Here is a 576,716-nt window from a genome sequence, read left to right as displayed (position 1 = left end):
GTAATGACAAATATACTATCAAAGAAAACTAGTGTTATACAGTACATATCTTCACATACAAATATACTACAAATCGATATTTCAAATTCTTAAGTAGATATGGAACTATCATCTGATCTATTCTAAATAACCCTCTGGAAAAACAAAACAAAATACAAATTTAGCTTCATGGGATCAAGATGCAAACTCTGTTAATGGCTGTGGGACCTTGGAAGCCACTTACTCTTCTTGCCTCTTCATCTGTAACAGGGGAGGATTACACTAGTTTTCCTACCAAATTTGGGTATCTATGATTCAAGACTTAAAAAACACTTTTGTGATACTATTTGCATGTGCTGTGGGACAGCTTTCTGGTTCTGGCAGAGAAACCTTGTCAGCTGTTCTAGGTTGGAGTCACCCTTACAGGAGAGAAGTTCCCTGGTTTCCCCTTGTGACAGGTATGCTCCATTCAATACAAGGGATCTGTCTGAGCTCAGCTGCTAATGGGTTATTTCAGCACAGCAGGTGAATGGCAAGAAAAGGGATAATATGTTTATACCAATCTGAGAGAAAGACAGTAATGTTGTTTACTATGAGTCTCTGTATCCTGAGGAATTTAAGATGCCAAAGCAGCTCATTAACAAACAGCAAACATCATTTTTAGCAGCTGCTATAACAAAATACCAAAGACTGGGTTGCCTAAACTACAGACTTATTTCTCACATTTCTGGATGTTAGAAAGTCCAAGATCAAGGTCAGCAGATTCCGTTCTTGGCAAAGGCCTCTTCTTGGCTTGCAGACAGCCACCTTCTCACTGTGTCTCACATAGTCTCTCCTTGGTAGATGCACACAGAGAGAATCTCACTTCCTCTTCTAATAAGGGCACAAATCTCATCATGAGGGTCCCAACCTCATGACCTAACCTAAACCTAATTATCTCCCAAAGACCCACCTTCACTGGGGTTTAGAACTTTAACATATGAATTTTGGAGGAACACAAACATTCAACCCAAAGGAGTGTTTTGGAGGAACACAAACATTCAACCCAATGGCACTAAAAGTCAACAGTCACGAGAGCAACGGAATACTCATTTCAGGGAATGTGTACTATACAAAAACCTCTCTGTTTCTGGCTTTTCCTTCTCTCTGGAGGAGTATAACATTGGAGGATCAATATAATTATCACAGAAAAACAACATCGAACTTTCATTTTCCAAGCTAGTCACCACAACAAACACACATTCTTTGCTGGGGCTTTGAACAGCTCTCTTCATTTCCTCTGTTACTGGCTCTCGGTGGGTTTGGGTATGACACACCTTCTCTCTCACTCACAGCCATAAAGGTGAAGGGCACAAAGAGAGAGTAAGACTCACAAAGTCATGACTCATTTTTGTACCTTTTGGTTTTTGATCAAATGCCAACAAATGGCAAAAGATAAATAAATGAGTCTTCAACAATGGGGTATATGGAAACCAGTAACATTATGGGTGATTATTCAAGTTTCGTTATTAATTTTCTTCTTCCTAAAATTGTAAATAAATGTAGTACAATAGGCAAAGAAGATAATCCAGTCTTTTCTGGGATTAGAGAGAAGCTGTACCTTTCAGCTACGTGTGTGACTTACACACATGCAAGTAGGAGGTGAAGTAGTAACTGTTCACCACAAATCCTTAAGGTTTCAGATCACCATGGCAAATGTGAAATATGTAACAAACTAGAAGATAAGTTTCTCTTTCAAAACACATTCATTTTCTTTCCTTAAAAGCAGCACAAAGGGGACAATCCTTTCGAAAATGACCCAGATCAACATCCTACACAAGGTGACTAGGATACAGAGTTGGAAGAGGCCTGAGAGAATACAGCCTCCTCATTTTCTAACAGCAGCAAACTATAGGTCAAAGATAAATGACTTGCTCAGATCAGGAGAGCCAAGGACGAGTCATGCCCAAATAAGTTGGGTTCTATGGAGCTTTGTCACAAAGTCTATTCCAGCATCCATGGTCCCTCTGAAAGCTATGGTCTCAGCATTTACCTTTATTCCTCTGGATCATGACATTTTTTCTTTGAGAAAAGATTGAAGAAGAAACAGTGGTCATCCTTAATAAAACAGTATCTAGACTGTAGCAGGCACTTAAAAATATCTGTGGGATTAATATATCAAAAAGCATGTCACATTGGACAAAAAAATTCTGACCTAAGAATGACAGTCAAAAAATAAAAGTCATAAGGAGGATAGCAAGAAGGATTTCTCTAAGAGCACCTTGATGTAATTCTTATCTCCTCAACAATATCTTAAACTCTGTATGATCTGGGACTCTGTAATTTATTTATTTTGCCTCCCTTACACTATAGTGCAAGAAATGTTGTTACAAAGGCAATTTTTTGACCCTGAAATCAGAACATACAATATTGAAATAATTTTTGTAGTGCTTCTTGGGGTGGTGGATTGTCCAGCAGATGGAATTTTTGTTGTTTTTTAAACAGCTTTATTGAGATATAATCCACATACCATATATTCATTCATTTAAAGTGTAAAATTCAGTTGCTCACCATATTGAGCAACCATTACCCCATTAAGTTTCAGGTCATGTTCATCACCCAACAAAGAAGTTCTACATCTCTTAGCCTTCACATTTACCTCCACCCCAACCCCCAGCTCCTGGCAAACACTAATCAACTTTCTGTCTCTTGTGTCTGGTTTCTTGTACTTAGCATAATGTCTTCAAGGTTCATTCATGTTGTAGTGTATATCAGTACTTCATTCCTTTTATTGGCTAAATAATATTGCACTGTATTGATACAGCACTTTTTGGTTATCCACTCATCAGTTGGTGGACATTTGATCTATTTATAAATTCTAACTATTATAAATCATGCTAATATGAATATTCATAAACACATTTTTCAAAGACATGTTTTTATTTCTCTTGGGTATATATCTAGGAGTAGAATTGCTGGATGATTTTGCTGAATTGCAGATGAGATTTAAGTATGAAAAAATTTTGGCTAGCAGAGCATCTGTTATGGTTTATTTGGGAAATGGGGCATACTAATAAAAATAAGATCTGTCTCATATAAATTGCTGCAAAGTCTAGGGAGAAATTTACCAATCTTTATTGACCTGGCTTTAAGTCCAGGGCCAATCTTTGTCATTTCCCTAATGTTGACCACCCCACAGTACACCTCTCCCTCTATTCAATAGGTCCATGGAATAATTTTGAAAATGAATACTTAATATTGGGAACACCATAGAGGGAAATACAGACATATGATACTTTACTTCACATTCTCTCAGATAGGTTTTTAAAGAGACTTGAGCCATGATAATATCAACAAAGCTTTACATTCTAAAGTTGCAAATAAAGTTGTTAATCATTATAGCAAGCAGATTGCTTTGGATAAAATTTATAAAACAGATATAAAATTTATAAAACAGATATAATTTAGAGTATACACTGTATACTCTATTGCAAGCCTCTCCAGACTCCATGTGAACTCTAATTTAGGTGCACTTTATAAAATGTACAATGTGACATTACTATTTTTAAGTTAGAGTATCTCCTTGTTTTCAAAAATCTTCTAGTCATATGTTTGACTTAATTGGCATGTAGTTCTAGATCAGCAGGACAACCTGCATCTGATGTGCAGCCTTATTTATTTGACAAACTGTGGTCCTCTTCATATGCTTTATGACATAATTTCCAGTAACTCATTGTGGTGAAAACTGGGGACTTTCTGCACCAGTGTGTTCGACTGTACCCTCCCTGACCACACCATCAGCAATACTGGAGATGACTCTCTAATGTTATTATCAAGGTAGCACCAGTAAGAATGTGGTGTGGTGACCCTGGGCATGGTGGGCAGCCTCTCAACAGTCTACTTCACCAAAAAGTACCCACTAGTGATAATACTGTGCTCTTCATATCTCTCTTTTCAGAGAAAAACTGAAGGTCTTTGCCAACTGCCATTTACCAGGCTGATTTAATCCCCCTGGCTGTTGATCTTCAAAATGTGATCATGCAAATGAAAAGTCAGGCACTTACTTTCCTTTGTATTCAAGCTCTGAATGGCAAACTGAGACCCAGCTGGTTCCTAAACTCTTAGTTCAACTATGATATAGCTTCCACACTGATTATACCCAGGCGCCTTCTCAATTATAAACATGCAAATTGTGATCAGTCGGTCTGTTTTATCTATCAAGGTCAAGGTTTTTCTATTCAATTCAGAGGTCTTGCAATAAAGGGAAAGCTGATGATTTTGGAAAGCCTGCATTCAAGCCCTGACTGGCTCTTCTTTTGGGAATATGAGCACTTTATAAAAATCACAATCTACCAGACCCTCAATTTACCCTTTTGTAAACTGGAGGTGATTATAGTATGACAGAAAGAGTATATGTGTGCACCAAATCCTATCTTATTTTCCTCTTCCTAATCAACAGAAGACTGCATTTCTCAGCCTTGCAAGCAGTGATCTTGGGGCAGTTAAACTAGGCTGTTGGCAGGGAAATTTGACCTTTGAAAGCATCCCTTGGGAACCCGGGTGGAGGAGTGGGCTGGTCTCCATTGCATGACCAATCTAAGGAAGCAGCCGTGTCTGCAGATACCATTGTCTCCTTTTGTCCTCTCCGTGGCTGCAATTCAAAAGTATGTATTTCTGGAGTCCCTACTGACATTAACTGTTGTTTTTTAATTAAATGGAAAAGATATTTAATAAAAATTTAAAAAAAAAAGTGGACTGGAGCTGTGTGGGGACAGTCTGCATTGTGGGCTCTGGAGAGTGAGATCAGGGGATGACCATCTGGATTCCTGAGCGGAGTCATTCCCCCAGACTGTGGGGGACATCTTTCTCAGAAAGCGAATTTTCCGCTTTTGCCTGAGGGGGAAAGCAATTGCCCCACCCTGCTGGAAAGCCTCTTGCCCTGCCCAGAGGAGTAGCCTGAGGCTTCTTAAGAGACTGATAATAACCAACCACCCCACCCTGTGGAGCTTCTACAGCTTGAAGCTCATTAAGAGAATAAGATTAATCAGTCTGCAGGCAGAGGCAGACCTCAGAGTGCTTTGAGTCTTTGCCGGATCTGCTTCGGGACCTGGGCCTTAGAAAAGCAGACTTTGGTGTGCATCTTGGTCGTGTCCAAATGCACTTAGCCCCAGCAGTATAGACCTCAAGCCAGGGGTTGTTGATAGCCCCAAAGAGGGTACTCAGGGCCAGGCACAAACTGCATCTGACATTGGCCTGTACCAGGGACCCTCCAAAAAAGACTGAGAGTCCTATCAGATCTACCTCACACTTAAAAGCAAACCCAAAAAAGCAGCCAAAATGGGGAGACCAAAAAACAAGCCCCAAATGAAAGAACAAGAGAAGTCTCCAGAAAAAGAGCTAAATGAAATGTAGATAAGCAATCTCTCAGATATAGAGTTCAGAACACTGATTGTAAGGATGCTCAATAGCATGAAAAAAGTTTTGGAAACTATGAAAAATGACCAGTCAGAAATGAATGACACAGCAGAAATAAAGAATACATTGAAATGAATAAACAGCAGATTAGAGGAAGCTGAGGATCGGATCAGTGAATTAGAAGACAGGGTAGAAAAAAAATCACTCAATCAGAGACCCAAAAACAATTAAAAAACAGGAGGACAATCTAAAGGAGCTGTGTGACAGCATGAAACGTAACAATATTTGTATTATAGGAGTGCCAGAGGAGGTTGAAAATAAGCAGAGGTTAGAGAACCTGTTTGATGAAATAATGACAGAAAACTTCACTAAAGTGGTCAAGGAAAAAGTCACACAAGTTCAGGAGGCACAGAGAGTTCCAAGCAAGAAGAATCTGAAGAGGCCCATGCCCAGACACATCATAATTAAAATGCCAAGAATTCAAGACAAAGAGAATCGTAAAGGCAGCTAGAGAAAAGCAATCTGTTACCTACAAAGGAGCCCCCATAAGGCTGTAATCTGACATCTCATCAGAAACTCTACAGGCCAGAAGGGAATGGCATGAAGTATTCAAGGTAATGCAAAACAAGGATCTGAAACCAAGACTACTCTATCCAGCAAGACTATCATTCAAGATAGATGGTGAAATAAAGAGCTTCCCAGACAAAAAAAAAGGCTAAAAGACTATCACTACAAAACCAGCATTACAGGAAATGTTAAAGGGACTGCTATAATCAAAAGTAGAAATAAAGAGAATGAGAAACACAGACATAAAGAAACAAAATGGCAGTAGATAAGTATCTTTCCATAATAACCTTAAGTATAAATGAATTAAATGCCCCAATAAAAAGATATAGGGTGGATGAATGGATAAGAAAACATGACCCAACTATATGCTGTCTACAAAAGACCCACCTCAGAACAAAAGACTCACACAGGATGAGAGTGAAGGGGTGGAAAAAATTTTTCCATGCAAATGGAAATGAAAATAAAGCAGGAGTGGCAATACTCATATTGTACAAAATAGATTTCAAAATGAAGACCATAACGAGAGACAAGACAGGTCATTACATAATACTATAAAGATCAGTCCAACAAGATATAACCCTGATAAACACAGATGCACCCAATATAGGAGCACCTAAATTTATAGAAAAACTTTTAGAAGACTTTAAGGGAGAGATTGGCAGCAATACAGTCATACTAGGGGAATTTAACAGCCCACTGACTTCACTGGATAGGTCTTCCAGACAAAAAATCAACAAGGAAACAGTGACCCTAAATGACACACTAGATCAGATGGATTCAATTGACATTTACAGAACATTCTACCCCAAAGCTGCAAAAATACATTCTTCTCAAGTGCACATGGGACGTTCTCAAAGATAGACCACATGTTAGGACACAAAACAAGTCTCTACAAGTTCAAGAAGACTGAAATCATTATCAAGCATCTTCTCGGACTACAGTGGCATGAAATTAGAAATCAACTACAATAAAAACACTAAAAAACATTTAAACACATGGAGACTGAAAAGTATGTTTTTAAACAATGAATGGGTTACCAAAGAGAGCAAGAAAGAAATAAAAAACTTCCTGGAAGCAAATGAAAATGAACACACAACAACTCTAAATCTATGGGACACAATGAAAGCAGTACTGCAAGGGAAGTTCATAGCACTACAAGCCTACCTCAAAAAACAAGAAAAACTTCAAACAGACTCTCTAACCCTACAACTTAAAAACTTAGAAAGAGAAGAAAAAGCCCAGAGTAAGTAGAAGGAAAGAAATAATAAAGATCAGGGCAGAAATAAATGACATAGAGACTAAAAAACCAATACAAAAGATCAATGAAACCAAGAACTGGTTCTTTGAAAAGATAAACAAGATTGATGAACCTTTAGCCAGACTCATCAAGAAACAAAGAGAGAGGATCCAAATAAACAAAATCAGAAATGAAAGAGGTGAAATAACAACTGACTCAACAGAAATACAAAGAATTGTAAGAAAATACTATGAACAACTATATGCCACCAAACTGGACAACCTGGATGAAATGGATAAATTCCTAGAAAAATACAACCTTCCAAACTCAATCAGGAAGAGTCAGAAAGCCTAAATAGGCCGATAACTGCTGATGAAGTTGAAGCAGTAATCAAAGGGGTCCCGGCACACAAAAGCCCTGGCCCAGATGGCTTCACAAGGGAGTTTTACCAAACATTCAAAGAAGAATTAACACCTATCTTCCTCAAACTATTTAAAAAAATCCAAGAGGAAGGAACACTTCCAAACTCTTTTTACGAGGCCAGCATTAGCCTAATTCCAAAACCAGATAAAAACACTACAAAGATAAAGAATTACAGGCCAATATCCCTGATGAACATAGATGCTAAAATCCTCAACAAAATATTAGCAAATCGGATCCAGCAATATATTAAAAAGATCATACACCATGACCAAGTGGGATTTATTCCAGGGATGCAAGGCTGGTACAATATTCGCAAATCAGTAAATGCGATACATCACATAAACAAACTGAAATACAAAAATCACATGATCATATCAATAGATGCAGAAAAAGCATTCGATAAAATCCAACACCCATTTTTGATAAAAACTCTCAGCAAAGTGGGAATAGAGGGGTCATACCTCAACATAATAAAGGCCATATATGACAAACCTACAGTCAACATCATACTCAATGAGCAAAAACTAAAATCATTTTCCCTAAGAACAGGAACAAGATAGGGGTGTCCACTTTCACCACTCTTATTCAACATAGTACTGGAAGTCCTAGCCACAGCGATCAGATAAGAAAACATAAAAGGCATCCAAATTGGAGAGGAGGAAACAAAACTGTCATTATTTGCAGGTGACATGGTATTGTACATAGAGAATCCTAAAGACTCCACCAAAAAACTACTAGATTTAAAACATGAATTCAGCAAGGTAGCAGGATACAAAATTAACACCCAGAAATCCATAGTATTTTTATACACCAATAATGAACTCTCAGAAAGAGAATTTAAAAAAACAGTTCCATTTACCATTACAACTAAAAAATAAGATACCTAGGAATAAATTAACCAAAAAAATGTAAAAGACCTTTACTCGGAAAACTACAGGACACAAAAAAGAAATAGAGGAAGATATAAACAAATGGAAAAATATATCATGTTCATGGATTGGAAAAATTAACATCATTAAAATGTCCATACTACCCAAAGCAATCTATAAATTCAGTGCAATCCCTATTAAAATACCAAGAGCGTATTTCACAGATCTAGAACAAGCACTTCGAAAATTTATATGGAACCAAAAACCACCCAGAATAGCCACAGCAATCTTGAGATAGAACAAAGCTAGAGGGATCACAATACCAGATATCAAGTTATACTAAAAAGCCTCTGTAATCAAAACAGCCTGGTACTGGCACAAGAACAGACATATAGATCAGTGGAACAGAACAAAGAACCCAGAAATTGACCCATGCCATTATGGTCAATTATTATCTGAAAAAGGAGGTAAGAACATACAATGGAGTAAAGACAGTCTCTTCAATAAATGGTGTTGGGAAAACTGGACGAGTATATACAAAAAAACAAACTAGACCACCAACTTACACCATACACAAAAGTAAATTCAAAATGGATAAAAGACTTAAATGTAAGACATGAAACCATAAAAATCCTAGAGGAAAACATAGGCAGCAAAATCTCAGACATCTCTCATAGCAATATGTTTGCTGATACATCTCCTAGCGCAAGAGAAACTAAGGAGAAAATAAACAGATGGGACTGCATCAAAATAAAAAGCTTCTGCACAGCAAAAGAAACCATCAACAAAACAAAAAGGGAGCCCACTGTATGGGAGAACATATTTGCCAACGACACATCGGATAAAGGGATAATATCCAAAATATATAAGGAACTCATACAACTTAACCAAAGGAATACAAACAATCCAATTAAAAAATGGGCAAAGGACCTAAATAGACACTTCTCCAAAGAGGACATACAAATGGCTAAGAGACATATGAAAAAATGTTCATCGTAGCTAATCATCAGAGAGATGCAAATTAAAACCACAATGAGGTATCACTTCACACCTGTCAGAATGGCTACCATCAACAAATCAAGGAAGGAAAAGTGCTGGCGGGGGTGTGGAAAAAAGGGCACCCTAGTACACTGCTGGTGGAAATGCAGACTGGTGCAGCCACTATGGAAAGCAGTATGGAGTTTCCTAAAAAGATTAAAAATTGATCTGCTATTTGACCCAGTGATTCCACTCCTAGGAATATATCCTAAGGAACCTGAAACAACAATCACAAAGAACTTATGCACCCCTATGTTCATAGCAGCACAATTTACAATAGCTAAGATCTGGAAACAGCCCAAGTGCCCATCAATAGATGAGTGGATAAAAAACCTGTGGCACATTTATACTATGGAATACTATGCAGCTATAAAGACAAAGGATCTTTTATCGTTCAGCACAGCATGGAGGGAACTAGAAAGTATTATGCTGAGTGAAATAAGCCAGTCAGAGAAAGACAAATATCATATGATCTCACTTATATGTGGAAAATAATAAACAAAATAAACTGATGAACAAAATGGATCCAGAGACATAGAAGCATGGAACAGACTGAGGGATCTCAGAGGGAAGGTGGGGAGGGGGAGTGGGTGGGGAGAGATTAATCAGGGAACTTGTATGTTTATAAGCATAACCCACTGACACAGACATTGGTATGGAGAAAGCCTGGGGGTGGGATGGATGTGGGGTGGAGGAGATTAATTCAATGGGGATAAAAAGAAGACATCTGTAATATTTAAAAATTAATTAATTAAATTAAATATGTAAATAATAGAAAAAAATAAAAGCATCCCTTGGGAACCTCTGGCTGTCTCTTCTTCTGCTATGGTAAACTCAGAGGCCATGTGTTGAGATGTGTTCTGTGTTTTCTTAGATCCCATATTTCTCTATATGCCATCCATTAATCAAACTAATCCGGAACCATCCTAAATCCAGAACCAAATTAATGGCCAAAGTTGTTTACATCTCCCCTGCATTCCAGCTTTCACAAATGCAGAAAAATCACATTAAAAACCCTCCAACCAATCCCAAGTCCATACCTCCAACCACCTTCTTTTTCTAACTTTCACACACCAAGCCAATATTTCCCCTGCCTCAAATCACCCAGGGCCAGGTAACACCCTGTAGTCCAGAGCCCAACAACACTATTCAAACTAGTCAGTCCTAACTACCCTGCCTTGCCTTCCTCACGAGCAACACAATAGGGACTCTGGGCCAATGCTTCCCCTTGCTCCTGCTTCTGCCTCCCAACCAACTCTGGTGCTTCCCCATGTCTCCCTGGACAGTCTGCTGTGCCTCTTTTTTCCAGGGGAACTGCAAATAAAAATAAACTTTTAATGACATTGACCTTACTATGTCATTACTCAGTCACTTTTGTAAATTAAAACCCATGCACAAGTCAAGATGATAGCCTCATAAAATGAAGAATCCTTCCTGATCAGACCTGTACTCTGCATGACTGGTTGATAAATGTTTGTTTTGCTAAACCCCTGAAATATTAGGCGTAATTTGTTACTACAGCTTCATTGATCCTGTCCTTACCAGTACAAAAGTCTCACTTTCCAGGTTTATTTTAATGATTAAGAAAAATAAATTTATGTAAATTATGTAAGAGTTCATGGTACAAAGTCAAATGCTTGGAACTAAAAAAATAGTTATGATGATGATGATTCAACAATGTCTAAAAATAGTGTATGTAGAATAAAGCAAGTAGACCTGTTTATTACTCCCTCACGTGAAAATATTCAAACAGGTTTTTACCAGATATGAAGCATGTGTTTGAAACAATGACTTGAAAAAAAGATTGTGCTGTATAAAAAAATACACTTTGGCAGTTTGTTCAAAGAGATAGGGAGTTACCCTTCAGAAACTGGAAGCACGAACAAAAAGACTTGCTCATTAGGAGTGGCTAGATCTCACAAACAGAAAGCAATGAATTCAGATGAGAGCCCAAATCAAAATAGAGGAACAGATGGTGTAAGTGATAGGCATTACTTTGCTATGCATTTTCTTCTTACGTGGGCAATCTATGTAGCCAGGAGGATTTATTTATGAAGAGGTAGTTAATGACACACAGTAGGCCACTTTGTTTGTATAACTCTTCACAGTTTACAAGCATTCTCACAAACATTCTAATAACAGCCACATGAAGTGGTCAGGGAAGTCATGCACTGTTGGTACACAGAAGACAAGCGAGTCCCCTGTGTATAACAGCATCTGACTTCCCTGCCCACTTCATAGGCTACTTCCAGAACTTGGAGGTTATATTTTTCTCTAACATCAAAACCAGAAAAAAAATGTAGAGGCAATGGATGGCATTTCGACTCATACACATAACAATGAAGATGACCAGATGTCTACCACATCCAATGGGGACTCCACAACAACGAGGCTGGCAGAGAATTTTGAAGAAGTATAATTATAAATGAGCAGAACTAAATGCCACAAGTTAACCAATAAAAAATAATCAATGTGCAAGAGCATCATATAAGAAATAAGTTACAATGAGGAGAAATGCAATGGAAGATATTTAGGATATAGATCCAAGATAGGAGCAGACAGAATGGAAGCTACACTGACACTCTCCTAGGACCAAACCAAAATCACAACTAAAATATAGAAAAACCACCCTGAATAATCAACTGCAACTGAAGACTAGCTGGGGAGCACCCTCATGACCAAGGAGGAAAGTGGAGAGACCGCATAGAGACTGGTAGGAAATGTGGAGGCACAAGAGAGCTGGCTGGGCTCCCACAGGCAGCAGCTTAAGGTCCAGAGGGATATCTCAGCTGTGGGGGTTCCCACTGAGAACTCTGGGGCCTAAACTCCAGGTTGGGCTCCCAAACCCAGAGCACCAGAACTGAGGAAGGTGCCAACATAACATCTGGCTGTAAAAAGCAGCAGGGTTTCTGTCTGCCAGGAAGAGATGGCTGGAAATACAGGCACCTCTTAAAGGGCCAACACATAAAGTTTTATGTGCAGCCACACACCTTGGGCTCCAGTGGAGGCAGAGTGGACTAGAGCAATGTGAGGAGAATCCAGAGAGGCTGGCTGGGGGAATAGATCTCAGAGGGCACCCATCTGGACCCCAGTGCTGAGTCACTCCCCCATACAGCAGAGGACATCTTTCTCAGGCAGACAATTACCTTCCAAGCAGCTTTTGCCTGAGGGGGAAGCAACTGCCCCACCATGCTGGAAAACCTCTAGCCCCACCTCATGGAGTTTCTACAGCCTGAGGCTCCTTAAGAGACTGAATAACAGCCTCTGGGTGCTTTGAGTCTTTGACTGATTTTCTTCTGGACCCAAGGCTTGGAAAAGCAGACCTTGGTGCACATCTTGGTCCTGTCTAAATATACCTAGCCGCAGCAGAGGAAATCAGAAGCTGTGGAGTATGGAAAACTTCAAACTGGGTACTCAAGGCCAGTTACAAACAGCATCTGACAGTGGCCTGCACCAGAGCCCATCCAAAAAAATGGGAGTCCTAGCAGATATACCTAATATATAGAAACAAATCCAAAAAGAGCCAAAATGGGAAGACAAAAAAAGAACCCCAAACGAAAGAACAAAAGAATTCTCTAGAAGAAGAGCTAAATGAAATGAAGATAAGCAATCTATCAGATACAGAGTTCAGAATACTGATCATAAAGATGCTCAACAGTATGAAAAAGATATAGAAACTATGAAGGAAATTAAGAATGACATAGTAGAAATTTAAAAACCATTGGAAGGAATGAAGAGCAGAATAGGGGAAGCTGAGGATCAGATTAGCAAATTAGAAGACAGGGTAAAAAAAAAAAAATCACTCAATCAGACAACCAAAAAGAAAAAACAATTAAAAAACAGGATGACAGTTTAAGGGAGCTGTAGGACAACATAAAATGTAACAATATTCGCATCATAGGACTGCCAGAGAGGTAGAAAGTAAGCAAGGGTTACTCTCATTAAGATTTTATTCACTCACCCACTCAAATTGCGCATAGCACCTCTTCAGTATACCCAGTAAATACGAAGCATTGTGAAGTTTCATCATCTCAAAGATTGCAAACCAAAGTCACCTGCTGCCCACAAACCATCCTTCCATTCCAATTTCCCTTTTTGGTTAATTATATCCCCAACTTCTGCTGTTTCACTAAAAACACCATGAGTCTTCCTTCTCGTTATCACCACATGCCATCAATCTCTTACTTTTTTCTCTAATAGCTCAAAAATTCATTCTTTCCTTTTTCCCCCACAGCTGCCATTCTGGTCAAGTCCTCCTAGTCTGGCACCTGTTGAACTGCCATAACCTCCTACTGGCCTCATCCTGTTTCTCACTTCAATTCATTTTGTATCTTGTGCTAGGTTACTCTGCCTACAGCATGGCTCTGAAAATGTTACTCCTCCATTTAGGAATATCAAGTGCTTCCTTGTGCCCATGGAGATGAGCCCCCAATTCACCAGCCTCTCATTGAAAGTTTCTCATAAGCTGATTCTACCTATCCTAACTTATTCCCCTCTACTCCACATCAGAAACATAAAGTTTGCTTAATGTTGTTCCTGCTCTGTCCTCCACACAAGCCTTCTCACCATTGCTTATTTAGTTCTGTCTGATTCTACTGCTCTCAGTTAGTCCAAACCCCATACACCCACATCTTCACGGCACAGCTCAAGTCTTCTCTCCTCCAGGAAGCTGGCCTCGACTAAAACCATAGTTTAGTTTTCTTAGAACTGGAGCAGACTTCCCAGAGCACCCTCAAGGGCTCTGCACCTCAAAAATCTTAAATTCTGTTCACCAAAAAGTTACTGACCACCCATTGTGCATTAAGCCCTGTGCTAGGAACTGGGGACAAGGACAATGAATACAGTGATCCCTCCTCTCAAGGAGCTCTAACCCAGGGAGGAGACAGAAACATAAGTATATCATTTCCTTAAAATGTGGGAAATTCTAAGTTAGAGGTAAGCACAGTGCTATGAGGGTGAGAAAAGGGGGGATTTAATCTAACTAGGTGTTCAGGGAAAACTTTCCAGAAGAGATGTCATGTGAAGAGAATGTTAAAAAAATAAGTAAGAGCTATTAAAGCAAAGAAAGGTGGGAAGAGAGTGAGGAACTTGAAGCAGTATCATTAGACTGTACTGCTGTGAGCAAGGACTGGTGACAGATAAGACAGGGAGCAACCAGAGAAAATAAGCCAGGCATGTGGGGTTTTGTAAACTCTATGAAGAACCCTGCACTCTGATCTGTAAATGATGAGGAACCACTAGCAATGTTTAAGCAAAAAGGTCAAATAATTGGTTTTCGTAGAGAATTCTCTCTACACTGTATATAGAGACCAGATTTAAGGGAAACAAGACAGGAGAAAGGAGACTACCTATTGTGATGCCCCAGGAAAGAAATAATAAGAACCTGCAAGAGGATATAGACATTAAGGATGGGGCTGAAGACATAGATTTGAAAAACTATTGAAGAGCTAAAACCATTGGATCTTTCTGATTGCCTAGACATGAAAGATTTGGGAAAATAAGTCTCGCATGACCCCTAAAGTCTCTGTTTTGGGCAACTGCATAGTGGTATCAGTAATCAAGCTAGAAATAAAAGAGCCATAGTACATTGGGCGGGGGGTGGGGTGGGGGAGTGGTGGATTGGTGGCGAGGATTGGAGGTGGTGAGCAGAGAATGACAATGAAGACAATTCCTGGATATGTTGAGTTTGTGATGCCTAAGCGGAATATATGAAACTAAAGATCACATATGAGGTCAAAGCTAAAAATAAGAATTTGGCATTGATTATCACTCCACTGATAGATAAAACAATGACAGTGATGAGAGTCCCCAAGCCAAGTATGTACAGACAGAAATAAAGACTTGGGGCCAGGATAGACTACTGGGGTACACCTGTGATTAATGGATACACAGAAAGGGAAGCATCCATAAAGACCAAAAAGGAATGGCAAGAGGTCTGCCAGGACAGACAGGAGTTGAGGAAGCAAAGGCCAGAGGGTTTTAAGATGGGGTGTTAGACAAAGACAGAGAAAGCATCCTTCGACTTGGCACTAGGAAGTTCACTGGTGACCTTTGGAAGACGGCGTGGGCTCCAAACTGTGATGAGTTGAAGAGTGGATGAATTACAGTCATGAGGTGTAACTTCACATGGAAAGAATGAAATGGAGAGTCAGGGCACAATTAGAAGATGTGCAGGGTCAAGAGACAGCTAACTAAGGCTAAAGAAAGAGGGATAATAGAGCCAGCCAATAAACTGGTGGTCATTATCCAATTCATTGCTTCAGAGAGAACAAGAGAAAACAGTCTACAAATAGGCAGTTCAATACCCATACCTCTTTCAATCACAAACCAAAAGAGACTAAAATTGCATGCATTGGCAGAATTTTAACCATATTTTTATATGCAGGGAAATTATGAAGTTTCTGCTCTCACCAGGAACCCGAATCACATCAGACTGGTCAGGCATCTTATGGAATAGCTCAACTTTGGATGTAGACATTTGTGCTTCCAGGGAAGCCCAGCACCCACCATTTCTGGGAGGAGGCACTGCACCCCCATGTGGCCAGCCTTGGGAACAGCATCTCTCAGCTTCCTCGCACAGATAGATTCTGGGTTGAATCACAGAAAAGGAAAATACTGCAGCTGGAAGAGACTTTAGCATCCCTCTCCTTGCGGAACAGATAAGGAGAGCAGAGGGGACTTGCTAAATTTTTTAAATTGTCTTTTTATTTTAACTTGTGTATGGATATCTTGTGTACAGAGGAGGGACTGTATACATAAAAGGCAGCCAACAAAAAATAACCATCTATACAATCTTTACATTTTCATTCAAACTCAAGGGTAGCATTCCTATAAGACTCTTTGTTTTAAGTGCAACACATTGGTGAAATGCAGCAATATGTACAGATCTTTGTTCCTAAACTAATTTTTAGAAATATCCATATTGCCACAAGGTTAACGTACTATTTAGTATAAATAGAGCTAGTTGATATATTTTTAAATGTATGTGAGCTTAAATGGAATGGCAAAATAAGAAACATGTCTACTTAGTGTATAATCTAAGGTGGTTAGTAGAATGTGTTCATCATCTTAAGATATAAAAATCTGTTCTATATCTTTTAGTTCTTTTGCTGTTCTTTTATAATTTTTTTTTTCAGATAATTAAAGAAACAGTTGTCATATAGAAAACTTGGAGATTTCGGGGGGGGAGCATTTAAAAAAATCACTCAAGGTCCCATAACCCAACAATAATCTTTAATACTTTAGCACTTTCAATTCCTTCTAAATGCTTTAAGTTAAAGATATCGAGCTACTCATTGTATTTGTCCCACAGATTTAGCTGAGAGGTTTTTTTGAAAAAGATTTATTATTTTACAGAAATTTTTTCACTTTATATTTTAAGCACATTTAACCAAAATAGTCACCAACTCTGGGACTTTCAAAAATGTCAAACAGTTAAAGCAGAGCAAACTTGACATGGTTTAGGCAACTTTTGTCCAAGGTGGTGTCTTCAGCCAGGTCATTCATGCACTTTTGATGTGCCCATGAATTCTAGATCATTTGGAAAGGAAGCACCCTAAATCAGCAAAGCTAGAACACTTGGATTCCTGAATGCAACATTAATATGAGTAGTATCAGTAATCAGTGGTAACAATTTAGGAAGCTCTCATAACAGAAGTGCTTTAGAAACTTCTCATGTAAATCGTTTAAATCCCTCATTTAGCCAGAACTACAGTAAAGGAAGCTTTCAAAAGACACAATTCCACAAGAAGGGGAGAATAGAACCGAGACCACAGCAACACAGTCTGGGAACTGGAAAGGGATGGACAAGTGATAACTACTTACCAGGTCCAAGAAAGCTAACTCCCACACAGACAGTAGACAAAGCTGGAAAGAAGCAACTCTCTCAACATCACAGAATCTCCAAAGGACTCAGGAGCCAGAAGCCCAAACTCTTTGGAACGTGGAGTGAAAGGGCTGTATGAAAGAAGGAAGACTGAGTGACTACTATCTCAAGAGCAGTTAGAATTCTCCAGATTCCCTCGTCTTCTCCATACTTCCCCTCCCCCACCTTGGCAAGAGTCAGAGTTTTATGAGTCCCCTGAAAAGGGGGTAAGCAAGGGATTCTGCATCTGCAGGATAGCAGGTGCAGTGAAGGCATAGGTACCTGATCCAAAACACGGGAGTGAAGAGCTGTGCAGAGTGAATGCCGAATTCAACAAACTCCTGCCCTCTTCCCCCACTGGGCTTCAAGAACTCTAGTAAAAAGACACTTGCACTCCAGCCAACTGGTCTAACTGAAGCCATGTGATACAAGAGACAGACAAGAGGACTATCTTCACGAAGACTCTCACCTCAATTGAACCATCTAATTTTTTTTATTTTTTTAAATATATCTTTTATTGATTTCAAAGAGAGGAAAGATGAGGGAGAGAGAGAGATAGAAACATCAATGATGACCGGGAATCGAACCCTGATTGCCTGGATCCTAGGTCGACGCTCAACCGCTGAGCCACGCCCGGCCGGGCTGAACCATCTCTTTAAAAGTACAGAATATGCTAGTGAGCCAGGTCCAGGTTCTTACTTGTCCTCGGCTGTTCTGACCTTGGACTGATTGAAGTTTTATGTTCTCCTCTGTACCCTCCAGTTTAGGCCAGCTGAGGACTTGTCTTACAAAGGCTCACCCAGCTTCACCCTCCCCTGAGGCCTGCAGTAGGTGTGAGATAAACAGAAAACACAAAGCAGCGACTCCATTTGACCACATTTCTAACAAATGCCCAAAGCCTGGTACACACTACAGCTCTGTCAGATGCCACCACTGGGGTCACTCCTAGGTTTCTTGCTCATGATCTTGCCCACTGACATCCCCAAGGGACCCTTATAAACTCTCAGAAACTCTCACAGCCAAACAATGATCGGGAGAGTCTATTCAACTTATCATTTCCTAGAAGTCACATCATAGTACCAATAGTGCCCTGTCAATACACAGATAGATTTCAATCATCTCTCAGATTTCCAAAGACAACATAACGTACTATTTAGAGATTCACATACCAGTGGTGAACTACACAGCTTCGTTGTCACAGGAGAGTAAAGATATAAATGGGAGCAGCATGGCGCCTGTGCTTAGATCACACCTGGTCTAGCACGTGCACTCATGGCTCTAAGTCACACCGAAGACTTAGTTAACCCCCTAGGAAACATAGGGCATAAACAACACCTCTTGGGGTGCTCCGAAAGAGAGTAACACAAAGGGCCAAGGCCATCTCCTCCACAGACCACCTAAGGGTTCCAGGTACTACTTGTGTTAACTGATAACAATTAAGAGGGGTTTTTTTTTTTAAACATCCTTTGAAAACCCCCAGGTGATAAGAGTGGTAGAGAAAAACCATCAAGAAATTGGGCTTTCAGATGAATTCAAACCCAGACTCCAAAATCTGCTAGCTATCACCTTAGTTAATTTATATAACTCATTAGAACTCATTCTCTTTATCTGTAAAATAAGGGTCATTATGGTCACACACTTTTTTTTGTTCAGTCCATACCATTCACTTCACACATGTGTTAAACAAATACTTATTGTGCACTTCTTATATGCCAATTGCTGTATGGGCATACAGGATGCATCAGTTAAAAAAGCAAAAGAAAGAGATTTATAAAAACTTCAGGCCCTTTTAGAACTTACATTCTAAAGGAGGATATAAACTAGTAATAAATGAACATAGTGAACATACAGTAAATTGGAAGGTAAGTCCTAGGCAAAAAAAAGCAGAGGATTGGAAGTTCAGAGAGGGACGGTGCAGTCTACAATTTTAAATAACAGTATTAAAATAGCTTCAATGAGGCTGGCCGGGCATGGCTCAGTGGTTGAGCATCGACCTAGGATCCAGTCAATCGGGGTTCGATTCCCGGTCAGGGCACATACCGAGGTTGCAGGCTCGATCCCCAGTTGGGGGCGTGCAGGAGGCAGCCGATCAATGACTCTCATCATTGATGTTTCTTCTCTCTCTCTCTCTCTCTCCCTTTCCTTTCCTCTCTCTGAAATCAATAAAGATATATATATTTTTAAAAATAGCTTCGATAAGAAAACAACTGAACAAAGGCTTAAAGGAAAGTCTGCAAGAGATCAAGGTCCCAAATAAGCAGAGTGGGGTCACAGGCTGTAACTTTTGGGCTATTCTCAGGAAGGTGACACTCTTAATATTAGTAACTAGTATTTATTGAACACTGCCTATATGCTAGGCATAGTGCTAAATTTTAAAATATGTCATCTCATTTAGTCCTAGCAAACAACCCTATGAGGCCAAACTGAGGCTGACAGAGATAATGTGCTCAGGGACACAGCTGTCACTCAAGTCGAGGTAGGTGTATTTGAACTTTGGGCCGGGTGCTTCTGAGGCTGTCGGTCTTCGCCCCCAGGATGCTATGCCTCTCAGATTTGTTTTCAGACACAAGGGGAAACAGAGGCACAGAGTGGCAGGTTCCAGACAATGTAGCTCCCTTCACCTGCATACCATCCTGCTGCCTTGCTGAGCAGGCCTAACCAGAATATTATATAAATTAGACGGAAAGTCTGCTAGACAACAACCCTCCATGAACAGAAGATAGACAAACATTGTAGAATCACCTTACTGGGGTTTTAAATAGATAAGAACATCTTCGAGCTAGACAGACTTTCCCAAAATGTGCTTCTCAGCACTCCAGGCCCAAAAGGTACTACAAAGAAACAGTGGGGCTCCTGTAGGCAGGGAGGCCCCGTGTCTGCAGGGTCCACCCCGTGGCTGGTACATGGGAAGACTCAGTAATGAACTGAGTTGCAAAGAAAAATGTGCAGCCTGGCTTAATACAGTGCTGCTCAGGCACAGTCAACCACAGAGCCACGTGACCTGTGTGGAGAGTGGGTCTGCGGCGCTGAGGCTTAGCTAGCACCGCACCCAGGCAGGAAATGGATGGTGTTTTCAAGACTCCTCTCAATCAAACGAGAAAATATAGTTTCAATGCAAGCTCACATTTTTGTCTGGAAAGAAAGCCCTCTCCTGAGTTAAAACGCTGGGGAGGATAGCAAGGCCTTGGTACACAAGAAAACAAAAATGAGAAATCTTACCTCGAGCCTCAGTTTCACAGAGTAACAGGCAGAAACTGAAACCAACAGACATTTCTGTGAAAGAGGTCACCTGCGGGAGCCCAGTGACCCAGCAATGTTCTCAAACAATCTAGAATAAGCAAGAGGTTTCCCAGCACGAAGCTGAAGTACAAAACAACGGACTCCTCAATGGACATGGCAGCCTAAGGAGTCCATCAACACAGAAAAGAAGGGGACAGAGGGCAAGATGCCCCCACACACACTTTCCCTGAGGCTGTGAGGCTGCCACTTGCTGCATGAGTGGCAGTGCGGACTTGGGCAGCTCCAATATATTTTAAAAAAAAAATGGGGGAAGTGGCACTGGGTGACATTCTTCATGAGAGAGATGAGTAATAGTGTCAAAAAGTGCATGGTCTGCTGCCCCTATAGATGTTAGTGTAACACCTCCCCCACTGAAACAGTGAGCCAGCAACAAATAGCAAATGTCACAGAAAACAAATCTCTTACAGTTGGGTCGTTGCTCAGCTGAGGCTTGGGAGGGAGGAGGCCTACTGAGAACACAAAGGTGGTGGAAGTCACACCACAAAGTCCCTTTGGCACTGTCACAGGCAACATAACTGAGCATCCCTGGATGCCAAGGTCATACTAAGGTGGTTTTTAAAAATTAAATTTATTGGAGTGACACTGGTGAATAAAATCATGTAGGATTCAATTGTACATTTCTATGACATATGATCTATATATTGCATTGTGTGCCCTCCACCCACAGTCAAATCTTCTGCCTTCACCATATACTTGACGCCCCTTACCCTTTACTATCCCACCGTCTTCCCGCTTATAACCACCATAATGTTGTCTGTGTCTGTGAGTTCTTGTTTGTTTGTTTTGTTCATTTGTTGCTTTCAGTTTTATATCCCACATTTGAGTGAAATCATATGGTTCTTAACTTTTTCCGTCTGACTTATTTTACGTCTCATAAGGATTTTTAAAAAAATAGATATATACTTCATCTTATTTAAATAAACATCAAAAGCAGCCATGATCAACACTGTTAATAACGTAAGCATTGGAAACCAAAGGCGGAAGATGCATCTCTCTCTCCCTCTCTCTCCCTCTCTCTCCCTCCCTCCCTCTCTCTCTCTCTCTCTCTCTCTCTCTCTCTCTCTCTCTCTCACACACACACACACACACACACACACACACACCTCCATTCCCAATCTATTCTTTTATAAAAAAAGAGCAAATTTAGAGCAGGGAGTCAGTTCAAACTGACCTGCCTTGCCTCAATACCAGTAGACAAAGAGCGATGTGCTGAAAACAGATTAGCAATCAGTCTCTTCTAACGCTGCCCCCATGCCCCCAAGGAGGGTGCCACTTCCTTATGTCCCCTTCTGCTACTGCTCTGAGTCATGGCACAGCTCTGGTCTCATGCACCCTGAACGTGGCAAAACCAAGCCTGGGGCCCAAAGGATAGCAAAGCTGTAGCTGCTATTAGAATTTTGTCAAGTTAGGGCTTCATTATACTATGGGATCAATAAGGCTGTTGTGTGATAATCCTGCTGTCCTCACCACCGCCAGCACCACCACAATTCCCTTCCTGTCCCAAAACTGAGTGCACAAGCAGAGACACAAGTTAGAAGACAAAGATGGGCTTTATTCTGTTATTATTCACTAAACAGATCCCCAGTGCTTCAAGTACATATAGGGCACATAGTAAATGAAATACCTGTTAAATGATTACTTGCTGTTGAATGAAACCAGAGTTAGTCTTCCTCTAGGAGGTAAGATGGATAACAAATCACTTGATAATTTGGCCAAGTGTTTTTGCATTTATGTAAATAGAAGAGATGCAGAAATGAGCCTAAGAAGCAGCTTTGGGACAAGTCTACAGGTTTTCTTGTTTTGTGATTTTATGTGTTTTCATTAACTCCTCGAGTGCTGTGAATCAGGGATCTCTAGGTTGTATATGTGGTTCCTACAAGGTCTTCTTTCCCACGAGCACCTGGCTGCACCTGTGTTCGAATTTTGCTACTTTACACAGCAAGGTGGGAAGGGACTGAGATCCTTGCATGAAGCAGGAATCTTAGAAGAGCTGCAGCAGGCACAGATACACAGTGGCCTCAGTCTCTCTCTCCCTTGATAATCTTCTACCTCACTTTATAACCTGACAAGTCTGTGATTTTAGCTTCACTCAACAGGTGTCAAAGGCAAGCCTCATTTTTTCTCTTCCTCGTTGCCATCACCTAGTGTCTGCCCCGCCCACCCCACCCCCCATACCCTTCCTCATCATTTGACCTATGGTTTCCTCAACCATTCCTTCACAACAGAATACTATTACATTCTTCTCCTTTCTGGCCATTTTTTTCAAGGTCCCCATTTTTTTCTCCTACTCTGTACATTCCCCATTCTCCTGTTTGTTCATCTTTATTTCACACACTCATTCTTACTCACCCAATTTGACTTTTGTATGTGTTTTTCTTGTGGAATTACTCATATTTGTTCTTACTTTCTTCTTTCTATCTTCTTCCCACCTCCCTCCCTTTTTTAACCTTTGCCATTTGTACAACTGAACTTCCTTGTTCTTCTCTCTGGGTTATTCTTACCCTTCTCCTCCCCCCCCCCCCAAATTATATATAGTTTGGCTTCTACATTCTTATTTAGAAGGAAAATGCTGTAATTCTTAAATTTTCATTACTCATATCCTTGGACTTTATCTCAGACCCTTTTGGGCTTCTAGAGTTTTTATAGACCAACACTGATGTACAGCAAAACCTCCCGGTTTCAAGCTTCTTTTCTTCACCTGTAAACTTAATCCACTACAGTAAAGGAATGTACATAAGCCCAAATAGGTTAGGAGGGACACCCATCCCCAGAAAATCATCACTATTTTAACCTATAAAGCCGTTGTTCATAAAAAATCCAACTCACACCCAACTGGTATGGCTCAATTGGTTGAGCATCTTACCATGTACCAGGAGGTTGCTGGTTCAATTCCCAGTCAGAGCACATGCCCAGCTTGTGGGTTCAATCCCCAGTGTAGGAGGCAGCTGATCAATGTTTCTCTCTTACTGATGTTTTTATTTCTCTCTCCCTCTCCCTTCCTCTCTCTGAAATCAATAAAAACATTTTTTTTTTAAAAAATCCGGCTCATAAGGTCCGTTATCTGACCTGACTCCACACTTATTCCATAATGAAAGCACTATCTTTGTGGCATTTTCTAGAAACAATCTGGTAATTGTTTAACATTGCAGGGGCCTGTAGCAGTGATACCAGCTGGGGCAAATAAAAAGCTGGTCAGAGAATCTGGGGAAGAAAGTATCAATAGGGGGCTCTGAAAATCTCCAACATGTTACTGAGGGTCTAGAAAGATGCTCACATTTGAGGACTATGTGTATGTCAAAGAAAGATATAAAAAGCCTTAATCTCTCAACTCTGAACTAGAAGCTCTGCACAAGCAGGAAGAAAGGACTAAGGCAGAGTTGTAAACTTCTAGAATGCTGAAGGCCTACCCCAACACACAGAGACAATGTCCCAATGAAGAGTAGGAAATTTATTTATTCAAGGAATTTAAGGAAACTTCCATCCAAACCTTAGCTCATTATTAAGCTAAGTAACAGAGACATTGGTGACCTCACACAAAGAATACAGACTTTACAGAATTAAGTCAGGAAAGTTAATAAGCAAATTGCAGTAACGGCAACAACAAACAGAAACGAAATACCACCACCAACCAAAATCTACGGGATAACAGAGTCTGATTTCCATAATTGCCTCTTTATATTATTTAAAATATCTAATATTCACCAAAAAATTAAAATACATGCCAAGAAACACTTCCATGAGAATCAATTGGTATATCCTGTCAAGACATGTCCGGAGAGAAATTTCCAATATGGATACAACCAAACTCTCTCGTGTCTGGTGGCTAATGTGATGGCATTCAACTCAGTTTTTAATATGGAGTCATTTCTTACTTCCATTGGGAAATTTATGAAGCTGATTCCTGATCACAGACCTAATGATCTGGAAACCATCATCAGACCCAAGGCCCAGGTTATTTACTTTTTTACCAGGTTTCCCAATGTGAGTAGATTCAGGCCCAAGCACAAAAATAACCCATTTATAGAAGATACTCACCCTTAAAGGAAAAGGCAATAATGCCCCATTCCTGGCTCTCTCTTTCCAACAGGAACAGAGAGGTTCTAATAACTTATTGAAGAATGTTGACACAGAGTCTGGATCCTGTGATGCCACAATACAACAAGAAAACCTAGGTAACTATTTAGTGTCATAATTTAAAATGCACAATAAAGTACAGCATAGGAAATATAGTTGATAATATTGTAATAACTATGTATGGTGTAAGGTGGGTACACTTATTGGGGTGACCATGTAGTAAGTTATATAAATGTCGAATCACTATGTTGGACACCTGAGAATAACACAGTATTGTATACCAACTATAATGGAAAAATTTTTTTAAAAATGTTTAACCTATTAGAAATTCAAGATAATTTCCCATCATGAGGAAAATAAACAAAATCCATGTGACACTGTGAGTAGAGATGATGACATGGACATTTACACATTGTCTGGCCTCATAGGTGGGGACATGATAAAGACCCGGAGAGTTATTTTAAGGTATTAATGCATCTTATGGACTTAGGACTCAATTTCCAAGTATCTGTCCTTGGAGAAACCTTCACAGATGTCCCAGATTAGAAGCTGTGCAATGAGGTTGTTACCCACTTTGGATCTGGTTTATCTGAAATATTCCAGCTGAAAATCTGTATTCTACATTTAAACAGCTTTGAAAAAGACTCCAGAATTTCCTCAAGAGATCAGATATTATAAGACAATCTCTCTGGAAGGTTGACATGACTCCCTTTCTTAGGAGGCCCTACACGGTAAATTCAGGTCTCTGCTTACAAGAGAACCTAGAAAAGATTTGTGACAGATGGGGCTAAGTCACAAACTTGCAGCCTAAGACAGAATCTGCATAACTTTCCAGAGTGTGCCCATATTTACCTGATCAGTGAGGAAAGAGAAACTGCAGAAGAAGCTAAGCCTGTTGCCTGTCACAGCTGATACAGAGCCATACGTTACAAACCTGTGGCAGCTTCACATCTCCAGTCCCTGTTACCACCCCAATTTAAATGAAAAACAATTCAAATTAAGAACATTCCTAGGGATGTTCTGATGGCTACACATGTCCTCAGCATCACATGGAGGAGACCATTAAAAAAAACACAGAAAATAATGTGGCCAGTTGTATAACCACATTCAAGAATCCTATATGTGGTATCACTTTGAATTTCCAGTTGAATCAGTTTTTATCCTTTGTACTGAATGACCCTGACTGAATTCTTTCATTTTACCACCACGGTAGCCAAACTGTATCTTCAAATGTTTGCACTTGGCTGGGTGTCCACCTAGGTTGCCAGGTTATCATGAGAGCTTTGTTGTGTCCTCAGAGGGCCACAGAGTCTGAAATAAGAATCTGGTTGCTACCATACTAATCGAGCAAGCATCTCAGAATTGTCTGCAACTAAAGGGCTGCTTTAGCACTTTTCTTTTAGCAAATTCATCGCTATGGTGCAGGAAGTTTTAAGTGAAGGTATTAATAAGGATTCTCAGAGTTGCATATGTATTTATGTTCAAGGAAGTTGCAAGGTAAACAGCTGTAATTTGGAGACACATGGGAAATACACTAAGTGGGGCCATCTCACCCATAAAATGAACACTGAGATACCTGTTTCAATTTTTTCCCAAGGGTAAAAACAGAAATAAAAATATTTATTTTAAAAAACAGTAACTGTGATATTAACAGTTCTCGCAAATATTTGCATCTAGTTGCAAATATAATCTTTTCAAGATAAATCACTTATGATTCCAATAATCAAGTTCCTGTATTTGTTGATATAGTGATGTTCTGAATGGCTAAAAGGTTATAAAATAATTTTTTAAGAAAGGGCCCATTGCAATATAAAGAAAAATAAAGGTGGGTATTACAAGGCTTCAATACCCCCTTTTCAGTAATGGGTATAGCAACAGACATGAACAACAAGAAATTAGAAGCCTTGAATAAAACTATAAATCACATAGACCCAGCAAATATCTACAGAATACTCCTTCTACACCCTACCATAAATAGCAGAAAATACATATTTTTCTCAAGCACACATGAAGCAGTCTACAGGATACGTCATAAAACAAGTATCAATAAATTTAACAGGTTGAAATCATACCAAGTATGCTTTCAGACCATAATGGAATAAAATTAGAAACCAGTAACAGAAGGAAATTTTAGAAAATGACAATATGTGGAAATTAAACACTGCTTTCCCAAATAAATAATGGATCAAAAAAGAGAATACAAAAGTAATTAGTGAATGCTTTGAGATGGAATAAAAATGAAAGACAACATACCAACATTTATGGGATGTGCCTGAAGCAGTGCCTGGGGGAAACTTACAGTTGCAAATGCCTATGTTAAAAATAATAATAAAGCATCAATAACCTAACTTTCTACCTTAAGAAACTAGAAAAGATAGAATGAATTATGTGCAAAGCACACAAAGAAAACAGTAAAGATCAGAACAGAAATAAGCAAAATAGAGATTAGAAAAACAATGGAGCCCAGCAGGGCGTGGCTCAGCTGTTGAGCACTGACCTAGGATCCCAGGCGATCCGATCGGGGTTTGATTCCCATCAGGACACATGCCTGGGTTAAGGGCTCGGTCCTCAGTTAGGGGCCTGCGGGAGGCAGCCAATCAATGACTCTTTCATCATTGATGTTTCTACGTCTCTCTCTCCCTCTCCTTTCCTCTCTCTGAAATCAATAAAGATATATTTTTTAAAAAAGAAAAAAGAAAAAAAAAGAAAAACAATGGAAAAATTCAGTGAAACCAAAAGCTAATTATTTGAAAAGATCAACAAAATTAACAGTTAGCTAGACTAACAAAGAAAAAAGAGACAAGACTAAATTACTAAAATCAGGAATTAAAAAGAAAACACTACCAACTACAGAGAAATAAAAGAATGATAAGGGAACAATTATATGTCCACACAATTAGATAACTTAAATGAAATGGATAAATTCTTAGAAAGATACAAATTACAGAGATTGACTCAAGAAGAAATTGAAAACATGTATGGATCTAAGTCCAGACAGCTTTACTGGTGAAATTCATAAAAGCTTTCAGGAATGATTGATGCCAACCATTCACAAACTCTTCCAAAAGATAGAAAAAGAGGAAACAATTCCCAACTCATTCTTTGAGACTAGTGTTACCCCAAAAACAAATCCAGAAAAAGACATCACAAGAAAAAAAATTATGGACCAATATTCCTCAGTAACAAAGAATAAAAAATATTCAACATACTGCTAGCAAACCAAATTCAGCAACAAATAAAGAGAATTATATACCATGACAAAGTGGAATTTATGCACTCAAGGTTGGTTTAGCATAAAAAATAAATCAATGTACTACATCATATTAATAGAATTAAGCCAAAAACTAGATGATCATCTCAACTGATGCAGAGAAAGCATTTGAAAAAATCCAACGCCCGTTCCTAAACAAAACATTCAACACACTGTAAGTAGAAGAGAACTTCCTTGATATGATAAAAAAAAAATCCATGAAAAACCCACAGGCAACATCATAATTAATGGTGAACAGTTGAATGCTTTATTCCTACAATCAGGAACAAAACAAAGATATGTGCTCTCACCACTTCTATCCTGCAGTACACCAGAGGTTCTATCACAGTGATTGGAAAAGAAAAAGAAATAACAGGAACCTGAATTAGAAAAGAAGTAAAGCTGTCTATTTGCAGATGACATAATCTTGTCAAAAGATAATCCTAAGGAATCCCTGAAAAAGCTACTAGAATTTATAAACAAGTTCAGAAAAGATACAAGATAAATATACAAAAATCAACTGCATTTCTATATACTAAAAATAAATATCTGAAAAAAATTAAGAAATAATTCCATTTGTAGTAATATCAAAAACTATAAACTATTAGGAGTTTATTTAACAAAAGAAGTGCAAGACTTGTATATTGAAACAACAAAATATTGTTTAAAGACATTAAAAGGACACAAATAAATGGAAAGGCAGTCCATGTTCATGGGTCAGAAGACTTAATTCAGTACAAAGGACAAAAATGGGTTCAACCAAGCTGATCTACAGATTCCTGAATTGATCTAAAGATTCAATACAATGTCTACCAAAAACACAGTTTTTTTGTTTTTGTCCCCCCCCCCCCCCCCGCCAGAAATGACCAAATTGATTCACGAAATTCATGTGGAAATGAAAATGAACTAGAATAGCCAATGCAATCATCAAAAAAAAGACAAAAGAAGGACAAAGCTGGGGGACACACTTCACAATTTCAAAACTCACTACAAAGCTACAGTAACCAAGGCAGTGTACTGGCATTAGGATAGACATATAGATCAATGGAAAGGACTTAAGAGTTCAGAAATAAACTTTTACACTTACGATCAACTGATTTTTTTACAAGGGTGTCAGGACAATTAAAGGGAAAGAATAGTTTTTACAACAAATAAAGCAGATGTGTGGTTTCCAGGGACTGGAGGCGAGGAAAGAATGGGAAATGACTGTAATAGGTCGTTGCTTTGGGGGTGATAAAAATATTCTGGAATCAGATAGTGGTAACTGTTACAAAACTCTATAAATATACTGAAATCACTGAATTGTATACTTTAAAAGTAAATTTTGTGGTATATAAATATCTGATTAAAATTGTTATTGAAAAAATTATTAGAAAATGTATAACAGGCAAAAATGGCCACCCTTCACTCTCCCCAGACAGTCCTCTGCATTGCCCTGAGCTCCCTCCTTTCCACCCTTTCTCCTCTCCAGTTGTGTTTTCCTTTCTCTTTGACTTTTCCCCTCCTTCTCACTCACTGGGATTAAAGACCCTCTGATGCACCTCTTGCTTTGCATATGAAAACTCTGCATCACCCCGGAAAAGGACCAACCCAGAGAAGAAGAGTAAACTCCTGGCCTGGGGATCCACAGGGAGCAGAGGCCCCTCTAAGGCCCCTCGGGGCTTTCTATCCTAGGAAGGGAAAAGGTGGCTACAGGATCTCAAACTCAGGGATTCCCCTTCTTCCCTGGGACTTCCTAACCCACAGCTTAACTTCAGACCCTTTCAACCTTGGCTTTCTTCTTCCCTGGGCTCTTTCTTCCTCTCTCCCCAGCACCTCCCTTTCCCCTCCCCATCACATTTTCCTCTCCTCCTCAAACCTCTCCTCTACTCAGCCTGACCACCTTGCTCCTTCTAACTCTAGTAGCTTTTCTCAAAACTCCCTTCTTTTTCCCCCACTGACCCCACATCCCCTCTAAGGGTGTCTGTGGCTGCATCACCAAGGCCCACCCTCCCACATCCAGCCACTGAACAAGAATATACTGGCCAATGGAGTCATGTGACAGTCTCCCAAAGAATTAAAACCCATCACCAAATTTCCCTGCAAGGTATGTAATAGATAAAAGTAGCAAGTAACTCTTTATTAGGCAGTATTGGCTCCTGAAGAGTGAAGTTTATTTCCTGCACTGGGCCCATCTTCCTCCTAACCCCCTAGAGGTAGTAGTAGTGTGTAACAAAGAGAAGGAAGAACAAATTTCACTTCTCTGAGGTGTGGATTAGTCCTCTTAAGAGCTTAACACTTTGTTAAGCATAAGAAACTGATGGATACTTAGACCATGGAAGTGCACATTTTGCAATATTACAGGCCACACACGCTCCTGCGCTCAAATATTCTCCAATGGCTAGTATCAATGTAATTTTGTGTCTGTGCATGCTGTGGCTGACTTCTCCTACAATTCTGAGGATTTTCTAACAACTGATAAAATTGATTGGGTAAACTAGTTCTAACCCTTTCCTTTCTACCCACTCTCCTCAGAAGTGAGGATGGGAATGTCTCCAATACATCATTCCCAGGCTCCAGGCTCCCAGGGAGCCCAAAAGAAGGAGCTTCAACTGCTCACCCTGTCCCACCACCCCAGGGCTGGGAGCAGGTTGGCTTTATAGTCCACAGCCTGTGCAGCTGCAGAGAGCCCTGTGCTTGGTTTAATGTTCCAATGTCACTGCCTTGAAATTCTTAATGAATTTGAACTAAGGGCCCTGCATTTTCATTTTGCTCTGAGCCCTACAAATTATGTAGCTAGTCCTGGCTGGCAGTCATCTGTGAAATAAGGAGACATGTGCTAGGTCAGCTTTTGCCCTCTTCTCGCTCCCCTCCTGTTTCATGCAACAAATTACCCTGCTTTTCTGCTCCTGACAGGGGGACAGAAAGAGAAAAGGAGGGAGAGTTGAGGAGGATGTATTTTTCTCAGATGTATAAGTAATCAGTTCAGGGTCATTATTCTGTACTGGATTCTGAACTTTTATCTAGTATCTTATTCTGCTTCAATGTCAGAGAATTACCTAATAGAACGTAATCCAAGATCTCTTCTGAGCATAAAGAAGTATGGAAAAATTACCAGCTTCTTCTTCAAAGTCAGCCCTTCTCCAGAATTGACTAAGGAATATAATATTCTGACATGAGAAGCCCCCGATGCGTGTCCCAGGACCCACCACTCCAGGACTGACAATCAGCACCCCACCCCACAGAAGTCACCGTGCCCTTCTCTCCCTCCCCTGACCCTCCAGAATTCCTCAACCATTCCATGAAGAAATGCCTTCTCTCCTTCTCTTCTGTCTTCAAGGGTCTCTGAGCACCAATTCTTATCTCTGTTAATATAGGAAATACAAGAAAACAGACACCCAGCCCACACACGGTGAGGCCATCTCCTCACTTACTCCCACCAAGTCATACTGCCCTTCCTCTGGCCTGAGGTCTGCTCAGCTAGATCAGGACCAGCTCACTCAGATCAAGAGCCATGGCCTGGGAGGGACAGTGGCCAACTGGGAGAATTTCCAGATGAATAAGATGACCTTTAGGTCCTCCTGTGTTTTCTCAGCCCACCATCTCTACCCAGGCCTCAGTGAGCACCTCTTTTCATAAGAAAACAGTCCTGCTTTCACTCCCCAGAGTGGCCACAGTGTAGGAAACCACACATTGACCTATATGTAGAGACGACCTTGACATTAGAAGGGTGCCTGTGGGGCAGGGTTGGATCACTAATCTTAGCAGCATCACTGGATTATTTCACTGGCTTTTCGTGCAAGTTCTACAGATAGGAGGGGTTTTTCCCTGATGGGGTGTGGAGGAAAAAGAAGAGTGAAGAAGGGGAATTACTCATGACATTCACCTTCCCGCTCTACCAGATGCTTTGGTAAAAATAATGTCAAAGGACACTGCTCAATAATATTACCAGTCAGACTCCCAAAATGGACTGAGTTGTTATAATGCAGTATTCAAGGACAAGGTTGGGATACTTTTCCACCAAAACACCTAGAGTATGCTTATGGAAGGTTCTCAATTGGTGCCTGAATTAGTACTGACTTATATTTGTTGTGATTCACTTGAATGCAGTTTTGTCCCCTACTTCTCCAGCCAGACTATAAGCTACTTAAGGGAAGAAACTCTTTCATAATTCTGTTGAATAGTCCATTGGACATTTCACAATTTTGAGCATATTATAGTAACCCACAAACAAGAACATCCTAGAAGAATCTAGGAGAAATAGATTCCACCAAGAGACAGTGGCCAAATCCCTCCTCAGAGCACTTGGGAGAACTCAGAACTTTTTCAGATTTCCAGGGGTACAAGCTATTAGTTTGTTAAGCCATCTTGAGATAGAACAACACTTGCACTTGGGGCTTACTGTAAGAAAAGGAAATTGGACATGAGGTTGTTCAAATCAGACATTTAATTGTACAAGAAGGATAACTGAATAAATAACCTAAGGTATGTGTACCTTTTGAAAGGGAAATATCACCCAGAGCACTTTGGATTTGGCCAAGTTCTGTTCTGCTTACCTGACACCCAAGTAAACTTAAGAGGAGTAAACATTAACTCTGATACCCTCCCCCCCCTTTTTTAAATATATCTTTATTGATTTCAGAGAGAGGAAAGGAGAGGGAGAGAGAGCGAAACATCAATGTTGAGAGAGTCACTGATCAGCTGCCTCCTGTAGGCTCCCGACTGGGGATTGAGCCCACAACCCAGGCATGTGCCCTGACTGGAAATAGAACCTCGATCTCCTGGATTTTAGGTCGATGCTCAACCACTGAGCCACACCCAGCCCCTACCTCTTTTAAAATGATAAACTCTTACATTTTCACACCATTTTTATTTTTCAATGTATTTTTATATCCATTATAAAATCTGAGTTCATTTTGATCCAGTGGGTTAGGGAAAGGAAACACACACCCAAAGAAATTCACTGACTTGCCAAATGTCAGGAAGTCCAGGGAAGCTAAGATTTAAAAAAACACACAAAAAACAGAGGGCTTCTGGTACAGTATTATTCTTCCAGGGTCATCCATTTCATTGACAACCATCCTTTTATGCAATCTGTTGACAATAATGCCTTGAGTGTGCATTTTAATATACAGTTTACAAAGCACATACATTACTTCACTGCACAAATCAAGGCCCAATAGTGTTAGCTTATTCTGGTTGTATTAATCTCCCCATATTCCAATGCATCTTATTCCTTTTCCTCAGTGTTATTCTTGACTATGGTTCACAACAACCTTTAATTTATCATCTCCATCTTCTTTTATAATTTCTATTTTCTGACTTTGTGTTTTCTGGCAAGTTCCTTCCTTTTAATCAAGTTATTTTCTACTTGTTTAGACCAATCTACGTATAGAGTGTGTGGGGAGTGGAGGGAGATCTGACAACTGTAGGGTTTATTTATTTGGTTTTTGCCCTATTTAGTTTCTCTTCCTACAAAAATGTGTAATTTTTGTTGTTTTCAAGTATTATCAAGACATTTTGGTGTTGGATTTTCATCTCCCAGGGAGTTATTTTTTTAATGGTTCCCAAGGAAGTGAGGAAAACAAGACAAGGAAAGGGGAAAGCCAATATAAAAGATGTATTAATTAACAAGTGGCTTATCAGTGTGGGCAACTGAGGCTGACCTCTCCTAAGAACCTTCTGATAAAACATCTGGAACACATATCAGGGTGGTAACCCTTTCCCTAGATACATACGGACATACTTCTAGGGAGCACTTACTTGCTCTAAAGGTTAGTCTCAGAGATGAGGAACAAGGCCAAGGTCAGGAATCCACATGGTGTTCATATCTGTCAGAGAAATTCTAGCATGAGATAATAGGTATGAAGAAAACTTGGCCAGAACTGGAACAAGTCCACTTCTCTCCTCAAAGCCTAAATGTTTTACATGGTGATGGAAATAGCCAATGCTATTTTATGATCCATGAAGAGAAATCTGCCCATTCTCAGACTCAAATCTTCCAATGGTTAGACAAGCCAGGGATGAGATTAAAAAATAACATAAATAAAGCCAACCCAAGTGCAATACCATTTAAAAATAAACTCACAGTAGAATAAATCTAACAATGATTCATTCATCTCTAAGAAGTCTGACTTTAAAGACAATAGTTTGGCCTTTTCCCACTTAGGCAAAGTTTTCTTGATACCTATAAGCTGGTGCCAGAGCTTCTGCCTGACTAATATGAGCACTGTCTGGGCTCTGACCTTGATCTTTTTCCCAACATCTGAGACCCTAGGGGATGACAGGGAGTGATAAACTTAGTTGTTCTTAGTACCTCTGCAGATAATTTATACTGTTGGGAAACAGTGTATTGTTAGGGTTTCCAGTAAAGTCTTATGCTACACAACCTATAGATGTAAGTGGATCCTAACAAGTGATTGCACCCACAGGTGGTATTTATGGGTAAGAGAACTTTGCCATGTGAGGTAATCCGGGGCATTTCAGGATAGTATGTAAGTGTGAGCTCTGCTGTTGAGGACCCTAAATGAGAAATCACACATCTGGTTCAGTTTCTAAATCTGATCCATTATGAACTGAGCAGTGATCTACTGTGTAAGGTATTTTCGCAAACACCTTCTATAATCCTCATAAGAACTTCATAGAGTTAGTAGGACTCCCTTGTTTTACAGATGATGAAATGAAGCTCAGAAAAGTGAAATGATTCACCTAAGGTCACAGCCAGTAAGAGGCAAATCCAGGACTTCCTCTGGGGTTTGAGATACAAGCTGAATTCCACTCCCACTGCACTAGGACTGGCTTCCACACTTGCGGGCACTATGTCTTGGTGTCCAGAAAGAGGTCAGCAGACTATTGCTCAAGTTGTCACTGAATCATTTAAAATTCAGGTAAAAGAAAAGTCAAAAAAAGAGTAGAAGAGGGGAGGAGGGAGCAAAACAGCGGAAGGGATTTTTTTTTTAACTTTGAGAGCAGTAATGCTTTCTAAGCCGCTGAGTAAAAGAAGCAGTTTTCTTAAGAACCTGACTCGTGATAGTTCTAGATATTTCATTGTATCTTATTTATTCAAATTTCAGATCTTTTGATTTCTAACCCGGTGTACCAATCATGTAGTAATTAATTCAATTACTGGTATCAACTCTTAAATGGAAAAGTATTTATACAACATGAAATTTAGCACGTCATACACTGTTAAACTACACTGAATTTATCTGGGATTAAGTAACTCTTCCCACTCTCTGATAGGTACACATGGACATTAAATTAAGCTCTCTCACGCCTTTTGGATATCTGTCAAGTAGCCAAACTTGACTGACAGTCACTTCTTATATAACTGTTCCTAAGTTCTTCCATTTCGTTAATCACTTCCACGTGGGGGAAAGAAAAAGTTTTCTACTGGCTATTTTTAATTATAGTACACAGCACTGAATATTAACAATTTACTAGATGCAATGCTGAATAGATGGAAAACAATAAAATTAGAGGAGACACCAGATTCTGAGAGACCCTACTCCAGCTATACTCTAAAACTATATTGACTTTACTCAGTCACTGCACCTTCCAAGGCAGTTATGCCAGCACCGGTCTTTTCTCTGATCTCTCTACCCTCAAAGATTATAGTCACTTCTCAGTCATTCACTTCCAAAACAAAGTCCCCTTAAAATCACCGAAGAATCACAGAATCTAAGAATTGTAGTGAGAAGGGATATCTGATTATATCCGCTTCCATGATGCATATAAAGGCAGCAGTGAAAGCTATTTGTTCCCACATATATAGTTCAGATTTGAAGTTGCTTCTTTCAAATAAGATATGATTCAAAGGTGACAAGTTAGGATGAACGTAGACTCCCTCTGACTACCCCTGACTACTCTTACCTCTAAATTCAGCCTGTTAGAAAGAGGGATGGATGAAGGAAGAGGGGAAGTAAATCTGTAATTTCCTTACATGCAGTGAATTACTCTAATGTGCTGGGGGGTTGGGTCATGTAGAGAAATAACTATTATAAGATGGCCATTAAGGGACATCATGGCCTTCAGTCATGTTTTAAGTTGGCTTATGGCTCTACTCCCCCTTCCAAGAGAATATTGTTTCAATACTGAGCCAGCTAATGGAAAGAAAAAACAACAGCAACATGACATATGTCAACATTCTGGTAAAAATGAGAGGAAACTAGTTTGCGTGGTTCAGGTCAACTCTCATATCTCAAAAGGAAAACAAAGCTTACAGCTTTCAAAGCCTCATCCAAGTCCTTCCACCTCAGCTTCTCCAACAAAAGTGCCCCACCCTCATGTATAGCCCTCCTCACAAGGATTATCTGGGGAACCTTCACTTTGATGAGGCCCATTCCCTCCAAGAAATGCTCCTGGAACACATCTGCAGGGTGTGCCCTCTTTCATCGGAGAAATGAGAATGTTAATGAAGCTCACCATCATGAAGGGGTCTCACAGTATTGTTCCTGGAGCCAGGTCTCCAGCAGTCATCAACTGGATTCTTCGCAGGAGGTTAAGACTCTATTCCCTGTCTGTACCGCCGTGCCCATCTCTTTCCACCACTGCAATCTTGTTTCTCCATCTTCATTCCTACCTTCCTTTCAGCCTCCTCCACTCCCCACAGCAAACATCACACTTGTCTCTCTGCCACTGTGAGGAGATGTAACCCAGCTGACACATTAAATTCCAATGGAGTCCATATTGATAGCCTGGTAACAAAACAAAATATAAATAATACAATAGTTCCATTCTAGATAAATTAGGTCATTCACTAAATCACGGCAAAAAATAAGTTATCCCTATCCAAATATCTGCAGTTACTTTAATCCTAAATGTTAGAAAGAAAAATATGCAGGGCTGGCCTTGCATGAAAGTGGTGGATCTTTGGTGTGATTTGAGGCCCTGGTTGGGGAGGATAGTTGAGATATGAATGAGAGAGGAATAAGTGTTATAGAATCTCAGAGCTATCAGAAACTTCAGAGATCACCCGACCCAACTGCTTAATTTTTACATACAGTGCTATAGAAAGAGATTGCTCAAGATCATCTTGCTGGTTAGAAGCTGCTAAGAGTTAATTCTCCAATGCAGCAATGTTTTGGTTTATTTTTTAATTGTGTTGCTTCTGCAAAAAAGCAAGAACAGTGTTAATACCAAACCAACCACACATTATATACCACATAACCAGACTCCTTTTCCTTTCATCCTAATAACTAGACCTTATTTTTCACCCACTCCAAATATGATCTTTCTCTCTCATGTCTGGAATACGTGTAATCTTCTAGTCCTCTCATTTTACCTCCTTGGATTGGTAATTTTGGAAGTGACTTCTGGCCCTTCGCCAGCTCTGTCCTTGTCACTGGTATTCACTTACTATCTGCCTAATCCTTCAGCTCAATACATAATGCCCCAAATAGCTCCCATTCTCCATCTTCAGCTCCTTGTCCCCATTTGCTCCCTAGGGCCCTCAGAAATGAGTTAGATGTAGCCCTGCTTCCCTTCCCCACCCCTGATCTGAGCTCCCAGAAAACCCTATAGGAGGACACTACACTTAAAGGGATTTAGGGCTAATGGCCAGGAAGGAGTACTGGAAATTGTAGTGAGTACCACTCCTGGAGTACAGGCCCCTCATAGCAAGGATCGCCACCCAGTAGCCCCAGTGTAAGTTCACACACCAACAACTGTGACCCCAGAAGCAACACAAGGGGCACCAAAGAAATCTGAGTTGCCACAGCCTCAACAACTAATATTCCTTCAAAAAGGCAATTTAGCCTTGGCTGGTGTGGTTCAATGGTTAGAGTGTCAGCCTGCAGACTGAAGGATCTAGGGTTTGATTCCGGTCAAGGGCACATACCTTGGCTGCAGGCTCCATCCCTAGCCCGTCAGGGTACATGCAGGAGGCAACCAATCAATGTGTCTCTCTCACATCGATTTTTTTTTCATATCTCTCTCCCTCTCTCCCTCCCTCATTCCCTTCCTCCCTTCCATTCTGTCTGAAAAGCAATGGAAAAAATATCCTTGGGTGAGGATTTTAAAAAAAAGGCAACCTATGCAAAGCTGTGACTGACTAGAAGAACCCAGTGCTTCCACCCATAGCCATCTCTCCAGATACAGCTGTCCTCACTGGACTGCTGTACCCTGTGACTCACATTTCTGGTGTCCTCTCTCCCCCTCATGCCCTTCCATTTCCTCATCTCTTCTAAACCTTCATCATTACCACTGTTCTGTGCTTCCTCTCCCTCTGACTGCCCTAACAATCCTTTCCACAGGACCTTGCCTCCCTTTCAGTCACCCCCTAAGCACTTCCACAACTGTGTCACTCAAAATTGCTCCATATTTAAAAGATTAAAATCCAATCATACCGCTCTCTGAACACCTCACACTCGTCCATTTCTCTTACTCAGCTGCCCTCACTAGACCTGCCTTTTATTTTAACCAGATCCACCAATCCAATGACCCTTCCGACTTTCTCTAAGTTAGTCCTTTCAGTCTCCCTTCCTTCCCATCTTGGCACTAACTCTAAATATTAACAATGCAGCACACTGCCCTGGCCGGGTGGATCAGTTGGTTGGAGTGCCATTCCAGTACACCAAAGGTTGCGGGTTCGGTTCCTGATCAGGGCACATACTAGATTGCAGGTTCGATCCCCAGTCTGGATGTGTAAGGGAGGCAACTGTTCAATGTTTCTCTCTCGCATTGATGTTTCTTTCTCTCCATCCCCCCTTCCTCTCTCTCTAAAATCAATAAACATATCCTTGGGTGAGGGTTTAAAAAAAAAAAGCAGCCCGGCTGGGCGTGGCTCAGCGGTTGAGCGTTGACCTGGGATCCAGGAGATCAGGGTTCGATTCCTGGTCAGGGCACATGCCCGGGTTGTAGGATCGATCAATGACTCTCTCATCATTGATGTTTCTATCTCTCTCTCTCCCTCTCCTTTCCTCTCTCTGAAATCAATAAAGATATATTTAAAAAAATAAATACATAAATAATTTTTTTTAAAAAGCATCACTCCATTCCTGGACAATCTCATCCATTCCCATTGGGTGAGACAATACCAAATATTTTGCCTCCACATTAGATCCTCCTCTTAAATTCTAGGCCTATGCATGAAACTAAGCAACCTAGTTACATGGCCTTTTCTTGCTGGTCATAGACACTAATCACTCAACATCCCATAATCTGAATCAAGTGTTTTTTTAATGGACTTGTTCTCCTGAAATAGAGTGAGGTTCTGGCATCTATGAGGGAGAAAACCACTTTCATCCACACAGTGACAACTGCCTGCCTGTTTAATAACCTAAACAGAGACTCTCAATCACAGAGCATGCTTTGTGGATGTCCCCCTCTGCAGATGTTACCTCGAGAAAGCATAGACCCAGTTATCAGCAAAAACTCAAGTAGGAATGCTTTCAGAAAACAGCAGTGAAATCAACCAGAACAGCTGCAATTGAAAAACCTATTCATGTAATTCATACATTGCCTGGTTAAGCAATCTGGGGCCTTTCCCTTGAGAATCAAGACAGGCTTGCCCGATTGTATGGCCTGATTAAATTCCTTTCCCTCTTTAGTGTGGCATTTCACACTAAGAGAGCTTACCTATCTATAATCTTTGCTCCTCAGTTTCTGTTCAATCATCCAGCCCAAACCACACATTCCTTGTAAGTTAGTTAGTTTTCTACTGTCTGGTGACTCACCTAACAAACCAATGGTTCCAAGTTTATTAATTACCTAAGCTTTCCCTAGAATATAAACTCCATAAAGACAATGACAATTTTATTTACCATGTTTGTATCTTCAGTGCCTGGAACAGTAGTTGGTGCATAATAAGTGCCCAACAAATAAATATTTGGTTACATGGGGAAAAAAAAGAAGGCTCTCAGGCTTCTAGTTGGCAACTGATGGTTGGAGGAGAAATGAATAAAAGGATGTTACTTTGGACATTAACAGCCTACAATGAAGAAACATGAAAAGACAGGAGATGTACTGGGAGGAAAAAGTCAAAGTATAAATTTGTATATTAAGCAAAAAACTTCAGTAACTACATAAGTATAAATAAGAGATTTGGTGATTAAAAATGAAGAAGGTAGGGAATATAAAAAGAATTAAATAGTTACTAAGGAAAAAGAGTTGGGAAAGAAAAAGTGGAGGAGGTCAGGAACTAGAGACCAACCCAGGTAATCAAAAAATATAAAACTTTGCATGCTTGATAATGAAGCTCTCCTTGGGTGGAGGTTGAATCTGTTACAATGGTAATAATAACCACCATCATTTTTTGAGCTTTAATTATGTGTCTGGCACTCTGATAAATGCTTTACACACAGAACCACAAATACAACACACTTTGGAACAACTAGACAAAGAAAGCTGGGATACCATCAACTGAGCTTGGCACGGATAATGAAAACTGAATGGAGAGAAACCAGATATGGAAAATTCTCAATATAAGGCATCATTGAAAGTATACAAAACGGAACTGTGTAATTATACCCTGTCACTAGGATCCTTCAAGGTATAATAATGCAATTCATTGAATTCTCAGTCATTGGCAGACAGTGATGTTCCCTGTGACTCACTAATTACTCTGCAATACTTATAGCCCCCACTCTGTGAAAGATAATGGAGGAGACAAATGCATAAGTCTCTGTTTCTGAGCAGAGACCTGAAGGAAACTGGATGATTAAAGGCACAGGACACTTACATAGGAGTTCAAGGATTATAGGAACATCCTGACCATGGCAGTAATATTGAAAACATCTGGAAAGGACTTTTCCATGAGCAAGATCAGACATGAGCTCTTCAGAGAGGGCATTTGGGAAAGAGGACCTTTTGTTTTAGCACCAAAGATAAACTCTGAGCACATGCTTTTGTCTGAGGAACTGGGCTTCTCATGGGCTTTCTCAATCTCTTATCCCACAACTACAACTGCACCCCCTGCTTTCCTTTCCTCCAGTCTCTGGAAAAGGGGGGGAACTTCCTCTTGTCTGTTTCTCCTATCTCTTTGGAGACCTTGTTCCATTGATTATTAAACTTCTCTTGCTACTATTCTTCAATCTTCCTATTGTCCATAAACATAGCCATGTCCTTCCCAGACAAAACATATTTTGACCATCTTTTCTGTATTGTTTTTAGAATGGTTTGAATATTAATGATATTTATTGTCTAGCTATTAAAGCTTTCAAACACATCCATCTTTTGCTCTATGAATTCTGACTTCAGTGCCATGCTTAAAAGGTCCTCTCTGTCACCCTAAGATTATAGGAACATCCATAATGCTGCAGATCAGGATGGGCTGATCACTGTCCTCAACTGTACTTTGGGTTGTAACCATAGAATAAATCCAAAATGAGCCAAATGGAGAGCAAATATCTGTTAATGAAGGTCCAGTAACTCCCACAGTACAGAGAGTCCTGCTAAAACACTCAGCTTGGACTTACCCCAAAATGGTGCTTTCCTAAGTCCAGAGTTTAGGACACTTAAGTCTGGTAATAAGACAACATGAATTCTTACCCAGCTGCCACCTTCCCACAAGCCCATCAACAGCAGGACAGAGAGGTCAAGAAAACCCAGGAGAGTGAGCATGATTCCAGGCCTGCCTTCAGAAAGTAAGCTCCAGACCTGACCCAGCTACAACTCTTGTACAAAAGGGGGAAGAGGAGAGAGCACACTGTCCTTACCTACCCATGCCAGTTGCTACAGGGGAGAAAGCATGAAGTCTGGGCCCTGCTTTAAAAGCAAACCATGTTCTCAAAGACATAGGACCTAGCTCAGGGGACGTCACACTCTTACTCATGAGATTAGCTACTCTTTGTCCCTTGGAGAGGAGCATGTAAGAGGTGGGAAGAAACTCAGAAACCCCCTCTCAGGTACTTCCCAGAAAGGATGGAAGGGTTGGTGGGACTTCCTTTCCATAAGGGCCACAGAGGAATATGGAGTGGGGAAGAAAAGAGTCTTCCACTAGAATCCACCTAAATTTTCTGTTATCAATTTCAGAAATCATCACACTTTCAGGTTTTCTACTAATAAGTAACATGCAAACACAGTCACCTTATCCCTCAGCAAAGCTGAGGTTGCATGATAAGCTGAGGATGATGGGTGGAAAAGGTTGTGAGCCACCCTGAAGGCTCATTTTGATGAGCTAGGTGACACTGCTGCACCTACTACATGGCAGGCCCTCAGAATTCGCTCGAAACTCAAAAGACTTGGGGCTGTTTTGTTCAGCAGCAGCCATAGCCAGACTAGCAACAGGAGCAGCAACAGCAGTAAACATCCATGGACTGTCCATTAGGCACCGGTTGTGGGGATGGGTGGGGAAGGCGGGAAAGGGTATAAAGTTCTATCCCCAACTTCAAGATCTAGTCAGGGAAATTACTGTGAGAAATGAAGGAATGAATATATTTTCCAAGAATTTAAATTAAGCAGGATGCCTGTCAAAATAGAAATTAATAAGGGTGTCCTTTGAGGATTTTGATAGATGGTATTATTATTATTCCAAATATCCCAGTTCCCTTTCCTGTAGTGTCTGTCCCTGCAGGATTAAATATGACCTTCCATGACATCAGGTTTAGCCATGTGACTTGCTTTGGTCCATTAACTACAAGCAGAAGTGATGTTTGTCATTTAAAAGTAGTTTTAAGAGCTAGCATGTGGTTCACTGGGCTCTATTTCCCTCTCCCCTGAGCCTGGAAATGCCCAGATCGAAGCTACCTCATTATCTGGGTCCCATGGTGAAGACAATGTGGAGCAGAGCCTCAGCTGACCAGTGGAAGAAATGAAATTTGAGCAAGATATAAGCCACATGGATTTGGGGGCCATTTGTTACCACAACATAAGTTAGCTAAACTGGCAGATACAGGTGCAGTACCAGAAATGTCAACATCTGTAATGTCTAGGAGTCAGTAAGCAGGTCCACCTGAAGCAAAATTTTTGTTCAGGGTGGATATATGTAAAAGGTCCCTCTTGGTTGTGCAAAGATAACTTGAATAGCATTGTCCAGGGAGAGCAAATTGCCATGAGTGACAAGTGTATTAGTTAAGGATGGAGAGGCTCTTCTACAATAATAGAGAGACCTCCAACTCTCAAGATCTCACAAAATAAAAATTTTTCTTTTATACTCACAAGGTCCAGGGCAGGTTGGCTACTATCCCGGATAGCTATCCTCTAAACAGTAGTTCTGCCATCTTGCAAGACTTCTTACATGACAGGATCTACATGTGAGACAACTTTGGAATCCTTTACCTCCAGCCATGCGGATAAGGGAAAGAGCACATGGAAGAGCTCACAGGAAAGCTTCTATGGAAAGGCCTGGGAAAGGTTTGGCCCATGCGCCCATGTTCTCAGTGCAGATTTCATCACAGGTCGCACCTAGAAGCAAGGACGGCTAGAAAATGAAGTCCTTCTATGCAACCAGGAGGGAAAAAAAAAAAATTGATTTATGAATAGTTACATTTTGTCTGCCACAATGAAGCACTATTTTTTATAGCACAAAGGCATTAAACGCATGTTGAATTTTGCATTTTAAAAGACTGTGTTGCGCCCGGCCGGGCGTGGCTCAGCAGTTGAGTTTCAACCTAGGATCCAGGCGATCGGGGTTCAATTCCCGGTCAGGGCACATGCCCGGGTTGCGGGCTGCAGCTGATAAATGACTCTCTCATCATTGATGTTTCTCTCTCTGTCCCTCTCCTTTCCTCTCTCTGAAATCAATAAAGATATATTTAAAAAATAAAAAATAAAAAAAATAAAAGACTGTGTTGCCATTTGGGTGGTAATGGTCACCAGGAAAGATGGGCAATGTTGACTCTGATTTTTGAAGTAGATAACAGTTATTGGAACCCAATTAACCTCTCAGTGTTGGCTAGTTTCTGCCCCAGGTTGTCTGTGTGTGTGAACCCATTGCCAGAGGGGCCAAGTGTAGATGAAAAACCACTGCAGAAAGTGGAGGAGTCTGGACCACCAGTGGCATCACTGCTGCAGTGGACAAGATGCAGGACTGGCCCTCAGCAGCAATCCTGAGTTATGGTGCGCAAATGCTGGTAGACCAGAGTCGTTTTCTCTATATCTAGCACTGGAAACCCGCAGAGTCCCTCTTTGCATCAAGTGCACCCTGAAGTTCCTGGGCAATTTAAGTAAATGAGCCTCAAAAGAGAAATTTTGATCTTCTTGCTGGTAAAACATGTACCAGTTCAAGCAAATAATTAAAAAGCACAAAGATGCCCCATGTTTGAATAACACGTTTGTTAAGCAATTCTTTCTGGTTAATTGGAGGGAGAGATAGTGTGAAGATTATTGACAGAGAGGAAGGAAAGCTTCAGAATGGAAGAAATCTAACAAAAAAGTAAGTGACTCATGTATATTAATTTTGTTTTATTTTTCATCAATTGCCCTCAGCCCTGCAGTAATGCCAGCTGGGTAGGTCAGCTGGCCAGAGCACTACCCACTGAGAGATGGATGGTTGTGTGTGAGGTAATTTCACTTTAGAAATTCAGGGCCCAGAGAACAGAGCAGCATTTCTTCTCTGAGTACTGAGTCATGGGCGGGGCTGAGAGGATACCCTTCCAGTACGTAATTAAAAGCTCTGTACAACTGTGGTGGTGTTTGATCAGACTTCTTACATAAACAGGATCTGCATGTGAGAACACTTTCAAAGGTTGAATGTGAGCTTTGCTAGAGACAGAGAGCAGCAGGTGGGCAGCCAGACAACCACTCATCTGGGACAAAAACTGATGCTTAGAGGCCTGCTGGGCTCCTTGCAGCCTCCTCCAGCTGCTCGGCCCACTCAGACACAAAGCTCAGCGAGGTGCCTCTTATCTGTGGGTTGCCCCTACGCAAACCCCAACAGCACATCTGATCTAATCACAAGAGGCCTTTCATATAGAGAACACACTCGCTCAAACACACCTCCCTCATGGGAAAATGGCATCTGTGCTCAAATCATGACTTTCCCTTGGGAACTATCAAATTATTTGCTCTCACTAGAAGGGTGGAACCAAGGACTTATTAAGAAAGTTGACTGTTATTCTCTACTTGTTCATCAAATCAAGTGTTTGACCCAAGGGTCTAGGATTACTGTGATCATCTGGCTGTGACCCAGGCCCCCTCTGCACATGGTAGGGAGCCATCAGCTCCTGAACTTTGTTGACATGGACTCCAAGCCTTCAACTCTTCTCCTTTCCCTGGAATCCCAGCATCTCTTGTTCTGCTAAATGGATGCTGACCTCTCTCCCGTGGGGTCCATCCTTACAGTTGTTGCTCTGCTCCACACAAGTGTGACCACTTGGCAGTGGGCCATTGCTCCCACCAGAGACCAGCCTTTGGCAGCTTCAAGCCCCGCTATTATGACTCTAACTTCCCTACCCCGCTACTGCAGAGTCTGCCTCAGCTCTGAGTCAATCCCCAAAGGAGGTTGGGCATCTTAATTCACAGTATTCTCTACCAAAGAACCAGGGAAATGTTCTCAAAGACTAGGCTACAATGCATTAGTGGAGCACCATCCTTAGATCAACCCAAAGGCAATCTTCCTGGGAACCCTAGGTAGTCTTCCTTTACATTGTACCAGGCATAGTGAGTGCTAAGCCCTAAGGATAGACAATGAATAAGATTTTATATATATATACACACACACACACACACACACACACACACACACACACACACACACACAGGCTCAAGGAGCTCTCCACTTCTGGGCTCCTCCTGCCTAAATAAGGCAGGCAGACAAGCCAGTTAGCAGGCAACTTCTTGAGCAAGCATGGCATTATAGATGGTTTAATTACAGCACAGTGTGAGGACAGTTCTTGGTAAACCATAATTGTTGGAAACAACCAAGGAATTCCCCAGCTGGCTTTAGGGGCAGCACCTTCTGAAGCCTTGCTGTGGATTCTTTTGATTGAGCTTGAAGGAAAGGGAAAAACAGATTGTTCATTTGGTTATTTGGTTTTCCCTTCTGAAAAGTTGCCAGATCATAGCTTTCATGAAGAATATGCTGTCCCAAGGCAATTATGCTCTGTGTGTATCTCCCTAGAGAGTGACAAATCTAACTGCAAACAAAACAAGAACATTCATAAAAACCAAAATTTAGCTGAAGTAATCACATTGGGTAAGTCTGCAAGGACACCACCTAGAACAATAAACTACAAAGGCTGGACGCAACAATGATGTATCAAGTTAATGTTACAGAAAAGCTTTTAAGTCATTTAGGACTCACAATGCCCCTCGGTACTTCATTACAAAAAACACCCAGGTTCTTCAGAAATTTCCCAAGGTCAACTACAGAACCCAGGACAGAACCTCACTTCTATAACTTATGCATATTGTAAACCTGGAGAACGCTAAAGGGCAAACTTGATCTAAAACCTTTCACGTCTCTTCCTCTATTCCTCCCACCTTCTTAAGATGCAGGTCTTATGGAAATAGCCATGTTTAGAAACTGTAGCTGTAGATGAACTTGAAGTTATTTCTTTTCCCTGAAGACATGTGAATATGCCAGTGTTTTCCCAAACCAAATGGTAAGCAAGAGGAGTTATGGATTCAGCTAGGAGGAGAGGGTGGCATTGATCAAGGCTGGAAAGATAGATTTCTCAAGCTTATGAAATATCCCTGGACTACTGATCTTTAGGATTCAACTGTAAGTCACCCTGTTGTCCTGCTCTGAGTTTATATATTGCTACTAAGTGACTCTCCCTAGACAATATGAGGTCTCTGTGAGACCATCTCTCAGCTTCCCCAATTACAGTTTCTCTACTCCCTCACCACAGGTTTCTTCCATTTAATACAGAACACTCTACCTTGTACTGTAAGATAAAGGTCAGAGTCAAAACCAAAGAGTTTCACAAAAACAATAACTGCCTTGTTCCCCACAACTGCTCTCTAACCCATAACCTCCTCAAAGGGAAAAAAAATGCAAGAAGTGATCTTGGTTTGAATGGAAATTGATTAAACTTTTTTTTCCAGTTTCCACATTATTTGTTTAAACTCTTGGTTTCTAGTGACCTTTCAAATACAGAATCATTAAATGCTGAAGTTGTTATCATTGAAAAACCTAAATTTAAAAACCATCCAACCATTTTGCCAACTCTTATTTATGGGGCACCCAAGACCCTAAAATATCAGAGTTTCCCTGCCCCGTACTGGCACTGCCACAGCATGCAGGGATGCCAATGCATTTTAGATAATGAAAGAACTATAACTCACAGCCTCGAAATTTCTCATAAGAATTTTATTCTATCTTGAGAGACCTGGTAAGGAACATTCCAGAACTGTGTTCATCTTTAGATATGTAGAGACAGATACGGATACAGTTTTCTCATGCATCTCCAGCATATTCCCGATAACTTTATCTACAGCTGAATACATTTCGTATATTAAACATACAACTGGATTCTGCTGCCTGGATATCTTAAGCACTCCAGTCTTTTAGAATAAAATTTTTTTAACTACTCAAATAAAATGGCACATATACCCAAGTCCCACTCACAGGACAAGAAAAGAGAATGAGGTCTATTCCCCTCCACTGGTCCATTTTGCAGCCCGACTCGCCATGACTACCTAACTCTCAACTCTTGTGCCTGCTCTCTTCCAACATTGCCTCGCCCACACCTAAATGTCAACCTTCTTCTTTTTATTCCCTAAAGCACCACCAGCTTAAAGCCACTGTGTTCAATAGAAGTCTGATGAAAATGTGAGGAGGGGGACAGCAAAGCTAAGACACATATAGAAACTTCAGTCATTGCCGTCCTAAAGTTCTTCGACCACCTCCACCACAGACAATGTCCCACACGCCGAGGATTTCCTCAGGCCCCTGTTGGATGCCCCCTCCGTGGATGTCCCCCCATCTTTCATTTTCTAAACCTCTCTCCCAGATTCCCCATATGTATATAGGCCTCTCACTTTTATGCAGGGTAATTCACCTCTCCCATTGTTTACCCCTCTCCCCGGGGGACATGCACCAAAAAGACCCACCTGTGATTTTTTAAAGCAAAACAGTTTACTTAAGATGCCCAGGGAAAGTAGAAATGACTGTAGCTTGTTTTTGTTACAAATAACATTCCTTTTCAAGACACACACACCAGGACTGAAGTGTATATATATTCAACTATCAGATATATATTTAACTCTTAAAGAGATTGTCCCTGACAAATGGGATGTGTTTGCTCTATCATGTGTGTGTGTGTTGTATAATATTATTTTTAATGATTAGGTCCTGCTTTGCAGTTGGAAAAGAAAAAAGAAAAAAACATTGTTAATGGAAATAGAAATCTGGAGTTAATCCTTCCTCTTCTCTCTTTCCCCATATCCTATACAACTGTAAAGCCCACTTCCAAAATCTCACATCCCATCTTCTCTCCACTGCAACCACTCTCATTTAGGATCAGCCACTTCTAACTCGGATACTACAATAGCCTCCTACTGTATCGCCATGCTTTCATTCTTACAATTCATTCTCTGCATGACAGAGAGATTTTAAAAACATGTCATGACATGCCCTGCTTGAAATTCTTTGGAGGCTTCCCAATAAAACCCCTTCCCAAAGCCCAGTCAGATCAAGTCCTCACCTTCTTCTCTGACCTCACCTCCTGCTGCTCACTGTGCTCTAAGTACACCTGTTGGAGAACATCAAATTCATCCCTGCCCCAGGAGCCTAGCACATACTCATCCCTCTCCACCGGGCTGGTTTCTTCTCATTTTATATGACCTTGCTTCAAGGCACCTCCTTAGTGAGCCCTCTCTAAGCAGACTATCTGAAATAGCTCATGACATTATTCTCTGACACTGTATCATAATAACAACTATAATTACTTAACTACTCATTTATTTGCATCTCCAACGGAATATAAGCTCCATGGGGCAGAGACCACATTTGTTTTGTTTTCTGTTGTATCCCCTACAAATTAAAACAATATGTGGCTAACAGCAACGTATGGATATATGGATGGATGGATGGATGGATGGATGGATGGATGGATGGATGGACAGATGGATGGAGCACCTTCTCTTTGGATGGTGCTATGCTAGGAGCTTTATACATAGTTATAAAAATGTGAGTTGTGCCTTCTAGGATCTTACCCTCAAACAAGAGGAATAAGACCAGTGAATAAATAGTGACAAAATGTTAAAGGAATTTAGAAGAAGAGATGCTAGTTAAGATAACCAAAGGCTTTGTAGATGAGTGGGTATTTGAGATGAACGCTGAGGAATGGGTAAGATCTCAAAAGATGGAAACTACAATATTGCAGGTAGAGTGAGCAAAGATGTGAATATACAAAATACAAAGCACATGCACACCTAGGGGTAACATATTGGGCAATTTTGCTAGTGAGGAGGTTTGCATACGCTAAATGGGGAAAGGCAGATTGGAACCAGATTTTTAAAAATCATGAATGCCAGAATAAGAAGTTTAAGCCTTCAGTTTTTTAAGAGAACACTGACATAATCAAAGTAAACTTAAGTCAGGGGAATCATGGAGTTGCATATGAAACCAATTGGAAGGTGTTATTTGTTTGCTCAGGCTGCCATGACCAAGTACTACCTACTGGGTGGTTTACACAACCGAAATTTATTTTTTCAGAGTTCTGGAGGCCAGAAGTCCAGGTTTTGGCAGGTTTGGCTTTTTCTCACATCTCCCTCTCTGGCTTACAGATGGCTGCCTTCTTGCTGTGTCCTCACAAGGTCGTCTCTCTGTGCGTGCATCTATGTGTCCTAATCTCCTTTTACTAGGACACCAGTCCTATTAGATTAGGGCGCACCCTAATGACCTTATTTTAATATAGTCACATCTTTAAAGGCTCTATCTCCAAATACTCACTTTTTGAGGTGCTGAGCACTAGGACTTCAACATATAAGTTGGGGTAGGGGACAATTCAGACCATAACAGACGATGAGGAAGAGAGGGCTGATTTTTGAAGCTGAGTGTTAAGATGTCTCATCTTCTCTTTCTGAGTGTCACAAGGCCCCTCTTCCTTTGTTAATCATGAAAAATCTTGGAGGAGTCTTTGGGTATATTCAAGTAGAAAAGAACCCCTATAATTTTGATGTAAGGAAATCCAGCACAATGGTTTCTGGTTAATAATCATTCTTCCCCTTCCTTACTGCAATGAAGTTTTTAGAAAAGTTGGAAGTCAAATTTTTAAATTCTGAAATTTTGATCTATGAAGTCCTTAAGGAAAAAGCCTTCCGTGGCCTCATATCAGGAATGGTTACTTATCTCCTACACCACAGATTATTACATAAAGAATCCTGGAAATTTTGTAAATTATCATGTTCCCTGTTCTTACTGGTTCCTAGACAGTAAACAAACGTAATGAGCTCTGGACATGAACTTGAGTTCTAACTTCACTCTTGGCTCCATCTAATGGTCCCAGCCTTATTGTCCCAAAGCTTACTTTGTCGTATCCATTTGCTTTTTTTTTTTTCATTTTGTAAGCTTTCTAAGCTTTCTTAAATCCTCTTTGCACCAAGGCAGAGTATTTTTAAAGAATAAATGTTGAATTTACAACAATGGCAAAACCTGATATTAAATTTAACAATTTAATTTCATAATAAAATTCCTATAAATCACAGTTCTCACTAGACATACGTCCATGAAACTAACAGTAAATTGACTTAAGAAAGTGAATGAGAGGAGAAAGAGGAGGCTCTCCTGTTCTAGGCGCCAACATCTCAGGGTCAGGTTCTCCATCAGTCCCCAGAGCAGCTGCTTTCTACAGTCTTCCAACGATCCTCAGTTACCAACTCCATTCACACACTGAATCGTTCTCTCTAGTCACTGTCCATTACTATCAACTCTGTGCTCATTTCTCTGAGCTCCTTTAGGAAGTGTACCTCTTGGTCAGAGCCCGTGACCTAAACTTGGGCAGTGGTCACGTGGGTGCTGTGCCAGTGAATCCTATGAAACCACCAGTTCACATTCTAACTGTACTTAACCTTTAGACACACCCTAACACTGGGGTCCATTTTATACATATATATGTATATCTTTTCTCTCCAAGTAGATCATCAATTTGAAGAGAAAATAAGACTCATATCTTTTACTTTTTGTGAGCCCCTCACATATGTCACAACATTAGGGACTCATCACTAAATACTTATTAATACAATTGAATTCAGTGCCTCTAAAAAAGGTAGAAAAGCTAGAAGTAGCAACAGCTAAAGAAGAAAAAGGAAGCTGCAGGTCCAAGAACTAACCTCAGTTAACTGGGTCTGTGTGGGGGTTTTACCATGCAACCAGAACAGACCACATGGGGGCTGACCACAGGACACTTAAAAGAGAGGAATTCATTGGGAGGAAGGAAGGGGGTTGGTTGTTGCTCACAGTGTTATTTGGAGAAATATTCAGCCTCAAACAAGGAAAACTTGTAGTCAAAAATAAGTCTTAGGCTATCAAGGTAGGGAGAACATACAGGAAACCTAGAAAGGATAAGAAGAAAACACACATTTGTTGAGCACCAGGGCCCGACACCAGGCTGGATGTTTTACACACATTATTTAATCTGTTCAACAAATCTGTGAGGTAGGCACACCGGGAAACAGGCTGCCTACCTCACAGATTAACAACTTCCCTAAAGTCACGTACCTTGTAAATTATGGAGCCAAGAGCTAAGGCTCAGCCTATCTGGTAAGAAAGCCCGAGCTCATGATTCAATACTGCATATTGGGCATTAAATCTGAGGGGCTTGGACAGAGATGAAAACAGTGAGAGATCAGTAAGTCAAGAGACAAGGATATTAAAAACATGAAGTGAAGTTCAAGGTAGAAGTTTCACGATGAAAAATCATGATCACCAGACCTGTTCAAGAATATATATGTCCCACAGGAATGGGGCTACTTTTTAAAAGGCACCAATAAACCCCCATGATGTCCACTTTATTCCACAAAATGTACTAATTCAGATAATGTTCCTCATGGTCCCTGTGACAATTCTCTTTCAATTCTCACAGTTAAGAGAACTTAACTTTTCTTACTAAAATGAAATTTCTCTGTCTTCCCCTTTCATAACATTGTAACTGGACACTCCTAGGAAACCAAGAAAACTGCTTATTTGTGTAATGCACCTCATTTTAAAAAGACAATCCCTTAAGAGAATAAAAAAATCAAACCACAGATGGAAAGACTAGATTTGCAAAACAAGTATCCGGTAAAGAAACTGTATCCATAAGTTATAAAGAACTCTTGAAATTCAACAATAAGAAAACAGACAACTCCATTTAAAAATACGCAAAAGCTCTCAACAGTTTATTAAAAAAGATATATCGATGGCAAATCAGTATATGAAAAGTTACTCAACACCTTATGTCATCCAGGAATTGCAAATTAAAACATAAGTGAGACACCACTACACACACCAATTAGAATGGCAAAAATCCAAAACAATGACATCAAATGTTGGTGAGGATCTGAAGCAACAGGAACTCCCATTTACTGCTGATGGGAATGCAAAGTGGTACAGCCACTTTGGAAGATAGCTTGGCAGTTTCATACAGAGCGAGTCTTACAATCCAGCCATTGTGCTCTTTGGTATCTACCCAAATAAGTTGAAAACTTATATCCACATGAATACCTACACATAAATATTTATAAAAGTTTTATTCATAATTGCCAAAAATTGGAAGCAACCAAGATGTCCATCAATAGTTAAATGGATAAACTGTAGAACATTCATAAAATAAAATACTATTAAGCAATGAAAAGAAATTAGCTACCAAGGCATGAAAAGACCTTAAATACATATTGCTAAGAGAAGGAAGCCAGGGGTTCTGGGAGAAAGGAGGCATGAATAGGTGGGACATAGGAAACTTTTAGGATGGTGAAACTATTCTGTATGATACTGTAATGATGGATACAGGACATTATGCATTTGTCAAAAGTCACAGAATTTACAACACAAAGGATGGAGCTTAATGTAAACAATGGACTTTATTTATTTTTTAAAAATATATCTTTATTGATTTCAGAGAGAGGAAAGGAGAGGGAGAGAGAGAGATAGAAACATCAATGATGAGAGTCATTGATCAGCTGCAGCCCGCAACCCGGGCATGTGCCCTGACCGGGAATCAAACTCCGATCGCCTGGATCCTAGGTCGACGCTCAACCGCTGAGCCACGCCCGGCCGGGCTAAACAATGGACTATAGTTAATAATGTATCTATATTGGTTCATCAATTATAACAAATATACCACACCAGTGCAAGATATTAATAACAGGGAATTGTGTTTGTTTATGTGGGGGGGGTATATGGGAACTCTGTACTTTCTGTTCAATTTTTCTGGAAATCTATAACAGACTACTAATTTAAATGAAGTCTATTAATTTAAAAACAGAAAAAAAAGGACAATACCAAAACATGCATGTCTGCTAGGCTGAATATTAATGGTGAGAAAATTGACCCTATAAATATGTGTGCTTGATGGCCATTCTGGAAACTTTGGCAAATTTTTATTTTCCTCTGTCCTTTGAGGCTGTATTTTACATTTGAAAAAAATCTTAAAGCTATCTGTCATTTGAAAATGCTGTTTATGACAACTACACCTTATTTTTCATATAAAAGAATCCACCAAAAATACCTTCTGTCTAATTCTAACTTAGTGAAAACTTAGTTTCAATGTTTCGAGTTGTTTGAAAGAAGAAATCACATTTTTCCCCAATAGTGAGCATAAAGGAGTGTTCCTCTCTGAAGAGAACTCATTTTGTTTTTGTTGAAAAGAGAAAATCCTCTTTTGAAAAAGTCCTCATCTCATTGCATCCATATCCATCAAATCTCTTATTAAGGTTGAGAACTAAGTACCTTTGTAGTACCAACACTGAAAGAAAAATGAAAAAAATAACTGGTGATTACTTAGCTCCAACTAGAAACGCAGCACATCTGAGACAAATTCACTACACCCTCTCCCAAGACACACACAGAGAAAATAACTCTAGTGTCCACATCGGAGTATTATCATTTGCTTGTTATGACTTTATGTGGTTTCATGAAAGGCGAGGGACAGTCATTGTGTCACAGTGCTTGTAAAAATGGGGAAGAAAGAAGAGGAAGCCTTAACTCCTGGAAAGCTACAGCCCAAGTGAGGAATGAAACTCAGGGGACGCTGGGACGTTGGGGAAATTCCTCCAAGGCTGGAAAGCAAAAAACAGTGACACCTAATTTCAAATCCATGATTTGCAGCCCATTCAAGTTAGAAGTTTAAGTTAGAACAGAAAAGAGTGCTGGTGTCAGAGTGACATATTTGTGCTCACAATCCGCTCTTTCAGCATTTCACTTATTTGGACAGTTTTCCACTAAAGATATGTTTACTTCCCACTTCACAGTGGCGCTCTCAGTTGTAAGTAGGAAGTGATAAAGACGGAGAGATTATAATTCAAAATTCCAACGAGAGTTAAAGCTTTATGAGACCATTTGAATGGGGATGGTCAATCCCTTTCATAGTTCAAATCCATTCTAGAGGTTCCAGTGAGATCATCAGTTCCTCTCTGGAACCAAGAGGCCAACTAGGCCAAAATATCAACAGCTCTACTCTAAGAATCATAATCCTCCATACTGTGTCTGTGAACAGGAGGAGCAAGATGACAACTGGCCCTGCTCAGCCTTTCAGCAATGCCCCTGACTCGGTTCCTGTATCCCCATGAGGCCAGCCTATCAACCTCCTGCCCAGGTCTCTGGGCACCAAGGTTTCTCCACCTCCTCTTCCTACCCCAGGCCTCTGTCTCCTGTAGGGGGCACTATGCTGTGTTCCAGCCAACTGAGTGGCAGCTACTGGATGTCTACATACTACCAGGCATCTCCTCTGAATTCGCTATGTCAGTATTGAAATAAAAATGTCTAAAGTAACCAGGCACGAAGAAACAAAAGTTATTCAATAAACATGAAACAGTAAATTCAAACCATTTCTGTGAATTTTATAATTGGTCACACTTTCTTTTTGGATCTCTAGAACAGTGCTTCTAAAACTTCCTTTTTAATTAAAGAAAATATTTGAGAATGCATGAAGTTAAAAAAAAATCAACCCAAACACATAGAGAATTTTCAAGTTAATTTTATAGTGAACCTACAATTACCTCCTTTCTGTTTTAATTTTATTGCTCTGCTATTTCTGGTATTCAACAATCAATTTTTCAACAATCAATATAATCAACAATTAATTTGTTCCCAAGTCATCGGTCTGGTCATTCATAATCACATATATTGGACATTTATGCAGGAACAGAGGTTTCAGAAAATACACCAAATCTAGATTGATCCCTTGGAAGTTTAATTTTGTCATTTGGCTTTTTCTAAAGTTGAAGTCTCTAAAAATGAGATAATTAATAATTCCTTTCAGTGGTATCCTTATTCATGAGCATTTACTGCACAGGAACTTTAAAAGAAACCGCCATATATACATGAGTGAGGATGGGTAGAGGTCAACTGGCACATCTGTGGGGGCCGTCCCACAGCAATGTTTTGACACACTATTAAACATTCTGAAAATCCCATAGGGCTTTAAGCCTCGCATATCGTCGGATCCTTGTCAGAGGTGAGTTTACTGGCATTACCCTGCAAAAAAGAAAAGCAGGTCTGTGTGGGATGAGGGGTAATTGACAAGTATGACTGGAGACTTGGGGGGCTGAGTAGTCAAAGCTGTGGTTTAACTAACAATTTCAGTTTTGAGTTGTTGGGGCCCCCCTGAGAGCTAAAAAAGTGATATCTGATGGAGAAAATCTGCTAGGCACTGGCTCTGAAGACCTCCCACCAGACCCTCAGATCGCCTCGAAGCAGGAAATGCTTTGATAGAACCGTTGGTGCCTCAGAGTCTCTCGTCAATTTCTAAAGGCCACGATTTAGAGTTGGAGTCCAGCTTCTCTGTTGATCTTTAGTTCTCCATCTAAGTTTTCTTCACTCCCTCCCCAAGTCTAATTAATCAGAAGAACAGTTTAGTCTATGTGACTTCTAGAGGGTGTTTTTCTTGGAATACACTAAGTTTGCGTTTTTCATTCACAAGTATAAATCATCCACTGCCAGACTTTTACTCACTCTCCAAGACTTCGTTCAGGTTTCACCTACAGTGTAAAGCTTCCTCTACCCCCAAAGCTAGGCACTCATTCTTTTTTTTTTTTTTTTAATATATCTTTATTGATTTCAGAGAAAGGAAAGGAGAGGGAGAGAGAGATAGAAACATCAATGATGAGAGAGGCATTGATTGAGCCCGCAACCCGGGCATGTGCCCTGACCGGGAATCGAACCCCGATCACCTGGATCCTAGGTCAATGCTCAACCGCTGAGCCACGCCCGGCTGGGCTAGGCACTCATTCTTATGTTGCCAATGATGTTCATGAATATCTTCATTCATCAAAATTTATAACATGTCTATCTCCTTGGGACAAAAGCCATGTTTTACTGATGTACTATCTTCGTTCCTTGATTGCTTCTAAACTCAATAAACATTTCTTGGGGAAAATAAAATAGTAAGAATAGTAAGAAAGAAAAAAGGAGGACGGGATAAGAAAAGGGAAATTATTTCTTTATCGTATGTTCAAACAATTATTTCTAGATGACAAAAATTCAGTTCATCTTGTGTTCACATAAATATTTACTGGAATGAACCAAAGTATACCTTTACACAATACAGAAGAAGTAGGTAGGTCAATTTTTTTCCCTGTGAGGCCGTATCTCAGCAGTTGATGTCTTGGAAAGGCCTCAGATCACCATGTCTGAGAATTCTGTAGTTCACTTCCCAGGTAAAAAGACCAGGCTGTCTCTCCAGGCTAAAAGCTCTTAGGACTGGCCCAGGATATGCACCCCAGTCCTCCAAATGAACAGAAGTTTAAAGTACCTGCTCAGTAAATATTTACCCAAGTGACACAGAAATGCCCTGAAGAAAAAGATAATTGCACTGAAGAAAATTATATTTTTACTTGAGGGAAAAACATACCTCAACTGCTCTAAAATGACAGAGCAAGCTCTTCAATTTAGAACAGCTGACTGGTACTCTTCCCAGGAACAATGAATTCACAATGAGTAAATAACTGGTTTTAGCAGAACTGAAAAAAAGAAAAAGTTTTGAAAGGAAGACCATAGAGGAGTGATCTTCAAAAATCACTTTACTGTGAATATAGACTTGTGCTCTTCTGAAGACAACTGGATAGAGCTAGAACAGATAAGTGATTTGAACCAAGTCATTTCAGTTTTCTGTGGTTTCCTCATCTCTTCAAGAAGGATACTAATCTTTGTTATAGCTCAGGGTTGTAATTCCAAGCAGTTATGTGGTCCAGTTCTCAATAGTTTAATCTCCTATGAGTTATCTAACAACAGTTCTTGGTACTGGATAATAAAAAAACAAAGTGTGAAATAAATGAAATGGAGTGGGAAAAAACAAACTTCCTGCTTTAATTTTTCTGAGTCTGAAGCAACTTAATTAATCAAAGAGTTCACAGTCAAAGACAGGGGTTCTTGACCTGTAGTCTACAAACAGAATGAAAGGGAATCCATGAAATCAAATTGAAAAAATATATACTATTATTTTTGCTAACTTCTAACTAAAATTTAGCATTTCCTTTAACAATGAACATAGGCAATAAACTCACCTCAATAGGAGCAGTAATTGTGACCTTGTCCCCAACTAAAATCACAGATATTTTGATATTTTTACAGTCCTTGCAGATGTTGTATGCTACTGAGATAGTGGATACCCAAGATCCACTTATGCTCATCACTACTGAAGGTATATTAGTAATTAGAGCCACCCGTTAACTTTATTTAATGCATTAATAAAGAAGTATAGTACATACATTGCTAGCACGTATTTGGAATTTTAAAAATATTTAATAACTATATTTCAATATAATTGGTTTCCTTTGTAATTCTATGTGCTTTAGTTTATAAATTTTAAAATATACTGAGAAGAGGTTCATGGGCTTCTCAGGATGACCAAAGGGGATTGTGTCATGGAAGATTAAGGGCTTCTGCTCTGAAGAGAAGACAGACAGGCACACAGCTCCTGTACCAGCCTGGCCTAAGTATGGTGACTATCTTTTGGTGAAGGTGTGGTTTCCGATCTTCTAGCTGCTTCTCTGAGCTACTCTGGGTCCTTCCAATATGTCCCTTTTCTGCTTATGTCATCTAAAGTTCATATCCATTAAATGCAACCAAGACTCCCGGCTGGCACAATACTTGCTTAATATTTGTACACTATTATTTTAACAAATATACTACTTCATAGAAAAAACATAAACAGCTATCATGTGCTAATCTAAAATATTACCAGTTTAATAAGTTTTGTTACTGAATCTCATCTGCCCTAAGAGATGCTACCCCTTACCTTATAGCAACTGCTAAATGACAGGCAGACCTAACAAGAACTGAAAATGGATTTGCCTTGAAAATTCAGCCCCTCGACGTGGCAGTAATTTTTATATACTTATAAAATATAAACTGTCTTGAGTGATTTAGCTTAGTAATGATTTGATGTATCTTACTCTACACTCTTATTCTCTTGCTGTCACCCAAATGACTAAGAGCAAGGCAATCATTAGTGATTGATGGCTCAGTCATGTAGGATTAAAGGGTAATTGTTTTACTCTTTCTTCAACCCAGAAGGATTTTCTTACTAAGGAAAGAAAGGAAATCTTCTCAATGTGGCACCTCCATGATGTGGATACCCAAGGGCAAAGCTCAGCTGAGATTCTAGAACAGATGTGGAAAATAGGTTTCATCTTCCATGACCACTGGGATCTGGTGGCAGTGGCTGCCTGAAGTACGGTGATAACATGTCTTGAGAATGCCACAATGAATTAATTAACAATGCTTGTCAAGGGCCAGAAGTGGTAACATGAGTGCTACATTTCTTCCATTCTAGCTCTACATATTTTCATGAAAAATGACCCAGATGGGACCATACAACAGAGTTAGACTAGAAGAAAGCCCTTCTGTCTATTGGCTGATTCTTTATGAGTTCCAGTTTGATTCTCAACAGGCCTGCCGAAATTTCTCAGATCTAGTATCATGAGTTATTAGCAGACACGAAAATCAAAGACACAGTTATAGCAAATAATCCTCCTGGAAACGTTTCCATCATGCACCAGCTGACCAAATGTAAATTCTTTTGAGTTCATCTGTAGATCCTAAGCTCTTAAACCATCATCATCACTCCAAATTATGAGTGAGAATAAAGAAAGATTTCAAACACTGGCAAATATTCAAAGATTCACAACCAAATGCCTCTTCCTAGCTTACCATGCTTGAAGAGATGGCACATACCAGTCCCAGAAACTAGTGACAACCTACACTGGTAAACACTCTAGCACTGGTGGCCTCAGGTGTTCCTTCTTTCTAGTCATACAGTCCTTTTGAGCAAGGGTCACTCTTACTCCCAAGAGGAAAGTCAACGTGACTCACTTTCAGAAACTGAAAGCACACCATGTCCACATGAGCAGGGCTGCCTACTATATAACCACAAAACCACATCAGAAGAAGTCAGCTACTTAGGAAGGAGAAGAGATAGTGAGCTGAACAAACTCACACCTCATTCCAGACGGCCAGCCTTCTGGATGACCTGTAGGTGCCATGGCTAAGCAGAGACTTAGAGCAGAGGACAAATGTCAATAGCAAGTGTAGTCAGGGTCCTTGCCTCTGGTTACTGAACACGGAGACTAGGACTCTCCCAAGACGCGGTGTGAAGCAGTGAGGTTTTGGCCTCTTTCTTTTTTCCTGTCCTTTGGCACATTCTCCTAGAGTTTATCCTTTCCTAAGCATCCAGGGCTCTCTCTCACCAAACCTTATGTTAGCTGATTTGTAGGGGGGGTTAAGGGGTCTCCCTCTGGGAGATGCTGCCAGGATTCTATGATTCCACACCCCAATAATTCTTGCCTAGAAGGTATGAGTAATGATAGCTAAAGCTTTAATTGGAAAGGAAACATCAATCACTCACATTAATCAGAATAGGAGCACGTTTGGTCATTTTTGTGGTTGCTTTTGGATAATATTCTTTTTTGTGTGTTTATGGAGTGGTTTGGTGCTTACAGAGACGTGATTATGGAGTAGTACTATTTGGACTAGCTCCACTGTGGTCAGAGAGGCCTTATCAGATGTCCATGTTCTGTGAAATTCTTTCTGCCCAACAAGAGTACACCAAGGCCTGGCCACATGTGGGGGGCCAGCCTGGTAACCCATGGTCTGGTCCTGCAGCACAGACTCAGATCCTTCTAGTATAGACCCCTCCCCCCACCTTTGGCTAAAAACTATTGTTTCCCATTCCCTCCTTGGGAAAATTTATGCTTTCAAAGTGCAAAAACTAATCAGAAAAATTAATCTCAATTAACAAGAGCTAAAATTTTGTTCCAAAGGGGTTGGAGGGGTGTCTTGTACTTGCATTATAATAGTGACCTTTTAGAGACAAAAGGTGGCCCCAGATAAGACCTGATGGCAAGACTGAGCGAAACTGTGAAAATACATCCAGGACTTCTCCAGTTATATCAAGCAGGCAACTGGCTCTACAGTCAATATACAAAGCTGGGCCTGCAGTTCATACCCACAGCTGAAGGTTCAGGTAGCTTCCCGGCTCATTCATGTCACCCACTGTTGACTGCACAGCTCTGGAGTCCCTACCCTCACTCAGAATCATCTCTCATTGGACTGACTAGTTTTTATATGGAGACACTATTTTTGAATTCTTATTGTAGCTTGACCTGCCCACCATAATGGGTTGCTTTCAGAATGACAACAACTGTTCTAAACAAGCCACCCTCTGCTTTGCAGGCTGAGGACACTGAAGCCTTATGACTTCTCTTCATAATGCTCTGCTGCCACCTGGTGGAAGTTCATAATCAAACAGGGGGTTAGAGTTGACTTTCAACTTGAGCCCACTCTCACTCACCTGGACACAAGGACAGAGGGCATCACTGTCAGTCCAAGACATCCTGAAGGCATCCAGTGCTCCCAAAAGAGACCTGTCCCCAAGGATTTCCAGACAAGCCTCGCCCTTCCTCTCTGTCCTGAGCCCAGGTACCAACAAAGGGAAACCTCTGTTTGAGAAGAATCCAGTTCCTTGCTAAGAGCCCACACGGAGATTGGAAAGAAAATGAGAATTAAAAAGAGTCTTTGCCCGGCGGGGCACGGCTCAGCGGTTGAGTGTCGATCTAGGATCCAGGCGATCAGGGTTTGATTCCTGGCCAGGGCACATGCCCGGGTTGCGGGCTCTGCGGGCTCAATCCCCAGTCAGGGGCGTGCAGGAGGCAGCTGATCAATGACTCTCTCATCACTGATGTTTCTACCTCTCTCTCTCCCCCTCCTTTCCTCTCTCTGAAATCAATAAAGATATATTTTTAAAAAAATAAATAAATAAAAATAAAAAGAGTCTTTGAAGGGCCACAGTCAGCCTTAAGGGGTAAGTGAAGCTAATTCCTGAGGAAGTCTTGGTGTGTCTTCACAGTCTATAATTGGTCTTAAAATTGAAATGCTATGGCCACATTAATATCAAAAGAAACCAAAACAAACATCTCTGTTTATCTTCTACTGACAACTGGCCAGATATTGATTTAATCTTGAGGTAATATTTTAATATCCCCATTTCACAGGTGAGGAAACTCAGGCATAGAGACACTAAGCAATGTGCCCAAATCACCTTGCTAGTTAGGGGAAGAGCTGAGATTGAACCTCAGAGAGTCGCTTCAGAATCTGTCTTTTTTACTGACTCTTTTTCTGCCACCTGGACTCTTATTCTGAATCACTGGAGAAGTGAGAAAAAGTAGGGGGAGGTGGTGTCCTATCTCCTTCCTGGGCCTGCATCCCCTGCTTCTCCAGTGTCCACTTCTCAGGCACCCCAGTGCCTTGGACCAGATTCCCAGCTTCCATGGCCTCAAGGAATATGGAATACCAATCCCCCTTTCTCTGAGATCCAGACAGCTGTAATAAGGAATCAGCAAGAAAAACCCAACATCTAAATTCTCCCCCAGTTCTAATAAGAAAAAATAGTTATTAAAATATGGATGTCCATAGTTAAGTAGAGTATTTTAAATGAAAACCTAAAAGCTCAAAGAAGCAATAGATTTTAAAAGAAAATTGATTTTGATAATCAACATAACTACTGAATGGCATTTTCATTGCACAAATGACTCATCGGTGTCATCAAAAAGCTCACCCTGATGTATTGAAGACATAAGGATACCAGAAGTAGAGGGCTTGCCTCCCACTCGCCTCCCCCGAGGGGTCAGCTGGTGGCTCCTACATAGAGGAGAAGGCAGCTGGCAGAACTTGCTGACAAGGAAGGATAGGAACTGTCACTGAGACACTCCTAGAAAAACCTTTGTACACACAGAAGAGGAAAGGAGGAAAGGAAAGGAGGAACTCCCTCAAAGGACTCAGGTCTGGATCTATGCCACTGCGGAAACCAGGAAAAGAATCCACAAATGACTCTCGGGAACCAAGGTCACAAAGCAACTGCCTGAGGGCCCACTCCATCCTACAGATGTGTTTTGATTGGCTCACTGGGAATTTCATTTAAGTTTGTGTTTCTGACTTTTCTTGAAAAATTGGAAGATTTAGTAATTCTGCAAGCAAATTCCTACATGTAACAAGCTGAATTCATACAGGCCCTTCAGAGGGGCATGTCTGGGACGGCATCCACCCAGCAAAGGTCCTCAGCTTCCCTCTGGGGCCCTAGAAGCATCCAAGTCTTTGGCTTCTGATCCAGCAGTAGCTGCAAAGGCCCCTGGAAAAGACTATGCTACCACAGCAGAGAGTTTACTATAACTAAGCTACTGGTCCACCTAGCACTCAACCATCACAGACAGGGGCATGGCCACATGAATCAGAACACCACCAGGACAATGGCCCTTTACCCCTCTTAAGAACTCCCATAATTTCATGCCAACTTAGCTTCCCAACTTAATTTCCTGTTATTTCCTTCATATACCTTACATCCCAGCCACACCCTAATATTTACTGTTCTCTATGCTTCAAAGACTTGTACCCTCTATTTGAAATGCCCCCTCCTCCCCCCAGCTTCCCATTGCTGTATGTCCAACCTGTACTCATCCTTCAAAATCAGCTCCAACTCCACTTCTGTGGAGCCTTCTTCATTTTCTGTAGTCAGAATTGATCCCCCCCCCTCCTGTTGCTATAATATTAGTTTACACGCCTACTGCAGAATTAGCAAAATCTAATTTATCTTATAGTCTGTCTTCCTGTCAACTTGTGACCTCCTGAAAGGCAGAAATTTCCTCTTATTTATCTTGAGTCCCACCCTCTCCATCTCCATTCCTCGTGGTCCTAACAAACTACCTTACCCAAATCAGATTGTCAATAATTATTTTATATATATATATATATATATATATTTAAAGTTCACTAAGTGGGCATTGGCTTCTACTGCCATCTGGTGATCATAATGTAGAATTATGTCTAAAGACATTGCCATCTTGTAGGAATCACAAACATTCCCAATCCATCTATCCATTTTCATTCATTTCTTCTTCCTTCCTTCCTTTTTCTCTTTTCCTTTTCTTATTTTCTTATTTTTGTCCTTTATTTATTTATTCTTTCACTCAACAAATAATTTCTGACCATCTTCTAGGTGACAGGCACTGGAAGCAATTAAGAATCCATGCAAATGTGAAGAGTTGTAAAGGACTCCTATAGCCAGCCAACATGGAACAAGCCCACTACAGCCTACACCTCCCATGGATGACCTTGCATGCCTGCACCAAGGGCAACCCAAACCATGAACCTGCACTGTGGTCACCACAGTGCAACACTGACTCGAGCTCCTAAAACTCTGAGGGAACCAGAAAAAGGGAATCTTGTGGTTCAAAAAAAGGGGAGGAATCACTTTTTTCCTCTCTTTTCTCTCGCCACTTTGCCCTCATGGTCACCACAGTCTCATACCATTTATATATATACGTTAACACAAAATGAATTAAAGACTTAAATGTGTAACGTAAAATTGTAAAACTTTTAGAAGACAATTTAGTAGAAAATCTGTGTGACCTTGGGTTAGGTAAAGAGTACTTAGATATGGCACCAAAAGCATAATCAAAAAACAAAAAAATGATAAATTGGACTTCCTCAAAACTAAGAACTTCTGCCCTGCAAAAGACACTCTTGGGTACATAAAAAGACAACTTACTGACTGAAGGAAAAAAAATTGCAAATCATATATCTGACAAAGAACTTGTATCCAGAATAAAGAACTCTTTTTTTTTTTTAATATATCTTTATTGATTTCAGAGAGAGGAAAGGAGAGGGAGAGAGAGAGAGAAACATCAATGATGAGGGAGTCACTGATTGGCTGCCTCCTGCACGCCCCCAACTGGGGATCGAGCCCGCAACCCAGGCATGTGCCCTGACCAGAAATCAAACCCCGATCGCCTGGATTCTAGGTCAATGCTCAACCGCCGAGCCACGCCCGGCCGGGCCAGAATAAAGAACTCTTAAATTCCAACAATAAGAAAACAACCCAATTTAAAAATGGGCAAAATATTTGAAGACACTTCACCAAAGAAAATCTAGGGTAGCAAATAAGCACATGAAAAGATGCACCATATCATGTCATAAGAAAGGAGATACTACCACTCCCTTAGAAGAATCCTGAAATATAAATCATAGTAATAACTGACCATACCAAATGCTGGAACTCTCATATATTTCTGGTCGGAAAGCAAATGGAACAACCACTTTGGAAAACAATTTGGCCATTTCTTATAAAGTTAAACACACACACACACACATGATCCAGTAATTCTACTTTTAGATGCCCCCTTCCAAATGTTCACACAAAAAACTTGTTTGCAAGTGTTTACATCAATTTTATTCACAATCAAACTGGGGAATAACGAAATGTCCTTCAAGGGGTAAATAGATAAAATATTGTGATACATTCATACACTGGAAACCATTCAACAACAAAAGGTACGTATGACTGTTACACACAATGATGTGGATAAATCTCAAATAAATGCATTATGTTAAGTGAAAGCAGACAGGCTGAAAGGCTGCTTACTGTCTGATTCCATTTCTTTGACCTTCTGGAAAAGGCAAAACTATAGGAACAGAGACAACATCAGTGGTTGCTAGAAGTTGATGGTCGGAGGAAGGGTGACTATACTTGAGCTGTACGAGGAATCTGGAGGGGAGGTGATAGAACCGTCTGTACTTGATTGTGGTGGTAATTATATGATTATTATTTTTTGTGAAAACTCAGAACTATATACTACAAAGAGTGAATGTTAATGTACATACATTTAAAATAAAGTAGGCAAAAAGTGAGTAGATATAATTATATCGAGTTTCTCCAACTTATTATGATTGGGATTTGAACAATCTTTATAAACTAAAATGAGCTGATTTGACCACACAGTCTATAAAGTTCATTTCAGCTCTGAAATTCAATCATTCTGTGATTTGATATTGTATGGAGAACCCCATCAAGTGGGAGGACATATCAAGGAGATCACTGAGTTTACTTTTTTAAATATTTTTTTATTGATTTCAGAGAGAGGAAAGGAGAAAGAGAGAGAAACATCAATGATGAGAGAGTCATTGATCAGGTGCCCAGCACGCTGCCTGCTGGGGAATGTGCCCTGACTGGGAATCAAATCTCGATCTCCTGAATCATAGGTCGATGCTCAACCGCTGAGCCACACCAGCTGGGCCTCACTGATTTTATTTTTATGGAATGATGACAAAGATGATATATTCCTTCTTTGGGTAAAATAAACATAGCAACTCATACCAATAGATCCAAGTCTTTGCTATTGTGAGCAATTCAAAACCTGCAAAATTACATGCCAAATAAGAAAAATAGCAAAATACTCCACATCTTTAGTTCTCTCTGCAGATTTTTCCAATAGCTTTTATTTAAGAATTTTCCTCCTCTATCAGAATAAACATAATTTGGAAAGGGTATCATTTTCTTTTTCTGAGGAAGTATTATATTAATCTAAGACTCCTGGACAGTATTTCTGAAATAGTGGTATGGAATGAATCAGACCAACAAAAATAGGTTTCATGTTGTTCTTGACAAATTGTAACTTGAGTAAGAACTCAGTATAAAATGCAAAAAAAAGTACTTAATCTACTTGTACTTAGAAGACACTTTATTAGTCTATGTAAGGTACTTATGCAGTTTTCACATTAGTATTCAGAGGACAGGCAGAGGAGTTCCAGAAACAAATTTAGTTAACAGGGTAAATGAGTTGAACTAAGAGGAACCTTCAGAAAACCACAGAGAATCAAGCAGACTTGGGTGATTAGCTGGTTCAAACACTTCAGTGTACAGTTGAGAAAACTGAAGCCCAGAGAAGGAAAATGACTGGGTTGTCAATCACAGGACCTACACTTGATTGAGACAGAACTTCAGAAATCGAGTCAAGCCGAGAAGCAGTTGCAAATTTTAACAATTCACATTGAAATCTCAGGATCACTACAATTAAATTGATCAAGGCACTTAAGAGATTATTAGCCTTAATTTTTTGTTTTAAAGTCAAATCACCAACAATATTTAGCAACTGTCCCTATTCATTACCATAATTATAAATAGAGAAAATCACCCAGAATTTAAATACCAAAACGACCGAAAATAAGATTTTATATGACCAGTCTTGTTTCACTTTAAATTTTTATCTGATGGTCTAGCAGGTAATTAAACTCATGTGCCCCAAAATATTTTTTAATGCCCTCATCAATTTCAGCACTCTATTTAATTTCTCTGAGCTGCTTCATTCATATGATGGGGGTCGTAATTCCTATATACTGAGGTCACAGACTAACAGCCTCAGTTGTATTCATTCTGAAAGTCAGCTCTATCTTAATACATCTGTAGAACCCACCAAGTAACCTCAAATACAAGGGAAGTTATCTAAAATCAGAATGAGTCTATGTGCCTGAGTCTGGTCCAGGGCAGGATTAGACAGATAGAACTATGCATCTCCTGGGCAGGTGACAGGTCCCCACCTATCATGCCAGAGTCTTTGAGAGGAGGGCTCTAATGAAGAGAGGGTTAAAAAAAATGAATCATTTCCCCAAAATGTCTGCTGTTACATCGAGAGTACTAAGGATTCTGGTTTGAAACCTATGAAACAAAAATGGATGAAGGGGAGTTTCATAACCTTTTAATAATTAAGAATACACAATAAACTTAAAGCCACTCATAATTTCATCACATAAAAATTATAGAAGTATTTTTAAAATGTATTCCTTCTATTTCCAACACCCTTTTAGCCTCCTTCTATCCCTACTTGTCCCAAGTTCATCATCCAAGGAAACCATGGTTAACAGGCTGTTACCTAACTTTAGACACACATACACACGGAGCTCCCCACCCCACCCCAGGCCTTCCTCACACTATTGCCTTGAACAAATCTTTTACCTCGTTGGTTAAGTTAATTACTAAGTATTCCACTTCTGGTAATATATCCAAGAGAATTAAAATCAGGATCTCAAAAAGATATCTGCATTCCCATATTCACTGCAGCATTATTCATAACAGCCAAGACATGGAAGCAACCTAAATATCTATCACAGAATGAATTTAAAAATGTGCATTTACATACAATGGAATATTACTTACCCTTAAAGATTAAGAAAATCCTCGCATTTGTGAAAACATGGATGAACCTAGAGGATATTTTGTTAAGTGAAGTAAGTCAGACACAGAACAACAAATACTACATGATCCCACTTTCATAAGCAATTTAAAATAGACTCAGAGAAGCAGAGAATGGAGTGGTGTTTGCCAGGGGCTGGGGGGAAGGAGGAATGGGGAAGTATTAGTCAAAGGGTTCAAAGTTTCAGTTATGCAAGATGAATGAGTCCTAGAGATCTACTGTATGGCACAGTGCCCATGGTTGACAATATTGCATTGTATACTTAATTTACCAAGAGGGTAGCTCTTAAGTGTTGTTACCACAAAAAAATAGAGGATGGGAGGAAACCTACGAAAGCTATAGATATGTTTATGGTATTGATTGTGGTGATCTCATAGGTATACATGTATCTCCAATAAATAACTCAATAAAGTGGTTAAGACTATGCCACTATCGAGCTTAAGTAATACCTACAACTGCCACTAGGTAGTGCCAATGAGCCAAAGGTGTATGCCAAAGCAGAAAAAAAATGAAGAGAAATAGAGAAGAAACAGAGGATAGATATAACCAATAAGTAGTTAAATATTTACTGATTCTTCATAACAATCCTATATGAGATGAGCCTCGACGTGAGGATTTCACATTATGATACTTCCACACATATCCTCCTAATTTAACTTTCCAAGCCCTCAATTTCATGTCTCAATATCCCCTGAAGGGAAAATATATTAGTCGTCAGACAAGGAATAAAACATTTAAAATGAGAGCAGGTGAAATAGAAGCATACATTCCTAAATACCAGTCACCATTCTATTTGTTCTACCATTGTATATATTTCAACTCTCCCTCTCTCTAACTCTATCAGGTCCATGGGAGTCAAGCTTGAGAATCGGGTATTATTTACCACCCCTTCCCTTGTATAGCAAAGGAGGTTGGAGCTCAGAGGTTAAAGTTCCCCCACAATCATTGCACCAGCACAGCTGGGATTCAAATCCAGACCTGTCTGGCTTCAAAGCCTTTTGTATTTAAATTAAACCCTGAACCTTATAGACAAGGTCCCTGATTCATGACTCACTTTATGTAGTTTCCTGGGGGACCAAAGAAAGAAAAAGGCTCCTTTATTTCTGGAAAGGTGTCTGAGCTCATATTTCATCCAAACTTCTTTTGACAGACAGAAAGTGAGCAATGTGGCCAACACCACCCAGCAAGTCAGACACAGAGCGAAGACTAGAATTCAGTTCTCCAGACATTCTACATAAAAGAGGCAGGCATTACAGATGAAAGAAGACAAGGTGAAGTGGCACTTCTAGGCAGAAACTATGACTCCAGGACAACACCAACATAGTCATTGCTCTTAATTATCTAGTCTTTTGAAAGGTCGGGCACCCTGCTAAGACCTTTCCCACTGCCCCATGACGCTACTGTTCTTGGTTGCCTCTTAGCATCGTCTTCTCCCTTTTTCCTGGAACAACATGCATATTTTCCTTTGGGTACCTGCCTCTCCTATACCCTCTGGGTGGTGGTTGCTGTGGGTTTGACCCCACCCTCAACTCTAGAAGGAAGGCTTAACTCTATCATCTCAACCCTTTGGCCCAGAGGTTGGTCAGAGTGTATTCAGAGCTTTGAGATAGAAGGAGACACTTGCTGAGGGTTTTTTGGAAAGAAGATTCTTCTTTGGTTCATGAGAACTACCCAGAGAGATAATGGGATGTGAGGATATAAGATCTGGAACTTTCACAACGAGAGAATCACAGAGAAATGAAGCCAGAGGCTGATAACATGAGTGAATCAAACCACACCTCCTTCGGCCTTTCACAGGTACACAGCCAATTCGTTCCCTTAAGGTGGCTTGAGTTTTCTGTTATTCACAGCCAAAGATACCTTAACTGATACATTAAGTATTAGCATTATGCCTATTTTTAAGGGTAAGAAAATGGGGACCTCTAAAATTGACCAATGTCATATTATTTGTAAGAGCAAGATTTGCCCCAAAGCTCTCTGCCCCCTCGTCCAGACCTTAGCTATTAATCACAAATCACAGCCTTCACATGCCAGCATCCCAAAGGAAGGGAAATGGCTTTGAGCTAAATGGCTTTATCTAGAAGCTGCTGCTTAGTCCTTTCCCTTAATCCTCTCTCTCTCAATGGAGCCTCCTTTCAATAACCTCATATAATCACACTCACAGGACTAAGAAGTTACTAGGTTGACGATATGAACCTACAGGAGCAAATAAGACTATTTTATTTGATTTCAGAGTTGAGATTAGAATTAGAATTCCTTCCAGCCCCAGGAATTGATCATGCAGGCAACTTCACTAAGGATTTCCTATTGTTTCCTAGGCCTAGACACAATCATTTCTGGATCTCTGGTGACATCACAGAAAAATGTGTCTAGTCACTGACATTGCAGGCAAAGCAGAGTCAAAGCAAACGTTGCGACAATGTGGCCTTGTAAACATACTGCTCACAGCACACTTGCCAAGAGGGTAAGAGGTTGATCAAAGCAAACCCACGGCATCATTGAAAGACCTGCCTGGAGCCATTTTGGAACTTCTCTGTCTCCATACAGATTCCACCTGGAAAAGGAAAAAGGTTCCCAAATGTCCTATCCACAACTATGTTCAAGTTGCTCATTGCCTACTTAACCAAACTTACAAAATCACCCACTTCTAAGGTGAAACTTTAGGATTTAAGCATCCTAAAAATAATAATAATAATAAAGCCCAAGGGAATAGGAGGAGAAGGGAGACTCTTCAAAATACTTTCCAGTTAGATCACCAGAAAGACTCCAAAAATACCTTCTCACAAAGTAAGAGGACAACATGTAGTCACATGTGCCTCCTGGAAACTAAACTCTCTAGTCCCTGTGATGATATATCCTGTCTAATTCTCTGAAATCTGTCATTCCATCTACTTTCTTTTTTATCACTGATCTTTTCTCTCTCTCTTCAAAAGCGTCTTCATCTCCATGGCCCCCTCCCTGCACATGTCCCCTGCACTAATGGAATCTGAAAGGTATACCCCAACAGCTGGGCTTTTGATGTGGGTATTGCTACATGGTTTCCCTACTGACTATTCAAAATAATTTCAACTATTTTTCTTTAGTCATTATATTCGGTTTTCTGTTTGTACTTTAGAATAGGTCTCCCCAGAGAGTGGCAAAACAAGGTGAATCTTTGCATTTTTTCCACCACATGAGAGCGGGTCACAGGGAGGTAGAGGAGGGGGTGAGGATAGAAAACCCCATAGAGGCGGGAGTGGAGGAAGATGTAAGATAAAGCTCTAATTAGTGCCAAGAGGGAGAAAAACAATAGCTTTTGGGGGGGGGGGGGGTAGGTATGGCTCTCTTGGGTAAGTCCAAAAGTCTACAAATCAGTAACTTAATCCTCACATAGACTGACTGCTATTCTATGAAGACCACTTATTACATTATATTAACAAGTCCAACTGTTGAACTGCAATCAAGTCAGCTGACTTGAACAATAACTTTTGTGCAAACACTAGGAGACTTTTTGCTAAATGACCTTCAGGACTGTTCTGACCCTACTTCTCTCCAGAGCCTTATTCTACTGAAGTAGCACCTGTTCTATGCTTTAGACCTTCTGCTCAGCTGTTTCCCTGGAGGTAAACAAGAGGTCCATCAGGGAAGGTCACTGCTGCTGAGCCTCTAAGCCTCAAGATGAGCCATGAAGAGGTATACCATGGACATGGACTTCAGTAGAAGAACAAGACAGGGGATGGACACCTTCTTAGGCTCACAGCGTTAATGTTATGAGCAGCCTTGAAATCACTTAGTTCAAAACCCTTATTTTCTAGTTAAAGAGATCAAGACCCAGAGCATAAAGTGACATGCCTAAGGTCACAACCCTGATATATTATTAAAGATCAAGGAACAAAGCCTAAACGAACCCCTTTCCCCCCATGCCTTGCTTCCTTGCATCAGTTTTGGCAAGGTTCTATAAATCAAATTACCAAATGTCACAATCCCTGAATTCTCATGCAGTGTGGTTATTTGTGAGTGAAGAAGCAGATTTTCTTTCCTGCTTAATGAGGGGTGGGGGGAGGGAGACAGGGAGCAGAATTAGATTTACTTTGCCTTAGCAAGAGTCAACCAAGTTTTTCTCTCATTAAAATCAGTGGTTCTCCAACCTTAAGGGGCACTGGAACTATGTGGAAAGCTGGTAAAAATGCACAATCCTGGGTCCCACAGGGATTTTTGATTGAGTAGGTTTGGAGCGAGCCCAGAAAATTGTACTTGAAACAAATACCACTGCTGGTCCTTGGTCTGTACTTTGAGATAACCCATTCTAGAAACCCTACTACCCCACAGCCCCACACCAAACAGTTCCACATGATGCATGTCAATGATGCAATGGTAGTGAATTTTCAGCATAAATAAGGATTACTTTCCTTTTCCTTCTCCCACTCCTCCTCTCACTATTACTTGGCCTTCTCACCATCCTTTCTGCTTTCCCCTTTTTCCACTGTTTCCTTGCCCTGTCTTTGCATTTCAGCTAAGAATCATGGAAGAGGAAAAGGGTAGCAGAAGATAAGGCCTCACTCATCTTGACTTTCTGAACACCAGACTGTCCTTTGTTGGTGTCCTTACATTTAAGAATTTTCCATGAGGTGGGTACAGATGATACTACTTTCTCATACAGGATTCATTACTTCTCCTTTCTTTTCCCCATTCCTAAAGCTTTGGAACCTCTCCAAGGAATGGACTGGAGAAGCAAAAGAAAAGGAAATTCAGTCTAAACAATTTTATGTATTGCTTAGAGAAAGACTTACTGGAAGAACTGAAGCTAAAGAACAAGAATATCAAAAATAAACTTGTTCATTCTTTCATATATTCCAACCTCAACAACTATATTTTATCTTTTTGTCAGGACATGAGATAAAAATTAAAACAGTTTTCATTGTTGTTACAGAGTTGTTCAAGAAATAATTGAAAATCAAAGAAAATCAAATAGAAGACTGAAAAAAATATTTTTCTACTATAACATCAATTTTGTTTTTTGTTATCTAAAGCTGATGGATCTCCCTTCATTCACACACACACACAATCTTTACTAAAGTACTCAATCAATCTTGGATTGACTTTTTACAACTTTCCTGACAAAAACAAAAGAAGATGGTTTAGTTTACCTATTTTCATTCCTCTAAGTCAATGGCCATTAACCTGGAGTCTTTAGATTCCCAAGGAGCCCATGGATAGCATACAGGGGGCCCATAAACTTGGATGGGGAAAAAATACATCTTGATTTTCATTAACTTTGAACTGGTATTCAACATATTCTTCTTTTGTGAATGTAGAAAATAAACCATGGCAATATTAGCAGTATCTGTGACTGTTACTAGAAACCACAGATACTTTTCTTATCGCATTACAGTTGTACAAATATATTTAAATACTGTTTATTTATATTCATCACTATTTAAACTATGGTAATTTGTAGACCAGCAGATATATATCTTGTTATTTAATGTGTTAGTATATTAATATATCACAATTTTTCATGTATATTTATATCTACACATCAATATAATTGATTCCCTTATAATCCTAGGTACTTGGTTTCATGCATGTAAAATACTATTTTTAAAAGAGGTCCATAACATAAGGAAGTTAAGAAATGTAGCAATAAATGTTCAATATTCTAATTTTGTGTCAAATAATCTTTGAACAGAACACGTTAACTTAGGTCTCATATGAATTCCTTCAATGAGCACAATTTAGTATTGTGCCCTTGGATTTTGTATGGTCAAACATGTAAGAAACACTTACCTATAGGACATCTCTACAGACTTGCCCTTTCCTTTATTCATTATTTTATAAGGAAATCCACTAAGTTAATTCCTCTTAAGAATTTAATGTCAAAAAACATACTCCAAATGGATTTTTATGATTCCCTTTATCAAATAACAAGAACTACGTTTCTTTGTGTTTTAGTTGTTATTGTTGCTTTGCTAAGGTTGCTAGGAAGATCAGAGCTAAAGGTACCATCTTATTTTACTGATAATATCATCCCAGTTTGGGTGTAAAACTGTCTCCCTTCCCTTAAAATCGTTTCTGTTACACCGCTTTAGCTGTCCATGCTACAGTTTTTTATAAATTATAAGTTGACATAAAGCATTTTTTTAAGTAGGAAGGGTGAGAATTTGGAACAAATTATTCTTAATAGCTTTGAAGAATAAGTCCTTCCATCCTGATATTGTCCAAGTTCTCTCCCATCCTGGAGAAAGGAAAATTTCTGGAAGGGTCTTCACTTCACCCAGCTAACTTCTAGAAGCTTTTTGAGTCAGCAGTGTTCATGAGCACTACAACCCTAATCAACTGCTAGAAAAGAAGGGCCATCTGTACCGGATGTTATGGAGGCCAAGGCAGGCCATGCCCACCACAGAATGATTCCACCAGTCTTAATAGAAATATTCTACCCCCACAATATTCTGGTGATTCAGTTCTCCCAAGCTTTAATGAGCAGTTATGCAAATATTCATGAACTGCAGAAGGACTCTGCCTTTTAAAGAGTTACTTACGAAACCAGCATCTGATTTTTTAAATCAATGTAATTGTCATCCATCCACTACACTATTCCTCCCTCTCCAGTCCCCCCATGACCCAGGTTCACTCACCTAACAGAACCTCTTAGAGACTTCCCAAGACTTCCCAGAAAATCAATAAAGGTTCTGAGAGACTAGTGCAAACCCATGTGGATTACTTCAAATCAGGAATGGGACTCTTGAGTCTGGACTCTGAATGAAGCACCCAATGGCTCCACCCTCTGAATGCTGACTTGGGCCTGACTCTCTGCTAGTGAGAGGAAGTAATGAGTTTTCTTAGTGAATTCCTGGTAACAAATAAGGAGAACTGAGCGGTTGGTATAACTTCAGTTCTGCCCTTGACCTTCTGAAGACCTAGGCATATTTCCCATTGGTTTCCCAACAGGTGCTTAAATGACTTAGTCACTCTGTGCAAAGTACTCTGGCATTTTGGGAAGAAAAACTGCCACAACCCATCCCAGGGCTCCACTTACGGCAGCAAAGGGTAGGAATAGTTTTCTGCCTACGGAGTAGTGGTCAACTGAAAAAGGAGGAAAAAAAAGCAAAAGAAAACAAAATTCTGAGAGTGAGGCTTAATTTCAAAGTTGACCTTGCATATTGATGGGGAAGCTAGCATGAGATGAGGCCGAGGTGGTAGGTAGGAGCTAGACCATATGGGTCAGGAAGGCCATGGTCAAGAGTTTGGATTTAACTTTAGAGCAACAGAAAGATACTGAAGGGTTTAATACAGGGAATGGTGTGATCTAACTTACAGTTTTTAAAGGTCACCCTGACTACTGAAGTTAAAATGAGCTATGGAAACCAGTTTCTCTGTTAAAAGCTGTCAACCGCTTTCAGATTGAATTCAGTTTTTCTATAGTATAAAGCAATTTTCCCCTATCATATCAATCCTAAAGGCTTGAATCACAAGTGTAAAAAAAGGATAGCTCTCTCCAGAATGAAATGGGCTTGCCTTCTTCTAATCATTTCACTTCATTCTTTAACCCAGCAATTTTCAACCAGTGTGCTACAAAATTTTAAAAACACGCAATACCTGACTAGTCAGAGGCACTGACCTCTTTTCCCTTAGATAGTCAATAGCCAACACAATAATAGCCCTCCAGTGTGAATGCCCTGTCTTGAACCATAAATATACAGGTCATATAATTGAGTTGCATCTTATTGGTCACATCGCATAATAAGGTTGTGTCTGATTGGTTAATTCTTGGTAACAGAAATCCTTATATACAAGTATAGGCACCTGATTTTTTTTAAAGTCACTTCAGAGCAAAAACAGTGGGCAATTACTATTGATTTTTTTGTAAATCAATCAAAATTATACCTGCCTTTTATGAAACCAGCAAAAAAATATTTTTTGTATGCACAGAATAATTAGTTTATGTGTGCCATGAAATGAAAAAGGTTGAAAATGACTGCTTTAACCTAAAGAGAAAAGTATTCAAATACTCTTGACTATAGAATGGAGCTTGTATACTAAGAAAATGCAGCCTCCACTGCTGAGACTGAAGTTTCAGGAGGGACATATAAAAGAAAGGATAGAGGATGAAGATGCCCCAGTGAGCCAGGCCCAGAATCTATAGGTGTGGGTGTGGGGAAAGGGCTGGGCATGCACTTCAAAGCTAGAATACCATCTCAGGTATTCTTCAGCTATCTCAAAAACAAATGCCTAGGTTAGCAGAAAAGAAAAAAGCAATTTTCTCATCTCTTCTCCCCCACACCTCATCCCCAACCTCATAAAGAAAAGACAGTTCATCCTGCAAGGCCACCCACTCATCAGAATTGCACCTGAGGTACCCTCTGAGACACGATAATTTCATGCACCCAAGGTCTCTGCAAACCTCCTCAAGTTGTCTGATTATGCACAACTTGGAACAATGAGTAAGATCCCACCCCCATGGGGTTGCCCGAGTAAACAAAAAGTAAAAGCTGGCAAACAGAGGGAAAGAGTGGCACACTCCGACACCTTCTATCTGCAGTGGAAATCAACGCTCAGCAAACATGAGCTGGGGAAATACCACAGAATGGGACAGATCAAAAGAAAAAGCTCTGGCTGTTCAGTTGGTTTTAGCCCATCAGCTGAAGTAGGTGTCTTCTCAAGCAGCAATCGGTAGAGCCGGGATCCCCGAGGTGACCTCCACCCCTTCCTCCCACACGGAAAGAAGTTCTACAGAACACAAGGCTGATACGAAATAAATATATAATAATCATTCACTAACACTTTATGTAATCATATACATTGAAAAGGCAGTATTTAAAAGTATTAAGCTTCTGCCCAGCCAGCATGGCTCAGTGGTTTAGCCTCAACCCATGAACCAGGAGGTCACGGTTTGATTCCTGGTGAGGGCACATGCTGGGGTTGAGGCTCGATCCTCAGTAGGAGGCATGCAGGAGAATCAATGACTCTCCCATCATTGATATTCTCTCTCTCTCCCTGTCCTTTCCTCTCCCTGAAATCAACAGACATATTAAAAAAAAAAAAAAAAGTATTAAGATTTCTGTTTCCTGGGCTATTCTGTTTGGCTTTGCTTAAGTTTTAGTTTCCTCTCCTGCAAAACAGAAATAACAACAATACTAACCTCTTAAGTTTACTGTAAGAACTAAAGGAGGTCATGGTTATAAAGACATAACATATAAACTTTCAGTTATAAGATAAATAATTTCTAGAGATCTAACGTACAGCACAGTAACTGTAGTTAATTTCTTGTACACTTGGAATTTGCTGATAGAGTAATCTTAAGTGTTCTCACCACAAAAAAGGAAAAAAATTAAAAATTTAAAAAATTTTTAAAAGAAGCACAGTGCCAAGCATATAATCAGTACTCAATAAATGTTAGCTTTTATTTTTATTATTATTTCAATCAACATTTAGTTTATCAACAAGTGTTTTAATAATAGGAGACAATAATAGAGAAAATCAGGATGAAGTATAGGAGCCTACAGAGATGAGCTAGTCAAACTAGACCTCACAGAGGGGAGGACATTGGCATAGCAACCTGGAGAATGAGGAATGGCCAGTGACATGAGTGATGGTCAATTTGGGGAAGCAAGAGCAGCTGAAGACAGCTCCCAATCACATAGGTCTCAGAGTCCAGAAGAGGGGCTGGATTTTATTCATAATCAATGGAAAGCTACTGAATCCTTTTAGACAGAGGAGTGGAATAAATATAAGTGTTTGTTGGGGCAGCACTGGGGGAAGGGTCTAGGAAAGGTCCCTGGGACACAGGGAGATGAATCAAGCATGCTGTCAGCTTCTAAGAACTTGGCCTTCTGATGGTCTGACTCTAGACTGAATGCCAAAGTGGAAAAGTTCCCCTCTTCATGTTCTCCCACCAGCCTTCATTCTGCTATCTGAGCACCTACTTACTGACCACTTCTAGGGCCCAGGTCACATGTCAGCTCCTTTGTGGAACTTGTGATGACATCTGTCCCCTGCGTTCACAGCCCCTTCATCTGATCTCTCAGAGTACCTGGCACATACTTGTGGAATGGAGCCTCTACCTCATGCCATTGAAATGAGCTGTGTTCCTTTCTACACTTACTTCAGGCTAACTCTGCCCTTTCCATCTTTGTAGCCTTATCACTTATCATAATGCTGGCAAGTTGGCACGTAGTAGGTACATCAGTAAATGTTAGTCTGAATGAAAGAGCTAAAATGGGCATATTCACCTGCTCATTTCAATGACAAACTAGAGACCCTGAGACTGGGGGTTTCCTGGAGGAAAATTCTCTCTTTTAGTGACCATCCCCTGCAAGAGAAAAATCTCAATTTGAAATGCATTTTACTAGTAAGTGGGCAAGTATTTTACTCACTTTATACAGGTTTTTTTTTTTTAACTTCAGCCCAGGATTGTTACCATAGAAACCAGACAAAAATTTATCAGGTGTCAGTGCTTTTGGTATTTTGCTTAGTTTCTCCCCCCGCCCCCCCCCCCCCCCAGCCCTCTGTGGTACTTGTCACAGGAGGGAAACGGAAACAGAGGAAAAGCCTGTCACAGTCACACGATGAGTCAGTGATCAAAGGAGCACTTCCTGTGAGCAGCCGCTCTGGAGGGACGTCGGAGGCAGCCGCCCTCACCCCTGATGCACCCTCATCTCCAGCTCTTCTTTAGTCTGGTCGGCCGTTGGTCTAGGCCTGTGTCCTTGGCCAAGCCCAGAAGAACCAGCGACACCACCCCAGACCCCTCACCAGGACAAAACCAACTGTGCTGGCCCCTCATTCTCCCTCAGAGCTGCTCACCACCTCCCTGTCACCAATCTCTCCCTGCCACCCCCACTCCTACCTGCCTGGCCACAGACACTAACTGAATCTTCCAGCCCTGCCTCGACTACACTTGAACTCCTGCTCTTTGACACAAATATAGAACCTCAAGTTGACAATGAATTCAAGGGCCATCCAATCCTACCCATTAAGGTACTTTCCAAAGTACAGTTGACCCTTGAACAATGTGGGGGTTAGGGGCACTGACCCCTGCATAGTCAAAAGTCTACATATAACTTTTGATTCCCCCAAAACTAGCGTATTGTTGACCAGAAGCCTTACCTATAACATCAACAGTTGATTAACACATATTTTGTGTGTTCTATGTATTACATACTGTATTTACACACTCAAGCCAAAAAAGACAATATGGTATTAAGAAAATTATAAGGAAAATACATTTACTGTACTGTAAAATACATTTACTGTAAAATACATTTACAGTATTTATCAATACTGCCAGTTTATGCTGTCTGTTAGATATAAAACACAGTGGATGTTCTACATAATACTAATGTTAGACACCAAAAAGAAAAGTGTGGAAAATAAATTCATATTTATTTACAGGTATAATGATTCGTGCATTGATAATGAAGCAGCAGCAATATGACTGCTTTATGGTAGCCTAGTGTAATCAATACGATTGTTTCTCATTAGCATATAAGTGGACCCACACAGTTCAGACACATGGTGTTCCAGGGTCAAGGGCAAAAGCGGCTAATCTGGTCACGCGGTTTGTGCTAACAGGAGGCTGAAAGAAAAGAAGAAAGGACAACACTAAGGGGAGCCAAAGGAAGTACCCTTCCCACATGCAGGGTACCTTTCTGGCTACATTTTTGGTCTTGACCACCATGTTGGCATGTGCCCTGGAAGAGTCAGAACTCATCTCTATCAAAATTTTTCTTGGGCCCCAGAAGAAGGGAAAGAAGATATTTCCTTATTGATGAACTTGTTACATGAACATAGATCCTTGCTGGGGAGGATCCAGGTTTGAGCGACCAACCTTATACAACTTGGGTAGCTTCTTTTAGGAAAAACAAAAAAACAAAATTACAAATATAAAATTAGGTACAAAAGTGAACATTTCCTTAGAATGAGAAATCATAGCAAACTGCATATTTTTTTACAAAGCTGATAAATACTATAAAATCCAAGGCATCCCAGGGCCAGAGCTGTGAGGAGCCCTGAAGTTAATTTCACCCACATACGGCAACTCCTACTTGAATCCTCATTCCTTTTCTTCCTTGTTTCCTGCCTACATTTTCTGTGTTTCCCTCCCCCATTTCCTCACCACTGAATCAGTCCCTCAGTTTCAGTTCAAACCCCTCCTCTGAAACTAACTTCTCAAATGTTCCCAGTGGCTTTCAGTCACTGAATCAGATGGCTTTGGCTCAGCCTTCGTGCTCCTGGTCTCACCCTAACCGTAGACACTCATAACCATGCCTCCTCCTCAGAATTCCATCCGCCTTGCATGTAAGACTACACTGTCACAATTTCCCTACCACATGCGCTCACCTTTCTATTTCACTGGTTTTACTTCCTCCTCATCGGCCGAACTGAGTAGAACCCTAGGCTCAATCCTTAGCCCTTACTTTTGTCCACCCACCTGATTCCCCACCACATCTCCAAGTTTCAGACATTCAAGTCACGCTCAAATCTGTAACTCTGGCACTGACGTGCACTCCAAAACTAGCTTCCATCACTAGATACTGAAATTCAATGCTCCTGGAATGAAATGCATCATCTTTCCCCATGAGTCGCTCTCTAGCCGAACCTTCCCCCTTTGTGTTAAAGGTCTGACCTAGGTGGACGAGTATCAAACCATAATTTCAGCAAAGGAAAGGACAGGTTCTTCTATCTATCTTTTCTACATAAAGTAACTCATGCTGGCTTGTTCCTCATGAGAACAGGAAGTTGCTGTGGAGGGCTGTCTGGGAGAAAGAGCCTCAATAACCCACTTCGTGAGGTTTGGTTTGAAGGCAGCTGTGCCTCTGTCTCCATCGAGACTCAGAGCAGGGGCTCCAGGCCCCGTCAGAATGAAAGCATTTTTGTGGCCAACAATGCTCCTGTGATTCTGGCAGTTAACAGGAACTGTGAAATTTGAAAGGAAGGTGAACATTATATTACTAGCAAAAAATAAATTAACAAAGTAAAAATACAGCTTTGGACTTGGAGAGTTAGGACACAAGAGCAAAAACGGAGTTAACCTTCTTCTTAGTATCTCAAGGAACTAGAAGATGTCATTGCAAAGGGAGCAGTGTAACAGAGTTAGTGGGAACAGGCTCAGTGAGAAGGAGGAGGAACAGGAGAAGGAAGTGCAGGAGAGGAGAAAAAGAGGGAAAATTAACATGAAACCAGAACCTCTAACCTTGGCAGAATAAGACTGACTTTTCAGGGCCCTCAAGGAAAAAATAACATAAACTGGCCTCAACTGAGTATCAAGCAAAGATGGGTAAAAAGTGACTAACAGTCTCTAAGACTGACATACAGAATGGTTTCTAATGGAAATCCACCCTGAAGTCTGAAAGAGATGTTTTGTTGTGGAGGCAGAACCCAGCGAAGCAAAGAAGTTAGAAAAAAATCAGAAGAAAAATCCATTTCCCGCCCAGCCGGATGTGGCTCAGCGGTTGAGCGTCGACCTAGGATCCAGGCGATCGGGGTTCAATTCCTGGACAGGGCACATGCCTGGGTTGCGGGCTCAATCCCCAATGACACTCTCATCATTGACGTTTCTGTCTGTCTGTCTCTCTCCTTTCCTCTCTCTGAAATCAATAAAGATACTTCTTTTTAAAAAAAATCCATTTCCCTTCAAAATCAAAATGTCAAGACCTAGGAGAGAAAGGGTCTTATTCAGGAAGAGAAACACAGATTGGTATTTATCTTGTCTAAATAATCCAGAGTCCACGGGTATATTACATTTCTAGGTGAGTACAGAGAATTCCTACAGTAACACCTATCCTCATTTATATTTTAAAGTAAATACCATCACAGAACAAAGAAATAACTTCAATACTCAGAACCACACGTGTCCAAAAGACAAATGGCCACTATGTCAACATTGCCTAAGGTTCTTGTCTTATGTGGGATCTCACCTCATTCTGAGACTTGTATACTCAAATCCCTACTGGGGTATTTTCATGCGTGTGTCGCTCAGGTTTTTGTTTCCATCTTAATGCCACACAGCAAACCTCCAGATGTTCTATTGTAAAAAAGCACTGATGTTCACGCTGGTGACTCTGAAGAGTGACTGTAGTTCAGCTGCTCTATGCTCAGCTTGGCCAGGCAGCTCTGCTCCCAGCTGTGGATTAGGCTCAGGTCTATGCCATGTGTTTGTTCTGGGACCCAGGCCAAAGAGACTGTGTATTTTCGTGGAAGGTATTAGGTGTTTAGTTCACAGCTAATATTGTATTACATATTTGTGAAGAACAACCTGAAAGCAAGACCCTTTCAGAAAGGAACATTGGATGGTTTGAGGCAAAAAAGATGGAAGGCATCAAAGAATAAAAGAAAAAAAAAATTGCCTGCCCAGTGTGGCTCAGTGGTTGAGCATCGACCCAAGAACCTGGAGGTCATAGTTTGATTCCTGGTCGGGGCATATGCCTGGATTTCAGGATCGATCCCCAGTACGGGGGCATGCAGGAGGCAGCCGATCAGTGGTTCTCTCTCATCATTGATGTTTCTATCTCTCCCTCTCTCTCTGAAATCAATAAAAACATATTTTTAAAAATTCAATTGTCTTAAGTCTAGCACATTTAGAGCTAAGAGGTTTCAATAAAGTAGCTGGGAAAAAACTGTAAAATAAATAGGAAAAAAGTTATAAAATGCACAAAACCTATGTCAATCACATTTAACACGCTTTTCCTGAGCAACAATCATATTACAATATATAAATGTATCAAATGAATACACTGTACACTTCAAATTTACACAACATTATATGTTAGATATATTCAGTTTTTAAAAACTAACTTTTCTGAAAGAATGAAGGCTGAATAAATGTCAAGCCATACCACATCTTCCTGGAAGGATAGACTTCCTAGTGTGAAGTAGTTAATAGGATTTGGGTGGGGAAGTAGATGGGGGGGGGGGCATTAAATAAGTTGATTATAAAGTCTGTATGAAGAGTAAATATACAAAAATTGACAACACTTTGAAGAAAAAAGTTATTAAAGACACAACTATTAAAACAGAGTTACGCCCAGCCAGGGCGTGGCTCAGCGGTTGAGCATCGACCTAGTATCCAGACGATCGGGGTTCGATTCCCAGTCAGGACACATGCCCGGGTTGCAGGCTGGGCAGCCAATCAATGACTCCCTCATCATTGATGTTTCTGTCTCTCTCTCCCCCCCTCCTTTCCTCTCTCTGAAATCAATAAAGATATATTTAAAAAAACAACAACAAAAAACAGAGTCACTAGTCCAGACAGGAGATCAAAGGAACAGAAGAGAGTTCAGAACCAAACCCGAGCATAAAGAGAAGCTTAGTCTAAGTTCTGTCCTTTCAAAGGAATGAGATATCCAAAGATGGTGTTGCTTGAGTTACTGGCTATCGATTTTTGGAAAAATTGTTTACTACCTAGCTCACACTATATAAAAGTAGATTTTTACATACATTACAGAGCTGAAGCACAATAAAAATTTTATATTAGAAGAAAATAGGGAAGGATATAATTGTAATAATAGGGGAAGGTAAGTCCAAGTCTGACAAGAAGTTAGAAAGGAAACAACAGATTTGCTTTAAAAAAAAAAAAAAAAAGTCAATACTTCTAGATGGAAAAAGTTAATAGACAGATGACACAATGGGAAGAAATGTTTTTTAACACATATAACGGATGAAGAGTTGCATTCATACCCTATAAAGAGCTGCTATAAATCAGTAATAAAAAGACAAGGGTTTAATATTTTAAACGGGTAATTCACTGAAGAAGAGATACAAATGGCAATGCATAAAACTAAAATGAAAGAGTGTCAACCTCCAAAGTATTTTTTAAATGCAAAATACGAGAAGCCACTTTCTGCCTGCCGGTACTGTGAAAATTTTTACAAATGGTAATATAAACAGTGCTTCCAAGTGCAGAGAAAAGGCATTCTCTCTGGTGTGTCTGGAGGTGCCAGCCTGTACAACTTCTCAGACGCCAATTTGACTGAACCCATTGGAAGTTGTAACATACAGCTAATTGTTCCCAATTCTACCTTTCCATCCCGGGGACATGGTAGCAGCAATGCACAGACATTATATCAAGTCTTTACAGCATTTCAAAAAACAAAAACGAACAGCAAAACTTTGGGAACAAACTGAACGTCCCTTAGAAATGACTGAGGCTGCGCGGCTGATGCGCTCGAAAGACGGGGGCAGGGCTGGGGGTGCGGAGTCAGACACGTCCGCATGGTTTTCTGTTCAGTCATTTATTTAACACGCTTTTCCTGAGCACCAGAATAAAAGCAGACCTGAGTCTAAGTGCAAAAATACACAAGGAGAAAAGTCTAGGCAAGAAGATCAGCGCTCGGAAGGAAACAGCAGAAAACAGGCGTAAGTCTGATTCGTCTCTTTGCCGTGCACCCAACACCTAATCGCTCCTAGCAAACGTCCATCAAAGCTTTCCCCGTCCCTCCGAGTCCCTTCCCTCACCCCCGGACTTCTCGGGGGCTTCCCTTCGTGCCAACAATAAAATCTCAGCCCCTCGCGCCAGTCTGGAAAGCTCTACCCGAGCCGGCCTCGGGCACCTCTGCAGCCTCACCCCTGGCCTCGGCCTCCAGCCGCACGGCGCCTCCCCCTGCCCCTGCCTCGGCCCCGGCCCCGGCCCCGGCCCCTGCCCCTGCCCCTGCCCAGACCCGGCGCTCCTGCCCGCGGCGGCTTTCAACACGGAGGAGGGCGGCGGGAGCCATGCCGTGTGCGGCGGCCGGGAAGTCCTCACGGACCGCCCTTGGCAGGTTCTGCCGCATGAAGTCAAAACCGCGTCCAACGCGGCCAACTGTAACGCAGGCAGATGGATATGAACAAGGGTCGGGTTCCTACCGCATCTCACCCACGTCCCGAGGAAACGCCGTCCAACGAGATGACATCGAATCCCAAGGCCTGCCGCGTTCATTCACGTGAAAGAAGGACCCAGACGGCGCGACCCGAGAGTCTCACGCAGACGCCCCTGGAAGAACGGGACTTCGCAGCTGAGACTGATCTCGCGATAACTGAGGAAGACGGACACTTATCTCCTGTCCAATGAGCACCCGCCGGGAATCGCTCCCCATCTTCGAGCCAATGAGCTCGCCGCCTGGGTCTGGCTGGGCTGCCCCGCTTGGCTCCCGGTGCCCATAAATACAGCGGCCCAAAGCGTCGGGGGATCCTGTTTCATAGCGTCCCTCTCCCGGCCGTGGGTTCCCCGCGGTTCCCGAGTAGACTCAATTTCTCATAACGCGAGCTTACCTCAGTTTACCTTTTTATTTAGATCGGCAGTTGGGGGCCTCCTGCCGTTTAAGTACTATTACTATGTGCATGGCAGCCCCCCCCACAATAATGCATTGTTTGACCCTGAGTACCATAAGTTGGCCCATAAAGAGCTGTCGCCTCCGCCCACAATGTCCTTTAGCCTAATCTTTGCATCCCTGGCTCTTGTCATTTTAAATGGCACCTCCTCAAAGAGGCCTTCCCTCTAATGAGTTATCTAGTCTTTCTCGATCTTAGCACCCAACTTTAATTCTCTATACATCGTGTTTATCATTATCTGATAATTTATGTATTTATTTGTTTGCTTGTTTGTTTATTTTCTCCACTACCACCCTCGTCCCCAAGTAGGATATAAGTTTAAAGGGAGCAAGGAACTTACCTGTCTTGTTCACCACTCTATCCCCTAAACAATGCTTGCCGCCTTATAGGTACTTAATAAATGTTTGTTGAATGAATGAAGAATACTGACATTATAAAGGGGCACTATAAGCCTGCTTTGGGTCAGAGTCCTTGGGTAAGAAAGCCTGGTCTTGAATCCTGGCTCTGCTACCCTGTGACCTTAGGAAAGTTACTTAACCTCTCTGAACCTAAATAAATTTTTCCCCCTTACAAAATGCAGTTAGTAACAACTGATTTTGGGAGTTGTGAGAGTTAGTAAATATAAATGTAGGGTGCTTTGCATAATCGTTACAAAAAGGGAGTCAATGAGTTACAGCTGTTATTACTGCTTATCTACTTTGTGGCTTGACTGAGGGCAAGAATAAGTTGCTGTGATAAGTGTCCTGTTATTTTTAAATAAAAAGTTGATATTCTTGTCTATGTTGTGAGCCATAAGACATGACAATATAGTCTTGTCTGTAGGGCAGAAACAGCACACCCCCTATTCACCTTCCTTTCAAAAGTAGACCCAGCCACCTGGCCACCTCCCCCCACTGATTGCACTCCCACTGCCTTCCCAGAACTGAGCAGCCGTGTCATGTTCTTCTGTAAAGTTAGGAAGAGCCAGTTAGCCATTCTAGTCAACACCATCAGCAAACCCAACAGTGCTACAGGAAGTATAAACCGCCTTAGTCCCTCAACTGCTGTTCTCTTTGCCACGCTCGCTCCCAGACCCCTGCAGAAGCCTTCAGAATTTCTTAGAAGCCAGAACACAACCCACCAAATGATGCAAAGAGGATGCTGAGGTTTGAGATGTCTGTTCTTGCAGCTCAAACTTTAGAGTTCTGTTTAACACCTTTGAGTCTCTTTCACACCATCTGAGTCAAGGCCGTTTTCTCTTCTCAATGGGGTGGTGGGATAGAAATGCATCTCATGTTACCAGAATCACCACTTTCTTTCATCTACAGTCTTTTATTTCTGTTACAAAGGTCTAGAATCTCAATTCATTTATCTAAGGCCAGAGACCTTGGCATCTTTCTGAATCTTTCTCCTACCTTCTCTTTCAGTCAGGAACAACTTCTAGAACCTTCTCTTCCAGAAAATGTATACCAAGTTCCATTCCACAGACTGGAAGTGGTGTTAGGGTGAAGTGAAACTAAAAGATCTTTGCCCAGAGAAATATTTGAGACACCAATGGACGCCCATCCAACTCTCTCCAGTCTCTTTTGCAAAGGCTCTTGTCTTGCATATGGTGTCTTACGTGTGTGGACACTTGCAGAGTTCGATACCATCAAGGGTATCTCTTACCAACTCACATTGTCTTTGAAGTGGTTCGCCCACAGAAAGCCAGGGCTACGACATAAGAACCAACATCTATCCCTTCTGTGATGAGCAGCTGGAGGAGGGGAATTCCCTCGGCAGATCTCTTTCATGTAAAACGAGATTGTCCTAAGACAATCCTGTGGCAAGCGGAGGGTTTTAGCTCTATGTAAGGAGCTTAAACTGTTATATCTCACTGGCCAAATGTTTAAACATAACCCTATTTAACCTTTATCCGATGAAAGGGAACTTTAGTTCCCGGCAAGGAGTGAGTCCCGCTGGCCGAATTTAATGCTGATGGAATTGAAATGCCATCTTTTAAAGGTTAAATACTCAGAAACCTAAGCATATACGTTCTTTTTTACAGGCAAAAGGAAAGAAACCATTATTTGTACAATTGATCCTGGAAAATATATGGAGTTTGTATGATGCTGTCTTTTAAATGCCATTTTTTAAAGGTTAATTATACTTCAGGATAAATAAAAAAAAAAAGGCCTCCAAATGGCATCACACCAGGCTCTGAGCATAACGAGCACAGAATATATTCAATATATTCGGCAGACATTTATAGAGAATCTGGCCCATGCCAACTCCTTTTATGTGTATTACTTCATATATTTCAAAAAACAATAAAAGAGGCATGTGGTCATATGTTTTAAAGGCTACAAAAATGTAATAATATTCTTTTTATACCTCAGTATGAGATTGACCTGTTGTTCTCATGGCTTTGCACCTGTACTTTTTCTACTTGCTGTGCTCTAAGTGGTGTTCCCTCGCCACTTATCAAACAGCCACCTTCGCCCTGGCCAGTGTGGCTCGGTTGAGCATGGTTCCATGCACCAAAAGGTCACTGGCTCAGTTCCTGCTCAGAGCACATGCCCAGGTTGTGGGTTCAATTAATCGATGTTTCTCTCTCCCTCCCTTCTCTTCCCCTCTCTCTCTAAAAAAAAAACAAAAAAACATATTTAAAAAAAAAATCGCCCAGTTCTGCTTTAAAAGAAAATCACCCCTCCTCCATCACCCTCTACAGCCTTAGCTGGTTTAATTGGTCTTCATAGAACTTCCCACCATATAACTTACTAGATATTTTTTGTTCCTTCTTTATTGTCTATTCACCATCTCTCCATGAAAATACAACTCCACAGGGGACTTTATGTTTCAGTGTATCCACAGTACCTAGAGCTGGTTCTGGTACACGGCAAACACTTGTTGAATGAATGAATGAGCTTTTGCTTCCTTTCAAGTACTAGGATTTGAGCTGACGCATTTAAGTCGATCGTTGTGGCAAATTTTGAGGATGATCGTGACATCTAATACTCAACCTTAGGTGTAACCTCTTTCCATTACCTTCAGATCTTCAGTAGAATTTGTCTACACTCAGCGTGTTGTGGTAGTGGTGCCCTGAGGGAAATGCAGATGTTCCACACTGGGAGTGACAGGAGCCAGGGAGAACGGTCACTGCCAGATCCAGGGGAGAGTGAAAGCTAGAATGTGGACTTCTCAAAAGTGAGGTTCTTCCCTGACATTCCCAGGAAACTTGGAGAGAACACTGGATTCCCACAGCATGTGAGGTGGAGGTCCATGTTGTTCTGTTGAGAAGTAGAAGAGAAAGTGACCCATTGAGCACACGGAGCCTCCAAGTGGGAGAGGAGGGACATCTGAATTCCACTTTTCTCTGAAAAGTGTACCAGCTAGAATGATGGGTAAGTGCCTCCTGGTAAAGGGGAAGCTTTGACACCACTGAGGTGATGCTTGCTTACCTTCTAAGTGAACTTTAAGGAGAGAATACCCACTTAGCGGTCCATATTTCCAAGCCTGGTTGGTTTCTATATGAATCCCAAAAGTCCCTAGCTACCATCAATAATTACGTTATTTCTGAATCAGTTTCATTTCTGAGTCTGGAGACCTCAGGAATGGGGTTTTTATTTCTGCTTTCCTAGGAGCGCATCATTCAGCCTCTGCATGATCCAAAACCCTGGGAAAGAGAAAACACACACACACAGAAACAGAAAGTAAAAATTGATCTCTGTAACTTCAGAACTTAGCCAAACTCCTTTGAAAAATGCAGTTTAACATGTGGTGACACACGCTCTTCATTAAGGACAAGACTTAACCCCCTAAGTATTTTTTTTAGAAGTAAACATTTTTTTAAGTTTTATTTTTCAATTACAGTTGACATTCAATATTATTTTATATTAGTTTCAGGTGTACAGCATAGTAGTTAGACAATAGTCTGGCTTTGAGGAGCCAGGCTACTCTCTCCAGTCCCCCTCTTTCAAGAAGCTGTTGTTGCAATGACGTCCCCAGAAGAGCTCTTTTCCTGTTAAGCTGTGGTCAGTCAAAACCTGCTTCAGAGAATACAGTCACCACTCTGGGGGGCTTTAAAAAAAAGATTTTGTGTGTTTTTAGTTGTCTGAAAAGAAAAAACCCCTCAAATTACTGAACCAGAAGTAACCTTTTTTTTAAAAAAAAAAAAAAAAAAGTGTTCTACTTTGAGATTAGCATTTCATAAAGGAACAATGACCGATTTCATTTTTAATGAGCACTTTCCAAAGTTCTGGGTTTTTGACATCTTGTATATTTCGACTGAGGTAAAGAAAATGAACGCAGGACCCTAAAGAAACTGCTAACGTCTCTCCCATAGAATCAGAACTTAAAGCAAGCTGAGCCACACACCCGTCTTCAGAGAATGTCCAAGGCAGGTGAGGAGTGCTCGGACACAGAGGATGCAAACAGGCACCAGGACTGCTAGCTGATGGCCATCACATCAGGTCGCCTCAGGGCACGGTACCACTTCCTCTTTGCTATGGTACCATCATCTATAAAGGTCCATAGACCCCAAACAATGGTCCACCAAACTTCTTGGTGGTTGGAGCCAAAAGAGAAGACAAAGGATAGAGAGGATTTCGTTGTGAGGGCTGGGAATATAGACTAGCGGCCCAGGAAGGGTGAATGCCCCTCTGGCTTTCCCCGTGAGGTATCTGGCCACGAACCTGACCTCATAAAGCAGATGAATCAACAGTCCTAAAGAGAGCAAGTGACATACCCCAACCTGAACCTTTGGTTTTATTCATTAATTTATTCAACAAGTATTTACTGAGCATCTTCTAAATGACAGTTTCAGCTCTAGTTACCTGGAAGTTCTCATCACCAGTCCCCTGACCGACTCCTGGTAATGCCATGGACCAAGTAAACCTATCTTATTGCCAATGCTATGGGTTAGGGTGCATGATTTTTTTCCATCTGTAGCCTGTCTCCCATTGGAAAATCTATTCGAAACTGGATTAACACTCATACACAGTTATGAGGCAATACTACTACAGATTCATTACTCTCAAAACATACCGATGTAGCCAAAACTGACACTTGCTTTATAATTAAGGTTATTCCATCATCAAACATTTATTGAGCACCTAGCATGTGCCGGGCATTGGGTCAGGTGATGTGCATACAGGGGTAAACAAGGCCAGAAAAGGTCTTGCATTTGGAACTCTTATCCTAGCAGAAAAAAAGCACAGATACTTTTTAAGTGGTCAAATAAATAATATAGCCATAAACCTGGCTACAGAAATGCAGCTCATGTGTGCAGAGACAACCTGAGATGTTTGTCTCTACCAGAAAAACAAGAAATGCACCCATTCCTGGAGGAAGAAGGATGGTAAAGAAAGGTTTGGTTTGTGTGTTTGGTTTGGTTTGTCTTTTGGTGAAAGGGCATACTTGAACATATGTATATGCTGCTGGAAGTGATTTCATAGACAGGGATAGTTTGAGGACCCAGAAGAGAGAAGAAAGATTTTAAATAGGCCAAGTAGAGGGGAGGGATAGGTCTAGTGCACAAATGCAGAGACTATCCTCTTCTCCCACTGTATCAGAAGGAAAAGGGAGCCATTCAGAGGCAGGGAGATTGGCTTCTGTGGTGGGAGTGAGGTTCCATGATGCAAGGTGGAGATGTGGTTAGTTTGTAGGAGGGAAAGATAGGATATAATTATCTCAAACAATAGAAAAGCATGTTTACCTCGGAACTGAAGAAAGAGTGCTGGGCTGTGTTGAATGCCCATTTGCGATCTGTGACCACTGATGCAGAGTAATGGTTCTTAGCCAGGGGGGATTTTTGTCTCCTCACCCCAGCCCAGGGACATTGGACAATGTCTGGAGATATTTTTGGTTATCCACACAGGAGAGGGTAGAATGCTATGGGCATCTGGTGGGTAGAGGGTAGGGATGCTGCTCAGAATCCTACAATGTACAGGCAGGACAGCCTCACGACAAAGAATTATCCAGCTCAGAATGTAAAGTGATGGGAGAGCCATGTACAGACCCTCCCTGGAAAGCTACACAAGGAGACAGTGACCCTCTTTGTGGGCAGAAATGGGGCCACAGGACAGGGTTTGAAGAGGACCTCTTTTCTCGTATATCTTTGCGTATCTCTTCAATTTTGTACAATGTGCATTCATTGCCTATTCAAATCCATCAAAAGACAGAAAAAAATGAGTGATGGATACATAGTGGATTGGCTGACTTCAGTAAATGATTAAAAATAAAATGAAGCCAGACAACCTGTGTAGCTTTTCTACTGCAATATCCAGCTGCTAGGATGTCCGCGTAGAAAAAAATGAAACTTTTGAAAGAGGAATACAGTGAAGGAAGCAGAGTACTGGGGGCTGAGGGCCTTTCCAGCACAGTGAGGTAATGTCAGAGGGTGGGGTCTAAGCCCGACAGAGAGGAGTGAAGATGAGGGAGCTGATGGATATGTAAGAAAATAATAGAGTTCATTGATTAGAGGTCTCGATAAAATGTTGGAGCAATTAAGCTGGAATAACAGGAGATGAAAATAAGGTAAAAATAAGATGTCTGAAATAAAATTCCAAAGGAGGCATGGTAATGTTTAACAATGACAGATCTAGGGGAAGGCCATGGTAGTGGCTGAAGACAAGAGGAAAAGGACATTGTGAGTGATCAAGGTGAGAATGCAAGAAACCAGGTGCTCAGATGGACCCCTCAGAGCTGTGACTTCTTCTGGAAAACAAAGTACCTCTCATAGAGTAGCTTATAAATAATGGTACATCCCTTTTATGGACTTTGTACTATGTGTCAGATACTTTGTGTATATATTAGCCCTTTTCTGTCTAAGAGGTCAAGTGGCCTGCATGGTAACTGCATGGTTAATAAGTGGAGGAACTAAGATTCAAATTCAGGGTGTTTTTTTTTAATCCAAAGTCTGTGCCCTTTCCACTATGCTATGACTCTACCCCCAGGAAAAGACAAATTGTCATCAAATGTATAGAAAGTTGCCCTGGCCAGCAGGGAGGGCTCAGTGGTTAGAGCCTCAGCCTGTGCACTGAAGGGTTGTGGGTTTGATTACCAGTCAAGGGCATGTACCTGGGTTGCAGGTTCAATCCCAGCCCTGGTTAGGGTGCGTGCAGTAGGCAACCAATCGAAATGACTCTCTCACATCAATGTTTCTCTCTCTCTCTCGCCTCTCTCTCTCCCCTTCCCCCCTCCCTTCCGCTCTCTCTAGAAGTCAGTGGAAAAACATCCTTGGGTAAGGATTTTTTTAAAATCTATGGAAAGTTGGGTGAGCTTAACACAGGCAATAATATTGGCAATGGAAACTTTGGATATTGGGAGACAGAGAGGTAAGAGAATACAGAGAGGGGACTAGAGCCTGGCGAAGTCCTTCTCATCCCAGTAAATTCTCCTTAAAGTGGCCTTAAGTCATAATGAACGCTGAAGCCATGGAAGAAAGATATACTAAGGAAAAAAACAATCTTTGTGACTTCCAAAAAGTACATCCATAATGTACATCTGTATTCTAAAATATAGTTTTTATTATATGTTTCTTTTCATTAAAAATGCACAAAATATATATAAATATTGGTTATATTATAGGAAAACAGCATCACTCGCTGGCGATCTAAGATTAGAGGACTGTTAGAGTTGGTTGCGAAGAAGCATTTGAAATCTACACCAAATGCACCCCATATTTTCCTAACATGTTCTTCACAATATCCACATTCTCTCTACTTAGGTAGTTCTTCTAGTCACTTACACATACACTCATGCGCACACACACACACATACACACCCCTATAATTGCTCTGGAAATGTACATGCTATATAGGGAGTGGACTGCATCCCCAAAGACCTCCCTGTCTTCTCTGTTCACATCACCTGGAGGCTCAGGCTATGGCTCTGGAGGTAAAGGTGCTTCCCCTGGGACACTGGCCTTTCAGTCTCTTGAGCTTATCATGTGAGCCTAATCCTCTTTTTCCACCTCTTACACACTCATGTCACATCATATACCTGAAAGACAGTCTCCCCTGAGGTAGACAGTAAACCCACCCCAAGAGGTGAGTTAAAAGGTGTCCTTTGCAATGTGCCCAAACACTCTTGGCCTCTGAAGCTGAGTGTGGAACACTCCGGCAGCTGCTTTGTCCTGCATCTTGCCGTGTGGCCCAGAGTGTTATGTTCATCAGTTGTCTTCCTCCTCCTGTCTGGCTCATGGACTTTGGGTGAGAAGAAGAACCATAGACCTGCTGGGCCCTGTGGTCTCAGGATCCTCTTGGTTTATGTCTTCTCACTTGACCTCAAGTGGGCTTAAGAAGATCCCTCCTTCAAGACAACATTCTCAGTGCTTGTAACAAGGAATCATCATAGAGAGAATCCCAAAGTGCTTTTCTTAGAGCTTATATAAGCCAAAAAATGTCTTAGATTCCTCAAAATTGACCAGAGAGAGTTCAGACACGTTAACATGTAAGTGGTCAGCACTGGTGAGGTTGAACACTGCGCCCAAGTAGCTGCTGCGGGCCCACATCTGGCCGACAGTGCAGTAGTCCATCATCTTCTCCTCCATCAGCACCAGGTCCTGGGGATACTTAGAGTTCCTCATATAGACCTTGTGGTTCAGCGGCTGTTTCTTGCAGGACTGACCTCTGAAGTATACTTTGGAATACACAAAGTACAGCCCAGTGTCATTGATTACAAGGCTGCCCTTCTTATACTTCACCCCGGCGACCAGGGCAATTCCATAGGTGTCTTCCCATTCCAGAGGGATGGATCTTGAGTTGGGCTTGCCTGAAACCAAATCAGAAAGGAGCTTTTAGCCAGGAATGTTCATGCACCCAACAAACTAAGCTTCCAAGGCAAAACCGTGGGCCTTTCATCCCTTGAGCAAAAGTTATGGGGTTGTTGTTTTTAAAATATGTCTTTATTGATTTCAGAGACAGGAAGGGAGAGAGAGAGAGAGAAACATCAAGAATGAGAGAGTTATCCATCAGCTGCCTCCTGCATGCCCCCCACTGGGGATCGAGCCCCCAACCACACAACCACTTGCTGAAAGTCCACCCAGGCCAAGACTGGGCCTCTGCAGGTAACAGCTCACCCAGGACACACTGATGAAAATGACCAGCCATTCTGCTTTCCAGATACAAACCTGTCAAATGGGCCACTTTCCTCTGCTCCTCTTTTTCAGAGGGTGGACTGGGGTGACCTGTATCATAGAGAGATGAAAGTTATAAGTAAAAATGAGATATCAACTATTCTTTTGGTGGAACTCTAAACAGGGCATTTAAATAAAAGGTTTTTTTAAAGCATAAATGGCAACAGTCTAACATATACTAATGCAAATCTAAACTGTGGAACTCACAGCCTGTATTTCAGACACAGAGAAGTAAAAAAATAAACCCAATTAAGATAGATGCAGGCATAAATTATAATGTTACAATAAAACAACATTCATTAATGATTTTATTGATTAATAAGGAGCTGTCATATCAGGTACTGCATTTAGAATGTGCTACAACCCTTTCAGGTAGAGATTACTGTCCCACCTTCTAGAAGGCAAAGTGAGCTTAGAAGTTGGGTGGCTTGTCCAAGAAAGACCCGACTACTCAGTGTCAGAGTGGGACCAACACTCGGGGATCCTGACTCTCAATCTGCGACTCTTTCTACTCTGGCTTTACTGTCCCTAGGACTCAGCAGGCCAGAGGCCGAAGAGGACGGCTAATTCATCTCCTGGCTGCTAGGTCCTCCCACAAGGGCATTCTACAACCTGCCCCAAATTAATTATCCTAAGGTTCAAACACCTTGAATGGTTTCATTGAATGTGTAATTGTGTATGTTTCCACCAGCACACAGGAGTCCTGGTGTGACCTGAACACACCTAGCTCCCTGCCTCCTTGCCTTTGCTCATGCTGTTCCTTCTGCCCAGAACACCCTTCCATACAGATCTGTGTGTCAAATTCCTATCAACCCTATAAATAGCATTGAAAAAAGCTCTTTCTTTGAGATACCCTCCCAAGCCTTTTTAATCAATTGGGATTTTCCCCTCTTTTGAAACCCAGAATCACTCTGTCTTCACCTCTTTTGCCAACTTGGACACCCACCCCTTTTCTGTGAAAACTGCATAACTTGTCTAACTGTCTCAAATAAATGGTAAACTCTTATTATAGGTTCAGTCCACTAGAGTATTTATTTAGCTCAGTTTCTAACACAGGGCACTTGATCAGTAAATGTTTGCTAAGTTAAATTGAGGAGTTAAAATAGATGATGGCTCTCAAAACAGACATTACTTCTCTGACTTCAAATATTTAACTGAATAGAGCTACCACTTAGCTAATGAATTGAGCTAAGACATTCGAGAAAGATTCTTAGAAAGGTGCATGAGAATGCCCCAGCCAATGGAGAGCATTACCTGAGCTGTCACTACCTGTGTAGCCAGCTAAGATCACCCACCATGAATGAGATGCTAGCGAACAGGAAAGGCAAAGCTGACTCTTGTCTACACTCCTGCACCATAAGCCATCTGCGCAGCTGATCTGGCATTTGGCCATGTTCTGACAGGAAGTGGTGCATATCTTTATAGCCCTCAGAGAGACTTGTATGGTGTGGTTCTCATAGAAAACACTCAATAAGCTTATCTGCTGGATAAATACTGGAATAAACTGAAAATATATCCTACACTTTGGTGATGACTGTTTCCTGCCCCAGGATCTTTGCACATGCCATTCTCAGTGCTGAACTGCTTTCCCTACCCTCCCACCCCACCACACACACACACACACACACACACACACACACACACACACACACCACCCCCACACACACCACCTCCATGAGGGGACTTCCCAGATTGCTCTACCTTAGGCACACTGAGCACACTTGGAAATGATGTGGTCTGTCTGCCTGCTTTTGCCCAGCTTCTCTAGCTTGCTTCAAGCTCAGCGAGGGCAGGCCCCTCCTCTCTCTTGTTCTCAGCGGTCACCCCAACCCAACTCCCAGCCTGGCACATAGGAAGCATCTCAAGAATATGGTTTTTAGCTGCTGTTTATTATGTTATCATCTCAATACACCATGGTGTATTTAACTAATCTTCTACTAAGAGGCATGTAAGTTCCTTCTGAACTGCTTATTATAAACAGCCTTATAAGGAATTGATGAACATCCTTATACATAAATTTTTAGGCACATCTTTAATTATATTTTGAAGATGTATTCTTTGTGATATGATTACAAGGTAAATGAACAGTTTTAATCCTTTGATATATGTTTCCAACTACTTTTCGAAAAAGCTATAGTAATTTACAGGCCCACTGGCTGTCAATTCATGTTTAAGCCGGCCTTTGTCTCTCACATTTTTGCCCATCTGGGTTTTTATTTAACTTTTCCTAATCTGATGAACAAAAATAGGTTTTCCTTGTTTTAATTTGCATCTCTTATCTTATTAGTAAAGTTGCTAATTTGATTTCCGTGTGATAATTCACCAATTTCAGGTCATCTGGGTTGATCTAGAGAAGGAGATTGTTTTTGGGGTTGGTAGACCTGACTCATCTACTCTCTTGACTTTTAATCACTAAAATTACTCCAGAGAGTGGGTGAAAGATGAGTAGTTGGGTATCTGTTTCACCAGACACATTCCACTGATTTTCAAATATTTTAGTCTAGAAATCTTCCAAGGGCTTTATTGTTTCTAGCAAATATTTCTACTCTGCTTGTGCACATCTGGACTTTCTTACACTTAGGGCCTTGGACCCAGAGCTGGGGACCAGAGCATCCTAAGGTTGGCCCCTACATTCTAGGGCAGTAGAGAGACTTGGGTCACCTGAGTAGGCCCTTCCTGAGAAACAGGCTCCCTTACTTGCTGGCCAGTGCTGCCTTCTGTTTTCTTCCCAATTCCTAAGATGTATTTACTGTCTTCACAGAGGCATCTTGCTTGCTATCTCTATTTCTCACTCCATAGGCATCATAGAGAGACGGGAGTCGCCTTATTTCATGAGGCATCAGTCCACGTACTGGAAGGCCCTGTAGCTCCATACCAGTGGTTTGGGGCATGTCACCTAATCTGCCTGGTATTTTTCCTCTTCTGAAAAATGAGGTGACTGGACCAGATGCTGACTAAGCTCCCTTCTAACTCCTACCAAATCCAAAGTTCAATGAATTCTAGTTTAAAGAGCTAGTTTAAATCTATGTGTCCACAGTTTCCAAAACTATGCCCTGAACTTTCATGAGGTCAATGCTCAACGTTCTCACCTTCTTCCTGTCCTGGATCTCGTACAAAGGATTTTCCTTTATTATTGATGCTAGCTCACGATGACCTCTGGGGTGAGGCTGGGCCACCCTTTGAATAATGGCTGAAGTCTTCCCCCAAGCTTTCTAGTGACTGCAAAAGAACCTAATGTGGATGATCGATTTCCCACTTTTTAAAAGCTTAAATATATCCTATAAAATGTTTTAAATAAAGCTTGACTCTTGAGTAGCCTCTTAGAGAATTTAAAGAGGAGAAGACATTTCCTACAAACATCTTTCTCTGCCCCTACCTCCCTGCTCTTCTGAGAAGTTATAGCCACTGCCCTGTGTATGGGACCCAAGAGGCCAAGGAAGGAGACTGACCAGGAGCCAGCTGTTCAGGGGACAAAGGTCTAAGGTTGTAGAAGTGTGTGTCTCTTCCCAAAGTCAGGTGGAAATTATTCTGAATTGTGTGCAGTACTCAGATACACTGATTTTGAACAATTAAATTGACTTCATAGTTGAGGGCAGCTCAAGGAACCAAAAGGACCAGAGATTCAGAATCTGCCAGGATTCCCACTGTAGTAAAATGTGCCCGAGAACAGATGAAATTCATGGCATTCCACCCACAGGTCCCAGCTCTGGGACCATCTTTGGAAACTCAATGCATGTGCACAAAAGGACTCACCTATTTGCTTCTCCAAAGATGATTCTATGTGCCTTTGGCTGGAGGACTGGCAAAGAGAAAGAGAAAAGTCCTATAATAAATATAAAGTTCTTTAAGCAAAGGAGGCAGAATTGTCAAATAAACCAGGCCCTGGAAAGGAATCTAAATACCTCACAGACTCTCCTACCTGGGACTTTGGCTGGGCAGCTGTGCCTCCCCATGCCTCAGTCTTGTGATCTGGAATACTTCCAATATTTTTAACTCTTTTTTTAAAAAAAAAAATAGTTTGGCCATTTGCACAAATTCACTTCTAATCAAGACTGAGAGTCCCTTTTCCTTCTTGAGTCATGAAAGACATGGCTCACCAAGCTGACTTGCCAACTCAGAAAGGAAGAGTGTAGCCGTCAGTCTTATTTTGGCCCTGATCCCTTACACGATTGAAAACATTCCTTTTACTTGTGTGAGCCTCCAGTGCTCTGTCTGTAGCATAGAAGGACCAGAATGATCCATTTCTAAGACAGGAATAAAGGACTGAAAAGCACTTGGCAAGGAAGACTGTGGTCCGTGTGGACCGGGACAGCCTGACACCCTCCACCCCTCAGAGCTGCCTCAGGCCCAGCACTGGGGACCCAGCCACCCCACGGCAGCTTACCTCTCTGAGCTCGGCCAGCTCCTTCTGCAGGTTTAACAGCTGGAACATCCCGAGCCCCAACGCCACCAGGGCCACCAGAATCATGAAAAACATCACAAGGAGACACAGGCCTGTGTTGTGGTCTCTCCTCTTCTTCAGCGGTGGCAGTGGCAGTGGAGGCAAGGGTGGTGGTGGTGCCTGCGGTGGTGGCGGCGGCGGTGGCCTCCTCTGACCGGGCCTTCCGGGCACCGAGGAGGGACAGGGGAGGACTGTCCTTGGAGGAGGAGTCCAGGGGGAGGGGGCCCCGCTGTCCACCCAGTAGATTTGGGGGTATGGGTAGTTCAGGGGCTGCTGCATGGCAGCCGCAGACTTGAGCAGCCCCCCGCAAGGGGCGTTCCTGCTCGACCCGTGGAGTCCAGGTGTCACAGGGGGGACATCCGCTGCTGACTGCTCGACAGGAGGGCAGCCGGCTCCTTCTTTATAGAGTTTCCATGGTCAAGGGAAACACCTCGCTTTTGTTCTCTCAGCTTCTCAGAGAGACACCCACTCACTTTGCATCTCAAGCTGAGAAGCCTCAATAAGCTCAGAGCAAACCCCGGGAAGTTTCCACCCACACTCTTCTGATGAAAGCTGCCCCAGCCCAATGGCCGCTCGCGCTCCCGAAGGGCCTGCCAGAGCAGGCAGGACCCCGCGCGGCCTGTGGCTCCAGCCACCGCCCAGCTCGGGGACAGTGCCCACGGGCTATGTCAGGCACTGAGGGGAGGAGCTTGGAGCTGTGGCCGGAAGCACTGCTTCTGCATCTCACCTTTAGCAGAGAAGGCTCATCCCCCACTGTCATCCCCGCCCCGCACAAAGCCCTAGGACCTGACCTTGCAAAGCACCATCCCCCACTGTCATCCCCGCCCCGCCCCGCACAAAGCCCTAGGACCTGACCTTGCAAAGCACCATCCCCCACTGTCATCCCCGCCCCGCCCCGCACAAAGCCCTAGGACCTGACCTTGCAAAGCACGTGAATTTACAGGTTAAGCAACTGCCCCACCCACTCTCCAGAGATTGGATCAGAGGTTGCAAACCAGTGGCCCATACGCCTTAGGAAACCCACAGACCTGTTTTGTTTGTGCCTCACAATGTTTTTTCTTTTCACTGGCTGCCCCTTTATAAAATTAGGGTAGTTCATATTAAACATATGTTTTCTCTTCTGTTTTTTGAACATTAGAATATTGGCCATCTCTGCAAATGCAGTCAGCAGGATCTGGGTAGCAGCTGCCCTCACGGGCGCTCCAGATTTCCCAGTCTGCACCCCTCCTCGCCATGGCCAGTGCTGTTTGCAGCCTCAGTTATGATTGTCAGGTGAAATGCAGGCTGCCCAGTTCAATTTGAATTTCAGATCAATAATAAATAATTTTTAGGATAAGTAGGTCCTAAATAGTACATGGAATATACTTTAAAATAATTCCTTTTTTTATATGAAGTTCAAATTTAACTGATTGTCCTATTCGTCTTCCCCTACCCCTGCGTGTCACTCAGGACAGGCCAGGAAAGCAGAAGCCGCTCCAAGTATGCAAAGTAAGGAAAGAGCTAATACAGGGATTGAAGGCTGGGCAAGCAAAGGTCGGGGGGCCACTGAAATGCAAAACCCTGAAATGCAAAACTCCTGCTACAACCCGTAGTGTTAGCTGCCAGCAGCACTCGAGTGGCTGATTCTTAGAAGGCACGAGAAGGCTCTAGGAACCCGCCTCACTGCTTCTGCCGTCGGCCACATGCCTTTCAGCCGCTGTCATGAATGATGGCTTCTCGTCTCTCCCCTCCAATCTCATGCAATTGCTTCTCCACTGGCAGACCCCAGTGGGGATCCCCCTTGCCAGGGAATGTAGGGATTGTAACAGATAGGCTTCCAGGGGCAGGGATGGCACTGGGTATTAACGAATGATATGTGCTGCTCTGTCTGCCTTGTTCACTGGGTACAATCTCAACCAATACACGCTGACTGCAGTAACGAAGGCAGGAGGGTCCCAGGCCAGGAACAGGACTCTGATGGGAATGAGAGATTCTTCTGCGACCTCACTCGGTGACGCCACGTGCCCCATCTCCTGACGCTCTGCGGGTGCTGCTGGTCTGCTGGCTTTATCACACTGTGGGAGCTTGATGGCATTCAGATGCAAGTAGAAGTCTGACTGTGTGGGTCAGCTGTCGCAAATAACATTCCTGTGGCTTCCACGGCCTTGACAATGAGATCTGAAGCTTCATCATGGCTTCTCAGCCCCTGCGTTTTCTGGGCTCGTCCTAACTCTATGGCTTATCTCATCCTGCTCTCTTCCTCTCTCGCCACACTGTGGCCACACTGGTCTTTCAGTTCACCAGACGTGGCAAAGTGAGGGCCTTTGTCTAAGATGCTACCGTTCCCCCCTCGCCACTTTGGCCCAGTGGTTAGGGCGTTGACCCCCAGCTGGCCCACAGACTGAAGGGTCTCGGTTTCGATTCTGGTCAAGGGCACTTACGTCAGTTGCAGGCTCGATCCCTGGGCCCAGTTGGGGTGAGTGTGGGAGGCAACCATGTGTCTCTCTCACATCGATGTTTCGATCTCTCTCTCTCCCCCTTTCCACTCTCTCTAAAAAAGCAATGGAAAAAATATCCTCAGTTGAGGGTTTAAAAAAAAAGATGCTGCCGTTCCAAATTTAGACGTGGCTGGTGTTAGAGACACTCCATAATTATATGCTGATTTGATGATTACAGATGAGGAAATTGACACTCAAATAAGTTAAGTGACTTGCCTAAGGTCACACAATCTGTGGGCATTTGAGCCCAAATTCTAACCCCAAAAGGCCGCAATATGAGTGATTACGAAGCAAAAATGCTCACGTCTCCCCCATGAGCCAGCACCCCCAAGTGCACAGGGCTGGGAGCCCACCTGCAGGGTGGTGAGGAAGTGGGGTGGGTGCGAGGCACACCCCAAACACCATCTATTAAGACTGGAAATGCCTGGGTCTTGCGGGCTCTTTCATGAGCACCTTCTTGATGTTTGATACACTTCACTGCAAAAACATGTGTCATGGTGGGTTTGTGGGAAAGCTAGATGCACCAAAGATGAGCTGAAATGTCAAAGTCGTTGCTTTTGTCACCCACTGTTTCCTTTGAATGTCTGGCAGAGGTTGGTCAGGGCTGTGCAGCTGGGTGCCTCGAGAGCCTCCGTCCTCGGGGCCCACAAGGAGCCAGTTTTGCGCACGCAGCCTCCGAGTCTGGTGTGGCTCCCGGACCTTGCAACAGCAAGAAGGGGACCCACGAGTGAAGAGTGCTGGGCCTGTACCCGTTTGTTATCTCACAGATGAGGCCCTCACCCCAGAGCCTGGTTTGGAACCCAGCTGCAGCTCTGTCTCACCAACCCAGAACCTTCCATGGCTCCAGAATCTCAATGCTAGAATAATATGGTCATCCTATCATGCCCCTTCCTTCACAGATGAGGACCTGAGCTCCACGGGGGTCAGAGGATTCCCCTAAGGCTGCAGCTGGTGTGTGGAAGAGTCACGAAGAAAACCAGTCCTGTCTCCTTGTGCAGCCCACCTCCCCACGGACATCTGAAACACTGGCACGCCCAAGTGCCCTCAGGATAGTGAGGGACAGCTGTCTGAGTCAGCTTCTGCTCTGTATCCTGGCCCAGGAGCACCAGACCTTGCAGTGTATCCATCCTGGCACTTCTCACCCCTCAAATGAAGATGACTACACTGTAAAGAAAGGGAGAGCTCACCCTGGGCTCCCATCCCCCAAGGGTGGGGATTCCAGTAAGGGAGCAAAGGTCCTGGGGTTTCCTTCACCTGGCAGCTCTGAATTAACTCACCTCACAGCTCTGCACCTTCCTTACTCCCACACAGCACATACTTCTCTCACGCCTGCACCCTGACGTGTGTGTGTCCCTGTGTGTGTGACCTTCTGCAAAGGCCCCCGCTCACTCTCCCTGAGCTTGGGTTAACCATGCAGGGTGGAGGAAGGGCCTGGAGAGGGTCTGGCAAAGAATAAAGGCACGGATAAGGACCTAGTAACCGTGGTCCCTTAAGAGTCTGGTTCCCAGGCACTCCTTCTGCTGGTTCTGTTTCAGCTCCAGCTCCCCAGAGTGAAGGGGGGGTTGGGGGGGGCACGGGTGGGTAGGATACTGAGGAAGCGGTCAGAGGATGGCAGGAAGCACTTCCTTTCGCAGAAGGCCTTGGGGTTGAAGCTAAGTGTCCTGACCTCTCTGCTCGGAAATCTCTAATTTACAGACGCACATTTTCTATGTTCTCTACTTTTTCACATCTTCCTGCACTTCTTGGTGTGAGAGGTGCCTTTGTTCAGTCATGGGAGTGAGAAATTAAATCAATCTTAGCACCAGCCATCTGTTCATTCATTCATTCACTCATTCACTCACTCACTCTGCATGTGCCATGTGCCCTGTGTCAGACGCGGGCCCTGCCTTGGGTCTCAGCACAGTGTGATCATCCGGTATAACTGCCTGGTTGTCCAGGAAGCCTGAGATGAAAGACCGTCCCCAGTGCCACTGAGCACCATGGCCGAAGCAGATCCCTTCCTTCTTTTCTTAAATGTAAGCCTGTTCGAGTTGGGTTTCTGACACTTGAAACCAAAAGAGACCTAAGGAACTCACCCCAAGGACACTGGGTGGAAGCTTAAAGGGAGCAAGTTTCAATGAAAGGGTCGTGACCAATGTTTTGTCACTGGCCTCGGGCGTTTGAGCACTGCCAGCCCGAGAAGAGGAAAGGTCAACCCCACCCAAATGAGATGCTGCTCTAACTCGGGTTCCCAGGTGACAGAGCCCAGCTCACCGAGAGCAGAGCTCATCGACTGACATCTTGTCCCCCACCCACCTAACCTTCCAGTGAGATTCAATATGAGCAAATGAAACTGCTTTTGATGAGGTTTCGCCTCCTCTGACTCCCACAATGCTTTCCAGGTCCCCAGAGTATAATTTTGAATTTAGAGGCAGCCAAAGAGACCTGAATTGGGGTTCATCACCAGCCACATTTCCTCCATTTATAATAGGAATCCCAATCCCCAAGTCCTTCCTCCCACCTCTGTGACCACTGTCCCTCGCTGCATGGACACTGGTCCTTCAACCAAGAGGCAGCATTGGCCCTTCGTCACTTACTACGGCTCCTAGTTTTCCAGTAGATGCCCTGAGCACCAGGCACCATATACTACTGCAGGGATACAATGGAACGGAGGTGCCCCGTCCTCCAGGAATTTCCACAGCAAACCATCAGCAGGGATCTTGTTAGCAGCTCTCAGATTATAGAATGACTAAGTCACGGGCAGTCAGAAGAAATAACACCTTTCCGAAGCGCATGCCAGTGGTGGGTTCCATCAGCCAGACCTCATCTACTTGAAACGTGTTTAGAAAGGTCTCACAAATCCAAGTTCAGGAGAAACTGTCAGTCTGAGAAGGGATCGGATTCCTCGTTGCTCATTTGATCAGAGCCTTCCTGCCAGCCTGGCTCAGCCTGTCCCAGGGGCAGTGAGGTTAGCTGCACCCGCACCCAGCCGTCCCCTCCCGCCACCAGCCCCCCTCCTCCGAGGGAAGGCACACACGTTGGCGGGCTGTCCCCCCACAGCCACCCTTCCAGGGCACAAGCATCCCAGGCAGCCTGTCGCCGGAGGCTGCTCCCCTCCTCATGCAGTGTTTTAGACTGGTCACTTTCTTTTGGGTTGGCTCTGACACAGCTCGAAAGTCAGGGTTTCCAGAGATAAGGCAGATCAGAGGCTGCTCTGCCCACAGCCCTCTGTGGTCTGGGCTGGGCTGATTCCAGCGCACAATGGAACATGTGCAGGCTCTGCCCGAGCAGCAGTGATTCAGCCCTCCCCTTGTTCCATGGGCTGGTGACACACGAGCAGAGGGAGCCCAGCTGTGGGTCTTCGACAAAACCAAGCCAGACTCCAGGTACCCTTGCTGTGGTTCTCAGAGTGTTCCACAAAGGAGGCTTTAACCACTGGAAACTCAGGCAGCAGAGGCAGACTGAAGCACAGCACACAGAGAGTAAGGAGCTGCTCAGAGACGGGGCTGTGCCAGGGGCAGCTTCTCCTGTCTAATGGCTGTGCCCTCCATTCGCCGGGGTCTTCTCTGGTGTCAATTGTCTTGCATCAGGTCATCCTTCCTCACATCCCCTGCCTGCTCCATCTACATGATGAGTTTGCAACCTCTCGCCTGGCTTCAGAATGTCTGATTTAAAAATCCCACCACTGCCTGGCCAGCATAGCTCAGCAGTTGAGCATCTACCTAGGATCCAGGGGATCTGTTTGATTCCCTGGTCAGGGCACATGCCCAGGTTGCGGGCTCAATCTCCTACGTGCAGGAGGCAGCCCATCAATGACTCTCATCGGTGATGTTTCTCTCTCCCTCTCCCTTCCTCTCTCTGAAATTAAGCCATATTTAAAAATAAATAACTATCCCACCATGATTACACTTATACGGTGGAATACTACTCAGCCGTGAAAAAGAGGAAGACATCTTACCCAGCAGGGCAGCACGGAGGGACCTGCAGGTTATTACCTACGTGGAAAAGTCAGGCAGAGAGAGACAAGTATCACATGATCTCACTCATGTGGAATCCAAGGAACAAAATGAACTGACAAAGTGGAGACAGACTCATGGATACAGAGAACAGACTGACAGCTGTCAGAGGGAGGGGGCTGGGGGCTGCACGAGAAGGGGGAAGGGATTAAGCAAAGAAAAGCAAAGACAGACTCCTGGACACAGACAACAGTGTGGCGGCTGCCAGAGGAAGGGGGCCCGGCGGGGAGCAGTAGAGGGCACAGGGGATAAATGGTGATGGAAGGAGACCTGGCTTGGGGTGCGAAACACTCAGTACAACATACAGATGATGTACTGTAGGCTTGTACACCTGAAGCCTGTGTAATTTAATTCACCGATGTCACTCCCAATAAATTCAATAAAATTAAAATTAAAATACCACCATGCTAGCATCGGGGCCCCGGGCAGGCTACCCTGAGATATCCCACAATGGCATATGAATTATTTTGAACTAAAATCACCTGAAAAGCAGCAGGAGTGGGAAGAGCTCTCTGCCTCTGGTCTGCCCCCTTAAAGCAGGAAATCAATCTCTGTGGCAGATCCCTCCCTGCTCCTGAAGGACTGAGAGACAACCTATCACTAGCGGTCAAGTCCAGGGTCCTGGGGCAGAGGTTCCCATTCTACCCCACACCCACTCTGCCCCTGCTGAGACACGCCTGGAACACCATCTGAGAAGCCCCTGGGATCACGAGGAATGGGTTCCATGCGCCCCCCCCTCTCGAGTTACTCAAGGAAAAGGCCTCCCCAGGTAGCCTACCTCTTCAGAGTGACTCTTTTCTCTGTAAGGGACTCATTGTTTTCCTGGGATAAGTACCTATGAGGATTGTTCTTGTCCTTGACCCAGTCTTCTGAACTCAGTCTCCCTGGTCATTTGTGTCTCTAGTTTCTCCCATGCTCGATTCTATATAAAAACTAAGTTTTTCTCATGTACTCTTTTTTTTTTGGAATTTTGTTCTGTGTCCTCTATGGAGAAAGGCAATGAAGATGAGGAAATGACTCACTTTCCCTCTGAAAGAGATTAAAAAAATTCCTATGGTGCTCATAGGAAGTTAATTCAGTTGCTTAACCCAGAATAGAACCCGCAAGGGCCTACGATCACAGCCGAAGACTGTCATCTCAAACACAAGCCACGGTCACAGGGGCTAGGCAGTCGTCTGGAGGCCTCGCACCTACTCATTAATCTCCACGAGCAGAAAAGCTCATGATGGTGGCTCAGGAATGGCATCTTCTTAAGATGAAAGAAAGCCAAGAGGAGATATAAGATGACCTTTACCCTGGGAAAGAAATTAAACTCCATGGGGTCAAGGTCCAGTTGTGGCTATGACACTCATTGCATTTTATGCCTCTGGGCTTTTTAGGGCTCTTTCTGGATGGAACGCCCTCCTGATGCCCTCTTCTAACCCTCTCCTTCCCCTACAATGCCCATCACCACCGCTACTTCCATTGCCTGGTGAACCCCTACTCATTCTGCAAGACACAGGTCAAAATCTGCCCCGCCGCAGGCCCCATGACACCCTCCCATTCCTAGAGCTCTTCGCGGAGCCTCAAGCCTAGGAAGGAGGGGTGGAGGCAGACGCAGTAGCACACTGTCGTCACCATAACACGATGATGAAACGTTAGAAGAGAGGCAAGTGTGGAGGGATGAAGGTTGGAACTTTTTTCCTGAATGTGTATTTGGACAGTCTTTGCCTGAAAGTTAGGATTTCGTTTTCTTTCTTGGAAGGTGTGTGTGTGATCATCTCTTCTTCTCAGGCCACACCATAAGAGAAAGCGGGACAAGATGTGACACAGCCCGCAGCATCCGGCTAGGCTGCTGGGCTCCTCCCACCCAAAGGGTGCTTTACGTTAGGAGAATGGACTATTGGACTATGAAGACTTTAAAGGCCTGGGCTGTGCTACCCAGGAAAAGTTCTGAAATGGGTTAGACAATAAAAGATCTTCTGTTAGGCCCCTTTGGAATTCAGGGAAATAAATCAGTTGCCAACAATCAAGTTATCAGATTCCATAGAAAAAGAGAATCTGTAATACATAGGATGAAAGTCAGTGGATTACACATTTGGGGAAAATTAGTTCATCTCACTACCAGTGGAAGTTTGTGCATCTGTACTTCCTCTTACAGGAGGTACGGAATATATTAGCAATGAATGTTTCTCTGTGGTCATCTTGAGGAAAAGCAATCATCTCCTTGGCTCTGGCTGGGTAGCTCAGTTGGTTAGAGCATCGTCTCGATACATCAAGGTTGTGGGTTTGATCCCCAGTCAAGGCACATTCAAGAAGCAACAAATGAATGCAGGAATAAGTGAATAATGAATCGATGTTTCTCTGTCAAATCAATTTTTTAAAAAATAAATCATTTCCTTAAATTTCATGTATCGATTGTCTTTTAGTTATATGACTCCTCCTTCATAACTATGGTAGGCTGGAAATACAAATGTACAGCCACTGTTCAAAGATGTATTAATTGACATTTGTCGTAAGTAACAGTATGAATCAGTTTAGAGGCACCATAGGATTGACTGAAGGTGATCTGGTCAGCACGAGGCTCAGACTCTCACTCCTGGGTAACCTACAAGGAGGCTTACTAATCTTTTTTTTTTTTTAAATATATCTTTATTGATCTCAGAGAGAGGAAAGGAGAGAGAGAAAGATAGAAACATCAATGATGAGAAAGTCATTGATCGAGCCCGCAACCAGTGCATGTGCCCTGATGGGGAATCGAACCCGATGGCCTGGATCCCAGGTCGACGCTCAACCGCTGAGCCATGCCCGGCCGGGCAAGGCTTACTAATTTTTACAATCCAATAGTGAGCAGAGAGGGCTCTAACCCGATCTATCTACAGTGAGAAAATACACACTCTGAAATGCCATTTTATTTAGTTGATGGAACTATAATAGGCAAACAGCAATGGGCCAGAGCTAGCCTGGGAGAGGCCACATGGCCCTGCGGTCAATACTTGAGGCATTGTTGAGTGACTTGATGAGCTCGATTGCTCTGGGACATAGACACTGACCAGGGCTCGAGTTCAAGTGGCGCTCTTGTGTGCAGGGTGTTCTGGGGTTGTAGGGGGAGATCAGAGACTCTTGGGGGGAAGGAGAGCCACAGTTTCCGTTCTCTGTGCTGGCTGTTATTTTTAAGTAGAGCCTCTTTGATGTGTTCATTAGCATCTCCTACTCCCTCAAATCAATATTCTTTTTCATGTGGGGATTTTGAGTCATTTTGTACTTCCTTTTTTAAAGTTCCATAAACCCAATAAATAAGAATTCTGATTGCCTGCTCTTGGGGACAGCAAACTTTTCTTTACCACTGATGTGAATACTGTTCATTTCTCTTCGTTGCTGCCTGGTTCTTAGAACTGCCCTGTGTGGGCTTCCTGACCCCTAAGGTTAAGGGCTGTGGCAGCCCCTGCCTCGTCAACTGTGCTCATAAAGTATTTGCCTTACCTCATTGAACAAAATACCTTTTTGAAAGGACTCATATTCTTTTACCTGATGACTACATGCTGAATGCATTCTTTCTATATCCATTAGGCAGAGCACCTCCCAGAAAACAGGTGGATACGAAGCAGGTGGATATAAAACTGATGTTATATTGCATTCTAGGAGGCACACCCCCTACGATGAAAGCAGGGAGGAGCAAAGGCAGGAAAACCAAGAGAAGTGCAAAGTGGAATCAGAAGTCACGGACTTCGTTCGTTCAGAATAATCAGCTAAATTAGGCAACGTGTAAGGAAAGATAGTTCAGAGGAAAACACTGGGCATAAGATGATTGGGGAAATAATACAAGCCTAAGAGCTAAGCCAAACTATAATCTTAAGAAGAGGACTGGGCCCTGGCTGGGTAGCTCAGTTGGTTGGAGCACCGTCCCATACACCAAAAGGTTGTGGGTTCGATTCACTGTCAGGGCACATACCTAGGTTATGGGTTCAATCTCCAATCAGGGTGCAAGCGTAAGGGAGGCAGCCGATCGATGTTCTTCTCTCTCCCCCTTCCTCTGTCTCTAACATCAATAAAAATATGTACTCAAGGGAGGGTTAAAAAAAAAAAAAAAGATTGGTTCACCACAATAGACAAAAAGGAGGGCCCAAAGCAATATAAACACCCGAACTGTTAAAAGTACTGATTCTGGATACATCTTCTCTTTTGTAAGAATGAGTTAAGAGGACAGTCTAATACTCTGCAGAGAAAGGGAAAGAGAAGTATCACGAAGATGCAGACAAAATTTGTCTTGGAAAATTCTGACCACAATTCTTCAGGAAAGTGTGAAATAGGTCTTGACATCTATACAGAAGTCACAGGCTGAGAAACAAAGACAAGTATAATAGGAAGAATTTCAAAGCATCTTTGGCAGAGACAATGACACGTTCACACACGCCCTCCTTTTCCTGGACACCAGCGGAACTTGACTGCCTACTTCCCAGCGTCCCTTGCGGCTGGGACACTGTCACTAGCCTTACACTGGAATGTGAGTGTAAATGATGTCATTCTGAGGAAGTTGAGAACAAGTGTGCCTTCCCAGTGCTCGCCCATCCCCTTTTGCATCAACTGCTGAGACTGTGTTCCAAATGTCATGGTCTTAAGATTGAGAAGGGCCACCCACCCTGCATTGGACTTCACGTAAATGAGAAATAGATTCCATTGTGTTAATCCACTGAGATTAAAGGGTTGATTTGTTACAGAAACACAGCCCAACCTAAGCTGACCAATTCAGAACCAAAAACACAACAGATCTAAAAACCAGGTTGACAAGTATATTATACTATCAGTATAATCAGTTATATAAGACAGAGAATAAAACAACTGGAGAGATGTTCAAAAGCATTTGATAAAATCCAAATTCTATTCCAAATGAAAATATTTAAGTCATTAAGATAAAATAGCTTAAACTAATAGCCATTTCTCTTAATAATGAGCCGTTGTAAGCTTTCCTATTTTTTTGGTTTCACAAACAAGAAAAGGGTGCATGCTAGCACCACCACTGCTTAACATTGTTAAGCCCAAGCGAATGTAAAAAGAGAAGCAAAAGTATAGATTATTTACCTGGAAAAACTAAGACTCAGCTGAGAAAAAAAAATGTACCATGACTGCCAACAGCATTAAGGGACTGCTTGAGATGAGTAACCATGAACTGAAGTGACAACAGTCCTGGCGACTGTCCCTGGCCTGCTGTAGTCGGCGGGTACAGGTGTGCAACAGGCAGAAAGTTTGACTTCACCAGGGTGGTCCTTTTGCCCGGCAAGTACATCAAGGCAAGAGAGGGGCAAAAAGCTGAAGGTGATGCGAAGGAGCAATGTTAAGGATTGGCCATGGACTTCAAGCTGGGTGTGACTCTAGTATTGGGGTCATGTAGGTGAATGTCCTGATTCTTAGAAAACACAAGCTCAGGCATTTAGAGGTGAAAGGTCATGATGCCAAACTTTCAAATGGTTCACCCCAGAAAAGTATGTGGTATATATACACACACACGGACAGACAGACACACACAAAAAATGTTAACTTGAATTTATGTAGAGGTGCACAGGTGTTCAACTTTTCTATGGATCTGAAACTTTTCAATTTCAGAAGTTGGGGAAAAGCATGAAGTTTTTTAATAACGTTATTCTATGAAATGTAGAGTTTTTAAAAAGGAGTTTTTTTAAATAAATAGATGTGTTCAACTAGGTTAACAAATGTAAGTTTATATCTATTTCATATTCATGACTACAAGTTTACATATTCAAATTGGCCACACAGCTAACACTGGAAAGTCAATAAATGGCAAAATAAGCACAATAACTGGAGACAAGGAACCAAAAAACAGTTGCTGGTGGGGGCAGGGAATCCTTGGTGGGGGAAGGGTGGTGGTGGGGTAGTGTAGTGGCAGAGAGAACTGTTTTTCTGTATAAGCCTTATAATTCCTCAAACTACATGTACAACTTTTAAAAAATTCAATGAAAAGAAGTTTTACTTTGTATCTTTGCTTTTATCGATCCCTCAGTTTCTTATTTCATACTGTTTTAGTGCTTTATTTAACATTAGAGGAAATGAACTGAGGTGGACTATCAAGGAGCAGCCATATACGTACATATATACATAGCTTTGCTTCTTACCAGGCACAAATCTATTAACAGGAATTTTCATTTTTCTCCTTATGTAGGTATAATCTTAGAGAGGGAAAATAAAACCCAAATTGTAAAATGTTATGCTCTAATTAGATGTGGAAAAATTAAATGAGTAGTCTTAAAGATGGCCCCTAATAAGAGAAAAGCACATACATGTATTGTATCTACTAAATAAAAATTCAGTGCACTCCTTATAGTGTTTGAAAGGATGAAATTGTGACTGTATTGGAACAAAATGTTCACTGACAGTTCAATCAGCTTGCAGTTGGCTGAAATGTAACCTGATGTAGCTGAACTTGGTTTCTAAAGTGACAAAAACTTATATCTATGTTCAGAGTAACAAATTTGTATGTTTTCCTTCAAAGAACAGAGGAAGCAGCAATTAATAAAGACAAGTGTTCAGATTTATTTGGAAATTCACAGTTTCTAACGGCACTACAGCTCTGTTGTCACACACTGAGCGTCAGCTCCGCACAGTGCCGGGTGCTGCACGTGCTTGACTCCCGCTCCGCCTCTGCTTCCCCTGGACCGCTCTTCAGTGGGTTTCTGTGCAATCAGACCTTCTTGCTCTGAATGGCTAATTGTACAGACTGGGAAAAAATGTCAATCACCTAAAACACACTGTTAATCTGAAGCAGCAACTTAAACAAAAAGGCTTTAAATAAGTCACATTACAAACAATACCCAGAAAGGTATTAGACAAATTTAAACACAGTTACTACAAAAAGTGCTCAATAAGTTATAACTTAAGTCTGACAACATAAAATGGTCAACTCTCTCCCTTTCAAAAAGAAGCTTTTCACTTTCACCCATTACTGTACAAACACATACAAATACAGCCGCCAATTAAAGAAATACAAGGACAAAATGAAGACACACGCACACGGACAGCACACACGTACACCTCTGCACATCTGTAGCCAATACAAAGCCAACGCAAAGGACTAGTAACCCCTGTGACTTGACCAATTCAACAGGCTCGGCAAACTCACTGGCTGGTTCTGTGCATGTCCATGGGCAGTGAGTGTGTCACGTGGGACCTGGACTCATTGCGAAAACCTTCACATTTTCTATTTGTAGCAAGTGAAAGTCTGTAGGATTGGTGCTTACTGTGAATGTTTAAAATGTAATGTTGCTACAGAAAACCTTTACAAGTGGTGACATGTGTTTAAAAGGCGAATTTATAAAAAAATGTATTTGCAAATACCGGTCATTTGTAAGAAAAGATCTTGTAGTTTTGTTTTCCTCGTTGAGTTAATTGCTACTGAAAACTAATGTGAATTAAATTAAATGAAAATAACATTTAACAGTATCACCATTTACCTAAAAACAGACTTAAAAATTCCAGCGAGTGCTTGTTTCAGGTGAGATGCTAATCAGAGATCTAGTCGGCAAGTCGGCAGGCTCTTCACACGGTCTGACCCACGTGACTGAACTCCAGGAGCAGATCACCTCAAAGCCTTGTAGTGTTTGCAGCTTCAAAAAACTAACAAAGTTATAAAAGAAATCAAATGACAGAAAAAGTCCCCCTCCTCTTCCAGTGGCATTATAAATAGACAAAAGGCACATAAATATGGAAGGTGCAAGAAATAGGAACAAAGCTACAGGAAGAGGTTCAGGCTTCCATTCCTATCCCACCCAAGGGACTGGGCTTCCAAACTACCAGTAATTAATCTGTGAAAAAATGTCTTTAGAAAATGTCCACCACTGTCCTGTGGGAAGTAATCAGCCTTGCAGAACTGCAGCTCATTTACCAAGACTGACTGGCACAATCCCACCTACTTTTAAAAAGGCAGAAGCCATAATTTCTGAATACTTTTCCCATTGTTATTTCTCCCTCCCCCAAACCCTTCAAATACCACAGACTGTTCTTCAAAGAACAACAGAAAGTCTCCAGTAAGAAAAGTTTGATTATTCTAGATGTGTCCCGAGACTGCTGTCACACCAAATGTCCCCACGGTGAGCTCTTTGTTTCCTTTGATGATGTCATGCAGGCTCGGCAATGACCCCGACTTAGTCTGTATCAGTGTCTTTATTAACTTTCCTTGGTCTTGGACTTTAGAGCGCCTTCGTTTCAAAGCCCTCTTCTCAGTTTTTGTCTTTTGGGACTGTCCATTGCACAGACTCGTGCAAGCTGAAATGCCACAAAAATATGACTCTTCTGACTGTGACGAAGTTTCCGAGCTCCCTTCCGAGGGAGGACCCTTGTAAGAAGAGTGATACACTTCTCCCACGTGAGAAAAGTCTCTCTGGTTCGTGAAGGGCTTTCTTCCTTTTATGTCTCCATTGGCTACAGGATGTGACGGGTCTGCCGGCTTTATGGTCTCTATTTTGTACTTGCAGCGTTTCTTCTATAACACCAGCAAAAGAAAGGGTAGGAATTAGACCTCCAAAAGTTAGCTACCTCATCAAACATCTAGAGAGCTGTGCTAATGGAGAAGTGCCACCTCCTGGTGAAAAGTAAAACAGTGGTCTGTTCTGTAAGACACCTTCATTTCCTTCCTATTTAGTAAATGTTGCTCAGTAAAAGCTCTCACCTGCCACCTCTGAATACAGACTGGGGGCACCAACTCACATCTGAATACCTAGGATGCACTAGATATTATACTAGTTGCTATCATGTGTATCTTACTCACCAACCCTGAAAAGTGAGGATTTTATCCCTGGTTTTGGGTCCCTGCCCAACTCAACATAGTAAGGTGCCACGTTGCGGCTGAATCCTAGGCTATGTGACTCTAAAACCCACATTCTTTCATCTACAATCACCTCTAATCAAGATGAGCACAACTTACTTGGAGAGGCAAATGGAAAAAGCACAGGCTGTGGAACCAAAAAAGCCTAAATCTATCCTGAGTTTTGCCACCTACCGAATGGGTCATGTAAAGACAAGAACTCTGAGTTTCAGTTCTCTCATTTGAAAAATGAGGCTGTACCCTGCCGGGTGGCTCAGTTGCTTAGAGCATCATCCCATACACCAAAAGGTTTTGGGTTCAATTCCCAGTCAGGGCACATATGGGAGGCAACCGATTGATGTTTCTCTCTCACATCAATATTTCTTTCCCTCTCCCTCTTCCTCTCTCTCTAAAATCAATTAAAAACAAAACAAAAACAAAAACAAAAAAAATCCCACATATCCTCGGGTGAGGATTAAAAATAATAAAATTTTTTAAAAATTGAGGCTGTTCTGAGGATCACAGGATGGCGTACACTCTGTGCCTGACGTGCACTGGTCCTCAATTCATGGCTACTAGCCAGGGATCAACAAGCTTTTCACACATAAAATGATTTCAGGCTTTGCAGGTCACACACTGTGTCTCTGGCATATTCTTTTTTATTTTGCCACCCTTTAAAAACCACTCCAGATTCATACAAAACATGCCACAGGCCAGATATGGATTACGGATCATAGTATGCTGACCCCTGTAAACATTCATTTATATCATTACCATGACTGAAAAGAACAGTAATTTAAGGACCACTTAAAAGTTATATTAAACCTTTCAACCTATTTCTTCATCTACTCCTTACATTACCCACCAATACACTTAAAAAGAAACAAAGTATTACCTTTTTTTCTGGAGAGAACTTGAGGGGTTCTACAATGTACAAAGCATTTGGGTCTACTATAGGTAAGAAAAAATAAAAAGCAAATGTAAACTAGATTAGGCTACAATTAAACACAACAAAGTATTATATTATCGCTTAGGGATTTTTCCTAACAGAACCAACACATTTATATTTTCACCAGGTTAACCGTATATTTATGCATTTTAAGTTAGTAAGCCAAGAGCAACAAGGTGGGAGCAAGGTGGGAGATGGTTCTGTTCTTATTTTGGGCTTGGTCACCTTCCCTCAGTCTTTAATTAATAGCTGGCTATCGGCAACACAGTGACAATCTTTCGCTGGGCCCAGTCCTGCCCTCTTACCTGATGAGAAAATAACATCACCAGTACACTAATGCCAAACCTACAAGGCATCTGAATATTTTCCTAAAGGACTAATTTCTACACTGTGTTGCAAATGTGGGTTAATACTGTACAACAAGCAGCTGTAACCATGTATTAAAGTCAGAGGAACAGAGACACGAAACCAGATCTAAGACTTTTTTTCTAATTGTTTGTTACTATGATTTACTATAATCAAAACTATAAACTACAAAACCTAAAAAAAGCTTGAACATGCAATATAAATGACCAAACGATAATGAATGAACACTTCTGGCATGGTGAGTACATTAGAAATATTAGTTTTAGGTTTCTAAAATTTCCTTACTTAAAGCACATTCAAGACAGCCCTATGCCAACCACATGGACACAATAAACACACGAACACAAAAGGGGCTAAGAGACTTTAGTCCCGTTGAGAAAATTAAGATGAAAGGATCTGTGGAATGACAGAGGCAGAAGTCTGTAAGCAGAAAATTCACTATAAAACTTTAGATGCCAGAAATTTATTAACATGAGTCAACCAATTATATTTTACATTATATCCTAGGAATCTGTTGAGAAAGTCATCAAATACAAAAAATATCCAACTATTCCTCCAGTCATGTCTATCAGATTACTAATCTACACAAATTGTTTTTTTAAAAACATGTCTATGTTTGGAATGGGTGTTAATGTTATTCAGATCACCCTCTCCAACAAAAGCAACTAAATAGGGTGGATTTTTTATCACCAAAAAGCATCAAAAGCTGCCAAGATAAGCACGTAATCCTCAGACCAAAATGGAAGGAAAAGTAGGAATCCAAAGAGTCAAATGGACCACAGAAGTCATTTCTGTCCAGAGAGCATGTGCCAATGCAAGAATTTGTGGACCTGAGTTCTGATGGCAGCATAAGGGAATACGTCGAAAATCAAGCCTCAGGGCCCACTCAAAGCAGCAGTTTGTAATATCTCCTCTGGCTCCCCAACAGTAAGCTGGGACTAAAGAATGAACCCATGCAGGGCCTGACGGTCCAAATCCCCATCACCTGGCGGTCCAACAAACCTCAAGCCATGAATGTAGTTTTTCTGAATGTAAAGCAAACAAATTCTCCTGGAATAAGGACCTACATTCTAGCCCTCAAACTGTCCCTACAAATAATTTTTCAAAGAGATGGACTAGCACACAGATAACCACACATACAAATCTACAAAGCACCTTGAGCAAGAGTTTGCAAAGACAACTAATGAACAGATTTTTAAAATTTTAAGATATCAGAATGATCAAACAGACTGTAGATATAGTCACATATACTATATTTAAATAAAAAGCTTAAAAATATCTTCAAGAAACATAAAACAAAAGGACCTAGATATTTAAAATATACTAAAAGAACTCCTAGAAATGGCAAATAACTAAAATTTAAAAGTCAACGGATGAATTTAACAGCAGACTATATATAGCTATAGCCTGAAAAACAGATCAGAAGAAATCATCCAAAATGTAGCACAGAAAAGCAAAAATATGGGAAATAGGAGGAGTTTAGGAGACAAAGGTTAAACAGAAAGAAGGATTAACACATTTAATTAAATGGAAATTCTAAAATGAGGCAGAAGTATTATTGTGGGGGGGAAAAATAGGTAAGAATTTCCCGGTATGATAAGAGATACCAATTCAGAGATTCAAAGAGCCCAACAAATTTAAACAGAAATTTAAAAAAAGATGTGCCTGTATTCACAGAAAATCCAAATGACTAAAAGACATGAGATGCTCAACTTCACTAGTAATCAAGTAAATGCAAATTGCAACTGCAACGAAGTTAACAAACACTTTAAAACTTGACAATTCTCAGTGTTTGTTGGCAAGAATGTAGAAGAATGGAAATTCTCCCACTACTGATGGAAGCATAAACTGTTACAGCCACTTTGGAAAAGTTTGCTATTACCTTGTAACGTAGATAAGCACACCCTACAACCCAGCAATTTCACATCAGGTAATATTCCTAGAGAAACTCATGCAACTATGCTCTAGTACATAAACAAAGGAATGTTCACAGCAACATCTTTTATAATAGCCCCAAACTGTAAGCTACAGGAAAATGTATAAATACATTATGATTTGATCAGTTACTGAAATACTACAGAATATTGAAAATGTAATGCAATCACGTGTGTGAACCTTACAAATAGAATACTGATGGAAAGAAAACAAAACAACACATATGGGGGTGGGCAAAGTAGGGTTACAGTTGTGCGTATGCGAAACACACAGAGTTTATTCTTGTATTATATATTTTTCCATACAGACAACTGTAAACCTACTTTTGCCCATGCCTGTATGTTATGATTCTATTTACACCTCACAACCTCACACCATGTTAACTCAAAATGGTTAAAGACCTAAACATATGACCTAAAATTATGACATTTCTAAAAGAAAATAGGAAAAACTTCATGACACTGGACTTGGCAATGATTTCTTGAATTCTTTTTTTACTATTTTCTATTGATTTTTTTTTAGAGAAAGAGAGAGGAAGGGAGAGAAAAAGAGATAAACATTGACTGGCTGCTCCCATGCCCCACCCCTGCCCAGGGGATTGAGCCCAAAACCTGGGCATGTGCCCCAACCGAGACTGGAACCAGCTACCTCTCGGTGCATAGGACAACGCTGCTCAACCAACTGAGCCACACTGACCAGGGAGGAAATGATTTCTTGAACAAGACAACAAAAGCAAAATAGACAAATGGGGCTATGTCAAATTTAAACACTTCGGTCTATCAGGAACACAATCAAAACAGTCAAAAGGCAACCTCTGGCCCTGGCCAGGCGGCTCAGTTGGTTGGACATCGTCCTGTACACCAAAAGGTTGTGGGTTCAATTCCTGGTCAGAGTTCCTACCTAGGAGGCAGGTTTGATCTCCTGGATATGACATGCTAGAGGCAACTGATCGATGTTTCTCTCTTACATCAATGTTTCTCTCCCTCACCCCTTTTCTCTTTAAAATATCCATAAAAACATATCCTCAAGTGAGGATTTAAAAAAATTTAAAAAGGTAATCTATGAAGAAGGATAATATATTTGTGAATCATATATCTGATAAGGGGTTAATATCCAGAATATATAAAGAATCCCTACAATTAAACAACAACAAAAAAGCTCAAATAACCCAATTTAAAAATGGGCAAAGTGTTGGAATATGATTTACAAATAGCCAAAGAACACATGGAAAGATACTCAGCATCACTCAGCATAAGAGGAACGTAAGTCTAAACCACAATGAGTTGTATCACCTCACACCCATTAGGATGATTACTATAAAAAAACACCCAGAAAACAAGTGGTAGGACTGTAAAATGGTACAACCATTTGGAAAACAATATAAAGATTCCTCAAAAGGTAGAACTCCATATGATCAAGCAATCCCACTTCTGGGTATATGTCCAGAAGAACTGAAAGCAAGGTCTTAAAGAGGTATTTGCACACTCATGTTCATAGCAGCAATATTCACAATAACCAAGAAGTGGAAAAAACCCAAATGCCCATTAACAGATGACAAAACAAAATGTGGTATATATGTATAATGAAAATAATAAGCTAGTCACAGAAAGACAAATACTATATTATCCCATTTACATGAGGCATCTAAAGTAGTCAAGTTCATCGAAACAGAAAATACAGTGGTGGTTACCAGGGGCTGGGTGGAGAGGAAAAAAGGGAGCTGTTCAATGCATACAGAATTTTAGATTTACAAAATTAAAAAATTCTGGAGATATTTCAATTAAAAATTTCAGTTGCAAATAAACATACCAGCCAAAAGAAGAAAAAAGAGGGGGGGGAAAGCAGGAAGGAGGAAGAGTTTCTAGTTCTAAGTAAACACACATGTAATGGGTTGTCTGTAAACCTTTGTGATAATAGCAAAAGAGTAAAGCTCAGGAATGATTACTTGAATGACTTAACCAAAAGAAATAGACTGCTTAGTTACTAATTCCTAAAGAAAGAGAGAAGTGAATGATTAAGAAAGCACTCCTAATTGAAATACATAATTAGTTTGGTTATTTTAATATTGCTATGAGGTTAAGTCTCTTAATTAGCACTAATTAAAGCACTACTTATAAAAGTACTGATATAGGAAAATAGCCACTCAGTATACATCCATTCATTGACACTTAAGTATTCACTGAGTGTTAGCCAGTAAAAATGAAACACTATTATAGATTCTGGGCTTTAAAAAAAAGATCAGATTTTTTTCAGAAATGCCTCATAGTCCTAAACTAGAGGCAAAAGGAGTCCTACCTGTACAGGAAGAGGAAGCAGATAAGCACAGGATGCTATGGGAGCACATTCAGGTTTTCCATATCTGGTGAACTGTCTCAAACATCCCTTTCTAAAAAGAAATACTTCTAAACAGGAGCAAGTGCAAACAAAGCTACTAACGGCTCATTAAATTCAGCCCCTCCCCACCCTCTGGGCTTTCAGGAACAGAGAAAGATATAAAGTGTGAAAATGATAGGTGCCTTTTGACTATCCCCATTATTTGTTGTAGATGATTTCCAAAACAACACTGACATCATACTTATGCCACAAGTAAGCCAGATTCGTGTTTATATATACATGGTACAAATTGCATATCCATAAAAACCTACCTTCTTTGCCAGTTAACTGTAGAGACTTGGATCTGATGAGTGGAAATGAAGTTCTCCTTTTCAAATTCATATCATCATAGGAAGAGAAACACCTAATACATTAAGAAAAATCAACAGAAAACACAATGAGTACACTACGTGAAATTTACTCCATAGTTGGGGTTAGATGGAAGCTACTGAGGGCTGTACATGCCAAGTAAGAATAATCTCTAAGGTAACACTCCAGTTACTGCTAATACATGTAAAAAAAAAAAAAAAAAAATTTAAGGATTAGTCTCTAAGAAATGTACCCAATATCCCTTCATTTGCCCAAATTTCTCAAAAATACAAAAAGGATAGTAAAAAAATTTGTGGAATATAATGCCGACATTACCTTTTAGGGCTTGGATACTGATTACTTCTAGGAAGTCTTGAACTGTAATCTCCATCAAACTGAGAGGTGTTTCGACAGCGCTGCATACAAAGCATTAGTCCCAAGACCACACAGAGAACCAAAGAGGTGATGAGATAGCTCTGTCTATCTGAGACCTGAGATGAGAAGAGGGGAGAATAGTAGCACTTTAAAAATCATACTAGGACAAAAATAGTGGGATTTAAAATTCAAAGGACAAATCTAAACACTTTCTTAATGTGCTTCATTATCATAAATGCAGGGCCTGCTCTTTGAAAATGTACTACCAGGACAATGTTTTAATGTTTCTTCTTTTTCCCCCCAATTCACTGAAATTTTCTAACCTATGGAAAAGTTTTAAAAGCAGCACAATGAACATACCTGTGCCTTTCCCCAATGTGCACCAATTATTAATATTTTATCACATTTGCTTTGTCTTTCCATTTGTACTACCTCCTCCTTGGGCAGAAAAATAACATGCTCTTTCCTGGTCTTCCCCACCTTATAAAACGGAACCACCAATCGCCTAGTTATTTAAGCCAAAAACATGGGGATCATGCTTAATTCCTCACCTCACATGTCCACATGTCCAATCTTTCAGCACCGCTTGTCTTTCTCCTCTTAAACACATCCTGAATTCAACGTCACACTGTTCTCCACATCTAAAACCCTAGTCGAAGCCAACACCCCTCGCCTGGCCACTCCCACGGCCTCCTAAGTTTCCTCCCCACTTCTGCTCTTGCTGGTTCCCAAGAGGAAACACTCCACAAAGCAACAAATGGGGACTTCCTCAGTGTTGTCAATGAGATGACCCATGTCAGTTCTTTACATAATACCTGCCAATGACTTGCAATGATCAGAGTAAATTTCAAATCTCAATTGCCTACAAAGGCCTATGTGACTGGGCTCCTGCAATATCCTGAACTCACTTCTTACCCTCAATTCTCTCATTCACTCTGCTCCAGTCACACCAGCTTTCTTTCTGCACTTGAACAAATCACAGGTTCTAACTGTGGGTCCTTTGCCCTAGTTCATCTAGTTACAGGTTTGTTGTGACCCCAGCCTCTGTGTGACTGCTAACTCCTCTTGGGTGCTCAGTTCTAACGCCATCTCCTCAGATAAGCCTTCCAACATCATCTGACTACAGCTGCAACCCTTATCACCACCACTCCACACACCTCATTATTCTCTATGTCACTGTCCTTCACATGTTTACTATAAGGCCAGGGACTACTCACTGCTGTGTGTCCCAAACTGGGATGGTATAGCTCATGCCTCACATATACTGGTTGCTCAATATGTACTTACTAATAAATCAATGACATTTTTGCTTTGTTAAGCAACCCAAACCTTTTTGAACTGAAAATGAAGTGCGTGTTGCAACTATCAATGGTTTGCAAAAGGCCTAAAAGAATGGCTTTATAACTAACTGTATTTTAGGTAAGACCTAAACAACAAAAGCCATGTTTTCCAAAAGATTAGGATAAGTAATATATTTCCAAAACTTTAAAATGCCACATTCTGGTGTTCTGAAAAGTTCTTTATAAATGACAATTTCACTTGGTTAAAGTTCTTAGATACCATGTTCTTAACACGCCTATTTTTACGGCAACCTCTAGATATACACTGTCTTAGAATACAAGCAACAACAATTACCTCCCGTTTCAGTTCTGCTACTGTTGCTGATAAGTTTAAAACAAGCTGTGTCATGTTGGTCAGCTGTGCCTGCAGCAACTGGATGGATTCAGTTTGCCGCTGATCCTATGATAAAGGAAGAAATAAGTATTATCTGTCGTTTCATCTGTACATTAGCTATATTATAAGTTCAAGTAAAATAATCTGGAAAAACTATTAAGTTCCTCAGTAAGAAAAGCTCCTAATGAATAAATACTGTAAACTCTTTTTATTTTATTTTTTAATTTAATTTTTCCCATCACCATTTATCCGATACCCTCTTCCACCTCCACTCACCCCCCCTCCACTGCAATCACCACACTGCACTTCTGCATATACACACACACAAATCTTGAAATTTAATATGAATAATGCTCAAGAAAATTTTCTCTAGAGGAAATATTAATGCAAATAGCTCCATAAACTTTCTAAACATGACATTAACAGGCTTAATCATAAGCTATAAGGGGGAAAAGGAAAGCAACATTACTTATCCTTCTTACCAGCAAGTGTCTACAAAATTCAATGGAAGTTAATATAAAAAGCAAATCAAGCATGAAGATGACCAACCTGCTCCTCTGCTATTCTTGAAGTATTCTGGAGTTTTATTATTGTTTTATTGAAAGCCTTTTGCATTTCTTCCATTTGTTTTCGGTACCTGAGAAGTAAAAATTGATTTAAATTAGTTTTAATTTTATTAATTTATTACTGAAAACACACTTCTGATTTCAGTATATGAGACAAATCCATTTTTTTGAAAATGACTTAGACCTGTGCAATATAGGACCACTTACGTAGGTAAAAAAAAGAGGTCAACTGACGTATCTGCTAACCTCAGCATCAATTCTACGTATCTCATGCTATAAGATTTATTAACTGCATGTATGGTCAATTAATTTCTGACAAAGGAGCAAGAATATACAATGGGGAAAGGACAGTTATTTCTATAAATGGAGTTGAGAAAATCAGACAGCCACATGCAAAAGACTAAAATTGGACCACTATCTTACACCATACACAAAAATTAACTCAAATTAAAAAGTTAAATGTAAGACCTGAAACCATAAAACTTCTAGAAGAAAAGAGGCAATAAGCTCCTTGACACTGGTCTTTGCGATTTTTTTTTATTATTTGACACCAAAGCCCAGGCTATAAAAGCAAAAATAAACAGGTGGGACCATATCAAACTAAAAAGCTTCTGCACAGCAAAGAAACCATCAAAATGAAAAGGCAACCCATGGAAAGGGGGAAAATATTTGCAAATCATATATCTGATAAGGGGCTAATATCCAAGATATATGAAGAACTCACACAACTCAGTAGCCCAAAAAACCCCAAAACAATCTGATTTTAAAGTGGGCAAAGGATCTGAATAGACATTCTTCCAAAGAAGACATACAGATGGCCAACAGGTACATGAAAAGGTGTTCAACAGCACTAATCATCAGGGAAATGCAAATCAAAATCACAATGAGATTATCACCTCACACCTGTTAGAATGGCTATCTTCAAAAAGACAAAAAATAATACATGTTGGTGAGGATGTGAAGAAAAGTGAGTACACTGTTGCTGGGAATGTAAACTGGTGCAGTTATTATGAAAAACAGTATGGAGGTTCCCCAACAAATTAAAAATAAAACTACAATATGACCCAGCAATTCCACCTCTGGGTATTTATCCAAAGAAAGTGAAAGCACTACCTCTAAAAGATATCTGTACCCCCCTACCCCCCGACACACACACACACAGAATTATTTACAACAGCCAAGACACGGAAGCAACCTTAGTGTCCACCGATGGATAAATGGATGAAGAAAATATGATACACACAGGAATATTAATTCAGCCACAAAAAGGAGAAAATCTAGCCATTGGACATGACATGGATGGATCTTGAAGGCATTATGCTATGTGAAATAAGTCAGAGAAAGTCAAATACGGTATGATCTCACTTATATGTGGGAAAAAAATTTAAAAAAAACTGAAGGAAAAAAACACCAAACTCTTAGATACAGAGAACAGATTAATGGTTGTCCTAGATGGGTAAGGGGTGGGCAAAATGGGTGAAGTGGAACAAAAGGTAAAAATTTCAGGTTATAAAATGAGTAAGTCATGGGGATGTAATGTACAGCACGGTGACTATAGTTAATAATACTCTACTGTACATTTGAAAGTTGCTAAAAGAATAGATCTTAAAAGTTCTCATCACAAGAAAAAACAACTTTTAACTGTGTAGTGATGGATGATAAATAGGCTAACTGTGGTGCTCATTTTGCAATATATACAAATATTAAATCATTATGTTGTACACCTGAAACTAATATGTCAATTATCTCAATTTAAAACAAGATTAGTGAGTTCTGTGATTTCCTCTGGAGGAGGGCAGGTGGGGGCGGGTAGAGGCCAGAGCAGGTATGTGGTAGCTCAGTGGGCATGCATGGACACACACACGCAATGTGCCAATACATTATATGTATGGATTAGGAATAAAACCCCTTTAGGATGCAATGACTACCTTAGTGATGTCTCATTAGTAGCATTTTGATTTAAGAAGAGTAGAAAAAGGTAGTATATCAGAAACTCTGGACACTCAGTGCCTAGGTAGTTACAAAATGTTGGAGGAGAAGCCCTAAGGACATGGGACACTTAAGGGATAAGAGGAAACAAGTTTGAAAACATGGAGAACTGGGCCTGGGGTCTTGATCACTGCACAAGCACACTAGCACCACCCCTGGTGCCTAAGAGCATTAATGATTACAGCTAGAATCAGGATTCTAGGGGTTGTTGAAAGAGTACAAATGTTGCTCATCATCCAATTCAGACTTTAGACTTCACTTAAATTTTTCAGTTATCTTGTCAAGTTCCTCTAAGAGCTACAAGGCCCATAGACTACAATTTTTCCCATGAGTGCTCTGGGAATCAAACAGTAAATGTGGCTAAAGTTAAGCAACAGAAGAAAGAAGAAAATGATTACAGATCATTCAAATGTAACCTAATAATAAAGGTGTTATGTCACTTAGTACACCTAAGAAAGAAAATAAATCCTGTAAGTCACTGGTAAATATCTAACTTTCTCTCTCCAGCTAAAATGGAGTTTACTACTATTGTAACAGGAGATCATCAAATCCTCTCCTCTAATAACAGATCACATTCCGCTACTTAACTCACTGTGCAAAGTGGATTGTGCTAATTCATAATAAAGCTTACCTTTGGCTAAGCTCCTCCAGATAGCGACCACTGAGAGACATGTTAACTTCTAAGGCTTTAATACGATTATTAAGTCTCATGAACACTGACTCCTTTTGGTTTGATCCATGCACAAGATTTCCATTAGCATATCCTAGATCTGTAGAATTTTGCAATTCAGCATAAAAATCTGTAGCTGTCCTCTGTAACCCTCTTAAAAGGGCATCTTCTGGAGACTGTTCTTCCTCTTTCACTTCAGGTAATGAGGAATCCACAACAGGAGTCAGCATCTGCTTTGGTGTATCAGCTATGTTCATTTTGGCTTCCCCATCTTCACTGTCTGGCACCGCAGCTGTGTTTATAGGTGGCACTACTGTTTCAGATAGCTTTGTGAGAATCTGCATGGGGTTTATGTCTTCTTTTACAGTACTATCCATTACTTCACTAAGTTTAGTTTCATAGATCATCACAGTTGGCTTCTCTATAGAACTAAAACTCTCAGACTTCTTTTCTATTTCATTATCAACCTCAACAGAACTCTCTTGGGGAATCACTTGTGATGGTGTGTGTCCTGCCTCATATTTAATAGGCTCAGATACTTCTATTTTAGATAATGAACTGATTTCTGGAGTAGAATCTAAGTGAAGAGACTGAGAGAGAGTTTGAGGATGGCTCGGTTCAAGTTCAATTATATCTACAGTGTGATTAATCAAATCACCTTGGTGCATACTACTTAAGTCACCTAGAACAACAGTTTCGGCTTCCTTTTCCTTACTCTTACTATCCAATTCTCCCCCTGGAGGCTGCAACACTAAAACATCTACTGATTCTGCAGGGGGTAGTAATGGCGGTTGAGCTAACACAAGATCATCTTTTTCTTCACTCACAGCAGTTCTGCTGCGCTGCCGATAAAGAGCAAGTCTAACTGAGCACCATTTATACATGTATTCTGAAAAACTAGAAATGCAACAAATTGTGGTCAGTTCACTGCAAAATATCTGTGTCTCAGCCTCAAACCAGGGTGATGATTCATCCTCCTGTTCTCCGCTACCCAGAAGGGTCACGGTAGATGGACTGGTCTCCTCTTCGTCCTCTTGAACTAGCTGGACAATGGGGCTCTCTTTGGGAGTATCTGGTGATGATGGCTCTGTGTCATGGCTCTGTTCTTCAGTAGTTACAAACCTAGAAATACATACCATAATTATAAATCACTTTAATTAGAAATCTAAAGTTAAAATTCTGTTTAAGGAAAATGTTATCATAGGTAAGGCTAGAAATAAAGATAACACTCAAATATTTTTTTGGATGACCTTTTCCATCAAATAATTTTCATTATAGAAGCAAATATAATTTAAAAATGGTAACAGAAAGACCATTTATCAAGTGACCAGACAGATGACTCAAATCAGCATATTTACCAAATCAACCTTACTTTTCTTTCATCTCTGTTTACGAACTGTTTGAATATGAACACTACTTCCATTTCCTGAATGTATCATGTACCATTCCTCCTGTAAATATTCAACAAATCTTTACAAGCCTCATTACCCCATTGCATGTGTCATTACGTATATACCTTAAACTGCTTCATGTTCAAATATCTTATATTCTTAAACAGAGTTCCTTGGGGAGAAAAAAGGCTTCTCAAAGTTTTACAGGAGTACATCCAATGAAATATACATAAATTTATAACTATACCCATGTTTCCAACTCATTATGAGTTTATCTATTATAGATAAGAAGTAGAGGTGCCAAACACCTTAATCGTCTCTGGTAGAAAAGACCCAACAAAAGAGAGAATATTTTATATGCTATGACATACATGTTACCTACATATATATATATATATATATATATATATATATATATATATGCCCAAAGTGCCCTACTACACTGAAAAGATCTACATCATTCGATTTGAGAAAGTGAACGCTATCAGAGTTCGCTGTGTAACAAACACATTTTTAAGAATCACTGCTCTGGGTATTTCAGGTACCCTTCATAGCTTTCTAAGCATAGCACAGATACTTATCAATGCTTTAAATTTAAACTTAATAAAAACAGGCCTTTGAAATGTATCTTCAAACCTATAGTCGAGTTATGTCAATCATGTTTGCAATAAGGAAAAGATTCGCTGTTGTGAATAAGTAATACATAATACCAAACAACAAACATCTGGTCTGGAGTGTATTCCTAGTAGCCAAAAGCAACCCAAAGATGTTTCAAGTAGCTGTGGAATGTCTGCCCGATGATCTGGAGCTTTATATAGCTAATAATCATCTCACACACAAATTACAAGTACTTTTTATGTACTCGTAACAGAACTCTAATATTACGATGTAACTTACTCAGGTGAAAGAACAGGAGTTGAAACAGGAGCTGATTCAGGCATTTTGGGTGCAGCTGTGGCCGTGGCATTCTCAGATACATTTTTATTTCCTATTGTAAGAAAGATGACCATGTTGAGTTTAATTTTTAAAAGCTATACTATGAAGATATTACACTATAACAAATAAAGAACTTTAGTTTCTCAAGGGAGAAGAAAAAAGTCAATTAGGTTTGCTACTGCAGACTATTTTCATCCAAGTTTTTAGAAAGAAATGACTATACAAAATCACAACTGCAAGTGATGCGTATTCTTTCTCAGCTTCTCAGATAATTAAAGAAAGTCAGATGACTGTGACTTCGTGTAATCTTACATGGTTAGTATGCCTTTCAGATACCTGAAAGAGTTTCTAAAGAGAATGAGAAGAAATAAATGAGTTCTTTTAAGTCTGCACTTGGCTCTTTTTTTTTTTTAAAGGGCAAGATTATTTCTCCTTGTTAATAACATTCTTATTTGGCATTCTGTAAGGGAAAAAATTGCTTCTAAATTGAGTAGCTATTTGCTAAATAAAGCATACATGAAGTACCATTAAGGCACCAAAACCTCAGGAAAGAGATAAAGGATAAAATCATTTTACTCCTACAGCAGGGAAGAATCAAAAACCAAATTCCTGAATTTTATAGAGACAGGATCCTATTATAAAAGAGAACTTGTGCAACTGAAACAAACAGTGAATAATAGAAGACTGGTAGGTTCCTTTGGATCATTTCTGTATTTCTAATGAAAAATCAAATTGCTTGGCTTATTAACTAATTTTCCTAACTAAGAAGACCCCTTGAGTATCAGATATTTAAAAGACCCATAAAATTATTAGGTACCTTCTGTCAGGTCTTCAGTTTTTGCTCCCAGAATATTAGCGGCAATATTCACCATATTTAGAATGGCATCTAAAACAAAATTCAATCAGAAAGAAATACCAATACACCTAAATACTCTCATATAACTTAATATCAGATAATCAAAGAACCATTTATAATGGTCTTTTTGGACTTCTCTTTTATTCACCTTACTATGTAAGTCCAATATTGGACACAAATTTCAGCCAAGAAGTAAAAAGCATAAATCTGAATTTTTATGTTCAGAAGGAATTTAAAACTATACTTTTTTTCCAAACTTCCCCAAACCTTTTACCAAAACACTGTCTTCAGCCTTACAAAATTCCATGTATAATTCAACATATCGACAGAGAAGAAATGTGACAACCAAAATTCACATTTTACAGAAAAGCCTGTTTTTCTTTAAGAACGTTCTACATTTTAAAACAAAAACCAAAAAGCCTGAAGACAGGTAATTATCATTGGTAAAAATATACAAAAAGAGATTATTATCCAAAGGACAGCAGAAAGATTTTTTTATTTTCAACTATAAACATATAGTATCTGATGGTAATATGATTAAACCCCAAACTGATACTGTATTGAATCAATTTTGATAACTTTTAATGATGTTTTATGGGTAATAAATCACAAGTTCTTTTGTGAACTGGGGAGTATGGGCATAGGCAGATTCATTCAAAGTAAAAGTCATAAAATTCTAAGTGTTGTAGGAAGAGCAATCTGCATGCTTGCTAATTCTGCCTCTTTCCAAAGAGAATGTTTGGATGATGGGTAGAGTCGACGAACCTTCATATCTATTTAAAGAGCCGAAGGTATGTGAGGAGCACAGAACAGCGGACTCCACAAAGAGCTGGTGCTACGAACAGGAGGCTTCCTCCCAATAATATGATAGAACTTCAAGTGAAATTAACTTCCATCCCCAATCTAATCTCTAACATTCCACTAGAAGTTAATTCATCAGTATCAGGTAGTTCTCCTATTAAAATACTAAGATCTGGCATGGGCTACAAATTAAGTCTCAGCAGTATTTCCATCTTCGTCTCCTTTCCTAAGAGAGACCCACAGGGTTTTTCCATCACTCTTTCCATGAAAACCACAGATGTGAAGAGTTAGAAAGGATCTAGAGAGGAAAAGCTAAGCACATGAAGGCTGGGAACTGTCATGTGGAGCTGATCCTGTAAATGCATGCTTTATGGTAGGAGAAAGAAGTAGGAAATTTTAGACTGCTTCAAAAGTAATAACCAGTAGACCGTTATTAACTTTGATCTTTACTTAAATAAGACTCTACAATCTGAAGACAACAAAGCAGTGGTACTGTTTCCAATCACTACTAGTATTACATACAAAAGCTTTGTATTTGCTTTTTAAACGTCTAGGATTGTAGGTCAACCCTACCTGTTGATCTGGCAAATTGGTAAACAGAGAAGAGGCCTTGGTTATTAGGCTAAGGAGATGCCTCAGCATGAGATAAAAACAGGAATGGAAACTCCGCATTTCCTCACAAACCAAGATGAAGTAGCAATGGAAACTGTTATTTCCTCATGAACCCACTTTTAATGTCAACAGACAGTGCAGTAGCAGCATCGGCTCTTCTATTTGGCCTGCTGACTAGAGTTTGGTCTACTTCACAGAACCCAAGTTTCGGAATCAAGTCTATGCTCTAAGTCCCTTGTGCTTCCAAGAGCGATCTTACCTCAGATTTCAATTATTTTGGCATTTATTATTAAAGAACTCAAAAAAAGAATACACTTGTTCATCTGTATGAAGAAAGTAGCTTTAGAGCATATTTTAACCTAAATTTAATGCTAGCACATACAGTAAAGTAGATTATACTATCCCCATCACTTTAAAATATTATTTATCATCATTTCAGGGGCCACTAAAGAGAAGCAAAATTTAGCAAATTTCTACTTTCTCAGCCCCTCTAAGCTACAACAATTTTGCTATGTTCACAGAACACTGCCACGTGTAGTCTTTTTTTTTTTTTTTTTTTGTCTTTCAAGAGAAAGCAGCTTTGTGAATATTCTACTCTGACTCCTCAATCTGCACCCAAACGCATGACAGCCTGTCACGATGGTCATCGGGCCACTAAAAAGCCTTCAGTGCAGGCAAAGATAATAATCTGAAATATAGTGCCAAATTAGATACCTGTCCCTAATTTCTCCTGGATTAGCTAACCCCTTTATCTTTGAGTTTGGCAACTATTCATCCCATCTCTTCTCTTTAAGAATGAAATTCTCCTAGGAACCAAAAATCAGTATGTTACACTCGGTTTCCAGCACAGCAATGGCTCTTTTTGACACAGAAAACATACAACCTACGCTACAAGAGAACAAGACAAAACCATAAAAAAACTACTTCCTCCTGCATGCATTCGGCCGCCTCTGCAACGTGCACATCTTCGCTCTCTCTTCCTTCTAGGACCTTAAAATATATACAGCCATTAAAAAAATACTTGGACTTATACTTAAATATACACAGAAGTCTGGCCTTCAGCAGATCTGGCAATTCTAACAAAATGTAGACAGTACTGAGGAGTAAAGGCAGACTTGCAAGAATATTAAAAAAAAAAAGAGTAGTCTGGACAACCCACGTGACAACGCACAAGGAGAGTAGAGTAATATGAAAAATTTTTGTTGATGTATAACATGTAAATGTTCTGGTTTGAGAATGTAATCCAAAGGTGGAAGAGCTGCCAGAACTGACACACACACAAAGCCAAGAATGCTGCTCTAAGTAATGTCTCCCTTCTGGGCAGTAAGTAAATTATGTAACATCAAGAATTTCTAAATTTGCGGGATGCATGCTCTGTGATAACCAAGTCCCATCAGAAGCAACATACTCTGGTGATATATATTTCCTACAGCTACTAACTGCTCAACAGCAAATGGAAAAAGGAATTTCTATTAAGATTAAAGCCACAGAATTATTTAGGAGGGACAACATAAATATTAAAAATAAATTAGGTTCAAAATTGGCCAATTTTGTGCTAATTTCAAATGTGGTGATGATTATAGTCAAACTCGGACATTCTAGTGCTAGAGACTAGCTCTTTGGCCTGATTTCACTCAGTTATTTACTCCTTACAGTTACACCACCTTGGAGGCGGTAGCTAGGTCAGGCTCAGAAACAGTCCCAGTCTCTTCAGAGGAAATTAGGACACAGGTATAGAAGGCAGCAGTGTTAGGTCACGCCTACCAGTTTTATGACAACAAAGTCTCATCACTCAGCTCCCACTGCCTCTCTCATTCTGAAATTTCAAGAGATGGATATCTTTCAAAATCCATTTTTCCATGGGTAGACTCAGCTGACATCCTCCCACCCACCTAGTCAGTCTCACTATACAATTCTGCCAACACCTAGAACACTAATAAATTAGCTGCCCTTTAAGAGCCATAAAATGAAAAATAAATGATGTGCTACTAAGAAACACACCGTTAAAGAAAGATCCAAAAAGTTGGAAGATTATATACCTAGTTAATTAACATAATACATTGGTCAGAGTAGTAATTACAAGTAGGAAAATACCCCCACTAAAATATAGCTAGGTGTCAGCAGTGTCTAGGCATTAGTCCCATAAGAAGATAGAAAAAGAAACCAAGAATATCAATAGGGTTTTCCTTTATCTAACACTACATATTATTATTTCCCCACAAGGCCTCCCTCTTTCCAGTAACCATAAGACGCTAGAGATCTTTTAGTCTGGGATAATTTTCTGACCCCATAAAATAATAATGCTTCCTCACAGCTTATTCAGCATCATTAAACTATGACGAGTATTACATAACACAGAATTTTTAATTACAAATTTAAGGACACCAACAATAATATTAATATCCAGATAGGCAAAATAGCATCACATATACCAAAAAAGATTATGGGTACAGTTCCCAGTCAGGGCACAAACAGAAGGAAAGTGACTGATGTTTCTCTCTCACACCAGTGTTTCTCTCTCCCTTCCTCTCTCTCTAAAAATCAATAAAAGTATATCCTTGGGTGAGGATTTAAAAAAAAAAAAAGTCCACCCAAGTCTAGGAAGGAGAAAATAAAGAGAAAAAAGAAAAAATAAAGAGAAATGACTCAACTTCACATCCTGTAGCTTAGGTACATACACTTAGTATATGTATTATGTATGGTTGAGTATCCAGAAGAGCTACTATAGTCAACGGGCTATGAGACTGGGATTCAAGCAATTCAACTCACTAGAAGCAACAAGGGAAGCAACCAATCTTCTATTTTACTAAGATATTCTACTAAATTCAATTATGACTCTCCAAGTAAAAAGGAAGCTTTTTCCAGTAAGTTTTACATTTCAGGAATAACCAAAAATAACAAACATTAAATATACCTACCCACATTCGAACGGTAAAAAACAAAGGGTCGGTAACAGTCTTTTCCACAAGTCTCCTTAGCTAGCCTACCACTAGGTTCAGATAATAGGTTGGAATGACAAGAAACAAAGCCACTAGTATCACTGTCACTGTTTCTTTAGTTTACAAAGAGTGTATTAATATTACTGTTATTCCTTGGGAATCATTATTATGGATAAGAACAGCTTTTAAAATTAAAGAGGAAACTAATCCTATCCATAGATTAAAGAATCCTAGTTTGTTAGGATTTCACTGATGGGTACGACCTCTGAAACTACTGTTCAAATTCCTTTCCCATCCAGTATGGTTACCCAGCTGCCCACTCTATGGTCTGGGACCTCTTTAATAATTCTGTCCCCAAGTGAATTCATACCCCGTTCCTCACTCTAAGGAATATCCTAATGTTATGAGCACTTAATTAGAGTAGAACTGATGACTGCATTTCTTCCTCTTTCTTTTCATCCACCCTTTCTATTTTATTCCCATAAAAATGTTTTGCAAAAGCCAGTATCTAAATTCAACTCAAAGATGAACATGGGGGGAGGAGTCTCCTAAACTATACCACAAAACAAATGACAACCTATGTGAAGGGAAAAAGCTGAGAAACACTAACAGCGACCAGGAAAAGCCCAACAGACTTACTTGTGGCTGAGCCAAGAATATTTTTTGAGCCTCTGTCCTCAGCATTGAAATCCAGCGGGAAATCTGTTTAAAGAAACAGTGAAGGTCCTTAACTGAGAACTCTCTCCAGGGACATGCTTACAAGCTCAGACTATGTCCAAGTCAGCTGTCGTCTAAGACAAATTTTATAGTAAATATTCACCATACACCTTTCTTTTGGTCAGAATATGCTGACCAAAAGAAAATGAGATTCAGAAGTCATTCATCCAATGAATGTAAACCAAGGAAAGGAATTCTACTGCTTAACAAAATTTTAATCACCACATATAGGACTTCTATTCAGGTTTCAATGTACTTTACAACCCTTGTAAATGTCTTCATTTATGGGAAAACTGAAGGGAAAATTTAATTGTTCAGATTATGATTTAAGAGATCTTAAAACTAGGACTTGATAAAGCAGGAATAGAGGGTGTCATAAACCCTCCTACCCCTTCAGGCTCACAGGTGTTTCTCAAAGGCTCAGCTTCAATGGGCTTGCTTTTGGTTTCAAAGCAAATCAAAGGAATTAATGCTCAATTTTATTATTTCAGTTACCTTGTAAGTTTAATAGGTTTTTGGGCCTAGCATACGAATATAATCACAATTTATAGCACAGATATTATGGGAGTTCCAGTTACAAATACTGATTGATAAGCTTGGAAAACAGCTCAATTTACAAAGGAAATTTTAGAAAATAGATTTAAGAAAAAATTAATTATTAAGGTTAAAAAGAAAAAATATACACTAAAGTCTAAATACAACCATCATATTAATTTTTTAAACTGACCTATACTTATCCATTACTATTCAATTTAAAAAAGAAAAAATACATACATAATAGTCACCTGTTTTAAAATCACTTACCATAGTCCTCATCAAATAGTTCTTGCCGTTCTGACTGATACTGGGAATCAGCAATCTCTTCATATTCTTCCACCATGCTAGTGCCAAATACCCTATTAACAACAAGTTCATTAAAGAGTCTCAAAACCAAACAGAGTTGTTAAAAGAGTCATCTCTTCTCAATAAATGACAAAATTACATTAAATCTGGTCATGTTTTGAGAGCCATTAGCTTTTGGACTCCAAAATAACCATCAATCCTTACACTGCAGCCAGCCACTGTTTCTATTAAAATGTAAAATTCATCTATTTAAGGCAATTAAAAACACAATGACCAAATTTTGTATCAGTCTAAAATGTTTCCTGCATTATTGTGAAAGCAAACCAAACCAAACACATAAAAATGGTTATTTTTACTTAACAGAGGGATTTTGACATTTTCTTAAAATATATTCAAAAGCAAAAAACAGCTTATAATTCTATGGTATTAACTTCACATAATAGAAAACTACTTTTTCATTTTAAATACAATGGGATTTTTGTGTATCGCTACTTTTATAAACCACTCAGCAAATGTATTTTGTTCTGTATTACCTTATAAGGCTTAATGGACAAAAGTGCTCTGATCCAAAATGGGACACCAACTCCACCTAAGAATAAAAGCACATGAAATGGGAAGCTAACACCGTGCTGTGAGATTATCCAACAGTGTACTCAGATTTTCATTTACAACATTTCTAAAAATAAAGTCCTCATTTCCCCCAAATCAGTCCTTGTAAAGCTTTGGGTTTTTTGCCATGCAGTAGTATGCCATGCCCTGTTATCCAATATTGCAAAAGAGAAGGTTGCTAACCTTTATGTATTTGATGAACATCTGAAGCAAGAGAAAGGAAAAGAAAAAGAAATCAGTTCCAAAGTCTAGATAACATGCCACAAGCAATACTTAATATTTGTAAATTATATTGCACAATTATAGAAAGCAATGTACTTTGATGGGTAAAATTGTAGTACCCTCAATTCTTTGCAGAAATCAAAGCACTGATTTAAATTTTTACCATCACGACTATAAAGTATAATCTGTGATAAAATAAATTAACTTTAAGGCTATTAAGTTAACCTAAAATTCACTGCGGCTATTTTATTTATCCGTTAAGAAAGCTTTCTAAAAGTAATAAAGTTCTACAAACAGCCTGTGCCTTATATCACTTTAATTATTACTGATATGTATCTTATATATACACCTATATATGAATTTATATATTAATACGTATGTTGATATACATATCTATGTTCATACATACTGAAAAAAAGATTAACAACCATAATATGAAATAATATTTATTCTTTTACAATACTGTACACAAATTGTTTTAGGAAAAGCATGACTTTTTGGTATGCTATGTTACTTCAGGTATAACTTAGAGCACTAGAAGATATATATATAAACCCACTTTTAAAATATAAACTACTAAACAGTAGTTTGCAGATTTGGGTTTAGTTCTTTTGGAATAAGAAAAACACAGGTAAACTTAAATAACATTTAATGTTTTCTGCTTTTAGACTTAATTCTACCGAAAAGGACTTTTTAGAAAACTAATTATCAAAATGCTCTATAATCTCCCACCATAAAAGAGACGGGATAGGTAGTTTTTCTTGGCATTTTATGCCACAATAAAATGTTGTTTCATTATTAACAAAGTAGATGGTATAAAGGAGGATCCTCAGAATTATTTCATAACATGTGAGTTGCATGAATTGTAAAATTAAATACAATTGTATCACCTGCCAAATAATTTTGAACGCTTTTCCTCATCATAGTGTAAAAACTGTGCTATATAAAAAGGCCATTAAACAATTATTTCAGTATTCATTTTAAAAGAATTGAAAATGTACCTCCATTTTTCAGAACACTATTGAGTCACTGACTGAGAGTATCAACTATTTTAAAAATAGAATTTAGCATGTTTATACTGAGACTAAGAATACTACAAGTTTACCCACTTATAGAAGCAATTTAATACATGCTTAACATGACAGACAGTAAAATTCCAGAAAACAATTAGGTAGCTATAAGTTTTCACATTTAAAGAAGAGAGAAATTAGAGCTGCTGTCATTCTAAAAGGCCATATTATGGACACAGTGGTAACTTTAAGGTATGGCTATTATTTTAAAAGAAAAAAAAGGAGGGTAGCAGAAGAGTAGGAAATTCCCATACGTAGTCTAAATCCAATTCAAGAGTGATAATTCTACTTGATTTATTGGTGGAGAAAGTGAAATGATCTAAAAATCAGATTCTAATAAGAAATTAGATGTGCTTTAAAGACTTCAGTGACTAACACTGATACAGGTTTTGAAATAGAGAGAAATATGATACTATGAAGATGAGATTTTATATAAAGACTCAAGAGAATTAGAGCTTTAATCTGGGATTTCATCACAGACACAAATATAAAAAAAATGGCCTACATTTCCAGTAACACCAAAGGGAATGTACTACTATCTCTCTCAGAAAATAATATATCCAGCCCGGCCGGGCGTGGCTCAGCGGTTGAGCGTCGTCGACCTAGGATCCAGGCAATCGGGGTTCGATTCCTGGTCGGGGCACATGCCTGGGTTTCGGGCTCAATCAATGACTCTCTCATAATTGATGTTTCTATCTCTCTCTCTCCCCCTCTCCTGTCCTCTCTCTGAAATCAATAAAGATATATTTTTAAAAAAAATAAAAATAAAAATAAATTTAAAAAAAGAAAATAATACATCCAAGTAAAAATTATTTTATTAAATGGTATACTTCAGTAAATGTCCTCTAATTTTTCAGATTTCTAAACAGGTGTGGTGAGGTTATAAAGTATGAGTAACAGGTGTGCTTCCATTCTGGAACACAGTCCTACATGAGTAAACATTACCTTCACATATTTTGCATACATCTGTTCATCTAAAGGGAAACTCTGGACAGTCCTCTCATCTCTACCATGGAAAGTCCCCAGCTTAACCCACTTATTTGTGGGATACCTAAAAATAGAAAATATAAATGTTCTTTGTAAAAAATCATAAAACACATACTGAGAGGTCCCATCACATCTTCAAGATATATCATGTGTATTTTTTTCCTCTCCAGATGAACATACTGACTTAATGTAGTTTAAATGAGTTAAATACTGAGTGGAATACATACATTTTCTTTTCCGACTAGAACTCTGACAGGTTCCTTTTTATGGAGAAAGAATATTTTGAAAAATCACACCATTATCAAATAGAAGGAAAGATAAGAAGATAGGAATGGGACCAGGACTGCTTCTTGAGAGGGCTTTCAAATAAACTGGAGGTGACCTGGGCAAGGTACTTAACCTCTCCTTATCTGCTTCCTCATCTTAGGAGGGATAATATTGTGACTGGAAGAAGCACTAAATGAGCTAATGAAAGTAAGCTATTTAACAAGTGCCTACACTACGGCAGTATTATTACTGTTCCTACAAATTAATACATTAATATAAAAAGTAAAATAAAGTTTTCAAAAGTGACCCAGTTAAAAATTTTTATACTAGAGATCCACCATAAATTCTGTAGAAACCAGCTTTAAACTTACCTGTCACTGATAGAAACCAGAAAGTCTTTAGGAGTAGAAGAAAATAATTCATAATTTGCAATATCAAACTGCTTTACTTGAATTGGTTCACAAAGTTCAATGACAAACCTTCAAAAAAAACCACACGAGACAATTATTTAGATAAACCAATTAAAACAAGTTCATATCAAACATTACATTAATAGTTTGCACAAATTAGATGTTCATTATGTGACTCACTGAAAAAAGGAAGGAGGAGGATCTGCAACCTTAGTTATCCAAAAGGGAACACTGGTATTTCCCAAGCATATCATTAGTGGGGGAAACAAATAAAATAAACCAAGATCTTGAGTTTATACCATAATTTTTAAAAGATTAATTTTTTAATGAAAAAGGTCATTCTTGGAGAAAACATGACTTCACTAAGAACAGCTAGTGATAGTATAAACTGACTAGTCTAGGGCAATTTGGCATATATATTGTCTCAAAAGGTACCACAGACCTTGATTCAACAATAAGCTTTTAGAAATTTATCCTAAGGCTACACGGCTCCAACTGTATACAGTTTAATACACCAAAGCACAGTCTGGAGGGCGGAGGGTGGCAGTCAACCTAAATGGTTAGCATAGAGGATTAACAAAGGAGGGTGACTTCATTGCCCACCCAGACAATAAAATACCAGACAGCTGTTAAAAATGGCATGAGAAACTATTCCATTATAATAGAAATCTAGAAAACGTAACTTAGAGTGATAGAAAACAGATCTGTAATTGCTATGGTGGGAGGCGGGGAAGAAAAAAATTACAAAGGAGCATAGAAAACTTTTTGGAGATGGTTCTGTTCCTTATCTTTACTGTGTGATGGTTTCATGTATAAAGTGTCAAAGTTAACAAACTGTACATTTTGACATGTTGCAGTTTATTTTATGTGTAGTTCATTTTATGTCAATGACGACTCAATAAAGCTGTTTTTAAAAAATTGTGCCAGAGACCTATATTTATTGACCTGGAAAGATGCCACAAATTTTGCTGCCTAGAAAAAAAATGAAAAATATGGTGCCATGTGTGTAAACTAAAACTCTATATAGCATGGCATTTGGAGAAAAGAAATACTCATGACATCTAGCATTCTACTCAATACTTTAATAAACTATTTTATCAAGTCAAATGAGATCATATGCTGGCAATTAAATGCTAAATATATCAAAAGCATTAAAATTAAAACATTGCGTTTAATCTTGGAAAAGAAAACCAAGTTCCAGGAGATGGTAAAAACCATCAGGTGTCAGAGAGAAGATGATGAAGAAAGCAAGCTGACATCCCCTAAATGCTCACTGTGGGTGAGATACCATGTGAGATGACTTAATCCAGCCTTAAACTGAAAAGGATATTATCTCCATTTTATAGAATCATTTAATAAACACTAACTGGTTACTTCACATTCTTCCCCTCTGTCTTTTAGTAACAGAATCCCCCTAGATGGCATTGGTTTGTTTATGGTTTTTTTGACCATCTTAATAGGAAAAGCATTTTGTCTTCAACTTTGTATCCCAGGACCTAAGGTAAGTACAGTACCAGCACCAGTGAAGCACAAATGCTTGTTAAGTGATTACAATGAGCAAATCAACTTAACCCCAACATAAAAGTTTAATATAATAAGTACATATATAGAGTGTGCTTTATTAAATTTTCTATTACTTACCAAATCTTAGTGCTGCAAGGATTCAACATATAAAGATCCATATTTTCTATAAGAATAGCAGATGTGCTCTAGTTTAAAAAAGGGGGAGGAAAAAAATTACTTAAGTAAAAATACTTATTTCAATTCTAAAGCTTCCTAGGATTTTTTTTTTTAGATCTTAAACACACCCAACACTCTAAAACACTCATTTGGCCAAAATTCACCAGTTATAGCTATAGCACTGTTAGCCTTGCAACAACACATTTGAAATTAAATGTGTTACTATAAAGAAAAAAATGATTTTCTACTGGCTATTTCCTTTTTAAAATTTCACAAGTTTTAAAAAGTTAAAAACAGGGTGCATGCCCTTAAATAGGTAAATGGATAAACTGTGATATACATCCAGACAATGGAATATTATTTAGAACTAAAAAGAAATGAGCTAGCAAGCCAAGAAAAGACCAGGACAAAACTTAAACGTACATTACTAAGTAAAAGAAGCCAATTTGAAAGGCGAAATACTGTATGATTCCAACTACTTGGCATTCTGAAGAAAGGGAAATAAATCTCTGTACCTTCCTCTCAATTTGCTATGAACCTAAAACTGCTCTAAAAAAATAGTCTTCAAAAGAAAAAATCAGGGTGCAGTGTATCAATCAATGTAACTTAAGAATTCATACAAGAAAAGGTCTTTAAAAGTATAATCCTACATTTATTAGTGCATTAGGAAAACAGCTCATTGTTAAAATATAGTTCCCAGAAAATAACTGTCTATATTTATTAAAGCACTAGCTTCCTAAATATGCAGAAGAATTCTATACTTAAGTACCTTGGCTTCTGGATTAGCTGCCAAAATTTTGGCACCACATTCTACTGAGGCATAATTATTTCGATTTTTCTGGACCTTTTTCGTGGCATGTAGACCTCCATTAGAAGATGCATGCATCGACTGACCTGCAGACAAACCTTATTATAAACATATATATAATGATTATGATTGAAAATAACCCAGAAACACAATGATCTCAAAAGCAATAGGCTGCTGTCTAGAGAAGAACAGGTATTAATGCTTACGAGAATGTTTTTAAAACCCATTAAGAAATTTAAAATGCTTCACCTCAATAGCTTTAAAATATCCTTAATCATACAAATTAGCCACAAAAATCCACAACGCTTGATTTATGTCTAAGTAATATAACTCAAAAAATGAAGCTCACCCACAAGAATCAAAGCTTTTAAAAATATAAAGTACATACTTAATTCTATTAAGGATGAACGCTATCCTCTATCTCTAGCCCCAATATTAAGAATTCTTAACTGTGAAAACTAGTCTACAAAAGCAAAAAGAAAGTGTTACTAACTTTAGTAAACTGTATTTACAGTTTAAAGCTTTATGACTCAGAACTTTCCAGGCCTCAATTTTCCTCTTATAAACTGAGATGAAAATCACCTTATTTTATCCTCACTGAGTAATTTAATTTACAAGAATGGATTTTAATTAGGATTAAAATCTTACATAGGTAAATTACATATGGGTAATTAATAGCATCTTGGTAAGTTTTACCTTTAAAAAGTTTTCAAAGTTTTATTTTATTTTACAAATTAAAGAGAGAGAAGCATATTTAAACCAGTTCCTTTAAAAAGAGAAGAAAAAAGGAATCACAGTGCTATCTTACTTTTTTCTTTTTCTACTTCCATAACTTTTTTCTTCCATTCATCAAATGTTGGTATATCTTCTGGGTCTTTGGGACTTGTTACAGATGCAGGGTCAATATCTTCTGGTTTTGTATAATCAGAACTCTGAAAGAAACAAAGATTTCAACTTTCACAGAATATAAAGGTATTCTTTGCAATTTAGTTCCAAAGAGGACATTATTGTAATGAGTTTCTAATTTTATTTCTGGCTGTAGTATGTGACAACTGAACTGTAATGTGTCTTGATTTGGTTTCACTGGGAACATTCATTCCTTCAACATGTCAGACTATGAAATTCTGAGCCCCATACTTTTTTTTTTTTTAATTTTATTATTGCTTAAAATATAGCCCCTATACTTTTAAGAAGCTCCAAAGAAACAGCAGACATCTCCAGAATGAAGTGTAGTTAGTTGTGAGTGTAAATTCACTGAAAATATGCAAAAGAGAAGGTGGAGAACAGGAGACCCAAACTGAAAGGGCACAGATGTGGATGTGGCATCAAGTACTTTGAGCTACTCTTTGGTTCCATGTGTTCTGTTTCTGTTAAGTTCGTGGAGGGGCCTTCATCTCTTCTACTTCGTTACTTCTTACCCGAAGGGAGCCTAGACTTCTCGTCAACATTTCTTTAAGAAATTTTGTACTGGCCTCTATCTGAAGACAAAGTAGAACTCAGAAGGAGAAAGGAAAGAAAACTGCCACACTGGGATGAGCCCTGTCTTTACGGCAACAATCATGCTCTTCCTTATAAGCCAGTCTAGTATTTTGCATACAAATAATGAAAGGTAAAACATACCTTTGTTGAAGAGCCTAAATTTAACATTATATTACTGAGTTAAACTAATATTCTGAAGATACTTAAATTTAATAGTCACAGCTAATTCTATATAGCTCTCTAGAACCTACTTAATAAGGACTTTATGTATCTGATATCAAAGATGTAATAGTGGCAGAAAACCATTTAATTACATATAACCAAAGAGAGTTCATAGGAGGAACAACTTTATACATAAACAATGTACTGGCAACAGTAACACGACGTAACCACTTTCTCTCAGGGAGCACAGCTCACTTCATCTCCACATTAACTACTTAACCCCAATTTTACGGCAAATACTGTTGGCAAATTACAAGGTTAGTTAATAACAAAAATGCACTGTATAACAAAGTAGGAGAAAGTACAAGGTATAATACCTACCTCATTTTTTAAATTATCTGAAGCATTCAGTGAAGATTTTGGATCACCACTGCCCTGATCACTTGCTGAAACTTTGGATGCATATTCTGATTTTGTTATCTTTCCTTTGCCATGTGAAGATGATACATTTTCTATATGCTGGCCAACAAGGCTATTTGAAACAAGAAGACACATTTAAATAAATTTTAGCTGAATAACAAATGTATACAACCTAAACTGTTATAATTATCATGTACAAAGTAAACTGAGAAAGGAGCACAAAGGGGATCAGCTTTCTCTCCATCAGAAAGTGGAATTAAGCATCCACCCAAGTCCACTCAAACATGACACTGCAGTTACTACAGAATCGCACAAAGGCAACCGCTGCTCACACCTACCTTTCATGGGGACCGACAAAGGAAGGCTGGTCAGTGGGAGCACTGGCATCAAGGGCTTCACCAACTTCACAGTCAGTTTCAGGTTGCTCAGTTTCATGTGGCTTGGCTATAGGAATAGTACCAGATTTTTCTATTTCACTAAAAGTAGGAACAAAAAACAACAAGCTGATAATTTAATTAACATAATGTAAAATAAGTTAAAAATGGTATCAGTGATTTCCAAAACATAATCTAAGCCAGAGAAGAATACTTTTCCCTGTATCACTTATATTTCACTAAAAAGTCATGTTCAATATAACAAGAAAATAAGGCACTGTTCAGATCTATAGTATCAAGCCTTAAATTCTTTCTGGAATAAGCATTTTTTTTTTAAAAATATAACTTTATTGATCTCAGAGAGAGGAAAGGAGAGGGAGAGAGAGAGAGAGAAACATCAATGATGAGAGAGTCATTGATCGAGCCTGCAACCCGGGCATGTGCCCTGACCAGGAATCGAACCCCAATCGCCTGGATCTGAGGTCGATGCTCAACCGCTGAGCCACGCCCGGCCAGGCTGGAATAAGCATTTAATATTTAAAATTTTTAAATACTAAGTGTGTCTTCTGTTCCTTTGTCCCTTACTGGGACAAATTCCTAAATGGTAACCAGAACATTTCTGTGTACAGTTCCTTCAACCCAGCCCTTACATTCTTGAGGAGAATAGGTGTTTCTTAAAAAGTGCTTGTGATTAAAAAAATAGTAGTGATAATAATAATGATATTACCTAACACATATATTCTTACTATGTACCAGATTTTGTTCTATGCACGGTATATATAGTAACTCATTTGATAAAGTATATGCTTAATGTAGTATTAAGGAAATTTTATTTTGTTCTTTTACTGTTGCTCAAAGGAGCTAGCAGGAGTACATACTATGTTTTCTAAATTAAGTGTTCTGAATATTTATTATCAAATTTGAAAAAGGTAGCTATTCACACATAACACATAACTATATATGGAATGCCAGTGATACTTAATGCAATGACTAATTTGACATTTGAATTTTTGATAATTACAGAAAAGATTATTCAAGTATTATGTTTCTTAAATAACTAAAACCTCACTTTACCTAAATACAGAAACTGTGAAGTTGGGATCTCATCAGTTTCACTAAGTTAGGCAGCAAAATAAATAATTATTATACTGTAAGATCATTACATTTAAAAATAATAAAAACACAAAACACAGGCATTATAACTTAGGTATGCTATATAGCCTAACCTTCAGATGTGAGTAGCAAGCTGAATGATTCTAAAAAGAAATTTTTTTATCATTATCTAATGAGATTTTTTTTTTTCTTTTTCTTTCTTTCTAATGACTTACTCAAGTTTTGAGATTGGAATGATCTCTGAGGTAGATGAAGTGGAAATATTTTCAATGTTTTCACTGCCCACTGTACTGGAAGAATCTTCCTGTAGATCAACCACCGAGAGTGTCTCAGTCACAGGCAGACTTAGCGTTTTCGACTCCGTACTCTGTTTGAAAGAAAGTTACATGAAAAGTTGAGATTGATAAATTATCTCTTTAGCTGAACAGGACTATATAAAAAGTTTGCCTCTAAAGTGACAATATAAAGAATTTTCACTAAAAATGTGAAAATCCTTTCTTCCAGTATTTCCACCCTAATATAGTTCATATTAAAATAGAAGCTCTACACATTTTTCATGGCACTTAGTAAACTAGGACAAAGGAGCTTGTCTTTTTTCTTTCCTATTTCCTTTTTTGGACCTATAAATATTTCCCTCTTATTATAATTAATTAATCCTAGTAGTAACATAGAAATCCTATGTAAATATACAAAATAATACAACACACAGTGCTTGCCGCTGAGCAGTTCAGAAGAGAATGAATATCAATAAATAACAACACAAGGTATGTAAAAGTAACATTAGAAGGCCACTCAAGAATCTTGCTGCTCCTTCAGTCGTGGGTGCTCTGGGCCATTTGCCCCTCCCAAACACAGCCTGAAATCTACTTAATACCTACTTGTGTCTCAAAATCCCTATCAGCACCTCCTCCCCCATGGCCAGAATTAACAACCTCTCTTCCTCTAGGCTCCACTGTTCCCTTACACTTTTATCACAGCATCTATAAGAACTCTTATTTACATTTCTTCTTCCTCAACTCTACTATAAACACCTTGAGTAAGGACTATATTCTCTTGATCTTCATGGTCCCAGCACTTAGCACACAGTAGACATTTAATGCCTACTAAATGAGTATCAAGTGAGAGGTACTTATGTCAGTTCAGAGAAAAGAGACTATGGGCTAGAACGACTAGGATTCTGAAGGAGGGCCAATATGCAAGCAGGAAGAAAACACAAGGCATAGTCAGAACACAAAGTGTGAGCATTTGGAGAATTATTTACACTGAAATGAAAAATTCACAAAGAGATGCAAATAATTTGCATTTTATGGTGGAAGCTTAGGAAAAAGGATTATTACCTTGTTAATAAATATTGCATTATCATTTCAACATGTACTTAATGTAAAAAACTGAGGTATTTTACATTTTTATGTTCTTTTACAAATAAAATCTGACGTGTGTTTTATAATTATAGCAAATCTTGATCTGGATTAGCTGCATATTCAGGACGCAACAGCCAGATGTAGCTTGTGGCCATTGTACTAAACAGCGCAGGTCTTTAAGATGCAATAAGCACTTCAAAGTGTTTGAGCAACAGTATGCCATGATGAAAAACTCTAGAAAATGAACAGCAGTAGGACTGTTCAGGATGGTCATGTAATTAGAAGGGTTACAATGATCACTTTTCTCTTACTCTTAGGCACAAATCTTTGACAGCCCAGCCAGGCATGGCTCAGCGGTTGAGCATCGACCTAGGATCCAGGCGATCGGGGTCCGATTCCTGGTCAGGGCACATGCCCAGGTTGTGGGCTGCAGCCGATCAATGACTCTTTCATCATTGATGTTTCTATCTCACTCTCTCCCCCACCTTGCCTCTCTCTGAAGTCAATAAAGATATATTTTAAAAAAAAAAAAATCTTTGACAAATGTCTCCCAGAATCCAACAATACAAAGCTCACTATATATTCACTATATCTCCTTAGATAACCCAATTAAGTCATAAAATAGCTCTAGCTGAATTTTAAAAAAGAGAATTCTCCCTTATTTTGAGCTAAATTTATTTTTGTTAATGTGTTTTTCCTTAGTCCTTCGTCCAGCTCAAACATCTCCAGATGCTTCAGCATTCTGGCCAGCTTACATTCTGGTCTAGCCTTTAATATCTTTCAAAAAATCTGGTGTACAAAATGAAAAATAATATTTGGGACATAATATGAGAAAAAAGGGGATACACTTTAACCTCCTATTTATTAATTCACAATCCACAAAAGTGATAAAACTTTGTTATCAAAATACTGTATTCTACATACAAACACTTTCTTTTGTTTTAAGAAAACACTTCCTGGCCCCTGAAAATATGAAGAAACAAGATACATTATAGTGAGCCAAAATAAAACCTAAGAAATGAGAACTTACACCCAAACTTTTACTACAGAGAAAATGGTCTCATTTATCATTCAATTAGCAATTGTGCATTTTCTCAAAAGCAGTACTCTCAGCAGGTGAATAGTATCAAGGCCAGTTGTATGGTACTTCAAAAAGAAAAAGTATCAATACACGACTTGATGACCAGAGGTTTCTGATCTTATGAAGTAGTTAGAAAAGGCATATCATTAAAAGTCAAAGCAACATAGCTTACTTGTACATCCACGACGTAGTCATCTTTTAATTTATGTTCTTCTGGAGGAATAGGTAAGTTTGAACCCACTTTTCCCGATAATTCAGCATTGACAGGTCCCTCTCGTTCATCCTATATTGCAACAAACGAAAAGGCTAACTGATAAAAATTGTTTCACAAAACAGCCCTGAAGCAATATTAAAGACCATCTCTTGCTATACTTTACAACCCAAACACTGTCTTGTACACATTTGACTCGAATTACTTTTATTTGTTTACATGTTATCATCTATATTCCTGCATTCCCTTCCTTGCCACTACAACTAATATGTACACTAAATGAGGTCACAAACCTCATTTGACTTCTTAATAAGCACTTTAAGCCTACCACCCCTATGTGCTGGGCACACAGTAAATATCTGATAAATGAATGAATTTATAGTTGTGTCATCTCTCTTTTGACACTCGTTTTCAAGCTAGGATTTCAGATACCTTTATGTCTTTAAATGTATCTTCTAGAATACAAGTGTCACAAAAGCAAAATTCACATTCATCTCTGTTTAAGCCTATATAGGACATAATATGTACCTAAATGTTTGCTGAAAGTATGTTTTCCCCCTTAATGCTCTGCTTAAATTCATTCTTACAACATTTCGTTTTCAAATTTCTCATCAAAGAAGAGATTAGATCTAAGTCTTATAGATTGTGGATGAAAGAAAAAAATTATACTCTTTTTGGAGAAATATTCAGCAACCGTATTCAAAATTTTAAATGTTCCATCCAAGAAATATATTCTACGTAACTCAGAATTTAAATAATCCACTCTAAATATCATGCCAAAAAAACCCCAAGCAACATAATTATGTGTGTTCACACACACAAATGTATACACAAACACATACACACACAGCAGAGACACAAAGCAAGTATGTCAATAAAGGTACATTTAATAAATTATGATGTATCTATATAATGAAATAAAAATGCAGCCATTCAGAAGAATATAGCAATATGAAAAGGTGTTTATGAGATATTATGAGGGGAGAGGGGGAAGTCTGCCTGTAGAATATTTATAACATTTTAATAAAACTAAAACTTATTAATTTGTCTGCTACATAACAGTATATCTATACCTAAAAAAATGGTCTCAACATTTTCCCAAGAAAGAGTAAATTGTGGTTCCTCTGGGGAGGGGAATAGGATATAAATATATTTTATAGTCAATATCAATTCCTTCTGTATTTTAAAATAAGTACATTAATTCTGAGGGTGAGGGGGACCAAATCTAGTCAATACTCACCTTTTATCATTTAAAATGATAAAATAATAATTTAGAGACCATCAGGTTTCTTGAACTCTGTCTCTTCATCCCACTCAATTATATAAAACAAACTACATAGCCACTGATTGCAGACTCTCCCTATAATCCTCATTTCTAGTAGTTTTTAACTGATGAGACTTGGGTTTCTTTAGAAACTCTGTAACTATTTAGAGCATTAAAAAGCAAGCCACTAATTTTCAGTTCCCTGAATAGGTACTATCTTTCTCCCTCCTGTAGGACTAAGGATGTCCTGACATTCCAAATATAAGCAATGAGAATAAATATATAAATATTGCAGAGGTAGCGTAATTTCAGAATTTCCCATGTAACTCCTCAGATTATAGCAAGAAAGAATTACAAATCTCCATCAGAAATTATGTCACAGGACTTCTGAAATTACTTTTATTCTGAATGTTTTGAGGAAGTCTTAGACAGCTGGCACACAGATTACATCGTCAACTTTATTTGAAGTACCTTTTTCTGGAATTGTACATCTTCGTTTTCTAGTGCGCAACTGTCATCTTGAGAGTAATATGATGAAGCTGAAGCTGAAGAACTCTCTTTACAACACACATGCCAACTGGGAAGCCTGTAAAACATCCACCGTGATCACCGCCACCAGAAAAAAAAAAGGAGGAGGAGGAAAGGTGTAAAAGGTGTTACGCCAACATATTCCCTTCTATGGGCTAGAATTTGGGTCAATAAACCCAAGGATGGTTCCTATCTAAGGCCCTTAAGAACTTAATTTAATGATGAAGACAAATGTACGTAAGACAAGGGTTTTTTATTTAATGCCCTAGGAAAAACACAGACTATTATCAGCATTCCAAGTAAGGGATTACGAATTTCATGAAGGTAAAACAGAAAGACTTCACAAACGGAGTATTTGGTGATTATCACAGAAGGAACAGAGAAAGGTGTCAAAGAGCTAACTAACCTCAGGAAGCACCAGATGCCAATGATACTCTAAATTCTACCAAATAGTTAAGACCAAGTAACTCTAAAGCTACCTAAACTATTTCAAAGCATATTGGGTTTATATGAGGAACATAACAGTGACATCAGAAAATAACAGAAATAGCACACACAAATGAATACCATAGGTTAATACTACTTATGAAATAGACACAGAACTTCTGAAGAAAACAATAAAAAAGTCTCTAAAAAAACAGCAAAAAATATCATTATTATGATCGAGTAGATATTCAGAAGTCCATTAACAAATTCCATAAAAATAAAAGTAATCAGATCAAATTTCAGCTGATATAAAGTTAGAATGACCTTAATATAAAAAAATCTACCCAAGAGCAGAAATTGCCACATAACTTCAAGACCTTTAACCATCAAAAACTCCAAAAGCTCTGGTCTGAAGCAAATAATTATTAGGGTCTGATGGGAGGTAGAAATAAAAATAAAATTTAAGTTGGAATAGCATTTCAAGAAAGAACATGCCTAGTGTGAGCATGGCTATCTTTCATGGCCTCTTTTATTCAAATATTTCCTGAAGTACCTCAAAACGAATATAAGCAAATGAATTACCACCACATCAGCTATGTTACGATGTGACATTACAATTACTACTACAATTTACAGGCAAGGTTTCAAGTCATAACCACTGGGGATGAATTTGGTACTCAAAATCACTATTAATGGAGGAAAAAAGATAAAACTTCACAGAAGAGATATAGTAGTGAAAATCTTTCCATTCCTTTAGGAGGTCACAATAATGCCAGTGTATGGCAAGAATTTGCAGAGGTTCATCTTTTAACAAGAAGATACATTCAGCCATGACAATTTGCTAACTGGCCTAGAGCGATGGTTAAGAGAATAAGAACTAGAGTCAGAAAGTCTGTATGATCTTTGGCAAGTTCATTAAACAAATATTTATTTCTCTGTACCTATTTCTTCAAAATAATATTAGCTATTTTGTTGGACTGTTTTGAGGATTCAATGCAAAAGCACGGAGAACTGTGGACACCACAGAATAAAGACACAATATTAGGAATTATAATACTTATTAAAACAAAAACAATTTAGATTCTAAGAGAAGGAATAAAAACAGGTGTTTCTGCCTGGGCACAGGCTTCAATGCGAATCACACACTGATATAAACTGCTTCAAGTTAATTTTACCATTGAGCTATCACTAATTTGTCTTTTATCTGCTCATCTGCTGATCACATACAGAGATATTATAAAATTTCTCTGACATTCAAATTTTGTAATTCCGGTCCTATAATTTCTACAACATTGAATGAACGGTGAATTTAAAAACCCATTTTGGAGATTTCTATTTGCACATGATTTCTAGGGCCATTTACTTGATTATATTGTTGAATGTTGTGTTCTGGCCTTGACATGAACCGAGTTGTATTGAAGAATTTAAATCAGTAGGTAGGTAGTTAGGTTGGAGCCCTGTACATAGAAAAACCTTCATAGAAATGTCTTCAAAAATGTGTTCACTTTTATTTATAAGTGAAACTATAGAATGTCTTAAATATATTCTCTCTCCAAGAAATATGCCTAACATATATTAAGAGACTACACAAGTATTCACTCATCTATTTTAATAAGAAAAACTTGTTATTTATCTATAATTTCCACAAAACCTCTAATAGTTACTAGATTAAAAAAATGCTACAGGTATAGAAGGAATGAATGACACCAAATAAAAGAAATGCCTAGGTTCCAAAGGCATACTTTAGGGACTTCAATCTTAAACTTGACTGCTTTCATTTTAGAAATTACACCTATATAGTTTTTTTCTTGAAGGAAGGTTTTCAACTTGAATGTGTAGTGACTGAAGTTTTTCTTGTAGTGGCAACCTAGAATCTAATATTGCCAGACAGTATGATGTTTTAAAGGATGTGTTCTAACTATATGTTTCTAAAAATAATCATTAAGGTTTAAGTGTTAGGATAGAAGGGGTATCAATTAGTTCTTACCAAAGGGAACAGGAGAAGGACTCAGGAAATTTTTTCTAGAGAATATAGCAACTAAATTAAGCCTTGAAGTGCCAAGAAAGGCTTCACTGGGAGATAGCATTCTTTAATGTGGAAATGCCATTTTTTAACGACATTAATGCCTCAGAATGATAGCATTTTACATCTGGCTAACACAGAAATATTGAACAAGCTGTCTTTAACAATTACTCTTTATAATCTTATCAAAGAAATCTAGCAAATAAAGCAATAAATTTCAGGACACGTTATTGTGCAATAAAGAATATGCTAGTATATAAATGAGCCAATTAATTGTGGGGTAGGAGACAAAACTAAACTGGAGTCCGTCAAACTTTCAAATGAGTCAATACTGTTTACCTTTGAGTTATATAGAAGAAACTATATAAGCAATTAAGACTACCTAATAGGTACCATATATTATGTTACATACAGAGCCTTGTTAGAAAATGTTATGATAATTTTCAACTCACTAAAAATTTGAGTAAAGTTATATTGACAAAACATTAAACAGCAATTTTAATTAAGTAGGCAAAATTGAATTTAATTGAAAAACACTAAGAGGAAGGATTTTCTACTAGTAAAAAGATATAATAATTATAAATACATATGCACCTAACAAAATCACTTCAAAGTATGTAAAAATACTGTCAAAGATAAGGTGGAAAGAAAATAGTAAAAAATCATGGTTGCCGCTCAGCGGTTGAGCGTCGACCTAGGATCCAGGCGATCAGGGTTCAATTCCTGGTCAGGGCACATGCCCGGGTTGTGGGCTCAATCAATGACTCTCTCATCACTGATGTTTCTATCTCTCTCTCTCCCTCTCCTTCCCTCTCTCTGAAATCAATAAAGATATATTTAAAAAAAAAAAAATTATGGTTGCCTATTTTAAATTACGTCTTATAAAATAATGGATAAAAACCTAAGAAAAGATGAGATTTATATTATATATAAGAACAAGCTTGATTAAATATACAGAACTTTACAACAAATTCAAATTAACATTCTCTTCAAACACATGGAATATTTCCCAAATACTGACCATCTACTAAAGCTTCAAAAAGAAGACTCAAATTCCAAAAGTCAAGATCTAATAAACTGTACTATCCAACCACACTGCAACATTTGAACAGAAAGATGGCTAACAACATTCTAAGCCTCGCAAAAATATTACGCAGCAGAGTAATTGTTCAGTTAGAGGAAACAGTAAGGAACGTCATGAAATATTACAGCTGAAGACCTACAGATCAGAAGTGGTGGGATGCAGATAAAAGAACGACAGGAAAACTATGCTTTTGAAGGCAACTGAAGACAAGCTCTAAAAACAAAAGAGCTAATCTTTCAACTCAAAAAGATACAAGACACGCTGTAAATCCAAAGAAAAAAGAAAGGCTAAAAGGACAGAAATCACTGAAATAGAGGACAAAAAAAAGGCAAAGAAGATTAAGAAAACCAAAGTTGGTCCTCTGAAGAAAATATTAAAAAGACAAAACCAATTAAGGAGAGATGCTGACGTCAATTAAACTACGGTATAAAAACATTAAATAACTACAGACAAAACAGATTTTTTAAATTATAAAATACTACAAACTATATATATCAATATATTTTAGAACTCAGAAAAAATAGATGTTTCTAGGAAAGCACAATTGGTGCAAAGTATACAAAAAGTGGAATAAACTAATGATAATTAAAGAAATTTCAGTGGCTTAATCAACAGCTCACAAAGAAAAGGGGGAAATCCCAAGCCACGTGTGTTTTTTTAATTTGGAAATAGTTTCAAATTTTCAGAAGAATTGCCAGTATAGTACAAAGAACATCCACAAACTCTTTACCTGTATCAACCTCTTGTTAACCTTTTACCCATTTGTTCCATCATTTGCCATTTGCTCATGGTATGCACGCTTGCTCCCCCTCTCTCCCCCCATGTAATTTCTTTCTAAACATATTAGTATGTATTTCCACAGAATGAGGGTACTCTCTTACATAAACACAGTACAGTTATCAACTTCAGTAAATGTTATACTGACACAGTGCTTCATCGTCTGTATGCAATTTTGTCACTTAGCTCAATAATGTTCTTATAGCATCCCCACCCACCACCTCAAGTACAACTGCATCTAAGGTCTTGTCCAGCATTTGTCATCAGCCTTCTTTAACCTAGAATAGTTCATGGCCTTTATCTTATGAAGCACTGACATTTTTGAAGAACAGTCCTTTTATTTTTAAATAATGTGACCCTTATTTGAGGTTCCTCATGATGTTTCACCATGACCAGATTCAGATTATGTATTCCTGGCCAGAATCCTTCATAAGTGATCTGTGTCTTTCTCTGGGTAATACATCTAGAAGAAGCACACAATATCCATCTGTTTCAGCACGAGCAATTCCACTGTTAGGTGGAATGAGAAATGAAAACAGTCCATAAAAAGCCTTGTACAAAAATATCCACAGAAGCTTTTACTCCTAATAGACAAAAACTGGAAGCAGCCAAGATGTCCAACAACAGGAGAATAAACACACTATAGTATATTTATACAACATATTACCACTCACAATAAAAAGGAACAAATTACTGATGAATGAAACAACATGGATAAATCTTGGAAACTTTACCCTGAGTGAAAGAAGCCAGATACAAGAATAAATACTGCATAATTCCATTTAGGTGAAGTTCCAGAATTAGCAAAATTAATCCATGGTGATAGAAAACAAATCACTTTTTGGGTTTTGGGGGATTTGCTAGAATGGAACATGAGAGAACATTCTGGGGTAATGGAAATGTTTTGTATCTTGATGGGGTGTAGGTTAGACAGATGTAAGCATCTGTCAAAACTGATCCCCAACTATATACAGTTGTCTTAATTTAAAAATATATGAAACAACAAAGTATTTTCCTCCCTAGCAATCACAACCATTTATAACTCTGGTAATGATCATAAAATGGAGATAAATAAATGAAGACCTAGTATGTACACAGATGGAATGCTGGTGACAGCAATGTAAAGACAGTAATTCTCTCCAAAGTAATTCATCACTCAAATATAAGTCCTATCAAAATACCTGAAGGATCCTATTGTTCTAAATACAATATGGAAAAAAAGTGGCCCAAGAATAACCAAATTAACCAGAAAGCCTAAAGGCATGTGGTTCACCTTGGCAGATGATTAAATTTGTTACAAAACCATTCTAATTAGACTACAGTACTGGGATAGCAAAAGACAGGGAATTGGAACAGAATACTCCCAAACACATTCCTTGGCATAAAGTCTCTCTTTAGAAACAGCCTACACACAGTGCTGATTAAATATCCACAGACTGTATGAATGATATGCGGCCTTCCTGAAGGTATCTACTAGAATTCATTTTAATGATTCCAGTAACTAAAGTGAGTAAAAAAGTGTTAAGTAGAAAAAGTGGGGAAAAAGAATGAGATCACAATAGCACTACCATTTATGTAAATTCCAAACCCATAAACAAAATATTATTATTTTGGAAGGAAATACACATCTGAATAAATACATGAAGGTTGACTGGAAAACACATCAAATATATTCTAGAGTAAATGCCTAAATGGGAGAAAAATAGGAGTGAAACTAAAGACAGAAGATAAAGAGTAATGATGTAAAGTGGAGCAGAGAAGAGGATCTATACAAAATGTGCCATAAACTGAGGATGACCAACCCAATCCTAAGTACCTGATGTCTCCAGAAGGAAAAAGTCATTTTGTTTTTTATTTTTAAATATATCTTTATTGATTTATGAGAGAGGGAGGGAGAAGGAGAGGGGGAGAGAAATAGAAACATCAATGATGAGAAAGTCGTCACTGATCAGCTGCCTCCTGTACGTCCCTGACTGGGGATCAAGCCCCCAACCCGGGCATGTGCCTTGACCGGGAATTGAACCATGATTTCCTAGATCCTAAGTCGATGCTCAGCTGCTGAGCCATGCCCTGCCAGGCCACTCATGTTTGTTAATCTGCCAAGACCTTTATATTAAAGTATTATCCCAATTTTTACAAATAAAGACACTAAAGCTCAGAAGTTAACTTGCCCAAAGTCACTTGACTTGTGACTGCAAACCTAGATCTCTCTCCACAGCCTGGGATCTTTCGGTCAGTATTGCTGCATTTCATACTTAATACTCTTGAGTCGGCAGATGAACAAAAAGAAAGGTGAGGAAATAACATGGATCCCTTCACTCAAGAACTGATGGCATTAGTCAAGGCTAGTTATAGCGTAACGTAAACTATCACAAAGGAGGAGCAGCGTTTACCGCATGATGTAGATAGCGGCAACAAGTGCTAATCATGATGCTTTATAGTGTACAGGCTGGGGCATGGACTTCAGTCAAGAGACTCAAGTGTAATCCCAGGTCCCTTGTTTATAAGTTGTATGTTCTTAGAAAATTACAAAACATGTGTGCCTCAATACCAATACTATAAAATGTCATTATTAGGAGGAAAATGAAACAATGCACTCAAATCTTAGCTGTTATCAACTATTGGCCTTTCTATTTTCTTTCACTTATCAAATTGGTATAGCTGTGGCAGAATTTACCTTTTTATTATTTATCCGCTACATGCACCTTTGCCACTACCACTTGAAACCCTCTACTTGGCTTGTCAAATGACACACTTCTACTCAACTCTCTGATTCCACTGGGCCTCCTTTGATACGTTGCTCCTGCTCACCACTTAAATCTTGGTACTGCCAACATCCTCTTCTCAGCCCCTCTTTTCTATATGCATTTCTTGGGAAATCTCAGCTGGTTTTCAGCTGATGGTTACCAAAACTTGTATCTTTAGCTTTTAGCATCTCCTCCTAACTAGTCCATTCCTTAAAACCCTTCAATAATACCCTATATTAATGCTCAAATAAATTAAGCATACTTAAAAGTTGAGTCTCTCTTCCTTTATTGACCAAGATATCTAAAAGAAAACAAAACAAAAACTAAATTCAAACTTGAATACAGTCTCCTCCTTTTCCAAACCTCCTCCTCCTTCCTACATCCTTGCTCTCTCCATGTGGTGCTGCTATCCACCAGTCCTCAAGTTAGAAACCTGAAAAACATCCACACTACTCCTTTTTTACCTTCTCCAGTTTAGTTTACCTCAAATGTATGTGATCCATTTCTCCATCCCTGCTATGATTGCTTTAGCGCAAGCCCTTTCTCCTACCCAGAGCTCCCTAATTCCTACCTTATTACCTCTGCAATTCAATCCTTCACACCGCTGCCAAAAAAACGAATACTGAATTATCTCAGGATACCACTCCCCTGCTTAAGATCTTTTATAGACTCATAACAAAATTCAAACTTCCCTGAATGGTATTTAAAAATCTCTAAAATGCTACTGTCCAAGCCCTCAGCTTCATAATTCCTGCCACTCCCTGCCTCCCACTTTATGCTTCAGTGATAAAGAATCATTTGTATGTTCCTGGAACACATACCATGCTGCCTCATGCTTCCTAGTCTCTGGCTCATGCTGTTTCCCTCTCCCACCAATGTCCTGCCCCTGCTCTCACTCCCCAACATTCAAAACCTAACTAATTTCTTATCATTATTCTTTTTCCTGGGGCAGGTACTAGTTAGTTAGAAACTAGGACTTTCCTGATTTCCACAATCTGGGTTTGTGGCCCTCCTGTAAATTCCCACAGCCCTTAGGCTTCTCTCTAGCTGAGCACTTAAAACTCTGAACTGAAATGAACGGTTTATATTTGTTTCTCATACACACTGGGCACATCTAGGGCAGAGAACTTACTACCCTGTTGTCAGCACAGTGATCTACTGAGCTCTTTCTCTATGGATTGGGACAGTTTTTGATAAGAGCTTAGAAAAGGGAGAGCCCCGTAATCAGCGACTTCATGGTAAAAGAAAGAACTGAACTGGGCAATGAGGAAATGCTTCTTAAACATAAGCACAAATCTAACCCCTACTAGAGAAACATGTCAGCCATTCAATTAGGGCAGTGTGGTAAAGTAACACCCTCCCCAAAGCCCCCTCCAAAAAAAAAAGGCATTTCAGGAAAGACACCTACATGAAACATAGAGGTGAGAAAGTACAATGAAAATTATGGGGTTTTTTGTATTGTTTTGTTTTGTTTTTTAACATTACTGCCTGGAAATTTGAAAAAATTAACAGAAATTCTTTGACATACTGAGAAACTTGTGAGAAATGGGTGAATATAATATTAAAGTCATTTTGGTCAAAAACTGATAATAAAACAAAACCAGTGCCTTTGCTTAATGAGCACCCTATTTTCTTTCAATCACAATGTATGAAAAGACAGATATTCTTCTTAATCTATTATCACAAATTTTGGAACAATTTATGAATGATGAAGACAACAAAACTGGCTACTAAGAGGAGCTTACCAACTCTTCTGCAAAACTTTTGTCTAATTCTACAATGGTTTTAGGTACCTATATGGGTTAAGGGGGAATGGAGATGTTGGGAAATAACTGTGCAAAAGTTAGACTTCCAGTTGGGTAATTTCAGTATTTTAATTTCCCAAGGAAAAAGAGTCTCAAAAGACACAGCATACCCTTTGCGAATCACTGCCATGCACCAATCCTCTTCCCCAATCTCATCACCACCTTTCCAAAAAAATTTCAAGCCCAAATATCCTATTTTAATGCCTTTTAATGGCTTCCATAAATAATAATTAAAATGTCTCTAAATTTGACAGTCGAAGCAAATCTCAAAACATACTAACCGAAATGTTTCTCAAGCTCAAGTTTTGTAAGCTTCACTCTTGACTTAAACCCTCAACATCCATTTTTCACAGTGGGAGTCAACAAACTTTAAAGAACTTTATGACTACTATCTTCAATACTAGGCTAACCGATTTTTCCCCTCTAACCAGTCATGATATCCTCTTTATTGCTAATGAGTAAAGTTGAGAAATCATATTGAGGTTAGCTTAAGCAAAAGATAGCCAGAAATTACACAAAGTAATAGAAGCATGGTTAATTTAAATCCACAAACGATTTCAAAAATCACATTATAATACTTGCTTTCATCTCCACCACCCAATTAAAATTTTTTAAAATCATGTCTAAGAGTACAAACTTGCAACTAGTAGGTAAGTCCTGGAGATCTAATGCACAGTACAGTGAATATAGACAATGATATTGTATGACAATCATCAAACTTGCTAAGCGACTAGATCTTTATTCCAACTACACACACACACAAAGATAATCATGTGACATGATAGAGATGCTATCACTACAATGGCAATCATATTGCAATATAGAAATGTATCAAATCTACATCTTAAGTTTAAACAATGTTAGATGTCCAATATATTTCAAATTAAAATAGAAATCACAGATAATGGTGCATTTTAAACATGAAAAACCTCTTTGTCCATGAGGCATTTCTGGAAGTGCTAATGAAGACTAACATGGTCTAAAGATGGGTTAAGATCAAGGAGAAAGAGGAAAGAAAAGATGTAATCTACAAATAACTAAACAGTCCCCAAGTTGTAGGAGGTAGATTTGAAATACAGTTTTGGTATCCCATCTACAAATTTAAATTTAAAATGTGGAAAGTGGCTTGGCCAGCGTGGCTCAGTAGTTGAGCCTCCATCTAAGAGACTCGACCTCTGAACCGGGAGGTCACTGTTCCATTCCTGGTCAGGTCACATGCCTGGGTATTGGGCTCAATCCCCAGTGGGGGGGCGTGCAGGAGGCAGCCGATCAATGATTCTCTCTCATCATTGATGTTTCTATCTCTCTCTCCCTCTCCTTTTCCCTCTCTGAATCAATAAAAACATATTTAAAAATAAAAATAAAATAAAATGGGGTAAATGGACTCACCCTCTACATGCACTTCTCAGTACAAAGGGCAGTGGGATGAATGACACTGGTCTTATTAAGAGGGTTTGGAATGAAAGACAAGAAGCCAAATTTCTTTTTCTCTAAAACTTCTATCAACCTTCCAATAAAAATTCCTCAGCCAGGCAAATGTTTTCTTTCCCTCTTATTTATGTACCATCTTATGTGAGCAAGAACCTGTCTACAAGTTCAGTGTCTTTGGAATTCAGTAGTCCAGGCATAAAAATAAAAATTCTCCTGGTGATTTGCAGACATAAGCTAAACCAGAAACTTAGTGTATCTGAATTTTAACAAAGAGCAAATCACTTTTAATGAAGAAGCACCTGTTAAGTCAGCAAGTGTCACACATCTCTGAAGAAACTCCCTAGCAGGGAAGAATGACTTTCCCAAGTACAATGATAGCAATCCTTCGACCTACAAGCTCTCTTTGCTCTTCAAACACACACACACACACACACACACACACACACACACACACCCCCACAAATGTGCCAGGAATTAACAGAAAACTCCATAAACTTCAGAGACAAGGCAGTCTTCCCGCCTTCAAAATACAGAGCTTGTCCTCCCATTACTAAGGGACATTACCCAAGCCACACACCACCACAAAGTACTGCACCCACTACACCTAAGACACGCTCTCTTCTAAACCAACGGCTTCCCATCCCCTACCCCTTAGTGAAAAACTGCTTTCATAACGTCCCCAGAAGTTTCCAAGAGCAGCAGCCCCAAGTGCACTGGACGCCAAAGACTGCGAGAAGTGGCCAGAACTACAGCGTGTACATTACAATGCCCCTCGGGACAACTCGCGTTTTAAAAATCGCACGTCCGGAACGTATCACAGCCGACACGCTTGATGCCCTCACCGCACTAGGAAAGCAAGCGGCTGGCAGTGAACAGAGCCACTTACCCAGCACCTATCTCAACCGTGCCCCAACGCCCGCCGTCCCCAAGGGGCAGGGTCACTGAACACAAAGGCGACCCTGGAGGTCCCCTCCAGTCAGGCACCCTTCTCTCCCACTGTCTGTAAATTCCAAAATACACCCTGAAAACCTCCGCACAGGGCGCTGCCAGGCCAGCCGGCGGGAGGGTCGCTAAGTAATCAGCTTGTCGCTTCCTAGGGACCTTGGGGACCCGCACCCTAAAAGTCGAGATGATGTGGGGGTGTGACCTGCACCGCTCTCTCCTTCCGCCACCCCCCCCCCGGGGGAAAATCCAGTGCGGTCGAGGCTACTCACCAGACGAGGGAACAGAGAGAGAGGCAGGAGACCAGGGCCAAGGCCCGCCGGTACTTCTTCATCTTCTCCTCCTTCTTCCCCCGGCCAGAAGGCGGCACATCCTCCCGACAGCCGCCACTGCCGAGGCCAAGATGGAGGAGCCCAAGCAGGAGCGCGAGGATGGGAGCGAGAGTCCGAAGGGCTGCGGCGCCGGGGGAGCGGCTCCACCGCGGCCCGCGTGCCGGCCGCCCTCTCCCAGGGGCCCACGGGGCCGCTTCACAGGACGACTCGGGTGTCTGCCGCTGTTGCTGCGGCCGCCAGCTCGTCCGCGCCCGCCTCCTCCAGCTGCCGCCGCCGCCGCCGCCGCCGCCGCCACCCCGAATCCCCCCCGCCCGCCCCGGCTCTCCCTCCGTCCTGCCCGCGACCAACGGCCGCAGCGTACTCGCCTGCCAACAGCCAATCACCGGCGGGGCCGCGACACCTCACACTCCGCTGAGCTGGAAGCAGCCGCGTCACCCACGTCCCGCGGCGCTCGCTGCCCGCCCCCAACCAGGCCCCGCGCGGGCCACGCCCCCTCCGACGTCTCCGGCGCCGGAGCCCGAGGGAGGACACAAAGCGCGACAGCCGGCGAGGCCACCGCCGGACGCACCTGAAGCCCCGCCCAATCAGTGGCTTACTTTCAGGAAGTAGGCGTGAGAGGAGCTCCGTGACCCTCAGCCTCCTTCCTTACTATGGCCCGCCCCCTCGCCCAGGGTGCGCCGAGTCCGCGCAAGGCCTCTTGGGAGTTGTAGTTTACCCTCCGGCACCTTCCTTTCCCTTTCCCAGCCCCTCTTGGAATCACGGAGTTGATGGAGAGGTCTATAGCTTAGCTTCTCACCGCAAGACTGACCAGCTTTGGAATTGTTACACGCAGTTTTCCTCTTTGGGCACAGTTTGTGGGATGGCCTGGGAGGACGGTGGAGAAAAAAACCTAAACTAGTAAAATTTAAAAAGCGCTTTTCACGTGTAACTGGGCCCGGGCCATCGAGCTAGGTGCTGATTGGTAGGCGGGAAGGAGGGGGTGTGCCAACATTCCTCTCATCTGATTGGTTGGGGCTGAGAGTCTGTTGCGGCTCCTCCGCCTCCGGGGGATTTCGCCGCCCTCCGGATTCCTCCGCAGGGTCGCCTCCGCCGGTCTCCGCTCCGCCGGCTCCCTGCCTGGCTGGGCCGCGGAAGGTCTGAAAGGGAAACTGCAGCCCCTGGCGGGGAGCTCCAAGTCCTGGGGTTCTCCAAAGCGGGCAAGGCCATCTGCCAGGCAAAAAAAATGTGACCGCTCCTCAATCTTGAGTGACGAACCTTGTGACCACCCCAGATTTTTATGCCTGAGGCCCCTAAAGACCTGGCAGAAGCTAGTTTAGGGACACTGCCCGGGACTCCAAAGTGCTTTACTGCTTTTCTTCCCAAACAAGCGCTTCTTGACGCCGCTCTGCTCTCCTCTCTTAGATGGTGCAGAGAAAGGGGCCCACGCGCACCCGAGGCTGCCTCGTCCGTTTCCCTTGCTCCTCGCTCCGAACCCGCGGCTTCCCCAAGTCCCTGCAGCAGCCTCGGCTGTGACTGCGCTCAGCAGCCGCCTTCAAGCGCTTTCGTGCCCCAGCCGAGCACCCAGACGTCGCGGGGCAGACACCGCACGCCGCGCGTGCCCTGTGCTTACACCCGGCCCGAGGACCCGTAGGCATAACGAGGAATTGTTCTCCAGCACTACGTTTTAGGATAATTTTACTGCGCAGAAGATAACCGGAGCAGCGGCTAGTTGGATGAAAGAAAAACCCCACAAGGGTTACCTAACAGAGTATGAATCCTGGGAATTGCCCCCACATTTCTGTGAGAAACATAACCTAATCGTCTGTTAAACGCATGAGCCAGGGGAGGGAAGCCTCTTTGCTCTTTTCTCGCCGGAGGAGAGGAGGTAATAAGGAATGAACTTGGCGAGTCCTCGTGAAGCCATTTCTCTGTCCTCCTGAGAGTTCCAAGAAAATCTTGGAAGGGTTGACCTATAGTCCAAGGAAGCCAAATGAACAGTGGAAGAGGTCCTATATCTTTAACCTTTTTTGTTGCTCTTACTGGCAGCAATCGCTGTGAAGTTTTGAAGTTTGACTTTTTTTTTTTTGGAAAAAAGGGATTTATGGAAAAATAGAAAAGCTAGAAGCTGAATAGTAATAGAAGCAGTGGATTGATAACAACAATGCCTCTTAGGAAATAAGGCCTGGTGCCATGCTTTCCTGCTGTGGTTGCATAAGGAACTGAAAATGCACCATCAGGAAGAGGCCCCTGGGCTCTTGCCTGTGTACTTGAAATGTCTGGGGAAAGCCAGAGCTACAGAGAAAAGGCTCTTCCCTGGCACGCTTACTTTGTTCTCGGTGGGTTTGTTTGAACACCCAGCGCCCCCAGGGAGCGCACGAAAAGGACAGACACACACAGTGCCACCGGGCTGCTGAGGGCTGCGGGCTGGCAAAATAAAACGCAAGACCAGGCGTTCCAACTCTTGCAAGGTGTCATTTATCAAGAGAGACCACAGGGCCAAAGTGATGCCTTCTAAAGACAGTCATGTCCCCAGGAAGAGAATGAACTAAAGTGAAATTAGCTTTATTATGAGTGATATGTTTAGGGAGAACTGATTTTTGTTCTTTAAAAATTCACTTAATAGCTTTTAATTTGAAGTCAAACCACCAGCATGTGTCTGTCCTGTGCTTCCCTAAGAGAACCTTCGTGTTGGCCAAAAGGACATTTCATGCGGAGTGTGTTGCTTGGGACAGTAAATACGCCGAAGGAGCACTTATCTTTGGGTCCCAGATGGCTACGTGACCCTCTGATATCACCCGTGTGATGTTGCTTCTTCCCAGGAGCAGCCGTCTTTGCAACACAGGGCTGTCAATGAATAAATAAAACTCCATGAGTGGGGGGATAGCCTACAGCTGGGCAGCCTGCAATTCAATCCCGGTGTGTTGCACCTTCCACGCACCTCTGCAACACGGTGCTCATGTTTACAAACATCGTGTTTACACACACACACACACAAAGGCATGGGAAAGACTGGAAGATTTTTCTATTGTGCTTCACCATGACGGAAATTACAGGTTGCTCTGTTCTCCATTGTTTCTTTGCAAACTGCTTGGCTTTTTGTTCATAAAATTAAAATTAGCAAAGAAAGGATCTTTTTCTCTCCACATCCACCCTCATTGCTATTTTATATCTAAATGTTGATAGGACTTATTGACTTGGGTAAAATGGAGGCAAGAGTCAGCAGACAGAGCATGGAAAAAACCCAGCCCCTCACTCAACACTTAGGAGGCCGTAGGTAAGGCTCTTAATTTCTCAAGTCTGTAAAATTAGAGCCACAAGACTCCTCTGGGGTTGAAAAGAGAATCTAATCAGCTAATAGGAGCATTTAGCAAAGTGTCCGGCAGAGAGTCTTCACTAATGAGCAGTAGTTGAATCTGAATCTGAACCAGTGGGTGGAAGTCAACACAAAATACTTCAAAGAAACATCCATTAGGACTATTTTTAGTCCTCAAAGCAGTTCTGCCAGTTGAGGAACATATTTTATGCGCAGCATTTACTAATCTGGAGCGTAACACTTAAAGAGCCTTGTATTTTCTCAACAATGGAACGATGAATCACTGAGTTTTTCTTAATGACTCTTTTCAGGATTCCAGGCTAAGATCTGCACAGAATAAATGAGACCTAAGCAATATTCTTTCAGTCCATGTTGCCTTCCTTCCATGTATACAGATTTCTAAGAGTTCTGCCTATAATGATATTCCTTATGTTCTGCTTTATTTCGAAGCATTCAATAATTAGTTTTGTAAATTCTTTTCATTAGTGAAAAGAAAAATATCCTTCAGATGTGTAAAACATGCCAATCCCTTTAAAATTAAGTTGAGATATACAAACTGGACATAGGAAGTCTATATTCTAGAGTGTCTAAATGTCTAGGTTCTGGGGCCTGGGAGAAAGCAAGTCCTCGCTTTAAGTGAACCTCGAAAGGTGAAATGAGAGCTCAGAGGCTGTGTCAACAGTCCAGGTGGAGCTGAAGTTCCCTGTTTCTTAACCCACTCGTTATGACTCTTTAGGTGGGGCTCTCTCTGTGATTACCATGAGATCCAGATGAACAAAGGCCTGAAGCAAGCAGAGTCTTGCTGACCCCAGGTAAATCTGCTGCAAGTAGTTTCCTACACTCCTGAGGACAGACCCAGAAATATGTACTCACGCACTGCTACTTGCTTACAAAGAATAAAACTGGAGATTTTTATTATTTGTTTCTGCCCATCACCCCTTCTTTCTTCTGGAAATAGCATTTCCTTGTTCTAAGGTAACTGAACTCACCCACCTTGCCCCTTGCCCCAAGAGGTCTGGATGGGAGCTGCCCTCACCCAGTAATTGTCCCCGTGTGTGGGTACATGACCCAAGTTAGCACATTCTGAGCCTTTCCTTGGGATTTTCAAACTGGAGTTTGGGGAAAGTGTCTTTTTTTCTTAGCGTTAGGTAGGGGAAGGAGATGGAACACAGGCACTGCTGGTAGCCTGTAGAAGGAGCAATGAAGTCGGCAGCAGAGAGAAGCAAAGGACAAAGGATCCTGCTGATATTCAAGCCCCAGCTTCAGCTTTCCCAGGACGGGATGTCCTTTCTGGAGCCTGCGTGAGACAAGGTGATCCTCTGTCACCTAAGCTAGTTCCAGCTGGGTTTCTGATCCTTGACATCAAAAGGATAATTCCAAATTGATGTGCCTTTGTCCACCCAGAGACAACCTACAGAATATATTTCCTCACAGGTGAAAGGAGCAACATAATTATTTTACATGATAGAGATCTGACAGATAAATAGCTTTTTATCTTTATAACCCGTTTCTAGAAAATAATTAGAAATGACAAGTAATGCCGCTGCTGACTCTCCTTGACAGGGTTTGTTAACAACTGACTTCCTCTGTGATGTCTATGTTTTGAAGCTATTTCAAACAAAATTATTTCCTAATCATCAAACCCAGTGACCATTTTCTTCCTTCTCTTACATCTCAAGTTCGCTTGTCCAGTGGTGCTTGTGATCGGAGCTCTTTCTGTTCCTTAGGAAATTTTATCCCATCACTTGCAAGTTTCCATTCATTAGAACTCACCTTTTTGGGCCTTTAACCTCCTTCTCCACTGCTTCTTTCCCATCTGCTCCTGTGTATCCTTATATCTTCCCTGTCTTATCAGGAGTTTTAGGTGAACTTGTTTTATTAAAATAGATGCCTTTGTATCCAAAGCCCAGAGCAGCAATTTGATCCCCTAAGAAGGCAACCTCTATGGGTGGATGCATTCTGATTTGAAATAAAACCAAGTAACTTTTTAAAATTGAAATATAATGGACATATATTGTGTAAGTTTAAGATGCACAATGTGTTGAGTTGAAACATTTATATATTGCAATAGGACTACGACCTTAGCTAGGTAACACCTCTATCATGTCACATTTCTTTTTAGTGGTGGGAACAATTAAGATGTAGTCTCTTAGCAACTTTGAAGACTATAATACAGTATTATTGTCTCTAATCACTATGCTATATGTTATATCTCCAGGACTTATTTATCTACTGGCTTCAAGTCTATACCGTTAAATGACACGTCCTCAATTCACTGACCCTGCAGCTCCTGGTTACCACAAATGACTTTTAAAGTAGGAATTCCACTAAAGTCTCCAGCAGACTATAACCCTCTTCAAGGTAGAGAAGTGTCTGATTTATCTGTACTCTTAGCCCCCGAGGACTCTGCTCGGCATACACTTCTGTATTCAATAAATGTTGAATGAATGAATGAATGAATGAATGAATGAATGAATGATTTTAGTCATCTTCTACAGGGGTCCACCCTCAGATTCACTAGTAACTACCTAAGCAACTTCCTAAGCAAGCTTGGGGTTTTATGAATGCCTGTAATCCTGGAGCCCAAATGTAAGATCATTATAATTCAATTAGAAAAATCTGAGGGACACAATGGTAAACTCAGGGGCAATAGATTAGAGCACCAATAAAGGTTTACTCTCTAACAAAGACCATGGTCCCAAGTGCACTTAGGCCCAGCTCTGACTAGAAAGCTATAATTTATCTAAAGCCAGAGCATCCAGGGCAGCGGCCTGCCTATGGAGAGGATTAGGGAGAGAAGAGAAGCACTGTGGCAGCGGGTATGCTCTGAGATTGCTTTGTGTTTTCTGCTTGAGAAGAATTAGGTAGTTTTAGTAGGTATATTGCCTCTTTCGCTCAAGCAGGGAAAATTGCAGTTTGTGAATTGTGTTAGGACCTATTTGTGCTTAATTTTGACGGAGCTTCATGCTAAAAAGGAGGCTTGGGATCCAGCCAGGATGGGAATTTCAAATTCCACAAAAAATCAACACAGGTATATTTCTTTTTTATAGGAGTTTCCCCAAGGGACAAGAAGAAACAACTTCTTATTTGACTGCTTGACAAGGAAGTTTTATGAGATGCCTGTTTCTTGAGGTCCTCTCTCTATAGAGAAGAAACAGGACTTGAGAAGCAAAGAGAACTCTAAGGAGCTGGCAGTCCAGACTCAGCCACCAATCAGCTGGTGGCCAGGGATGGGCTAACCAGGGATGACAGAATGAGACAGGGAGGAAATCAGACTTGGAGTCAGACAGACCTGTGTTCTAATCCTGACCCTGTGTTTTCATTAACTGTATAAATGTGGACAAAGCCTTTCTAAGCCCCTTCTCCTCAGGTTTATTAATTCCGCCAAAAGGGACCTGTTCTTTCCTACTATTCCAACAGAGAAATTGCTTCAAACTCGTTCTGAGCCCAGATCTGTTTCCCAAGCGGTCTGCCTGGCTGAGAAATTAAGCTCCTACAGGGGACCACGTGGCTGTGCAAACAAGGACATGCTATTTCCTCAAGACCCTGGCTCAGCAGAATGTTTAACTCCGTTAAGCCCTTGTGGGAGTTCCTGGGAGTAAATATAATTTATCTAAATCCATGTCACCCTTGGGTGCCCAACCTGTTGTATAGATTACTCTCTATCCCAGTAACTCAGCCCCGTCCAATCATGTCTAATATATTCATAGGCGAGATACAAGATAATCTCTTGCTGCTGTCCTTGGAGTATCTTTTTACTTGGGACTTAACTGATCCTCTCAAATGGGTAGCCAGGGCCAGGGAATGCGCACGGGGATTATCAGGACTCAGCTACGGCTGACCGCAATGGTAATTCGTTGCCATTCACTCACTGATTCATCAGATGTATGACTGATCTCCTGCTCCATTCCAGGCGCTGTGCTAGACACCAAGGGCACAGAGATGAAAGGCGTGCACACCCTCAAGTTGTGCACACCTCAGCGGGAGGCTGCACCATGTGCCGGTGAAAATCAGGCCTGTGTGCTAATCCCGATGCTCTGTCTTACTAAGTGCATAAATGTGACCATTAATGAGATGCAGTGCAGCACCTGGCACATAGGAAGCGCTCAATAGATGGCATCTAGGTACCATTGTCATCATCATCCTGGGAACAGCCAGGTAGATGAACAACTACAATAGCACATGTGATGCCTGAGGATAGGGGAAGGTCCTACCGCAGCATCCCCTGGGATGGTGGTGAGGAAGGAGACTTACAAGAGGAGGGGAACTGATGCCAAGCTGAGCCCAGAAGGAGAGGCAGAGCGGGAAGTCAGGCATGGGAAGCGCATTCTAGGAAGACAGAATAATAGCGTATATAAGAGCCTGAAGGCAGTAAAAAGAGGCACTTTCAGGAAATTGCAAGAAGTTCAGTCTGTCTTCATCTTGGAATACATGTAGGGAGGTGGTCAGAGAGCTAATGAGGACGGGAGGGGCCAGGCTGTCACCCTATAGTTGCCACAGGGTCACTCACTGCCTCTCTTCCACCGCTGTCCCCATGTCAATACCAGATGGTCCCTTGTCCCTGAGGCACCTTCTCCCTTGGCCTTGGGCTTTAAAGATTTGGGCGTTTCTTTCAGTTTTCATTTCTTCTTATGCCAGGCACTGTAGGCATCACCAGGGAGGAACAGGGCTCTGGCACAGTCTATAGGAGTTTCCCTAAGGGTGGGACCCACTCCAATACTGGACCAGCCTGTAAGTTCCTTCAGCTCCAGAGGCTGCTCCACCAGGTGGGAGGAAGTCTTTATGCCCAGGAGAGGAAAGGAAGTACCAACTAGTGATCAGCTACTGCAGAAACCATTCCCGGTGTCTCTTTTTTCCCCTTGGTGACTTTGACCTAGCTACAGCTTAGGCGAAGGAGGGGCTTCAAGTTTGCTATAATGTCCTATAGAAAGGTTCAGTCAAATCAAGTCAACAGGCTCTAAGTGAGGGTAGACTTTGTGTCTAAGACTGTGCTAGGCACTATAGAGGAAGATTCAGGCAGTGACCTGAGACCCAAAGCGGTGATCTAAAGGTCAGGTCCGTGGTTACAAGCCAAAGCTCCAGGGGCCATGCTTTTTCTGACACTTGATGCTGCCTTTTTGGCATTAAGCATGGCCAATTTAGTTTAGGGACAGCTAGGACTAAAGTACAAGCCATGGCTGATTGCAACATTGCTCATCTTGTTGACTTAATCTCAGCAATCTTGACACAATAGAGGATTGTATTCAATGGGAGGAATGGTGAATGGCCTTGCAAAGCAGGAAGAAGTACAATATAGCCGGGAAACTCTTGGCAATCTCGGGTGACTTTAAAGAGGTCAAAGCGTGGGCTGCTAGTCAACCGAGCTCTGGGCAAATCAGGAGAAACCCTAATGGACTCTTACGTCTGCCCTCAGGGTAAGTAAACAGGTCCTGGGCAGTACATGCTCTCTGCTACCTGGGCCATGAAGAACAAAAAGCAATAACTGGAGGTTGAGAAGGTTTGTGGACCATTCGGTTGCTTTCACTAGATTTGGTAACCAGAGTAATCAGTGCCTGGGATTATGAATCATGTCTTTTTGGGAGTGGGGAGGGGGGAAGGAACAGGGCAAAGAAAGAGAAATTCATGGAATTCAAAGGCAGAAGACTCCACTAGACTAACAGAATGAACCTATGTTAGCCTGGAAATTCACTTTAAGACCCATGTGTCATCTGGCTGTTACTTTTAGACACAAAGGTTTCATTTCAGGCATAGTGAGAAATATCTGTGTGACACTAAAAGAGAAAATATAACAAGTCCACCTTTTCAAGGGAGAAATGGCTTTAAGTCCAGTTAGTTGCCTGGAAGGTATAGACATCTAGAGACACAGGGCATGGGAATTGGGATACACATTCGCAATGGGGTCGGGCCCTAGAAAAGGTGGCTGCAATGCAGCAATTGCATTTCAGACCAAGAGCTCCAGCTGACTCACTGTAGGGATGTGGAATTAAGACACTCTCACGGCCTCTATCTCGGTTTCCCTACGTGTGTGATAGAGATGGCTGACAGTGGCCCTGAACCTGCCTTGCCAAAGCACCAGGACGATGAATAATGCAGCATATTAACGTGCTCTGAGACTTAGAAAGATGTCTTGTGTAAGAGCTGGGTATGATTCTGCCATTATCATTGTGATCTTATCACCCTATCGTTGCAGAAAATCATGCTTAGGAGACGCTGGCCATTTTGACATCAATTTCTGGCCAATGCCTTCTTCCTCCCTTATTGATTTCCACACTGATGGGCATGAAGCCAATGCAACTCCATCTCCCTAGTAGATCAAGAGCATTCTGACCTTTGACTCCCTGCTCACATCTGCCCCCTGCGTGTTCTTCCTCTTCTCCATTTTTCTAAATCCAGTCCTTTTCTCAAGGTCTAACTCAGGTTTCCTCTCCTCTTTGAGATGACTCTTCCACACTCAGCACTATATTAGCCAGGCTTCTCCAGAGAAAGAGAACCAGCATGGAAAGACATGTTACAAGGGACCGGCTCCTGCGATTCTGGGGGCTGAGGAAGCCAGCGGTGGAATTCTAGTGCAAACCTAAAAGCCTGTAAACCAGGGGAGCCGATGATGTAGGTCCAAGCCCAAGTCCAAGTTCAAAGGCCTAAGAACCAAAAGCACAGATGGCTGAGGGCAGGAGAAAATGAAGGTCTCAGCTCAAAAAAGCCTTTCCTCAGGTCCGGGTCCAGGTAACAACGGCTCCTTATATCCTTGCCAGGTTTTTTTAGACTGTCCAATAGGAGAAAACATGATTTTTTTTACATTTATTTAAGTTTAAATTGACTTCAAACAAGGAAACAAAACACACACTGTTCAGAGGCCAGGAATTACAAGTCTGAGCCTTCATTGCCCAGCACTGGAGTTGACCCGAGGTAGGTATTCCCATTTCAGAAGGCATCAGCAGTCATCACGGGTCCTGTGCCCACCTCAGGCATTAGCAGTATGATAACAATTTGGCCCCTCTGTGAAGGGCTGATCCAACTTTCCTCTTCTGTAGAATGGGCAGAGGAGTCCTGGCTTGCTCTCCACATCGCTGCATCTTTAGAAGGAGGAGATCTGATCCCACTTATGAAACACTGTGCAGTCCTTACAAAGAGGCAATTTCCTTTTCATCAGTGGCACTGCTGTTTGGCCACTTGTCAACTGAGGTCATGTGGCAGGTAGGGTGAGCTAGCAATTTCTGGGAAGCTTGGCAGTGCCTGCAACCTCCCCTGAGAGGCCTGTGGGCTTTTAATTTCCTTCCCTCCCAGAGAAAACCGGAAGGTAGTCCTCCCTCCCTCTGAAAATGCTCAGGAGAAAAGACACAGAAACCTCTGCTCGTCTGCTAGGAAAGGGTGGGCAGGTGGGGGAGAACCTGGTTACACCTGTCAACCCAGCCTTCGTAGCTGAAATGTGTCATGGAGCGACAGGCCCCGCCCGCAGGCCAGGATGTCCTGATTGCAGCCAGTTCCTATTGAGCCCAGAAGCAGACAAGGCCTGAGCCAAACTCCTGGGGCCAGCGTGGCTCTGCCGGTGCCTCCTTGAGCTGTTGCTTCCGTCAGTCAGCGTAACACAGCTGGCAGGTTGGACTCTGATACCTATCTCAGGATGCTCCTGGCAAAGGACTGCATGTGTCATTGCCACCTGACTCTGACGAATAGGCCGTGGGTGTCAAACTCCAGCCCAGAGGGTGATGTGGCCGAGTGTGGCTGAGGTAGCATGGGGCAGTGGACCTGGCTCCAGCGTGTGCTGAGGGCCTTGTGTTTGTCACAGAGTCCTCCTCCCTACTGTCCCTCTTTTTCTCTCCTGTTGACCCAAACTTGGCCGAGGAGACAGAATTGTGGGTGGGGCCTGCTCTGGTCCCACAATGCCTGGGTTCTAACCCCAGCTCCTCCACTGGGTAGCTGTGTGTCCTTAGGCAAATCACTTAATTTCTCTGGGCTTCAATATCCTTAAATCCATCTATAATATGAAGATGGAAAAATGATACCTACTCCAAGACCTAGGAGAATTAAAAAAGTGAACACGTGCAAAATGAGCAGGGCCGGCTCAGGGCACATGCTTAGTAAAGGGCTGTATTAAGTAACAATAATGATCCCTACAGCCCTCCATTAGCTGCTCCACACCCAGTAAAGGAGAGGGCATCAAAGAATATGAAGTTGCTAAAGAACGTAGCCTGTTCCCCATCCCTACCCTTGGGCCAACCCTTCTCGATCCTTGGGGAACTTGTGTTACTTTTGCAACTGCCCTTAGGAAATCTCAGGATGGGCACTGATGTTGCAGCTTTACTACCTGGCCCAGCTTTTAAAGCTAGTGACCTCAGTTATACTCTGCCCTGCCTGCCCCACACCCCACAGGTACACTGTCCAAGGGACAGAATTCATTTAGTCTCTTTTTAGCTTTTCTAGTCCTTCAACTCCACTTTTAGCAAATTTGTGGGGGGAGGGATCAATAATCACCACCAAAAGCCAGGTACCAGATCTATTTTCTCCATCTGAGACCCCATGTTTCAGAAAACTGAGGCCTCCACGGGATGTGGCCATGAGGCCAAATTAATTCATATTTTTAGATATCTGTTTCCTAAACTACTGGAGGGAATATTGGAGAAGGTGAGACCCCAGAGAGTCCCACTGCCATCTCCTCTCAGACAAAAGATGGACGGTGGCTTGGTTTTCAGGAGCCCCTCTGTGGCCAGCCCTCTGCTGAGCCCCCAAGTTGGGTGAGGGACGGCTGTTTTTACTTAATGTGGTGGGGACAGCGAGGAGCATGGAAGATGACAGGGATGAGACACCGGAATGGAGAGTCCACAGCAGCGCATCTGGGATTTCAGTGTGCCTCGGATCACGTGGAGGGCTCCTGGAGACGGGACATCAAGTCTCACCCCAGAGTCTCAGATTCAGTAGAACATGGATGGGGCCTGAGAATATGCATATTTCGAGAACTACTGGTTTACCCAAACCACAGGGATTCTCCAGCTTCTCTCTAGCAACCCAAAGCCACTGGTTCCTTCTCGATCTTTAATTCTTCCATGGACCAGAGCCGCTGGGTGAGTGGAGCTGCCATTAGGAGGTCAGGCTCTGGGGTCAGACTGCCTGGGTTTGAATCTTGGCCTCATTTTATCAGCTATGTGACTCTGGCCACATTACTTAACCTCTCTGGCCCAGATTCCTCACAATAATAATGCTAACATTTTCTGAGCACTTGCTATATTATATACCAGGCGCAGCTTTCATGTACTTAACTATTTATCTGTTAAATCCTGACAAGACTATGAAGTAAGTGCCATTATTATCCCCAATTTACAGACAAGGAAATTGAGGCACGGAAGTGGTACAATAATTGTAGACACCTCATTAAGTCATTGCTGGATTCAGTGAGATAATCTATGTCAATCATCTGACCATCTAAGACTCTTAGTTACTTTGACTATGGAAACGAGGATCTGAAGGTGCTTTCCCCTCTTTTGAGAATTTTAGGGACTTGCCTAAGAGAATGAATCATCGGCTTCCTTCTGGGTCCTATAGAAAAGATATGGAAATCACATTCCACATTTTGTTCCACATTTCAGTCCTCCCACAAGAGATGGCTCCCCTAGGGCAGACTTTCTGTCCCCAGGGAGCTGTCACAGTTCTCAGGGCCTGGGGGCACTTGGGGGTGGAGCAGAGGGAATGTGGGAGGGGGGAGGGGGAAGTCTGCAGGAAAGCTATGGCCTGTGTGCGCCTGGGTAAGCAGGGAGTCCTGATGAGACCTGACAGGTTCTGGAGAACGCAGTTTGCAAGCTCACCAGACCAGAGAGGAGAGAAATGGAGAGGAGAGAGGATGCCCGAGCCCCTGAGCTGCGCCAGCACATTCCGGCTTGACTGACACTCGCTTGTGGCTCCTGGTGTCCAGTTTTTCTGCCAAAGCTGGAGGGCAGGGGATGGAGATCAGGCCTTTGCTTTTCCTGACTTCCACACATTTTAAGCTTTCTTTTCACAGCTCAGGGCAGGGGGCTTTTGTTAAACCTAGGCTCAACGTGAATACTATTAATCACAGTTATTGAACTGAGTGAAAAGCTGTTGATCAAACCTGCAGAACTTTGCAGCTATAAATCAGATATTCTGAGATGCAAGGGCTCATCAGTCAGCTTGAACTGTGCTCTCACCTCCCAGCAGTTACGCTGGCTCTTGAACCCCCTCTCTGCCCCCACACCCTGCCTTGCCTTTGGATCAGCTAGTATCTACCCAGCCCTTAGGATGTCAGCTCCCCTAGGCTGTTCCTTCATTCCCTTCCCCAGCCCTGCTCCTCGCCAAGCCTGGATTAGGTGCCCGCCCCCCATGCTCTCAGCCCCAGCTCTTATCACTGTGGCCCGAAGGGGCCTTCTCCCCTCAACTCCAGGGCATAAACATTCACCTGTGACTTCCCGGGGCTGAGCACAGCGCCAGGCTGGCAGCAGTTGATCATGAAATATTTCCGGGTGGGTATTTTGTGCATGCCCACCCTGTCCTTGCTGTGCTAAATGGAGCGGGGCTCCCCAAGTGAAGGCCTGATTCCTGGACTCAAGAGAACAATGGCTGGCAGAAGGCGTTCTGCTTGGTTAGTGGTTAAACACTGGGGTGAGAACATGTTTGTCTTGCTCCGGCTTAAATGCAGGATGAGTCGATTGAGTTGAGAACAAACAAGAGGTGCCTGCCCAGTGTGTGAACTGGTTCCAGAAGAGATAGAAGAATGAGAGGTGTGCCTGAGCCAAGACAAAAGAACACAGGCTTACACAAGGGGCCTCTCTGTCCAGTTCGAAGCTTTGCTAGATACCTAGTCCCTCCTGTGGTTACAATTCTGATAAGGTGAGCTGGTGCTCCGGAAGAGCAGCTTTCAGCCGCCTTTACCATGCAGATTAGGGGGTTGGGAGTGCCCCGGGCTGGCTAAGCAAGGCATTATGGGATTCGCCATCTCCTAGCAGAGAGCATTATTCTGGCCCTTGAAGATATCCCTCTGGCAGACAGATCTTTCTGTGTCCACTTCTCAGTCCTGGTAACTGCAGACTTTCTCTTCTACTCCAGTCAGTTGTTTCCACATGTGTACCCTTGGTCATTAAAGAAACCAGGATATGAAGGTACTTGAGAGAGTGGGGACCATTTCTTTGCAACTTGACAGATACTTATAGCAGGTACAAGAGCTGTAATGATAAGTGATATATGATCTCTGGACCAGGGAGACCTCATTAACTTTCAGAAGCTCCCTGACCATTCTTCGGCCTATCGCTGAGATAGGGTAAAAGCTTTAGCTCTATTAACACTTGAGATTGAAATTTTTTTTTTTAATCTTCACCCAAGGATATTTTTTCCATTGATTTTTTAGAGAGAGTGGAAGGGAGGGCGGGCGGGGGGGCGGGTAGAGAGAGAGAGAGAGAGAGAGAAACATGGATGTGAGAGACACATCGATTGGTTGCCTCCCACACTTGCCCCAGACTGGAGCCAAGATCGAGCCTGCAACTGAGGTACGTGCCCTTGGCTGGAATCGAACCCGTGACCCTTAGGTCCATGGGCTGACGCTCTAATCACAGAGCCAAACAGGCCAGGGCTTGAGATTGAAATATTCTGCAGTCTCTTCCACTTGCAATAATGAAACATCTTAAGAAAGGTATTTCAGCAGCTTGTAACTAATTCATCTCAACAGGAAGTAATACTAAATGGCAGGGAAATCAAGTCCCTGATTCTTTAGAAACATTTCTCTCCCTCTTCCTTTTGTCTTAACCCTTACTCTGGATCCTTGGGGGTAATTCCCCTACGTAACTTGGGACATTTGCTTTTGCTAGTGCCTTCCGGATGGCTGGCCACAGGTTCACAGGGATTTCAGAAATGCTATTCATCATTTGTTTAGTTTTAAATCTTGCTCAAATATATGATTTTCTCATTAGCTTGCCCTCTGCTCCAGTTTTAACTCCAGAGCTCAGTATCCAGGATGAGGAATTCCAAAGGGGAAAAGAGGCTCACATGTTATATGACCCTAGTCCGGCTGTTGGCTGGAGCTGGACTCTGAGCTCCTGGTTCTGCCACTGATGCTGAGTGACCTCGAGCTATCGCTCCCCCGATCGGTGGTAGCAGGAGGGCCTTTCCACCCACAGCAGCACTGACAGGTCCTAGGATTCTTAGAAAAGTGCAATTGGTTATTATTCATCCATAATCAGTTTGAAAAACCCTGACTCCCTGACTCTCAGAATGTCCTGCTGAGGATCAGAGTCGGTGCTGTGGTCACTCACAGGAAATGAAGCAAGATCAGGTAACAGCCTCAAAGACCCGGGTCCCCGGAGAATGTGGCGCCACCAGTCCCTTGGGGGAGCTTGAGCATGGAAAACAATGAGGGAATCCAGGGCCCTCAGCGTGAGGGTGCAGGAGTGGGTGCAGAGGTGAGGGAATCACAGATTTCTCTCTATTTATTTATCTTTCTGGCAGGCTTCAGTTCTTTACCTTCGCCCATTCTTAAAGGAAATTTCACTGCTAAGCCTCCTCTGAGATTCCAAGCACTTTGGGGGGACACCTAGTTTCTGACACGTACTGGGGATACACTGGGGAAGGAGATGCCATCTCTTCCCCAAAGGATCACATAATCCATGGGGGGAGATAAAGAAGGAAAGAATGTCAGCTGGGGATGTTAGGGAATGTGATCATCTGAGAGCTTGTGGGAGGGGTCCCTAAGCCCAGTGGGTCATGTTAGAGGGAGCTTCCTAAAGGAGGGGATATTAGGGACAAATAGATATTCTGCAGGCGAGCGAGTGGGAAAAGAGTATTTCCAGCAGCAGAAAGAGAACATCCACAAGGGACTTCAAAGGGCTCTAACCAACGCCCTTAGGGTTGACCCTGGAGGAGTGGCAGGAGGTGAGTAAGCTGATGCTGGCCCTGGAATGCTCTAGAAGCCACACTTAAAAACTTTCAGTTTAGGGGGAATACCAGCAGCCACTGAAGTATTTTGAATGGCCTTATTAGATTGGGATTTAGAAAGCATTTAAAAATAATAATAATAGGAAGATTAGTTGATAATTATTGAGCACTTATTATTTGAGCACTTTTCTTGACATGATGCGTTTCAGTCTCACGACAGTCTTGCCCAAAGCCACACGGCAGTTGTAAGGTGTAGGGTTAGGGTGAGACCCGTCAGGCTGCTCCCAGCGACCTTGCCCTCGGCCACGAAGCTATGAACACACCTGACATTTCCGTTTCTCAGTAACAAACATTAATTCTCATCATCTATTTGTTTCTTGTTGCTTTTCCATTTGAAGCGAGTCTGCTCCAGTAATTCTCATGCACAAACAAGAGGTGTGGCTTTGTGAACAACCCAATTTCAACTATTTATGAGTCAGAAAGGAGGCAGAGAGAACTCCACAGGGGCTGGACTCGGTCTCTGCGGCGGCTGCCTGGGTCCTCAGGGAAGCCCTGCTGCGTTCCCCTTCCTTCCAGTCCTGGGAACCCACAGACATCCCTATCCCAGCCTCAGTCTCTGGATCCTAGAAGGGGCAACAGCTCCTTTACTCAATTTCACTCAAAACCCCTTTTTCTCTCTTTCACTTGGAGCCAGATTTTTGTAATCAAATTCCTAGTTAACAAGGAGCACAATTAAGAAAAATCAAACCAGGGTTAAAGGAGGGATGGTTTAAAAATAAAAGGAATTTCTTCCATTCCTCAAGGGCAAATCTTCTGCCTTAAGGAAACCCAGACTGAGCATAACCCCTGAGACATGCCTACCAATGTCAAATGCTCCGTTTATTTAATTGATCAACCAACCCGAATTTACCGTGCTGCTGTGTGCCAGCAACCGCGCTGGCAAAGTGTAGAGAGGTGTCTAAATCGTGGAGTCTCCCTTCACGCCTCAGGGAGGGACTTGGAGTCTGTCATAATATCCTTACAATGTCGCCGTTTGTCGTGCTCGTCTCCCTGAACGCCTCCTTCTCCTCCATGACTCTCGCCAATGCATCTTTTGACTTTCAGGAAACCCTGAGACACCCTTTCCCCCGAAATGCTCCTGGCCTGGACGACCACTCTAGTCCAGAGCGAGCGCTCCTGATGTCCCATCGGGCTGAGCCAGGTGCCACCAATTCATTCCTTCCCCCTCCTTTCCTATGCGACTAACAGATGACCGCACATACTGAAGCCTGTTGTTACAGGCCTGTTGGGAATGGAGGGATTCAGAACAGGCCCCCCCAGGATGGGCTCCCTTGGTATGTGAATTATTTTGAGCCGAAGGCAATGGAGACCTTATGGGCTCAGAAGTCTCTGGCCCTCCCTTAACTACCTAGAAGAATTTAAATTGAGGGACTTCCCCCCCACAGGAAGAGTTATTACCAGAGATAACTTTCAACCACCGCATAATTACTGACCATCTGCTCTTACCATCCTGCAGGAGACCTTGTCCCCTTGGACGCCTGACCCCACCCTTAGCTCAGAATGTGACATGCACCTCATGTTGTTCTTCTGTCTCTGAACCTCTTGCAAATGTGGGTCTCTCTCTCTCTCTCCCTCTCTCCCCCCACCTCTCTCTCATATATATGGGGTTTCCATATATACACATGTAGTTAAATTTGGTTATTTTGTCTTATTAATCTGTCTCATGACTAATTATTAGGACAGTGGGAAAAACCTAGAAGGGTAGAAAAAAATGTCTTCCTTCCCCAAGGGAGTTACAGGGCTGTGGACATTTTCTAAAAGAAAAATTGAAGAGTTTTGATTGCAAATCATCTGGGGGGGAAAAAAATCACTATTACTTTAAGCATTGAAAACAGATGTGCCTCTAAAAGAAATGTCAACTTTTTGGAGAATCTCTGAAAAGCCCAGCCCTGTGACCATAAGCCAACTCCATCCCTACCCCAAACAAACAAATTCCTACTTGGGAAGGTGTAAGTGATGGGGATCAGTTGCCATGGAAACAAAGCTAGGGCATGAATAGCTCATTCAGTCTCCAAGGAGGCACTGCTCCGGGGAAACGCTGGGCAGACACAGCCACCGAGCAAAAGGGACAGTCTGGGGTCAGTGGGCTCCAGATTACAAAGCTTTACCCTCTCAGTATTTTTCAGGAGAGATTATCTGTCTCGTTCCCGTGAGGAGGTGAGGTTTGGAGTTAATTTTACACTAACTCCATGAACGACACGCTTCCGTTTTCCCTTTCTCTCCTCTCCATCGACTCTACTCGCTTCCCACTTCATCCTGCTCAGGCACAGCAGTGTCACGCTGACCTCTTTGCCAGGCTCCCAAGAGTGACCAAACCAGTTTCTCAGCTATCACCTTCGCCTCCACAGTCATCACTAACTCCGAGGGACAGGGCAACCTTCGGAACTGGAGAGACAGGATGTGCCTTTGACCAGCAGCTTTCTCACAGAGAGGCGGCAGCTCAGCGGCTCCTCCAGGCAGCGCCTCGTTTGACTTTCTGAGGATGTTGCTGACATGACAGCATTTCTGGCGCGTGCAACAGTGGCTGACGCCTTGGTTTCAACAGGTATAAAGGTTGAGTCATCTCTGTCCAACACAGTGCCAGGCCATAGTGAGAGCACATGGCATTGTCGGCTCAGCCTCACCCACTTCCTTCGAAAACTGTCTCCCGCCCCCCCCCACTTCACCCCTACAGGGTTCTTTTGCAATCCCACCCCAACGGGCATAATCGATTGCATGGTGACAAGGTACCTTTCCAAACTGGGCTAGGCGACTTGGCCTGGGGTTTGGGGCTTGGAAACACAGTGGCCAAAAGCTGCAAGCCATAAAAACTTAGAAGAGGCCCACAGTCAGGTTTTCCGCCACATGGAAATAGACAGTCTGCAACAGGCAAAGGGAAAGACAACACCCAGGAAGAAGGAAAAAGATGGAGAGTGAATCCTCCCAAGTTGGGTCCCTGGCTCCAGTCCCATCCTGTGGCTTGGTTGCTCTGGGAGAAAACCCAGGGTCCTTCAAGTGCACTTGCATTTTCTTTCTTTCTTTCTTTCTTTCTTTCTTTCTTTCTTTCTTTCTTTCTTTCTTTCTTTCTTTCTTTCTTTCTTTCTTTCTCTCTCTCTCTCTCTCTCTTTCTTCTTTCTTTCTTTCTCCCTTTCTCTCTTTCTCTCTTTCTCCCTTCCTCCCTTCCTCCCTCCCTTCCCTCCCCTCCCCCCTCCCCCCTTCCCCTCTTTCTTTCTTTCTCTCTCTCTCTCTCTCTCTCTTTCTTTCTTTCTTTCTTTCTTTCTTTCTTTCTTTCTTTCTTTCTTTCTTTTAAATATATCTTTATTGATTTCAGAGAGAGGAAAGGAGAGGGAGAGAAAGAGAAATAGAAACATCCACCAATGATGAGAGAGTCATTGATCGGCTGCCTCCTGCATGCCCCCGACTGGAGATCGAACCTGCAACCCGGGCATGTGCCCTGACCGGGAATCGAACCCCAATTGCCTGGATCCTAGGTCAATACTCAACCACTGAGCCATGCCCGGCAGAGCCATTTTTTTCTTAAGCTATGAACTGAGCCATCACTTGCCACCAAAAGGATCCTGACTCTTCTCTGGCACTTAGCAGGCGCTTTGTAAATGGTTGCTGAATGACGAATGAGTTTTTTAATGTCCAAATTCAGAAGAGCAAAAGGCTGGCTTATCCCTCATTCTCAAGGCAGACCCCCAGGCACTCCAGCCAAGGACAAAAGGCTCTTATTTTTAAAGCCCTCCCAGAAGGTTTTATTATGTCCCTTGGTTACTTGACAAAGGAGATGAGAGAATGGGCAGACATGACATCTTCAATTTCATCTTCTTTAAAAGTTCTCCTGCATCCCACTCCCAGTCTTGAAGATTTCCTCCTTATCGTTCTAAAAAATGTTATTTTAAACCTTTAATCCCTTCATCTCTTTCCATTTTTCATTTCACTTAAAACCTACTTGTATTTCCCAGCCTTTGTTGCTTGTTTGTTTTCGTTAATAACATCACACACATCAATGTCCCCTAATGATAAGCCTTGTCACTTTTCCAGAGAATTAGGCAGCTCCTCCATGAGGGGTGGGTATATAATGTACATTCTCTCATCCAGCAAACATCTACGAAAAGCCATGTACGGGGCAGGCACTATGCTGGGCTGTGGTACAGAAACAACGCAGCTACTTGCTCAGAGAAAATGAATCACGTCTACGCTGGTCTAAACCGGATATGGAATTCCATTAGCCTGAAGCTGAAATAATTAAAGCCATTGTCCTTATTTCCTGCATTGACTCGCTCACTATTCTCTCACTGAAGAAATATTTTTGAGCTTCTATTTGGGGCTGGATACTGTTCTGGCCCTGGGCTTACAGAGTTGAATAAGGTCCTTATATTCTAGGGGGAGAAGACAGAAAAAAAGCAAGCTGACAATTAACTGATCATTTCAGGCAGTATCAGACAGTGATAACCCCTGCGACTAAAAGGGTTAAGCACCCTGGGTTGTAGGTAGGTTATTACGGATGAGATAATCAAGGGGCTCTTCTCCGAGGAGGTGGCATTTAAAGAGACCTGACTTATGCAAAAGGTTGAGCGGAACAAAAATCTGATAAGAGAGCAGCCCTTGCCAGATGGCCTGAGGAATTGCACTAGATGGTCCCTGGGGTTCCATCTAGTAGAAAAAACTAGAATTTACCATCCCGCCTAGTTCCTGTTTTACAAGTTTGTATGGTTCCTCTCAAAACCTTTGCCAGCATCCGTAACTTCCAGTTTTGGAGCCCAGAATTAGTCTCTAGGAAGCTTCCGTCCATAAGTAGGACTCATGCCTGTAGCAGTGTATCTTCGTATCTGTAGATGCCCGAGCAATAATTAATCAAAGTGACCATCTAACACTCTTTCATGTCAGGAAGAGCCAAAGATGCCAGACAGAGACAAGTTCCCATCTTCCAGGGAAGAAAATGGCTCTTAGGAGCACTAAATGAACATCGCAGTGCTGTGGCCAACATGCTATGTAAACCTTAATTTCTCCACCTGCAACCTGGAGGTAGTTGCAACAGACAAAATATTCTGCTCATGATTTAAACTCATGGGAAAGAGACTAGAGTCGAAATCCCTCCATAGTGAAGTCTAACCGATGCCATCTGGTTGCTTAGAAATGTACTGATTTTAATTATTGCTAGAGTAGGTGGGCCATCCCAAAGGCCTTGGTTCCGAGGATTTACTTTGCTTCTGCCAGTCACCCTGACACCATTTCAAATTAAATTCTCACATTAAGACTGTCTGGGCCACACTAACAGTGTGAACATAGACCACGTGTATGAGTGCCAGCTTGTAGTTTCAATTCTCAGATGAGATGTTTCCCACCCTCTCTCCACCGGTGCCAAGACTGAAATGTGCAAAATATTTTGGTTTCTCTGTGCGGGGCAAGCTTATTTCTTGTTTACCTCTGTACCAAGGGTGTAGTCCTTTGGTGTCTCAGCTTTATGGAAGCGTTTCTCATTAGATTCCTCATCTGGGGCATTATTTTTTCTTTATTAGTCCATAAAGTAATGGTATGTCTTTCCGTTGATGGCACGTTAGAACGGGTTTAGTAATCCAGTCATTAATTAGGAAGCCTAGCACTTTGAGAAGGGAGCTGTGGAATGAACGTGCCACCTTAGGGGAGAAAGCCACCGAAAAGAGATGTGGCAACAAAGGAAAAGACTAGTTCAGTCAGAAAATGATAAGGCTCTGACATGACTGGTATGACACCATCAGTAATTAGCTGCAGAGCCACTTGGAATCTGATTACCCGGGAAAGATATGACATCAGCGGGACCTTGTACCTTAGCACATCAAAGGCTGAACACACCTAGAACAGTGGCTCCAAGGGTTTACAAAGTGTAACTACAGTCAGTGTGTGCGGGTCCAAGTTCCTCCCCTGGAAGGCGGCGTGTCCGGGGCCCTTACCCCCATTTGCTTACTCTTTCTCCCTCCTCCCACATATAGGTTCCATGAAGACACTGGATTCCTTCTTCACCGGTGTCTCCCCAGAGCCTTGAATTGTACCTGACTCCCCTAAGGGGCTTAACAAATACATGTGCAGAGAATGAATAGGCGATGGGTCACTGGTGGCATTGTCACTGGCGTCCTAGGGGCTCAGGCCTGAGTCTGCAGCGCGGGAGAGGCTCAGTGACCAGGCCCAAAGCAAAGAGTCTAAGGTTCAGAGATTGTGGAAGTGGGAGCCAAGTTGTAAAGCCAAGTGGGTCAGGGAGGGGGGAGCTGGCGCTAGGGAGGGCTGGAGCAGGCAGAGGGCGCGGCCCTGGAGGAGTGCCCTGAGCCGGAGAGCTCGCTTCCCTTCATTCCTCTGCCAGTCCCTGAGCCTCTGGCCTGGGTGCGGGAGGCAGGCAGGAGGGCCAGCAGAGAGGCGAGGGGACAGGTGAGCAGAGAGGTGTCAGGCAACACTAAGGGATGCTTGTGAAAAGTGCTGTCAATCAGGTTCCTAAGCCATGAAACATACTGTGCAGCATGTCTTACCCTAAAAGCAACTCACAGGCAGGAACAAGCAGTGGAATGCTCCAGTGCCCATGGGCTCAGCTCCAAACAGGCTCCCTCTCTCCCATGTGGAAGGTGCTTTCCTTCATCCTTGCCTCTCCGCCTCCTCATCACACTCACTTCATCTCCCAACTCACTGCCATCCATTCTGAACCCCCAATAATGTGACTGGTTACACCTGACATCTCAGTTATGAAATCGGGCGGCTTCTCTCGCTTCTTTCCTGTTTGATATCCTCATAGCATCTGGCACCATTCACAACCTCCTATATCCCCAAACTCTCTCCGCCCTTCTTTCCTGGGACGCCTTCTCCTGGTTTCTTCTCAGTTTAACTTTCTGCCTTTCCTTTCTCCCTCTTTATTTGTTGAGTTTCTCCATGGCCTGCCCACTTGGACTCCTCTCGTCTCACATGACACCGTGACACCATCTCCTTGAATTACCCCCTTGAAGTCCATACCTTTAAATACCACCTTTAGACCTGTGGCTTGTAGATATGAGCCTCCAGTCTAGATCCCTTCATAGGGCCAGACAATGTATTCAGCTAGAAATCATCGAGATTCGCCAACCTTGCCTGGATTAGTGCAAAAGCTCTAGCTTGTTCCTTTCCATCTGGGTTTTCCTCCCTCCACTCAGCTGCCACCGTTTGTTATTTCTCTGACCCAGATTTGCACAGCCAAATAATGTCAACTGGTACGCTACCCATCATATGGTGCTGTGATGTTTTATTTTCATGTCTGATTCTCTCACTGCACTGTGAGTATAAACCATCTTTGTAAGGCTTCCATAGAGCATAGTGCTTCCTACATAACAGGAGCTCAAGTACTGAATGAATGAATGAATGAATGAATGAATGAGGGCAAATGTGTTGGGCTGAGATACCTTTTTGTAAAATAGGAACCCCCTTTAAGACCAAACATTGCCCCATTTCTCACTTATTTGTCAATTCCTTAATAAATCACCCCTGTTTACTCTTGTGCAATAGTCTAGACGTGAAGGAATAAAAGACCTGAGATAAGCATGGGAAGGGAATTTCTAAGCACAAAAGGAGCCCTCCAGACACAATTTCAGATCCATCAGGAAACACTGAATTTAAAATTAATAATGTCTATTGACTGACAGCTATGTCTTAAGGTGCTACACATAATTCCTTCATTCAATCCTCATAGCAACCCTATGAGGTAGGGACTATAGTTATAAATGAAGGAACTAGGCCAGCATGAGTACAGAGCCCAAGCTTACAACCGCTATGGTTCATCACCCCCTTAGAAGCTGCCCCTGGCCACTAGATCCAGTGGCATGTGCTCTTTAATGTTACCTTAGGGACAATTCTTCTAGGAAACCCTTCCTGCCCTCCCCACCCCCACCCCAGGCTAGAGATCCCTCCTACTACCCTGTGCAGACCTCGATCATAGCACTTCTAAAATTTTACTGTGATGATCTCTGCCTCTGCTACCCAACTAGATTACCAACTTCTCAAGGGCAGAAAATGGTCATACTCACTGTCATATCCACAGCATTCAACACAATGCCTGTTGCTTATGTTTATTGAATTAAACAAATGGAGAGAAACCCTAGGCTAACTCACTGCCCTAGAGGCCAACGTGGCCTACCTCCAGATCTGGACTCCTTATTTCTCTTTTGCTTTCCAAAGGTTTCTTAATATTGACACAGATGCCCTCTTTTGTTTGACATAAAAAATTCACAACTCCCTTGAAAATCACTAATAAGCAAAAGATAGCTAATTTTTGGTTAGAGTCCAATTTCTGAGCATCCAGCTAAAAAGACTTAATCAGATTTACTTTCATTGTTTTCTATTAATTACACATGAAGCACCTTTTATTTTAAATATATATGCAAAATATTTAACATTGAGTTTAATTTCTAAGTGCCCCCAATAGAACATGAAGTGGCCCCTCGGAGAAGCCCTGGGTTTCCCAGGTTTGCTCTGGCCAGACTCCCCTCTGCAGACAGCCTCCAGTGGCTGGGCTTTAACCACAGACACCAGACTTCCAAGATAATGAACTCCTGCCCTTGACGTTTCCAAGGACCTCCTTCCCCCTCCGCACACCTCCACCTCCCTCCCCACTCCTGCAACCCCCCCCCCCCACTTTGTTAGGGCCCCGGTTGCCAACCAAAACACCAGGGCTGACTGGTGTAAGACTTGCTCACTGTCTTTGCCACACTCTTGGGTCTAGTCTGCCTCCCTACCCTCTAGTTTCGTGCCAGGACCTGGCTCCCGCTGGCCCCTCCCGACCTCCCCATTCCAAAGGCATCACGCATGCCAATTACCCTGAACTTAACAGGCTGAGAGAACAGAGGCCTGTCTGGAGTAAGCATATGGCATTTCCTTCCCTGGGAAAACCCAGCAAGAGGAGGCTTGGTCTTTTTTGGTTTGCAACCAATTTTATCCCTCAAAAGGTAGAGGATTCCACAGAGGAAATTGCTGGTTTGAACTGTTCACAGAGAGTCAGAGTAAGGTAGTGGGAGGAGCTTCCGCTACATGCTCAGAAAGGCCTGAGTTCGATTCTCGCCTTGGTGTAACCCGAGTTCAATTCCCACCTTGGGTGAGACCCAATTTCCTCATTCGTATTATGAAGATAATAACCCTATCCATAGGGCTATGGTAAAAATGAAATGTGAACTCAGTGTTGAGCTTGAGCATGTTACCACACACTAAATGCTCACCTGACCACCCTCTCTACCTGCATGCCTATGGGTTTGACACGTGTGAAAGAGTCAGATTTCCAAATGTTAAACGGAAACAAGTGTTTGCTCCTGTGGTCAGAGATGCCAGAAGGAAACCTTGAGTGCTACTGTATCAATCCTCATAAGTTTTGAGGGGTTTTAGCTATTTGGATAATTAAATATTCTATTCTTTAGAAATGAATGGGGAACACTGTTCCAGCTTGGATCAATCTCACAGGGTTTTCATTGCCATCGTTATTTTATAATTCCACTTGGAACACGTTGGTTCCAATGTGGTGAGTCATAAGCTAAGCATGCACCACTGATGTTCTGCGCCATTTGTAGGTGAATCTTCCATGTGTTGAGATGTCACAGACAACAAGAGTTGCCAAATACCAGCTATACGAAAAGCTAGAGTACGTGATGGCACATGGTGTTCATCAGCTTTATCACAGTATCGCAACGGACAATTCTATTACACGGTAGCAGAAATAGGCATTTTTGTGTTGCTTACATTTTACCTCAAATTAAAATGTAGATGTAGGGTAATAAATGAAACCCACCCATGTTTTTCACATACTAAAATAACTAATAAATAAAATAAAAATTAACAGGTCATGACAGCAAAGTAGGTGTCAAAGCTGAACAGACATTCACCCTGAAAGGACTAGCAGCTTTTAGTGGGTGGTGAGTCAACGTGAAGCTGGGAATACTAACGCCATTTGGGTCTGCATTTCTGGATGCAGGTGATCTAGAATAAAGGAAGAATTTTCATCAGGTGCCCGAGAAGGGACTGCATGTGTTCCATGGATGGCATCGTGTGCAACAGTATCGCCCCTGCTGAACAGTAGGACAATGGTGACTTCAAAGCAGAAAGAGAAATGGAAGCTCTTTGAAAGGTTTCAATGCTGCACGAGTACCGAGCATTTGCTACAACTTGCCGGTGATAGCATTTCAGTAGCAAAACTTCCAAGGGCCAGAGATAAAATTTATCTTCCAACGGGATGCTTGCCTGGACTTTGTAGTGTCCAAGGACTGTACTGTCTGTGAGTCAGGAAGACAAATAATTATGTTGATAGCTTATCGCATTTCCAGTTCCGAAGTTAGACAGCCTCTGGCCACTTTGAAAAGGCTTTTGTTTGTTTGCTCTGTCTTGTTTTGGTTTTGGGTCCGTGAAATAATCATGTGGCTTAAAATTCAAAGAGTAAATCAAATGATCCTATAAAAAACTTTCTCCCTCTGCCAGTTTCTGTCTTCCAGCCACTCCTCAGGGCCAACTAACATTAACCACTGTCTTGTTTTATGCACACCTTAGTCTTTATGCATCTTTCTCCATGGGACAGTCTAGGACGCAAGGGTGTCCTGACCCTCTGGCTATGGGACGTCCAGCAGGCTGACCTCTGCTACACAGGACCGAGCGGAGGCCAATCCCAAGGGGCTTAGGAACACATTTTCCTCGAAGCCGCAGGCACCCCCAGGGCCTAATTTTACTGCTCTGCACCCCCTCACCAGGCAGTTAAACGTCTTGCCAAAGACTTTGCAAAGGACGAGAGATAACATCCCGTGTGGGTGAGTAGGGCTCTATCTCCTCAGACCAACTTTCCTGACAAGGTCACACAATTGCATCTTTGTTCCTGTCCCGGACGCTGAAGTTACTGATGCCATGGCCGGTATTATCGCCGTCATCCGGGGCCTTTAGCTTACAGTGGGGAGTAACTCATGTTTACTCACATGCAGGCCTGTCCACGTGCTCTTTGCACGTGTTATTTTTCCAGTGGAAATGCTAAGTCTCTCAAAGGCAGGGTCCTAACACCTAACACCACTTTCTTCCTTCTGTGTGTCTCTCGTGTAGGTCTGAGCAGCTCCTGTGGGGACATGCTGTCAGCAGGAGATATTGGTCTCATCTTCAAGTTACACATTTTTCTAGGGAGACAAGAATTCCATGTATGAAACAGGGACAGTACTTAATAAAGTGCCAAATTGTGATGGTTTTGAGGGGGATATGGTTGAAACAGGACTGACCACTACTGTTCTCTCTAGAGATGAAATTTTACCCATTTCTAAATTTTCTAATTTTACCTTGATCCTTAAGGCTTCAGTGTATAGGTTTATTAATCGAAACAAGTTCTGTACTTCCTGTTCTTCTAGGAAATCTTCTATATTCCGTTGGGAAATGCCCCCCTCACCCCTTAGACTTCCTCCAACCTGAGTAACTACACCCATAGAACATGCCAAATAAGCCTTTCCTAGGAGGAGACAAGTTCTGCCTAATCTATTACACCTCTGCTATGTGGAGTTACATGGTTCTTACATACTCAGGAAGGCGGGCTGCTCAGTTGTGTGCCAGGAGCCAGTGAGCCCCTGGGAGGCCTCACAATGAGCTTTGACAGTCAGGGACCAGGCAAAAGATGGGTGACCCCAAGCAGAGCACATGGCAGTAAAGACCTTGCAGGATTTCCCCAAGTTAAACTGAGGGCTGCAGGTGACAAAGGTTTTGCATTATATACTTTTTTTTTTTAAGCTACAGCATGGATTTTTCTAAATACAGCATTTCCCTTCCTTCCTGGCAATGAAGGAATCCTGCTGATTGAGTGGGTTTCAAGTTCCCTGTTGGGGTGAAGGAAGATGGAAGTGTAGGAGTAAGTCAGACTCATGTCTTGGATTTTTATTATAAGGAGAGGCACGTATTTTTAAAACAGCAAAATCAGGCTGTCTTGAAACAAACACACAGACAAATGCTACCTATGATCTATGTTAAAAAATTGATCTGAACTGTACATGACTTTGAACAAGGAATAACATCATGAGTAGGAGTTTATAGTGAAGAAATTGTCCTGGCCCACTCACATGAGGTTTTTGAATGAAGCTTAGGAGCATGCAGTGGGTAAAATAACAACTGACAAGTCCAAACTATTACCTCCAAGGACCCAGTAGGAAAAGACTGCACCAAGGGGTGGCAGAGTCGCCCACATGACCCCACAGCACAGAGAGAAGCCAAGTGTGGGGTGCGTAGGATGGTTTCTTATAAACACTGTTACCAGTAGAAAAAAGTCGGGCAGCATCCACGTAGCTCTCTTTGCAAGTTTAGATGGAAATGGTGAGATTGGGTCAGTCATGTGGAGAAGTTGGTCAAGAGACGGGCTTCCCAATTTAGGACCTTCGTCCTCAGTGTCATCATCGTCCAGGAAATGGTTGCAGGACTAGAGAGAAAAGGGAATTCGCCATCTGGCCAGCTGTTCGGCAAAGCTGCTGAGGAGAAGGAACTAGTGTGCCAAGGCTGCACTGGGTCCAGGTTTGCACCTCAGATTCTGGGAAAGGAGTCCGTACGTGCCCAAAGCAAATAGACTAACAGGCATTCGTATAGAGAAATGAGAGTTCCAAGGGAACTAAAGTTCTTGAACTGTAACTGAACTGAAACCAAGAATCATAACCTACCAAGAATATAGGGCAATCAAGCTAGTTTTTCTGGTTTTTTGGTTTGTGTGTGTGCGTGTGCGTGAGAGAGAGAGAGGGGGGGGGGGGGAGAGAAATGAAGTCAATTTAAGCATCAGGCCATTTGTTAGAGATTTCTGAAGCCCATTCTTCAAATAGAGTCAGCACAGAGGTTGGTTCTCACACATTGGCTCAGGGTTCACTTAGCCCGAGGATCCCACAAGGCCACTGCCTCCTGAGGAATGGAAGGGCCTTTTCTCCATGAGTCCTCCTGAGGCTGGGCATGGAATCTGTGCTCATAAATATAATCCTTGGAAGCCTAGAGTTTTCCTTTGTCTCTCTGACACTGCTGATACATGGACCAGGACAGACCTGGAGAGATACGTCCTCAAACCAAAGTAACCAAACTGAAAAACACAGCATTGGGGTTGAATTTGACTGAACAAAGATTAGATGAACATCTGATATACGTGGGGATGACGTGAGGAGGGCAAGACAAGTCACAGTTCCTGTCCTCAAGAGTTACAACCAACCAGGTACCTTTTTCCAGTTATAGAATCATAGCATCTTCTGTCACCTACCAGAGATAACCAATAGAGATAAGGACAGAAGGGTGACCTCTATTTATCTCCTTTATTCTTCGTAGGCTGAACCCCTGAGGGACCTCCAGGAGCCATCTCCAAGCCCCCTGGCCTGAAGGAAGAGCTGAAATAATTTTCACAGAAAACTCATGTATTAGAAACAAGAAAATGTTGTCTATTATAACACAATAGACGAAAATAACAAAATAAAATGAATGACACTCAAAATGTTCCACTTTAATCAATAAATCTTTAAATTAAGCCACTCATCTTTAGGGGAAGTGCGTGAGATGATGGTGGCAGGAGAGGATTCTAGCCACCCTCAGGAAGGTAAAATTGACTCATCTTTTTGGTGACAGGAGGAAATTACGAGAAGTGTCAGAGGCTGTCTTGGTGAGGGTGTTTGCTCTGTAGAGTCTGGAAAGCGTTGTGCTCCGGTGGCTCACTGCCTCTTTGTCTTGCCCGCGGGCTCCTTTCTGGGCGAGGGGAGAGCTGTGTCCCCCGCAGGGCCCTGCAGCACTGTGACAGCACTCCCTGGAAGACAGCTGCCCGGGGGCCCAGGATGGGCAGTCTGTGGCCAATGCTCTCTGGAGGGCAGTGCAACAGGGAAAGACAAGCGCTGCTTAGATTCTATTTTTAAAGAAACTCAAAATAACCAGAGGCCACCAAAGACTTCTTCAGCACTCTGAAACAGATTCCCTTTGATAGAACCACCTCTCCCCCCCTTCCCAACTTTAAGCTTTTGCAGCTCTTGTTAAAGAGGCCAGAAAGGAGCGCCTAGAAACCAAACTCAAGTTTGAGCAGTTACGGCCGATTAAATTAAAAAATGAAGATAAAATGTGTCCGGATTTGTAGGGTGAGTCAAAGGGAAAGAGGATTCAATTCTCAGAAGACTTCAGGGACCCATATATGGCTCTGCTCCTCAAACAAACAAACATGGTCTGACAAAAGGGCCACAGTTGGGAAAACTGCTAGCATTCCCAAAGGGAACCTTCGTTTTTTAAGATAATCTGTTTTGGGACTCCTTAAATCCTTACCATCCTGACCTCTCTGTTGAAGATTATTTTCGCTACAAAAAGTTGTTAATACTCAACTTTTCCAAAAGACATGTGGCTTAAAGGAGAGAAAATCAGTGCATGAAAGAACATCTTCCCATTGGAAGTCATCGAGGGACGGAGGGAACTGGAGACCCGAATTCTCTGGAGGAAGCCTCTTACTCCAGCTGATGGGAGCTAAGAGATGTCACAAGATGACAAGCCTGGGATCCACGATCGCTGTGATGAAGAGGAGACAGAGGTCCAGGGGCACGGGCACTGATGGACAGAGGACCAGAGCCCGGAGCTCTCTGTACCATATCACACGCTGCGCCAGGTGGTGGGCATCCATCTCTACCCATGTTCACTGACAAGAGCTCTGGACTCAAGGCCAGAGTCAAGGCAAATGAACCCAGAATGAACCCCTCCCCACCACTTACAGAGATAGGCTCTTCCCATTTACTTAGTTTTCACCAATAATTATCGATAACAAACAAAGTTTAGCTGAATCCAGAAAAAACAACTCTAGAAATCATTGTTGCTATCAACAAAATGAGTGAGACAACCACTGGCATTAATGATTGTGGGCTGAGTCAGCCACCTGGTCTTTGAAGCATGTTGACAGGCAACGCAGTACAGGTGGGTGGCCCCTGCAGCCATGAGCAGCATGTGCTGTGGCAGGGACACGTCTAAGCCACATAAATCACAGGGCTAAGGAAATGTCAGCAGTTTTTCTGGGCAGATCAAAGGTGAAGGCTGCTTTTACTAAGGTTCTGGCTCTCTTGGGGGTGGGGGTGGCCGGGCCATGTAGGTGGCACAATGCTTCTCTGGTTTTACAGGTGGGAACGTGGAAGCCCTGACGGTTTAAACAATTAGGCCAAGCTTGTACAGGCAGACTAGGATCTGAAGCCAGGTCGCTTTGCTCCTAGGCTATTGATTTTTCCATAACCTCAGAGAGCACACAGAACAACAAAGCTCAGCTCAGAAACGTCATGACCAGAATCAGCAGTGGCTCTACCAAGCTTCAGTTCCTGGTCAGCTCCATACCCACTATCTCTTTGCCCTTGGATGGACTCTATGGGCAAGAACCAGGTCTGCCCAAGAAAGAACATAATGTACTGATCTCATGTATATCAAGTCTAGCCCTTGTGTTGGTCACTGGAATACACTCCCAGGGCTGTTAAGTTAATAAAAGGCATCTTATCACATTGTCTTACAGAATCAGAAGGTAAACATTCTTGCTGAGGGAAAGGCAAGCACGTGTCTGTGTGTGTGTGTCTGTGTGTGTGTGTGTGTTTCATTCCTTTGTGAGGCAAGCCTGAAAAAAATCCACGTTTAAGGGAAACTCAGAAGGAGTGAGTGGCTGCTACAGAGACCCCTGAAACCAACTGCACATGCCTGTCACCCAATGTTGTCTTGGCTTCAAGAGAATCAGGTGGCTGCCGACCAGAGGACAGTGGGAGCTGTCACTGAGAGGAGGCTCTTAGCTCTTGGCTCTTCCATCCACTTGGCTGAGAGCCATGAGCCAGGCCAAAACTTTTGGATTCATAAGAAGGGATTCACTGGGACTAGCAGTCTTTCACTCCACTAGAGTGGGTATTTCCAAACCTCAGCTGTTACCAGAGTCTCTGGTCCTCCCTTCTGGGACCTATTAAAGACACCTCTTCTGTGCTCAAATTTCCTTCCTGATGCCTGCTCAGGTCAGTTCTGGCTCTAGCTCCTCGGCCACCACCCTAGATAGAGCATACACTTTCCCATCTGTATGAAGTGAAGGAAGTGACCTTGATTTTCCTGCATGTTTCAAATGAAACAAAAACTGAAGGTGACTTCAGTCAATATGGGAGCAAATGAGAAGATGGACAAAGTCTCTAAAGTGACAACCTACAGGCCACTGACCCCTTGGATTCTATCACCTGGAGGAATGACCCACTCCCACCTTCACCAGCTCAGTGTTGCTTCTCTAACAGATGAGACTTAGGTCAATGCTGAAGCTGGAGATGGCTCTACTATCCCGTTTTCCATCAACAGCAAGTGAACATAAGACTAGCACTGGGCAGCTTCCAGAAGAAGCCAGATGTGTTAGGAAGCCAGTGGGGTGGAAGGTTCAGGGCCTTGGTGAGGCCATTCCAGATGGGGATGCAGTTCCCTTCTCACCTCGATTGGTACTACCAGGACTGCCTGAGAAGGGAATTATTTACTTTGTGCCCAATGTCTATGAAAATTCTTCGGTAAGTGGATTATGGGGCTCTTCAGAAAGAGTGGTGCAGAATCACGTGGTATGGAGAGGACCTAGGAAGGAACATGACATGGATAAAGCCTGAAGAGGGGACAGGCAGAGCTGGAGTAAAGAGGGCTGTGGACCAATCAAAACAGGCAATAAGCAGTATGTGAAAAAGAAAAGGACAGAGACCCAAGCAGCCAAATCAATCCTGAGAAAGCTGGAGGTATCACGCTGCCTGACTTCAAATTACACTGCAAGATACAATCATCAAAACAGTATGGTACTGGCAGAAAAATACACACACCAGAACAATGGAACAGAATTGAGATCTCAGAAATAAACGCACATGTATCTGGCCAACTACTTTTCAACAAAGGAGCCCAAAACATACAATGGAGAGAGAAAAGCCTCCTTAATAAATGGTGTCAGGAAAATTGGAAAGCCACATGCAAAAGAATGAAATTAGATCATTTTCAGATACCATACATAAAAAGTTAACTCAAAATGAATTAAAGACTTAACTATAAGACCTGAAAACAAAAAAAACACATAGAAGAAAATATAGGTACTAAAGTTATAGACCTTGGTCTCAGAAAGGTTATTGTGAACTTAACGCAAAGGCAAGGGGAGTAAAAGCAAAAATAAATGAATGGGACTACATCAAACTAACAAGTTTCAGCACAGCAAAAGATACCGTCAATAAAACGAAAAGGCAGCCAACCAAGGGGGGAAGACATTTGCAAATGTTACCTCCAATAAGGGGCTAATCTTCAAAATGTATAAAGGACTCACACAATTCAAAGACAAAACAAACAAACAATCCAACTTTAAAAATGGGCAGAGGACCTGAATAGACACTCTTCCCAAGAAAACATGCAAATGGCCAACAGATACATGAAGAGATGCTCAACTTCACTAGCTATTAGGGAAATGCAAGTCAAAATCACAATGAGATACCACCTAACATCTGTCAGAATAACTGGTATCAATATGATAAGAAATAATAAGTATTGGAGAGGGTGTGGAGAAAGGGGAACCCTCATACACTGCCGGTGGGAATGCAGCTGATGCGGCCACTATAAAAAACAGTTTGGAGGTTCCTTAAAAATGTAATAACAGAGCTACTACATGACCCAGCAATTCTTCTGCTACCTACCTGGAAACTTGCGAATGTTTATTTGTAAAGATATATGTAACTCTCTGCACACTGCAGCATTATTCATAACGGCCAAGACATGGAAACCACTGAAGTGTCCTTTGATGGACAATTAGATAAAGAAGATGTGGTACATGCATGCCATGGAGTACTACTCAGTCATAAAAAATGATGAAATATTGCCAATTGTGACAACATGGGTAGATCTTGAGAGTATTATGCTAAGTAAAATAAGTCAGATGGGAAAGGATAAGAACCATATTATTTCACTCGTATGTGGGACATAAAACAGAAATCAACAAATGAACACACAAACTCAGACCCAGACAACAGCATGGTGGTTACCAGAGGGGAAGAAGGGTGGTGACAGAGGGAGACTAGACTTTGGGTGGTGTGCACACAATGCAATATACAAATGATTATTACAGAATTGCACACCTAACACATATTGCTATTAAACAATGTTATCCCAATAAATTTAATTTTTTTATAAAAAGGATGGGAATTTGTTCAGAAAATTTAGAAATTATCTTAGGAATTAAACTTTTCATTCTACTACTCTGGGGACAGTATGCTTCATACCACACATACTCCCAAGGATAGCAAACCTGTTGAGATGTCATCAGGGGAACACCTGGATGCAGTCTGAGCTTTCAGTGGCTGGAGACTCTTCATTCTGATTGGGGAAAGCAAGTAGACACATGAGTTATTTGACTGGGGCTTGCTGGAAAGCAATGTGCCTTTACACGTTTTAAAACAGCTACGGTCCCTTGAATCCAGCGCTTGTCAGCCTGGTACTGAGACCACCTTGCGCAGAGACTACGGGGCCAAACTTGCAAAAAAATAAAGTACTTTTATAAAGTATAAACTTGTAAGATAAATAAACTGGGGCCACAAATTGCAAAAGTCTCCTTCATAGAGGAGTGAACATTTGCTCAGAAACCTCTGACTTTAGATAGTTGAGTTTTCCATTTGCAGTCCGTAAAGAACATTTATTAGAATCAGTTTCATTGTGATTTGACATAACAGCTCTTTAAAAGTATGGAGTCAGTGTAGGTAAGTGTTATGGGTTCTGGAGCCTGTAATGCTCAAACACCCATTTCCTCCATGAGCCTGTCTACCTGGCTCGGGCACCGTGGTTTCAATGTACCCGAATCTACATCTCAGTGTGGGCCAAATGGCCCTGAGGTCGCCTACTACTGTCCAATGTCAGGTTACATAAAGGCCTGTTGGTATCTCACATTATTGCTCTCTGTATGAGAAAAGAAATGTAAAGATTGATATTAGATCATATATAACCTTTTCGATTGCTCATATATAAGGGTAACTATATGAGCAATATGCCCAACCATATACAGCAAGGCAGGTCTACCTATCTTGGTGACTGATCCAGGGTGAGTTCAAGTTTTGAGTTTTTTAATAAAGTAAAAACTGAGTCCTTCTTCCCTGTCTGATAATTAAATACAAAAAAACACCACACCACACACAACAACAACCTGAAATCCAACTAATCAAAATTTTGACTATATTTTATTTCTGATATACTTGCTCTTGATAAGAAAGCAGTAAATGACAACCAATGAAACTGATAAATAACAGAAATTTTAGTTACTAAAAAGTGGCAGAGGATGCTCTGGACTCATAACAGATTCTGTGTGACCTTCTGAATTAGATATGTCATCTACATGGAGAATTTGTATTCACTTCTGCCGGAGTCATCCAAGAAACTTCCTACCCTATTCCATGTACTGTTCTTGCGAAGGTGGAAAGAAAGGGTGATTAAAATGTCTACAGTCGTTTCAAGATGAAAACAACTTTTGGGTTCCAACTATCTGGTTTAACCAAAAAATGAAACCAATCAAGAAGCCCACTCCATGGCCCTGGCTGGGTAGCTCAGTTGGTTAGAGCATTGTCCCAATATGACAAGGTTGCCGGTTTGATCCCCAGTGAGGGCACATACAAGAATCAACCAATGAATGCATAAATAAGTGGAACAACAAATCTCTCTCTTTTCTTCTCTCTCCAAAATCAATAAAAATTAAAAAACAAAAGCAGCCCATTCCCTGAGCATCCCCTAAACATTCTACTTACTGTTTCTCAATTCACTACCCTTGTGTCCCCAAACTAATATAACCAGAATTAAAGTCATGTTCTGATTTAAACCTTTGACTTACCTACGACTCATAACATCCTTCAAGGAATGCTTCAGATCATCTGGGATCATCATAGTTGTTGGTTGTGCCTGAGGAAGACAGTCTCATTTAGAACACTATCCAACACTGCATTCCAATTTTCATAAACAGTGTATGTACCTTAGCAAGCTCAAATTGTATTCAGCATCAGAGCCACTCACGTATCCTTCTGTGATATGAATGAACCAGGAAGAATTGTCCTGACCACAAGTCATAGGGTCGTTGCTCTTCCCTGGTTATCAGATTTTGAAGTTAGATCCCTCAAGATTAGTAAATCTTCCAATTCTCTTTGGCTAGCTCACCACAACATTCTTCAGATTTCAGGTGAGCTATCACTTTCTCACAGACACTACTGCCTCCTGGCCTGCTGCCTAACGACCTCATTGCTCCCTAGGCTTCCTCATAACCGTTGCACTTGCTTAACATCTGGCTTCCCTCATAGACTTTCAGCTTCACAAGGGCATAAATAACATCTCTATGTTCGTATTTCCAGGTCCTAACATAGTGCCTGTTTAAGAAATATTTGTTGATCAGGCCCTGGCCTGGTAGCTCAGTTTGTTAAGAGCCTTGACTGGATATGCCGAGGTTGTGGGTTCGATCCCCGGTCTGGGAACATACAATAATCAACCAGTGAATGCATAAATAAGTGAAACAACAAATCGATGTTTCTCTCTCTCCCTCCTCCCCCCTCTGCCTCCTCCCTCTCTCTCTCTCAAATCAATTTTTAAAAAAGAAGTATTTGCTGACCAAATTAGTGGCTGAATGAACACACTTCGAAGCACACTTGAAGGTGTGAAGTGTGCCCTTCGTAAAGCTGTCCCTGGTGACTCACAACCATAACTCTCAATAGGTGTTTCTTCCACACTAAATAATGGAGCTGCTGCCCAAGGGTCACACGGTAGCAGGAGTCATTATCCAAGCCAGGCCCCACATAAGATTTTTATTTTATTGATATTCATCCATTTTATGCTTTTACTTTAAAAAATATTTTTCTATTGCTAATCATTTTAAAAAAATTGAGACATAGTTCACAAAACCATAAAATCCACCATCTTGGTGCCCGTGGTTTTTAGTATATTAACAAAGGTGCACAGCAATCACCGCTATCTACTCCCGGAACGTTTTCATGACTCCAGAAAAGACATCCTTTACTCAGGAGTCATTCCTCCTCCCCCACGAGACTCTATGGATTTGCCTATTCTGGTCGTTTCATATATCTGGAATAATACAATATGTGGTCTTTACTGTCTGTTTTCTTTCAACGTCCTATAGCTTTGTAGTGAGGTTTGAAATCAAAAAGTGTGGTTCTTCCAACTTTGTTCTTTTTCTAGATTGTTCCGGCTATTCTGCATCTCATGTCTTTCCATACGAACTTTAACATCTGCTTGTCAATTTCTGCAGGAAAGGCATCTGGGATGTCAAGAGCAATTGCCTTGAATCTATAGATCAATTGGGGGGCAGTACTGCTATCTGAGCGACATTAAATCTTCCAACCCATGAACATGGGATTACTTCTATTTTATTTAGGTCTTCTTTCATTTCTTTCTATAATAGTTTATAGTGTTTGATATACAAGTCTTACATTTCTTTTTAAAAATTTTATTCCTAAGTATTTTAATTTTTGAGGCTATTGTAGATGGAACTGTTTTCTCAGTTGTTCTGGATTGTTCATTGCTAGCATACAGAAATAAAATTCATTTTGTACATTGATCTTATACCCTGTAATTCTGCTGTACTCACTCATTTATCAGCTCTAATAGCTTTTTTGTGTGGGTGCCTTAGGAAGTTCTATATATAAGATCACGTCATCTGCAGATACAGTGTCATGCCTCCGTCTGTAATGTGGGTGCCTTTCATCCCGTGCCCGTATCTGTCATCGCCTGGCTTACCGTCCTCATTTCCCGGCATGTGGAGCACAGCCGCCCGTTCCCGGCCAGCAGGGGGTCACTCTGGTTCCTCCTGGCCTGGGAAGAGAGAGGAGAGGCCGAGAGTGGTGAGGAAATGCTGTGGTATCTGGGGCAGCAAAGACATGGGAAGGGGGTGGAGGGGTGAGAGAGGTAAGAGGTATTCCTTCCATAAAACACAGATGGGCATTCCTGTCTCAGCCCCATCCTGGCCCGGAGGCTTAACTGCAGCTGGTAGGTACAGGGAGGGTTTAGGCCCGAGAGGCTGAGCCACAGGCCAGGTGGTGGCCCGGGGGCCCCTGTGTAGAGGTACAGGTACGACAGGGAGGCTCCCAGGCATTTCCACCCGCAGCCCGAGGCCCCCTGAGGCTCCTGTTCTGCCTGGGGCTCTCTCTCCCCTTCATTCCCGCTGAGTCAGTCCTGAGACCTGCTCGCAGGAAGAGCGAACTCCTGGGGGAAGGTCCCGGGACAAGCAGAGCGTCTCGCTGCAAGGAAGCCTCTCCTGCCACTGGATTGGCTCATTGTGACACCTGGGCCCTGACCTGTCCCTGCTGCCCTGCGAGGTGTGCACAACAGGAGGGCGAGGGACATATTCAAGCTGCGTGGGGAGAGCCTGGGGTGCTCCTGACGTGACCTCTGCATGGAGCTTCGTCCCCTGAGTGACATAGGCCTTACTGGGGGTTTGAGGACTAGAAACTATGGACAAAGTTGGATCCTTTAGACCAATATTTAAAACACACTTCATTTTTACAGGCCACTTTAAAAGAGCCGACGCAGCCTCTCTGTGCTGTGGGTCGGCGTGGTACAGTAAGAGTGTGAATGACTCATTCATTCAGCGAAACGTTTACTGTGAGGCTCCATGTGGGGTGCTGTGCCAGGGTCACAGGCATGAATAAGAAAGTTTCTGGCCCCAGCGAGGACCAGGGAGGAATACAAATTCATTCACTGGTCCATTCATTAGGGACCGGGGACACTGAGGTGTGTAAGACACAGCTTCTAAGCTGTCACCACCCAGCAGACTGTGTGCACCGGTGTGGAAGGCACTACGTTGAGGCCTCCTGGGTCCAGGGTGGGCCATAGAGAGGGTCTCAGAGGGTGAAAAGAGCAGGCAGTGCCCGGGTGGGCGTTGGTGGGCTAAGCAGGAGGGGGAGGGCATCCCAACCCTAGAAAACACCGAGCACCTACGCGGAGCAATGACCCAGCGCGTCACAATAACCCGGGCACCCGGGAGGTCGGATTGTCTGGTGGGAGGAGGGGGCAGTGAGAAGAGAGGCTGGAGAGGAAGTGCCCTGTGCTGACTCCTCTGCTTCTGGGCCAATTCAACCCTCTCCCGTCTCTCTCCTGAGGCCCCAGGTGCGGTATCTCCTGGGCTGAGCTCCTCCATCCACCCCTCGCACCTCTGAGTTCTGAGACTAAGACACTCCCCGGAACCTGCGATCCAAGCTTGGACGTACCAGGTGTCCTAAAAGGAGCAATGAAACTTCTGGGCCTCCAAAAAGGGGAGAGACCACGTCCCACCGGAGGGATCAGGAAGGGGCTAGACCGTCTACAAAGAAGTTGATGCGAACAGCTTGGGGTCCCACGTTCCATCGGCCTCAGCTTCCTCCCTCCTGCCTGGCTTTCTTTCCTAGCCCTGGACCCAAGGCCACTTCCTTCTGCTGCATCCCCTTCACTCTCGGCTTCCCCAAGGCCAGCTCAGCACCAGTGTCGGGGATGGAGAGTGAGCCAGCCAGGGGTTCAGGGCTCGGGGCCTGGGTTTTATTACCTAGAGTCCCAACCACCGAGGAAAGGGGCTCTGGAGTGTTAGCAGGGTTCTCATTTCCCAAGGGCTGTCCCCAGGAGAGCAGAGAACAGCTGTGCTGAGAGAGTGATAGCAGCCTTTTGTTGCCTGGCCAAGGTCTGATGCAGGTGTCAGCTGGTTCCCGGAAGCCAAAGCCTGCTCTTCACACTTCACAGCTGGGAACATCCTAATATCTGAGGTCAACATCTGCTGAGGTTCCCAAGATCTGGCTCGTGGCCCAAATCCTTGGCCCCCTTCAATCTTTGGTTAAGAGACAGAGAAATCTCTCCTTTCTCTCTCTCTCTCTCACACACACACACACGCCTGTCCACATAACAAAAACTGAAAATGTAAGCACCAGATGGTGACTTTAAAAATAGCATGACAAATACTATTTTTGAGGAGCACTGACAAATTAGCCTCTGTACCCCCTTCCCTTCAGCACCTCCATTCCTTTTTCTCCTTTCCACTCCTGCCATAGCTGAAAGAGGTCACCTGGCTCAACTCCCAATGAAAACAAGGAGGAAAGTGTGGCCCAGAAAGGTTGGAGGTCTGTCCAATGGCACATCTATTTAGTTCGTCTGCCAGAAAGTTCTCTGGGTGAAGGGTCAAGGGGACAGCGGACTCTTAGGGTCCATATAAGGGGGCAATGATGCCTATATCCCTTAGAATCCCAAAACAGGTGTTCAGGGAACTATTTTAAATATTCCAAAAACACTATTTTCAATACACCAAAAAAAAAAAAAAAAAAAAATCCCACAAAAACCAACCCTATGATAATTAAATTAAACATTTTCCGGATCTCTGAAAATACCAGCCACCTCCATTAAACCATAAAGCCAAATGTAGTTTTTAAAATTCTCTTCCTGTTCACTAGGAAAAACTTCAGACACACAAAGTAAGTGACAGCCATGCACCTGCCGTCCTGACTTATTAAACTTGGTTGTTATTCCCACTGTCACTTGAGGCCAGTGGTGTTCGTTGTCATCCCCCTTTGAGATTGTCTTTGCAGTTATCTAGGTTGGATCTACGTAAATAGATCTATGTAAATAGGAGAAAAACTTAGGTTTGTACAAGGTAGTTCCCGTGGCGGTCACGAGCTTTCACAATTTCAGTGTCAATGAGAGAAATCGCAGAAAGAGTTCTCAGTGGTGAGAACATTGAAAGTCGCCCGTCTGTGTGTTTTCTCAGCTATGTTCCTGCACCATGTCACTAGCCAGGGCTTTTGGTCACAGGTCTGCTAAAAGCAAAATAAATTATGCTCTCACCTTTACTCTGACTGGAGACGGGGGTGGCAGCAGGAATGCAGAGCGGGTGGCCTTTCACCCTCCTGAGTTACACCCAAGCCCAGCAGCTAGGAAGGGGGTGCGGGGTCTTGGCGGAGGCCCCACAACATCTGCTCCGCCTGCCGGAGCTCTGGGTGAGTTGCCTCCTGGCCTCAGTCATGCAGCTATTCGATTACACTTTCCCATTCTCGGCACCCGAGTCCATGCCTCGGGTGGCAGGAGAAAGTCATGACTAACAGTTTGCATGGGGGATGTTCAGGCTCCGTTCCATTGTCTTCATTTCCTATCTTTCTTCTTTGTGAGCTCTGCCTCTCCCCTTCCATCCCCTTTTTTGTATTTTTGTCCCTTCATGTCTCTGTGTGTCTCGACTCTGCTCCCCATCTTTCTGTCTCTGAGCCTGTCCCCCCTCCCCCCCATTAGGGAATACTTTGCTCCAGACACACGGACACCTGCACGAGCACCGGAACAGCTCGGGGCAGGCAGGAACGCCACCTGGCTGGGGATGTTCAAAGTCCTGACTTTTGACCTGAGACTGTGAAAGGGAGGGAGCCAGGGCAGGATCCCTGCACCGTGCCCAGGGCCAGGACGTCTGGTTGGCAGCAGGACTGCCCAAGACTCTCGGCAGGTCCCAGATTTAGAGGGTAAAGGAAAAGATAACCTGTCCACAGAGCAATCCACTCCCGTGAGATGCATCATTTCTTTCCAGAAAGCAGCGGCTGTGGCTCTTAGCCGCACAGCAGACATGCTCGGGCCTTCATGTTTGCAGCAAAGACTGAGATCTGAGTCTGTGTGACAGGCAGGGAGCTGACCTGAGAGACCTGCCAGGTGTCCCAACAGACTAGGGGCCCCAGGTTCGCTATGAAGGGCGGCACAATATGCTTCTCCCAAATATGCCACTTGGGCATAGGTTATTTTGAGCGAAAGGAGCTTTATAAAAACAGCAGGTACAAGAAAAATATTCTGACTCCCCCCCTTTTCTTCCAAAAAGTAGAAGATAAAACCCCAAAAGGAAGAGGCCCTCCTTACACCAGGAGGAAAGCAACATTCTTATCACCAGGGACCAGAAGCTGAAGCTGAGAGATTTCTCCGCAAACAGACCCTGTTCAAACACCACTTCTCCCCCCTTAGCCTCCCGTGCAGCTGAGTTACTTTCCCACCATTGCCTCTCTTGTATAAAAACGTTTAGGTTTTGCCACCTCTTTGGGTCTTTGTTTCTTTAGGAGGCCACCCGTGTCACATAAAACTTTTAGAAAATAGATGTGTGTGCTTTTCTCCTGCTAATTCGTCTTCAGTCGATTTAATCCTCAGGCCCAGATGAAAACTCTAAGATGGCAAAAGTCACACACACACACACACACACACACACACACACACACACACACACACACACTCTCCCATGAGGTACCTGAGCTCTCCTATCCCAGCAGCAGTAATGGACTTGTGACCTGAGCCACACAGGGACTGGACCTTAGGACTCTGCCCATTGGCACAGCCTGGGAGGCTGTTGCTCTGGTCTCTCTAGTGGCCGCCCATGAGCATTGCAGCCACTAAGGTCGGAGCCCAGGTGAAGGTGGGTGGGCCTCTCCCTTGTCTTGGGCCTTAGCAACGCCTTCCTCCCTCACTCCTGGTGCCTGGAGTCTTAATGCCTCGGAAGGCGCTGAGACCCAGAGCAAACCTGGGAGCACTTATCCACTGACACGAGGGCTGGTCATAACGTGGCCACAGTTACAGAGCTCTCCCCAAGAGCCTCCTGCCCGGCCCATAATCGCCCTGCACCTGCCAGGTAACTTTTCAGGTGAAGAAACTGCTCCTGCCCCGACTTCTCTCTCTTCCTCCACCTCGGGGAGGTGCTGACTTCACAAGCACCATGAGTACGGGGACCCTCTCTGAAGCTAGTGTCACCACATGTCACCCAGCAGCCAGGCATGGTTGACTTCTAGACAGTGGAGGGGAGGGGAGGGGAGGGGTTTTAAATGTGAAACCTGTGTGTGCAGGGGACACAGGGATTCATGGTGGTGGTGGGAGGGGGTTAGAGACCCAGAAACTAGGCTTGGCTCTGGACACAGGCTGAGAAGCAGTCCCTGAAGGTCTCAGGGCAGATGCCTCAATATGAATTTTTTGGTTTCTCTTTTCCATGGTTCTCACCTCAGGCTTTTATTCTTAGCTCCAGTGGACCTGGGAGCCCCGGAGACAGGGTGAGTGGGTGGGGCCCATTCATTTCATTCAGCAAATGTCTACTGAACACCTGCGATATCCCAGGCTCCGGCTGTGCTAAGGAGACAGGAAGTACCTTTGGAGTCACATTAATGGCATCCTAGAACTGCTATTGGTTTCTTTGCAATTAAAGAAAAAATCGAGTACCTTAGATAAGCCATCTCGACCTTGCAACAAATTTGTCCAACTCATATCCATCCTGGATGAAGTCATAAAAGTAGCAGAGGCATGAGGATATCTGAGTGATCAAAACAAGAGCCAGTTAGCACCACAGGCTCTGTGGGAAGGACCAGGCCCCTGGCTGTTCCAGAGAGAAGCCAAGGGACACCCCGGGTGGCCCCCAATGTTGGGGGGCTCGGGCCATTTGGAGCTCCCAAAGATGGCTTTGCCTTCACTCTGCCTTCAGACCCTTCGGTTTTAAACTAACCAATACCAGCTGTGGATTTTCAGGGAGAGTGTACAAATGAAGGCAGGAAAAGTTGTTCATAAAGCAGATGTATGAGGGGTGAGATACACCAGCTCTCCTCCTGCAAAGGCCGCGTATTTGACGTTTAACAAATGCTGTCCTTTTGGGCCTGGTCTGTGTTCTTGGAGCCGTGGCCCTGCACAGGAAGCAATCCTCCCACCTTTTCTCTCCCTCCAACCACTTTTTCCCTGGAACTTTCTTTCCAGTTGCGGATGAGGTAGTGATGCTTTTCACAGGGTGACCTACCCGCTGGCCGGTGTGGTTCATTTTATTATAGTATAAAGTTCTGAGTGTGCTTTAAGTATTAGCTAGCCTTGGAGAAGCAGATGTGACACAGAACAGAAAGGGTTTTGTCAAAAACAAATAGCTTGGAACCCAGAGCTTTGACCAGATGAGTTTTTAATCCTTGGGAATTGTTGATACTAAAAGAACCAGCCTTTCAGAAGACTTTGCATTCCCACTTGTCCGCCTGAAAGCTCAGGGCACCTAACAGGTGATGCCCAGTCTGTCTTAGACCTCCTGTGAGGTGGGTATTGTTTCTCTCAAGGGTTCCGAATGCTGCCCAAACCCTCCCCGCGCAGACACCTGGGGAGCTTCTCTGACCACCGCAGGTCATTCTCCTTGCAACTAGCTCGAGCTTGGCTGGCTGCAGGAAAAGCCACCCGTTCCCTTCCCAGCTGAGTGTCCCCTCTGATACTCCAGGACCTGGCTGTGAAAGTGAGCAGGTTCTGAGGGCACCCAATTGTGTGCAGGGCCACCTTGTTCAAGCCCCTGCCCTGCGCCCCCTCCCACTTCCCACCAAAGACTGTATAACCAGGGAACAAGGGAGCTGGGGTGAAAGAGCCAGGACAGGGACGCCTTGTTCTGGGCTGTGGGGCAGGCCCAATGGGCATGGGGGAGGGATGGGATAGTGGATGTTACCCTACTTAGATGTCAAACACTAGCCATTTTACATAAAACCCCAGATTTTTGGTATTGTTAGAAAAACCAGCAGATCTGGCCACTGGAGTCACATACTGGTAGGCAGCGTTGACTAGGGCAGAGGGCAGGCTGTCCCCTTTTGTCAGGGAGGTGATGTCCCCTTCACTACAGTCCCCTTTTGGCCAGCTCTTCTCACTTATGCCATTGTCAGGTGAATTTGTGCCCTGGCCCCAATTCAAAGATGCTAAACTATCATTACTCAGGCTGCTCCTTGAGGTGCTAACAGCTCTTCATAAGAACCCACATCACCTGTGTTATTTCACAAACAAGTCTTTGAATCTCTGATTGCCTGCTTTACACTAAATCGTCAGCTAGAGCTTATATATTTACAAATGCTACAGACATACTCAAAGTTATGTAAAAATAACAGAACTGAACAACAAGCTTCATAGGTGCTCTGAAAATACAACGCTGCTTACTGAGAATGGGGCTTTTAAAAGGTGCAGCAACAAAGCAAAGGTAGATTCACAGAATAGAGAAGTAGAGAGAATGACCCTCACTGGGAGTCACTTATCTATGGGCAGGAGGGTACACGACAGTTGCCAACAGGAGAAAAATCTGTTTTGAGAGTCAGGCCTCGCTAGCAAACGGTGCGCAGGCCAGGGGCCCTCCTTTCATCTACCGCATGCCTGGGGGCTCGCCTCCTGGCCCGCCCCTCCCAGAGCAGGGGATCCCACCACACCCAGGGAGCAAAAAGGGGAGGAATGAGGACACCCAGTTATTTCAGGCGGCAGCACTGGGAGGCTCCCTACACATGAAAACCACTGATTCTGAAAGATAGAAACTTGTTCCATCCACAGAGGCTGGTTTTGAAGGGGCAGGACTGGTGAGATTGGAGATTGTCTCAGACTTACATACAGGCCATGGCTACTCTATGGAGACAGGAATTTATGGATCCAGACTTTGGATGGTTAAAATGTGGTCATTTCAAACTAAAGCAGAGGAGAAAAGGAAGGCTGATGGGGAGGAGGAAAGTGTTCTGAGAGGCAGAGTCCAGGGGCAAAATCCTCCTGATTGCTGAGTGGGGGTGGCAGAAAGGGAGGTTTCTTGAGATCTACTGCACCCCCCTGGCCGAGCCCAAGCTCGGTGCTCACTTCTCTCTGAGACTCCCAGGCCACGGCTGCTTTTTGAGCGCTTGACGTGGGTTTCTCAACCGACCAGACGCGTCCCTCTGGTGACCCTCCACCCCTCTTCCTAAGAAACCATCTTTTGTGCGGCCTTTCTTGCAACCTTTGCCCCCAGTGGCTGAGCTGTTACCTTTTGGGGAGGCTGAGCACGAGGGGCTTGTTTCTGAGGCTGGCCTCACAGAGCCAGGGAACCTTGTCAAACTTGGGAACGGAAACCTGCAGAGAAAAGGAAAGAGATCACTTTGCAGAATCCGTTGTGCTCGACTATGGCCACCGCTGCGGTGACCAGAGCCAGCCGATGGCAGCTAGACCTGCCGTCAATACATCTTTGTGACTTACAGTTGACTCTTCTGAGTCTCCCATAAAGCGGCCAAGAGCAAACAGTGTCGTCCCCATTTTATTGATGAAGAAGTGGAAGCTCAGCCAGTTTGCTGAGCCACACCGCTGGGGAGTGGATCCAGGTTTTCCGACTCTTGCGTCCACTGTCTTTGTGTTCTCTGTCCCTTGGCTTCGGGGTCACGTACACCCGTTTCCTCGGATATTTCCGTGCACTGAGCTGAGTATCAGAACCTACTAGTTAAAGCCTCTGGCTGTGTCGGCCACCCTCAGGCCCCGGAGGAAAAGCCAAGCAGCACTCTGTGCAGCCGTAAGCAGGGGCATTAACCTGGCTCATCCACTTCCCAGCTGTGCGGCCTCGGACCAACCACAACCTCTCTGAGCCTCAGTGTTGTCTCCTATGACGGCAGGAGGGCCATCACATCACAGGTCACACACGGGACAGAAAGCTCCCTGAGAGCAGGGACTTTTGCCTGTTTCATCCACCGCAGTGTCACCAGCACCTACGACAGAGCTTGATCCTTGCAGGAATTCATTCGGTGGCTGTGTCTAAAGAATGCACGGATCCTGGGAAGCCCCGGCCGAGGGCCTGCATTCATGCTAGGAGCTCGGTAAGAGCAGCCGTGGTTACTGCTCTTCTCCCAGCCTCCACCCGGGCCCTCTGGATGCGGGGCCCCTGTCTTTCGGTCGTGGGGCTGCTTTCCAGGGCTCCCCGGGCGAGCGAGCGGGCAGTTCCGCAGACAGCCACGAGGGGCAGCAGCGAGCGCGCAGGCGCGGGGAGGGCGCTCTGGCCGCGAGGTGGCGGCGGACCCGGAAGTGCTCGGTCCCCGCCGCGACCTCGGCGCCCCGGATGGGGAAGGAGGGGGGCGGCCGTCGCCATGGCTGCGATCCCTGTGAACCGGCGGGCAGGTGGGTTCCGAGCGGGAATCGGTGTTCCCCGGTCTCCCTCCCGGCCGGGCGGGGCGTGGCGGCGGGAGTGCGGTGCCCTGGCCGGGGTCCCTGCTGCGGGGACGGGCCCCCGGGTGGGCTCGTGCAGCCAAACCTGTGGTGGGCTCCGCGGGACGAGGGAGGTCGCGCGGGAAGAGCCCTCCTCGTACATTCGCGGGCGTTTCTGACGCACAGCTTTCCTGTTGTGACAGACGGGTCACTGTCTCCGATCCCCCAACACCTTCATCTTTCTCAGGAGGATGGTAGCTTTTTAGAGGATGGTGACCTCAGTTCAAGGATCTTTCGTTTCTGAGTCCTTGGCTTTGGCTAAATGAACCGCAGAGCTCACATTTGTCGGTATGATGCCGTTTACTGTTGCCTTCGGACTTTTTAAATAACAGATACTTTTGAGAACTCAGTCAAAGCTCTGGGCCTGTCCCTAGACAGTTGCATTCAGTGGCAGCAACAGGCACGCAGTGACAGGGCTTGGGGACGCTCCCAGCCCATCCACAGACCTCAGGGGTGTGAACCCCTAGCTAAGAGCTGGGTTGGAGGGAGGCACAGGCTTTGGGGTCAGGCTTTGCATCTGGCTCCATCACTTACCACTGTTAACTTGGGCGAAAGTTACTCGAGCAATTCGAATCTGAGCTTTTTACTAAAGTGGGACTAACTTGCAGGATTGTGGAGATGAAAGGAAAGAAAGCTAGGGAAGGCACTTAGCACATCCTAGGCCCTCAATGAGTGACAGCCGACAGACGTCTGGCATTATCCAAGGGAAGACCATTTAAAATCTGAAAGACTTTAATGTCCATTGTTATAAGAGGGCCACCACATGCATTTTGCTCAGACTTTTAATAAAGGGGGTTGGTTTGATTTTTAACTCAGCCCTACCCTTGACCTTCAGCAGTTTTATAGGTTTGTGGTCTATCTTTCTAGGAACTTGGCTGTGTTGTCCTGCCTCAGAGAAGAAACTCGTCTCTTGCAGGCCTCGCCTGGGTTGCAGCCTTTGAAAACAAGGGAAGGTCGGCACAATATCAACTACCACACAGCATGGGATTTCCGGAGAGGGCTTATTTCAAGACTTTATAAAGAACGAACCCTATGGATTTCTGGGAAACTCAACTGGCCTGACCCCGAGGGAAAGGATGTGTGCCCAGCCTGTAACTACCACCACTGAGACCAGGTGGCAGAAGGTCCTGTACGAGCGACAGCCTTTTCCTGATAACTATGTGGACCAGCGGTTCCTGGAAGAGCTCCGGAAGAACATCCACGCCCGGAAGTACCAGTATTGGGCTGTGGTATTTGAGTCCAGCGTGGTGATACAGCAGCTGTGCAGTGTCTGTGTTTTTGGGGTCATCTGGTGGTATATGGACCAGGGTCTTCTGGCCCCTCATTGGCTTTTTGGGACTGGCCTGGCTTTGTCACTGATTGGCTATGTTTTGTTTGATCTCCTTGATGGAGGTGAGGGACGGAGGAAGAGCGGGCGGACTCGGTGGGCTGACCTCAAGAGTGCCCTGGTCTTCATTACTTTCACGTACGGCTTTTCACCCGTGCTAAAGACCCTGACAGAGTCCGTCAGCACTGACACCATCTACGCCATGTCAGTCTTCATGCTCTTAGGCCACCTCATCTTCTTCGACTATGGTGCCAATGCTGCCATTGTTTCCAGCACCTTGTCCTTGAACATGGCCATCTTTGCTTCTGTCTGCCTGGCCTCACGCCTGCCCCGGACCCTGCATGCCTTCATCATGGTGACGTTTGCCATCCAGATTTTTGCCCTGTGGCCCATGTTACAGAAGAAACTGAAGGCGTGTACTCCCCGCAGCTATGTGGGAGTCACGCTGCTCTTTGCGTTCTCAGCCTTGGGGGGCCTGCTGTCCATCAGTGCGGTGGGGGCCACCCTCTTTGCGCTTCTGCTGGTGTCCATCTCCTGCCTCTGCCCTTTCTACCTCATTCGCCTGCAGCTTTTTAAAGAAAACATTCATGGGCCTTGGGATGAGGCTGAGATTAAAGAAGATTTGTCCAGGTTCCTCAGCTAAGTTCGACGCCTCCATCCCATTATTTAGGCAAGTGATAGGGCAGCCTCCAGCTGGGATCCGATCGAAGGCAGAGTTCCATTCTGGAAGCAGCAGGCTGATGCGGGTGGGAGAACGGAGATCAGGAGAAGTGAACCAAAGGCTTGGGTGGTGAATGTGCTTGTCTTTTCTGTTGTTTGGTGGATGAAAAAGCTTTCTGGGGCCCTCAAGGATGGTTTCCTCCCATGTTTTACTCACTATAACAAATGAAGTGATGCAGTTTCTATTTATTAAACACTAATAACATATCCATCAAATTGCGTCTGGTTTTTCTGTAAGCAGAAGGCAGACAGAAGGGGCATGAAAAGTGAAGAGGTGGTAAAAATGTGCCTCTGTGTGTGTGTGAATATAGTTGCTTCTCTACCCTTTCAGTGTACTAATGCGGGCTCCATTATTTATCTAGAGCTCAGATCCTAGAACCCTGGATGCTATGTCGCTTTGTTGCCTAAAACTACAGAATTGTTCTCTTAACCTTGACTCAGAGTTCCTACTTCATTCTTAGTGAAGCATGTATGTGCCGTAATACACAGCAAAATGCTGAGGGAACCCGAAGAGGCTGGAGGTCAAACTGGAGTATTAGGAAATATTTACTAGAGGAGATGGCATCTGAGGTTAGTTTTGGAGCGTAGGTGTGATTTAAGTGGGAGAAGATGGTCTTAGGGCAAGGCGGCAGAGGCCTTTTGGAGCCAGGTCAGTAATAGCAGCAAGTGAGGCTGGTGCAGCTGACTGATAACTGGAAATGAGGGAGTGTGCTCTGTCCTGTGAGGGCAACTGCTCCTCTGCCCCAGCAGACCGTCTAGTCAGAATTTGGGCCTGATTTCAGATCTTTAGAATGCCAAATAAAATTCTAACAAATCCCAATAGTTGTTGATGTGATTTTAAATCTGAAGTCTGACTTGTGGATTCTGCCAAAAATCAGGCTCCCAAACACACTTGCATGTAAAATGTGCCTACCACTGAGGCACATCTGTTTTTAGCACAGTATGAAGGGGGGGAGGGGTTCCAGGTTATGGGGAGGAAAAATTAGAATGGGAGGCTTGAGTAATAATTAGGGGTCTGAACATTTGGGAGCTGGGGCTTTATCCCGCAGGTAATGAGCAGTCCAGCTGACCTAAGAGGGAGTAAAAGATCAGATCATAGGCTACTGTGTTTCAGTTTTCTCATCTGGAAGGTGGGAATAAAAATGCCTCTAGAACTCTGATGATTAAATGAGATGCAAAGTGCTTTGAAGAATGCTGGACAGAGCACTTTATCCGTGTTAGCTATTATTACGGTTGTTACTAAGTTGACATGTAGGAGACCTGCCGGCAGAGATGAGATGCAAAATGCATCAGGTGTTCCCAGAATAGCTGGTTCCTATGAAATCATTTGCTTGGGGCAAGTCCCTTGTACTATCCCGTCTCTCTAGAAATTAACTTCAAATCAAATCTCATCAGGGCACTAGTATTCCTGAGAAGTAGTGTTTTTATTTCTCTAGCATAGACCTTTCAAAAATGTCTTGAGCACTGATTTTAATTTGGACTAGTAACTAGAAAATCAAAATGAGAAGAATCAAAGGGAAAGGAGGCTGGCCTATGAAAACAGACCGAGACTAGAACCCGGCAGCCCAGAGGGAAGGCTCCAGGGAGATACACAGGCACTGCCTAGAACACTGTTACGGGTGCAAGTGAATGTGGATTAGCTTCGCAAATCGGGACACAGAGGAGCAGACCCCCTCTGAAATTTGAGCAGGGCAGGTTTAAGAAAAATGAAAATATAATTCCACACACTAAATGCGTGTAACACCAAGAAGTTTCACAGGCCGGGAATATAAATGGATTCTAAAAATGTTTGGGGAAAATACAAATAAAAAAATCCATAAATGTCTTGTAAGAAAATGTTGAGATGTCCCAAGCCTTTGAGTGCTGCTACATGAAGGATGAACAGGCTCACTAAGGCGTGCTTCCCCAGGTCGCTGCTGGCGTGGGGGTGCAGGCCAGGGCAGCTATGCTGTGACCTGATGTGACAGCTGGTGGGGAAGTTTCCCATCGCTTAAGTACAGTGATGCTGGCAGTCTCTTAAATTTAAACCACACTGAGAGGGTGCAGGTAGAATAAAGAGGCAGGCAAAAGTGGCTTAATAATAAATAATACAATAATTAGATAATATAAGAAATTTTGCATACAACTGTGAGCCTATTTTTGCCCACCCCTGTATTAATGATTTAGATTCCCAGAGAATATCGTTTGTGTGTATGGGGGGGTGGTAGGTTGGAGAGAGAATGGAAGGGGGAGAAGGTCACAGTAGCAATGGAATTAAAACCCCAATCTGTCAAATACTTGTTTGCCTAAGAAACTGCCTGCCTTCCCCCTCTGCACCCTTCCTCCTGGCTCTGCCTCTTGTCTAAGTTATAGGTAAGGCCGGAGGTTGGTTGGTGGTGGCAGGTGAGAGCAAGGAGGGCGGAATAGGGAGGCTTATCCCTCCAAAAGGTATCAGGGATTGTAGTTGGGATGGAGGGATCAAGGACAGGTAGAGCTACTGGGTGGCAGGTGTGCTTCACTTCAGGCATGATGTGGCTGATAGATGATTGGCAGGTACCTAGAAGGCTGTGCAAAGATCGGAGTGTGGCAACGCGCATTGATTTTGCGTGGCGACCAAACTGGTGTCAGTGCCATGCCTGTATGCTGTGTCAGTTCTGCAAACTTTGAGTGAGCCTTTGGGCAGCTGGCTTAAGTTGTGGATTCAAGAATTCATGCTGAGCATATTTGAGGAAGCACATGATCTTCCTTCTAAGCCAAAGGCTCAAGGTCAAGAAAAACAAAAACAAGCCAGCAGAGGGCATCAGTCACACAGTTTTACAATATTTCAAACAGGTTGAATGCAGGGAACCGGGCTGGGACACAGTGCCACCTTGTGGAAGATTGATATTTCCTTTTATAAATAAATTTAGTAAGAGTCTTGGGATTCTTGCTGAATTGTGCTTTGGGAACTAGCTGAGGTCCCCACAAATTCAGGAAATAAATAGCACACAGGAACTCGGTAAATTATAACAGTTACATTTTTGAGTACCCAGTGTGTACAAGGCACTGCGTTGGGCATTTTATATACATTGTCTTATCTACGTCTCTTGATCCTGTCATACAGGTATTATATTTTAAAGTTGAGGAGACTGAGAATTCCCCTAACATCTAACAAAATCACTGCCCACCTAGGCCTATCTCTACTCACTTTCTACCATTCACATTTAATGATGTTTGGCCTCAGGAATTTATTCAACAAATATTTATTGAACACTAATTATATGACAGATACTGTTTTGTGTGCTCATAATAGATCTATGACTCAAAGGCACAAATGTCCCTGACCTAGTAGAGCTTACATTCTAGCAGAAGACTAAGAATATATATAAGAAGGAGGTAACAGAAGCCATGGGGGGAAAAGCAATGGTAGTAACTAAGGGGGTCAGGGCAGGTTTCATGGAAAAGGCAACACTTAAGCAAAGACTTGCAGGCAGCGAGGGAATGATCCAGACTCTCGGGGAAGAGTGTCCCAGGAAGAGGAGAGAGCTGATACAAAGGCCCTTAAGAGCCCAAAAGGCTAGTTTTTCCACTGTGGTATTTGTAGCTTCAAAAATATCCTCTGTCGTCAGCTGTCACCCACTTTGGTGACTGTTACTGTCTTAAGGATCCCGAAATCTCTCTGGCCTCCTGGGTTGCTAAGGGGCTCTTTACCCGGTGCCTGCTCGTGGCTCCTGCTCCTGAGAGGCATTGAAGATGGGAAGTGGGGCTGAAAATCAGGACCCGATACAATGTCCTGTAAACTTGATTTGATTAAAAACAACTGGAGTAGCAGTTTATAGTCTTGACTCGTTTAATAGCTGCCACTTTATCTGATCTTAGTATGTGGACAGTATTGCGATTCAACAGTAACTTGTAGTATAAAAAACCCAAACAAACCCGGCGCGCATGCCGGCGGTGGAGGCGGCTGGTGTCAGACAGGCTCTGCCGTGTTCTGAAGGGCTACAGAGGCCTTTTCCTTTTTCAGAAAGCTCCTCTCCCTGTGGGGGAAGCTCGTGTTTTTAAAACAAATTCACAATTGCAAAGGTTGACTTCAGAATCTCGTGGAACTGAACCGAAGATTCCAGCATCCATTTTCCGAGTTTAAAAAAATAACAGTGTTGAGTTATAAAACAGATGTTGGCCAGTACCACAGTTTTTCAAAGTCTGGGACGAAAAGGAGAAGTGTGTCATATTTGAAAGCCACTGGAGGTGTCCCTGCCTCTAAAAGAACAGCAGACGTTGGTTCCCTGTCTCCTTGTGGCTTCGACCTGCAGGATGCCTGTCGAAATGGCCCCGGCAGCGTGTCTGCGGTGCCCGGGGCTCAGGGGCCTTGACTTACCAGTGACACCCCGCGAGGAAAGGACTGGAAGCTTGCTTTCTGCTTACCTTTAGCTCCTTTTTCTCCATGCCTTAGACGTCTTGGGTTTTTCTAGCCGGAGGCTGGGGAGCTCTACCAACAACCCTCACTGGTCCCGGGGAAGCCAGCTGCAGAACCTGCTGGACCTAGAGCCTTTTGTCAGCAGACGACGTCAGCGTCCACACCAGCGTGTCACCTGCTCAGCCAGTGCTTGTGACTTGGAGTCTTGCGTCCTCTCTCCCATTAGACCCGCAGATTGGCCTCTGCGGGGCCGAGACGCGTTCTGCTGCTCCTTCTTGGTCAGAGGGCAAAGCCAGCGTGTTCTAGAATGTGAGCGCGGTGGGTCGAGTGGACAACCTGGTTCTAGAACTCAAATAGCTGATTTTATTTTGTAAGCTATTTTGCTCCTGTCACTCCTCTGGGGTTCCCAGGAACTAGGACATTATGATGAATTCAAGGAAGGTTTAACGCATAAATAAAGGAGTAAGGATATTTAAGAAATGTTAATTTTATTACAGGCACAGTGGTTTGTTCCTCCTGATGATCGGAGTTCTGGTCAAAGCTGAAGAATGCTGTACGTTTTTCACTCTCAAACGTTGAGGGAGGGGTGGGGACAGGGGTCTATTATGAAACCTGGAAACACTGCAAAGAGTAAATACATATGAACAAACCTTCGCATGGTGTCATTTTACTCCCCACCTTTTCCTTGCCCACCTAAGGTGAGGAAGGGACCGCACTTCTCTGCTGAGACGGGTATGGTCGCCTGGGAATTGGTTCATTCTGCTACGACCTGAGTTTTCCTTTCTCATGGTTCATCAGGTCCACCTACGTTTTAAAGTCCTCTAAACTTACATAAAATTAAGTTCATGCTGAAGACAAAGTGGAAAGGTACCAAACGCCTAAAAAAGGTGAATCTCATCTAATAGGAGATACGTTTAAATTCTGATTTAGACCATGTCAATCTTCAAAAAGGAAATTCTGAATTAAATCTCAAACCGTTGGGAAGGGTTCAGACCACAGGTTTGGTGGGTTGTAGTAGATGACCTTAATAATAAACATTTTATTTGGATAAATCTTTGGGTTTGTTTTTTTTAAATGATAGTTTAAAATTTCAGTGTTGCAATTGCCATTTGAGGCTTAAGGTATAAAACAAAGTTCTTTCCCTCCAGAACTCATGTAGATCCCACCCTTCCAGTACCTGACTGACATCATTAAGAATCTCTCTCCTCAAGGCGGCAATGCTTTCTTGCCCTGTACTTTGAACAATATTTTCCCTCTAAATTAGCCAAAACAGAATGTGTGAGGCTTATGTGTTTAAGACCTACAATTTCTTACACGATCTTACATATTTTATCTCCTACAAGAGTACTTAGAAAAGTAATAAAAACAACAAACTTTTTTTGTGCAATAATTATTATTAATGGGATTCTTGGAGGCAGGTTGATATTAATCAGTTTTCTTTTCTAGACTCCCAGAATTTTTACTGCATCTTTTCATACTTTTATTGGAAAGACATTTCAAAATTAAAGACAATTATTCATACCAAATAGCACCTTAAGTTGCAATGCTTTAAGAACTTAAAATCAATCTTTTTTTCAACTTAAGCCCCTTAAAAGAGTAAGTTGTATATTTCTCCCCTTACCTTGTTTTAGTTTAAACAAACTCTTATTTTAATTTGTGTCTTCTTTAGAAAAAAGGAACAGGACACATTTTGTTTTTTTATATATATATATAGAATAAACTTTGTTTTTATTATAGACATAGATCAAAAATAAAAGTTTTTATGTACATATGACATATAGTGCAAACGAAAGGCTTTTAAACACCACGGATGGACATGCTGTTGGAAACGAAAGGAGATGGATGATGGGGGTTAGGATGGTCGTCCTGGAACGGCAGGAGGGGGTCGCCTGGTGAAAACAAAACAAAACAAAATAACAAAAAGAAAAACACAGATGCAGCGGAAGCAAACGATGTTTGAATGATAAAACAAACCCAAATTAAGAGCATGCAAAATTATCCCACAGAAGTCCAATTCAATCAGACCAAAGAAGCATGCAGACACCGGGGGACACGGGAGAATACCACGCGGCTGGTAGCCGTTCCGGGACTGTTTCTGGCTATCAGTAGCGTGACAGGTACGAGCCACTTGAGTCCACTCCAAGATCTTATTTTGTACCGTGGAATGAGGAATCCATGCATCGCATTCAGAACTGGGCACAGTACCGGAGCCAAATACCTTTATGACTCAAGAATTTGATTCCCAGCCCCAACTTTGGGACACTGGCTTATTTCCAAAGATTTCCACAAATGTTGTGAAATCTCCATAGTGGTGAGAGGGAGTTGCCATAGAAATATGACAGGTGACATTTTTTCAAGGTGAGGGAAATGAGGAGGTGTCAAAAGATCACATGAGCTATGTAATCACAATGCAGAAAATGTCAGGACTGGAGAAAAGGAATTTGCTCCAGGTGAATATCCTGATGTGACAGCTTTTCGGGGCCCAGGGAAACTACAAGGGGAGGCCTGGTCCACGGTGACCCCAGGATTTTGTAGGATTTCCCTCTATCTCCGAGCTGGGTGCCACTGAAGTTCTGATCGGTTCTGACCTGGGTCCAGGGTACATGAGATTTGGTTTGCTGGGCTCTCTCCACGCCCTTAGCCTGGCCTGCATCTCGTCAGGCCCGCGGGCTGTGAAAGAAGGTCCCAGAGCTGTGCCGAACTTGGACAGCAGCCTCTCTGATGTTTGGGGGCTGGAGAAGGTCCAGTAAAGTCTCCAGAGCCGCACACAGCTCTGTGAGCAGAACAGCAGGTCAAGAGAAGCTTCCCCGCTGGTTTCCGGCAGAATCTACACCTCAGTGTCCTCTTTCTAACCAAATCGGGAACAGACTCAACATTACTGCAGCCCATGGCCGAGGGGTTAGCTCGGTCGGCGCCCTGCCCTCTGGGGGACTTCTTTGGGGCTACGTGTTCAAAAACATACTCACTTCTGTCTTACTCTTGTAACACTTCAGTGAGTGGAGCAATGAAGTCTACAAAAAAAACAAACACAAAAACAAGAACAAACTTCTTTTTCATCTTCTCTGAGATGTTAAGGAGCCAAAATGACAGGGCAGTGGTTAAAAAAAAATCCCACAATCTTACCCCCCCCCCCCAAGTCCAAGACCAATTTTTCTTTGGTCCAATTTAAGCTGGCTATACTTAAGAGGCCTCCCATCCATATAAATGATAAAGAACTTGTTATTGGTGCCTAACCTTTCAAGTGGGGAGCTGGGGGGCGGTCTGCAAGCCTTGAGCTGCTGAGATCCAGGTAATGGGTGTCCCTGGTGTTTTCATGAAGAAAGTGGAATTAAATTCCAGGCAGGCTCAATGAGATTTATTACCTGCCCAGCAAACAGAAACTATTTTTGAGCTCTGAAAGGGTTTTGGGATACTTTAATGACCTCAGCAGGGTGGAAGGTGAGCCATTAAACCCAGCAGCGAGTCCCAAGTGCTGAAGGGACATTCTGTTTGCATTTGCCAAAGTGCTTTCCTGTTGGAGCTAGTTTGATATTCTAACCCAGACACAGGACCAGAAACTCCATGTCTCGGAATACAGGGTGTCCCTCCAAAATGTATACACACTTTTAACCTATTATTAATTCCAATGGGTTAAATCTGAGAAGAAAGAAACATCGGCTGAGCTATCAGTTGTTGAAGTGTGTATACATTTTTTAGGGACACCACCAACAAGAATGTTTGCTTCCAGCCTCAGAATGATGTTTATCCCCTCAGACAACTCTGTCTTTTCCTCTTCACTTATCCTGGGCCTAACTCTCCTCCTGGTGTCAAAAAGGCATTGTTGACAGTGACACCATACACTGGCTCAGGGTCCGTTGTCGTGGATCTCGGCAGTCCAGGTTTTGCTATTTCCTTTCCAGAATTTTCTATATATTGCTTGTGCCATGCTGAAGTGCTTGAAGGCAAGTCCTGAGACTCTCTGGACTTTCCTATAAAGAGTTTTATATGTTGCCGGCTCTCATATGAAAGTCGGAGGACTGAACTCAAACACTGAGTGGCTAACCAATTTCAGAGCTCATCATGGTATACGAGCTAATCTACCTAACTGAGATTATAATTTTAGGCTATACCTTCTTAACCTTTCTGAAAAATAACTTCCCAGAATTGTTTGGCCAGGACAGGAAGGTGAGGAGACAGGAAAAGCTGTGTATGGAACACGGGCATAACTCACACAGGGAAGACTCAAGTATTAATGAGCGGTGACTCACCCCCAGCCACCGTGCTGCAGTCTGGCCTTAGGGGGCATTCCTGGGGCAAGATCCCCGGGAAGGTCTTCCTCGGAACTTTTTTCTTTTCTGTCACGATCTCACAAAATCTCCCCTGCTTGCTTTTTTTGCCCATTGTTCAGACACCTTAAATCCCAGGGCAGCGGAGGAGCCCGAAGTCTTGGGAAAGTACAACAAGAAAGGCTGTAGGAATAGGCATCCTTCTCGATTTTTCTCTGATGCCCTGTCATTTGAAATCAGCCTGGATCCCTCCCTTTACAAGGATAAAATGGGGGCGATGGAATTAATGTAAAGGAGCTCTTGTTTGGAGAGCGAGAGGGAAAAGGGTATTGAAAATCACCCGGCTCCCCTACAAGACTTGCTAAGACTCACTGAGTGCCCCTCTCTAAATGGCTTCCTGCTTGGGGTCCCCACACTCCTGTGACAAAGCACCAGGGCTCCAGGAGGACCGTCCCAAGCTGGGAGCGCTGGCTGCTCTCACAGTTGACAGTCTTTGCTGGGCTGGTCACCCAGTGCCTTCTTCCCTCTGGCCTGAAGCCACTGATGCTGTTACGTGTCTGCCACGGGGTGCACCTGGGATACCGTCCTGTGAGACGCTCCCTGAACAAAGCACCGACGGGGACTCTGACCCCCTCTTGGAGGTTCATGGTGCGGCCTCATGTAAAGCTCTGTGCGGTCTTCCAGAACGAAAACACTGACTCTAGTCACCCTTGCCCGGGTACCTTTAACCAGACACCCCTGGTGCATGCGGTGAAACTTACTAAAATCTCACGGGATGCACTCTGGGAAACTTCACAGACGTCTCTCGCACATGTTCTAACTATTAGGTGCCACAGAGTGAAAGATCGCCGACACGTGGCCTTCAGAGTGACCGTGGCAGGTGTGGGTTGTACCAGGACGGAAAGCGCGACAGCCACCTCACTGCTCTCCCGGTTGACAGTCTCCCCTGGCGTGCTCCTCAGGATGCGATTCAGATTCCCACAGAAAAACAAGAATCTGGAAAACTAACTGAGCAGCTATCTACACTGGTGCCAGCACTGCTTTAAAAATACCAATGAACATCTGTCACGTAATTACAATAAGACCCCTTGGTTTTGGTCATTTCCATCAGAAACTATTCTGAATACAGAACCGTGCGGTAAAACACGGCGCCCGCCCGGCAGCCCGCAGTGCGGGGACGCGAGAGAGACGGCTGGACAATGTGAGGCGGCACAACCGTCTTTCCAGCTCCTCAGTGAGCAGAGTCTGAACGCAGGAGGCTGACCCAGTGTTTCTCCCCCGAATTCCTTCTTGTCTCGGCGCCATCTGGGACTCTGCATGTTAGTAAGGGACCGAGTCTCAAGACTCTGGATAAAGAGTCTTTCTTTATTCTCTGGGAACAGTAAGGACAAGGATGTGTGTGACTACTGACCACTCTTCCATTCTCTTCGTGTTGGGGAAATGGAAAGGGGTTAACTTCTCCCCTTAATCCCTGGTGAGTAAACAGCGGAGGCCAACTACTGAGTCAGGAGCTCAATAGTTCCTTTAAGAAATGCCTTCCACGGACCTAACGTTTGGGCCAAGTGTTCTTCCTCCCTCTGCTTCCCAGGGTGTTTCATGAACACTTCCTTTGCAATAGCAAAATGTCACGGTGCCTCTTGGCGGGTGTCACGTCACACCCTCAGCTGTCTAAGGTTTGGGTCCTTCTCGAACTTGATCCAATAATGACTTCAAATCAGGAATAAAATGTCTCCCACTCTCCTGTCTTTGATTTTTTCCATTTGCTCCCTTTAAAAAAATCTCGTTCTTTCCTGAATTAATGACAGTAATGCCAAATGTCATCCTCCACGTCGTTCTGGGCCAATCTGATCAAAAGAGTTAGAATCATTTACAAGTTTCAGATCTTTACTGATACACAAAGAAATGACTCAGATACAAACAAAAATGAGGAAGGGGGAGTCCTTCAAAGGTTATCATTTATTTCAGGTTCAGAAATACAGCTTCACATTTTCACAACAGGTCCACGTGACCTTCAAGACTGATACAGGCTTTAGGAACTGGCTTCCAAAATTCCACTTACAGAGTCCATCCATATATCATCATTAAGAAACCTCCAAAGTGCCAAGAAGACAGTGGAAAGTATTCTGGCTCAAATTAATCAAAGACGACTCAACAGTGAAGACAAGATTTTGCTTCTGTACACTGCTTCTTCATAAAAAGGCAAAAGAGGAATTTGATTTTTAAAAAAGGGAGTGAAAGTAAACATAGACAAGCAAGCAAAACACAGGTTGTACACATGAAATCAAACACCAGTCAAGTCACGGTGGAGTTTCTGGCTGGCAGGAATAATTTTTATCAAGTTGGCAGCAGACAATGCAAGAGGCTAGACAGAGTCATTTTTATCATAATTTTGAAAACATTACGTAGTGAGCAAAGTTGGAGGAATTCAAGGGTAAAAATGAAAGAAATGGATGCCTTGAGCTGAGCCACACATGAAACCTAGACCAGAGAGGTGAGAAGTCTCACCAACATACCAGGATGAACAGGTCTTAAGACAAACAAGAGGCTGTCCTTGAGCTTCCCCTCTCTTGTCCTCACATATTCACACACTCACACATTCTTACACATATATACCAAGAGCAGGGCTTATACTGCATATGCCTCAAAATAGTCTTAAAGCTCAGGATACAGAGCACCACATAATTTTAAACACACACCCACTAGACGAGATTATTTAAGATGATCTAGGAGGCACACTTGAGCTTTTAGGAAAGGACTGAGTGATCGAGTGAACTAACAGTTGTTTCTCTGAAATCGTCCAGCTTCCTTCACATTCAACTCTGATCTCACAGCTAGCAGTCCTCTGGGCGAAATGATACAAAACTCATGGCTTGAGTCTCGCCTCTCCTCTCCTCTCACTGAGGTCCATAAATAGAGGCCTACTATGTAGGCTTTATTCTCAATGGTAAAGAGATTCCTGTCAATTTCAAACAATTCACTCAGAGTCCCATTGCTTTTATTACATTGCTGTATCCCTTGACTTTATTTTTTAACCTTTACTGGAGAGAAAAGATGACTATGCAGACCAACTTAGCCTTTTAAAATTCAGCTCAGCAATCCACGGATAATTAGAGATCTTAAAGGTAGGTTTCCAGATTTTACACTTCTGATCGAACTGCTTTGGCAAAGGTTATTTCTTCTTAGACAGCAGTACTGTGGATTTAGATACAAATGCCCGTGGATGTTATTCTACTATGTTGTCATGGTAACTCTCAGCTTTGTGCCTCTCAGAACGAGTACAATCTGGAGAAAATTCTGTACACCTCATGTACTCTATGAGAAATGGACCACTGTTTTCACGTATTATGTAGCAGGTTCTCCAAAGCTCCCTCTTGTATTAGCACAGTTTAAAAAACAGATCCATACCCACACATACAAAGCACACGTATACATAAATATTTACACCCATACACATACACACACATACAGTGCACACACAATCACACTCATGCTTGTGGCATTTTAACAAGTGCTTTTAAACCTACCTACCCAAAGGGGCACAAAATACAGGTACTTACAGAAACAAATTTACTACGTATACACTGTTATACATAAAGACACATGCATAGAAAAGGTGTTGGTACACAGAAAACATCAACATTGGTCACATACTGGTATTAGGTCCCATTTCATATTTGAGAATTATGGCTAACGCTATACTAAAAAGTCATAAAATTAATCTATAGGACTAGTATTTATTCCTAAATCAGAAGCTGGTTTCATTATAACATTTTAGAGTAGATGAGTTTGTATCTGAACACAGAGGCAATTTGCTAATAAACAGACCCCACTGCTCTTCTATGTTACAAAACACAGCTAAAAGCAATATTCAGAAGAGTAACTTTGGTAGATGTTTTCTGGAAATGCAATATAGCTGTCCTAAATTAGTACTATTTCAATAACCTGCCCACGGTTGAGTAAATGGTTATTCCAAATTAGTCAATAAGCATGCAAGATTTAGCATGTGACAGTAAAATAGACTGACCCGTCAAAGAGACAGTTTATTTTTCCAAATCCCGAAACGCTGTGTGTTTTGTTACACGAGACATGACGGAGCTCCATCTCTTACACAGGCCACATGAGAGTTAGGAGGACGTTACAAAGGACCCCAAGTGGAATGGGAAACACTCAGGAAGCTCAGAGCCACATCCCCACCTTAAGGCCTGGTGTGAACGCTGTGCCTCTAACTACGCGCATCCCAGCGTCTCCCACTTCACTCACGTCGACACCTCCCGTCAGCAGGATGCAGGCCCTCTGGGAAATGGGATTAACGCCCATCACCGGACATCGTACTGCAGAACGAGACTATTCTCCAGCATGGCAGCTGAGATTCCAGGGGTGGGGGGCTGGGTCCCATCAGAAATTTACTTAGAACTAGAACTAGAAGAACTAGAAGAAAAACGGACCCACAAGGAGAGGCAGTTGGGACAGTGAAACTGGGGGATTATACTCTGAGAGCAAGAGCCAAGAGGACAAATGCCGTTGTTTACGGCTGCGTAAGATCGGGGGAAAGGACCTTGGAAAAAGAACCTCCAGTTTTCCCTGACACGGTTTGTGCTGATCTAAGAACACCCCTGGTTATTCACGATGTTTTCCTCTCACAGAAGGACATTTCTGAAGTGCAGCAGAACGTAAAACCACAAACAGCACAGAGCAAAACCCTGGAGTATATGTTCCGCGAGCTGCCCATTTTAGAGAATTCAAAGGAAGAAGCAAAGCGAATCCTTAGGAGAGAGGATTTTATGAAAAGATCTCACTGTAGATTATTTATTTCATTATGGATGTTTACTTAACATATTTCCATTTATTTTTAGAAAAACAGTATGTTTCTTGCACATCTGTTCCCTTCACAAAGAGTTAATGTTTTTTCCAATGGGGGGGAAAAAAGATATGAGAAGATTTAGGGTGGTGATCTTTATATAATCACTTGTAACTTAAAAGTCGAAATGCCCTTTTTATGAATCTTGAACTCTCTGGTTTTTGCCCGAGTGGGCTAGCTGTAACCCTTTAGAATAAGTTCAAAACGATGCCATCCAGCTTGGCGAGTTCTCTTTTTAATAATGGCTGAAAGTTTTTACTTCATGCTTTATGGGTGTCTGCTTTGGGTATAAACTACACAGGAAATTAAAGTTAAGCTAACATACAAATCATGTTTGCTGCTTTCAAAGAGAGACATTTCGGTTGGTGAAAACTGATTTACTTCTGCTGAATATGAAATAGTGGCGCGGGACGCCGCCATCCAGAGAATACTTGGTCTGCTGTCTGGGAGCAGTTAGCAAACAAAATTCCAGTTGGCTTCTGGCTGTTTCCTACGTGCTAATCATCTGGTCCTAGGTTGTCCAAAACTCAGCCCCAAGACTGAACTATTAACCCCCAGGCGATGGGCTCCTGTAAACTTCAGAAACGTTAGCATTTGCCCACTTGCTTTAGATCTCAATGTCTTAATGCCGTTTTCTGGAATGACCTGGATAAAGGCTCAGAAGCTGTTCAACTGTAAAAGTTGCCTAAGTGGCTTTTCTTTTCACTCCAGGCCCCATTCATTAAATATGGTCATCCCATAGTGAGGCTCACGATTTGTGAAGAAAGCCTAGAATGGACAGAAAGTTACTTTAAGCCTGTTTTAAAGGTTAGGGTAAATTTTTACGTAGGAGAATTAAGTACTAGCAGAGAAAGAGAGAAATATTTTTGCTCCAACCAACCAAATAAATAAATCAACTGGAGTTAGTGTCAAAGCGTAGTCAGCCAAGCCTAAAATTAAATGGATCTGAAAAAATAAATATTTTCCATGTCAGCCTTCACTGTAACCTAGGAAGAGGTTAATGATAAACGAGTAAAGAAATTACATTTTCCAGATACTTCTAGAGATGTGATGTTTTGCTTCTTCCTGAATTCTGAAATTAACTAGTCAAATCTATTGACTGGCTACAGGAAAACAAGCTCTGACTTGCTCTCGAATGTGCCGTTAGCATGAAACCAAACTCACTGGCAGGAGGAGCAGCCCTCTGGAGCAACCAAGGCAGTAACTCATCCTTTACAAACTGCCTCGTTCTTCCAGAAAAGCTTTGTTCTTAAGAAATCCTAATTTAAAAAAATCACTTCCTAGCAGTCTTATGAAATAAAGAGGAAGGAATGGATCTAAACAGGTAATTATGGAATAGACAGAAACATTAACAATAGACAATACTATTTCTGTCAACCAAAACAGAATGTGGGAAAATAAATGTATATGGCTTAGGTATGAGCCCACCATCTGCTATCTCTTAAGAATTACATTTAATGGGCTGTCAGGAAGGTAACCTGGGAAACTGGTGCGAAGCAATTTCAAATATATGCCAGGGTAGGCAAACAGTCCCCGAGGTAAAGGGCTGCCATACAAACCTACCTTGGTCTATACAACATACGAAGCCTCGAAGGGTCAGCAGTTTTCAAGAGTCAAACCCCAAAGGTTTGACGTACCATGAGCAATGCAGATGAGTGACGAATGCGTTAGTAAAACTGGTTACTTGCCTACTGGTGTCCACACATGCGACTACTCATGATTTACTGCAACAGTTATCAAATGTGTTGCTTTCGCATAATTCATTAGTAATGAACTGCCATGCCACACACTTCGTTTAGTCTAACAGGGAGGATTCTAGTGGACGGATTATAGTGGGACGAGTTGGTGATGGGGGTGGTCTCCGGCTAGAAAGAGAGAAAGAGAAAGGTAAAGAAACAGGTAGAATAGCCAGCAGAAGGCTGCCCCAAAGGCACCGAGAAAGAGCCATCGCCCCCATGCTCATGCACAGACAGGCCAGCAGGAGTGGTTGCCACCTGTGATAATCTTAACACTGTTAGCTTTCGTTCACCCAGCATTTTTTAAACAAAAAATGAGTTGTTTTTTTTTAAATATGCAAATCTTTCTGAAAACAGAAGTCATCCCTCCCAATACTAATGCAAATATTAAATCATTGAAAAGCCCATCTGGAATACACTGCGCATTCTCAGCCAATAGCGAGCGTATGACCGCGGAGCTGACTGGACTACGCGGCTAACAAGGTCTACTCCAGAACGGACAACAGGCCTCAGAGAATGGTGGGTTTTCAAGTTTTATTTCCCTTTATGTAGTAATATCTTCCTCCTTTTCTCCCTGTCGGGATATTAGTGATCACTTCCCACTGACTTTAGCAATAGCTTTCTGTAACAGCTTGTTCTATATCTACATCTAATTTGCAGGGTACTGGAAAATCGGAGAATCAAGGTTTTTGGAGTTCTCTACAATAAGTGTAAATAGGCTCAGGGTGGGTGCCCAAGTAGCCAAGAACCTGAGTACCTAAGTACCTGAGTAAATTGCATGACCTCTCGTTTTCATTTTGGGTCCTAGAAGTTATACCAGTAGCTGTAATTTTGCTCACTTTCTGGTTGGTAATGGTGTTTCTGATAACTGAGGAAGCTGAATAAACAAACTCAGGACAACGTAACATTGTACCGGACAATCCCAGGTACCAAGTAATACTCCTAACTTCCCGACCCTCCACCTGTATTTCCTAAATGTATTAATAAGTCTTTGTTTGTGTATTTGACTTCATATGTAGTATCTTGGGAGTGCTTTTTATAACCAACCAAATTCAACAAATTCTACAAATTAACACCTTTCTTCTTGATAAAACTCTCCCATTGATCTCATTGATCCCTGCGCCATCCCCCCCCCCCCCCCCCCGAAAGACCTCTTCTTGAATGTCATGGAATTTCCTTCTGTTATTGGAAACACTAAATTGACCAAATCAAATGTCCTTTCACAGGTATGAAGAAAGGAAGTTAGAAAAGTTAAAGGAAACAATCATGAAGTGTTAAAAAAAAATCACAAAGCTATAAAATAAAATCGGATACTCAAGGAAAAATCAAAGCAAAAGAGATACTGTTGATTAATGGTAAAAATATCAACCATTTCGGCACAAACTCATATTAGTAGAGTTCCTTTTGTTTCCTGCACCTGAAAAATGTGTAAGTGGCTTTAGAAGAAAAGTTTCCTTGGGAAAGTGCATTCCAACTCAGTCTGATACTAGTCTTATTATTAAGCAAGTACTCAGTTTTTGAAAGTGTAACTGGAAATACTTTATAGGCCCAGTAACAAAACTAAACCAATCAATGCTAGCTGTTTAATCCCAGTAAACGATTACCTGCAGCCAGGCTACTGGCTACCAAGATCACCTGAAATGTTCTGGCCATTCCCTACTGGGAAAAACCCTCCCATAATCCCTTTTTTACTTATGACCATGCAAAAGACGCCTGTTCTTTCAAAGTGTAGTGCTCATTTTCAGTTAAAATGGCCATATTTGTTTAACTTCCGTCCTGCATCTTGAACCTGCATCAATTTTCCCTTTGATGGGAAGGTTCTAGTGGCCAGAGGTCATGTCCACTTAACTTGTTTCATTCAGTGTTTGGCACGGTGTTACATCTCAGTGTCCTTTTGTTCACTGACTGGAACTGATATTCATCCTTCAAGACCCACCTGGATGAAGTCTTCTCTGATCTCCCTTCCCCTACCTTGACACATTGCTTCTAGAGCATATCAACATGACTCAGTATCACATGGAATCCTAATTAGGTTTATGCTTCTTTCTCCCCCATTAGAAATGGGCTGTTGTCTTACTTATTTTCATAGTCCTGCAGTATTTATCTTAGTGCTTGTCATTCAGCCACTGAATGCTGGACAACTGGATAAGTGAAAGTTACTCCTCGGATAAGAGCCATCTTATAAGTGCCTGCGTTATCCATCGATCTCTCCATGACACAAAGGTATCTGTTGGTAAGTGAGTGCTATGGTAAAACAAAGAAACACAAAACTACACTGACATGTAGGATTTAGACCCTTGGAAACTCCACCTATAAAGTATCTGACTGCTCAATTCTTTCATAGATGTTTGAAATAAATACTAAATAATAGGCCCCTGTTCTCATGGAGTTTAATAAATAATCGTGCTACTTATAGGAATGCATTCTTAGCAATTAAGCAGTTATTGGAGGGTAGGGGCAAGGGAGTAGGCCAGAATTTGAACTTAGAGAAGGGAAACTCTACTAGAAGATTCAATAATGGGTTAGGCTCAGTTAGGGAATTTTATCTGAAAACAGTGGACCTTAAACTGTAAGTTCAGTGACGAGCAGGACACTGTGTGGCATAGTGGACTGAAACTGCTTCATGCACATGTGATAGCTTGAACCAAGGATTGTAGCCAAACAGGGAAAGGAATGCAAACTGGGGTTCTTTTCTGATCCTTTTGTTCTTGGCTCAAATGTCTTTCCTCAGCCCTTCGTGACCACCACCCCACCAATCACTTCATGATGTCTGGGTATTTCACAGCATTTAACCCTGTTTCTAATTATGTATTCATTTTCTAGATTATTGCCTGTGTCCTCCCAAGTAGATTCCTTGAGAGCAGAAGCCACATAGTCTCTATGTACTACACGTCTTCCGCATTTAGTATAATGTGATTAGAAGGCAGTGAATAAATATTTATTAAATAATGGACAAACAAACATATGAAAAGTGCCTAAGCAAAGATGTTTAGCCGGAGTAGAGTATAGGCCAGGTCAAGATGAGCAGGTTCAATGAGGCAAGGAACGTAACACTTTGAGGCTCATATTTGAAGTGTCGAGTTTATACAGAAAGAATCCTGAATCAGAAGTCGAAAGATGTGGATTCCAGTTCCAATGGCCAATTTGTACAATTATTAAGCCACTCAACTTGTCTAAGCCTCAGTTTCCTCATAGATGACACAGGAGACTCAGACTGGAGAACCTATAATACGCCTTCCAGTTATGCACGGCCTGCACTATTTACTGAGCACCTACTATGTGTACTGTATTATGCTGCATGATTTTTAAGAACTCAGAATCTGCCCCTGGTGGCAGATAAGTGAGGCAAAACAAATCTGCAAGGAGTTTTTACTATAGCACCCCATTTTAAGTGGGGGGAAAATAGGGCAAATTTTTGTAATTCAGACTCTGAGAATGTGTTCTGGGAGCTTGAAAATACAATAATGTGATCAGAGTGATGGCAAATAGGATTTTAACTGCGGCGTATAAAACTTGAAAGTCATAAGAAAAGGCAGGGCTTTAAAGAGGTTAAAGAAACCAGAAATTAAGCAAAGGGCAGAAGTCAACACTGGGGACAGAGACTAGAAAGATCTCAATGCTCCGATGGCCCAGTAGCTCCTCATGAACCGCCTCCCCAGCCCCTGCACCATGCGGACGGGACAAGAGAAAGACAATGGTAACGGGAGGCTGCAGGGGGAGGCCCAGCCAGGCGACCGGAGAGTGCAGCTTTCCACCACGTGCCTGAGCTTTTGTTTGTCTCGTCCATCACCATATCCCAGGACTTAGCACGGTGCTCATAGTATTTTTTTTTTTTTCCAAATAAATAAATCAGAGAACCTATCCATTATGAGCTTTTCAAGGGAGCCCCTGGGGCCTTCCGTTGTATAGACACAGCATCCTTTCACGATTGAAAGAATGAAAGATAAAATTTCCATCATGTCCTCTCAAAATAATTATGACCTCTTTAAAATATGCCCAGTCTCAGGTGAAACTCACTCATATGTGCACTTAATAACTTAAAAATCCTACAGAGCCCCTAACCCTTCTGGAAGAAAGGAGCATAATTTCACTTCTCAAACAATAACCCCCCAGTAATCTGTGTATAAAACCCCACTAGAAAGCAGTTCAGGAGGAGCGTGAAGTTGTTCAGCATGAGTTTCTTAAGTAATGCTCAGATGTTTGCCAACTTCAACACCAGAGAAACGCTCAAGGTTTACTGTTAAGGTTCATTTCATTGGTCCGGTTCCTAACCATTCAAAGAGTTTCCAAAGACATCCACCTCATAAGACAGTTTGTTTTGGGCAAAGTGAAGTTATTTGTTTTGTACCGAGTTTTCCTCGGCTGCCCTGGTTTAGCGACGGGCTTCATTAAGTGACCCCTCCTACTGAGAACAGGAGCAGCTTGACTCACTTAGTGTTGATTGAAACACTGTGTTGTGTGTGGGCGGTTTATGGTTACGACAGAAGGGCCATGTTTCTGCTTCCAAATCAAAGGGGAGAATGTAACTCTTGAGGTCGCAGGCCGAGCTGCAGGGATGGGCCGTTGACAGTATTTCGGACAATGGCAAATTTTGTAAGAAAGTCAAGACACTCACGCAGGGTGGGCGGCATGGAGGGGGAGAAACTGGCTTCGCTGACAAGAGAGAATGCGAGGGGCCTTCCTGCATCTTTCGAGTCTCTCCTGAGAATGGAAGAACCAGATTTTCATCTGCTCTTCGCTGGCCAGCTGGTCTAGCAGGTGCTGACCACTCAGGATGTGAGCCAGTCTCGACATGGGCCGGGGGAGGGGTCAGCAGGGCACGTGGTTGGTGCGTGGGCATGAGGGGTGAGTGGAAGCGACCTTCGCGGCCATGGCTGGTCTCTCTGCCCTGCGCTTGTCCCTCCTGGGGCAGGACAGGGGAAAGGCGCGAGCCAGGCCGGGCCTACGGAGCTCAGGGCCCGTCCTCTCCTGTGCTCACACCGACACCTCCTGCCTGCCAGCCCGGGATTCTTTCTACCCAGCAGTCACACTGGCATCTTCCAAGGCAGTGGTTCTCCAAGTGGACGGCGTGTCCAAGTTCCCTGGAGGGCTTGTTAAAACACAGGTTTCTGGGTCCCCCGCAGAGTTCTAATGGGGTGAGACATTTCTAGCATGTTCCCAGATGCTGCTGGTGCTGGGACTAGGCTTTGAAAACCACTGTTCTAAGGCATAAGACATCTTGCTGACCTTCCTTTATTTTAGCAGTTTAATTCACTTGCCAGATAATGCTGGAGTAGTAAGAGAAAGTGCTGGAAAAAAAATCTTAAGAAGGATGAATAAATGGTGGCAAAGATTGATATCTTTGGGAATGAGACTGAAGCTGGGGCCAAGCGGGTTTTAGGTGTTTGTTGTAAAGGCCAAGATATGCTATGGTGACAGTTTTCCTGTTAGCCATCACCAGAACCACCAAACAAGCCCCTTGCAACAGCGTCCCATGTTCCCATCTCTGGAGAGGGTATGGTTGAAGTCCAACCTGATTAGAGAGATGGGTGCAGACTTAAAAAAAAATACCCCCCCCAAAAAAAGATATACAAAGATTGACACTTCTACAGTAATGATATCTGCCTAAGTGGGTAGTTATTTGCATAAAAAAGAATATGCAATAGGCTTCTTTTATACCATAAGCTCTACTTATTAAATATAATTAAAGCTTTAAAATATCACTGTCTGAAAATTTCAGTTTACATAAAGTTACATTTAGGATCATGGGAGGGTTACTCCTCTCCGGTTCCTAGGAGCCATGAGAACCTGATAGCAACTTGCCCAACTTTTTTTAAAATCTTGTTGATGAAATAGGTCCAAAAAAAATAAAAAACAACAACACAAACAAACACAAAGTGTTTGTCTACTAAACCACAAGAAGTAAGACACCACCTTTCTTTTGGCTATATCTGGCGAATTTCTTAGAAAACAAACCAAAGGAGAACAAAACAAAAAACGCCTCCTGAGTTTTCTAACATAGTGAAGAGCGCCTCTCCCAGGGGGCTCTGCAGAACTCGTCTCCAGAGCAGCGCCAGGCGGGGACGGCCCTGGTGGCACCGGTGAGCTGGGTTAGGGGGTGCCCTCAGTATCTGCCTCCCGGGGACTGAAATCCTCGCTTCTCCACAGCCCTCTGGAACGACTTAATCCTTGCATCGCTTTTCAGAGTGTAAGGCATGGATGCGTAGCTTATCGTCTGAACGACACTGTCAGCTTCCTGTGAAACGAGATGACACCCTGTCCTGCTCACGGCCTTCCACGGCACCTGCAGAGGGCAGTGTCCCCACCCGCAGCTCAGAGACCGTGAGTGGGTGAATACACCCAAGGGTAAATCAGGAGGAGTGCACCTCCAGGTGAAATGGGAAGGCAGCTAGCTAGGACCCAGGACTTCCTCTCGTGAAGGTCCACTCTAAGAGAACAGAATATGGGACGTAGTATTTAAAATGTCAACGTGGTGTTCGCACTTTGCTCTTATTTTGAGCATTTGTTCACAAGACAGGTTTTACATATGTAGGAGGTATAAGAGTTAAGTTCACAAAAATGCTCTAACAGTCATGATTCTGTCCACGTGGAAGATAATATTTTGTAACTTATTATGAAAAATACTATAGGATGCTATCCAGCATATTTTTGGCCTTTTCTGTGTTAGCAACAGAGTAAGCCAGTGCTGTCCACGAATAGTTTACAGTAGATGTTGGAAAGAACATGGGACTTGGAGTCCATTCCGAGGGTTTAAGGAATTCTCTAATGTGATTCTTGCTACATATCAGAGCCAGCATTTCTTTCCCCTGTGAAAATCAACCCATGATTTTAGAGTGTATGTCACTGGGAAAGTATGAATCGATTGATGGAATTTGAAATAAGAACATAAGGAGGAAAATAGCCCATAAATTTTATTTGATGATACAAACCTATAATATCCTGTATGGAGTAGTCTCTGAGATAAATGGTAACATAATCTACGTTGCAGTCTTTCTTGGCATTGTGTTAAATATCTGACTTGGACTTCACCCGTAGGGGTGGTACTGACACACTCACTTCTGTGGGCGCAGCAAAAATGCAGCTGAAAGGACAGCTTGCCCACAAAGCTCTGCTCAGTGTATGATCCATAAGAAGAATTTTACAACGGCATTCACCCAGGCGAGGTTGTCAACAGAACAGAACAAGAGAGAAAGCGTTTGTGCTTAAGTTGTTTCTTAAAATGCATGAAATATTGGGCTAATTCCAAAATAAATTCTGATGAACTAGTGCACATTAACTCATTTTGTAGTTTTGTTCCCCCAGCAAGCCCTGTTTGTGTGTGAGGTACAAAGACGGAGAGGTACAGAAATAAAGATAGTCGCTGCCCAGGAGTTTTTAGACGAGATGGGGGGAGAGACAAGGAAACAGGGGGACCGGTGTGATGACAGGACTGTGCCTCGGGAGTTGGAGGGACACCTGGAGTCTCAGCCTGGAGTTGGAAAGGGGCTGGGGACTTGGAAGGACTTCCAGAGCACGGGGAAGGTGGAGGGGACTGGCCTTCCAGAACAGGAAACGGTACGTGCGAAGGAGAGAAAACAGAAGTACTGTCGGCCTGAGAAAGCGAGTGTCTCGTCCTTCTTCACTGCAAGTGTCTAAATTACTTGTTTTGCTCCAAGTGCTGATGCACAGAGCAGATCACGTAAAGGGTTTTCGGTTGTATCGAAATAGGATTCCAAAAAAGCATTCCTTCTGACATTACCTTTTTATGTTTTAACCTCTGCACTGTCTCACTGACAACAGAGAAGCTGGGTAGAGAAAAAGATGGAAAGATTGCAAAAAAAAAAAAAAAAAGCAGAAGGTCGGAGGATTGCAGTGAGAAAGCCACATGGAGAGAAAGCGCATGGATTTTTAAGGAGATTCACACACGGCTATGAAATGGAGTTAGGCGGGTCCCTTCTGACGGCTGTTTTCCTTCTGTTTGTCTCTCACCCTCCCTCCCTCCCTCTTTCTCTCTCTTGAGAAGTCCCCAAAGAGCTCTCCAAGAACTTACGTACTGTGGAAACCTAGTCCCCACTGGTGGTAGCTGGGGTAAAGCTATTTCTAACCCCCTCATCTCCTGTGTTCCTGCCCTGCCCTCCCCTCACTCCCACCCGGGCACCAGGGACGGGCTGGCAACTCTGCCCTCCGGAAGGAGGCGCTGGGAAGGAGCTTTGGGAAAGGCAAGCTCCCGCTTCTGAGACTCGCATCCTTTGCCATCTCGGCTCAGGGAGAGAAGGAAAAGGAGTGAGGGCGGGAGACCACGGACGTCACTGAATCTCTGTATCCAAGTGTAGCCTTCCCTTCTGCTGTGGAGCCCTGGAAAGACTCTGGCCCCTTTCCAAGAGGGAGCGAGACCCTTTCAGGCACGAGAATCTGACTTGGGCCTCACCTCGGTGAGTGTAAATAGGGAATTAGAAATATGGATGGAAAAGAGAACCCTCCAATTCCTTATATTTTTTTAAAACAAACACCAGAGCATGAGGGATTTGAGGATTTATGTTGCACCGACGTTTCATGTCTGCCCGACCCGTGATACCCGGCGGGTTAAAAGGCCAGTTTTAAATGCACCGCGTGATATTTTTCTAGTCCCTCTCGTCAGCCCCAGCGGCAGAGATGGAGACAAAGAGCAGACCTTGACTCATTACAATCCCTGCCGTTCAACAAAAATTCCAGCAGGAGGAGCTTTAGCACGCCCTACAGCTCAGATTTTCAAAACCAGAAAGTTGAAAGCCAACGGAGAAACAGAGAGGCAGTGTGCCGTGCCGCACAAGCAAGCTGCCCTCTCAGTGAACAAACATGTGACTAAGTCCAATTAAATGCTCAGATCGGAGCCAAGGATGAGACTAGTGGGGACAGGACAGCCCACATCTGCTCTGTCCACCTCCTGGTGCTGTTAGGCTGGGGCTGGAGCTGGGCCCTTCCTCGCTCTTGCAAAAGAGGGGGCAGTAGGCCGATTTCTGGGCGCGTGTAGAAGTCATTCTTGCCCTCTTCAAGTGTCATATTGTTTCCAAATGGGTCCCTGACTGGCTCAAAATCTGCATTTCCTTTGGTGGTTGAAGGTGCTACAAAAACTCCTAAATGTTCCGTCTCCTTTACTCAGTGGCTCGTTGGGTGCTTTTTTTAAAATGAGGGAAATGCTGTGTTTGTAAAAACTGGTGCTAAAAGGGCAAGGAATCATATGTCCCTTGGGCCATGTGAAGAGTCTGCAGAAAGAATTAGAGCTTTCTAACACACACACACACACATACACACACACACACACGCACGCACGCGCACACACACACACACACACACACACACACACACACAATGGGAACACAAAGAACCTACTCAGGGAAACAGAGAGGAGTATATGCATTTTGCAGTTATCAGATTTTTAGGGTGAGGTTTTTTTTCCATTTTGGATGGTGTTGCGGGAGGTGACTTACTGGGCTTCCAGGATGATCAGAATTACTTAACCTGAAGGAAATTCTCAACCGCCCCTTTTCATCTCTCGCCAAGAAGTCAAGCTTTTTGTTTTACACCTTAGTGGTATGCCCACACTTAAAAATTTTTATACAAGCTCCTACAGAAACTTTAACTAGGCCAATTCAGACCAAAAGTCACTAAATAAAGCTAGTCTAGACGGAAAAACCTATGAAAACCATATGTCTTTGAGGCATCTGTCTTACAAAAACTGCCATCGTCCTGGAGAAATGGTTCACAAAGCATGCTTTTAGGAACGCAGCGCCCTAAAGAGCACGGGAGCTGCGCTTGAGGAGACGGCTGGACTTGGACGGAGGGAGGAAAGCCAAGGTGTTTACAAACGAAGGGCTCTCGTCCGTCTGTAAACATTGCCGAAAGGAAAGGCAAAGGCAGATGGGATTTCTATTTCCATTATTCCACAAGGGGTCAAAATCGTTTCCACTTTTGTTCCTCCACACTCCTACAGGATGTCCGACCAGGGGATCTCAAAGCCACTCCGTCCCCACTCCCAGAAAACTCTTTTGAATGATGCTGTACGTGGATGAGGCCAGAGAACCAGAACATTTTCTTCTTCTGATGACCTCATCCCGCGGGCCTGCCAAACAGCTAGAAGGCAGGTGTCCGTCCTAAGTAACCGAAGGCAGGCTGTGCTAAATGATGGGGTGCAGGGCCCGCCAACTGGGAGTCAGGGAAGTGGGAGGGACTGGGGGTCCCTAGTGGGAGTACAGAGAGGACGCAGAAGGGAGGGATGGTCTAAAACCTTGCTTTTCGGATTGAACGCTGCTTTCTGAATGGGAGACGACGGCCAGCGCTACCTTCATTATTCTAGCCATGTATTTTTACATCTCAGGATGCACTTGAACAAGTGGTATGAAATCCATAGGGGGAAAAAAAAACACCCAGAAATCGAATTTAATGATAAAAATAACATTGTAACTAAAAACTGAACAGTCTGGGGAGATGTTGGAAGTTTTTATACATTGCAAAGACTCCTTGGTGACCCTTAGGAATATTGTTCTGAGGCATCTTGCTCTATGGGGAAGGGGACTTGGGAACGATAGTAACGATGGTTATTGGCATGAGTGTCCATGTCCTGCTCGGCCACCTGGGCGACTCTGAGTGAACAATATATATCGAGTAGCCACAGAAGGAGAGAAGGTTCTGCGTGCGAGGAGGTGAGGACACTTAAAAAGAAGGAAACCTATAAGATGTAATCCATCACGCACCAAAGTTTTAAGCAAAAGTGAGAAACACTATTTCAACATGTTTATTCAAAGATGCTGGTGCTGTAAAATGAGTTTTCAGTATTTTTATTAGTTTTCAAGTACTGTTCCGATGGAAATGGGGGTAATTTAGGATGTTTGAAGTATTAAAACAAATCAAGCAATCATATTAATATCCCTCATTACAGTTTCCGAAACTGAACTATAGGGCATTTAAGTTAGTTGAAGGGTGCTGCCCCCTTCAATGAGCCACAGGGATTTTTTCTGGTCCATGAATTTCTGTCCTGAGTGCTCGAATACTAGTTAGAGCTAAAACTCTAAGCTTGCTTTTTTTCTTCCCCCAAATGGTATGTAGTTTTATTTTGACTTTTAGACCCAGATATGTGGAGGCAAACTAGGGCAGTGATTTCTCTAGTGAACACACTGACTAATGTTTCGTTAATTTTCCACCTCAAGGGGCGATAATTAAGGTAGAATTAGCCTCACATGAAGCTTTATTATTTTAGTTATTAAAATATTTTCCAACACTACTAAGAAGCAAAAATAAATTCTAGTTGTTTTAGAAACCAGTAGACCTTTTCTTGAGTTTTTATAGCTTCTTGTCATGGTCAGAAGATAGAGCGAGTGGGCAGACTCCTGGCTGAGGCCCTTGAATGTGGCACTAAGGGGAGATCTATTCGAGGGAAAACTTTCATTCACTCTTAAAGCTGACTTTGAGAATGATCCTAATATAAGCTTAAAAAAACACACATGGTCCAGAATATATCTTGCATAAATATCCATTGCCAAGTGGAATAATTTCATTTTAGTCTCTCCGCGCTGCAAAATACCTGTCAAAGTCTTTCTCATCTCCTACTCTCATAAGAAGTCTCATTCTAGGAGAACACCATATATACAGACCAAAATAAATTTAGACAAAGCTGCCTCATGGAAACCCAAAACTAAATACAGGCAGTCTTTACGTGGTGGAGGCAACTGCGATATTTGATTGTAAAATAAGGTCATTTTCTATATCATATTCAGAGCCACCTGACGTCTTCTCACACCATCTCACTCCCTCTTGGTTTTCAAAACTGCCACAGAAACTCGGGGATTCCCTGGTGGTGGTTTATCTGGCTGGTGGTCATCCACGCCCTTCCACAAAAAACAGGGAAGGAATGAAGCTTATGTCTAAATTTTATATTAACCTGCACACTTGCTGGGCTCCCAGAAGTGCAGGAAGAACAGTATGAAATCCTACCCTGTCTCTCTGTGTGCAAAGGGAAGAGCAGACTTCACGAAGATGCGGCGTTCTCCATGCGCCTGAGCACCTGAGGTCGGGAGGCCCGGCCTTGCCCCGGGGGAGGAGGGACCGAGGGGCCGAGGGTTCATTCTGCTACTCGCCCTACTGACTAAGCGCTTTGTCTCATCCCTGGACGGAACGTGTATTCTCTGTACCATTCCCGTGAGCTGATCATTCTGACTGGAAAACTGGGTGGACGCTTCCTAGTGTTTATGGGAACAGCTGAAAAATACTTCCAGAAATTAGAGCACTTGTTATTTGCGGTTTTGTCTATCATGTGGCTCTGATGGCTGGAGAAGCAGCGGAGGGAGAGATGGTACCACGCCACCGGGAGGACAGCCCAAATACCTTGCGGCTTCAGACGCTGTCCCGTGTAGCATTTCTTCTATTTTTGGTCAGAGTTGCCATATGACCTAAACTTCCTCTAAATATCAGTAATGTGGCATCAATAAACACACAAGCAGATTCTCACAGACTCGAGGCCCTTCCAACACCATCCCCTTCCCCCGCATTTAAAAATACTGGCCAGACAAAAAGTGTAATATTCTTTTGGCAACAGCATTTGGTAAGCCAGATGGATTTCATTTGGCAACTAAAGGGTATAAATATGTGTTTAGATTTGGAGGTTCCCCCAGACAACGGTTACAATATGCTGGCTCGGGTGAGCTGGAGGATTTTGGTGTCGGGCATTTTAGAATCCTATGTTTAAGCAGCAATAAAGAAATGACAAGCAGACAGAGCCATCAAGCCCTCGGCTAAATTCTCAGCTCCTTCCTCATGCCACTGGAGGTAGGCATTCAGCGCACATTCTGAGTGAAAGAACCAGCATTTCTATTTTCATGCTTCCTCTCCTGACTGTTTATCGGCTAAAGTGACTCCAGGAACCTCAAGTCTACGTCTAATCTTTTGGTGCAGCTGATAAGGCAGAGGGAAGGAAGAGGCGCCCAGCGGCTCCTTCTTGTAATTTGCTGCCTGGATAAAATTTAAAGGTGAACAAAAGCCAGGAACTGTGTTGTGCCATGAAACTTGGAAGTCATGGAAAAACACGCCATCCAACCATGGCCATCCAAACAGGCAAGTTTTCCCTGTGAAAACACTATTTTTCTGCAGCGAGGGAGACAAAAGGGGGCAGCGAGAAACCCAGCTCTAGCTCGTGTGTCTGCAGACTGTGTCTGCTGACGTTGGGCAGAGCTTTTCCCTTTGAGCTGACGTCAACTTGTATATAGGAACAGTCAGCAGATGCTGACGGGGGATAGTCTGCTGCTGACTGGCTAGGGGAAGAATCATCATCGTTTAGTGCATTTTTCACTGGTCAGCAGCTGCACCGCCCAGGTCCTGCCCTGGCTGTCTTCCTCTGTCAATCAGGTGAAACCCTGAGACTCAGAAAGGCTTTGTCTGCAATGGCTGAAGCTTAGCAATTTAGAGCCCCACACGGGACAGTGCCAGAGAGGTTTGCTATGACTTGTCCTGGAGTGAGGACTCCGCGTGCCTGGTTAACTCAATGCGGCTACCACCGGGCCACCAGGGGTACACTGTTGGATGTGACTGCTGTCTGCCAGCACGGATGTGCCTTTTACTTTGCTTCCTGCAGATCCTTTCTTATTTTCCCTGTTTCTTACTCTCCTGCAACTTGGGATGTTTGGGAAAGTAAGAGAAGGGGCACACAGAAAGGCCATCCGACATCTACCTAGACAAGTGTGCAAAGCTCCTAAATTATGGTCCTCGGAACGCTTGCAGTTCTGTTCCTGGGCCCTGTCTACACAGAACCAGCCTTTCTGAACTGCGGTGGGCTGGAGATGTCCGTGTAAAGGAGACTCGAGTTGCTAGACCCAAGGAGGAGACCACCTACCTCACTGAGACCAGGCTGAAACCAAGACCTGAAGAATGAAAAGCTCCGACATGAACCCTTGATCCACCTCAGTGAAATATCACGTTACAACCACAATCACCGGGGAACTGGAATGGTTTTGATGGGAGAGTTAATTGAGGGGCTGAAATTAAACTGGACATTTTCTTAAGTGAACAGCTTGTGGCCAAATTTCTGTTTTCATCAAAACATATTAAGCACCATGACAACTCATGTTAAACCTGCAATGAATTATTAATCACATTCGGGATTTCAGTAACAAATTTTGGAACATAGTAGCCTCACGAGATGCCTTAAACGTTAAGAATCAGGAAGAACACCTCAGAGTTGATTCTATTCTTGGCAATCATACCTTTTTTCTAAAAAAAAAAATAAAAAAAATATTTGCTTGACTTTTAGAGCCAGTTGCTAAAAATAAAAACTGTTCCTTGGAAAAATCCAAATACCTAATCATGAATTTATTTGTTTGTTCTTTAAAGGGGACGGACGTGGGGAAAACAGAAAGCCCGTGGCTGAAATCAGAAATCACAAGACGAATTCATCATCTGTCCAAATGGCACCCAGCTGCTAAGAGGAGTCACACTCTTAGAGGGCTGTTGAGGAGGAAGCAAGTCGGGACGTTCCCAGGACATGACTGCGGGGGAGTCAGACATGGGCTAGTCACACCAGTCGCTTAACTGTCCGTGGGCCATGAGCCCCCGACTTCAAGGTTCGGCCGCTTCATCCTTCATGGCACCAAACCTTGATGTTAGGGATGCAAAGACACACTCATAAGAACCATGGGCTTGTCCTTACTCACACTTCCGGGGACTGGCTGAGATAACAAAACTGAACAAGGAGACCGTACCCATAAGTGAAAGGGACTCTGAGTTAACTGTCAATCAAAGCAACATCTAAAATATGCAAAGACGCTGTAGCCTGTCAGGGTATCCAGGTCAAACATTTACAAGATTGAACTAAATGGTAAAGAGACCCAAATGGCTTCAACTTCCATAAAGAACGGAGTATGAGTGCACAGACTGCCTTGAGGTAGAGGGATTTCTCTATCTTTTGCCATGGTTGGGTTAACAGTAAGTTACTGAGAATGTGGGATTGTGATGGGGCTCAATGTGTGCCCTGTAGAGTCAAGGAAACCGCCTAAGCCGCAGGGCATAAGTGGGAAGCCCTGGGATCGTCTGGAGGTCACCCGGGGCCATCCGTGCAGTGCAGGATGCCAGCCAGAGTCCTCGTGGGGCTCACCAGAGACTTTCAGTGGAGCTTTTTTGGTTCCCGTGTTGTGCTTCTGTCATGTGGACGGGCTGAAGGAAAAGCCAAATCCTTGCCTATGATTCAGTTTTGCCACTTTCAGAAGACACCACCAGCCTTGGTGAGGAGGGTGGTTATAAGACAGAACTTCTATTTTTCAAAGTTTTTAAAAATAGAAGACTGAGTGATGAGGTCAATGTAGTTTGCTTTTCCTTGGATAGAGACCCTTCCTCCCACCCCGATCCCCCTCTGACTGTTGCAAAATAGCTCGGCCCAAGGAAAGGGGAGAAGACAAATGAGTGAAATAATGCCAGAATTGGCTGTTGCCAGGGAAAACACACTCCGATTCAGTTCATTTATTCTGTTAATGGCCAAGGCTGTGACTCCCAATTAACTAATTTTACCAAGTTGTAACCGAAAATAGCTACATGGGCCCTAAAGTTAGTGCACCATGAAGAGTAGGAGCTTCAAGTAAGAGAGGAACCCCAACCAGGTGGCGATGCCTGTTTAGGATCATCTTGCTGAGCAAGGACACGACTGGCTGGGGTTTTTCAACAGGGTTGAGCCCCTTCACAGACGTCGTGTGGGGTGAGAGGGGTGACCCAAATATTCTGGCGATAGAAAGTGTCCCACACATTGGATTTGTGAAACTCAAGTTACTAATGACAGAAGTATCCGTGCTGGTGAGTCTCTCTGGGACTGAGACGCCCCCCATGTTCAGGTGGAATTAATTAAAACAGGGGTGTAGTTTGCAATGTTTCCAGCTCCCTCCCCAAAAGGCTCCAAGCACACGACCCAGAACAGCTTGAGCAGCTGAGAAGAGCTGGGCCAAAAATGACTCCACCGGACTCTGTCTTCCCTCTGTCTTTACATTGCAATAGAAAGATAGAACAATAATCTTTTATAAAAAAAAAAAGAAAAAAAAAAAGGGCAGAACGCTCCTGGTTTCTGTACAGTTCACGTGCTTTCATTACCTTCGAACTGGGTTAAAATAAAAGTGCACAGGCTCTTAAAAGTCAAGATCATAACTTGCTAATGAAGCCGCGAGTCATCCAGGAGAAAACTGCACAGGCACATGCCCCGTGGTCCGGGCTCGGCCTTTGTGATCTCAGAGCCCCGCCGGGAGCCGGGGGACGCTGGCCATGCTGCCCTGTCACTTTACGAGTTTCTGGTTTCAGATAAAAGAGGAGAAAGGGCCCTTAAGAAAGCAAAGAACTGGGGGGGAAAAATCAGACTTCCTTCTCGTAAAGCTAAGGGCTGTCTTCCTGGAGATGATGGATAATAGCATTTCAGCTTTTTAAAGTTTTTCATCTAGAAAATGTAGGCGAATCAGGGAGGGAAAAGGGAATGTAAATAAACGGAACAAGGTGAAAATTCAGCAAGAGCTTCCCTCGGCTTTATTTCTCCCTCCCTTTCTCCTTTCGCTCTCTCTCTTCCTTTCTTTCTCTCTCTCTCTTCTTTCTTTCTTTTTCTTTCATCTTTGTCAGTCTTTCTTTTTCTCTCTTTTTTTGAAATCTTAAACCCTATTTCTGGCTTGCATTTGGTAGGATTCCTGCTCTGGCTTTTATTAAAAACAGACTTTATGTGGTCAGAATTCTCCGGCTAAAGCTAAACTTGAACAGGCATTCGGATCCTGGCGGAGTCTTTCCTGCTCTCCCTAAGGTGCCCTCCCCACCCCGGGATTTCCCTCCCAACGCCCCAAACTGGCCCAAAACTTGAGGGCTCAGCACAAAACACCCCCCTTTCCTCTTCCACTTTGAACTCTCCTTTCTCTTTTGCATTGGAGACGCTGCAAGGCTGGGTCGCGTTAAGTCTGGCTCTAACTTGAGAATATCCTAGAAATTTTGAATAACGCGACTGCTGTGCTATAAATTCCCCAACGCAGACGCACGAAACCTGGTGTCCCCTTTCTCGAGCTGGGGCTACCGATTCTTGCCGCCGCCTCCTGGGAGTGAGCTCGGAAATACCCAGGGCGACCCCGCCCCGCCGAACGCACCAGCTTAGCATGGCACAGCACGTCTGAGGGACCGGCATGCAGCTTCTCTGCAGCCAGGGACCAAGGCAGCCAAGCGCGCAGGCAAAGGCATGCATGTGCACCCCGGGCGCAGGCGGCACGGGTGGCTCGGGTTCCTTCTTGTAGCTCAACAGACAAAATGGCCAACATCAGGCTCCTGAATGGGACCCCCGCCCACCCCCGCCCAGACATCCACCCCCAGTGGTCTCCATGCCCTCCTGGCACAATGACAGGCACTGTCCAATCCATCTGAGGTTTCCTAAGACATTAATATAATCTGGCCTGTAGTGAGGCTCAGCACTGACATGGATGCTTCCTTCTGTGCAAGGGAGAGGCTCTGGAGCCCGGCAGGGCCCTGCTTCTCGAGGGGACGGGGCTCATCGCTCCTCACCCCTGCCTTTGGGAATGTCCAGAGACATTTTTAATGTCACTGCAGGAGTGCAAGTGACATCTAGTGGGAAGAGGCCAGGATGCTGCTAAACGTCCCAAAATGCATAGGACAGCTCCCTATAACCACAATGTGAGCAGCGTCGAGGCTGAGAATCCCTGGCGCTGTGGCTGGGGAATGGGGCTCTGCAGGCGGACTGCTGGGGATCAGAGCCCGGCTCCTCCAGGGGCTGGGGGAGCAGCCATGGGCAAGGTGCTTAACCTCTGTGTCTTCTCTGCAAAAAACAGATAATAACCTATCTCACTGGGTTTGTTGTATTAAACACAAATGTACCTGCAAAGCCATGAAGGCAGAGCCTAGATCTATTGAGAGCACATTAAATGTTAGCTGTTGTTACTCTCATTATAACTAGAAATTTAGCTTCGTCCCAAACAAATGATAAGCCAAACCTACTGGGTTTAGAGAAAAAAACATATATATAGGTTTGAGAGTGTTATATCCTCATTGATTGGGACCAAAATGATGATAATGGTAACAACCACCATGCTCTGCAGCCTCTCGGGCTCTTTCAAACACCGCATCTCACTTGATCTGGGCAACAGCCTGTTGAACGTGTCCCAGCTTCATAGATGACGACCTGCTGGCTCAGAGTCCAGTGAGCTGCCACGGCCTGTGGCAGGGCAGGTGCGACTCCACGTCCCGCTCTCCCTGCCCCAGGAGCCTCCGCCTACCAGCCTCAGAGGCCTTCGTCTTCACTGCACCCTGCCCTCTGAAGATCCAAATGACTGTAAGCACAGTAATCAGAGCAGGAGGGGACCCCGGTTTCCTGGGTGGCTGGAGGTCACTTCTGTTAAATGCCCAGGAAGGCCTTCCTTCGTGGAACATACAAATATTTTAATCTTCTGAATTGAATTTTTTAAAATGAACTTTCTATACAGGCTAATTTTCTTTCCTTTTGAAATTTCTGTTATTATTTTTAAAAACCTAATTCCTTCTATTTTCAAAATATCTAATTATACACATTGCACCTATTTTGATTGTAACTGTAGGAAGGTGAGAATCTAGCTGTAACTACATATGTGTTTCAAGTTCCACTTATTTACCAGCTATTTTGTTTCACAATTGAGGCTGAAAATCTGCTTATAAATGCCAGAATATATCATTCAAATGTACAGTGTTCTGTCTCTTACATGGTCCAGGAATTTCTACTCACAATTTAAAACAATTGCAGACTAATCAGCAGATTTTTATGCTGCTTACATTAATGTTAATAATACTGATCTTAAGGGTCATAGTTCAGAGGGCAGATGGATAATATTCCTTGAAGTCAGTAGTTTTTGAGAATTCCTTTGGTAACAGAGAAGGCAAGGCCTTAGCTGGTGATAGGCTCACGACCTTGGAGCACACAGCTCGCCTCAGCCCAGCCAGTTCTTCCATTTCAAAGCTTTCCATCAAATTCTAGAAACAGCTGCCAAAATGTCAATCATTTGGACCCAGTTTTCTTGAGTCCTCTTTGGTTTGTGCCAGTTGATAAAGGAGAGGTTTAGACCACATTATGGTTTTTAAATGGTGTAATGCTCAGCAATTCCCCAGGGTTCCCCTCCCAGGTGAAAACTGCAAATATGTATGATTTCTGCAATTTTCTTTCTCAAGTAACTTTTGTCTGTTGTGCTACGAGAAGAGAACCGAAGAGCACACTGTCTTCCACACAGCACACTTACCTGGGGACACTGGGAGGTGCCCTGGTGGGCCGAGAGGGGACTTGCGGAGGGGCTCCAAATGCGTCGTTGCTGTTAGGGAAGGGGGGCAATGGGCCGGGCCGGAATGGAACTGGGGGTGCCCCTGAGTGGGGCCCCGGAGAGGGGATGGCGGGAGGGGGTCCCCGGCCGGATGCAGGCCGAGCTAGGGGGGCGCTCAGTGTCGGCCTCCTTTGGGTGGTGGGGCTCGGAGGGGGCGACCTGAGGAAAGAGATTAATAATTTACCACTCCTACTTTCTGTCTGAATTCATCTTAAAAACATATTTTATAACTTCCTGATGGCTTTTTAAAAATTATTTTTTGACTGAGAAACTCAGATACATGTTAGGAATGTTAACAGGTATAGTAAGAAGCTAAATGGTGTCACTCTACAGAGACAGCCAATAGTCGTTTCTTTTTAACTATATTCTACAGTAGTTTCTCTCTCTTTATAAATTCCTCTTTTTTGTACATAAATGTTCTACAACTTACTTTTTTTAAAGCTTCACCTGAACTTGACTACCTTTTCACTGAGGTACCTCCAGAACTGCCTTATTGTTTTTTAACAGCTGTGTAATATTCCACCATACAGACGTATTGTGCTGGTTTCTGATGGGAGTTGGGATGACCTGACCTTCTTTCTCACTCCTGAACTTAAATATATTTGTTCCTCTTTTTTTCTAAAGGGGTTGAGGGGAGCACTCCCAGCAAATGGCACTGCGTGGGCCACCTTCCTACCTGCGGGTGTGCTGGATCCAGGAGTCGTCCACGGGTGGCGGGGCGGGGGTGAACGTCGTGGCCGTGTTGATGTCGCCGATGATCACGAGGGCTTCTTTAAGGGCCTGGTACATGCGAAGCATCTCGTCCCGGCGCTGAGCCTGCTCAGCCGACTCCTCCATCAGGGTGTTCTGGTCCTCTGAAGAATACAGCTGTGCTAGGAGCTCTGAGTTTATGAAGTCTTTCACCTGTTGGGTCACCAGAGAAGATACATGGGAAGGAGTGAGCAATCGGATGGTAGGAACTGGCCAGAGCCTGCGGACAGAGTCCACGGGTGTCCACCCTGGGAAGAGGGCTGCACCGTGCATCTGTTCACCCGTTTTCTTCACCATCCTCCCAGGCCTCAGACTCCCCCCACCCAGTGGCTGTTGACAGGGACGGAAAACATCACACGGATTCATTGAAAAGAGGGCCAAACCCTGCGGCCCCCAGAGAGGGCCTGGGGCTGCGCCAGCATCCCCACAGTGGCCTGAGGCTGCTTGGCGGACGGAAGAGGGAGGGTGCCCCATGGAAGCAGCAGCATCTTCAACAGGAGACAGTGACGTAAAGAACAGATGTCGTCACACGGGCTACCATTCCTTGGTATTCCCAGTCCCTGACCCAGCTTTTACCAAAATCGCTGCAATACTGTGAAGACCCTAGGTTTCAACGCGCTATCAAAAGTGGAATTACCATCAATAAGTCAATACTTGTTAAATACAGAACCTTCCATACTTATGAAAGTTATCGTACAAAGAAAGTGATACACTCTCGGCTTTCTAGAAGTTTACAGTGGAAGCTACTTAACGGTGATGAGGAGTGATACAAGGTTCCGGATACGAGGTTAACAGACAGATGGAACCAGACTAAAGTATGGACACTCCGTGCGAGGCACAGCACTGAGGGAGAAAGAACCAGCCGCAGCTCATCACATCTGAGATGCCATTCATTTGAAGATGCGCCACTATTTTATGTGTCACTGAGAAAGAGAAGAACACCACCAACTAAAACTATGACAGCCCGGCTGGCATGGCTCAGTGGTTGACCATCAACCTATGAACCAGGAGGTCATGGCTTCATTCCCGGTCAGGGCACATGCCCGGCGTTGCGGGCTCGATCCTCAGCAGGGGCCGAGCAGGAGGCGGCCGATCAATGACTCTCTCATCATTGATGTTCCTCTCTCTCCCTCTCCCTTCCTCCCTCTGAAACCAATAAAAGCATGCAAAAAAACAAAAACAAAACTGTGACAGAGTGTCAAGATGCCACTGAGTGTCGCATATGTCTACACATCAGAAATAGTAACCGTGAAAAAATGAAGGTGAGAGTCGATGACATACGGTGTGTCCCAGGTGCCTTCATAAGTCACCTGACTTGATTCTCACCACAAACTTTGGAAATGTATTGTTATCCCAAATTTGGAGATGAAGAAACTGAAGTTTGGAGAACTGTAAGTGACTTGCCCAAAGCCACATGTTAAGTTGAACCCCAGATTTGCTGACTTGAAGTCTAGTGCTCTTTCCATGGCCCCCTCACCCCACTGTGACTGTGCTAGGAGAAGATCGTTTATGTTCAAGCATCACTTTAGAGTGGTGTAGCAAGTATGCGAATTATCATAAGCCCGGAAAAATAAACCGACTTGGATTTTTTGGTTTCTCTGTTAAATTAGAACACTAACACTTATCTGGAGTAACTGAATCTCCCAAGGAAAGGCCAGAGGCCAGTATATTTAACTGTTACAAATTCAGGCAGACGGCAGAATACCGGGCAGGTGCTCAGAATTCCTGGGGTGTCGTTATAGCATCTAACCATGCAAATAATTCCACTAATCGGAAAATTCCGCTAGATCACAGCTTCCCTGGGAAATAAAGAAATGTCCTCTGCACATATTTTGTCAACCAGAAGTGGTTCGAATGTGGAAGTAATCTCATGTACGAGATGTGTTCTGACACCAGTCCGGGAGAGCAGGGGGTTTACGTGTGATAGCCGGCCGGGGGGGTAAGTTTGGCCAGGTAACCTGGGGCCAGATGCGAAGGCCTCCGGTGCCAAGGGAAAGTGTTTGAACTTGATCCACTTGGCAATGGGGAGCTGTGGAAGGCTCCTCAGCAAGTCAGTGAAACAATGAAAGAGAGTTTTAGGAAAATTAACCTGGCTGTGACGGGAGAAGGGTTTGCAAATGGAGATAAATGTCCATCATTTGTGAGATGGTGAGGGATGAATTCAGCAGGGCTGCAGGGACTGAGAAAGACAGGCAGGTAAACACGACAGTACAGAGGCCAAACCAACCGCACGAGTCTAGACGGAAAGGACAAGGGGGGAAGGAAAAGAGGCGACCCGAGCACTGAGGTCTGGGTGAGTGCGAGAAGGGAAAATCAGACGCCCAGAGGGGAAAGTCAGATTCAGAGGAAGGCCAGTCAACTGGGCTGAAAGATTTTTTTCACTTGCACCCAGGGAGTCACGGACATCCGCACGCATCGTCCGCCGCTGGGTGTGTGCACGCTTGGAGGGATGGGGCAGCTCCAAGCTCAAAACCAGACGATTTTCCTGGCATTGGCCGTCGGTTGGGTTCAGCCCGTTGGAAGCTTTACATCTTCCTGGGGTATCACTTAGAATCTATTAAACACAATTTAAAAGACGATCCTTCCAAGAAACAGATTTAAAGCAGATCTGAATGAGGAAGCAACTGTCAAACAAACCACGAAATAAAATAGCCGGGGCCCGTCTCAGCACGCTGATCAAAGGTCTGCCTTGCGTCAGGTCTTCCACGTCGAAATGTGACACACGGACACTTGCCGACTCCCCCAAAGACTGGGCAACGCTCTGGAATAATCTGGGTGTTACGAGCATGAGAGGAAACTGCAGCACAGCGCTGTGGTCGAAGACCGTGTGCTTTGGGATCAGACGGCTCTGAATCTGAGCCTGAGCTCTAACGCTCACTGTTTTGGGGCAAGTAACTTAACCTCTCTGAGACTCAGGTTCCCTTTCTGTAAAATGAGGACTGTGGTGGTAGCTGCCTCAGAGTTGTGCGAGGATTAAGGGAAAAATGAATACAAATCACCCAGCAGGATGCCCAGCACTTAGCCAGTGTTCTGCATACAAAAGCTACTCACTCTACGGCACTCACTCTACGTACAGGCTCAGCTGGCACTGCAGGCAGAGGCGGGAGAGCAACTAGAAAGCTGCTGCTGTGGTGCAGGCACCCAGAGGCAGAGTTCAGTGAAGAGCACGGGTTGACATTTTATTTTGCACTTAAGCAAAATTTTAGAAAGACTCTTCTCTTTCTCTCCTGCTAGTCGGGGAGGGAGGGGGGACTTCGGGGAGTTTCCAGACGCTTCAGGGACTTTCTGAGCAGTCTGAATGTCGGTGGGACAAACACTGAAATCAAGGGCTCTGCAGGACAATTTGAGGCCAAGGTCCCTTTCAGGGGAACAGCATGTAGAAAATACCCTCGCGGAACGTGACATAGACGGATTCTGCTTGGATGTGAGAAGTGAAATAAGATTTATGCTTTTAATTATAACACCTTAGAACCTATACATCTTTGTATGGCTCACAAAAGAATTCTCACACACAAAACCTCATTCCAGTTCAGACTCTACGGGCTAGAAAAACAGGCATAACTGCAACACGTCCGCCCCGCGCAGCGCGAAGGAATGTGAGGCCATTAACCATGCTCCATATGGTTCCTCTCTCGTGCTTTAACGCTTCTCTAGCGACCTGCGGTAGTTTTGGATCTTAACCCTTCTTTGTCTTCAGCACCGAGACCATTTTAAAGCCCTCACAAACAGAAGGGGCATTTCTAGAGTTTTCATCCAATTCAGTTACTAAGGAGACCATTTCCTTAAAAATCTGTTTCCAGTCGGGGGGCCCGCAGCGAGGAACACGGCGAGGGCTCTCGTTCCCACAAAGACGCACATGAAAACGTAACCGAGAAGTTCAAAGATGCTTCACTCTGGAGAGGAGCTTGGTGAGAGTTTTGTGAATCTTCGTGACCTCACAATTCTCTCATTTCTCTGTCTCCCAGGGATTTAGTTTGGCTAGACACCAACAGAGGTTTCCTTCTTTAAAAATCACAAACACAACACTGTAAAAAAGTTAGATGCAAAAAGGCTGTGAGATTCCATCCTGTGGTGACAGAAGCCAGGAGCATCACCCGTGGTGAGCAGTGATGGGGATCGGGGAGCAGGGCTGGGGGCTTCCAGGTCCTGGCCCTGATCTCTTTCTGCAGAAGGATGCTGAATTCTTGACCCGTGGAAACAAACCGGTGCTCTGGTACTTAAGATGCACTTTCCTCTCGCGTAATGAACATTTAAAACACTCTACTCCATGGGCATTAAAATGACCATCAGTTTTGAAATGGGGGCACATGTTACTAATTTTCCACCACAGTGCCAGTGGCCCAGGAGAGGGGCTGTGGTCTCCAGGGGTCCAGGAGCACAGGCCGAAGCACACGGTCCGTGGGGGAGAGGCCTCTAGGTTCCGCATTTGGCTCTTCAAAAGTTTCATAAAACCTTCACATTCTATTTCGCATTATCTGGGCTGGGTGAAATACGAGGAACAATGTTTTAAATTATTTAGATTTAAAACACTGTTTCTCATATTTCAACAAACCCTAATTAAATCTTCGTGTCATATGGACCTCTGGGAAGAGACCCCATGTATAAGCCATGGGGATAGGAGCCCCTTACTTTGAAGGGGAGGTTGACTTATGGTTTTCCTAACCTCGCCATATGCATTTTCTGTTGTTGAAATGGAGGGGAGATCCGGCTGAATGAGAAGACCTGGGTTTTCATCTCGATCCAGCCAACCCCAGCTGTGTGATCTCGAGCAACCCCATCAAAGCCTCAGTGTCATCATTTAGAATCTGGGCAAAACTGTGAGTACCCAACGCGTGGCTGTCTTGTGGGTTCAGTCACAGCATCATATGCCACTTTGCCACACGCATTTGTAAAGCAAAGCTGGGTCCCCTTTCTTGATTCTCTGGTAGAAAACTCCTGGTGGGGGAGCTGCAGAGAAAAGGCCGCCGGAATGCGCTCGCCATGGGGCGTTGTCACGTGTGCCCTAACTTTCAATTCCTGCACCAAACTCCGCTTTTGCCTGCAGCCGGGCCAGGGCAAGCGCCTGTCATAAACTTGCTATTTCTTTGTGTTGCTGTTACCTGGTATGTTTAAGCAATGAAACAGCTGCTACATTTCAATAGACAAAGGCTTACAGTATGTCTGAGGCAAGGCATTTATTGCTGGCTTTAAACTCCTTAAACAATTCCATATGGAGACTTGAGTGGCAGAGCACTTAATGTAAACTTTCAAAGGAAACTGCCCACCAAACTCTGAGCCTTAGGAATCTTGGCTGAAACACATTCCTTTTCAGGAGGCAGAGTGGCCGTGCCCATTCCAGAGGCGACAGGCCGAAGCACGGCGTTCGACAGGGACAGTTCACAAAGACAGGACCCGTTTGAGGCCACTGTTGGTTTTGAAGGACAACTAGCTTTTCCACCCAAAGCCATTCAGAGAAGCCGCAGGGCTGAGTGGAGGGAACTGAGAAAGAGGAGTCGAAGTTTCTCTTTTCTACTTGTGATTCTTTGGTTAATTCTCTCGCTTGAAGTTCTCTTCACTTGAAATCAAATAAAAAATCAACACGTGCACGACACAGGGCTGGGCAGTCACCACATCTCTGTTCCTTGTACTGGACGGGGGGGGGGCTTCTGGAACGAACACAGGGGGCTGAGACATCGGCACAATATGATGCTGTGAGGGTGTGAGTCCATTTAAAAAAGGGGGGTTTGTATTTTTACATATACAAAATATAATTAAATATATATAGATAGATAGATATAAAACTACATATTTTTACATGTATAGTAAGAAAGTGGATAAAAATAATACTCAAAGAAAAGCAGGCATCCTAGGTAGGGAAAACTGTTTTCGGATAGGTATGGAAAGCTGAATTTCAAACAAAGAGAACCGTAGTTTCCTAGGAATCAGCTCTTTTCACATTCCTCTTAGCCAGCCTCCGCCTCAAGGGTGGCCCTGGGAGTCTAGGTGAAGTCCTGGCCGGAGCGCACTTTCCCACGGCCCTGCGAGGTCCCCCTCAGGGCCCGGCGGAGCTCCCGGCCACTGCCCGGAGGCGGGCGGAGTGTAGCCCCGTAGGAAGCGGCGCTCACCGCGAGGAGCCGGGCAGGGCCATCGCCCGCGCGGCTTTGTGTACGTGCATGTGTGTTTTTCTCGAGAAGGTGGAAGCGGCATGGATTTGCAATGGGGTCTTTTTCCTCCTTTTAACTAATTTGTGTCCAGCGACTCCTCGCAGCTCCAGACAGGAAGCGCTACTTCCTGTGCCGATGATTTAATGCAGCGCAGAGCAAAGCGGCGTTTGAACCGATGGCGGCCCTAATGACTCTCGGCAAAACAGTGGAAAGATAAATGATACTCAATCAGGGAAATGTTTAAATAAGCAAGGGCCTGGGTAGACCATGGCAGAACAGCCTGAGCTCGTTCAAGCAAAGTTAAGAGGGCAATTTTAAAAATACACAGACTATTTGTTTAGTGCTTTATATTTTTCAAAATGGCATATGGTCACATTCATTATGCTCGCTGACAATTCTGCGAGGCAGCCCCGTGTTCTTACTGACTGTGGGTTCAGAAGTGACTTCAACTCAGACGGGCAAAACGATTTGCGTCCGGTCACACCGTGGGCCGTTGACCAAGCTTAAGAACACAATTCAGGGTTTCCAAATTTTCCATATATTGCTTACCTGGCTCCTGATACTTCAAAGCATCCCCCTAACCTTGTATGAACACACGAAATGTGTATGAAGATAGAGTTAAAAACAAGAGTGTTCACATGCATGCTTGGGACTTCTGACAGTGGAGGGGTGCATATAGATCATGAACAAACGAAATGTCATATTTAGAAAAATGATTTTGAAAGCTTATTATAGCTCTTCAATAGGCAGCCATATTAGTGTCTTACAATTATATTCTTCTTAGTACTTCATATATACTATCTTCTGGAGTAAGTCCCTAAGCCAGGGACTTTTTTTTATGACTAGTTATCTTACCTATGGAGGAAACAGATGCAAAGAAGTTCAGTGATGTGTCTTAGGCCATCGGAGTCTACAGCAGAACTGGATTTAGGATCCAGGTTCCTCCTGAATTTTAGGTTGGGGCACTTTTCAATACTTCGCCATCTAGCTTTAACTTGTTACAAGCAAATGCTCATAATCGATTCATTGGTTTAAACAAAAAGGTGTCCTTAGAGGATAAGTAGGAATAAAATAGTTGGTGTCAGACTTCCCAAGAGTCAGAAAAACCTGCTATAAAACACCCCATTATAGCCAATCTCATCTGAAAGATAATTCCCCAAATAACTCGGGATTTTATTTGTACTTGAACAAAGTAGCTGCCAAAAGAACCAACCTGGACCACCGTATCGTGACTACTATAAAGATAACCATGAAAATGGAGAGATTCTACACAATACAGGTCATCTGATGGCTGGCCTAGCGGGACACTTTGGGACCTGTGGCTGTATCAGCCTTACCTTAGAAAAGGAGAGGTGACTGGCTTTGTACCCCAGGTGAAAATAGCATTCCTTAGCAGGAGAAATCTGGATCCTAAACCTGGCTCTGCTTTAGGCTCCGCCAGCCTAAGACAAATCATTGAGCTTTGCATCTGTTTCCTCCATATGTAAAATACCAGTCATAAAAAAAGTACCAGGCTTAGGTACTTTTTAGCAGGTGAAAATGCTCATATTAACATATTGTGTGCGTGTGTGTGTAAAAAATATATTTTTTGCTTCTAATCTCAATGTCTAGGAGCCAGGGCATCTGATTTCATTGCTGGCTTTGCAACTAATTTATATTCCGACCACAGCGATGATCTGCTATCTTGTGAGCAAATTCACACCATTCTAGAGAAGACAGCCAGTAGGGACCACCACAGCACTGTGGCGAGAAGTTGTACGTTTTCTTTCCTCGTTCTCTCTCACTGGCCAGCCACTTACCACTTGCCATGGAAAATGATGAACCTGGTAGGAGGTGCTTCAACCATCCAGAAAATATCATAAGGAGAATAAAGGGAATGTGAGCAATGTCCACAGCAGGGCGGGTTCGAGGTTCAAGTGAGAGGGGTCACAATCACTTACGTTATTGATCATCAGGTGCATTATCGTCTTTGGAATTAGGTCTCGGATACATTTGTTGATGATCGACATGTAGGAGTCCACCAGGTTGCGAATGGTCTCCACCTGCCTCTCCAGTTGGGGGTCCAGGGAAAAGTTTTCTGCTTGGCCATTCTCATCATTTTCAGTCTACCAGAAAGGAAAGGAAACGTGGATTATTTCACATTCGTTTAGAAGAGAGAAAGACTCCAGACGTGATCAGATGATCAACTTCTGTTCGCTGTATTTAGAGTTATGTGACTAGCTGGTAACGTCTTTATGACACAGCCATTAATTCTGAAAAGAGATCAGAACCGGGCAGTTACTAGTCCTCCTGTAGCCTGCCACAGTCTAATTCTGAACGAATGCAGGGATGAGCAGGCAGATAAACAGCGCACCTGATGACCTCCCTCTGGAGAGCAATCTAACCTTAAGCCATTTGCAAGCTGGCCCGGGAACGGAATCCAGCCATGTGTGCGGATGTAAACCTCTGGGAGGGGTCCCCGGGGATTGCGTAGATTAGAAATAACCTTGGTGTTTTCTGGAGCTAAGTCCCAGGTCTCTCTGAAATGGATCAGCATTTGGATCAGCCCAGATTTAAAACTAAATCTCCTAGGCCTGGCCTGGGCCCAAAATAAGAGATATAGAGGATAATTCATTTTTCCATGCACTTGCTGGAATTTGTTACGTAAATTCATGCTTCTGTCATCACTACCAAAGGCTGGCTCCATTGTGAAAAACGTACAATTTTAACTTCCAACTTGTTACTCTTTGAGTGAAACAGAACACAATCTATACTCAAAGAATGTATTTGTGCAACAGGAGAGAGGCATCTGTTTTCTATACTGTGGGACTTGAGCTAATTAATTTTGGCTTCTCCACCAGAGGCTGGGCTGGAATGGCATCTTCGTCATTAAACGCTGACCTATTGGCTTGGCATTGAAATCAATTTAGAACAAATGGTCTCCATTTCAAGTCAGGTTGAACCAACTAAGCCCCAGAACATGATACAAATATTGTTAGTGGTCTGGCTGCTTTCTAGCATTTGGAAAGATTTAATTACGAATGCAAAAAAAAAAAAGGGGGGGGGGCTGGGTGGGGATAATTTATTGCTTCCAATGTGAACATGAAATGCTTCTCCTTGGAAATGTACATACTTTGATCTGCCAGGCTTTCAATCATCCAATCCATTCTAGGAAAAGCACTGTGCTAAATGGCTTAAATGGATTTATAAATGACAAGCTTTTCCTTAAAGTTAATATGCATATGTTGAAGGCTGCAAAATCAACAATAACAAAGATAGAAATCTGTTCTAATCATTTATATAGGCTTCTCTTGCTCAGAAATATCCAACACTTTTTAAAAAATATTAAAATAATATGTGCTCACTCTAAAACACAACAGTCATTTTTCAGTCCTGAGAGTATGACCTCATGCTTCAAGGACACGTCAAGGACATTTCTGAGGCATCTTACCACTACTACAGCAAGGTAAAGGATTGGCAGTTTCAACAATGACGGTTGTTTCCCAATACTCTTTTGTTTTGTTTTTTAATGGTCTTTGGTCACTGAAATAATTAAATCAAGTGTTATGTAGTTCACTTATTAATTTGTGATATAAGCACAATTGAATCTGGGACGAATAGGTGAAAAATTAAGGCCATAAAGTGGTAAAGTGACAGAGGAAAGGTCAGCCATAGCAATGAGAAAAGCCACTCATGTTCCCAAACTTCTTTCCAGAGCAAAAAACCACTGCAAAGGTGCTCCATGCTGAGCCCAAATTCTAAGAACCAGTGGCCACTGCAGTGTGGTTTTGAAGGTATTGCATTTGAAAGTGAAACTTAAGGTTCAAAGACAGGCTCTATCATGTACTGGTTGTGTGGCTACACTTCAGTTACTTAATGTAACGGAGACTCAGCTTCCCCATCTTTAAAATGGGGATATGCTTCCCTGGCGAACTTTTGGAAGCTAAATGAGATAATACATATGCTATGACCTAGCCAAGGGCATTGTGGGTGCTTAATAAATAAATGCTAGTTTCCCGCTTCCCTTTGCGAATATTCATGGGATAAGAGTTAGAGAGCTGCTTGACTCTCAACACACATTTTGAAAACGTAAGGTAAAAAAATGTGAGCATAAAACATTTACAATTCAAGCAATAGAAAGATGGCAAACTATATTCTTTATATAGGTTTTCTGCAAGTAGTCCCCTTGGGCTCCCCTCCTCACCCTTGGTCCACTACTACCCTTTCTAGACAAGCTCCCGATGGCCCGCAGACCCCTCGCCACTCCCCGCTCTGTACTTCATCTGTGTCTTGTGCTCACTTTTACTACTTACTACCCAGCCTAGTTCTATGCTTCCCCCATTAATCTCTAGCGTCTTGTTTATCTCCCCCTTCTCAGCACAGAGCTTGATGCAAGAGAGAAGGAAAAGCAGGAGTTAAAACCACCAAGGGATTTGCCTAAATCAAGAAAGCTGTCCAGTACATTCAGGGTCTCCGAGGGTGGGAGAGACTGGAGACCAGAGAAACTCCAAGTTGAGGAGTTTGGATCCCCTACTACCTGATAATAGTATGGATGATAAAATGATTATGAAATTATGACTATAAGTGAGAACAGATGACCTACAGCTTTGCAAGGAAAACATCTTTTACATAAAGCAGTAGAAATGTCCATAATGGATACAATACAATTCACCTCTCCTCTGAAACATACTGGGATTTTGCTGTTGTATTTGGCAATAGGGGGTGATGGCATTTCAGCATCAACACGCCTCTCTCAGAAACCTTTATTTTGTTCTAGGTACTGTGCTAAGCACTTTACTTAGAAGATGTACACCACAACGTCAGGAGGCCGGTACCACTTTGTCAACCTACAGAAGAGCATGCTGAGGCTCTGAGGGCTGATTTATTCAATAAATATAGGATGAATGCAATGTTAAACCAATTTCTATTTTTCCTTAGGTATAAAAAATCAAGAAGTATTATGAAACAGTGCAATATCCATAATATATCAAGTCAGTTTTGTAGATAAAATAATCAATGTAAAATAAATTTCTAGGAAAAATATGTCATTGAAGTACTGACATTTGTAAAAAAATAAATGATTGAGCCAAAATAGAAAAGCAGAATAAATAGCATTTATTAAAAGAACCTCCAGGAATATGAAACACCAGGAAAATTATATCACCGCCCACAGTTTCATATAGGTACACTGAACTTCGCCATTTCAGACTGTTCTTACCATTCAGCCTTGCTTTACTTTTTGCAGACCAAAATATGCAAAAGACCCTCACTTTCACTTTTTGAAACCAGATGCAATTAAGCAAAGTGTCGGAGTCAGTGGAGAACACTGAACAGTGTAATCCTCCACACTTAAAAAAGCAGCAGCAGTGCTCCAGAATAACCAGTGAAACCATCTGAAACTCTCTTTAGCTCTTGGGAATACCAGTAGGCATGCGGTCAGATGCGAGTCTTAACCATTCTGATAACAGCATGGACGTGATGGGGAGTTGCAGAATTCAGAATGCAAATTTAACCTCTTTTCTGATTTTAGAAAGAAAGGAGGAGTAATTGTCCCCTCCGATATGTCTAAGAGGAATGGGGAAGATGTACATAGATGGATTTTTTCTTTTAACTGAGTGACTGCAGAGAGTAAACTCTCGCTTTTCTCTAACCCCAGTTCTAACCAAATTCTCTCTCCTGCTCTTTCCTGCATGTACACTGTGTATGACTGTATTTTTTCTTTGTTTAAATTATAGGATTGCAATGGGATTCCTTGCAGTCTAAGCACCGAAATAACAGATGTTTAGCATTATCCTCATCAAGGGAATGTAAAATAAAAATAGTAATTTGTCTCTGATCTTTGAGGCAAAAAAGAATGGTCTGCAAACATTTAACCTTTTATGAGCAGGTTCATTGAGGCTGTTTACAAAATGTAAATAATATTGTGAAAACCAGCTTTCTTCTGAAAAATACAATGGATAGGCCTTCTATTGCATTTTTTTCTAATAGCTTTTGAGAAGCCTAATGCAATATGAACAATAAAAAAATAACAACTCAGCCCTGTAAATGTAAAATTGTTTATAAAAATGGCTATCCTAACTTCCCTACGAAACTATTTGCACAGCATTCAAAAGCAAGCTGTTTTCCAAAATTTTAATCTATAAGCTTTCTCCTAAAGACGTCAGTACATTAAGAGGTGAGAGAATGTAATAGTCAAGTGAGAAATAATTTCCAGCAAACCTTAAAGCATCCATCGCAGCAGCTCTAGGCTTGACCAGGATGTCTATTTCTCATGTGGTTTCTTTTGGTCACTCTCCTTCAATCTCTTATTTAATCATGTCATACGCATCTTTGAGGATCAATGAAACCATCTAATAAGGCTGGTGACTGCAACTCCTTAAAGGGGGACTCACAGGAATCCGAAGTACCCTTGCGCCAATAGGTACATAAACCCACTACAGAGCTGGCGAGGGTTTGCGGCCTCTCTTCTCAGCGGCGGGCAGCGCTGGACAACCATCTACCGTGATTTTCACAGCCAGCCAACGCTTGCCCCCTTTGAGCATCTCATTATTGTTAGGCCATTTTCCACGACCTCAAACAAAGAGCAAAAACATCATTTAACTTTTTCGTGGTGAACCAGGCCGTCGTTATGAAACTACTGTTACCATGGTGACGCAGCTTTGCATTTTCCAGCCTCACAGGACAGAGAACGTTTTCACTGAAAACCTGTCTCCACTCCCACCCCTGATGTCAGAGGTGGAAGGCCATGGGAGAAGCATGCTCCAGAAAGATTCTGAGGGCAGTCCAGGCTGTGGTCTGGAGCTCCGGGCCAGGTATTTCATTCACTGAGACAGGGAGTATTTATTCAGTGTCTCAGGGGGCTGGGAGAGATACAAAGGGAGTCTAAGAGCACGGGCCTGGCTTGCGAGCTGTCCTCCGGCGGGGAGGGCACCGTGATGAGCTCAGGTGACGTGGCCTTCAGAGGAGCCTCTATGGAAGGCAGCACTGGAGATGGGCCTTAGGACTTGGTGAGATTTCAGCCTGGGACCGAGGGAACATGCTCATTACTTCGCCCTTGGTGCCTAGCACAGTGCCCTACATATAGGGGGATCTTCATGAATACTGAGGAATAAGTGAAGGAAAAACCCCATTTCTAGAGGGTTAGGGTTTCTGTTTCAGAAGGAACCTGACAGACTGCTCCCCAGGTAACTGGGGTATTGCTATCGGTACGATCTCTTGGATTCCTAGAAGTGGGTTATCCCTGTAGAGCCCCGACTTTGCCTGGGCGGGATAAATAACATTTGCATCCAGACTGTATTTCAATTGATATGAAGATCTTGATGACTCCGTCTGAGGAGGTGCACAGATAGCAGCTGAGATTGTAGTCAAGGTGCTGAGAAGCAAAGGGGATCTATGTGCATCTCCAAACGCAAGAAATATCCACAATGCAGGAGAAAACACCAAGCTAACCTGGTCCAAGTTAGCCCGTGGACAGCCACTAAGTTGGCAGGCAGGACCGACACTGTCTGCTCACTTTACTACCTTTATTCTTCCCTGACTCTCTTTCGTTACCTGTTATTACCTTTCTATTTTTCCTGTAGCTTCTAGTCTCTTTTCTTATGTAAAGAGCATCATAATAAACATTACAAACTATGTAAAATCAATGTGAAATTAGACAGCCATTAGGAAGAAAGCCCTCAGGACTGTAAAGAGGCTAACGTGACTAAAAAGAACAACAACAAGTGTATCTTTTTTTTTTTTTTAACTCTCGTTCAGCCCAATAGCTCCTAACAGAATACATTTCTGGGTGGTGCCAGGGCATGTCTAAGCCTGTAATAAAGAACTTGGCGATGACAGCAAGGAACAAGGAGGATTTGGAGGAATAAGGGGTGGGAGGACTTCCCCTCTATAACTGACAGTCATTGCATTTGCATTTCAGCTGCCTTGAAACAATTGCTTTTTTCTGCAACTGTAAAAAACAAACAATGTGAGCACGAGGATCCTTAGAGAAATCTGAAAATTCATGGACTCTGTCCTGAGATCCTCCTAGAAGTTACAATAATTCCAGCCTAGCTTTTAACCTGTCAAAAGGCCTGTATTGCTTTATGTAACGGTAAGTTCATGAATATGAAAGATTCACATATCAAACATTTTAAACACATTGTTGAACGTTGCTATTTAAACAATTTTACTGCAAATTTTTCTAAAATTATGAACATTTGGGGAAGATTTCAATCTTTATGTACTGAGTTTGCTTACCATAAAATAACCTTTCACCCAAACCAATAATGGTAAAACAGAATAATTTAAATGGTTTCTTTAAAAATAACCCCTCCTCTCACCATAATTTTTGGTTTCAGATAACATTAGAGGGCTCAAAACTGCACACACGTGGCTCAAGGTAGCATATAAAGCTAGCTCTACACAGTATTAAGGGAGTACGTGTCATTAAAATTAAAAAGGAATGAAAATAAATGAAATAACTACGGATAATAATTCCTATCATTTCCACAGAACTCCCGTCTGATTCAATTATATTTTCTGTATTACTGCCATGAATCCCACCTTCTACCAAGTCTATAGGAGAATTTCCAAATCGAAGACTCTACCAGGAAAAACCTGGATCAAACACACATTTGCAGCCCTCCTCAAACAGAAGTTTAAAAACGTCCACCTGACTCAGACGGATTACCCCACGTGCCCAACCTGCTTCCGTCTGAGGGACCTTTTAGAATAGCAATAAGCGTATGAACTATGGAATCAGATGACCTCTATCTGTATGTTGGCTCTGTCAATAATTAGCTTTATGACTTTGGTGAAATTAAAGTTAAGAAGTTCCTCGGCCTCTCTGGGTTTTAACTTTGGTGTTGTTAGAGGGGGCAATGTTAGCACCTTATACATTTCAGAGGGCAAATGAGATAACCAGGAGAGGGGCTTAGCATCACACCTTCCACACAGCAAGTGGTCCGTCCAAGTGAACCATTTTTATTACTTGACAAAAAATGACATAAATGAGTTAAGTGACATCTGAGTTTACGAAACTGCAGGTAAGAGTACTGGGCTGCTTCATCCACTTGGCCTCAATGGTCTCCCCAAAAAAGAGGTGGCATGCTGGCCTAGAAGGAAAGGAAGGGCCTGCGGGAAGGAAGGTGACGTTGGGACGAGGTGCCAGGTGAATCAACCAGCAGGTGAGGAAGAGGAGGCGGAGCTCTGTTAAGTGTTGGGTCATGAATCTGCAAGAGGCCGGATTTTCGCACCAAGTTCTGGAAGGACAGAGACAGCAGACAGTGCCTAGCCCCAGCATTGACAACTGTTGCCAAGAGCTTCACCACAATCACCAGGGAATATTTAACGTGGGAGGGTGGGGGCCATGCAGACCGACGCCTCAGAGGACACGGAGATGATGAGTGTCTGGGCTGAGGACAGCACCTACCACCACCTGGCAGGCTGGGCTCTCAATGTGGCTTCTGAGAACAGGCTTCGAGGACCGCGCAGAGCAGGGCTGCCCGGCCCCACCCAGGGACTGAGTGGCCTGGTCTGGCCTGAGGCCGGAGCAACTGTCTTTCTCAGAGCATCCTGGGTTGATGCCTCTGGACCTGGGCAGAAGCAGAAGGGGTCAGGGGCCCGAAGGTTCTGCTGAGGCTGGAGGGCAGGGCGAAGGGAAAATGCTATTTAGGGTCTCAGGCCTGCACATTCCCAGGAAAAAGAAGGGATAAAAGAAAGTATCTGTGTTTTAAGATCCAAATGTGATCTCAGCTAGTTTCCATTGGCCGGACGTCACCATTCCCTAACTGACAGTCATAATTGGCACCGTGGTAGGCGGATGGTTGAACCGTAAGGCACAAGTTACAAAGCTGCCCTCTAGTCTTCATTTCAAAATGTTGCCCATCCCCGAAGAGGCTCGAGGGGCCTCAGTGGGACTGACAGAAGGCCATCGCAGAGAGGACACGGGACAGACAGGAAATCCCGCCATGGGGAGACCCAAGGTCAGCCCTCAGGACAGATCTCGGGAGACCTGCTGTGGGAGGGTTTGGAACAACTCTCTGAATTTGATTGTAAAAATCAGGCGTAGCCCTGGTTTTCTTAGTAGCCATTTATGGACCTCATTCATAAATCGGGCTAAGAGGTTTTTGAATTCATTACATTTCCTGCAGTACCACCTTTTGGGACTAATGAGTTCCTTAAGCTTATAACATGCTATGTGAAGTAGATTTCCTTCCATTTGCCCTAAACTTACTTCACTCTGTTTTAAAGAGTGCCCTCCTTGTCCTAAAAAGAAAGAAGTAAGCAAGACTGAAAATGAGGACTGGCAGGGCAGAAAAGGGAGCTAGGTGTTACAAGAACCGCAGACTACCTTAAATCCGCAGTGGAGTTTTAAGAGGCAAACATGGCTGGAATGCATGACCGTGACCGAGGGGCCAGGGGGCCGAGGGGGCCGAGGGGGCCGCACACAATGGCTCCATTGTTCCGGGGGCTGCCCAGACCCTTCCAGGGGCCCCACATCCTGTGTGGGGCTCGGCTGCTCGAATGAAAGGGAGAACCTGACTGTTGAGCAGATATCAGCAAAACGGATTAAAACACCGGAAGGGGGCCCGGAAGAAAAATGAAACAAATTTGGGTGTTTTTCAGGTTAGAGAAAAGGGGGTCATTCTATACAAAAAATACCCAGGCTACTATGCACATGACGGAAAACAGTTGCTCTGCGTTGGGATTAAAACACGAAGAGAAGGAGCCGGGCTGTAAGAAGGAACGCCCTGACACTGGCAGTTATATGCAAGATTGAGAAACTGTGCAGTGTATTTTTTGAAAGCTCATATTTCCAAAAGGATTTGGGGTTCATCTTGCCTTGTACCTGCCTCGATGGTACAAAGGCAGCTCACTGAGCTATTTACTCAGGGGGATGCGGTAAAGGCACGAAACAGATGGAGGTGTAAGCATTTCAGAAAAGAAGGGACTCTGTGGTTAAGCTATTAATACGCGTAATTTTTAAGACTACGAGGAAACAACAGATATTTCAAAAACATGTTAATAGCAGGGGCTGCGCAGCAGACCAAAGTATCGGTTGCATTTTTTTCCCCCCTCCGAGGTCTTAGCACAGAGTCGATTATAGGAAAGTCTTGTGTTTTAATGGAAAATAGGGCAAAGGTTACGTGTAACAGGAATCCAGTCATGTGGAGCTTGCAGAAGGCAGGTTAGGCTCATAAAACTGCTCATTAAAACGCTCTGTTCTGAAGCAAAAGCAAATAAATGAGCTCAAGGAAAAGAGCCACAGAAATCGTCTAGAAATATTTCCATGAAAGACTGTGAAAATAGTCCTCCCTAGTCGTAAGAAATGTTCAGTTATTGCTTATACAAATAGCCACACTTAAAAAACTTTTAAATACCTTCCCTGCATTGCTGGTTTTGACCTTCTGCCAAGAGCTACTTAATGTTTTATTTTTTTTTAAATTTTTCTGAATAGACCATATGGTGAACAAAAAATAAAAAGGTACCCACACCAGGAGTTTTTAAAACAGCAGGAGCAGAATAGTTTTGTTATGAACTTCCACCCCCAAGTTCTGGTTTAAACTTAGCAACTTTATAAGTTCCACACTGGTTGAAAGCCCTAATCCCAAATTACAGAAATGGAGCCCAAACACTGTCCAAGATTTACAGGGCTGCTACTCTCTACACTTCACTATCTCATAGCGCAGAAAACGCAGATTGAGGGATTTTAAATTAAACAGTAACGGCAGGCTGGCCAAACAACGAAGACCAAGAGGACTTCTAGAAGGCAGCTCACCCCAAAGCACTGAGACAGACAGTGCTTACACAGGGGCTGGCTGGTCTAGACGGCCTGAGGCCAAAGTCAACACTGGCAGCCAGCAGGCCCATCACCTACGAGGAAGCTGAACAACTTGAGGCTGATTAAGCATGTGCATGTATGGGGGGGGGGGTGTCCAGATGCCCATCTGATTTTTAGTGCAAATTCAGTGATGCCCCAGGCTCTGTCTGAGTCACCAGCGATTGACCCGAGGGAGGCTGTCTCAAGGAACACGGAAGGCTCCAGAAAGAAGCCAGCGCATGAGGCATGTGGCCTGAATTCACACCCGGCTGCTCTATCTGTGGTTTTTCCTTAGGCCATTTCCATAGCCTGTTGGACCCAGATGAGTTTGGAAATTTTGCCACCTTTTTTTTTTTTAAGTGGAAGGAATTACCAATGGTAATATTCTTTTTTCACTTTGATTTATTTTATCTTACAAAAGCAGTCTGGGGCTTGCCTGTGAGAAGCAATGCATCAGACTGAGAGGATCCTGCGCAAAAGCAAGATTGGATCACAAAAGGCATCCTGCCATCTGAGAGTCTTGCAGAGATTCGGCTAAAACAAAAATACGGAGCTCTTGTACACAGCTCAACCAAACCTCACACCCTGCGAGATAGCCCGGGCATTTGACAAACACATCTTGGCAATGAAGGCTCATCTCTTTAGAATTAACCATGAAAAGGGGATTTCCTAATTCACCCAGCTCTAGCCAAAACTCTCTGCTGCTATTTCCCCCCCTGGCCTCTCACCCACCTTGATTTTGGAATAATGCCCTCTTCTGCTTTAGATTTTGAAAATTATTCTTTCCACGGTGGTAGTTTACATTTTTACCTACGCATCAGTCTCTCTCTCTCTCTCTCTCTCTCTCTCTCTCTCACACACACACACACACACACACACACACACACACACACACACACACACATTCTTGCGCAAGTTAGCAAGATTTAAAGCCTCTCATTTTTTATTCTTGAAGCCCCAAAAGGGAAACTGTTATTCGTGTGCCAAGGAATACAGCCATCCATTATTTTCTTTCTTTCTTTTTTCCTTGCATATCCTCCCAATAGGATTAAAGGCAGTCTGGGATGTGGGGTGAGGAGGTAGAGGAAGAGAGAGGGGTGGGAGGGAGAACAAGATGGCATTTTAATAGCCTCCACCATGCTGATTCGACACAGTGGGGACCTTGTGCTTCAGACTCGAACGTTTCCTTCCTTCCAAGCCCTGCACGTGGCCCCTTCCACTGACACCCGCATCGATGTTGTGGGACAGAACTGGGAGAGGAGGGTACTAATAAAAGGATTTTCTCAAAAGGGCGGAGAGGCCGGGGGAAATGATCGTAACCCTGTCTCTGTTTGTTTTTTTGTTTTAATTTCATCTTGAAATAATTTCAGTCGCAGAAAAAGGCTGCAAAATGAATACAAAGAACTTCTGTATACTTTTTGCCCAGATTCTTCAAATGTTAACGTCCGATAAAACCACCACACACACGGTCGGTCAGGAAATTCTGAAGCGTACCGAGCAGTTATTTTATAGTACTTCTCAACCTGAGTTTATCTGATGTTTCCTCATTGTTATATTCAGGTTGCGCTTTTTTTTTTTTTTAGTTTTCAAGAAAACCACATTAATGACATGTCATTCTCAGCTCATTAAATTGGGAGATAGATGATGCCAATCTCTCCTGTTAGTGATGGGAACTTCGATCGGGTTAAGACAGTGTCTGCAAAGTTTCTGCACGCTGAAGTTTCTATTTTTTCCACTCTGAAATTAAAATGCATCCTTTGGGTGAAATTTGGAGGCTATGTAAACATCCTGTTTCTCGTCATTCTTTCACCTACTGACTTGAGCATCCATGTATGAGTCCTGAGAGAAACCATTATTACAGTAGCGGTTGACAAACGGTGATTTTCTACTTCTGTCTTCTCTTCTAAATGTATGAACTGGAATTATACCGTAGAGAAGAGCTTTCCCTTCTTCATTCAGTTACTTATTCAATTGTTTGTTTTCATGAGTGGTAACATAATAAAATGCATAATAAGCTGTTTAGTATTTGTGGCAAATAAAACTCACTGTTCACATGACTTTTAATTGTGGGGCACTATTATTACTGTTATTTTATGTTGGCTTAGATTTAATTAAATGCTTGCCTGTTTATTTGTCTATATTCCTTCTGGATCATTTTCCTTTTTCCAAAATTAGCTCTTTAAGAAGTTCCTTTTGTGTGCATCTATTTGTGGTAAACTCTGTTTTTGTTGTTTGAAATGTCTTTACTATGCCTTCACTTTACAATACTTTGACTACAATACCTACACAGTTATAGGTTAACAGTGTTTCTCTCTAGAGTTGGACGATTATTCCATTTTTTCTGGTTCCCACTGTTGCTCTTAAGAAGTCTTCACTCTTGTTCCTTGGAAGTTGATCTCTCCATTTTCTCTGGATGCTTTTAAGATTGCCTGTTTGTCTTTGGTGCTCTACATGTCCATTATGATGTGTATCTGCACGTGATCTGTGGTGCACCTAGATCTTAGAATTCATGACCTACATCAATTCTGGGAAAATGTTAGTCATTCTCCCATCCTTTCTGGAGTGATGATTAAACATTTGCCAGGCTCCTTCATGCTGTTCTTCATAGCTCATCTACATTTCTGGTCTCTCTGTCTCTCTGTTGCATTCTAGGAATTTATTCAGTTATACATCCAGCCACATGTAGAAACTGGCTTGTACCAGCATACAAGAAATAGTAGTGCACGTCTCCTTCCAAGTCTGTGTTCACTGTCCTCATGGTGGCAGTTTAAAATTGGCCGTGGCGGGAGTAGGCACACCAAGGAAATTGGCAAATGTTTTAATAACAGGGCTTTTCCCACTCCTTGGAGAGCTAGTTACTCAACATTTATCAGCACACCACTATATATAATCCATTTTTACTTAGTCTCTCTTCAGCTATTTAATCTACTCCTAAGGTTTAATTTCAATAACTTCATTCTTCATTTCTAAAGATTCTATTTGGTTCTTTTAAAAATATGCATTTTCTTTCTTTCTTTTTTAAAGGTGTTTCTTAAGTTTGTGATTTGCCGTTTTATTTCTTTAAACATTTTAAACATAGTCTAAAATCTTTTCTACTGTATCTTATTCTCTCCACTCACTCATAATGGCTTCTTTAGTGTGTGTTTCCTCTCAAATGCTGGATGGTGTGTTTATTCTCAATTGGCCTTTATTTGTGTGAATCCTATCTGGTCTGATGTGAGGGTGTGTACCTCCAAAGAGTATTTATGTTTCTGCAGGCTCCCAGAACTGCTTCAACCTGGGTCCACTTTAAGGTAATTTCTCAGTTTTCATTCTGCTTGACCATGCAAGTGGTACAAACAAACCCCAACTCACATGACGAAAGACCTACAAAAATGGATTCTTGAAATAGACTTTTCTCACCTTCCACCCAGAACCCAAGATAAATAACTTTCCTCATCTTCTCCCATTACTAGCAGGTAGATTTTTCTTGACCTATCATTTCATTGAAGGTGTATCTCTTTGAGGGTCCTGCTTACTGCAGGGGGTCTTGGTTTCAATTTCCTACCTTGTTCTGGCTGAAGCCCTTTCTCCTGTCCCCATGTCACTACGCAAATGCCAAGCTCTTGGGTATAGTGATGGCAAGTGCCACAAGGACAGCTGTGGCTTCAACCACAGGTTTATCCCCCCACTTTCCAGATCCTTTTTATTTCCCCACCCCAGGGTTTTCTCATCTTTCCTGAGAGCTCCATCAGGAATTTAAAATAGCACTTCTCACAATGTCCTCAGTATTTCTAGATGTTTTGAAGTCAAGATAGATAGCCTAAAAAACAGCCAAAAATCAAAGTCCACGTGTCTATTATAAAGCTCCTTTATAAGATTAGTACAGTTTAGAATAATAAAGATTGAGACCTCTGATTGGTGCTAGGTCTCTTCTTTTTGTTCAGAATAAATCGTTTCATATAACACACACTCATACACATCAACACATCATGTACTAAGACTATTATTAGCTATTCAGAATAGTTATCGATCTTACAAAACACTTTGTAAACCATGAAGAAGTGGAATCAGAGGTTGATAGTAAAAGCAATTCACATCTTAACCATCTTTTTTTTTTTTTGGCAAATTTTACTTGGGTTCTATGTCCTGTAGACTTTTTGTTTCCTTGGATGCTAGTAATAGTATTGTGTACTGTTTGTATAAATATGAACATACACTTTGTATACATGTAGAGGCGTATAATTTGAAAACTGTTCTACTGATATAACTTGTTTTGAGCTTTTGACCAACTTTGTGACATTAGAAATTTCTTTTCCAAAAACTTAGAGTAAAAAAAGATGCATAATTTTTCCAAGGCCATACAATAGTAAGTTGAAGGGCTAAAATTGAAATTCAGCTTTTGAAGCTCTAAGTTCAGTGTGTAGCAAGTACAAATCAATCAGGAAAACGGAGACATTTTCCTATCGCTAAGGGGAAGAAAGTCCTATTAGGTCAAGGGGCCATATATATAACACACACACACGTAAAATAGCGGCTCGATTTTAGTAGAGTTTTATTGTTTATATGGTGTTAAGGATTTTTTTTCCCTGAGGGTTATGCTGTAATGATGTAGGAATCTTTAGTTCAGAGAAGTTCCACAATATAGACACCTTGCAGAGAAGGCTGGTAGGCTGAGGGGCTGCTCAGACCTTGGCTCTCTATTGCCAATTCACATTTACATAAAAAGAAAAAAAAAGTTCACATTCCAAATAGTCAACTCAAAAAAATATCAATACCAAGAGTCCATTCATTGCAATGGTTTTTCCATCTTGAATGCAGTAACAATTTTAAGACTCGGTCTCTACCTTCACCGGCAAATCCTTGCAAACCAGTAACTGGGACTCTTCGCAAATTCCTGCACTCACAGACAGATTTGTAGTGACAGTTTTCAGTTCAAAAGTGCATTCCTGTTGTAAGCGGACTACATGGGATCACCCAGTGGAACGAAGTCCAGTATCACACACACAGCTGGACTCCGAGATGTAATTTTAGATGTCAAGGTAATGTATGTCGAAGCTGTGCAAAACCACAATCCACCCGTGGATCACGGTGCCTTTGGCAAGCTGTGGGTTATTGTATTAGTGTCTCTGGCTGTACAAAGATCCGTGGGGCTGAAGGATTGGAATTTGTCACTTAAGCCATTCATCTTCAGCTGCCAAGAGGTGGGCGCATTCTGACCTCCGGAATTAAAGCTGGGCAGAGTTCCATATACCGTCCCACCAAGAATGCGGTCACTAGAGTTTCAATAAAGACATGCTGTTTCAGCAATACAGTGTGAAGGAAACTTCACGACTCTCGGGTTGTTTAGCTGTTTCACATTCGTGTTAGTTGGGGAGAAATCTGTTTTCCTTTTACCTGGGTATAAACTAAGAGTGTGTCTTGAAATGGCGTTTGAGTTTTTTTTCTATAGCTCTAACTCAAAAACAGCTGAACTTATTTTCCTGAACACACATAAAAGGTCCCGAGCTGAGACCTGATGTATCAAGTTTCAGCCTGAAGAATTTTTCTGAGCCGATGGTTTATGCTGAAAATGCTGACAGATGTCGAACAGCCTCAGCAAAATAATCTTTAAGGGAGTCCTGGGCAACAGACCATGTGGCTGCTTTGAAAGTGCTAAATTCTTGTAGCTGAACAATTTTACTCAAAAAAAAAAAATCCTAGCATTTATTACATTAAATTTCTAACAGATATTTGCAGAAAGCCAGCAATTACTCTGCAGCTGAATTTTGGGAACCTGCTAGTTCCCATTTTACATCTTCTCTGGATGCAAGAAATTCTCTTAGATTTATCATTTGAAAAGGTCAGAGGAGAGCCCGACTTTTGGGATTTTGACCTTGAAAGCATAGAGTGGATCCCTAAAACTTTAAAACTGCTGCAGGAAGTCCCCGAAAACAGAGAACGTTGGCAAACATTTGCTGTATTTCTGGCTGTGATTCCTCTTTGCTGGGATACCACGGGATGGCCTGATCAGAAACAACCGAATGTTTGTGAGTGTTCTACGGGGGTTCAGACTTTCCCAGGAGGGTAATAATTTAAAGGATGTCAGTGGATGCAAATGAATTTCAGCCGTCCAGAGGAAGAAGACGTGAATAGTACTTTTGTCTCCGGGAGACGTGGAATCTCAGCCGGGGCCATGTTGGGTAATTCTATTCCGCCGGCCCGCATTCTCCCGTGTTGTTTCAGTTGGGCACGATGGGCGGATGTGCCTTCTCCCGCATCCTGGGCTGCTCAGCAGTGTCACGCCACGCTGTTAACAGCCGTCAGGTCCCATGGATGTGCAGATAGATGAGATCCCCACTGACATAAAAAGTTCTTATGAATTGCGTCTTGTGTAAAAGAGAGCCAAAGCCTTTTAACAAAGAAAGCGTAACGTGAGTAGGACCCAGAGCTTTTGTCTTCTCCAATCTGTCCCCTAGCATACCACCGTCTCTGGTATTCTAAAAAGTAATCCACTTCCACGCATTGCTGTGCTCCTTGGAGAACTGTTTTTACATTGATTTCCCCCAAAGTTAAGTACCTCCTTTCTTCCTCTCCTGCTATACGGTGATCGTAAAGCAATCTCCTAAAAGTCTGAATGCTAACTGAATAATCAAGTGGTTTGCAAGGGAAAGAAATTCAGCTCCCTGGATTCATCAGCACATTACGTCATTAGCAGGAGGAATATTTCACCTACAAGAAATACACTCACTAATGAGATAAAATGGAAGGGTATGAAAAATTCGAGCAACTTCACAATGTTACTACTATACCAAAAAGTCCTAAAGAAGGGCCTGCCAATAACCAAGCAGAAGAAAGAAGATATTCTATAATAGCTTTTATTTATTATCTTCTCTAATTAAAAGAAAACATAGTGATTAGTTGAAAGGTAAATTATAAAAATTTCTGCCTACTAGGTTTATCATCCTTGTACAGTTTGAAAAAACAATACAAAAGTCCTCTGTTACCTGCAGTCTAACTTTCCGAGGCTTCCCTTCAGTTACCCAGGGTCAACCTCGTATAGTCTGAAAATATTAAATAAAAAATTCCAGACATAAACAATTCACACACCTGAACTTGCTCACCAGTCTGAGTAGCGTGATGAAATATCACACTGTCTCTCTCGGTCCCACCTGGGATGTGAATCATCCCTTTGTCCAGTGTGACCGACCACCCTGTATGTGGTACCTGCCTGTTAGTCCCTGAGCTGCCATCTCAGTTATCAGAGAAAGACACACCACAGTCACATAACTTTTACTACAGTACGCTGTTATAATTGTTCTATTCTATTGTTAGTTGCTGTTGTTGATCTCTTCCTGTGCCTAATTTATAAGTTAAGCTGTATCAGAGGTATGTATGTGTAAGAGAAAACATAGTATACATAAGGTTCGGTGCTATCTGTGGTTTCAGGCATCCACTGGGGGTCTTGGAACATGTCCCCGTGGATAATGGGGGAATTTTAACTTCAGAAACCAGTACTGATTTAGCATTTCATGTGTATCATGGACACACATCCCACAAAGTACATGTGTGATAAATTTTAGTAGAATATTAGAAAAAACATGAGCATAGAAATCAGAAGATAGGGACCCAGTCCTGGCTCGACCATTTGTCGACCTAATGATATTGACGGGTCGCTGACCCAGAGCCAGCCGAACTCCACTTCCTTCATGGGTGATCGATCCTTTGGGCTTCTTCCGAGATCTCTTTTTCTTTGGTGTGCCTTTCTTTTCACTATGGTGTGCCTGGGTGTGCATATGTTTATTATGATTTGATCTTATTGAGGACTTGTTGTTTCCTGGACCTGAAAATTGGTAAACTTCAACAATTTTAGAAATTTCTCAGCCTGCCTGCCCCCTTTCTCTCTCCTTCCACCTCCCTCGATGCTACTTCTAGTACAAAGACTAGGATTCACCATAATCCTTGGGCCATGGCACACTTTCATCACTGGTCAATGTATGGATCAATTTTATTTATTTAGATTTTTAATCAGTTATTTCACAATGCAATAAACACCTGTGTGTTCATTACCAAAAAGCATCAAACAAACAAACAAACAAATAAAAAAAAACAACAGCCAGGACTTTTTAAATAACCTGCATGTGATACCTTTTACCAACGAATCCCCCTGCCTCTGCCACCCGAGGCACCCGTCGGTGAGAACACGCATCATCCTCTTACCTCCCTTTTATTACTGTTTTACTGCATCCATACGTAGCTGTGGAAGGAGTTATTTCTGTCCGTTGTTTGAGTTCATAAGAGGAATATTCTCTGTATAATCTTGTCTCCCTTTTAGTGCTCATCCAGACGTACAACGGGTGGAGCGCAGTGGCGTGTGCAGGGCCGACGCTCCGTGTGAAACGCCGCAGTGGCCTCCTGCCTCTGGGGACGGCGGGCTGCTTCCAGGCTTCGCGCTGCGCACAGCGGCCGCGAAGGCCGCGGGCCCTCCTTCGACGGGCGCCTTTTCACCAGTTCACTCAGTTACGTCGAATCTGCTTCGCTGAATCTTTCGATTGGATTTTTCTCTTCAATAGTCCTATTTTATTTCCGAAGTTACTCCCCGCCAATCTGCTTGACCTTCTTTTTTTTTTTTTCTCATACTTACAAGTTTCTCAAACATCTTAAACATTGAAATTTTATTTCTGAGTCTAATAATGCCAATATCTTTTCTTGCGCGGCCTGACTTCGTTGTATGTTGTTTTCCTTGGTTCTTAGCAGTGGCTGTTTCCTTCTGTCCCTCCCTCCCTTTCTTCCTTGCGAGCTCTTCATCTTTGCAGCTCTATTAGAAGGAGTTATTTAAGACCTGGGTTAAACTTGCATTTTCCCATAGAGAATCTGTGTTTGCTTCTGCTGGTTTCTCTGGGGTACTACTAACCCAGGAAAATGAAATTCTTGACTTGAGGTTTCTCATAACACACAAGGAACGTGAATTCAGACATTACACTCAAATAAGGGCAGATCTGTGGTTATATTGTCTGGAGGCAGATCTACGCCACCACCCTCCTCCCATTTAGTGCCAAGGTCAATAAACGATAATTTCCTTGCTCCATCCTCTGGACACTGGGTTTATTTCTAGTATTCCGTTATGCTAAGGCTGCAGTTTTTGTAATGCCAGCCTGTGTGACAGCCTAGTAGACTCCCTGGAACTGAGACTGTCCTGATTTTACATGTGTTCCCAGGCCTTCTTTGGCCACCATGATGGAGGCTCACCACCCCCAGAGTTTGGGGGAAATCCTTGGGATTGAAACCAGCTCTAGCACTTGCTCACCTCTCCAGGTTTCTTACTTTCACTTCATTTCCGGACTTCTGGGAATCCTTTCCTTTCAATCCATTTGGGCAATGCATTTGAAAACAAATTTTATATTTTACACCTAGCATTCTAACTACATGTATAATGGTGTGGGGTGTCCACCAGGGTATCTGATCTGTCATTCTGTTGAAAATAGAAGTCTATCTGTCCCCACTTCAACATTTATTTTCTATTGCAAAGTTTCTTAGTCTCTGGTCCTAGGTCATAACTGATTTGTCCACCCTTTGTATAACACTCTTACTAAAATATAGAAATGATCCAATGTTTAAATTTCTTCAATGTCCCCATAGTGCTCTTATGATAAAATCCAAGCTCCTGCCCATGACATACAAAGCTTGGCGAGATTGGTCGTCTGTCTCCATCCCCACCCCTCAGCCTCCTCTGTACACGTTCATATAAACTTCATACAGTCATAGCCATCTACCTTCAGTTCCCCCAACACACTCTCATTCCTCTGAATTTCATGTACACTGTTCCTCTGCCTGGGACCCACTCCCCTGGCCCCAGCCTTCCCCCAGATCCTTACTTGTACCCTTCAAAACTCATCTCAAAAGTCACTTCCTTTTCAAGGCATTTTCTGACCCATACACTTGCTTGTCAGGAAAACATAATTGGGCAGCCCTCATCTCTGCTTCTCAATGTAACGATTACAGCAGTTATCGTACAGGTGACGATAACAATTTTCTTATCAGTCTCCTCTGGGAGCTCTCTGAGAACAGGGACTGTTTCATGCCATACGCCCAGGACCAGACACATGGAAGGCGCCACCTAAATGCTGCAGAATGCATGAATGAATCAAGTGGGCACAACTAGCTTAAAAGTTTGGTGAATTTGATGAGGAACGCTCATTCTAATGGTTAATAAGGTGCAGGGGTGTGCGTGTGTGTGCGAGGTATGGTTTAGATTCTCTGCTATTTAAGATTATGCCTAATTTTCTGATTTCCCATCAATAAAGAAACTGAGAGCTAAACTTCAATTTACTCTGCCCTAGAGATTTTTGCAATGCTTGACTTATGACCACACCACCCCAAATATCTTTGGAGCCAAATTAATAGGGAGCAAAGTGTCTAGTTCTCTTATGTAGTCTTTACGCCAGTTACCTGAGAACTGCTTTCCTCTGGCGTGATTTTCTCTAGCATCACCCACTTCCCTTTCTGAAGGAACCTCAAGTAAGAAAGCAAGATACGGCTGAGAAGATAGTTTTTAAGAAACAAACATTTTAAAATGTGATGAAATGAAAGCTTTGCGTTTGATGATTTTTCTATGAAACAGAGAGATAACGAACTGCTGGGGTCTCAGGCAAGCTCCTTTGAATATTAATTCTTATTCCTTCTAGGGACACAATGATCTTTTCTTTTCCAAGATATATTTTTAAAGGGTGACAGTTTAGCTGAAATTCTAGGCACATCTGATTTGGACAGGAGACCCTACACATTAGTCATCAACAGACAATGGAATAAAAGCTTTATGAGGCTATAAAATGGGAAGTATTCTGAAAGCTTTCAGTATTAGTGTCTTGAGTGGAATAAAACTTTAAAAATGCCAAGGTCTATAGAAAAACAAATGTTGTGATATGTCTGCACCTATCCGTTGGTGAGCACACACACTGCCATTCACACACACACACACACAGCTATTTTTCTCAGAATCTAAACCATCAGCCATCAATATTTTGAAGTAATTCCTAGTCTATTTCCAGCTTGAGCCGAGTCCATCACGAAAACACTGTGAGAAAGGAAACAAACTGCGTAGATTCCATTTGGCAAATCCGGGGGCCTGTAGATTTGACTGTGGTTCAGCCTCTGGCGCCATCAGTTGGGCTCAAAATCAAAAGCTGTGGAAGGAGGTAATTAGCAGGGACTCGAGACCACTCAGCTGGCAGCAGCCCGCTTCTTATAGCCACTGGGAAAGTGGGTGGGAAGGGGTTCAGAAATGTTCCCTAAAACAACGTTGCTTCTGTAGAATGGAAGACTCCAATCACAGGGCTGTATCCGTGGGCAGAAAGTTAACTTTGATTAACGTGCATATTGACACCTTTACTAAGGTATCAATATTTCATGAGAAAGCTCAGCTACTAGCAAGGGTGGTCGTTATAGCTTCTTACTCCATAAGAAGATGAGAGCAGAGGCAATACCTCCTAACCCAGAGGTAAGAGGCTAATGGGCACCTGGGCACCAAGGCCACCAACAATTTTGGGTGGAAAAAAAAAAGAGGCGGAATCAATTCCCCATCTTGCTCATTCCAGCAGCAATTAAACCGAGCAGGGGCACTGTGCCAAAGCAATGAAAATATAATTGATGTAGGTCGCATTCGCAGTCCTCTGACGCTGGCCTGGCCGGGCTGTTGATTACTTAAGCTTGAGCATTAAATGGAAAGAAATTGGCCCTGTTGGAGCCACTAGAGTTGGCTACCGACGTGATCATTTACAGATGAAGGCGAGCAGCCCGAAGTGAACAGAGGATGAGGAGACGGTTCCAGACTGACCAGCTGAGGGAAAGTTTATATTTAAAAAAAAACAATCACTTGGTGAGTGACTCATGGGGAAGGAATTCTTAAGCTTTCTTCAGGGAAACCCCAGTAAATAACATGTATAATAAAATGGAGGTGGTGGTGTCTGTTTTGTTGGGCTGTTCGGTCCACACAATAAACGTTTTGGGGGAAAAAAAAAAAAAAAAAAAAGGCACATTCTGAACATGATTCTCTCTGGGAAACCCCCAAACAGCAAGAATGACTATGGCTTCCTTACAGTTTTGCAGAGTAGTTTGTATCTCAGACTTCCATGTGGAAGAAAAACTTGGAAGAAACGTGGAAAAAAATCTGCTTTTTGTTAGAGGGCCGAGGGCTTTTCAGCCGGTTGCTTCCATGATTCACACGGCACTCTGCTCCTCGGAAACGCTAAGCCATGTATCATAAAGAGCAAGGCTGGCTCGAGTTAGTGCTTCCTGCTCTGTCCCTGGGAGAACCAGCCACCCTCACTGTGCCCCATGCGACACACGGGAGAAATGAATGAAACCTCTCGGCCTGCGTCGATTTACTGGACTATGGTGTAAATCAGATGCTTTAAAAGAGATCTGGAGTTGTACTTTTTTTTTTTTGGTCCCTAATGTGGGGCTTAACTGACATAATCTGTAACAGTTTCGGTTCCTCTCTTTTTAATTAACAAAAGCTTTTGGAATTTTGTTGTTTTGGGTCTCCAAGAACATCGTGCAAAAAAAAAAAAAAAAAAAAAAGGGAGCATGCACACACACAGTGTTTCTAAATGATTAAAGAAAGCCCTGTTTGTTGGGGGCAGGAATGGTCAGAGCTCTCTGTTCCCTGTGCCCCAACCCCCTGCCCAGAATGCCTTGTCAAAGCCACACGCTGTCTAATCAGCAGGCCTTTAGATTATTTTATGTTAATTAAAATCATGGCTGGTTTGGGAGGTTGATGTCTACATGTGCGTGCGGCTTCAAAGGCTTCCCAAATTACTGGCTGGGCTCGCTCGCCTTGGGCAGCCTGATCTGTGATAAAAATGACCACATTAAACCGAGTTTATTGCTGTGGAAGGTTTTTGGGGGGTTTTTTTTTTGCAGGTTTCTTAAAGAATTTACCATTTTAAAACACTCTCTTAGGATCCCCAGAAAGGTAAGAAAAACAAAAAAGGAGGAATGTAAGAGGGAAAGAACAAAGGAACTGGCTCATATCAGAAAAAATAAAATAAAATAAAACAGCTTTAGAGATTACTGAGGGGAAATGAACAAGGCCACGGATGAGGCTGTGATTGATTCTAACTTCTACAGCGTGCTTGCCGCTGCTGCTCCTTTTTTTAAAAAAACAACCACTGAAATGTTTCAATTGATTTAGTGAAAAGAAACCCTGCCAAAAATCAATGAAACGTGGTTCATACTATTTATTCTCACTTACTCTTCACCTTGGGTCATGCGGATGGAAAAACTCACCGCGATGCTCCATGTTTGTCAGCGGCTGTAATTAGGAAAAGCTCGTGGGAGTGGTCAGAATTAACCTTGGTGGTCACAGCTGCAGAGCAGCCACGCCGAGCTGGGCAGGGGACAAGTCTGGGGGACAGGAACACAAAGAAGTCGGGACTGGAAACGGGGACAGAGTGAGGCTTGCCCTGGGGAGAAGCGGTCAATCCACAACTTACAACACGAGGGAATGCTCCCATCAACCGACACCTGATTCTGATGACCTACTAAGTGCCCAGAATGAATCTAACCCAAATGACTGGAAAGGGGCCCAGTGTTCACTCACGCCATCGTCTGCTCCTTGAAACCCTCCTTGGTTCAGGCGCTCACCTCCTCGACTACGATGAGAATCGCCTGCTGGGGCTCCTGGCTCCCCCTGAATTCATCCTTCCCACGGCTGCTAGACTAAACAGTCTGAGTCACCACTCTGACCTCTCGTGGCATCCCGATGGCACAGGATGAACTGCACTGTCCTCGGTGACCTGATCCCTGCCTGCCGTTTAGGGATGGCTAATCCCACCGTGGCTGAGCTCAGCAGTCAGGTGCTCGCCATCGGATGCTGTCCCTACCTGTCCCCTAGACCACCAGGAGCTTCTTATCAGCCAGGGAACACCGGGCACACCTTGCATTACTCTCTACTCTAGGTTTCTGTTACACGGGGAGCTCCTCACAGACAGAAATGGATGGTTTTGTGATTTTGGTATTTTTGGCACCTAGCAAGTGCTCAGTAAAGGCTTGTTGAACTGAACTAATGTGAAATGACAGAAACAATAAATGACATCAAACTTTAGCAGGCAGGGATGACGTATGAAAGAAGGCTGGTTCTCAGGTTGCCTTCACCTATCAGAGGCTGGGAGGTTACCTGGGAAAATCCAGGCAAGTACACTGGCTCCCTAACATGGGGGCAGAGGAAGAGCTTCAGAAGCTGTTACCCTAAAATATGGCTGGACACCAGGCATTTGTTGCACCTCTGGGTGCTCTGACCTCCAAGCATAGCACGGTAAAGTCTATTCCAACTGCAGTGTTCTGATGGAATAGGTGGCCTGCCAGGCCAGGACACCACTGATTTCTCAGCAGATGACTGTCTCATGCTGATAACAAAGTAAGGGAAAGAGTGATGGACAGAGATGACATTTCCAAGGCAATAAAAGCCAATGCAAACGTTCTAGAAACAGACTAGTAGAAAAACAGATGGAAATGGACAAGACAGTTTGGGTAGAAATTTTCAAGAACAGCATCACCCTGTCCCCTAAGGACATCAAACGCAAAACTGCAAAACCATTAGAAGTCAGGAAGGAATTTAGTTAAAGGTAGATTCTAAAATAATCCCAAGACTGGAACAGTCTTTTACACATTGACAAAGAACAACATAACAGGCCCAAATACTTCACAGCCAGAGGTTATCCTCAACTCTCCTTTAAAAGCAATCAAACCATATTTTCTATTTAGAAAAAGAAGTGTCAGTGAACATCGTGGTCAAACTTGGCAGGGTACAAAGTATGGAACCAAACCACTGAAGGGAGAGAATGTGAACCTGCCTTTAACAAGTTAAAGTTATTCAGCAGAATGGTTCTAAAAAGGCCAAAAGGAAGACAAAGAAAGGAAGAGAAAGAAGGAAAACTGAAACTAGAAACCTGCACAAATAAACTCCCTACTACTTATACGTGTCCGGTTCAGGCCCACTTTCCCTCTGGGTTCATAACTGAAGTGAAGTACTGGTTGTACACTTCGGCTCATGTGGAAAAATCCCTGGAAGTTCTCAGAGCCCCTTAGCACAAAAGTACAAAGAGATATGGTAATGACTTTCCTGAACAAACAAATGCACACAAGAGAGGGAGCTGGTCCGAGCTCCGGGGGCACACCCGGTGGCCCGTGGCTGCTCTGATCCTGTGCCATGGAGACGAGCATTAGGCCTCTCTAGACCTTCCTTCCAGCCTGGGGGCTGCCAGCAGTCATCTTCAATGAGAACGCAGAATGAGTCCCCACCATTGGTGTCGGAGCTGTGAACAGAATCCATTCACAGGCTCCCCAGCTACTGGAAAATGCTGCGTGGTTGCCCACAGCTAACAGGGACTTGGGAAGCGCTGATGAGACAGCCAGATTTCTGGTAAAACTGGATCTAGGGCGTGATTCTTAACACTACGTCAGTCCACCTGACAGTGAAACCAAGGGCTGTGGGTGTGAAATCTTCCTCGATGGCCACAGAAGGGAAATATTCATCATTTTTGTACCTTATGCCATGGCCGCTGTTAATATACAGAGTAGTAACTGCAAAATTTAGACGTTATCAAAATTACCCTGGCAGTGTGCTGAAAGTGCATATTCCCAGGAGCCATCCTCAGAAATTCAAATTCATAAGAGTTGGGAGAGGCCCAGGTACTTGCATTTTTAACAGACAACTTGGATGTGTCTGATGCGGGGCGGATGGGCCACACGGGAAAACCCTGAGCTGGAGGCTGCTCCTAGACCTCTATCTGCTCTGTGACAATGTCCCCCGCAAACACTGATACTACAAGATGGTGACAGGTACTGTTTGAAAACAAGGGGCGGGGGGATGTTATTTGATAAAATAAGCTCAAAAATTGGGGTGTCAAACATATTTACATGTTTCTTTATTCCAGTGCCCTCGATTTTTAAAATGTGCTAATAAACTGTCTCACCAGAAGGGAGAGAAAGATACAGTATAACCCAAACGTTTTTTATAATCAAATCTCTCTCTCTTTTTTTAAAATAGTCTGAGCATACTTTGGGAAATGCTGCCCTATAGAACTTTGATGTAAGAAAAGATAAAAGCTGAGAAGGAGGACTTGGGATACCTAGACGGAAAGGGTTTAGTGGTAGGGCACAGAGGACACCCTGGAGCACAGATACCTGGCTGGGAACTAATTCTGAACGTAAAAGTCAAGAGTCGCTCAGCAATGGGTTGATGCCTTTCAGGCTGACAGCACAGAGTAAAGACCTCGGTACACAGCACTCTTGGAAAAGTGTTGTTTGGAGAAAGAGAACGATACTGGGAGTCAGAGCAACCACTGGGCCCAGAACATGGCACTTCAACAAAACTTAAAAAACCAAGCAAGTACTAAAAGTAATGACGTTGAAGACAGCCAACACCTTTTTGAGAGTTTACTTTGTGCCTGGGACTGGTCTACATACATCACAAGTCTTAGCTCAGTCGTTGTGAGGTAGAAGTTAACACCCCACTGAACGAACGGAGAGGCAGGCTCAGAGCCCCGTGCACGGCCACCCAGCTGCCATGTGACAGAGCTGGGATCTGAGTGCCGACTGGAGCTCTGCCCTTCTGTGCCCCTCTAATTAGAAGGGTCAATAGGTTTGCTGGTAAAGGAGACTATCTGAGCAGCAGGGTTTTGTTTTTGTTTTTGTTTTTGGCAAAGGGAAAGGCACTGATTAACCCTTGCCATGACGATTACATAAAAAGGTAAAAGCAAGCTGCAATACTCACTGTAGGTTACGGTTAGGTGGGATGCTAGGAACGTGAATGGCTTTGAGGAAAGTAAGGTGGTGGCCTGAATCAGAAACCCTGTAATTACTCTTCCCTTTGATGCTAATTCCACTTCCACAAATCTACCCTGAGGAAATAATCAGAGATGTATACGAGGAATTATGCACAAAGACGTTTACTCTAAATTTACATATAGCAATAAAAATTAGACTGAAATTGAATACATGTATTAAAAAGTACACGAACTCTAAATTCAAAGCTGGGTTTGAGTCCAATCTTGACGTGTTCACGTGTTGGATGTGTGATCTCTGGCGAGTTTGTTAAAACTTTACTAAGCCTCACGCTCTTCATCTCTAGAATGGAGGGGAAAATGTTTACTTCCCCGAAGGGATGCTCAAGAGCAGTACTACTGACATTTTAGACGGGACAATGCTGTGTTGTGGGGGGGCTGTGCTGTGCCTTACGGGGTGCTCGGTGGTATCCTTGGCCTCTACCCACTAGATGCCAGTAGCAACCCTCAAGCCAGTTGCGACAGTCAGAAATAAACCAATTTTGAATGGGAAAGCTGGGTAGAGGAAAGGAAAAAGGAAAGTACATATGTACTTATATATAAGTACACAAAGTATGTACGTATACATATGAATGCATACATCGCGTAAGTATACAAATACCTGCAGAGGGGAAGAAGCCAGTCGGAGGGTGAAAATCCATGAGCACGGAAAGAGCTGATTTGGCAAAGTACTAACTACCTGCCGAAGGGAAGGAGGGCCCTCCCGACCTGGGCGGGCAGAGAGCGAAGAAAGAGCGATTCTGAGGGAGCTCCTCTCCCTAGGAAAGTTACTAGCCCGACTTTTAAAAACACTGAGCTATCAGTTCCTCTGCCCATGGTGCAGTGCATGCTGAAAGGCCCGGCTCGCTGCGCCCTGGACATTCCCTGGTCTCCGGCAGCGCGTCTGGCCTGCCCGGCCGAGCGCGCAGTCAGCCCGGGGTGCAGACGTTCCCAGGGACGTGACAGCACTGGTGGCGGTAACTTCGGGTGAATCGGCCCAGGTGACAGGCTAGCGGCTCAGACTCTGGAAGCTGCTTTCTGTCTCAGTGTCTCGGCCCTTCCCTTTGTTTTCCTACGTTTCCCGACTTCCCCCCTTTGCACCGACACCTACTCCTCCCCTTGGGGACTCTACGCCTAAGTTCAGTTTCTGACTTGTTTCCTCCGTCACTTACATTCACTCACCGAATCATTCCACAAATACTTACACACTACCCATTATGTCCCTAGTATAATAAGCTAACAAAACCACAGGGGGAGTCTGGTCTTCAGGGAGTCCGAAGTTCAGCTAAGAAAGCAGACAATAAACGTGAATAAGCCAATCGATATAACCCATTGCGGAAAATCACACAAAATGCTGTCGTGCCAGATCTGTGCCTGATGTTCCCTGTCTAGAACCAAACTGATTTTTCCAGGAGGGGAGGCCCTCCCATTTGGGAAGCAGTTGTAATACACCGTCTCTGTTGAAGACCTATTCCTGGACCACAACCATCATGCCATTTTATAGAATCCAAGCTGAAACTCAGATGCCCACCACTCTCTGATGTGTTATTTGTATCCTGCAAATCTATGATAGTATACATTTTATATTTTTATGCTTCTGTAATACATCATAACTGTCACCCTCTCAGCACTTCGCATGACCTGGAAATGTAAAATTGTTAATAGCCTTCATAAGACACGGCTTCTACACTGACTTCAGCAATTTTTTCACATTTGAAGAGCAGAGTATCCAACTTTATGCCTCCATGCTTAAAACACCCGAGGTCTGAATGGGTGGAGCAAATCCATGTGGGTGGCTTTACCGTAGAGTCTGAATGTCTTGGCCACCCTAAAGTGACTTTTTAAAAGAATCGTGATTGGCAGACAACACATTCCATACCTTAGTCAAGAGCGTTTTCTCTTTGACGACCCATGAGTTGAAGTGTCGGACCATGTAAAAGGGAGGATGGTATTTAGGTTGGAACATCAGAGAAGTTTTTCTTGATTAAGACTCAGATTTTAACCATACCTCACTGAGTCTATTTTTATGCCTTGTTCTAATGCTCAAATAGAGAAACACGTTAACTTTTTAGTTTCCGTGGCATTCTGATTTTGAAACAGGTTCTTAGCAGAAGCACTGAAAATTGCACATTTATAAAAACTTGGTTTTTCTTATTTAATGAAAGACATATGGTCATTTAAAAAAGTGCTTGTAAAGGCCGCTCTTTGTAACACTCACAGTCCTTGACCTTGCACCCCGTGTCCAGGTACAAAAGCCCAAGTTTGAAAATCTTTCCAGTTACCGTCACCCTTTCTAAGGCAAACCACCGAATCAAAGGGCAGGGAGTCTCTCATGTGGAGCAGGTCTGAACAGGTTCCAGCTCTTCCGCGGGGCCTATGCGCACTGGGCTCAGCTAGTGAAGGTCACAGGTTCAAACCCCCATGTGCCTGCACACCCACTTCAGGCTCGGTCAGGCTCATCCACCCTGACACAGGGACACATGTGACCGCATAATTCTTTATTGTGGAGGCTCTGCTGTAAATAATGGGATTCCAGCTTCTGCCCACTAGGACCACTGACCATCAGAAATATATCCAGATATTGCCAGGTGTCCGCCTGGAGCAAAATGAGCCCTAGCTGAGAACCGTTGTTCTAAGTGGAAACTATACTTTTTTTCAGTTTCTTACTGAAGAGAATAAATGCAGCACGAAAGAATTTTAATGAGCTAAGCCTTCTATTAAAGTTCTATTTTGCTCTATATCAAATTGCTCTTTTTGGGTTTTTTGCCTAATTCCTTGAAGTATTACCAATTATTCTCTTTGAAGCCATGTGACATAAAATGAGAAAACGTATGTGGAAAATGAAAATGTCCCAATCAGAACTTTCCTTCAATTAAAACTTGGTCAATAATAATAACTTATGCACAAGAATGTGTGTCGTTGCTAGGTAATGGGTCTTAACGTCTCATCTGCCAGACAATCAGATACCCCTAAATAATGTTAGCCTTTTCCAGTTTGGGGCTGATTTGATAGGTTGGTACGCAACTAAATATATTTTTGAAATCCTTATTTAAGTGCTATTTTGTTTTATTTTTAGAACTGTGTTTACTAGATTCTGCTTGTCCCAATAATTAAAAGAAATACACCCCTAACTCTGGACGAAAATAATATGCATCAAGTCAAGGCAAACGAAATGAAATTGCTCTAGAAAAAGAGCACGGTTTTAAGTTAAAATATGCTAGTCCTCCTTGTAGTTTCTTAAAAACTTAGAATCCTAAATAAGTGACTTATTTTGGGTTCTGTTCCGGGATACTTGTGTACCTGCTCCATGCATTTGGATTGCTTAATTTTTAATAGACAAGTGTGTGGCTCCTGGGCAGTAATCAGCATGACAAGTGGGTCTGGGCAAACACTCACATGGCCTTCATCTAGCTTCCTACAGGGCGGCTCATACTAACTTCAGGCTACTTCAAAGTTCCTGCTCCCTCCCCCACCTCCCCATACACACTTTTCATATACAAATTTTCCTTACCTTATTGGATTTCTAAGTTTATAAAAATAAGACATGAGTACAAAAATAAGTTAATATATGAATGCCTAGGGAAATTAAAAAGAACCCCTAACTTTTCTTCCAACCCATTTCCTACGCCTTTCTGTGTACTCAAACACAAACAGAAACACGTGTATGTGTGTGTGCGTGTGGGAGACACAGGCACACATATACACACACACGACTGTTTTCTTCTCAGTCTCCTTTGCATTCAAAAAGAAGATATCTAAATTACTGTCAGAGAAAATATGTCCAAAAAGGATATGATGGAAACCATAATTATTCTCATTATTTCTCACTAACTAGAGTGAAGTCACTTCTTTGGGGACACAATAGAGGAAATAAAATATACATAAGGCCCGAGCACCCTTCAGAGGTCCCTGCTCCATCACCCACCGTGAGCTTTCTGAGTAGCAGGTCTATGCTTGCTTTCCAATAGAGTCTATTTGGCAAGATTAATAAATTTGGGAACATAACACAGATTCCAACTTACTTCTCAAATGTTTCTGCTTCCAATTGAACTGTCCTTTCCTCCAACTCATTAGAATTAATGTCAGGGGGTTCTTATAAGACTGGTTTGCCAAAAAAGAACCAAAGGCTTACTGGTGTTTCAATCAATGAGACAGACAGTTCATTTTTATATGCATGTGGCACTAAAATAACACATGGAGGCCAGTAAGTCTTCATCCCTCCTTCTTAACTTTAATGACACTCTTACTGGGTTATGTATAAATTAAATGAACCAGATGGGCTCTCCTGAAATCTCAGGGAAATACGTTTGCTAAACTTCTCCAAGAAAATCAGGGAAAGTATGTCCATTATTCAAAGAAAAGGAATAACCCTATTTAAGCCGACTACTTAAACTGCTTAGAATTTTCTGACTTTCTCAAATACATGCCACATATTAGGGAGGAAATGTACCTTAGGACACTGTACTATCTGCACCTTACACCTACCAAGACTGTAATACATATCATCATCAAAACATTTCCAGTCATTCCTGAACCTGGGATTCTTTTTAGTTTTCAGTTGCATTTCTGCACCAACATCATTGAGAAATTTGAGAGCTTTAGTGATAGAATTTTATTCCTTATATTTTTAAGTTCTCTACCTTTCATTTGCCTAATTTAATATCAAAGATATTTAACCAAAACTCAAAGTCTTTAGTAAAGAAAGAAGATTAGAAGTTGACTGAATTTCTAAAAATGCTTACCAAGAAGGGACATCAAATTAAAGAGGGAAATTAAAAGTCTTCTCTCTAGGACAAAACATGGAGATGACTTTTTATCTGAAGGCCTCAGTTCTAAATACGACATTCTCATTTACATTTGTGCTCAAAGAACAAACAATAAAAAAAACACACCACACATCCCTGTTACTGTCTGTATTTGTTCACATTCCCAAAACTGGCTCAGGAAAGTCCTAGATTCTGGCCTTTCTCATGAAGACACTGACTTGGAATCCATGGTCCAGGGAAACCCCTCTAAGGAGAAGACAGACTCTATCATAAGCAACTTAGGTATCAATATGCCAAGAGAAAAACATTTTCAAAGGGAAAAATAACTAATGGGCCTGGAAGGAAATGTTTTCCCGAGCAACTGTGTTCTCCTCACAAAAGGAAAGTCTGCTTTTTAAAGAAAACTAACAAAATACACATCCTTGTTAACAGAGGATCGTGAACTGGTGTTCTGTTCCAGCACGCATTCGTAATGAAAATCTAAATGCACTTATCACGCAAGTTTGTTTTCCTGGAGGTTAGAGGATTAGCTCCCAAACTTTAAGTGTAATTTAAAGATGGATGAAATATCAATTTTGTTGTCACTGAGAAAATGAATAGTAGGGCTGTTCTGTGCACCTCAGGATATACTTGTGTGTGCGTGAATGTGGGAAGATGAACCCATTCACGCTGCTCAGCTAACGAAACCTCAGTTGAGCAGGCTTCATTCTCTTTAGTGTCTGGTTAGTAGCATAACTCATAAAATGCCATTGTGAGTCTAAAGTGAGTCACTGATTACATCTGGCTCGTGTACATGGCAGGCAAGGAGTCAGGTATGCTGCCTTGGGGACAGCTCAGAAGCATTCGGCATGAGAGAGAAAAGGATCTCATGTTCTCCTGAAGACTCGGGACCTGCATCTCTGGAGGCAGCACAGCTTGCATTCCAGGGTTTTCCATTTAAACTGAAAGTCTAAGCTAAGGGGAAACAGCACACAGATGTGCTGCTGGGGATCTGAGGGGGCTCTTTATGCCAAAGTCCATGGTCAGTACAGTGATCAAATTTTAAAAGTGTTAGCATTATGTTTTTCATAAACTATCACTTATACATCACACAAGCGACTGAAAATTAAGGGCAATAAATACCAGCACCTCCAAAGTAGCCACTCTTCAATTAAAAATCAAACCAGTAAGCACTCCTGTCTTTGGCAATCCGAGCAACACCCTCACCAGCCCCTGAAGCTCCCCCACAGCCCCGTACCACACGTTCGCAAAGCAGAAGGGAGCTCTGGGGGACAGGAGACCCGGGACAGCCTTCCGCTGCATCCTAGAGGCACCCTCCATGAGCAGCAGTTTAGAAATGTGGGGTTTTATTGCTCATTGTATTGTAATTAATTGAAAATTAGTCAACTCTATTAAACTGAACATTTTATTACCCAGAAGAACTTGACCGAGCAAAACACAACAAATGGATGACTCCTGCTATGGAGGAGTGTTTTTTCTGGGGGTTTTACAAATGCCTTTAGATAGTCAGGGCATCACTAGCGAATGAACCAAACCATCAATGCTTCCCGAGCGGCCTGTGGGTTAGCACCGCCTCAAAATGTCAGCAGCCGGGCCCCTGACCCGCGGCATGCATAGCCTTGCTGTGAGTGCACTCGAATCAGCTCAGGTACTTAAGAAATGAACAAGAGACATAGCACATAGTGGTGTAGACTCTGCACATGGCTGTGTAGATGCAGATTAGTGCAGTGTAGACACAGCACATGGCTGTGTAGATCCAGCACATGGCAGTGTAGACGCAGACTCAGTGCACTGTAAGTGACCAGACATCCTTACGACTCAAACACTGAAACACATTACTTGGTATAAGTACTAAAATACCGGTTTTTATATTTTTATCCAACTGTTTTTTCTAATAGCCGTAGTATGAGAAATATTATCCTTTACTTTGTGTAAGAAATCTTTCATCAACTTCATAACTTACCTGCTGTTTTTAAAAAAGTGAACTCTCAGTGGGCTGAGTTCAGCCCTTTGCTCCTTCACAAATGCCTGTCTTGTACTTTCCTTGTATTATTTTTAACTTCATTAAATATTATTACTTGGTATAAATTTATAAAGTGACACATTTTTCAATACCATCTACGTCAACTTATTCCATAATAGCACATTCCACCCAATTAAACGGCAAGGTTTCCCACATTTGTTTTACATTCTCTATGTATGGCTTATGAATAGCAATGTTGATGAATTCCAGCTGGTTTAAGTATGCGGACAGACCCTCCTATAATAGATTCTTTTCAATTCTTATTGTATTCAATGGGGCCCTTTTTAAGTGGGCCACCTGGTGGGATGAAGCACTAAGAAAGAAGTCTCCTTAGAACAAAATAAAAAACAATCACCCCGCTAAAGTTAACACCATCTTCCCAACTCCATGACTATTGTATAATCAATATTAGTGAGAAGTAGTTCTTACCTTTTGGAAACCTGAATTAAAATTTAAACAAGCCAGCAACCCTATGAACTACTAAATGGCTCCTTTATCTATTATAACAGCAATGTTAAGAGAATTTCCACCATTTGTGCATGTTGCTGCGTTTCACGAATCTATCACACACATTTCAGTTCCCCCTCCATTCCCCACCTCCCCTCCCGCCTCCCTCCAGCTGGAACACATCAAGGGCGAAGGAGCCAAGTCAAACGTCGACCCCACCCTCCTCCATCCACTTTAAGGCACCTTCAAAGGCAGAGCGCTGATCTAACTCAGTTTCACCAGCAAAGCCAGCCATCCTGCTATTTAAGACTCCAGTTTGGAGCTTTTATAACTGCCCAGGAACACGAGAGCTTTGATTCTGGGTCCAAAACTTTAGCTGCACTGAGTTGCATCAGGTTGTTGTACCCTTCCTGCCCAAGGGTCCTCATGATTAAATCTTTACAACCTTTGCTCTCAGTGTCCATCTCTTTCCTTATGATATCAATGCCCAGTAACCAACTCTGAAGGACTTATTTCCCTTCCAAAAGGTCAAAACAGCACAGCCACTGTGGGAGTCCAAATGCATGCTTCTCCCAACATCTGCACGCCCTATGTCATTTGTGCATGGTCACAAAAGACAGTCGTTTCAACGTGCACAGGGCCACTCTTGCCAAGACGCATGCAGGAGGAAAAGTGGGGGCTGGAGAGAGAGGAGCTGCCGTAGGACAAAGGACTTACTTTGTTGTTCCCCTGTGCGTGCAGCCGCAAGGAAAAAAATGAGAAAGAAATAGGTTAAACATGAATGTATGTTAAAATTATGAGGTAATTTCCAAGCTAGAGCAAAATCAAACCAAGTAATTTAACTGGTTACTGACATCCCATACGTACACACACAGCACCCAGGGCCCAAGGACAAGTCAAAGGACCTTCTTAGATGAAATGAAATCACACATTTACATCGGCAGAAAGTTAAGACAGAGATTTCCCCCTTTCTCTCAGCTCGACATACTTGGAGTGTGGGAAGCTGGCCAAAAAGCATGGGTTTCCATTGGTAAGAAGTGAACTGTTAGCATGAAAGGCAAAGTATTTAGTATGTCGACTTGCCCCTTCCTGACAGCCCCTCCTCCAACATGCCAAGCAGTGGAAAATTTCAGCAGTCGATGCGTTTTTAAACAAACACTGCATCCCTGGTTTCAGAGAAGGTGGAAAAAAAAAGGCAAAGAGAGCAGAGGGAACGAGTGGGTGGTTCTGGGGAGACGGGGTAAGCAGACCACAGCCTGACCTCCATCTGCACCATTCTTCTATTTTGTAAATTACGAGTTTTGACTTGGGTCGGCCAGGAAAGCACCCACTGTATAGTGGGGATGTGGCCCTGATCAACACTGGTCCACATTCAAGAAAATGGGTAGGGAAGGGTTAGCTCCAAAAATGTAGTCATTTCTATAAGGGACACTCTGGATAGAGACACAGAGCAGCAGCCAGCGACGGGCGACGGGCAAATGGGTCTTCTGTTTCAACCGAAGCTGCAAGAGTGTGATTTATACCAAACAATTTAGCTCACATATGGCTTAAAAAAATAGAGCGGTGATTCATTAGTCCCAGGGCAGCCCTAGTCCTCACAAGGTCAGATCCCGTGGGAGAGACGTGATGGGAAGGGCAGGGAACAGATCTGAGCTCTTCTCACAAGGGGCCCAGAAGGAATTCCGCGCTGAGATGCCTCGCTGGAGACAGCGGTTAGGAAAAGCCGCGCATCTGTGCGGGGCACGGAGCGCGGGGTGGAGTCACAGGTGGGGCTGGGGATCTGGCGTTTGGTTTTAAGAGAGGATGTGGAGGGGAACGCGCACACATGGAAGTTTTCTGGAGAGCTCAGGATTAGACCAGGATCGCAGGAGGGCGTACTTTCTGGAAAACAATGCCAACTGGTGACAGAGAGGAAATGTCTAATTCAAGGACCATCACAGCCATCGTGTTTAATAGAAACATAAATGTAAAGACACTGATAAGACAGCGTGGAGGAGCTTCTTGGCGTTGTGCGTCACCGTTGATAGAACCGTTAACAGCACTGGCTTTCGTGAGACGTAAATAATGGTACAGGAATGAATGGGGGGGGGAAGGAGTCTTTTGTAAAAACTGTGCCAACTGCTCAAGAAGGCAGTAAAGCTCCCCACAGGGAATTTTAACAGGAGGGGAATTCTGCTTTACAGAATAATGGGGCTCCGGTTCTCCGAGGAAGTGCAATATTGCCGCGAACGCCTCAGACAGATGGAATTCATTGCATTCCACAGCCGTGCAGCTTTGATCTGGCAAATCAGTTTCAGGAGCCCCACCAAGAACTCGCACGTCAGGGAGTGACCGGCCTCGTCGCTCCACGCAGATGGGTCTGTTTGTAGTGGCAACAGTGATGTCACAGAGTAGGGGCCTTTATCCTTAAAGGGCAGAAACGCACAAGTAGGGGACGTGGAGGGGGCGCTGCCATTTCTTGTTCCCTTCTACCGTTTCCCAGCTCTCTGTGCTGGGAGAGGTGCAACAGTGACGAGTGGGGAACTGGGAATGCTTCATACACCCCTCTACTGCTCTGCGTTTGGATCCCTGCAGGTGTCTCTATTGAGGAATAGCTAAGACTCTTCAGAACTGGTCAGGTCGCTGCTCCAAACGCTGAGCCAGCTAAGGATCAAGGGGCCTGTGGCAGCGCTAAGGCGGGCACTGCCAGTCTTGTGTCGTTAGATGGCTGAATTAACCCAGGTGAGTGGTCCTCACCGTAGTAATAAATATTTATGGAGGTTGGTGGCCACTGTTCATCTTTCCCTAGGATGACACAGAGGTCCTATCCCCTAATTTTCATTTGCCACAGAGGATAGTTCAGTTTTGGAGGTTATCCAAAAGGAATTTCTGGAGTCCCCAAAAGCCTTCATTATAGGATGGTTTCAACCTCCAAAAGCAGTTCCCAAAGCACTGTGACTGGGAGACCCTTGGATTCAGAGGTGTAATGAAATTCCAGGATGTTCCACTTTCTACTGCCGATTTTCATCTCCTAAGAAATTGTACACTATCGGGGAAGACCACCTATCCAAAGAGCTAATAGGAACCTCGAAAAAAGTCCTGGGGTTTGTGACCTAACATGCCAAACTGAATTTGCACCAAATTTCTTTCCGGGGCCTGCGTGGATCTGGGGGCTGCTTCTTCCAGGGAGCCAGCAGGCAGCCTCTGAGGGAGGGCTTGTGAGTCCTCGATTCCAGACAGCCTCTCTGGCTCACTCCTGACTGATGGAGCTTTGAGGCCGGGCTGTCCACATGGCAGCGTAACCCCAAGACCCTCCTTCCCTAGGCAATTCGGGTTTGTCAGCCAACAGTTGGGAAAATACTCCCTCCAATGCCCAATCCCAATAATAGTTTTCAAAGAAAAGGGGACTACTAAACTGGGAGACACAGCTTCACGGGCACATTAATTATTTCCAACAATAATGTTCATGGCATTGAACATATCCACCAAGTTCCAGGCACTAAGCGCGATGTGATATGTAAGTCTCTTCATTTAATCTGATCAACTCACTCGAGAAAGGTAGTTACTGAGATTAAAAACGAACAAACAACTGGAGAGTTAAGTAAGTTGCCTGAGCCACACAGCTAACAAATGGGAGGGTCGGGATTTACGTGTGAGTGGATTTGACAGCATCCACCTCATTTCACTCACACAAAATGTTCCAAAGAATTCGGAATTCCTTACTGTTTATGTATAATTTAAGTCACGTTCTGAGCCGAAAAAAACTGTGCCAGAAAAATCAGGCATTTGTTATATCACGTTCTTTAGATAGTTAATCAGATTCACATTTGTTTGTATTCAAACTTATAGGAAAACTATGTACATGGATCTGTAAAATCATCTTGTAAAAAAGTGCTGTACTTGTAGCCTGTAACTACTGATACACACACACACACACACACACTTTTATCTCAGTCTGATTGTTAAAAGAGAAAGTTAATTCCATTAGAAACATTTTTTACTTTGAAAATGTGTAAAATCTTATACATTTATTTAATGATATAAAAGTTTATAGTGGTCATAGTTTCAATGTAATGGGCAAAGGAAATAGAAATAAAAGAAATAAAATTCTGCTAAATCCAAATTCAGACTTAAATATATTTTTAAAGTATTGTGGCTGCTCAGAAAGAATGCTACACTGCAGCTCAGAGAGGTTGTGTGTGAGTTCACGGAGCAGGTCAGTGGCACCGTGGGAAACCGAATCCAGGATCCTCATTTCCATCTTAGGGTCACACACAGGACACTGCTCAGATAAGAAGTCTTCGTTTGGCTTTGGGTCCAGAGAGATCAAGGGTCTGTGGCTAGTTAGAAAATGCACATGGGGGGATATAGTTGGGGTGCTGTGTTACATGCAGATACTACTGTAGTTCCATCACATTGCAGAGTAATTATTTATTTGCATCTCTTTCTCCGCTAGACTTGGAACTTCCATCAAGTAAGAGTGGCAGCTTTTTTTAAATCTGGGAATCTCTAGAGTCCACCACAAGAGTGATGGGTGAAGGGAAGGAAGGAAGTGGGGGAAGAGGGTGGAAGGGAAGGAAACAAAGAAAAAAACATTGTAGAAAACTCCAAGAGAAATGACCTAAGAGACAGAAGAAACAGCGTAGCAGAATATGACAGTATTAGTGACAGAAAATCATTCCATCCTGTGGATGTGATAGAAAAACAGGGTGGGAAAAAGCATGCTGTAAAAAAGTGTGCAACCTGAGTTGAAAATCAGATTGGCCTGAAACATCATTTTATTCAAATTTGGGTGATGCCTATTTATCTAAATGAAGCCAAAACATATACAATTTAAAAAAATAATAAGCAATGTAGACTTTTTTCCAGTCAAAACAGAGGTGTAGAAAGCAGAGCTTTTTAAGTCTAGACTCATGTCCATGTATGACACATAAAAGTTTTACTATTTGAGTAGCGATTGACCGGTTTGCTGTGGACTCGATGGTTTATTGATACAAAAACAAAAGGACACACTTGGAGAGAGGCATCTATTATTAGCTTAATCTGAAGTCTTCATCTTTCTAAATTAGAAATCACTGTACCTGACAGTATCCCTCCCTCTGAGTCCCTCTGTTCACAAACGGGATGTTTAGACAAGCGAGCTACTTAGCTTGCTCTCAGCAGTGAGCAGCCATTTAACCATCTGAAAGTCAAGCAGTCGTGTAATGCAACCTGGACAACCACATGGTGCATAAGAAATGCAAATATTGTTTATGATGAAAACTGAGAAAAGCAACGTCCGTGGCACACTGCCAAATTTAATTTCCTGCCATGTCTTTGGCTTATAGTGAAAAAAAACCCCTTTGTCCCGATTGCCCAAACCACTGTGCCAAATGTGTGCGTCTAAACAAATAAAAATCATGTGAAAAGAACCAAAACAGATTGTGTAGGATTGGCTCCATCTCTAGATTTTCTTAAAATTGAGCATTCTGTGAAAAAAAGATAAAAGTTAAGATTTCACTAAGCTACTTCTTTGTGTAGAACTATGGACACGTGAAAATCCAGATTTATAAAAACAGTTCAGTGAGGGGAAGGTGCTTTCCCACACGAGATGCACTGCATGGTTTCTTTAAATAGCAAACGTGCCAGTGCATTTAAAATAAGTTGAATTGACAAAATCATTACTTAAGGAACCATTTTCACAAACATTAGTTATATGTAAGGAAGATACACACACACACACACACACACACACACACACAGATATTTTATATAACCAAATATTTTGGAAGACCAAAATAGCAAAGTATTTACAGTCTCACTGGGCTGTGTTATAACATCCACAGTGTTTCAGCTCTCTCGTCTACTTGTTAAAGAAAGGAGTGTGTGATGAAATCATCATCACCATCACCATCATAAATAAAAACAGAGTGCTTATTTGCACCCATTCTACTCAGTGCTTTTCCTGCATTATCTCACTCAATCCTATCAACCACCCTATGGGGACTTCTTTCATCTCCACTTTAGAAATGGGAATCTTGAAACATAAAAAGGCCAGGTAACCTGCCCAGCATCTCACAGCTTGCTCGAGAGCGTCAGGAACGTCAGTCTAGGTGGTCTGACACTAATGCCTGTGCTTGAACCCATCTGCTCTGCTGCTTCTCCTAATACCCAGCCATAAAGATCTTTAAAAATGCAAATCTTATGATGTCAGCAAAGTGACTCAAAACCCTCTACTGATGTCCCATGTCAGGCAGAATAAACCTCAAACACTCACCGCTCCTTCAAGGCCTTTACAACCTGCCTCTGACTACCCTCTCCGAAACAGTCAACCACTCCTGTCTTTCCTCCCTGACTTTTTTGTTGTTTTTCTAAGATACTGGGCTGGCTCTGCACGCTCCAGTCCTCAGCCACACTTACTCTTCCAGACTTTCCCATCATTTACTCCCTTCCTCCTTTCAGGAGCCTACTCAAAGCTCAACTCTTCAAAGGGGCTTCCCTGATCACCTCTCCTAAAATAAAGCTCGCCTGCCCTCGATCGAACTTCCTGTTCCTTTAACCTACCGTATCTTTACAGAACTTCTCACTCTTAAATCACACTACACAATTATGCGGCCATTCATTGCCTTGATCAATGTCTGTTCCTCGGGGGTGGGACCTCACTGCTCACCTCTGTGTCCCTGGTGCCTAGACTGGTGCCTGGAAGAAAAGCATGTGCTCAACAGGCTTTTATGGAATGAATGAACAAAAAAATTAATCTAGAAGGTTTAAAACAATTAATATAGAATGTTTGTGAAATTGAACACACTATCATCAATGGATAGGGAAGAGTAATAAGTAATGATTAGAATTAATAGGAGCAATAATTTTTTTCAACGCTTCCTCACATGTGGTCTTTAGAGTGGTAGCTATCTAGGCAAGTATGTATGTACACAACTGGTAAAAACTGGACAACAATTAGGAAAACCATGTACCGATACCTCTGTGGCCGGTGTCACCAGGAAAGGGTCTGGTGTCACCCCATTTGGAGGGCACAGGGTATGTAGTGGGGCCTCATCATTTTAGGTGCTAGCCAGACAAAAGTAGGCTGGGATAGGGTTAAGGGGTGGATGTGTGAGCTAAAGTAACAGCAGTGAGGAGAACATTTTGGCACAAATCCTTGATCCTTTGTCCCAGAACTCTGCAACATTCCAGTGTATCCTCAAGGATGGGATGAGGTTTGAATGTCCCCCAGAGTGCCTTCAATGGTCCTGCATTGCATCCGTATCTCAGACTCATTCTGTCCTATTTGGGCCTGGAAATAAACCAACCTGTGCATGATCAGTCCTACAAACTGATCTAGAGCCCCGGAAGCACCATAGTTGTCAAGCTGGACTCGATCCCCAAGGCTCAGGCTCAGTACTTTAGCCCTGGGGGCGCACCTGGATAGCACAACGCCGCGCGGGGACCTGAGAGGAAGCAGTGAGGGCCGCTGTGTGCAGAGTTTGTTTAACAAGTGTGTGGACGTGTGTTGGGTCGAACTTCTGCAAAGTTTAAATCCAGACCTGTCTGTGTAATATTACATTTTCAAAGAACACAAATAGAAGGTCTGTTTATTAACTTGAATGAGAAAAGTGTCTTCAAGACACTTGAAGTACATTAATAAAGATAAGTGGGAGTAGCTATCTAGTATTTTTTTTTGTTCCCTCACACTCACGGTGACATTAACCAGAGTGTAAACACAGATATAATTTTGGAACAGGTACTACGGACATAATAAAAGGTAGATTTTTATAAAAATAAGTACATTTTTAAGAATATAAAATAGTGTTATGATTAATGATATAGATGATATAGGTATTATAGATATAGATATGCTATAACTACATGAAGAATGTTATAAACTGCTTGTATTAATACTGTAACAACTGTGGAGTATCACACAAGGGAAAATTTTAAGTTAAAACAAAGAAACTCTCTCATGGTCCACTATTACATATATTATGTTTTATGGCAGAGTAGGGCATTTTCTTTAAGTCTAAATATACTGATAAACTCGTGAAAATAGAAATCTAGTGGAGGAAAATTATATATATAATATAAGCCAAGTATCGCTTAAAGCTGTGCCAAGTTAGGTCAAAAGAGAACTAGCTTCTCCAGAATACAGTACGTAGAACTCTTGTTTTCTTAAAAATGGTTAATTAGTTAAAAATAAGAGACTTCTCCCACTTACTAGGGATTTGTCGGGATAGACGCCAGCTCTCAGCAGAGATGCCTTCCAGCTGTCCACGTCCTCCTGCGAATCACATGCCAGCTCGAGGAAGCGATAGTCTTTGTATACATTCCTGGAGTTAAAAAAAGACCATGCTTTTAGTTCTAAACCACATTCAGAATGACTTTAGGTTACTGCAGACAGTGATACAAATGGCAGCCCAAATGGACAGATCTCTCAGTCACTGGAAGAAAAAACAAAAAACTGTTATATTTAAAACAATTAGTGAATTCCTATATGTATGTATTAATTAATTTTTTTTAAAGCCCTCCATTAAAGAATTCAGTCATCTGTACTGCTGGGCAAGAAGCTGAGAACATCCAAACACTCTCAATGGGATACAGAGGGTGCCAGTGGAGGGGAGTTGTTCTGAGGGGAAAGGATTTGCTGTTGCCTGGTAATTAGATCAATTTTCTGAAACTATTTTACAAGTCTAAATGGCTCATAACACTTTAAAATGCACAGTAACAATTTTACAAACCTTAGCAAATGTTATGCTAGATTTAAAACAGAAATGGTCATCGATATTGTGAAAAGGAGAGATTGTTAACCAGTGCCTGTCAAGTGCATATTCATAACTGGGACAATGCTGTAATTTTATATTTCTTTTCCTAATAATAAAATAATACAAAAGATGTAATACATGCCCATTTAAAAATTTTGGGAACTAGATAAAAGTAAAAATTGGGACAATCACCCTGTTTTCACTGTTCACAGATTACCTTATTTCTTATACTCTTGACCTCTGCGTTTCTCACACAGTTGAGTTTTTATCTCCATTTCTATCAATTTGGTGCCCTTTTTCGTTCACTCTTATATCACAGTCATCGACTTATGCCATTACATCTTTATAAACATACGCTTATAATGACAATATCCATTATTGTAAGTGCATGGTAATTTATTTAACCTCCTTCTAATATTAGACAAGTAATTTTCTCTCTTTTTTGCAATCATAAATAGTGCTTAAATGAATATTCTTATCCACAGCCTTTATCACATTTACTATTATTTTCTGAGAGTAGATTCCTATAAATAGAGTTACAGGCTCAAAGTTATGGTCACTTCTTAAGACGCTGATACGCTTTCCAATCACCGTTCCAATTTCGACAGAGACTAGCAGTGGACAGGGCGAGCAATCTTTTTCTCTTCTTCCCACTCAAGGTGCTCTTGTTCACGCCCGAGAGCCTCAGTTTACCCTGCCCCAGATGGCTCACGGACTTGCACCTCCTGTCCAGACCTGTCCCGGATTCACACTGCCCGCTGACTGCTCCACTTGAGTATCTCAAAGGCCCCCCGGCGGGAAAGGCCGACCTGCTGACTTACTGGGTGCTCCCGTCTCACGCAGAGACCTGGGGCACTGTCCTAGCCCCTCCCGGTCTCTCAGGCTCCCCTTGCACCCTACCGCCCGGAGGGTGCTGCCGGTGTCCTGGCCACCACCCTGTCATCACCGCCTCGGTGGTCCCCAGCATCACATGTCCCCTTCAAACCTGTTCTCCTCACTCAGTCCCCGCCACGTTCTACAAACACGGATAGAAATGTTCACCCCGGCGAAAAACACTCTGACAGCTACGAGCGTGTAGGAAAAGGCCAACTCCGCGCCGCCCTCCCCACCGGCCCTCCCGCTCTGTGCCCCCTCTGTGCCCGCACTCGCCGCCCCCAGGCCTCTGCATACACCGCGCGCTCTGCCCGCAGCGCTCTGCCCCTCCCCCCCATTGCACAATTAACGCCTCCCCTTCCTTGGGACTCTCGCCTGTCACCGCGTCCTCAGACGCCACTTCCCCGACACCCGGCAGGCCAGCTCCGCTTCCATAAACGTTTCATATTCCATATTCACCTTTCCTTCACGGTGCTGAGCACAGCTGTCATTCTGGAATTCTGTTCCTTTTTCTTTCTCATCTACTTATTTAATAATTTTGATAACGTCTGTCTTCCCCACTAGCCCATAAAAAACATTAGGACAGAGGCTGTATCATTTTTGTGCTTATCATTCTATCCCCCAGGAGATTCTGGGAAGTTTTTAATCGTGTTTATTTCTGGCCATAGCTAGATCCGTGGATTTAGTTTTGTCATTTTGAAAAATTGTAGAATCCTCTTTGCTGTTTCCTTTGTGTAGGCTGAGAAATAAACTGCCTTGTTGGCTTCTGTATTTTACGGTGCTTGTTCAGTTGTACAGGTAAATGATTATTTTTAAGTTTTCCAAATCATTCTCTAGTTCATTTTTGTATATATAAAATTCAGAAACAAAACAGTAATGCTTGACTTATTGAAGAATTTAGAAGCTTATACTTTCCCCCATTTTATCTCATTATAATCTATCTAGAAATATACTGACCTAGAAGGTTATTTCTGAATTCTTGTTTTCGCATCTCTTTAAGGGTCTCTTTTTCCTCTTTTTCTTTTTTTTTTTCACTTTTGCATTCAATTTTGTTCCACTTAAGCAATTAGTTAGCTGGAACTCTATGTTTAACTTGAATAAATATTTATCATCAAGCATTTTCCACCTGGACTTCCCCATTTGTAAATTCTTACTTGGGTTCATGCTTTGAATTGGTCTCAAAAGTAGGGCTGGTATCGGGGTTTCGGGTGGACACCATATCCACACTTCTCCCACTGACCCAGTGAGGAAGTGTAGAAGTTTCTTTCTCTTGTCTTCCTCTTTGGCCCATTTTTCTTAGGGTAAAGCATGCACTGGTCACTTACAGAATTCCAACCCAGTTCATTCCAAGATGAGTCTTGTAAAAAGTTGACTGACATTTACAGGAATTTTGAGACTCCCCATCTCTCTTGTGTATGATTTATTGGATATGACAATGAATGGAGAAGGGTAAAAGAGGACCTTCTAATTTTTCACCATCTTAAAAAGGTCATGTCATTTAATCTTCATAGCAAATCCTATAGGGTTGGTCAGAGAGCTGTTTGACAGTTGAGGAAACAGGTTTAGGGAGATTAGGTGACTTTCCCAAGATCACATAGCTAATAAATGGCACAATCTGGGCCTACCACAGTCCATGGCCTGTGGCCTCCTTACAACAAAAATTTGTTGAATGAATGACTGACTGAATGAATGAATGAACAAAAGAACTATGGAATGAACTTGGACTGTGTTTATTTTGAAAACCACCTTTTTTCATTTCTGATTGAATCCTTAACTTACTACAGAAAACGTAACATAAAAAAGTTTAAGGAGACAAACCACAAGAAGCGGAATGAGTCATTTTAATGAAAAGTGGGACATATTTAAAGAAAGTGTATTCTCCAAGTATGAAAGTTTATTTTTGGAAAGTTTGAAAGATCCTATCTCTGCTACAGAGCAGAAAGGGTAATGGATTATCTTGACGAAATCAAAGTCCATCAGCTTTTAATTATCTAATTACTTCTCCACCAGAGCTTTTAGCTACCATTTAGGTTTCCATTCGAGGCATCTTCACTGCCTGGTACGAGTTCCTTTAAGATGTAAAGGTACAGGGAGGGCAAAGCTGGACAAAGGCCGCGGAGCACGGCAGAAAGGGTGCAGACTTTCCACATTCTCTAAGCAGATCTGAAGAATTCAGCTTTGGCCCATTCTCGCTGACCTTTCTCCAGAGTATTTTCTTTCAGGGGCTCTTCACATGGAAAATCTTGATTTTTTTTCCCCCCTCAAAGGATAGCCAAATTCTTGAGAGGGAAAATAATTATCTGGTTGAAACATTAGAAGAGGGTCAAAGACTTCTGGTGGCTTTGGCTGCTTCATTTATACCCAGTTTTGAAGCTTCATCTCAGGCTGTGTCTAGACATCCAAGGAGAGTTGGATGCAGGTCTGAAACACTGAACCGGGCTGATTTACTGGAAGCCTCGTAAATTCTGCGGATGTAGCTTCCAGGTTCTCACCACATGCTGGAGCTGTATAGATAACCCACAGCAATTTGTACTGACTGCATTTTTTTTTTTGTTTAGTCTGTTCAGCTGCAATCATGCAGATAGGAGCTTCTGAATGATTTCACTATGAAATCAAGCTGAAATATGTGTTTTACAGTTTGAAAAAATAAAAGTCACCTCAACATTAAAAATGAGCAGGGGAAATTTCATCCCACGTGTGAAGGCCTTTTAAGTGCTACCCGGAAGAGAACATGACCACACGATGAGCCCATGTTTTGATTACATGTATAACTTTCAGCCACATGTCATAAGAATGTCTTTGGATGCTAAAAATGTGAAGTTTAATTTCCTTACCTATGAAAGCTCTTCAAACATCTGAGACCAGATATTATGTGTCCCCCAAGTCTTCTAGTCCCTAACTGAACCCTTCTGCCAATTTTTTCAGATGTTTCTAATATGAAGAGGTTTCTAGATAACACAGCATCCTTCTTACCCTCCTGTGAATTTGTTCTATTTTAAAAGGATTTTCTAAAAAACGAGATGCCAACAACTGATCACATATCTCTAGCTACAATATTATCCAGATGCAAGACAGAAGTTTGGTGGAAGTCTTACTTGCTTTCTGAATAGTAAACTTTTACTAATGTAAGTTAAGTAAAATGTAGTAGAATATAGTCAAGACCGTGAACACCTGGTGAAATCCAGGTTGTGCCATTTATTATCTTACATGACACTGCGAAAGGCAACCTCTCTGAATTCAGTCTCTTGCTCTGTAAAATGGGGAGAGTAACAGCATCCACCTCCAGCTTACTGTGATAATGAAATGAGGTTAGATGTGGGACGAGTACTGCTTAACACAATGCCCCGCCTCGGGTAAACATACATGTACAAACTACAAAAATGACTATTATGCATTATTCTCACTGCCTTTAGATCCTTTGCATGTCACCTCCTGTAAAGCCAGACCTCTCCTGTACTGATAATTCATTGCCAAAGGGATGAGATTCTTTTACCTGGCTCGGTGTGATATTCAATCTTTGATATTTCCTTTCCTTGGCATAGTGAAGAGTCAAATAAATAAAAATGTTAAATAAAAATTTTAATTCTTAGAAAAAACTATTTAAAATATAAGAGTATTGCAAAACACATTTACTGTAAGTGCAGCTGCAGCCAGCTGAGTCACCAGCCGTCCTGACTTTCTCTGGCTGCCAACGGCCACGGAGCCGGGCCCATGTCAGCGTTAATCCCAGTCACCGCGGAAGAGCCAAAAGTGTGAGTTTTGGTTATAACTGTGGGGTCTTGATGAAAAAGATCTTTAAGAAGGTAGGTTATGATTAAAGTGGTGGAGTGTCTTACAGTATAGAATGTTTCACCCTGAAATATTCTTGCTCGCACTCGAATGTTCAAACAATCTGATGCCGCACAAGTTAAGAAGGTAATCTCAATAAAAACAGGCGAGTTTGGAGCAAATCGTTAGTAGGAACTTGATCTCCTGGCTTCCCGGAGGGCCTCCAGCTCCTGGCCCCTTTTCCTCAGACTTCACTGTCCACCCCCCCCCCCCTTCCACCCCCCTCAAAGAGACGGAGAACTGATTTGATTGGTGTGTTGTGCAGGAGAAACTGAGCAAGCTCATGCCTGCAGGACACATGCCTTTCTCTCCCATCCCCAGATGCCCTGGTGAGCTGCCCTGTGGCGGAGGCCTGTGGATGCTCGGCTGCAGCTATTAGCAGGACATTTGGCGGCAGATCTGGGTCCATTTGTTTTACGCTTTATCTGTTTGTCTCCTGTGCTTCTAAAAACAGCAACGACAAATTTTAACTGGGGGGGGGGGGGGGAGGAAAGGGTGTGATTTATTGGCCCCCTAAAACTCCAACAGTGCGGGGTGGCTTTGAAGAGAGGGTAGTGGTTTGGGTTGCAGATGGGTTAGACAGGAAGCGCCAGAGGCCTTCAGAGTGGAAATGCCCAGTGGGCAGCTAGAGCTGTGGGACTGCTGTCTCGGGACCATAAATAACCACCACACTGCATGCGGCTGTGAGGCTGGGGGCCATGGGAACTTGTTTATTTTCTTTTAATACAGCTTAGTAGCTTCATTAAGCGTTCTGCTATAAGAGGGCAAGCCAAACAGCCACAGGCCATGTGTCTACTTGGGCATAACCAATAGCAGGCAAATTAGCCAACATTACAGTATCACTTGAAAAAGCTGCTGTTGCAATCTGAACTTCATTTAGCCCAAAGCAATGAAAGACTTTAGAAGGGAATTTTAAAAAGGCAACTGGGGAGGAAAGCAGGGAGAGAACCGCAGTTATTCCCCTTCTGTCTCCTTTATTGGGCCAGAGGAGGCTGTGGTTAAGATCTGCTTCAGCTCAGCGTTTCTGAAATCCGAGGAGTAAACCTAGGCAGCCACGGGCTTCCACGGCCGCCTCGTCATGTGCTGGAAAAAGGGCTGCCATCTGCACCAGCCCCGCCTCTCTCCCTTCAGCATTTAGTTTTCAAGAATCCCCTCGGGTGGGATCTTTCTTTTGCATTAATGACTAATAATTATTATTATATAAATTCTTTAAAAACTCATTTTTAAAGTTCTAAAGAACTAGACTTGAGGAACTATCAACACAGGAGAAGCAACACCTAACTCCAGAAGGCACAGTACGGATCAAGCCGAAAACAGTTGTGACAAAATATGGAGGACTGGGTTCCTGTGAGCCCCGAGACACCTGGGGAGAGTTTGATGGGAGTTCTTAGAGCCCGGGATCGGGGTGAAGGGATCCGTGTAAGTTTGGCAGCACTGAACAGAACCGGGTAGAGGAAAATTCTGGCAGGATAAAAGAGCCTGGCGTGTCAGTGATAGCAAAGGTCTTCCGCAAAGGCTCCCCACGAAATGAGCCTTTCCAATTATTTTAAAATCATTATCTGTCGATATTATTATCATTATTTTAATCCTGTCAAGTTATATCAAAGTCAGTTCCCTGAACTCCGTTTGGAAGGTTCTGGATGAGTCTTAATCACATGGAGAAACAGGCCTGCCGGCCACTGTTCCGTCGGAGGCTACAACAAGATGTCCTGGGAACATCAGGACGTTTGGTGCTTTGTGAACAGGGCTACCTACGACGGGCTCTGACCGCTGCCCCCCCCCCCCCAGGTCCCCAGCACCACCTCCATTCGGGCTCCGCTCAGTGAGACCAGGACTGGGCTGGGCAGCGTACAACCAGACGCACAAGATTATTTAAGGCCCCAAATCCGTTCACAGGCATCAGTCTCTTTGCTTCAAAAAGGAAACATCTGGCCTGCAGGAAGTTTGGCTATTTGGTGGCTTGTCTGAGGAAGCCACTGTAGGTACACCCACAGTTTTCAGCATAAATGGATATAACTGAATCTCCAAAGAAAATAAATCAGATGTTAAAAAATCAAGCACTTCAATGACAACCTGTGTCTTGTGTGATAGGGGAATATTCACGCAGAAGCTGGTGGTGATGATGATAGTGGTGGTGGTGCAACAGTCCTAAGGCCAGGGGTCCCAGGGCGCGGCCCCTCACCCTGCAGGCCCCGGCGCGCACTGCCCCTGCCCTTCCTGACCGCCGGGCGGACTTCACTCCTCTTCCAGCCTTGACTCCGACGGCCCCCAGGCAGCATTAACTGCATTTATTCTCTCCGCTGGGCTCCCTTATGCCTTCGTTACCGACCCTTTGAGTTGAACTATAACTACCTTTTACTAATGGAATTTATAACTCCAAGAGGTGGTAAAGGTATACACAATGTCAGAGCTAATTTACATAAAATCACGGGTGAGAGACCCATAATGGACTAATGAAAACAGTAGAGACTTTGACATGCGTCTTCAAACTCCGAGTTCTTATGCAGGAAAACTTCCACCCCAGGTGTCCTCGTAGAAGATAACGAAAGGATGGATGAATTATGGGTCTGGTTACATGACATGTCATTCTGTGTAATGGTTCTTACAGCATCCATGTATTGATCTATTTGTTTAATAAACATTTGTTGAGGAGCTATGTGACAGGTATGGTGCTAAGCCCCGAAGGACACGTGGTGATTAAGAAAGACAAACAAGGTCCCTATTCTCATGAAGCTTATATCCTGGCTCAATGCACAGAAATCGATGGTAAACGGAATGCTAAGACACCAACAAGCATTTATTTAGACTCCGCTGTCCAGATACCAAGTAAATCCCAATATCCCAATGACATGTCCCTCTTCCCCCTAAACAACAAAACAAGAAACAGACATCTGTTTTATTCCAGTCAGTTTCATCATTTTGACAATTGCTCAAAGGACTGAAAATAATGCATAACCCAGATAAAGGGAATCTTTACAAAGCTCCTAGAGGTTTTTAAAAATTGCCGTTTAAAATGGACACTACAAAGGCGTTTGGACCAGACAGCTGTTTCAAAGAACAACGATTTCATGTTCTCAGACTAACTTTAAAATTGAGATGTCTTTGCCTTCCAGGAAAACTCAACAGCTGTGGAGATTATTTTACTTCTCTTTCTTTCACATTTTACTGGATTTAATTATAAGGGGAAAAAAGATATAAAGGAGAAAATTGCATGCAACACAGAACAAAACCTATTGCAAAACAAGCAATTGCACATTTTTAACCACAAGGAAAACACAAAGGCAACCCCAAGTCTCTTTTTAACTGAGGAAGGAGACAACACAGCCCTTTCCTGGTGAAATTTACCTCTTTTCCTTGCGAAACTTAGAAAATGACCCCTAAATCTCAATAATATCACAGTAAACTTGGTTTTCTATAGGACTAGAAATAACTAGACGGCCTCAGGAAGTGACGATGGAGGTCAGTCCTGAAGAATGTGAGTCATTGTTGCCTGTATTCTTCATTGGTTAAGTCCTGCCAGCCACTGTGCCCAGTTCTGGGATCCAACTAAACTGATGGACCTTCCTCAGAGAGCAGGAGAGAGCCTCCATGATGATTAAAGTGGAAATGTCTGGGGTTAAAGGCCAGGGGAAGATGTTCTCAAGATGAAACTAGCAGGCAAAGCACTCTCAGCAGCAACCTGAAGCTCCTGGAGTTTCAGTCCATTGCCACAAAAGGAAAAACTGAGACGACACTGTCAGTGCAGCACGGAGCTATCAGAAAGAATTTTCTGGCAATGCAAACAAGCCTCTGATAATCAGGCCTCCCTCAGTGGCTAGCAAGGATCTAAGGTGGGTGGTACCTGGCAAGGAAGAGGCCCGGAGTGAACAGTGCGGGTTGACACCAGGCTGCTGGAGCTGTGATAACAGGTCTGGCCCAAAGGTGAAGCCTGGAGCCTGAGACAGCCCCAGGAGATGTCTGGGTGCCTGGACTGGAGGAATGAGTGTCCTTTTCTTCTCCCTCCATCTGGGGTTCCACTGGGGATACAATGACCCAAGAAGAAGAATGAACCTATCTGCAGTGAGGCATCTGAGACTACCTCCAGGGAGAGTGAAGCCTAGCATCCCAGTGGTCTAACAACGGCAGCTTCCTGATAAAGCCAGATTGACTTTGAACTAGGTGTTGTCGATGAACAGTTCTATCCCTCCCTATCCTTCTATCCTAGCCAGACTTTCACCAACCAGTCATGTTTCTGACAGTTTCATTCTTGAGAGTCTTGAGAGCTGTAGGTTTCCACAGGAATCAGTGTGATGTGACAAGAAGAGCAGAGACGTTGGAATCAGATACAGAATTTCAAACTCTGGAACTTGTTAATGGTGTGTTAGTTTGATGACGTTGGGCCACATTAATCAAGTTTCATAGTCTCGATTTCCTTGTTGATAACTGAAGACGGTACCTTCTAAGAGGGGTTTTAAGGGTTTGAAATGATGTATGCAAAGCATTTAGCACGGTGCTTGGCAGCAGTTACTATTAAAATGCAAATATGAGCTAATCCTGGAAAAAGTTATTAGCTCACAAGGCTACTTCCAAATGATGTAACTAACTGAGAAAAGAAGACCAAAGAAGGACAGAAGGAGGTGAGGACAAGCAATGGACAAGATCAGTGGCAAACTCCAGCTCCCGCGTAGCCCTGCCCTGAGCTTGGTGGAAAGTCTGGGACCAGCCGTCATGGAAGCAAGTATAACAGACTTCCACCTTGTGCAGGTAACTTGAGATGTGGTCTTACCTACAGCTGAAATATGACATGTGTTGGTCCCTTTCAATTCCAACATTTCATCATTCTAATATTTCAGAGCAAAGAAATGGCATGATCAAAAAGTATGTTAGATTTTTCAAAACATCATTGAGGAAGAAACAAGTGCCATACTCCCAAAGGAAGACACTAATGCCCGAGAACACAACTGTAAGTTATGGAGTTGGGTCTTCATAGCAGCTTGACTCTTTAAAAAGTACTAAGGTCAAGCTTGTTAATATATATCAAGTATAATAGCTCTTTACAAAGTACTTTACATCAACACTCTGGGCTCTAAACCACTTTGTAGCGACAAAGAGCTGACCCAGATGATGCCACCTTCCAGCTCAGGGAGAAGTGTGTGAGGCACACTTACACTGAGGAAAGTGGGGACACTGGCTCACAGGTCACCTAACCTCCGTTACAGGTACCATTTTCCTGGTGACTCTCTCAAGATTTTCATTGTGATGATTAATTTGTGGACCACGGAAAAAATAAACCAATTTGTGGATGGCTCATCTGGAACTCTGGCCATTTTACCATCTTGGAACATTCCAAGGTCCTCTCCCTGCAATCTCACCTCCTTTCAGTCTCCAGGTGGTTCGTCAGAAACGTATTCCTCTCCAAGCCACCGTCAGCTTCCTGCTAACAACCCGGAGGAGTTCCCTGTCTCCTGGTTCCCAGACATGTTCCGGCCGGCTTCAAAATTTCCCATAATTCAGTCCTGCTAACACAGCCTCTCTCCCCATCATCGCACACCCAGAAAATCTTATCATGTTCAGTTTTCATAACCTTCAGTTATAAATAGTCTCCTTCCAGCAAAGTGAAACGCTGTTCCCTGAACACAACTTCCTGTCCTTGGCCATGACTTCCCGGATTCTGGTCTTCACATGTGGGGCTCCAATTCAGTCCCCCCACCTCACTCACAGCAGCGTTTTGGGATAAGTTCGGGATGCTTGGCTCAAGCTACTCCTCTCATCTGCCCGTCTCTGTGTGTGTCTAACTTGGACACTGCTCATTTCCACAATTTTGAGTTTAGTGCCTCTCCTTACAAGCTTTTCTTGCTCCCTCCTGAATAGTAACCTGGAATCTCTTTTGGATGGCTTCCTAAATGTCTAACAGAATAAATTAATATATGTAAAAATGAGTTGTAAAGTATAAAGCTCTATACAATTATCCCGGACCTCTTTTTATACGTTCACAGAACATGCAGTTACCATTCAGTAAACGATGACTGAAGCTTAAGCCTGAGGAAGGATGTTCAGCGAGCAGCAAGCTCAGGGGTATTAAGGAGTAAAACCCAGATCCGTTCCCTCACTCATGCGGTCCCGAGTGACTGCACACGCCGGGCTCCACTCTGGGCACTGAGGACAGCGCAGTGAACAAACGAGATTAAGTTCTTATCGTCACAGAGCTCAGACTCAAATGAGGAAGACAGAAGACAAAGAAAAAATTAATAAACGTGTCAAATAGAGGTAAGTATTATGGAGAGAAGGAAACAGGCCCAGCTGGGCCTGAGCGTCGACCTAGGATCCAGGCGATCGGGGTTCGATTCCCGGTCAGGGCACATGCCCGGCTTGCGGGCTCAATCCCCAGTGGGGGGCGTGCAGAAGGCAGCCGATCAATGACTCTCTCATTATTGATGTTTCTCTCTCTCTCTCCCTCTCCCTTCCTCTCTCTGAAATCAATAAATGATATTAAAAAAAAAAAAGAGAGAAGGGAAGGGAAGAGAATGGTGGAAGTGCCTCTTAGAGGAGATAGTCAGAAAATGCAGGGGTGACGTGAAGAGAGACGTGCATGGAAGAGGGGGCACGACTCCTGAGGATCTCTGCGGGAAGGACATTCCTGGGCAGTGCCAAGGCCCGCAAACAGGAACCAGCTCAACAGAGTCGAGAAGCAGTAAGGAGGCCAGTATCTCTGGAGCAGGGCAAGCGGGGGACAGCGTCCGGAAGCGAGTTCAGAGAACGGGCCAGAAGCGAATCCGGGAGGGCCTCCGAGGCCGTGATAAGAAGCCTGGATTTTTCCCCGAGTGTGATGAAATGGCCCTGCTGGAATTTAAGCAGAGGTGTGTGATAGGATCTGATTCACTGCTTTCGAAATAAATCTCTCTTGTGTGAGAACACGCCAACTGGAACGTGCTAGGAGCAGAAAAAGTCCCAGCAAGGAGGAGGCTGCTGCGGAATCCAGGCCAGAGGGGACTGGGCTGGGGAGGCAGACACGGCACGAAGGAGCCGAATTCTAACCGGGAGGGGCACCCTATTTTCCTTAAGAAACAGCTGCGGACAGTGAGGGTGTGAGCGGGGTCAAGGAGACGCTGAAGTTTCTGGCGTGAGCGGCTGGGAGGTCGGAGGAGGTGCGAGTCTGGGTGGGGAGGTCAAGGGGTCCGTTTCACACTGGGCCTGGCAGGTAGGAGCCTCGGTAGAAGTTTGAAGCCCAGGAGAGAGGGCTGAGCTGTGTGGGGGTTTCAGATCCTCAGCACAAGGATAGAACAAGAGCTGTCTATTCGTACTTCCACGTGGTGACGGCGGTGACTGAGGTCTTCGAGGTCTCACTGAAGATCAAGGCTGATCTGACACAGCAGCGTCCCTGGACCAGGATCACGAATGTGCTGATGGCTTTGTGCTGACCTGGGAATCATTCCGGTGCAAACACCCCGCACTGTACTGTGCCAACGCAGGGACAGGGAAGACCCACACTGGGCATGATGCTAGTCACTCTCCAAAGATACTCCACCGAATATTTTTTAAGCTTGCGAATTTCAAATTAATATGCTTTTACAATAAATATGAGTGTGTTAAAAGGAACTTAAAATGCCCCCAACTGTTTTCCACTCCAGCATAGAATTATTACTCTCGTGAATGAATGGCACCGTCCAAAGGAAACGAAGCCTCCGCCTTGTTCTCGGCCCACATTCACTCCCTGCACTGGCTGCAAGGGGGAAAGCGACCCACCGTCTCACATCACCCCTGCACAGGGCTCGACATCGGGCAAGGAGATAAAGGTTAGGGAGCACTGACCCTGGGCAAGGAAGGGAGCCATTATACACCTAAGAAAAAGAGAATGCAGGGCAGCTTTTAAGAGCACATGGCTGTCTGAATTCCATAGTACTCTGAACAGGGTGAAAAAAAAAAAAGTATAATCCTGGGACAAATCTAGGATCCACCACAACGGTATTCCTTATGTGAAAGAGAAATCAGGAGACATATCAGAAAAGGCAGAGGTCCTCCTCGCCTGGATCCATCTCTGAGCCCAGGGATGCTTTCCTTCAGGAACAGCCATCATTTTCTATACTTTCTATAAATGGCTCTGGTCTAATATAGTCCGTTCAAGTCTGAAATGGACAGAACCTCAGGGGAGCCTGTATTTTTATCCAAGGGTCTGTCCCAATTCTAGTACTTTAAACTTTCAAGGAGGGAAAATCACAGTCATATACTCTAGTGACACTAACACTTTAAACACCTCTCATTTTTGCAGAATGAAGTACCCTAATCTTTTTTGCTGGGCTCACAAAAAATTTCTCTTACCTCATCCATTATTTTAATGTTCACATATGCCTTTCCTGGCCGTGGACTGAGAAGTTCAAGTGTAATGTTCTAGGTTGTAAAACGTCATCATTCTGTACAAAAGCAAGCGGCTCTCTATTCCTGACGGTGTCTGCTTGACTCCACCAACACGCTGTCTGAGTGCTCTCAAGGGCGAGTCTGCACAGACTCCTCGGTCCTCGGTCCGTCTCACTCGCTGCGCTTAACCAGATTCCAAGAGTCTTAGATAGAGTTTGGATCATTTTCCTCCAAAGACATGACACCTCATGTTTTCCCACGTGGCAATTAGTCTGCCATTTCCTGCTCGCTACGAAAGCCCTGTGAAATCTGAAGATTGTGAAACCTTCTGGAGATCTTTTGACGGCCCAAGGGAGACTGATCTGCAAGGTCTGAGTTTCTGCAATGCATTTCTGACTATTTATACAGATGTCGTGACTGGTGTGCACATTGGGAAGCTAGGAAATTAGGATGCAGGAAATCTCAATTATTTTACTATACCATTGACAGAAATATCCATCTCTTCTCAGTACACTCTGAGAGTCATAAGTGCAAAGAACAAGGGCCATTTCTGTTCCCATAGCCCCAGCCAAAGAGCCCAGCACATAAAAGGTGCTCAATAAAGTATTTATACGTTAGATAACTTCTACCCTCAATTTGCTTTCTCAAGGAAAGTTTCCCAGCCACATTAAAACAAACAAACAAACAAACAAAACATTCAGTCCCGCGATGATTCAGATTTGCTAATAAACTTTAACAGCTATTTGGAAGCTTAAATATGTAGCTATCCCTTGATTATTGCTTTGCCACACATATTTAACCACCCAAAGAGCTCAGAGAATGCTAAGGCGTGCCTTCCTCTCAGAGAAATGATCGTACCTTTTGCTGTCTAACTTTTAGTTCTCACACCCCTTATCATAATTCACATCAGTTTACCTAATATGCATGTGAGAATCTGCATTTATGATTCTGGAAATACTCTGATTCTGCATCTCATAAAAAGAATCCCAGAGGCAACTTGACAATATCAACAATAAACAGTGGTATCATATTCAAGAGGGAAAAATTATAATTAACATGAACTCTCATTTGTCAAGGATAGTTGAGGAAGGGGCCCTTACACTAAACATTTTGGTTAAATTAGGATATATCATTTATAATGTGTGTGTAATTTCTGTATTACAAGATTTAAAAGAATTATAATACAATTTACCTATAAATCTTGCCAAACATAAACTCTAATGTTTAATAATACACTTCAGATTTCATCTTATTTAGAGAATATTAGCAAAGTAAGTAATCATAAAAAACTGTAGAAAAGCAGCTGTGCATAAAACAGGTTTTGTATAGTTAAGTTGGGAGGTACCATAGAGGTCACCTGAGCCAAATACCCCCAGGAGGCAGGACTCTCCTCTGTGACATCATCACAGGTATGATGGACCATTCAGTCCTTTTTGCCCGGACCATCCCAGTTTATTGCTGGGTATTGCTCCAGTGTAATCATTAACAGTGCCCCCTTTTACTCTCAAAAGTGATGATAAATTATGATCACCCTACCGGTAACCTCTTACCCAGCTTCTGTTCAAAGTGCTCTGGTGACGGGGGAGGCTTCCTAACTCACAAGTTATGATAAAAACATAAAACATATGTAATACATAAAAAATAGTAAAACCTTTCTGCTGATGAGCTGATATGTTTAGCACTTGGAATCTAAAGAATGAGTGCCCATTATGGTTATGTTTGTCAGGTTTCAGTACCAAGTAATCCTCAAAGACCTTCATTTTTTTAAGCAAATGTTTATCAACAAATACAAGTGTTGCTGAAACAAAGTTCAGAATCATTTTTTTAATTACATGGCTTTTCTTGCCACAAGTGTGTTAACATTTGCACTGATGGTGAAAAGCAAGGGTGGGTGCCTTGGCACCAATCGAGACAGTGTCACAAGCCTGAACCGACAGTCACTGTATTCCTCGTTGACACAAACTTACAGCTCAAAACAAAGCCAATTTCACATGTAAGGATGTCCTGATGACGCAGTAAAAATATTAACTTTATTAAATCTAGACCCTGAGTACACATCTTTCTAATATTCTATGTCCCAAAATGGGATGCCTTTTTACTAGAAAATCTGACTGACAGTCAATCTACGGTGATGAAAACCCGAGTTTTTGTTCTCCAAAATGAACAGAATGAGCCTGTCACTTAGAGGAAGCCCACTGAGGGTATTTACGACCAATGATAAAATTCGACCTTAGAATTTTGGAAACCTTGAACCACCTCCCAGCGTGGGCTTGACCGCTTCCCCCTTTCCGATGAGATGGGTGGCGCTATCAGTGAGTGTGATGTTTAAATACTGTGGAATGAGATGTGTAAACAGTGACAAGACTTGTATAAATCAGTGAACCAAATGACAAATGTACGATGTTACCAAATCACTCATATAAGAAAAGATTCATTTCAAGTGTACGATAGACCAGTGGGTTAGGAGCAGAACATGCAAAGGTCATTGGCACAAATTCAGATTCCACACCGCAAACAACTTTTTGGAAACTAGCTCTTGTCAAGTTTTGGTAAGATATCAAAGAAGAAAATCCACAATTATCTGAAAAGGCTATTAAAATGCTCTTCCCTTCCTAACTACATATCTCAGTGAGGCCAGATTTTTCTCCATTCACTTCAACCAAAACAACATATTGCAACAGACTGAAAGCAGAAGCAGATATGGGAATCCAGCTGTCTTCCATTAAGCTGCACGTTAGAGGTTTGCTCAATTGTAAAAAAAATAATGCCCCTCTTCTCTCTGATATTTTAAAACATAATTTTTCCATAAAAACATACTATTTATGTGAATATAAAATAGACGTAGTACTATCATTTTAAAATGATTTAACAAATAAGTATTTTTAAATTACTTATTTTTAATTTCTAACAATGGGTATAATTGGTGGTATGCTAGTAACTCTTTAACGACTAGCTTTCCAGAAAAGAAAAAAAAAAAGCTGTGGTTTATAACATTTGCCAATTTCCATGGTATAAAGATTCTCATTATAGCCAATTTTAAGCAACAACATGAAGTCAACTGGCTCACAAAATTCCCAGTATAATCCACACATTCCATATAAACAAAAGCTCTTTGAAGTCTTCGAGAATTTTTAAGAGTGGAAAGGGGTCCTCAGACGAAAGTCTGAGAGCCATTAGTACAGATCTTACATGGCCCATTTATTTTAAAATTCACAATGTAGTCATCAAAACACAGAAATATTTTAACTACCCAGTGCGCTGACAGAGTAACCAAGTTGCAAGCATTGATCTGTTTTCTAAAGCGAAATCATTCTAGAGCACTGAAACGCAATCAGGCTGCTATCTGGAAGTGCAGCGCCCAGCACGCACGCTCTGGCCCGGAGGAGATTCCCGGGGACGGAGGGAGGTGAGGCTAAGGCACTGCCTGAGCTACAATAGTCCAAACCGTTCTCCGCAGCTGCATTCATTGAAACGGTTCCTTTATAGGAACAGTATTTCCCTCGGATTCTAAGAAATAAACATAGGCAGTCCCAAAGTCAGAAAAGGGAAAGAGAAGGGAAAAAGATCGTTCCAGTCAGGCTCTGCAAATGTTTTCTTTACGAAGGCACGCATCTGCTCAGAGTTGGAGGCAGTGTGACTCACATTTTCTACTAAGGCTTGTGGCATGTCATTCCCTGTACCAAGGCTGTGTGTGTTAACTAAAATTAATGTCACCTGCCAGTAGATTTAATTTTAGTTTCCTTCTGAATGCGGCAAACTGAAGCAGAATAACGTCATTTACATTCAAGGCGTATCGTTAAATTCTTCACAATACTTTCTCGCAGCAGGTAGAGTCACCAAGGACATCCTTATGGGTATGTTGGTTTCATAGTCAACCAACTAAGTGAAAATAAAAATATACATGCAACAGTAGATCACAAAAAACTCCTGATTTGTAAATTGATATTGCAATAAGCCAGGCTTATTGCTGATAGTGCAGAGTGCACTACTCGAGGGAGCTCAGTGATCTTTGTGTAGCTTTGCACACCCTTGATACTTTGATTCGAAGGCTCAAAGTTCTTGAGTTAGTTCTTCTAACTCAAGACATCTAGGCAAGGTGTCTGATACACCAGCACAGGACACAGTGACACTGCTAACAATGGAAACACTGTGTCTGCAGAGGCAGCCCTGGACACGCTGCTCACTGTAACTGCACTGAAACGGCAACAGATCTGAGTAACAACCCTCTTTGGACTTTTTCTGTTTATTTTCCTGTTTGATGTAAGTTTTTTTTTCTTCAACTTGCAGATTGTTTTACAATATTCCACAGGTCATCTCTACAAACCAGATGATTCCAAGAGTCAGTAAAACATGCCCTTCGCTTTCTTTATTTTCATTCTTGGGAGGCTGCTAAGACTGCTCGAGAAATGGAAGGTGTTTCAAAATTTTCTTCAGGCTAGGCCCGGCTGGGGAACGTTCACACCCGTGTTTACTCGCTTCTTGAGAGCTCTTTCTGCAGGTGGCCGACTGATGCACCTGCACACCTGGCCACCCGCCTGCTGGCTTTGGCTTGGGGGGGCCGTGGCATCCCCAAGCCCCCAGCACATTGTCTGAAGTGTGGCACACAGCTCCCTTCAATTTGCCATAAACAGCCAGAAGGCAAACTGGGTCTTTAAAATAAAGGCCTGAGACAAGCCATTTCGTATTTTGAATCTAATTCTTCATTCCTTTTCAAAAAGAAAAGTTCATTTTTTACACAAAAGCTCACTACACAGGCTTTTTTGCAAACAATCACATGCTCAAAGATGTCGGCCCATTTGGACCAATCTCTTTTCATGATCGGTCAGACCTTCTCCTGCAACAGAACCACTCACTGCAGCATCTCCTTTAAAGATTGCATCTTAGAAGCCAGCATCTATTTTTCTGGAACGTCCGCAACTAGAGACTGCTCCCTGTTCGTCAATGGACACAGTTGGGGCTGTTTCCTTGGTCCCCAAATGGAGGCACACTTCTGTCCCAAGCCACAGTGTTTGTCTGAAGGGGGCTGCGGGGAGGGGAGTGCCCATCAGCAAATAGTTGTTCTGGGAAGTAGGTGGGGGGCAGGCCATGTGTTTATTCTGAAATCCTAGAAGAAAAGTAAACTTGCTGTGAAGGACATAATTTCGTTTTGTCCCTGAACTTCACACAGCCGTGTCCGGCTCATTCATCAAGACAGCCCTTGGACAGAAATCTCCTGAACACAGATGCCTCAAACACTGGCCCAAATCCCTGCTGGCGCTGCTCATGGCTTAACATACAGTCCAGTTTAAATCCTTGGGAAGAGAGGAAGGGATCTAAGTTGCTGAGCCCATCCTATCAAACCCTTTGAAATGCACCGAGGCTCCCAGGGAGCAGAAAGCCTAATTCCCCCAGAAAAACAGATATGGACTTCACACAGGTGTTTTAAGCATGATGAATTTCTCCAAAGCCTCTTAATGACATCCAAAAAAAGCTGAAAAGCACCAACTTGCTATTTTTTCCCCTCAGAAAAGGCAGAAAGTGTCATCCAAGTAGGGCATCGTACGCCTATTTCATTTCAGAGTTTAATTTGAAAACCAATGAGAGAAGAATTTAAATTGATGCTTCAAGCCACAGACATTTCATACCCCAGCAAAACTACGTTGGCTTCCATGAGAATGTATCTTAGCCATGAAATCAATTGTCACAGACTTCGTTCATAAAAATATTACCAAATCACATTTGATTCCTGTCTTGGTGAGGTTGGCAAGTCAGAAAAACATCAAACGGGCAGACGATTTTGGTTCTCCGATCCATCTCTCTCTCCAGGCCCCTTGTCTCTGGTATACCTAGGATTTCCTAATGACGCTATTTCCCAACCCGACAGATGGTCATGAAGGGAAAAGCTGCAGTAGGGAGAACTGGGAAACGATTGTAAGACACAGGATCGGGCCAATGTGATGACAAATGTCTTTGCAGTGAGAGAACGTTACTAAGGAAGAGAGTGGACACAAAAGACAGAGTTTTCTGATTCAAAGATTAGGATTTAACAGCTTTCAAAACATAGTGTCCTTTGATTGACTTGATAAACACGTATTCCGATCCAGCTCCTCGACAGGGAAAGCACGGGGTATACCGTTTTAGGTTTACAGAGGGAAATCAACGTTACTGTCCTACTGGGAACTCACCATCAATAACTGCGACAGGCCTCAAATCTCTGTGTGACCCACGCAAACTTAAGAGTTCCGGCAGAAACAAGGAGGGCCCAGAAACTTATCGATGGGAAAATGAAATCCCTCTGGCTCGCCACCTGCCCAACTTTCGAAAAGTTCTGTGCTTAATAGAAAACCTGAAATGCATTAATACTTTGACAGAGCTAGAGAAGTAAAGATTTAGAACGCTGAGTATGGGTACCTACAAAACATTTTTTAATAACATAAATAAGATTATGAGAATAAAGTTTAGACAATTTACAAGGAAACATCTACTCTTATTTTTTTTTTTTCTTTAAGGACAATGTCATGGAATCCTATTCTGATAAATTCAAACAGAATTCACTTACACAGTTTATATATAACTGAAAATTCTCAGTGCCTTACTTTTTAAATGAAACATTTCTTTTTGTGCTGGAATCGTTTCCTCTACATATCTTCATTGAATATTTCCATTTTCAGCCCACTGGGATCCAAGGGTCTAGGCTTTTAGGGCTTACCTACGAAATGCTTTTTATTGGCCATTGGCATCATTTATATCTTCTCCATATAATGGAGGGGAAATGTTTAATATCCATCTACTCATTCTCTCATGTCATCACACTCCCCCAGTCACCAGGCATGGTGTTAGGCTCTGGGAATGAGGGAATCAGAAAGACAGGCACAGCCTGCTCCTCATGGAAAGCAGTCTAGCAGTAGAGACAAGTATTGATGACATGGTTACATTTTAAATTTATTTATTTATTTATCATTGTATTAAAACTAGAAAGAAGTACAGGTGTTACAGTGTTAACTTACCACATCGCGTTGCTTAGATGCGCTGTGTGTTTCTCAGAGCAATACGACCGACACCTGACTAATACCAGTTGACTTATGTGCTCCTCAGGACAATGCATCAGACTTCAGTGGGTCTCCTAGCTAGCAGAATTTTATATATATATATACCGAGAATAAAGTGTGGGGAAAACCAAACCCTTGTATCAGCCCTGAAGTTGCAGAAAGGGCACAATGAACTAGATAAGTCAACTGAGAGTGAAAAAGAGTTTTTACTCTCAAACTGACTTTTTTCGCCCCTCCACAGGTATTCAGAGTTAGCGGGCACTGCAAACACCCCTACATGGAAAGCTGTCCCATGAGAAAACTCAGGATGACACAGGTATCCTTACTCTGCTTGGAGTGGAAGACTGGTTACTAACTTCATCTTCATCTGACAAAGAAAAATCTTCCTGAATCAGAGTGCACAGAAGAGAAAGAGTTCTCACGGAGTATTCCATGAGGCAAGAAGAAATGTCTTAAACATTCTTCTGACAACAGTGGGGTAAAATGAAATACAATAACTGTTCCAGGTGTCTTGTTTCTGTTCCAAATACAAGATTAATTGCATTGTATTCCTTACAGAAAACTTCATTTCCTAGTACAAAACTCTACATGTTTTTACTCTACTGAACTTCCAATAAATGTGAGCCTCTGCCATCCCTACTTGTGGAAGAGTAATTGCTTCCCTTTTAATATCCATTCGACACCCCCCACCACCTCCTAGTGACACATGACCTTTCAGACAGGTCTTTGCACAGCACCTTTTGCCCAGCATATTTGTTTAATTAAGCACTTTTCCAAACAACTTCAATTCCAAGCGTGTCTTAATATAGAAACAGAGCCATAAAGGTATATAAATGGAAAACCTGACTCCAATTCCTTTCCAGCTAACAAGTGGAAAAATATACCACACAACAATGAACATAAAGAGCCATTCTTTTCAGAATGTCTACGAGTGCACTCCAGCTACAATGCAGCATTATTTTACTTTTATTGAGTGTCGGTAATGTGCTGGGGACTAAGTGGAGTAGTGAGACATCCTAAAACCCCTTTTTGTAAAAAAAGAAAGGGGGGGGAAGGTGAATTGAACACTTGGTAATGTTGATAAACCATACCCTGAATTGAAGCTAAGAGCAGCATCAAAGAAAGAATGCCTTATTTTAAAAGAAAACAGAGCTCGGCAACCCCAAGGGGTGCTCAGAAAATACCACGTGGCAGGCCTACAACCCCCCTGGACAGACACGGATCTCTGCTAGCTACCAGAGCTGACATACCTTGGACCAAATGGGCCTTAGCATGACCTTAAAAGCGAAGGCCTGCCTGTAGGAGAGCACAGACCAGCACAGTGGAGCCATTATCTAGACATGCTTCTGCCAGAGAAAACATGGCATTTCTAACAAAATCAGATGGAACAAAAACCTGGGGGAACATTTCAGTCTTCGGTTTAAACCCTGCCACAAAGATGTTTAGGAACTTTTAACTTAGATTTTCAAAATGATTTGGTGATGCAAGGAATATAAAGACAAGGTATTGTAACTCTCAGCCTCCCCAGGTATCCAGGATGCTGGGGGACGCACACTCTTACCTGGGGCTCTGTGGGCTAAATCACACCAGGTGTGAAACTCACTCCCCTCGAGCACTGGAGTCATTGCAACCAGTAACGATTCCTTCCATTTATAAAAATCTCGGCACGCAAACACTGTTTAGAGTGGCTCCAAAATCTGGCCACCAGACTCATAAAGATCATATTAATTCACCAGGTCACTGAAGGCTTTTTAAAGAGGGACGTTAACTGTATCAATTCCCACACACCTGATGATTGGGGACCAAGGGTAACTGTTTCAGACTTTATAGTGGAAAGTTGAAATCGCCACTGAACGAGCGAGAGAGAGAGCGCTTGGGAATATGCTCTGACATGGTAGCAAATGGCAATACAGTTTTTCAGGAACCGTTGCGAGGTTACTGGTCATTTCCATTTCCATGTGGGGCTTTGCAAATGAGATGAAATGCCTTGCAAGGAAAATTTTAAGACCTAACAGCAAACTGAAATACTATGTAAGAAGTTTTAAAAAAATCTCTTCATTGCTGCTCTTTTAGGAATAATTCCAAGTAAAATATTAGGTGGGATTCCTGTTCCATAGTTAACATCAAAACTATGGTATCAGAAAGAGCCCTGGATCAGGAGACAGCAGACCTGGGTTCCAGTTCTGGCTCTGTCATTCACGGCTTTTGTGACATGGGGAAGGTATTTACCTGTTAGAGTGTCAACTCCTTAACCTGGTGACATGAGGAGGAAAGAAAAGATTATTTCTGAGGTCCCAGAGAACCCTAAACAGCCCTGATACTTTATATTTACATTGGTGCCAGCTCCGATATCCACATAGGAACTCTTAGCCCCAAGCCATGGGTCTGCTAAATAACTAAATAAGCTGATCTAAAACAACGCAATAGAAGACAGGGATGAAGAATAGAAAGTAATAGAAACATTTACAAAAACCTGTCTAAATCAACCAAGGATAAATCCATCTAAAGGTAAGGGAACGGAAAGTGTCTTTTTTTATAAGATGTTGTCTCAGAAGAAAGAAAAGATAGGAACATAACCTCAGAATCAATATAAATGGTGAAAAGAGTATCATTAAGTATAGCTGATAGGATTATGGTTAAGTACACAGGCCTTTGATAGATGCATGGCTTTCCTTTTACATAGACTATTAAAATACATAAACTTACATGGGTAAGTCCAGTTCAAACCCTATTAAAAAAAATTTAAAAAAAGGAATGTTCATCATGCTTTTAAAATTAGCTTCTTCTTGCCCTGGTTGGTTTGGCTCAGTGGTTAGCGTAACGGCCTGTGGACTGAAAGGTCCCGAGTTCGATTCCCACCAAGGGCATGTACCTTGGTTGTAGGCTCGATCCCTGGCCCAGTTGCATGTGAGAGGCAACCAACTGATGTGTCTCTCTCACATCAGTGTTCCTCTCTCTCTCCCACACTTCCACTCTCTCTGAAAAGCAATGGAAAAAATATCCTTGGGTAACAATTAAAAAATAAATAAAATTAAAAATTAAAAATTAATAAAATTAGCTTCTTCGCATCCAAAATTATATTAGACAGATTAAGTAACACTAATACCTCTTTGCTTTGACTAATACATACTATCCTCGAGTTGGGGCATTTCTATTTCCTCTCCATCGATGCACTGAGAGACCCAATGAGAGTCACCTGCTATAATGCTGACCATTGCCTGTGGCTAAACCCTATGCTGTCTGTTACTGCAGCACATAAGCACTGGAGTGGAACACACGATCATATAATCTGGTTAAATCTTACTTCACATACTATAACCCATTTGTTTCAAGTATAAGATTCTCTCAACTAGACTACCTTGTCCACATTTTTTATCTCTTCATTGGTTTCCTAAATTTTCTGTCTTAAGATCAGTAAAAAAATGAACGCCTGGGACTCACTGGTGGTTACAAATGTTATGCAAAACAAGATCACATCTTGTATTTCATTTAGAGCACTAACACTGACATGCAGGGCTGCTGATACTGAAATATCTAATAAATGTGTTGGAATGAATAAGAGTATAAACCGTTGTGAACAGAGGAATTAATAAGAGAACAGGAGAATGAGGCTGCTTTCTTCTAACTGGTTCATAAAACACTTACGTTTGTCAATACAGATCAGGCTGACATTCAGTCTCACTCTTACCACAATCCTCATTTCTAAGGGGAAGTAAGGAACCTTGTCTTGTGTTTCAGTGACCTAATCATAATGAAAGGTCATTTCATTTCAACCAAAATGGCAGAATGGAAAATTTAAAAACTCTTTCCTATAAGACATATAGAATTGCTGAAAAACATTATTTTAAATGCCTAGGTTCTCTCTGAAATGAAAAAAAAATCCTTAAGAGAGAGAAGAAATACATCTTTTGTCGCTTCGCCACTGGATAGTGTCAGTTTTAGTAACCAAAAGGCTTGGATCTTAGTGGCTACAAAAAAATAGAAAACAAGGTCTTAGGGTTTATGCAAGAGGCAGGGCTCTCCAAAGGCTGTATCCTCTGGAAAAAGATAGATTGAAAGAAAAATAATACTGTGTTCACTGGCAAAGAAAGAGGACAGGCAAGTTTGTTGTGGCCTGGTCACAGGTGAAGAGAGTATTAGTGAACTGGAAGACAGAGCTAAAAATGTGACCCAAAATGAGGCACAAGGAGATATGTACAAAATAGCTAAACACATGAAGAATAGGATAAAATGGATTAGCACATTTCTAATGGGAATTCTAGAAGGAGAAACAAGAAAGAACAGAGAAGAGATAAAAGTCAAAGAGAGAATGATATAGATTTTTTTCAGACTCAATTAAAACCATGAATCCTCAGGTTTAGGAAACACAATGAATCCCCAAGCAGGAAATATAAAGCAAAACACACACTGTACTGAAACTTGAGCATACCAAAGACAAAAAAGCTCGTAAATTCCACCGGTGAGGAAAAACAGATTACCTATTAAAAGCAGCAATAATTAAACTGTCTGCTAACTTCTCAAAAGCAGAGCGGAAGCCAGAATGTTGGGAAATAATGACTTCAAAGTACTAGATAAAATTTAATATCCAACGGAAGTATTATTCAAAAATGAGGACAAATTAAAACATTTTCAGTAAAACAAACACCAAACGTAAAGTTACAACCAAATAGTACCCACTGACGGGATTTCTGAAGGGTGTGCTTTAGTGCGAAGGGGAAGGGACCAGAATTAAACACTGGGGTGCAAGAAGTGAACAAAGAAACTGACAAACACGTCAATAAATCCCAACAATCCCTGCATGTGAACCATTATAATACTGAGTAAGTGGTAAAAGACTGAGGTGGAACGCAAATACTGGGTAACAGTAATATGGCAATCAGGAGAGATTAGTGGAGTTAAAGTGTTTTAAGCTCATTTTAAAAAGAATCTAGAACAACTAACTTCAAACTTCAAGGCAAAAATATTAAAGGAATGTCTAAAAGATTAAAGTATATAATTTCCAAGCCAAGGGAAAAAAGTAATTAACCTAAGTAAAGGAAAAATAAGTCAGGAAAGAAGGCGGAAAACAAGTATAGGAAAGGCAGGGTGATGAGAAAGACTAAAATAAGATGTTCAAATACACTAAAAAAAATCAGTAATGATAGTAATAAATATAAATGGGCCAAACTCACCAGTTAAAAGAAAAAGACCTCAAGTTAGAAGAAAAGAAACAAATGTAGCGACGTGCTATAGGAAAAACACAATGAAAATACAGAAAGGCTGGTGGCCAAAGGAAGTATAAAACAATAAATCGAGCAAATATTAACCAAAAGAAAGGTAGTGTAACTATATTATGATCAGACAAAATCAATTTTAAGGTCAAGATCATTGTTAGGAATAAAGGCAGCTGCCACACAATTTTTTTTTTAATGTCACCAGGAAGATACAATTCTAAACTTGTAAGAGTCTAATAACAGATTGACCTCAAAATACATAGAGCAAAAATTGACAGACTTACTAGAAATAATCAAGTCCACAATCATAAAGTGAGATTTTTCACACCCCTCTGATAAAGTAAGATTCTTTATGGTGTTCGTCTGTCTCCCTGTCTGTCTCCCTGCCAACATCCCTGTCTAGAACATAATCTAAAAGGTATCAACCTAAAATGTATCATCTTTGTTGTCTGTTTTATTCATAGATGTATTTTAAGAACATAGAGAAGTGCCTGGCACATAACAGCTGCCGAATATATACTTATTGAGCGTTTGAATTAATCAAGGTGAAAAAAGGTCATAACTATAGAAACTGAGTAACACAATTAGCAAGCACAACCTAACAGACTCTTACAGAACCCTTCCCTCCCAAACCAGCATGCTCTTCTCGGGCATACATGGAATATTTATGAAAAGGACTATGTGCTAGACTGCATTCTCTGGCCATAGTGCAATTAAGTTAGAAATCAAAAACAAAACAATAAAATTCCATGCGCTATACAATGTCAAACACACATCGAAACAACAGAAGGGAGAAATCATAATGAAGATTGTGGAAACAGAAGATTGAAGGAAACAGAACTTAGTAATAAAAACATTATATTTAAAAATTTGTGGTAAATATCTAAAGATTACTGGATGGAATTTTATAGGTTTATATGCATATAAATGAAAAATAAAGGATAAAAATCAATGAGCTATCCATCTAAATTAAGTTATCAAAAAAAAAACACCAAAAAAACCCTACAAAGTAAACACAAAGAAAATACAGGGAAGGAAATAATGAAGACAAGAGCAGAAGTTATTGAAACAGGAAAAACAAATACACAATAGAGGTTCAAAAAAGTCAAAATCAGGTGCGTTTATAAAAAGATAAAATTTTGGCAACAGTGATCATGTTAAAAAAGATAAGGCTTACTGTTAGAAATAAAAAGGGGCCAAATTTCTGATAAGGCAGAGATTTGAAAAAACAGAACATTAAGAAATACTTGGCACTAATATATGTATTTCAAAATGAACAGAATGGACAATTTCCTATGAAAAAACATGATTTGTCCAAATTTACTCATGAAAAAAGTAGAAAGCCTAAACAAATCTATAATTATTAAGTACACTAAATCACTAGTTAAAAGTCTACTTAACAAAGCTGCCCATCACGACCTGATGAGTTCTACCAAACAACAATTATCGGTTAATCTTTATTTTATACAAAGTGTTCCAAAGAACAAGAGTTCTTATTCCCACTTCAGTAATGAAGCTAACAGAACCTTGATATGAAAACCAGGAAGGGAAAGTACATTGACGGGCCAATCACACTTATGACCGTAAATGTAAAAATCTAAATAAAATTCTAGCAAACTTAAGCCACAGCATGATTTAACTAGGTTTCACCCCAGGAGATCAAGGATGGTTTAACATTAGAAGTCTATTGATATATGTCGCCACATGAACAGATTGAAGAAGAAAATCGTCCAATCTTGTCTGTAGAGGTAGGAAAAACACTTGATAAAATTCACCACCCATCATGATTAAAAGAGAAACAATTTAGCATCTGGAAACACAAGGGATCTCCTCTACCTGATATGAGGTTCCTATCAGAAAGTACCTAACAATAGAATTGTGAAATAATTTTCCTTAAAATAAAAACGAGACAAGAATGCCCCATTGTATTTGACATTGTACTAGAGGTCCTAACCAGTACAAAATTAATTGAAAAGTAATCACAGTTTCGGAGAAAGAGGCCTTGGTGAATGTGCCTGTGGATGGGATATCCTTGTACTCACTGAGGTCTCTGAGACGTAGCAGAAGAGTTCCGTCTCTGCTGAGAACTAGCATTCCAGAATACCTACATTTTTAGAAGCTTAGAGTTTTCTTATTTTGGTATCTTTTGTTCTCTTTAAAACCCACAGTTGTATTTCATCTAAAAAGATGCTGATTTTTTATTTTGTACCAAGCCCTTTTATTTTGAGACAGGTATATTACCAGTACTTGTTCTGTTTGTTTTGTTAACCCTCACCTGAGGATATTTTTTCCACTGATTTTTTAGAGAGAGTAGAAGGGGAGAGAGAGAGAGAGAGAAACATCAATGTGAGAGAGTCACATCGATTGGTTTGCCTCCCCCGAGCACCCTGACCAGGGCTGGGGATCGAACCTGCAACCCGGTTACATGCCCTTGACCCGGAATCAAACCCGAGACCCTACGGTGTGTGGGCTGATGCTCTGACCACTGGGAAGCACAGACCAGGGCCCAAGCCCTTTTAGAACCTGAACTTCCCAGGCTGTCCAAGGACTCAGCTGTAGCTTGACCTCCTGTGTGGTAGTCACACTTCCCATCCGGCAGCCGGGCAAGAAGGCTGAGCACCGCGCCGATGATTCCTGCGGGGCCGCCACTTCCCCGCTGCTCGGAGCTTGGTCCCAGCACAAGGACATGCTACTGCTCTGCCCCGGAAACCTTTTCATTACTACTGTTTTGTTTTGTTTTGTTTTTCTCAAATAATACTAAGTGGTTTTTTATTTTAAAAAAATCCCGTCTCCGGATTTGATAGGAGAGTTGTGTTTAATTTGCTGGCCCCTTGATTCGTTAAATGCCTTGCTCTTGTGGTTTTCCTAAGTATATTCGTATGAGTCACTCTGAGCAACTGACGGGGAATGTAGGAAGAAGGCTCCGTTTGCTATTTTGATTCACTGTGTGACTGACCCTGGGCCAGTCACTGAACCTAGTCAAGGAACCTCATTCATTGCTAAATAAAGACCAAAGGCCTGGAAAGATCCGTTAAAATTAGGCGCCACCACCTAAGGACTCCTTCTCTTAATAACTGGCTCGGAGAAATTAATTAGCTTTTTCCTATAGCATTTCCATTTGGAAAAGATCTATGTTCTCCTTGCCTAGTAGTAACAGCCCTTTCACCCTCTCTGTCCCTGTCCTCTGTTACCTCTCCATTTGTATATTTTTTACCGCTTAGTTTCAGTGAACAACCATGGTCGTCGGGATAATCAGCCCCAAAGTAAGTTGTGCTACTGTAGGTGAGTGGCAGAAAAGAAAGAAGAAAGAAAAAGGGAGAAAGGGGGGAAGGGAGGGAGCGGCAACTGGAAAAGAAAGATTCAGGTTTGAGATCTCCCAGGTACTAATTCTGTGACCTTAAGAAAGGCAGTTAACCTCTCTGAGCTACATTTTCTAATTTATAAAATGGTAACCACACTACTCTATCTTTTAACCTCATAGGCAGTTGTTACAAAAAACAGACAATGAGCCTGGATGGTGTTTGGAAAACTGTCAAGTACGATATATTTGTATCCGTGTTAACTGGTAATTCTACTCACTGATGCAAGAATTTAGTCATAATACACACGAGAAGATCTTAAGTAATATTCAGTCATGGCAAACAGATACCATTAAAATCAGAGCCGAGTAATTCGTTAGTATGTGAACAATAAATTCAGGGCAAGGAAGACTTTAAAGTAATGAAATGTAGTTTAAGGATGGAAGCAACATCGTGAGGGTGCCTCCTGGCAACACGGGAAATAAACTAGTTAATACCTGAAGATCCTTCTTACTCTAGCTTTTAACCTCCTGAATCCATAGCCTATGGTGGAATCTAAGAATGCAGGATAAGTGAGGGCAAATGTTGAGTTAACAAATCTCCAGGTGGTGCCAGAGGAACTACTGCAAATGTGATCTCTGGGTGGTGTGGAAATTCAAGGGGGAAAAATCTGAAGACAGAAGTCGCTCCATTTTCTTACCTTTGTTCTGTGTTAAAGATTGCAAAGATGTGCTTGCTGGACATAAAGCTCTTTTCCACATCTCGAACTTTCAGGTTGTCCAAGGGAAGCATATACTTCTTTTCTTTTTCCTATTGAGAGAGAGAGAGAGAGAGCGCACTTTAATAAAAGATCTTGAAACATGTCAATGGTGACACTTCACCTGAGCTGGCCAACATGTGATTACAATATTTTGTTACTATCGCACACTATTTAAAAAAAAAAAAACTTTATTGATTTCAGAGAGAGGAAGGGAGGGGGGGAGAGAGAGAGAGAGAGAGAGAGAGAAACATCAAGGATGAGAGCGCTGTCATTGATCAGCTGCCTCCTGCACACCCCGGACTGGGGATTGAGCCTGCAACCTGGGCATGTGCCCTGACCGGGAATCAAACTGTGATCTCCTGGATCCTAGGTAGATGTTCAACCGCTGAACCACGCCTGGCCGGGCCACCGCACACTATTTTGATACCAGGTACCAAAGAACAGAAGTTAGGCATCTCCGATGATTCTCAACACATGGTCGGAGGAACAAGGGGAGGGAAGTCTAGAGGAAGGAAGGGCTCAGCGATGGAGAAAACACATGGGCTTCTATCCTTTCTTCCTCATGTGGGTCCCCTTAGATGTTTTCAAATGTTAGTTTGATATTAAGAATTTAGCCATCTGTTAATATTTAACAGAAATGTTCTGGTCCTAATTCAATGAGAAATGCCAGATGGATTTCATTTCAGATTTTATTTGCAGTCTAAGCAGTTTTGATAGCCAGCGCTGGCAGGGCCTGGAAGCATGAGGACCCCAGAATGAAATGCCCCCATAAACTACGCTCGAGCACAGCCATGCTTCCTTCACTTAGGTCTAGAACAAATGGGGGTCTGGAGAAAGAAAATGATGCCATTCAATTGTTGAGCTCTTTGAGAAACAACAATAACAACAACAAAATTAGCAGTGGACTGATATTAACTAGAACAGATTCCTTTTCAAAATGAACAATTCTTTAGGAAGAAACTGGACATTAGAGAGGGGACATCTGCAAATGACACCAAACATACTGAACAGCAAAGAATTATTAGAAACATTTGCTTTCAGGGACTGGCCCAGGAGCGATGTTATCATATGTACAGATGCTGAACAGCCAGTATGACAGGAGAGCCAAACACTCAGCCGAGGAAACCTAGTCATGATGTATTCCTGGGGCATCTGAGCCCTGTCCTGGATCAACAGTCGTCCTCTGTATGGTCCCAGCCTCTGTCTCTGGTGCTGGTCCTGAGAAAAAGCAGGACTAGCCTCCAGAGGAGGGGAGCACGGAGACTTAGCCAAGGCTTTTAATGCACAATTATTGATGTATTTCCTGTGGGGAATACATGCGCTGTAGAGACAGGTCTGACATAAGCCTTTTTTGTTATTGTTCCTGGAGCCCCTACAGCATGTCCTTGAGGGTTTGTGGCCGGGCCGGGCAGTGGGGAGCAGAACTCATCTGTGCCCGAGGCCAGCGCGTGGAGGCTGCTCCTGCGCACCACAGAGTTATCGGGGAGTAACGCGCTCCCTGCCGCTTCCTACTCCCGAATCGGTCAGGGGGCAGCTGGGCAGAGCACGTTCTGATAGCGAGGCGGAGACAACCAGCTGAGCGAGGAAGCTGAAGGAAGCTGGCTGGGGGACAGAATGGCTGTCCTGGCAGACAAAGTCTTCGAAGAACATTAAAAAAGAAAATCATAAAAGAAACTAAATGGGAGTGAAGGAAGCCTAGGAATAAACATGAAAAAGGAAAGCACCATGAGGAGAGTCCAATATTTCTTGTGCAAAAAAATTAATAATGTATTAGCAAACACAAGGATATTCTAAACAGCAAAATCCATCATTTAAGTAAGTGCAGTATCCTAGTAGAATCTGACTTGAAACAAGATCAAGGCAAGAGCGTAGACTGAATGAAAACTATTCAATACATAATTAAATGAAAATGCTTGAGACCCGGGGAAATTTTTTTAGACGTTTTTCAATGCCCTAAACTTAAGCAGCTGGGTTTTTTTTAACGCATCCTAGTCAACCTTTTGAAATGATGGATTTTCCTTTTAATGGAAATCTGCATTTCATTGTAAAGATGGAACACGATGTCCTTGGCGTGTTTTCTATAGAAGGAGGCTCCCTTTGAACTTCATTCTTTAGCATATAGTAACAACCCAAACTCCAGCAAGCTGATGTCAAATATTCAACGCTGGAGAAAACGCACACACAGGCAGACAGGGGAACATGAAAATGTAGTTTCATTTCCAAAGTACTAAATGTCATTTATCTGGGGGTTCTGAAGACGTATTGCCGAATTATTTCATAAACGAGAGTTTTAAGGCTAACAAAGGAAGAGAAGAAGAGACCCAGACTGATTTGTTTAATTAAAGTTGTTAGTCAAATGGAGTATTAAATGAGAGAGCAACGACACGGTATGTCGTAAATGTTTCTAAAATCCTTGGTGCTTTGGGGAAAGAATGATGTTTGGCTAAAAGAACACTTGGAATCCGAAAAAGCTAAAATAAGTCCAAGGAACAGAAGTGAGAAAGGATAAGCAGAATTATAATTTCCAATAGAGTGAGTCTCAGCACCAGCCCATTTGAGACATTTGCTACACAAATCAGTTTTATTAAACTGTCCCATAGCTCAGTGTCCAGTATGGCAGCCACCAGCCACAGGGGACTGCTGAGCGCTCGAAATGGAGCTAGGCCGGGATCTGCTCTCCACGTTAAATCCACGCCAGGGTTCAAAGGCTTGGTATGAGAAAAACAACATAAACCATCTCATTAATACTTTTATACTGGTTGGATGTCAAAATGGTATTTTTAATATATTGGGGTAAAGTATCACTAAACATAACCCACCTGTTGACTGTTGGCTGTTTTGAACGGGGCCACTAGGTCATTTTAAATGGCAGTGCGCAGCCCCTGGGCTCGAGCCCCATGCACTTCACGGCGCTTTCCTTTCCCCCATCCATGCAAACAACTCTCCTCTTGGACCCCTGCTTCTGCCACCTGGCGTGTTTTCTGTTCTCCCCGTCGCCCCATCTGAAACCTCACTGTCCTTCCTGACCGACTGTCTTCCCTCGCCTCCTTTATTCCATCAAGGCTACGGCACTGCGTCTGAAGCATGTGTCCCAGCCGCCTTGTTTGACGTTCCCACGACATGACTCTAGGTCCCCGGCATCTCATACACATCTGATTATAAATGGTCTATTTGCTTTCAAATTCCTCTCACGTCACCAGGAAGGGCCATTTCTACAACTACTCTCACAAACTCATTAAAGTCCTTCAAAACTTTTGTGACTCTCTTTTATGGAAGAAAATCCACAAGACTCCTTAGTACGACATTGGGGAACACCTGAAATTCGGTCCGATACTGATGTGTCAGCATCTCCTTTAGTCTTCGTATAAGTCTCCATTTCAACCAAATGCACCTTTGCCAACAGTCTGTCCCAACTTGAAATACCCTTTTAATTTCTGCCACGTCAGTCTATTATTTAGCATCTACCTCAAGTTCTACCTTCTGTGCAAAAAGTTTTCCCAAGTTTGTAACTGCCTGTCTCTCTGTCACCACCCCCATCTCATACTTTACAAGACGCCTTCATCTTATAAATGCATCACATTAAGGATTTTGTGTAAAGGTGGTTCATTTGGATCTCGGAATGTTCGGTCGATTGTAGCGTTCAAGTAGGATGCGTTAGCAAAGGAACTTTAAAAAGTAGAGAAGCCCTTGCAATCTTTATAAATATATAAGACATAAAATTTGATATTTTAAATATTTTATCTTGAATACACATTTTGGAGAAAGCACTTGTAAAATCCCAGAGAAAGATTTTTTAAGATTATTTTTTTTCCAGTTTCATTGAAAAATAATTGATATACATCATTGTCTAAGTCCAAGGGTGCAGCATGATAGTTTGATTTACACATATTGTGAAATGGTTATCACAAAAGGTTCAGCGAGCATCCATCTTCTCATACAGATACAATAAAAAGACTAGAAAGAATAAAAGAAAAAAGGAAAAAACCATCTTCTCCTTGTGATGAGAACTCAGGAGTTACTCTCTTAACAACTTTCCTGGGTGTCACACAGCAGTGAGCTACAGTCACCATGCTGTACGTTACATCACCAGGATTTATTTATTGTGTAACTGGAAGTCTGTACCCTCTGGACCAGCTTCCTCCCACCCCCTGCCTCTGGTAACCACAAGTCTGATATCTTTCTCTACTGAGCTTAGTTTCGCTTTTAAGATCCCGCATATAAGTGAGATCATACAGTATTTGTCTTTCTCTGTCTGACTTATTCCACTTAGCATAATACATTCAAGGTCTGTCCACGTTATTGTAAATGGTCTTTATGGCTGAATAACAAAAGCTCTATGTGTGTGTGTGTGTGTACACACACACACACACACACACACACACACACACACATATCAGTATCACAGCTTCTTTATCTGTTCATCCATCAGTGAACACTTAGGCTGCTCCCGCGTATTAGCCATTGTAAACAGTGCTGCTGTGCACGTGGGAGTGTGGACATCTTTTCCAGGTAGTGTTTTCATCACCTATGGATATACAGTAGTTCCCCTCATCCACGGGGCGTAAGGCCCCCAGTGGACGCCTGAGACCACAGATGATGCCGAACCCTATACATACTATGTTTTTTCTATACCACGCCTATGATAAAGCTCAGTGTATAAATTCAGGCACAGAAGGAGGTTAACAACAAGAATGCAACAGGACAGTTATAGCAACATACTGTGATAGAAGCTCCGTGAACGCAGCCTCTTTCGCAAAATGCCTTATTGTCCTGTACTCACCCTTCTTACCGTGATGACGCGAGGCGATGAAATGCCAACATGGTGAGGCGAGGTGAATGACGTGGGCCTTGTGACCAACGTCAGGCATCCCCATAAGGGTGACCTGAACATGAGCCCAGTGATACCGAGACGGTCAATCTTACCGCAAGACGGCTACTCGGGGACTAACGGGCGGGGAGCGCGCTCAGGGTGGAGACGCTGGATGAGGGATGATTCACGTCCAGGGGGGACGGAGGCAGATGCACACTGCTCAGAACAGCGTGCAATTTAAAACCGAGGAACTGGTTACTTCTGGAATTTTCCATTTAATATATTCGGACCACAGCTGACCTCAGGTAACTGAAACCACAGAGAGTAGAGCCACAGATAAGGGGGCACTGTACCCCCAGAAGTGGAATCGCTGGACCCTACGGTAGTTCTAGTTTTACATTTTTGAGGACCCTCCATATAGTGAGAAATAACTTTTTAATAGCGACTCAGATAGGAAATTCTGCATGTTTTCAAAAGCTTTGGACGCTGCTGTCACTGAGTCAACATCATTCTTTTCCTCACTTTTAAATGTAGTACCTCTGCTTTCCTCAACAGGAGACGGCTGCCAGCACCACTTAGATAGGAGGCATCCAGGGGGACGGGGCTTCTTTGCTCAAAGAGAGAGGGACATGAGAGGGGATATTCCTTGCAGTAACTTGGCAAGAATTAGAAGAAAGAGGAGACAAAGGATAGGCCCAAAAAAGGACACTCCTACTGCGTGAAAGAGTGCGGTCTGCGGTGGAAGTCGGGGAACTGTGAGTGATAAGACACAGGGGAACCAGGTGAAGGAAGGTGGGAATCATGGGATGGCCGCAGTATGTGTTCATAGACCTTGAAAGGAAACAAAAGGATCGATGAGGGACAGATGTCCGGCCCGCAAGTGCCCAATGATGGCCTGCGGCTGGCTGAGCACCATCCGTGCGGTTTGGTTGCTGGAAGGAGATACAGTGGGTATGAGGAGACGGTTAGGTGTGTGGAGGAGTAGCTCCTGCATATGCTAAGAACTGGAAATTCTTTATCCGTGCGTACCTTTTCGCACTAATAAGGCAACAGAAACTTCAAGGATGAGACCACAAGTCCCTCCTCATTTCTATATATTATTATGCCTAGTGTGGTTTCAGTCATTGAAATTTACATATATTAGAAATATTTGTTGATTTGGGAATGTCCAATAACTAAAGCTAATTGTTGAGAAAGATACTTGATAGTCACGTATATTTGAGAATCAAATAAAAATTCTATGCAAAAACAAAAACAAACACACACACACTGTATAAGGTGCTTATACACCATGTAGCTCCTGGTGACTTCTAACTGAGCAAACAGGTCTCTCAGACCATGGATACGATTTAGGAAATCCTTCCAATTCAAAGCACCCCTGCCCCTCTGCCATGCCCTGCCTGCCTGATTTGGGCACTTTGACGGGCCCACCGAAAACGCACCCCAGTATTCAGTGCCTGCCGTGGCCAGGCACCCACTCAGGCCTCTGCTGCTATATCCAGCATCCCTGCCCTCCAGTCTGATCCCCGACAGCACTGTGTGCTTGGTTTGTCACTTTGTACTTGCCTTTTGCTTCCTAAGTGTCCAGATGTTTCACCTAAGTGTCTGGATGCTCTGCCTTTCCAACTACAAGGTAAACTCCCAACGGAGAGAGCAAATCACCATTTTTACCTTTGTTGTTATTGTTCATCATTTGTGAATCTTGCTCCCCTGCTACCCTCCATGTCCTGACTCCCACCAAACCACCAACCCTGGGAGGAAAGCAACTGTTTCCTTCTTAGTGTCGGTGGCAAAGCTGACATTCAACGAACACGTGTGACGTGAACGTAAGACTGAGTCCCCTCATGGGCTGGCATTCTGCTTTGCCTAATTTAGGAACTCAGAGATGATGATTGACTTACAAAATAATCAAAATATCAAAGTAAAAAGAGAGGCTATAAAAATATTGAGAATACCAGAATACTAGTTCCACATGCTGTTGAAAACTAAAATCTGTTGTTTATTGCTATTAAGAAGTTATAGTTATAGAGATGTACAAGTATGAAACTCATAATATAAACTCCCCATCTTCTTATTTGGGCTCTAATTCCCTGCTTTAATCAGAATTACACTTTGAGTAGTAAACAGCATCTGGGAGCCAGCAGGCTGCTAGTAAACGGGACTTCTCTAGATTTTGCTGTTGGGCACCGAGGAAACTCTAATGGGCTATTCCAGTAGGTCCAAGAAAACGCCATGGTCTACACACCAGTAGCTTCATGGCCGCCCCTTCTGCACTCGCACAGATGCTTAAATAGAGAACACACTGCCCTATCTCCATTGGGTAAGGGAAAGACAGTCACGCCTGCCAATACCCAATTAGAGATCCTGATCTCATCCTGGCTCCCTCCCTCTCTTCAGCGTCCAGTTCAATTTCCACCTCCTCCAGGAAGCCTTCTTGGCCACGAGAGCCCCCTGGAGGGCTCCCTCCTCCATTCTCATGGCATTCTTGGGCAGTACCACATTTTTTTTGGACTTAGGATATATTGACCTATGTTTTAGGTCCACCTCATGTCCTAGAAGTGTGGACTCCTCTCCCCTGACTAAAAAAAAAGTACTTTAATAATTTTACACATTCATGAGTATTTGTACACACAAGACCAGTGATGTGCAAGGCTGATAGTGATATAGGTACTAAAGAATCAACGTAAAGGCTCTTTCCCTGGAGAAAAAATAGGTGAAGAACTTTTGGACCCAGAGATACCTACCAGTCAGGGTGGGCAGCAAAAATGGTACAAAAACAAGAGAACTCGGTGAATGTCTTCCTGCTGAAATGTCTCTCAAGCCCCTTTCCTGCCCTGTCCCAGAATGCCAGCAATCAGATGGCTTTTTCTGCCTCTTTTCTGTTCTCTGCAGAGAAGGCACCTGGTATTCTAGCATTTCAACCAAAAAGCCGCCTTGTTACCGAATCCCCTTAGAGGGAGGTCCTATATTCTGGAAGCCTCACGGTCACACGGAGCTTCCAAGTAGTGAATGGCACAGGATGTATCACAGCTATAAACTGAAGGGGACTCTGAGGCTGGGCTATCTCAGCACCCACTGCAACCTCCTCGTAATGTTCGGTTTCAATTCAAAGCTCTCTTTCCCTTCCTGATCTTGCTCGTGTAGTGAGGGCTCCAGATGAGATATGGCATCAGCCAATCTGATGTACTCACACCAGACTCTGATTCAGAAGCGGGTGATACTCAGGAGCGACTGTTTCGTTGGCCTGGATCAAGGCATAGGAGGTGTGGCCCTGGATCCAGAGGCTACACTATGGGGCAGCTTCCTCACCACGCAGCCTCTCGGCCTGAAATTCCGTCTGGAGCCCATTCCTGGAAACTCAGCTAGTTCTGCACTGTGCCCTCCAATGGTTCTTTCAGGAATTTATCCCCCTTAATTTCTGAGCAATACTTCATTTTAAAATACTTAAAAAATTTTTAGTTAAAAATTCTAAGCCCTGGCCAGTGTGACCCAGTCGGCTGAATGTCATCCCATGCACCGAAAGGTTGCTGGTTTGATTCCAGGTCAGGGCACATGCCCGGGCTTTAGGCTCAGACCCCAGTAGGGGGTGTGCAGGAGGCAGCCAATCAATGTATCCCTCTCACATTGATGTTTCTCTCTCTCTCCCTCTCTCCCGTCCTCTCCCTCTAAAATCAATTTTAAAGAAATCTTTAAAAATTTATAAATATTTAAATTTAAAAATTAAAATTAAAAAATAAACTCCCCCAAGAACTATGAGTATGTGAACTACAGTTATGCAGTTATGAGTTTCCAAACTTTTCCCTCGAGGAAAGAGTCTTTAACCAGGAAAAAATTATGTACATAAAAAATAACATTCATCAGAAATGTTACATCGACCATTCAAGGGGTAGGTGAGAAGGATGGCCTTTGAGCAGCACTGAAAGCAAGCACATAAGACAACCACAGATGTTAATACAACAGAAGGACGGATTCCCTGTGGCATGCACGTGCATAAACTACAGCCAGCTCTGTAACAGCAGTGTGCTTTGTGGGTTAAGTTTTCTCTGCTAGTTAGCTAAGTACGGGGACTAAGCTTGTGTTTCATACTTTTCCAGTTACTAGAAAGGAAAAAATGTACTCAGCGTGGCAACACATACTGCAAGCACTTTAAAATTAGCATCTTTCAAGTGCTCGATGGTCTCACTTCCTCATTTCTTTCTGTGTGCCAAGGCAACACAACTTGTATTTTTTAAAATGAGGAACTTTCAAGTTTGGATCAGGGACTGCTGTCCTTGAAAAGGTGTGAGATACGACGTGGATTCCTGGGAGTAACATCTCTCCACTCTGGCCTCCGTGGCTGCACGTGACATTACAAAGGGACTTGGAACTTATGCCTACTTTGCAACGGCTTCCAAGTGCAAACTCATCACACAAAGGTCTGTATGCACAGCCCTCTGGGTAGACTTACATTAAATAAAAGTGTTATTTTGGCTAAATATTTCATACATTTGTAAAAAAAAAACACACAAAAAAACTCAACACTAAAAAGTACTTTGTTTACAAATGCAGCTTAATTTTTACTTATCTGAGAAAATGAGGTCAGGAAGGCTTGTACAAATAAAACCCTCTGACAATTCCCAGAACTCAGTAGATGGATGGTTTGAGTTTTACCCCCATCATTTGTCACCGAGCTACAAACAGAAATCAAAGCTGAATTTTCCCCTCTCACTCTATCATTTCAGCGAAGAAACACTCAAAAAGAGGCAGCACTGGGGAGAAAAGCAACAGGACTAAGCATTTTACCAAATGAGTGCGCTTTTCTGAAGTTCTTTGTGTTGAAGGTTAAGCTATTTCCCTCCCCCACCCCGGCCTCTGCTGATATTCCCACAATTCAGTGCGGTTGCTTCTGGGAGGGAAACGGTCTGCTTGCAAAGGAGAGCTGAGTCGAGTGCCCCTTGTGCTCTGGGGAGAGCCCTCCTCCCTGTGACCCAGGGCGTGCAGCCTGGAGCTGGAGCAGGGGAAAAGGGGCCCGGCCCATGCGCCCCTGAGAAGCAGCCCCGGACTTCAGATGACTTCGGGCTGGATTGCTCTGAGCACAGCTGGTGGTCTGAGCACCACAATCGGCTAAAACACGGGTCCACAAGAAAACAGGGCTTTGGACCAGGGGGAAAGAACCTCAGTAGCTCTCCATCGATCCTAATCACGGCTCCTGGCTGCCCACTGCTCTCTGGGGAAAGGGCCATGAGGAAGGAGACAGGAGAGGGTGGAGGGCAGGCAGAGAAAGGGAGCGTGAAGGGGCCTACTTATTCATAACTGGGAAGGAGGCTAGGCTTCCCCATGCTCTCTACTTTCACTACGTGCTCAGGTGGCCCTGTCCCCATCTCCAAGAAATGAGGACCGCTGCGAGGGGAAGGACACAGGGTTGGGAGTAAAGACACAGGGGTTCATGTATGAGCTCTGACACCAGCTGTGCAAGCCCAGGGAAGGTGCCTGACTTCTCTAAGCCTGATCTTCTCTCTGTAAGGAGGTGATGCCTCTTAGGAGGTGTGGGGCTCACCTGGGATCCCGCAGAGGGCTGTGAATTCAGGGACTCCTGATAAATGTTTGTTTACTTTTCCCTGGGGGAAACCTTTTTGCCCATCCCCTTCCCACCTATAAACACAGTGAGGGGTTTCTCTTCAACATATTTTCAACAGTAAACTTTACACCTGTAAGCTAGAGAACTATATGGGGGGGGGGGGGGGAGATTCATTGCATGCCCAGCAGATAAACATGAATGAAACACGAAGACTATCAAGCCAGGAGGGTGATGAGCGTGACACAATCTCTGCAACTTTCAACTACGTGTCCTTATTCAAAGGTTTGTAAGAAATCCAGACCCGCGGGGGTAAGGGGTGTGGCCAAGAGGGATCAGAATCCCTCTCCCTGCACCCCGCAAGGGATTGTTCAGAACAGATCAAGAAAAGTACCTGGGGGAGATGCAAGTTCTGAAACGAATGAAAAAAGAAAGTTCCCTAATTAAAGAATCATCCACAATAATTACAGATACATTCTTATACTTAAAAAAAAAAAAAAAAGCAAGAGTCTCAACACTGGCTGGGAAACTAAAAAGTAGGGAAGCTTTGTTTTCTTTCTCCAAACCTCTGCCATTCAGGCAGCTTCGCGTCTTGCTGGCTCCAAACCAGATGGCCTGGGTGGGCTGCTTTTGCTGTTGCCTAGAGTTTGTAAGTTTCTCCCTCTGCTACATCCCAAGAGAGCTCCCCCTCCCACTCCACTTGTCCTGTAGGACCAACTGGGCTTTATATACCAAGAATGGGGCTGTGTTTAACCCTGTAGATCCCTGAGACTAGCAGACACGGAATCTATGCTGATATACGCTATCAAACTCACTAATGCTATGTTTCATTATGCTGGGCTTTGTTTCATGCACAGTTGCATTTATAATAAATTAATGTCAGCCAGAAAACAGACTTCATTAATTATTTTTCCCAGACAATATCTGCATTTAAATCGGGACTTCAACCTTCCACCTGAAAGGACCAGGTTACTCGAGTGTTTTTGCAGCCTGGTAGGGGCGACACTGCTGGGTTGCCCTTAAATCATCCCAGTGGGTGGCTGGCTACTCCAAGGTTGGGCTGGAAAACACTGGCTGCTTCTCCAAGTCATTAAGGACTATGTTTAGGGTTGTGTTTCTCCCACTAGAGTCCCCTGACCCCAGGAGTCTGCGAGGTCTTGTGAGAATGAAAAAGAAAATTCGTGTTGGTATTTAATAAAGTTAGTGTATGGGCTTTTCTGAATGGTCACCGTTTCATAAGTGAACACTGGCATTCGACTTCAGTGCCCATGTTTGCATTTCCGGGGCAGTAGTACTTTGTTTGCAGCACACTGATGAGAAAAAGCAGAGACAGACATCAGCACATCTGTTGTGTACTTTCCTCCAATGACATTACAGTGCCTGGTGGATGGAGGCTTAACTCCAATAGGAAAACAGTGGCAGGAGGGTGACGGGTCACATAGCACAGGGTAGCCCAGGCATGCCCATCGCCGAAGATCCCAGGCCTGGAGGCCAGAGTACATCCCCACTGACTAGCTAATTATGTCTTTTAAACATAATTAACATGTTGATCAGTTGAAATTTTTGGTAAAATAGTTTTGTTTGAATTTGACTTGGCTTTGGTTTTTTGGATACAGATCAACAAGCATAAGGTGTTTATTTGCAGATAATTAAAATAAAACAATTATCTGCTTGTACATATTTATGTACTATCGTGAATAAAAGTAGTCTGCCTATGCTCATAAATGACGAGGAGTCTATTCGTTTACAGGGTTTTGCACATACCCACGTTTGAGAAACACTGGTTCAGGGAAAGTGTATTTGGAATTCTCTTAAAAGGGTTGACGTAGTAAAATAGGTACGAACAAATGACCTTGACTTATTATAAATAATTTGGAGCAGAGCTTAGAAATTGCTTCAATTTCTGACTGCCCTCAGCAAGACCAGGGAAAAAACACGGTTGGGCCCTGGGAACCTGGGGGGCCCGGCCATGGCTGTGGCACACACAGGGGCCTGGCGGCGGCTGTTTTCCTGCTTTGTGCAGCAGTTCAGTTCACCATATGGAAAGAAGGGATAATAATACCCAAACCCAACCCTAAACCCAAAAATGAAAACAAACTTAACTGTATGGGAACAAAGAGGCAATAGATGCAAAAGCATTTCCATCTTTTGAAAAACAAGAAGGTACTATTTAAAAGAGGAACTCTTGAAAATATCTCAACAGCATGTGTCTAATTCATACCGACGTGTGTAATTGGACCTATGTTTAATTTTTGCTGCAAATTATCTGCTTCCTTTAAGAAGCTAGGCTGGTAAAATGCTGGCCTGTGTGGCTCAAAAAGAGAGATGTGGGAGGATTAGGAATACCTGGGGAAGGGCACGGTGGGGCTGGGCCCTTAGCCCGGAGAGCGGGCGCAGCAGATAGGATGCGAGAGCGCCGGGCCAAGGCTCCTACGACATCGTCAGGGACCTGGCGGAAAGCGATTCCAAGGAAGCGGGGGGGATGGAGATTTTATACCCCTAGACCTCACTAATGACACAGAATATGTGTAACACAGACAGGGCCAGACCCATGGAGAACCAGAGCAGCCTAGACAGATAAGCAGCATACACATAAATAGCCTATTTTACCCCGCTTTAGATACAGTGTGTATGCTACTCTCTCTTCCCTGCCCCCTCCTCCCCCCAACCCCCTCCTTTCCTCACCTGTGCTAAGCTTAAATACTGGGTTATGTACAATTAAATTTAATCAATCTCTGTTTCATTATTCAGAATAATTATATTTCAGTGATGAACACCTGGATGATGATATGACATGACAAACCTCAGATCCCTTATTTTAACAGCCTGTGTTGACAAGTAATCGCACATATTTAAAATAAAACTAGAGTGGGGAACTATAATGCTTTCCCAGGGGTACCATCCTTTTATCACCTCCCACTTCTACCGTACCCTGAACCTCAGTTCTTTACATATAAGAGAACCGTTGCAAGACTATTTGTATAGGTTCATCAGGGAAGCCTTCCTTGACGTGGGAAGTGATATGTATGATTTATCACTTGGCCACTCTGTGGAGTGTGAATTAGGGAGGGCCAAGAGTGGGAGCAGGAAACAAACAAACAAAAAGACTAATGCAGTGGTATAGGAGAGATGCGGTGGTTATTCCAACTGGGATGGGAGATGAGGGGGCAAGTGATTGGGCGGGCCTGGGAGGAGGTTTAGAGGATAGCAGTGGTTGGCAAACTACAGTCACACAGGCTAATTCTAGCCTTAATTTATGTATGTTCGTATGGCCCTAATGGCAAAGAATGGTGTTTACCATTTTAAATAGTTATAAGAGGAAAAGAGAGAGAGAGAGAGAGGTGACAGAAATTGCATGTGGTTTGCAGAGCCCAAAATATTTACTACCTGTCTCTTAAGGAGAAAGTCTGACAATCCTTGGAGTCCAATCAGCAGACTTTGAAATCAAACTGGATGGAGGGAGGGGTTAGGGGAAGAGAGGAGTGAAGGAAAGCGCCTGTGTTTCCAGCTTGAGCAGCTGCGTGATGGACTCGCCCTCTCCATTCCAGCCAATCGCCCCTCTTGGGGGCCTCCACTTGTACACACCTTTGTCATTGCACTTCTTTCACTATCATACTTAATTTCTTATACGTCTGCCTCCCTTCCTTGGCAGTGAGTTCCTTAAGGAACTCTAATTTTTCTGAATATTTATGGCACCCAGCCTTGTACAACACTCATGCTACGTAACTATTGGATATAACTGAGTGGATGATATGTTAAATTCATTTTCAGTAGTGCTGGTAACATCAACTTAATAAATAAAAAAATTAGAACCACTCTTTTTAGTGTGTAAGAGTTTATAAGTCATTTTTGCAACCCATCTGTTCCTCACTACGACCCTGATTATTGGTATTAGAGTAGGCCTCAATTATAAGTTCCCCTTATAAGAAATTATATTTTATGTTGATTTACTTATATTTAAGATTTAAGGGACTATAAACATTTTAAAAATGTGAACTGAAATCTACCCCTTTGGGGGGATGATTAGAAAAAGGAGAGAATGAAAAGAAACTTAGCAATGGGGCGTGACGAGAAGTTAGGAGAGAGGAAGAAAACTGGGGTATGAGGGTGACAGTCAGGGTAGGGGAACTGGGTTGGAGGGCGAGGGGGAGAAAGCCAGAGGAATCTGAGGTGCACTGTTATGTTTTGAACTTAATGATAGTGCCTGTTACTAACATTAAGAAGACTATGGGACATGTAGGTGAAGCTCTGTCCTGAAATGTTAAATGTGAGATGCCAATTAGACCCTCACATGTGTACGTCCAGAAGGTAATTGGATATCCAAGTCTGGAGTTTAGACTTGTGGGTAGAAAAGTAACCATTACTTGTGTCAGAATGCAGGTAACTGATAACCATGGGAAGCACTGTTTTGGAGGGTGGGAACAGAGCCTATGTGGGCTGAGTTGAGGCAGGTTAAGGAGGGAATCAGGCCCTGGCTGGTGCGGCTCCGTTGGTTCAGCATCATCCCATGCACCAGGAGGTCACTGGTTCGATTCCTAGTCAGGGCACATGCCCAGATTGTGGGCTTGATCCCCAGTAGGGGGTGTGCAGGAGGCAGTGGATCGATGTTTCTCTCTCCCTCTCCCTTCCTCTCTCTCTAAAATCAATAAAAACATTTAAAAGAGAGAGAGAATCAGGAAATAGAGGAGGGCTACAGATGATTCAAGGAGATGTTCCCATGGGGCAATGAACCCTCAAGCTGTAATAAAAAATTTTTAAAAAGAAACTGCATGTAAAAAAATAACATTCACTGAAAAGAACATTCTAACTTTGTTACAAGTCTATTAGTACCATTCTTTGTCCCACTTTTCAAATGGCATGTGTTCTATATGACAGTGGGGGTGACAGTGGTTAAACAAAGGGTCCTCTCCTGGAGTCCACAGAGCACAGGGGTTCCCATTCAATTCCCTGAGTCAATATGCAAACTTGGTAAATGTGCCCATATTGTGGGGAGGAGGGGGGAGGTCATGGCTCTAATGGCTCCTCAAACATCAGCTGGGTTACACAGTGCTGCCCTGAGCTCTTGCTGCGGTGAGGAGGAGAGGCCTGTCATGTAATGGAATTTCCTAGGCCTGTTATCACACACATGGTTTTGCCCAATGCAGAGAAGGTAATTTTTTTAGTTTATATCCTGATCAAGACCTTTGTCACCACAAAATTTAAAAATCTGGTTCATTCTGACACGGAGCAAAGCTCAGCATACACAGTGTGTTCAAAACAGGCCACCCAAGAACCATCCCAACAGGACAGAGCCATCACCAGGGTGAGAGGTTAATCAGCCTCACAGTTTCCACTCCCCTGGAGAAGGAATTAAAGAACAAAGCAAAACTCTAGTAACCCTGGAGACGGAGGTTCGAACAAACGCAAAAGCAAAGGGGAAGAGTTTTCTGCGTGTGGAAACACTGAACCTGTAGGAATATGACGTCCTAGCACAGGGCAGCACAGGGTGAGGCACGTGGCACACACAGAAGAATCGGCTCGGCCTGGACAGCGAAAGAACTTTCTCGCCACCAGTTTCCTAGTGAGCAGAACCTGGAGGTTGGCTAAGAACCCCACCTTGCACGCGTGAGTGTGTGCATTTTATTGTACTCCATTTCAGCAATTTTCAACTGGTGCGCCACAAGAATTTTTAAAACAAGCAATACCTGGCTCCTTAGTCGGGGGCTCTCACCTCTTTTCCCTTAGACTGTCAAATAAAGAAATGACAACAGCCAACACAACAGTAGCCCTCCGGTGTGAAGGAATAAAATTATACCGATTTTTTTTTATCCAGCTGGCAAAAAAATATATTTTTTGGTGTGCTGCAGAATTTTAGTAATTAGTTTATGTGCCATGATATGACAAAGGTTGAAAATCGCTGCTCTGTTTTACCATAATATGCGTACGTAATAAAAAAGGGTATAGTCTTACACCGTAGCAGGAACTCAATCATTCTCCCCAAATCTTTTATTAGTAACTCTAATGCTCGAGTTAGAGCTTACAGACAGGGTAGGCCTAATATGACCGTTACTGACATTTTTGTATGTAGAGTGGGGAAAGAGTTAGCATAATACTTGACAGAAAACTGCCTTAGTTGGGCATATTTCTGTCCAAGTGTGTTATTCATTATAAATAAGTGCTACTGATGTAGACACGTGCGTGCGTGCGCACTCACGCACACACACACACACACACACTCATTAGGTATTTAATTTCCATTGGATTATGAGCTTTTCCTCTGTCAGATTTAATTGTTTCAGAGCATGTATTTCAAGTCTTTGTTTCATCTCTGCTTCTCCTACTAGACAATGAGTCAATGGACAGTAGAGAAATGTTTCTATTTCTAGAACTTCGGACATAATAGGTCTCGGTAATTGTTTGCTGGATGAATGGAAATTAGGCATAATCATTGTTGGACTGAATTTACAGTGTTTACTTATTAACCCCAGTGGGTCTGTAAATTCATGGATGTCCCAGTTATGTTTCTTCTTTAGGTAAGACAGAAAAATGATGAAAATCTAACTCTTGGAATAATTTATAGCAAAATCTTAATCAAATAAAAGCTTTTCATGGAAATTGCATAGAGGTGACAGATGTCATTCCAAAACGACCTGTTGTTTCAGGATGCTTAGGTATGGTCTGTGCTGCTTGGGAAAAGTGGGGCCCACTAGAAAAAATGGGGAAAGGAGAGGTCTTTGGTGACAACTATAGATGGAAAATTTTTTAAAATTTATATTCACACTGCAGATCCAACCTGTCAGATTGTACTCCTAATTAGTCATCAAATGAATGTAGAAAATTCACTAGAAAATACCTGGGAATAAGCCTAATAGGAAATGTGTAGTGCCTGTATGAATAAATTTATAAAATTATGCTGAGGGTCAAAGCTGGAATAAAATGAGAAACAGATCTTGAATAGAAGTCCCAATATTTAAAGTTGTAAATTCACCTAAAATAAAACAACAATAATATAATATCAGGGAAATTTTTCAATGTAATTTTATGAGAAGTAACTTGAAATAAAATGATTCTAAGTTTCACTTGGTGGGATAAACAGGTGAGAGTCACCAGGAAAATTCCAAAAAAAGGAAAAAAACAACAGCAAATGTAATCAGAAGGAATATGCCCTTCAAATATTTAAATCTAATATAAAAACTACAAAGTGATAAACATCACAAGGCTATTATAAAAATCCATGGGCAGAGCAGCTGAACAGAAAAGAGCATAGAAAGAGTGAAAGGCATCTGAGAATTCAGTTTGGGATCAACGGCGGCATTAAAAATTGGATTTTTGAATAAATTTTAGAAGAACTGGTTTCTAACCTCCCTCCCCCAAAAGAAATTATAGGTGGCCTAGAACTCAAAGTCCCCAAGTACAGTTAACATAATGATTTTGGTAAAATTGGAGCTTAAAAAAAAAAACAACTTTAGATATTTGACCAAAAAAAACCCTCAAACTATAAAAGTCCCATGGGTATGAGATACTTCAAATTTCACCCAGGTTTTTTCATATTTCAGGATTTCCTTCTTTTTTAAGGCTAATATTCCATTGTATGTATATACCACATCTTCTTTATCTGTTCATCAGCTGGTGGACATTTAGGTGGTTTCTACATCTTGACTACTGTGAAAAGTGCACCGATGAACATGGAGGTGGTAACATCTCCTTGAGGTCCTGACCTCAATTCTTTTGGACAAATACCAGAAGTTGGATTGTTGGCTCCACTTACATGATGTATGTAAAACAGACAAACTCATCGAATCAGAGTAGAATGGTGGTCGCCGGGGCTAGGGGTGGGGGGAATGGAAACTGCTCGTCAATGAGCAGAAAGTTTCAGTTACGTAAGATGAGTCAGCCCTAGGGCTCTGCTGTACGACGCAGTGAATGTAGATGACAGGACTGTACTGTGCACTTAAAATTTTGTTCCGAGGGTAGAAGTCATGTTAAGTGCTCTTACCACAGTGAAGCAGTATTTTTTTTTAAATGTAGTGCTTTTCATTTGGGGGAAAGGTGGAATTAATACAGCTTTTTCTAGGTGCCCTTTGGTTCTCCTATTTAAAAAGTCCTATATATCTCCCTTCTTTTTAATCCTATCTTTCTATTCTGGCCTCAAAAAAGAATTCTTAGCCCTTTACCTATATTGACCTTTATTATCCCCGGACGTGGGGATGAGACCGAGTTCCTTGAATTGCCTGTGAACATGCTACCAACTTGTGAATGCATCTTTATATGAAAATGTGGTAATATGGCCATTTCATAATGGTTGCTCATTAAAGAGTTTAGAGTAGAAGCTCCAAGAAGTTCAGAAGGTCTTTTTGCTTGTATATGCTGCCACAGGAAAAAATGAAGACTACAATGAGGTGGCCAGAAGGAGGTATGCGCCACCAAAGAAAGTGTCGTGGAGTAACAGAGAGCAGTGCTGGGTCGGACGGTAAGAAACCCAAGTCCTTGTCCTGGCTCTACCCCGGTCTACACGGTAACTCTGGGCTCGTCATGGAACCTCTCTGAACCTGTTTCCTCGTGTGAGAAATGAGAAGTGGGGCCTTGGTTTTCCAGCTTCGCTCACCAGCATTGTAGGGTTTCTCCGGATGTTCTTCAGGGGCCACCATGGGAGCTGGAGAGCCCTGAGGCCAGAGGGCTGGATCCTGGGCCCCCGCCCTGCGTTAACCAAAACAACTCCATCTTTATTTATTCCATATAATGGGATTTCATGGGAGATTTTGATTGAATAAAGGGTCCTAATGCTTAAAAACAAAAAAGGAGAGAGAAGAGTTTGAAAACCACAAACTAAGCTGATGTCTGGTCTGAGGTTCCTTATAGCTTTAAGTTCTGGTTTTGAAATTAATCTATGCCTCAAATGTATGTGAGTAAGCAGTGAAAATGCAGTTTGCCCTGGAGAGAGTTTCCAAGGCACTGAACATCAATCATGAAGATTCTCTGTTGCTCACATGTGGCAAGTTGATTTTTCTTTTTTTTTTTTGCTTCCCTCGGGTCAATTTACCATCTGCCTCATCTTCATCAAAACATTAATTTCAGCTTAATCCCCTTTCTTCCTCTCTGGTGGTAAAAGGACCTGGCTCATTTTGAAATAAAACAAATAGAGTGCAGCTACGCTTCCATATGCAGGGTGGTTTCCATCTGATTATGATGGAGCTCCGGAATACTAAAATGAATCAAGTAATTTAGCTCTCCTCTAAGCCTCAGAATCTAACAAGCTATTCAAATGAAATGTACTGAGATTCATTAAATGTACTGAGTGATTACCATATGCAAGGGACAGGGTAAGGTGTGTCTGGTGAGAAAAAGACTGTACGATCTCTGCCTTCAACGAGGTCTGTTCTCTCTGGTAATAGGGAAAAGTCACGTCTGTGTGAGTTTACAGGACTAAGAGGCTTCACCAGGCTGAAGGGAGTCAGGAAGAGATTCAAGAGTCTTGAAGGTTGGGCAGGATTTGGGTCAACCAAAGTACGAGGAGAGGGTAGCTCTGGTGCAAAGAATGTTAAACTGAGAAGTCTGGATTCAATTCAGCAAGCAACTGGGCAGTTGGGGAACATGTTTGCTTTACATAGATTAAGCTGGTATTAGAATACAGAGTGGATAGAAGAAGGCAGAGACTAAAAACTTGAAGGACAAGTGCTGGCTGCTTCAGTCGCCCCAGATGAGAAAGGTGATAAAATGGGATGATGGCAGTGGGAACATCAAAAAGTGACTGATGGAGCTACACCTACAGCAGACTTCCAAGAACTGAGAGCATGGCCACAAGGACACAGCAGAGCAGGTAGGAAGCTTGACTTGATACAAGTCAAGGAAGAAGCCAATGGCAGCTCAGGCTAAGGTGGTTATAGAGAAGAAAAACAGCATGTATATTTGAAAACTACTTAGGAGTAAAACCAAAGGGGACTTGGGGGAGTGGACATGGAGGTGATGCTCACTGACATTGGGAAAATCAATGGAGATGGATCATGGATTCATGGAGACCATGAATCCCATTTTGGATATTTTGATGCTGAGAGGCATCCAAGAGCAGCCAGGGTAATGGGAACAAGAACACCCTCTATTTGAGATAGTTTTGAGGACATGAGATTCTCATAGGAAAGTTAGATTGCAATGAATGCAAACAATTATAAGGATTAATGGGGGAGAAGTTATAGAATATATGGGAATTTTTCACAAAAGAATGGGTATACCATGGGACCTGCCAATGTGTCTGGAAGGTTGCACAATTTAACTTAATTTGATTATGTTGTGCTGATAGAAAAAGAAATGAATATTTAATATGAGAAAAGAAGGGCTATGAATATTTTTTTTCTAGATTTTGTTTGTGTACCAATGTTTAATGAATGAGTGAGTTATGTATCTTCTAAGATCTTTGACCAGGGGAATGTTCTCTCCATCATATGTTTGAATGTTTAAAACTCTGTTAATGGTCTATTTAGTTCAAGTGGTTGTATGTTGGTTCTTTGGCGCCATTGTCAATAATAAAATTCAACAACACAAACCCCTAAATATGGCTTTGTTTTTCTCTTTTTAAACATGTCTGATTTGAAGACCAAACCAAGATCCAACTTTTTTCTTCTCATGTGGGAAACAAGTGTAAGTGACTGACCACCATTAAAGTTACTTTACCAGTAGGCCCCACTGCCCTTTTGCTAACCTACATCTACTCAGCCTCTCAAGTCCTTGCTCTCCATGGTTATCTTCTGTTTCCTTCCTTGATACAAACCTCTGCCCTTTCACCAATGTCCTACTGTACTCTCACTCCTTCCCCGGGGAGGAGCCCAGGAATCTGTACTTTTAACAAGCGTCCCAAGTGATTTTTGAGATGAGGTCTATTTGAGAACATCGGTGCAGTGCCTCTTCAGGAACCACCTTGAGGATGCAGGAGGAAAGCAGACTGGGCCATGTGCCTTCCACCTGCTTCAGCCAGACCAGGTCTGTGCTGTACTCTTTCCTATGAAGCCTTTACAGAAGCTTTCATCTGAAGCAAAACACTCGAAAATCATGGTCATGGACCCAATACCACTTCTGACTTTCCTAGTGTCCCCATTAATTCCCACTTCAACAATGTACTCACAACTAGTCTAGGATCCCTCAGCTACTGGATGATCAAGAATTGAAAGTTACTGAGGGTTGAATATGTGACAAGCTCTGTTTTGTGTGGTAAGTATACAGCATTGAAGAAAACAAAATAAAATCTTTGCCTTAGTCCTACTTTCTAGTGGGGAGATAAATAATAAACAGATAAGTGAAATTTTTAGAAAGTGGGAAATCATTGAGTGTCATGGAGAAAAATAAAGCATGAAATGAGCAATGAGACAGGGTATGTGTGGTGTGAGTGTGCTGTGTGTGTGCACAATTTTAAACAGGGAAGAAGGAAAGACTTGTGAGAAGACGACCACTGAGTGAAGGCTTGAAGGAGACAGGGAATGACTAATGTGCAGATCTGGAAGAAAAGTATTCCCAGACAGGAAGTCACAGTCATGTTTAATTAGCATGAGTAGAGTGAATGGTTAAAAATGCAGAAACTCCTTTATCAGGTAACTGCTCCTGGAGCTTCCCTTCCCTTCCCTACCCTTCCTGTGGTTGCAGTGAGTGCGTTTTGCTTTAACTGGAATCACCACTTAGACCGTGGTACTCACACCCCCAGGAACACCCATTACCAATAAGACCTCAGGTCCTCCCTACAGCTGGAGAAACAGAGTCACAGCGGACATGTGAGTTGTCTGAAGGCACAGGGCTAACTGGGGGTGGGCTAGAACTAGAGTCTGGAGCTTCTAAAGTCAAACCTCAAGTTCTTTCAGCTGAAAAGACTTTTAATACATGGACCAGAAATTGAATTGATTACATCCCTTTTTTTAAAATTACATTTCTAATAAAAGTGTTTTCGGAGTGAATATATACTCACATAATCTTAATGTGGGTGATGTCCTTAATATTAAACTATCTCTCTTTGAGTACTGCTTGTGAATTCCCACGCTGACACACGACACAATGAGGGGAAAGATGAAGAAATGAAGGGAGAGAAATAATGAAACGTAACGTGATGGGATCCAATCAACAATCACATAACCCCAAATCCTCCGACATGCTAGTTCTTTCTGATACATTGTAACAATACTTTCAATTTCCCACCAGTTCTGAAACAACATACATACCTAAAAATTAAATTTTACTGTTTTTTTTTAAATGTTTTTATTGATTTTAGAGAGACAAAAAGGGAGAGGGGGAGGGGAGGGGGAGAGGGAGAGGGAGAGGGAGAGAGAAACACTGATGTGAGAGAGAAACATCGATCGGCTGCCTCGTGCACATCCCCTACTGGGGATAGAGCCCCCAACCCCAGCATGTGCTCTGAACAGGAATCGAACCTGTGACCTTTTGGTTCATGGGACTATGCTCAACCAACTGAGCCACTCCATCCAGGCAAATTTTTTGTTTCTTATCCACTGTGGCACTCTTTTACCAACAAATAAAGGAAGCACCTATCATTGTCATCAATGAACGGAATCCTAGCCAGCTGCCTTGAGACAGCTACTGCTTTCATCTGATAGCCCGGCCAACTTCAGACCCAAATTCCACCTGGCCGTTCCATCCAGTCCCACTCAGCCACACTGCTTTCCCGGCTCATCGCATTTGGTAATGCGATCTCCATTTCCTCCACCATTTAATCTTCCCTGAGAGGCACTGCTGTTTCTGACATCTGTTCCCTTCCCGTCCGCCCGTGCAAACTCTGAGATAAAGACGAAGTTTGCAAGAAATGCAAAGCTCATCTGTCAACTTACTTTCCTGCCACCTGTCAGAGGCCTCGCTGCCACTCCCAGGAGCACTCTTGACTCTGCATGGAGTTCAAGCATTTTTTGTTGAGCTCTGCAGAGTTCTCATTCTCCCCCTTCCCCCCCTTTTAAGTCTTCTGCACATTGTATTTATTCCCAGTGCGTCTGGTCACTCCCCATTGTAAGTGCTGTGCACACAGCTCCTATACCACCATTTCCACTGGATCGAAAGCCTGGTATTTCGAGAAACTTCTATTTCATCCTAAAACAGAAAGGCGCAACTTTAGGCTTTTACCCTATAATCTGGGCATCTGAAGAGACACCACAGCTGCTACAGCTGCCAAGATGGGTACGGAGGAAACAACCCTTTCTCACCAGTGACCTCATCCTATTTGTTCATACCCTTAAAATATTTAGGCTGGATTAGTGCAGTGAATTCTGGGGCGAGGGCTAGCCTTAAAGACCGCCTGTGAGATTCAGTTAGCTCTCTTACTTTAGGACCCTGGTCAGATGAGGCACCTACTCCGTGCATTTAATTTGCAATCCAGAAAAAGTTAACTGAATACTGAACTTCATGAAAAATTGTCCTGCTCATGAATATTTTCTCAGGGTCTTCTATTTTGAGAGTAAAATTAAGACACAGCTTTCCTATATAAAACTGGCCTTCCTCCCCTCCACCATCACCCCCCAGAAAAACAAACCACCAATCTGAACAGCTTCCTCTCTCCCAGTAAAGACAGGTCGAAATCCAGGGGCTGCAGGTTGGTTCTCCCCAGCTATAGGAAGGGTGTGGAAAAGTGCTCTCCATGATCAACCTTTCCATCTCCACCCCCACTTCCATCTTCCTCTCACCTCTCCTGGACTGCGGTCTTTGGGTTCTAACAAGGGCCAGCAGCACTGGGAAGGCTCCCCTGGCTGGCCGCCCTCTTGCTCCCCCACAGTCCAGCAGGCCCGTCACCCCCATGCACACACAGATGCACAGCTGCTCACATCTAGTTCACTCTCTCTTCGTTCTAGAAAATATTAGTCACTCTCATCTCTGTTTTTATAGCTATACTATCATTTACGCTTTGTTGTTTATAGTCTATTTTCCATATTAGAATTCTCGAAGGTTTTAATTTTTATACTCCCAGACACAGTGCCTAGCATACTGAATAAACTCAAGGCACGTTTGTTGAAATAGACAATTTAATTTTTTAAAACCAAAAGTAATATATGCACGTGATAACAGTTCAAAGAGCGCTGAAGAGGCGTGATGAGAACAAGCCTCACACCTCATCCCTCTCCACTCCAAGAAGAAATTTCTTTGACTTTCTACCTAGATCTTCTGGTCCATGACTATATACAACATGTATGCGATTGCTTCTTGATTTAACCACTTTCAACAATAACTACTGACTCCCCTTATTAAAGAGGGGTTTTTAACTTAATCACCATTCCCTACAATTCTCCTCCCAATGATTAATAGTTATACAAGTCCACAATTCCTTATCTGAAGTGCTTAGAACCACGTATCCGTCAGAATTCAGATTTTGTTTCTAACAAATCAATTCATTTATTATTTTAGAATACACTAGATGCGGGGCAGTATTCTGTTCTCGCCTGGCTGTGTTCTCCACAGCCTATCAGCCTGCCTTATAGTTGACTTCCCCTTGGGAAAAAAGAGAGAGAGAGAGAAAGAGAAAGCTTTTGAAAGAAATGTCTGCAGTGGTGCTGGGAGAACCACAGTGACTGTTTTTGTTTTCAGAATTTATAAAGGTAATACTGCATATATATCATATGTTGCAAACCTCACACATAAGTGTCTCCATTGTAAAATATGTGACCAGTCACATGAAGTGGGACATAGACAGATTATAAACAACTGCACATTACTGCAAATCAGGTTTTGTCAGCAAGCATTTGCCACAATTTGTCTTCTTTAGCTTGTTACAAGGAACAAATTACTTTGAGCGTTCAGTCCTCCTTCACTTTACCAGATTAATTTTAACCTTGCCAGAGTAACAAGATACATAGTTCTCTCACCTAGTTTCCATTTCTTCCTGTACTTAATCCAAACCCAAACCACTGAATTATTTCATTTCCACCAGTCTCGCTATTTAATCCTGATTGGCCTACACGGCTATTTTCTTATTAATTGCTTTTCTTTCAAGTTTGGCTTAATAGGCTACTTTCCTTCTTTTCCTCTCCTGCTCCTTGGTTACTCACTAAGCTCCTCCTCGATATCAGACCACTACCATGTCTATCAAATAGCCATTTGGCATGTTCAAGGATACCTGTGATGCCTTCAAACATGCAGGAATCATTTTAATTAGTACCTAACCTGGTGTAATTAGAACCCGTAACCTGTGTTAGTCACGGTAAAAATACTCTAGAAATTTTCCTTACCCATTCTCTAAAATATTCTGTAAAAACATAAAACACGATTCGCTATAAAACTAGCTTGTAGTAATTCAGGGCATAACAGCTGTTGGCCATTCTAGTTTAAAACATGATAAAAATATGAAGACAGGTAGTTTGCATATTTTTTTAAATACTGTCACTGTGATTCTCCCAGCACCACCACAGACACTTCTCTCAAAAGTTTTCTCTCTCTCTTTTTTCCCAAGGGGCAGTCAACTATAAAGCTGGCTGACAGGCTGTGGAGAACACAGCCACGCGAGAACAGAATCTAGTGTATTCTAAAATAATAGAGGAATTGATTTGTTAGAAACAAAATTAACTGGGAGACGGAGAAAAAAATAATGAAAACAAAACAAGTAAGTGATGCAATGAGAGGCGGTGAGCAGGAGAATATAACGTGTAAAGCGAAAACTCAACCAGACCAACGCAAAAGAGGCCTCAAGCGTATGTAAAGCTTTGTCCTAATGAATCTTCACTCACTTCTACACCAAAGGAGCCATCAGGAGCTTTCACATATCTCAGGGTGCAGAGCTGAGCACAATCGGTTGGCAGGTGCCAACCACACCAAGCACAAGGCTTCCCAACAACCACACTGGGCTTTGGGATCGTGAAAGGAGCTCATCAGCACTGCTGCTCCTGCAGGAGAGAGTGGCGGTGGAGGAGAAAAGTCAGCAGGAGCTCCAGGTGTAGGGAAAAGGCGCTCTGGGTGGTGAGCATACAATGCAGTATACAGATGATGTATTATAGAATTTTATACTTGAAATCTACATAATCTTATTAACCAATGTCACCCCAATAATTTATTTTTTTTACAAAAAGAAGTCTCTACCTCTCCATGTTTCAGGGAATAGTGGTGGGGTGGGGGTCTGGTAAGGAGGCTGGAGCAAAATGAGAGTGCATATAGCAAGTGCCACTATGTGGACTGTAATTCTAATCAGAGCATCATTTTTCTAGAAAGGTTTCCATTTCCATTGGAACAAATCATCTTAGATGCGTCAACCCTCAGTTAATCAAGTGGTATTCTTGTGAAGTTTGGAGAGGACCTCATGGGGAAAAAATATAAGTTATGGTTTTCTACCAGTGAAATAAAATTTTAATGTCATTTTCACAATCCATTGTCATGGTAAACATCTAGACACATATCCAATTAAGGGAGAAATTACTTAGGTGGGAAACTTGGCTGATTCTGGACTTGAATTCTGAGCACAAACCAAGATCATGGACATATTCAACAATTGCTTTGTGTGGCTGATGCTTGAGATCTTTTTTAATGAGTGTGTGTGTGTGTGTGTGTGTGTGTTGCATACATATAGTCTCTGACTTCTCTTCATTTTCCCTAAAGAAGTTTTGGCAGTCATAGAGGCAAAATGAATGTTACATTTGCCCAAGGAGTTAAATTCCATTTATAAGAAAGAAACATTAGACAGGAATGAATCATTTTTCTCTAATTTGGCTTTGAGTGTCTCTGAGTAACTTTAACCTTTTGAATTTTGAGACTAACCAGATAAATCTGCGGCTTCAGGCGTAATCTGATGAGTTGAAGCCTTTCGTATTATCATGACTAAAGCATCCTTCACCAATAAAGAAGCCAGGGTTTTGGTTTGCTTTATTTGTGGGAGATGGGAGGGTGAAGAGAGACTTTTTCAGGAATAAGTAATCAATGACCCCTGGTTAATACGCCACCTGATTACTGCTACGTTAGAATGTGTCTGAGAGGAAGCCACTGATAAGGGTGTCACAGTACCTCAAATTTTATTAGAGTTGTCTCTGAACATTTTTAGGGACAAATTGTGTAAGATAATCATGGATCTTCCCAGGGAAGTATGCCTTTGAATGGAGAAGGCATTCTGGAATATGACCTCTCTATATGGATCTAGAATTCTGCATCTTATTTTATCGCTAAATGGCTATATTTATTGATTTTATTCAAGTTCTCCTAGGACTCGCTGATTTCCTTGACACAGAGTTTGAAAAGTACAATTACATCTGCGGTTTTGTACAGCTGCTGACCCATCCCTTTCTTTTTTCTACATTATTAAGTGTAAATTATCCATTGAATTCATCAGGTATTTTAGAGCAAATGGCTCCAGGTTTGATAACTCCTTAGGATTTGTAAGAACCAATGCTGTTCAGAATTAGAATTAAGTCACAGGCACCTTGGTTCCCACAGTTTTTCTAGGGCTAGGTTTCTGATAGGGCCATCACCCTGGCTCTGTGTCACAAGCAGTTATGGGGACTAACTCCTAGTTTCCACTAAGGGAACATAACCAAATCCTAAGCCCAAGTGGTGGATAACATACAATTTGAATGGGGAAATTTATAGTTTTACCCTTCTTAAAATGCTGTATTGTTTTAGCTACAATTCTATCCCACTTGCTTTTATTTAATTCATTCCTGAACCTTCCAAACGCTCTGGTAAACTTCAGTGTCCCTGGTTTTCAACTTCTCGGTTGCTTCTTAACCTAAAGCACATGCAAGTCATAAAGGCTGGAGCTCAAACACCTCCCAGGGCCTATGCCTTCCCCTTTGGGTTCATGCACGTCCAGAAGTCATTCTGTGTCCCGGTAAGCGTGCTTCATTTGCTGCAGAGAGAGATGTGTGTATACGGACACAGGGCCATATGCATACAGTACTTACAACCAAGAATTTAAGCTTGTTCCTCAAAGAGAAGTTACAAGATGCCAGCGCTCCCAGAGAGCACTGTTATTTTACATGTTCTAAAAGTCAACGGGGTTCGAGTTGCTCTTCCAAACCGCCCAGTCGGCTTGGAGAGAATCGCGACTAAAACAGTCTCCCCAGGTTAGCCGCTACCAGGCACAGAGGATCCGTTTCCAATGCGCTGCTGCGATGCTCGGTGAGCAGCTATACATGACACTTTAAAATCTTTGCATATTGTTTATGAAACCGGTATTGATTTCTCATCAGTATTTAATTCCTCTCAGCGTCCGTGAATCTTTATTCACTAGGGATCAATTACTCAGGCCCGTATGTACCTAGGCCACAGATCTCCTTGCCTATCTGTGCACTTCATCTTCTGTCCCATTGATATGCCCTCCACTGGAAGCCGGAAATGAAAGGAAGAAAGGACTGACCTCGAACGTACTGATTTCAGGCATTCTCTCATTTCCTCTTTCTTACTACTGAAAAGAGTGGCCGATTTTTGATAATTGCTAGGTACTCATTTATTCAGCGACCTCTGCACCTACACTGTTATGCATTTGCTTTTTAATGTATATCCCAGCTTGTTCCTGGCCATTTTCCGTATCTGCAGAGTAGTAACCAATCCTAGATAATAATCCAGGTAGTCTAAGATCCTGAAATGCTCCTGACTCATCACAGACACATTTAACAGTCTCCAGAATAGCTTTAGTGATAAAGTATATTACCGTGTTGCATATTGTGTGTGTACATATATATGTGAGGATATGTATAGAAACATTTTTTGTTAATGACAATAGTTAAATAACTACAACAGTATTTTATCCAGCCAGGCCGACATCTAACTTTTTTTTTTCTCCATAGGAATTAAAATGGGCCACCAGGAAATTTTGAAATAGGTTTCCCAAGTATTTAGACATAAATTACAAACTCAAATGAGGATTAGGAAAACTCTTTGAGTCAGCTATAATTTAGAGTAATTCCCATAGTGGGAGATATAGTGAGATAGTATAGACTTTGTTTTTAAATTATTCTTTCAGCAGCTGCACAGTAAAGGAAAAACCCAGCATCAGAAAAACTTTCTACCTCAAGGAGGAGATTAAATTTGCTTTTTAAAATTTTTTAAATATGCTTGTAATATCATTTCAACAGGTATTTAACGCCAACATCCTTTCCTTACCAATGCATTTTCAACTGTTCTGTAGAATTATGTTTAACTTTGAAGTGTCTAGAAATGCACAACTCACAGAATTTTCACAAACTGCCTGTTCCCACGTAACTAGCACCAGATCAAAAAAACAACATCGACACCCCAAATGCCACCATCCTTGGACCCCCTTGTAAGGATGCCTTTTAGTTCACCCCGTCGAAGCGTTTTCTACAAAAGGTAACTGCCGAGGCGGGTATAGCGTGAAGGAAGACTGGCCTGTCGTTTCTAGTTCTGTTGGCCTGAAGCACAGTTGTTTTGAATGCAGGGGGCTCCCTGGAAACATCATATGGCCCTGGCCGGATGCTGGTTGAGTTAGGGCTGCTGTGCTGTCGCTCAGGGGAGGAAGTGAGGTGAAGGGGACACATGTGAAAAGAGAAGAACACCGACCCTCATAGGCCACAAACCCACTTCTTGAGATACAGACTTTCTTCCTCCAGGTAGTTAATAACCTGGGACAACTTCGTTAACCTCTGTAGGCCTTAGTTTCCTTTACCTACGAAAAAAGATGTTTGACTATGATCCCTAAGGCTTGTTCCCAAGCTAAAAGGCTAAGATTTCACAGGGAAAGACGACGCTTAGGGACACAGGGGAGGTGAGAAACGTCAGAAGGGAATGAAGGCAGCACCCTCTCTCCTTCTGGTCTGAGTAGGGAGCTTCCCACCCTTTCTCCCTCCTGCTCTGGAATCATGTGTTCAGCCGGGAATAGAATTATCTGACCATCCCTTCTCACGTACGAAAATGCATTGATGATGTACATAATTTTTAAGACCTTAAGTTAAATGCATAACTTTTTTTGCTTCTTTTTGGTTTCTCATGACAACATAAAGTAAAAGGTTTGGGCTTCTTAAATGGCACCTCGCACCCCTTCCCGTGGTAACGAGCATCCCTACGAGCCAGAATCTCACCACAAGTATGCATGAAACGTGAAATACTCAGATCAGGGGATGCCCGTGAAATTAGTGGATGATTTTTGAGGCAGACCTTGTTCAGAGATAAAGAGTAGGTTCATTTTTCTGCCAAGCTATTTCAGATCCCATGAAGCATCTTCAGCGACTGCACAACAGTAATAGACACACATCGGCTTCTATTTAAGAACTGCCAAGCTGGAGAGAACGGGCTCACAGGAAGCACAGGCGGGAAGAAATCCTCCAGCAGCGGTGACTAGCCTCAGATTGCTGTCTGGCTGAGGTGTGATTGATACCACGGACGGAGCAACCTTTCCACTTCTAGCAAGAATATGGAAACTGACACGGAGACAAGCATTAGAAATCTCATCACTGACGTCCTTCTGTTCTTTCTTTACTGTGATCCCAGATGTGCTTTTTTTTTTTTTTTGCCTTTCTGATTCAACAGACTTTTTCTATGTGACATTAGAATGGATGGGGCAGCAGCTCTGTTGCAATTATTTGCACGAGGTGAATGAAAAACAAATGGTTGCCCGTTAGCTGCAAGCTCATCCCCTACTTCACTGCAACGGACAAACGGCATTAAATAATTTGAACAACTTGATCTCAGTTGTGTGAAAACATGGCAACCAGCCCCCCACCCCCTCCTCCAGCCTCAGGAATACCGTTCTCACCAGGTAGACAGACTCCCACCCACAAGCTGCAGGTTCCGCTTTCTTTCCATTCCCCACCTGTTCCTTGGAAAGCCACTGCTTCACATTTGTGCTCTGACTTTATTTCAGTATCTGCAGTAGGACACCTGGACAAAAACTCAAGTTCTAGCAACCAATATACCATCTTCTATGTGCAGTCTTCAAGGGACCAGTTTTTCTTTTTCCATTCACCTAACACAACAGTTTTTAAAAATTGCTTAAATTAGATATTGTTTATCAAATCCAGAGCGGCAACTTTCTCCTGTCATATTCAGCCCACATGAGATGCTTAAGGATGTAATAAAATGTAAAAAAATAAAATAAAAAAAGCATATTCTAGCTGCTTGCTATTTTGAAAAAGGGGGGAGGATCCTTTCTGACAGTAATCGATTTCATTGTGGTGGAGATTTCTGCAAAATGCATTAAGGAATTCACGCCTGTGGCCATGGTCACTGCGCAGATTTCGGAATGTCTCCCAGACTCTAAGACTTTTTCCAGACATCCAGGGGGAACTTTAGTACGACAGAGATTCTTCTCTGGGCCTTAAAAATAAAAAAAAGCTGTAGAAGGAAAACTTATGAAGGTTCGGTTTCAGCTGGATTTTGTTTCTTAGACAGCCGAGTTGCCTAGGTTATGGAAAAAACTGGTAATCATAGAGCGACAATAATCAGAAAAGTTTCCCCTGTCTTTTTTTGTCTGAGGCTTTCATTAGTTAATTGTGGTATTTGGTTAAGCAGTAATGCTACTTTGCCCCCCTGAGTGTCTTCATAGGCAGGGGCAAATCTATGCACCCCACATACTGAAATCAGCCAAAGGTATCAAGACTGTTTTTTAATTTTTGGAAACGGACAATATGATGTATCTCTATGTACTCAACTGCCCTTTTCCTGCAATAGCAATTTCAGATTTGCTCAGGAGTTATGACTTAAGGGAGGGAGGCTGAAATCACTGGGTTTAACAAGTGCTTTTCTTAAGCCACTTTTTTCTCTATCATGTTTAGCTTTAAACTCTTCCCTCTGTGGGGCTTTTGCTGTGGCTAGAAATGAAATCTGAGTATAGGAACTGACAGAGTTTATATCTTAAAGGACATACGGATGTCTGGTAGAGCCTTGGATTTTTCCACAGACATATGTTCCCCCCTTTCTTCTCTCTCTCTCAAAGGCATAACTTTTTCTTTAGACATAGTTTTTACCTCCTGCAAATCTAATCCATCTTACCAATGAAATAAATATATCAAAGAAGAAAGAGTTCTGGTCTTTTTGTTCAATGTTGTATCTTGGTTCCCCTTCTGACTTGCTCGGATGTAGCTCTGTAATTTCTTTACGATTCTTGTATCGGCATGATATTCCCTTTTGCTTAAGTTACAGCTCAGTTTCATTCCGTCCCCCAGTCCATCCAGCTCTTGGTGTGAGAAACAGTGCGCTTCCCGGGCCCTGTGCTCACTCCCGGGCTTTCCTGCAGGGGCTGAAAGCTAGTGGAGGTCCGTCAGGGAGGCCAGGGCATTTCTCATCTTGCTCGTACTCGCATTTCTGTGCTCAGGACCTAATGGGGAGAGAGGCGTGCTTGCTCGCTCTGGGTTCACTGGACGCTGTTTCCAAGAGAAGTGGTTTGAAAAAGCACTTATTTAGGACATAGATGTCCATGTCATATGAGTGGATACATGTTAAGTTCATAACGTTCAAAATTTAGGGCATAAAACTCCAGTTCATTTCCTTTTAAGTGTCTCATGTCAGACTTATTTTTTTTACTAAATATGTGTTTATTTTAAAAAAATTCTTGGTACACAGCATTTTATCTAAGAAATATCAAATATTTTTATGACCGTTAAAAACGTGGCAGTCTCTGAAATCAATAAAGATATCTTTAAAAAACAAACAAAAAAAGCGGCAGTCATTGCTATGCATCCAGTTTCTAGTGGTGGAACTCAAGAATCAAAGTGGAGAAGCATCCTTGCAAATACCACACACAGGTAAGTGACCAAGTTAGCAACCAAACTTCCATCAGAATGTGTCCACCCCACCACATAGCCTTGGATCTGAGGAATTACATACATTTTATTCTGGCACCTACCCACGTAGAACTCCATTGTTTCATAAAGTACTGGGATAAAGTATTTTTTAATCCACATACATTTGAAACAAACAAACAAAAAAATATGTTACAGAAGCAAACTTCATAGACTATAGAGAAGAAAAACATAAATAATGTGATCAAGTCTATGAGAAATAACGCAAGAGTCAACTCCACCAGGCAATCTGCTTGCTTACCATACTCATCACACATCTCACAGGCAGACTCCCGTGGTGTTAAACACATGCAGAATGTCTGGGATCACATATCCTATAAACAACGCACTGCTGCTGCTAAAATGGTAAACTGCCTGGGCCGTTCAGCGACCAAAGACGGCTCCACGACCCGGACCTGTCAGCACAGTGTTTATGCTTCAGTTTCTCTGACCAAAAGAGCCTGGACACATCAATGCAACGCAACACCGAGTCTGGGCGGATGTAGCACCTGAGGGCTTGTGAGCCATCCAAACACGGGGTCTGGAGAAAGCTGCCTGGGGCCCACCCTTCAGGGAACAAAGGGCACCTCAGTTACACAACAGCAGTTAGCACATCAGAGCAAAGATTCAAGACACCCTCTAGCTCATTCCTTGTCCCCAACACAATATTTAATCCTAACCAAAAATTAAGCATTTTAAATGATGAGTCTGACTTCCTGTTTTGCGATTTTTAACAACCAGCTCTCCCCAGTGGGGCTCGGGTTATATGGTTGGTGTGTCTATTCAGGTGCTCTGTCTTATTATACCACAGATAATTTCTAAAACTAGAGAAAAGGGTGAATAGCATTCTTATAATTGTTAATCCATCCTCCAGTGACAAATGTCATCATGTTGGATTAAATTCCTCTAACTTTAGATTTCTCTGAGTCACTCTCACTAGAGGTCACCCTTTTCTGGCAGAGTAAACTGGTGATAGGTCAACACTGAAACTCACCACAGAACTAACCAGGTAAAAGAACTTGGTAGATGAGTCCTTTGTAAAGTGAAAAGTTTATCATGTCATTAATAATCATGTCCTTCTTCTTATAGTTGTGGTGTGTTCATACACATTTCTTATAGCCACTGGCTAATTTGAAGAATTTCAGGTTATTTCATTCAACCTTTAATAAAATGTCCCAGTTACTATGTTAAGTCTTAGGGATGCAAAATTTAAAAATATGGTTTTTACACTCAAGAACACCACATTTTAGTAGAAGAAAACACATTTATAAACAAATGAAGTATGAAATAGGCCCTATAAAAAGTACATACATGGCTTAGAAATAGAATATCTGAAAGAGCGATTAACCAATTCTTCAAAAGACACAATCTACCAAAACTCACCCAAAGAGAAATAGATAACCTGAATAGGCCCTTTTCTGTTCAATAAATTGAGTCAAATATTAATAACTTTCCAAAAAATTAAAGCACTAGGCCTACATGGTTTCACTGGTGAATTCTACCAAACAATTAAGGAAGAAATTATATCAATTCTGTATAATCTTTGCAGAAATAGAGGTAGAGGGGACACTTCCTAACTCATCCTATGAGGCCAGCATTACTCTAAAATCAAAACCACATAAAGCCATTATAAGAAAGGAAAACTAAAAACCAACATCACATAAAATCCTCAACAAAATATTCGCAAATCAAATCTAACAATGTGTAAAAAGAATTATGCACCATGACCAAGTGGGATTTATTCCAGGTATACAAGGTTGGTTCAACCCTCAAAAATCAATTAATGTAATCCCTCAAACCACAATGTTAAAAAAATAACAAAAATCATATGATTATATTAATAGATGCAGAAAGTGCATCTGACAAAAATCCAACACCCATGATAAAACATCTCAGCAAACTAGAAATAAAGAGAACTTCTTCAACTTGATCATAAACATCTACCAAAAAATCTAGAGCTAACATCATACTTAGTGATGAAAAAGTATAGGCCTTCTCCTAAGATCAGGACCAGGCAAAAATGTCCCCTCTCGTAACTCCCTATTCAATATCATGCTGGAGGTCCCAGGTAATGCAATAAAATAGGAAAAGGAGATAGAAGGTACACGGGTTAGAAAGGAAGAAATAAAACTGTCTTTGTTTGTAGACAACGTGATTGTCTATGTAGAAAATACTGAAGAACTGACCTAGCAAGTCAATTAGTTGTAGAACTAATAATTGATTAGAGCAAAGTTACAAGATACAAGGTTAATATACAGAAGTCAACTGCCTTACTATACACCAGCAATGAATATACTAGAGTTTGAAATAAAAAACACAACACCATTAACATCAAAAAAAGAGGAAAATACTTAGCTACAAATCTAATAAAATATGTATAAGATCTATATGAGAAAAAACTATGAAACTCTGATGAAATAAATAAAAGGTCTACATAAATGGAAAGATATTCCTGACAGCAGGTCAGGAAGATGGGGAGGACTCTGATGTAAACAAAGGAGGAAGAGGAGACCTGGTCAAACTCATGACTGGACCTTAGGAACCACAGTGACATGAAATTGTTAGGTCCCTGTGGGGAGGCCATCTGACACTCAGAGGAGAGGCAGAGATGGGAAGGACATGAAGAGAACAGGTTACACTGCAAAGATGTTTGCTCTCTCCATGAAGGTGACCTAATGGCCAGGAGGAGTAGCTCTTGTTTAGAGATGACAACCTGGATGGTAATGATTTCAGCGCTTAGGGAAATTACCCCTGCAGAGCTAGGGCTACCACCCGTGGTCCACAAAGGGGCCTCCAGGCTGGAGAACTTTGGAAAACCATTTTGTGAATGTGTGCAACAGTCTGGAAAAAAGGTCCATAATGCTTACAATGTTCTGGAAGGAGTATGGGAGCCCAAAGCTTAAGAACCACTGAGCATAAAAAGAGGACAAGAGGATACTTGAGGTTGGCAAAGGTTGCCCCCAAAACCTTTTAGCAACTACTGATTCTGATACTTTCGGTTGGGTTGACCATCACTATAGAGCAGGAAGTCCCTGGGATAGGCAGGTGTCAGCAACATTTGCATCCAAACAGACATATGCCTGGGTTCTGGTCCTCTCAGAAATGGCTGGGACTTTGCTCTAACCCTACATCACCTTTAAAGGTGATGTCCCTCCATATTATTCCTCAGAGAAACAGAAGCATGCTCCATTTTATCTGCAGTTGGTACTACCTTAAGGGGTCAACAGAAGAGAAACTGTATTTCATCACTTCAGAGTGTTTAAAAAAAAACAAACCGACACAAGGTCAACATCAGAGTCCACATTCCTGAACCCCCATTCAGCTCTCTAGGTCATGTGGTCTTTCTGGTTTCTATCTCCATGGTTCTTGGAATCTGTAACCGACATTTCAATTAACTCCTGCACTCTGCACTTTGAGGTAAATCTGGTCGCAAGCAAAAACAACTTCAAAAGTCCAAAGTCCTTACTCCCTTTTGGACCCTAAGCACCCAAAAGATGTCCTGTCATCCCCCAAACCCTGGAATGTCTTCCCAGAAAGTGAGTTAAAATGACATTTCAGCTTATTCCCATGTTTTATAGTCATTACAGATTAACGACTTCTGGTTTCCTTGCTTCTCATACGTTTTTGCCCTTTTAGTTCACAAACGAGTTTTATTAAGCAGAGCTGATTATAAAACAAGTAAAATTCAAGAACTTGTAATTAAAACAATTTTTAGTTGAGGATGGGCCAAATTCCTTAGGCCAAAAGTAAAATAAAAATAAAATATGGCTTCTTAGACATTTCTACACATTTATTATGATAGTGCAACTAATCGATACACCCTTCCAAATTATTTTTATTTTGAAAACCAGCTATAAAATCATCTGAGTTAACATGATTGAATTATTTAGTAGTCTTTTTTATCTCACTACAAAGCAGTGTTTGTAATACATTTATAACAGAACCTCACAAAATGGTTAAACAATTACAATATCCTAGAAGTATGACTCCTGAATGCACAAGCACATTACAAATCCTCTGCTGGGGCCAGGCTGCCCCACAATTCTGAGTCCAGTGTGACCCTGCTTCCCGGAGAGACCCTGTGGAATTTGGCTCTGACTTCAGCCTTCCCTCTGCCAAGCATATAGAACGAATTAGGTGCAGCTCTGTTACAAGCGCACTCCACCCACGACGGTCTCCAATAGGGAGCCCACAGTGTAACTTGAACGTAAAAATGATTCTGCTTTCCAAAGTGTTTCACTTCCCTTGTGCCTCTGCTCGCCTTTCCTCCCACTCATTCCAATTCTACTTCCCAGTGAGAGAACAAATGTCAACAGGAAACCTAAAGTCAACAGTCTAAATGCACCTCTGTCGTCTTTTAACTGCAGGTATTCACGTAGTGAAGGGGCCTTTCAATCCAGAGCTTCCTTCAATAATATAATTTTAGCTTCGGTGCTGAATCCATCTGAGCCCCTGGAGGCAGAGAGCAAAACCTACTGATGGGCAGGGCCCAGGGAACTGCTGCTTCTGCACTGAGCGACAAGCCTGTCCAGCCTCCTTTTTCTGTTTTCTTGCCCTCTCTTACCAGCAATACTTCTATCCCAGATGCTCAGCAAGCTCTTGCTGCTCTGATCCTCAGCTGTTAAGAGGACAGCATCTCATGAATGAATTTACTACAAGGCATAGAGTGTGTGAATGAAAGGCCATGGGTTGATAGGCAGCCCAACTGGGGTAGTCAGATCTCAGGTCTACAATTCGTTCACAGAGAAGAGTGACTCAGGAAGGTTACTGAACCTCTCTGAGACCTGGATTCTGCATCTGTAGGAAAGGGAAAACACAAGACCGCAAGGAGGCTGCACGTGCCGAGCCCAAGGCCCAGATTCAGTCCTCAGCAGATTCTAACACCTTTCTCCGCCTTTCCCACACCCAGAGTTGCACCGCCCAGAAGGGCGTGTCTTTTAAAGCAGGCAGTGTGAAGAGAGCAAGGTCTACCTGGAAACGGTGAGTTTCTAAAAGAGGGATCCAGGCCCTTAGCACCAGGCCCGAGAGACGTTTTGGGTATCGCCATTGCTCTCCTGATCCATCCATGCTGCTCCATACTGTGTTGAGGGCGACGATTAGAAAAGAGAATGACCGTTTCCAAATTTCTCTACTTCTAAACAAAATTAATTCTAAATTCCTATTTACAATGGCAAGTTTCCCAACTGTGAGGGAAAATACCCACTGTTCCTTCACAGATGGGTTTTAATGTTATGTGGTGAGCATGTTTCAGAAGGAAGTGCTGTGCAATTTATTTACTTATTTATTTTTATTTATTTTTTTAATCCTCACCAGAGGATATTTTTTCCATTGCTTTTCAGAGAGAGTGGAAGGGAGGGGAGAGAGAGAGGGAGAGAAACATCAATGTGAGAGAGACACATTGACTGGGTGCCTCCCACATGCACCCCAGCCAGGGCCGAGCCTGCAACCGAGGTACATGCCCTTGGCTGGAATCAAACCCAGGACCCTTCAGTCCACGGGCTGACGCTCTAACCACTGAGTCAAACAGGCCAGGGCAGTGCTGTGCAATTTAAATCACTATAAGTATAAACCTATTTGCAGCATTTGTTTGGTAACTGTTCTCTTTATATGTTTAATAATTCAGGTTTCGTAATGCTAAATTTGGACCACATACCTAAATTCTGCATCAGTGAGTTTGGCACCATTTGGGTTCTTTGCCGTTTTTAACATTCATTACTGGGAGGATTTTAAAAGGTTTCCCAGAGCTGTGTATGTTTGCCCGGCTCACTCTCTCCATACTTTATATTGGAAGAGGCGACTCTTTCGGTCTGTTGTTTCTATTTCAATATGCACATTAGATCGCAGCATTGCGCCCCACACCCCACATTCTCGCTTTATCCTTTGCAGGGACTCTGGAAGCCAGAGCAACATCGCCAAAGAGGCCTTTTCCTTCTCATGGGACAGAACCTTCTAGATAGACGTTTCACACACACACGGATACAGATACATACATGCAAATGCATGCAAAAAAATGAATAAATTGTAAAAATTCCTTAAAACAAACTAGCAAATTTTCTGGTTCAACAGTGGGTTCCACCCTAAATGTACAACGAAGCTCCTGTCTATAGCTGTAGTAACCAATTAATGGCCTGGAGTATTAACACCCCTCCCAACAGAGAGATTCTTAAGTCATGAGAATGTTTGAAATATAAATTTTCCCTGATCTTAAAAGTCACTTTTTTAAAAAAATCTCTCTGAACTGCAGAATGATTCCTTTCTTTTGTTTCTTTTTCTTTCTCATTAAGTCACTGTGAGTTCCCCAGGGTCAGGGACTGTGGCAAAATTCACATTGCACTCCCAGCACTTGGCACGGTACCATTTGAGAGCTTTCTGAGTGCAGGCAATACGTGTGTTTTCTGGATTCAACAGTGAACCACAGAGATAAGGCTCCTGGCCTCCTGGGTCTTACACCAGGGAACAAATACACAAATCAATATGCAATTATACATTGAAATAAGCCCCCCTCCCCAAGGAAGGAGGTGCCATGAGAGAGTGTGACAAGGGAAATCTATTGTAGACTAGAAGGGAAGTCAGAGAATGGCTCTCTGAGGAAGGCCACATTTCTGTTGAATCTCAAGGCTGAGAGGATACAGGTCCTAGAGTGGGAAGGAGCTCTCCTCAAAGGAACAATGGAAAGGGGGTAGGGGGCAAGAGTGGAGCCCCTTAATGTGGGGAGAGGGTGGGCAAGGAAGTGCTGATGAAGGCAAAAAGACAGGAAGGGGCCAGGGTGTGGGGGGTCAAATTAAAGATGTCAGACTGTATCCGAAGTGCAGCTGTGGCCACTGGGACGTTTTCAGCAAGAAAGTGACAAGATCTGATTTATGCTTTTAAAAGATTGCACTGGGAGCTGCATGTGAAAAGGTGTAGAGGGAAAGAGTGGAGGGACAGGGCACATGGCTGTCTAGCTGAGCCATGACCACAGCCTAGACTAGGCTAGAGGCAGTGGGACCACAGAGAGGGAGGTGGACTTGAGATGCATTTTGAGATAGAATCAGCAGAAATTGGTGATGGATAGGAAAAGGGTGGAATGAGGGGAGGAGCGAAGATGACTCCCAGCTTTTTGGCTTGAATAACACAGATAACGGTGGTGGTTTCCAGATGGAAAAGACAGGGCTGAGCCAATCTGGGAGAGAGTGGGAGGGAGGAGTAGCGAACTTTGCAGGGAGACAACAGTAAACTTAACGACCTTCACAACACACGCAAAGTGAGCAGGATAGACACCCTAATTCTATTATATTGAGAGAAACTAGACTCTTAGAGGTAAAGCAACTAATCCAATGTTGAACTATTACCAAGTGGTACAACTGAGTCCATGATCCAAATTTTGCTGTTATTGTTGTGGTTGTTGGGTAAAGTACTAGTCTAGTGATTCCTCCTACATTCTCTAGCAAGAAAATATTTGATGCATTACCAAATAATTGGCAATGATTTTAAGCAACTGGTGTGTTTTGCCATTCTATTAATTGAAGATTTTATCATCTGCCAGACCAAGCACATCCCATACTAAAAATGTCCATAATGTTTGCTCTATTTGGGTTTTGAAAACCAAAATTATCGTGTCTTTCTTAAACTGCCACAAATAATTCTAGAGTATTTATTTACCAACTTTTTACTTAAAACATCAAAATTTATGTTACTATTTTGTTAAGATTTTTGGATAATATTGGGTATTTTCAACATCATGAATTATATATTCATAAGGTGTATACAACCAATATATGTAAGTTTCCCAGGAATTATTCACATTTGGAACCAAAACTGGGTAAGTGCGGTCGCTCTCGATTGGGTGGTACGTGGAAATGATGTGGAGGGGAGTAACAGGCATGGTACAGACATAGTGCTGCATGTGGACACACACATACAGTTATTAAACAAGTCATCTTCTCATCCACTCTCCCTTCTGGGTCCATCACTTCCCACTAACACCTGGCATGTGGCACCGAACGGTGCCTTTCTCCACCCAGGTCCCTTTGGTAAAGAAAACGAGAAAGTGGGCTGATTCCTTTTTAATGGAAATTACTTCCAGTAATTATAATACTACAATTAGGCTTTAAATTGAATAATTATCTGTATGATTGAATGTTACTAGATAGTTGATGCTTATCCTCAAAATGAAGTGTAAGAACATTGAGAACTGGGGTCCTTAATCCTTCCTGAAATTGGATAAAAGGTTGGGTATTTAAATTTTTGTTTTCTCTCTCTGAAAAAACTCTGACCTCGAGACTCCCTGGTATGGCTCGGAATTCTGGGACTCTCAGGCAGAGAAAAGGACAGGAGGTCTTGATTCGTTCTACCTTATGAATACTTGTAGGCAGGTTCACTACAATTTAATTTCTCCTTTATTGCTGTTCTTATACTCAGCAAGAGAAAAGCAAAGCTATGGAGAAAACTCCTTTACTGAAATGAGTTGGACTTATAGTTGGATTTGGTTGCCTTGTTTTCTAGGAAATAGTTCTTGACATTTACGTGAAAAGGGTGTCTGCTTCACCTCTGGTACATTTAAGATACACATGGTGGTTGGACACCAACATGCTCAGGTTCTCAGTCAGAGCAACCCTATCCTCTAGTTTCTCTCAACCCAATGCTGCCAGCTCTTAATTCCATGCATGCAAGGTCTGTATCACCTCCATTTTTATGCTCTAGTGAGCTAAGCATCTTAGTGAAAAATTCTTTGTTTTGCTCTTTAGTTCCTCTGGCTGATCTTGGACTAATAAAAAATTTAAAAAAAAACATAAATACTCTCATGCTTCCTTTTCCTCTTAACCAGACTTCACCTCCCATCTTAAAGACCTCCTCCACACTAGAAAATTTAATGTTGCCCGTTTCTAATGGGGAAAAAGTGACAGTCCACGACAACTCAAGATTCAAGAAAATTCACATTCTTGAACACCCTCACAGGTTATCTTCAAATGCCCTGGGTAAAGTAGTGGCGACAGCCACCAAGCACAGCCACAGGTAGACTGGGCCATCAGCAATCAATGAGTTAATTACAAAACAAAGACATCAGGGACATACACGATTATGTTCGGCCCGGCTCTGCCTATTCGGTTTCAGCCAGAGACCATGACTTCTTTCAAATAACCTCAGTTTATTTTTGAAAAAAAAAAAAAAAAATGTCCTGTGTTCAGACAGGATATGGGGGAGGAGTCAAGGGCTGATGTTTTACACATGCACATCTGGATGCAGTCCAATTATTCCCCTTAAACATTCCCCCAGTTGTTTTCATTTTGCTGCATGCCTTGGCATTCATAAATTTGGGAGATTAATTGTGTCAGCAGTCCACAGGCCTGGAGCTGGGCACTACTTTAATAGCGACACGTCTGCAAAACAACCCTGTGCAGAAATGCATCCACGTTTTTAAAAAGGAAAGCACAGCCACGTATTTCACTTGTTTAATACTGTGGCATTGACCCTGTACATAAAGAAAGTACTGTAATCTTTCAGAGAACTGCCCCGCTAGCAAGATACATGTATATATAAACCCCACTGCTGCAAAGCAGGAGAAAGAATTCGTCAAGGGCTCGATGGAGAGTTAGCGGCTGGGTGTTCATGCTCCTTGTTTTCATCCCATCGTTTGGAGAGAAGTGTCAACAAACTGTGTCCTTGTCCTGGAAACGTCCAACAATTAAGATCACCTTTGCCCAAAGAACAAGTTTACCTTAGAGATGGTGAAAAAGCATCTTGTAAAATTATATTCTGAGGTTTCATATGCTTTCAAAACTACTCTTATAGACTGAATGTTGTGTGTGTGTGTCCCCTCGAAAAATTCATATATTGGCACCTAATCGCCAATATGATGGTATTAGGAGGAGGGGCGTTTTGGGAGGTGATTATGTCATAAGGGTGGAGCCCTCCTGAATGGGATTAGTGCCCTCTTCAGCCACGTGAGGACACAGAGAAGACGCTGTCTGTGAACTGGGAAACAGACCTCTCCAGACACTGAATCTGCTGTGCCTTGATCTTGGACTTCCAGACTCCATAACTGAGAGAAATGAATTTCTGTTTTTTATATGTATAGCAGCCCAAACACACTAAGACCAGTACTATATGAAAAGTAAAACCTGACACTCCTTGCCTTGATGTTGGGGCCTCACAATCTAGATTATGAGCCAGATGAAGGAAATGCCGCGTGCCTCAGGGCCTGGCATTGCAATTGCATCAGGTAGGTGCTCAGTAAATGCTTGCTGACAATGAAAGAACTATTTTTAAATGTTGGCAACCAGACAACTTCTTGTTTGATGTTATCTTGGATTACACACATGACTAGGAAACAAACACACAGGCGTTGGAGAAGTGTGCAGCATTCCTCTGGGTAATAATTAGGGCCCAAATAACATCCCTGCAGAAAAAGGCAGAAGGAAGCTTTTCATTTCCTCTCCTGTGTTTCTTCAGGTATGGTCCCTAAATCAAACTATAATCTAGCAATAAACTCCTAGTCAAATAAGCAATGGATGTACTATAGTTACTGCATGGATCCCCTTGTCCTTAGACTTTATCAGAATTTTTTATGTAGATACATTTGAAACTTGCTGAGAAAAATTACACGCTCTCCTTTAGCCTCAATTTCATCTCCCATAAAATGGGGTAACATCAGCCCTACCTCCTTCGCAGGTGAGGACCGAATGAATGAGGTAAGGAGGGACAGAGCAATCAGGACGCCAGGAAGCACAAACCATTGCTAACAATCGTATACTAGAATGAGCTCACCTAGACTAAATGGCAACAAGTTCACAAACTGCTGTGTGTTGACGCCACAGTGAAGTGACAGAGGCCTGGTCACAGAAGCAATGCTGCTTTGAAAACAAGGCAGATGGGACTCAGTGACATGATGTGGTACAATATTTACAGGTACAATTATGTTTTATTTAAGCACACTGATTTTCATCTCCTTGGCTTATTTCTAACTAACTGCGTGCTCTAGTTGTGGGTTGAATTCCCTGCTACATACACCGCAGGCAAACAGCTAATTCATCTCTCAGAGCCTTAGTTTCCTTGCATATGAAAAGGTAATCACACCTCCTGACAGGTTATTACAAAGATTAAGGGGAGAGATTTGAAGTATTTCTCAGTAGTGGCCACCTAGTATTTACTGGTTATATCTAAAACATGATTAAATCCATATTTCTAAAACTTTGCTGGGAAAATAAGTCCACAATTAAAAAGACCACAAAGAATTCAAATGCAAGTGATTAAGTATAGCATCATTAAAATACATATATTTATAAATATTGGCAATACATATATTTTTTCTTAGAAAGTTCATGTCAGTTTTACAGAAGCTGAAATAAACCATAGCAAACAACTTCTCATCTTATCTTTTTAAAATTTTGATTGATTGATTGATAATTGATTGATTGAGAGAGAGAGAGAGAGAGAGAGAAATATCAATTTGTTGCTCCATATTTATGCATTCACTGGTTGATTCCTGTATGTGCCCTGACTGGGGATTGAATCCACAACCTTGGCGTATCCAGATGATATTCTAACCAACTGAGTTACCCGGCCAGGGCTTCGTTCCCTTTTCAATGACATCTTGAATTCAGCAGTTGTATTATTATTTTAATAGAATAATGCTTTCAATCATTTGAATAATAATGACAAGTATAATTAATACTTACATGATCCATTAACTTTCAAAGCATGTTCACAGCTATTATTTTATTTTGGTTTTCCCGAATGACACTGTGAGAGTATTAAAATCATCTTGAATTCTACATCTGATTAAACCTAGTGGGAGTAACAACCTGTCAAAATTGAGACCCAGCAGGACTAATCAGAAAGCTTTGCAAGACCACTAGTTACCAAATTCCACCTCATCACGCATAAACCAGAGGTCGCAAATGACAATCAGGCACCACTAGTAATAAACAAAAATTCTGAATTCTGGTCCAGACAGGGGGATGCTTTATATTAACACAAAATTAGATGTGACAATCTGAAAATGGGCTCCACAAACCACAAGTCTATCTTCCTCCAAAGCACACACTGATAACTAACTGCACTTAATGTCCTGATGTACAATGTCACCCAGCAGCTCACAGCACTCCTTATATCTTAGGTAGAAGAGAATCGCTATTTTTGCTCTGTTTTATGGACTGAGACATAAAGTGATATAGCCAGGCCCAGGGAGCTAGAAGAATGATCTAGATTCTGCTGGTCCCATTTCATCTCCAGAAGGTCACCCTTTAACCCCCTGCAATCCGGCTTCTATCCTCACCATCATTTTGACAATGAAATCCTAAATATTACCAATTATCAACTAATGATCAGGCCCAGTAACCTATCCTTCCTTGTTCTCACTGGTATCTCCTTTACATCGATTTGATGCTGCGGTAAACCAGGGTGTTCTCTCTCTTCTCTCTCTCTCCTCCTCCCTCCCTCCCCCAATCGTGGCTTACACTATTTACAATCCTTCTTCTCTATCTGCTTGATTCCGTTCATTCCCACCCCTTGTGAATTCTCTATGGCTACCTGATCAGCGGTGCAACGGGGGAGGTGGTTGTGCAAGGGTGTGCAGGGAGATTGTTGGGTTCTGGCTACCGCAAAACCTGTCTTCTACCTTTTTCCAACCTTGAGCACACATTGATCTTTTCAGCTGGACCTGTCCAAGTTTCACTTACCATTAAAATGCATCTTACATGAGATGAAGCAAGTATAGGAAAGTCTCAATGGTAGTGGTAAAGGGTATACTGGTCCTCACTGCCAAATTCTTTCTCTTTTGAAGGTGGGCAAATTTTCATAATAAAATGGGAGAAAGGTGCACCTCAGCTCCCAGGTCCTTCATAAAACCTTTCTCACCATCAGTTCTCAGAGGATTCTCTTTCTGCTAGTCTCTTATTTGTACTTATTATGTAGTTTACTCATTTACTTTCAAATAATAATGAGTTTTCTGATGTCACTAACATTAAATGCATGAACGGATGCTTCCATGTGATACTGCTAGCTGTTCAGGAAATAAGGACTACACCTTACATCTTTACTCAATTTTCCCATGGCAGGACTGGCAACTACAGTTGTTAGTGTAGTAAGTACTTGATTATTACTAATGAATAAATCATTATCAACAGGGTGCGAGTCATTAAAATATATGATTTCCCTGCTATGTCAGTTTACTTGTAACTGTTTAATTTTAAAAATTAAGCAGTTTAATTTTAAAAATTAAAGAGGAAAATCAAGGTGCACAAGCAATGGACAAGAGGACTGGTGTTTGGAAATAAAGGTAGTGCTGATTCACAGTCAGCATATTGTTATTTTTCCAAAAGCGGGAATACATCCATACTGATCCAGCTGTATCTTCACTTTGTCTCCTGTGTGACCAACGTTAGTAATTTGGAGGATGCCTGAGCAGTCAGGAGAGAGTGTGTGTGGCAATGAAACAATTGTTACTATGAATATAATTCTCTTATATAGTCGTCTTATTAGAACACAGCATGCTTTAATCAATTGAATTTACTCCACATGGAATACAGTAATCATTTTTAAAAATCAGTACTTCCACAGCTTAATGCTGATCTCACTATCGAAGTGTCTCTTCTGGAGAGATATAAAGCAGCTTCAATAAACAGCACCTTTCTGGGCTGTGTGTGATTTCTCATTCAGAAAATTCGTGTTACCATCTACAATGAACGTTTATTGGAAGAACCTTTAATATTACAGAATAAACCTGAAACACAGCACTATCCTTCACCCACGTATGAAAACACAAAACAAAATAAAAAATAAATTATCTATTTGCAGTCTCTGTACCACCCACAGGACCGTCTACCAACCCTTCACCAGACGTTGCTCTTGACAAGCACTTTTTCTCTGATATAAGGTACATGGACAAGCAATAGTAAACAGTAAGAAAGGGAAGCATTAAGCACAACACCAACTTTAACACTAAGGCATTTGTTCAAAAATGTCAGCCAAGGAAGATAAATCATCAAGGTGGACTTGTCAGTCCCTTCTAAACCAAACAGCAAGAATCAAGTTGGTGTCCAAGTCCCAGGTGCTGCCAAGAGAAAAAGGTGGTTTTGGTCTCAAACCTTTTCCATTCACTTATGGACATGTCTCTTTCAAAACAGATCATATTCACTTGACAATGGACCCACAGTTAAGCAGGAAAGGTCTCAAAACTTTTTATTTCAGATTTAAACTTAAGTTCCATTAATTTATATTTCCTTCCTGACTTGATGGACTCGAGCTCAGGGGGGGAAAAAATCTCATTCTATAGTCAATCATCAGATTGGTTTAAGGTTCAACTACAGTACTTGTAGGAAATATTCTCTAATATGCAAAGTATAATAGTCACCCTTCGTTTTCCATAGAATGTATGCTATAAAGAATTGCATCATTTTAAATATTTCCAGTCAGTAAAATCAACAAAACTAGTTTTTCTTAGAGCATAAGGTTATGGCACCATTATTGCCTCATCATGATTTCAAGGTCGGTGTTTAAGTTGCTTATTTCCTCTTAAGTATATGGATTATAAATACTGTTGTGCTAGCTTGGTTCTGGGCATACGACCCAGAAAACTTAACCTGTGGGTATCTTCATTTCTGGATGAGAAAGCTTTTATAGTCATCTTTTAAATATGAAATTGTAGGCCTAGTAAAATTAGTGAATATTCCACCTTTGAAAGGCAAACATAAATGCTATGGATTATCTTAACTGTTAACTCTAAACTTTAATACAACAGTACCCACCCCCCATCCTCAATTTCACTTTCTGCAGTTTTAGTTACCCAGTCTGAAAATATTAAATGGAAAATTCCAGAAATAAACAATTTATAAGTTTTAAATTGTGCACCATTCTGAGTAACATGATAAAATCTTGCACTGTCCTGCTTTTGTCCTACCCAGGACGTGAATCCTCCATTTGTCCAGAGTGTCCACGCTGTAGACACTCCCCACCCGTTAGTCACTTAGTAGACACCTTGATTATCAGATCTACTGTCACCATCTTACAAAAACCCTTTTTTTACTTAATCATGGCCCTAAAGAGCAGGATTAGTGATGCTAGCAATTCACACATGCCAAAGAGAAGTCCGAAAGTGTATGCATGTGTAGGAAAAAAAAACAACAACAGGGTATATATAGGGTTTGGTACTATCCGTGGTTTCAGGCATCCACTGGGGGTCTTGGAACATATCACCTGAGGAAAGGGGGTGACTGCTGCTCATTTAATCACAAGGAATTCTAACTGTAGTTTCATTCTCTTTTAATTTACTCTGAAATCATTCCTTGGAACAAGACTTCTCCCTGGTTAGCTTCAGGATTAAAAGCTCTCTTTTGAGACCAAGTCCTCCATTTTTAATTGCACGTTTTCTCCTGGATGGCTCACATATTTGCGAATCTCAATGTATCCCAAACTGAAATAATGATTGTCCCTAACATTCCTCCCACGTTGACCTCCTGGATTCCCTGTTGGTTATCGATATACTGCCACTCTGCCCACTTGCTTAAACAAAAACCCTGGAATCATCCCTGACTCTTCTGTTTCTCAACTCTCTCATCTGATAGTTCATGAAATGTTTGTCAGTTCTTCCCCTTGACCATCGCTCTTCCTTGCCCTTCTCTCCATCTTCACTGTCAGTGCCTTAATTCTAGCATCCATCTCCCTTCACACAAATAACATTCATTTCTTAAAGGTTCTCCTTGTCTCCAGTTTTTTGTCATTTCAATCCATCCTGCACACCTCTACTAGAATAATGTCTCTAACACAGAGGCCTGATTACATTGTTTTCTGGTTCAATCCTCTACAAGAGTTCTTACCACCTCTAACCAGGCTCTCACCCTTTTTTTTATGGGCACAGCTGCACCCTGAAGTATATGTACCGTATCACACAATCCACAACTGAGCAGAAGGTTGGCAGACATCAGTAGAAAAGCATGCATTCACAGATGTAACAAAAACTAAAAAGTGAGTTCTTGGAAGCCACCTTTGAAGGGCTTGGTCCTTCCCACAGGGCAGCAGCAGCACCCCAGTTATGAACCACTTACCAGAAGGATCAAGTTTCAGCAGGCTCCCTACCCAGGTCCCCTTTACATTCCACACAATTTCCCATCACTCTTCTCAAGGCACCCTGTTTGTCCATTCAACAAATATTTACTCATTCATAAACAGCAAGCACCTGTGATTCGCCAGGCACCAGGTGCTGTTCTCCAATCACAAGAAGAGTTGCCTGAACACACTCTTTCCTGCCCCTAAGCCTCTAGACTTGAGATTTCTTGTGTCTGGAATACAATTCCACAACCCCTCCTCTCAGCCTCCCTCTACAACGGACAGAGTAAAGACTCAAGAATTGTTATTTACAGGACTTTTTTTGGCACTGCCCTATTTATTTATATCTATCATCTGGACACAGAAACCAGCACAACTCAAGATGACTACACAATAAATATTGGTTAAGCCAATTTGAAAAACACTGTTCAATATTGTCATCAGCCTAACTCTTCTTCCTAGGGTTGAAACTGGCACATTTTCCAAAGTATGCTTGCGTCTCTTCACTCACCACCAAGAAGAAACTGGTACTGGGCTGTGTCTACTGTGGTAGACAGTGAATAGCTCCACTATAAAATGGAGAATGACCAGTAACTAAAAATTTCAGACAAAACACACAGTCGATTTATCTCCCTTCTTTCTACAGTCAGACCTCTCCCCAGAAGGTCAATTTTGACTTGGGTAACCTCATTCTTATATTCTAGTCACATATTTTTATCAAATGACATTAAATTCTTTTTTTTAACCCTCGCCCAAGGATATATTTATTGATTTTTAGAGAAGAAGAAGGGAAAGAGAAAAAAAAATTGATATAAGAGAGAAACATTGATCAGTTGCCTCCCATATGCACCCTGACCAGGAATAGAACTTGCAGCCTTTTGGTGTGTGGGACAACACTCCAACCAACGGAGCCACCCGGCCAGGGCAACATTAAATTATTTGTTTAAATAAAGTGTAAGTAATTATTTGCTAATATGATCATAATGACAATAAAGAAATCATTCTATTATTTATGTGCTGCCAGAAAGTTAAAAGAGCTGAACTTGAATAAAGAAGATAATACAAAATAAGTACGAGGGGGAAGAATCATTATCACGAGTTAATTCAGACCAGTTACAAACTCTTCTCTGTTTGAAATTATGGGCTGTTCCTCACAGCTTCCTCTGGACTCATTAGAGCAATTAGAGGTATGTCCTTTGAGGCACAAAACTAATCCATCTCCACTTCTCAGAAGTTATGTTGAAAAGAAACAGAAATACCAGACCAGGATATACAAAGAGATTGTGAACTCAGTGATGGGCAGCAGATAGAACACCAGGCTGATGAAAAATAACATTACTACTCCCACAGGGTAGAAACACTGCCTCAGTTAGCTTTTTTTTTGCTAATTTTAGTTTAGCATAAAATGAAGACAGAGTGTTGGCCTGACCCCTAGTAACTCAGAAATTCAATTTTCCTTCTTCATGATTTGGTTACAAAAAGGTACAAATGCACCAGCCTTCTTCATACGTGGACTCTCCAGGAATTTATGTCAGGCTAGAGGACCAGGTTTGAGGAGGTCAGACATAAAGAACGCTGGCTCAGATGTTCCCTGGCTCTTTCGGCCAGAAAAACAAAACGAACAACACTGCCGTATGCCATTAATGGATTCTAAAGAAAATGCGTCAAGGTGATTGTCTTTAGAATAGAATAGTGACAGTGGCCACAGCAACACTGAAGTCCTTACACTATTCCCTGTGCTCTGTTATGAGCTTTAGATATACTGTCTCACGTAATCCCATTTTCATTCACATTTTATAGATGTGAACCACAAAGGTCAAGGCCCCAGGTCTCACAGCTAGTAAGTGGCAGCCTCGCTCCAGTGTTGCCCCACTCACCTCTAGCCTGCTGGTTAGCTGCTAAAAGCTTGAGTCCAGCATGCCTGTGTTCAAACAGCAGTCTTGCCAGTTATCAGCTGTGAGACATGAAGCAAGGCACCTGACCTCCCAAGCCTGTTTCCTCATCTATCAAATGAGAATGTTACTGGTACCTCCACTTGACATGGTGATTGTGAAAACATAAGAAATAACGCATTTAACACAGACACAGAGCAAATGCTTCAAGTGTATGAACGTAAAACACAAACAGAACAAAACCAAAGACACTAGATTTTCTTCCTGTGATATTCGTCCGTCTAATCCTTCCCTCCTGCAAACATTTATGCAGAAGCTGATCTGCTTTGCAGCGAGTGCATAGGTTTCTAGCTGCCTCCAAACCTGCTTCCTAAACATACTTAGAAAAAAATGCAACTGGGTTTATAAACAGAGCTTCAAGGGGATTTTCCTCACATACTGCAAAACCAATGCTCTACCATAAAGTTTTGCTGTTCGTTATCTGATGCTATTAAAACCAAAAGTCAAGTTTCTTCAGAAGGAAAAGAAACAAAATGATGGCTATTTTATTTAAATATCGCAACAAACCATTTCATAGCTATAGGCACTGACGTTCTCATCAAATCACAGCTAGCCAGTGTTGTTACCGACTGGCCAGTGTCTCCCACCAGTAAACAGGATAGATGGGCCCGTGTCCACAGCTGCAAACACAGTTTCTGTACAGTCGGGCTTACTTGTGACGTTTTCTCTTAAGTCCCATTAGGTCTTTCTAAGGTTTCTTCTTATTCCAATTCAAGTTCACTTATCTTCAAGGGTCCAAGTTAACTTCCTATCCTCAAGCTAGCTAGAATATTTAAAGGGCACCTTGGTCAGGGCTTGGTGGTGTTTGTAGTCACAGTTAGGGAGTTTGAAAGGCAACAAACAAACCAAAAACAAAGCAAAAAAACAAAACAAAACAGGGAATAGCTTAACCATTTGAAAACTAAATACCTTCTAGGCAAAAAGCTGTTTTTCCTGAGTCTTAAAGCCCAGATGAGAGGAGGAAAAGATGATGTGATTCTTCATGATTTCATGACAGTATCATGGAAACTTTTTCTTCAGAGCAGCAGCAGTCACAGAAATGTAGCCAGAAAGATAGGACTTTGGGTAACCAGGAGCCCACGCGGCAAATGAAGGAGTGTTTGACCCACTCAAGCCCTGGCAGTGCCTCACCTCAGCCCACTCAGGTTGATCAAAAATGGAAAGAGGCCCTTTTTCTTAAAAGGAGTGAGGGAAATGCCGCCTGATGGGGAATTCACCCAGACAGAGTGCAGAAATGGGGAAGGAGTCTGTCTTCTAACGGGAGTTGCAGGATGACGGTAACTGAGCAAGACACGCGATGGTGAGACCTCGCCGGCTGGCTGAAACCTGAACTACATGAATAACTGTTTAAAAGGAAAAGCTAATGCATCTATCCAAAGACCAGCACTGTTCTCACCACCCCTGACACTTTACCGGTCACTTACAAACGTTTTCACCACTAGACCTTTGAAAATGCAAACGCGAAAGAGCTGCGTGCATCCCAACTGTATGCCGAGCTTCATCTCTTGGAGCAACAGTGTAAACCCCTTATTTGGGGGACTCACCCACCTAAAGTGACTGCAGTTTGGCTGTGGAACTGGATAACCAATACCTGGTTTTAAACTGTCCATCAACACAGGTCTCCACTAGCAATAAGGCTGTGGGAGGGGCCTGCCTCACCTGGAGTTGGCCGGGATGCCTTGCAAAGCTAATGTCTCTGCCCTAGGGCTTCCCGTGCAGAGATCTGCCGTGCACTTAATACTTCCACTTAATACTTCTGGCAAAGGCAGCCAGAACAGGAAGGGAATACTTTCGACTAAGTCATGGCTCTTGGGGATCCCGTCTATTTCAATCGCTTCGTGGAGACAAGCCAGGACGCTGGGTTGCTCATGAGCAATTCTCCTCACTCCAGCACCCTGTGGTAATCCAGACACATACTTGGAGTTTTTCCAGAGAGCTGTTCTCAATCAAGCAATTGTCTTGATAACAGAATAACTGTATACTCAGTCCCGCATAAAGTATACGTTCTTCCATGACCACTGAGCCTTTTGTAAAAAATGGGAGGCACCTTCTATTGTCTGTGTTAACATATACAGGAAGAAGGGATGGACTGCAATGAGGAAATAAAAGGTGTGCTCTCTTATTTTTCCTTTGCCGTGTCCTTGACATTCCAATGAAAGACTGAGAAACACAGTAGGAAGACCATACTGAACAACTAACAATCAGAAGAAATATTCATTGATTCAGCGAGTACTCACCGAGCACCTACCCACTGCAAGCTATAGCGAAGTAAAGGACAGTACCGGTGGTTAAAACCGTGAGGAAATGTTTGTCTTCTTCTGCAACAGAGCAAAGCTGGGCTCATGTTCAGGAAAATAACATAACACCCGAGAAATCTAAAAAGTTTCATTATTCCCAGAGTGGAGTGGAGTGCGTGTTCATAGTTTCCCTTTGTAGTCTTTTATCTGGAGAACCCAAACCCTCAAAGCATCAAGAATTACTCCGCTTTGCAGGAAACTGCACTTAAAAATATCTTACTGTTTAAAAACTGAGTCTCTCTGCTTCAACTTCCTGTGAGATAGTTTGATGTTAGCTACATAACTGTAGCTGCATTAAATTTTCAGGACACTGATTCTGGTAAATTCTTGGATGGCAAACTTATGTGCCTGTTTGTTCCTAGGAATAAGTGAGGTCCGTTACTATGTAAAAGAATCACGAGGTTTTCTTTGTTAGCAAGTAAGGAGCAATTTTCAGTTTAAAATTCAGTAAGAGCTCAATCCTTTGACATTATATGGACCTGAGAACTTCTGGATAAGTCTTTTCAGTCTCCGAGTTCCTACTTTTAAGCGGTTCAAGATTTTAGAGCAGAAGGTAGGAAGAGTAACAGGAAATTCGTATCAGTAAGTCCCCCCCCACTTTTTTTAACCAGTTCTGATAAAACCAGGTGAGACTAAAATAGTGGGGGGGAGGAGGGGGGGGGAAGATGCTGGCTGGGGAGAGGAACTGTAATTATTCATATTACTAATTCCACAATTATTAAGCATAGACTTTGCTCTCTACCCCTTGATTGTGCTAGATGTTTGGGAAACAAACACAGATCAAAATCCATATTGGGCCCTGGCCAGGTGGCTCAGCTGGTGTGAGTGTTGTCCTACACACCAAAAGGTGGCAGGCTTGGCTCCCGATCAGGGCACACACCCAGGCTGCGGACTGGATCCCTGGTCAGGGAGTGTATAGGGGCAAGCGACTGAAGTTTCTCTCTCACATCAATGTTTCTCTCTCTCTCTTTTTCTTTCTCTCGCCCTTCCTCTCTCTCTAAAATCAATAAACATATCCTCAGGTGAGGATTAAGAGGAAAAAAACAACACATATTGGGTTCCTCGCTTTCAAGAGATCAGGTCTAACTAACCCTGACTTGATACCTGTTGCTGGAGATTATAGAGCCGGCAGCAGCCATGCCTGGAAGTCAAAGGGCTTGCTTACACATCTGTCTGTAGATTCTCTGTGTAAAGCAACGACTGTGATGGCTGATGTGTCCATGTCACCGAATACGTAAAGGCAACGTCGTGAGGCATGTTAGTGAGGATGCCTACGTGATTAAAAGTATACGCCGATGGGAAGGGAAGAAAGGACCAAAATAATCATAGGAGCGTGATTCTCAGGCAGCTTGCTGAAAAGCTAGTGACCTATTTAAGCAAAGGCCTCAGACATCATGATCCCACCAATAAACAACCTTCAGCTGCCATTTCTTAAGTCATCTCTTTCAGCGCACATCCATTGAGCACTGTGTCTGCCCTGTTCTGAGCATGGCTGCGGGCCTATCCTGAAGGAGCCTGTGGTCTAGAGAAGGAGACAGACACATAATCCAACAAACGATATGACATACACCGCTGACTGAGACAGTGGTCAGGGCAGGATACGGTGGGATCCCAGACCCTCGAGTCGCCAGGGAAACAAGGAAGACTTCCTGAAGAAATCCTTTTATTTGTTTCATATTTCGACCACCCAGCACAGTGCCTGGCACATAAAAGGTAATTCATAAGAGTTTATGGAATAAATAAATACTCTAAGCAATATGGAGAATTCTAAAAATATATAAAGTCCTGACTTTGAGCAGCTTAAATAGTCTAGTAGAAAGATGACATAGATACAATTAATTCTAAAAATAAGAGGTTTTAATAAACAGAAGCACTGAAGTTTTACATGCAATATTTACTTTATGAAAACATAAGAGCAAGATATTACATTGGGCTGAGGGTGGTTAAGGAAGGCTTCCTGGAAGAAGTGATATTTTAGCCCTGGCCAGTGTGGCTCAGCTGGTTGAGTATCATCCCATGCGCTGCAAGGTTGCCAGTTCAATTTCCAGTCAGTGCACATTACTGGGTTGTGGGCTTGACCACAGCAGGCAGGAGACAGGCCATTGATGTTTTACTTTCACATCAATGTTTCTCTCTCACTCTCTCTCTAAAAAAATCAGTTAAAAAACAAAAAGTGAGATTTTAGTTAGCTAGAGAGGTTGCTATAGATTTCATGAGTTAGAAGGGGATACAAGGTATCCTAATGGAATATTCGTTGGAAGTCCATGAAGAGACCGGTTTGGCTAGATATTTGGAGCAGGGTGGGTAAGAATAAGTTATAACACAGGGAAGGAAGACTGGGGCTTGAGCTAAGAGGCTTCAAATCCCAAGGCTAAAGAATTTGAACTGTATCCTATAAATTACAGGAAGTCACTAAACATTTTTGAGCAGTGTGGTAACATAAAAGCTATATATATTTTTTGCATATGAAACATGTAGGAATATCTTGATTCCCTTAAAGACTTACACTTTGCCGTGTGTTTTTCTGAAACACATTATCATCTTGGTCTTCATTTTCTACTTTTTAAAAACCTTTTCATCTTGAGATCATTTCAGACTTACTGAAGAGTTGGGAAAACAGTAGAGAGAGTCTCCTTCTAGCCTTCACCCAATAAAGCTATAATTTGGAAAGATGAGTCTGGTTAAAAACCAGGTTGACCTTTAACACGTACAGACATCTACCCAGATTTAAGACTGCTCAGTAAAGGGCCCACCACTGAAACTGGATTGGGAGTGTACATTGTAAACTGCGTTGAGATGACAAGGCTGCACGCGTGCCAAGTCCTCAGCGCTAGGACAAAGAGCTCCATGTGCCATAGGCATCGAGAAGGGGGGATGCCTGCCCTGGACTTGGAAACAAAGGCCCAGCAGGAGAGCAGCGTGGCTCCTTGCTTTAATTAGCCCTGAGGATTAGGAGCCCACCTTCCATCCATCTCCAAGCCCCATCCCACCCCCTCCGGATGACCGGTGGCTGTGGTTTGGTTATCAGGCCACCCTGGCTGAAAGGTGACCAGGAAGCCAGCTGCATGAAGGGGCCTGGCTCTCCCTCTGGTTTCCCTCCTCCCGTCCCCTGTGCTGAGCACAATTATAGCCAAGGCTCCGTCCTCCAGGCACAGACACTTCACCTTCACTTGATTCTCTCTTCTGCATGGCTGGAGTGTGATAAGAGGCAAACACGTAGGTATGGCCGTTGGGAGAGCAGAGGCCTCCGCGGGTTGGAAGCTGCACAGGCCTCCCCACCTCAGGGGAAGTGGCTGTTCCAGATAGGTGGTCTGGCCCAGCCGGCCAGGGTTCTTTGCTCTGGAGTGTGGGGCCAAATCCCCAGCAAATAATGAGGTGTTACTTTGCTTTTCTTGGCCATTACTCCTTCAGAAACCACGAGAGGAGCGGCTGCTGTGGTCTCTGGAGGATTCGGGTATTTCTAGTCCTCTGGCCCTAATATCAGGTAAGAGCACCCTGAGCCGAGCACAGCCCTTAACACAGCCTAGCACCTGAACTTGCATTTTATTATCTTGGCACATAGTAAGTTCTCACAAAAAATAATAATTCTACTTCTCTCCCCTGTCTCTTTAGCATAATAAGAGTAGGTAGGGAGCTGCTGTTCTAACTGTATTTTCTTGTTTATTTGAAAAAGTGGTTAATTCAATATATTCTCAAGGACACCTGTTTGCAGAGAGGCAGAATTCTACCAAATCCTGTCAGTGCCTTGAAAAGGATCAGTGCTTCTCTATCGAAGGAATGCTTAAAAGATTTCACAGATATTCATTTTCCAAAACATCCTCTACATCTATTATTCAGGTCACCATATTTGAAGCCCGGAAAACAATTAAAAGAGTAACTCTCTCGTAAGGACCTGAGTCTAAATTAAAACAGATCGAAGGAAGTGACTTTGAGAAACCTGATTTATTTTTCAGCTCTAAAGAAGAATTTGTAAGAAATTTTAACTACAGGAAAAAGACCTGAAGTATTCTTTAAAATTGCTTAACACTGTAACATTTTTAAATGGGCAATACACTCATATAGTTCAAAATTCAAAAAAATATAAAAAAGTATTCAAGGGAAAGGTGTTTTTCTCACTCCCGACTGGAGTATTTTCAAAGCAGAAAAAATACACTGGAAAGCCACCTATTCTTGTCTGCTTCTCATGTTTATTTATGTTTCTGAGTAATTGTCCCTATGACAACATCTTGCAGTAAGCTACCTAACGTTGATCAGGAGGTCAGAATTTATTGCCAAATGTTTGGAAAGCAGCCCTTACGTGTATTACTTGACTCAAAATTATTTTTTTTTTAAACTTACAAATCACGAATTCTCTACGGGAAAACTCAAAGCTAATAATCGAGCAACAATAGGTATGCCATTTGATTATACTAGGTCTGAAGTATTTTCTTTATATGAAACTCCATATAAATAATCAAAAGCAGAGTTTAGGCAAGAGATTATGCATTGTTCTTTCAATGACAATAATAGCACATACTATTTCCTACCATTTTAAAGACATTTACTAGCATAAGCCTGTGCCCGGTATATATTTGTCAGTTGCTTTGAGGCACATGAATAGCAAGAAATTCAACAAAACGATGGAGACAGACAGAACTAATTTTTCAATTCCTTTGCTAATAAGTATGCTTTAGCCAAAACATTGCCTTAGAGAATCCTGCTTTTAGGAAATAAGGTAAGCAATCATCCAAACAAAATGGACGAGCCTCAATTAAAAAAAGATGATCATGGAGATGCACTGCCTACATCGGCACTGCTTCCCGGAGTCCAACGGCAATCAGTTCCACAGTCCTTTCTTCGGCTTGATCTAAGTCTGGGAGCAATTTATACTAATTTATTTTGTTTACTTTCCTTTGGAAGATGAAGTGTGGCCGAACATCCCTCTTCCACTAAAATCTAATTTACTTAAAAGGCAGTTAAGTCACTTTTAGGCTTTTTCTCCAGTCAAAACACCACCTTCTTTCTTAAATTCATCCCCCTGCCCCCTGATCCTGCCAGATTCCGAACTCAAATCATTTTAGTTGCTCATCTATTGTCCCCTCCCCAGATTTTTCATATCTCCCTTAAAAATACAGACAATAAAATGGGATCACATCTCGTTAAATAAATACGACCAATGCCAAGCAAAAGGAAAGCATTAGCCTTGATTGATACACCTCCTATCTTCCCTTCACCCCATTCCATCAACATTCTTGATTTAGTTCACTTTTTAAAAATGTTCTTAATAAGAGTCCTTATAATACTGAAGCGAAGCTAAGAAATGGGCCGTGACAGCATTCAGGTCTTGGCTCGCTCTCCCCAGCCCTTCCTTCAGCTGCTCCTGCCGACCTGCATTCTACATGGTACCCATTGTTCAATGGAACAGCCAGTGCCGCTCTGTGCAGGAGTCATGCAGGAGGTAAACACCACTGATTTATTCAGTGTCATCCAAAGACTAAAGAACTTATTCTGGAGTCTGTTATCAAGACCACCAATGAAAAGAGTAAAATAACATTTGCCACTGATACATCTGATAAGGGGTTAATATCCCAAATTTATAAAGAACGTATACAACTCAGCACCAAAAAAACGAACCCAATTAAAAAATGCACAAAGGACCTGAATAGACACTTCGCCAAAGAGGACATACAGATGGCCAAGAGACGTGAAAAGATGCTCTACATCACTAATCATCAGAGAAACGCAAATGAAAACCACAATGAGATATAACCTCACGCCTGTCAGAATGGCTGCCATCAATCAATCAAGGAACGACAAGCGCTGGCGAGGGTGTGGGGAAAGGGGAACCCTCGTGCACTGCTGTGGGAATGCAGACTGGGGCAGCCGCTGTGGAAAGCAGTATGGAGGTTCCTCAAAAAATTAAAAATGGAGCTGCCTTATGACCCAGCGACTCCACTTCTGGGAATTTATCCGAAGAAACTCAGAACACTGATTCGAAAGAATACATGCACCCCTATTTTCATAGCTGTATTGTTTACAGTAGCCAAGATTCGGAAGCAGCCCAAGTGCCCGTCAGTAGATGAGTGGATAAAACAGCTGTGGCACATTTACATGAGGGAATACTACTCAGCCATAAAAAGGAAGGAAATGTTACCTTTTGCGACAGCATAGGTGGACCTGGAGAGCATGGTGCTAAGTGAAATAAGCCAGTCGGAGGAAGATAAGTAATGTATGATTTCACTCTAATGAACACAATCAACTAACGAACAAAATAGAAACAGATTCATAGAGAACAGACTGACAGCTGTCAGAGGGGAGGGGAGTTGGGGGGCTGGTGCAAAAGGTGGAGAGATTAAGCAAAAAAAGAAAACTCATAGACCCAGACAACAGTATGGTGATTACCAGAGGGAAAGGGAGGTGGGGGAGGTAGAAGAGGGTACAGGGGGTGTAAATAGTGATGGAAAGAGACTTGACTAGTGGTGAGCACACAATATAGAGGTGATGTATCATAGAATTATACATGTGAAACCTATATAGTTTTATCAACCAATGGCACCCCAATAAATTTAATAAAAGTGTACAAATTACTCAAACAAAAGAGTAAAATAACTCAGTACCCAAACCAAAGTTAATAAATTCATAGTTTTAAACAGTGTATTTCAACCTATTAATAGAAGAATTGATTTTTAAGTAATTCATGTTGTACAGCACATCCCAGACGAATAACTGCATCATCCAGTAGTGAAAATCTATCATGGGCTCTAGCTGATACTGTGCATCGATTTCACAGAGATACTCGGGAAACTCATCAATGGAGCACACGGGCCACCAAATTCCCGCTGCAGGACAGTGTGAATCAGGAAGAGAATCTCAGGCTCCTTAAGCTGTATCACTCAACTGATGAGCACATTGTCTATTTCCCAAAACAGAGTTCATGAAAATCAATTCGAGCTGGGTCTTGTTCACCTTTGGAAGGTGAGAGAACCATGTGCACACATGTTGCTAAATTTCCAAGGAGCAGTTCACTTGAAGAGTAAGTTCAGCTCTGCGTGGGGCGGGCTCTGCTCACCACGGCAGTCTCGGGTGAGGACTCTGCGCGAGAGGAACGTACTGAGCTGACACCAGCGACAAAGTCATTTAAAGACGGAAACTTACTTTCAAGTAAAAGCCCTTCTTCTGAAGAGATTATGGTGAGAAAAAGCATGAGCCAATGAAGCTATCTGAAAGTCTGACAAATGTAATGGGGAGGGGGAGGCTTGTTCTTTCCCATAGACGCCCGTTTTCCCCGGCCCACCACCTCTTTGCATAGCTTGGCAGTGCCTAGAAAGCTGAAAGAGGCAGAATTTAATAAACAATGCCAATGGGTCTCAAATTGCAAGATAGTTTTCCAAAGGAAGTGACCATTTAGATGACTAGATTCATTTGCCTCTCATTGTGAACCATTTTTGTATGTAATTGTGTATGCATCCCAGTCAGCAAAACAAGCCTGATGTTTAAAGCTTGATCCTGGACATAAAGAAGAGAACCATTAGAGCAGGATCTCCAGTTTCTATCAACACCAAGATTATTCACACAAAGGATTACGATGTGAATATTTAAAGCAACATCTAGTGTATCAAGCCATGATGCGAAAACTAACTCACACAGCAGAGTGCTAGGGAATCTTTTGCTTAATAGTAAGCATTTTTTAAAAGTATCAATATTGTTTTTTATTATACAGTAAAACTATCATTGAAGTTATATAATTTTTATTTGTCTCTGAAAACAAATCTCATAGAATTTAATGTATAGAATATATATATGGATTTTAAATTTGGACTTTAAAGATCTTATCAGTGGTTTGCTTCTATTGCCTGGGAACATTTTTTTTTTTTTTTAATCATCAGACACTAAAAGCCCTCTACCTAGCTTTCAAGGTGCTCATTCATCTAATCCCACTCTATGGACTCAATCTTGCAACACCCACTCCTCCACGGCTCACCCTCTGCCAGGACAGCATCCTTAGATGGGTTCCACACCTCCTCTTCCTCTGCCCGCGCCCTCGCCCACATTCTTGCTCTTCCCTTACAGAAAAGTTCACCTTTTCCCAAATGTTTATTCATAGCCTATTTATTTCCAAGGCCTACTGTCTCCTCTAAGAAGCCTTCACTGGTATATCCCTGACCCCCCCTCTCTGTGCTCTTCACTGTATCATTTAGCTCTTAAAGCAGGTCTCTCAGTGACCTCACCTCCTCCTCTTTCACTCTATTCCAGCCCTACTGGCTTCCAGGTACACTCTTGCCTCAGGGCCTTTGTCTATGCTGCTCCCTCCGTCTGAAAAGCTCTTTCCTCGGCAGTCTGCATCACTTGCAAATACTTCCTCAAATATTCTGTTTCTTAGCCACCCTATTTAACATTGCAACCCATTCCCAGATTCTCTACTACCTTTTCTTGGTTTAATTTTTATTTTCCCATTGCACTACACCGTTGCAAGGGCAGGGATTTCTGTCTGTCTGATTTACCATTGTATCCCCAGGGGCCTAGAACAGATTAATTTATACAATCCTCAAAACCACCCCAAAATCACAAGGATGGCAAATAATGTTCCCAAAGTCACATAAGCAGAGTAAGTGGCAGAGCTGAACACACCCCCAGACCACCTAGCTTCAGTTTGTGCACTCAACCACTAGTCTGATGCCCACCTGGAAAAAAGGAACTACTTTAGCATTATTTAAAAAGATAAGAGAATATTGTTAGGTAAACCTGAGCACTTAAAAGACTTCAATCAATTCTTTCTTCTTAACAATTGTTTTTACCCTTTAAACAATCCCAAACAAACTCTCTGAAGGCACACATTTTATGTTATTTATCTTTCTATCTCCAGCACGGTGTCTGCAATATGGTAGGAGTCTGAAAAATGTTTATGGAGTAAATGAGTGAATGAGAACATATGAATGGAGGGACTGGAAGTTTATTTTTATATCTTGTCTGAAAAATGGCACTTTTCAAAGACACAAGATCCCTTGGCTATGAATGTGGGCTGAGACAATTATGTATTAGTTATTAAGTGCAGCCACCTAAAAATTTTCAGATTGGAAGCTAAAAAAAGTTTTTTAAAAAAGCCCAATAAAAGTCTATGAAAAAACCTTAAATAACTCAGCCTCCCCTTTCCACCGTAAAGTGGGAAATTAAGCTGTGAAAAGTTTTAATCTACACAAGCATAGGATCAACTTAATTTTATGATCTTGATCTCACAGGCTTTTTTCAAAGCAGGAGGCCTACTGAACTCAGAAATGCACGTCTGTTTCCCCTAAATGTGGGTATGTACGATCTGGTCATGTTTCTTAAAGGGGAATCACAATTTCATGATTGGTCTTTGTGTTTTGAATGTTAACATTTTTACTATTCACAATCCATTTTATCTTCATCAGGGGTATTTCTCTTTAAATGCTTCATAACCTACTTACATCGTGTAAGGGCTACGAAGCAGAAAACTAAAATATAATCTCCAGAATTTATTTTTTTTTGCAAATAACAAAAGTTCAACCCTTCTCCTCCAATTTACTCCACCCATACACCTCTTTCATGTAGAGCTTTAGATAGCTAAATTAAAACACTAGAGTAAAATCCTCCTGTCCCGCGACCATCTAAAACTAACCAAAAAAGAGGGGTCCCCTGCTTCCCTATCTCTTCTCACTCTCAAAATTATGTCTGCCTCCCAAAGACTAGAATGAGACTTGCGATTTAATTTTAACTGAAGCGAATGCTGCAGTCGTATTTTTACTCATCAACAGGAAGCAAAATTACTCATCCATTCCACGGAGACATCTACGATCATGAGGACGCAACACATTTTCTCCCTTCTCAAAGGATCCTATGTGATGGGATTAAATTTCACAAATTCCAAAATACATCGATGCCATGGGATTTTAAAATGTAATCCTTTTGCCATTCCCTTCAGCTTTGCACAGCTTGTTTATCTTCTTCCTGCTAGCACAAAATGCAGTGCAGAAATGGAAACCAGATTGCTGTGTGCAGTGAATTTCATGTGGTTTCCACATTTCTCCTGGCAGCCGCTTCCCAGCAGACGTTCATCTAACAAATTCCTCCTTGAGTGATTTTTAAGCAAGATGGCATCTGCAGGGTCTGTGGCACATTTCTAAGCACACGCTCACACACCCTGCAAACGGCCCCGCGCATTAGGGCACCCTACGCTGAGAGCCTTTGTGAAAGTAAATAAAGATCGTAAAATGTGATTGAGGAAGGTGCTTCTGGCAGCCTGGGTGCTTACTTAAGAAGGAGTCCCCCTTTCTTTGACTCTTCATATTCAGGAAAATCTCACAATTATCAATATGTGCTTATAGACCAGATTCCTTCTGGGAAGCCACTGGGCAGTGTGCATGGGAACTAAAGGTGGGGCCCCTGCCCTCAAGGAACTTGTAATCAAGTGCGAAAGAGAGACGTGAATTACCAGACCGGGCCAGGCAACCGTCTGAGACAGTCAGCAGAGCATGAGCAAGGGTGGGCGAATGGACAGGACGGACGATGAGGCCTATGTGGTTATGGGGAAATATTTGGTACGCCCTATCCCTGGGGCCATTAGAAAGCCGATTTAAGGTAAAACAGTGTGCTCAATTTAAAACTCCACCATACTCTCTCCTACCTTCTGAAGACATTTAATGTGTGTTTCTAAAATAAAAAATCAAAAGTCACTGCTTCATAACAGAATTATTTCAAAGCCACATATTAAAGCAATTTCATTTCATTTGGGAGCTATTTGTTCTTAAATGAATCTGATTGAAACTTTAACAAGAAAAAACAAAATCTCATTAAACAGTGTTAATACCTGTCCTCACTGGTAGCTCAGTTCCAACCCACGCTCGGAAGAAGACTCAGGAAGAGGTGGGGCTGGAGAGAAAGGGGGGAGCTACAGAAAGTGTCACATAGAGCACAGGGAGAAAGGAGCAAAAAGAAGCAATAAGCCTATTTTACTGAACACCCTTGGATCGCCTGGTAGAGACACAGTATGGGACAGTAACACATGTCCCCACCTCCTGACGCAATAACTAGTTTAATTCATATTCTCTGTTCCTCTTTAAACATCCAGAGCCACCACAAAGTCACCAAGGGGAGAAATGGTATTTGTTACAGCACCACAGCCACCTGCCCCACGGCAGTGCCACAACGATTCTCCAAATTGTTCCACGGACTGTGGCAGAATGTTGTCAGAAAATGTCCAATCTACTTTCCCATACCCTCTAATTCAGGCCTCCTCCCAGCCACCTCTCATTTGATAAATGAGAACATGAAAGAGCAGAATTAGCAGAAATCCTTTCTGAGGTTCCTTCTCTTATACCTCAGTTGTATCCAAGACGGCAAAAGTTTGATTTAACCTCAAAGAAGTGGAGTTTATTCAAGAAAGGTGAAATTTTAAAATTATATACAATTACTTAAATCTGTACAAGTACCAAATCACCAGATACCTCCTGCCCAGGGCACTGAGAATGTTAATTCACAATGTCTGTGTCACAGTCATACTATACGCTGGTAAGCAACGGGAACTGTATGGTGAAAATGATCTTACAAAAGTTAGAACAGTTCTCAACACAGCCTTTCCCAACAGTCTCCATCAGCACACGCACACCAAAAATTCACGGACACTCTCCAGTACTGAATGTGAAGCAGGTATGTGCTGTGTGCTGTGGGAATGGTAGGGTTCAGGGAGGAATTTTATATACTTGGAAAACCCTGCATATACATAATGCACCATATAAATGCACTGAAGATGCAGCAGCAGAGGAATGCAGCAGAAATGGCTGAACATGCAATATACGATCTAAACAAAATCAAATGACACAGCAATAAAATGAAGTCAGAGTTAATATTAACAAATTGAATCCGACCTAACCAGTGTTAGCATTACTGGGTGACCAACACCAATTATTGTATGAGCTGAAGGCAAAGATGGAACTAAAGTTAAGGTTGATTTAGAAAGCACAGATAGGGCCAATTTTACTGGAAAATCAACTCCCACTACCTCTCTTGTATGTTGTTAAAGGTTTAAAAAAAATGAGGGACTCAACTTTCCAAAAATTAACCAACTGAAATTATAGGACTGAACATTTCATGGTCTGGAATCATAAAAAAAAGGAGGGAAGTCCAATATCCTCAAACTGGCTTCCCTGCTGGCAAAGACAATTACTTCTAGAAAAGTCAAAAGATTCCTCTTATACCACCATTCCAGCTCTCATTTTCTCTGTTCAGAGAACTTGAGGGGGGGAGGGGAAGAACTTTAAGTTCTTTTGGTTCTTTTGTGAGCTTCTCTTTAGTAATAAGTTCGTAAGTTGAACTAAAAATGCAAGTTGAACTCTAAGCACTGGCTCCAATGGACACACGCACTGGGCCAGGCCCAAGCATTTTCAGTCGGGTCCAAACCCCTTAAAGGAAAAAAAAAAAAAAGACTATCTAAAAATCTAATCCATTCTGGTCAATGAAACCCAAGAGTAGTGCTTTCTTTAAAAAAAAAAAAAAAAAGGTGAAATGAAAAGGAAGTCAACGTACCAGAGGAAAATGCTTTGTTACAAGGCAGAGGTTGGGAAGAAACTGACTGTCCCCAACCAAAACTACACCAATAGTTTACGAAGTGTGTGTGCAGGTTTTAAGTGCAGTCAGTGGTGGCTCTATCAATGCCCTGAGACGCTGCAGTTGCAAAATTATGAAGGCATCTCCTACCTAATTTACACTTCTTAACCTTCAGCTGTTGCTATAAAGCTGTGACAAGCACAATTTTTTTAAAAATATGACTGAAATGTGCATACACCAAAACTAGCATCTAAGGTTACAAAGAAAGCACTGCAGATGCTCTGGCCTTAAAAAATACGTTACTTTAAAGAGGGAATTGATTTTGATGTTGGTTACTGTCATATAGTGATCTGGTTTAGTTTAAAAATATATATATACATATACACATATGCACTCACACACACAGTTATACACACACAGATTTTGATATGTATAGGGTGCCCCCCCAAAATGCATACACATTATAAAGGCAGTGTTTATTAAAATACTTTTCATTGCCAAAATGGAATGGGATGTTGAGCTATCAGCTGTTAAAGTGTGTATACATTTTTGGGGGGACACCCTGTACATACAAACTATAATAAAAGTGAGTAAACACAAAGGACAGGAAGTCATTATGGGCTTTTCGAAAAGATTTTCCAAAAGGTGATCTTCAGGAGCCACCTCCCACTGCAGTGTCTTAAAGACAATCTGTTGTCCTTCTTTCCGAATCAAGTATTTTCTTCTATTTTTACTTGTTTTATACACACATCATTTATTTACCCAATGAGGTTAACACCTTGAGGAAAATAACACACTTTCTTCCTGAACTCTACTTGCCGAGGCCTGGGCTCTGGAGTCACGGCACCTGGCTTGGATTTGGGGTCAGTAACTGAACCAAGACGGGAGCCTGGCTGGGCCTCACAGCAGCACCTAACCTGCCTGAAGTCCACCTTCGGATTAGCCCATGTAGTCCTCAGAGGAACCGATTTTACAGATGAGGACACAGGAGCTCAGAGTTGTCACATAATTGCCAAGGTCAGCTGTGAAGCCAGGATTCAAACCCAGGAGCCCTCCAGCCGCACTGCCTCCTGCAGTTCCGGCTTCACCTGTAGCCATGAAGAAACCCTACCTTTCGGGGTTATTGGATTAGATTGGATTATGAGTGAAAAGCACTTAGCATGGGGGCTGGTATCTAGTAAGCGCTCTAAAGGAGAAGCAGTAAAGCAACAAAACAAACCTTTAGAAACGGAACACAGAACCCTTTCCTTTCTTTACCGCTTCTGCACTGAGACTGGGAGTGTCAGTGAGTTACATTCGGATCCCACCTGGCAAATTGAAGCCATTGTTGATGGATTAATATGCAAATAATATAAGTGCTTATAAAAATACATGATTCACACTCACTTGCAACATGTAAATAAACTTCGCATGAACTAATGAATACACCAAGTGCTTTCTGTTGTCTGTAAGGAGAAAGCAGATTCCCACCGTGGTACAAATAGGAGTATTCTAATGTTGTCTTATACATCCCTTGAGTAAATTTTCTCGACGCTGAACAGAACTGAGAAGCCAGTTGCAGCATCTACAACATACTCAACCAAACAGATACATGCTGGATCAAATCCTTTTTAAAAAAATTTTTGATTGATTTTTAGACAGAGAGAGGAAGGGAGAGAGAGACAGAGAGAAACACTGATTTGTCGTCCCACCTATCCATGTATTCATTGGTCTTCTGTGTGCCCTGATCTAGGACCTAACCCACAAATTTGGCATATCAAGACCACTCTCGAACCAACTGAGCAACCTGGCCAAGGCCGGATCAAACCCTTTTAGCAATTCATATAATTCATGTTTCCCCTCCTGCATATACCAGAGGACTACAGATCCTCTAATAACGAACGATGCCCTGCCATGGACTATGCAAGTGTGCCCAGCATCGCTGGAAGACCTGGAGCTTCTAAACTGACCTCCTGCGTTACAGCCGGCACGCTGGGCGAAGCAGAACCCTTCTGTCCCACACACATTTCCTCATAGCCACTGTGCTTCCCGGGTACCCGCAGCCAGCCACAGAAGGACACTTTCTCCACCCCTGAGAGAAAGTGGTTTCTGAGTCTACACGAAGCACATACTGGTTTTTGCTTTCTGTTGGATATCATGCATGCTCGTTTCTGAGTCGCACTCAGGAAGTAAAATATCGGTGATGCCAAAGGACATCAGGAGTCAATATTCTAAAATTGTCAGTGACCCGAGGACACCCTATTTCTCCTGTCCCAGGGAGGCATCGCTCGTTGTGAAGTCTGACTGTAGCGGGGAATCCGACGGGAGGTCAGAGCGCATAGCATTCGGATGATGCTCGACAGCCCCTGGGGGCTGAATGGGCGGCGGGCGGCGTTCCTGGTGCGCTCTCACTTACAGCCCGCCTGCGAAGGCCAGCACCAATTTTCCAGTCCCTTTATCTTGCGTTCCCCAAAAGATCTCAAGAAAGAGCTTCAGATTTTCCTGGAGTCATAAATCATATTTACCTTCACACGACTGGTTTTCCATGGAGCCAGAGCTTTCAGGTTTGTCTGCCGGATGTATTGTGTTACTGAAACTCAGAAATGGCTGCTGTGCACGCCAGTGGTTAGGAAAACTCCAAGACGTAACATTATCTTCCTCGACTGATTTGAGGAAAGAATGTTCATAAAATATATACTGCTTTTGGTTAGGGGCTGATTTCTAAATAAACGGACTCCGCAGTGGAAATTCTAGAGAAGGGCAAAACAAAACATGCGTCTGTGAATGTGTGTCTTTAAAATCGGCTCTCCCACAGTCTCTGCCTTTTGCAAGCACTCGCAAGACTATAAAGCCAGTTGCATTAAGTTGAAGATTTGGGGCTGTTCCAGGGGAACTTCGTTTTCAGCTGTGGAGGGAAATCTGTAAAGTCTTCCGGACCCTTGCTCTCCCCTATTTCCCAGCCTCTGGTCCAGCCTCTCAGGCTAAGGAGGCGCTTCCCCGCAGGGGGCTGGGGCAGCCATTTGTTGAGAGTCAGGAGGGAGGGAAGAAGGGAAAGCAAGCTTTGCTATAACAAGTCGGCCAGTCCTCATGGGCCCTAACAAAATAGGAAATGCTGGTGATTAAGGGACTGCGCTGCATCCAATAAAGAAAGTGCTAATCCACACCACACAGGGCCAAACTGAGGGGGGTACCTTCCCTAATTTGCAGTGAACTGGGGTCAACTAGATTTTTATCTCTCACACAAACTGGGAAGGAGAAAACAACAAGAAGGGAACCTGCACGGCTTGGTTAGATCCTGCTTTTCACACAAGACTGCATGACCGACAGCTACGCAGGATGCTTCCAGAAGATCAGAAGGCAAAAATATGCAAGTAAATATGGCTGGCCCAATGTCCATGTGTATTTCTAAAAGAATGATGAATCAGACACATAACGGCAATACACACATATAAATGTTAAAATTGTACCATGTGGCTTTGATTTAAGGTAAAACTAAGATAGCTTTAACTCTTGAGTTGTCATGATAAAGGTTAGATCAGAAACCACATGCACACTACATAGTTTTTACTCGATCTTTCTACAATTTAATGCAGAGATTTTTAACCTCTTTCATCTCATGACACACACAAACTAATTACTAAAATTATGCAGCACGCCAAAAAATATATTTTTTGCCGATCTGACAAAAAAAAAAAAAGTATAATTTTATTCATTCACACCGGAGAGCTATTGTTGTGTTGGTTGTTGTCATTTTTTTATTTGACAATCTAAGAGAAAAGAGGTCAGTACCTCTGACTAAACAGTCAGGTATTGCATGTTTAAAAAATTTTTGTGGTACACCAGTCAAAAATGGATGGCTTACTATAGGCTAGTTTAAAAAAAGTATAAAGATACTCCCTGCCTTCAATTAGCTTATATTCTATTTGGGGGGGGGGGGGGAGAAGTATCCAAATATGTAAAATAATAAATAGTACACATTAACATTTCAGTTCAAAACTAAGAGAAGGCAGCAGATAATTGACAAATTAATAACAAGAATTATAATGGCCATAAGAATTCTGTAGGGGGGAAATCATGTCTGTGGGTTGACAATATGCCTCTAATCACAGGCATCTGAATTTAAAAAAAAAAAAAAAAAAGGCTGAGTTCTGTCACTTACTGTAATTCCACAAAGTTATTACTTAACCTCTCCGAACCTCGATTTTCATAATCAATACAATGAGAATGATAATAGTATCTACCCCATAATACGATTATAAGAAACTGGTGGATTTTATAATCTGTAGAGAAGCTATAAAAAGACCCTTGCAAAGATGGTAAAAAGAATCACACCAAACTGTTATTATTGGGAGAACAGAAAGGGTTAGGAAAGTGGAGGGGGGGGGAAAGTGAACTTTTTCTTTACATACTTTCTATTGTTTGAAAGTTTATAAAGCACAGGCACTAATCCTGTAACAAAACATTTAAAGCAATATAAATACTATCCGAAGTGTGCATATCTGGACGTCACAAAACACTCTAATTGTAAACACTAGTAACCCTTTTTCTTTATAAGTACATAGAAACAAGTCTCTGCCTGGTTTCAATTTGAGAATTTCTAAAGTCACAAAATTTTGCCAAGCTTGGGAATAATAACCAACTGAAACAGTTTCTTTTCCAAGACATTTTAAAAGAGAGCAAGTTTTGTAGTCAACCAAAGCCATCCATTGATTCAAATAATCAGCTTGGTCAATACCTTTTGAAATAAGCAAGTTAAATAACATCAGTTCTCAAAGTCAAGTCTTAGTGATGTCTAAGTTTGCTTTCTAGAGCCCATCACATGCAGATATTTTTCACTGATAACTTTACACACCTGGAAAAGTCCTAGGGCCATTTCCCAAGAAATGCCAAGAACTTTCCACAGAGGCATGGCGGACTTTTCAGATTGAACTTGATCACAGACGAGCATTCCTGACACTATAAGTAAGTGCATGCTCTTTGAGGGCAGGAATCGTATCTTCTCAAACTTCATATGCCCAGTCCCTGGCACTGTGACTAGTGCATGAGTAGGCAGCAAGAACAAATACTGGTTGAACTATCTGGAGGAAAGATAAGTCTAAAGCACTCTAATCAACTGCATGCCCAGTGAGACAGCATCATATGCGAAGGGGACACAGTCTTTACACTTGTTTCTGTAGAACAATCACTGAAAATGCTTCAGAAGCAGGAAGGATTAAGTTTTAGTCCCTTGAATAAAACATCATAAAAACCCCTATTTGAGAAAGGGATCTCTCTCCCCCTCCATCTGAGAAAGTACAGATGTGTAAACCAAGATGAAATCATGGAGCAGTTTGATCAGCCCCACCTTTCATCTGCCTTACCCAAAATTTCCAAGGCCTGTTTCATCGGTATAAATAGAAGAGGGCAGAGGAAGGGCTTCCGCTATGGTGGCAGAATCGAGCCCACACCTGGGAGCCGGGGCTCCTGGCGGACTGTGGTTCCCTCCGGCCCATGGCTCCTCTAGGATGACGGATGACTTGTGAAGAAACATACAGACACTGAAAAAGGATGGAAGTGGCATCCACTTGTAACAGGACTACTGTGTTGTGTGTCGTCACACTTGCATTTTTCCAGCACCATACAAGGAGTTGAGTCATACCGGGCTTGCTCAAGCTCCAGGCCCTGAAGACACAAGCATGGAAGCTGAAGAGCAGGGACATGAGGTGATCCTTCTGACTTCCAGGGATGACTTCAATCTCTCTGCGAATGATGTGCCTAAGGCTAATCTCCCTGTTCCACCTCAAACTGCTGGATCATTCATTTGTATCTTATTTCATCTTCCTCCCAAGGTGACGGGGGCTTATAATAACTTTTAAACTCTTTCATGATGTGTTCATTCAAGAGGAAGACATTTCAGGAAAAGCAAATGCCTTACGACAGCTCTCCCTTGTAGCTTTTTCAAATAATCAGCCCAGCATACTTAGAAAGGTAGATTTTTCTCCTTCTGAAAAAGCATTACAGAAGGCCAGTAGAAATGAATCGCTTTGGCTGTAAATTGTTTAGAGGAAGCTAAATTTCTCAGTTGGGCTACTCAAATTAAACGTGGAAGCTACCTAGGAATTTTCTCACATTCTGAGCTCAGGAGAGGCAATTAATCAAGGTCACGTCTGGGGAAGTCTAGCTCAAATCAGAATTCTATGGCGGGAGAGTCAGAGTTGCATACTCGGAATAGTCACCAGTATATATAATTGAAAACAGCAAGGACAGGAGAAGGAAAGGAGATGCCTGTGGGCTGATATGTTATCACCTTTGGTCAAGCGGTACTTGGCAAATTTCAACAGACTTAGTTAAGCAGAGATAAAGCTAAGCAGCAGAACACCATTAGAACAAAACAAAAGTGTTCACAGAGAATCCGGAATGACCAGTGAAAAACAACCCTGGACGTCACAGCATGGATCCACCAGGGCCAATTTGGTGGGAGCGCGGAGCGGTTATTTCATGGGGGAGGCTGGAAATCCCAACTTTCACGTTCCTTTAGGTCAAGCTGTATAGCACAGCGCTCCGAGCTGCAGCCGGAGTCGCCGAGGGAAACGGGGAAGGCCACATGTGGAACTAATTACTCATGGAGAGGCCATGACAAAGAACATTTCTCCAGACTTCATGGGGGCTTCACTTTCAGGAAGTTGCTATAATTACTGTTCAAGTCTAGAGCAGCCTGCGAGCCGCTGACAGATCCAGCAGACGAGGAGGAGGAGGGACAGAGAGAGAGAGGGGAAAAAATGAACTTATCTGCCCTTTTTGACGAGTGAAATACCAGAAAATAAAGTACCACAGGAAAGCACAAAAAAAAAAAAAAAAGGTTTCCAAAGGAGCCCTGGCTCTCAGCGCTCGCTCTCTGTTTACTTTCTTATCTGCCCTGTGTCTTCAGACGACTTTCTGAGCCCGGATCAGACAGCAAAGCTGTCCTTCTCCACGGACTCCCTTTCAGTTGGCCAGAGCAGAACTGTACATCTCGACTCTTTTTTTACAGCTTTTCCATACTGGGGCCCACTTCCTGCCCAGTTGAGGGAAAAAATCTGGCCTGAAGATGAAATGACTGCTTAACATTACACCAGAACATCTGGTACCATTTTACGCACAGACCCATGTCTGAGAGCAGGCGATTCTAGCGGTCTCTCCAGCGGCACAGCGCATACCCAAACCTCCCCAGGGTGACATCATCCCATATATGGACTCTCCAGCCCAGCCCTCCCCCTTTTCCCGGTCCTAAATTCATTGCCAGTTCCCCAGTCTGCAGCAAATGTGCCACGTCAAGGCTGAAAATCACAGCGCTGGAGTGGGGCTCAGTCAGTGCAGCAGGATCCAGGGGGGAGAGCCGAATGCAACTGTTCCCAAAGACCGGGAGAGGATTTTACGTGCCCAGATGGAAGCTTCTGGAGCTCCTGCCCCGTCGGCCCAGTGTTCAGACTACCTGTTCAGGACAATGCCGTTGTACAGTAGTCTGCACATTGGTTAGACTGGGCAAGGCACAGCAACGCCCTGGACGGCTGGGGACAAGAGTGGCTGTTTCCGAGGAGAGGACGTTTGTTGGCTCCTCTTTCGAATCTCATATCCAGTGTTTTTCTTCACAGGTTTTGCACAGTAGGGACCAAGGAGCCCTCGGGAACACCGCCGGGGAGAGACTGCTCTGGGGAAGACCTGCGGGTAAGGCCCTCTTGTCGCTCACCTGGGCTGTGTGACCCAGGAGAGCCGAGGTGGGAGCCAATGATTTGTGTCACATGCGAGAAACAGGCACTCGTGTGGCCGAGAGCTATTCGTTTACTGTAAAAGAGCAACGGGGTGCGGTTTATAGTGATTTATTGTAAGTTACTTGCTTTCTGAGGATTTATAAGTATTTTCTTAAGTTTAAAGATTTTTTTCCACTCCAAAATGAAATACAAAAAGACTCCAAACACTAAAAATATTTGAATGAGGCTAGTTTTCAATGGTTGAAAGAGTCCTAAAAACTTGTTTGAATGAGGGCTGTGCTATATAACTTGAACGTCCCAGGATTGGACCCATTTTGCCCCAAAGTAAAGAATACTTGCTATTTTTTAAATGCTCTATGGAGCGTGCTTTTCTGAAATTTTACTTACATAAGATAAGTACCAGGAATAACAGGATCTAACAATAAAAGAAGAGGCTGCCAAGTTTTTTGCCCACCAGACCACACAGATGGGACTTGCCCAGAAAAGAGCGCCAACCCAGAACTATTGAGTCAGCAACTGAATAAACCGGGAAATAGAAACCTCTGTCTTCAGCTATCCCAATATATAGCTTGGGGGTTTTTGTTGTTGTTGTTGTTGTTCAAATCCAAGAATGGTTGATAACTGCTGGTCAGCTGAGCCCTCGCGCCTAGGTTTTACAATGCGTCTATGTCTCGGAGCATTTAAAATGATAAGGTACTTTGTCTAGAAAGCCACTGATAAAAAAGGAATTTGTAAACGAAGGCAAAGTTTTTGTTGGTCAGTTTCCAGCTGTCCTGGAGGTGAAGGGGGAGGGAAGGTGGGAGGGAGGAAAACCCTCAAGCTGAATGAAATCCCAACAGAGAATAATGCAGAAAGTCTGGGCTGCAATATGATCCGCGCTGAACTTCAGAGGTGGGTCCCTTAAGGAAAGTTCTGGAAAAATGGTACGGCCTCACCCCTAATTCCCTCAACCCCCTATTTATAGTTACCCCCAAACAATTCTATATAATGAAAACATCCGTTCTGTAGACTTTTGTGAAAAATGAATATAATCTCTTTTGCCCTCCCTTAAATTCTCCGTGGTCCCTAGGCAAATACTTTTCTAAGTTATACATTTTGCAACAATTAAAAAATTGTCACACGTCCTTTGAGAAACAGTTTATTATAAAAGGTTCCCCACGTCATCTTTTGTCAAAATGATTTTTATTTTAAAAATTACCCTTTTGATCATCCTAAAACTGGTATAAAAAGACCCATGTTTTCTCTCCTATTCGTGGTTTTTAGTTATAATATTATAAAAAAGGAGAGGTTTGGCTGTCTCCTCCACTTAAAGGATACGGTTTGTTTTCTATTGTGACGTGGAGGCTTCCGTATTAATTACTTTTCATTGAACAAGTGAGATTTTTAAAATCTTTCCAGCTTCTTTTACATAGGAAAACTAAGGAGAGAAACTATAAGATACTTACCAGAGCTTATTTTTTTCCAAGAAATGTATTTTTACTAACTTATACAGCTAGTAAAGAAAGCAAGCCATAAGGCACTTTGGTAACGTTTAAGATGTCTCAAATTTTGAGGGGGTTTTTGTTTTTGTTTTTTACTCTGTAGAAATGATTGAATTTTATAACTTACTTTCATTTCATGTGTATTTAATTTAAATGTCTTTCTTTACATTAAATGGCTTTTTTTTATTTCAAAGAAACTAACCACCATCGGCCCCTCACCTATTTCCTCCCTCAGGATGACTTTTAGTTTGGAGACAGAGGGGACCCAAGGGTGTCCTTGGCGTAAGTACAGGAGTAGAAACATCAGAAAAACTTTGTGCGGGGGGAGCCGAGGAGCCCCTACACGTGCTTGGTGGAGTCCTGACGACCCATTTTTCATGCCGACTTTTCACAAATGAAAAGGAACGGTACTTATTTTTAACTGGCATGGGCTCAGTGCAAGATGAAAAATAAAAGCTGGCTCTCTAAACCTCTGCCGCCTGAAGGCAGCATGGCACATACACTGCTGTATGCACGGGGACACCCCGACTCGTATGCACACACAGCTAGACTAACTTTATTTCCAGGCTAGGGTAATGCTTAACTTGATTTTGATATGACTTTGTAAGGAGACATACAAATATTTTAGGGATCATGGGATCTATTCCAGAGGAAACTAACCAACAGTGATCATCTTCGACTAAAACTGCTCATGGATATGCGGGAAGTGTAAGTATGAAAATGAAGCATTGTGCATCGCATGAAACTGTGCATGGCAATGCATCGCCAGAAAGAGGAAATTGCTTGCAGGGCCTGTCCAAAGCGCACTTCATAGAAACTTCGTACTTACTCATTTCGGCCTTGGTAAGTTAGACTAGGTTTGGGGTTAAAAGAATTTTCCTGCCATCTAACAGAAAGGCGATCCGGAGCTTCTAGCTTCCCACACATTTTCTTAATTGGGAGAGGATCAATAGAAAAGTTTATTTACATTTTCAAACTGCCCCCCCCCCCAGCCATAGATCTCAAAATCCAAGGTTTGTTTACAAGGGGACAAAATTTCACACTGATCACTTTCCTGCAATTAGTGAAGGGGTTTAATGTCCTTCCTGCTGGGCGCTCAGGCTTTCCACCGGGATAATGTGTTTATGTTTTTGAAAGACCAAAATATACTATCTCCCCCACCTCTCGCCTACAGACCACCCAAGTTTTTCACTCTGTGGGAAAGAGTGTCGGCATAAAATTCCTACTGATAGAATTTTTCCTCCCCCCCCCCGCCTCCGGTTGAAGTCATAAAACTGTTCTAGGGAATAAAGGAAAACACAACTTGGTAAAGTAAAAAGTTCACTCAGCCACCAGCCACCAGCATCATCCTTACAAAAGAGAGAGAAGCCAAAGCTTTCAGCTCCTTGACACGAGATCTGCTGTTTAAAAACAACCTTTCCTCTTCTCGAAAGAGAACATCCCACCCGTGAAATAACGTCCAAATAATACATGAAAGACCATCATCCGAAATCCCAGCTTAAAACAACTAGAGAAGGTCAGGCTTAACCTGAGGGGAGACAGGAAACTCCTGAGTAAAGATGGAAACTTTCTTACTTGATTTCTTCTACCTCTTTACCTGGGTTTGCTGCAAATTATGTAGATAGAAATAGTTACCCCTTTTTTTTTTGAAGAATTTTTATCAGTTTTAATTAATAGAAATAATGAAGTTAATTAAGTAAATTAATTAAATATTCATTTTTAATTCCCTGACTTATAACCACCAGTTTCCTGGAGTTGCTTTGGTTTAATTTTGCTATTGAAGACTTGGAACGTAATTCTTTTCTTGCATTTTTTCTTAAGATAATAAATAAATGACAAAAACAAAAATAAAGGGTAATGACCTTATTAAAAATGACACTATGATAATAATGTACATAGCTCTTTCATATTTTAGCTATTATTTTAAGGGATAATGAATTAATATTTACTCTATAGCTTGGGAGACAGAAAAAACACTCAACTGATTTTTCAACCTTTCCCTTTTTAGCATGCCCAGGGGCAGGTTCAGCAAGACTATGAGGTGTGCAGATGCCACATATTTACTATAATTGTGTTTTAAAAACCTATTAGAAACATAAATTGTCCCAAAGTCTTATGAGTCATCGTTTTTCAGCAAGATTTACCCCCCCCTGAAAAACAGTTATGGTTTTTCAGGCTCTGATGTTTTGGGGTATTTTGGTTTACTAGAATTGTTTTTCATTAAAGGAGCGCATATGAACTCACACATATTTCTTTCTGTTTTTCCAGGTTGCATCATTCCTTAATTGAGCAGAGTTAACTGGATCAAAGTATTTATGGGAGAGAGAGGGAAAGCTATACCGAATTACAGTAATTTTTAATTTCCACAAATATGCTCTTTGTAAGTGAATCACTCTATAAATATTCTCTGTTGCACTGAACACGGCAGCGATAGCAAAATAGTTGCTGAGGTATTTGTTTTTGCATACTCTGACCTCGTAATTATTTCATAGCAGCCAAGTTCACTGATGTTTTTGAGTCTGTCAAGAAAAAAAAACAAAAGTCCTCTACTCAGAAGGGATGACCAGAAACAGTCAGACATTTATTTTCTTGAAATTAAATAAATAAATGGAAACTTGCACTTCTCAACTCTTTCTTAAAACTGTAGCACATCTAACCCCTGCATGAAGGTTGAGCTGTGTACAAAATTCATTTTTTCATAGTTTCTAAAAACTATTTTGTTCTCCATAAAGTTTCTATTTGCTATTTTTCTCAGAATTTTACAATGAAAGGGAAATATACTACTTGTTTTCTTTATAATTCTTGAGGGGGAAAAATTCCTCATTACACACTCCTTGGACAATAATGTTTTGGTTTAGTTTTTGAAGAAATCCCACTTACTGAAATTTTGACTGTCTGGAGATTTTGTTTTTTAAAGGGCAGGGGAATTTGTGAAATCCCTCTATGGGTATGAATTGATCATTTATATTAAAATAGACAGTAGAGTTATTCTTGACTCACCAGAATTAAATTTCCTATCTGTACGTTTAACACCATCACTCTTTCTCATAGGAGTTCTACAGAAATCTTCCAAAGGGCCTGCTTTATTTTTTGGATATGAAATGAAGTTTCCTTTTTCTGTGTTTAGGGGACTATTTTGTAACTGTCGTGCACTAAAAAGGTCCAAACCCATTCTGAGCGAGCATCTCTGTGGCCAGCAGCTGTTTAGTTTATACCCCTCGGACTCATGGCACAGCTCTGTGGTCAATCAGGAAGAGGGCTTAAGCTCACAACTGCTTTTGACTTGGTTTTCACATCCATACTTAAAAACTGCATTAACAAAGGACATGAGAAAATTTAAATAAGCTCCCGTTGCTTAATAAAGTATTGGTAAAAAGACAAGCCCGTGTAGAATCCCACTCTCAAAGCATCAGATGCAAGGTCAGCGGGTTGAACTGCCAAATGCATTAGGCTCGTTAATTATTTTGAAAATGGCTGCCATTTCCATGTAAATGATAAGTTTCTTTTTCATGGGCAAGGCTATGGTACTTATCTACTACAAGAAACATGTATAAACATGCCTTTATCTTTAACTTCAGTTTTAAAATATGCAGAGTTTGGGGGAAGAGGGAAAACATCTGGTCCAATTGCTCTGAACTCTGACTGCATATGGGCCAGTAATAACATGAACTGGAGTTAAGAATAAACCTGGTGTTTAATCTTTTTTCGTTTGTTTGTTTTTGCCTTAAAATTTCAATATGAGTTTTCTGTCAAGTCAATTATCCATGTTAGCACATTTGGGAACAAATGTACGAGTGTCCTTTCTGAATAAAGTCAAAAGTCTAACTTGTTTTTAGTTCCATAATGTTTTAATGTTTAATTCTATTGTGTGTTTTTCTCCCTTTCCCCTGACCCTCCAAAAATCACCAAATCTGGAAAACAGACTGTGTCTGCCCCTGAGCAAAGGAAACCCGAAGGAACCAAGGGCCTGGCTGGACGGAGTTGTCATGTGTCTGCCTGTCTACACTTGCTGTGCAGAACATCCGCTCACCTGTACAGCAGGCACAGACAGGCAGTCACATGACAACCCAGCCTGAATGACAACCAGCCGTTGAAAGCAAGCAGCCCTCACACCGTAGCACCTACACCAAGAGCTACAACCAAAATGAGGGGCGGGGGGCCTGGGGTTTTCATCTGTTGGCTTAATACTTAACTCGTATGTATTATTATTATTCTTTTATTTTGATTTAGATATTGAAACCCACCAGAGGTGAAGTGAGTGGTGCCTATGAAATATAATAAAACCCATTTCTGAAAATGCTCCTGTGCTTTCTATAGTTCTCTTTTCCTGATGTTGTCAGTAAATTACCGCCCTTGACATTCACAGTACACAGCTTTGCAGCACCCTGTGCTCAGTATAACGAAACAACAGAACTTCAAGTCTGACTCCTGGCAAAGAATAAGTGATCCTAATAAGTCTGCTCCGAAAACAAAGTTCAGGTTTCTGTATCATGACTGCTTAAGAAAGAGGGACAAAAGAAAAAGAGGGAAGAAATAATATCCCAGGAGATCACGAATCTTGAGTAAAACTCAGCCAGTTTGCACCTGGGTGAAACATACTGAAAAGAGTATCTGTTTCCAACATAATTTTCAAGTGTGTTGAAATAGTTGCTTCTCCTTTTTGGAAGTAGAGAAAGTTAAAATTGAAGCTCTGACATCTCCAAGTGTCGTGATATGCATAGATTTATGACTGTGTCGTCATTTAACTAATCAGGAGTTCACGCTACTGCTCCAAGGGTGGATGGAGCGCATGGGGCCAGTGCGCTCACTTGGAATACACGCCCCACTCACTGCAAACTTCGAAACAACTGAGCTGGTCAGGCAATTCCATTATTGTCAAAAAAAAAAAAAAAGGCAAGGGTGTGGATTAATGGATATGTGGTGTATATTTTGCCATATCTTTTGAGGAAATGTCAAAACCTCAGTTTACGCCCTGTGAACTGGAGTTAAGTGAGCAGGGTGAAAAGTTGGGGGGGAAGGAGGGGAGGGGGGTAAAATTAGAAATGTGTCTGTTTTGATTCGCTTCACTAAAATGCTTTAACTTCATTATTTAAAATCAATTTTCATTTTTCTTAGAAAGTTTCTGGTCAAGCTTTTAAAAAATGTAGTGCAAGGCTACCCCAAGTTTTTTGGGTTTTAATCTAATCACGCATTTTAAGCATGTGTTTTGGACGAAAGCAAGCTGTTTTTATTCAGATATTTCATTTTTATAATGAAAGATTCTGTCTTAAGGCTAAAAACTCCATGAGATTCAAAATTTCTACAGTTTCATGATATTTTACCAAATCTGACACTATAGTTTCTTTTTTAAAAAAAAAAAAAAAAAAAAAAGGTAAAATTATGAAGTAAATATATGATTAAGGCCAAATTCTTCCATTTAACAATCGGGCCTAAGCAAATGTGTCATCTGCAAGGCATGGTGTGCAAAGAAAGTTTTACTTTACAGAAAACTCCCAGGACCAGAACATAAAGTACTAAACAATAGTTCACAAAATGTAAAAAATAAGCAGCAAGGCAATATCAAAATTTCTCACAGAATATTTACATAGTACCACACAATCTGAAATGCCTTCTATCATCTGCAGCAAACACCAGCAGGAGTCCAGCCGTGGATCATTCCCCCGCACCCTGCAAGGCAGCCCCAGGGCGTGCGTAGGGCTCTCCGGATGACATGTAGCTGGGTCAGAACATAAAGGAGACTGTTCCATTCCCCCGGACTCCAAAGGGAGCTCGAAGAGGCCAGCAGAGTCATCCTGAAGTGAGCCACTAAGGATAACTTTTCGAATAATTTTCCCTTAAAGCATGAGGTTAACATCTTGGTTTTACATTTTTCTACTTGGCTCTCAAAAAAATATGCTTGAAAGAATGTTATTTACATTGAAGTTCATTATATGATGCACATTTGAAAATGTTACTTTTCTGGGAAAGGGTCATATGAAGGCTAATACTGTTCTTCCAGTATAAACTTTCAAGTAGGACAAGTAACACAGATAGGGGAGTGGGTCTGAGTCTACCAGTATTTTTAACAAATTTTAAATAGCATTTGCCATTATGCTTTGTTGAATAATACTATGGTTTTTAAAATTATAAATCTTTATAGATAATGCTAGAATGTGGAAATGTTTATATGAAATAATCCTACATTTAAAAACCTAACATGAAACAGTTTATGTATGTGGAAAAAACACACATAACTATGATCATGAAGAATTTCAAGTAATATGAATGTTTTAGAGTTCGATATTTGTTGGGACTGGTTTTTGGTAAAAAGATATCTAAGTTTTGGCTTACTCAACAACTCAGAGAGGATTGTGAACAGCACTCACAGGGTTAATCCCGACCTCCTCAGGCAGCAGGCAGACCTGGCGGGAAACAGGCAGGATCTTGGTGGTAAAGGTGAAAATGGAAAGACACAAAGATTTCTATAACTTCTTGTCCTCACAGCTTTGGCCATCCGGGGATATAGCTGTCATTTTGTTTCCTATTACCGAAGTTACATTTGTCATCTGTTACAGCTACGTAATAAAAACAATACTAAGTAAATATCCCTATAAGGGAATTATATAATCTCTTTATCAAGCTATCCAAACACTTCAACCCACAAAAATGAGGCCTGTAATTTTTTTGAGTCCGAAGAATGTTCTTATTTTAATGCAGATTTTGGCCTTTCTTCAACAGTGTATGGTTAGTACATTTCCACTGGAAATGCTTCTGTCGAATTACCCTACTTCTCTATGTGTATTCCATTATCATTTTAACCTTTGTGTTGGACTACAGAAATAGAATAAATATTGGCTATGTGCTATTATTATTCATAAACTAGTAGTCCCCTTCATAGATTTTTAACTATCATTTCTCACTGATATTTTTAAAAGTAAGGCTCTTTTCTCCTTGATTCAGAATTTCTTATTCTTCCAAAATACATATTTTAGATACATTTTAAAAAATTCATAGCTGTTTTATTTCTAAATCTAATTTTAAAGTATTCATGTAAACTACCAAAACCCAAAATCCTTTTGATGTGACACTTTCTATTTTATTCCCATACCTTGCCCTTTTCTAAATTCCTTCCTGGAACTATGCAAATATATTTATCATGTATGAAAACAACATTGTCAAATTTATTTTCTTCTTAAATGGTCTTCCATCCAGGAAGTCATACAGTTAGAGGAGGAAAAAACCTATTAACCTTCAATGATGAAGATTAAGAAAATTTTAAGACAATTTACCTCTCATGGCAATTTTACTCTGTAATTGAGTAATTTAATTGAGGCACTTGAGATGCCAGGATGTGATGAATTATTATCTCGGTCACATGTTCACAGCTGGTATTTCCTTAGTGCCACCTATCAGTGTCGTGCCCCCTGGTGGCAGAACAGTGAACAAGACAATGGCTCCTGGTTTCAGGAGGCTTACGGGTTAGCAGGAACTCAAACACTCATCCAATACTTAGCACATGTGATGAGTTGTCACACCAGTGTCACCTCCTGAAAAAAATCTATTAAATCCATCATTTCTATCCATTTCCATCAGCCTACCCCAGCCCAGGTTACCATGACCTCTTGTGGGGACTAGAGCAATAGCTTTCTAACAATTTCCCAATCCAGCTTTGCTCTCCAAAGTATTCTCTACAAGGCAGCTAAAAGGATCTGCAAAAAATTCAAATCTTACTGTGTGACTCTCCAGCTTTCAAACTTCAAAGGCTTCTCATCATTCTCAGGATCAAAATCCTTAATCTTTATAGAATCCTTAATCTTTATAGAGTCCTTTTTCTCTCTTTGTTTCAGCCATACTGGCCTTAATTCCATTTCTTAAATTCATCAAGTTCAATCTTGCCTCAAGGTATCAACATAAGCCTTCTCTGAACACCCAACTGAACATTCGCCATGCTGGGAACCCCATCCCATTCTTTAAGTCAAACCAATCACTGGATGTATTTCCTTCATAGGTTGTAATCTGCATCTGTTTTCCTGTTTGTTTATGTGTTTTCTCTAATGGGGAAAAAAATCCTTCACAAGGGCAGGTACCATGAATTCCTTGCTAATCATTTGTCTGCTGTGACTAGGAGAGTGTCTGGTACATAACAGCTGCTCAGAAAATATTTGTTCAGAAGTGTTCGGGTGTTAAGAGCACACACTGACTTTTAGCAGCAGACTAAGTTCCACGTTCTCTTTGAGTCTCAATCTTCAACTCTAAAATGGAGAAAGCAAATAAAGTACTAACTTAGCTCAATGCCTGGTAAACTATAAATACTCAATAGATGTTCATCATTATGAGGATGATCATCATCATCGATTACCATTCACACTGAAAGCTGACCTGCACGAGTTTCAGCAGGTAGAATTAATAGTGGAGATGCTATTGACAACCACAATTACTGCTGAATTAGGGAGCATTTTGTTAACTGGAAGTCTGTTACGTTTGGTTGAACATTTGACTAGTTTGGATCTGCAAAGGTGAGCATGTAGGAAGAGTGAATGTACAATAGAGTAAAAAGCACCTTGAGTATGGGGCATTCCAGATTGACAGCATTGAGGGGAGATATGGGAAGAGAAAGAGGGAAAACAATGCAATGTCCTTGAGCTGGACCAGCACAAGGCTAGAGCTGTCAGTGACACACCCAAGTAGAAGGTCCATTGGTCAAAACTATTGTGCAGAGAGGTATCTAACATCTGTTTGAGGTTGTTTGAACTGCTCTATTTCTTCCCAAAATCCTTAGTAGATATAAATACTACAAATATCCTTATGTTATTATTTTCTTAGAAATCAAAGGAGCTAAGTATCATCATCCACTCCAAACCCAAGAAGATATATGTGGATACACAACCTACATATCTATGCTCTGTCCTCACTCCCTTGGACAGCTCACACACCAGCAAAATGCCCTTGGGAGGGTGAACCCAGCAAGACCAATGCAGCCCCTAGAAATGCACCTCGGGCCACTTGCATAGGAAATTTCAGAGTTTGGGGTACTAGAGCATGACATAGAAGGACATCTAGGTTTGGGCAAATCCTCTTGGTGATTAGTTTTAAACTGTCTAATCCTGTAAAAGATGGTCTATTTCTTTTTGTGCCGCAGAAAGCCCCAATCTTAGAGTAATGTCAAGCAAACAGATAATCACGTCTACCACAACTGCATTGTATTATAAAGACTCTGAAGATAACCGTAGAAATAACATTGCTCGGGACACTGGTGGAAACCTTTCTGTTAAGCTCATCCATCAGTAACATTACAAATAACATTATTTTAATGTAGAGTAATGGTTCAAAAAGCACAGTCCACAGATGCTGGAGGGTGTTCATGAACTCGTCTAAAATTCAAGGGTAGGGTGGGTGGATCTGTTCAGAAGAAGAAGGGAAAATGCTAGGGCTTACTATTACAGTCATGCCAGCTCTAGCTTAAAATTATTACATAGGGTTATTATGTTCTTGCCTCTGCCAGCTTGGCTAGGAAACTGCATAGTTTGATTTCATCTCCACTTCTTGGCTGAAGTGTAGGAGAACCCATAGGCTGAAGGGGAGGTGGCATGGAAAGTCTCGCTGAAGGAATGGGATCTGAGTTTCCTCTTATTGTTTGAAACTTAATATTCTCTGCTTAAAAAACAAACAAACACAAGACCCCCTATGCCCTATGTCACAATATGAGATGACAAAAAATTAAAAATTAGAAGACATGAGTCAAAGAATGGCATCACGGAGGGAAGGCATAGTCTTACTTGCAATGGCAAAAATAAATATATAGCCCCAGCTGGTTTTACTCAGTGGTTAGAGCTTTGGCCCATGGACTGAAGGGTCTTGGGTTCAACTCTGGTCAAGGGCAAGTACCTAGGTTGCCGGCTTGATCCCTGGCCCCAGTCGGGGCATGTGCAGGAGGCAACCAATCAATGTGTCTCTCTCACATCAATGCTTCCCTCTCTCTCCCCACTTCCACTCTCTCTGAAAAGCAATGGAAAAAATATCCTCAGGTGAGGATTCAAAATATAAATAAATAAATAAATAAATAAATAAATAAATAAAGAGATACCTAGAAGTCTATTTAAGCACTTAATAATATATGATTTCTAGAGTCCTATAAAATCCCTTTGGGGTAGTTTGGTTGGCCATGGTTCCCATTTGGTAAGTGAAAAGACTGAGGCTCAGAGAAGAGTGACTAGCTCCAACCCTGGCAGTTAGTCCCAGCAAACCCACATCCTCCAGCACCTCCCCCTTTTCAGCGCACGGAGCATGTGGTCTATAAGGTCTTTTGTTCAATTAATGTCAGCCTGGAGGACAGTCTGAGCCATTGTTCTTTCATCACAAATATATTTCGCAAGTCGTTTGTATTTATTACAAACCTGTCACAAGTTAAATAAAACCATATCTAGTCATATGACGCAATATGCTATTTATTCAACAGCCACTTCGATTATAATGAAAACATACCAGTCTAATTACACGAGAAAGCAGGAGGAGGGCAGAACACAGGAAAAAAATATCACAATCCCCTGTGAAAATGTGAATGTAGTTATCACTGAGTAAATGAGCCAATCTATAAATAACTTAATGATATTTACTGTGCCGCATTTGCTTGACTAAGAAAGAGAAATGGTCAAGTAACAGGATTTCCAAGGCATGAGGGTGCCAATGTGGGTAGAGATAGATACCATGGGGACAAAGGACAAGCACTCAACTTACAACAAATTGACCTCAGAAGCTGGGTTCAAGCTGAGGCTTATTTTCACAAAGAAATAGTCTAAACTTGGGTTTTCTGAGGTTGCTCACAGAAGCATGTTCCATTCATATGTAGCTGAACTCAGGCAGCAAGAGCTTTATGGAACCTATGCATTATTTAAACCATGGCTGTTGAAGGATGGGCGCTTGGGTGCAAACTCAAGAGGCCAGAGATGAATCAGCGCCTCTGAGCCCCACCCTCCTGACACTTCTCCTTGACCTCCTTTCCCCATACCCTCCTTCCAACATCGGCCCCCAGCACACACTAAAGACTACTTGTTGAACACTAGCAATAAGTAAGGGACAGGGCTGCCCCCTTCCTTTCGCCCTGTGAGCAGGCTCAGAGGTGGTCTGCAGTGTCGGAAGCTCCGACAGAGAAAGAGCAGGGTAGGGGACACCTGGGATGGGGGCCGGGGAGGTGGGAACGAATGAATGAAGGCTCCGGTGGGAAAAGGCTCTGTCCCACTGACACAGACACTGGAGAAGGGTCATTCGTGAGTCAGGCATTAATATTTTGAAGACTTTCTATCTTCTTTCTCCAGCAGAGTTTTTAATGGTCGGCAGTGTAGCTATAGGTGGCCCTTCAAATTGCTACCCCGAGCTTGAGAGTTCCTCTCATGCCACCGAGGACATGTCACCACCTTCTCTCGCCTGGACCACTGTCACAGTCTCCCAGCCGGCCTTCCTTTTCTTCTTGCCATCCCGCACCCCATGCCCAGCTCAGCAGCCTCTTCTATCTGCCCACCCCCCTTCCCCTCCGTTGTCTGTGTCTGTGTGCTGGGTTTTATTTTTTTGCCTAATCCTTCACCTTTTTCAGCCAGCCCCCCAAACCCTCCTCCCCTCTGACAGCTCAATCTGTTCTCTGTGCGCTTTGAACACTGCGGACTGCACGGAATGACAGGGACATGTAAGCTGCCAGCACAGGAAAGTGACCACTGCTAGTCCTCAGACTCTCCCAACAACCGATTCCACATTTGACTGAAGTCAGTAAAATATATGGCATAAAAAGTGAAAATAAAGCTTTTGAGTAGAAATTTTCTCTGGACCTTTCTATAGGATTTGCTATCTCTTAATGCAGAAAATTCAGGGGAAATCACCTGATCATCTGATATTTATTTAACACACAAGGCACTTAGGAAACAGAAAAACTATATAAGACATGAAGTTTTTCTTCCAACAACTGAGAAAGATACCTTGTAGTATTTTTAAAGGATATGAAGCCAAGATTAGAAGGACTATTATGTCTGAAATGCATGCTCTTTATAGCCAAATAAATGTGAGACAGTCTCACCTGCAAATAGCTCGTCTATCATGGACTTGTTTTCTTATTGAATGTTTGCATGCTGCATTATAATAAGAGTCAAATATGTCTCGGGTCAGACCAGAGCTGTTAAATTTTCCAAAACAGAGCTGAATTTCCATCCATGCCCTCCCAAATTGAGCAGTAGTAACACTGTATCACTCTACAGCTCTTTAATGGCTCTGCAAGAACAATATGATATATATTTTTTGTACTTTCATAGCTATCAGATTTAAATGAGTTGTAAGTCACAGGACCAAAATTATTATTATTATTTTTCAGGACCAAAATTATTAACATCAAACATGAACCAGAACACCACCATTATCATAATTCATGCTTTTACATAGATATCAAATTCTCTAAGAACAAAATTCATATAAACAATTATCAGGGACTTGAAGATGAGTGATTTGGACATTTTCAAAACACTGTCATTTGAGACCGATGTCGCAGCAACAATTCCAAAATGCTTTATTAACTCAGCATCGGCTATTAATTTCGCTGTTATAATGCTCTATTACCATGAGTCTTTTCAGCATGTTATTTAATAAAAATTGCTTTCACTGTATCAGTACCTTGTCATTATTACAAAGAAAGAGTTTCCAACTATTGCTTTCACTGTATCAGTACCTTGTCATTATTACAAAGAAAGAGTTTCCTAACTCCATTTCTTCAGGTAAACAAACATGTGACTACACCAAAGAAGTAAAAGAAATTTGAGGGGAATAATATAAAATTAAAGATCTGGGGGTGGGGGGACAGTGCTTGTTCAAACATACATCCCAAGGGAGGAACCACTAGTGTCTCAAAATTGAATATCATGACAATCTCAATTAACTTGAAATGAGAAAACTCTGTCGCCCTCTGCGGCTTACCTCGTCATCCTTATACCAGGACAGGCTTTCAGCAGTAAGGACGAACCAGTATCCCTTGGAGCCTCCTTTCATGATGCCGATGTTGCTGATGGTGAGCCACCCCTTGCGAATCACCTAGGACAGAGCACAGGTCAGCAGAGACACTTAGTTCAACGTGAGCCAGTGGAGGGCACAGGTCTTTCACTAAGTGAAGTTCAAAACAAGATACAAATCACAGTAAGAACAGCATTGCTCTCCCAAAGTTCAACTTCTATTACTCTAGTCAAGGTAATTTATCTTCCAAAAGCACAGACAACCGGAGGGAAGTCTCTCCCAACAAATGAACAAAATCAAAATGGCACACTCATACAGACGGCGGAAGCAGAATGACTGAGAGACGAATGGCTTGTGCCAGCCCGTTTGTGGCACGGCTGCTACACTGGAAACATTTTAGCTGATTGGGTGAACAGCAATAGACGCCCCATATCCACCGCCTCTGCTCCCATTCCAGCCCAGTGGCCCACTTGTTTGCCTGGTGTGGTCTCATCAGGATTCCCACCAGAGACTGGCCACCAAATGGTGAAAAGAAAAAAACTCAAGCCAACAAAATGGTTCCTTGCTAACAGCTCTGAATAAGGCTGAATGAGGGAGAGAGCTGAAACAATAAGCTAAAATTAAAAGTCTGGCCCTGGCCAATGTGGCTCAGTTGTTTGGTGGTGGGCTTGACCCCCAGTGGGGCAGGATGGGGAGGGACGCACAGGAGGCAGCCCATCGGTGTTTCACTCTCACATCAATGTTTCTCTCCCTCTCCCTCGCCCTTCCTCTCTCTCTAAAAATCAATAAAAGTATATATTTTTTTAAAGTTTGGAGTTTTTTAATGGTCTAGATTTATCTACCTACCTCTGGTTGTTATTTGACATACTAAAGGGTATGTAACATCTTCATAAAAATTTTTAAACAGCTTCTAAATTTTAAAACATTAACGACTTGGATTACTGATTTGATAGAAATTATTTATAAATGTCCTTTAAGTGAAAATCTATTTCTTTTCTCACAGTTGTGAAGTTAAATTCTATTTTTCCATATGGCACAGTTTGCTATCTTCTATATGCTACATAATTCTTGTTATCATAGGGCCAGAAATGAAATACTATATGGAATTGTATGATATTGCTTCAAATGTCAGAAATCATCCTATACCTAAACTGCTCAATATCCAGAGGGCCTGAAATATTTTAAAAACTACTGAATTATTGAATGTCAGTTCCTAAAGGTAGATTAAAATATCCTAATCATCAGACTTAATATTCATATTGCTATTAAGTTTTCTAATTGAAGAAGAAAGGCCAATCCTAAGAAAAATTATGAAACGAGTCAAGGTTATCATTACTGGTCCTTCAAGCCTCTCTCTATACGCTAGTCCCTGCCACCCTGGATCCCCCGTTTGTGCATTTCTGGGTGCCCACTGTCCTTTTCAGTGCTCTGTTCAAGTTTTACAGACCCCCATACAGAGCCCCGTTCAGGCCCAGACTACGACAGTTCTCTCCACGTCTCAAAATGATGCCTTCTTACCCTCTACTTCAGAAAGGAGAAAACACTTCTCAAAGTATGGTTTCTACCAGCTACATTATAACCGTTGGGATGCTTTCTAAAAATACAGATTCTTGGGTCCCCTGCAAGTCCAAATGAACCGGAAAGCGTACGCATGAAGCCCAGGAATCTACGCTTTAACATGCCCCCAGGGCAATCTTTATTCACGCTGACGTCTGAACAGCACTGCCTGCCTGTGCACTCGCAACCAAAACTTCATGCCCTTGGAGCAAACAGTCTCGTCGACTGTTCAGTGAAAGATATTTCACACTGACATTGCTATCCACCCGATCAGGGCTTACAAATGGCATACTAACCATAGGATTGATGAAAGTATATTTATCCTTAGAATTGTACACTTGTAACCTATATAACTTTATTAACCAATGTCACTCCAATAAATTCAATAAAAAAAACTTTACGTATATTTATTATTTCATTTTACCAGTTATCTTTGGATAGAGAGGAAGTCTTCCAGATACTCCACAAATTGCAGTAAGTGAACCACTGTTTCACCCACTGATTAACAGTCTGGCTCCATTAAAGAGAGCCATGAATTTAGTTCAACACACACTTCTTAGGAACCTATTATAAGTCCAGTTGAAAAAAGCGTGATGATGCCATCATCCTGCCCTCAAGAATCTTAGAGTTTAGCAGGGAGTGCAGATCCATAAAGAGATCATTTCGATGGAGTAGTGTAGTGAGAGAATTATGCTGGGCAAACCAAGGGGCACTCAACACAGCTGAGAAAGTTGTAAAAGGTGGTGGCTCAAAAGAACCTGGGAGAGAAATAGAATTAGTCAAGTCAGGAAGTAGTTTGCTTGCTTCTTGTTTTTTTTTATGAGAACAAACAAGAAAAAAGATACAAAAGAGCCATTAAATCCAATGGAATAAAAGGTGGAGGAAAGCTAAAGAACATTGTCCAGGGGCAGGGGATGGAGGGGGGACTCCTGTTTCCTCACTCATTCCACCAGGAGGAGTGAAGTGACTTCTCAAATGGGCAAATCTCGGAGTTAGTTAAATAAAGAAGTGTAGTCCAGGTCCTTTCTCTCCCCCATTCTCTCCCCTCTTCATCTTGGGAGCCAGCCTGCCCACAGAGAGCACGTGCTCTCACACAGGAAGGAAGGAAGGGCTTTGGGCCTGCAGCTCTGAGGGATACATTTAATTCAGGAACGTGTCCAAAGGTGTTTCTCACCTAAAACACTTGATGAGTCAGTCAGCCAGTATCTATGAATGCCTGCAGTGGTCCAGGCGCTGTGCCAGGCGCCCGGTCCCTGGGATCACAATGAGGGCCACCATAAGTACGCCCAGGTGTGTCTTTATCAGTGGGCCAACATATGTAAAAAATACTCAGTCTGATGAACTAAGCTGCCAACAGGGACAAAGACGCTGTGAAAACAAGCCAGTGAGGTGAAGCTGAGCTAAAGGGATTTAAAGGGTAATCAAATTAGACACAAAATCATCAAATATTTGGTGAAATAGTCTTTGTTTGGTTTTGAAGACTCTTCAAGATGCTATTGGGAATGAGTTGGCTAAATGACATCTGTATGTTTGGAGGCTATGCATGTGTAGGGGCAGGGGGTAGATGGAAAATCTCTGTACTTTTCTCTCAGTTTTGCTGAGAACCAAAACTTGCTCTTAAAAATAAATTCTTAATAAAAATACATATGCATAAGGTTAAAAAATAAAATTATGTGAAGCAATAAATTGCCTGATTTCATTGGTACAACTGAATTTATCTCTCAAAGATGCACCACTATTTCTAGAAAAATGGAATGTTATAACCAAAACGTGATTATCAAACATCATTTCACCCAGTGGATATATTCGGCTGAGCTATATGGAAATTATGAGTTACAAATAACAGTTAAAATAAAACTTGTAGAGAACCAACATAAAAATTAATTAGATTAGTACACTCTATGGTGTGACAGTCATTTGCACTGCAATAGGCTTTCTCACTTGGAGAGAAAAGAAATAAGAGGATTACAGCTACCCGCGCTGTGAGTGCGAGAGGCCCACATGCCTTTGGCGACACCATGGAGGATATTCAGTACTGAACACTGTCAGCAACTTTCTTAAATTGCTGTCGACAGAAAGTTTAAGATTCTCTGGTCCAATCCCAAACCTTTCTTTTCCAGCAGAGAAGCACATTTGCCACAAATGGACTTGCTCTCCCCGCAATGATGATCAGCTCAAAACAAGAATTAAGAAAAAACAATTCCTAATGTACTTTTTCAGGTTAAAAACTGAGAGAGAGAGAAATCAAGATAAACAGTGGAATAAGCCAAGCAGTGGAATAAGCAGTGGAGAAGGCAAGCATTCAGGGAACATGGTCAGTACCTGAGAGGTAAGAATGTCAAGGGGAAATTAATAGAATAAAACAAAGGAAAAGTATGTGAGAAAAGAAGACAAAGAAAAATAAAATTTCCAAAGGCTGTCAAGACAAATGGGATGGATTGTAGAATCTCTTTACAGAGAAAGACCTGAAATGCTGATTTCATATTCAAATTTAAAATCACCACAATAAACCCATCACTATTCAGTACAATAACCACTTACAGCCTTTAGTATTTGAATTTCAAATTCTGTTTTGAGTGCCCAAATAAACAAGAGCAAGCAATCCCATAATTACAGGACTAGAGGGGACCTTGAGAGCTGAAAGGTCATGTTCTTATTTGTAAGGCTTAAAACAAACCAATTTTAAAAATTTACTACCATGAATAACATCCAAGCTTCTTATGCCAAATACAGAAACTTTGAAAGCGAAACCAGCAAGTGGAAGAGCCCAGCCCCTTCCCTTAGAAACAAGCCTACGCTAGATAGTGTGTCCTGCTAGTTCCCTCCATGCTGTAAGAGGTCAGGCCTTTCAGGGTTGGCAAAATCTGTATGTTAGGGGTAAGTTTGGACCTCAGCATCTGGCCAGCACACTGGGTCATAAAATTAATACACAGAGAAGGAGTAACACTATGAGGAGGAAAAAAGTGCATGTGGAAAAGTTCTAGTCAGGCCAAGGCTCTGGGTCTTGAACTTTATTTGTGAGCAGGGCGTTTTGACCTTGGCCTTGCTTATGGGAGACCATGCAAGTTTTTCTCAGCTGTCCAGCTGGCGTCTGACTATTGCCGCCTGGGGGGAGTGCGTAAACCATAGACTGCCTGATGTTTTTATCTTGATAGATGACAAATGCTTATAGATAGGCTGTGTCCATGAATGAGTAGCTCCTTCTACAGAGGTAGTTCACACGCCACAGGGCTACGTGGGGAAATGCTCAGAGGTGCGTGGGCCCAGCTGGTCACCACCATTGCAAGCACAGGATACAGGCTTGTCCTTGAATTGGCTGGCAGAGATTTTTTCTAAGTAAGTGTACCCGAGACAAAGATTTCAACTGTACGGGAGACCTCAGGAAGGGGAACTAAATTTACTACTTTTTTAAAAAAAAATAATAGTTTTAATGTATCACATGCTCTGTGCCAGGAACTTTACAGAAGTCAAAGTAAGGCAGTTGAGGTCTGTATGTATCTGAGAGCACTCTTGGGGGTCTAGCTGTAATTTATTAGGTCCAGGTCAGGCCCAGGTAGGGGATAGGAAGGGTTGGATTAGCAGCCATGAGTGCCACCCTGGTACCAGGGCCGAGGGCAAGGAGGAAACTGTGGAGAGTTAACTTTAGCACATGTGGCTTACTTACAGACTCAAGGGTCACTGCCCACCCCAGCACATGTCTTCAAACTGGCTCTGGATTAATTACATAGGAGGGAGAAAGCTTCCTTAGGAGGCCTAGGCTTCTTAGGTCAAGTAGATCTGTAACAGGGGGCAGGAAGGGAACACACAGGCAAAGGGAAGTAAAATGATGAGGTTTCCAATATGCTACATGGGAGAGAAAGGTAACATACATAAGACCTGGTGGCCGTGGCTGCCCAGTGCAAGTCCCTCAACTTGGACACAGACAGCGGTGTTTCGGGCACTCTCTAAAATGATCTAGATGAATTTCCCCTTCATAGTAAGTGCACAGTGGCAAAAATTCTCCTCTTAGGAAGAGATTTCCCCCAATAAATGTAGAGGTTCACAGACAACTAGAAAAACTGACAGCCTGGGAGGGCTGTACCCAGGAAGGTTCTCTCTCTCTACCCCCTCTCATTCAGATCCCCTGAGTGCTGGCTATGGTCAGTGACAGCAGCTAGGAAAAGGGTCCAGGGACATAAATGTCACCTGGGATAACTGCTGTAAAGACTAGAACATCAACTTATCTTACTAAATTCAGTTGATATGGAGCTAGTTCTGGGATTTTCGTTTGTGCCCACTCTTTGCTTTATTTATAAAGGAAGGAAGGAACATGAGAGCCTATTTGACTCCAGAAGCCCAGAAGGAACAGCCCAGAAGGAGGCCAGCTCGCCCAGAAGGAACAGCCCAGAAGGAGGCCAGCTCAGGGCACGGCTGCTGAAGGAACCCCAAGTCCACCTGGGCAATAGACCCTCTTTGGCTGAGGCCAGGAGAGTAAGAATTGGAGAAGACTTCAATTTGATGTTCCATGAGTATCTTAAGACTCTGAAAACTCTTTTGGGAATGTAATCTTTGGACTTTAATTTCTGAGAACTTCATAGTAGGAAGGGGTCATGTTCACGTTGAGGACATGTCTATTTCATTGATGTTTTATTACTGAGAGTACATTAGAATAGATTAATGGTGTCCTTTGATGACTGCACAATCTCTGATAGCTATGGGAACAATAAGGCTGAACGTGATTTGAAACAAGAAATAAAATAAGGAGAAAGCATTTAACCTTGGTACAGACTAGCTTTAGAGTGAATTTTACTGGTGCCCTGTTTTGACCCATTTCAGAGTCTCCTCTCTACTGGTAGTTCTAGGAGGATGCTCCAAGGAGCCAAGATGAGCTTTGGAGGAGTGGCTTCAAGAAGGAAGTATCAGGACCCATAAACTATTGATCTCTTCCTCCACAGGGCTTGCCACATCCCTGGTGAACTGCTGGCTTAACCAAAAGGGGGAGGAAAGCTAAAGAACATTGTCCAGGGGCAGGGGATGGAGGGGAGACTCCTATTTCCTCACTCATTCCACCAGGAGGAGTTAAGTGACTTCTCAAATGGGCAAATCTCGGAGTTAGTTAAATAAAGAAGTGTAGTCCAGGTCCTTTCTCTCCCCCATTCTCTCCCCTCTTCATCTTGGGAGCCAGCCTGCCCACAGAGAGCACGTGCTCTCACACAGGAAGGAAGGAAGGGCTTTGGGCCTGCAGCTCTGAGGGATACATTTAATTCAGGAACATGTCCAAAGGTGTTTCTCACCTAAAACACTTGATGAGTCAGTCAGCCAGTATCTATGAATGCCTGCAGTGGTCCAGGCGCTGTGCCAGGCGCCCTGTCCCTGGGATCACAATGAGGGCCACCATAAGTACGCCCAGGTGTGTCTTTATCAGTGGGCCAACATATGTAAAAAATACTCAGTCTGATGAACTAAGCTGCCGACAGGGACAAAGACGCTGTGAAAACAAGCTAGTGAGGTGAAGCTGAGCTAAAGGGATTTAAAAAATAATCAAATTAGAGACAAAATCATCACATATTTGGTGAAATAGTCTGTTTGGTTTTGAAGACTCTTCAAGATGCTATTGGGAATGAGTTGGCTAAGTGACATTTGTATGTTTGGATGGTGTTTTCATGGTTTTAACTTCCTAGGAAATCAGAGCACAGTTTCGTAAGTAAACCAGGCACCATTAAGAGCACAATTTGACTCCGTTTCTAGGAATTCAAGGGTGAAACAATAGCTCACATTTACTCAACACTACTCTGGGCCAGGCATTGTGCTGAGAGTTCCACGTATACTCTTTTCTTTTAATCCACATAATAATCCTTTGAGGGACACAGTATTTTCCTTATGTGACAGAGGGGGACACTGCCACCAGGCTCCTGTTTCATGGCCAAGTCCGCACCTGTAACTCACAGGCCTTCCTCATAGGAGCTGATGCAAGTTTGCCGCTTTACACCCCTTTGCAGAGGATTTAGCCTCTCGGCACCTGAGCAAAATCAAATCTCTCTGGTGGTCCAATGTCAGAGCCCCAGCCCTTAATCCAAAATACACACAAGAATGTTGGTTACAGTACTGTTTCTAGTAGCTATGGGAAACAGCCTAGGTGCCTTACTGGAAACTGGTTAACAGACTATGACAGAATCCTCTGATCCATTCAGGCTGAGCAAACACCTGATACATGACTTGGGGGTGCTAACACTAGGCAGAGGGCTGACTTCGGGACTGTCTCCTCATTGGATTGCTAGCTGGGTGACACTGGATGAGTCTCTTTGCCTCAATATCTTCATATGGAGCATGGAAATAATAACATAGAACTATTGGGCGGATTATGAGTTAGTAAATATAAAGGATTTAGATCAATACGTGTTAGTATTATCTCGGTTATATTTGTTAATGTAAGGATGAAAATGACTATATTTGCCAAAACGTTAACTATGATTGAAAGTTAGTGACAAGGTATGAATTTATATTTATTTCCTCCTTCAACTTTCCTGTATTTCCCATATTTTCCAACAATATTCATGCTATTAAAAGTACAAGTTGCCATCACATTATTGGTTGCTTAAAAGAAGCAATTTCTCTTCCCTTTCTTCCTTCCTCCCTCCCTCCCTCCCTCCCTCCCTCCCTTCCTTCCTTCCTTCCTTCTTGGCAATGTCTTGAGATTCTCTTTCATGTGTAATGAACACAGCATGTAGGAAGACTGAGGAGGATTACAAATAGCCCAGTAGTGAAACAGCTCTACAGCACAACATAAAGAGAAATAATTCGGGGATATTACATAAGAAATGGCCATGATGAAAGAGGACTGCTTTAAATGAGGAACTGCTGTGATTGACTGAAAACATATTAACAGTGTGCAAGAAAAATGGATTGAAAATAAGGAACCGACATTTAATATTCATATCAAATCACCTTTTTATCTGAAGACATGACTGCCAAAAAGATAACTTCCTGTTTTCTCTGTAAAAATCCAACTTTACCTGACAACACCGGCATAAGCTTAAATCCCAGCCACATGAATGAAATGTTGTAAGTTACGCAGAACTCCAAGTTACTGTTTCCTAAGATAATCTCACTAGGTATAGCCCCCTGCCCACTTTTCTGGGGACTGCCCCATCTGCAAGGACTGCATGCATGGTGTCTCCATCGGCTTCCATTCCCTCGGCCTCTCGAAGCAGCTGAAACCTGTTCCCAGGACATCAGCCCGTGCTCACAACTGTGAGCACATTGCCTGGCCTCTGCGGCTCACTGGCTGTTATGCTATCTCGATTCTCAAAACCACTCCTAAGCACCCTCTTCCCTCTTCACTGTTTCCCAGGATTTTCCCGGCGGCCTGCGTATGCACTGCCCGCGCCACGGGCACAGCTACTTCTAAAGAGCGCACTAAGGGCGAGCTGTTTGTTCTCAGCATTTACTCACCTACCCCTCCCCGGGGCCCCGCCATTAGCCATGATGAAAATCAGGACTCGACTTCTTCCACTTTTTTCCTGCGTATCTTTTCCATGTGCAGAGCTCCCTTTGAAGTTCACGGAAGCCCTCCATGTGGAAGAGATTCCCAGTGATACAAAACAGAGTGAGAGCTGAGCCCGTCATCCATTTCTCACGTCCAAGGGCAAAAATGCACGCACACACACACACACACACACGCACACGCACACACACACAAGGAAAGAGATGCCCATAATGAGCAAGGCCTGAGCAGAATTTGGGTATTGTACTAAAAATAATTAAGATGGGGCTTCTTTGAGAGAGAAAACAAGTACCTTAGTAAATAGTTATTAGTTCATTTTTTTAAAAAAATTAGTGAGCCCCTTATCTGGGTCAGGCAGCACATTGAAAATGCAAGGATAAGTCAAAAAATAAATAAATAAATTTTTTTAAAAAAACAGGCACAGGCCCTGAACTTCGTGGAGCTTATAGACAAATAGGAATGAGACACTAAACCAAGGCTCACACAGATCCGTGTAAACCTACAGCTGGGTCGCTGCTGCCCAGGAGCAGTTCGGCACATTGAAGGCTCTGACCCACACAGGCTGCAAGAAGAGGCGCAGTGGCAGATTCCAGCACTTACACTAAAATCAAAAGGGTGTGCAGTGGGCGATGGGGGTGCACAGCACAGAAAGCAAGAGTGAGCCTCATGCAAGACAATCCCAGAGTGGAGGGAAACCACACTCAGCTGTGGAATTTATGTGAAGAAATTTGGTCTTGAACCTGAGAGGATGGAAAGCCTTTGAAGTGTTGAAAGTAGGGCAGTGACATAAGATTGGCATCAGGACAAGGTCCTTCTCGCTCGGGTTTGGTGAAGAGATTAGAGAGAGGGGAAAGGAGGCAGGGGATCGGACAGAATCCTAAGTCACGGACGATGATGACTTTGACAAGAGTGGTGGAAATGGACTCTTAGAGGAGTGGACATAGTTGAGGAATATTTAGGAAGAAAACTATTATGACAGTGATAAATTGGAGATGGAAGGTGAGGGGGGACGAGGTGTCCAGAATGACGCCCGAGGTTTAATTGCTGAAGCTGGACAGACTGTGGAGGCAAATCTGCTGAAAGTAGAATGAAGTTTGGGGGGTATAAGTCATGGGTTCTGTCTGGACACAAAAAGGGGTGAACATGGAAAATAAACCCCGGTCTAGAGAGAAGTCTCAGTCGGATACACGGATCTGTGAATTGTTGACTATGGGAGTAACTGAAGCCCTAGGTATGAAAACACAACATAAAGGGAGAGTTTCACTGGGAAGACAGGAGGATCTCGAACTGAGCCTTGAGGAAACCAGCAGGTAATGGCTGGGTGGCGAGGATGAACCTACAAAGGAGACAGGGGTGGCTAGAATGCGGGACAAAAACAGAATACAGCATCCACAGAGGTCAACAGAAGAGAGTGTTTTAACAAGAGGACTGAAAATGTCTAATGCCACCGTGAGGGAAAGCAGGACTCAAAGCACAAAATTATTCCCTGGTTTGGGTAACATGGAGGTAATTGAAGCAATAATATTCAAAATATTTAACGACTAGTATGGCAGCAGCCTGACCAGTCTGAAGGGGCTTGGGGGTCACAGCGCTAGAGCAGGGTATGGGGGGCCCCCTTCTGGAGCAAACTTTGCCTTTAATTTCTGGATAAAGGGGCATTTTTTGGTAGGAGGGGGCTCTGAGAGAGAAGCCCCAGCATCTGACGATAGGCAGGCGACTGGGGGAGCAGCCAGCTGTAACTGCCATGACAGCGTTCAACGACTGAACGAGCGCTGCGGCTCCGCTAGCGCGTGCCGGCCCACAGCCCTGCCAGGCAGCGTCCCTGCGGCCCGATGGAGACGGGAATCGGGCACATTGGAAGGGGCGGGTGAAGAGCTGAAGGTCTCCCATGCAACCCTGATTTCAAATGATGACTTAATACCTTCACAGCATCTTCTAGATGCAAATACAAAACAAAACTAAGACTTGGCAGAGGAAGAAAGCATGTCTCAAACAAAGAACCGATTGTAAAGAAGTTCCTGGAAATTCGGGCCCATAAAGAGAAGCAACAAGATGTGTTCTCACCACTCAGGTTATAGTGTTTTGAAGGACAGAGCACCTAACACATGGGCGTTTACAAAACAGCCCTTCAAGAAGTGCTAGCTATTGTTATGATTATTTGAAAACCAGAAATGTCAGAGAGTGGTAGGTAGAAATACGAATGCATGGAGCAGTTTCTGGGTAGCGTAACACTCTACGAAAAAAAGGAACCGGTCTACGATACTATTTGAATGAATAATAAGGAAGCTCCAACTGCCCATGTGGATCTCTTCCTTCTCTGAACAATCATTTGGTTCATTGTCTGGATTCAGCACTTACGGAGTCTTGTTTTGAATTATCCTGCCATTTCCTCGCTGTGTGAACTTGGACAAGTAACTTAACCTAACCAAGCCTCATGGGGGTTGTTTTGTTGCTGTTGTTTTCATCTGAGAATTGGAGCTAATAGTCCCAACTCAAGTAGATGCTGTGAGGGATAAGTGAGATGAATATACCTAAGTACTCAGTAGAATGTCTGGCATTTGGTACCTGTTCAATACATGGCAGAGACTAACTGTGCTTTATGCTCCTTTGGAATACTTATACTTTCCCTAGGGCGCAGGTTAGTCAATAAATTACTGGGACAATGGCTCTAAACCAGGGGCAATACCCAAACCAGGGGCTTTTTGTAAACACGCAGCGGGCATTCCGTACAATCACAGTGTCTGGGAGACATCCCAGTAAAGGTTAGGGATGATAAATGAAGAACTCTCCTATCTCAGGTGATAACACCTGCTGGAGTCTAAGTACCAGCTGGTAATTGGGTGGTCAGCATTAAATGTCAATCAAGTTTAATTCAGCTTCATTACAGGACTGGAATTTATACATTCAGAATCTCACTCCAGAGCTATATGTAATCGTGTTTCTGGTGACATATTTAGGTGGGAAATTTCAATGGTCATCACAGGCAAGTCTGAAATGACGACTCTGAGTAACAATGGCATATTTCAGACCCATTTTTTCCCCTCTGGATGACAAAAAGATTCAAAGTTAATAAGCAGCCTTAAGACATTCTAGATGTTCCCTTCTGAATGTTAGCATCACAGCTTATGCGCCATTATTTTATAGCTTACCTGCAAGGCTGACCATTTGCTTCCAGATTTTAAATTACATAACACTTCCTTTTATTCAACAGTTATCTTATGGACACCTACCATGAGCAGATTCTAAGCTGGACTCAGAGAATGTAGCACTGGAAAGGGTGACAACTGTCCCCAATCTCACAGAGCTCACAGGCAAGTGGCAGAGAACATTAAACCAGAAAATATACAAACACTGGGTGAGAAAGGCCCATGTTCTTACAGGAACACGCAGGGGAGGACTGACAGTAGTGCAGAAGGCAGGGAAAGCACTCCTAAGGGAGTGATATTTAAACCAGAGATAATGAGGAGATGTTTGTTGTTCAGGCAAAAATAAAAAAGAAGATGTTCTAGGCACAGGAAGAAGCACATTATAAGTCCCAGCAGGGAAAGACCACGGAGGCACTGCTGGAAAGTCACCGTGGCTGGCCCACAGAATTCTAGGAGTGCTGGTGACAAGTGAAGGGGCAGGAAACGAGAAAGGAATGGATAACAGGTGGCAACATTTGGACTTTGTCCTAACGGTAAAGAAATACTTTCGAGTGGTTGTCAGTAAGCAAGGGAGCGATGTGTCCAGATTTTTATTTTGTCTGCACCAAAACAAAACAAAAGAAAACCCTATGAGATGTTTCACTTGTTTGGAATTTCAGCATAAGGTTTCAGGAGAGAGTGTTGGGTTCTGGTTAAGGTAAGTATTTTGATTATTGGTGGACTTTGATGACCCGTGTCCTCGCTGACCTCCTTAATCATGGCCAGTTGAAAATGGGCTGTAACTCAGGATGCTCTGTGAGGAAACTTAATAAAGTGAGGTACGTAACGGATGAAATCCTGATTTCCATTGAAAACTGAAGAACGTATAAGTCACAGGCATTCTGATTTCTGATGGGAAATGGAGAGGCCCTGGTAAGTATCAGTCATCCAGAGCAGCTCTTTTGCTTAACCTCGTAAACTAGCTGCAGATGTTGGCTCAAGCAGCGAGGCCTTGCATCTGTAATTTTAAAATTGTCTCATATTTCTAAAACCTGACTCCGTATGCGCCGGAAATCGGTGACATGAATTATGAAGCTCAGGAAGAGAAGCACGAGAAAGGCCAGGAGTGATAGGAGATAATCTTTGCAGCAGTGGCCAAGCTCTGAGCACAGGATGAGTGAAGGGTGACATGGTTCCTTCCTCCAGGACACGGGTCCTGCCACCAGGCATCAGAAAATGAAGCCCGGCCCCGGGATGTACCGAACGAGAGGAAGTCATTTATAGACAGTTGAGTTCTCAAAAACAAATCCCCCTTTTCCTTTCCCCTCCTCCACGCCCCAGCAGGTCACCAGGAAGACCAGCGCTGCTGGGGAAGGAAAAGATTTTTGAAGAGAAGAAAAAAACAACTGAGAACACAAACAGATGCTAAAAATGTCTTACCTTAATTAAGAAGATCATGTTTAGTAGACTGGGGCAGGAAACAATAAAATGACTTGCTTTTCCACTAATGTTTTAGTTATGACAGTGCCTTCTCATAAAAGACACTTATACACAGTCCATAGAGACTCAAATTAAAACTCGGAAGAGGGGCTGGGGGTAGTAGGACTCCGTCCATAAAGAATTCATAGGGTACTGCAGACAAGTAACAATCAGTCAACGGCACTAGAAATGAAATGAGGATGATGACTGAGTTTCATACTCTTATTTGTCAGGCTCATTTGTATTTATGTGCACCGTTTCCAAGTAATGCTCCCTCCAGACAATATAAATGGCAGCGCACGGAATGATCTACCCCGGGGGCCATCCATCACAGGCTCAGAGTGTAAATAACCTCACCAGGAATCAGGACAAACACGTCAGCCAACTGTTTGGTGAGGCAAGAGCACAGTGCAAAGCTTCAACGAAGGTAGGCTCAATTAGGAAACCAGGACACGCATTTCCTGGATAGGGAACATTCATCCCGCAGAGCTCAGCCCCGCGGAATTCCCTGAGAGCTGCTGAGTCAGAGATTTCATAGTCACTTTAGGGGTAAGAAATTTTAGTCCTTTGTTTACCTAAAGCTGTATGTGTTTACATTTTGTTCAAGAGATCAACTCTGGTAAGTTTTATTTATTTTCTGCACCTAGATAGTGAGGAAATATAGATTGCTAGGCAAGTAAGTCACATTGGTCTTTCCAGGTCTTTCCACATTGATCTTTCCAAATAAACCACACTGGTCTTTTCATATAAATCTGAGACCAGCATGAACTCTTTCAAGCTTCTAAAACTGCTGCAATTAAATCACAAGGACAATAGATAGCATTAAAAATCACTGTTAATCTTAGGTGAGAAAACGGTGGTGTGGACCTAAAAGCAGAATGACCTTTGTCTTAGGAAATGCAAGTATTTCCTAAGAAATGAAGGGGTGAACTGTCATGATGTCTGCAACTTGCTTTCAAATAGTATGTGCGCACACACACACTTACATAGATTCATCAAAAATGGCCAAAAGTTACCTCTGTTAAATCTAGGGGGTAACAGAATTGTGCTTCCAGCTCTTCATTATACTTGACAATTTTTATAATAAAAAATTGAAGTAAAAACCCAACCCCATCACTTCCTATGGAGTAACCTTGAGAAAGTCACTTTAAGGCTGTGACTCTCCACTCCTCATCCATCAAACAGGGACAATGAAAACCAAACCTTCATGAAGCTCTTGGAAGCATTCGATGAGACAATCTACGTGCAAATCTTTGTTTTAATACTAGCCCCTAAAAGCACTCAATAAGTGGTAACTATTAGCATTGTTGTAAGACAGGAAACTGGAATACCTCTTGCTCTTAAAAAAAAAGAGTTCTGGCCTTTACATAATACAAACTATACTCGAGAGACTAGCACGTGCTATTAATCCTATGTTCGCTGACTTCATGTAAAGATGGAATTTCAATATTTTTTAAAAATCACAATCTTCTTATACCACAGAAACCACTCTCAAGGACAAGATGATTCACAGAAGCTACAAGAGACTTGTTCATATTGAAATGTTTGAAGAGAGAAGGGGCGACTTCATGAAGGAGTGAGGGACTTAACAGAATTTTACGCTGACATATATGGCTTATTTGAGAAATTTGTGACCTAAGATTCAAAGATAAATACTTTTTTCAGGAAAAAAAATATAAGATTGCTCTCAAATGGGAGTATCTCATTACAAAACATAATTTTAAAAAATTATGATAAAATGGCCCAGCAATTTACACTAATGCCAGGATTCATGCTCTGACATTTAGGTCCCTTGACAATGAGACTCAGGATAAACCAGTGAGTCTAGTGTGATGTTGAGAATGGAGCCACCAGATACCCCCCCACCCCTCCCCACCCCGCCTAACTGACACAATCAAGGTGGGCTTTCTTTTCTATGAATATGTATCTCAAGACACTCTCGGTGAAATAGCTTAAGAATGTTAACATGTCTCCATATTTTGAGGATCCTGCGCTATACATTCTGACTCAGGAAAAGTTCTGTAATGTGACTGCACTGAATATGAAGATATTTGTGCTTTAGACACAGAAACTACAATTTGCCTTGGTCATAGTGAACTGGGGACATACTTATATGTTGGGTGGATGTGATTTCAACATGGAAATCAATGGGCTAAAATAACAAAAGAGCTCTATTGGGAATATATACAAGAATTTCTTGGCTTCTGTTTATTTCTATTTTTATTGATAGTGAACCAGGGACATCCTTTCAAAAGGACCTTCTGGAATAAGCCGTGGGCAGCATCACTAACAAAAGACCCTAGAGTACCTTTGTAGGCAATGAGGTTTTATCATTTGTCTTTTGCTAACCCCTTAATTTGATGAATTGAAAGGACTGGGGTCTCTCAGTATAACAAATAAATTAGCTTCTCTACACTGGAGTTTCAGCTACCAAGTACACATTGACAACTGTAAAACTTCCCTCTCCAGTCTAGACAAGTCTCGAACCTCAAACTCTACGGATGGCACCAATAGGCACAAAAAATATATCCCAAACTGAAAGTACCACCTGCCTCTCCCATCCCTCCTGAAATCTGCTCCTCCTTCTGCACTCCTAACAGTGGATCCCTTAGCCATAGCCTGGGAGGATTATTTAACACCCCCAAAATGATTTTTAATTCTTTCCACGTCCTAAATGTATGTTGAATCTGTTCCTTCTCCTACATACCTCCCACTATTGACCCCTGTATTTTCTTACCTGAATTACTTCAAAAGCCTCTTCAACAATTTCCATATCTCTAGTTTTACTCCTCCAAAACATTCCATATGGCTGACATACAGATCAGATGGTATCCCTTCTCTATTGGAAATCCTTCAATGGCTCCCTACTACCTTTGGAATAGGTTCTGTCTCTTCTGAACTCTAGACACTTTTATACAACTTCCCAGTGGACACGTTTACTCCAATCTCCCACAGTGACTCATACTCAACAAATACCCTTTGGAGTCCAAATCTGGGTTTTTCGAGATGTTCCTTTCTCCATTAAGAGCACCACCATCTCACCTGTGCCTAAATCATGTATCTGAAGAGCACTGCTAATGATCCCCAACACTCAGCTCATCACACATCCTTTGGACTCTTCCTATTTAATTCTCCCAAACTCATCAGCTTCTCCTTGAATCCAGGACAGACAGCCTAGCCCACATCACTGTAATCTCTTATCAGCAACAGCCTCCCAACTAGTCTTTTTCTAACAATGTCCTGCTTTCAGAACTTTCTCCACACTAGAGGCAGAAAGGTCTTTCTAAAATGTTAATATGACCGTGCCTAAAACCATACAATGATATTCCACTGCTTTGAGCATCATAAAAGATATCTTTAATGGAGATTAGGTCCTAGTGAAGTACATAAAATGAAAAATAACAAGTGAGATGACAGGAAGACACTGGGGAGGGGAGGGACTTTAGGTCCAATGGTCAGGGCCAACCTCTCACAGGAATGGTGTTTCAGTGAGACCTAGGGGGCCAGAAGGAGCTGGCCTTGAGAAAGGGGGCAGTCTTCAGGGTGCTTACTTACAGTCTTCCTCACCAGGCTGTGAAGTCCCTGAGGGCAGGGCTGTGATTTAGTCATCACTGGCTTAAACACCTACCACAGTTTTTGTCACTTATAGGGTTTCAAGTACATGTTTGATGAGGGAAAGGATGAATGAAGTTTAAGTTTAAATTTACATTTTTGATCACTCAAACCTGAAGATAAATCTGTGCTCACAAATTTTTGTACATTTGCCGACATCAACTTGTAAAACTTCTAAGCAAATTTCTAGGCAGATAAAAGCGAATGGAATTTAGACTTCAAAGAGGAGTTTTGCTTTCCTTAAATCCTTCTAACATATTTCAGTACAGATCCTGCACAGCAATCTCTTACAACCCGGATCCTTAAAAGGACATCAGAATGGATGAACCACTTGCTGGGATCCTGCAGGATTTTCCGCCCACCAACCATAAAAGCCGGTATCAGTCAGCAAGCTAGGCTCCACCGTTCCCTGGCTTTGAGCCTCCTGACTGACAGAACCATTTTAATACAAACCCAAATGAACATCAGATATTCAGATTCATAAGGAAAATGGTTTTAAGTCATTATGGTTTATTTCTGCTAAGAAGGAAAAAAAAATAAAGGATTCTTTAAAATATATTGTATTGTACTTAATTATTGGATATGATTCCAGAAAATAAGATATTCAGGTTCACAACCCATTACTTGCAAAATAAAAAGCTTTTGAAAACAAATTTGGCAGCAAAACATGACTTGACATGAATATACTTATAGCTTTCATTTAATCTATCTGGTGTGACTCTTCATTTGTTTCACTACAGAAAAATACTGTGTTCAATTACAGGGTGCTGTCTCTGACCCCACAGAAATAGTGGGTAATATATTGATATATGCAATGTATTGTTTCTCTAAAATAAAATAAAAATTCTGACCTTCAAGGCACAACTGGGCCCAAGGGGTTGGGATAAGTACTTGTATCCTCTGATAACACTCACCCAATTCTATTATCTTTGGAATTATAAAAGTTTCATAATGTGTGGGCTTTGAAGTGCTCAGCAAAAGTAAAGTCACAAAAATACATTAGCAGGACTAGAGCATTTGGAAATAATATAAGTGAACACTGGTTCAGAGTTTCCTTTCAGGTCTGATTTAGAGTATGCATTTATGTCACTATATCATTGCTTTTCCAATAAGTATGTACTTATGTGAGCTAGAGATACTTCTGACCATAAGGAAAGTTTTACAGGCAAATCCTTTTACATCACATCCAGCCTTAATCTGCAGGTTGCAATCTTTGGAATAATTTTTCATGGCTTCTAATTTTCCAAAGTGTTCACTGTTCGCATGTTAGAACTTTTATTATTTTTTTATACCTTATGTGTTTTCTCCCCAAAGTTTCAAGAAGGAGCACCTACCTCCTAGGAGCAAGATGTCTGCTCTTTACAGGACACATACCCAGGATCCAGGGGCAAACCTCACTGTGTGCATTACATCAGATCCTCCCAATCACCCAGCAGAGATATTTTCTGTTCTTCCCATCACACGACTGAGCAAACTCAGGCTCAGTTTGTCCAAGGCCACATGGTTACTAAGCGACAGGTCAGAATTTGAACGGAGGGATATCTAGCTCCAAAGTCTGTTTATTCCGAAACAGCATGGGGCAAATTACTGGCCCATGCTCCAGTCCCATTCTCAACTTGTGTGTAATTGGAGGGAGGACTTTAAGGCTGCCTCATCCACGGAAGAATGGAATCATTTTTCCCCAAAAATGACTATGTTAGTAATTTGACAGTATCTTTATACTTCCACAAAATGAAGATAGAGTATCTGGCTTTACAAGAGTCAACTGTAAAGCAACATCAAACTGCAACCAACATAAATGTGGCTTTGTTTTATTATTTTGAAAAATAAATACAAATAATTGGGATTGGGAAGGCTTGTCAACAAATACAACAAATCAGATGTTCAATATTCACCCACCTTTTAGGAGCATCATCGACACTTATTGGAAATAGTATCATACAAGGGCTTACACCATATAACAACATAGCATAAAAGGACAGAGATGGAGATAATTAATGATTTTAATTATTTTAAGGCCCATTAAAATTAGAGAAATACCAAAGCACCCACAATGTTAAGGGTTTATTACTACAGCATTTTAGAGTTTACTAGTTCATACCTTTGAATCACAGCAAGTTATTAGCAGTGAAGGGATGAACCCGCTTAAGAGGATTTTTATTTCAATGATAGGGTGTTATGAACAAGACAACCTAAGTTTAAAAAACATTAGTAGCAAGCGCTAGTTGAGTTAATTAGTTAAAGACAAACTGTGCCCATGGGAAGCTAAATGAAGAAGCAACAGTAAAGCTTACAGAACTTAGCTCGTACAATTTGCCTTGAAGGCGGAAGATTGGTTCCCTGAAATAGCAAAGAATTATATGCTTTAGTTCAGAAAAAAAGTTTTTAAAATAAAGTCTGTTATTACCTCTTCTCCTTTCAAAACAATGAAAAAAATCTAGGGCAGAGGTTTCAATTTGTTCAATAATTGTACCTCTGAACTTAAAAAAAAAAAAAGAACTATAAAGTCATCATTGTTTTGACTTGAAAAGAAATAACAATGCAAATATTCATTATCACATAAAACATAAGAGAAACAGCAAACTGTCGGAGTTAATGCAATCTCTGTAGAGTGCTATTAGTCAGCCCAAAGCGCAAAAACTCAAAAGATCAGATCTTCTGAGGAATTAACATCTTTATTAACCAACAGGAATTGGGTATGGCAGCGATGAAATGCAACAACTGCCTTCTCTATGAGCTGTCCCTTCACTGTTACCAAGCTGTGCAAAACGTGTGAACTAGTCAGTAGCATCAGAAAGCTCATGCAACTACTCACCATATTTTAACCTTCAACTGACTCACAGATTTGATGTTAAATCAAACTTACTGGTAATGTAAGCAAGCAAAGTAGGACACAGGGAGTCAAATTTGAAAAGCAGAGCCAATAGCAGAAAAGTTATTTAAAATAAATCAATAGGGTTAACTGTATAATATAGCAAAATAAAAACAAGTCACTCTAAAAACTTTAAAAGCCAAAAAACAAAACTGAAAGCTGCATTTCCAACAAAATTTGCACAGGATTAATTGGCATTTAAAAAAAATAGTCAATCAAGCGATTTAGTTCAAACTCTTTGGGGCATGCATGCACTGATTCTTTTAAGCAATTCCTACCTGATTTCCAATTGTGTTTTTCTTGTGAACCTGACTGCTCCTCTGCTGAGCACTGAGAAAAGCAAAGGAGAGCAGCACTGAAGAAACTTGTAAGATTTTTTTCTGAACAAGTAACAGACACTAACATATATACAGGCTTTAAGAATGTATCAACGACTGAGGCAGAGCTAATATCAAAAATCCAGGTCAGTTTAATTCTGGAAGCAAAACCAACTCAGTGGAATTCTTAGTCCCAATTAACAGTCACAAACAAAAACATAACACCACAGGAGGCACAACTGTACTGCTGCATCAATAACAATAGGAGTCAATGCAAGTATTCGGGACTTCCTGCAGGTCTGCAGAGTAGTTGTACTGAAAATTAACAGTTAACAGTTATTAAGTATATGCCATGTTCCAAGTGCTTTACAGATATTAATGATTTTAATTCATTTTAATCCTGTGAAGTAGTTACTACTATTCTTTCCTTTTTAAAGACGGAGAGACTAAGTCACAGAGTAGCTAAATGGATTTCCCAAAGTTACTCAGCTAATAAGTGGTGGTACAAGTTAGTCTGCCTCCAGATCCCAAACTCTTTGTGACACTGACCAATCTCATTGCTTTGAATTCCACTATATTCTGACAACTCTCATAGAACAAAGCCAGCTTGGACCTATCTCCCCAACTGTAGACTCATATATGTTTTTGACAACTCAACATCTCCACTTGGATGTCTAATGGGCACTTCAAACTTAATATGCTACAACTGAACTCCACCCACAGTCTTCCCCTTCTTAATTCCATATTTCCAAGTGCTTAAACCCAAATTCTTGATTCCTCTTTCTCTCACACTCCGTATCTGATCATCAGCAAATGCTACTGATGCTACTCCTTAAAATGTATTTAAAATGCAACATCTTTTTACCACTTCCATTGCTACCACCTTGGTTCTTGCCACAGTGCTCTCTCACTTCACTGTTGCAATCACTTACTCTCTGGTCTCTGCTTCCACACCAGTCCCCCTAACATTCATTCTCAGCACAGAAACCAGAGTGATCCTTTTGAAAAGGAGATCCTGTCACTCTTCTGCTGAAAACTCTCTACTCTCCTGCAACACCATTCCCTGGGTAAAAGTCAAAGTCCTTCAATGGTCCACAAGGTCCCACTCAACTGACCCCCACCTCTGCCTCTCTGACTCATCTCCTCCTACTCTCCACCTCGTTCACTGGAGAGGCCCAGCCACGCTGATCTCCATTCTTTTTTGTTTTTTTTTAACCCACCCAGCATACTCCCACCTCAAAGCCTTTATGCTAGTTGCTCTCTCTGCCTAGAATAAGCTTCCACCAGATATGAGCATGGCCCCAACATCACCTCCTGCAAGTCATCCTTTTGGTGAGACACTCCATGTCCACTCTGTCAGAATTGCATCCCTCCCTTCTTCCAGGGCTCCTGCCCCCTATACTGTTCTGTTTTTCTCCATGGCATTTGCCACCTTCAAATACACAACATAATATGCCAAATTTTTGTGTGCTGTTTATGGTCTGTCTCCACCCATTAGAATGTGATCTCCTTGTGAGCAGAGAATTTTGTCTGTTTCACTCACTGCTATATCCCCAGTGCCTAGAAACTACCTGGCACACACTGTAGTTGAGTTCAACAAATATCTGTTGAATAAAAAGGCCAGTGAGGTTGACACCATTACGACATGACACACAGGGGTACGGAGCCAGAGATGACCCAGATGATTTAGCCCCAGAGCCCACATCCCCAGGCACTGTGTTCCTCTATCTCTCAAAAGAATGAAGGCTTTCTTGCCTGGCTGGTGTGGCTCAGTGATTGAGCATCTACCTATGAACCAGGAGGTCACATTTCGATTCCTGGTCAGGGCACATGCCTGGGTTTCAGGCTCGATTCCCAGTAGGGAGCATGCAGGAGACAGCCAATCAATGACTCTCTCCCTCTCCCTTCTCTCTAGAATCAATAAAAACATAATTTAAAAAAAATAAGAATGAAGGCTTTCTTCTGGTGAACCCATGAGTAAACATCTATCGATATAAGGAAACACACCTCATGTTGGTTATTCTGGGAAGATTAGCAATACTGAAACCTCTAATTGGTGACTTCATAGTTTTTAAAAGCTATTTAGGAGATCAATAAAATAGCCTAAAATAGAAGAAAAGGTCAAGTCATGAATCAACTATTTAAAGTGATAGGATATTATGGTTCAGGGGTACATCAGAAATCAACAGCACAAGTACAACAGTTGTTCAAAATAGCAATCTTTCATAATCTCCCATGATGTGTTTAAGCTGCTTCCCTTCACTCAGACTCGTGAAAACTCGTATTCTACACTCGAGTGAGGCTGGGAAGGGCTGGGGAGTGAAAGGCCTGAGGCTGGGGAAGGGCTGGGAAGTGAAAGGCTTCACCCTATTTGATAGCTAAAGATACTTTGTGTGTATTTTTTATTTTCAATGTGCTCATGCTAGACTTTTAGCTTATTTCTTTCCTCGTTTTTTGTTATTTTTCGAGTTTTTAGTTAAATGCGTAAGTCCCTCAATCACTATGAACGTCATCTCTCTCCAACCATCTCTCTACATAATCCAAATCTACGTTGTTCCAGGTTTTGGGTGAGGCTGTGAACAAGATCGAGTTTGTGTCAGTCTGTGACCAGGGGTCTGATGCACCCACACTGCCCTCTGGCTGCCCACCAGGCCCTGAACATGGAGTGTGCCTACAGCACTAGTCCGTCTGGGGCCTCGGATCTTTCCCCTGCAGGCTTTCCTCTCTTCCAGGAAGAAATGAGAAAGATACTAATATAATGTGATCATGCCTTCTTCCTAGGTATGGCCACCTCTTCCAAGTACCATAATTGTGTTTAGCATGTGTGTGTGTTTTTAATGGAAAATATTTTAAAATAAATCACTGACTCGTGGTGATAACTCCAAACTACACCAGACCCAAACTATTGGGGACCTTGATTTCTGTGTAGATTCCCTTAAAATCACATAAGAGAAAAGGCACTGAATATAAAGCAAAAGGTGCAGAGATTCTTGATGACTCCTCGTGCGACCCGAGGCAGGGTCTGACCTAAATGCACCTCAGCTTCTCAACTGTAAAGTGAGTGGGGGGGGGGGGGGGGAGTGTGTGTGTGTGTGTGTGTGTGTGTGTGTGTGTGTGTGTGTGTGTTAAAAAACAGAGAGGCAAAGAGGTCAGGGACCAGACAAGCTGTTTCTTAGATTCCTTTTAGATCCAAGATGCCTCGAGATGCAGTTACTCTCAGAAGCTTTATGAGCTACACTGGTTGAAGGCACTTCCACTGATGGAGTCTCCATCTACTAAATGATGCACATGTAAGAATATTAAGAAAGAAAGAGATTTATTTTATAGCCAACCTCAAATATTAGTGTTAGAACAAGTACTAAATTACCTTTACTTTCCATCTAAAGCAGGGGTAGGGAATGTCTGGCCCATAGGCCATATAGGTCTAGCCCTGCTAGAGGAACTGCAGGTGGGACTCAAAATTCAATAAATCTAGGATCTTTTTTCATATCTAATTTTTAAGTTGATAATTTTGTATGGCCCACGAATGATGTTATAAATATCCAACCCTGATCTAAAGAATACTCTTTTTGTAGCAACTGGCCCCATAAACCCAAAGATGTTGTTAATGACATATTTAGGTACTTGAAGTGACTCCATAAGTAACATCGTAAAAAATAAGCTGCCTCATTAGAAAACACCCTTTATCATAATCCTTATGCCTGCAATGATACCTGATCTGAAAGCATTTCAAAATACTTACTTAAAAATGTGTTAATGGAAAATTGTGTAAGGACTTGCAAGTGAACTTGGGCCTTTGGACATAATCTTGGCCATAGGTCCGTAACAGGGTGTCTGTGCAATGTTGGAAAACAGACCTAGGTACATATAATGTTCACCTGACATAAGTCAAAAATTTGAGGGCACCAGCTATCTGCAAGGAGCTCTGTGGACGATATGAACATGAACTAGGTAATCAGAAGCCTATAACTTATCTAATGTGGGTGGTGAGATACATACACAAAACACAAGGAACAAAGAACAAACAAAGAATTAGCTCTACAAGGATAAACATGTGAGGATGTAATACAAAGCCCCCTACCCAGTGCTTCTGCTTCAAATGTGAGCTATAACTGCCCCACAGCTTCTTACTGTGTGTGTACGTGTGTTGTTAAGCGTATAAATTCCTGCTACAACCAAGTCCTACGGAAGGCTTTCCAGAACACTAAAACACCAAATTAGGTTTATCAGTTTAATGCTCTGAGGCACAATGACTTTAAAAGTACGTAACAAGAGGTTTTAATTTTTATAAAAATAAGAGCACATTGAAAGACATTCGAAGAAAAAAGAAACCTGTGTTACCACGTAGCTCATTTTTTTTCTTTGCATATTTGTTTCTGCCCTTGTCTGTGAGCATGCGCAGTAAAAGATTCAAATCACAGGAGAGGGTGCCAAGGGGTGTGTGACCATTTACCTAATAAATCCCATGCATGGTAATTGCTCTGCATGTTCAGAGACAAACAAAAAGGGATTATTCTGGTCTGATGTGATCTGAGACTTTCACAGAAAACTAGAAGAAAAGTAAAATTTGAATACAGGAAGACAACCAAGTGCGTTCCAAGAGAACGGTGTAGTATCAGCAAAGCCAGGAGGTTGAAAAATGAGGCATGTAGGAAAGCTGTGGAAAGTAAAACCATCACAGCAAAATTATATAATCACAGACTCAGGTTTGGAAATGACCTTAAAAGCCATCTAGTACAATAACTGTATGTGAGGGCCAATTAGGGAGAGCTCGGCTGTTACAGTAGAAGCAGAAAAAGGTATTCAAAGTTTCTGAGCCAGCCAATGGCATGATCAAAGCAGTGTTTTGTGAAGATTCTCTGAGCCTGAAGCAGGGAAGACAGAAAGCAGGCAGCCTACACCCCTTCCTTCTGGCTGTTAGAGTCCTGTCCAGCCTTCAGTCCAATCAAGTACCATTTCTGGGTTATGCCTTCTTAGAAGCCTTCAGTTTTCTCTTCCTCCCATGAACTCCCAAAGATCTTGGTTTGTACCTACATCATATAAACAGGATTGGGTCGGGCAGGTCTCTACTTCCCCTCTGACAACGTCTGTTCCTTGATGGCCGATGCTATGTTGCGTGAATCTTGCTATCTCTACCTCTCTCACTGCTGACATTACCTAGCACGGTGTTGGCAGAGGAGGTGAGCAGAAGACGGTTTTTACAGAGCCTTGGGAACCATACTGATGAGTTTAAACTTTACTCGAAAGTAACAGGGAATCCCAGAAGGAATGATAAAGAACATGACAAAAGGCAGGAAGACTTGCAGTAACCCCAGCAAAAGAAGAGTAACCTTAGGGCACCAACAACCTACGGGCACTCCGTGAGAGACATAAATGATGACAGGATTAGACAAATTCAAAAACTAGAATAGAGGTAGAATCAAATGGACTCGGTAAAGATGGAGGGAAACAAAGATGGGAGCAAGGAGTAATTAATGACACTCGGGTTTCTGGTTGGAACTGGAGGGTACCACCCACAGAGAGGTGTCAATTTAAGATTACATGATGAGTTTAAGGGAGTATCAGGTGGAGGCTTCCCTACAACAGACAGTAGAAATGCTCAGTATGTAGCCGGATATGGCGCCCAGTCTAGGAAGAAATCATGGAATGGAGACCAAGGTTTACAGTCATCAGATGAAGTCAGTAACTGACACCATGACGGCGGGTTACTTCAGCCAGTGACAGGGCAGTGAATACGGGAGAAGGAAAACTGATAAAGACCAGTTCCTGAGCCACGATCAGAGGACAAAGGGCTCCAAAATAAAACTGAGAATAAGAGTTTAGAGGAGAAAGAGGAAAATCAGGAGGCATTGCGGTCTTATTGAAGCAAAGGGATGTATATATGTATCTCCCCACAAGAAGTGGTTAATGGTGTCATACGAAGAACTCACAACCGTCCCTTGAGTTAACTATTCTGTCCTGGCCAAAAGCAGTCTCAGCAGAGTGGCTGTGGTAGAAACAAGACTGCAGGGGGCTGAAAAATGAGACAGAAGGGAGAAACAAGGAGGAGGGGTGCAGACTCCACGTCAGCCCAAAGAGGGCTCAAATGAACCAAGGAAATGGAGTCGCTCGGACATCCAGATTCTGTGGCAAGTGTTGGCTGTGCCTCGCCTTCTGCCCTTATGCTTAGTACACAGAGGAGACTTAGAATTCTGCGAAATTTCAGCAGTAACCATGATGGAGAAAGTACCAGGGAACTGGCAACATACAGACCAAGGCAGTGGGAGGGGAAGGCCCATCCTTAACAGGTTAGAGACAGAGCATTAACGAGTTAACTGTTTATTCCTGAGCCCTGGGGTTTGTTTAGCAGCAGCTCACAGTTACCCCCTTTTTTCTCTTCTAGAAGCCACTGCAGGTCACCACCAAGCCGTCAGTTAAGTAGGGTCCACCAGTGGAAGGATCCTGAGCAATGGGCTGGACTCTCCATACTCTACAAGTGTGCCATCCAGTGCAGTAACTGATAGCCGTATGTGGCTATTGAAATTAAAACTTTAATTAACATTTAACTTCATTGTTATTTCGTTTGCATTTCACATCCTCTGTTTTACTAGCCACAGTTCGGCTACTCAATAGTCACAGGTAGCTAGTGGCTACTGTACTGAACAGCCCAGAATAGAAAATATCTCCATCATCTCAGAGAGTGCGTTGGACGGCACTGCTCTGGACTAAAGAAGTTCTTTTAGAATGTTCTTTTATTACCCCAAGGATATTATAAACACTTGCTGAGAGTCCCGAGTGCGACTTATCACATGCAGACCTGGCTCCTCCAATGAGATTGAAGCTGAAGGGAGAAAAGCTACATTTCCCCTGCAGGGTCCTTAGTGATGTCTCAGGCAGAATATTTCATAAGAAAACCCTCTAGGACCTGGGGCTGTACGAAGGAAGGGTGGCTCATCTCCGAAGGCCCCTTTTAAGGATGAAGATGAAGTTCAAAATAACAGCTCTGAGGATGAAAGAGAACAGTACAAGTCCACTTATTTTTAAAACGGTGCTTGGAACACTGGGACGTAAAATTTACCGAAAGGGGCGACATGCGGAATGTCCTTGGCAAGTTGCTCAACCCTGTATTTCCACCTGGGAAGAAAGACAGTAAGCCACCAAGCATTTAATTCCTAAATCTGCGTATACGACAAAAGAAGGATCTTGATCTAAGACCCAGGTTTTGATTCCACAGGAGAGAAAATATTCTCGTGTAAGAACAGAAACTAGAAACACTGTTATAGTAGAATGGGACTACACATTACGGAAGAATATATAAAGACTGTGAAGGACTGCCCTGGAATTTGGGGCCAAGGATCACATATACTGCCTCAGGCAAATGGCAACAGGCATTCCAGAGGATGAGGAAAGAGATATCACGAATGTCACTACCCGCAGGATTTTCATGGTGCTCATATAACCAGCACTGAAATCTTTCCACTGTGCTGTTTCGGCTGTGAGAAAACAGGTGCTGGGACCTACTCCGCAGATGGAAAACCAGACCTTAGTCTGAGGCTGGTGTCATCGGGACATGAGTCTACCGGTTCCTATCTGGAGCCCGAACTGCCCGTGAGCTACTGGACTGCAGATGTTTCAGAAAGTCAGAAATTAAAAATCCTGCCACGGGACAAATGGAGAAGAGCAGAAGAATCTGAGAATTCACCTCCCAAGGCATTCAGCTAACAAAAGCTTGTTGGCCTATTTCAAGAGCAGGATTATTGAGAGAGGGGAAATGACTGAAGGAATGACTGGAGTAGCTCTTGTTTTCTTAAATACCATACACTAGTTACATTGTGTTAAAAAAAAAAAAATAGAGCGTGGGGTTGTTGTTTTTTTAAACAAGGAACAATGACAAATTAAAATCCTTAAATCATGAGGAAAGCTCACATTTTCTTCTGGAAGACTGGACTTTTAGGTTCAGAAACTATATCATAGTTGAGGTTCAGAAACTGTATTATGGTTGAAAGATCAAGCTCTCAGAAATCAGGAAATTCCACAGCAAGCCCGCAGCAGCACTAACTTGGACCCATGACACATGGTACATATTTTACGGTCCGTGTGTAACAAATAGCTGGGAGATGGGGAAAAATGTTCCACGTATTCAACATGGCAGAGTAAACGCTAGAGCAGATGGAAGAATTTCGAGGTGTTCTGACCACTACTCTGAGAATTCACATTCCATTCATCTACTTTTAGCGCTATGTTTTCTTCTAAAAAAAAATTTAGAACAAAAAGTTGTCCCAGTTTGAGAAAATGCATATGTAAAATACTACATACATCACCATTCTATAAACTTGATAGGTGGTCCCCCTCTTCTGACAAATCTCTAAAAGCTGATGAGACAAATTCTCATTTTCCTCGACTTCAGACCTTAATTTTTCTCTCTCTGGAACTTAAAAATACTTACATAATCATCTTCAAGTACGGCTTGACTTTTCTTCCTTGATGGAAACAGCATTCCTGCCAACTTTAAAATTTATAGCTACAACCGTATTTTTTTAATTTTTAAAAGCACCAAAAAAATCCCACAACCCCTCAAACTAATTATGAAATGAACATTTCTTCATCTTCATAATTATCTTACATCACTGTGAAAAGTACTCCAGCTCAGCGTACAAAAGGAAAGGACAGCTACTTCTGAGTCTCAGTGCAAAATGTCACATTTGGAGATGACACTGGTGTCTAAAAATATCCTAGTGGCAATCATACCCCAATAATTATCAATTTCATAGCGAAGTAAAATGGTGCATCTAGTAAGCAAATTCCTCTGTGTCTGTATGTGTGAGTGTGTGTGTCTGTGTGTATCTCTGTATGCGTCTGTATATGTCTGTGTGTCTGTGAGTGTGCATATGTGTGTGTGTGTGTCTGTGGGTGAGTGTTACTGTGTGAGTGTATCTGTGAGTGTGTCTGTGTGAGTGTGTCTGTGTATATGTCTGTGTGTGAGTGTCTCTGTGTCTGTGGGTGAGTGTGAGTGTGTATGTATATCTGTGTGTGTCTGTGTGAGAGTGTGTCTGTGTGAGTGTGTACATATGGCACTTTCTCACTTTTACAGACTACACCACAGTTCTCAAAAGCAGTTTCACAACACTTCATTAATTTGATCTCCTGACAATCCTAAAAGGTATACGTCCAGGGATTATTTATTATTCCACTTGATAGAGCAGTAAACTGAGCTACAGAAAGGCTAAGCGACTTGGCAAAACCCAAGGCTCATCCGCGGCAAACGCTGGAAAACTAATCCCACTGCTGACTCCCAGAGCAGGCCTTCAAAAAGTGAAGTTCAGGTGTGAGTTTCAACTCGATGAGAAATGTGCAGAGCTGCTCGACTTCTAAAGTGGTCTGAACAAGGCTTCTTTTTTCTCCCCCAACATCCTAACAGCTCATAGTCTATCTCTGGGCTGGAAAAATGGGGGCGGTAGCCCGGATTCCAGAGACTGCGCCATAAGGCTGCGTCTGAAAGTGTTTACATTTGCAACACTATATGCCTTTGAAAACCTACTGAATATAATGCTATAGTCTAACAGCTTCTGAGGTAGAAAATGTTGAAATTTACTGGGGAAGGTAAACTCCGGATCATTGCTCTTTAAAAAAAAAGAAAAGAATATTCAAGAAAAAGTGTTTCAACCAGAGTCTAGGCTGACATTTAAAATGTAGCACTGGTTACAAAATGTGTTCAAAATCTGAATTTTCCCAAATGGATTCTGACTTTTCCTACATTTTCTCCTTGGCTTGGGAGATCACAACAGGGTGCTGTGGCGACATCCCTTTCACTGTCAAGTTATGGGCTCAAGTTTACATTGACATATAACTGGTGTTTGTCATCAATAAAAATCACCTCCAAAGGCAGTGTTCCTGTTCTTTAAAATGACTCCAGGATTTGTTTTTCTTTTCAATTCCTCAAGGAAGCAAGGGAAGGAAATGGAGAATGTGCCAACTTAAAATGTTACATGTGTTTCTCTAGATTTTTCAATTATTAGGCAAACTCCTAAAAGACAAAAATAATTTTTTTTCTCTCTTTTTCTTGTATTTTTTCCCCCAAGAAGTGGAGAGCTTGGCACAGGCCACAAGGCAGTCACAGACTGTGCTGCAAACCAGGCAGAAATTCTCAGGTCCTGCCTTCCAGGACCAGGGACGAGAGGCATCAAAGAGTCTCAGTCCCTCCCCCAGGTGACCTGCAGGAGGAAATGAGAGGTGGGGATGGTGGGGACAGTGGGAGCCATCTGGGCTGAAGAGAGGGGGCCGGTCTGTGTGAAATGCCTGTGGAGCAAACACATCTCTAGGAGTCGGAGTGGCCAGTGTGGCTAAAAAGACAACTGATGGTAGGAACACATTCAACACGGTGCTCTAACAACTCCACGCACAGGTCACAGACAAAACAGTGGAGGAGAAACATCTAACATACAGCAGTAGCAGCCGCTGGATTCAAAGCACACGTGCACGGTCGGTTCAGCATCACAACTACAGCCAAGTTTACAATGAGACAGTTTGCTGTTGGGTCATTGGGCCTTTCCTCCCTAAAACATGTCAGTTCCTCAGGCCAGGGTTTAGTCTTGATCACATGATTTACATTCTGTATCTTTTCAGTCGGATTGTAATACTTTGGTTTTACATTTTGTTGTGTTGTGGTTTTCATTCGTCCCTGTTCTTGAATACACGGTTCTAGACCATAGCCCCCTTTAATTTTATATAGAAGAGATTATATTCTATATACTTGAAATTTGAAACATTCACATGCCACAACTATATTTTAGAGTTAGAATCAAAACTCCTTAAAAGCAAACAAAAACTGGTTCCACTCTAGGGCAGGAAAAAACGGTGAATGCTCTCAGGGTCTTGAAAATGCCACACAAATAACCAGCCCTGACTAACTAAGCCTAATGTTTACGTAGTGATATCTGTGAATGTAGTGACAGAATATTAGAATACACCGAGCCCTGGGTGGGTAGCTCAGTTGGTTAGAGTGTTGTCCCGATGTGCCAAGGTTGTGGGTTCAATTCCAGGTCAAGGCACATACAAGAATAAGCCAATGAATTCATAAGTGAGTGGAACAACAGATCGATCTCTCTCTCTGTCAAAAATCAATCAATAAATAAAAACATTTTTAAGAATATAACAAAATACATGTATGATAAAAATAGCCACACAGAGACAAGCTTATAATATATAAGATACACATTATAGAAAAGAGAATGTTCACCTCCCAAATTATATCAAAGTTCACAAAAGACAGTTTAAAAAAAAAAATAGTCCTCTATATTCTAACTTGGGGATGTTGAAATAGCTGTACCCTGTGAACCTCACTTGCTATTTCAAATTAATGTGAGAAATTGTTCCCAAACATATTTTTAAATGTGCATCTGTTACTGCTTATCTATGGGAGTTCAAGTACAAACTGCAGATGGCCATCCAAAAACAATGAGTATCTAAGACACGTGTGACCACACACTGCACAACCAAGGAGCCGACTGCTTTATGGAGAGAAGCGGCCATGAGGCTCATACCTCCCTAACAGGTCGGCTCAGAGTTAACCTTGACACAGAATGCACTCTCAAGAGGTGGTGGGGTTGTAGGAGAAATTCACAGTGTGTGTTCTACACAGACCAGTAAGAGGAATGCATGTGGCAATCAAGTCTTTCACCTACTTCGCAAAGCCAATGAAATCCTCGTGGTTGGTGTTGATGTAGGAGACTTGGATGTCAATCAATAGCAGTACCTGTAAGTCAAAGAGAAACACTTCAGTGAAACCCATCTTAAATATTCTCAAACGCTAAAGTCAGCAATTCCCCACAAATGATCTTCATTGAATTTTTAAAGGATGCTTCAGTGAGAATGAAAGGTGCCTTCATTTTTTTTATTAGACTCATAATTTTGACTCTAAGTTTAGATATTGGAAATCTACATGAAAAGTCTGATTCCCACAAGAAGACAATAGCATTATAGTTGCTAGGCATGCACTCTTAGCCAAATTAACACAGAACCTAGATTAATTCTCTTCCTCTAAAATGTAGGCATAATGTTGAAAAAAAGGACACACGTGTGTAAAAGGACACGTGGCAAGAAGGCCAGTAAGGGGCTGCCCACAGCTTCCTGCTCCCATACACACCATATGTTCGCCCTGAAATAGCAATATCCTCTCCCGTTTTTACTCTCCTCTTCTATCTTGTTAAGCTCCCTGGAGGCAAGCAGGAGAAGCATCTCATTGACTAACTCAAAAACACAATATACAAGTAAATAGAAAGCCTTCTTGAGACCAATAAGCTTCATCATCAACACAAAACTTCAGTCAGTTCTCTGCTAAAAGATCACCACATCGGGGGATCCTCCTGGCCTGTTCTGTCTAAACTAGCGCTCTTCTTACCCTCTGTCCTGTGTCTCTAACTCATTTTCCTTTTGTAGCACAACCACTAGTTGACATAAGAAGTTTTTACAAATAGATTCTATGGACCCCATCTGCTGTAGCCACTACTATATCCCAGGGATTAGAACGGAGCCTGAAATACATGTGAATCTAACCAAGATGTGTCAAGGAATGAACTGGACACATGTTTCAGTAAACATGAAAATGTACTGATCACAAGATACTTATATAAACTCTAAGTCCAAGATTTGGAAGGTTTCCTCTGTAGAAAATATTCTTCAGTGGGGGACAAGAAGACTTAGAACAAGAAGAGGGTGGGGCAAGTAGAAACTGTAAGAGAGCTTTATTCCAGAGTTACTCCAAACTGGGCTCCCCTTCCTAAGTTTCCCTTTTGCTCTCCCAACAGTCCCCCATCTTCCCAGAAAGCTGAGGTTTGTTGATGGGGAAAACCACTTAAGAATCCCTGCCTGTGTACCTCCAGAGCTCTCACACTTGGACTTTGTTGAATGAACTTTAAATGACCTTGATGAGTAGTCTCATGCTGCCTCGCTCAAGGTGACACTGGAGCGCATCTGAGCAATCATGGTCAAGTTCATCAACTATGTCATGAACTTGCTGCCCCATGGGAACGTCCTTAGGGAAGACATCTTCCGTGATCCTCACCCCACACCCTGGTCCAACACCAGGTTGGATCGTGTCATTACTCTCGTGTAGCCTATGTGTCATATTTTACATATACTGCACCCTACACTTTGTATTTGTGGTGTTTGGCACCAATATAATCAATCACTTGTCTATTCTGTTTGCTGTTTTTCATCCCTGTGGGACCATCAGCTTCATGGAAGCTGAGATTACATGTGTCTTGCTCACCACTTGATCCCCAGAACCTAGCACAATACCCATGGCAGGTGTCCAATAAATCCTTGTGGCTGTAAATTTTATAACTATCCCCAAGCTCTGAACAACAGCTTGTTTTCAAGGGCACAATTTATTCCCATATAATTAGTCTGAGGCCCATGGTTTCTCATGCACTACCCACCGCTGTGGGCTCTGAGGCTCTGCTTTTGTGGGGAATCTCAACCAGTCATCTCACCAAATCTTGCTGTGAGTCCCAAGAGGACGTTCCAAAAGGAGTAAGTGGGTCACCCCAAACCCATCCTCACTCCCAAACATAAAGTCAGGGCTATTGGGCCAATAACATCACACTTGCATGAAAAAGTTGCCTGTCATCAGACAGTTTGGCTTCTCCTGTTAATGAAGAAACTGAAGCATTTGGAAGAATGATCTTTACTGGGTTATCTGTGGTAGTGCCTCTACTGTCCCTATACTAAACCCAAGTCCTGTTAGACTCCCAAACCCACTTGGCCAGGAGTGTGCATGAATAAACCATCACATTGGAGCACAAGTCAATTGTTACCAACATAAAGAGCAAAATATCTACATAATGCTCAGCACTGCCAAGGGCTGTCAGGAATGTCTTGGATGTTCTTGCACATTAACTTGGACTGCAGTGTAGGAAAAAAAAAGTGGAAAAAATAAAAACTATGGCTGTTCTCATTCATATTCCTGGAAACTGGGAGTCTGTGTTCATCCTAGGAAAAGAGCCAGGTCACATATGGGGGATGAAAAGAGTACATTTTTTCTCATTTTTTCTCTCTCAGGGTTTCTCAGTGCCTTTCTCACCCCTAGATATTGAGCATGGGGTTGAAGAAAAGTAAAGCTACCCCTGGGGCAGCCGTCGCCCACAAAGCTGCCCACTTCAACACGTAATCTCATGCTTGGGAGCACCTGGAATAATCGCAGGCGCACACAGATACTCAAAAGCCCTTTGTTTTAGAAAAAAAATTCACAGACTGATTTATGAGTTTCCATATTTTTAATTTTAAAGAATTTTTCCTCCCACAAAGCTTCCAGAGTAGACGTCTGTAATAATTCTATTTTTTTAAAAAAACCTTGCAAGAACACCTCCAAACAGGCCTGAGGATATTGGTCACTCGGCTGGCGACTTCAGAAGCAGCACGTGGCCCAAGGCAGCACAACATGCAGAACGCAGATGTGAAAGCTGTGCAAGCAGACACGTTCGCACGGCTCAAATCAAGCACGTTTCCACACAGGTCCATGCTAGAGGTGGCAAGTACCAGCTTCCTTAGGCCACCCCACCTGAGAGGGTCACTTAGGAGGAGACACCTGCCCCATCTCATCTCCTTCTTGGGAAGTTGATTAATCAGCACATCAGAGTTGCAGATGAAAGACAGGTTCTCTTGAAAGGAGGAAAGGTCATTCTTCCTCATGCCTGCTCTGTGTCACAGCTCTTCGGGAAAAACAACTAAAAGGAATGGGGAGCTGCAACCACGTTTGGGTTACTGAGTCTCGTCCTCACAAAATGCCTGCGAGTTAACTACTGTCATGATCTCACTTGAAGGTGAGGAAACCAATGTGTGAAGGTTCCCCCTTATTGTGCTGGTTTACACAGAAAGTAAGTGGGAGGGCTGGATTTGAACTCAGGCCGTGGGGACCCGGAGCCCACGGTCTGAACAACGTTCCATGAAACAGGAAGGCGTTAACAACTCACTTGGATATGAACACAACGATGATAATGAAGCTACTTTGCCCTCCAGATTGTTTTCTTAGGGAGGAGCTACGTAGGATATGTTATCATTTAAATTTTCTAGAATGAAGACACTAAATTAAAATGGTTATCGATTTACTCAAGGTCAGGAGTGCCACTGATACTAGAACTTTAGTCTTCTTGGTCAGGCAGCACCCCTGATACGAGGTGTGGGGGAGCTTCGGGCCTTGGGTGACATATCTGGGCTTGTTTCACTGGTTCATGAGCTAACACTGATTTGTTTATCCCTAAGTCACGACGCCTATTTGCTCCACTTTTGGCTCTCCAGGGGTGTCAAAGTTGGAAAACAAGTGAAAACTATGAATAACGGTTAATTAACTTGGGCAATGAATCCATAGCTCAGGCAGAGAGCAGGTTGCTGCCGGAGTCATTCAGCAACATCCCAACACGCTAGGCGTCCAGCCCCGGCCCTTTGCGCTGTCCCTCCACCTCCACCCCCCCTCGGCTGCACCTATTCCATGGTCTGTCTCTCTCTCTCTTTTATTCTGCCTTCCTCCTCTTCCCCGGTTATCTCTCTCCTCCTTTCCAACTCACCTGAGAATCACAAAATCTTGGAATTCTAACTTCTAGAGGATTTCAGAGACCACATAGGCCAACACCCCAATGCTGTACACAAGAAAACAGGTCCTGAGAGGGATTTGACAAGGACAAGCTGTGACTCTGTGGAGAACACACGCCCAAGTCCAGGGCCCTCTCCCTGCTGTCACACCCACAGCTGTGTCCTGGTGTCGCTGAGCATCTGAAAAGCTTCGTGTTTCCCATTATAATGTCTTATAAATAACTAAGAAAAAAAATCCACCTAAGTTTTAGAAGCTTTTATCTTCATGGAGTCTTTCCCTTTTTTTAATGAGTTATCGCCACTTGAAAAGAATCCTCTGGATTTACAGAGCCAGCTGGGATTGGAAGACAATTTCAAGATCGCTCCTTACAAAACATATTCTTTTACAAAATAGTTAGCAATGTTTAAAGGACCTGTTCTTATTTTTATTTTAAGTTTTTATTTTTCAGTGAAAGGTTCCCTGGGTATGCCGATGAACAGCTTTGTCCATTACCCTCAGAAAAAGAAAATCAGAACACTGAACATTTTGCATAACATTTTAGGAATTTATGACTATCTTGGCCCCCATCTGTGGGCCGATTAAAAGTCAAAAAACCCTGTCTTAAAGAAAAAACATGCTCTGAATCTGGATTAGTGGTTTTCAACGTGGGCTGTATACAAGCTAGGGGTACCCATGATGATCTACAGGGCGCTGAGAAAAAATAATGGAATTCCTATTACTGCGTTTTAAATTGCATCCTTCTAAAGTCTTTGTATTTGTTTATATTCTTAACATACGCAAGATGTTAGTACAGCAACATGTGTATAAAATTATAAATAAGTAAAAATAAACATATGTGGTTGTGTTCTCAGCTATTCTTTCTGCCATCGGAGTGGCAGCCAGGTGGAGGCCAATAGGCCTCCTCGGGGAGAACTTCCACCCCCCTGAGGCCCCTGGCCGCCAGGGAAGGCCCCTCCTCACCTGGTCCTTGGTCTTCCCTTCCCGCTCCCGAATGTGGTTAGCCACGATCCTCTCCGTTTCCTCGCACAGTCTAGGGAAGTTTGCCAGCTGTCAGGAAAAACAGATCTGAGTGTTAATACTCCAAAAGTTAGACCGCCAAAAAAAAAAAGCAGCAGAGATCAATGATGCTATTTTATAGAAGAGCACACATCACAATTCTGGAAGCAGGAGTGGAATATTCTAGAGAATGGCAGAGTAAGAGAATGGCAGCTAGAAAGGTAAACAGCTAAATCACATCTGCCAGCTAAATCAGAGGTAACTATAGTACCTGAGAGGAAATGTCCCTACAAAGAAAACGGAAACCCAGATACCATGTAGCACTATGCCCTACAGAGTTAGCACCTGATAAAGGACAAAGGTGCAGGAGACAGGAATTAGCATGAAGAGATGACAATGACTGGCAGGGCTCACCATGTCTCGGGCTATGTGCCAAGCACCTCGTGAACTACCTCATTCAAAAAATCACAACGATCAGAAAAGACAGATCCTATTATTAACCCCATTTTGTACAGCAGAAAAGCAAAGCACAGAGAGGTTAAGTAATTTGCCCAAGACTAAACAGCTCAAAATTGGTGGGTTCGGGATTCCAACCCAAGACTTCAGACTCCAGAGCCCAGGGTCTTGTCTATCACTCTCTGATGATGATCCATTCCAGGAACCACAGAGATCATTTATTTTTAATTCTCCCCCAACAGATGTGTTTGTGCATACATGTTTTTGGCAAAACTGTAGAAATAATGTGTGCAAATCACTCATCCCACCTAAATTATGCAGGTAATTGTCCAAAATCTAGTTTGCAAAAGTGAATGAATGAATTATAGCTGTTTTCAAAGTAAAGGGGAAAAATAATGGGGTGCTACAAGGATGTTTAAAGAGCCCTAATCTAGAGCAGGACTTAGTCAGGGAAAGCTGTGTAGGAACGGTTGTCAGACAGTGGAGCCTGCCAGGCACAGGAACATGTGTGGAGGCACTGGGGGACAGGGACAGTGAGGAGGGACAGGGACAGTGAGTGGTGAAGACATGGAGGGACATGGAGTGGCAAGGACACTGGGGGGCAGGAGAAGGGACAATGAATAGTGAAAGAAGTAGAGGGTCAGCACAGACAGGGAGGAGGATGGTCTTCAGGCAAAGCTAGAAAGGTAAACAGCAGCTGGATCAGGCAGAATGTAAAATCAAAATGTTGTTTTTAACTGCCGGCTCTCTAATGTGATGCTCCAGTCCCAGTTCTTCATAATACACAATGGAACATCCTAGTGACATTCAAACAATTCTGATTAGACTTTCTGCCCCTCGCTTCATTAGCTCAGTGTGTACACCCTTTACTTAGTTTTAAAAGATACCTGACTTTGACTGCAGTTCATTCCCTTGTCTCTCTTCTGTCTCTTACTTAGGGTGCAATCAGTTTCCTCAACTTAAATCATTATAATTTTTAACCTCTTTTGTTCAGGATGCTGAATTAAAAGCCTGCAACTATAAGAATGTGTTTACAAAGTCATCAAAGTTCTAATCACATCTGCCAAAAGATTGCTCTAGAAGACACCATCTTTAGACCTTTATTCCGCTATTTATTATTTAAATGTTCTGGTAAATTGATTTGTAAAGGATCAAGGAATTAAGGCTTTACTACTGGCTAAAATCATTTCATATTTCTAAATTTATTTCACATCAGTTCTTCACTGAACAAACATTCATTGGGTCCCTGCTACAGGCCAACTGTAGGCTCAGTTGACGTCAAAGCACCTGACATTAAAAACCTTACAGTCTCATGTGGCAGGTTGACTGTACAGATAAAGTGTAATACAAAAAAATAAATAGTTTATAAAAAGCAAGAAAAACACAAAGAAATAAATGGCCAAACCTGCTCTGAGAAGACATCAGAAGATTTTATGCATAAATTATGACAGTGAGGCTTCCAGACAAAGCCAGGAATCTATCAAATGGCAAATTCCTTCTAAATAGTTTATTATTCAAATTACATTGAATATTCTTAGCAAAAAAGAGATGATTTTAAAAATACAATATATATGACTTAGGGGTCAAAACTTTAAATATAGAATATTAAGAAAAAAAAATTAAGTGTACATATTCTAAGAGAAAGCAGCACCATAATTTCTAAAAAGTATGTAAAAACATGTTTTAATAAAATCCAATGTTTTCAGTGATTTTTAGGGTAATGTTTAATTATTTTGGTGGGACCTCCATATAAAATTTTAATTTTAAGCATGAACTACTTTTTCCCTAGAGGGAAAAAAATCACTTGAAAGACATTTCTATCCAATAAAACAAAAATTACACACTTATTAAATTTATTAACCATCGATTAATCAGATCATGAGAGCCATGCTATCAGGTTTCCCTTGGAACAGGCATGAGACCAGGCAAGATTTCCATATCTTCAAGAGTAACTAGTTCGATGCCTTAAGCAAAGACTCAGGTCATTAGGTAACCATCTGTTCATAGTTCCATAGCACACATCACTGAGAAAATAAACTAAAACCAGAACAAACGTTTTTTATGCACATGACTTGAGTTGATTGGCTTGGCTGAACTACAGATACGGGCTCTGTTTTGATCAAAAAGCTATAAACCTTCCAGTGTTAGCCACTCACTACAAACTGAGTAGCAATAATGATTTTACTGCTCCTAAAAGCATACAATAATTTTATTACATTTCTGTGAATTAAAACCTGCCCCCAAATCCCCAATACTCTTTTAGTTGTATATAACATAATGTTGTATTTATTCAGGACACGAAAAAAGTACCTACCTGGGCACAACACGTTTTTTATTTAAAAAAAAAAAAAAAGGAAAAACAGAAGCATTTACAAAGGTGACCAAAGTTGAGAAACAATTCTAGTATAAAGAGGTCGAGAAATTGCACCAGGGTAAATGTGAAAATATTTTATCAAGTGTTCTATGTTTTAGGGGTGGCATATGGGAAGTCTTAGAAGACCTAAGAGAAGCTAACAGAACAAAAAGGAAGCCAGGTCCCGTTCAGGCGGCCTTGGGTAAAGCAATCAGAGGGAAGGAAATACCGTTAACCCTCCTTGTCCTAGTGGACAAATCCTAAACCTCTAAAGCTTAAATATTTTCAACAATTGGTGGGAGAAATGATGCAGTATATAAAGGTAGAATATATGTGGTATGTCAGTAGGTGCATCCATCACACACCTCACATACCATTTCTTTAAGCAGAGGAGTGAGAACTCATGTTATTTAGCAAATTCTAAGGATAAAACCAATGAGGTCAGCCTCAGGTAAAGTAAAACTAAAAGGTAATCAGAAGAGATGTAACCTTGCTAAGTAATTCAGAAAACACCCACACAGGAGGCCAGGGTGGGGTCGACACTGTATCAAAATAACAGCTGAAGATGATAAACAGATTTTCATCTCTTCCCAAGTTTATCTCTGGTAGACATACTAACACGTGGTTACAAAGAAAAATCAAAACAGAAAGAGGAAAGCAGAAGCCAAGGTAAATTATAAATTAAGAATTAATTGCAAAGGTCATAAATCCTTTAATGATTTGTGGGCTTAAAAGATGAGATTACTGGAATGTTATTCAGCCCTAAAACAAAAGAAAATCTTGCCATTTTCTACAACATGGATGGACCCTGAGGACACTAAGTGAAATAAGACAGAGAAAGACAAATGCCATATAATCTCACTTATAAATAAACAAACGAACAAACAAAAAGACCGAGCTCATAGATACAGAGAACAGATTGGTGGTTTATCAGAATCCAGGAAGGGTCAGGGAGCACAAATGAGTAAAGGGGGTTGAAGGTATAAGCTTTCAGTTACAAAATAAATAAATCCTGGGGATGTGATATACACCATGATGACTATAGCTAATAATACTGTATAGTACCTATAAAAGTTGCTAAGAGAGAAGGTCCTAAAATTTCTCATCTCAAGAAAAAAATTCTGTAACTATATGTGGTGATGAATCTTGACTAGACCCATTGAGGGGATCATTTCATGATGTATACAAATATCGAATCATTATGTTATACATCTAAAACTAATACAATGCTATATGTCAATTACATCTCAATTTTTAAAATGGGTTTAAAAACAGGCAACATCGACATCAAAACGGTGATATTCCCGTCCCTTAAAAGCCAAATCCCAGGCTTGCATTCCCTATAATACCCAATAAAAGGTTCGCACTTTAATAATCAGCCTGATTTGAAACCTGAGTACCATGACCTACTACAGGAGGCATCTACTACACACAGAGCACAGCCCAGTCTGTGTGACTGGGCAGCTGTTAAAGGAGGTGAAATGTCAGTCTTTTTGCACAGAATCAAAACCACAGCAGATCTATCCGGACCTAAAAGAACACCCCATCTGAGCAGGGTGCTGTGTCGCTCTCCTTCATCCTACAAACTTTCATGGAAAGTTAACCAGGTGGCGGCTCCAGCCAAGCTGATCATCACCTGCAGAGTCAATGAGACGTGATTCATTCATTCTTTCGATTAGTCATGCAATAGTTATTGCTGAAAACCTGGCTGTTTAAAGGGGCTGGGAACAGAGTAAAGAGCTTAATGAACCAAGTCCCTATTCTCATGGAGCTCACAGTCCCAAGTCTCTGTACTGTTCTCCACCACCACCACCACCACCACCACCACCACCAGCAATAACAGGCATATACTGCATAATTCATGGGGCCATGTGTACCACAAAGAAAAACAAAGTTTGATAAGTAGATGAAGAGTGATGTGTGTGTGCGCACACATGCACACACGCAATTGTAAATAGAAGAGTCGGAGAAAGACTGTGATTGGGTGGCATTTGAGCAGAGACCTGGAGGAAGCAAGGCATCACCTGCACAGATATCTCGAGGCAGAGGATTTCCCACACTGGGAATGAAAAGTGCCAAGGCCCTACAGTCATGTCCCCTGACCTGTTGAAGAAACAAGGAACCCAGCACGGCTGGAGTAGATGGAGGGGAGGGGAGAGTGGGAGGAGTTCAGAGATAGAAAGGGGGCAAGTTCACAGTAGCCCTGAAAGCCAGGGACAGGACTTCCAAGTCATTGTTTAGTTTTGTGTATTTAGGGCAGGTAGTTGTTCACCTAACGTGCCAGCATCTCTTCTCACAGCCCTTTTTAATGAAAACTCTTTCTCTGTATTTCTAACAGCCAACTAAACTATCTTTCTTACTTCCTTGCAAAGCTTTTTTTTCTTTTTTCTAAGCAGAGAAACAAAAATCAATTAATTGGTATGATGGAGATCCAAGAATGTGGTTTCCCAAGAGGCCAATAAACAGCACAGTTGCTAAACTGTGATTGAAGAAACAACATGTTCCTCTCAGTGTTTCCTGAAAAGAACCTCAGCACCCTGTGATGGTGCTCTGGAGAACAGGAGGTAGGAAGAGCAGCTGGAAGCAGATGCCCAGAAAAGTCCAAAGTGGAGATGTCCCTGGAGTGAAGCCAGACAGCTCATAAAGCTCAACTGTTCCTGTCTTGTCCTCCCAGAGACAACAGTGAGAAACAGCCCAGAGGAAGCATGTACACTGCCCCCCTCCGGGTTGGAATCTACCCCTGTGCTTTGTTATTTGAACACACATAAATCCCATATTTTTCACTGATGTTTGTTTACATGGCTTAAGAAAAAGAAATTAAATATTTTACACATAAGACATTCAACACGAGGACCTGAAAATGAAAATACTATTGGTTTGTATATAAAGTCGCACTATAGCTAGAGCAACTAACTATACATTAGACTGCCCAGGGCAGTCTTGGTTCACTCCTGTTTTTCCAGAGAAAGTGTTAATAGCTCTCCTTTCCATTTCAGAACTGTCCTGCATCGGGTGATAAGTTATAGGGTCACCTTTCTGTGGCTCATGTGCAAAGGGGTCAAGTAATAAAGTCCTGGCATACTCAACTTTAATTAGAATTATTTTGTTTTGTAAAAGATTTTAATTAGACCAGTTTTGAAGTAAAAGAACTGAAGGTAGATAAAATAAGGCCAAAAAACCAGAACATCAAAATGGGGAATAAGGAAAAGGAAGGTATTTGTGTTCAAATTTTCATTTTAAAAAGAATGATGATAATATTCTTTAAAAAACAAGTGCAGATTTCTTTAGCATCAGGTTCTCCTTTGAACATCTAAACTGTTAATAAGTATTTGTAGAAGGCCTCTTCTGTAAGGTTAGTCATTGTGTTAGGTGCCAGGGATAAGATGCATAAAAAATGCAGCTCTGTTTAAAAAGGCACTTATAAAAAACAACAACTCACAGACACAGACAATAGCATGGTGATTATCAGAGGGAAAGGGAGTGGGGCAGGTAGAAGAGGGTACAGGGGATAAATGGTGATGGAAGGAGACCTGACTTGGGGTGGTGAACACATAATACAATATACAGATAACGTATTAAAGAGTTGTACACCTGAAACCTATATCATTTTATTAACCAATGTCACCCCAATAAATTCAATGAAAATTTAAAAATTAAAAGAAAAATAAAAGGTGCTCATAATCAGCAAGAAGAAGCATCCACCTAAACAAATAAATGACATAAGTCACAACACAGTGTCATAAATGCTATGATGAAATAAACACCGGGTGCGGATGGGAGCCTTGAGACTCAGTGAGGATGGGGACCAGGAGAGGACTCAGACGCCCCACAGGAAGGTTTTTGGGGAAAAGACGATGATTAAGCTGGATCTCAAAAAATAAGAGGAGATGGCAGGTGAAGACAGGAGGGGAAAGGAAACATTCTAAACAAAGAGAACCACATGTGCAAATGCTACGGGCATAAAAACATTTCTGTAGAGTGTAAATCAGAATGGCTGGAGCGAGCAGACAGTGACAATGGGTGTAGGTGGAGAAGTACTCAGAGAACAGAGGGCGAAACTACGCACAACTGTGAATGAAGAAACTTTCTCAAGATATGAGGAGCCAATGAGTGATTCTGAGACATCAGGGAGAAGAGATTGCAGAAGGCTACTTGGACAGCTGTGGGAGAATGAGTTTGAGGATGGCCAGACTGGTAGAAAGATCAGTGAGGAGGCCAGTGGGCTGATTTAGTTTAAAAAAACAACTGTTGGGCGTCTTAAGAAAAAAGAGTAGTTGCAGTAGACTGTAGAGTAGACAGTCTTGGGAAAGAGGCTCAAGCTGAAGTACAGATTTGGGAATCAAGAATATTTTAAGTGGCAGCTGGGCTATGGAAGATGTGCTCTGCCAGGAGAAAGGACAGTGACAGGAGAAGAAAACCAGGAGTTAGTTCTGCAGGACTCCAGGCAAAGATGGATAAATCAAAGGAAATGGAAGAAAACCCGTGGGGGGGGGGGGGTCGGCTTCAGAAAGAGTGAAATACAGTATCAGGAATGAGGTTGTCCATTAGATTTGGCAATCGGGTCTCTGGCTGACCCTGCCACAGTTATTTCAGCAGAGTGGTGGGAGTGTAGAATTCAAATTCCAGAGGGTTAAGGAATTAGCTGGAGGTGAGGGAGTAAAGAGAGCAAGCATAAACTACTTTTTCCCCCAAGAAGACTGGCCATGAGGAAAAGGAGAGGAACAGGGCAACAGGCAGGCTTTTGTTATTGTTGTTACTGCTTTTAAGTTAGGAGAGACACAAATATATTTATATGCTCATTTTTTTAATGTGCCAAAGGTGATGATTCAGGAAATATAAGAATCAAAAAGTAAGTTCCGAAGGAGGTGAGAGTACAGGTCGGAGCCCAGCCCTGATCAGGGTACCACCTCAACAGAGAGGAGGGGCAGGGCTGGGAAAACGGGTAAGTTTGGGGGTCATGAGACAGGAAACTGATGTTTGCATACATGGGCCCTACTTTCTCTGTAAAATCATTACTGAAAATAAGGGTGAGAGTGAGGATCGAAGTGGCTTAAAGAGAGTGCTAAAAGTTTAGCCTCGCTACTGTGGCGCACACGGGAAGTCGCTACCTAATGAGACGCTGAACGCAGTGGATGCACCACAGCACTAATCTACCTGCTGAGCGATTCCTCCAAGCTCTTCAGCAACCTGGTGGAAAGGGAAACAAAGGCAAACGGGACATCTGGCAGCCCTGCAGTTTCAACAGGCGGCAGAGTTAATCCAGGTGAAACTGCAGTGATGGACCAGAAAGTTAAAGGCAGGAGCACTGCTTGTCGCCTTATGCTTCTCAGCTCCAAATGCAGCCTCCTTGCCCCCTCTGTGAAAAAAAACCTCTGGGCCCTTTAAATGTTTTGCCTTTGCTGCCAGCCCAACTTGAAGCTTTGTTAGGCAAGCCCTGGACCTAGAGAGACCTTGTGGAAGGGAATAAATTTGGGTGTGCTCACCGAGCAGCAGGCTCGCGCTCCCTGGCACCCCCGCCACCTCCCCAGAAGAGTCTGGTAGCAGAGCACCTCCACTGAGACCCTGAGACACCTCCATGGATGGCTTTTCCCTCCTGGCTTGCTTCAGAGAGCAAGTTTCCAGCAAGTTCTGCTGGAACAACACTAAGCAACTTTTCTACCATTCAGTGAGTCACATTGGTGGCCCTGGTCTCAGGCCTGGGCAAGGTCTTCCTTCCTAGGTACCCCCAGAGGGTAGCCCCTTAGCACCTGCTTCTTAGCTATTCCTCTATTCAGTAGTTCTCTTAACTTCTCACTAGCCAGTCCCCCATTACTCATCCCCTGCTGTGGTTAATACTGTTTTATAGTAAGCATTCCCCATGCAAATCATGGTGTGGTTTCAACTCTCTTCTGACCAGACACAGACTGATAACAATGGTCAGGAAAGAAAATAAAACTAGGAGAAAACAGGTAGCCTGGAAGAAAACAGAGACCAAAGGACCTTATGGAAGACTTTTTAAAGGAAAGTTAAGGCACAGTATTTGGAAGCCACACAAGGAGTAGGCAAATGATGAATGATCTGGGCCCTAGATCCTTTGGGTTTGGGCCAACAAATGCTCTCCAGTGAAGAGAGCTGCAGGGTAAACAGTCATCTGGGGGAGAAAGCTAGGTTTCATTTAAGGCAAACTGTAAAATGTTTTGAGAAGACAGTACAAATATACAACCACCACTGATCCAGGGAGCATAATGGAAAAGGCCATTCAAAGGGTGGAGAGCAAAGGACAGAGCCCAAGTGTCCAGGACAAGCTGTCTCATCCTGTGCCATCGGGCCCCACTGCTGATTTTCCAGCAAGTTGGATGCAATGGGAAATGATAAAAAAAAAATGATTCATACATACCATAAACACTTTCTATAACTCAAAACATAAATGTGCACACATGTGCCAACCTTCTGATGTAAGGCCAAAGCCCGTCCCCAGCATATGGATCTGCTGAGAGGAACTGTGCGTCTTCTGTCTCCCATAAACCACATCCTTCATCTACAAGTTCCAGTTTGCTTTCTTCAAAGTGGAAGGAGAAGCTGAATGCAGAGCCCATCTAGGTTTGTACCACTCCCCCACGCCTTTCAGCCCTGTCCCGCCTAGACCCAGTCAATGGCAAAGCTTATGTAGGTAATCTTTATCAAGTCTTTCCAAAGCTGAGTTTTCAGAGAAACAGAACTCGTTCTCTCCTGCATCCGATCACTTTATTAACTCTCCACTTAAACCACATAGTTAAAATAAGAGCTACAACTGGCTAAACAGGTCTGAGGACGGACACAACACAAGGGGCTCTTGGGAAGGGGCCAGCTTAGCTGGTGGAGCAGGCACTCGAGGAGGAGCCTTTGGCTGAAGACCTCTGTGCTGAGGGAGACAGGCCGGGTGGCAGAAGGAGACGGCAGAATCAGTTAATTCCCTAAGTCAGTGAAGAGGAGGCGAACGAAGAGAGTTTCATTGACAGGTGACAAGACTGGGCGCATTTTGAGGCGCAGGCAAGGATGGGACAGGGAATATTATTTATCAACTGGCTTCAGGTTCCCAAATAGAGAGCTGGTATAGACTGTTTTTTCCTCCCCCATGTGCACTTTCCCTTTCCTCAGCCCCTTCACTTCTATGGCTTTTCCTGTTCTGGAGAACAGAGATTAGGACTCGAGGGAACATGGTGGAGGAACTGAAAGAGGCCTGGAGCAGGGTCTGCAGCCCCAGAGCCTCTTCTGGACCTCACGCTGCCCACGGAACACCTTTGCTCTCTTCCCACTGACGTCTAGGACTTCAGCCTGCTTTCCTCTTTCACCACTTACATCTCTTCTTCATCTGAGTTGTTCTGCCAGTAACTGGGGACCAAAACTCATATTCATTCACATTCTCTGTCTCTCTCATTCCTTCCCTTGCTCCCCACTGAATTTCCAGAGAGGTGACTCATAGTAACCATAAAAAAAGGGAAGGTAACAAAACTAACAAAACTACTTTTTTGGTGCACTTCACGACAGTGTTGATCTTTCAAGAAATGATCAATATACCAGTGTTAACAATCATAGGGCTAGGTCTACCCACCCTAAACATCATCTTTAACCTATTCCTGCATCTTCCAGTACAGGGTACCCCTTTCCTGTCCCCATGGAATGGATAGAATCCAGCACAATTCTGCCAAGTTCCTCAGTGAGAAGTCCCCCAGATTTGATAGATGTTACGAGGTAGTAATGGTCATTTATAGATCAGCCGCCTTTGAGAGAGTAACTACGGTCATTAACCAATGTGTTAAGGGCCCTGTGGTTCTCAGGCATCATCTTATTTAATCCACACTGAGGTAGTATTATCATTACTATCATCATCCCCATTTCACGGAGAAATTACAAAACTTTAAGGATTAAGTATGACGCTCAAGGTCACACAGAAGTGAGTAACACAGCCAGGATTTGAACCTAGGTCACTGGACCTCAGAAGCTGAGCTCTTAACTACTAGACCACACTGCTCCCTCCCAGAATGTCCAGGTTCAAGTGGAATTCACGTAAATTTAGGAGAATTTCCTTACCAATATACACAAAATCAATGATTCCCTTCCCCATAACAATTACCCTGATCTGTGCACCAAAGGAAAATTAGTTTAGGGCATTCATGTAATTCTTCTAAAGTGATGTTGACCTGTTTAAGCAACGTATTTGGAATGAGTAATAGAGACAGTATGCTGACTAACAGGAGATCAAGTCCCACTCAGTCCTTCTCACAACCCCTCCCCTTGAGCAAACACACCACCTTCTAGAACAAAGTTGGGGGGGGGGGGGGGGAGGCATGCAGCAAGGTAGGAAAGACGGGTAAACCAAACAGGCAGTTGTTGGGAAGTTCAATAATTCTAGCTTACTTTTTTGGTGCACTTCTTGACGGTGTTGATTAATTCTTGCATCACCAGATCTACACTCTTCAAGGAAGGCCCTTTCAGCTTCACGATTTGTTTTTTGACTATTGCTTCAAACGCCATGTCCGGAGTGAACAGCCCTGTCCTGAGGGTAAGAAAGAGAGCCAAGCATTAGATATTTTAAAATGAGTAATATCCAGTACTCGTTTGAAAATGTTTTGACAGGCAACTTAAAGAAAGCATGTTAACACCCCAGTTTAAAAGTCACAGAGCGATTTATTCTAGCCACAGCATCACTTGTAATATCTTTAATACTAATATTCCATAATAAATTCTGTTCTATAGATGATTAATATTACCTAAAAATAGGTCCCCCAGTGTTTACATGGCACATCACCTGGCTTTCTAATTAACTTGTCTCATTTCACAGTCTCACAGCAATGAAAAGGAATGCTACAATGGGAACGGTGTCCTAAATTGACATTTTTCTTTCTAAAGTATTCCAAAAGCAATCCTCTCTTGCCCTCTGTGGAACAGGACATAGTCCTCATTTCTGAACGCCAAAACTGTTAACATTACTGAGAAGTTGTGCTGTAGTGAGCACAGTGGGTCCCAGTCTGAGGTAGGGGAGCTGGAGGAAAAAGGAACCCGGGATGTTGAAATGTTGAGTTTACAAACAAACAAACAAAAAACAATACTGAAATAGCAAGTGCCTTTTTCATCCGGCTCAAGTCCATTCAAATGGTATCGGAATAATGCTTTTCTTGTGCTGTGCGACAGCCCGGGAAAGCAGACGTGTGTGTGTGTGTGTGTGTGTGTGTGTGTTTCCTAAAAAGCAAAAAGTAATTACTCATACTGAAACAAAGGTCCATGGAGACAAGAGGGACCCTAGACCCTGAGCATGGGCCATCCCCAAAGACCTGCAGCTCTGCGCAGTGTACTTAGCTCCCCATTTCTAAACCCTCCTGCCTTTCTCTTCTCCCCTCTCCTTCCCTAACTCAACTCTATTGTGTGTTTTTTGGGAAATTGCTTTAACACATCCCTTAACCGGCTTTACTCTACATCTCTCCTAATCATCTACTTAGCACCCTCTGCTCACCTCTATTTCTAACTGTAGCAATCATACCAGATTGGAACTGCAATTTCTCCACCACCAATACAGAATGAAATCCATACTGTTGAGTCTAACATTAGAAATTTCCCCATCCGACCCCACCCTTCCTTTTATTTTCCTCTTTCCTCTCTGTGCACCCTATGTTTCCACCATACCGGACCATCTGCCTTTTCAAGCACACGCACATTTTACATCCCTGCCTTTGTCTGTGACATTCACTTCGAAATCCCTGCAATTTCGGCCCATCCACATCCCACCTGTGCTTCAGAGCCCGGATCACGACCACTTCCTCCAGCACCTGCCCCAGTCCTGACGCCCACGAGGCCTTCTTCCCCTGAACCTCAACATCCTACTTTCACTGCAGTGATCCGAGCACGTTTTAGCCCCATTACTACACTGGTGGGAAGTGTCACTTTCACATTTAGCTGTGTTTGTCGCACAAGGACTGTCTCCCTCCCTTGCTCATCACTGGTTCTCAGTGTTGCAGAACAAAGAAAGAACCCTCAGGCCCTTAGCAGTCGAGGGAGGTTTCTATTATTCACATATCCAGCAGAATCAACTAGGGACAACACTTGTCATACGTGCACTCTATGTACATACAGGACAACACTATCTTATAGGCAAATTAACTCCAGGACAATCGTAACCACCAACCTCTTCTGCTTGTGTGCACTTACGTCAGAAATCCACAACCCTGAACTGCTGAGCTTTGGCAGGTACAGTCAACAAAAATGTATCTCGTAAGGAGTTATAAAAGCCAAGTGAAGTACTGTATTTGGCTAAGTGAAAATATGTTGTGACCCAAAAACTGTGACCAGATAGACATGTGCAAACACAGCTGTGCCCAGGTAAGGAGCTAGGCCTGGTTCTATAGCAGATACGCTCTGGACTTGACGGAGAAGACAAGAGCTAGCAGGGCCGTAGGAAGCCTGTGGAGGTGAGAGAAATCAGGTTTGCTCGAGGTGTTCTCTCCTCTTCACTAGGTAAACACTGCGTACCGGTACTATAGGAGACGGAAAAATTGTTTCCATTTTTAAATGCTAGCTAATTCAAATGTCTTAACTCCACATTCACACTCAAGGTCAAAATCGCCCACCACATTCACACTCAAGGTCAAGTTTTGCCCTCTCAGGTTCTGTTCCCTAAATAGTCTCCACTTGGCCCTGTGTGCGCAGGGCACGTGGGCACCAGGCATGCGAGTGCTGGGCACGTGGACACGGACGCACGCAGCACACTCGGCTGAAGCTGAGATACCGCAGCCGATAGACAGGGGGCACCTCCCTCTGATGGGATAATCCATGAAGTCGGGGACCTAAGTTTCATCAGCCTGCATTCAGGGCACCTCAATTTAACATAGGCTCCATCACATTTTGTTTAGCCTTCTGGAAGTGGAGTCAAGAAATGTGTGTTTTAAATTCTTTTTTCCCCTATCATAGTCCTTTAAAGAAAGTAAATGCACTTCATACCACTTTATACAAGGGTGAGTCCAGGCACAAGGGCCCCTCCCAGCCTCATGGCCTCCACTCTCCAGTCTACATTCCCAACTGCAGTCAACATGCATGACCCCCAGCTCCATGAACACAGGCTGCATGTCACCACCTCTGCCTGTGTTCACACTGGTCCTTCCACTTCAAGCCCTTTCACCCTCCAGCCCTAACACATGCCATCCTCTCATGTCTCACTGCATTGCTCCCTACCCCATCCACACACACACACACACACACAGACATACACACACATAGGCACACTGAGACACACACCCAAGAGAAACAGACACACACATGCACGCACGCACACCCACACACACGTACGCTCACAGCACACCTTTGCCAGTTGAAATCACTCTTGTCCTCTAAACAGACAAGGTTCCACTCAAAAGTTACCACCTTCATTAATCTTCATCAATCTTGCTCCACAAGTCCAGCCAAAATCAATCTGTCCTGTCCCCATGTAAGTAGCGATGACTTCTGAGCACGTCGGGCCTCCCTCCCTGAGAAGGAAGGCTCTGGAGAGCGAGGGTCCTGGATGCAGCAAGCACAGTGCTGTCAGTGCAGACGCGTGTCTGTTTTTCTAACTGAAAAGGACCCAGAATGACGATACGGGGAATTACCATTGAACCCAAACCAGGACTTCCTACCTCTCCCTTCCACCTCTGTGTTCTACTCGGCTCAGATGGTGAAAGGCTACTTCGCTAGCCGCTTACAAACATTCATCTTCTTCTAGAAGCCGGAGTGAAAGACAAGGAAAATGTAAATCACTTGCCTGATGCCATGTATGTTTTTGATCGCGTAGCTTATTTCTCTTCTCAGTTCCTTCTCGTTGAACTCCATCTGCAGATGCAAGATGAGCCACAGTTGTGACACTTAATTCCGTTGACTAATAATGCTATTGAATATTAAAGAATAAGAATGACTTGACTTCGTTATTAATAAATGGATGCTCATGTCTTCCCTAACTTAAACCCAGATGGTCAGAACATCTGTTTATATAAAGTTCAAGGCAACAGAGACCATTAGGGATTTCTGGGAGTTTTATTTCGGTGCTACAGATTTTAACTCTGTTATAATAGATAGGAGTGCCGTGCGTCAAGGATGCCTCGTGGACATAGAGCTGGCCACACATTCGAAATCTCTAATTTTTCATTCTTTTGCTAAATGTAGAAAATGTACTCACAGACAAATGCATTAATAAGAGTGTCCCCTGATGTGCAACAGCAGTCCAGCTGTGCTGAGATGAACAATGACTATCTTTTCTCCCTGGCCATGTTAACCACCTGAGCTCTAGGCCTCTTTATAAGAGGAAATTAATAGTATTTTGCCAATCCAACACAGGACAGATTGTGCCTTTCTGTGTTCCAACCCAGAAGTTCTAGGTGCCTGAAATTTATTTGGAAGTAGGATCAAAGTATCAGGGAGCTTAGACCTGTAAGGGCATCAAGAGGCCATCAAGGGTTCAGCCTGACTCCTGAGATTTGGTCTCTCCGGTCTCACTGTCTGTCCATTTCCCCTCGCACTTGGTGCCATACAACAATGAATTGCTTTGTTCCCTGCCCACACCCTGTGGCTCCACGGCTCAGTCTTCACTGGGCCTCCCTTTCTGTCTGGAATAATCTTCCCCTCCCTCACCTCCTCCTGCTTAACTAGCTGCTCATCCTTTTTCCAAACTCAGCTTGAAATCCCTGACACTTTGGGCAGTGATTTGTGTCCGTGGGCTGTTTCCATAGCACCCTGTGCTAAAGTTTATCACTGTCCTTAGCACATTCTAATGAAACTCTCTGTTTACCCATTTACCTCCCAGACCAAGATATAAGCATCCGTCTCTGAACGTGCGGCAAGCAGCCTAGTCCCTGGACCACTTAGCTGCCTCCTGAGCACCTGGACATGACAGGATTCATGCTTACACACAAGCTCGGCTTTGCCTTGGTTTCCCTCATCAGATGGGCACTAACATGTGCTCAGCTGTGCAAGCCCAAACCTTGGGAGTCATCTTGAATGTTCTCTTTCTTGCATCCCCCAGACTCAGTCCAAGCCCTGTGGACCCTACTTCCCAAGTCACAAATCCAGCCTAATTGGGCCCTTTCTTCCTCTGAATTCATTTCATATCTCCTTCCCTTCCTCAGCCCTACACTGCCCCATCTGTTCTTTACCTGCTACAGGTGCTGGATTTAGGGCCTTGTCCTCGGCTGCTTATAATGAATGACCCTCTTCCCCCAGATCCTCACAGCTGACCTCTTCGCACCACTGTGGTCATGTTTTCAAGGTCCCCTACTTGGAGACACCTTGCCTGAATGTCCCGTCAAAAGTGGCTCCCCTACTCACTCTCTCTCTCCCATCATGTTACATAATTACACTTGAGATCTTCTTACTTTGTCTATTTTCCCCACCAGACAGTGTCTCTGTCCCGATCACTGGCACCTAGAACACTGGCACAGAGGAGGTGCTCGAGAAATATTTTTCAATCAATTAGACAACAAATCAACATCATAGGAACTCAACTAGTATTTGTTGAAATAATTTGAAATGTCATCAGATCTCATTGACTAAAATCAGGACCCTCAGTAAGAAATTATTTCCCTCCTAAATTTCATCACCTGATTAGGAAAGCTTTCATTCAAAGAACTACCTTAGTCCCATGCCACTTCTGTAACATTTTATGGACAGTTATGTAGCATGGAATATGGAAATGAAGTGAAACGGACAGGGGGGAAGTAACGTTTGGTACAAACCTTTACTATCTCAAAAGGAAAGCGTTCATGGAAAATGCGATTGATCTTTGCACCCCCTGAGAGCTCCAGGGTATCTACTTGATCCCCTGAGCCTTCAATTCTCTTCTCAAAGTCCACGGCAAATTGCTGAACCATCCTGTAATTGGGAGAGAGAAATAAATTCCAGTTAAAGCGACAGGGCTCTGCATTTCTAATTTCAATTCTCTGTGCTTATCCCCTAGAAACCTTTTCCTGGTGTTCTTAGTGGCACCTACTGGCAGAGTTAACATTGCACTTTGCTCAGCACTCAAAACGCAATGATCTGAAATAACACACTATTAAGATTTATTTTAGACATTTAATTAAATATGCATTCTAGGGGTGGAGGAGATTGATTGGGGGAAAAAGAGGGACATCTGTAATACCTTCAACAATAAAGATAAATTAAAAATAAATAAAATTTAAAAAAAATAAAATATGTATCCTAAATATCTGTGCCATTCAATGCACTCTGTCCATTTTGTTGCAGTCATAGAATGGCATTTAAAAATACTTGAATTCAAGTTAAGCAATAAAAGTTTACAGAGAACAAAGAAGCCACGGCTCCTATGACATCACACCCAGTGTTCCAACCGCTCTAGCTGAGCGCCTGCCCTTCGAGAACAACTCTCTTCCCCACCCCCAGGGTCACAGGCCTCAGAACAACATAAATGTGTGGCCCCCACACTACAACTAGCTCTAGCTTGGCTTCTCAATGGCTCCTCACAATTTGATAATAAAAAACTCCTTAACCCTATCACCCAAGATGCTCCATGGCCTGGCCCCAGCCGCCCCATCTCTTGCTACTTTCACAAACACCTTCCATGCCAGACACACAGAGGCAGCACCCATAGGTATCGCTCCTCTGTGCTTTTTCTTTCTGCACAGACTACAGTTCTCTCGGCCCCTTGCACCTTTAGTGGTCTAATTTCTATCCTTCAAGGCTCAATTTAAGGATTCATTTTTCCAGGAAATGTCCTGTTATCCGTGGCCCTATCCATCCCCTCCCCTCATTGGCACCCAGGCCCTCCTCTGCTTCCTCAGCATGTTTTCAGCACAGCCCTTGGAAGAGTTCAGCACCACATTCACCCACCAGTCTCCCTCCTGAGAGCAGTGGCCATGAGTTTTATTTATCTCCCGCTGCTGGATGTGTGAGAGGTATTCCAATACATTCAATGAAGGAAGGAATTACCTTAAGATGGTTGGTAAAAAAAAACACACAAAGAAATATACTGCAGGGAGAGAATGGCCACATGCATTGGTGATGACCGGGTTTAGAAACTCTGATTTGGACAGAGTTTCAAAATCTAATAGGAAAATCATGCAAACCATCTAAAACTTGCAGCATCTTTTATCAAAATCATGGATAAATGAAAAGTAACTGAAAATTATTAGACCAGATAATCTAGAATATAATTAGATGTGGCTATAGCTATATTCACGCATATGCTAATGCTGGTCTGGTTTTTTTTAACACCTGGAAGGGTATGCATGCATGACATACGCTCGGAAACAATGGGAAATTTTAGAAAATGTACGTCGCGCCCCTTTCCCAGTCCTGACACTGCAGCCAGCACAAAGGACACCCAAGTCCCCAATACCCTTGCCCTCCTCCCACCTGACAGACTCCTCCCTTACCTCGAGGTCTCATTCAAGTTCACTTGCTCTGTGAACTCACACCCTTGCTCCATGTCACTGCTTCTGCTTCCTCACTGGGCTCCCTTAACATTTTATACTTACCAGAGACACTGCATTTATCAGATTAGTTTCCTAAATGTTTGTTTCCTCTGCTCTACTGTGGCCTCTTCTTGAGGCCAAAAATCTTATCCATTGTTGAATCCCCAGATCCAGACGCCAGGTGGAACACACAGAGATGAGAGGAAGGCGGGAAGGCAGGCGAGCAGAAAGGGAGGAAGGAAAGGAAAATGGAAGAGAGGGGTGGAGGGAGAGAGGAAGGAGCTGAATCACTCATCTACCAGGGAGAAGCTAACTGTGGAAAGTCTGTAATCTGAGTCCAATGGAGTCACAGAGGCAAGACCCAGTCTTCACAAGGACAATAGTTTCGGTTGGATGTTAAAATGATGACCTAAGGCCTACACAGAAATAGTTTTCCTTTCCTGTAACTTGAAGAGTTTTTGTAGGTGCTTAACCCAAGCCAAGAAAGAAAAGGAAAAAATGAACTAGGAAAGAGTTGAATCCAAGAAAAATTTATTTCCTCTGTATGATCTCATAATTTTTTTAAATGGGATAAGATGATGCATATAAAATGCTACCTAAATAACTTGATCATTTAGAAATCTCCCCACAAAGAAAGGAATTATATCATGCATTTTAAACCGAATTAAGGGTATTTTGATTATAAAACTGCAGAGGGAGAAAGGGACCATAAGAGGGGGCAAGCATTGCCCTGGCCATCTGGTTGGGTGTCGTCCCATGCACTGAAGGGTTGCCGGTTCAATCCCCAGTCAGGGCACATGCCTGGGTTGCAGGCTCGATCCCTGATAGGAGGAGTGGGAGTGCAGGAGATAGCCAATCAGATCGATGCTTCTCTCTCCCTCTCCCTTCTTCTCTCTAAAATTCTTTAAAAAAAGAAAAAGAGTGGCAAGCATTTATCTTTGGAGATGGACTTCAGATGCCCTGGAATTCAAGCTGGGAAGGGTGTTTTCTGGTTGAAAGGCACCCGAGGCAAGTTACAGTTCTGGGAAAAATGACAGAGGAGGCTGGAAGGGACCAAAAGAGGGCGTCAGGGTAAAAGACACAAGGAGCTGGTCATTCTCTAACGACGCTGCAATCCTACCCCAAAGCCCCAAGGGGATAAATCTAGTAACCAAGGATAAGATGGGAAGATCATGAGGGAGGAAAAAGGTACTTGGCAGTTTTCACAGTTGCGTTTTCAAAGGGCTAACTAAAATCATTATCGACAAGGATACAGAAATTTCAATGTGTCTGCACTTCTCTATTGAATCCTCAGTGCTCATTCCACTGGAAAACACATGCAGATCACATGAAGTGATCGAAAGAAAAAGATAAGTACAAGTGACACCGAGAGAAATTGTACAATACAGGTGACTCTTTCAACAGGAGCTCTGCCCACTTCTAATTCTAAGGGCAAAAAAACCCCCGCTGAGTTATCCTATTGGTGTTACCCGTTTACTGAATGCAATTATAAAAACACAATAAAACTGGGCACAGGGATGGGCAACTGGTTAAATTTATAACAAAAGAGTAAGACCAACAATTATTCTTCAAGAAAATGTAGATTCCTGGCTCATTGTATAACATATACAAAGCCTCCTATACTTGACTCGCTACTTCTGTTACGCCTAGAAAACAGCAAGATCAATAACAGACTGACAGGGAAAAACAAAGGGAAGAAATTCTGGGGCAGAACAAGGGAGGGAGAGGGGCTCACTGCAGCAGGGCTTTGGTCTTCCTGGTGGGGTCCTCGGGCTTGAAGTTCTTGTAGGCATCGACTTCATGTTCTATGGAGAGCATCTGGGCCTGCAGTTTGTTCCTGAAGTTTGGTAGGGTGTCTCGAATGTGGTTGGTGAGTTGCTAAATAAAACAAAACAAAATCATACACACACACGACAGGTTAAAGATGAGCTCGTGAGACAAAACTCAGCCTTCACTGTTTTCCTAATCACTCAAAACTGGAGAAATTATATACACAGCTGAGACTGAGTGTGGAGACAGGTGGTCAGAGGACACTCCGACACTCTCCTCTACTGCCCAAGGCAATGCTCAATATGTCTCAATGAGAGTGGCACTTGCTGGGGCCATCTGGTATACCCTGTTCTAATGCAGTTGATGTTACTAATGTGGATGCCTAGTAACACCTGGCATGGATTGATTATCAGATCACTTAACTTGTCCAAAGAAACCTTAAGTTACAATGTGGTGGAAATGAAGGAAGTGGAGAGTTCCAGGGCCTGCCTGACATTCTCAGGACCGCTTGGCTCACCACCCTGGTGGAGCTCGGAAGCACCTGTCAGCTGTGAACCTCCTCTCCATCTGCAGCCCAGACAGGGGCTTGCCTCCACCTCTAGGCCCCAGTCTAACTGTGCTGGGTCACTGGCTTAAGCCTTCAACAGGCTGCATATAAAACTGTGTGCTAAAAGGTATACCCCTGTTCACTGTTCCTCAATATTTATATTCATTTTTTAAATTCCTATCATTTAAGCTGCATGTCTTATGTTAGAAAACAATGAATATAAAAATAAGAAATATGAATTCCAACAGTCACGTTCATATTTCCTAATTGTTATTGTTGCTGGAAAGCACATTTTTACCTGGTTAAGGACCCTCTGCAGGTGTGGGGTCCCCATCCGATCGGCAATGTGTCTGTACGCCGGGTGTGAAAGGAAGAATTTCCTCTCCGCCAGCATGGCGGCCTTGATGTCCTTCTTTCCATCAATGTCCTTCTGGCTTCTGTTCACCACCCCCACGTAACCTGAAACCAAACACACGCCTATGGCATTTGTGGCACTCTTTGTTGTTTATTTTGGGGGGATCGCAAGACTCTCAAAGAGGGTGAACAAGAAAGGCCCTTACTTTTGTAAGGTCCCTTTACAAAAGTCAATTTGCGATGTTAGTATTTAACGAAGGCTGGCTGATTTGGCTAACGACAGTTTTTTAGGATTAACACAATAATATCTCTTCACGCTTAAAAACTCTGTGCATTTTAGCAGAGTATATTTCTTAGCAGTTTTGTCATAGAGCGGATGAGTGAGTCAGACTTAGAAGAGGACAGTATATATTTATGCAGTCTATGAATATTTACACCCTCCCTTCCAAGCCCCCTTTTCTTGTTTCCTTATTCCTGTTAAGGAAGGGTTTTCCCCTTGGATCATTTTTCTTATGTCTTAGTAACATTGTGCCATTCCATAAAAAGCGTAGCTCATCATAAGCCCATGCCTCACGCCCGTGGTGGCATTCAAACCAAGCCTCCCATTGGCCTGCCCGTTGCTTCTCCGCCACATCATCGCAGGAAGTCCTGCGGGGGACACAGCACATTACCCCTGCGAAGAGGCAGCAGCTTGTTCTCTAGTATATCCCTGGCATCCGTTCCCTCATCCATAAGGTCCAGTTTGGTGATGACTCCGATGGTTCTCAGACCTGCAGCACAAACAAACCCAACATTGCATCATCTCGAGAAAACTAACAAATTGTAGAGACGTATTTGTCTCCATGCTAAACACAAAGCACTCACAGGCCTGGCCCCTTTCCTGCTCCTCTCTGTCTTACTTTACTTTCTAAGCCACTGCTTCCCCAGGCCAGTCCGGTGAATGTCAATGGGATGAAGAGGAGAGCTGTGAAACCACCCATCTATAACTTTCTATCTAACAGAGAAAAAATAAGCAGTTGTAGCACCAAAATACTTTTAAATTCATGAGTTTATTTTTGTATCATGCATACATGGCAATTATATATTTAAGTTTTCCTCCAAGGTACTGCATACAACATGTATGCCAAAATTTTTCATGTATGACATTATTTAAAAACATAAACAAATGGGCTACACGTGAGCCAATGATGAGAGTGAGTTATAAATCAAGGCTTATTATTGATCCAGTCAGGAGCTGCGTCCAGTACAGCATTAAACTAGTTACAGTCCATTAGTCCATTGTGTGTGGGGTCCACATGGCTGTGGGCCATGTGGGTGAATGCAGGAGCATAAGAGCCCTGCAAGCCAGGAATGCGAACCAAGGGCAAGAGAGAGAGCTCCTTTGTTTAGGAGATTATATATCTCAAATCTTCCCATGCTTGCAGTGGCCACGACTACTCTGGCCAATGGCCTATTCCCAGGTGTGACTGACAGACAAGTACCTTCCCTATGTCACCCAGACTTTCCTGGGCATGTGTCTATTTGGCCTTCCCTTTGCTCCTTTCCAGCTACTCATGTCTGCATTCACGACAATGTTATCAACAGAATATGCCTAATATTTTTGAAGCCATTAAGAGATTCTGACTTCCAAAGGTGAGGTTGGGGATGCATTAGTGATAGACGTATAGAAGAATATGCAAACAGAGAGTCAACTATCAATCTCAAAGAAGACAGCATCATAGAAATGCAATCATAATTTACCACATGGCTCAGCTGTGAATAACATTTTCAGAATCATAAATATTCATATGCAAAATACGATGGTATAATTACATTAGTTGAACGTGAAGGGTAAGTGTATGTATGTATGTGTAAGTATATGTGGGTATGGGAGACGGACATAGAACAGATGAATCTTCTCTACATCAGAAAGTCAAAACAGAACATCTAAAACTAAAATAAAAATCAAGAAATAGTAGTATAAAGAGATTACATAAAAATATGGAGGTAAATACCAAAAAAAGCTAAAAGGGTTGAAAGTGGTTACCTCTGGAAATAAGCAATCAAGAGTTGGCAGGAATGGGGAAGGGACTGATAGTTTTGATTCAAAGCCTTTGGGACTGATTTTTTAAAGCTATGTACATTTAGAACATTAATAAAAATAAAAGTTGAATTTTAAAAGTATCTTCTTTACTGCTCCCCTATTTCTAAGAAAGCAGAAGAGTCTATGTTTAGTGGTGTGCCAGATGTGGTCAAGGAGATCACTGTCTTTTTCACGTTTAGTTATACAAATAGGCAGCTTAAAATTATCAATGAAGCCCTGCTACCAGACTCCAGACCCACACCGACAGATCTCAAAGCCATGGCCAGAGAGTTTCCAAGGCAGCCTATTTTGCAAACACTTCACTGGAAATATGAAGACTCAGGTAAAAATAATAACAGAGACCAATTATTGAGCCCTGATTATGAGCCCACCTCATCTAGGATTTGAAATGACTCATTGCTGTGGGTACTATCATTTCCTCAATTTCACAGATGAGGAAAGTGAGACTTGGAGAGGAAGGAGTACACTGTGTAAAGCCTCACAGGCTATAGGGCGTGAAATCCAGGCAACCTAATCCCATTTCCAATCACTGTATTTTTCTGCCTTCCAATTCTTCGCAGATTCTACAAGTGATTAGCTGTGTTCTTTGGCAAGTTTGTTAGATGTCTCTTTAAAGTCAAGAATTCTGGGACAGAGAACAATTTCCAGTAGTAAGTAAACTAAAGAGTAATTTCATAAAATGCCTTGCCCTCCAACTAAAAGGAAAATATAAATAATAAATTAAGAGCCAATAAATAATGTGTGATATTGTTTCAATTATGTTTCTCCTCAGGAAAGAACAGCTACAATGATGAGTGCTGATGAAGACCTTGAAAAGACACCCAAGGCATATAAAAAATCTGATTCTTATATGCCTAGAGGCCAAGAGCACTGACCCAAGGGATAGACTGCTTGGATTCAAGTCCCACCTGTGCCTCTTATTAGCTGCAAGACATCAGTTTCCTCGTCAGGGTAACCACATCAATAGTGGAACCATTCGTCACAGTTTACATTTGATGCCTAGAATAATTATGATTTTTTAATTGATTTTTTTTAGAGAGAGAGGAAGGGAAAGGGAGAGAAAGAGAGAGAGAGAAACACTGATTTGAGAGCCAAACATCGATTAGCTGCAGCTTGCACTCCCCCTACTGGGGATCAAGCCTGAAACCTGGGCATGTGCTCTGACCGAGAATTGAACGGGAGACCTTTCAGTGAGCAGGATGATGCCAAACCAACTGAGCCACACCAGCCAGGGCTGGGATAATTATTAACAGCATCCCCTTTAACTCTCAAAGGACTTCCAGTTTGAAAAAATAAGTGAACTTCCTGTTCATGCTAATTCATCAATAAAAAAGAGAAACCAGCATGTAAGGAGCTTGGAAGTTGCCACTGTATCCCAACAATAAGTCAAAAGCAGAACGGACTGAAAAATCAACAGTCCTCCTTATAGTCATCAGAGAAGGGAGTCACAAAGCATTTCCCCCAAAATTCGGAGAGACAGATGTATACAGACATTCACGACCCAGAAGCAGAAAACTCTGAGGAAACCAGGGCCCAGGTAGGAAAACCTGTAATTGGTGAACTGCTGGAAGTTCAGTGTGGAAAGTCTCAGAGCAGAAAACTCCCGGGGGGGCCCAGTCATAGTGGGTACCCATGCTTTTGTTAGTTTTACCTCCAGGTTCTCACAGTGATTATCTGAGAAAAATCTCCTCATGTTTCTGGCACAGGGAGAAAACAAACAATCTGATTTTTAAAATGGGTGAAAGACCTGAACGGACACCTGTCCAAAGGAGATACACAGACGGCAAGTATGTATCTGAAAAGGTGCTCCAGGCCATATGTCATCAGGGAAATGCAAATTAAAGCAACAGTGAAGTATTACTACACACCTACTAGAGTGGCGGCCAAAATCCAGAAGACTAACAGCACCAAATGCTCGCAAGAACGTGGAGCAACAGGAACCCTCGTCTATTGCTGGTAGGGATGCAGAATGGAGCAGCCACTTTGGAAGGCAGTTTGGCAGTTTCTTACAAAACTAAACACACTCTCACCATGGGATCCAGTAATTGCACTCTTTAGTATTTATCTGAAGGAGCTGAAAACTAGCCCACACAAAAACTTGTACACAGATGTTTACAGCAGCTTTCATTATAATTTCCAAAACTTGGAAGCAACCAAGATCTTCAGTAGGTGAATGGATAAATGAACTGTGGCACATCCAGACGATGGGATATTAGTCAATGCTAAAAAGAAATGAGCTGTCAAGCCATGAAAAGACATGGAAGAACCTTAAATGCCTATTAATTACTAAGTGAAAGAGCCTTCTGAAAAGGCTACATACCATATGATTCCAACTACATGACATTCTGGAAAAGGCAAAACTATGGAGGCAATAAAAAAGATTAGTGGTTGCCAAGGGTAAGGGGAGGCAGGAATGAAAAGCAGAGCACAGAGGGTTTTCAGGGCAGTGAAACCATTCTGTATGAGGCTGCAATGGTGGATACATGTCATTAAACATTTGTCAAAACCCATGAAATGTATGACACCAAGAGTGAACCCTAATGTAAACTATGGACTCTGAGTGACAACAATGTGTCAGTGCAGGTTCACTGATTATAACCAACACACCCCTCTGGTGGGGAATGTTAATAGTTGGGGAGGCTGTGTCAGGTGGAGGGTGGGCAGGGACAGAACATATATAGGAACTCTCTGTACTTTCTACTAGGTTTTTCTGTGAACCTAAAATGGCTCTAAAAAATAAAGTCTATTCATTACAGACAATTAAATATCAACACATGTAAAGTACTTTGTATGTAAAAATCACTCAATAAATGAAAGTTGTGATCTCACCAACTTTGTTTCTCATCACCTACTGTTGCGCTGCTCCAGTCCTAAGCCCAGTAACACACAAGGAGAAACAATCTCTCCGTGTGACCATGCATTCTCGCCTCTTCACTTCCTAATGCTATCCCCCTCACCTCCAAATAGCTTCCTCTTCTCTTCTTTTCTTGGTCAATGCCTACCGTCCTTCAGAATCCCTTTCAGGCCTGTTCTGCAGGTCCTGTGTAAGTTTGGAGTCCTTCCTCCATGCCCTCAAAGCTCTCTGTGTACACGAAAATCATAGTTCTTATATGACACTAGGAATCTGCTTATTTGTCTCTCACCCAAAAGGTCATGATCTCTTCAAGGATAGAAATGATATCTAATCTGCATATTCTAAGCAATTCACATAGATGCCAAACAGAGTGGGGAACTCGATAAATGTTTATTTAATAAATAAATAAATAAATGACAAAATAAGCCTACTTATTTTTCTGAGGTTCAGATAAGAATTGAAATACAAATTTCAGAAAGGAAATATGCTACCCTTCTACCATGTTACCTACGTTTGTTGTCAGCACAGTGGTTTTCCTATAAGAACACCGCCATTTCTTCCATTTATGTATGCAACTAAATTACAAGTAGTGTGTTGTTCCATCTAATTAAGAAATGGGACAAAACCAAGCCAGGAACCACATTAGCAGTTTCCAGAAAAGCAATCTGGAACACTGTGTACACTAACACAACAGCAAAGAAGAAAAAAAATCAATAAAGAGTTAGTGTAAACATGTATATAGCAAAATTAAAAACAGACTTAGGAAATTAGATGTCCTTCAGTTAAAGCATTTTTTTTGTTTTGGGTTTTGGTGGGATTGGGGGGGAGTTGTTGAAGTAAATGTTGTTCTTTCTGTTTGGCAAAGATTACGGAATATTTTATTTCTGCAAGCAATCAGCAACGAATGGGAATGGTTTCATGGTGGTTTTTTTCCTGTAAGTTTTCCACAAACATTATTTCCTTGTTACGTCCAACAATTCTGAAGGGCAGTTTTCATTTTCAAAGTCATCAGGTAATATTATTCCATGTGATACTAGGTAAAATATTAAGTGATAGGAAACATAAAAATTACTGTTGCTATGGTAGCAGACACTATCTTGCTCACCAATGTACATTCAGAGTCTAGCAAAATGCTTGAAATATTTAATATTTGTGGAAGGAAGGGAAAGGAGAAGAAGGGAGAAGAGAGATAAGGGAAAGAAAGGAGGAAGAATTACTTCAAAGGTAAGAAAATGAAGGCACGGAGTGGCTCTTTCACTGAGAATCTGTACTTCAAAAATAGAGCAAGGCATAAAGAAACAAAAGAAGAATCCAGACGAACTTAAATCTCTCTGCTTTTTGTCCACCTAAGTCTGTTTCCTTCTTCCTCCTCAGCACACAGCTCAGCTATATTTCCAAATGTCCCTCCCCTTGGAGCTACAGGCCTCCTTATCATCTTCCTGCGATTAAGTTCTAGCCAGTGGAATGTGAGCAGAAGTGATGTGTGCCACTTCTAGGCTGGGTGTGTATAATTTCACATGTGTGATCCTGCCTGCTCTTCCTTCTGCTTGCTGGATCTAACCATGGTAAGTCCCTAAGGGTGACAAACAAAATGATGTTATAGAGAAGCACCATGCTAAGCTGAAAAACTACCCAGGATGGATGGACATATCTACTGTGTGTACCATTACATGTGCCGTTATTACTGCATGTTAGTATAAATAGTAGTACTCCGAAGAAGAGGGCTGCCAAAATGAAAGCCTGGATTAGCAAGGTTAGAGAGCAAGGGAACAAATATTGCAAGTTGGAAAGATGAAGATTCATATGATGTAGTAGCTGTGTATTTTGTAAACCTGCCTATTCTGATAACTTATAAGGCAGACCAACTACCTATGGAAAGGAAAAGCTATTGGAAAGAGCCAGAATGCTAATTTGTCTCGATTGTTCTTGCTGCTTAGAGAAAGGTATTTAAGAAAGATGAGTTCACATATGAAATTTATCATTTTGCAAGGAGAAATATAAAGGATTAGAGAGACTTTAGAAATCTGTGTCCTTTAATGGTTAAAAAGCCAACTGTTCTTATAACTCAAGCAAGACAAGAATAGATGGAAAGGGCTCTGAGCAACAAAGGTCCACTAAGAATTTTCTGTCAAGCAAAGGAGCTCAGTATTTTCAGTAGCTAGCTATGAACAAATAACAGGGTTCAGACTTACCTTCCTGCTGTTAACTACTAGAAAACTGATAAAATATATAAAACAACCATTTTCAGACATGAAATAACAGGTTACGCCGAGGCAATTTGTGGACTACAGTGCAAGGGGGAAAAATCCAAAAAGGCCCCAGCAGTCCCGATTAGTTGAGGAGACATAGATTGGATTTCAAGAAAGTCAAGGCAGCTAGAATTTACAGGACACTGTACTAGATATAAGGGAGCTATGAACAGGAAGAGCTCCAAAAATGTGCATAGGAGTCCCCTTGAGTCTTGGAATGCAGTGCCTAAGGTAAAACTCCACATAGCTGGGCAAAAACAACTTCCAGGTAGCTCTAAATCAAACAATTCCCAGAGCTCACACAGGACTGGGACTCATTTAAGTTCCCACCAGCTAACATGGAGAGATATTGTTGAATTAGAGACATCAGAAGGTCAAACCTCAGTAAAGGTTACTGCAGACCCACCCTTTCAAGAACCTAGAAATGAGCTTCAGGAAATCAAACTGATCACAAGTAATGTAACTAATTGCTGGAACAAAGCCCAACACATTTTTTAAAATGCAGTAATACTCAGCACTCAACAAAGTCAAATTCAAAATAACAAGCATTCAAACAAAAATCACTAGATATACAAAGAAGAGGGAAAACGTGACCACAATCAGGAAACAACAACAACAACAATAATCAATCAATGAAATCTCACTGAGAAACAATAGAATTCACAGATGACATTAAAATGGCTATAATAAATATGCACAAAATGTTAAGGATCTAAAGAAAATGTGAATATAATGAGTAAATAAAAGAATGATAGTTGAAAAAATATAGTTGATATAAGCGCACCAATCCAAGAACTCAAAGAACAGCAACCACCCAAAGGAAACCATACAAGGCGCACCATAGTTAATTTCTGAATACCAGCAATAAAAGAAAAACATAAAAGCAGAAAGGAGGAAAAGCAGGAAATACAAAGATAAGAATAACTGTGGACTTCTAACCAGAAACTTTTAAAGTGCTGGGGGGAAAAAAGTTATCACCTAAAATTCTATACCAGTGAAGAAAATATCTTTCAGAAATAAAGGCAAAATGATGACTTTTTCAGACAAACAAAAGATAAGATAATCTGTTGCCAGAAGACCTGCACTACCAGCAGCGGTAAAAGAGGTTCTTCAGATGAGCTTCAAGCGTCTTGTAGTGCCAGAAAATAAGGAAGTTCTCAAAGTAAAAAAAAAAAAAAAGAGGTTCTTCAAGCTGAAGAAAAATAATACAAGATGGAAACTCAGAACTGCACGAAGAGACAAAAATCCCTGAAAATGGTAAATATGTGGGTAAATGTAAGATAGCTCTTTTTTCTTTTTAATATCTTTAAAAGATAACTGGCTATTTAAAGCAAAAATAAAGCAAAAAAAAACAAAAAACAAAAAACACAAAAAAACCCATACATTCTCAGTGTCATTTAAAACTTATGTAAAGACATATGTTTTATATGTGGAAAAGTTTATAACACATGTAAAAGACAAACAAAAAGATGACAGACTCAAATCCAACTAAAGTGATAATTATATTGAACGTAAATGGTATAAATACCACAATTAAAAGGCAGAGTGAAATTTAAAGAAAACAGCAAAGTGAAATTATGTGCTAAACCACAAGAAATACACTTTAAACACAAGGAAAGAAATCGATTTAAAGTGAGAGTATAGAAAAGATATAAAATAAAAGTACTGATCAAAAGAAAGCTGGAGTGGCCCAACCAGAATGGCTCAGTGGTTGAGCACTGACCTATGATCCAAGATATCGGGATGCGATTCCCAGTCAAGGTACATGCCCAGGTTGTAGGCTCAATCCCTTATAGGGATCATGCAAGAGGAAGCCAATCAATGACTCTCTCTCATCATTGATTTTCTATCTCTGTCTCTCCCTCTCCCTTCCTCTCTCTGAAAATCAATAAAAACATATTTTAAAAAAAGATAAAGAAGGCTGGAGTGGCTATTTAACAGCAAATGTAATCAATTTTAGAGAAATAAATATTACTAGGAATAAAGAGAGAGACATTTATAATGATAAAGGGTTCAATTTATAAAGAAGACATGATAATCTTAAATGTATAAGCAAGCTAATAACAGATCTTCAAAGTACTTAAGCTAAAGTTGGCAGAACTAAAGGGAGAAATAGACAAATCCACAAATATAGTTGGGGATATAATGTTTCTCTCGGTAACTGAAAGAACAAGTAAATAGAAAAATCAAGAGATATACAAGAGTTAAACAACACTAGCAACAAACTTGACCTAAAGGGCAGCAATGGAACAAGTCTCTCAGCAACAGTGGGATATACATTCTTTACAAATGCATACTGGTTATTCATCAAAATGGACCATATGTGGTGCCAACAAACAAATTTCAATACATTTCAAAGGCACAAAGTCACACAGGTCTTAATATCAGAAAGTTATGTGGAAAATGCCAAAATATTAGGAAATTAACAGCATATTTCTAAAGTACCATAGTCAAAAGGGAAGTTACAGGGAAATTTAAAAATATTTTAAAGAATGAAATAAAAGCATGACATATCAAAATCTGTACTATACAGCTAATTAAGTACTCAAGAGGGAAATTTATAGCTTTACAATATCACTACGGCCAAATAAAAAAGCTTTAAGACCAATTATCTAATAAGCTTTGATCTTAGGAAGCTAGAGAGAGAATAGCAAATTAAATCCAAACTAAGTACCAGGAAGGAAATAATAAAGATAAGAATGGAAATAGATGAAATAAAATACAGATAAACAATATACAGGGTGTCCAAAAAATGTATACACACACTTTGAATAATGATAAAGGCAGTGTTTATTAAAATACATTTCATTTTCAAAACTGAGTTATCAGCTGTTAAAGTATATACACATTTTTGGGGGACACTCTTGTTATAATTTATATAACCAATTAAACCAAATGCCGACTCTTTGCAAAGGTCAATACAATCGTCTGCTTGCGCTCTCTGACTCAGTATTGCACTGGAGCTCCCAGCCAGTGAAACAAGGCAAGACGAGTACTTCAAATGGATACGGTTGTAAAGAAAAGAGTAAAACTGTCTTTATTCACAGACAGCAAGATTATGTATAAGGAATATTTTAAGGAATCTACCAAAGGCTACCAGAACCAATAAGGGGATTAATTAAGATCACTGAATATAAAGTCAGAAAGCAAAAAATAAATTGTACACATCTATAGACCAACAAAAATTTGAAAAACAAAAATGTTTTAAATACTATTTATAATAGCATACAAAAATATAAAATACACGAGGGTAAGTTTGATACAATATACAGAAGACGTATGCTCAGAACTAAAATACACTGCAGAGAAGACCTAAACTAAATGAAAAGAAATACCATGTTCATTGACTGGGGCATTCAATACTATTAAGTCAGTTCTCTCCAAATTGGTCTATAGCAGTGCTGCTCAATAGGATTACTGAAATAATAAAAATGTTCTATAAGGGAGCTTTCTAATAGTGAAGCTATTAGCCACATGTGGTTACTGAGGTGTGGCTGAGGAACTAATTTATTTATTTATTTATTTATTTTGTCTCATTTTAATTAATTTTAACTTTAATTAATAGCCATATGTGGCTGGTGGCCAGCATATTATATTAGATAGCATAAGATGTATAGATTTAATGTAATTCCAAACAAAATCCCAGTGAGTTTTTAGTTGAAACTGACAAACTAATTAAAATATTCAAAGGAAAAGACAAAGTACTAATATAACCAAAAAGATGAAGGAAAAAACTTTGCACTATCTGATTACAAGGCTTACTATAAAGCTACAATAATTAAGACAGTGTCATAGTGGCATAGGGATAGACACATAGATCAGTGGAGCAGAAGAGGGTTCAGAATTACAGATTATACACAAACACACACACACAACTGGTTTTGAACAAAGATGCCAATGTAATTCAATGGAGAAAAGATACCTGTTGAAAATGAATGGTGCAGACACAATTGTACATAGACATGGAAACCAATGAACTCTAACCCTCCCTTACTTCACAGCATACATGCACAAAAAAGAATTACAGAGCTACAGTTGAAGCTAAAGCTACAAAACTTCTAGAAGAAATCATAGGACAAAAATCTTTGCAAACCTGAGCTGGCAAAGATCTCTCAGGATTAAAAAATGTGCGTATTTTAAACATTAATGAATTGCACTTATCAAAATAAAACTTGTTCTTTAAAAGATATACTAAAAGAATATTTAAAAAGTTAGCTATGGACCAAGAGAAAATAGTTACATTACATGATGAAAGATCTGGATCCAAATATATATATTTTTAAACTTCATAACTTGATACTAAGAAAACAATTTAAAATAGGCAAAAGATTTGAACAGACACTTTACAAAAGAAGATTTACGAATGGCCCAGAAGGGTATGAAATAACACTCAGCATCATGAGTCATCAGGGAAATGCAAACCCATACACAGGTATTACAATGACTGCAATTAAAATGAAATTAGAAATACTGCATATTGGTGAGCTTGTGGGGTAACTGAAACACTCATATTCTGCTGCTGGGAATAAAACTTGTGTCTTAAAAATATTAAATATACACTCACCCAGCAATTCCACTCTTAGGTATCTTCCCAAGGGAAATGAAAATGTGAACATAGAAAAAACCTGTACATAGATATGAGTGGGGGCTTTCTTTGTAATCACCCAGAACTGGAGAACGCCTAAATTTCCATCAACAGGTGAATGGATCGACAGAATGCGGCATTTCAACTCGATGAAATACTCAATAATTTAAAAGAATGAACTACTGAAAACTGCAAAAGCATGGATGATTCCCCAAGACAATATGTTGAGCAAAAGGAGCTAGGTGCCAAGACTACTTACTATATGATACCATTTTCTATGAAAAGACAAATCTAACTGATAGTGACAAAAAGCAGATCAGGTTTCCTGGAGCCAGGAGCAGGGGCCAGCGTGGGAACGACTGGGAAGGAGCACAAGGAAACCTCTATGGTGATGGGATTGTTCTTTATCTTGGCTGTGGTGATAGTTGCATGGGTATAGATCAAAACTCACCAAACTTTACACTTAAAATGCACAGCTCCCTACCCGAACCTACTGTCTCAGGGAGCCTCGAGGTAAGCACAGTAAGTTGAAAGAGAGAGAAGAGCACGGGGGAAGGATATTGGTGGCAAGGAAACAAAGAAATCAAGCAGATTGAACGCCACTGTCTAGGAGAAAGCTGTAGGTGCAGTTATTTCTGCATGGAATTAACTGGAAGCAGATAGTTGAGCTTACTGAGTCTCTTTTTTAAGAAACTGTATTCTCAAAGAATCAAAAAGCCTAGCCTGAAAAGGGATTTGATATCTTGAGTCTTAAAAAACCTTTATGGCCCCAAGTTTTTACAAGTAGAAAGCAGTGTGTGATGCTGTGCATAGCCCCCTTCCACTTCAGATATGGCCCAGAGGATCACAGACAAGGAAGAAAGTGCCAGACAGAGAAGCCCTCGGAGGACAAGGGACAAGGGAGATCCTCCCAGAAGGCACCCTGAGTATTTCATCAGGAAACTCCTTTCCCTCCAGGGTCAGAAATCCTCACACCAGCCTGCCCAGGAGGAGTCCCTGGCTGTGGGCCCGGGACTGTTACAGCTTCCACTCTTACCTTCTCATACAGGAGTTTTTACTGCAGACAGTAACTAAGGATGCTCCGCACACGGCCCTCAGCAATCTATTTGGAATCCTGAACAGATACTTCAGACAGCTGACTGCTAACCACAAAATGTCCTGGCCCAGAACACCATCCAGGGCCTCTGCTGGCAACAGCAAGGAAACTACCCAGAGTTCCAGCTGGTGAACTTGGGACTAGTTAGTAACACCAGCTCTCTCTCTCTCCTTTAATGACACCCTTCACTCCCAAGCCAAATCCAAGCTCCTCTGGTCATCTGTCCTCTTCTGAACAGCAGAAACTGAAAAGTTTCTCCTACAGCAAAAGTTTCATTAAATCTATGCGCTCTGCTTGCACCTACTATATAGGGAACCTGATTTGCAATATATGGGCCACTATGGGCACTACAAGAAACTATGATTTACATACACACACACATGCTCATACGAACTACTACTGTTCTTTGAAAGGATGGCTCCGGCTCTGTGCGCCATCACGGCTTATAAAGATGACAGCTCAAATGTGGAAGGAGCCTTGGGCAAGGGATAAATGTTGGCAGCCCTGAGCAAGGCCAGGCAGGCAGGAAGTAGAAAGCAAGGGTTAAGTTTACAGGGTGAGATTTAAGTTTAATAGCTCTTTGCTTCCTGAAACTGCTAAAACTATTGGTTTTTTAAGTCTTCTATAACAGAATTTCTGCAGGAAAAATGACTTTTCACGTCTAAAACTCCACAGCCACAAACCCACTTTTTAACCAATGGAACAAGTTAGTTTTATATCATACTTTTAAACTGCCAGGCACTTTCTAAGTATTTTGCAGATACTAACTCATTTCATAACCACCCTGTAAGGAAGGAATTATAATTACCCCCATTTTACAGGTGAGAAAACTGAGGCATGGAAAAATTAAGTCGTTTGTCCAAGATCACAAGCTGGTAATGGGTGGAGCCAAGATTCAAACCCAAGCAGTTTGGCTCCAGAGTCTGTGCTATTAAACACTAGGCTGCCCTGTTTTACAATGTAATTTTATGTTGTTTGCTTTCATTAATGTAATTTCTTATTAAGGCAGAGTTTCTGTAAAATGTCTCTTGGTTATTTTAGCAGAACAGCTTGTCCTTCATTTCAGCAAGCTGCCCACTTCCTCCCCTCGCTGCCGTTCTGCCAGTCCTCTCACTGTGCCATCTGGAACCATCTCTGTTGTCACCAAATTGCTCCAACACACTCCTGCTCTGGTCTAAACAACGGTTCTCACTTCCTTGCCGTCACTTAAACCCAGCTCTCTCCCTCATGCCTCTCGGGTGCAGACTGCATGTTTTCCTGGGCTCCATGGAGCTCAGGGTTGAAGGGAAAGAGAGTAGATGTTAGTGAAGTTTTCTCGCTCCTCAGTGCTGCTCCAAACCTCTGTCCCTCCTTATTGTTGTCATCTAGGAAATGCCCAGACACTCATCTTACACACACACACACACACACACACACACACACACACACACTTGATTGAAGGTTTGAGTATCATGCTCACTACCCGTAGTTCCACCATTATCCGAGCAGCTTCATTGTATGTGGAGATGACATATCCAGTCTTCTTGATGTATTTAGACCTCTCCTACTCGATGGTTTTTATCTGCATGCCATTTTAGCAGTTTCCTCCCATGGCCACATCCTGGACGTTTGTAAGCTGACTTGTTCCAGCTGTACATCTTACACTCTGACGGTCTACTCTCTAACCACGAACTCCTATTCTCCCCATGCCTTTGTTCCTACTATGAATAATGCACTGCTACTCTTCGGTCTCATCCCGAACCCCATCCCTGAACCATCCCATTTCCCCCCAAAACTTACAGGTCCTGCCTGGCTTCACTTTCTTCCCTTCTTCCAAGGATTTCACAGTCCATCTTTCCAATGATTATTTTTCCAATAGCCTCAACTCTCTTGCCCACTGTGTCTTCCATCCAACAGATCCTGCAAAATTCTGACTCAAAAGCAATGCAAATATTTGCCTGTCCAGCCCCCTAGCTGCTGAGTGAAGCTCGGCGCACGTGTGCTCTGGCCCCAGTGGAGTCCTTCGGTGTCGCCCACTCGCTCAGAACTTCTCCCTTTCCCCACAGCGGTTCAAAATGCCGTTCTCCTCAAACATCTTACACAACTCCCTGCTCTCCTATCCTCCTTCCCGTCCTCCACTCCCAGTCTTTTCTCAGCCCACAGCCTTGCTTCCAACTTAGAAAAATCTACGTCAACAGGCAATAAATTCTTCAAATGCCTCTCCAGATATCTCCAAATTAACCACTATCTGCATGTACTTTCTTATTTCATTCTTGTCTCAGTGGAAGAAATAGTTCTCCTACTCAAGAAATATTGCAGAATAGAGGGAGGAAAAAAGGAAAGAAAAGGGAGGGAGAGATGGAAGATTGGGGGGGGAAGGGAGGGAGGGAGAAGAGCAGGGGAGGAGGGAGAAAGGGAGGGAAAGAGGAAGGAAGGAAGGGAGGGAGGGAGGAAGCTGGAGGGAGGAACCCTGAAGTCAGCTAAGGAAAATGAAAGTCTTACAGAAATTTCGAAGAGTTTTGTTTTGTTTTCTTTTTTAATGGTCATATTTTGTATAAATAAATTGCCACAAAATAAAGTTATGGATCTGGTTTGGACAGATATTCTGGGGATGGCTTGTAGAATACGTTTCTATAGCAACTTTTAAAAGAGCTACTACTGCTATGCCAATGGTAATGTCAGAAGCTCGTGGTCACATCAGATTCAGGAGTTAAGATTTAAATGTATAGGTGACTATTAATTGTGTTTAAATGTCTTTGAATTTTTTTTTAATCCTCACTCCAGAATATGTTGTGGTTTTGTTTGTTTTGGTTTTGGTTTTTTAACTGATTTTTTTTGAGAGAGAGAGGAAAGGAGAGGGAAGAGAGAAAGAGAAATATCGACATGAGAGAGAAACATTGAATGGTTGCCTCCCGCACGCAACTTAACTGAGGATGGAACTGGTGACCTTAGGGTGTACAGGACAATGCTCCAGCCAACTGAGCAACACGAGCCACAGCTAAATGTCTTTGAATTTTGAAACAAGGAGACATGAGAACACAACTGATTTTAATTAAACACTTCCACTTTGAATAGCAATGCAACACATTCATATATTAATATAATGAGAATTCCTGAGAAAAGATTCATATCTCTAATTTGTAATCAAATTAAGGGAGAGATTATGTTTATTGCTTTCTAACATATTTTTAGACTTCTTCATAAACTATATTCCTTTTCCACATTTAAATTTCTACATTCAAACTCCACAAAGAGCAACTGAGGGAAAATTTGGACATGTTCAAGCCACGTCTCTACAGTGACCCCAAGTGGCCAAAGGAAGGAACATGTCAGTTTTAGGATTCCACATCTCAAATTTCCTTTCACACTGATAAAACCTTGATGACAATAACATGTTCCACTTTCATAGCACATTCACTTCTGGCAATGTGCTTTCACACTTCTCTCATTCCTATTTTTTAAAAAAAATTCAAATACATATCTGTTCATATTCATGATCTAAATCTATTCTCTTTCTTCTCTTTCATAGTAAGTTTCACAATCAAAGTCATTTTCTCTTTCCCAGTAAAAATAGTATATCAAAGAGTACATACTTTTATAAAGAAGATTTTCTTGGGATGAGAACTTTTAATATCTACTGTCTTAGCAACTAAAAAAGCTTTTTTTATAGGTCTATATGATAAGTATCTTTTGTTGACACATTTCCAAGTCTAAGGTCTAACATACTTTTTATGGTATATATAAATCCTGATATAATTTTAGACATAATTCTATGATTCAATATACATTTTAAAAGCTCGAATGGAAACTTTCCTCTACACTTGGGCCGGGCTCTTTATCAACCTACGGATAAACTACTCACTCTTTTGCAAATGGGCTGATTGTTAACAAAAGATTGAACAAACCCACTTGACTTGTACATGCATAAAACTCTTAGCATTCAAGTATATACAATGCAAAATAGCAGCATGATTTGAAATGTGCATCTGTAATTCCCAGAGTTCAGAGTATTACGGTACGATGATATATTGCACACACCTACTATCAAAGTTCTGATCACACAGGAGTGTAGGGTCATTTGTTTCTGCCCTCCCTGCTTTCTTCAGAGCAGACGTTTAAGTTATTCTCTGGTCAAGCCTAGTACATAGGAGATGCTCGATTTAAAAGAATGATTGATTGAACAGAACTGATATAAAATGATTTTTTTTTTCAAAGACCACAAGCCTTTTTGGTTTTAGCCTCTGTTACTAGCACTTTCTCCATTAAAGAAAAATTAATTCATTCTATAAGTCTCATTCATGTTAGAAATAAGCTCAAAAATATATCCCTTTAAGAAGTGAAAGCATGGCATCTATGAGCAATGCAGCAAGTCATTTCTTCTTAAAGTATAAGATATCTTTACACATACTAATTGATTCGATTAATATCAGGTAGGATTTGGGTTCGTGTGCAATTATTTAACATCTATTAACTTCTTTAATTTGGTCAAATATTTAAGCTAAGAATTTCAAGGTATGCTGGGAACCCAATTGAAAGGGAAAATCGCTGCAGAGACAGACAGGCTGCCTGGAAACAGGTTTTCTCTATGGAGTGCTCTTGTATTTGCATTTGATAAAAACATTCATCGGATTCTGAGTGCTACTTAATGCCCGACGCTTGAAGCTTCTGTTCAACTTAATAGCACCTCCAGGACCAGACGGAAAAGTAGACGTCTGCTAAATGGTGCCAAAGGTCAGCAAATATCAGTTTACATCACCCCTGGACTTTAACTTTTTCCAGATTGAAGAGGGAGACGTGTTGAAAGCCAAAAGCTTGAGGAGGTGGGTTGAACACACCTCCACAAAACAAATAAGGAAGTCTGCCTCCAGCTTCTGATAAGTTCGCAAATTTCATCTCAAGAGAGAATGGTGCCGTCTTCCCAGCCAGAGGTCTAACCTCCTGGAGAGGTTTTTTATACTCCAGGAAGACCTCTAGTCATGCTAGATTTAGAAATGAAATTCATTTTCTGTGAAATAAATCACCATGAAAGGACTTTCCAGACACATTTGCCTCCCTGGTGAGGCCTTTGAACAGCCCTGTATTGTAGACGACAAGCTTGATGGGTGATGCTGACAAATGGCTGTGCCCAGAAGATAAAAGGCACAGTCAGAGTCTTCATGGATAATGAACTCGTGCTCAGGTAATAAATCAACACCACCACTGGGATGGACTCCTCTGCTTTCTATACAGATACTGTGAGTGTCACTCTATGATGAACTGCTCAGCTAAGGTATAGAAGTATGTATGAAACACATGAATGTTCGTGTCACTTCTGGCCATGTTGAAGAGCAGTGTAAACGGGGAGTCTTTATTATAGGACCATTAGAACCTATCAGGAAAGGTGGACATTACACGATCATAAATAAACTCTGTGATAAAAAAACTATCTCCCCACTAATCAATCTAACCAACTAACCTCATCTGTACACATATCTTCTGCTTTTCCTACTGTTAAAATGGAGAAACAATACCCAGTCCTCTCCTGTGCATGGCAAGGACTCTCACAGGTGCCCTCCATTATATCTCCCTCCCCTAATCAAGGATTTCTCCCATATATTTCTTCAGCCTTTATCCTGCTTCTCCTACCCCATCTCTGTCCTTGATCACCAATTTTCTCTCTCCTGGATCATTCTCATCAACACACAAACACGCCATAATGTCCCTCACCTTTCAGAGACGTTCTCTTGATCTTATACCACTAAGTGTCCCGTTTTTCTGTTTATGTCCACAGTGAAACTTGAAAGAGTTTTGGTCTATATTCTGTTTCCACTTTCTCACATCCAAGTATCTTCTGAGCCTCCTCTAAAAAGGTATTCCTACCAATCCCTTCCTATCAAGGTCTCCAACGACTTTCATGTGCCAAATCCAAGGGTCCGTTCTGTACCCTCATCTCTATCAGATGAGCACGTGATAGTCTGGTTTAGACACAAAGATTGGCAGGTAGTGAGGACTCAGACTCACGTCAAGGCTGCTTTGCCTCCGTTTACTACAGAATATTTTAGCAAGCAGTGGAAAAGGTTCATGGGCTAAGAATACAAGTGACTCAGTGGGTGCTGCTTCCCAGCACCTTCCCGGCTCCTCGCAGTGGAGCACTTTAAGTGTGAAGATTAATATGGCCTATGAGGACTGGGGAGGCTGCCAGCCCAGAAAGACGAAAGATATGGTCACGCTGCCTTTTAAGCCATTAGGTTGGGTGCACCACTTCATCACTGTGTCATCGGGCTTCCTCGCAGTCTCTGAGTGGTTGACTCGGCCTTGACCTACCCTCCTCGATCTCTAGCAGCACTGGGCACAGCTGATCACAACGTCCCCCCTGAAGCCCTCTTTCCCGCTCCTTCGGGAATGCCACTCAGTTCTCTCCCGCTTCCCAGTCACCTCTGCTTTTTCTCCCCCTTCACCAGGGCTGTTTCCTTGGTCGTCCTTCTGTTCTCTGTCTTCGTTGATTTCCTACAGAGCTTCAACTCAACTGGTCTCACGAAACCAGACACCATCTGAATTAGTTCCCTAGGGCTTTCCCAACAAATAAGCACAGACTGGTGGCTTAAAACAACAGGAACTTACTTTCTCACGGTTCTGGAGGCCAGAAGTCTGAAATGGAGGTGTTAGCAGGGCCGCGATCACGCCCTCAAAGCCTCTAGAGGAGGATCCTTCTTTGCCTCCTCTAGCCTCTGGTGGCTCCTGGGAGTCCTTGGGGGTGGCAGCATAGCTCCAATTACCGCCAACATTTTCACAAGGCCTCCCCCGTGTCTCTCAAACCTCCCTCTCTTTTCTCTAACAAAGACTGGCCATTGGATTTCAGGTCCACCCTAAATCCAGGATGATCTCGTTTCAAGATTCTTAACTTAATTTCACCTGCAAAGACCCTGTCTCCAAATAAGAATACATTCGCAGGTATGGGGGGGTTAGGCCTGTGACACATCTTTTTGGGGAATACCAGTCAACTCACTGCTCCACCTCTAGGCTGATATCTCCCAGAGTCACAACCCCAGCTTGAAACTCTCCCTCCAATCCCAGCCTCTAGCATCGCTACTAGTACACTCCTAAATTTGCATTTCCAAAATAGGCCTCTTTGCCCTCCCCAAACGTTTTCCTCTCTTGTCTTCCCAAGTGCAGTAAATGGCATTACCACTTAGGTGGTTTCTTCCAGTAAAACTCTTGGAGTCATCCTCGCCAGCCTGCTTTTACTATCAGTAAACCGTGAGTACACTGTCAGCACCACTTTCCAAGTGTCTCTTGAGTCCAACGGCGGCTTCCCTCTGGACCATTTCTCCCTTATTCCACATTGACTTTCTCCCCACAGGATCCCTTTGAAGGAATAATCTAACTGCTCTCCCCGTTTCTACTCACACCCCTCTTTTAGTCATTTCTTCTCACAGCGGGCAGACCGACCCATGAAAACATAAATCAGATCGCCTCTCTCTACCCTCAAAACCCTCCAGGGGCAGCGCATGACACTTTGAACAGGATACAGTCTTTGTCAAGGCCTAGGGGACCCCACAGGGCCTGGGGCCTGCCTGCCTCCGTGGTGGCAGAACCTACTCCTCCCTCCCTCTCACCGAGCTCCATCCTCAGGCGCCCCCTGCTGTCCCTTTATGTGTCGAGCTGGCTCCACTCCCGGTCCTTGGTGCTTGCTGTCCCCTCTGCCTGGAAGGCTCTGCCTCCAGAAATTGACAGGGCCTGTTCCCTCAGTTCCCTGCTCACATGCCGCTTCCACAGCCCTTCAGTCCAGAATCACATTCCCAAGCGCTCTCTCTTCCTTTATCCTGTTTTAATTTTGTCATGATGCAACCAACATGATGCAAACCTGACATTACGATAATGGTTTATCTGCCATCTGCCCATTTCCCTCGTGAGGATATGAGCCCCACAGGCCAAGCGTTTGGTTTTGTTCACACTGTATTCGTGACGCTCCGCGTGGCACCTGCCATATCGTCCTTGCTCATCAACAGCATGTCAGATAAATGAATAAGCAGTAAAATGACCCTCTAAGACTAGTTAAAGCAATGCAGCCATGTTAAAACCTGATATTTAAAAAGTGAAATCACAAATTGAGCCAGTTGAAGATCATTTTCACGGGGTGCTTTTAGGAAATAATGAGGAGGTAGTCACGTGAGACTAGAACCACGAACTCTTCCAAATCGATTCTTTTCCCAGCATTTATAATATCTGCTTGAGACATTCAGTCTCTACGTTTGACAAGGGGCCTGTTTCTTATACAAAGATAAGATGCAGAGATATTCCAATAAATCTCTCCCTCACACAAAAAAGTTATATGGCAAAATCTAATTCAACATTACTTTAACAATGTTTTCCCATGTTAGTATCATAAAAGTTCATCAAGCAGCTTTCGCTCCAATTTTATAAAATTCTAATGTGTGTTCATGATTATTCCTGAATGAAGTGTTTAAAAAGCAGCTGGGATGAGAAAATTGAACGATACAATAGCAAACTAGACCTACTGGTGGCAGAGGTATGTGGGCTCCTTCACGCTTCCACTACTTACCATCCTTTATTTTATTTTTTTTAATATATCTTTATTGATTTCAGAGAGAGGAAGGAAGAGGGAGAGAGAGATAGAAACATCAATGATGAGGGAGTCATTGATCAAGCCCACAACCCGGGCATGTGCCCTGACTGGGAATCGAACCCCGATCGCCTGGATCCTAGGTCGACACTCAACCGCTGAGCCACGCTCGGCCGGGCTTACCATCCTTTAGACCAAAAGCAAGTTCCAGAACCTTTCTCAGCTCCTCTTACATAAACTGGGCAATGCCACCTACCCAACAGGATACCGGTGGCTATAACATCTCACACAGAGTGTTATTACACAATTCATTTCACTTGAGTTAATGCCTGCTGTGATCCAAATCACATCCCCTAAAATATAAAATGTTCATTTCATCAAGCAGATCCTCTGTCCTATTTCTCTGGGGACTTCTGTGACCTCGTGCGCATAAGAGAAGATATGATGCAAACAGAGAGCTTATCTGTAAGACTGGCAGAGAGTCACGAAAATAATCAGAAATATGTACTGAGCATCTACCTAGTCTAGTGTCCCACTGAGTGGTCCAGCTTACAGAGTGTACACTCCTGACCATGAACACTTTGCCTGGCTCAATAGATGCCTTCTGAATGTCTGTCAAAAGACAAATTAATGAACTAACTAACAAAGGCAGTGATTGAATTGTTAATGTATCTGAGTAGACGTTCTAACTAGCAGAGGAAGTGTTCCTGAGAGGAATCGATGCAGTCTCCATGGTGAGACTGGGCTAAGAACCCTAGTCTGGCCCTTTTACTCTCAGTCCATGAGCAGCAGTTGGCATAATGCCGTAAACACAGCAAGCCGAGCTAAGGACAACCTTCCTTCCACCTGACCCCAGCCCTGGCCCCAATAAGGTCTTCTTTTACCCACAATTAATCTAGCAACTCGCAGGTGAATCTGAAATCATTTTTATTTTTATGATACATTATTAAAATATTCAAAATAATTCTATTATAATTCTAAGCCTCACTAATTCATATGAGTGTAAGCAGAAGTTTGGTCACAGAAAGCTACTGATTGTTTTTACAGGTTTATTATCACTCTAAACTATGGACAATAAATAACAAAACAGTGTCCTTTGAATCTTTCCAAGGGGGAAAATGACTGCTAGCATCTGGCTCGCCATTTGGAGTTGGAAATATCTTTACAGATATATTTATCTTATTTAATTGTCAAAGCAACCTTTTGAGATAAGGTTTATTACAATTTCATTTCATTTTAGAGATGGGGTAATACGGTTCAAAGACATTAAGTAACTTGCCCAAGGACATGCAACCAGGACATGAAAGACCTGCTTTCAAACCCTGTGTTCTTTCATCTACACCATTTAATATAGCAGTTAACTAAAGTGATCTGATGAAGAGGAAAGAGCACGAGATGAGGAGGGAGGGGCCCCCACAAAGGCACTGCATGGTCAGAGGCATGCTATTCAACACGGTGTATCACCCCACAGTAAATTTTCTCTCCCCAAAACAGGACCTCAAGCCAGCCAACCTCACAGTTTTCTGCCGAAACTGAAACCAAAGGATGTAAGGGCACTTTGAAAGGTCAAGACCTCTCTGCAGGGAAAAACACATGTAAAACTTTATATAATTCTGATGACTAGGAGTTTGACCTTTGCCAATCCCCTTGAAGTTGTACTAAAGATTCCTGTTTGGTCGGTAAAACCATTTTTCACAAATAATGCAACAGGCAATGTTGAGCTTTGTCTACCCACAAATTTGTGTCATTCAACGTACACTGAGAGAATCATTCATCCTGAAACTTATTTTAATATATAGCACACATAAAAATTTTCCAGCGTCACAGTACTATTTATTTTCTAAAAGCTATCATCTTTGAATATCATTATGCAAATAATTTAATACTAATTTATCAACATAAACTCCCTTCCCAAGTATATACAGGGTGGGACAAAAGTAGGTTTACAGTTGTTCATATGGAAATTAATACAATAATTAATAATAATATAAGAATAAACTCTGTTTCCTGTACTCACAACTGTAAACCTACTTTTACCCCACACCATATTTAAATACACCCAAATCCTACTCAGGTGAAAATGGCCTTAATTTAGTATAAAATAGCTACTGCCTAAAATAGACCACCTCTCAGAAAAAGATATAATTATGTACCTTGGTGGATCAGATTACAAATCAGGCACCTGGAATAAAAAATGGTCCTGTTATCTAAATAGGTTATCCTCGCTAGGCAAGCACAAAAATTCAGGAAAGATGGACATAAAGTGCTGAGAACAGGCCCCTTGTGTAGCCACCAAATTAATCATGAAGACCAACAGTGCAACAGATGTCATGACCAGATTTCCCTCATCCCAATTCAAATGTCTTCTATATGAAAATGTCCTGGTTATTAAAGTTCCTTAAGATCAGAGTGGGGAATGATGAAATGGAATGAGAAATTGTGGAATAAGAACCTCTAAGAAAGTCATCCCTCCACAAAAGCAGTAAAAAATCATTGGCAAAAATTGTCAAAATTAACCTTTTCAGAACTCTGGAAATTAATCAAAGGCTTACAACAAACTGAAAGGTATTTATTCAACAAAAATGGCTGGATCTCAGTAAGCACAGTGAGATTTGTGGTGTCTGAACTTTCCCTGTTCTCATGCCCATCTCCTCATCACTGTGGTAGCCTTGAAAACCGAAAATTCCACAATCACAGGGAAATCTGGCAGCTAGCCACCCACCCTATTGCAAAGTCAATGACTCACATCCATGCAGGCACAGAACTTTGCTCAGAATTTTAGTGCCCCACTCTTATAGCTGAATGGACAGCAGAGGATCGCCAATCACTTGAGAAAGGTCTCTGAGATCAAAGACAACGACCAAAACAACCAACCAGAAAAAATGGACTCAGAGACATTGTAGATTATATAAGGAAACCCCAAAAAGCTCCCATTAAAATCTTTAGAAAGGACATTGCACGAGGAACCAAGAGCTGAAGGGATAGAAAACAATAAAAATAACATTCACCCACTGGGAAAATGCTATTGCAACTTACTAAGTGAAATCAGAAATGAAAAATTTATTAGAGGAGCTGGAGATCAAGTGGAATGAATCCTGCAAAAAGCAGAACAAACGGATGAGGAAACAGATGTAAAAATTTAAAAATGGGGATTGATCCCAGAGCTCTAACATGCTAATGATAAGAATTCCAGATAAGGAGACAGAAGATGGGAGCAATTAATGATCAAAGAAGCCCTAGAATCGCAGACCACACACCTCGGTTTTGACCAGGCATGTCACTGATGACTTCCACAGTTACTTTAAACAGACACAGGAAGATCCAACACCGGGGTCTCTGAAGAGAAACTCTTTTTTTTAAAATTTGCCTTTATTGTTGAAAGAATTACAGATGTCCCCTGTTTTTCCCCATTGACCCCTTCTACCTCGATCTCCCCCCCAGGCCTTCACCACACTATTGTCTGTGTCCGTGGGTTATGCATATAAGCATGTAAGTTCTTTGGTTAATCTCTCCCCCACCCACTCCCTCACCCCTCTTCCCTCTGAGATTTGTCAGTCTGTTCCCTGTCACTGGATCTATTTTGTTAATCAGTTTATTTTGTTCTTTAGATTCCACACATAAGTGAGAATATTATGCTAAGTGAAGATAAACTCTTACTACTCGGCTCAGAGAAATTTTAAAAAATCAGATCCTCAGCATAAATAAGGGACTTTTCTGGATTCTGAAATGCCGATAAATTCCTGCTTTTATAATGTATATTTCTGTCAAGTAATTGTAAGTTAAACATCTTCCATGCATTAAAAGAGCTTCCTGTGTTAAAGAAATAAAAACCAGATTTTTTTTTATTGGGAGTATATTCAGGTAATGCTTACAATAACCAAGGGGACTGTCTGAATTCTGTCCCAGAAGTTTATTTTATTGGCTTTTTAAAATAAGTAGTTCATGAAGATTAGAAACGTCTATTTTCTTAGATCTCAGTTAATCTTACACTTATTTGCACAGGTTTAGGCTTTATTCCCCGGTTCTTTCTCTTTCAGCGTCTTAAATACAAAAGCTCTAACAATATTAGCAATGGTGAATTTAATGAATAATGAACTCGAGCTTTGAGAATTGAGATTACCCTACATTTTCAACGACTTCCCTTTCATCCTGAGGGCCCCACACTCACCTTGAGGGTCAACATCTTTAGCCAGCTTCAGCGCGTCGGAGTTTGCAAGGTCAGTGTTGGCGGGGGTGACGGCCAGAATGAGACAGTTCTCCCTCGTGATGAACTGCATGATCATCTCCCTGATCTGGTGCTCAATATCCACCGGCTGGTCTCCCACAGGCACCTTAGTAATCCCGGGCAGGTCGATCAGGGTGAGGTTCAACACTGCGTGGAAAAGAAAAGGAGCCTTACATGTCCCTCCAATGCTAAAAAATACCAACAGTGCAGAATCTCCTGTCACTTTCTTGGAAATGGAAAAAGCTCAGCTTTATAGATGATGCATCCAAATAACCCCAACTCAGGGGTGTAGATAAAAAGCAAAGAACAGGAAACGGCTTTGCAAGTTTTCATCATTTTTATGATATGACGGTGCTGTGCCAAATGGTCATCTTCACATAATTTGAAAGGCACTGATCTGCACATCTGACAGTTTTCTCAGAGAGCTGTCAGGTACATAACTGAGGGGTTATAAGTAAAAACCGGTAAGATGTCCAGACACTGGCTGCCAGTCTCAAGCAGGACACTACCTTCAAACAGTGTCAGGTTCTCAGGGTAAGATTTGTCCGTCCCTTTAAAGCATAGCATGTTATTTACAGGGGGTTAGCCACTTAGCCTATTGGAAAGCTGTTAGCCACTCACGGTGCCATGAGATTGCCGTGGGGGCCAGTCTCACAGAGCAGCATTTGGGAGAGCAGGAAACTCCCCCTGACTCGGTGACTCCAGCCCCGACCTGGCTATTGCTCTCTCTTTGTATGAAAGAGTGTTGGCTCCAACTCTTCCTGGGACATCGTAACTGAGCTCATTTCATCTGGGTTCCATTTGAAAAGCAACAGAGCTGGATGGGAAGTTACAGGTTAAAATCGACCCTGCTAAAAATGTAGTCTAAATAGGGGCTATTCCACATCCCACAACCTAGTCGGTTGTCTAGACCATAAGTTGCTGCTGATAGTCTGGAAAACAAATTGCATTTGACTGCTCAGGAAGAAAATGAAGAGAACACTCCAGGCTGCAAGAAAGTCCAATAGGGAAGACCCAACCACAGTACCAAGCACCGCTAAGATTTTTGCAAAGAATGAAGACATTGGAAAGTGGAAGTTTTCATGCATCCCTCTTAGGAATTCTAAAAGTTTAAAATAAACATGAAGAAATTACTTACTTGATTCTGATCTTTTAAAAAGTCACCTCCTCCTGCCTCCCCATAAATAAATCTATGAGCTCTTTGGACCACAGCATTTACGGCCGTATCCAAACACTATCCTAGGAACCCAGTACTTTTTGCGAGAACAAACCATTTTCTATACAAAATAATGCCTGCTAATTAATGTTGTCAAAATTTCTGAGGACAAGAATTTGGAATGTTGTCACTTTACTTACCATGCGGGGAATAGACACGTAAGTTAATGGGTATGGAGGAGATGCCTTTATTCATTCCTGTCACTCGGTCTGTTTCTGCTTCAATCTCATGGCGAACTTCATCAAAATCTGTAAATTTTTTTCCTTTGCAATGTAGAAATTCAGCATATTCTACAAAAAGACAAATTAATACAACCCAAAATCATCCACTCTTGCAATAATTATAAGGAAACAATGTTTTTTTATTACAAGTCACAGTATCCAATACTGTCGCTTAAACCATCAAAATGGGAGCACAAACAAACACAGTTAATGCTGTAGAAATATTAAGCACAGCACAAACGCTAAGGATGTTAAATTTGCTAATGTTCACATAAGCAATTAAGTACGATAAGCAGTCCTTAAACATGCTAGCCTATTAAATAATTTAAAGAGAATTTGGGTCCCTGAAATGACCAAAAAAAACACAACAGCATCTGACTGTCAAAGAAATTAGATGGAGGGCACACACAAAGCCCATCTACTAATCCTATTAGCAATCCTTGTCCAATATCAACATTTTATTATGATGGAATGCTAAGTTATATAAATACAGCTTCAGAAGGCAAGAAGATTTAAAAACAAAATATGCTTTATTCTTTAAAAAGAAAAAAATACGTGGCATAATGTAGCTTTATAACATACTATTCAAAATACCACACCAACTTCTGTAATTTTTTTGTTATTGTTGTTAATCACCCCCCAAGGATATTTTTTCCATTGCTTTGCAAAGAGAGTGGAATGGAGGGAAGGAAGAGGAGAGAGGGAGAGAGCGAGAGGGAGGAACATCAACGTGAGAGAGACACATGGATTGGTTGCCTCCCGCATGCGCCCAGCCCAGGCCTGGCCCTCCCTTGCTAGTCTGATCTCTGCTTGGGCCTCCTGGTGGCAGTACACATTGCCCAGGCCCACCCCAGCTCCTCCGGCCTGGGAAGGCCACAGGCTGCAGAAGTGGACCAATGAGTTTCCGCTTTAACTTACCGAGCACTGTAACGACCCAACCATTGGAAAGTTTGACTGACAGGCAGAGACTATAATTAATTTCTGTCTCTCCTGTCAATGGGCATGAATGTTTCTATCTTCGTTTCTCCATATCATTACGTGTGCATTTTCTGAAAAACAGCACACTGAGACTCCAAGAGCTCACTGCCCAATGGTGGAGACTTGCTCAACATTAAAGCCTTTAGTAGGCTTCGGAAGTCTGGTCTTAAGAAGTTACTGCATCCCTTGGCAAGCTTTTCACACATCTACCCTCATAGGGGCTATTTTTATTAGGATGTAAATTCTCAGAAGATAGAGCCTGTATTTACCCACTCAATGGCTAGGTCAGCACCATGTGAATGCCAGAGTTTAAAATAAGTAGAGGGTAAAATAATAGGAAAAATAAAGAGGAACCAAAGACGGCAAATCCCAGAAAACAAAAATTAATAAGTATAAATGAGTCATAAATAATTTAGAAGAAATGGAAGTGTACTTTCTAGATCAATATACTCTGTGGTAAATGCACACTTAAGGGCTTGTGACGATCATAAGCATTACCTTCACAGAAGTAATAAGCTTCTGAATCAGCGACTACGTTTTCACCGATAATTTAAGTAACACAAACGTGATCTTCTCTTGTTGCCACTAGATGGCACCTACTTGCTTTCTCTGTAGGAAACGCAGGCCCTTCTAGAAGGCTGCAAAATCAATGCAATTTTCAAGTTAGATTTAAACTCATTCCTGGACTCCTGAAAATGCTTTTATCTTGGGATTGAGAGATGACGATTGTGCAGGACCATCTCAGACCTGTGGGTCTTTTTAAGGATAGGATACCACAGATAGATTTAGGGATGCCTGGATGTTTCACCTAATATTTATTGAGTTCCTACTTGCCAGGCAGGCACTGTTTTAGAAACTGAGGATGTAGCAGAGGGGGGAAAAAATAAGTGTCTAGCCTCATGAAGCTTAAGTTCTAATGATGAGAAACAATAAACAATGTGTGTGAGTGCACCAGGCAATAAGTGCAATGGAGAAGATTGAGAGGTAAGGGGGGCCTTAAATGCTGGCGGAGAGGGGTGACTTTGTTACATGCTGTGGCTGAGGAAGGCTTCCCTGATATGATAAAATGACATTTGATCCAAGACTCAAGAGAGGAGGGAGCAAGCTGTGCTCCAAGTAAAACCATCCCGGCAGTGCCTGAAGCAGGCGGGCACTTGGCTTATGGCAAGAACAGCAAGGAGGCCGCTGTGCCAGGAGCACAGGGCACACAGAGGAGGAGGTATGAGATGAGGTCTGATCAGACCGCTTGAAGGGTATGGGACAGAGGGCAAACAAGATGTGACCCAGGTTTTAAACAGGTAACTGTGGCTGCTGCGTTGAGAGCAGGCAATGAGGAGCAAAGGGGGGAGCTGGCTTTTGGGCAGCAATGATGGGGCTCCGGCCAGGGCAGCAGCCATGAGAGTGGGGAGTCCTGGTTAAATTCGAATGGATTTTGAAGGAAAAACCCAACAGGAGTCGCTGATGGATTAAAGGTGGACTACGGGAGGAAGGGAAGAGTCGAGGATAGCTTCAAGAAGCTTGACCTCAGCAAGGGGAAGAACTTTGAAACAGAAAAGACGAAAGTGAAGAGGCTGGAAGGCTGGGGGCTGGGAATCAGGAGCCCAGCTGGGGACCGGGAATGCCCTTGCACAGCCGCTCAGTGGAGAAACGGACGCGGTTAATGCTTAGGGTCGTGCAGCTGTGCCACGCACCATCTCATTCACAGACATCCGACAGGTGCACGTTTATTCCGAAAACTTCCCAGAAGGTGGCAGTGGAGTGCTTGAGGAAAAGGGCAGCTTTTTATAATTAGCACAAAATAAAATGCCTTCGGGGCTGGATATGTGAGAGCCACCTAGAGAGAAGTAAGACTAAGCTAGAGATATACCATTGGAATTCATTCAAGTCGGGCGAGTGGGTGAGATCACTGAGTGGGAGAGGGAGATGGGGAAGAGGTCAGAGTGCTGGGCCACATAGAAGGAAGGTGGTCAGCCAGATAGAAGGAAAACCAAGCTCGACAGGTGGCCCGAAGCCAAGAGGGCGTTTTCTGAGGGAAGGGGACCTTCCACTCCATCAAATGCAGCCCACGCGTCAGGTGAGATGGGAACTAAGAATGGGTCTTGGAGTTGGGCAACTTGAGGGTCCTTCAGCGGGTTCACAAGAGCTGTTACCGTGGAGTGGGGTGGACGACAGCCTGATTGGAACAGACTGAAGAGGGAATGGGAGGAGAGGGTGGGGAGGCTGGTCACAGGCAATTCTTGAAATTCTTTCAAGGAGTTTTGTTGTAAAGGAGAGGGAAACAGTGGGAGGGCAACTGTGCCCTTCCCCACAGATCTCGTCCTGGGCATCCCTTCCTTCTGGCTGTTCCCAAGTTGTAATCTTTTATAATAAACCAGTAATCTGGTAAGTAACATGTTTCCCTGAGTTCTGTAAGACACTCTAGCAAATTGATTGAACCCGAGAAGAAGGTCATGGGAGTCTCTGATTTATAGCCAGTCGGCCAGAAGTACAGGTGACCAACTGGACTTGCAATGGGCACCCTGAGTTGGGGGGGGGGGATGAGCGCAACTGGAACCTCCAACTTGTAGCCAGTCTGTCAGAAGCCTGTGCTTGGGGCTGGTGGCTGAAATCAGGGTGGCAGGGAACAGAGAAGTCTTATAGGACTGGGCCCTCAACCTGTGTGGAATCTTATGCTACCTCTGGGTAAATAGTGTCAGAATTGAATTGGATGGTAGGACACCCAGTTGGTGTTGGAGAATGGCTTGTTGTGAGGACCCCAACCCCCACCACAGTGGAACTGGGCTCTAGAACCTAAAAAGGCTAGAACCACAGAATCCTTTTTCTATGGGTCCCAAAGAGCCTCCTGGGAAATAAAGTATCCTTCAAAACAGGTTGAACTAGCTGATCAATAGCTAGACTCTTCAAGAGCTAATAAATGTGTGTCTTCCGAGACTTTTATACTATGGTAAACTGTTATGTCTGAAGGTCTAACAAACCTCACCTGTGATTCTAAGATAAGTTCTTTCTCATAGAAAGGCACAGTTTCCAGTTTCAAAAAATGAGACTCCTGGTTTTAAAAATCTTCTCTGGTTCCCTCATGTTAAAAAGAACCTATATTCGAAGCAAAGATCGAGATACATTTTTATATCAAAGAATGATTATTTTGGGGGAAAGAGGATATTAGAAATTCAGAGCTATCGCTCTATTTTATTTTTATTTCCCCTTAAAATATTGTAGCACTTTCATTTCCATGGGTCAGGAAAAACAAATTACACTGGGTTAAAAAACTGAGAAAGTGTTTGGGGGAAGGATGATACGGTTTATGCCTGGGCAGTGTTCCAATCGTCCGTGAAAAGCACAGCGTGACCGTCAGAATTTAAATATTTCCAATATGCCCCTTCCCTGGGGAAAAACCATGCATATGTTTCAATTAATCAAGGGTAAGTAGACAGGAATTAATATGGAACACATGCATGAACCTCTCGTCCACTTTTATTCTAAGAATTGGGGTCCCCAATACATTAGCTGGAGTCTCCTTTCTGAAATGATTTAAGAGCAGTGTTTTGTGAGCACAGGGCTCCAATGGAAACGGAGCACGTGGGCCACATGAACAGGAAGCAGCTTCCCATGCAACGAGCCGGTTCGCTGCTGAGAGCATCTAGTTGTGAACACACTGAAGACAGACTTCCTCCCAGGCAGAGCTGACATCTGACCCAACTGGGCTTCCCTGGCGCTGATCACACTTAGAGTAAAGAATGTCCATGGATTTCTTGGTTCTTTAAAGCTGTCCACTCTGAAGCCACTGAGCAATCCCATCGTGCCCTCAAGCCGTTCCAAAATGAAGGCAAGGTCCTAGAGCTGAGGTTGAGGGAGCAGCAGGGCGAGGCAGGTATGACCCAGATATGGGGCGGAACTCAACTGTGCCGCTCAGGGAAACAGGAGAAAAGAGGGAATCTAAAGAAGCAAACAGTGTACCTGGGGGAGGAAGCCCAGCAGTGGGTGGAAGGTAGCAGTCTCGCTGGGGGGTGAAGAACAATGGGGCAGGTGGAAGGAGAGCCAGGACTTCACAGAGGACAAAAGGCAGGTGCCAGGAAGACAGCAGAGACTAGGGTTTACGATCAGGGCTCTGGGACTCCCAGGCACAGTGGGAGATCAAAACAAACTCCAGACCCAAGTGAGCCAGCCAGTACCAGACAGAAAACCAAGGTGCGAACTCAGTCACAGAATGGAAGGGAGGCAGAGCTGTTTCTTTTCTTTAAAAAAAAAAAAAAATATATATATATATATATATATATATATATATATATATGTTTTTATTGATTTCAGAGAGATGAAGGGAAAGGGAAAGAGAAACATCAACAAGAGAGAAACATCTATCAGCTGCCTCCTGCACGCCCCCTACTAGGGGTTGAGCCCCACAACCTGGGCATGTGCCCTGACCGGGAATCGAACCAGCAACCTCCTGGTGCAGCGGACAATGCTCAACCACTGAGCCACACCAGCCAGGCCAGAACCATTTCTGGAGCATGCACAGTCACTTATAGAGGCCTCAGGGTGAAGAGAGATGAAATCAACGCTGCCCTGATAGGCACTGCTCCACCATGGCCTTCACCATGGTTTCCTTGCTTAAGAGCTGGGCTGGTTCAAAAGCCTGGATGAGGCTGAGGCTACCGATGTGGATCCAGCAGCCCCAGGTGACTGGAGTGCTGCTGGCCCATGAGACTGAGGACAGCGTTTGACAGATGTCCCCCCAGTGGTAGGGATTTGTATGGAACATTCCACGTTAAGCATCCAAAATCACCATCAGCCGATCAGCAGCTGTAATACCTACATAGCTCAATTTAGTCTCATATTTTTCCAAAGGCGCTCAAAGGGTGTAACAAAAATCAACTCTATTTCATACTCATGTAGATTCCATGGGAGACACAATCAAGAGATAAACTCTACTCCAAATGCTGAAACTAAGTGAGAAGATCGCCAAGCACTTGGCAAAAAACTGCAAAGTGGGTAATTATTCTAAGTCTCAGCAGCATCTGGCATGATTTTCCTCTTCCTGGAAACCTCCTCTGCTGCTCTCACACACACACACACACACACACACACACACACACACACACACACACACACACATTATTCCAGCTTTCCTGGTTTTCCTCCCTCCTCACTGACGGCTTCTTCCCCACATCCACCGCTCAGTGCCTTCTCTTCTCGTCCACACGTCTGAATATCGGAGTCTCTCTAGCCTTCCTTCTAGATCTGCTTCTCTTCTGTCATTCCTACCTTCTCTCTAGTTGATCTCATCTAATCTCTTCGCCCTTAGAAAGAGAATGTATTTATACACACATATCCCCAAATTCATGTCCAAAGCACTTACCTCTCCCCTGAACTCCAGACTTAGACAATTATGTCTAATTCTAATACTTAAATTGACATTTCTACTTGCCTAATACATTTCTACTACCTCTAATAAATGTCTCAGAATTAGCATGTCCAAAACCAAACTGCTAAATCCCCGCTCCCCTCTCTTCCCCGCACCCATACCTACGCCTCCTCATGTCTTCCACAGCTCAGTTATTGATGCTACCACTGAATCAGGTCCTCAAACCAAACAGAACCCAGAGCTATGGCTGCACCCCTCTTTCCCTCTGCTCTCCTGGACACCTTCTCACGGCTCCCCCTATGGCCATCCTCCCCCTAAGCCCACACCGCCTCTCGCCTGGACTACCATAAAGCCTCCCAACCGGTCTTTCTGATTCGACTCTTGCTCCATGAATCCATTCTCCAACCAGCAGCTGGAGAGATCTTCCTATAACACAAATCAGATCACACTGCTCCTCTTTTTAAAACCTTTCGTTGGTTCTCCAGTGCCGCAAGCAAATTCCAAATGCCTGCCCCTGGCCTACACGGTCGAGGACCATCTGATCCCTGTTGATCTCTGTCTCTAACACTATCTGCACCCACTGTGCTCAGGTCGCTTTAGCTGCACACCAAGTCTGTTCCCAGCTCCGGGCCTCTCTACCAGCAGCTGCTCCTCTGGAATTCCCTCCCCCCTTCTGCCTGTGTGGCTCCTTCCTGCCATTTATTTCTCATTCAAAACACCATCTCTTTAGACAGGCTGCCTTCCCAGGGCAAAAAAAAAAAGCCACGGCTCAGTCACACCCCGTCACAGCATCCAATTTATTTTCTTTAACGCACATAATTGCTATCTCAAGTTTTTTGTTTTTGTTTTTGTTTCTGTTTGTATTGCCCATCTTCACACACTGGAATATAAGTGCTCCGGGAAAACCAGAACCATTATCTGCTGTACTCCCAGCGCCTAAAACAATGAATTGCATCCATGAGGCACTCAATACATACTTGTTGAATTAAAGAACAAATGAATGTGTAAATAAGTGAATGGGTCATGAAGTAAATGCTGGAGGGCCCTTGAGGTCTGTGGGTGTGAGAATCGGATGATCATAAACATGGCTTTAGACGTACTGAATTGGAGATGTCTTTGAAATATCCAAGTAGAGTTTAAAGCAGTCCATTGGAAACAGGAGTCTAGAGTTTAGCCCAGGAGCTGTCTATGTGAGAGTCATGGGTGCCTGAGTTGTAACTGAAGCCACGGAGCAGAGGAGAGTGTCTAAGGAGAAATACGAAATGATCCAGAAGAGAGCCTTGGGTCAGCACAAGCTTGAAAGGCGAGGTAAAAGATAATGTGTCAGCAAAAGGGGCAGAGAGGCCAAGGAGACAGAGAGAAAACCAGGAGCATGTGGCATCATGGAAGCCAAAAGAATAGAGTGTGTTTCCAGGCGGAGGGAGAATCAATAGTGTTAAAAGCTGCAGAAAGGACAAGGCAAGTACTGACAAATGGCTGTTGGGATTTATAGAAATTGGGTATGTGTTCATTTCCTGTATTCTTAAATAATGTTCTGTACAAAATTTCAATATTTCTTGTCATTTCAATGGTTTTTGCTTTAGATTACTTTGTTCACTTAAAAATTGTTTTATCTCTTTTATGCCTTTTTTTGTCTCTTCCCTTGCTATCAGGGTGACAGCAGTCACTTTTTTTTTTTAAGGTATACAATGTAATGATTTTATTTTTGGACATATTGCTAAATAATTACCACAGTAAAGCTAGTTAACACAACCATCACCTCACATAGTTGCCATTTTTGTGTGAGTGGCAAGGACTTTTACAATCTACTCTCTTAACAACTTTTCAACAAACAAAAACACTCACAGAAACAAGAAGTAAATTGGTCATTACCAGGGGCAGGGGTTTGGGGAAATAGGTGAAGGTGATCACAGGGTACAAACTTCCAGTTATAGGACAGTTGTCACTTCCTGCTGTTGGCGATGCATCTGTTTGTAAGTCGTATTCCCATTCTAGCTTGTAGCTTTATGTTTTACTCTAGATCGAAAAGTCCAGCCACCCAGAGTGTATATCTGAGTCTAAAACAGAACTAGGAAGGCCTTGACCCTGCAATGCATGAGCCTTAGATCACAGACTTGGTCATATTAATGTTGGCTACCCACACCTCCTGGTGCTTCCTCCTGATAATCAGCTAAGTTTAGAAACTGAAAGTAAGAAAGAGGTTCTTGAATAACTGAGCAATTACAATATTATTTAAGAGTAACTAAATGTACAAATTCAGAAACAACCAGTGACTCAATGTCACTTCTTGTTTTAATAAGACAAAAACATAAGACTATCTGCCAAGTAAAAATCCGAGTAACTGAAAGTGGAATGACTAGACTTGGTCATGGGAATTCAAGTAATCACATTTCAATCCAAAAAAATACGACAGAAAGTCTGAGATTTGCAAAATGAAAATACTATTTCCCAATAGAATTGTATACACAAGGAATGAAGTTTATAAATGAGATTTAAGTAGTAATCACATCAGAAATACAAGCATATAAATATGTAACCAAAAATAGTCTCAAAGAAAGCATCCTAACTGTTTGACCAAAAGTCATGTGTCTATCAGTAGACGCTTTTATGTACAAGTTGTCAGCGGCACTATTCCACGGAAACATTTTAACAAGGTCTGAGTGTATTTGGTAAACACCTCACATGTCTTCACAGCAGAGTGCTGAAGGTCACTATCAGCTGGAAACAGAGCCAGCATAACTTTCGTATACGATTAAAGATATGAATAGAAGTTCATTGTTTACATATACATATTCAATTTTTCCAATAACATTTGTTGAAAATATTACCTTTTCTCCACTAAACAGCCTTTTCACCATTATTAAAAATCAACTGTCTATCTGTGGATCCATCTTTGAACTCTATTCTGTCCCACTGGTCTGTTTGTCTAACTTTGTGCCAATGCCCCACTATCTTGATTATTGTAACTCATAATAAATGTTAAAATCAGGTAGTATTCATTCACCAACTTTGGTGTTATTTTTTAAACTTGTTTTGGCTATTCTGAGTCCTTTGCGCTTCCTGTGAATGTTAGAATCAGCTTGTCAATTTCTTAAAAATAATTCAATCTTTGAATCTTTGTCTACAGCACTCTTTGCAATGTTACTTGGAAAAGGTTTCCTCCTCTGGCCCAAGTTTGCACATATACACACCTATATGTGTGTACAGCACATTTAGGTAAAAGCATAGGCATTTTCCTATGAATGCCTGCTCTGATAAATGCATTAACCTTTAATGAAATACAGATTTTTATAACTGGGAGGTATATCTCCTCTAAACTCTGTTCCATTTGAGCAATCATGTCAGTATTGTTGGGGGCCACACAAAAATATTTATTATCTATGGCCCAAACACCATCTAACTAATCAGGATGGTATAATTTGGTAATGAAGTCTGAACAAGTAAAAATAAAGATTTTTATATTGAAAATACAAAAATTCTTGAGCATGATATTCACAATTGATTGCATAAAACTAAAATGCAAAGTAACTTCCTCCAGTAAGGTGCCTTTGCTTCAGAAATTGCAAAAATTACATTATGACTCAGACAACAGTCAATTCAACCAATTCTTCAAAACTTTTCAAAAAAGGAGGAGGGGAGAAAGACAAAGAAAAACTAAAAATGGTTCCTAGTATGAATAAAACTCAATTAATAGAGCAGGTCGATTAGTACAAATTTACAATATTTTAAGGTCTCCCTTAAGTGATATCTGTTTCTAACCCCAAGGGATTCTTATAAGAACATCCAGCACTGAGCAAAACCCACTGTTCTATATGGTCCATTTAAATGATACTAACAGAAATGTACCTATAAAAAAACAAATAAACTTCTGATCTGAAACTCAGTACTATGGTTTTTCAACTCAATTTGCATGTAAATTAATGCTTACCTACAACAGTCACCAATTATCTCAAAAGGAACTTAATTAATAGAAAACTCTCTCACAAGGACACTTATCTCCTTTTTAAAAGGGGCTCAAACATGGAGGCAATCAATTACTTTTGCCAAATAGATAAAATTATAGGTGTTGGAAAAAAGGACAATCAGTGAAAAAGACACGAGATACAAATTGTCTTGAGTGAAAAACAAGTACACTCATTTTAGAGCATCCTTGAAAGGGAATCTACCGTGTGGACCACAGTGAAAACCGCAGTCTCCATTAACAATGGAATGACTACTTGATCGTCCAAATGTCATCTTTCTGGAAGAAGACTTGAAAATATGCTCTACTACTTGATAAGCCCTCTTAGTTTCATAACATTAGAACAGCCTGCCCGAAATACCTACACCCTTCCTCTTTCCATCAGGAGGTCTCTATCACCCCTAGAGTAAACGGTGTCTCTTCCGTAGGTTGCTGTGAGTACAAGGGCATGGCTGCCTGCTCTTTTCACCAAAGTTCTCCCAGTGGCCAGTTATACAGGCTCAACAAATCTGTATTACATCAGAGAGTAAATGAATGAAAGCACTCAACACATGGTAAGCCCTTCATTTTAAAAATCATCGAAGAAATTTTAAGTATACACAGAACAGATAATTTAGACAGCAGAGGTCTTAGCTTCAGAGAGGTTAGATAAGTTGCCTGAGGTCACACAGCTAGAAGGTGGTGGTCCAGGATTGATAAAATCCAGACATTCTGGCTCCCGAGGGCAATCCGTGGACCATCCCACACCGACTGCTTCTCACTACTTCAAGCTCTCCCCTCCTCGGAGACTCCGGCTCTCGGCTTTTCACAGCTTCTTTGTTCACGGTTCCTTCTTTCCACCTGCCACCCCTCCAACGTGGGCATTTCTCCAAGTCTAGGAATCACAAGTGCTACTCTCTCTGCCATGGTCCATGGTCCATGGGGCCCTGGAACTCTTCCCCATAAAAATGTACAAATTTACATATACACAGAATTTTCAGAGTAATTTCAGGGTGTTCATAGATAACTTTGCTCTACCCACTTCCTCCTCCTCACCAGAATATATACTTTAAAGCACCTGGTATACTGTCTCCTGCAGAGTGAACACTCAATAAATGGTCAGTGTCATTATCATGATTATAATCGGTGCCTATCAAAATATTGCCTAACAAGGCCCTACTCTGGTATCATTTCCACTGACCACTTCCTTTGATCTCTCCCCTGTGAGGAATGCTTTCTTCCTCTGGGTTTCTTAGGGCCCTGTGAATATACTATACTACTTGTGGGATTTTTACAGGTAGCAAGAAACTTAAAGATTCTCTATCCAAAGTAATATGCTTAAGACGAGTCATATAACATGTATTCCGCCTTCGACAGCATAGTAACTATTTGCTTATACGTCTTGTCTCCGATGCTTAGACGGAGGGACTGTCTCTTCCACATCTTGGATTTAACATTCCTCAAGGATTCGGCAATAATTAAAAGAGTAAATGGGTGAATGAGCGAATGAATAATTCCAAATGAAAGCTGAATCACTATTCACTATTTTTCAGGGACTCACGAGGCTCTGAATGTGTCTTTCGGTATTTTAGAATGTCCAATGTTTTTTCCCTCATTTGCTTTATCAACACTCTGGAGCAAAATCCTTCCCTGAGCAGATCTCGTTAGGATCTTCCTATGTGCCTTCTCCTCGCCTGGTCTAACCTGCTAGAGATACTAGCTTGGGATAAGACGCTCGAGAGTATGTCATTGCTCTCCAGACTTCATTTTAGTAAGAAGTTTAATATCACAAAAATATTCTATTTTCAATCTCCGAAAACCTGTTCTGGCTTCTGTGCTAAGGTTTTCGATTTCCTCAGTGAGCCAGCCTTCAGTTGCACATGATGCTTCTTAGGTTACAGAAACGAGACTGTTTTCCATCCTATAATATGATCTATCCTTTCAGCTGGGAGTTGAGTTTTCTGGCTATATAGAAACCTGCAACTTACTAAGGAACTACATATTCTAGGGGACACAAAGGGTTAACGGTAATTCACAATCTCAGAGAACTTATCCAAGTTGCAAAGAGAAGGCAAACTTGTGAAAATGAAACAAAAGATATCAGTAAGATGCCCCCACAGAAATCAGCACCATGAACAACTGGCCAGTGACAGGTGTGTGTTGGCACTTCGGGATTTAGCAAAGAGAGGGGTCTTTTAGGCAGGATGGTCTGTAAAGGATTTACGGAAAGAGTTGAGTCCGAGCTAGACATAGGAGGGTAGATGGAATTGGGGGAAAGTCAAGAAGAGGAAAGAGAACATTTAGAAGTACAAACAAATGATAACAAAAACACTCAAGTGGAAAAGCAAAAGAGAATTGGAGGTAAGCCGGCTGGGCAAATAGCAACAAATATCCAATTAAAAAATATTCATGGAGTGAATGAATGAAAGCCTGAAGTCTTAATGGAGGAGGGTCAGAGACGGAATGCGCCCCTCTTTGTGGGTAAATGCTGAAGGAGATGTTGCACAGTCAGCATTTAGCACTGGTCCTTCCATGCTCAGAATGTAAAAAGTGCAGGCTACTGTTACAATTATTGTGATTCCTTAAATGATCGACATAAAGGTAGTGGCTGGAATCTGAAGTGCACCTCATTTGATTTTTAAGGCCTGTTTGGGGGGAAACGTTTCCATAGCGAGCAAACTGAATTCTGAGAACAGCAATTGGGTTCTTCTTTGTTAACATACTCAAAGAAGAAATTAAAGAATGAATTAAGTGATAAACAATGAATGGTGAAAAGTCAGAAGATACAAGAGCTGTGCATACAACACTGTGTGTGTGTGTGTGTGTGTGTGTGTGTGTGTGTGTGCGCGCGCGCGCGCGCGCGTGTGTGTGTGAAATCTCACGCTCTGTGGTCTAACAGTGATTTTGACTATAACCCATCTTGGTCTTAAAAGCTGACTATGGAATGCAGTACCTGCATTCTATACAAAAATTCACACTCACCCCCAAAATCTTTTCATTTACCACACTTAAAATCGAGTTGGAATCCAAAATTTTATTTTATACACATATACTTGGGACATATCTGCTGCATAAGTCAGGATATAAATTAACACATTAACTCCTGTTAATACCCACCATATCCTAGGAAACGGGTGTTATTATCCCAGCTAAACTGTAACTTCTCTGCACCTCAGTTTCCTCCTAAATAAAATTACAATAATAATATCCTATAAAAGCTAACAAAATCAAGATTTACCAAAAGCATTACCCTTAAGATTTTTAATGTACATGAGCTCACCTTCATTCCTCTTTAATAATTCTGAGATTGTTACTGGGTCCCTTTAGAAAGGTATTTCAATATTTTATATATAGCTGTAGCTATCACGCTGGTCGTGATAGCAGCATTATCATTTCATGGGCCACTTTGTGCTATGTAAGTCTCTGACTCCCCTCCGGGTCTGCGGGTTCCTACAGTGCAAGATTATCTCATGGTCATCTGCAACTCCTCTAGATATGCCACAGAGCCTGGAACATACGATGCTCTCAGCATATACTGGAGGGGGAGGGACGGAATGAGTTCTTTTATCATTGTTTTGTGCAACTAGGAAAGTTAGCGTCTTACTTTAGAAAATTATATTCATTGTGAAATGATCAGATTTATCGTGTTTTATAAATGGAAATTTGTCAGATTTTGTAAAGTACAGCTGTGCATAGCTTCCATGCCATTAAGTAGTTCATTAACCAATGCATTCATGCAGACAGCATTTTCATGGTAACTGCTCCCTGGCTAAGAGATAACACTTCCCCAGCAGCTCCCTGGTTCATAGGCGAGTCAGAGCTAAGAGCCCACCCACCCGGAACTAAAGGCTGAAGGTTGCTATTACATGGTAATGCTAACCATATAAGTACTTCCTTTTTTTTTTTAACATACTTAGCCAGGTATTTAAAAAACAGACTATCGATTTAAGCTGTTCTAGCGGAACTTCTCTACCTTCGAATTGTGGTGACATTGTATTAGTGAGCTAAATGTCCCTAATTAAAACAGAACTGCTCAGCATCAGATCACTATAATTCACTAATTCTCTGCTGAGAACATATTTTTAGCTGTCTTGGGAAAAAAATTGCATAACCAAGTGTTGCCCCAGTTCCCTCAGTTCTACCATCCTATTTGAGGTGCCACAATAGGAAAACGTTTTGTTAAAAATCATCCGTCTCCCAGGGATGTTTTCCAGTGGTGGGGTTTAGAATTTTCTGGACGCATCCCCGAGAGCTGAACCTCCCCTTGTAGGAATGAGCAGCATGCTGACTGAGATGGAAAGTGACCCCGTACACACTGCCACTGCCCCCAAGAGGACTGCATTTCAACCTTGAGAATACTGAAAGGAGCAAAGTGACTTAAGAGCATGCGGGCTGACAGTCACTTCACTATCTTAAGATGATCTCATTTTCCATCTTGTCACTAGGTGCCCAGAAATCAAGGATTAAGAAATGAGTGAGGGGGAAGGAGGTCCTTTTGCTGCCTCAGAAGGTCCAGGCCCTTCCGACAAGCCCTGTCCCCACCCCTCGCTGCGACATAGGATGGTAAGCTCATGACCACCACAGAGGAGGGACAGTAAACAAGTCGGAAAAGAGAATCAGGACCCAAAATTGCCTCAACCGGCTGGAATCACCTGTGAAATTTCATAAAAGAGATTTACTATTATAATAAATGTAAAGTTCTGCTCTTAAATCGCTAAGTAGAAGATCCAGGCAAAGTGCAAAAAAAGAAAAAAGTTGGCTGTTACAGTGGCCTGCAAGTTCAGTATCAAGCAGTCAGAAAACATTCCTGCCCCCAAACCAATGCGCTCTCCTCAGTGGGCTGCGTTCACTGCCAGTCCACGCCTCACTCCTGAGAGGCAGCCGGCCCCAGCTATGTGCGGGGAGAGCCCACAGGTTCCGCACACTCCGGGATGCCGGCTCCCACAGCTTTCCCGATGCACTGAAACATGTGGAAAAGGGTAATGTCCACAACAGCGAGGAAACGGCCCACACCCCAGGCTTCCCTAAAGAAAAGAAAGCAGAGGCTCAACAGGGATTCAGTGCTTCTTCTTCTGGAGAGATTTCTCTCAGAGTTACATCTTGTTGGCATCATTCCTGGCTGTTAGCATTCCTCTAGCTAAGTTTAAGGAAAAGCTAACAAAAATAAAGAACTGGGCATTGGGTACACCGACTGCTTCCCTGTTTCCATACCTGCTTGAAGGTCAGGTAACTGGTATCATTGAAAGTGCGAGATAATTTGCCTGAACTTCTAAAACCACTTATCATGATTAAAGGTGTAAATATGGCATTTAATTACAGAGGGGGGGAAATAACAGGCAAGTTCGTGATCTGTAGATAACTGCAAATATCACATTCGGCTAGCATATGATGTTTGAGAGAAATACATCTTCCTGAACTACGAAGGCATAAATATGGATATCTGCATCTCATACAAACTAAAGGAGAGACCATGTCGCCCCGGCCAGTGTGGCACAGCTGGCTGGGCGTTGTCCTGTGCACCAAAAAGGTTGCCGGTTCGATTCCTGGTCAGGGCACATGCGCAGGTTGTGGGCTGGGTCCCCCAGTGGGGGGCATGCGGGAAGCAGACGATGGATGTTTCTCTCTCTCTCCCCCCCCCTTCCTCTCTCTCTAAAAATCAATACCAAAAAAAATTTTTTTTAAAAAAAGGAGAAAAAGAGACCATCTCCTAACTGGTAATTTTTATTTGGTGGAGGTTTGCATGTTTTAAAGCTCTGAATTCCTCCTCTCCAAAAAAGAACTATTATGTAAATGTCTACAGTAACCAGCCATTTCTTCCCAAAAGCCGTAATAACCACCTCTCTGAGCGAGAGAATAAAGAAAAGTAAAAAGCTGCGAGTTTTATTCATATGTTGGCAGCAAAATCGGTGTTATTAATGATGAGATATGGAAATTATAGCCCCATAAGAGAAAAGAATCATAACTTGACAATGTAGAGCTGTATCCCTCCTCCAGTTGTAAAAAGTCCTTTGCTCTCCAAGGCAGCAAAGCAGCAGCAGGGTAAGTGATCTGATGATTCACATTACAAACTAACTCTCTTCAAAACAGCCAATGAATTTACTGGTCTATCCATTTAAGCTCCATGTGCAAAATTTCATGTCATTAGATTTTCATGTTATACAAACTGCTACTGTATTTTCACCCATTGACGATTTACTGGGTAGGACTTCACGAGTCCTCGGCATTCGGTGGAGATGGAGAGGGACCCACCCATACATTCAAGAGCATTTAAACAAATGGCTACCATTTTACAGGAGCTACATGCAGGTGCTGGGCATAAACGTATGGCAACCTCTGCCCTCAAGTGGCCCACTGATTTACTAGATAAGTCTGTCAGCTAAATGCCAGGTTAGGGAACGATGTGATGGGTGTTATTAGAGAAGTCTGTGCCAAGTGCTTTGGAGCAGAAGGAAAGGCACAAATAATTAAGGGAAGGTGGGTGCTGGAGAAGGAGTGCAGAAGGGGTGGTCTCTGAGCTGAAGCTCTTTTCACAAGAGAACACAAGTGTGTCGGGAAGAGTGGATGACAGATGGAATTCCAGACAGAAAGCCCAGCCTGAGAAACGCCAGGCTCTCTGTTGCTAAAATAGAAGGTTGGCTGATTAACACAAAAGGAAATGAGCCTGGGAAGATGGAACCAAACCCGGAAGGCTCTGTGGATAAATACCAATCCTCGGCAATCCTCAAGAATCGATTTATACCTTAGGTAAAACCATTGTCCACTGTCCTTGAGCTTGCATTACTGTGTTGTTTTTTAATCTTCACCTGAGGATATTTATTCCACTGCTTTTCAGAGAGAGTGGAAGGCGGGGAGAGAGAGGGAAAGAGAGAGAGAAAAAGAGAGAGAGAAAGACATCAATTGGTTGCCTCCCGCATACTCCCAGTCCCCAACCCGGGCCGGGGGTCGAGCCTGCAACAGAGATATGTGCCCTTGGCCAGAATTGAACCCAGGACCCTTCAGTCTGCAGGCCGCCGCTCTAACCACTTAGCCAAACTGGCTAGGACAATGGCTTTCTGTCTTTAACCACAAAATTCCAAACTCCCTACTAAGTGATCAATATTCTTGCCAACCTGGCCTCACCCTGAACCAAGCCAGCCTCATCATCAGTGTGAAAGGAGAGGTCTGCTCACCGTCTCCTGCATATCCCACCCTCAACACCTAACTTTAACTCTGTCTCTCCACCCACCCTCACCCAGCCTACCCTCTATTCATCCAAAGTGCGTCAGCTCAGGGCCTCCCCTGTACCTCGTCTAACTGCTCAAACCCCCTTGGATCTCTCCTTTCCCCGAACTCCTCCACCACCCAGCTTATCACTGAATTGTCAGTTCTGCCCAGGTCTCCCCAGTACAGAAGCCACGGCTTTTATTTCAACCATATACCCCCCAGGCCTTGCAGTTACTAGGCCCACTGGACAAGAACTGTGTGGTGATGTGTCGAACAAACAAATGGTTCCGGTTGACATGGGGAGCAGAGGACACATTTTTAATCTTTTTTAAAAGTATGAAAATCTTTTTTGTAATAACAACAGATGGTGTCAGATGGGGACTAGAATTATCAGAGTGATCACTTTGTAAATTCTATAAATGTCTAATCCCAGAGCTATACATCTGAAACTAATATAATATTGTATGTCCACTGTAATTTAAAAACTAAAAATATATTTTTTAAAAGTATGACTATCTTGATTCTTGTATACTAACATCAGAGGATGTCCAGTTTTAATTGTTGTAATGTCCTCTGTCGAGTGAGGCATCGCTGTATGGTACCGTGTGACATATGGAGAAGAGATCTTTCTGCGTGCGGGATGTACAGTCTGGTGATGAAAGACAGAGGCTCTGGGACACTACTGCCTAGGGATTCCGTGCCAGCTTGTAGTACTATGCTTAGGACATCATATTTCAAAGAAGAGAGCTCAGGGCCAAATATGCTCCGTGCTGGCCAAGGTCAGGCGAGAAATCAGCAATACCATTCGTTTCCACCGCGAGTTCTGCTGCCTCTTCGGAAATCTGGGTATTCAGATATATAGTGCTTCACAGATAAATTCAGACTCGGGCACACATTAGCACATCTCAGGAACAGGGAGGCAAGCGGACGGCAAAGGAGGCTTTTAGAATGCAAAGCACCGCGTGTACAATATTTCAAAGTTTGGCTTCTATTATGCTTGACCAGTTCACAACCAAGTAGGCACCATGTCCTGCATTCATCAAAAGAGGGAGAGATGAGAGATCTGCAATGCTTTCCTGCCTTGACCTCAAAGGTGAGTTTTTTCAGAGTAGTCATCATGTTTTAAGTAAAAGAACAGGGTAGAAAAGCCATCACCAGGGTCATTACAACCAATAAAGAACCACCAAGTCTTCTCATTATTTGAACTAAAGACTCAGCAAATAGGAGTCCAGCTGAGTTTACAGTATCTTAAAGAGGACTGAACCCTGGGAAAGTGTGTATGTGATTAGTCACACTGTGTTTATCACGTAACATCTTTGGGAAGCAGAGGGCACAGAAACCAAAGTGTGAGCAGGTGGGATGGCATACCCTCTTGCCCCCAAACCCCCAAATAAGCAACAGTCTCTGTATATGACCAGGCCATAAATTCAGAGCAACTGGGTAGATGGACACATAATATTTCTAACAGCTCAGGACCCTCAGGACCCCTTACAGGGTCATCTTTGACTCCCCCCAAAATATTATGTGTCCATCTACCCAAGTGCTCTGAATTTGTGGCCCAGTCATATACAGAGAGAAATATAGAAAGAGACTTATTAGGAGGGAGAGGCTCACACAACCGTGGAGGCTGAAAAGTTTGTCTGTGAGCAGTTTTCCTAAGTGGTTGTAACATTTTATATCAGACACGCTCGGTGGGTGAGAGCCCCAGCTCCCCTACATCCTCAGCAGCACTCTGCATGGTCTGTCTCCTTCCTTTCAGACATTCTAATAGCTGTATAATGATATCTCCTTCTGGTTTCAATTGGCATTCCCCTATTAACTAAATGTGCCTATTTGCCATCTCTCCCTCTGCTTAGGCTGGCAGCTCCACTCTGCACCCCACCCTCGGTAAACCACGGATCCTGGTCCCTGGATGGAGAACCATGTCTAACATTTCTACTCACACATTTAGAAAAAACTAGACTAAGTATTGGTAGGACAATGTGCTTCTATTACTGGTACAATTAGCGAGCAATATCTTACGATACTGAAAATATAGTCTACAATTGCCCATGTGAATATTTTACGAATAAGGCCACTATTTATTTCATGAAATCAGTAAATTCTTGAGGTTTCCCTATAATTAAAAAAATAATAAAATAATTTGGGTTGGGTTATTTGGTTTTTTGGGGGTTTTTTTTGGTAACTTCAATGCTTTTCTCGTCTAGAAAAACAAACAAACATAATAGATTGGAACACTCTCTTTGATATAAAAATCAGATAAAATCTAAGTGAGGAGCCATAGTTGTACTTCCTAACCCATACACCTAAACAAATTACATAATTGAGGAAGTCACATAATACTGCATTTTTTCAGGACTCTTGAATATCTGAATACTAGGAAGTAGAATAGTTTTCATAATTGAGTTGTAGTCAACAAATCTTGACCTTAGTACTTCCTCTATCTGGAGTCTACTTTAACCAGAGGAGTCACTTAGTGCTCTGGTCAGATTACCATTCAGGAATCCTGCTCCCTCAGGAAGCTCGTCTGTTTGAGGAAGTCTATGGGCAGGGCTCCCCGCAGAACCAGGACCCTGCAGGGCTGTTTCCCTTGGCACCGCTTCTTTCGAGTCACCTGTGTTATCAGGGAAGAGCTGCCTTCCTTTTTCTCTTAGAAGTGATCACATCAATGAGAAGCCCATTCGGATGAGAACTTATATATATAATGTGGACATTTTTGCCTTGGTGCTGGGCACTGGACGTCCATCACAGTGATTTTCAACCTTTTACATCTCATGGCACACATTTTGCCAATCTGACCAAAAAAATAGGTAAAATTTTGATTCCTTCCCACCAGACAGCTATTCTTCTGTTGGCTGTTGTCATTTTTTTTTATTTGACAGTCTAAGGGAAAAGAGGTCAGTGCCCTTAGCTAAAGAGTCAGGTAGTGCATGTTTTAAAAATTTTTGCACCACACTGGTTGAAAACCACTGGTCTATATTCCATTCCCAAACACCCGGAACCAGAAAAGATCAAAATGACAGTTTAACTTGGGCACTCGAGTAAAGAAATATCAGAATTCTTCACCCAGCTCATTCTGAAAACATCTCAGTATTAACTTCTCCTACTTTCCTTATCCATTATAAATTAGCACCTTGATTAAAAATTTAGTGGCACTGCTTAAATTGTCGGGTCTGCAGCAATTTACCAACAAAAATTTGCTTGTATAATGCATTTCCGCTCTCCCAAGTGTTTCCAAATACGTTATCTTACTTCTCTAGGATGTTGCATTTGTCTCATTAGCTGTCAGACAGGTTGAAATGCTGTCTGTTTGCTATGAGTAGAGTGTTTTAAAGATTAGAAATAATTTATAAATCACTCTGAACTTAACTGAAGATGGAATTACCTTAAGGTGCTAACCTTGGGTAGAAGTATAGTCATAGCCACTTAGGTGGTGTGGCTTCAGGAGCTTGAAAAAGCTCCTACAGATTAAAAACAAACAAAAACGTCCCCCTTCCCACACGGAAACTCCACAAGTACAGACTAACCTTTAAAATGTAAGGCTTCTCATTTTTTGCTGTTAAAATGCAAAGACAGCCCTCGCTGGTTTTGTTCAGTGGTTAGAGCGTCAGCCCTCAGACTGAAGGGTCCTGGGTCTGATTCTGGCCAAGGGCATGACCTCGGTTGCAGGCTCGATCCCTGGCCCCAGTTGGGGCACATGCGGGAGGCGACCAATCAATGTGTCTCTCTTACATCAATCTCTCTCTCTCTCCACCTCCCTCTCCCTTCCACTCTCTCTGAAAAGCAATGGAAAAAATATCCTCAGGTGAGAATTAAAAATAACTAAATAAATGAATGAATGAATGGTGGGTAATTTCTTAACAAAAGGAGCCTATTGAAAAAAAGAAGGAGCCCGGCCGGGCATGGCTCAGCGGTTGAGCATCGACATAGGATCCAAGAGATGGAGGTTTGATTCCCGGTCAGGGCACATGCCTGGGCTCCAGGATTAACCCCCAGCAGGGGGTGAGCAGGAGGCAGCTGATCAATGACTCTCATCATTCATGTTTCTCTCTCTCTCTCCCTCTCCTTTTCCCTTCCTCTCTCTGAAATCAATAAAAATATATTTTAAAATAAATAAGAAGGAAAGGAACCTAGAAAAAGAAAACAGGAAAGAATTCGATCAAATGGTTATGGGTACTTCTCACAGTGGGACTCAAAGAGCAACGGCTTTGAATAACTTTTTACTTGGCGGCAGCTCTTACAAGGCAGCAACCTGGGCCCTACCCCAGATCCACTGAATCACAACTTCTGCGGGGGATGCCCAGGAACCCCCAGGAATCTTATGCACATGAAAATTTCAAAAACAACTCTACTCAAGGGGCATTAAACTAGGAATCTGCGCTTGGTATGCTAACCTCCCCTGTCAATGGAAAGCAATCGGGAACCGGCACTGGACCAGAACAAGGTCAGAGCTGTCGTTAAGAAAGAATGTTCTCAGAATCACATTTGTTTTCACCATGAGGTTAACTTGTAACAATGAAAAGAAAATAAACATTTAGTCCTCTGCAAAAACAGACTTACCGTACTAAAATATCCATTTTCATTCAATTCGGATATTTAAATGTAAAACAAAATGAGATCTGTAGCCTTAAAATATTTCCAATGTTGTTACTGAAAATAAGACTTGAATGTTTTCACTAATATGTCTCAGCCTAATTTATTTATTTATTTTTAAAATATATCTTTATTGATTTCAGAGAGAGGAAGGGAGAGGGAGAGAGGGAGATAGAAACATCAGTGATGAGAGAGTCACTGATCACTGCAGCCCGCAACCCGGGCATGTGCCCTGACCGGGAATCGAACCCCGATCTCCTGGATCCTAGGTCGATGCTCAGCCTAATTTATAACAGTGGAAAAGTGGAAAACAAGTCCTGGTCATTATACACAAATGAGGGTTTAAAGTCTAACTAAACCACCCCGGCTGGTTTGGATCCGTGGTTAGAGCATGGGAACCTCCGACGGAAGGGTCCTGGGTTTGATTTCGGCCGAGGGCACACACCTGGGTGGCGGGCTCACCCTGCGAACTTCGTGTCTCCATCTTTGTTAAAATGGGCGCGTACAGCAACTCCAACCAAGGACCCAAAATACTGAATAGTAACAGTTCTCTAATAAATTACAAATCCTATGTAATTTTTAAAGCATGGACACATGTGACACGGTGCAGTAAGTGCAATTCAAATGTGGTAAATCAAATCTTGATGAACTGATAATATATTTGACGTGTGTGAATGGAGGGAGCGACAAAAAAATCTGACAAAAGATCACTTCTGTCATTGGAACAACGACCTTCAATGTGTCCACTTTGTAATTTCTGATTTTCAGTATCTTCATTTCTTACACTAATGCCATTGAAATAAAGGAGAGGGAGGCGATACAATAGCACAGAGAAGTTCTCCAGGAGGCGAAACCATCTGTCCTTACCTGTGACCTACAGGCTTTACTTTTGTAAGTCCTCCACAGTAACTTCTAAAGCAAAGGGTGACTTGGATTCTGATGTCTTTAAAAAACACCCCCCCCTTGGGGGCCAGGAGAGGAGGGGGCGGGGGCACATGGAATTCCCGATGGATCACTTCTTGAATCAGTGACACTTTTAATATACTCAGTAGTTCATCAGAAATAGCACCCTCAGGCATATCCGCTTTCTCGGGCCGACACGTCATTTAACCAGTAAACAGTAAGATCAGGTGCCGAGCAGAAGGAACCCAGTGAGGTGCTAGTAAATGTTTAACAGCTGTTACCCTAAGGAGCAAAGGGTCCTGATTTGCAGCATTTTCCCATTTCCATAGTGTAAATACTCCCACCGTGACGAGCTTCAAGCTACCACCACGATGTCACTGGATACAGAGACTGGGCGAGAGGTGCACCGCTGGATCTCGGAAGCTGGCCCGAGCCAGTTTCCACACAGCACCAGGGGGAGCCCAGAGGCACTGAAAGCTGTCCCCTCGTCTCAGGAAGACCCTCTACCTACTCCCTTGGTCTTGACACTGCAGTCCTTACCCAACACCGCAGCAGAGCCTCAGCAGCTCCTGTCCCCCAAGCCATACCTCCGGAATTCCCTCCTGGGGATGAAAGGACACCTCCTGTGTCGCAACCACGGAGAAAGGGGAAAATGGAGGGGGAACTACAGGTAAGTCTTTACTTGGTGCTGGAGTGGAGGGATTCCTCACGGGATGACTTTATTTCTCCGGGAAGTGGGAGTATTAGTAGTTATGCTGTACTGTACAATTATATAGATACGTTAATTACAATGATAAAATGTTATTTTCTAGGTGTTTAAAAATCTGCATGCAAATGAGGGAGCATTTGGAGAGAAGTGCAGGCACCTCCCCACAGCGAAGTGATCACACACAAAAACAACACAGAAAAACACATTTTTGTGGCTACAACCCAATACCCAGGAATGGAGGCACCAGGTATACGAGACGTCCGTGTGGCAAACAGCCTCGTCCCTTACCTGCTTTGGAAGTAACAAGCTGTAGTACGAGAGGCCGTCTCGTCACGATGCCTGACCCTCGAGGAAGAAAGTCCCTAAAAAAAAAAAAAGAAGAAATAATAGCTTAAGGAATTAAGGAATTCTGATGACCTATTAATTTATAAGTCAAGTTCCAAAATAATTCTCCTAACTTTTCAATGTATCACATGTTTAAAGAATGCGAGACCCATCCAATAAAAGAAGCATTTGCCAAAAGTAACAATAAATAAGTAAAGGGGTGGGCCCCTTATATTGCATATTGGTCCATGTGCTTTATCCGGATGACCTCGCTGGAGTCCATCACTCATTTGTATGGCTGGAATTAGTGAAAGTTTGCATTAAATTACTGTGTACTGTCAATTAATTTGTATGGCCAGAGAATCAGCATTAACAAAAACATGTGATGCAGGACTGAATCCCCGAACTTTTTATAATTAAAAAGTTCTGTACTCTGTCAGACTTCAAGATCAATATTAGTACGTCAAATACTGACCATTATTAAAGCTGCATTAGATTGTATCTTCCAAATACTCTGACATTTTTCTCCATATGAAACGTGGGATCAAGTGGAGATAAAGACTGTGTATGTAGAAATTAACAGCAAAAAATAATATATATATTGCAATGTGAGTTTGTTTTGTTCTCACTCCTGATAAATGGGAGTTTTTAATAATAAAGATGTGCTTAAATGGCATGTTAATATAACTAGACTGATAAAACTGCAGCAAAGAAAGTGTTATATAACCACATCCGCAGTGCCCCATAAATCATGCTGCTTCTGCGATGTCAAAGAAGAATTCATCCACGTGCCTAAAACACAATCTTTAAGCACATTTAGACTGCCTCCCAGCTCTGAGAAAAACCATCATTTATAAAAGTCACAGAATCCTATTCTATTCTATTCAAAATAAGTCTCTGACTGAACGCCAGTGTTTCTCAAAACATCGTTCCATGACCACCAGCAAGTGGTATAACTGCAGATGCCCACCACCCACCCTGAGCCCACAGCTTCGAGAATGTTCTGGGAAGGTGTGCAGCCTCTCTGCTCTTTAACAAGCTCCGGAAGTTTGGACGCTCACCTCGATTTGAGGAGTGCTGGCCTCCAGTTGGGTGCTTGCTCAACAATTCAGTGGGTGATAACGGTAGGGGGCAAGCTGAGAGTTGTGTAGGAAATTGGCAGAACAGAGCTTCAACACAGGTAAGGTTTCAATGAAACAGGTAAAAGCCAGTGAGAAAGCTGCAGAAGCCCTTTAGCTGCACTGGTCCCTTAGAGGCAGGATCACAGAGATAAAATCAAGCACAGTGTCCCTACTACAATTCAGTTTGCTGGCAGGGGAAATCACACAGAACAGCCTTTTTACTAAATTAGTGGCTTTACTCCTTAACTCCAAAGCTAAATTCATTTAGAATGGCACACTACGTGACTCAACTAGACAACAATGAAGCTAAAGACTCATCTTTGCTCTAATAAATGCCACTTGAAATAAAGATTATTTACTTATTAAAAAAAAATCCCTGAGGAAGTAAGAAGCACTAGGGAGAGGCTGTGGGCCCTGCACCAGGTAGGCACCAGGAGTCCGGAAAGCAAGGGGAAGATACAGGCCTGAGCGTGGAAAAGCATCAGAGAAGAGGGCAGACTGACCACACTGCAGTTCAGGAAAGAGAGACTGACACTCTCCTTTCGAAAATGTCTGAATACATATAATTTAATGCTCTTTTAAATGTTCTCCAAGAACCATATTAGAATATATTTGCCAGCCTGGATGGCTTCAATAACCATTTTAAATTTGATCAAAACGGAGAGAGCATCTAGTCTGCGCCTAGAACCAAAAAGGAAGAAGTTAATTTGATAATCAAATGGATAAAGAAAAAAAGAGCCCAGCCAGGCGTGGCTCAGTGGTTAAGCGTCGACCTAGGATCCAGGCGATCAGGGTTCGATTCCTGGTCAGGGCACATGCCCGGGTTGCGGGCTGCAGCCGATCAATGACTCTCTCATCATTGATATTTCTATCTCTCTCTCTCCCTCTCCCTTCCTCTCTCTGAAATCAATAAAGACATATTTAAAAAAAAAAAAAAAAAAAAAGCAAAGAAAAGAAAACTCCAGAACAAAGAGCTGGGGGCATCTGTTTGAGCTGTTAGGACCACAGATGAGGTTTCAGGATGTATAGATGCCAACGAGAAATATACAGGTCTTAAGGCCATTTAATGAATCAATAAAATATTTTCTTTTAAAAAAAAATGGGGTAGAGAAGAAGGGAAGACAGGGGGAAGGAGGTTTCATTGCTAATACCTTTGTGCTAGGTTCTGTTTCAGCTCATGCTTACAGCCACATAGGTATAATCCTTTTAAACATCATTAAGCAAAACAGAATGTATCAAGCATTTTAAAGAGCAAATAACTATCATGTGTTTGGCTGAAGAGAAAGCCCACAGATATATCTAATTGTTTACTTTTTTACTCAGGAAACAGAAGTTTGCAGTAGGAGGGATAAACAGACTCAGACATGCAGGCCCCTTCTTACTAATTCACACAGACTGCCCCCCCTTCACGGCTCCATTAGTCCCCCCAAAGTCCAAAGATTTGGTAACCAAAGCTTGCTGTTTGGAGGTCCCCCCTGGCTTCACAGGATGATCGATTGGTAGCACAACAGAATATTAGAGAGGATTTTTCTCTTCTGGAGAGTGAGTGACTAATCTGACATCAGGGAGATACTCTTATGCTGATCGTCAGCATGGAAACCATATGCCCAGCACACTCCTGCCGAGAGCGCTAAGGGGTGAACCCTCCACTGACACAGAGAACCTGGCTTTGAGTCCCAGCCCCAGCACTGAATGGGCAAAGTTCCCTCTAAACCTCAGTTTCTTTTGCTACTAAACTGAGATAATCCTGTGGATCAAAGGAAATGAAACATATGGCAACTTAAAAAAAACACACCAAGTACCAAAGAAAAAAGTAGCACCGTTACTATTATTATTGCTACGATATAGCCACAGTATGTTTTCCCTGATAGTGCAGCACTCTCTTCTCTAAAATAAACTAAGTCTCTACATATAATATTTTAACGTTTCATGAATGGAGTTTGGAGGTGAGGGACCTCAGACCCCACCTGAACTGTCTCCTTGGTGTTGGCCAGCTGCACTGGTTTGGAAAGCTCAGTCCTCATTCCTGTCCCATCAACAGGGAGTCAAAGCGCTGACACAAACAACCATGAATAATTCAGTCACCGCTGAGTGCCATCACCCATTTGAATTTTTTTTTTTTTTTCTGTGCAAATGTGGTTGGTTTTCTCCCATAAGTATATCTCCCAGGAAAATTACTTTGCTGAATTTTATTGTAGAAAAAGTCATGACTGTGTCTTTAGCATTACTTTGGATTTAAACTACATATTTCTTTTGTTTGTGGTCTAATGCATACATACAAAAAGAAAATTTGTATCCCATTTTCCTCCAACAAGGACCTTTAAGATAAAGAGTGAGGACAGTAATCTGAAGACTGGCCATGATTAAACAGACTCCATTCTATTGCCTGAATGCCTTATTTATGAGTAGACCACAGATTTTAAGACAGGATGAGTGCTTTCTCTCTCACCGCGTAGCAACTACAATGCAAATGCTTTTCTTCACTCTCAGTCCACCTCAAAAATAGAACTATTCTGCATAGTCTTAACAGCTGGTCTTCAGGCAATAAGTCAATGTTCTTTCATGGTTTCTTGTCCTGCACAAAAAGTAGGGAACAATCCCCATGCTTTGATGATATTTCTTATTAGCTCTTCCAGAAACTTAGTTAACAAGAAACATTACTATTGCTCCACCAGGAAATCACTGACCTTTGGAAGCCTAACACAGGAGAACACACTTAATATATCAACAAAACTAAAAAGGAATCCCCCCACACACTGCAAATAAAGTAACTGCAGAGATGTTTTTGTTCAATATAGAAACACATGATCATTAACTGGATGATCTGTTCGATAGGTGTTTAACATCTGCCCTTGACTAAACACGAGAAGCATAAATCATGCTCTCTGAGAAGTTAATTTGTGTAGCTGATTCGTTCAAAGATAAATAAGCTTCATCTTCGAGGAGAAGGGCATGCAAATGCTTACAGTAAGCGCAACAGGTCCAAGGGTAAGTTCCTGAAGTATCAACACAGAGCGGAGAACAGTCTATTCTGCTCAGGAGACTAGCGAGGAACTAGTCAGAGAGATACAGGTAGGAGGGATCAGGATGTGCAAGGATGTGGGAGGTCGAGGAACTAACCACTAATGGGAGGTCAGAAGGAGGTGGAGGGGATGGAGGAGGCGGTGGGGGAGATCGGAGAGGCCTTCACCTGCATGTGTTTTTCTTTCTGAAAGAACAAGAAGGCACTGAAGGGCTTTTAAGTGATCGGATGTGGATTTCATAAATCACCGGGGACTATACAGAGAATGTGGAAAAAGGGAAAGACAAAGGACAGACTAGTCGCTAACCAGGTTAGGTCCCTGAGGAAGGAGGTGACAAAGATTTGGTCCAAGGCTGCAATGCTGGGGATGGAGAGGAGACACAGAGAATGGGCAGCTGGCAGGGCCTGATGATTCCGTGATGTGGAATGAAATGAGAGGAAGGAGACGGGATCGATCTCACGTCTCTGGTTTGGGTAGCTGGTTAAACAGGGGTGCACTGGCCGGGAATAGTGGATTATAGCTGATGTGCATATAGTGTTTACCGCGCGCCAGGTGTCTTCTTATTTGATCCCCATAACAACACTATGAGGCGGGTACTGTGGTTACTCTCACTTCACAGGTGAGGAAACAGGCACAAAAAGGTCACATGTTTCTCAAGGTCACAAAGCTAGTAAGTAACAGATCTAGGCTCAAACCTAGAGAGGTAACTCCACCATCTGTGCTCTCGTCCATTAGGTTATACTACGTTGTAAAAGAAATAGGGGGGAGGGGATGAGGGAACATATTAGGATATGTTGATGTTTAGGTGCCTGGGGAATAGTCAGATGAAGGCAAGTGCACAGTTAGACTGAGCGGTGGGAACTCAGGAGAGTAGCCCAGCCTGGAGATCATCTGATGGTCTTCAATGGAGCAGGGAGTTGAGGCCAAGAGAACAGATGAGCGGGAATGGCGAGGAGAGGGGTGATGAGCCTGACTCTGAGCGATACCACTTAATGGGCACCTGAAAGAAGTAGAACTAACAGAGATTGAGAAGGGGGTCCCGGAGACATAAGCCAAATCACCAAAGTCAAGGGTATCCCCAAAGTCACACTAGCCTCCTAGATATCTCCACTAAGATGTCTCAAACCAGTCTCTACACTCAACTCCTTATCATCTACCCAACATGCTTCCCTCCTTCAGTCTCAGTTATAATCCGCGTCATCAGCATCCACACGTGTCAGTCAGGCCAAGCACCCGTGACTCACCCATCCTCCCTCTTCCTCTGTCTTCAGGCTCCAAATCAGTCACCAGGTCCTGTTGATTCTACCGTCTCCACCTCCCTTAAATGCATGCTCTCTTCTCTACTTCGATCACCACTCCAGGTGCCACAAACTCTCCTCTAGATTAATAACAACCTCCCAGTTCATGTCCTGTATCCAATCTGAACACCCTCCAATCCAACCGCAACAGTAACAAAAGTCCCATCACATCATTTCCCGACTCTGGATCATTCAATGACACCTCATTGTCTTTAGCATGAAATCCAAACTGAAAAGAAGCCCCTCCCTCTAGTGGCAGTCTCTGCACCCTCAAACTCAGTGCCTCGACACACTCCAAGCTTCCCTCCTGGCATGCCCTCCCCCACTTCTCCTTCTAGCCCACTCCTACGTAATCTTTAACACCCAGGAGAAGCCCTCTTTGAAATCCCCCTTTACATGCCTTTATCTGAGCTCTCAGCACACACTTGTCACACCCATCTGTTTCCATGTCCGCTCCCTCACCTTGTGTGCCTCCTTCAGTGCCCAAGTACTAAATATTTTTAACACTTCCTACCTACCCATTAAGGAAGATTTCTCGCTGCCCCATATGTTCACAACACGGAAGGACAATATTCTCATGTCTGATTCCCCAACAGGCAGACAGCTAAGTGGCATTTTATATCAACAGAAAGAGCAGGCGAGATAACTTTCAATTTACCAATCACTTGCAGAGGTCATTTCGATTAATATGTTTATCATGAACATTTAAGATCCAGCAGTATCCACCAAAGTACAAAATACAGGACATCGGGTAAAACAATTTTACTGAATGTCTAAAGATGTGGAACAGAATTTGAAAGAAATTATTATTTAAAAGTACTAGAGCCAGGATACTCTGAAAATTCATTCCTTAAAAACAGAGAAGTCTCTTCTAAAACATTATCTTCGAAGTATAATTTAATGAGCTCCAAAGTAATCCCTGTACAATTACTATCTCCCAGTCCTTCAAAATGATAACCCAATTTGAGAGAGAGAGAGAGACAGAGAGAGACCAGTCGCTGCCAATTTCTGCCCACGCCCTGCCCCCAGAAGCCCTGAGGTCACACACTCCACACAGAGCACAATAGCGCTGTTAAGTGGCTTTGTGCTTGCGTGTCCCAACCCCAGGGCTTTGCCAACCATTACCATGCCCCTTTAATTGCTGAAGGAAGTAATTATGCCAAAATCTACAGATTTCATTGGAAATTTTCCACTGCAGTTTTCTTCCTTCCCCGAAACTCTTGGCCCAGCACAAGAAGGTGAGCACTTACAGATTTGTACAAGAGCACATTTGGTGGCTACAGGTCACTCTGTAATTTGGGTCACTCTGTAATTTGTGGCATTCAATAAATGCCACCAGTATTTCATTTGAAAAAACATAGCTACAAATCCGACTGCAGGAGACACGGTGCTTTTGTTTATTTTCACTAACATCTAAGAAATTTCAAAGTTTGCCTTTTACTCACAAAACTTAAAATTTCTAAGCAACATGGTTTCATTGAATCTAATTAATCAATAATTCATGTTCCCACTGCAACACTCAAACTGCAAAAGTTTCTGAGTCAGAGATCTGCAAACTGAATGCAGGTTACAAGTACCGTGTGTTTGACCGTCCGGGAAAGTCTCTCAGGAACGTAATGCCTGCGTCTTTAATCCACTTTATTTGCTTTTCTCAGAGTCGGTTTGTCAAGAATTAAAGCGTCTGGTCGTGAATGAGTCGCAGTGCAATGCAGAGGCACTCAGCTGCTGCTCTACTCCAAGTCGCAGACTATGCTTTACCCTGGGTGGCTGCCATGCAAATTACTGACAGCAGAGACCACTAAAGGGACTGCTAGTTGCCTGCCTGATACCCATTTCCCCCTTCTTAGTAATGGAATCCCAATTTTATGGGGCGTGGCAATGTGCCCAGCTCTGAATAATAAATGGACAAATAAATCTACATTTCCCGGCCTCCCTTGCAAACAGGGAGCCCATATGACTAATTTTAGTCAGTAAGATGTAACTAGAGCTTGTTGAGTGATGTCACGGGTATTTCCCTTCAGAGGGTCTGATTTAGCTGATGTGTACCTTTTGCCCTCCCCTCTTCCCCCTGTCACTGATACATGACAGTGGAGCTGCAGCAACCATCTTGAACCACAAGGCAACCTGGAAGATGCCAGCTGTGGGCCAGGACAGCAGAGCAAAGGAAAACAGGACGTCTGGGACAGTGGTGGCACTGGACCAGCCCTGTACTGCCTAAGACAGAGAGTGAGAAAGAGAGAGGGGGGCACCTGTGCCTTAGAACAGGGTTTCCCAGCCTTCTTTTTATTAGGGAGCTTATTAGACATTTTCCCCATTAAATTTCTCCCTATTAAATTTAGGTATGTACACAAATACACCGTATATAAGTACTATATGCATATCTGTGCTTTATATATAAAAAGAGTAATGTATTTTGCCCCCTTGAGGGCAATACCACCCCCCTTGAGAATATGAGCTGCAGATCAAAGGAGAGTAAGAGAACCCAGGATGCTAAACACTTGGTCCTACCTGTCCTCTCTTCCTGCAGGTGTCTAAAAGAGGTGTATGTGGAAAGGACATGGCCAGATGGCTTTTGCCTCAAACCCCAATACACCCCCTTCCCAACCCTGTAAACATGGGCTGGACCACACAGAACCCTTTGGCTTAGTTAAGAGGCAGGCTTACGGCCAGTACCAGACAGGGTGAAAGGCCCCCCGGTCCCTTTCCATGAAGCCCATACATGAACCTCAGAAGGTTCTCTGGCACCACTGGGTGGAGACCCCACCCAGTGAAAAGAAGCGAGGGGCAGAGAGCACACCCAATGACGAGGGCATGGTCAGCCCTTCCCCACTAAGGCCTGACAGCGGCCCGATTACTGTCCTTGGTCCTGAAAGCCAGTTCCTTGGCAGGGGTCAGGAAGGGAAGAGCATGTGTAAAAGTAGAAGTAAGCTTCCCTAGTCAATGCTGCGCTCTTCTGTTTTTGTTCTAAGAAGTTGGAAGAAAATTTAGGTATTTAACTGAAAGCCAAAAACGTATAGGTCAGTTTTTCCACTAAAACAGAACACAGAGCCACAGCCGGCTACACAATAAAGATAAATTTAAAACACACATATTAAAAAAAAAGAAAAAAGAAAAGAAAATAAACAGGAGAACAGGAATCTAAGTGTGGAGGAGGGATTTAAGTGGGCCCTTGGATCCCACTCCTTCTTAACATTCTAGAAGCCTCATCCATCACCCCCCACATAAGCCTTTTATCCTCAGAACTCTGGTTTCCAAGGCACTTCACACGAATCTCAGACCTCGGTATTGACCCCTCTACCACAGAAGCCCTTCCCCAATGCACCTTTCTTTACCCACCTCGCCCTTAAACACAGAACGCTGGCCCAGCTCCTGAGGGAAGCGTTTGCCAGTATATTTAGACGTCCCTCCTCTTTATTCCAAAGTACCATGAGCCCCAGTCACACCCCCTCCCCTGGACAGGTTCCCTTGGGTCAGGGACCTCATTTCTGTAAGACCAGTGCTCAGCGCAGCACCTGGCACAAGGAAGAAGGTGCTCAGTGGGGACTTGGTGAAGAAATAAAGTCAGCATTCTAGGTACTAAAACCAAACCTACTGTAAAGATCAACTTCAAGGGATGATTATTACTTAGAGTAACACCTGGCATGCAGGAAGTGGTCAGAAAATGTTAGCTGCCATCAGCATCAGCAGCATCAGCATCATTATTTGCAGAAAAAAACAGTAGTAAGTTATCCTGAAACACTGAATTTATTACCCAAATTTGTTTCAGAAGCTACTGTGTCCCCATAGCAACAAGTAGTGATTACCTTCTGCTCGCCAGAGGCATGTGGCTCTACTGTGACACTGTATATCTGGAGTTTGGGGTGATGTAAAAGGGAAAACATGCCCAAATAAACACCCAGAACTTTAACCTTTTCATCTGCTTCCTCAAAAGTCATCAGCTGCCTGCAGGCTTCATGCTAAGAGCTCTCACTACTGTTCTACTGCGGCGCCTGGAAAAGGTTAATGAAAACCATGGAATGAGAGCTTTCAGCCAACAGCGGCATTGACACACATTCCAACCACAGGGCACTGGATTCAAACCGGGAGTGAAGTGAGCGCCCTGGCATCTAGAGTATTCCACGAGCGTGGGGCAAGTGTTGTTTCTGGCCACTTAAAAGCACCCGTGAAAAGAGCTCAAATACTTGGGGAAGAGAAGCTCTCGCTCCCCATGAGGAGAGCCATTTATCAGCACTTAATGGCCCTCTTTCATTGCCTTTCCACTGACGCATCTCTAATTGTTCCCATTCTAATTGCAAGAGGCAAGATCAATAATGGCAGAAGCCTACAGTTCAGGGCACTTGTGGGGAAAAGAGGTCTCTAACAGCGAAAACCAGATATAAAAGTATGTGACAACATGGGACCTGGGCAGTTGACATCGCAGTGAAGAGAAAGGAGGTATAGAGAGCACTGGTCACCAAGCCAGCTTAGGTTCCCCTCATTCTACATGTTCTCCCTTGGCGATTCCATCCTCTCCCTGCCAATGGCTCCCTTTCGTGAATCTGCAGTCCCAGTACCTCTTCTGAGCTCCAGGCTTCTCTGTGTTGTATCAACATATCACAAGCACCCAAATGCATCGTGTCCCAAACTGAACACACCCATGTCCTAATCAATCTTCTCCTCCCCATTTACCTCCCATGGTCGCGAACGGCACCACCAGCCAATCATCCAAGTGCAAATCTGGAAGGCATCCTCAATTTCCCCCCCACTCCTACTATCCTAACTCAAGCCCTCCAAGATTATTTATTGCCAGTCCTCCACCTCCCAGGCTCCTCCTCTGCTGTGCAATAGACTCTGAGTAGTGTCCTGTAGATTCCACCCGCCTTCTTACATCCCTGACTTGGCACATGGTTTCCTCTACCTGGAATAGCCTCCCCCTTGTCCGCATGTCCTTCAAGACTCAGCTCAGGTATCAACCCCTATAAGACTGTGTTGCCTGCCTACGCTGGGCCTTGATATCCCTACTCTGAACTCCATATTATTTGTAGAAACCTGTAGTATAGAGCCAGCTACATGTGTTTGTCCATTTTCCCTCTTCCCAACCATACTTCAGTTGCTAAAAGCAGGAGCCATGTCTACTGGGTCCTTGCATACCCAAAGTTTAGCATAGTACACCATAGGCCCTCAATTAATGTTTTACAAATAAACCGAAAAACCCTGAGGAACTTCCGATGTCCACATTTCTGTGCATCCTGCCTCTGTTACTCTTCTCCAACCCTACCCACTCTTAATCACCCCATTCAAATATTTTACTTATGAAACATCCCCTGACCCCACCCCCACTGTCTCATTTCTCACCTCTCATGGTGATTAACTGCAGTGCAAAGCAGACAACTTTTCTATTAGACTACTGTTCTATCACAGGAGGCTTGAGAGGAGGACAATCCAATTTGTCTTTTAGTTGCCTCAAAACTAGCACTTTCCTTACTTAGGATTCTTTAGAGGAAGGCACGTTCACATTTGAAAGAAACCAAAAGCAACACGCTAGCAAAAACCTCCTCTGTGCTAAACCTCAGCAGCATCTCACAATAGAGCTTTCAGAGGGGGTTACTGATCCTGTGTGCGGGGCTGCTTGCGAGCCATCACGTGGCAGCAGGGGGAAGCACACAGCACCAGATCCGGCACAGAGAGCAGGGATGAAGCGCGCTCTGTTCCTGCTGACACCACTGAGGCCCCTGCTCTCTCAGCTGGGCCAAGAGCAAGTGGGCCCAGGGCGGCCTGCAGCCCAGCTAGGCAGCAAGCAACGGGCACCCAGCGTCCCACCTGCCCTGCTACTTTCACGTTAAACTCAAATAAAGCCCCTCGTTCCTGGCTCCTAAGGGCTCAATAGCAACCCCCTGTTGAATGATCATGACTTAAAATGAAATTGTGATTGGAAAAAACATAAACATCCAAAAAGAGGGGCCAACCTATCACACAATGGAATACTAGTCATCATTAGGAATGATACATCAGAAGAGTTAACAACGTGAAAAAAAATTGTCACTCTACAATTAAGTGAAAAAGCTAGTTAACAAACCTAAATGTTTAGTATGACCTATATATGCGTATATGTCTATTATAATTACTTTTTTGTTGTTGTTAATCTTCACCCAAGGATATTTTTCCCATTTTTTTAGAGAGAGTGGAAGGGAGGGAGGGATGGGGAGAGAGAGAGAAGCATCGATGTGAGAGACACACATAAGTTGGCTGCCTCCCTCATACACCCTGACTGGGGCAGGGGATCCAACCTGCAACCCAGGTACATGGCCTTGACCAGGAATCGAACTCGAGACCCTTCGACGCTCAGGCCGATGCTCCAACCACTGAGCCACACCATCCAGGGCTATATAATTACATTTTTTAATCGTATAGCATACCAGTATAATATAATGGAACATAAGACAAATCTCTGCTCAAACATTTAAAGTGTTTCACAGGCGATTTTCATTTTCTTATCATTTTATCAGTATTTTCTAAATATTCTTCAGTGAACATGTATTTCTTTAATAAGAGGAGAAAGCAAGTTTCAGAAAATGAAATGGTCATCTCCTGATTAAATCCAATAAATCTCTAACTCTTCATAAGTATATCCAATTTTTTATTTATATCCTAAAGGCTTAACGTAATTTTTTTTTTATCTTGGTCTTATTTGGTCTCACAGCAAGTGGTGTGGCATCTGTGGAGCAGAGCAATAGCTAAGGTTGTTTAAGAAAAAAAAGCCTTAAATAAGAGTGGATGAGGGGGGAAACAGCTTATATTAGAGGAACACGGTATGAAACTGAAATTTGACATCTGGAAGGGGCAAAACAAATCCTACCTGATGAAAGTCTTGTTTGGTTGCTTATTTTTAATGTCCAGATTTGACAAAATAAAAAGGAGGCAACAGTCACTGCCTGGATATGTTATTATTGTTGTTTGTTTTTTTAACTGATTCATGAAATTTAGCCATCTGGCAGTCACTGCTTCCAACAGCATTTTAGCCACCCCAAAGGTAGCTGATCTACAATTTGGAACCCTGCCCCTAACACAACACTGTACATATGGAAGAGACTCAAAAGATATTTGTTGAATGAAGCAATGTAAACCTGTTTCACATAGAAGGTGTGGTTCAGGCATCACTTTAAGATGGCCCAAGAGCCCTGGGGATGTTCAAAAAGGAAATAAGAGAAGTAAAATACTGAGGAACATTTAAGGGAGGCTGGCCCTAGAGAGCAAGATTTCCCTACACTGTTTTTATTTGTTGTTGTTATGTTTTTTTATGAAGTTGTTTTTTTGTTTTGTTTTGTTTTTATGTATCTTTATTGATTTCAGAGAAAGGAAGGGAGAGGGAGAAAGAGAAAGATCAATGATGAGAGAGTCATCATTGATCGGCTGCCTCCTGCACACCCCCCGACTGGGGACCGAACCCGCAACCCGGGCATGTGCCCTGACCGGGAATCGAACCGTGATCTCCTGGATCCTAGGTTGGGTGTTAATTTTGTATCCTGCTACCTTGCCAAATTCATTTGTTAAATCTAGTAGTTTTTTGGTGGAGCGTTTAGGATTTTCTATGTACACTATCATGTCATCTGCAAAAAATAAGAGTTTTACTTCCTCCTTTCCAATTTGGATACCTTTTATGTTTTCTTCTTGTCTGATTGCTGTGGCTAGGACTTCCAGTTCTATACTGAATAAGAGTGGTGAAAGTGCACACCCCTCTCTTGTTCCTGTTCTTAGGGGAAATGCTTTTAGTTCTTGCCCATTGAGTATGATGTTGGGTGTAGGTTTGTCTTATGTGGCCTTTATTATGTTGAGGTATGAGTCCTCTATTCCCACTTTGCTGAGAGTTTTTATCAAAAATGGGTGTTGGATTTTATCAAATGCTTTTTCTACGTCTATTGATATGATCATGTGATTTTTGTCTTTTAATTTGTTTATGTGATTTATTATGTTTATTGATTTGCAAATATTGTACATACAGATGGCCAAGAGACATGAAAAAATGCTCAAAGTCACTAATCATCAGAGAGATGCACATAAAGTGACATTGAGGTATCACTTCACACCTGTCAGAATGGCTACCATCAACAAATCAGCGAACTACAAGTGCTAGTGAGGGTGTGGAGAAAAGGTAACCCTAGTACACACTGCTGGTGGGAATGCAGCCACTATGGAAAACAATATGGAGTTTCCTCAAAAAATTAAAAATTGAACTGCCATTTGACCCAGTAACCCCAATTCTAGGAATATATCCTAAGAAACCCAAAACACCAACCAGAAAGAACTTATGCACCCCTATGTTCATAGGAGCACAGTTTCCAATAGCTAAGATCTGGAAAAGCCCAAGTGCCCATCAGTAGATGAGTGGATAAAAAAGCTGTTGCACATTTACACCATGGAATACTATGCAGCTGTAAAGAAGAAGGATCTCGTACCCTTTGGCACAGCATGGAGGGACCTGGAGAATATTATGCTAAGCAAAATAAGCCAGTCAGAGAAAGGCAAGTACCACATGATCTCACTCATATGTAGAATATAATAAACAAAATAAACTGATGAACAAAATAGATCTGGAGACATAGAAGCTGGAGCAGACTGAGGGATCTCAGAGGGAAGGCGGGGAGGAGGGAGTGGGTGGGGAGAGACTAATCAAAGAACTTATATACTTATATGCATAACCCATGGACACAGACACTGGTCTGGGGAAGGCCTGGGGGTGGAGTCCATGTGGAGGTCAAGGGGATCAATGTGGGGGAAAGGGGCGCATTTGTAATACTTTCAGCAATAAAGATCAAATAAATAAATTAATTAATAAATTCTGTTAAACAAATATTTTAAAGCCATTTTTACTACAGGAAAGTCACCATAATAAGCGGGATTATGTTTTATCTCTAGGAAAGCATCTGTTAGTTTTCTAGGAAAATGAAGCAGCGAGTCATTTTTTCCTACTTGGCCAGAAATGCACCTTCTATATAAATTCACAGGGTGAGTACTTCCATACAAGGCTGAACATAGCTTTAAAAAGCGAAACCTTAAAATGAAACTGGAAAACAGATCCAGTATGAACATTATTTTTAGCGGCCTTCTTTCAGTACAATATCCAACTAAGCTTTAAATATGCTCTCACACAAGGGGTTGCCGCCCAGGCTCCACTCTTCTCTTTCGGTGTGACTGTAATAAACTTGAACATGACGTGTAAATGAGAATGAGGCCCAATAAGCGGCTCATCTTAAGGCACTCCACGTCAGCTTTGCAGGAGAGGTTTGACAAGGGGTCTCCAGACAAGCAGCGCAGTGCCCTTAATGCTCAACCCCCTCTCTTCCTCTGGCCCCCTCATGGGTAGACCTCACACTGTCTGAGAACAGATATCTGAAGAACTGCACCCAAGATCATCGATCTTACTGCAAATAATTAGGGATAGTTTGGAGAATAGAAGCTGGTACATGTAGTTTTCCTCATCAATTTTTCCTTATACTCTATTTCTTAGCACTCAGTGCCACTATTACAAATAGGCAAGCTATGGCTGGTGAGTTCTAACTTACAGAGGAATACAAAATGAGGCTTGAACTCAGATGGGGACAGCTGTTGCACACCAAGACGTGTGCGCAGGCACTGAGGCCGCACTGGGTATATTCAGAAGTAATCCGGAATCTTTCGCCTTCTACTACTATCCCTGGCCAGGGTTTCATCGGTCTCTGTAAATCTATTTCCTAAAAAGAACAGCCTTAAGGGGGCTCTCTAGCTCCTAATCAGTGGCCTTATCCCCAACTATCTTCTAGAATTTTTAACTAAAACAAACAAGCAAAAAGCCCTTTAACCTGTTTTTGTTTGTTTGCCCTGACCTTTTCAAAAACTTCAGCTAATTCTCAGCGTTAGCCTCCCTGACACTATCCTGCCTAAACCTTCCAATCAGAGTCCAAGGGTAGCTAGGAGCCATTGTTCTGACTATGAAATACGCTCTGTTAAATGCATATTTTAAAGTCAGCTGTACTACAGGAAAGTCACCAACTCCATTCTAAATAAATACTACTCCTGTATTCTCCTTAATCAAATGCCCGTCCCTTGATATTTTGTCTATTGTCTGTATGCTCTGTGTTCTGCTCGACTCTCTCACTGGCTTTGTTAGATAACCTGTCTTGCCCATAAACCTTTCACTCCTGTTTAGATCATTCACAAGTAAATCATCAGCATTTCTTTGTTGTTGTTGTTGTTATCAACCATCTTCATGAGTCATAGTTCTTTTTAGAATATCTTCTTTTTTCTCTAACTTTATTAAAATCTGTATTTTAAAAAATGATACCCAAAACTGCTTGCCTTGACAGTATAACTCTAATGCGGTCACCTTTTCCCAGAATTCTTCTTAAGGCCATATCACCAATACATTCTTTTTCTTTTTTTCTTTTTTTTAAGACTCTAACAGAACTACTAGAAAAGAGTAGATTTATTTTTTTTAAATATGTTTTTATTGATTTCAGAGAGAGAAAGGGAGAGGGAGAGATGGAAACATCAATGATGAGAGAGTCATGGATCGGCCACCTCCTGCTCACCCCCCACTGGGGATTTTGCCCGCGGCCCCAGGCACGTGCCCTCACCGGGAATCCAACTGTGACCTCCTGGATCACAGTTCGATGCTCAACCACTAAGCCACGCTGGCTGCGCGCCAATACATCCTTTGTTCATTATTAAAAGGAACAGTTTTGGAACTCTTTTTTTTTAAAAAAATATATCTTTATTGATTTCAGAGAGAGGAAAGGAGAGGGAGAGAGAGAGAGATAGAAACATCAATGATGAGAGTCATTGATCGGCTGCAGCCTGCAACCCGGGCATGTGCCCTGACTGGGAATCGAACCCCGATTGCCTGGATCCTAGGTCAGCGCTCAACCACTGAGCCACCCCTGGCCGGGCCAGTTTTGTAACTCTTTCCACTGCTTCTTCCACCTTCAGTAGATGCAAGATAAGAGAATGAACTGCTTCAGATGCTCTCACCTTCAAAGAGATGACAAGGTAGGAGGAGGGTACATCAGATGCTCTGGCCCACGGCTGTTTTCAAAATACTTCCCCACGCATTATCACACTGGATGCCCACAACAGCCTCAGAAGTTTGGAAAGACGGTTGCCATCATCCCAAGGTTGAAAACAGTTAAATGATTTACTCAAGGTCATGGGGCCATGCAAACGGAAACTGGAACTTATTCCGGGATCCTTTCCACTATACTGTTTTCCTCTTCTTTAAGCAGAATTAGATTTCCAGCCAACATCAATATGCTAGAAGTTCCCAACCACTATTAGTTCTTATGTCCATGCCAGTTTTATAATCTATGCTAAGAACCCTTTTAATTGTTTCTAATAGGTACTAAGTTTGTTTTCTGGGGAAATGACGTTATTTCCCCTTCTCTAATTTCACATACGTTGGTTTTGTTCCCAGTTCTCCTATCTTTTCAGTGTACAGCCCTGGGGATTGGTTTCAAAATTCTATTGCAAATATAGTATTACTGTTTTTTCATACTTCACAAGCAAAGGCTTTTTCTAATCATAAAAATGAAAATTCTTCTAAATCTTTAAGGCATAATTATAATAACCATCTGATTTTAACTATAGCAAATAGAATTTAAAAAAATAAATAAATAAAGACTAAGAAGAAAGCTTTAAGAAGGAGATAACCTCTTTTAATACCCATATGGGTATTAAAATACAAGATAGGTTACAGATCATATGATAAAATCATAATGCTTTTTGACATCCTAAAAATCAATGAGATTGTAAGGACTGTTTTACATATATCCTAAACGTTCCCTATGTCCCTATTGAGAAAAAGACACAATGGGGAAAACTACGTATCAGATGATGTTTTAAATTAACAACTGGTTGCCCGGCCGGGCATGGCTCAGCGGTTGAGCCTCGACCTATGATCCAGGAGATCGAGGTTCGATTCCCGGTCACAGCACATGCCTGGGTTTTGGGCTCAATCCCCAGGGTGGGGGCGTGCAGGAGGCAGCCAATCAATGACCCTCTCATCATTGATGTTTCTATCACTCTCTCCCTCTCTGCCTCTCTCTAAAATCAATAAAGATATTTTTTTAATTAAATAAAATAAAAATAAAAAGACTGTCTCCAGAACATATAACTAATTATTAACAGAAACAGACACCGTCTGGATTTAGAAGTAATGGTCACCAGTTCAGGGCTATCTGTGATGCTTAGGTTCTTGTCCTTATTTTTCAAACGAGGGTGTTAGATTAGGCAATTTATAAAATCCTTCTGTCTCTATAATCCTGTGATCCTATGAATAACAGCAGATGTCTACTGGTCCAACTCTAATCAATTTTAGATCCCCAGCAGGAACTGGAAGCTCCGTAGTTAACTGGGTTTTTCCTCACAGCAATAACATCTCCAGTAACTCCATTCCTGGAAAAGCTACCTTCTCCTGCCCTTGTATCTGATGAGAATATGTTATTATCCGATCACATCACAATAAAATAGAATTCTACTACAGCCAATGGGAAATAACTTTCTGTAAGGAGCTGTGTAGTGACTCCTTTTTAAACACTAAACTGGATGATGACAGCTCTGCGTGCCAACTTGCAAAAACAATGTGGCCTTAAGAGAGCTGGGTGAACCTGAAGAAATGGGTGTAGCGCAGCCATTAATCAAGTGCCTTGCAAATGAAATTACTGGACATATGTTCCTTGCTAATGACTTCTTAACCTAATCCTCAGATTATAAAGAGGAAAAATGTTATGTTTGCCCTTTCTTATTTTAAAGTCAAGCCACAGCCAAAGAACAGTAAGCTTTGATTCTAACTCTTCCAGTAAGGAGTCCCACATCATTCTAACATTCCTAAAAGCATCACGTAAATAACAAAGACAAAGGTAATTTTGTAGGCAGGAAGTGACTGACCATGGGGATTTTAAAAAGGGGGGGGGGCAGAAAAGGCAAAGGAGAGGGGTAGATGAAAAAAAGCATCATTACAATTGTTTAGGCTCAGTAACACCAGATCCCCCAGTTGGTGTTTTTTTAATTGATTTTTTTTTTTTTTTTTTTTTTGAGAGAGAGAAACATCAATTGGTTGTTTGCTGTGCCACTTATTTATGCATTCATTGGTTGCTTCCTGTATGTGCCCTGACTGACGATGGGACCTGCAACCTTGGCGTATTGGGATGACACTCTAACTAACTGAGAGACCCGGCCAGGGCCCCCCAATTGTTTCTCATATCTGCTTTGCCCTCAAGCTTTCCATTTTTTAAAACTATTCTAAATGCCTCATTATGATGAACTTCTACTATCGTCCTCTGTATTATATATCCATTAAATTGCCATCTGATTTGTATACAAACACTAACTGAAGTCCCATTGGCATTCGCTATATTTCTATCTGTGTAGTTCTACAGACCAATTGGCTTCGACCGCAAATAAAGGATTTTACCATTTATCAAAGAAAAGCAGCTTAACAACTTGACAGGTTTCCTAAAAGAGCATACAATCTCACAATTTCACCAACAGGAACCAACGTTTCTATTTAGAATCTCACAAAAGAAGAACCAAGTTCATTTACCGCCTTAAAATATAGAAAGTTAAGCAGCTTTTTAATAGTTTTAAGCTCGTTACATTTCCGAAGTCATTTGATTTTAGCAAAACTCCCAGAATTCAAGTTGAGACCGGTCCAGCTCTTGCACCGGGAGGTTCCACCACTGTCAACAGCCTCTTGAGGTCCCTGAGTGGGCCACCCCCTACTTCTGCAGTCTAGTCGAAGGCCTGTTGACATCTCATCCCACTTCCTCAGGGGCCTCCAAGGCAAAGTTATAGGCACCCTAACACAAGTCCAAATTCCACCCACTCTCTAACCCCCACTGTACCCCTTGGCCATCTCTTGGGCTCTGGGGTACACATTGGTGCTGTCTGCCCTTAGGAGAAAAAGCAAAGAGGCCCACACAGGTCCTAAAAGCAACTTAAGGCCATTTAGGCAGAGAATTTTAGAGGTGAATTTCCCCGGAACATGATTTAGAAGGAGAGAGGGTGTGACCTCTAGGTGGGCACATCTTGGGCCCCCCTGGCACATCCCTGTCCTCTCCAATGACTTGCCCCATGAAGTCATCGGAAAGACAAAGTAAGGTCCTCTCAAACTTGAGGCCTAGAACAGAGGTCCCCCCAGTCCATACATTCAAGGCTGGTACTGCTCCTGGTTATTTTAATTTCAAGATTTCTTCTGAGGCCTTGACTCTAGAGGACATGGGGACTAGGCCAAACACTGCTGTGTGCTCTCTGCCTAATAGTTTCACAGAATAAAACCAGATTATCATGAACATCAAAGCACGTGCATTTCAGAGGATTTGTTTCATCCTAGTTTACTCTGACTTCTTGACCTCGGGTTAGGCCAGTTGTCCTGAGAGAATGCACCATGGAAAAGGAAAATTCACTTCATAGAACATTCCAGAGGGTGCTGTTTAACGTTTACAGACTCCTGAATTCATTATTCACTCAATTGATTGCTTATGCTTTGTTTGTTCTACTTAGTGCTCTCTGTGCCAAAAAAGAATTTCAATTAAATGCACCAGCTTAATCACCAGTGGGAAAAGGTTAATTTCAAAAGATAGCCAAATTCTAAAGAGAAGACATACGGGATTCGGAATATAAATACACATAGACACCTGAACTATTCCACCTGGCATACCTGACTGTGCAATTACTGATTACAGGCGCTCTTGTGGAGACTTAGATAATAAAAACCAAAAAAAATCTACTTTAAAAATCTCCATGGAGACCTAAATGCAGCATACAAGGTCTGTATCTGAAAATCGTTTCCTTCATTTAATCAGTTAAATTCTAAATTTAAGATTATTTTCCAGCAATCACAGGGGGATAATAACACAGGAGCATTTGTGGTGGATACAGTGACTGGCTGGCTTAACTTCTGTTCCAATCTCTTATCTGCCTTCCTATACTGCCGAGGCTAGAATGCTAATAACTTTGTTTCCCAGACTCCCTTGTAACCAGCATTCTCAATGCAATTAGGTTTCACCATTAAATACATTTCTAGGAGAACCAGATTCCAAGAAAAAGCACACGGGTGTTGCTCTTGCAGGTGCCAATCTAGCAGGAAGCAGATAGCTTTGACGCTAACAGTGCTAGAGCAGTCTGACCATGAATCACAGCTCAGGTACAATGTTCCAGAGGACAATTGCTTCGTGACTCCTGGTTGTGGCTGAAGTGGTGGCATACGGGAAATCCCTAACTGTAACAGAGGCCATAGTTCCCCTGGCAGGCAGTCTTATGTCTCATTCCAGGAGCCATTCCTTGAGGTCCAGCCTACAGGCTAATCCTCCAGCCCTTCCAGGAATTGGTAAGCACCTAATGCCTTATGATAACTCTTTTTTTTTGTTCTTTTCTGCTTAAACAGCTACAGAGGTTTCCATTATTTGCAACTGACCTCTGAGTGATACAGTATTAAGACAACTAGATGGAAACATTCAACTATCTGAACACTCTCACACTTTCAAATATTCAAAGTAATCTAATGTGGCCTGGACTCTCGGTAGACAGCACTGATTGAAGTATGTCGTTTAATCCTTCGTTCTTTCTCTGAGCAGGAACAAAAAAGAACCCTAGATCTTAAAAACACAGCTCCTCACACATTAAGTCATTCTTCTCTCAAACTCATTCTGATTTGATGTTTGAAAACTGCAGCAAAGGGCATTCTAACGCCTTCCAATGTTTGCTTCTTTGAACAACCAAAGCAGCACCTCTCATAAGGCAGACCTGTTGGCAACGGCATGTAGGCAGAATGAGGTACAGGATTCTAACTAGTAGATTAGCCAAAAGTACATCCGCTTTTGATTTGGGGGCAGCAGATTAAGTTATGAGAATGTTGCAGACAAAATTAAATGCCTTAGCCTAAGATACATTTACTTTATTGTACAACTACACAAACTCAGACATTATAGGCTCCACATTAACATTTTAGGAAATTTCTATGAAGGCTGGAATAGTATAATAATTTCTCAGGGTGACAGAGGATCTAATCACATAGATAATTTCTTTGGCAAATTTCTGCTTTTTGTCAGACATTTGTGTGAGTTTTTTTCATTTACAAAAGAAAAGAAAACTTGACCTTCAAGGTCAAAAACATACTCAATGGGATAAAATTTGCTTGATGCCTGGTCCCAATAGCATCTCAGTGCCTCTGGGGATCACTACAATGGTCTCATTTCCTAGGGATCATAATGACACACCTTTTCATGTAAAAATATGATATAAAAGCAATAATCGTGGCCATCTGGCTCTCCCCTGGATGAAAATGGTATAGTCTGGGTTCACATGTATGCAGAGAAGCAGTGGAATGAATTAGGGCTTACTTTTTTCTCTATCACTTAAGTCTGTTCTCCAACTCATGGAGGGAAAAGATGCTTCAGCGGGTCCTTGGACCAGAAAGCAGCATGTTTTCTGGGGAGAAGTCAGCTTCAGGTGTGAGCATCCTTCATGAATGAATTCCCCCAGTCATATCAATCTGCCGACAGATTCCAGTTTTTCCCCAACCTCCAAAAACATATTAAAGGAATTTTAAATTTAAATTTCCCAATCATTCATTTTGTGCAAAGCGACTTCCTAATTAATTGCCAAGGAAAACTGTAACGGAATTGGAAACAAGGTCCCTGTCCCCAAGGAAGTATGAGGAAGAAACGTTCTCACACCTTTTTTTTTCCAATCTAGGTTTAAAAAAAACAAAAATATTCATTAGAGCTTCCACAAACCGTCAGTCATCCTTATTTGGGGGAGTTGTGGAAATCTTACCCTTAGTACCCACTCATTCCTTTATTCCTCTTAATAATTCCATGTGGCATATTTCTCAATGAAAATTTTACTTTGTGTTTAAAATTCTCTCTGAGCCTCATTAGTCAGCCAGAACTCTCAGGACGTGTCACAGTGATGACACGGAGATCACTGTCCTGAGTCTGATGGAAAAGGTAAACGAGTGGAACAGCACAGCTCAGCAAGCGCACAGCCAAACTGCAACACCCTCTCTCACCCGCCGAAGCCTGTTCGGCATCAGACGCCCCACCCAAAATGCAACCCCGCAGACATGAATGAGGCAATTCACTTCATGGGAACTTGGATTCTTCAGAGCAATAGCTAAAGGTCAAGGAATAGGGTTAATAAGAACATGCCTCTGGGCTGGAGATGGAGACAAAGGCAGAGGCTCCTCTCCCCCGCAAGTGAGAAAGTCAAGGCCTTAATGTCTGGGCAAAATAGCCCCGTTCTTGGTTTTTTTAGGAACTTGATTAGTTTACAGATTATCTACGTCCTTTGGTGCTTCTGTTTGCTTTTAGCATCATCTTTTAACTAATTCACTGGTGATGAGCACCTCTACAGAGGATGGAACTGGGAAGGAGACTGAAGGGAAATTCAAGGCAGCCCGATTTCCCTACTTGGCAATAAGGTCAGCAGAAAAGATGTATTGTAGGAAAAAAAAAAGACTAAGATGAGTGAAGTCTTCACCTTTGGTAAACTCAACTTATAAACAAGCAGGTTTACAAAACACTTAAATGAAAGGTTAATTATAATCTTTGCTTTAAAATAGTCTCTGCTTTATAAAATGATTCTGGTTAGAACTATGTTTAAAAGACATAAAATTCTTGGGCTTAAAATATGCTTTAATTTACCAAAGTGTGTTTTACATATGGTGTTTCAAGAATACACCTAAAAAAAAAAAAAAGAATACACCTAGAGAAAAGCTTACCTCTGTTATAGGGAGGGTTTGGTGGTTAAAATTACAGTTATTTTATTTTAATTTATTTCTGTGGTGTTGGGACCTATCCAGAAGCAAAGCAAAGCTCTGTGATTTAGGTTTTCAACATTAACTTTTTCCGCTTTCATACTAGACTCTTTTTTGCATCATTAAAGTCATTAAATGGAAAAAGTAATGTGGATCCACATTTGAAAAAACTTCCCATAACCATACAGTAGAAAACAAGTACTACACATACTATGATTTCCAACATACCAGAATTAGACGGATATTTCCATAACTTAGCTAGTAACCTGGAATGGCATTAGCCTTCTGAATAAAGTTCTTGAAAAGATCAAAGAAAACGCCTCCAACAGCAAAAATGCTCCAATAAAAAGCCTTAGTGTTCCTATCAGGAACTACCATTTAAAAAAATCTTAATAATGATCTTTTATGCAGAAACATTGGTACTTTAGCAACAACTGTGACACAAAGAAAGTTGTTTGGGTCTTTCTGGATTACAGTCACCAAATGCCATTTGTTCAATAGCGTTTGATGTGTAGAAAAAGACCCTGGTGGGAATAACTACAAAGCCACGCAGGGGGCAGACAGGCCCCAAATGGCCTAGGTGCTACGGAGTCAGAAGACAGGAGATGGAAGGTGGCCGGGGTCATCACGGAGGACTTCCTTCACTCAAGGTGGCATTCCAACTACCAAAAAAGAGAGAAAGGATACGCCCGATTTACTTACAGCATGATGAGTAGGGAAGCAAAAGAAAATAAGAAGAGACAAACTGTCCTTTCGATTGTTTTGACGTTTTTAGAAGGCTGGGCACACACAGTTCAGACACAGCAGTCACGAACCGAACAAGGGCAAATGTAGCAACTCGTCCTGGCTTACTAATCGCACGCGTGTGTTCGACAAGTGATGAACTATTCAAGTATCATATTTTGATGATAAAAGCACAGTGTTTCCAAATTACTTCTGAAAATCCAGTTCCACCAACTGTACACGGTGTACCTTCCCCTGGCAGCGTCTCAGCTGAGGACTGACCCAGGCACCACTAAGACACGGAATCATCGTGACTCGCACAAATGCCACAATTAATTTAATTTTAAGGAATCTTTACCTAGGACTGCTGGCTTACCCAACTGTTTCAAATAATAAAAAGTTTAATCAAACTTTAACTTAATCACTATATATAATCACTATAATGAAAGTTTGGAGAAACGAGATGGCGGCGCAGGTAACAGCTGCACCGCCGCCTCCCGCAGCCACATCAAAATCACAACTAAAATACAGAACGACCAGCACTCAGGGCCTCCTGAGATCCGGCTGCACAGAAGCCCCACAACCAGGGACCTGAAGCAGCACCGAGACGGGTAGGAGGGGCGGAGACGCGGGCGGGTCGGGGCTGAATCCCGGAGACGCGGCCGCGGGCCCACACCCGGTGCCCGAGTAAACCCGGGAGGGAATCTCGGCGGCGGAGGTTTCCTGGAGGAGGGAGGAGGGAGGGGTCCCAGCCCCACAGCAGGCCCCCAGCCCAGGGCTCCAGGGCCGGGAAGAGGAGTCCCCACAGCTCCGGGCTGTGAAACCAGCGGGGACTGTGGCTGAGGGTCGTGGAGGCTGCGGGAGCCCCAGCAGCTCCTCCTAAAGGGCCCGGCGCGGACTCACTCGGACGCTCCCTCTGAGCCCAGCGCCGGGCAGCAGCCTGAAAGGACCCGGGACACTCGGGGAGGAACTAACCTGCCTGAGATCCGGGCGAGAGGCGGAGGTCGGCTTCCTCCCAGGCAGAAGGACTGGCGGAGGCCATGGCTCCTGTGGCGAGTCCTCCCCGCACACAGCCAGCGGGCAGGCGCCATGTTTGAGTCGCCAGCCCCTGACCCACACCTTTGGCCCCGCCCCGTGATTCCCGGAGGCCCCGCCCCTCCCCACCTGCAGCTCATCCGGGCCATTTCCAGGGGCTTTTCTGTGCAAGTGGCCTCTCAAGCCTCATGCTTAGGATGTTCCTAAAATCTCTCAAACAAGCAGCAGTGTGCCCCATAGGGCTTGATAAGCGGCCCCAGGCCTGGCACTAGCGGCAGCTGCATTGGCTCATAGCTTGGCCTCCTGGACACCTCCAAGCCCAGCACAAGTAGCGGCCAACTACGGTTTTCTGTGTAGCTCATGCTGGGTGGCCCTGGGCAAGGCACTGGCAAAGGTTGATTTTGCACCTCCAGGAGGCCCCAGAGACAGTGCACCTGGTGGTCAGACTCGACCACGCTGGATTACAACCCTACCACATCCACAAGTGACACTCAAGGGGCACACTTGGTGAACACCAAAGCCCCACTGAAGTAAATCCTGCTCTGTAGGGGTGTCTCCAGCACAGCAGCTCTCTGCCAGTAGTTGCAGCTGGTCCTCACAGCTGACTGGCCTGGGGGTCAATTCCTCCCAGGGACACCAATAGCAACCAAGGCTCAACTACAACAGGACAGTGCACACGGCCCACACAGGGGAGCACCTAGAAGGCCCAGCTCAGGTGACTGGGGAGGCTGAGCCACTGGACCCTACAGGACACCTACTACACAAAGCACCTCTACAAATTCCAGGAGACATAGCAGCTCTACCTAATACATAGAAACAAACACCTGGAAGCAGCCAAAATGTGGAGGCAAAGAAAGATGTCACAAAGGAAAACAGAAGAAATCTCTAGAAGAGGAACTAAATGAAATAGATCCAAGCAAGCTAACAGATACAGAGTTCAGAATTTTGTTTATAAGGATGTTTAAGCAGACTATTAGGGAAATAACTGAGAAAATCGATAACATAATAAAGTACCAATTTGAAATGAAGGCTACACAAACTGAAATGAAGAATAATTTACAGGGAATCAACAGTAGAGTAGAGGACACTGAGAATCAAGTCAGCAATTTGGAACATGAGGAAACAAAAAAACACTCAACCAGAAGAGCAAAAAGAAAAAAGAATCCAGAAATATGAAGATATTACAAGAAGCCTCTGGGAAAACTTCAAGAGGCCCAACATTCATATTATTGGGGTGCCAGAAGAAGAAAGAGAGCAAGAAATTGAAGACCTATTTGAAAAAATAATAACAGAAAACTTCCCCTACCTGGGGAAAGAAATAGACTTACAAGTCCAGGAAGCACAGAGGGTCCCAAACAAGAGGAACCCAAAGAGGCCCACAGCAAGACACATCATAATTAAAATGCCAAAGGTTAAAGACAAAGAGAGAATCTTAAAAGCAGCAAGAGAAAAGCAATTAGTTACCTACAAGGGAGCACCCATACGACTGTCAGCTGATTTCTCAACAGAAACCTTTCAGGCCAGAAGGGGGTGGCAAGAAATATTCAAAGTGATGAAAAACATGGAACTACAACTAAGATTGCTCTACCCAGCAAAGCTATCATTTAGAACTGAAGGTCAGATAAAGAGCTTCACAGACAAGGAAAAGCTAAAGGAGCTCATCACCACCAGACCAGCAATACAGGAAATGTTGAAGGGTCTTCTTTAAGAAGAAGCTAATGAACAAAAGAATCTGATGAACTAAATAGATCCAGAGACACTGATGCATGCAAGAGATGATCATATTTCAGAGGAAAGAGGGAAGGGGAGTGGAGGGTGGGAAGAGATTAACCAAAGAAGTTATATGCATATATGCATAACCCATGGACACAGTCAATAAGGGGGTGAAGGCCTGGGGAGGGGTGGGAGCAAAGTGGAGGGGGTCAATTTGGGGGGGGGGGGAATAGGATACCTGTAATACTCTCAACAATAAAGATAAATTTAAAAAAATAAATTTTAAAAAAAAGTTTAACTTAATCACTAATATATGCTTATGTGTATATATGTGTATATATTTATACATAATGCATGTGCATACATATATATTTTTTAATCCTTACCAGATGATATTTTTCCATTGCTTTTCAGAGAGAGTGGAAGGGGGAGAGAGAGAGAGAAACATTGATGTGAGGGAGACACATCAATTGGTTGCCTCCCACACGTGCTCTGGGGTATGGAGCCTGCAACCCAGGTACGTGCCCTGGACCAGAATTAAACCTGAGCCCCTTCAGTCGGCAGGCTGATGCTCTAACCACTGAGCCAAACCAGCTAGGGCGTGTGTACACAGATTAATAGCAAACGATTTTGATGAAAACCTAGATATCTGGAAAAAATACATATCTTTCTATATTGGGGTATGGGTGTGACATCCAATTTTAAAATATAGAAAAACTACCATATCTGGTTAGGAAATGAAGAAACAGTTTTCAAATGAGTTCCAGGAAAAGAACTGGCTACCACTGACTGAAGAATGTACTTTAATACTTGAGCTCTGGCAAGAGGCGTCCTTGCATTTCTTTCCTGTGGTCAAGTGACACTTGGAAGAAAATAGAAACATTCTTACTTTTGAAAACACAGTAATAATGTCATATAATGAGAGACTCAATGCAGGTGTGCCTCTGGTTTGGCTTAGAGCTCAATGCATTAGGAAGGAAAGGAAACTGTTCCTGAGGGAAGATTTGACAGAACCATTAGGAATGCTTCTTTGGCTGTCATGGATGAGAAAGACAAAAGAACGTAATTTTCCTACACTAGAGAAAAGGGGGGGGGGGGGCAGGCACAGAACTTCTCGCAGTTAAGAACACTGGACATTCCAATTTCTCCCAGCTTAAGCAATTTATTTTGTCACTTGAAATGCCAGCTAAGGAGGAGACACACAGTCAATGCCACCACCTCCAGGTCTTTGCCTCTCCCCTGGAAGTGCTGATGTCCCAGCTCTGCTTTACCTTTCCTTGGTCCACAGTCCTAACCACCCTGGAACCTACCATATCATTTACTGACGTTCTATGCGCCTTGTCTGCTCGTCTCCCAGTAGAGTGTGAACTCCTGGAGGACAGCCATCTTTGCTCTATGGGCTTTGTTCTCGAGCTCTTAAGATAGTGCCTGACACATATCTGTTGCATTTGGGGTTTTTAATAACCTTTTCAATAATACTAATACTCAAGAGCAAACATTGATGGAGACCGAGTGCCTACCACAGGCCAGGCACCATGCTGTGCCTCCAACCCCACTAAAGAAACTCACAGCAGCCTGTGAAATACCTATTATTTTACTGTAGAGAAATGTGTCACATACGGAGATGTCATAGAGCAAGTGAAGCTTGTTCAAAGCCTCCACATCTTCATTCAACTTGACTTAAAGAACTGACACTGTTGTATCTCCAAATATTCAAACCCACCCAATAACTACAACTGTGAATTGTGAGTTAACGAAGCTGATCAAGTGTCTTCACAAATTACGTCAAACACAAGCCTCAGACCCTAGGAGTAATTATGGAACGATTTTGCTCCTCCTTGCTATGTTTTATGCTCCTCCCTCGAGCCTAAAAGAACGATAACTTCTGCAATACTTTACAGTTCATGTTTTTACAAGTATCATCAAATTTTATCTAAGCCATTAAAAAATACATCTATAACCGCGCTCTTCAACTGACTCCAAAAAGAGAAAGATCCTCTTGTCCAAATTGGACCTGAATGAGAAAGAGATAATCAGGAAAAGACCTTCTGAGTGGTGATGTCTGTAACTTCCAAGGCAGCTGCTAGCCTCCCAGATTTTCACTTACCTAAAGAAAGCGACTAGGAGAAAAGCGACACAGTTCTACGAACTTAGAGCACAACTGGACCAACATGCCGAGACTGGAAGAAACCCCTCTTAGTGCTCCAATTACTAACATCTTGACTTCACATTTCCTAGGAAATGCTAATAGGAAAATAAACAGGAACAATTCCCATTCATTGCTGCATGACCTATTTTGACAATATCGAAGGTCCAATATTCACTGTGTGGCTAATCTGTGCTCTGAACTATGGGAGATGCAGTGAAATACAAAGGCATAGTCCTATCCTCAGGGACTACTGAGAAGACCAAATACAGAGGTAAAGGCAAACAAAAGAAAAATTAACTACACAAAGAAAAAAATAGAAATGGGGGGACAGCAAAGAAACTTTATCATCTCAAGAAATTCTAGGCCTTTGGTAATCCATTGCAAAGTCTGTTTAATTAATATGACATGAAACGTGGTTTCAAATTCAATTTTCTGTTACCAAGTAATGCACTCTTCAAATCCTAATACAATTATACTCGTTCTTTAAGACCTGACTCAAACGTGACAATCTCTGTCACTTTCCCTGGCCTTCCCTCAACCCTCTACAGGGCCTTGACATATCTCAAATTCTCCACATACCCTTATCACACACCTAACTTTCCTGATGGGCTAGTAGCCAGCTACATGAGCGCAGAGGCCATAGCTCATAAGTGCATGGTACCTGGCAGTCAGTAGGGGTTAAGAAATTGCTGTCTAAATTGAACAGAATAAAGAATCTACTGCCTCTTAAATCCATAGAATCTATCTTCCTGGAGAAAACACATAATACGTGACCTCTGAGTTATTCGGAGATTACGTTTACATTTTAAATGTTCTCTTTGGCAGGTAAAAACAGCAAAAACAACAACAATCAAACACTCAAAGAAAAAAATAAGGTAGAGTAGTAAAATACTTTAGCAATAATAACCCAGCATCACGTCTCTTGGACAACCAATGGTCACCATTCATGACATGAATCCATTTGTAATTAAGCAAATGGAAAAAGAGAAAATAAACAGTCGGGAAATCTGAGGTCAAGAGTTTTGGTTCCTATGTGGATATGAGTGCAGGAAAAAACATGATTTTATACTAGAGAAGAGAAATTCTACAGTAACCCAGCACAGTTCAACAGTCAACTAGAAGAGACAGCTGTAACTACCCACTTCCCTTGTGAGGAAATGCCTCTGGAGAGACAAACTCAACAACAGTGGAAATCACACGCCAGAGATCCTGGGAACCTGGAACTCTGCTAAGACCTTGTGTGGCCAAAGCTGTGAGCAAGCAGATGACAGTTCTGCGGGCACGTGGAGGCAGCACCAGACGGGAGGGCAAAGGAAACGGCACCTGGGCTACGAGCTGGTGTTTTCATATCCCTTAATTCAGAGGGCAAAGCAACAGTGTGTGCCCCAAAGCTTTCACAAAACCGTTTTCTCCAAAAGCTCACATACGTGATGTTCAGCTAGACCTACAACAAGCACATGCCTGAACAACTGGCCATTTCTCAAACTGTGGTTTGAGAAATTCTATAAAGGTCACTTGGACACTTCTTTTGTTCCTTCTCTTCCTGCTATCACAATATCAATGAAAGAGAGCAAATAAAAACTTAGGCTGTTTAATAGGTAAGACTGCTCCCTGCTCAATAAGGCCCCAGTTGCCAAGAAGCATTAACTTAAAAGAGGGTAGCTGATTCTCCTTGCTTCCTGCCTGAAAACTTGTCTAAGTTGTCACATCTCTAACTCAATTATGCATCTGCGAAGATGCCATTAAATAGGTGGATCTGACATTTCAAATAGATCTGGCACGAAGCTATTTCTTGCTGAAAACTTTCCGCTCATTCACACAATGCGCAAATTGCAGTGCCGGGGTTGAAAACAGGAAAAATCCCTTGGCTTGGCACCAAGTGCTTCAGGGCGCGCCAGTCTGTACCCCTTGGCCCAGGCAGACCACAGGGAAGACGGATGCCTGGCATGCCACGAGCTGTCCTCGGGATACCACCTGACACCCTCACCAGGGAGGGCAAGTCCCAGGGCATAAACCAAAGAATTCCAAACCTGGTCGACTCTAAGAGATCCTGTGTGTAAGGAAAGAACACTACTCTCACTCAAGCAAGACACCACCGACAGCCTGAACAGCACGGGGGATGGTGCTGGGTGGAAAAGCGCAGCATCAGTCATGCATGAAGGAGTAATTCATGAGTTGGGCCCAACGTGGAGAAGTTTGGGGAATAATTAACCAATTTATTTCATTTACATTTTACAACTTACATATGCACAAGAGTGACAGATGAGAAAAGTCTATTCCTAAAGTCTGAGAGCTTCTCCAATAAATATAAAACTAAAATTCTAAGTGATGGGGAAGGACTGCACTGACACTGGATTTCTCTTTCTTGGTTAGCTACATACACAATAACAGTGCATCTTAAAGTCGTGGCATCTTTGATAGATAAAGTGTGGTAGATTACAGTAAATACAGACATATAAATGCATACTTGTGATATATGACCAAGGGTACCACACAGAAGTAAACCCCATCAATGCCAAACACTAGCTAACAGGGTTCCCTTTGACATTGGCGCATGTAAAATCAGGGCCTGTTGATAATTTCCAAGTAGATTATAAATATGAAGATACATTATTCCAAGAAGAGATTAGGTCTAAATAAAGGAGATTCAAAGGAAATGCAGGCAAATTTGTGAGTAACAGCACCATAAATATATGAAAGATACTTCAGGTGCATCTAACTTTAGTTTAGGATTAAACCTCTGAAAAAAAAACCATATGTCCTGAGTCTCCCTGTAACATGTCACTTAGGTGTTTATTAGCAGAAGAATTATGGACACGATGAACCACAAATGTGACACTCTTATAGCCTAGTACAGATGTGACTTCTATATACCAAATATTTGACGTTGAAAGCATAAACAGCCATATTAAAATACAGAGTTTTTAGTGAGATAAAGTAATCATGGTAGGGGCAAGGAGAGCACTCAAGTACTTAACCAGTAACCATTTCCACAGGCCAGAATTATATCAAATTTCAAAGCCCTCACCTCTCTCGGGATAGGAGTTTGCTGCAAGTCCGTTCCAAGTCTGACCTTCCGTATCCTCTGGAAGGCCTGCCCTGCAGGTCTGACTCCGACCCCTGCTCTGACCATTCCCAGCTCTTCACACGCTGTGCGGAGTTCCTGCCGACTTCAAAGGCTGCGCTCGGCGCGTGCAGTTACACCCATTCAAAACATTTCAAAATGCTTGGCCTTTATTAGAACCTTACATGCACCTAAGCATTTAAAATAAGGCCTAGCCCTGCCGGCGTGCCTCAGTGATTGGGGTTGACCTATGAACCAGGAGGTCACGGTTCAATTCCGAGTCAGGGCCCGATCCCCAGTCGGGGGCGTGCAGGAGGCAGTCGATCAATGGCTCTCTCTCATCACTGATGTTTTGTCTCTCTCTCTCTCCTTCTCCCTTCCTCTCTCTGAAGTCAATTTAAACAAACATTAATAAATAAAATAAAAGAAGGCCTAAAAGCCACGTATTAAAACAAAATCCTAAAAATACTACTGACAGTGAGTGTTTTGACAGGCAGTGATACCTATTCTCAGGATGTATGTGTCATCTCAGCCAAATGACCACATACGAAACCCTGAGGAAACTTCCTGAACACCTACTATGCGACACGATGTGCCACCCATTGGGAGCTTGGGATGCAGGTGATGTGGCACAGAGGAGCTTATAAAATAATGGAGCATATAAAATAAGCCCTATTTAGGATGTCAATAAGGCTTATTTTTTCACTTGTAAAAAATACAAGTGAAGGCTTTAAAAAATAAATAAATAAAAGAAAGTAAAATCCACATACACTGGGCGATTAGAAAGGCTCCGCAGAAGAAGCAGTATGTGGACTTGAACTTGCCTGTTCTTCTGAATACCCTGAGATCTTTGAGGGAGAGGGTAAGTGCCCTTTCCTGGAATCCACAATAGCTAGCACAACCCTCTGCGTACCAGCAAACACGCGGTAAAGTTTTAACAAACTGAAACAAACGAGAGGAGTAGAAAGCGCAAGAGCACTTGAGATGGAGGGAGCACTACAGGCGATGACACAAGGGAGAGAAAGGAATGTTCCAGGAGGTGGTACCTTTGCTGTGTGAGAGACAGGAATGGAAAAAATGCTGAAAGTAACTGGTGGCCAGATAGTGGGATCACTTTAAATGTGATGCCAAGAAGTCAGGCTCATACTGTGTAAGAAAAGGGAGTGATGACGATTGAGGTTGTGGACTCTGCTAAAGCATTTAAGATGGTTTAGACAGGGCTGACACTGGAGAACGAAGGCCCTTAGACAAGCAATTGCAATAGGCAGGCAAGAGGGAAGGGAGTTCTGAGCTGGGGCAAGAGCTACAGAAATGGAAAAGCCCCGCAGAGACGTGGAACTCACAAAACTTAGCAGGTGTGGGGAGAGGAGCGTTGAGGAAAATATAAAAGTTTCAAGGTTTGTTGATTACGAGAACTAACAGAGGAAATGAGCCTCCTGGGGAAGATGATGTATCTGTTAGTAAAAGTCTGAAATCTCAGCATGGATCTGAAAATACAGGGCTGGGATCCAGGCTCAAGATCCCAAAGTCACCTGCCCAGCTGAACCCTGATAATGGGCGAGATCACTGAGGAAGGAAGCTATTACTGGTTGTTATAAAATGTGAGAAATTGTTTTTGACTCAGCTCTAGAGGAAATGGTAAAAGTATGAATGTTTCTTTCTTCTTTCTGATAACAAATCATATTTCACTTTTCTCCCTGACTACCAGGGAGCTTACCCGTGTTCAGCTTCACTCTTATGATAATCTTCACGTGTGGAAATTTTCTATTCTCCATTTCTCAGTCTTACCTTAGTTTCTTCTTTTTCTTGGTCCTGCCTCTTCTCTTTCACTTCATTGTTTCATTTTACATGCCTGATAACTCTAGAATTATTCATTAAAAAATAAATGAATAAATAAGTATGGTTTGTAGAAAGCCACCTCAAATCCTTTGTGGGAAAGCAGGGTGCCAATAAATTTAAATTCAAAAATGGCTTTATTTGCAGGGATGGTAGCTAACTTCTTATGAATTACAGGAGTGTTTCTCTCCAACTAACAAAACCCCCTAGGTTTTAAATGTCTGTGTTTTAAAAGGCAAGTCAAAGAATGATTAATTCAATTATAAAACAACTTAGCCTCACAAAAAGATTCTCTCTAAATTAGAGCTCTAAGCTACGTGATAAGAAAAAAAAATTTTCGAGCAAGAATTATAAACTTTTGGCAAGCAAACTCTGAACATTAAAGCATCTCTAATGTAATAATAATACAATGCCTTAAGAAAACACAATTTATAAATGTATCATTTATATACCATTTTCTAAAGAGAGAAGCTACCGAATAAAATAGGCCTTACAATGGCAATTCAACAATAAATGTTGTATCCCATTCCAAAGAGAGGTGCTTGTTGTATATATATTATGTACATAAACTGTGGTCTCCTTGTGCTTTTCTCAGTTCCAGCCTAATAGGAAAGCCCCTTTTCCAAGCTCAGGGGCCTCCATTCAACACTATGCTTCTACAAGTCCCGACTGTTCTGTAGACAACTGGGAGTCTGTCCTCTACCCTGGCAAGCCTTATCATGAGCTGTTAGCTCCTTTTAACCAGTTCCCAGGTCTTGTCCTCACTGCCACAGCCCCTTCATGCTCGGGCATCTGGAGACCTTACTGGAAAATAGGCAGGGTAGATCCGAATAGACATACTTTCCTTCTACACCTAATGTATTCCTCCATTCACCCACCCACAGGTCCCAGCCAGGAAACCTACAAGTCATTCTGAAGAAATATTACCTTTTAGAAAAACAGTCTTCAGTTATAGGTCCTCCTAATATTATGCCAAGGAAATGTAGCCTTTTAAACCAAGCAGGTGTCCTGGTGGCCCTTGCAACGGAGATGATCTCTTAGGCATGTTTTGCTACATAGAAATCTTGGCTTAAGCACTATTTCGTAAACTAATCACTTACTGAGGAGTCTATGTACTAGGCATTTAAAAGCCACTTTTTAGGCTTTGCAAAAGGAATTGAGATCAAGTGTATTATCTCCATTCTGCAAATGAGGAAACAAACTCAGGAAGTCACATACGTTCAAAAGCATTTGGCTTTTTGTGAGCACAACACCACCTCTTTGGATAATTCTGTGTTCAAAGAGCTAACAGCGCAACACAGCTCTGAGCATCTCCGGCCTTTCAACACACCTCAGTGAGACCCTTCTACCTGTGGGCTCAGCTTCCAAGAAGAGATGACAGCTGTGTCTTGAAATGTAAGTACAGTTAGGCAAAGAGGAACCCGAAGAGCCTTCCAGGTAGAGGGGGACACGTGTTAAGTCCGGGGGACATGAAAGGGCTCGACACACTCTAGGACCTGAGTAGTTCAGCAGGACTAAACACAGTGAATGGGGAGGGTGGGCGAGGGGAAGGGGCAGGTGGCGGAGGGCGAAGGAAACAGTACGTCATGCCAGGAAGCTGGGTGACGGGGACATTAGCAGGAGAGTGGCTTGATAAAACTTTATTTCACAAAGAGCATGAAACTGTTTTTGACTTACCAAAGGGCAACTTCACATCCATTTGGAGTACACTTCTCTACTGAGCTCACCTTCCCATTTCCTCGGGTGTCCTCCTCACACCTCTCCCTCTTTCTTTCTGTTCCTCCCTCTCCATCGCCTCATGGAACCCCCCATCGCTCCCCCACCAGCAGCTAACTCTCTGTGTCCCCCATGTCCGTACCAGTTGCTTGGTCGTTCTACCTTTGGGCCAGGGCAACACTCCAACCAACTGACCACCTGGCCAGGGCTAAACTATTTTTGACAAAACCTACTGAACTCCCCTTGGCTACCATCCTTTGTCATACATTCTCCCCTTCTGTATGGGCTCCAGTGACACAGACTTACCTTAAGTCCCTCCAACACTCGGCTAGTTGACATCCCAGAGCCTCAGTGTCTACTGTTCCTTCTGCATGGAATGCTTTAGCCTAGCTCTTCCTGGGACTGATCCTTTGTCCTTTGGCTGATATGCCCCCTGATCAGAGACAGGCTTCCCTGACAAGCCTATAAATACTCCCCCCTCTGTCATGCTCCATCCCCATGTCCTGATCATTTCTGGGACAGCATCCATACTGACTTATAATTACACATTTATTATTTGTTTATCATTGGTCTTTTCACTAGACTGCAAGCTCCACAATGACAGGGAGTGTGCCTGCTCACTTATTGTCTTTTTGCTGCTCAAGACACTGTCTGGCACACAGTGAGCATCCAATGAATAGCATCATATGCTGCAGATAAACCAGGTATGACAAAGGCTGAAACCTCTCCATTATATTTGCTGGTTCACCCATTCAGTATTTATTCAGGAGTTACTATGTGCTACAAGTGAAGATAAACAAATAGACTCTGCCCTCAAGAAGCTCACAATTTAGTGGCAGAAGTAGATCATTTAATGCATTGTAGTAAGTATACTATTAAAGAACTGCTCAGAGTTACAGGTGCTCAGAAGAGGAAAAAGGAACCTGGGAGGGATAAGAGTGGAAGGTTGTTGAGGCTTCCAGGAGGCCAAGAAACCTGAGTTAAAGATAACAGGTAACCTGGTGAAGGGTCATAAATTATTCCTATAAAGGGATCTATGTGAAAAGGCAAAGAAATGTAAAAGAGCGTGGTGAATGTGTGCAGGGTATAAAACACAGCTGTATATGAGAACAACAGATAAGCAAGAAGGCTGGGCCACACAGGGCCTTTCTGCCATGCCGAGAAGGTTAGATTCTATGCTGTTGGCATTGGGAAGTTTTTCACCAAGATAGCAACCGCATTTTAGTTCCGTATCAATCATTCTATGGCTGTGTGGAAGGTAGACTGGTAGACAGATGGGGAAAACATTAAGTCTATTGCTATAGTCCAGAAAATGAATGATGACAGCTTGAACTCAGTCAGTGGTTGTAGGAATTCAGCACAAGTGATCAACTTCAGAAATACGTAGGAAGTAAATTAAGCTGTTCAGAGATCATCCGTGACCTTGGCGAGGGTAGTTGCAGTGTACTGATGGGAAAGGAAAACACATTTCTACAGCTGCAGAAATAACGGGAATTGTGGAAGTGGTGCTTGGCAGTTCCCAAATCTGGCTACTTATCAGAAGCACCAGGGGAGCTTTTGAAAAACAATGGCTAACCTCCAGGACCACTGAGTCAGTCTCCATGAGCAAAGCCCAGGAACCCTAATTTTGACAAGTTCCTCGGGTAGGTCTTACACAAATATCCACATATTTGCCTTGAAGGGATAAGTAAAAAATGGAGGCACATATGCTAAGAGCATTAGTTTATCAAGAACAGACAATTTTATCTCAGAAATCTGAAAAATAAATCTCTTACTAAAAGCCAGGATCTCCACTCCCAATACCAACTCATCTTAAGTCAAGTCAACAGTTTAATTAGTAAAAACTCAATAAAAATTAAGTACCTAAAACAGATTTGTGCAAGAGACTGTGGGGAACACCAATAAAAACTTGCAGTTTGCCTCAAGGGCCCAAAACAAATGTAAATCAGTCTGGAATTCTGTAGTGCCACACAATATGGAACCAACCCAAAGCCACTGGGGGAGGGGGGGGTCAGAGGAAGCTGCCATCTGTGTCCACTGTGCCTCTGGCTCCATCTTAACGTATCAAATTCTTGCTCTTGAATGTGCATTTCAAATCCTGCCTCTTTCAGGAAATCTTTCCTCTCTATAGAGATGTGCTCTTTTCTGTTGATTGTCTAAAACCCTCTGTGCTTCTAAAGGCACCTAAAAGGTTCTGGACACAATCTCCAACTTGTGTGTTGGAAGGGGTTCCCCATACATCCAAGCAATTCTCAGACATCTGCTGGGTGTCCTACAATTCAATTTAATTCAGATGCTACCTGGAGTTAGTAGCATCAGATTAGGGGCTCAGTCCCACAAGACTGCCCCCCATACACACACACATTTCAGATTCCATTCCCAAGCCCAGGTTGTTACCAGTGCTCCTGACCAACAAGCTGTAGACTAGAGGTTCCAATGACTCCCTCCTCGTGTTCAACTAATTTGTTAGAGTGGCTCATAGAACTCCGAGAAACACTTTACTTTCTAGATTTCAGGTTCATCATAAAAGATATAACTCAAACAGCAGATGAAAGGATGCACAGGGCAAGGTATGGGGAAGGGGCACAGAGCTTCTATACCCTCTTCAGGTGTGTCACTGTCCCCATATTTCCAAGTTCACCAGCTCTTGGAACCCATCCTTTTGGGCTTTTAAGGAGGCTTCATTATGAGGCATGATTGATTAAATCATTGGCCTTTAGTAATTGAAATCAATCTCAGCCTCTCTCCCCTCCCCCGAGGTGGAGGGGTGGTGGGAGGGGCTGAAAGTTCCATCCCTCTAATCACACGGTTAGTTTCTCTGGCAACCCAACCCCATCCTTAGTAGACCCAGGGACATCCAAATATAACAAAAAATACTATTATGTTGTCAACACTTAGGAAACTCCAAGAATTTGAGGAGCCGTGAGCAGGAACCTGGGATGAAAACCAAATATATATTTTTCTTATAAATCACAATATCGTAGCCATCAATTATTGAATGTATATTATGGGCCATATGCTTTGCATTATTTTACTGAGAACTCACACACACACAAAATTAGGTCTGTATTATTATCTCTACACTGCAGATGAGAAAACGAAGTCCCAGTGAGGGTCAATGCCTCCCTGAGGAGCCTGGCTATCAGCAGGAGTCAAGGTGGGCCTGAAACACCAGTCAGCAAAGCCTACACTCTAGCACCAGGGTACAATGGCTCCTTTTCAAATATTGGCCTTTTCGGGATCTAAGAAAACAAGTATCATAAGTAAGATTAGTCACCCATCAAATTACTTATTTAAATGGATTAGTTTTTTCCATTCCAAGCCACTGAAATGATAGACATCAAGGCCCTTCAGAATCCCTACCCACTCCTAGTAGGTATGTACATGTTACTCACTTGTATATCAAGACCTTGAAGTAGTGGGAAATGAAAGTGAGACACTATCACAAGGGCGCACCGAGGCACCCACTTTAAACTCCTAGAAGCAGAGTACTTTCAGCAGGGATGTTAGAGAAAAACAAGACCAAAAGCAGTCCTATATTGTTCATATAATTCATGAATTAAATATAGCATCCTTTATCTCAATAACTATCTTGCCTTTATTATCAATTAACATTAAGGATTTAATACAATGTTAATGCTTGTTGAAATTAATTGTTAATTTTTATTTTTGGTTATTCCTCACCGGAGGATATTTTTCCCATTGATTTTTAGATAGTGGAAGGGAGGGAGGGAGGGGGAGGGGGGAAACAGAGAGAGAAAGAGAGAGAAACATCGATGTAAGAGAGACACATAGATTATTTACCTCCCACACGTGCCCCCACCAGGGCGGGGGATTGAACCTGCAACCCAGGTACATGGCCTTGACCAGGAATCAAACTCGCAACCTTTCAGTGTGAGGGCCGATGCTCTAACCACTGAGCTACACTGGCCAGGGCTTAATTGTTAAAATTTCTACATTGAAGGGTCTCACTCTAAGAGTACAAGCACAAAAAAGTAAAAATATGAAGCAGACAAACTGAAGGGTGAGAATTTGCTACACAAATATATTTTTTATTTTATCAAAAGTTCACCCATTTCTTTAAATAGCAACATTTCCATTTATACTATTTATTTCTATACAACTTTTCAGAAGCTTTTCTTGGTTTAAGCAAGGCCTATTAGTTACCATCTCAGGCAAATCTGTCTAGATATGCCCACGTGATAGGAAAATATTAACAATATCCACTATTTCATTTAATCTTTTCCTGGACCTATCTGTTCCCTAAAAGTCACAATCTACTCTAGGGTATATTATCTCAGCCAGATGAACTAGTCTAAGCCTGAGAAAAATCCTGCTCCCTGTCTCCTTCCACTATTGCACATAGGAAAAAAATAAAATGTGGCTGCTGGTCTGCTATCCAGAACAGTAATAGAGATTATCGAGGAGGAGGAAAGGTTGGTCCCAGGGAAGGGAATGGGAGGAGGCCTAGTGAGGGTGAGAGGGAGGCACTTTAAAACAATAAGAGGAGGGAGAAGAGATGATGAACTGGCCCAGGGCTCCCAGTTCTGAACACCAAGTTCAAACTCAGCTCTTGATTCTGTTCCTGACCTTGGGCAAATCTCTTGGTTCTCTGTATCCTAATGTAGCTCCAGGAAGTTAACAAAAATGATGCCAGAAGAAAGTGTCTTATAGAGCTAGTGAAATGCCAGTCCTTGCTACTGATAAAAGAAAAGCTAAGCTACTTATGACAAAATAAAAAATCACTAATGTGATATTAATAAACCCTCTAATTTGTTGGAATTATTATTAACTCAAGAAATCATTGAAGGTAAACCCTCTGCCTTTATCTTTCCCTCTTTCTAAGCCATGCATTCCATCTCAGATTTGACTTTTGAACATATTCCCTGACATTTTGTCTTCGGTTTACTACACTACTTTAAATAAATGCTCTTTAAAAAGAAAGAATTCCACCACTCTCAAGTATGAATGTCTTGAGGTCCTTACAGGGCAGCTGGTCCGACCCATCTCACTCTCAATTAGCCTCCACTACATCCAGTTATATTTTTAATCTCTCCAACCTCTTTTCTTTCTTGCTCGTCTCCTGGGCCCTCTCCAATACCTGGTATCTCTTTGTGACAAAGCGACAGTCTAAATTCAATGCCTTGTTGTCAAGTCAGACACTGAGACACAGATCACCACCTCCCTGCTTTGACATCGATACTTCAGTACGTGCAGCCTTGAGCTAGAATGATACCGGCTGCCAAATGACACTGGAACCTCATATATTGTCTACTTTCCACTCATATCCCAATTCCATTTCAGAACTGTAGTTTTTCGGGGTTGTTTTCTTTTTTTGTAAAAATAAATTGACAGAGTATAAATTATTTTGTCCTGACTAGTTTGCATTATACCCAACTGCCTTCATTTTATGAACTCATTTGAAAATTGTGGTCTCATACCTTAGGCTGTCGGTTTATGAGTTTACTTCCATATATACACTAGACAAAGAGGAGAGAGGAGGAGGAGAGAGGGAGAGAGAGAGAGAGAGAGGGAGGAAGAGAGAGAGAGAGTGCAACATCAATTTGTTGTTCCACTTATTTATGAATCCATTGGTTGCTTCTGTATGTGCCCTGACTAGGGATCGAACCCACAACTTTGGCATATCAGGACAACACTCTAACGAACTGAGCTACCCATCAGGGTCTATATTCTTATCCAGTATACTTAGAACTCAATAAATGTCTGCTCATTGACTTTACTGCCCATGTTTCTCAACAGAACCAACAGATGTCATGTTCAAGGCTAAATCCCTGCTTGGCCATTTCCTAGCCATGATCCTTCCCAAATTACTTGTTTCTCTAACCAGAAGTTTCCTGCCCTATTGACATGGGGATGTGAAAACAGGTCAGGTAAGGAAGGCATGGAAAGTGTGGAACAGTGGCCATGCCTGCCACCCAGTAAGGCTAAACAAATACTGACCCCTATCTTCCTTCCACTTTACAGAAATGTGTTTAGTATAACATAATCCATTAGAATGTCTAAATTAATGCTGAGAGTGTGAGAAACTGCAAAGCAGGCTTAGAGCTAGGCATTCTATACAGTACATTAGCTTGGAGCTCTCTCGACTTGGCTCTAGTGGGAAAGGAAAAAATCATCTATTTCTTTTAGTTACTTGTAGTCCTCTCTTAAAATTAAAACATAATAGTAAGTAAACCTCATAATTTAACTATGCTTATTAGCCTTAGCAAAAGTTGCTGCCTAAAACAACCAAAAAACACCTAATATAATTAATGTGTGTTCCATTGGTAGAAAACCCAATAGCCTACCTCCAGCATAGCTAACTATTAAGTTTCCATTCCCCCAGAGTTCTGAACGGCTGCCTTAAAGAAGTTAATCAACTTCATTCTTAAAGAAGTTAATAAAGTCCATTTTTTTAATATTCGTTTATCATAAGTAAGTTCTAAAACAGAGATATCATACCCAGTTCATCTAATTGTATTGCTTCTTGGATATTAATTTTAAAAATTAGGTTGATTGTGGTAATTAATTCCAACTGCAAATTTGTGATAGCCTAAAAGTACATTATGTGATGTTAATTCAACAAAAATATTTTCTCAGTGTCAGGTTTTAGCAATTTATTGTTGGATTTTAAAGTTCATGTTTCTGATACTTTATTTAAATAGACTCTTGGAACCCATCAAGCATGATTTTCAACAATTATCACATTTTAACTGATCGCACCCATTTATCTAATAACTTTAATACTTGGAAGCCATTTGTTGGAAAATATTCACTAATTCGGATGCTTTGATATTTTAAAAAAATATTTCCCCCTCAATACGAACCTATTTCTGAATTAAGAAACTTTACTACTATTGATGCTTCATGCCTAATCTCATTTGCAATTAGAAAACTCTTACCTCTTCAATTTTTAAATACTCTCTTGAAATCAAAGGATTTACGAATAGATTGGTGTCGATCTAAGTCATATGCCTGACTTTTGGATTTTTAAAAAATTACCTGGTCATGTCCATTCAACAGCAGCATCAAATGGCTCATTTTTAAAGCTCTCCCACAAAACATCTTTAATTTGATAATCAACAGATCCATCTTTAGAAACCTCACAACTAAATAAATACACATTAATTGACATTTCCACATTGAGATGAACTCCCCTCAACATAGTCATTTAAAAAAATCTTTTATTTGGTCCCCAATAATCACAAAACCTATTCTTTTTGTGCAAAATTGAAAGTCTATTTGCCACTCAGGCTAAAATAAAATAATGTGGAATCCTGTCTAGATAATTAGCATTGAAGAACTAATGTTTCTAACAAGTATATCATTAAAAAACATTTGCACATTAGCAACTAGTACAGTTTCCACTTAACACCCCTATAAACAAGTTATATGCACTCTAAACGCACAGTTAAATAAACAACCCAATTACATTCTAGAGCTCCCTTCAAGGATGTCTAATATAGGAAAGAAATATACTTAAGTTCTAACCAACGCTGCATTCGCCTAAGGGGTTGCTTCAAATCCTCCGTGAAATGAGCCAAGGTAGATATACATAAATAAATATAAATACAAGTATTAATGTAGCAGCTTCTTATTTATTTAGGCGGTGCTTTGAAGTGTGATCAAAGAAAGAGGTGAAAAGCGTGTATCAGAGGCACTGGGGAGTTTCCGTGGGGCGGGGCAAGGCACCCAGGTTTCAGAGAATGTGTTCAGAGCCCTGACACCCCAGGCTGAATCCTAGCGCCAGCATAGCTAGCCATGTTAAGCTAGCCTTTAGCAAGTTACTCAAAGTCTCTAGATCCTGATTTCCTCTTCTGTAAAATGGGACTCATAAGAGTACCTTTCTCTTTGGGGTTTTATGAGGATTAAATAAGATTATCCACATAAAAGCACCTAGCCTAGCACGTGATGCTTACACAGCAAACACTCAATAAATGTCAACCATTATCATCATCATCATCTCACTGTACCGCAAAAAGAAAAAACTGGATGTAAAGGTAGTTGAATAAATTCAGTTCTTCCCTACACAAACCAGACCAATGGGCAGACCCCAAGCCAGCAAGTGAACCCCTATATTCAGACCATGAGTCTCAGCCCCTATTGACAAGCCGCCTCTCACTGCCAGCACATATCTCATCTGAACACCCAGAAGAACAATCTGGTGACTCACACTATACCACATTAATATGTAAATGCATCACTTCAGCAAGAAAAACCACAAACAAGTAGTTCATTCACGACTCATTTTATTCCTGACAACCTCAAACGTGTCACCCCAAAATTGGACTTTACAGCTACAGTTAAATGAAGCAAACACATCCACATCCAAATTCATTCAGTGGTGTCCAAAAAGATCAATATAAACAAACTATCTGAGAGGAGAAGATATGGCTGGTCCACTAAGCAAGGATTGTCAATACTGAGGGGAAAATGCACCATTATTTTGAAGAGAACATGCATAAATGAGCAAATGCTATTAATTTACACGAGCAATGGCCCCTTGTTTTATGACTACATTCAGTAGCTGCACATAAGTCAGTCTTAACATGAAAACTGCACGGAGGTCTTAACAACATGTGAAAGAGGAACGTTCCATCCTCAAAGGAAAGAACCTTATCTTTACTGCACAATTTCTGGATAACAGAAAGATAAAGGTTATAATGGAATATGAGTAGTTTTTTTCTGCCTACGATGAATCTCCTATTAAAAGAGAAAACTCCTTTTTCCCTAAGGCTGGTTTAGAATTAGAATTAGGTTCCTCAATAATTCAATGACCAAAACCTTTATTAAAAAATCAAATGACCTTTTTAATTAAATGTTCTCCTTATAGGCTCTGATAGGCAGGTGTCATCTCTACAGATAATAACTCCTTTATATATTTATTAAATGAGCTTTCCCTCTATGTTCATCCTCTATGTTCTTTGATTTGGCAGTCTAACAGTAATTATTGGTAAAACTTTAAAAGTATAACAAATTACTAATGTATTCTGGTAAATGCTCTGATTTATATAATATTTATATTGTCCCTATTTTTTATTCTATCATGAAAAATGTTCCAGCTAAGATATTTTACTGTTCCATATCTCTTTTTTAAAATTCTCACTTCAAAAGAATATATCTAGTGAGGGGAAATCTGTACAATTTATTATGGAATTAAGGAATGTGTCAGGATTTGAAAACCTAGAAAACAGAATTGAGTATATGCATAAAATTGACATTAGATTTAAAAGTTCTTGCCACAAATAATCCAAGTAGATATATAAAAGATGCATAAAAATACGGTAATTGCACTTGAATTGCTTACAATTTTAATCTTGAAGTATCTGGTTAAAAACCAAAAGTAGTTAAATGACTATTAAGGCATCATGTCAAGTGCTCTGGAGTTTGTAAACCCAAAAATACATTGTCATCAAACCTCACTTTCCCTACCGTACTAGTTTAAATTTAGTGAATTTCATTAGCAATAAATCAAAGAAAGTAAAAACCCTTAAGTATGTGACTGTTGTGTGTACATGTGTGAAATACATATTTCTCCAACCCTTCATCATGTCTATGATGACGTAGGCAAAATGATTTACCATCACTCTTCTCACCACTCAAAATAAATGATAGAACCAAGTCTAAGTGACTAAGTAACTTATTAAAAAATACCAGTCAATTGTTGGCAATTTTACTTTTTTATTAGGTTTTCTTGGCTTTCTAGTTGGGGTAGGGGGGCACCATCTGAGTAAGAGAACATCATCTGAGAAAACAGAAAATGCACTTTATGGGTACTAACATTCCCAAAGGAGGGGTGGGATATCTAAATCACCGAACACTAACAACAACAAAAACCAAACAGGAACAGGACCCCTTCTGTATCCCCAATCACTAACCTGCCCAATAAAAAGAGTAAAGTACAATATCTCTGGCTCCTCCTCGCTGGGGCCCACTCTCCGGGCTGTTTCCACCTGGAAACAGATTTCAGCTTTCATAATGCTTCCAAATGGGCTTTTCTTAGCAAATGTCTGCACTCCTCAGGCAAGGCCCCTTAAAGTAACTTAATCCCTCGTGAACGGTTCGGTGGAAGAAATGCTGATTCCCAATTCAAAATAAATGCTTTCGCTTTTTCTGTATTAAGAGTCACGGAGAAACTCCTGGCTATAATTTAGATGCAGCCCGTTATCTTGAGGACTCGGAGGCCAAATCCGAGCTTAGGGAAGGGAAGATGCTGGGGGAGGCAGCGCGGAGAGAGGGCGAGAAGGATGCTGGTCAGTTCCCAGACGATGCAGGAATGACATGGCACCTGGGCAACCCGGTGCACGTCGCCCTGCTCCGAGTCTGTGCCTCGGTTTCTCCGGCACAGGCCTGGAGCTGTGACTAGGTGCTCCCGCGAACACACCACCTTTTATTCTCGACTCCCTGGGAGGAGGATGGTGGGGAAGCGTCGCTGGATAAAGCTGCACCGCAACAAACGAGGTCTTTCTCCTCGCACCCCGCCTCCCCTGCCAGGGGCAGGCGACGACTGTCTCGAACAGTAGACACAGCTGAGAGGAGCGGGGACGCGGGGCGGGCGGCGGGGCATCTCCGCGGGGGCGGGGGAGGGGTGAACCCACGGCCCCGGCAGCCCCTCGGGGAGGCCGGCAGGAAAGGAGGAGATGCGCGGCCGGCGCGCAGGACAGGGGCTGGGACGCGCCGCTCGCGTCCGGCCGCCCAGGGCCGGCGTGCGCAGCCAGGGGAAGTCCATCCCGGGGCGGACACCCCTCCCCCCACTCCCCCCGGAGGGCGCGGAGGAAATGGCTTTGTATCGCAGGATGAAAGGCAGACAGGAGGGCCCCCGGGCGGGGGACGGAGGATGCCCGCGGCCCGACGACCCCGCCCGCACCCTGGCCCACCACTCTGGAGCCCCCGGGACCCCCTCGGGCTCCAACGGCCGCAGTGGATGGCCACCCCTGCGCCCCGCGCTCACCTGCCCACGAAGTTCTCGAGCACCGAGCTCTTGCCGGCGCTCTGGCCGCCCACCACGGCGATCTGCGGCAGCTCCAGCAGGCAGCTCTGCCCCAGCGCCGAGAAGGCGTCCTGCAGACGGTTCACCAGCGGGATCAGCTCCTCCATCTCCCGGTTCCCCATCCCGCCTGCGCCGCCCGCAGGCTGCCCGCGGGTCCCCGCTCGCCTCTGCCTGCTGGCTGGGGGCCGGGCCGCGAGGGGCTCGGTGCGCCGGGTCCGGCGCCGACGTCGGATCCCGCTGGCCCGCAGCTGGGCTCCTGACAGCTAACAGCTCGCAGCGCGCCTGCGCGGGCCGGGGCGGGGCCTGGCTCCGGGCGCGCCCGCCGGGGCCCCGCCCCAGGGCTCCCGACGGCGCGCACGCACCGCTCCCGCTGCGGCCGGGCCGCCGCCTCCGCCTGGGCCGCCGAGGCTCCGCAGCGGAGTCGCAGCCCCGGGTCAGCGCCGATCGGCGGCCGCCGGCGACGCTGCTCCCTTCCAGCGGCTACGCGGCCGAAGTCCAGGGGCACGCTCGCCACTGATAACGACTCACACGGTCACCGCCACCCGGAGCGGCGGCAGCGGGCACCAGTGCCCCGCCCCAGAGCACAGTTCCCAAAAGGACACCTCGTGTTCTCACGTCCTGCCCCGGACCCGGCGCTCCCCGGGGTGGCTGGCCTGCTGGAGTCTAAATTCTCCGATCTGACATCCATTTAGACCCTGCGTGGTCTCGCTCCACCTAAGTATCCAGCTTTATTGGCTCTGTCTTCCCTCCCGCCCGAGCTAAGGTGGAGTCCATAGTGCTTACCCCTCTCCCTCTCCAGTCTCCCAAGCTCATTTTGTCCTTTGCGACTCCTCACGCCATTTCTCCTCCCAATCTGCCCCCTTCTACAGGGTCCATAAATAACCATGGCCATGTACTCTGCACCCATTCAGTTAAACTGAGCAGACTGAGAAGACTTGCCGTTGGGTCCTGTGTCTGATGAAGGAGACACAAAGATAAGTGGGCATGCTTCTCTTAGTCTCCTTAGAGAATTCCTCGTCAAATAGCAATAACTGTCGGCATTTAATTCACGGGCCTTACCTTGCCTCATGCTTCATGCCCTACCTGAGGACTTTCTCAGGGCTGTGACCCCATGTCATGGCTGAAATGCTAGTCCACCTTTCTCCTGTGCTTCAGACTGGACTCCACTGGTCCTGGACCTCACTACCTGAATGTCCTACACATCCTGCTGACATAACTTGCTCAAAACTGAACTCATCTTTTTTTAGTCTAGGCATTTAATGCTATAAATTTCCCTCCAACCCTAAAAAGACTTGTATAAAAATGTCCATAATAGCCAAAACACTAAGAACCACCCAAATGTCCATCAGAAGGTGAATGAATAAACAAGTATGGGGTATGTGCGTACAGTGGAATAATCTCGGCAACAAAGAGAGGTGAACTTCTGTTGCATCTCAGACACACTGTGTTGGATGAAAGAAGCCAAAGTATACAGTGCATGATTCCATTTATACAAATGGAACAGGCAAAACTACTCTATGGTGATAGAAATCAGGGGAGTGGTTGCCTTTGAGGGGTGGGAAACACTTTCGTGGAGGTGATGGAAGTGTTCTATATTGTGATCTGGGTGTGTTTGCCAGAACTCAACACTTACGATCTGCGCATTTCATTGTAAATTATACCTCAACTTTTTTTTAAGTAGGGGAGGAAAACAAATAATACTGAACATATCATCTTCTCTACTGAAGCGGATCCCTATTGGCATGCCTGCCCAGCACACCTTTTCTAAGGATCCTCCCTCCATCCATCACATGGTTGTAGCCAGAACGTCATGAAGATAGCAGGACATGAAGGGCAACTAATTGTGCCCTGGCCACAGCCTCATATATCAGGGGACACCTGGTCCAAGCTGCAGAAATCAGAGCCCTTTTCAAGGACTATGGATTTGGAGACAGAGAGAAAGAGAGAAACAGAGAGAGAGATGGATTTGTCTTTGTCTGAGTGGCTGAACTATGATATATGTAAAGTCTGGGCTGTAAAATCTTGGAACAATGATTAGTAATGGGTTTCGCCAACAAAAAAAGAGATGCAAAAGATGCTGGTCTTTGGAGAAAGAGAAAATTAAAGGCCAGAAAGAGAGGAGCCAAGGGAAACAGAGAGCAGTCTGGACGGTACCTGTGTCCTCGTTCTAGTGCACTTCTGATGCTCAGCTACAATCCTTCCAGAAGTTCCATGAGCCAGCCTCCCCTCAAAAACTTATAATAAATTCCCCTCTTTGCCCAACCTAATTCAATCTGTATTTCTTTTACTTGCTTCCTATTTCAGCAAGAAGTCGCCTGTCCCAATCCAGAATCTGGAAGTAATTTTAATTCCCTTTCTCTCTCTTTCCTTCATCCCCTATGTCAAATCATGCCCATTCTACCTCCCTGGAACTGTCTCCTCCTCTATATTTTTGCTGCCCATGCCTCTTTATAACTATCATGTGTTGAACCCTCTCCTCTACTTCCCATGTATATGCACCCTGAGTAGATTTTCATTATTGCACTTGACACATTGCATTGTCTCCAGTCTACATGTCTCTCTTCTCCACTAACTTGATAGGCAGAATAATGCTCCTCCCAACAGATGTGGACACATTCCAATCCCAAGAACCTGTGAATGTTACCTGAAATGGCAAATGGGACTTTACAGGTGTGATGAAATTAAGGGCCTTGGGATGGGGAGATTATGCTGGATTATCTGCATGGGTCCAATTTAGTCACATGCTCTCTGAGGATAGAGAGACTTTCCTGGCCATGTCAGAGGGAGATGTGAACTAAAGAAGAGTGGTCACACAGGTGCAACTTTGCTGGCTTTGAAGGTGGAGAAAGGGAGGTCACAAATCAAGGGATGCAGCCAGCCTCTAGAAGCTGGAAAAGGAAAAGCAACAGATTCTCCCCTAGAGCCTCCAGAAGGACCAGAGCCCTGCTGGCACCTTGATTTGAGCCCATTGAGACCTGTGTCAGACTTCTAACCTATGGAATTATAAGATAATAAATGTATGTTGTTTTAAACCACTACATTGTGGTGATTTGTTATAGCAGCCACAGAAAACTGATACAATTAATGATAAACTCCTTGAGGACAAGATCAATTTTTGTGATTCTCCATGCCTAGCATAGTGCTTAGCACTTAAGAAGACCATAGTCCACTGGAGACAGATGTAAATGAATTATCACAATATAGTGTAGTAAGTATTCCAAGGGTGCTATGGACTTAACTGTGTCTCCTCAAACTTCAGTGTCGCTGTAATTGGAGTGAAGACATAATTAAGGTTAAATGGGGTCATAAGGGTAGAGCCCTAATCCAGCAGGATTAGTGTCCCTGTAAGAGGAGACACCAGAGCACCACTGATCCATCCATCTATCCATCTATCTGTCTATCTGTCTATCTTTCTATCTCTATCTTCTCCTGCTCCCTATCATTTTTTCCACATCACCTTCCTAGCCAGGAAGAAGATTCCTAAAGCTTAACAGCCTTTTTCAGGCGTGGCTCTCTATCTAAAAGTTAGAACTTTTTATAAACGTATCAGAACTCTTACATCTAAATGAGTATTTTCCTTCAGGGTCATTTTGAGAAGTCACTGACTTATTGCAATAATACTGCATTTCACACAGTATCAGTGAAATTCCTCCTCTGAAATTGATGACCCACATCCAAAAAAATAAAACTCAGTATTCCACAATCACACATCATTTTAGATGAACAGAATAGTATTCATGTTGAACTCCTACCTCATTCATAGGACTTATTCATATAACTTTTAGCTAATTCTAAAAATTAAGTCTACACTATATATTACATACACTCATATATACATAGTATATACATATATCTTTAAAATATACTACAGGCTGAAGGCAAGCTCTAAGAGAGCTGTTAGAAAGTTTTGGAGAAGGGAAAACATCCCTGGAATTCATGTTTTTTAAAAATCGGTCACATCGCCCTAACTGGTTTGGCTCAGTGGTTAGAGCATCAGACCACAGACTGAAGGGTCTGGGGTTTGATTCCAGCTAAGGGCAAATACCTCGATTGCAGGCTTGATCTCCGGCCCTGGTCAGGGCATGTGAGGAGGCAACCAATCAATGTGTCTCTCTCACATTGATGTTTCTCTCTCTCTCTCTCTCTCCCTCCCCCCTCCACTCTCTCTAAAAAGCAATGGAAAAAATATCCTCAGGTGAGGATTTAAATAAATGAATAAATAAATAAATAAATAAATATCAGTCACATCACTGCAAAATCACATTTCATATCCTTCCCACAAAGCCTGGCTCAGTGCTCAATCAATATTTATGAAGCAGAACTGAACCGAAACATTAAGCGTTTGTCATGCTGTCCACGGTGAGAACCACTGGGTAAATAACGTTGCTACTTTGTGTGCCGTTTAGGACCCATTCAAGTCCTTCAGTTCTTTCTCCAGGGGTTTATCTCATGGATGGGTTTTAGATCTTGCTGCAAATCAGCTTGTCCTCAGGTATCTTTTGAGTTCTGTTAAACCCAGTTGGCACAGACACTCAGTACTGTAGACATTATAGTTGACACATCTCTCGGGGCTTCTCACTTTTAGCCTGAGATGGTGAGAAAGCAAGGACTCCCAGTTTTATTGCCCAGGTTTTCATCAGCTGTCATCAGGAAGCAAAATAACTCAGGAAGAACCACTTCAGTCTCCTACCCCTATCACTTCTGTCAATTTGAGATCCAACGGATGGAAACTCACCGGTAGTCTCATGGAAGCATAGCTAAATCCACACACAGGCAAAGCAGGAAACACCAACGGGCAAGTTTAAGTTGTGAAGAGAAGGGTTAGGAAGGACTCTCTACATCACTTAAGGCCAATGTAGCAGCCAACTTGTGCTTCCATCTATCAGGTAGGTGTGCTCTGCTGTAAGTATAATCCACATATACTAAAGTAGAGCAGGGTTACTTCTAAAAGGAAGGTCCCCTGGTGCTTTTTAATTCTCATTTATTGAATTATTAATATCTCTCTACACATATACTTATAATTATAATTAATAATATAATATTTATATATTATAGGTAAGTTATAAATTGGCTATTAAAATTATGGAGACTTTTTAATGACATAGAGAAGTGCTATGAATAAAATATTAAATTTAAAAAGCAGGGTACAAAATTTTATATAAGGTATTGCCATACCTACATGAAAGACCATGTCTAGGGAAAAAGAACCAAAAATATATGTGCCCCAAAATTTAATATTATTCTCTATAAGAAGGTATAGGGGGAAATTACTGTCCTTTTCCTTTGTTTCTCAGACTTTCTGTGATGAGCATGCATTACTTTTACAATTTAAAAAGTTGAATAAATGCCATCTGATTGAACCATAGTTGGTTTACATGCACACCAGCTTATCAACAACAAAGTGTTGCGTAACGTAAGGTTAAAATAACTTTGCAAGTAGACACAGGAGAGTCCGCAAGCTCCCCTATCTGCAAGCCTTTGCCACTCACTGGCAGCTGATAACTGGCCAAATGTAACTAAGATTTTAAAATGAGAAACACTCCTTTCTGACTCAAAGAGCAGAAATGTCACAAGCCCCGGCCACGATGGCGACACAGACTTTCATTAGCCAAGAGTTCATTCAGGACACCAAACTGAAGACTAGCCACAACCGCAGGAAAGTCATTACATGAACTGAATTTTGTTTGCTTTAAGCATTCGCCATAACCTACGTGATCAATACACCAGACTTAAAAGGTTACATCTTGTATGAGTCCATTTATGACATTCTGGAAAAAGCGGAGCTAGTCTGTGATGACAGGAGGCAGTCTGGGGCAGAGGGTGGGGACAGGGGATTGACTGCAAGGGGATGTGTGGAAACTATATATAACGGTAGTGGTGGTTACATGGCTGTATGTGTGTCAAAACTCATTGAACTATACACTTAAAATGGTGCATTTTGTTTTATGTAAATTATACGGTAATAAATATAATCTATGGCATTTATGGCACACTTCTTTTTTGTTTTGTATTGATTTTGAGAGACAGGGAGGAATGGGGAGAGGGAGAGAGAGAGAGAGAGAGAGGGAGGGAGAGATCGATTTGTTGTTCCGCTTATTTATGCATTCACTGGTTGATTCTTGCATGTGCCCTGACCCAGAATCAAACCCGCAAACTTGACGTCATCGAGCCGATGCTCTAACCAACTGAGCGACCCAGCCAGGGCTGTGACACACTTCTATATGGCATAATGATAATACAGAGGTATTATCATAATAATACAATGGTAATAGCACAATAACATGATAGCCTGAGCCTTGAAACAACATTAGCACTAGGCAGCCATAATCATGCTGTGTTTGGAAAGTACAAAATAAAAATACACCTAACCCCCAAGAAATTTGCAATGACTCCAAAGTTCTACCAATATAGAGACATTCTTATGGGATTTCTGAGTAGTGTGTTGGTGAGGAAATATCACTGGGAGAAGGGAAAGAAACCCCTTAAGCCATTATCAATTACCTCTTAGAAAAGATGGCATTCCATCCGTGCCAGCTCAGGAAGGTGTCTGGGCACGAGGCAAAGGGACAGGGGTGAAGAGGGCTTCATACACCCACTAGAGTGAGTTCCCTAAGACAACCTGACTATTTCACGTGGTCTCCTCTTTCATATGATGGGAGAAATGCCAAGCTCGGCAAAGCTCATCCCTGAGCAGACACGTGAGGCCCAACGGAAGCCCCACTGCCTAACCTCCTGGACCTTTGCCAAAGACAGAGGTGACGAAATATACTGCTTTTGAACACTCTACATCCACTGACAGTTCTCATGTCTGTTTTTTCATTAGATCTACACAGCAGCCTTGGAGGTAATAACAAACAGTCTGAGAGCAACAGCAATCCTGTCTCACTCTTAAGGAAACAGAAATCAGAGATAAGGTGACTTGGCCAATGCCACACAGCTAAGAACTACTGGAGATGTTCTCTGATGTGCTTCAGGAGACCACACTTGGGTCATCCCCATGTGAAAACCTTGAACCTGGTAATACTATATTAGTACCTACATTTGCCAACCTAAGACTGAGATTGAAAAATGCATGGTAAACTCTTGCTTATACACAAGAGCAGGTTTTATCTTTACGTCAGTATTTCCATCGCCACAGCCTAGAGACAACAGATTGGAATTCAGGTTCCTATTGGCTGTATGACTCACCCTCTTTGCCTTTAATTTCACCTATAAAATGAGTATATTAATGTCTGTCCTGCTTAATTTATGGAACTACTGTGAAAGCAAATATATTATGAACACTAAAATAGTCTATAAACTGCACAGTACCAAATAACTATTAGATGTTTTATTTATAATTATCCAAACCTATACAGGAATTGTTAATATATTTTATGAAGTACCCAAAGGTTTTTTTCTTGACTGACTCTAATTTTTAACTGATTTAGGTGATAGAAATCTATATAATAAAAATATCTTCAGCCCAGTCGGCATGGTTCAGTGGTTGAGCATCGACCTATGAACCAGGAGGTCAAGGTTCGATTCCCAGTCAGGGCACATGCCGGGTTGCGGGCTTGATCCCCAGTAGGGAGCGTGCATCCCCATTGGAGGCAGTCAACCAATGATTCTTATCATTGCTCTTTCTGTCTCCCTCTCTCCCTCTCCCTTCTTCTCTCTGAAATCAATAAAAACATATTGAAATATATATATATATGTGTATATATATATACATATATATATATCTTTAGGTATCTTACTATTCATGTATCTCATCAAATGTAGGGTTTCTTCATCTGATAAGTTAGAATTGTGGAAGAGTTCATTCTTAGGAAAATCCCAGAAATAACCACACAGAGAGCAGAGTTGAAAGTAACATGTCACATCCTGGCTTGTGTGGCTCAGTTAGTTGGGCATCATGCCATGCACCAAAAGGTGTCTGGTTCAATTCTTGGTCAGGGCACATGCCTGGGTTACGGGCTTCATCCCCAGTAGGGGGCATGCAGAAGGCAGCCCATTGAGGTTTCTCTCTCACATCGATGTTTCTCTCTCTCCTTCTCCCTTCCTCTCTCTCTAAAATCAATAAAAACATGTTTGGTTTTTTTTAAAAAGTAACAATTCACTAAGAATCAAGCATGACAGAGTAATGAAAAGCAAGACGAGTTTTTACAAACATGGAAGGAGGTCTGGGAAGCAGTGAGTTACGAGGAGGCAAAAAAATGGCCTAAGATTGACTATGATGGAGAAATTACAGTTAAGCTGAATTCCTTTATAACTTTTGTTGCCCTCCATGTACAGCTGAAAGGGGCCTAAAATGGGCTCAAGGTAGCCAATGATGCAAGTACAATTTCCAGATTTCGAGCAAAATTATGCAAAGGAACCCAGTGCCTGCAGAGCCAAGGATCTCCAAAAGTGGCCATTCCCTACAGAGGTATCCTTCCACTTTCCTCAGTGACTGTCCAAGCAGAAGTCCCACTCTGCCCTGTCCCCCCCCCCCCCAGCCTGCTGACCCTTTTCCTGGCTAGCATCTGCATTTGCCTTAGAAAAACATTTCACAGATCTAAGAATCAGTCCTTCAACACTGCTGCCAAAGAGCAACTCAATGTGGGGATCAATACCTTGAGGTCTCATTAGCTGAACCTGGAAAAAAGTCAAAACTGTAGCCCCTTGACTGTGCCAGCGTGTCACTATTCCAATCACCAGTCACTCTGATAAAACACTCCCTACACTTCCTTCCATGACCTTAAAAATCTGCCCCTTCGAGAGTGGCTCCAGGAAGTTATTTTCTTCTCTGTTTTTCTTCCAACCCCAAATAAATTATTTGGGGAATATAAATGTTGGCAGATAAGTGCTGAGAGAATGGAAAAAGAAAGTTCACATAAAAGGTAACCAGCAGATTTGACCTCATCTCCCTCTTATGCAAATTTTTTTTTTTTTTACTGATGAAAATTGCCAGAACACACCTTCTTGCTAAAGAATGTGTTCTGAAAAATAAAAACTGAGCTGGGAAGACTGAACTCCAACTCCAGTGTACAATGTTTGATTCCATGAGGGCATGCTCTACTTACACCCTGCTGTAGAACAGGAATTTGTTACACGCTCACACACACACACACACACACTCGCTGAGGGAGTCCCTTCTGGTCACTGACATCTGCAGAATGACACCTCCACCAAGGGAGTCATGACAGCAGCAAGGAAACAATTATGTTTTCTGCGTATGAGTGTGTACATGTTTCGGAAGAGTCATTTATCATCTAGCCTAATAAAATCCTTTTTTTCCTTTTTCTTTTTAAAACCAATTTTCATCAGTGTCTGGTAAAAGAAGGATCTGGCTGGAGTGTTGGTATTGACCCTCCATCCAGTGACACAATTTCTCTCATAATCCAAAGGGGCCAGGCAGTGCCAT

The 576,716-nt window shown here is 42.3% G+C and overlaps 5 protein-coding genes, 1 long non-coding RNA gene and 1 pseudogene across 22 annotated transcripts; 3 read left to right on the top strand and 4 right to left on the bottom strand.

Moving 5' to 3' along the window:
• The first annotated feature begins 21,607 nt into the window (after nt 1-21,607).
• LOC308549351 (tRNA-queuosine alpha-mannosyltransferase pseudogene) lies at nt 21,608-25,423 on the top strand (annotated as a pseudogene). The gene is made up of 3 exons: nt 21,608-21,628; nt 24,398-24,656; nt 25,174-25,423. The product of its transcript is annotated as a tRNA-queuosine alpha-mannosyltransferase pseudogene (transcript).
• Nucleotides 25,424-92,254: 66,831 nt separating this feature from the next.
• Nucleotides 92,255-98,999, bottom strand: FASLG (Fas ligand; the record flags this gene model as incomplete). Of its 2 annotated transcripts, XM_081121438.1 has the most annotated exons (4): nt 92,255-93,527; nt 93,886-93,942; nt 97,645-97,690; nt 98,276-98,999. In XM_081121438.1, the coding sequence occupies 4 exons, from the start codon at nt 98,609-98,611 to the stop codon at nt 93,133-93,135; spliced, it is 834 nt and encodes a 277-aa protein (XP_080977564.1). The 2 variants fall into 2 exon arrangements, with proteins under 2 accessions (XP_080977564.1, XP_080977565.1); XM_081121439.1 differs by lacking the exons at nt 92,255-93,527; nt 97,645-97,690 and having other exon boundaries at nt 93,889-93,942; nt 98,276-98,611.
• A 12,307-nt stretch (nt 99,000-111,306) lies between these two features.
• On the bottom strand, nt 111,307-159,810 carry SUCO (SUN domain containing ossification factor). 9 transcript variants are annotated; one of them, XM_081120437.1, is made up of 24 exons: nt 159,450-159,810; nt 147,886-148,000; nt 146,112-146,222; nt 143,713-143,864; nt 142,349-142,486; nt 141,972-142,122; nt 140,758-140,881; nt 139,911-140,047; nt 139,103-139,170; nt 137,423-137,530; nt 136,743-136,848; nt 134,689-134,709; nt 134,430-134,485; nt 133,858-133,949; nt 132,976-133,038; nt 127,946-128,014; nt 127,090-127,180; nt 124,763-125,923; nt 122,126-122,213; nt 121,538-121,642; nt 119,864-120,018; nt 119,491-119,582; nt 114,491-114,546; nt 111,307-113,274 (listed from the first exon to the last, which is right to left on the bottom strand). In XM_081120437.1, exons 1-24 carry the CDS (start codon nt 159,509-159,511, stop codon nt 112,840-112,842), a joined length of 3,756 nt encoding a protein of 1,251 aa, XP_080976563.1. In that variant the 5' UTR covers nt 159,512-159,810; the 3' UTR covers nt 111,307-112,839. The 9 variants fall into 9 exon arrangements, with proteins under 9 accessions (XP_080976563.1, XP_080976564.1, XP_080976568.1 ...); XM_081120438.1 differs by having other exon boundaries at nt 139,911-140,035; XM_081120442.1 differs by lacking the exon at nt 127,946-128,014.
• A 27,758-nt stretch (nt 159,811-187,568) lies between these two features.
• On the bottom strand, nt 187,569-206,374 carry LOC308548813 (uncharacterized protein C1orf105). The gene is made up of 7 exons (XM_081120911.1): nt 205,630-206,374; nt 205,421-205,506; nt 202,864-202,954; nt 197,422-197,496; nt 195,515-195,582; nt 193,949-194,016; nt 187,569-189,516 (listed from the first exon to the last, which is right to left on the bottom strand). The coding sequence occupies exons 1-7, from the start codon at nt 205,684-205,686 to the stop codon at nt 189,308-189,310; spliced, it is 654 nt and encodes a 217-aa protein (XP_080977037.1). The 5' UTR covers nt 205,687-206,374; the 3' UTR covers nt 187,569-189,307.
• A 58-nt stretch (nt 206,375-206,432) lies between these two features.
• PIGC (phosphatidylinositol glycan anchor biosynthesis class C) lies at nt 206,433-208,876 on the top strand. Of its 2 annotated transcripts, XM_081120909.1 has the most exons (3): nt 206,454-206,535; nt 206,766-206,910; nt 207,490-208,876. In XM_081120909.1, exon 3 carries the CDS (start codon nt 207,699-207,701, stop codon nt 208,590-208,592), a length of 894 nt encoding a protein of 297 aa, XP_080977035.1. In that variant the 5' UTR covers nt 206,454-206,535; nt 206,766-206,910; nt 207,490-207,698; the 3' UTR covers nt 208,593-208,876. The 2 variants fall into 2 exon arrangements, with proteins under 2 accessions (XP_080977036.1, XP_080977035.1); XM_081120910.1 differs by lacking the exon at nt 206,766-206,910 and having other exon boundaries at nt 206,433-206,535.
• Nucleotides 208,877-214,743: 5,867 nt separating this feature from the next.
• On the bottom strand, nt 214,744-567,614 carry DNM3 (dynamin 3). 6 transcript variants are annotated; one of them, XM_081120434.1, is made up of 21 exons: nt 567,290-567,614; nt 520,861-520,934; nt 496,807-496,956; nt 495,394-495,597; nt 470,488-470,586; nt 469,761-469,921; nt 468,881-469,023; nt 465,451-465,586; nt 463,488-463,555; nt 460,118-460,256; nt 448,897-448,983; nt 444,032-444,102; nt 432,333-432,384; nt 431,493-431,522; nt 411,894-412,007; nt 323,883-323,992; nt 294,067-294,178; nt 252,038-252,202; nt 243,881-244,107; nt 243,127-243,363; nt 214,744-214,933 (listed from the first exon to the last, which is right to left on the bottom strand). In XM_081120434.1, exons 1-21 carry the CDS (start codon nt 567,448-567,450, stop codon nt 214,897-214,899), a joined length of 2,577 nt encoding a protein of 858 aa, XP_080976560.1. In that variant the 5' UTR covers nt 567,451-567,614; the 3' UTR covers nt 214,744-214,896. The 6 variants fall into 6 exon arrangements, with proteins under 6 accessions (XP_080976560.1, XP_080976562.1, XP_080976557.1 ...); XM_081120431.1 differs by lacking the exon at nt 214,744-214,933 and adding an exon at nt 219,235-224,032; XM_081120433.1 differs by lacking the exon at nt 214,744-214,933 and adding an exon at nt 238,197-238,499.
• Nucleotides 397,053-403,266, top strand: LOC308548739. Its single transcript, XR_013997659.1, has 2 exons — nt 397,053-399,674; nt 401,235-403,266. It is a non-coding gene; the product is annotated as an uncharacterized lncRNA (long non-coding RNA).
• Nucleotides 567,615-576,716: the final 9,102 nt, after the last annotated feature.

This window comes from Miniopterus schreibersii (genome assembly GCF_964146895.1).
Source record: "Miniopterus schreibersii genome assembly, chromosome: 19".
NCBI classification, from domain to species: Eukaryota; Metazoa; Chordata; class Mammalia; order Chiroptera; family Miniopteridae; genus Miniopterus; species Miniopterus schreibersii.
The sequence above is the reverse complement of the archived record's forward strand: the minus strand, read 5'-3'. Positions and strand labels throughout refer to the sequence as shown.

Coding starts and splice junctions, on each gene's coding strand:
- DNM3 (XM_081120431.1), bottom strand. CDS start 567,450: ATGGGGAACCGGGAGATGGAGGAGCTGATCCCGCTGGTGAACCGTCTG. Junction 460,257..463,487: donor AAAAACATACATGGCATCAG/GCAAGTGATTTA, acceptor TCTTACCCTCAG/GACAGGGCTGTTCACTCCGG. Junction 243,364..243,880: donor TGGATCCAGCACACCCGCAG/GTAGGAAGGTGG, acceptor CTCTTTCCTCAG/GTCGCCCCCTCCGAGCCCCA.
- SUCO (XM_081120437.1), bottom strand. CDS start 159,511: ATGAAGAAGTACCGGCGGGCCTTGGCCCTGGTCTCCTGCCTCTCTCTC. Junction 146,223..147,885: donor ATGTACAATTCCAGAAAAAG/GTACTTCAAATA, acceptor GTTGCAATATAG/GATGAACGAGAGGGACCTGT. Junction 142,487..143,712: donor ATTCCAATCTCAAAACTTGA/GTAAGTCATTAG, acceptor TCCTACTTTTAG/TGAAATAGAAAAATCTGGTA.
- LOC308548813 (XM_081120911.1), bottom strand. CDS start 205,686: ATGGGGACGACACTGTTTGCTCTTGGCCGCTTTATGGGAGACTCAGAA. Junction 205,507..205,629: donor GAGACTCAGAAGAGTCAACT/GTAAGTCACAAA, acceptor TTTTCTCTGCAG/GTTTCCGTTCCCAAGTTTGA. Junction 195,583..197,421: donor CATGCCGGGAAATGAGGACG/GTAAGCCAGGCG, acceptor TGTCTTCCTCAG/GCACAACCAACAACTATGAT.
- PIGC (XM_081120910.1), top strand. CDS start 207,699: ATGTGTGCCCAGCCTGTAACTACCACCACTGAGACCAGGTGGCAGAAG.